Genomic DNA, 490,610 nt, shown 5'->3' on the forward strand with positions numbered 1-490,610 from the left:
ACATTTTTATTTATACTTTTATATATAGGCTATATGCACAAATTAAATGACTGGTTTTATGGCTCAATCCTTTAAAAAGAACCAGGAATCACAGTACTACATTAGGCCTACTGATTTTAAATTTTTAGTAGTTATTATAGTCTTTAATGAATAAAAAAAATTAATCACAGAGAAGGTCTCTTTTACTCATTAAAAGTGCTCACGTACCTATTGCACAGATTTACAGCTCTGAGTGGTTTAATATTCAATAGTTATGCAGGTCTATATGGCTACAACGATCGAGTGTTAATAACTGAATCTAAATTCGTCCCGTACACAGATTAGAACACGCACACACAATGAGGGTGTAACGGGGCTGACGAGACGTGAGACATGCGGATCCAAGTGCAAGCTTTTATTTACAGGCATGGTCATAAATACAGGCAGGGTCGAGCAATGGCAAACAGGTATGGCAGGGACAAGACAAAGAGTAATCCTAGGGCAAGCAAAGGTCGGTCGACAGCGAACAGTATCCAAAGGGGCTTGACGAGAGAGGTTATCTGAAAACGAAGCAATAGTCCAGGCAGGGGAAAACACAATCCAAAACAGGCAGGGGGAAACTAGGAAAACTATCAGGGGCTCTGTAGAGTAGCTACGGCTAGGGGAGCAGTAAACGCATACAATTCTCGGCCGTGAGGGAAACAAAGTCCAGGGTTTAAATAGAGTGTGTGATTAGTGATAGCTGTGTGATCAGTGCCTTCAGCTGTGTGTGCAATCAGTGCAATGGATGATGGGAAATTGAGTCCAGTGTGATGTGTGCTGTGAGAGTCAATGTGGTGAACGAGTGACCTCTGGTGGTGAATGAACGGAAGTGCAGGGACAGGATTGGTGACAGAGGGTGTGGATACATAAATAATTGGATTTTTAATATCTGATGTCACAGACACTTATTTACTATAAGATAGGAACCTTTAAAAACTGTAAGAGAATCAATATAGGCTCAAATATTTTATTAAGATATAAACAAGGAAACATTGAGCTTGCCATGAAAACATTTTATTAGCACTTTATAACCTACAAGTTTGTGACGCAGTGAGCAAGGTAGGCTATAACTCATCTCTTTAAACAACAACAAAAAAAACGGTTGTGTGTTAAAACGTAAAATCAGCTGCTTATGTTCGTGTTTGTCCATCTATAAAATAGCCTACAGTAAATTTTCATAATTTGCGTATAAAATTCCAACTTAGTGCCTGCCGATCTTCAAGGAAATATGAATGCAGCGCTATTCAGCCTGAAGAACCCGGAGGTGCTATCATCAAGAGTTTATTTGTAAGCAATGACTTCATCTGACTAAAATTACCATGGTTACTAAACAGATAATAATTAAGATAGGCCTATGATTCTAGAGTTAGCACATAATATTTCTGTAATATGGTCAAATTAAATACACAAAGGAATGCGCATGCTCGGGTCTACACCAATAAGATTTGCTGTGTTATAAACCCATGGAATTGGGGGAGGGCCCCAATGTGTCACCCTGCCCCAATCATCCAGATTGCACTCTGGAGTACTTGGATAGATTCATTGCCATTAAACAACCTAGTAAAACCTTGGAAACTTATAGGGAATTTATTAGTAAATTCTTAACCGACAAACCATTCACACTTATTTCTTATATTGACCTCAAATTTTTATATCTCATACACTATCTTAAAACATGTTCCACTGTCTCTGGGTGTCTACATGTGCTACAGAATGTTTTCCAATGATACGTAACGATTGATTGACTGCTGTTTGTCCTATATGGAGACAAGAAATAACCAAATCTTCCCTTCTATTATCACAAACAGCTCTTATATATCTTCTCATTCTCTATGCCTAGCAGTCCATCAAAAGCTTTCAAACTTCAAATATTCATATTCCTAGCATTTCTCCATTTTTTTAAATGTATTATTATTATTATTTTTAACTGGGTGATTTTATGACCTTTAACTAGTCCAATAAGGTCAAATAAACCTCTGTTGCAATCTTTTTAACTCAAGTTGTATTTCCTCCAATTTCTGCTTGTAAAGATGCTACTGTATATGCACTTAAATTACTGTCTGGTTCAGCTCAGCTACCAAATCTGACCTCAGGAGACTACAGAGGGTAGTCTGGACTGCTGAACGAATCATTGGTACAGCCCTCTCTATTCTCCAAGAACTGTACTTATCCGGAGTGAGCAAAAGGGCTGGCAAAATCACTCTGGACCCCTCACATCCAGCCTACTCCCTCTTTGAACTGTTGCCGTCTGGTCGAAGCTACAGAGCTCTGAACACCAGAACGGCCAGGCACAGGAACAGTTTCTTCCCTCAGGCAATCCATCTCATGAACACTTGACAATATTTGTGGAACACACACTATTTATTAGAGATGTTCCGATACCCTTTTTCCCTTCCCTTCCCGATACCGATTCCGATACCTAGGCTCAGGGTATTGGCCGATACCGAGTACTGATCCGATACTGTGTATCTGGTTATACAGCCATACTTACTAGCCCTGTATGAATTGATACAATTATTTTATGGTGCACTTCACCATAGATAGATAGTCTGGCGAGTAAACAAAAAATATAATATATAATGTTTGGAAAAAAGTACACTCTTAACATCAGTCAGTCAAGCATTATAAATATATTATTATAATCAAGTATTATTGATAGAACTTTAGCAATTAGAATTAAAACTTGGTAACCATGTATGAATGCATATCAGTCATTTTAACTGAACTTAGGACTGGTGGTGGTGCTTTTTGGTCATTAGGTGTTTCTGTAAAAATGAGGAAAAACTATCAATAATACTGATAAGATAATAATAATCATACTATGAATTCTATTAAGAACAATATAAACGCAGCTGCTGGATTCATGAATATTAATCACGTTGTCTGCATTGGCTCGAACTGATTTGCTGAAATTAAAACAGGAATGATAATAGGTGAGCGCCAGCCAATGAGATTGTCGTTTGCGCATTAGCTGCGCCTACTACCGGAGAACCCGGCAGTTAAACTGAAGAATTCCAAAGGAAGTTATTTTGACAGAAAAATACAACAAAGAATATAGTTTACATACCATGCAGAATTGACGCGCTACATGTAAAAGACTCTCTCTCTCTGCGTGTGAGAAAAAAAGCAAAGCGACGGCGAGTTGTCCGCTTCACACTAGAGCTTATGGTACGTCAAATACAGATGCGCTGCGCATCCATTCAGATGATCTGAAAAATATATCGCTTGACGGAGAGAGAAACTCTGAAGCGCTCAGTCAGAGTGTTCAGCGAGTTACAATATATCTGTGCTAAACTTTATCAGTCAGTGGCTAATATTAGACATCATTTAGTCGCCCAGGGTGAAGATTTAGTCGCATATGCAAGTGATTTACTGGCAATGTGCTTGCACGTTTGTACTTCTTCGCTGCTCTAAATAGTGGTTGCTTGTGGCAACACAGCACAGCTTCCTGTGTTTGCATTCTGAGCAGCGAAGAAGAATTGATTTCCTATTTGCAGCGTTAAGCAAAGCTAGCGCGCATAACTATAGGTCTTGTTTAAGAAAATGGTATCGGATCGGTACATGGGTTCAAGTACTCGCCGATACTGATGCCAGAATTTTTTGTGGTATCGGTGGAATTTCCGATACTAGTATCGGAATCGGAACAACCCTACTATTTATACACTTATACACTTATATATCTGACACACATACTTAGTCTACATTTCAGTTTGCACATAATATACCTGTACAACTGTCTATTGTAATATACCTGTAAACAATTGTCAATTTGTATATTGTTATTCCCTATTTACTTTTCAATTTTTTATCCTTCTTTCATTGTCTGTTTTTGTTCTGCCACTGTCATTCTGTTGCACCGTGGAAGCTTCTGTCACGAAAACAAATTCCTTGTATGTGTAAACATGGCAATAAAGCTCATTCTGATTCTGATCTGATTCCGATTCTGGTATATAGACGCACCACAACATATTCTTAATGCCTGAGTTTGTCAGTCTTTCTCTTCAGTGACAATGATTCTGAATTGTAAGACTGCCTAGTTCTGCCAATTGTAGATGTAATCAGAACACAATACTCTCTAAAAGTGACTGTCGGCTAGCACCCCAGTCTAGACACCTTATTATATTAATATCCTTGTATTTGTCTTTTTTTTTTTTTTGAATATGGATGCAAAATGTCAATTTTTAATCCATCCACAATCTTACCACATATACCTGCTCTAACAACTGATTATAGGTCTTTAATTTAACTTTAGGTCTTTGTCTCTTTCTTGAAAAACCTGCATTTTAAACAATTAAAATCTAAGTCCGCTAGCCCTATAGTCTCTTGGAATTTCCTTTCTACATAACTTGCATATCTTTCTCTTTTCCATCATCCATGTACATCTTGATCTTCCTATTTCAGGTTGTATTTTATAAAAAAAAAAAAAAAAAATCATTCATCTTTGTGGCATTCCGTTTTCAGTTGACCAATTTTTTTATTTTTTTTATTTAGACACTACACTCTCCATGTTGCCATTATCATGTGACCTACCAGCGTCAGTTGCATTGCTTTACTGTCATTCACAAAGACTCTCATGGGGCCTCATGGGATAGTAAAGTGTCCATCACATGCACACTTTAGAATCTCGCCCAGAAGTAGTGGGTCATCCAGGTACCTTTTACCTACCCATTTATGAGTATTGTGAATTTAGACATACTACTTTTGTCACTTTCTGTTTTTGACCTACTATATAGTAGGGACGTGTGCAATTTTAGATACAGCCAAATTCTCTTAAGCGCTGTGTCTTATTTTACTGGATAAGTCGGCGAACCCCTTCCAGCTGTCTCTCTCTCTTCACCTTTGGTTTCTCCCTCTCTCTCTCCCTTTACCACTCGACCTGTCCCTCTTCCTAGGTCCCGTCCTCCAGGTCTTCCTCGAGTCCCGCCCCGAGGGCAGGGGGGGGACCGGGCAGGATTACACTTCTGATCCGAGAGCTCCGCCCAGCGGGGGCTGACCACCGCTGGGACCGATACGTTTCCCCGCTCTCTTCACGCCACTCACTTAACTCACTTCCTGCCACTAGGGCAGCGGGGAGGTCTGGGGCGGCCTGTTGGCGTTGCGGGGACCCTGAGCATTTTATTGACAGGTGTCCAATGAGGGAGGTGGGGACAATGATCTGGGTCCCGGATGCACCGCAGGCTGCCCCCGGTCAGGCTGGCTGGTACCCAATACCTGTGAGTATTAAGAGGGGTACCTATCAGGCTCTGGTGGATTCAGGATGTAACCAAACCTCTATCCATCAAAGCCTGATTCGGCCCGAGGCATTGGATACGAGCCGCATGGTTCAGGTACGGTGTGTGCACGGGGACGTGGTGAGAGCTCCTTTAATGTCCGCTGTCATCCAATTTAGGGGACAAAATCATAGTGCAGAGGTCGCAGTTAACCCGCACCTCCGACATCCGCTGATTCTGGGAACTAATTGGCCTGCTTTTAGTGAATTATTGGGATGTTTATGTGCGGATGTCTCTTGGGGAAAGGAAAAGCAGGGAAGGGGGGCATTCGTACAGGTGGGAGAGGTTGAACGGGGGCCACTGAGTTCTGAACCAGGGGAACAGAGTGAAATCGAGAAGCTGATCCTCTTGGAGCGCGATGATTTTCCTCTGGAACAGTCTCAGGATGAGTCATTAAAACATGCTTTTGAACAGGTCCGTTATATCAACGATTAACCTCTCCAACCTGCTCGTCCGCTCTCCTATCCATATTTTGCAATTGCAAAAGATCGGTTGTATCGAGTGACCCAAGACACTCAGACAAAGGAAGATACAACACAGTTATTAGTGCCAAAAAGCCTTCGGGAAATGCTTTTCCAGGCGGCTCATTGAAATCCCATAGCTGGACATTTAGGCCAAACAACAACATTAAATCATTCTGGTGGACTATGCAACCCGATACCCCGAGGCAGTGCCGCTTCGCAGCATTTCTGCCAAGAGTGTTGCGGACGCGCTGTTTCGCTTAATCTCCCGAGTGGGGATCCCGAAAGAGATCCTCACTGATCAAGGCACGGCGTTTATGTCACGTACGTTACGCGAACTGTATGAATTATTGGGCATTAAATCAATTCGCACCAGCATCTATCACCCACAAACGGACGGACTGGTGGAACGATTTAATCGCACGTTAAAAAACATGATTCATAAGTTCGTTCATGAAGACGCCAAAAATTGGGATAAGTGGTTGGAACCCCTCTTGTTCGCTGTGCGGGAGGTCCCGCAAGCCTCCACGGGGGTTTCCCCCTTTGAGCTTCTTTATGGACGTCAGCCCCGAGGGGTTCTTGATGTCCTGAGAGAAACTTGGGAGGACGGACCTTCTCAAAGTAAAAATGAAATTCAGTATGTACTTGACCTGAGAACAAAACTCCACACTCTGGGGCAGCTATCTAGGGAGAATTTGTTACAGGCTCAGGACAGACAAAGCCGGCTATATAACAGAGGAACCAATTTGTGGAAATTTTCACAGGGAGATAAAGTACTTGTATTACTCCCAACTTCGAGTTTCAAATTACTTGCGACGTGGCAAGGACCATTTGAGGTCACATGGCAAGTTGGAGATCTCGATTATGAGGTGGTACGAACAGATAGGAGTGGGGCACATCAAATTTACCACCTCAACCTCCTAAAGAAATGGAGCGAGGCGGAGTCAGTGATGCTGGTGACGGTGGTGAGTGGAGAAGATTATCTCGGGCCAGAAGTGAGCATCAAAACGCAACCTCTCGCTCTGGCCCCGGGAGGAGATCATCTCTCGCCCTCCCAGCTCACTGATGCAAGCATTTGCGGATGTGTTCTCGCCCCTACCTGGGCGAACGAATCTCATTCAGCATCATATCGAGACCGAGCCAGGCGTAGTAGTACGCAGTCGGCCGTATCGTTTACCTGAACACAAGAAAAAAGTGGTTCAGACTGAATTAGAGGCAATGCTCGAAATGGGAATAATAGAAGAATCCAACAGTGATTGGGCGAGCCCAATAGTCTTAGTTCCTAAAACGGACGGGTCGGTCCGATTCTGTGTGGATTACCGCAAAGTAAATGCTGTGTCGAAATTTGACGCGTATCCAATGCCGTGAGTTGACGAATTGCTTGATCGGCTGGGCACAGCTCGTTTTTATTTGACACTGGATTTGAGGAAAGGATACTGGCAGATCCCCTTATCGCTGGTATCTAAAGAAAATACAGCCTTCACAACGCCGTTTGGATTACACCAATTCGTTACGCTTCCGTTCGGCTTGTTCGGGGCACCGGCTACTTTTCAGCGACTCATGGACCGTATTCTCCGGCCCCATGCTGCATATGCCGCTGCCTACCTGGATGATATCATGTGAGGGCTGTCTTGAGAGCGCTGAGGGTGGCCGGACTCACGGCCAACCCGAGGAAGTGTGCGTTTGGGCGTGTGGAGGTCAGGGCCCGGTTGCATGAAAACCCTTAAGATAAGAAATCCCTTAATTATAAGGTTAAGGGTACCCTTAGCGAAACATGGGTTGCAAGAAAAAACCTAAGGGTTCACTTAAGGGACGTTAATAAGGCTGTCACTAAAGTATTTCCCTTAATTGCTTAAGTGTTCCCTTAAGTTCTGTCATGCGTTGCTACAAAGTCCTTAGTAACCGTTTCACCTTTAAAAAATTAAGGGACCAAAATAGCTGCCTTAAGTCATCTTTTACTCAAGCACAATGGCTGATTTCATGGTCATTGAAGAGGAGCAAGTACTTAGGCGCATTTTTAATGATCGAAATAATCCATTGGAGACTATGAATGATACGCAGTTATTGAGGGAATATAGGTTTGACCGTCAGTCAATCCTTCGTCTCACCGCAACGCTTGAGCCTGATCTTGAGCACCAAACCCGACGAAGTTGTGCACTCCCAGCACTGCTTCAATTTTTGATTGCTTTGAGGTTTTTCGCTTGTGGTACTTCAGTCTGTCATTGGCGACGTCTTCAGAGTACACAAATCCACTGTCTGCAGAGCTGTCCATCGAGTGGCTTTAGCCCTGTGTCGTCGAATTGACACATATGTCAAATTTCCTTCCAGAGACGAGCAGGACGTATTAGCGGAGCGTTTTTTTGCAGTTGCTGGTTTCCCACGTGTTTGCGGAGTGATAGATGGAACACATGTGCGAATTCAAGCCCCACACCAATATGAAGATCAATTTGTCAACCGCAAAAACTTCCATTCTATAAATGTACAGCTGATATGTGACCCAGGCAGCAAAATAACAAATGTTACTGCTGTGTGGCCCGGCAGTACCCATGATGCACGTGTGCTGTCTGAAAGTAACATTTATCGGAGTTTTGAGGATGGAACACACAGGGGGACACTTTTGGGGGACAGCGGCTATCCTTGTCGTTCATGGCTGATGACACCTTTTAGAAATCCAGTAGGAGCTGCACAGGTAAAATCAATTTAAATAACCTATTTAAGCTATTTAGATAAATAAATCAATAAAACTAGTGAAATGTTGTATAACCTAACTTTTATAACTTAAAATTTTTTTTAATTAATTTTGACAAGTTAAAGTAATGCAACTTATTGGCCATCATTTTTAGTGTATCATCTTTCGTTTTTCATATTGCAGGAATGATACAACACTGCTCTAACAAAAACTAGAGTAATCATAGAAAGGACGATTGGCTTAAATGGAGATTTCACTGTCTTCACAGAGAGCTACGTCTGGAACCAACAAAAGCAGGGAGAGTCATCATTGCATGTGCCGTCCTGTTTAACATATCAAAAGACTTTGGTGTACTCATGGATGAACATGCTGACCCTGATGAAGCAGTGCAGCCAAATCAAGATGTGGAGGATGCAATAACGGAGGGACACGCTACCCGAGACATGCTCGTGCAAACAATTTTTTTCCTAAAGTGGGCTGAATATGTTCTATAATAAGCTGTATATAAAGTTCCATATTAGATGCTGTATAAATTAATAAATTAAAAATAAAACTAAGTAATGTAAACAGACTTCAAAATATGACACTACATTTTTTATTTATAGATTAAAAACAGACATCGAAACATTTACAATAAGCAATTCACACAGGATTATTATATAAAGAAAATTATTATTTATGTAGGCTAGTATGTATGTATTTCTGTATATTAAGAATCATCTGAATAAATATCCTAAAAGATTAAGGTTTGTGTTATGGTTCAGTTATTGGCTGTAAAGCTATTAATCCCTCATGAGCAAGTTTGTTAATTTTGTGTTGGAGTATTATGTTCTGCATATTCAGGTTTTCCTTTTCCATTTCTAATTTAGAAATCTCCAACTCTGCTTTCCTCTTCTGCAGCAAAAGAACTTCTCGCTGAAGTTCAGCAAGCCCTGATGTAACTCTTCCCAATCCTTTCTCCTCAGATGAATGTCTGAAAAAATATAATATAAACGAATTATGAAACATTGTTTGGTTTTACTCTTTTATTTGTTACCGAATGCAACACAGATGTCACTAATAACCTATAGCTGTCGCTAACCTCGTGGCTGGATGGGTAGGAGTGGGGCTTGTCGCTCCTGGAACATTTTCCCAGTTTGGGGTTGTTAGGCTGAAAAAAGAAAAATATATTATCATCATTATTATTATTATTATAGCATCTACCCAACTCTGTATACTACAAAAGAGACCATCTTTGAAAGCAAAAGACATTTAACAAAATGCATTAGTGTCATCTGTGTTATTTTACCTGCTTCCCGAGCTGCTTTGAGGAACTCCAACAATACCGACTAGGGTTGGAGAATCCTTCCCTAGTATGTCTTGTACCAATTTCGCTGTCTCGGACATGTCCTGTGGTGGCGGCCCTCCTCCTTTATACAACAACCTTTGTTATTACACCAGGCGCGCTACTTTTTTACACAATATATCCAGTCACGTATCAATTTAAATGTAACTCGTAACTCACTGGTTTTTCCAGATTTTTTTTATAGTTGTTTATTTCTTTTCTTGAGTTCACAACTACGTTTTCATACTTTTTCATGACTTCTTCTACTGTGCGCTTGACAGCAAGGTTTCTTGAATTGATTTTGTCCGTTATCTCCTGCCAGGCTTTCGTCTTGTGTAAATGAGTTACAGATGGGTTATATCGACTTCGCAGGGTGTTTTTTCTTTTACCGTATTCTTCCAAAAGAATGGCCTTTTCGTCCTCAGTCCAGTTGGGTTTACGTTTTTTATTTTCTGTAATTTTATTACTCTCCATAATGCCAAAAATATTTTATAGCTGTAGTTGTAAGGTTAGGTTTGCAGTTCGTTATGTTTATAGTGTGATATGGAAGAGTAACTATGGCAACCGCAGCTCGCATTGCCGTGCGCTGCCAGAAACTACAGTGAAACGCTTAGTATAAACACTTAGGTAAGGGTGACGGTTAAGACGTTTGTTGCAACACTCTTAAGGAAATCCCTTGCCTCAGGAATTTTTTCCCCTTCAGGGATACCCTTACTTAAGGGCTTTCATGCAACCGGGCCCAGGTATCTGGGCTTCCACTTGGGTCACGGACAAGTGTGTCCCCAAATTAATAAGACTGCAGCCGTTGCAACTTGTCTGAGATCTAAGACCAAAAAGGAGGCGAGACAGTTCCTGGGGCTGGCAGGATACTATAGAAGGTTTGTGCCTAATTATTCAGACCTCACCAGCCCGCTGATTGATCTCACTAAAAAGGAAGCACCCGATCCGGTCCAGTGGACGGAGCTGTGTCAGCAGGCTTTTACCCAGGTAAAGGCTGCTTTGTGTGGCGGACCGCTATTACGTTCTCCTGACTTTTCTCTCCCCTTCTTGTTGCAGACTGACGCATCGGACAGAGGGCTGGGTGCAGTCCTGTCCCAGGAGATAGAGGGGAAGGAACGGCCGGTGCTGTACATTAGTCGCAAGTTCTCGAAGAGAGAAACTAAGTACAGCACCATAGAGAAGGAGTGTTTGGCCATCAGGTGGGCCGTCCTCACCCTCCGATACTATCTCCTGGGACGGGAATTCACTCTTTGTTCGGACCACGCCCCTCTGCAGTGGCTCCACCGCATGAAAGATACCAACGTGCGGATCACTCGTTGGTATCTGGCTTTACAGCCTTTTAAGTTCCAGGTGGTCCACAGACCACAGATGGCTGTGGCTGACTTCCTCTCCAGAAATGGGGGGGGGCTGCAGGCCGGACGGCTCCCCAGCCTGAGTCGGGCGGTGGGGGTATGTGGCGAGGGGGGCGTGGTTCAGCGAGGTCTGCAGCGGGAGAGAGAGTTGGGAGACAAGCGGTGAGTAAGTGGGTCAAGTGCAAATGACAAACACCTGTGTCTTGTTCCAGTAAGTGGCGCGGGGAGACCGCATAAAGGGAAACAACAAAGAGGAAAGAGAGACTGACTTCTGACTGGTGGCTGGAGATTGTGCAGGCTTGGAACCCTTTATTGCTCAGGAGAGCCGAACTTTATATTGCGTATGCATTGTGTTATATTGAGCGCTGATAGCGCGACTTTTTGTTTGTGAGAAAAGCTAAATAAACACCAGCAACAGTCAAGCCGACCTCGTCCTCTTCCTTCCTGATCATTGACTTTGTTACAGTATGTTTATCTTCAAAATTGTTGCTAGTAATGGTGGGGCTCATTTCAATTAATTCAAATAATTTGAATCACTTGTCTATAGCAGAGACATACAACAATTAAATCACACGTCTATGGTGGGAACGTACCCTCTACTTAGGTAAAAGTACACAGCTATCTCCTTCAGTAGGTACAGCGCATACTCCATGCAAATAAGGAAAGGGTGCTTCTCAAATGGAAAAACACATCCTGGTTAGCATGCATATCTAGGTTTCCACATCATAAAACTCCATTGAAGGATGTTTCAATTTGAAGGATCCTTAGTAGACAGCCTTCGTTTTGCGTACCTTGATAGGCCTGTTTTGAAGGATGCATCAAGTGTATTGTTCAATTTAATTGGGTACTGCAAGACAAAAAATGATTTTGGAGATGAAAACATTTTTTTTTCTTTTCTTTTGTTGCAAATAAATCACATAATACTAAAATCTGCATAATGTAAACCATAACAATATAAACAATATAAAGTATTCTTCAAATTATAACTAGAGGTAGAGTGCCTCATTCTAGTGTTTAATGCTAAGAAGGGCTGTAATCTTGAAACCTCAGAAGGATTGCATTTTGGCTGTTTGAGACATTGTGTTGGTCATAGATATTTTTTAGTGGCATCAAAAATAATTTTTATTTTATTTTTTATTTTTTTAATTCAGTAGAGAAAGCAAATGAGGTAGTGTTTCCCCAGGGCTTCCACTTTCTACTCTCGTTAAGAAAGTAACTTTGTCTAATGTTGTAAAATTGTCCGATCTTCCTCATCATGCAGCATCTCTACAAACATTTCAGCCGTTAATGTCTGGGATCAAAGGTTTCTATATGGGTCATTTTTGATGTTTAAAGATATTTAATGAATACCTGGAAAAATAAATTATAAAATTCATTTATTTTAAAGATTCAGCAAAGAATCACTCAGGCATAATTGAAATAACATAGGAAATGAATATGGGTCATTTTAGACCCATGTGTGTAAAATTTATGTAGAAATACAAAAAATGTGTTTGTTTATCAAGTAAGGAAAGAAAAATAAACAAAATGATTTGTGGAAGTCAAAAACAACATATTTAAAGAGTATCTGGAATAATACATTATATAAATATTTCTTTCAAAGATTCAGAAAAGAAACACAAATAGCATAGGAAATGAATATGGGTCATTTTAGACCCATGTTGTGCATTAGATTGGTAGTGAGACAAAAATAAAAACACCTTTGAGCTACCATTGGTCCGTGGGGATTACGCAATCGGTGGGTGTGTTCTGGAACTCCACCTTCTTTGATGCACAATTTTTTTTCCCGGTTCGTTTCTCATTCAACGGAGGTCAGGCAGGAGAACAACATCTCCAAGTCACTAGCAACATAAATACACTGTGTCGATTAGCTGAGCTGCCACAGATATATCCGCACCTGTATGATCGCTTGCGGAGAGACTTTAAAGATTCAGAGAAAGCATTTAGGGGTATTAGGGGTAGTTGTGGCCTAATGGTTAGGGAGTCGGGCTTGTAACCTGAAGGTTGCTGGTTCGATTCTCGCGCTGGCAGGGATTGAAGGTGGGGATTGTGAATGAACAGCACTCTCTCCACCTTCGATACCATGACTAAGGTGCCCTTGAGCAAGGCACCGAACCCCTAATTGCTCCCTGGGCACTGCTCCGGGTGTGTGGGTGTGTTCACTACTCACTGCTGTGTGTGTGCACTTGGATGGGTTAAATGCAGAGCACCATTTTGAGTATGGGTCACCATACTTGACAATATGTCACGACTTAACTTAATTCCTAGAAAGAAATTGCAACAACATCAGAGAAACATCAGATGCAAGTTTTCCAAAGCCATGCAAAGAATGAAACGAAAGAGTAAAGATATAAGGTACCAAATACATGTTTCAAATAAATTTTACACTATACTGCTGCTGCTGTTGTTGTTCTTTCAATAAGTGAATTTAAAAGGTATTCAGTAAATGAAATGCCATTTTTTTTAATCAAATTATGACAACACATAAAATATAAAAACGTGTAATAATTTATCCAGTTTAATAAAAGACCTAGATACACCTTCATTGCATTGTTGTTGTGTTTACAGCCTTTTAAAGCGCAACATGTTTACATTAATCTACACCCCACCTCCAGCAGCGCGGGGGTGTTGGAATGTTCAAAAACAATATATCGTCGCTCAGCCTTTTCGAACTTCTTTTTGCCCCCAAACGAAGAACGAAAATGAACTTCGACTGAAGTATATCGGGGCCTTAAGTTACCTCTCTTTCAGAAACGTGCTTGACTTACCCTGCTTTCCCGGGGTTGACAAACCTCCTATTTTGAAATGGAAAACCCAGAGTTTCCCTCATTTCAGGTTTAACATACTCAAAGTTTTCACTTAACTTCCTTTCTGAAACGGGCCCCAGGTTGTTTAACTTTTGTTGTTTTGAAGAGCTGCCAGAAATCACTGAAGACTTTAATGCAAAACTCAAAAGAGGTTCATAGGTCTGGGAGAACTGCATGAATAAACCTTGCAATAATGTTAACAGCCAGTGGGTGGCACTTGATGGCATCTCACTTGGTTCACAGATTTGGAGCTTAGGTCAAGCCCCACCTATTAGGTCCAGAGAAGGGGAGCTGGTAGTCAATCCCATTTGGCTCTGCAGCGACAGATGGATGGACAGAACTGTATATGCCTTTTTTTCTTACTTTTTCTTCTCCTGTTGTGATAGTGAAATGAGCTCTGACAGGCCCTTCAATGTGACATCATCAGCTATAATTCTCAAAGATAAATTTAGCTTAGTCGTCTCTGAACCGTTTAAGGAAATTCATCTGAATATAATGGTGGTCAAGCTTTACTGTCCCAGATCTAGTTTACCCATATTTAAAACCTTCAATATTTTAATAACATTTTTGCCTAATAATTCAATTTAAATCATCATGTCATGGTCAGTATTAAAAAAAAAAAAAAAAAAAAGGATGAATACACTATGTAACCTTTTCGTTAATTAAAACACATGCATACTAATTAAAGAATAGGCCAAAAATAGTGTAAGTTGAAATTTTCTAAATTATTGTTTAAAATAATTAATCACATTTCAGTGCTTATTTTTACATATGGGTGGGTAGACATGAAAGTAATGTGAAGTGTGACAAAATAAAAACCGCAGGTATGTAGACAAAATATAAACAAGGGCACAATGATACATCAACTTGCTCTTTATTTAAAGATTTTTATAGAAACTTCTGCTGCCACTATGTGGATTTAGTGTGCTATGGTGCTAAGTACAAATAAAGGTACAGTATTATAGTGGTCAGTCTGACCTCCACTGGTAAATACATGTTGAGAAATAAATAGTTAATTAAAAATAGGAAACAAACAATGTTTAACAAATTATTACATTTTATTTCAGAAACATTAATAACATATCAGCTGCCATTGATAAAAGAGATGCATTTTGACAAAACAGTACATTTTTTTTTTTGTGGTATGCCACCCTCTTTTCTTTTCTTTTCTTTGTTGCTAGGTCAAATAAATAATTTTAATTTGCTAAATTTGTTTTTCTGTTTTTATTATAGATTTTATTTGGCACCACTCTTTCTTTATTTTGAATATTTTATGTATAACCGTTCTACTTCATATGTACCATCAGCTATCAGTTTACATTTAACCACCATAATTAAAACTCTGTCACACTGTAAACTATGCACAGTTATTAAAGGGATAGCTCACCCAAAAATGAAAATTCTGTCATTAATTACTCACCCTCATGTTGTTCCAGACCTGTAAGACCTTCGTTCATTTTCGGAACACAAATTAAGATATTTTTGATGCTCTCCCATAGACAGCAAGGATCCTTACACGATCAAGGCTCAGAAATGTAGCAAGGAATTAAAATATTAAAATAATCCATGTGACATCAGTGGTTCAACCGTAACTTTATGAAGCTACAAGAATATTTTTGTGTGCTACTTTTGAATATTTTAATGATTTCATTGCTACATTTCTGAGCCTTGATCATGTAAGGATCCTTGCTGTCTATGGGAGGGTCAGAGAGCTCTCGGAATGCATCAAAAATATCTTAATTTGTGTTCCGAAGATGAACGAAGGTATTACAGGTTTGGAACGACATGAGGGTGACAGATGACAGGTAATTTAATGACAGAATTGTCTTTTTGGGTGAACTATCCCTTTAAGTAAATAAGTCAGACAAAAATTCTCAAATGTTTTAGAACCTGATGACTGCAAATCCCACCTACCAGAAGAAACACTACAGTATAATTGTGCCACTTATCACTTCTGCTCACTGTAAAGTGATGGCATACGATTATTGACATACATGATTTAGCAATTACTTCTCAGAATATATATTAAAATGCTAAGCAAGTTTAAAGAATGGGGCAATGCTGTCCACAAAACATGTATAGAATCTCCAGTGCATCAGGTTCTACAGAGTGTCTTGCGACTTCTGCACTCTGTCCTTTGGTTGGCTGAGTAATTACAGGAGGTGTAGTCTCTATCATTGGATGCACCTTATTAGCTGCTTTTTTGATGTCCATTGGTGTGAAGACAGTTACAATACTGTGTTTCTCAGCCCAACATTTTGGAGGCTCTGTTAAAGGAGTCACTTTGTTTTCTGTTTTCTTTTTAGGAGTAGCAGTTTTTTGGTCATCTGCCTGTATCTCAGAATCATTGGCATTTGGAAGGTGAAAGTAGGTGATTGTCCTCCCTGGGCACTCTTCTTCTTGTTCTGTGAAAGAAGGATCCTTGTCAGGCATCATAGAAGAATAGTCAAATAAGGAATATGGAATATCCTCTTTTCCAGAATCCTGTTCTGACTCAGCCAACACATCCTTGTCTTCTATATTCTTGGATGTGTCTTCATTCTCCAAACAAGATTTCAGACTCATTTGATTTTCCCTAAGTAACCAGCGACCCTTATCAATTAAGACTGCATCCTTGGGTCCCACCCTGACATTCAGAGTGACACAGTTCATTGGCTCATTTAATCTATCTACTGAGCTTGTAGCATTAAAGTATGACAAATCTGGAATGGCATTTGTGTGAACTTCATGGAGGGAGGGCAGACTTGAGGCATTTGTATATCTAAGACCTTCTCTCTTATCGACGTTTTCAGTTGAAGGAGATCTCTTCTCATCGGAACTACATCCTTTAGAGCCTTTTCCATAAAGCTGCTCAATAGTTCTTTTTACATAACCCTTTGCAATGGACAACCTGCATGTGTTTTTCTCTTCTCTTGACACCTCTGAGGATGTTAATGATTGGTATTCTTTTCTGTGAGAAGATTCAAGTTGGTAATTTGACAGTTCAGAGCTTGGGCTGCTCAGCTGTGCCTGTCCATGCTGCATATCTGTATTGCTCTTGGCATGAAACATGTCTCTGATGGATTTCACTCTGTTGGTCTGAATGTGTGCCTCTGAATCTTTTGCCAAATCACTGTTTTTGGAATCATAACTGAATGCTAATGATGATGAGACAGAATCCATTGATCCACTTTCTGTGGTTTTGATAATCTTTGATGCCTCTTGATTAGTTACACTGTGGCTCGTGAGCCTTTTGCCAGTTGTCTGTTCTGTATTATAAGGTATCTTACCCACTGATTTTTCCTGGTCTTGTAGACTACCGAAAGGCTTTGCAACAGTACTTGCTCTTGCCTCCTCAAAATTATTCTCATTTTCTTCATACTCAATGATTTCCTCGGGAATCTCCACACAGTTCTCCTGATAGATGGTGTAGCATTCTGGTGCTTCTAGGATTACATGCTCCTCCTCAGAATAAGTCCTACGTTTCATACAGAAGTCTTGGTGTGTTGTTGAATGTTGTTTTTCATCCACTTCTATATTTGATTCAATACGAGTATGAGAGATACCTTGCACCTCAGGTAAAACAATATCCCTCTCTGTTCTTTTTGTTTTATTGTGTAACTGATCTTGAGTTTGAATGGCCTGAAACTCATTTTGCCAATGTCCTGATATTGTCTCATTTAAACATATCTGTTCTGCTCCATCATTTATGTCTGGACTTTTCACATTAAGATTATTTTCTTTACTGAAATACTTATCTTTAGGAAATGTCTCATCACTATATCTTCCATTCTCCTCCTGTTGGTTGACCTTTTCTTTTGCAGATAAATTTAATTTCCCTATACAGGAAACAAGTGATAATTTAGACCCTTCCTCTTCAACTGTGTCTCTGTCTTTTTGTATCTCATTTACCACTTTTCTTATCAACTCTTCTTTATTAAATACTGTCTTAAGAGATTCAGAATTATCCCATTTAGAACGGTTTTCTTTGCATGTGCCTCTTCCCTCAGTAATTTCCTTTTGCCTTTCTACTCTACTCATCTCTTCTACTTTTTCCTGATGTTTCTTGAAAGTTTCTCCTACTTTCTCCAACTCTCTGTACATTTCAGCCTCAAAGCTAGATTCACCAGGTGGCATATCCTTGCAGATATCAGAAACAGGTATGGCATCCCCTTTAATTTCTTTCTTTGTCTTGCAAAAGTTGTCATTTCTCAAATCCTGTTGGTATCTATCTTCAATCACAAGATCCTTCTCAGGTCTTTCCAGTGAGCCTATCACAAAAACCTGTGAATTGTCACTATCTTTAAGGTGTGCAGTTATAGCTCTATCAATAACTGAATTAACATACATGTTCACACAATCTTCCAGCACAAAATCTGATGAACTATCCATTTTCTCTTTAGAGTGAAGCTCTGAAAATCCATTCATTTTCATTGCTGGGAATGAATCACTAATTTTGTCAGTGTCTTCTATCTGATTGCATATGCTCTCATCTAAATGGTTAAGGGATGCCAACTCCTCTCTGACTCTTTCTGGAACACCTAAATATTCCATCAGCACTTGGATAGCATGTTCTTCCTCCTCTGAACTTGAACTTTGATTGGACTTACTCACAATGATCTCTGGTGTGGCACCGCTACACATTGCTTTATTGATCAGTACTTGGAAGCCCTTCCAGCTCTGTAACAGCTGGACAGATGCTGAGTTGTGCAGGTGGGATAGACTTATCCTAAGATGCTCTGCATCTTCTATTGCTGCCAATTCTTTTAGAGATTGCATCATGTGCATAGCCTCAGAACAGCTTAGATTGGCATCAGCCTGGCCATATGCATTTAAATGGCTTAAGCCATCCTTTAAAGTCATAACACAAAGAAAGGCAAGAAGTACCCTAGAGGAAGAGCTAAATGTAGATTCCACATGTGAAGAAAAATCTGGCACACATTTAGACATTTTCGAGCATGACCATTTGTGTTGTGTGATCTCACGAAGTGACTCAATGTAATAACAAAGCTGATCAAGTACTGGCTTCATATCTGGCCTTACAGCCATTTTTACTGTGTAGAATTTTTGTGCTTGCAAATCTATCAGTTCTATTGGAGGCTTTGTTTGGATATCAAGTGGTTTCCTCAACAAAGTATTTTCTGTGTCATATGAGTCAGTCTTACTTATTAGCTTAGATGTCTGTTGATTTTCCCCTGTTTTTGTTAAGTGATCACCGTTTATTTGTTCAGGCTGTTTTGTCCTTGGTGAATATACACAAATCTCTTTCCCTTCAAAAGCTTCATTTGTTGATGGTTGTATTGTATTACAAGATTGATAATTGAACAGAGATGCTTTTACCATTGTGTTATTTTTGGGTATAGTTTCTAAAGAGGGCTGGTTAAGCAGTGGTGATTTTACCTTTTTACTTCTCTGTAGCCAGAGTTCAACATATTCTGATGTTTGCCGTCTCAATGTGCCTTTGATGAGTGATGCTTTTTGCATTTTTGTCTTTGGCAAAGTGTAACTACCAGCTTGCACTTGGATGTTGTTTTGATCTTTTTCAACTAAAAAAGAGCTTAGGTCATCCGTTTTCAGTTGAACACACTCTAACTGCTCTGTTTGGGGTTTTAGAGGCACATTTCCATTATTATTTCTCCTTTTCAGTAGTTTTTGAGCAGCTTTTGTTGTGGAATTCTTATTTAGTTTCATAGCTCCTTTCTGGCTTGATATATCAAGTCTTTTTTTCTTTATTTCTTTCAGAATGTCAGCTTTATTTGCCCTTTGTTTTCTTTTTGGAATAGCAGACTTAAACAAGTGATTCTTCTTTACTACTACTCTAACTCTCTTCCTCTTTGTGGTTGTACCAAGAGTAAGAACTCTTTTAGATACTGAGGCTTTTGAGGATGCGGTAACTGGTGTCACTGCCACCTTGGCCCTCTTTGTTGAGGTGGTGTTTGTTTTGTCAGTGGAAGTACAAGGTTTAGAAATTGGGGAGGGTATACCTTGTTTCCCAACTGACTGACATTTGATGGTTGCCAAATTCTCAGATTTTATATCTTCATTATAGGAATGGAAGATTTTATCTGAGGATGCTGGAAAAGTGGTGTCAGAAGATGCTACATAGTCAAGAGGTGAACTGCCAAAGAATTGCAAATGATGTTGCGTTTTGCCTGAGAAGTTCTCTTGACAAGTCTGTTTTTCATAAATATGTAAAGGTGTCTCATACATCTTTTTCTGATTGTCCTGAAACTGGAGATTCTCTGAACATCTGTAGTTGCTCAGTTGTAGCCGTGTTGTTGTGTGAATTTCAGAGGCCAGGGTACATCGAGGCTTGGGTACAGGGTGGTTATAATGCTGTACCATACAGTATTCCTGCTTCACATCTCCACTGTCCAGCTCTTCCGTGTCAGAGTATGAATGGTTCATATGAAATTCTGTATCACTTACAGTCTTGATGCTCTCAATGGATTCTTGTTTGTGTTGTACCGTCTGCAACCCTGGAAAGTGGGAAAGCGGTGAGGGTAGTCGCTCTAACTCCATGCTTGCAGCACCTCCACTTATCTCAGTCTCTTCATTTACCTTACAGCCATCCTCACGGTAGAAATGGTTGCTGTCATTAGGGTCACTCTCGCTGACCTCTATAGTAAGAGTATCACTTTGAGGAGGTAAGTTGTCAGGTAAATTAGCATCCAGGTCAGGACAGGAAATAGTGGCTGCTTTAAATTGATTGTACAAACTGGAACGACTGACTGTGGTTGTCCAATGAATTGTTTCCTCTTCTTTAATAGTGAGGCGTACCTTCATTTCTACGGTCATACTTCCATCTTGATTGACTCTGAAAGCTTTCTCAATGTCATCATCAGAAGGCATGTGTATGTCATCCTCTTTCTCACCATTCCGACAGGTAATTACTTCTGTTTCAGCAACTGACTGTTGTCCAGGCTCTACTTCCACAGAGCCATTTGGGTTGCTTGGAAAATCATACATACTTCCCGACATACAGTTTTGTATTTGATTCACAAAGTAGTGTTCAGAGGATGGGGAGAAGGGACGGGATTTGGTGCTGCTGGACTTCTTTTTTCCTTTATATGTAGATGAAATAGGATTTCACAGTGTGGTGATAGATGTAGATGTTCATTAAGACCAGAAGTTGTGTGATCAAGTCAGGACAGCAGAAAAGCATTGCAAGTGAGAAAAATAAAGAGCATACAGAAACAGATTAGAGAGAGCATGCATGCTATAATCCATATTGAAGGATGTAGGTCACTGTAGGTATTACAGTAGATATGAATGTCTCAGCACATGCTTAAAGCTAGTCTCAGTAATAGATTATCTTGACATGTAGTGTAATGTATAAAGCATTTTTAAGTAGGAATCTATCAAGAATTTTTAACAGATGTCTTACATTTGCAAACAATTATTGAATTTACAGTGGTGTGAAAAAGTATTGGCCCCCTTCCTGATTTTTTTTTTTTTTTTTTGCATGTTTGTCACACTTTAATGTTTCAGATCATCAAACTAATTTAAATATTAAATCAAAGATAACACAAGTAAACACAACCTGCAGTTTTTAAATGAGGTTTTTTATTATGAAAGGAAAACAAAATCCAAACCCTCATGGCCCTGTGTGAAAAAGTGCTTGCCCCCTAAACCTAATAACTGGTTGTGCCACCCTTTGCAGCAACAACTGCAATCAAGCATTTGCGATAACTGGCAATGAGTCTTTCACATCGCTGTGGAGGAATTTTGGCCCACTCTTTTTTGCAGAATTGTTTTAATTCAGCCACATTGGAGGGTTTTCGAGCATGAATGGACTGTTTAAGGTCATGCCACAGCATTTCAGTTGGATTCAAGTCCAGACTTTGATTTGGCCACTCCAAAACCTTAATTTTGTTTTTCCTGAGACATTCAGAGGTGGACTTGCTGCTGTGTTTGGAATCATTGTCCTGCTGCATAACCCAAGTGCACTTGAGCTTGAGGTCACAAACTGATGGCTGGACATTCTCCTTCAGGATTTTCTGATAGAGTGCAGAATTCATGTTTCCATCAATTATGGCAAGTCATCCAGGTTCTGAAGCTGCAAAACAGCCTCAGACCATCACACTACCACCACCATGTTTGACTGCTGGTATGATGTTCTTTTTATAAAATGCTGTGTTGGTTTTACGCCAGATGTAATGGGACACACACCTTCCAAAAAGTTCAACTTTTGTCGCATCAGTGCACAGAATATTTACCCAAAATTCTTGGGGATAATCAAGATATTTTTTGGCAAATATGAGACGAGCCTTTGAGTTATTTTTGGTCAGCAATGGCTTTTGCCTTGGAACTCTCCCATGGATGCTGTTTTTGCCCAGTCTCTTTCTTATTGTTGAATCATGAACACTGACCTTAATTGAGGCAAGTGAGGCCTGCAGTTCTTTAGATGTTGTTCTGAGTTCTTTTATGACCTCCTGGATGAGTCGTCTTTGTGCTTTTGGAGTAATTTTGGTAGGCCGGCCACTCCTGGGAAGGTTCACCACTGTTCCAAGTTTTCTCCATTTAATGATAATGGCTCTGACCATGGTTTGCTGAAGTTCCAAAGCCTTAGAAATGGCTTTATAACCCTTTCCAGACTGATACATGTAAACTATTTTGTTTCTCATCTGTTTATGAATTTCGAATGTTCGGATGTTGCTCTTTAAACATGCTTCACTTTGTCAGACAGGTTCTATTTAACCCTCTGGGGTCGACAAACGCGTATACGTGCTTTGAGGCAGATTTTCCTGATAAGGCCGAAATGAGCTTGAATTAATCTGCCATTTTTTATCGTACAGATAAGAGCAATACACCATTCGAATCTGTAAGGGGTCTACTTTTATTTGTATACACTCATAATAACAACTAAACTTTGTGCTTTTGAAGAATAAAGAAAACAAACAGGGTGTGCTCTCTGTCTTCTCCGTCTCCGCGAACTGTTTTTAGAAACGCGTCACTAAAATGAACTGTAACTCAGCAAATACTTCACACAGAGACATGAGAGTTATATCTATAGAAAGCTTGAAGTGTCTACTTTGAAATGAAGCAAGTCTTATCGAAAACAAACATTCTGTGATGAAGTAATCCGTATGAAACCAACACGATGTTCAGTCTGTCCCGTCTGACTCATTATCTCTAATGAGATCCCGCCCTCGCGCCGTTCATATGTAAATAGCCACGTGGGACTTGCGCACCTGCAAACGCCCAACACAAACAAAGAGATCCTCATCGCAGCTACTGTTACTGTTCGCGCTGAGTAAAGGAAGGATTTCCCTCGAAAGAAGAACACAATTTCATCCAGCAGAGGAGATCAATCTGATGAGTAAGTAATGTTTCTTTTTTGCATTAGTTAACGTTTTATTGTGACATAAACTTGAACAGATTTACTAACAGTTAGTTGGGGTTTTCCCAAACGACAACATGATGAATGCTACGCGTCTAAGAATGTTTAGACCATGTTTATTATTAATACTCTGTTCACAAATAGATTTTAATAGCGTGCTAAACAATAATAATTAGTTTCTCAGATATAAAATATCATTTTTTATAGTACAAAGTACATCCTTTTATTGTACAAAGCATGCTTGAGTCTGTGGCTACAGAATCATATCAGGCTACTATAAAATCATACATACTTGACTATATGACTACAAAATCATAGTTGGGTTTTTCCCAAACTATAATTCCTGACTACAATGTTTGAAATCGTGTAAAACATTTTTAATATGAGGGGCAATTCACTGTATTTAAATTTCTTACGGTGCGATGATGTTTTCATGCTCTATATAAAACAATAAAAGTAATATGAGTGTACACTGTAACATGATGAATGCTACGAGTCTAAGTATGTTTAGTACATGTTTATTATTAATAGCCTACTCTGTTCAGAAATAGATTTTAATAACGTGCTAAACAATAATTAGTTTCTCAGATATAAGATTTCTTTCTCTTTTTTATGATAGTACAAAGCATGTGTGAGTCTATGGCTACAAAATCTATGTATATATATATACATACAGATGTTCCTGATATTAACATGCTCACAAATGTTTTTTTTGTTTGTTTGTATTTTATTGAATCAGATACCAGCACCAGATGTATCCTGATGTCTCTTCAAACTGTTTTCCTCTGAGAGCGTTGTACCAACATCAGATGTTCAACTACACTGATATTCTATGTTAAAACAAGCTCCTTTTCTACTGATTATGTTTTTTTATTCTTGAATCCATGGAAAGAAGTAGAAACACTTAAATGACACACGTAAATATCAGGTATGATTTACTTGTTTCACTTGTTGAACAGAATCTGTTGCAGGAATGACTCAAAGTCTGTTCACATCTCTGTGGTTAGATCAGTGTGCACAATAATGTGTCTTTGACCTTCATTATGTATGTTTAGATTATACTGTGTTGTAAATAAAATACAAATAATTTAAAAAACCCTTTTTTTCAATCTCCTCACATTCTCTCTTACCTGCCTCAGAGTCACAGTCACACTGATGGGCCATTAGGGGAGGGCCCTTTGTCTCACAGGTGCGACTCACTTAATATTCATGGCCATTGCCACTCCCTCACATATAGACCCTCGACAACAAAACATGTCTTGAAAATTTTAAATAAATATATTGTTTTCTGTGAATGAGTAAGCAGAATGATTTTCACATAATTTTGAAGTAAATATTCTAGCCTACAAGACTGATTACTCAAAAGTCTTGTTCAGGACTATTTAGTGTGGGTTTTATAGCCTTATTTCAGCTACATTTTTTCCCCAAAACTTACTAACCACGCATAATATTTTTTTTCTAAAAAATGCAAACATGTACATCCATCTTGGTCACATATTATTGTAGCACAGTTTGTGCTGAATACAAAAAAAATTACATGTTGGTCAATAGTATGTTTTAAGTAGCTGAAATAAGCACAAATATCAGGGCATGTCAAAACATCTCAAGGGCCCCAAAATGACCTCAGACCCCAGAGGGTTAAGTGATTTCTTGGTTCAACAGATCTGGCAGTAATCAGGCCTGGGTTTGGCTAGTGAAATTTAACTCAGCTTTCTAAAATAATGTGGTTAATCACAGTTCTTTCATGATTTAATAGGAGGGGGCAAGCACTTTTTCACACAGGGCCATGTGGGTTTGGATTTTGTTTTCCTTCATAATAAAAAACTTCATTTAAAAACTGCATGTTGTGTTTACTTGTGTTATCTTTGATTAATATTTAAATTTGTTTGATGATCTGAAACATTAAAGTGTGACAAACATGCAAAAAATTTAAAAATCAGGAAGGGGGCCAACACTTTTTCACACCACTGTATATTACTTTGTCCTCATTATTATAGCAGTTGAGCTCAGTACTATAATAAAAGTAAAATAAATAAACTTACGGGCTATTGGATGTCGCCGTCCCAGTCTTTTAACTGGCAGCCACGTTGGTGGAGATGACTTCTGAACATCATAGTTTCTTTTTTTGAAAGGTTCCCGGCCAGCAGCCACCAATACCCCAGAGCACAATATCAATGCAGGAAGCCCATCCACCTATGATAATGTGAAAACATCTTTATAGTGTATCAACAAAATATCTATTCAACAAAGCAGAGATAAATTATTAGTATAGTCAGTAGTCATCCTAGATTACATTGCAATTCATATAAATTAATCAATAGTCTATGATAATGCATTTCTGTCAATGCTATGTCTAAAATTCCTGTTAAAGGTAATTTTAAAACTTCCTGTTAGCCTCAAGCTAGGCTACTTTGTTTACAAATTCCAGCAGAGTATTGCTTTAATAAAGGTCAGTGGAGTCCAATATTGTTTTAGACCCAACTGACTTTCATTGTATGAAGAAAAACATTTGAAACATTCTTCAAAATATCTTCATCTGTGTTTTGTACAAGAAATATGTGATTTAATGGCAAACTTGCACATTTGTACTTCTTTTATCTTGTCTTCTCCCATCTTCATCTTTTGCACTCAGTGTTCACTCAATATTATTAATCATCTTTGTCTTGGTCACTTATTAACATATTTCTGTTCTCTATTTTGTATACATATTTTTTGGTCTTTATTTGCTATAAGCTTGTGCAAGGTGGCATCTGCAGACTTTTGACATGTAAGTAGTTGCTGTAACAGACATTTTTGTGAGCATAACAAGAGCGTGCAAGGTTGGCAAAAAAAGTGTAACACTGTTGTTCACCGATGGGCAGACAAGAGGCTGGTTTTGTTGAATTGGGGTCAAGAGGCTTCAGTATGTTGAATAAACTGCTTTTGTGTAAACACTAATCTTATTCATCTTTGCCATTAAACATACATTTTAGATTTCTCTATTTTTGGATTTTACACTGCTCATGGCTTCTGGTTTTGGTGTCTTTTGGTGTTCTTGTAGCAAGATGCAGACACTGCATCTCGTTCTGTACTCAGGGAACCATGATCTCAAAAAGAATAGATAAATAGATAAACTGTCTGTAAGGATATAGACAATTTATATATACCGGTATATATATATATATATATATATATATATATTCTCATTTTTGCAGAACTTTGACTTTGTTTCTAGCTGTTATGATCCCAAACACAAATATCCTTGTTAAAGCACCAACTAGTGTTGGACAGATACTGTATGTGTCTGCGTGCATGAGCTGCTGTGCATGATGGAATCATCCTGCCAGATTTGAGGTCTAGGTGATTTACGGTCTCTGACGCATCATGCCATTAACTTTGACAATGAGTTTATATAAAAACTGTTTGATGTATGATGGTGATCTGTGCTAGGTTTTGGGTTTTTGACCTAAATCAAAATGGCTGACTGTTGAAAAACATATACCAGTTGGATTCTGTAGGACCCAAGTAAAAGACAAAGGTGAGATTCATGGCCATCAGGCAAAATTCACAAAAGCTGTACGAATATTTGTAAAATTTGTTATATCTTGTATTTGGGTGCTGGCCCACAACTTCATAGCTGCGTCAGGACATGGTGCCAAAGACACAAAAAACGTTTCGTAATGATATGCCAATGTGTTCGTAAAATAGAATATTTACAGACACCCAAAATGGCCAACACAAGAAAACTACTATGCCACGCTTGAAACTAAAGTCACATGATTTTGTTTGGTCAAACTGTTCACAAGTTGCAAGTAAAAATTGCAAATTTTCATATCTCTCGAGCAGTAAGTGGCGCTGTGAAAAAAATTATATGGTGCATTCAGTGTGGGATGACAATGGCACACAAAAAGTTTGGTGTCAATTTTCCAAAGCCTTAAAGAGATATGGCCTTAAAGTCATTTTGCCATCATTCAATCAATTTTGTTAAATGTTAATGACTTGTATATCAACACAAAATCCATAACTTCTTTAGACATTGTCTGAAGATGATCTCAATCAGATTTGGTGAAAAACTTTGGTGGAAAAATTAATGAAAAGATATTAGCAATTTTTGATATTTCATTATACTTTGTGCCCCAAAACATTTAGAGTACCTTCAAGAGATTGTGTTGAAGACATGTACCAAGTATCAGAATGATAAGCCAGTGTATTTGTAAAATGTATCATTTTACAACAAAATTTAAAATGACTAAAATGTTCAGAAGTTAAAATTGCATATTTTTTGACCACTGAAAAAGTAGGTTTTCCAAGAATGGTGCAATTGAATCGTCTTCTTGAGCCAAGGAATCAGAGGTGATCAGACAAGGAATCAAAGTTACTAGCATAAACATAACTGTAAACTTGGACAATTGATGTTGAAAGAAATGTTGATTTAGAGACTCCAACTGTGATTAATTTTCCAACTGTTCTCTATCTGTGTGCCAAATTTCAACATTTTGGTGAGCCACAAATGGTGATTACTGGGGTCCAATCACCAATGGTACATGTACACAAAATATGTGATAAAATTGCCATATATCTTTCCATATTTTTTTCCCTCAAGAGATACAGCCTCAGAATTGTTTTGCCATCATGCCAGTAAATTGGTTGATAATGATGATACTCTAATCTAATTGTTTATAAGAATAAATGAATAAAAATGGTTTTGTCTATCAACATGAAATTTATGCCTTTTTGCTGGCATGGTCTAAAGATTATCGGAGTCGAATTTATTATAATTTTTGACCACAAGATGGCACTGCCCCAGGAAGTTGAGTCCTTTCAGGGAATGATGCCTCAATACACATAATGAGTGTTATAATGATAACCCAATGTGTTCGTAAAATACAGATATAGACATATAGAGGCAAATACAGAGACTATGTGGAGATAATAGCATCACATCTACTTTGGCGTGCTCGTCACCAAAATTGGTTTGCATGTTATTTGAGAACAGTTTGAATAATCAACTTGAATTTTAATTCAACTTAATTCAACTAGAACCTTTGGTGCTTGGCCCCTAATTATGCTTAACAGAACAGTTAATGTTAACATTATTAATAAAGCTTGTTTGGTGGTCTAAATGACATGTCTCTGATTCCCATCTCTATGTCCTATCCCAGATTGCAATGCAGTATAATTGGATGAAATTGTAAAGAGGCTTAGTGCCACTGGGCAGCATGTCTTCCTCAATCTGTAAATGCTATTTATGCTCACTCAAACACTGGGTCAGCTTGCTTACACCAGAGACACAACTGACATGGTCACAACTCTAATCTCTAAAAATAATAATCTGAAAATATGGTAATGGGTAATTTCCTTTTGGTTCTTTTGGTTTTGTTTTGGTTCTTGCTTGATATGAAGTTGGCATGTCAAAACAAGTGAGCATGTGTCTTTGTAGTTTGGCGTTTCATCCTGTTGTATATAAACCTGTAAATTGTGGTAAAGCGAAAATGTATACAATTGAATAAACTGAACTTCATAATTGATGAACTTTACACAGTTAACTGACTTTAACTGAAAAATTTAGTTTACTGTTTACTATTGTCCTTATTTTAGAGCTGCTTTAAAGCAGAATTTAATTATGTTTGCATCATTGAAACATTATTTTCCTGTTTAAAACTAAAACTGTTTTGACACAATCCATGCCCTATATAAATAAAGCTGACTTGACTTGACTAAAGTACAGAGAGAAAAGGTAAAATTCTTACCCTTCTGCCATCAGGTGTATGTAACCTGAGCACCGGGAAGTGCATAACCTCTGACATGCGATCTAACAGTGCTTCAAATGAGTATGTTGTTCTTCTCTGTAGCATCAGGGTGTGCTTCACTTCTGGCTCTCCATTACGAAACAGTACAAGCCGCTTTGTTGTGTGCAACAAGATGGCATGCTCATTCCGTCTTGCACTGCAGATTCCATGTTGAGCAGAGTTATGTGTATACCAAGCCAAGCACCGGGCGCTTACAGGACGAGCATGATACCAGGGAGGCAGTTTCCGGCGTGCTCGTTCCAAGTCAATAGGCTTGACAGTTCGACGATCAGAGCAAATGTAGGAGTGACCATGATGTAACTGATCAAGAGACTGAACCGCCGTATGACCACGAGGAGTTGTAATAGTGCGCACACCAAATGGCAGTGGCACACGCTTAGATAGGCTATCCAGGAGAGCCTCAAACGTTTTAAAGGTGCGGCTGTTGATAACCACAGGCAGACCGCTGAACTGAGAATCACCACTTTTATAAAAGCACACATGTTTGGAGGCAGTTGGCTCAGTGACGTGTAGTGGCCGTGATGTCATCTGAGTGTGACCACTAGCGGTAGACTGGGCCTGTGGAATAGCCTTCCGCACTACTGGAGCTTCACTCATGATCACAACTGACCTGCATCGTACATGAAAGGCAGGCATGATGAGGGAGAAGGAAATAACTCAAATAACTCAATTTAACAAATAGATATAATATCACTGATTATGGCCAACACAAAATATTAACAAACCATATCAATCTGCACATCCCTGAGGCTTCAAAAATCATGCTTTCAACCAAAAACACACTCAAGTGAACCCATTCCTTTTTTTAATATGATCAATATTTCTGAAAACACCAGCTTAAACATCATGAATGTCTATGCTGGAGGAAAATGCCTTTTACATTTTAGAAATGATTATTATAAACACATACTGATTGACCACTAGTCTGAATATTGGAGAGGCAGTAGGTTACAGGCTCTACATCACCGTTAATGGCAGATGTTGTTTACTGTTTAACAGGCATGGATTTAGCAATCTCTAGAACTGCTCCAATCAAATCATCATTCAGCCGCTTAATTTAGTTTAATACCACTATATTAATGAAGATCTTTTTCAGACAACAAGCTTTAAATTGTAGAGAATGTCTCAAAATGTTTTTAATAGCTTACATAATAATCTTTATTTAATTATTTTCAATAATCATTATAATGATTATATAATGATTGAACACAATTAACACAGTTTTAAAAAATCTTTTTGACAGTCAGAAGGGCTATTATGAACAGCATTATATTCTATCATAAGGTTACCATAAAGACATGTTTTTTTTTCATTATGAACAGCATTACATTTCATCATAAGGTTACCATAAAGACATTTTATTTTTTTCATACAAAAGAAACTAATATCTATTTTCACTCTAAGTATAGCTTCATACAAAGAAGATTTGTCCGATGACAACTACAGACAATTTAAGCAAACACATTACAAGACTCAAAAACAACTTTAAATAACAAATTCCATGTACAGTCATAAAGTTTGAAAAATACTCACTGTGTTCCTCATTTTGAGCAGGATTTAAGTTAACGTAAACATTTATCGCACCGAAGCACTGACATGCTGCACGGAGCAGCCCTACGTTGGAGACTAGACGTTATTTTGGGCAACTGCCTCAGACTTCATTTGCTTAATCTTTGCTCACTTGTAATCTCACCAACCAGGGACAGCATTACACATGCAGCCCAGCATTAAGAGTGTGTAAGCTGCGCTCGCTATTATCTACCCTGTTGATCTGCAGCCTTCAGGTTTCTCTATTTTAGCACCTTCACACAAGCCTACTAACTATACCCTTACGAAAAAGAAGTTTATTGAAGTGTGTTATTAGTATACGTCTTTTAAACTAAAAATAGGAAAGTATACTTTTAGTTTACTTTTTATGTACTTCTCATAAATGGGCTTTATGTACTTCTCAGAAATATACTTAAAATGACATTGAAGTATACTTGACTTATACTTAGAAAAGTCTAAATATATCTGAGCTATACTTGTGCTCCTAGAATCTGTGTTTTCATTGTTATATAGTAGGGGGCACTAGTACACATCTTCTGTACAGAATTTCCAAAAAACACAAGTGAAGAAGAAAAAGAAACAACATATACTTCCACATGAAATCTAACATGATAATCTGACATAAAACAGTATCAAAACTTTGTAACGTTATGGAATAAAATGTCAACCAATGAAGAGGTAATAAAAAAGCCTAACCAGGGACTGGGGCTGCAAATTAGCCTTTGGCTAGAAGCCTATATGTGGAGCATCGGCTGCTTGAAATTGTAGCAATGTTATACTGCATTGTCCCTGTTAAATAAACTAATAAATATATAATGACTGTCAAGCTTTGGGGTGTTGATCGGCTCCATCTACGTTTTGATTATCAATTTGAATCCAATTCAGTCTTTTTTCAGCTTGATTATTTCTTTATTTTTTATTTATTTATGAAACTTAACCACATTCAAGTGTTTAAAAAAAATAACGCATGAAGCTAGAATAAAATGTTTTTGTTTACAAGCAGATACTCTGTTCTTTCTTTGGATGTTTTGTATGTTCAGATATTCATATAACAAAATATATACAAATTAATACATAAATAGGGACATAGTAGTATACTTAAAGTATGATGTAAAGTTCACTTAAAGAAAACGTCTCAGTTACGTAGGTAACCCTCGTTCCCTGAAGGAGGGAAAGGAGATGTTACGTCAAAGTGACTGACGTAAATGGGATCTCGCCTGAGAGCCCAAACACCTTCGAGTGTTAACAAAACAAGCCAATGACAGTTGGCGTGCGTGCTTTGCATTGCGCACCCTGCCCCCGCATGCAGACGCACATCAGTTTTTCGCTGAGGAGCCGAGACGGTGTGCCTCGGCCATTCAGCGGTGGTACAGCAACTGTGGCGACGGGACGTAAGGGAATGAGGGTTACCTATGTAACCGAGACGTTCCCTTTCAGTCAGTCACGTTCGACGTTACGTCAGAGTCACTGACGCAAATGGGATACCTATGAAAACGCCACTATGGCTGACCCCCTTCAGTGCCCTGCGGAAGCCGGCAAGTCCCCCCCATGCCAGTTGGGATGGAAGATAGGACAGGGCTTAGGCAGAGATGACAGCCACTGCTGTTCCGTACAGTGGATTGGATAACACTGGGAAAGCGTACTCCAAGTAGGGGAATGCTACGGAAGCCACATCTTGTGTAAAGGAGGTACCGTGTGGAGATTAAACATATGGATTGGCCAAGGGCAGTACTACATATGGAAGTCTCTGAGGTAGACTCAGCCAGCCTGGGGTGAGATCAATACACAGCAGAGACGGCAGAAGGTCTCTGCCAGGGAAAGACACAGGCTCACCGTGAGGGGAGCCGTACCATGGAAGAATACACATGTGGGATCGCTCGAAGGGGAATCACTACAGACGGGCACCTAGTCCAGCACAAGGGATGACCTTGGTCATACACACGAGTGCTGGACCTGGCGTCTGGTGCTCTGCCATGCCTGATTGCCAAGGGTGCGGGAGGAACTTCAACAGAGTTCGCCAAGGGGAACTGAACTGAACTGAGAAGTAGTAAAAGTGCACGTATCCAGTCCTTAGAGGGAAATGGTGCAGCAAGAGTGATCGACACTGAGCGGGTCCGATGTTATTGGCCACCTGAGGCGAGTGCACGGGAAGACACAGGCTCTACACGGAGATTATAGAACGTTTTAGGTGTCACCCAGCCGGCAGCTCTACAGATGTCTGCTATCGAGGCGCCCAGCACCAATGCCCAAGACGAAGCCACACCTCAGAGGTCTTGCAGACACTCTGAGATTCGTGCTGAAAGGCTCGGCTCCGAAGCGAAAAGCTGATGTGCATCCTTTTATACCCGCGCAGCGGGGCGTGGTGCGCGATGCAAAGCACGCACGCCAACTGTCATTGGCTTGTTTTGTTAACACTCAAAGGTGATTGGGCTCTCGGGCGAGATCCCATTTGCGTCAGTCACTCTGACGTAACGTCGAACGTGACTGACTGAAAGGGAACTTTAGAGTATACTTGCAGTATAAAACTACTAAACTAGTAGTTTACTGAGACTATACTTCAAAGTGTACTAAAAATGCTACTACAAGTATTTAATTAGTAAACTATCAGTATACCTATAAGTTCAATTTTAGTATAGTTGCAGTATAAGCTAAAAAGATTGATGTAAACTAGTGTACTCAAAGTTTACTACTTTTATACTTAAAGTATGCTTAACCTTTTGAGACATATGGGATTTAGAATGTTTGGTGACATTGCATAACTGCCAAATTCAAACTGTGGTTTCGCGCTTGGCTGGCGCTGAGCCAGAGAGAGACGTGCACTGCAATTGACCTATCGGTAAGCCCCTCCCCTCGAATGCAGACTAGCCAATGGCAGTCGAGTTGCACAGGGAGCAGAACTCGGACATCTTTAGGTTTCAGCGCCATAGAGAAACATTGGAAGATCCGAAGCTCGCATCAGTTTTATGGGGTTTATTCTTCAAAAATAGAAAATCGATGTGCCTGGGGTACTTGTAACACTGATTCCAGGTATCCTGAGAGGATGGGCAATATAATTTATTTTATTACATTTCCTGATTCCAAACAAAACAGAGCAAAATGTCCCCAAGTATTCACCCCAATAAGCAATGTGCACACTATCCATCCTAAATAAAAAATGCAGTCTTTATTTTTTTAGTACGATAGTTGTTTTACTACGGAGCCCCTAAAGGGACATTGGCAAAAAAAAAAAAAAAGATACCTATCGCGTGCGCACGAGATACTATCGCGTGCGCACGAGAAACTATCGCGTGCGCACGAGAAACTATCGCGTGCGCACGAGATACTATCGCGCGCACGAGATACTAACGCGTGCGCACGAGATACTATCGCGTGCGCGCACGAAACTATCGCGTCGCACGAGATACTAACGCGTGCGCGCACGAGAAACTATCGCGGCGCACGAGATACTATCGCGTGCGCCGCGAGAAACTATCGCGCGCACGAGATACTATCGCGTGCGCACGAGAAACTATCGCCTGCGCATGAGATACCTATCGCGTGCGCACGAGAAACTATCGCGTGCGCAAGAGATACTATAGTTACAGTTTCGGTTGCATCACTTCTGCCATCTTACACAGAAGAAAACAAGAGCATGCATGTGCATGAATTAGCCTAATTGAGATCTATTTTGGCCTTCAATACTAAAACATTGTGTCTGTTCTTGCATTCGGACACAGATAAATCATCACTGAACAGCATAAGAACGGCTTTTTCTCTCAGGCTATATTCCACCTGAGCAATAACTAACATCTCAGGACTGTCCATCTGTACATAACTTCTCAAAACTTTTCATCTGTAAAATAGCACATTCATAATTCTTTCTATTTTCTCTATAGGCCTATGTTGTACATAACCTAAAACATCTGCACATTCATAATTCTATTTTATCTATAGTTTTATTACCATAGTTATTGTTTTTTAATGCATTGTCTATTCTGTTTATTATTAGCCTTATATTTCACTCTATTACCTTAAATTATATGCATGACTACACTCTCTCTGTACTTTCTCCACTGGATGCTCCTGTCACCAAGACGAATTTCTTGTGTTTTTGTGCGTGTAAACACACTTGACAATAAAGCTCTTTCTGATTCTGACATTTAAAACGCATTTTGAGGTCTGGAAGGATTGGTAGCTACAGTATAAAAGCTCAAATTTTAGATTTCGATATGGCAATAGCCTATTGTCCCACATAAAACTTTAATAGCCAGTCAAATATGTATATAATCGAAAGCGATTAATTTATTTTTGATAATTATTACTTTACTTCAGTTTGGTTTTCAATAACTGCTGTTAGTTTCGTTTCATTTTCGTTTTTATTTCTTTGACATTTCTTTGACATTTCTTTCTTTCTTGATAAATAAATGCCTTTATTTTCGTTAAATACAGTTCCTAATATAACATGTCTTAAGATTTTCAAACATATGCTGACGAAAACAATACGATCGCTGACATTTGCAAAGCGAGTGCCTTTCCTCGAGTGCGATCTCCCTTATAAAGTACAATTATTGCGTATTGATCTATGCATTACAGTAGGTCTTAATATAGATCTGTCTCAATATTAATCATACATAAAAAGAAAATGTGGAATCACTTGCATGCTCTTGATTAAACTACCGTTTATTTGCATATTTGTTCTTATATTGAATAACAAAGATAAAAAAAAATAGCTATATTGTGATTGATAAATATATAGTCATTATTATTAAGAAAAGAATTGGAGGAAAATATGCAACGTTGCTTGGTGATTTTGCTTTGTAATCTTTAACTCGATTTTTCTCAAAATCAGATCTGCTGCCCGCCTCTATTGCCTTCAAACGGCTGTAGCTCAGTCATTTTTTGTCTGATTCCAACAAGTCATATATAATTTTTTTATATTATATATATTTTATTTTTTATATCATTTTACTCATTTTAGAATGTTCGTCACATTCATTTTTTAGAATTATTACTTTATTGTAGTTATAGGCTTTCAATAACTGTGTTTCATTTTAGTTTTTCATTTATTTTGAGATTTCTTTCTATCTTTATTTGCCTGCATGCCTTTATTTCCGTTAAATACAGTTCTTAATACAACATATTTTACTGTTTAAACATGAATACAATATTTATTACATTTAAACTCGTTTAACAAGCATTTTAGAAGTAAATGAAATATCGTATACATATTTAAACGGTAAAATGTTATATTAGGAACTGTATTTAACGAAAATAAAGGCATTTATTTATCAAGAAAGAAAGAAAATGTCAAAGAAATGTCAAAGAAATAAAAAACGAAAATGAAACGAAACTAACAGCAGTTATTGAAAACCAAACTGAAGTAAAGTAATAATTATCAAAAATAAATTAATCGCTTTCGATTATATACATATTTGACTGGCTATTAAAGTTTTATGTGGGACAATAGGCTATTGCCATATCGAAATCTAAAATTTGAGCTTTTATACTGTAGCTACCAATCCTTCCAGACCTCAAAATGCGTTTTAAATGTCAGAATCAGAAAGAGCTTTATTGTCAAGTGTGTTTACACGCACAAAAACACAAGAAATTCGTCTTGGTGACAGGAGCATCCAGTGGAGAAAGTACAGAGAGAGTGTAGTCATGCATATAATTTAAGGTAATAGAGTGAAATATAAGGCTAATAATAAACAGAATAGACAATGCATTAAAAAACAATAACTATGGTAATAAAACTATAGATAAAATAGAATTATGAATGTGCAGATGTTTTAGGTTATGTACAACATAGGCCTATAGAGAAAATAGAAAGAATTATGAATGTGCTATTTTACAGATGAAAAGTTTTGAGAAGTTATGTACAGATGGACAGTCCTGAGATGTTAGTTATTGCTCAGGTGGAATATAGCCTGAGAGAAAAGCCGTTCTTATGCTGTTCAGTGATGATTTATCTGTGTCCGAATGCAAGAACAGACACAATGTTTTAGTATTGAAGGCCAAAATAGATCTCAATTAGGCTAATTCATGCACATGCATGCTCTTGTTTTCTTCTGTGTAAGATGGCAGAAGTGATGCAACCGAAACTGTAACTATAGTATCTCTTGCGCACGCGATAGTATCTCGCGCACGCGATAGTATCTCGTGGCGCACGCGATAGGTATCTCGTGCGACGCGATAGTATCTCGTGCGCACGCGATAGTATCTCGTGGCGCACGCGATAGTATCTCGTGCGCACGCGATAGTTTCTCGTGCGCACGCGATAGTTTCTCGTGCGCACGCGTTAGTTTCTCGTGCGCACGCGATAGTATCTCGTGCGCACGCGTTAGTATCTCGTGCGCACGCGATAGGTATCTTTTTTTTTTTTTTTGCCAATGTCCCTTTAGGGGCTCCGTATTTTACAGAACATCTCTGCTGTGAATTTTTTTTTGTTTAAATAATTCCAAGGAAATGAAGTAGATTGATTATTATTTTAACGTTATTGCAGTGCATTTCTACGTTTGTTTGATGGCTCTTTTTATTCTGATTCGAGTGATGTACCGTTTTTACACACTTATCTAATTAAAAGGGGAAAAGTCTGTCCATCTTCATTTCTGAAAACGTATAACATTTGAGACCCCAGCTCGGTCACATTCATATTCGACTAATGTTAATTAAGTTACATAACTTGCAGTTCAGAAAGAAGTTAGAAGTAACGTTAGAACTACCACTTGAGGTTTAGGAAACACTGGGACATACTATTATGTACAGTAATAGTACGATTTTATTTTTATTAAAAATAAGCTACTTACGTGTGGTCGTCGAGTGGTTGACATTTAAACTTAAATTTAAGTTTTCAAGCCATTAAACAAATATCTCTTCCACCATGTATTTTTCCTCTTCCACCGTCGGTGATGCAGGGAGTCTTGTGATTGGTTGTCCAGCCAGCCAATCAGAATTTAGCAGCCTTATCTCTGATTGGCTGGAATTATGGCATATTGTAACGCTGGTTTGTGTTGAGCACGCGAACCGTCTGCACTTGAGAGGGCACAGGGCTGGTATGAGAGGAGCAAGAAAGTGAAACGTTGCGCATGCGAAAGGGAACGTCTGCGCACATCCAAATACTTATTTTAAATGCAAAATAAATTTTTGTTCGCTCAAAATATTTTCTTATCTGCGAGACACACATTTCTCCTCAAAACTTAGTTCACGCGTGTGCGAAATGCCTTTTTGCACGCTCAAAATGTGATCTTGTGCGCGCAGAAATGTGACCGAAATCTAATCCCATAGATCATAAGGTGCGATGAGCTCATTTTTTCCAGGTGCGTCCGCACCGCATCGAGATAGAACCATCTCAACTTTTCAGAATGCCGCAAGCGCACCGCGGGTCATGTGACAAGAACCAACCAATCAGCTTCATCCTTTCCTGTAACAACACTGAAAGCTCAGCCAAGATGAAGGAACAGCTGATCATAGCTGTACAGGGATAGCCATTTTTAAATAAATTTAGTAGCAGAACTACTGCAAGCGATTTTTAGTGCTGGAAATCCAATTATCCTTTGCTGAAACTTCGGCATCTTCATGGAGAGTGCAGGTCATGGTTGCTTAGCAATGGCAGACGCCTCCGCGCCCGAAGGCTTTGGAAAAAAGCAGAAAGCAGCGCGCCTAGCGTTTTCCACGCGTTTTTAGGCGTGATATGTGAACGGCCCTAATGCATAGTTTAGGTTTCAGACATTTAAATACACATAAGTACTAGTAAAACAATACATTTAGAGCTTGTAAAATACACACAGATGTCTACAGAAGCAACAACAATCCATTCATATTTAATTTCCCGATGCATTTCATTCATATCAGATACACATAGTAAGTAACTAAGTTCACTCTATTCTTCACCCAGTTCACCGGCCACTTACATGTATTTCGGGAGAAATTGAAGAATTCATGTGGGTGTAAATCCGACTGACAGGATTCTCTGAACTGAGACGCGAACAAACATCCCAGCCAACATTCTATCATGGGGCCCATGTGGGCCCCATACGGGCTGTAAATATGGGCCCTACATGGGTTTGTCCATGGGTTCCATGTGGGCCCCATCTGAATCAGCCCATATGAATCTCGTATGGGGCCTGACTGAGGCCAATGTGGGCCCCATACAGGCTGTAAATATGGGCCCTACATGGGTTCCATGTGGGCCCCATCTGAATCAGACCAATCGGAACCTCATATGGGGCCCATGTGGGCCCCATACGGGCTGTAAATATGGGCCCTACATGGGTTTGTCCATGGGTTCCATGTGGGCCCCATCTTAATTAGCCCATATGAATCTCATATGGGGCCTGACTGGGGCTAATGTGGGGCCCAAATGGGCAACACATACAAGACCCATATTGGTCCCACTTATGAAGCACATGTGGGATATACTAGGGCCCAGTATGGGTACTGGACTGGCCCCACATAGTGTATATGAGTGTTTTGATTAGGTTTTTTTGAGGCATCTCACCTGGACAGTATAATTATAAATAATTATTTACTATATTGATAAAAGCAACATCAGTATTTCAGTTAGGCAAATATCAGTTTTATGCATGAACATTCCACTCTTTATTAATCTACAAACTCGCAAAACATGAAAGTGTGCAATTTGAAAAATCATATATTAAAATGTTGTACAGGTTCAATATAATACTTTATCATTTTCTGACACATTTGTTATACTTTAACATTAACATTTTGATAAGCCAACAGGGTCATACCATCTCAACAACTGGTCTTATGTAACTAATCTTACATAACATAAAAATTGACAGTTAACAGTTAAAAGCTTAATTCACCCAAAAATGAAAATTCTTTCATCATGTCACTCCAAACCCATAAGAAATTAATTAATTTTCAGAACACAAATCGAAGATCTTTTTTTTTTTTTATCTGAGCGATTTCTGTTGCTCTATTGAAACTTTGCTTCCCCAAAACTCTGATGCTTCAAAACATTCATAAAGAGATTGTAAAATAAATCCATATGAATCGAGGGGTTTAATACAAGTCTTCTGAAGAGACATGAGCACATTACACGGTAAACAGATTTATATTCAGCTTTTATTTACATATAAACATTGATCAGTGAATATATAAAGAAGTTCAACGGTACTCATTGTCCGCTGATCAGTGTTTATATGTGCACAAAAGCCTAAATTATATATGTTCATTTAAAGTGACTGTCTCTTCAGAAGACTTAGATTAAACAGCTCAACTCAAATGGATTTTTCGTATGATCTTTTTAAGAACATTTAAAAGTGTCAGTTTTGGGATTAGACTTTTAATGGAGGGCCAGAAACCTCTAAAAATATCTTCATTTGTGTTCATGAATGAAAGTCTTATGGGTTTGGAACAAGTAAATGAGGGAGAGTAAATGATGACAGAATATTCACATTTGGGTGAACTATCCCTTTAAGAAACATCAGTGCTCTTCTAAATTTGACACACTGACACACTGAAGAAACACAAAAACAACAAACTCACTTGAACTTACAGTATAATAATAAAATATATGTGACCCTGGACCACAAAACCATATAAGGGTAAATTGTTCGAAATTGAGATTTATACATCACCTGAAAGCTGAATAAATAAGTAAATAAGCTTTCCATTGATGTATGGTTTGTTAGGATCGGACAATATTTGGCTGAGATACAACCATTTGAGGATCTGAGGGTGCAAAAAAATCTAAATATTGAGAAAATCACCTTTAAAGTTGTCCAAATGAAGTTCTTAGCAATGCAATCAAAAATTAAGTTTTGATATATTTACAGTAGGAAATTTAAAAATATCTTCATGGAACATGATCTTTACTTAATATCCTAATGATTTTTGGCATAAAAGAAAAATCAGTAATTTTGACCCATACAATGCATTTTTGGCTATTGCTACAAATATACCCCAGTGACTTAAGACTGGTTTTGTGGTCCAGGGCCACATATTCTGTCTCAAAAACTACACAATTTAGAAACAAACAAAAAAACAACACAAACTGATAACACTCCTGGAGACGGTCTTTCTCGTGCTGTTCTCTAATCTCTTTCCACTCGTCTCTGGTCCCAGTACACCACTTGGGGCCTTTTCTGCCTCCTGCTTCACATCATTAATCGTAGTATTCTTCCTCAGTCCACCTGTAAAAGCATAAGTTTAGATATAAATGTCCAGCTGCATATTTGGGTTACACTTTATTTTACAGTGTCCTTGTTGCAGTGCAATTTTAAATTTAAGTACTGAGTAGGCTAATATTTATTAACATCACATACTTCCTATATGGTTGTTTTTATTTTATTTATTTTTACTGGTTTGGGTGTTTTATATATTTATATATTAAGACATTTACAGATGTTTCATGATTAATGATTATGGGAAACCAGTTAAAAACATTCTAGGTTAACCACAATCAACAGCATTTATTATATCACAAAATTTCACAATGTCACATTAATTAATACCACAAATAATTTTTATGTTAGGTTTTATGCACCTTTGTAAAACCTCTCGTTATAATCATTGAAGCTGTGCAAACTGTAAAATGAATCTCTTGCATGCTGCATTGTTGTTTATGATGAAAATGCACAATTCATAGCGCGAAATTCAAAACTCCAGCGCGATGACTAATCTAAACGCTGATTGGTCACTACATTCATAAACTCAACATGAACATGTGTGATTGGTTTTAAGGCTTAGCAACATAAGCAGATTATGTAATGCCGCAATCAACATCACTCATTTTTAACTTTAATCGTCGACAGCCATAATAAATTTGGTGGTACACAGCCTGAAAGGCCATATTTCAGAACTTAACTTATGTCAGAAAGCAAATTCAGAATTATGTCATTCAAAATTAGTGCTAAGCTATCGGCTGGAAATTTATTTTTCCCTCAGGGGAAAAAATGGCAGCTACAGCCACAAAATACAGCAGGAAAGCCTGAAATAAACAAAATTTGGCTATACGACTTGATAAATGTCAGGCAAAAACAACATTACACGTCAGAGTCAACAAAAATTACCTCAATTTTAAACCTCAGAGACATTTACGTTATTAACTGTTAGACGAATGTTGAGCGTGTATGTGAGACCCATTTAAATTCTGGAATTTGTGATCGTCCCTGATAAAATGTGTAGGCTACAGTAAAAAAAAAAAAAAAAAACATTTTGATAAATGCATTAGCAGGCTAACATTGTAATATTGATAATTCAAACAAAATAAAACATCACAATAGAAAATAATGCATTTTCATTTAAAAAGTAGTTATATTGATTAGATCCATAAAATCTATATTCTTTGTTAAAAAGTGACTATTAACCAAAAAAATGAAAGGTAAGGATGCATTTTAAGTGTGAAATAATTTTGCCCACATAGATCCCATAAAGGTCCCATATGTTCAAACCTATATGGGACCCACATTGTGAAACACACATGGGACCCACATAAATTGCCCATTTTCAGCCCATGCCCACATGGAACCCATGCTGCCCGTGTATAACCCATATGGGGCCCACATATCAATGTTGGCTGGGGCATTGGCGTCTGCACTTCACACACGAATTGGAATCACACACTTGGCTGCATTCGAATCTTCAAGGCATTTTGAGGACAAAACATCGTCAAGTAAGTAACTTTGATGAATGTTACAGTATCCACTCTTAGCTGTCCGCTAGTAAAAACATAGTTTTATCAGTCATTACCCATGGATCAGGAGGCCCTGGCTGGTGGTGTGACTGAGTGCAGGCGGGGCTAATTTGCATATTCAAAGATCTGCATATAGTAAATGAGGCAAAGGTGTAGAGTTACACTCAAGCCATTTTAAGGCATGAGAAAATTTTCACAAGAAAAAAAAAAAAAAACATTTACATATGCCATTTTGACAATCAAAGATGAGTTTTAAGGGATACACTTTTTGACTACAGGGGGACTTAAAGTGCATTAATTGGTATTGTTCTTATTGCCCCACTTCATATTTTTAATGCCTTAGCTTGTACAACTTCCAGTTTCTTTAAAATTGATGGCGCTGCAGACCCATATGCCATATATACACATAGTCGATATTAGACCTGATGATTCAAGCTAAATTGTGTATCGTAAAATGATAAAAGTGCTTTTATATATATTTTTTAATATATTTATGATATAAAAATATTCATAAATATTTCATGTTTTTAGCTGTAAATATGTAAGAATGTTTGTTTAGATGTTTCAATAACTTTAATTAACTCTACAATATGTAAATCCACTTCACCAACTAATTACTCGTCAGCAGCGACGCTAAATCTACAGCAAAAACGGAAGTTCAAAGATAGAATTGTAACAAACTGATTACTTTGGTCTTATAATGCAGTTCACTGTTAATTAACACTTAATTTCTAGCGATTATCGCCGATTTGATTGCACAGATACTATTTAAACTAAACTGAGCTAGACAATCACATCTCTGAATTCAATAATGAAATGCCTTTAACTGAAAATTGAGTGTTTAATCTTATCATTATACATTACTGACACTCTATCCTCCAATTTGATATTGTTAAGTGCTTTGCCACAATCTGTATTGTTAAAAACGCTATATAAATAAAGATGACTTGACTTGACTTGACTGTTCACAACATAAGTGTGAACAATAAATGCTGATAAAGACTGCAAAGGAAACTGGTTACTGTTTGATCCATGATCAAAAACATGCCTCTTACTGAAATATGATTGTTTACTTAAATCAAATTTTGTAGCTTTACATAAAGCACTATAGTAAGAAACTACATACATTAGAAAAGTATAATATTGTAATATTAAAAAAAAATATATAATAATAATAATTTTTCACTAACTGTAACCAATTACAATTTATGATCATAAAAGAGGATATGCAAATCAACTTACATTTCTATTAAAACCGCTTTTTTCGCCATTTATTCCACAGTAAACAATTACATAAATGCTACGTCAACAAAAATGATGATGGCATAATTACATAAAGGCAGATTGCTGATAAAAGTTTAAAATATATAGATATGTTGATGATATTTTAGGATCACACCTCATATATATTTTGTGTGTGTGTCTATAAAGGCATGTGCCATATTTACAAGTGACACAATCATACTTAATATAACTCCCTCTAATTACAGTATTTTGTAGCAGCAGCTATTCTTTAACCAGCATTCTTAATCAACTCTACTGCCATCTCTGATCTGTGGTCCTCATCACTGTACGCCGAAATATCTGGCTGGAATGTCTCTATATTTAACCCTTTGTAGTAGTTTAGGCGCCGGCTTCAGATCACAGAGTGAGCATGCTTATGTTTGGAAACCATCCAAGACATGTTTGGGATAAACATAGAATTTGCACCCCTTTAGTGAATGGCTAAGGTAAAAGTATGAAGGTATTTGTTGGGCAAGACAACTAAGCGCTTGTGACAATGGAATTTGTAGTTGTAGAGAATAGCCACACATGTGTATCAGTAAATTTGAAGTCACAAAAGTTGCAAACTTGTAGATTTTTTTTTTCTTTCTCTCCCATAAACACAACACAACAGTTAGCCTACACCTTCTCGAATCCTTCAATGCAGGGGCACAAATCCTACTCTATGAATCACAAATTAAGAAACTCATGCACTCACATTTTGCTACTATTGCTGCAGTAAATATGGTGCAAAACACATTCACACACCTGCATCAAAAATGCGAAGACACGGAGGAGTTTTGTACATCTGCAACTCAGTATGTGAATTCTTGCAATGACAGCTGTACGCATTTAGAATGTGTTCTCACAATATATCAGTGGTGTAATGTAACAAAGTAATAATACTTTGTTACAGTACTTAAGTATTTTTTGGGAGTATCTGTACTTTACTTGAGTTTTTATATTTCAGCCAACTACTTTTACTCCACTACATTTCTTAATTAAAATGTATACTTTTACTCTGATACATTTCCCCGAAGCATATTCGTTACTTACTAAAAAATAGTCAGAAGTTAGAAGAACACAGACTGCAGGAAAGCAGGTTTGACGAATCAGTGGTCTGGTTGCAAGTTAGACTCCTAAAAAACATGTTTGCTCATGTGCAAACAAGTGCTCACACAACTGCGGATAATATAATTTTACACTCAAGTCGAGGCTGGGGTGTGTGATATACAGTATATCTTCTGCGATGATAATTAATGGTAAATGTTGTTTAAATGATGTGCGATCTGACATTATCAAGTAGGCTATATCACCAAATCACACACAGAGTGCATGCATGTTAATTTATTAGTATATTAAAACTCAAAATTCAAGGCATTCTAAATTGTAGACAGCAAAAATGCTTCTGTATGCTTTTTATATTTATGTAATTTAATATAGTTAATCTATATCACACAAAGAGTACCGTTTTCTGCAGATATCAGCATGATGACACATTTAATAATCATTTTATACAAGTTCAGTAAAGTTAGCAATAACTGACTTACATTTTAGACATAATATTGCTCGTTTTTGCTCAATTTTGCCAACGAAAATGGTTCCAAACAAAGATCACAGTTTTGCATCTCTGAGCAATGTTTACTTATTGAATGAATCAGTTTTTGAATGAATCGGTTTATAAATGATTCAGTGATTAACTCATTAACATAGTCTAAGCCTGCATCCCAATGTACATACTATCCATCCTAAATTATATGTGATATTAGTAATTGTCAATATTATTTCGGGCAGACGGTGTGGATAGTATGCACATTGGGACGCAGGGAAATACTTTGTTCTTGAATGAATCAGCTGTTTGAAGGAATCTTTTGAATCTCAATGACTCCCTCATTAACAGTCACTTGCTGTCACCTACTGGCGGTTTTAATTTCACATTTTGACAATTTGTTTCATGTTTTAAATCATTTCAAATATCTGCATTCAACGTTTTATGTTAAAAACAAAACATTACTTTCCATCTGTAACTGTGCAGGTTAAATGCATCCATGTCCCCTCTGAGATACATTAAACTGTGTAAATACATCTAAATGCTATTTCAGATGCAGATTCCAGAAATGTTTTGACTGAAAGACACTAAGTACCGGATGATGTGCTTCTTATTCTTACCTAAAAATACAAAATGGAAGAAAGAGTTAAAACTGAACACAATCTTGCTACTCCAAGCTGTGTATGAACATTTATATATATATATATATATTTATTTGCTACTTTTCCATTTTGCATTTATATGTACTTTTACTTTCAATACTTAAGTACGTTTAAGATTAAAAAAATACTTTTCGTACTTAAGTATTATTAATATCACATACTTTAAGACTTTTACTCAAGTAATATTCTAAACGGTGACTTCAACTTCTACCAAAGTCTTTTTCTGGTAAGATATCTGTACTTTTACTTAAGTATGGCTTTCAGGCACTTTATACACCACTGCTATATATATATATATAGAATAGAGTGTGTGATTAGTGAGATCTGTGTGTGCAATCAGTGCAATTGTAATATGTGACAGCTGTGTGATCTGTGTGATGGATGATGGTGAGTGAGTGACCTCTGGTGGTGAGTGAATGGAAGTACAGACCAGATTCGTGACACAGTCATATATTTTCTTTTTGCTGCCTTCTCAAACTATTGTTGCAGCAGAAGTGTTTATTCCTGCCTTGTAAATGCATATACATTTATTTTTAATAACAACATCTCTTAATCTTCAGCAGAAAAGTGAATTGTGCTGACTCTTGCGAGAAGTGAATCCAACTGAAGCTTTGCTGATGCTCTCCACATTCTGTGTGATTGGTTGTTTACTGCACATGTCACACTTTCAGGTGCACATGCTCCAGAGTTAATCACAAAGTCTGTTTCAAACTCTGAGTTGACAGAGAACGTTTAAATCAAGCTTTGTGAGCCTGTTGATCCTGATCTAAACCAGGTTGGATTTGTTTGGTTTTGTCAACTCTAAATCTACTCTGAAACTCTGAGTTAGTTCATCTCGCTTCATGCTACAGACCACAGGAGACAGGCAGTTACTCTAGGAGAGCTAGACAGGGCCGTATAAGGTCCTTAACCCATCAGCAGGACTGGTATCTGTTCCTCTGTGCAAGGAGGAACAGGATGAGCACTGCCAGAGCCCTACAAAATGACCTCCAGCAAGGCCACTGGTGTGAATGTCTCTGTCCTCTAGTGGGCCCTGTGCTCACTGCCCGGCACTGTGGAGCTCGATTGGCATTTGCCATCGAACACCAGAATTGGCAGATCCGACACTGGCACCCTGTGCTTTTCACAGATGAAGGCAGTTTCACCCTGAGCACAATACAGACGTGAAAGGGTCTGGAGAAGCCGTGGAGAATGTTATGCCTGTAACATTGTTCATGACTGGTTTGGTGGTGGGTCAGCGATGGTCTGGGGAGGCATATCCATGGAGGGACGCAGAGACCTCTACAGGCTAGACAGTGGCAGTGAAAGTGAAAGTGACGTGACGTGACATGGCCAAGTAACCATACTCGGAATTTGTGCTCTGCAATTAACCCATCCAAAGTGCACGCACACAGCAGTGAACACACACCCAGAGCAGTGGGCAGCCATTTATGCTGCGGTGCCTGGGGAGCAGTTGGTATTGTCGTGGTATTGAGGGTGGAGAAAGTGCTGCAGGAATTGTAGGTGGGGGGAGTGAATGTACAGCATTCTCTCCACCTACAATTCCTGCTGGACCTGAGACTAAAACTCGCAGCCTTTAGGTTACGATTCTGATTCTCTAACCATTAGGCCACGACTGCCATTAGGTATTGGGATGAAATCCTTGGACCCATTGTCAGACCCTACGCTGGTGCAGTGGGTCCTGGGTTCCTCCTGGTGCACGACAATGTCCGGCCTCATTTGGCGAGAGTATGCAGGCAGTTCCTGGAGGATGAAGGATTTGATACCATTGAATGACCCCCACACTCTCCTGACCTACAGTATCTCACAGAAGTGAGTACACCTCTCACATTTTTGTAAATATTTTTATCTTTTCATGTGACAACACTGAAGAAATGACACTTTGCTACAATGTAAACTAGTGAGTGTACAGCTTGTATAGCAGTGTAAATTTGCTGTCCCCTCAAAATAACTCAACACACAGCCATTGTCTAAACCGCTGGCCACAAAAGTGAGTACACCCCTAAGTGAAAAAGTCCAAATTGGGCCCAATTAGCCATTTTATCTCCCCGGTGTCATGTGACTTGTTAGTGTTACAAGGTCTCAGGTGTGAATGGGGAGCAGGTGTGTTAAATTTGGTGTTATCGCTCTCACTCTCTCATACCGGTCACTGGAAGTTCAACATGGCACCTCATGGCAAAGAACTCTCTGAGGATCTGAAAAAAAAAGAATTGTTGCTCTACATAAAGATAGCATAGGCTATAAGAAGAAGCATTGTGGCCAAGACCATACAGCGGTTTAACAGGTGTAGGGTTTGATACATAAATATAATTTAATTTAGCTCAAAGAGAATCATTTATGATTTTATAGGGAATTTGAACAGAATCACTGTTTTGCGGCTGGTCACTGAGTCGGCAGTGATTCACTGAACGAGCCGTATAACATTAATTCTGCACTGGATATTAAAATCCAAAATATAGTGAAAACGCTATTAATAAGCACAGTAACAAGATCGGCAGATTAAGACATTAACTTGTAAGCACAAAACACAAGATACTTCTCTTTTAAATATAAATACGACTTTATTTATATAAACCTAAGACATAAACTAATCTAACATGAACACACGCATTCACACATTCATACGTTGCAGGAAGAGAGAAAGGAGTAGTTTAGAGAATGAGAAAGTGAAATCCCAAGTTTATAACAATATGTTCTATTGCATAGACCTGAACAACCATCAGTCACTTAATTAACCCTCGCATTGAGTTTCTCAATGAGGCTAAAATTTATATTAAAAGCACCAGTTCAGCCAGAATCTGGAGGTACTTGCTTGCGTTGCCTTTGTGTTACAGGGATTCCCTTCTGTCGTCGTTGTTGCAGGAAAAGGGGTTTCCCAAGTTGGTGATTGGCTGGAAGTTCAGTAGTCGTTGAAAGGATGTCTTGGGCGTTGGCTGAGGATGCGGAGTTGCTCTGGTTGAAGTTTTGAGGCGGTCACAGGCTCGAGTTGAACTCGGAGACAGGGCGTGGTGGCAAAACTTAAACTGAGAACACGAAACTCGCAACGGAAAATAAACTACAATAAAAGAAAGAAAGAATGTAACGAGACTAGGTGGGTTTTCTTCTCATCAAGAGCACGCTCAAAGAGCGCAAAAAAAACAGCATCAAAACGCGGTGACGAGAAGGGAGAGAGAAGGGCGAGAAGGGAAGAAGGGAAGGTTTGATGGTGTCCTGAGTTTTTAAACTCTGCTTCTGGACACATCCCATCTGGTGTCTTGACCAATTAGATAGGCTACTATCTTAGCTAGGGTTGTTCCTTCCATCATAAATCAGCATGTTATCAGTCACATGGTCCGAATTTTACACACTCTTGCAAAGTATACTTTTGGATATGATTTCTATAACCAGAATATGATACATTTGACACAGAATCAATTGGAAGAAACGTTTCAAGCTAGAATTGTCAAACTCATACATATCAAACACGAATAACCCTTAAAATCGTTCAATAGTTATTAAAAAGACATACATAATGTGCTTAAAACATGATAGTCTAATGTGTGGGTTACATACATAATATAGTGTTATGCCTAGAAATGTCCTTTTAGAATGATTTTATATGCATATGAAAAAGAAAGTCTCTGTGTAGTTCTGTGGAGACCAAAAGACATGTTCTTTGGACAGAGGAATTTCAGTCTGGTTCTTTGTCTTCTATGTGTGGGGGAAAAGTCAATCTAAAGAAGCTTGTGATTTCTCTCGTGGAACACATGTGATGGCCATCTCTTTGACCATTAATCTTGATTATTTACCCCAAATTTGACGATCTCCTTCCTGCGTTGGACTTATCAATAAGTATTCTTTTGTCTTAATGTTGCGAGCTGTTCTGTGAAAGAGGCTTGTTGGTAAGGCTTGCTCCAGACTCATGGCGCTAGGAATCTGATTTATGATGTCCTGTTTTCTTGGGCCTCTCTGGAATTTCGGCTCCTCGTGTTTCGATGTTCTGATCGAATCTTAAATTTGTCTGACTCGTTCTGATCCTACACAGGACAGGTTCCACTCAGAACAGGCCGCGCCATGGTCGACCAAAGAAGTTGAGTGCACGTGCTCAGCATCATATCCAGAGGTTATGTTTGGGAAATAGACGTATGAGCGCTGCCAGCATTGCTGCAGAGGTAGAAAGGGTGCAAATTGAAGGGTCTCAAGTGAGGAGTACACAGACAAGTGTGTCTTGCCTACAGTCAAGCATGGTGGTGGGAGTGTCATGGTCTGGGGCTGCATGAGTGCTGCCGGCACTGGGGAGCTACAGTTCATTGAGGGAACCATGAATGCCAACATGTACTGTGACATACTGAAGCAGAGCATGATCCCTCCCTTCGGAGACTGGGCCGCAGGGCAGTATTCCAACATGATAACGACCCCAAACACACCTCCAAGATGATCACTGCCTTTCTAAAGAAGCTGAGGGTAAAGGTAATGGACTGGCCAAGCATGAGCATCTGTGGGGCATCCTCAAACGGAAGGTGGAGGAGCGCAGGGTCTCTAACATCCACCAGCTCCGTGATGTCGTCATGGAGGAGTGGAAGAGGATTTAAGAGGGTTAAGGCATGGAGTTCCTCGTGGCATAATGGTGGCCACACAAAATATTGACACTTTGGGCCCAATTTGGACATTTTCACTTAGGGCTGTACTCACTTTTGTGGCTAGCGGTTTAGACATTAATGGCTGTGAGTTATTTTGAGTGGACAGCAAATTTGCACTGTTATACAAGCTGTACACTCACTACTTTACATTGTAGCAAAGTGTAATTTCTTCAGTGTTGTCACATGAAAAGATATAATAAAATATTTACAAGAATGTGAGGGGTGTACTCACTTCTGTGAGATACTGTATATCCAATAGAACACCTCTGGAACATTGTTTTGGTCCATCCGACGCCGCCAGCTTGCACCTCAGACTGTCCAGGAGCTCAGTGATGTCCTGGATGCCTCAGTGGTGCTCCGCTGCTATAAGTCTCAAATGCTGTTTTTCACTTGCAAATGACAAGTTTCGCACACTTTGCCTTTTGCACCACACATGTATGTCAAATATGGAGCAAAAGTGATTTGTGCATCTGTAGAGGCAACAGTGGGCACTCTTCATAGTTCAGAGACTTTTGGCAAATCAGAAAAGATTTTTCAAAAAGTTGAAAAAAAAAAAAAAAAACCTTTAGCAAGCTGGTAACGCATTCCGGAGCTAACAGCGGCAAACACCAATAAAGGTACATTTTCTGTCTTTCTTTTTCTGAAATCACTCACCATTATACTGTATATCCATTTATAGTTTAAATGAGTTTAGCTCAACCCTGATAAAACTCACCTATCTGTAGCCTTCTAGTAATCCTAATTAGTTGGTTAAGGTGTGTTTGATTAGGGTTGAAGCTCAACTCTGCAGGGCAGTGGCCCTCCAGTACCAAGCTTGCCTATCCCTGCTTGGATTTATAAATGATTTCCGTAATTAACCCAGGGCTCGCAAAATCGCTAGCCCGACGTCCCGGGGCTATTGTGTTTTCCAGTCGGGCTACCAAAATGTATCACCGCCTGCCCAACGGGCTACCTTAAATACAGATCTCCCACGGGTCCTTAAAAACTCTTAAAGTGAGTTGTATCAAACGTAAGGCCATAAAAAGTTTTAAATACGTTAAATGGTATAAGAAATGTGTTAATTATAATTTCAAGAGGTCTTAGAGTTGGGGACGGAAAGATAAGAGTCGCGATACGGCTGGATTAAACTTCAAAAGGCAACGATGTCATTGAATAAATATGAGCGCTGCATGTTTAAAGTCAAAACGCGACGCGAATGTCTTTATGTGAATGTATCTGAAGGGAACCGACTGTCCTCAGAAACGTGTCGCTGGCATTTTAATTTCATTTTACCTATAATTCCTGATAAAGCAGAGTTGATGAGCGCGGAGCTGCTTTGTGTACAGCGTTTCCGAGGAAACCGCAGTATTTCAGCGCTCCTAAAGCGTCACTTCGTGGCAGAGAATGATTTTGCATTTCCAATAAGCCTTTCTTGCTGTTTATGGTCAGATCAATGCAAATATCAACTTTTTACGCAGCAAACACATAGAGTTGTAAATGAGAAAGAAGTTATGCCTTCTAAAAATTGAAACAATTAAGACAGTAATATTTATTCGTTTAAATTAATATAATTAATATGCTTGATTTATCCCTTTTCATAAAAATGGTCTATAACCTGAAACGCTGTTGTATAAGGTTTTTGTGAAAACCTGTATCTGAACTGTAAATCATGTAATTTTATGGCTCAATACTGTATGTTACCTTAGACATTGTCCAACCCCACTCATACTGTGTTCATTTTACTTGTGCTGCTCTTAAAATGGGTCATAAATTGCCTTAAATTTATTTTTAAAAAATTCTGCAGATACCCTGTAAATAGTGAAATAAGATTTCTTCCTTCATATTTGTTGATATTTGTGTATTGAAATTATTTTTGATTGACATTTAAACTCCTATCTGATTTTCTATATTTAAAAAAAAAAAAAAAAAAAAAGGTATTTTTTTAATTTGGGCTAGTTAAATTAATTTTCGGGCTACCAAAATCTGAAGAGTACCTGCCCGAAGGGCTACCAGGGATTTTGAAATTTTGCGAGCCCTGTAACCCATTAATTAAATTGATTAATATGAGAGTGTCACTTAATGTGACAATTAAATATATTTGTTAATTTGTAAATATATTTAAATATATTAAAATGGTTGTAAATCATCTTGCCAAAGGACTGCAGTTGAAAATTATTCGACTGGCTAACACTGGCACATTTACAGAAATGTTGTCCTTGTAAAAAAAATAAATAAATAAAAAAAATAAAATAAAAAACGAACAAATGTACAGTATAATGGTGAGTGATTTCAGAAAAAGAAATAAAATGTAGCTTTATGGGTATTTGCTGCTGTCAGCTTCAGAAATTGTTGTTATTATTATTATTATTATTTTTTTTTCATTTTTTCCTCTGCTCATTCGAGTGCCAACTGATTGGCACCTAAACTACATTGTAAAGAGATTGCTGTAATTAATACAGTAGCTGGACGTATTATTACTGTATTTTAATTTACAGTACAATTACTGTATTTTCAGTATTAGTACTGTTCAGTTTATTTTCATTTTTTTTTTTACCTGTATAAAACAATCCTATTGCAATACAGGACTGTAAACCATATATTTTTACAACTCCATAAAAATCACAATAACTCATTAGCATTTGTCCTGATAACATTCTTTTTAATTGTTGAACATTTTCTTTTTAAAATACAAATTATAAGTCTTGACCTCTAGCAGGCACTAGCTGACAAAAGGGCATCATCACAGTCCCCTGGGGACTTTGTATCTGTACCATGGCAAAACAAGCTTTACAGAAATAAAATACAGTAAAAACTAGTTTGTGTTGTTGTGTTAGATTTCAGTGATTTTTGCAAAGTTGCCAACACCATGAGGGGATTCAGGCTGATGCTTTTTATTTGCACCCTCTTTCCAGAATTCCATCTGGATCTAAAATGCCATCCCGACTCACCCACAATCTTTCTTCAGGGCCATATCCTTCCCATTCCACCAAGTACTCAAGAAGGTAGAACCGTCGCCGGGAGTCCAGGATTGTTTCCACGGAGTAGATGTTCTCCTCTTCAATGATCTCTGGGGGAGGAGCTGGTCCCTTGTCTACACAGGGAGCAAGAAAGAGAGCAGAGGATTAGTGAATGATTTGAGTAGTGATAAATGAAAGGGAGGGGGTGAGATGCGATATTCAGTGGGTAATGCAAGGTGGTAGGTGACTTCGTTAATCTGCTTGTTGATGGTGAATAGACCTATGTAGCAGGGACTCAGCTTTCGAGAGAACAGACGAAGACATATGTCCCTGGTTGAAAGCCAGATCTTTTGACCCGGATGGTAATTGGGAGTGGCAGACTTTTGTGCATTGGCCTGGCTCTTGTGTCTCCGTACTGCTGACTGGAGATGGATCTGAGCTGAGTCCCAGATCCTCTCGTTCTCTTGAAACCAGTAGACTGCAGGGATGTCAGATGGTTCCCCTGACCAGGGAAACAGCAGAGGTTGGTAGCCGAGTATGCACTGAAAGGGTGTTAGTGGTGCTGGTGGTACCTCCTGATCTCCTGGATCTTGCATTCAGTCTGACCATTGGTCTGTGGGAGATCTGCACCATCTAATTTCTTCAAGATGGTGTCACCGCATTCGGACACCGTCCAGGTTGCTCCGCTTAGATTGTGCTGTTATTTACTTTTTCACTTACTTTTGCTTTCCCCTTTTGCACACATATCATCTGCACTGATCACTTATGACAAAAGAACATTTTTAAACATTGGAAATGGCTACACCGACCTGCTTTGCGACACTTTGTCCCTCAACTTAGTGTGGCCATCTGATTTACTTTGTAACGCGGAGCTGAACAATGGCCACTCAAATAATTATCTGAATTATTGGATGGAGGACTGGTGGATCACCCTACTGCTAGGATGGTACAGCACCAACCCCGGCTGTAGAGGCGTCTACTTCAATGATGAAAGGCAGTTCTGGATCAGGATGGACTAGGGTTGGAACAGAGCAAAACGCTTCTTTGAGCTGTTGAGGCTTTTGTGGCTAGGGGGTTCCAAGACAGAGACCTGGGCCTGTTTTTTAGAAGAGAAGTGGGGAACTGATGGAGCTGTAGTTGGAGATGAACCATTGATAAAAGTTGGTAAGACCCAGGAAACGTTGTAGATCTTTAATGATGGTAGGTTGTGGCCTTTTGTGGATGGTGTCTACCTTCCTCTGGTCCATTTACACACCATTCTTGGTAATGATGTATCCGAGAAAGTGGATGGTGTCACGGATAGGTGTTATTCTCTGTTTTTGGAGGACCTGTTTCACGTGGTGGCAATGTTCGGCCAAGGGTTAGGGGAAGTTGATGGATGAATAAACCTCCTTGATGTATTCCTCCATGGCCTTCTGTTCCAGGATGGACAAAGGTTAAATTTTGCCTTTAGGTAGAGTAGCCCCAGGCAGCAGGTCAATTGCGCAGTCCCATGGTCAATAATGTGGTAATTCTGTTGTCAACTGCTTGCTAAACACAACTAATTCTCACTCCACTGAGTTATTTCCCCGTTATTCCAGTTTACTTGTGGAGAGTGTGAAGAGGTTTATTTATGCAGGTGGCAGAGGACGTGAGTAACCAGGTAATCAGTAGAAAGAAGATTGTAGAATAAACTTAACTTGATATCAACCGTCTTTGTCTCTTTGGCAGAAACAGATTAATGGCAGTCAGTAGAACTGAGGCGAAGACGGAAAACAGAGAAGACGAATGACAGTAGAGTAAGCCAGGTAATGAGTCAAGTAAGTTGAGTTGTAGGGATCAATGAGACCAGACAACAGTGAAGAGAAATGTGACTGCTTATATGCGTTGTTCTGATGAGCTGGTGCAGGTGCGGACAGTTAGTATTCTGCAGATGCTGAACGAAAAAAAGAAAAAAAAGTAGTAGTACTTGAAAATACTGTTTGGATAACTAAACCCATTTAAGGCCACCGGCAACTATAGTTTCCGCAGTTTATAGTTGTAATTTTCCTTTTGTTAGTATTTTTCTAGATGTTATCCATGTTTTATGTCTCAATGACATGCAAGTTAACAACCAAATAAAAGATTTCAAGGGGGAAAAAAGGTATTCACTTCCTTCCTGACACATGAGGCTGTCAGCTTCCTACTCCTATTTCCAGGAAGCATGGCGAAGGTAAACCCTCCCAAAGAAAGGTCATTTTCATGTTACTAATAAATATTTTTTGTCGACATACATACAGTATTTCACAAAAGTGAGTACACCCCTCACATTTCAGCAAACATTTTTGTATATCTTCTCAAGGGACAATACTACACAAATTAAACTTGTATATATTTTAGAGTAGTCAATGTGCAGCTTGTATAGAAGTACAAATTTACTGTCCTCTAAATATAACTCAACATATAGCCATTATTGTCCAAATAACTGCCAACAAAAATGAGTACACCCTAAGTGAACATGTCAAAACTGTGTCCCAAGTGTCAATATTTCGTAGGGGCACCATTGTTATCTAGCACTGCCTTAATACTCCGGGGCGTGGAATTCACCAGAGCTGCACATGTTGTTGCTGGCATCCTCTTCCACTCCTCCACATCACGGAGCTGCTGGATGTTAGACACATGGTGCTTCTCCACCTTCCGCTTGTGGATGCCCCACATGTGCTCAATAGTGTTCAGGTCTGGAGACATACTTGGCCACTCCATCACCTTCACCTTAAGCTTCATCAGCAAGGAAGTTGTCATCTTGGGGGTGTGATTGGTGTCGTTATTATGTTCATCTTCTGCTTCAGAATGTCACAGTACATGTTGGAATCCATGTTTCCCTCAATGAACCGCAGCTCCCCAGTACCAGCAGCACTCATGCAGCACCGGACCATGATGCTTCTACCACCATGCTTGATTGTAGGCAAGACACAATTTTCTTGGTACTCCTCAGCAGGGCGTCACCACACATGCTGGACACCATCTGAGCTAAATAAGTTTACCTTAGACTCATCAGACCACAGGACATGGTTCCAGTAATTCATACTCTTGGCCAGGTTGTCTTCCAGCTTCAGAAGAGGCTTCCTTGGATGACGGCCATGCAAACTGACTTGTTGCAGTGTGCGGCGTATGGTCTGAGCACTGACAAGCTGACCTTCCACTTCTGCAACCTCTAAAGCAATGCTGGCAGCACTCATGCGTCTGTTTTTTGAAGCCAGCTTCTGCACCTGATGCACAGCACGAGGACTTAACTTCTTTGATTGACCCTTGTGAGGCCTGTTCCCAGTGAAACCCATCTTGGAAAACCTCTCAATGATCCTGGCCACTGTACTTTAACTCAGTTCCAGGGTGTTACCGAACTTCTTATAGCCTAGGCCATCTTTGTGGAGAGCAACAATTCTAATTCTCAAATCCTTAGAGTTCTTTGCCATGAGGTGCCATGTTGAACATCCAGTGGTCAGTATGAGAGAATTGTACTCCAAGCACCAAATTGTAACTGCTCTAAAACAAGATACACAAATTTGTATGGTCCTGTCAAGCAGACAAACACATGAACTTGATGAATAGGACATGTGGCTTTGCATGGTTAAACGACACATAGCTGCTTTCATGTAGGGTGTACTCACTTTTGTTGCCAGCTTTTTTTGACAATAATGGCTGTATGTTGAGTTATTTTCAGAAGACAGTAAATCTTTACTGCTATACAAGTTGCACATTGACTACTCTAAAATATATCCAAGTTTCATTTGTTGAGTTTATCCATGTGTTGGATTCTTATTGAAAATGCTACACATGTACTTGGCCATACTCTGGACCTTATGTCTTATGGGTTTTCCATTGATAACATAATCATTGAAGATACTTGTTTTTCAGATCATAAGCCAATTGTATTGAATGTCAACTTATCTAGCTTTTTGGGTAAAATAAAAACTACAGGTTTTTATTCTCGTTGTATCAATTCTCTCACTGCAAATCCGTTTTCATATATGTTTCATAGTAATGAAGTGTTTACAGCAATTTCAGTTGCTGCTGAACGTTCTTTAATTCCTGATTTTCTAATTTCTCTTTTTAATTCTTCCTGTTCTGATATCCTGGATTGTATAGCTCCTCTGAAATATAAATGCCCAAAATTGAAATCACAACCATGGCTGGATGACTGCACTCGTTCGCTTAGACAAATTTGTCGGAAGGCAGAGCGGCGTTGGAAAAAAGATCATCTTACTGTCTCTTTTGAAATGTTTAAAGAATCCCTGGTGAACTTTCAGAAGGCAGCACAAATAGCTAGAGCTAAATATTTTTCTGGTATTATTAATAGACATTTTCATACCCCTAAAATTTTATTTAGCACTATAAATTCAATAATTAATCGCCGCATCTCTTATGGAGTAGAGCAATCACCAGATATTTGTGTGAGATTTTTAAGTTTTTTTTTTATTGAAAAGATTGCTGGTATTCGATCCTTTGATGGATCCTTTGGTTGACTGTTCAGTTTCTACAGTTACCTTGTATAGTTTTCAGCTGGTGTCTTTATCTGAGTTAAGAGACTTAGTGATGCAGACGAAATCTTCAACTTGGCCTTATGATGTTGTTCCTTCTGACTTTCTTAAAGGGGCTTTTGATATAGTTGGTCCTAGTATTCAAGTAATTATTAATTCCTGCTTAGAAGCAGGCACTGTCCCTGCAGTTTAAACCCATTGCTTAAACCCAATGCCGATGTTAATTGCCTATTTCAAAACTCCCATTTCTTTCAAAAATACTGGAAAGAGTTGTCCTATCACAGTTACTTCCTTTCATAAGTTCTAACCATATACTCAAACCTTTTCAATTAGGTTTTACTACCCACCACAGTACTGAAACAGCTTTGTTAAAAGTGTTGAATGATTTGTTACTGTCAGTTAATTCTGGTGATAATTCAGTTTTGGTTTTATTGGATCTGAGTGCCGCTTTTGATACAGTAGATCATAATATCCTTCTGTCACGCCTTGAACATTGGGTGGGCATAAAGGGTACAGCACTTTGCTGGTTCGAGTCATATCTCAAATCCAGGTCATTTTCACTGTCTGTTGGCCAGTTTATCTCATCTTCTGCTTATCTTCTCTATGGAGTGCCTCAAGGGTCCATTTTGGGGCCATTGCTTTTTAATTTGTATATGCTTCCACTTGGTAATATCATAATGAAATATAACATCTCTTTTCATTTTTATGCCGATGATTCTCAGCTGTATCTTCCTTTAAAATCTTGAGATTCTTTGCAGACTCTCATTGACTGTCTTGAGGATATTAAATGTTGGATGTCAAATAACTTCCTGCAGCTTAACAATGATAAAACCGAGGTGATTCTCTTTGGTCCCTCTTAAACAAGAAACTCTGTTGCTGGTAACTTAGAAAACCTCACTCCATTGTTAAGTCTAGTGTAAAAAATCTAGGTGTTATCTTTGACTCTGAGCTTTGTCTTGAAAAACAAATTAGCTTAGTTGTTAAGAACAGTTATTATCAGCTGAGAATCATCTCCAGACTTAAATCATCGCGTTCCTTTCAAGATCTGTAAATAGTCATTCATGCTTTTATCACATCACGCCTGGATTATTGTAATTCGTTATATGTTGGTCTTCCACAATCTACATTATCACGGCTGCAGATGGTTCAGAACGCAGCGGCTAGACTGTTAACTGGCACCAAAAAACGTGATCATATTTTGCCAGCATTAGCATCCCTTCATTGGCTTCCTGTCTTTTTTAGAATTCAGTTTAAGATTTTACTTTTTGTTTTTAAAGCTCTTAATGGACATGCCCCATCTTATATTTCGGATCTTATTAATTTGCATTCAATGCCCAAGTCCCTTAGGTTGGCAAATAAAGCTCTATTACATGTTCCCCGGTCACGCCTTAAATTGAAAGGAGACAGAGCCTTTGCAGTCGCTGCTCCACGTTTGTGAAATCAGTTGCCACCTGACATTAGGAGTGCCTCTTCTCTTTTTATTTTCAAGTCCAGACTTAAGACACATTTTTACTCTCTCGCCTTTTCCTGGGCCATAAGTTCAGTGTGTACGGTTGTTGTTAGTTTTTTTTATTAGTAGTATTGTTGTTATTTTAATTGTATTCTATTTTATTTTTTTAGAATTTGTTGTATTGGTTCTGTTCAGCACTTTGGTCAGTGTAATGCTGAATTTAAATGTGCTTTATAAATAAACCAACCTGATCTCACAGAATTCCGTGTAGTGTTCACGGACTTAATTAACCCCGAATCTGTGGTGGCATCACGGAATCGCCGAAAATTCCGTGATGGGCTCACAGAAGGCATCAGCCGTGGGCCATGCACGGATTCACTGGTTCAACACCAGCGCTGCATCGGACCACGTAAAAAGAGTGATTCCGATGCAGTTATACTTTCACTGGAGTACCTGACCCCACCCCTACCCTAAACCTACCCAGTTCTGAACAATAATGATGACGATAAATTTCCCAGTATCGCGTCGGCATACTGATGCTAAGGGTTTCCGTGCGTGGAGCACGGCTGATGCCTGTCACTGACTTACATTGGTATCACTTCTCTGAGCCCATCACGGATTTTTTTCTGTGAGCCCATCACGGAATTTTCGGCGATTCCGTGATGCCACCACAGATTCGGAGGATAATTAAGTCTGTGAACATTACACGGAATTCTGTGAGATCATGTTGAAATAAACTTACTTCATTTCTATAGTATTGTCCCTTGAAAAGATATACTAAAATGATTGCCGAAATGTGAGGGTGTAATCCCTTTGTGAGATACTGCATATCTACATAATCATAAGGGTCTCTAGAATAATTTAAACAAAATAAATCTTACGAGAGATCTGTAGTTTTTTGCATACTTAGTCTAAAGTCCAAGCAGCAACTATAGTTGCCGATGGGCAAATGACTTGTAAGTACATATAACATGCTAGCATCATGCTACTCATGTTACCTTCTTGTTAAAAACATGTTAGCATCATGCTAGCAACATGCAAATCATGCTGAATTCATGCTTACAACATGTTAATCATGTTAGTATGTTACTAATCACATTAACAGCTTGTTTAAAACATGCTACCAACATGCTAGCAACATGCTAATCATGCTAATTTTGTTTAAACATTTTACGTGTTAACCTGTTAGCATAGTGCTAACACAATTAACATGTTGTTAGCATGTTGTTAATATGATGCTAACACGATTAGGGCTACTATTAGTGCAGTGTCGAGTTCTCCCATGGCAAGCACCACTCACATTTTCTTCAGAAAATGTACAGTGCCCTCCACTAATATTGGCAACCTTGGTAAATGTGAGCAAAGGCGGCTGTGAAAATAAATATTCTTTGTTTATGCTTTTGATCTTTCATTAAAAAAATTCACAAAAAAAAAATTAATTAAAACAATTGAAAGTGGGGAGAAAATTTCTGGATGAAATGTTTTTTTTCCTCCAATGCATGTTGGCCACAATTATTGGCACCCCTAGAAATTCTTATGAGTAAAATATCTCTGAAGTATATTTCCATTTATATTCACATTTTTTTTTTTTAGCACACCAGGGTGACTAGGAGCATGAAATTGTCCAGGCATGACTTCCTGTTCCACAGGATTATAAATGCCAACTGATAAAAAAAAAAATTCTAAACCTGACTCTGTTCCTGTTGAGTTTCCTGTTTTTCCTTATTTGGTTTGGTTCCTGTTCCTATTAGTTTATCATTGTTTATTCAGATCATCAGAGTTCATTAATCATCTCATTTGTTCCTTTGGTTTGCCTGTCTTTATAAGCCTTCTGTACAGAAGTAAGTTCTTTGTCTCAGTTTAGTGTTGTTTTATTGGTTTAAGTGTGTTGATGCTGATTAAAGAACCTTTACGTTCACCCCTGTCTTCGTGCGCTATTATCTACAACCACAACCCGTGACAGACTGCCTCTGTTAGTAATCTTATAATGGGCCGTGGTTGGATCTTCCATCAGGACAATAATCCAAAACAAGCATCAAATCAACACAAAAATGTGTCACTGAGCACAAAATAAAGCTTCTGCCATGGCCGTCCCAGTACTCTGACCTGAACCCTATAGAAAATGAGTGGAGTGAACTGAAGAGAAGGAGCTGTGAATCTGAAGGATCTGGAAAGATTTTGGATGAAAGAATGGTCTCTGATCTCTTAACAGGTGTTCTGCAAACTCTTCAGGCATTATAGGAGAAAACTCAGACCTGTTATCTTGGGAAAAGGACATTGTAATAATTGGGTGCAATAATTAATTACAATAATTGTGGCCATGAACTAGAGAAATAATTTATTTCACAATGACCTCCCCTCCCCCTCCCCCTCCCCTCCACACTTTCGGTTGTTTTACTTCAATGATAGGTTAGAATTTTGTGAATTTTTTGAAGGAAAGATCAAAAGGATAAACAATGCATTTTTATTTTCACGGCCACCTTTCCTTATATTTACCAAGGGTGCCCATGTTATTGGAGGGCACTGTACATATCTATTTATTATTATTAATTTATTTTCATTTAACCTTTTGAACCACAGTGCCCTGTTGGGGCGACTTAATGGCTGCACTTTGTTCTGCACTATGTTCCACCACTTTAAGACAAATGTATTTGTTGTTTGTTGTATTTTCATATTCAGGAGATTATAAACATTATTATAAGATTATTTGGATTATAAGATTATGCATCTTTTTTGGGGGTTCACATCGAATGTTCTTCAACTTTTATACATACTAAATTTGTGAATAAAATTATGAATAAAGACTGATCTGTTGAAAGCAGTTATTTTGAGTTAGATGTCCTCCTATTGAAATGTGATATTGAAGGGGTGCATACAACATATTTGCCCACCTGCAACTATTCAAATACGATTTTCAAGAAAAAAATAAAATGAAATACCTGCGGAAAATAAATGCAGAACATGTTCACATAGGAGACTATTAACACGACTATATGCATGAAACCGTTCAGAAAAATTTGGGCTCAAATTTAACTCAATAAAATGTGTACTTTATGCAGCGCAAGCTGCGTTGGATAAAAGCATTTAGCAAATGCATGAATGTAAATGTAATGTAAAATCAAATATATTTTAGGTTACCTAATTCTGCATTTCAATAAAATTGACAGCTGGCCATATGAAGATTCTGCCCCTCATAGTCAGCATCTGTGTTTTTGCTTGGAGAAATCTCATGTAACAGACAGAGTCGCAACAGCCTTTTAGTGTTATTATAGTTTAACGAGTTCACACTTACATATAATAAATAGAATGAAGTTTATGCGTATTTGGTGTGCTGTCCAAGGGGAGGGCTCCGAGCTCGGAACTTTGGCCCGAACCCAGAGTACCCCCCTACAGGTTAGGATAGGAATAGTTGCGGAGAAAGGGTGGAGGAGGGATGCTGGAAAACTGTCAAGGAACAGAGGTAAATCTGCTGTGTATATATATACACACCTCTTATCTTGTTAACTGGGTTGATTACTGATTGTGCTCCTCTCGTGTTATTTAGGTTAATTATCTGAACATGCTTCTCCCGAACTTTGTTAATAAAACTTGGTAACACTTTAGATTACAGCCCGCAATGTACCGCATAATTAAACAAAATTTACAGCATACCTATTTGTAACTATAGAGTACTTCCACAGTACCTACTCGTAGGTATAAGGGAACAATATGCAACATTTGGGGAATAAGGGGGAAATAACCTGCGGAATTATGAAGCATTTATACTGTAAGTATTTTATAACTAAAGGGCACCTATTCTGAAATTACGTGGTTGTCACGGTGCACACAGCAGGGAGGAACGAGGAGACGAGGATACCTCAAAATAGTCTTTAATGAATCCAAACAAGGCAAGGTTGACACAGACAGGAACACCGGGGAATAACGAGTAGACCAGACCAAATTAAACAGGCAGGAATTAAATACACATGATATTTAGACATAATTAGACTAACACTGCTGGACAAGACTTAACTAATAATCACACTGAACAAGAACAGGAACATGACGAAATAAAGGAAACAAGAGGCGGGAATACTTGACACACACAACAGAGGACTGACATAACTCCCCCTCACCGGGGAGGGTGGGCACTCAGCGGAACAGACAGATTGGAGGCCATGGAGGAGCTGGGAGCTCTGGCGGCCATGGCGGTGCAGGGAGCTCAGGAGGCCATGGCAGGATCTTCTTCGGGGCCTTGGCCTCGGCCTCGGCCCCCTCGGCCCGACCCCTACAGCCAGAACCCTTTTACTCCCCCCAAAAAAAATCCATGGGGTAGCTAGGGGGTATCAGGAGCCCTCCGGGGCTAAACAGACAGGACAGGTTAGCCCTCCAGGGCTAAACACACAAGAACTAGACAGTCCACAGGACTAAACGCACAGGACAGCCCACAGGAACAGGAAGCCCTCCTGGGCTAGCTTGGAAGCTGAGGCTTCTTCTGGGCATGACAAGGAGTCAGGGGCCCTCACAGGGTCCCTAAGCAACTGCTTCCACTTCCGTGACAGGATGGGAGCCGCCTTCCCTCGACGAGTCTACATGGACAAGACAAGACATGACTGGGATTAAAACTGCTCCTGTGGGCATGACAAGACTTAAAAACCATGACTTCTGGGACATGGCATGGCATTCCTGGCCGAGACTGGGGAACTGGATCCATGGCACCTGGGAACAGCACTCCTGGCTGAAAATGGGGAACTGGATCCACGGGAACAGGGAACGGCACTCCTAGCCGAAACTGGGGAACTGGATCCATGGCACTGGGCTTGCCACATGCACTCAAGGTGGGCTAGGGCGCCACGGACGGCGGCGTCGATCTCCTGCGAATGGCGGGCTGAAGAAAGCCACAGATGGCAGCAGACTTGGGGAGCCGCAGCCAACAGACTCGCGGCACTTGCGACGATCCCACCGAACTCCCACGCCGAATCAAAAAAAACAAAAACGTTTTATTCATTACATCACAGATCGGATTTTTTCTTTTTTTTCTTCAGGAAACGGCCAGACTAGAATAAATAGCAACACAGTAGCGAACAATAAACAATATGGCAAGACAAAAATTAAATAATAAAGCCAAAGTTTGACCAATTATGAGTAACGTTAGGCTAAAACTTCTAAATATGATGTCTGGATCACTGTCAGATGAGCCTTCAGATGCTGAGTTGACCCAGGACGCATAACTTACCATCAGACTCTCCATCACTCATCACATTTAGTGTTTCTAATACCTACCCTTCCATAAATCACCTTCTTTTAGTCATTTTGACATTATTTATGAAACTGATAACCACTAAATCAGTGCGTGAAAGGCGTTGCCTTGAAATGTACAATGTTAAAACATAAGCGGCAAGAAAATGACGCACGAAAATACATGCATTATATAGCGGGTAAATTTGACCTGCGCGACGCTTATAGGTATAAATGCTCCGTTTTTTTATCTGGTTTTATCTAAATAATTTTTTACAACATTGGATTGTAAATTAGATCATTTTAGTAAAAGTCAGTGACTGGGAGACTTGAATGTTTTGTTGAAAATCTGTTATGTACATTTGAAATTTATAGAAATGAAATTTTCCATTACATATACAGGTGCATCTCAATAAATTAGAATGTCGTGGAAAAGTTCATTTATTTCAGTAATTTAACTCAAATTGTGAATCTCGTGTATTAAATAAATTCAGTGCACACAGAATGAAGTAGTTTAAGTCTTTGGTTCTTTTAATTGTGATGATTTAGGCTCACATTTAACAAAAACCCACCTCAACAAATTAGAATACTTCATAAGACCAATAAAAAAAAAACATTTTTAGTGAATTGTTGGCCTTCTGGAAAGTATGTTAATTTACTGTATATGCACTCAATACTTGGTAGGGGCTCCTTTTGCTTTAATTACTGCCTCAGTTCGGCGTGGCATGGAGGTGAGTTTGTGGCACTGCTGAGGTGGTATGGAAGCCCAGGTTTCTTTGACAGTGGCCTTCAGCTCATCTGCATTGTTGGGTCTGGTGTCATAGATTCTCTATGGGGTTCAGGTCAGGCGAGTTTGTTGGCCAGTCAAGCACAGTAACACCATGGTCATTGAACCAGCTTTCGGTACCTTTGGCAGTGTGGGCAGGTGCCAAGTCCTGCTGGAAAATGAAATCAGCATCTCCATAAAGCTTGTCAGCAGAAGGAAGCATGAAGTGTGCTAAGATTTCCTGGTAGATGGCTGCGTTGACTGTGGACTTCAGAAAACACAGTGGACCAACACCAGCAGATGACATGGCAGCCCAAATCATCACTGACTGTGGAAACTTCACACTGGACTTCAAGAAACATGGATTCTGTGCCTCTCCACTCTTCCTCCAGATTCTGGGACCTTGATTTCCAAATGAAATGCAAAATTTACTTTCATCTGAAAAGAGGACTTTGGACCACTGAGCAACAGTCCAGTTCTTTTTCTCCACAGCCCAGGTAAGATGCTTCTGACATTGTCTCTGGTTCAGAAGTGGCTTGGTAGCCCTTTTAAATATTCTAATATTTTGAGATACTGATTTTTGACTTTCATGAGCTGTAAGCTCTAATCATCAAAATTAAAACAAAAAAAACTTTTGAAATGTTTTACTTTACATGTAATGAATCTAAAATATATGAAAGTTTCACTTTTTGAAATAAGTTACAAGAAAAAATGAACTTTTTCACGACATTCTAATTTGAGATGCACCTGTATATAGTGTTCAGATTAAACTTTTAAGTTTGTTTGCTCATATTAATCCCCACCACAGTAAAATAAGTATGATTTTAATCACATCATACAGCATATATACGCTTCAAAAGTTTTCACTCACTCTAAAAACTGAACCTGCTCAAGTGCAGCAGACAGATTAGGCCTCCATTCAAGAACAAAAGATGATGCACTTACATTTTACGGCTTTCTCTTACGTATAATGTGTTTCTCAGACATTCATGGTCCCGACAGTTGACCATGCAGAGCATCAGGGTGAAGTTGGAGCGTGGGGAGCTACTAAAAGTTCCCAATGCTTCGGGAAAAGCTGCATTTTGGATCATCCATGCATTTGATTATGATCCTGACTCACCATTTTCTCATTGGATGCGCCTTTAGAGAGAAATGCATCTTTATAATGAAAAGGTTTTTGTTTTCGATTTGAATTATTTCGTTTTAATGTAGTAATTCAAAGTTTTCTATAGATATATTTATCAAGTTAGTGAGGCAGGTATTCGCTGTGTTTCAGTTTATCAGAAGCACTCCTGCTCAAAACTGAAAACTGCAGAAAGCGCATCCAGTTTTTTTCCCCCTTTATTTTATAAAAGCACTTTTTGCTGATATTGTGAGTGTACACAAATAAAAGTAGACCCTTTACAGTTCCGAACAATGTATTACTCTTACCTTTATGAGCAAAAATTACGGCGTGATGATTTGAGAAGGCTAAATTGATCAAACATAGGCTATGATCAACTTACTGTCTGCCGATGGCCGCTGGGTCATTACTTTAAAAAACAAAAACTTACATTTAACGAATAAAAAATGCTCCAAACATTTTTCTAAATTAACTTAAAAAAATAACAAAACTAAATACAATCACTTTGCCATTTCATACAAAACTGAACTATTTTAATAGCTGAAACAGTAGTATAAGCTGTTTTGGGAGAAGGGGGGAAAAAAGAGGGGCTTGGGTCGGACTCGGGCTGAGAATTCTGATAAGATGTCGGACAAGGGCTGGGCTAGGGCCTGGACCCGGTTGCATGAAAGTCCTTAAGTAATTTGACTTTAGAGTATCCCTGAAGGGAAAAAATTCCCTGAGGCAAGGGATTTCTTTAAGAGCTTTGCAACAAACGTCTTAACTGTCACACTTAACTAAGCGTTTATACTAAGCGTTTAACGATAGTTCCTGGCAACATACGGCAATGGGGGCCGCGGTTGCTATAGTTACTACATCTCACAATAAACTGTATAGATATGTATATCTCTGACAATAAACAGAACATAACGAAATATAAACCTAACAAATAAACGAGCGCTGCCCGTTTCTGCGCTGTTTTGTATACAGTCGTTACCGAGGAAACTGCTTTGTTTCTAAAGTGAAAGTGCCTCCTGCTGACCAATGACGGAAATGTTAATAAATGTGAAAATTAACCCATGTTTTGATGCTGCAAACACACAGAGTTATAAATGTGAACAGGTGGATCGACAAGAAGATATTGCATTATAAAATATTAAACAGTTAAGGCATACATTACATTTATATTGTTATTTAATTAATGTAGGCTAATGATTGATTAATTATAATTGTTTAAGTTAATATACTAATTGATACAACTCATCCATTTTCTTAAATTTATAAATTTTTTTGTTTTGTGAAAACCTGTAAGTCATGCATTTTACAGTCATTTTACAGTTTAATATGTTACCATAGTCATTGCCCTACTATGCTTATATGATATTTTGTTTGTGCAGGTCTTAAAAAATGTCTTAAGTCTTACATTTGAGCTTAAAAATCTTAAAAATACTGAGATTAAGATGATTTAAGGGAGCTGTTTTGGTCCCTTAAATTTATCAAGGTGAAATAAAAAGGACTTTGTAGCAACGCTTAAGGGAACACTTAGATAATTCAGGGGAATACTTAATGACAGCCTTAAGGTTCCTTTAAGTTGACCCTTAGGATTTTTCTTGCAACCCAAGTTTCACTAAGGGTTCCCTTAACCTTATAACTAAGGGATTTCTTAGCTTAAGGGCTTTCATGCAACCGGCCCTGAACATCTCGGGCTAGGGCCTGAGCATCTCAGGCCAGGGCCAGGCTAGGGCCTAGATTTTAGGCCCGTGCAGGACTCTATATGACTTATGCGGGTTTGGCAACATTCTGTTTCCTTCATTGGGTAAAGGCTACATGCTGTTTCTTAAGGCTTTGAGATTTCTGCTGTCATTCTGTGTTGGGGGATATGGCATATGATTTTGTTTTGTGGGCTTATTGCTGCTCTCCCTGCTCTTATCCATGCTAGACTGCATGGATGTGCAGGGAGTTCTTGCCCAGAACAGAACCATACTGCCAATCCAAATTGTATGCTAATTGTCAGTCATCTTTGACTATAGTGGTCCTGACAGAAATCATAGCGTAGCGTCAGTTCTGGCAGGTCACGTTAGGCAAGCTCGCATCAGCTGACTCTCAGCTGATCCACGTCTACCTATAGGGAAGCGACACCTATTACAGCACTCATAAATAAGGCCCTTCAGTACTATCACCAGCTTTGCGTTGCTCAGTAGCTAATTACCCATCTCCATCCCCAACTGCTTCTCTTGTCAGTCAGTATTCAGCCTTCTGATTATCCTTGAATCAGACTAATTTCAAAATGTTACATTGAATTATTGAACCTAATGATATCTGCAATACATTTCTGTTCTGTTCTGTTACACTGGGGGGTTATTGCTGCTCTCCCTGCTCTTATCCATGCTAGACTGCATAGATGCGCAGGGAGTTCTTGCCAATTCAAATTGTATGCTAATTGTCAGTCATCTTTGACGATAGTGGTCCTGACAGAAATAGCATTTATGCTAATAAGGGTAAGGTTCCCTATTGAAAGGTAACTCCTGTTGTGTCGTCATTGACAACTGCTTTGGGGAAACTGCTGTTTACTCTGTTACTGAAGCCAGATTGGTTAACGTTTGTGTAACTGCTCAAACCAATGGCGCTTGAGCCCGCCAAAGGGGGGAAGGGGGGGGGGGGGATATAAGTTGGCCCAGAGCGCCATTTCATCAGAATGTTCTCCTTCAGCGACGAGACCAACTCTTTACTGACTCTGCAAGAACCCCCTGCACGAATCGGACGGGCACAACGAGTGCGTCGCATGTCTAGGCGTTGCCCATGCAGAAGCTGCACTCGCAGGGGCTTCGTTTCCTCACTGCGAGGACATGAATCTTGCTCGCCTTCGCTCGTGGATCGTCTTTTTCCATGAAGGTGATCCTCCCCACTCTGTTCCCCCGTCTCCTCTGAGGAAGAAGCAGCGGAACAGCGGGGTTTCTCTCTCGGGCACGAGCGGCCAAGGCGACAGCGCAGGTGGTGGGCAAAGAAGACGGTGGGCTGAATGTTAACATTGAAGCAGATCCTCGCGCAAATTCGGCCCGAGGACTGGTTCCTGTCTGTGGATCTGAAAGATGCCTACTTTCACATCCAAATAGCGTCCCGTCACAGACCGTTCTTGATATTCGCGTTCGAGGGAATGGCCTATCAGTACACAGTCCTTCCGTTTGGACTGTCCTTGGCCCCCCGCACTTTTACGAAGTGCGTAGACGCGACTCTTTCCCCTCTGAGGCAGATGGGAATCTGCATATCAACTACTTCGATGACTGGTTGATGCTAGCTGACTCAGAATGGCAATTGATCACTCACAGGTCGTTGTTGCTCAACCACCTGGAACGCTTAGGGTTGAAAATCAACCCATCCAATAGTTTTCTGTTTCCGAGACAACGAGCATCCTTTCTGGGAACAGTCATAGACTCTGTGCAAATGCGGGCTTGGGTTACGCCGGAACGCTCCCTGACTATCCAGCGAGCGGCGGCATCTTTCAAGCTGGGGACCTCGCGTCCCCTCAAAGCATTTCAGAGGATGCTTTTCATGCATTTCATGGCCGCTGCCTCCTCAGTCATTCCTCTGGGCCTGCTGCATATGCGGCCCCTCCAATATTGGCTAAAGCCCGCGTTCCGTCCCACGACTGGCACCTGGGACACGCTCATGTCAAGGTAACCCGCTGCTGCCTCAAAGCTGTGGCCCCTTGGACAACTTCTCGCCTGTTTCAGTCAGGCGTTCAGCTGGGGACGACCTCCAGGAGCTCAGGCTGGGGCGCTCTGCACAAGGGCAATCCGGCGTACGGCTCCTGGACGACCCACTATCAACGCTTGCATATCAACGGCCTCGAAATGATGGCTGTTTGTCTGGCCCTGAAGACCTTTCTGCCAGCCTTAAAGTGACATCACGTCCTAGTCTGGTTGGACAGCACAACGGTTGTGGCCTACATCAACCACCAAGGCGACCTCAGGTCACGTTCCCTTCACAGGATGACTCGACGTCTCTTACTTTGGGCACAGAAAGAATTCCACTCACTATGAGTGGTTCATGTGCTAGGCAGATTGAACCAAGGAGCGGATATATTGTCAAGAGACAATGTAGCTCCGGGGAAATGGAGACTACATCCCCAGACAGTTCAGATGATTTGGTCAGTTTTCGGCAAGGCAGAGGTCGAACTGTCACTGCTCAACCTATTTCTCAAAGCAGCGGGATGCTCTGGCCCACGACTGACCCAACACCCGTCTGTATGCATTCCTTCCGATCGCCCTGCTACCCCACGTTATCAGGCGAATCAGAGAAACAAAATGCTCTCTCCTCCTCATGGCCCCCTTCTGGAGGAACCAAGTTTGGTTCCCAGAGATGATCCAGTTGCTGTCTCTAGCACTGTGGTCAATACCATTGAGGAGAGATCTTCTCTCACAAGCACAGGGCAATATTTGGCATCCCCAGCCGGAACTGTGGAGCCTTCATGTCTGGCCGCTTGACGGGGGTCTGATTGACTCCCAGCGAGAGTCACTAATACCATTTTAGAGGCTAGAGCTCCGTCCACACGGCGCCTCTATGCCCTTAAGTGGTCAGTCTTCAGCGACTGGTGATCAGCACGTAATCAGGATCCGATTTCATGTGACGTGTCCCACATGCTAATTTTTCTACAAGAGCTGCTGGACAAGGGGTGCACCCCTTCCACGCTCAAGGTCTATATGGCAGCCATCCCGGTGAATCACTCTCCCGAGGCTGGCCGGACTACTGGCAGAAATGAGTTGGTTAAGTTCCTTAGAGGTGCTCGGCGGTTGAATCCTCCTCACCCTAAGACTGAACCGACCTGGGACTTATCTATCAAGGGCCCTCCCTTTGAGCTGCTTCAAACAGCTGGCTTAAGGGTCATGATGCTCAAAACTGCTCTGCTTTTGGCCCTAGCGTCCGTCAAACGCGTGAGTGACTTGCAAGCCCTGTCTGTCAGTGCTTCCTGTCTTGAGTTCGGACCCAACGACTGCAAGGTCGTTCTTCAGCCGTGCAGCGGCTATGTACTGAAGGTGCTCACAACTCTGTTCATAGCCCAAGTTATCTCCCTTCTAGCCCTCCCCGCAACGGATGGTGATCAGGGGCCTTACTTGCTATGCCCAGTCCAGGCAATGTGAATGTACTTTGAGAGTTCTAAGTCATTTAGAAAGTCAGAACAGCTCTTTGTGTGCTTTGGAGGCCGCTCTAAAGGGCTGCTGGTCACAAAGCAAAGGCTATCACATTAAATTTAAAATTTATTCATAAAATAAAATAAAATAACAGGAGAGTTTCAAAGTGGCTTATTGGAAGTGTGCAAACTTTGTTTCCTACCACATGCCAAGCTAATATCAGGATTAAAAGTTATAATTGCTGCTTTTTGCAGTGCCAATTTTGTTTCTGATGAGAATAACAGTACGTTTTCGTCAGTTATTTTACCTACGGTTCGGTTCATTTCTTACAGATTTATGCTCATTCGAAATCAGATACAGATGAAGCAGCACTCTAAGATTACATTTGTTTGAATGCATTATTGAGAGGGCGATTGCGTGTGAACAGTGGCAGCGTTTCACAAAACCATAGGGTATGGCATGGGGGGTGTGAGATAATAAATATATCAAATAAATAAATAAAAATCCCACAGCACACTGAAAGCACTGAAATATAGGGGGAAGGCAGGGGGGGGTCTGTGTCTTCCCAGCTGGGTTCGGGTCCAACTTTCGAATAATGGTCGGGTCTGCGTTGGGTCCGGGTAGTACATTTAAGGCATTTCTCAGGTCTGCACAGGTCCGGGTCCCACTTTCAAATAAAATAAAGGTCCGGGTCGGTTCAGTGCAGCACATTTACGCATATCTTCGGGTTCGGGTACAAATTTTTAGACCCGTGAAGAAGGGCCAGGAAAGCTGCCATCATCTCGAGGCAGTTGATATGCAGGTGTTGCTTTGGGCTGACCTAGAGCCGAACGGCAAATTGGCTTCCAACAGAGCGCTTCATGTTGGAGGTGTCTGTTGTGACTACCTTCCTCCTGGAAGTCAGTCCCAACTGCACACCTGATTGAAACAGGCAGGAAGTTGTCCAAGGGAGCCACAGCTCTGATACAGTGATGGGTTACCTTGATGTAAAACCGTGCCAGGCGCCAGGCGCCAGGCGTGGGACTGGACACAGGCTTTGTGCCAATATTGAAGAGGCCATATGTGGAGCAGGCCTAGAGGAAACACAGAGGAGTCAGCTGCCATGAGGACGAGCATCCTCTGGAAAACCCTGAGGGGATTGCTTTGATAGCGTTTGACACAGTTTCGTACAGATAATATCATGGTGATCATTGCGTTTGTCTAACGAATGTGGTCTCCTCAGCATAATAAACTATCCGTGCGCTCCGCTGCCTGTCAGTGCTGGCGAAGCAGTGTTGCCAGATATTGCTACAAAAAACAAACACAACCAATCTCCTGAAAAATGCACCAAAATAAGTTTAAATCTTGTATTTTGCAAATAGGAAACATAATCTTTAACCTCCACCTTCATCCTCCCACTTTATTAATGCCCTAATTACTTTATTAACGCTGTTACATTAAGTATTAAAACAAGTCCAGCGAGCTTAAAATAACTAGATCTGGCGGAGTTGAGGCTGCACTTGCGCCAAGCTCCTTCACTCCTGCGAGTCAGCCACATGAATTTATTCAGCGACATGATTTAAAAAAAAATTTCAAAGTTTTCAAATTTTATTTTTGAACAAGAAACATTTACGGAGGTCTGGACCTCATAGCTGGCTATGTGTGAATGAGTGTAAAAACGCATTACATTTGCCCTTTTTGTAAATGGCATTACATTTAATTATACAAGACGAAGAAAAGTGATGTTTGATCAAGGCTTTTGGAGGGTCCAAATTATTTGTTGCGCTCTGTTGATAAAAAAATTCGTAAATGATCACAGACTCCCGCAACACATGATCTAAGTTACTTAATGTTCAAGAGAGCTTTATTGTCATTCTGCTATGATAGGCTACTGAACACTTTCTTTCCATTTCTATTTCTTTTTTTTTCTACTAGTGCTTTTATTTAAGATTATGGATACTTGTCTCTTGTCAAATTTGTACACAAAGTTTCACTGGAAAATAGGAAGAATAAAGTTATTTTTCTTTTTCAATAAAGTTTTAAATAGAAGATATTTACAGTTATAATTTTAATAAAAAATACTTTCTTTCTGTGAGGCATATTTGTTAAATGAAAACTACGAATCGAACAGATTTGCATTTAAAATGGTATTTTCATGTAATTTGACGAACTTCCGGTTTAAGCCACGCCCACTTCCGGATCTATCCGAATACAGATACAAATAATTTTGAGATTGTCACAGATACAGATACAGATACAAATAATGGCTCCGCTGCACACCCCTACTGATTAGACAGCATGATTATTGCACAGGTGTGCCTTAGGCTGGCCACAATAAAAGGCCACTCTAAAATGTGCAGTTTTACTGTATTGGGGGGGGGGGGTTCCGAAAACCAGTCAGTATCTGGTGTGTCCACAATTTGCCTCACGCAGTGCAACACATCTCCTTCGCATAGAGTTGATCAGGTTGTTGATTGTGGCCTGTGGAATGTTGGTCCACTCCTCTTCAATGGCTGTGTGAGGTTGCTGGATATTGGCAGGAACTGGAACACGCTGTCGTATACACCGATCCAGAGCATCCCAAACATGCTCAATGGGTGACATGTCCGGTGAGTATGCTGGCCATGCAAGAACTGGGACGTTTTCAGCTTCCAGGAATTGTGTACAGATCCTTGCAACATGAGGCCGTGCATTATCATGCTGCAACATGAGGTGATGGTCATGGATGAATGGCACAACAATGGGCCTCAGGATCTCGTCACGGTATCTCTGTGCATTCAAAATGTCATCAATAAAATGCACCTGTGTTCGTTGTCCATAACATACACCTGCCCATACCATAACCCCACCGCCACCATGGGCCACTCGATCCACAACGTTGACATCAGCAAACCGCTCACCCACAAGACGCCATACATGCTGTCTGCCATCTGCCTTGTACAGTGAAAACCGTGATTCATCCGTGAAGAGAACACCTCTCCAAAGTGCCAGATGCCATCAAATGTGAGCATTTGCCCACTCAAGTCGGTTACGACGACGAACTGCAGTCAGGTCGAGACCCCGATGAGGACGACGAGCATGCAGATGAGCTTCCCTGAGATGGTTTCTAACAGTTTGTGCAGAAATTCTTTGGTTATGCAAATCGAGAAACCGCAAATCGAGAACCGCAAGTGCAGCAGAGTGGGACACATACTCTCGTAGTGAGAGCGGACTGTCTCAGTGAGCGCAGCCTCAGTGTGGGCCTAAGCAAGTGGCACACTCAAATCTGAAGCTGTCAGGGATAAGGAATCATTGGTGACAGCATTCTCCTCTGATCCACCTAAAAAGATCAAACCACTTGAGGCATACGAGGGGTGCTGATCTTCATGTGTAAAACACACTGACAGATCAAAGTGCTGCGGGAAGAGTGAAGCACGCAGGACCTGTGCTGGTTTCCAGGGAGTCTCAACCTTTCGGGCTGAGCGCAGCCTCAGCGGCGCACACACAAATGTGAGGCTGTCAGCGACACAGGCCCTGTCCCAAATGGAACACTTCATGTGCACTTGCAGTCTTACGAACTTACAATGGCTGCCACGTGCACATGCCTGTTAAGTCCACAAGACCGTAGGGTGACCTATTAGTCATTTTTACATTCAGAAGGGTGATCGGGAGTGCCCCCTTTGCGGCTGCTATGCGCCCTCGATCCGCACTTCTGCCGAGCCCGCATTGGGCAAGCTTTACAGCAGACTTCTACCCAATAGTCAAAGCGGCATTACGTCACGAAAGTGTGGACTCAGAGGAAGACAGTGAGGGTTTAGGGTGTCATTTGGGAGAGGGCCACAGAATCATCGGGGACAGCACTCTACTCCAGTCTGCCTAGAAGGACTGAACAGCTCGATGTGACAAGAGGCACTAATCCTCAAGTGTAAAACACCAATGGATCAAAGCGTTGCAGGGAGAGTGAGCACGCAGAACCTGTGTCGGTGTGGGATCAAACCCGGTTGTTCAGCTCTGTGACTCCATCGTTTCTTTCTTCAAGCTTGCTGAGAGAGAAGAAACGGGAGAACGGAGCGGTCTTCATTGAAGAAGGCAATTCGCGAGTGGAGGAGAGTGAGAATCATACACTCAGTGAGAATTCTGTCTCAGTGAGCATGCGGTCTCTGTGTGGGCCCAGCCCAGACAGGTGATGCACTCACTGCGCCCCTTCTACATCATGCTGGCAGCACGAGTCACATGAGCCACACTGGCAGCGTGGCATTTACAACAATGTCACTGGAAAATTTTCTCTTTTAAAGCACTGGATAGCCACAGGGGAAGGCTTCTCGCTTCTTCCTCTGCCAGGGCTCTTCTACGGCGGCAAGCTGCAGGTTGAGCTTCTTTTCCTTCTTTTTTCAGTTTCTTGCAGAGTCAGTGAGATGTTCCTTGTCACTGAAGGAGAAGATTCTGATGAAATGGCGCTCTGAGCCAACTTCGGGGTCGGCTCTGCCTCTTCTGGCAAAAAGCAGTTCAATCAAGAGCAGTGATCTTTCCTTGTATTGTTAGATTAACAATAATGAGAAAGAAGGCCTATATATTAAGACCTGCATGGACCTAATATAATGTTAAACATCAGATGTTTACACATCACACACTCAATAGCTGTGTCCCAAAGTGAAGTGCACAGACTTTGAAGGTCACACCTCCAAAGTGCAAGAAGGACCCTTCGAAGTACATGAGACGCTCTGCCTTCGTAGGATTTCCTAATTCCGCCCCAGGTGTTCCCGATTGCCGCTTCGTCGCATAGCAATGGTGCGGGAGGAGAGCTGCCATATCCTGACAGGTTTAGTCATTTAAAAAAGTTATGGAGCCAGCACTGCTCATATTTGTTTTTATATTTTAATGGAGGAGATGGTGAGAATGTTTCGTACCTCAGGCTTAGCCAAGACCGTGGCCAGGTAATTAACATTGTTTTGCTGCATCCTTACTGGATTACAACTTTAAATGCAGGCATTGCATTTGAACTGACTTGAATAATGTAATGATACATATGAAAAAAAATACAAAATACACACACACACACATATATAGCGGTTCAAATACTGACTGATATCTTACCAAGGTGCGATTTTATAATAGTTTATTGTCTTGACCATGGTGAAGATATTTAAAAAGGTTTGCAGCCCTGATTTTAGGCAGTTAAGTAACCATAAAAATAAAACTGTGAATAAATAAAAACAAATTGAGCACTTGTATGTCCGGTCCGAGTCCTTCGGATGCAGCCTTTGATATGAGTTGCAGCTGTAGTTAGCAACAGTTTGTTAATATTCTGACAATAAATGTTAGTTTCATTTTCAAAATGACCAGTGGTGGACTGTAACGAAGCACATTCGTTTTTTTTTTTCTCACAGGACAGCAGCACTATACAAATATGGTCTTTTGATGCATTGTTGCAGATTAAACTGCCTAACAGTATATGAAGTAGGCTATTTAAAATTTAACAACCTTGAACATATTCAGAAGTAAAATGCAACATACACAGTAGTGCAGCAGTAATATTAATGCAAAACCATCCTGGTGAATTATTTTTTCAGAACAATACATGCTTTCCCTTTTACTCTCCATACCATAAGTATAGGTATACAGTATGCAAGATAATACTTTTACTTAAAGGATCTGTTCACCCAGAAATGGAAATTCGGTCATCATTTACTCACCCTCAAGTTGTTCCAAACCTGTACATTTCTTTGTTCTGCTGTACACAAAGGAAGATATTTGGAACAATGTGTGTAGCCAAGCGGATCTTGCCCCCATTGACTACCATAGGAAAAAAATACTATGGTAGTCAGTGGGGGGCAAAAATTATAACTGAATTTTCATTTTTGGGTGAACTATCCCTTCAACTAAGGTTTTAAATATGACTAGTACATTTCCTCAATGTGGTATTAGTAGTTACTAAAAGTAGTTTCCTAAAGTATCTCAATATTTCTTCTACCAATTACTTTGTCATAGCTCTAAACAATTTCTCTTTTCCTTTTTTCCCCTAAATCGGACCAGACCCCTGTACTGCAGGATAAAGCTGAATGTGCCAGTGCTGTACATGTTTTTAATGGTTTTCGGCTGAACAGGGAGGCCCTGACAGTGCTGCTGGATCTTCTGAGAAGTGAACAGCAACATGGATGGGGTGCCACAATCGAGACCCTGGTGTTTCTTTTCTGGCTGGCCAGTGGTATATCATACAGAGTGGTCTTCTAATTGTTCGACATGCCTCGTTCCACTGTCCACTGCATTGTCCTCTAAGTCACTGAGGAGGTGCTGGCCATTCGCTACCAAGTGATTCAGCTCCCGAAGATCCCAGAACACATGTACGCAGGGCTGGGCTCAAAATTGATGTTGTTTTTCTGATATTAAACTTAAGTTATGTTGTATATAGTTGTAAAAAGTACTTTCATAGAACAATATGTTTTAATGTGTAAAAAAAAATATTTACAGAAGTATGTTTTGTGTAAAAACTATACAGTAAGCTGCATTAAAAAAATTAACAATGAACATAATTACTTCTCTTTTATTTACACATGTGAATATGCAAAACAAAAATACAAAATGTAGCTACAGAAAGTACTCGGGCTCATTTACAAATAAATTACATTACAAAAATGAATAATGTATACAACTTATTTTTTAAACTTGCATCACAAAAATAAACTACAGAAATTAGGTTGTTTCATTGACAATGTGGCATTAAAAAAAAAAAAAATATATATATATATATATATATAGATAGATAGATAGATAGATAGATAGATAGATAGAACAATTTTAATATACCCATTTTTTCCACGGTTTTCTCTTGGCTAATAAAGAATGGCTAATAAATAATTTATTTAACCATTCTCTCAAGAAGAAAAAACTGTCTCTCCCTGCTCTCCTGTTGCTCTTCTCTCTCTCCTCTGTCTCTCTCTGGAATTTGATGTCCTCCTTGAGTAGCTCCACCAGCTTCCCACTCACTCCCTCACCTGTCCCAGGACACTTGCAATCCTAAGGCAGAGCAAATAAACCATGCCTGTTAACAACAACAGTACAATGAATTTCAGCAAAAATGTGTCTATTAACTTGCTTACTTTGTATTTTTTTAAGTCTTTCCCATGGAGTATCATTTGCTCCAGAATAGTCCTAAAACAAGAGAAAATGGAAACACTTAAGAAAAATATAAAGACAGGTTTGCAATCTTAACATTAGAAAATATGAGACAGCAGGACATGCGTACAAAATACTGAAGTGCTCAAGTTTGGTTAAAACATTTGTAGACATATCTTGCATGACAGCACTACAAAAACACAACAAAGGAAGAGACTATTGCCTTATATAGTGGTTGTCTTATTGATTGTGGGCTTTGTGTTAAAAAAAACCCTGGCTTTTATCACTTGTTTCGCTAGGTATTTGAGTAAATGAAAACACAATACTTACATTTCAATGTGAATTCCCCCACAGAACTCTCATCCTCCATGCTCTTTGAATATAAATTCCATCGTCATCTGCGTGCAAGTGATTCTGGGATATTTTAGGGTGCGAAGTGTCCATCAGATGTACACTTAATTTTCCTGGGAAAGGGAGGGCGCATCTGAAGTCACTTCCGAATTAAGGCAGCCTTCATCGCACCGCGGTGACGCAATCAGGCTTGGAATGTGGTTTTCGGAGGGTGCATCCTGAATTGGGACAGCTTACGTTGTGATGCAATCGCACTTCAAATACGCACTTTGGAGTCCACGCAATTCACTTTGGGACACAACTTGTGTGTCTGTTTGCCAAATGACCTAAATTATGCCCCTTATTTAGGGTTGTGCAATGTTGACAAACATATATATTTTTAGGGGGATTTTTGCTGAGTGTGTTTTTGTGCTGAATTAGGCTGGTCATGCACAAATAAATATGACAGAAACTGCCAGTAGGTGGCGGTGTGTCTATTTTAATGAATGATTCATTGAATCCTTCAATAAAACGATTCTTTCAAAATGGCTGATTCAATAAGGGATGGAAACAAGTTGACTGTCTTTATGAATGGATTATTGAATAACTGGCTCACTCGATTCGTTCGAAAAAGATTCATTCAGGAAAGAAACACAGGAGTGTTGCTCTGAGAGGCGCAACAGCTCAGGTCCGGCTTTGCATGGAGCTCAACTCAATTTGTCTGTTGAACTGCTGTATAAAATTAATTTAACATTTGCTATAATGCTCACATGCTGATTTTTATGTTATTAACCATATCATAGGCTAAAGATAAAAAAAAAAAAATAATACATACAGGGTGTTACGTCCTTCAATCAATTGTGGTTCGTCTAGGGATATTCTTAGACAAAACATACACAATTTAGGTGTGTGCGTATCAAGGTGGGAAGGAACTGCACAAGGAAAGAAACGGCAACAAAATCAATAATTTAGTCACAATGTTTATTTTCTTTTAGAGTGCTTGAGAGAGAGTAAAGTAGTAAAGTAAATATTTACAATATGTACAATCAATGAATGAGCCAGTCGGGAACAAGTTGGAGGAGAGGAAGGAGCGAGAGAGATGCTTAAATAAAATTAAAAAAACTAAACAAAACAAAAACTCCCAATCACTACGGTTAACCCTAACACTAAGGTTAACACTACTCTGACTAATAAAACAATAACATACAAAATTAGCACCTCTCGCTCTAGCCCAGTGTGTCTAATACAGTAAGGAATTCTACATGATGTAAATGTATGTGGCGACATGCTTACCTTACTCACAACCTCTCCAAACAGTCTGCACAACTCTCATCAGTGACTAAAGAGAAGTTTCACAAACAGACATCTCAATCGGGTAACAGTTGCAGGGCGCACATCAAAGTCATAATCAATAACAAGCAAAACACTGTTGCTACTGCAAAACAACAGAACCGTAACTCCAACAAAAACAGACTCTCAGGCTGGTCTTCTCACAAGAGAGAACCATCTTCACAGAGCCGTATCATCACCCAGCCCAGACTAATCGCCATTAAAGTTAGAGTGGATTTTAAACTGCGCGGCAGCAGGCAATTGATGGCGCGATCACAGACGTCAGCATCCTACGTCAGAAGAGTGGCAGGCAGATTCTCCAATGAACTTCACATCTGAAACAGACAAAGCATACACACAGATGCACTCATACAGCAACATATACATAAGCAAGCTGAGTGGCCATATTGAGCGTTGCATTTTTTCCCATTCAAAACTATACGAATTACATGTCTTGGGTATTCTATAGTCTTTGGTAACACGCACCCCCTTAGAACTTAACATAAAGCAGACTTAAACTCTAGATAAAGTATCTGCAATAATATTTTCTGAACCCTTTTTATGCTTTATGATTAAGTTAAGTTATAATTCTGTACAATCAACGACCAATGCATAAGATGCTGATTGTGAACCACCAAGGGGTTGTGGTCGGTGTATACAGTGACAGGCAATACTGATGAACCCACATAAACCTAAAAAAACTGTAATGCCAAAATCAGACCTAATGCTTCCTTCTCAATGGTGGAATAATTTTTCAGATGACGATTAAATTTCAGAGAGAAGTAATAAATTGGATGATCAAACTCAGCATCATCTTCTTGAATAAGAACAGCACCAGTGCCTAAAGCACTAGCATCCACCTCTATTTTAAATGCAAGAACAGGCGTACTAGTCAATAACAGCTTTACACTTTCAAAGGCACATTGACACGCATCGGTCCAGATAAAAGCCTTTGCTAGACTTAGCAGACTGGTCAGGGGATGACTGGTCATTTTACCCAGCCATTCCCAAAAACCAACGCAACTCTCGTCTTCTCGTAGGGACAGGAAAGTCAACAATAGCATCTACTTTGGCACTAACAGGACAAACTTGACCTTGACCAACCTGTTTGCTCAAATAAGTGATTGTTGCTTTACCAAATTCACACTTAGCCAGATTGATTGCTAGGGAAACATTAGCTAACCTTTCAAAAACTGTCCGAAGAACAGTCAAATGCTCAGACCAATAAATTACTAGATCATCCAGGTACGCATTACAATTTGGAATTCCTGACAAGACAATATTTACAAGATGTTGAAAAGTTGCGGGGGCGTTTCATAGCCCAAAAGCTATAACCCGATATTTTAAGAAGTTATCTGGAGTGACAAAAGCTGAGATTTCCGCAGCTCAAGGTGTCAACGGTACCTGCCAGTATCCTCTGACCAAGTTCAGTTTTGTCACAAATTTATCAAAACCCAAATTATCTATGCAGTCTTCCATCCTAGGAAGCAGATAGCTATCTGGTACAGTCACAGAATTTACTTTCCAGTAATCTGTGCAGAAACTAAATGTACCATCGAACTTTGGGACAAGTAAACAAGGAGAACTCCACGGGCTATAGCTAGGTTCGGCTAGATTATGGCTAGATTATTCTTCAACAAATAATTAACTTCAGTCTTCATCACAGAATGTTTGGTGCTATTCACCCCATAAGCATAGGTTTGTTTAATAGGAGAGTAACATGTCACTTGAATATCATGCTGTAATACATTCGTTTACAGCATTCAGCACGTCACTGAACAGCATGGGGAATTCTCGAATTAATGTCATAACATCCTGTTTCTGTGACCCAAGCATGTTATCAAGGTACTCTGACAAATTCTGTAAAATTTCAGAGTTCAGAAGTCTACCACACGTTGACAACTCATCACGAAGTGTAACACCATCATCAGCATGACACTCACCAGGAGAGGGCAGCACCACCTCACCATTCACAGCAGTACAGTGATTCACAGTAACAACTGCAGCAACAGGTTTTTCATTTCCCTCCGAAACTTCCTCGGATGCTTTCTTAGAATAATAAAACTTCAACATGTTAACATGACATGTTCGAAACTTTCTTTTCGATCAGGAGTATATATCACAAAATTGTGCTAATTCAGTTTCATTGATACTTTGAATGGACCAGAAAAAACGAGCAGTCAAAGACGAACTAGGTACCAGTAACAGTACTAAAACTTCATCACCAGGTTTTATTTCCCGTACAACAGCTTTCTTATCATACAGTTTCTTCATGCCTTCCTGAGCGATTTTCGTGCAAATAAACATGCATTGTGCAGTTGTTCTCGGAAACGGCTGACATAATCCAGTACATTCTCCTCAGCCAGTGTTTTGTCATTCAGCATCCCGTCTTTCAATACTTTCAACGGACCTGTGTGACCAAAAACTAGATCTGCAGGATTAAAACCTAGAGACTGTTGGGTCGCTTCACGAGCAGGAAACAGTACTAGGGGTACTCCATCGTCCCATTCTTTACCAGAGCTCAGGCGGGCTTTGGAGGGCGCTCGGGAGGCGCAGGCACAGCATAGTGCTTGCCACATGAACCGGCAGCGGGCTTGCTTTGGCTGTGGACGGCGGTGTTAATTTCCCCGCAGACGGCGGGCTTGGGATAGCCGCGGATGGTGAGCTTGTATTGGCCGCGGACGGCGGGCTTGGGAGAGCTGCGGACGGCGGCGTTGAGTTCCCCGCAGACGGCAGGCTTGACTGAGTAGCGAAAGGCGGGCGGGCTTGAGTTTCCCGCAAACGGCGGGCTTGACTGGGCAGTGGACGGCGGCGGGCTTGCTTTGGCTGCGAACCGCGGCGGGCTTGCATTAGCTGCGAATGGCGGCGGGCTTGAGTGGAAAGCGGCTGACAGGCTGGACGGCAGGCTGGTTCTGGCTTGGGCCTGGACACTTCCCAGACACCGAAAGATCCCTTCTCTCCAACTCAGTCCAGTGGTGTCTGGGAGGTCCACGGGGCGATGGTAATTGGCCCTGAGTCAGAACAGACGGTTGACGGCGGCATCATCCACTGTCGCCACCGCCGTGAGCTTGCAGAATTCCCCAGCGTACTCGTAGAAGTTAGGCTGGGGCGGCGAATTTTTGCGGCGGTTTCCATGCCGCAGGGAGAAAAAACAAGGAAAACAAAAAAACTTTCAAAAACGAAACAAAAACACGGGGAGAAAGGGCGCCGCTCACATTTTTGTTTTGGGTCCTGTATTCTGTCACATCTACGCTGGAGTAAGGAGAACGCAGGAGTCGAGGAGCACAATCAAACCTTCTTTTAAAGAAGCACAAACACAGGGAAACATGGAGCACGGGAGAAAGACAAACAATACCAGACCTCAGACACGGGGAAAACCAAGACTTAAGAATACAGTGGAATCAAACGAGGAGAACTGAAACAGGTGAAGAGAAATCAAACACAGACGGACACTAATGAACTAATAATAAAGACAGAAACAGGAAGGACCAAATATGGGCATGGGGAACAAGACACACGTGACAGTTCTATGGCACCCTGACTTTCACGAAATTTGATGTGTGACACCCAAGGTTTTCAACACTTGTTTGAACACTTTAGTTCCCTGATCAGTCTGCTCAACTTTTGGCAGTCCGATAGTAGAAAATAATTTGATCAATGCTTTAATAATGGCAGGTGCAGTGATTTTTCTCAGTGGGATGGCTTAGGGAAAACAAGTTGCAGAATACATAATGGTCAAAAAAATGTATTACCTGCATTTGATTTAGGCAAAGGACTGACACAATCCAAGATTACATGTTCAAACGGTTTGCAAATGACAGGAATTGGAATAAATGGAGCTGGTGGAATCTTTTGATTTGGTTTGCCTGTGACCTGACATACATGACAATTACGACAATGCTGAGATACATCCTTTTTCAAACCAGGCCAGAAGAAATGTTTAAGGATGCGATTGTAAGTTTTTGTCAGCCCAAATGACCTGAAAACTCATGATCATGTGCCAATTTCAAGACTTGTTTTCGGTAGGCAACAGGCAAAACAATCTGACAAAGAACAACCACAGCCTTTATAGAGTCACTTCTAACCCCTTCAACACACTTTTGAGCTGGGGCCTGTAGCATGATGGTGGCTGAACAAACTCAGGGTTACAGGATTAGTTTTGAGTTGACAAAACCAAACCAGTCCAATCCGGCTTTGTTGGTACCATGAAGCTGATCATCAATTTTCTCTGTCAACTCAGGCTTGATCCTGAGTTAATGGAGCGCGTGCACATGAAAGTGTGACATCAGTAATGAGCAGCCAATCACATGCCTTAAAACTATGATTCACTTCTTGTGAGAGAGTCAGTGCGAAGATTAAAAGATTGAACAATATGAAGAATTTAAAACATTTACACAGCACGATCATGAAACGATCTATCCATGAACGAGGAAAACTTAAAGAAAACATCTTACCATATAAGTGCAAGTAAAAGTTGTAAAGTCAGTTTATAGAGCTGATAATATTTATAGAACACTTAAAAATCTAAGCTCATATGTAGTCATGTTTAAAGCTATTGATTCTAAAACTTATTTATATTGCATATTATCTATATGTTTACATTGATTTTAAATAAAAGCTTAATAATTACTATTAAACTAAGCTGGCTTGTGTAATCGATTAAGGGTATAATAATTATATAAATAATTATAAAAAATAATCATCTCTAAAAATCAATGATTTTATCTTTAAAAATGTTTTAATATGTAGCGCCCTTTAATTTGTAGGAAGAGAAACTGGAGGAGTGACTTTATTGCATCAGAGACATGTCACTTTGCTTGAAGCTGATTGGTCAAATTTCGGTTTAAGATCTCTAAACCAGAACATAACCTGACCCGGAGCAGGTTAGCTGTGGAGCGCAAGTTATTATGGCGATGAACACTGCTAAAAGCCAAACCACTTTCATGGTACCTAAAACCCAGAGTTGACGCAAACTAAACTGAAACTTACCTGGCTAGCCAGCTAAACAGGCTTCATGGTACAAGCCCAAGATCCTGAATTTTCCTCAACAAACACTGGTGACATAAATGAGTCAGACAACACAATGACATCCCTGATTCAGCATTTTTTAGCACGAGTGACTGCACTAGCAGGAAAAACATCTGGAAAATCAGAGATGTCCTAAGCACGAATAAAACAGTCAGGCTTATCAATGACTTCGAGCACAGGTGACACTTTACCTCCCGCCAAGTGATTTCCAAGAATTAATGCAACACCTTTCACAGGAAAGGAAGAACGTACCCCCACCTTAACAAAACCCGAAACTAGGTCACAGTGTAAATGTATCTGATGCAGCGGTACCTTTACAACGCCCATTTCATTGCCTTGAACTAGGGTAAACGTACCTATTAAGCTCACATACCTATTAAGCACACTTCCATTTTTGAGATCAGATTATAAAAAGAAAACATTATTTATTATCCTACTTGATGTGTTAACCAATTGATATGTTTGTTACTATATTCCTCCTATAATTTCAAGTCAATCAGATCATTGCACACAGAGATACGAGTCTCCATGTGTTCACACTGTCTGGCAGCCATTTTGAAAGCTGTCTAAAAACTTTCACCAAAAGAGGAGCCCCTTAAATGTGCGTTTTAGATGTTTAAGCCTTTATTTTGGGTCTTATTACGTCTCACTACTTATTGTAAAAATAAGAGATTAATGTTCAGACTTTTGCATATTATAATCTGGAACTTGGATGTGGGACATAATTTCATTAGATCCAAAAGATAGTTTTAGCAACATAGCACAGATGCTACAGAACACAGTTATCTGACTAGCTGTATAAAATTGTGTGCTATGCTAACATATTACTTCACAGGCATTACTGGCTTGTACTTTTACATCCATAATATTATAAATTGACAGTTTATTGCTGGTCTGTCGTTTTACAGTGCTGTAATTTTTAAAGATTTCATATTATTTTAAGGTGAGCTTAAAGGGTGCACTACTATGAAAATCACACAGCTTCAGCATGACATCAATAAGAAAAATTATAATTTCATAGATATTGTTAATAATAGTTGTTCATATTAAAATATGATAAAATAATTTTAATAAATATTACATGAAATTTATTTTAAAAAAATGTGCTGCTCCAATTAAGCTCAGTGTGCTCTCTTTAAGCTATTTCACATTGAACGTCTATGTAAATACTTCAGAAACAGACTTTAAATATTAATTGATGGTTGTCACTTTAAGTTAAGTTAAATTAAATTAATCGATTTTCTATGGATTCTGTCGACTCAAATCTACAGACTGGCTCTGATCTTTGGTAACTAGCATCAACTTCTCTAGACTGTAAATCTGTGGAAAATTGGGGCAAAAATTGTGTAGTGTACCAGCCATAAGAAACTATAGATAAGTTGACATCCATTTAAAAAGAGGCTTCATAATGAGGCTAGTTTCTGTGTTCATCCCCATGAATGAAATGTTTTATTGGTTTGTTTTATTTGATTTTTAAATGTTACTTACTTGAACGTGGACTAGCCTACATGTTGCAGTGTGCTTAAATGACACTTCACTATGAATATATAACTGATCAAATTGAATGCCTTGTTGCTTGATTTTAGTGTTCTGTTTTTTGTTGTTGTTTTTTTTACTTTATACCTCCCAAAAAAATTTTTTTTTACAATTATTCTTTAAAACTTTTCCTTAAAATAAACAAGAATTTTTAATAAAACATGATGTGAGCTTAACCCCTTAACTGTCACCGTCCCACAGGTGGGACGTTTGCCATTATATGTTTAAAACAATAATATCTTACTCTAAAACTGAACTAATCTTGACAAACTATATATCATTGGAAAGCTCTCGGATTGTAGTTTTCATTTTTGCCCACCATTTTGCAAATTATAGTCTGTTGTGACAGAAATTTACTAATTTATAACAAGGGTTTGCAGCAAAAAAATCATATGTATACTAAGAGTTGTGTCCTTTACTATGAAAGTCGATACACACACTCACAATCATGCAAACTTTGGTTTTTAGGCTAAATATTCATAATACAACAATTTCTAATAGTATTTGTACAAAAATATATATATTTTAAATTGCATATGTATTGTTATTCATGTTTGATGTAGCATGATTTCAATAATCGTGTCCATTTGAGACATGATCAAGTATGAAATCCACTTTTTGTGAGAGGTTTTTGTAACAACACACTAGATACAATATTTGGTGAAGTCTTCTGATCAAAAAGAATCCACTCTCATAACTTTGTTCAATATAGATCAAGCAAGTCAATCAAATAATTCTCAATACCCAACCAGAGCAGCCGGAGCCGTATCTAATGCTTATAAGATCTCAGCAACTCACCTGGCCAATGGCCTCTTTGAAAATGAATATTGCCACAACCATCGTCCTATCAAAGTCTAGTTGTCTGCTGTTGCTAATCAAATGTCCACGTGATGTTTGAAAACAGCAGCTGGGAGTTTGTAAACGTGTATAAAATAAGCTTGTAACCACCAGAAGCAGCCATTTTACTTGATCTTTCATTACACGGTTTGTGACATGGATCCACAGAGGCCAAAAAAGCAATTTTATACACTTTTAGAAGTCGTAGATGAACTTTGTAAATATAGCGATGAAGAGCAAAATGAAGAATCCAGTGATGAGGAGCCAGACCTGCTTTTTTCTGAAGTGAATGCATCAGAATCATCACTAGATCAGTAAGTTGCATTATAGTCTTTTCTAATATATGTGAGGGAGCAGTGTGTAAATGTGATAAGTAAATGTGTGGGCCTTTCCTATTTATTTTGAAATATATTGACATTTCTTTATAAGTAAATTTGAGTATTTTGATATATATATATATATATATATATATTGTGACGGGGTGGAAGAATCACGCGACAAGGAGAGCTCAAATAAATACCCTGGAGGGTGGATTTATTGAATAAAGAGTGGCGTGATAGGTGTGGAGTGGTTGAAGGCTGTGGTGCGGTGCTCTCCGTGCGTGGTTCGTGCCGTGCGGTGACAATTCCGGAGCTCCCTTCTTTAGGGCTGGGTCGGTCGGTCATTCGCTGGCGTCTGCAAAGAGAGGAGAGAAAGAGGCGCACATTAAGCCTTACTCGGACTGTAGTCTCTTCTCCTCTCACCCAGCCGCAACTGGCTTATATGGGTGAGGCTTGATTGGCTTCAGGTGCGACCGGCCCAGCCCTGATGAGGTGGTGCAGGTGTTCCGCCTTTGTTTCCAGGGCAACGCTGATGAGAGATCGGGATACCCGTCACACTCCCCCCCCCTAAGCGTTGTCCTGGTCCTGGAGGAAAAATGAGATAACAGTAAGGGGGAAACTGGGGGGGCGGGAGTGACCCCTGACAGACCTGCATAAGCTGACCAGATCCGGGAGAGTCCGTCGGCGTTGGCGTTGGAGGCTCCGGCTCGGTGACGGATGGTGAAGCAAAAGTCCTGGAGCGCGAGGAACCACCGCGTCACCCTGGCGTTGGTGTCCTTTGCTTTCGCCATCCATTGTAGGGGAGCGTGGTCCGTGAGCAAGGTGAATCTTCTGCCTAACAGGTAGTAACGCAGCTCCAGGACTGCCCATTTAATGGCCAGAGCCTCCTTCTCGACAGTCGCATAGTTTCTCTCGGCCTTTGTCAGCTTCCTGCTGATGTAGAGGACAGGGTGTTCCTCGCCTTCCTGGACTTGGGACAGGACGGCTCCCAACCCTGTCTCTGACGCCGTCCGTCTGCAGCAAGAAGGGGCAGCCGAAGTCCGGTGCTCGCAGGACGGGTCCCTCGGTTAGAGCGTGTTTGATTTGCTGGAAGGCTTTTTCTGTCACTGGGCTCCAGGTGACACGCTCAGGCTGCCCCTTCTTGGTCAGGTCTGTCAAGGGGGCGGCTATGGAGGAAAAGTTGGGGATGAAGCAGCGGTAGTAGCCCGCCAAGCCCAGGAACGCTCGTACCTGGGTCTTCGTAGTGGGTCGCGGAGCGTTGCGGACCGCCTCCACCTTCTTTTCCTGGGGTCTGATCAGGCCCCGTCCGACTCGGAAGCCCAGGTACTTGGCCTCGGAGAGCGCTAGGTGACATTTGCCTGGGTTGGCGGTGAGTCCAGCCCTCCGTAGTTCCGTCAGCACCCTCCGCAGACGGTCTAGATGGTCCTCCCAACGCTCCGAGTGGATCACCACGTCATCTAGGTATGCGGCCGCATACTGTTGGTGTGGCCGAAGAACGATGTCCATGAGCCGCTGGAATGTTGCGGGGGCCCCGTGAAGGCCGAAGGGAAGGGTCCGGTACTGCCAGTGCCCCGACGGGGTGGAGAAGGCTGTCTTTGGCTTGGCCGGCGGAGGGGACTTGCCAATAGCCCTTGGTCAGGTCCAGGGTGGATATGTACCGGGCCCTTCCCAGGCGGTCCAGTAGTTCATCCACTCGGGGCATTGGGTATCCGTCGAACTCCGATATTTCGTTGAGGCGCCGAAAGTCGTTGCAGAAGCGGAGGGTGCCGTCGGTCTTCGGGACCAGGACGATGGGGCTGGACCATGGGCTGCGGGATGGTTCAATCACCCCCAACTTTAGCATTTGTTGGACTTCCTCCTCGATAGCCTGCCGACGGGCCTCTGGGATCCGATAGGGCCGTTGCTTTATGACTACTCCTGGTGGTGTACGAATGTCATGTTGGACCAGCTGGGTTTTCCCGGGGACAGAGGAGAACACATCCAAAAACTGACCGACCAGGTGCTGCAGCTCAGCCTTCTGGGTTGCCGACAGATCGGGGTTGGTATCTACCAAGACGGGTGTTACGGCGGCCAGGGCTACGGTTTCTTCTCTGGTCCCCACCCATTTTTTCAACAAGTTGACGTGGTATAATTGTTGGGGGCTTCGTTTTCCTGGCTGTCGTACCCGATAGGTCACTGGTCCGACCTTTTCCGTTATGGTGTAGGGCCCTTGCCAGGTGGCCAGGAATTTGCAGGCTGAGGTGGGGACCAGTACCATAACCCGGTCGCCCGTCTGGAATTCCCGGGGCTGAGCTGGCCTGTTGTAGTGGCGAGCTTGGGCCTGTTGGGCTTTGGCCAGGTGTTCCCGGACTAATGGCATGACGCGGTCTATCCGGTGCCTCATCTCGAGACGTGCTCGACAAGGGACCAGTGCGGGTGGGTTGCTGGTGTTCCCAAGCCTCCTTAGCGACGTCGAGCAGTCCCCGAGGTTGCCTTCCGAAGAGGAGCTCGAACGGAGTGAAGCCGGTGGACGCCTGTGGGACTTCCCGGATCCCGAAGAGGACGTAGGGCAGCATTTGATCCCAATCTCGTCTGTCTTCGGCGGCCACTCGCCGCAGCATTTGCTTCAGGGTTTGGTTAAACCGCTCCACTAGGCCATCAGTCTGGGGATGGTACACAGTCGTCCGTACCTGCTTCACCCGGAGCAGGCGGCAAAGGTCAGCCATTAGCCGGGACATGAATGGTGTTCCCTGGTCGGTCAGGATCTCCGAAGGGATGCCAACCCGGCTGAACAACAAGAAGAGCTCCTGTGCTATGGCCTTGGCGGTGGCTTTCCTGAGGGGGACGGCTTCGGGATACCGGGTGGCGTAATCCACGATGACTAGGATGTGTTCGTGTCCCCGGGCCGACTTAGGCAACGGCCCCACCAGGTCCATCCCGATGCGCTCGAAGGGCACCTCTATGATGGGCAGTGGAATGAGCGGAGAGGGGGGAGGGTGATGTGGCGACGTCTTTTGGCATTCAGGGCAGGCTTGACAATACCGTCGGACCTCGGCCTCCAGGCGGGCCAGTGGAACCGGTCCCGGATCCTTTGGATGGTGTTGCCTGCCCGAGATGGCCAGCTAGTGGGTGGGCGTGAGCCAGATGCAGGACCGCCTCTGTCTTCGACCTGGGGACCACCAGGAGTTTTTATCTCCCCTTCGCTCGGCGACACAGTAGAGCAGGCCGTTCTCCACAAGGAAGTGGGGAGAGGATGGGGCTTGGGCTGGTTGTCCTTCCTCCAGGACACGTACCTGGGTCCAACAGTGTTTTAGCCTCTCATCCTCTCGCTGGGCCCGGCCAAATGAGCCCTCCCGAAACCTGCTGGAAAACATCATAAAGAGATTAGTGGGGAGGGGACTCACCATCTCGCCCACTGTCGGAGGCCAGGAGAACGGGCGGCCGCTGATTTTCCTGGGAGCGTGCCGTCCACGGCGACCCCGGTGGGCAGGCAGGCTGTGTAGCAGCGGAGCAGGGCCTCGAACCCCGGCCAGTCTCGTCCCAGCAGAACCGTCACGGGAAGGTCCTTGACCAATCCAACCTCCACTGGCCACGCACCTGGGGCGCGGCGATGGTGATGCAGCGGACGGAACCTCCAGCGTGTCCCCGTGGACACAGGTAATGGGTAGGGTGGCTTTGGTTTCGTGCGGTGGGGCAGTATTCCTGGCTGGACGAGGCTGACGGTACTTCGAATCTAGAACTGCTTTATAATGCCGGTTGCCAATCCTAACCGTGGCCGTCGGAGCCCCTTTGGGAGTTCCTGATGGACTACACAGCCTGCCCACCAGGTCCGAGCTTTGGGAGAAGAGGCGCCGTGAGCATCGACTCATCTTGAGGCTCGGGGCCGCCGTCCTGTCTACCGGCCGCGAGGTGCCCTCCGGCGCGCTGCTCTGGAACCACCCTCCGGGAAAGGGTGGTACTCGCTCCCCGCCTCGCGTCGATGGGCCGCCTCAGCCAGCTCGATCGCCTCTACTAACTCCGCGGTGGTGGTCGGGTTCCTCATGCCTACGGGCGGGCGGACGCCACGGGCAGGGCTCGGAGGAGGCGGTCGACAACCACGCGTTCCGTTACCTGGGCGGCGGTGGGGTTGTCTACCATTAACCAATGCTGGGCTAGGCGAGACAATTCGGCGACTTGGATCCGCTGGCCGCCGGGTTGGTAAGACCACTCGAAGAAGGCCTGGGCCGCACACATCGGGAGAGCCCCACGCGGCGAGAATCTCCTTCTTCACTTCCTCATAGTTTTCCGCCGTTTCCGCTGGTAGGCTGAAGAAGGTGCGCTGAGCTTCACCCGTGAGGAGGGGCCAGCGCCCGCGCCAGTCGTCGGGATCCCATCTCTCCGTGGCGGCCGTGGTCTCGAACATTTGTAGATAGGATTCGACGTCATCATGTGCGGTCATCTTCGGCAGAAGCTGAGGGGCTTGTGTGCGCGGTCAGGTAACGGAACGCGCTGGCGGGCGGCCGCACGGAGAGCGGCGATTTCCTGGTCAACCTGGCCTTGGCGTGGCCAGGTGTTCAACAATCTGTTGTTGGCGCAGGCTGGCGTCGGTCAGTTGCGGAGCAGTTCTTCCATCCTGGGGAGGAGTACCAACCGTTCTAAAGTGCACAGGAGAAAAGAAAAACACGCTGATTAGGAGGTGGAGTTCACTTGCCGGTGAAATCTTCCATTCATGCCCGCATTCTCCACCACTGTGACGGGGTGGAAGAATCACGCGACAAGGAGAGCTCAAATAAATACCCCGGAGGGTGGATTTATTGAATAAAGAGTGGCGTGATAGGTGTGGAGTGGTTGAAGGCTGTGGTGCGGTGCTCTCCGTGCGTGGTTCGTGCCGTGCGGTGACAATTCCGGAGCTCCCTTCTTTAGGGCTGGGTCGGTCGGTCATTCGCTGGCGTCTGCAAAGAGAGGAGAGAAAGAGGCGCACATTAAGCCTTACTCGGACTGTAGTCTCTTCTCCTCTCACCCAGCCGCAACTGGCTTATATGGGTGAGGCTTGATTGGCTTCAGGTGCGACCGGCCCAGCCCTGATGAGGTGGTGCAGGTGTTCCGCCTTTGTTTCCAGGGCAACGCTGATGAGAGATCGGGATACCCGTCACAATATATATATATATGCATGTATGTGTATGTATGTTAGGGTGCAGCATGTAAATGTAACTATTTCTTTTGAAAAATGTTTATGTATATATATGTGTGTGTGTGTGTGTGTGTGTGTGTGTGTGTGTGTGTATGTATAGGCTATGTATGTGTGCATAAATACTTTTGCAATATGTGTTCAGAATATATTTATTGTTGCAATAGGTGTTCAGATGATTCTCTTGATGAGGACTGGCAACCTGAACTATGCCAACCATCAACCTCTGCAGCATCATTTACAGCTACTGCTTCCAGTAGTTTTGAAGACAAAGATGAAGCCAGAAGCAAAGACAGAGGGAGAGAGAGAGTGAGAAGAAGAGGGACAAGCTGTGGCTGGGGGAGAGGAAGAGAGAGAAGCAGTGACAGAGGGAGAGGAAGAGGAAGAGGAGAAGCAGAGACAGAGGGAGAGGGAGAGGAAGAGGGAGAAGCAGAGGGAGAGGGGCAGGCAAGAGGCAAGGCAGAGGAAGACAGGAACGAGGAAGCTCTTCATCTGGCTCTACTGGTGTTTTTAGCACTGGCGATCGATGGCACACCCCAGATGAGCCTGATATTTCACCACCAGACACCATATTCAGGCCAGCTCGAACTCCTGGACCTCAACTTATTCAAACGGCGTCCTATAGTCCTCTGGAGTTGTTCCGACTCTTTTTTTCCTCACAAGTTTGTCAAACAATCATCCAGAATTCGAACACCTATGCTACTGAGCACCTGATGACAGCAAGAAGGCCAAGGCAGGACATGTCCCTGAAGGACCTTTTTTCCTTTGTCTCAATTGTTATCTATATGGGTCTGGTGAAGTTGCCATCAGTGACAGACTACTGGAGTGGGTCCAGACTCTATAGTGTTGGCTTCCCAGCCTCTGTCATGTCCTGCAGGAAATTTCACCATCTCCTCAGCACTTCACCTTAGCGATCCTAAGGTGGATGCTGAGAATGCAAAGAAAAAGGAACCCCGCCTTTGATCGCCTATGCAAAGTCAAACCCATGTATGACCAGATTCGGGATGGCTGCAAAAGCTTTTATCACCCTCATCAGAACATTGCAGTTGATGAAAGAATGGTAGCATCAAAAGCAAGGATTTGTCTGAAGCAATACCAGAAGGACAAACCTACAAAGTGGGGATACAAGCTTTTTGTTCTTGCAGACTCTCTGAATGCGTATACATGGGATTTCTTCATTTATGAAGGAAAATCCCCAGTAGATCAGAGCCAGCAAGGAAAGGGCCTGAGCTACGAATCTGTCATGGCTCTGGTGGATGAGAAGTTCTTGGGGTCTGGCTACAGATTATATGTAGACAACTTCTACACCAGCCCCATGCTCTTCAGGGACCTGCACAAAAAAAACATCTGGGCTTGTGGGACCATCAGGAGCAACCGGGTGGGCTTCCCAAAAACCACCATTAACAGGCTGCCCAAAAATGCTCCTCGGGGAAGCATAAGGTGGAAGAGGGACAACCAGCTTCTCTTCATTGAGTGGAAGGACACAAGAGAGGTATTGATGTGCTCATCATTCCATTCAGCGAATGAAGGTCAAACTGTCCAGAGGAGGGTGAAGATGGGAGGTGGAGAATGGACCATGATGACCATTCCGATTCCTTCAGTAGTTTCAGACTACAACAAGCAAGTAGAATTTTTTTCAGTGGGTCATGCAGAAATTTTACAGATGTGTTTGTATTTTATGTATTGACTTTTATGTTTGCTCTCTACACAGGAACATGGGGGGAGTTGATATGTCAGATGCCCTCATTGGGTACTACTCTGTGCTGAGAAAAACAAGAAAGTGGTACCGTTCCCTTTTCTTCCACTTTGTGGACATTGCAGTGGTCAATGCTTTCATCATCCACCAGCACCTGGCTGCAATGCAAAGTAAGAAGCCAAAAAATCAGAGGGAATTCCGGGAAGCTCTAATACAGGAGCTCGCCGATTGGTTGCCTCCTCCTGATGTTCCAGCTGCTCCTGCTCCTGCTCCTGCTTCTCAGCATTCAGCAGAACACACACCAAAACACCTCAAACCTTCGAGTAAATTCAGAAGAAGATGTAGAATGTGCCACCAGAAAACCCCTGTAATCTGCTGTATGTGTGACATGCCTCTTTGCTTCCTCCCAAAGCGAGACTGCTTCAATCGCTGGCATAATAATGATTTGTAGTGCTTAGCACTGAATAGTTGTAAATAGTCGTAAATAGTTGCACATAGTTGTAAATAGTTGTAAATAGTTCTATGCAGTTTGCCATTTGGATTTTTATAATCAACGGATTTCTATAACCACTGGATTTCTGTAACCATACTGTACACTTTTTTGTTTTGTTTTATTTCTATTTCAAAAACAATTTATACCCTGTTTATGAAAAAAATATTTGGAATGTTTTGAATAAATTATTTTTTAAAATCTAATTTTGTGTGTTTTGAGATCAAGTGGTAAACAAGTGTCACTAACAGAGTTTAGGAATCCCCAATGAAGAAAAATGACACCTACTGTCCTTTGTTGGTACAGCAGCTAAAAATCTCACATAATCTACAAGGTTTGTGATATCAATTCCAAATTTATAACACAACTTGTTTAGACTTCCTGCTATAATTGTCTAGCATTTTTAGGGTAAAACCTCCTTTGGAATATATATTTTTCCATAAAAAAAATATATATATATATATTATAGTCTCTTTTTATTATAATAAACTTAAATTGCTATAACTTTTTTTTTTTTTTTCAAATGCAGACACTTGTACCATAAACATCCAAGTGTTTTCTTAAAAACAAGACCAGAATTAAGCTTATATGTAAAAGCATTCCATAATTACAACCATTTGAAGATGGATATCACCTTTTCAATACTGAACTCAAAAAGGGGGGTGACAGTTAAGGGGTTAATGGGAACAGAGGTGCGCTTTAAGGGTACAAAAATTACCCATTAAGTACCAATTAAGCACAGCCAGACTTTCTGAATTTAATGATGTGTATCTTAATTGCAATGCTTTTGTCATTTAAAATAAAATTAAATATTTTTGTCTGAGAGATTAATATTTTATTTTAACATAACTTTTTGTACTGAAACCAATATCTTGTGCACTAAAAATGTCTCAATGTAGATTTTGGTGAGCTTAGGTACATTTACCCTATTACACAAGACGTGACCCACAAGACGTCTGTTCTGACTACAGGAGTACATCAGAGATTACAAATGACTGGATAGCTCCCGTATACCTCAAGATTTGTATTTCCTTCTGCTCCTCGGGTTTACCATTTATAGAAATTAACCCCTTCATCAAAAATGGTTTAAACCTGACATCAATCTCATCTTTATCTAAAGCTGTCTCAGACACAGTATTCACAAAATTAGCGAGTTTTACTTGTTCTTGCTGATGCTTACGTTTAAACACTAAACAATCAGAAATGAGATGCCCCACCTTTTGACAGTAAAAACATTCTCGGGTCTCTTTATTCAGCACTGAATTAGTTTTAATACGAACATTTGAATTTTGAACTGAAGGCGAACTCAGCGTTTTTTCCGGTCTGGCTAAAACAAACACACTTTTGTGCATTAACACGTACTCATTTAGGTATGTGACTATTTGTTCCGACAGACAATTTTTTAAATCTTCCAATAGCAGTAGCTCTTTCAATTAATTTAAATCTTACACATTACTAGCAGACAACCATTTATCAAAAAGAATTCCCTTTTCAAGGGCGAATTCCACAAAGTTTTGCTGCGTTTCTTTTTTATGGTTCCACAAACGCTGCCGATAGACTTCTGGGACCAATTCATATGCACGTAGAACAGTGGTCTTCACCACATCATACTGCAGGCTTTCCTCTAAAGTCAATGCAGAACAAACTTCCTGTGCCTTCCTAACTAGTTTACATTGTAGTAAAAGACACCAAACCTCTTTTGGTCAACGAAGTGCAGAAGCCACATGCTCAAACGCAGTGAAATACATATCCACTTCAGATTCTCTAAAGTGAGGCACTAAAGCTATATGCTTACTTACATCAAATGTACACTGTAAAAAAATTCAAGCTGTTTCAACTAATTATTATTTAGTAACAGAAATTTTATGTTCAGTCAATTTCTGTCTTCAAGTGTTGCCTGAATTGTTATTTTTTAGGCTCAACCTTTACTGAAATAGTTTTATAATCCGTTCAACTAAAATGTTTTAATTGGTCAAACATTTATAAAATTACAGCAAATTATGCCAATTAAAATTTAACCAGTTACTCCATGTATTTAATATGTTACCTCAACTAAGATTTATTATTTGGGCATCATAAAAAATTGCCGTGGAACTAGTTATTATTTTTTACAGTGAGTTTAAGAAAATTATCAACTGGTGTCTATCAATCACTAAAAACACACACACATTATAACACATAATATCCTTTATTTAATAACAATCTGCATTTATAACATTTGTCAAACGGACTAAACATGTAGGCTTAAAGGGATAGTTCACCCAAAAATTTGTTGTTAATTGACTCACCCTCAGGCCATCCAAGATGTAGTTAACTTTTTTCTTCGATTGAACAGTAAAGGAGATTTTTAGGTGAAACCATTGTCTTTGGCAATTCATAAACTGCACGTCTCTGGCTGCCGGCTTTTGAGAGTCAAATAAATATGTACACAAGACCAAATTACCAAAGGCTCCTGAGGACACATTGAGGTCTTATGAAGCTAAACAATCAAAAACCGGCAGCCACAGACGTGCAGTATATGAATCGCCTTATTCATTCATAAGAACAGAAACGCCGTTTGTAATTCCCTCCGTTTGAAAAGAGCCGTGGCTGGTTGTTAGTCATGTTTAAAGTCGTCTTTTAACTTCACGGGACAATTGCAATTGCAAAGTTTGCACACGCAAAAACCCATTCAACATGACACTAATGTTAACATCATATAAGCGCATTACTGTGGTTTACATTACACATTTCATCGTATTAAGCATCAATGGAAGAGAAAGAACGCGTGAGCTCTTCATATCTTTTAACGTCACGGAAACACAAATATCATACAACACGCCAAAATTAAACCTAAAATTCATTATAGTAACACAGCTTTTGACATTTAAGTTTTTAATGGATTAAACAAGAAGAAAGACCACGTTTCCTAAACAGTTCATTTCAAAGTAATTAAAATTGACTCAAAAATCTGTTTCATGGACAGGCGTGGGCTATTCCTTTTCGTTATTTCTACATCAATTAACCAGGTAAAAGTTCTGGAGTTGATTCTAAGTGTGTAATTTGCATTTGGAAGCTGTTGCTCTGAACCCACATCTTGCGGTCAAAGGATTCCTCCATGCAAGTGAAACAGACAATTGTTAGGCTTCAAAATCAAAATAAATCCAACAGAGAGATAGCAGGAACATTAGGAGTGGCCAAATCAACAGTTTGAAACATTCTGAGAAAAAATAGAATGCACTGATGAGCTCAGCAACATAAAAAGGCCTGGACGTCCATGGAGGACAACAGTGGTGGATGATCATAGGATCATAATTACATTTGAGCCCCTGAAAATGGGGGGACTGTGGTTGTAAAAATGGTTGTAATTCCTAGCATTTTATGTTATATTTTTGTTCTACCCCTTGAATTAAAGCTCAAAGTCTGTACTTCAATTTCATATTGATTGTTTCATTTTATTTCCATTCTGGTGGCATACAGAACCAAAATTACACTAGTCAACATTTGAAGTGGATCAAAAAAGTTAATCAAAGTTAGGTTTTAGGTTTTAGGACAACTTTGACGAAAGGTTTTGATCCACTTCAAATGTTGACTTCTGCATGAAAATCTAGTCAGTGCCCAAATATACATGGGCCTAACTGTATGTGGATGCTGCAATAGGCGTCACATTCCTATAGCTAGATGTGGATCAGCTCAGAGTCAGAGATATAAAGAGGCAATTAATCAAAAAGTTATTAAAGTAGTATATGTGTGACCCGTGCTGGCATAATGACTTGGAATTCGCACTGGCTAATTTTGAGCTACAGACAAAAAAAAAAAAAGTGAAAAATGTTGAAAAAGTTTGAATTTCAGCTTTTCACAAAAGTGAGTTCAATAAGCCCTTGTCTAGTGATCCCAAAGCTCCAAATAGTAATTAAACATCTAAAATGATCTTTATTTGTATGTTTTCTGAGAGAAGTAGCCTACTTTTTGTCTGTTCCTTCTCGCGCTGCTGCTGACTGACAAAGGCACTTCCGCCAGTGCACGATCCCGATATACCTATACTATATGGCTCGAATTGCGGGGATGGTATCCCCCTTGTTGAAAAAATTAACAAAAAGCATCCCCTCTATGAAACCACCATCCTCTTTAGACTGATAATGCTGTGTATTATGTAAATTTAAACATTTTGTGCAAATGAAATATTAATATTCTCTACGTATAATAATTTAACGGTGATTGGCCAATTAGAGCTATTAACGTGCTGTGCGCGCGAGCTTACACTTTCAAATCTCTCACACACTTCAAAATGTTTCAAGCGTAACTTCTGACATTTTTTAAAAAGAAGACAACATAATAAGGTATGATATTTCCTTGATTAGAGTTTAAAGACATTAACCTGACATAACTGTGCTGTACTATGTGTGACTGTGAGGGCAAGGGATGATACTGAGAAAGAGTCGACTTTCCATTCAGAATCACCCTGTTCATGCTAGCTGACATTATCAAGCAGGCCAATTCATTGCATGATGAAGCTTATTAGAATGTAGTTAGAATGCCTCCATAATGCAAATAATGAAATAAAAAATCCATGTTACGTATGCTACGCTACGTAAGCTTACTTATGTATATGTTGTGTCTGTGTCTATGCTTTGTCTGTTTCAGATGTGAAGTTCATTGGAGAATCTGCCTGCCACTCAGCTGACATAGGACACTGACGTCTTTGATCGTGCCATCAATTGCCTGCTGCCGCGCAGTTTAGCACTTGTCCGAATTGTCCTTATTCCCAGATGCGGATAGAGAAGAGGCTGGAACTTCGGCTGTGGAAGGCGTCTGACTAGCCTGGGCAATTTGGAGGAGGCGACAGGTGAAAATGCTGAGGTGGAGGCGGAGGCTCAGCCCAAGGCATCCTTACCGCCCTTCTGCCCACTTTCTCCGCCTTCTGGAGAGTCTGGGGGTGACGCGTGACTTAAGGTGCACTTGGCCGAATCCAGATAGAAGCACAGGAGTGGGCTGAGACCGGGTGTGTCTCACTCGTCCTTAAAAGTGAAGCTGCGGGCTGTTTGATCGCCCCTTGATGGCTGGCTGCAGTACAGGTCATAAACCCCACCCTCTCCATGTAAATCAATGGGATTTCAGTCAAAATAAAAAAATTAATTACACTTCCAATACAATTTCCCGAAATATTGTTTTGGTCATTTAAGGTAATTGTTATCACGCTGATATATGTTCAATTGTTCATTTTTGTGATACGTTTGATTTTAGCTAGTAATTTGATGCTATAAAAACGGGGCGTGTTGTTATGGTTGATTGGGTCTGCGGTAGTTTGGGTGGGAGTTTGATTCCGTGGCTCCACCTCACGACTCTACTGTGCAGACTCTGGCTCCAAACGAATCTCTACTGCGTAGACTCTGGCTCCAAATCATCATTTACTCAAGATGGCAGCGGCCATACTGAGATGCATTTGCTTCACTTTTCTATAGTGGAAGGAAGCGGAGATGCGTCGTCCATCTTTTTTACAGTCTATGGCTGAGACGCGCCAAGCCGAAATGACGTTTCGCCTAGAGGTCCGTGAACTGAAAACTGAGGCTGAAAAAGAGGTAAAACTGAGACAGCTCGAATTAGAGTCAAAGAAGTTTTTCTCTGACCAAACTGTGCAGCCTAATCCTATTAGCCCTATTGTTGCTTCAGTAAATTCGGGAAATTCTGTGAGTGATGTTTCAGAGAGTGCTCTGGTGCTTTTTAAAAACAATTAGTACAGAATGTCTAATTTTTAGTTAGAGACACTCTTAGAGCCATCTCAACTTTGTGCAGTTGTGTTATGAACCTAACAAACTATGTCAAACTGTTGTTAGTCAGGGCAGGTATACATTTATTCATTTTAATTTATCTTGATCAACCTAGAAACTTTCACAAAATAAATGTCTGCGCTCTGACATAAAATACAGCAAATGTATATATCATTTTAGCGCATCAAAAAGAAAATGATCTGCTATATGACTGTATTTGATGCCATTTTTTAATATATTATTGACATGTAAATATGTTGTTAAATATGTGCTTCAACATCTCTGCCATTCTTTTTCTTCTTTTTTTGTTCCTTCTTCTTCTTATTATTATTATTATTATTTGTTTTATCACTGAATGTTTATTTATGTCATTTATATGCACTTGGGTCCTTACTTCTTAAAATCTGTCGATATGACCCATTTCAGCGGTGGCCAAAATTAAGTGTCAGTGTTCTGTTACACAACCAAGAGTAAACCAGACTTAAATATGAGTTTATGCATTTTCCTGAAAATGTATCCTCATATTTACATGGAAATATTAAGATACATTTCTATTGCTCTGACTGAATTTAAAGTGTTATTAGAAAAACTAATAAACTAAGACTAGGATGAGTCATCTGGCTCTGGCCCAACTCGATGGGGCAACTGAAAGGATGGTCAGACAGACGATGCTCAACTGGTTCAGTGTGGTCAGATTTAGAGTCACTAGGCAGATCTTCCACCACCACATGATTGCCCATTGTTGAAGGACACTAGGACACTAGGGCTGTGACGGTCGCCGTGACAACGGCGGTAGTGCACGTGACGTCACACACTCTATAACAAGCATCCCAGACAGCAACATAGTGTTGGCCCAGGTCCGGCCCACATCTGGCCCACGTGAAATCCATGCGGGCCAGATCTGGGCCGGATCCTGGCCGACACTGCTTGCTGTCTGGGATAATACAAAGTTTTCTATAGACGGTTTCATTAGGCGCACGAGCCTGGACCTAAGTTAACTTCCGGTCTGTGTTTGTTTATCGGTCTTGTTAGTGGCGCCGGCTACAAACACAGTTAAAGTTAAAGTGATGAGTAATGAAGTTGGGCTCCGGTGGTTGTGCTGTGGGATGTGTTTCACATACATGTATTTATTTGTGGCGATCCGCCACGATATCAAAACTGACCGATTTTCCAAAAGGCTTTGTTGAATAAACATGAGCACCTAACACATGTTTAAAAATCAAAACGAGGCGCAGATGTTTTTATATAACTGTATTTCTGAAGGAACACTGTCTTTAGAAAATATTCGATGTCATTTTCATTTCATCTTGCATGTTATATGCCTGATAATGCAGCGTTTGTAAGCTCAGCACTGCTTTGTGTAAGGTACAGCCGTTTCCGGGGAAACCTCTAGTTTTCCCGCTTTAAAGGGCCTCCTGCTGGCAGAGAATGAATTTGCATTTTTAATAAGTCAGTCCAAGTAGTTATCGCTGCATCTCAGTCCGTCTGATTTATGCAGCATATCTACTCTAGAGGGACTTATGTTACTGATTAACATAACATATTTGGATGTCTACCGGAAGTTAAGTTAGGGCCACAAAATCGCGCATGCACAGTAATGTTTGTTTATGTTGTTGCCGTTGAAACCGTCTATACAAGTGTAACAATATACAGTTGCAGATCGTTTTATTTAGACTATAAATCTATGCTAATTCACTAATTACATCAAACGTCATGCACCGCATTTCCTAGATTGGCAGGTTTGAGCGCAGGAAAATACAGTTTATTCTGCATTTAGCAAATTTATTTTGTGATGACCTTTTGGGAAACCAAATACTACATCGCCGATCTGGAATCATTTCCTTTCATGTCACCCATCCGCGTTGATACAAGCCTCTTCAAGTTCACGTGATCGCAAACGCCCGGCTGGTCAGGTTTGTATTGGTGAGGCTTTCTCCAAACTGGCCAAATACGAACGAGACGGTGGTAAATGGAAGATGCTAACATGCAATGTGGCATACGCCGCGATTCCTATTACACAGAGAGCGCGTGCAGACGAGGAGTTAACGCGCCCGCTTGCTTGGTGGGGGAACAGTGAACCGTGTCTAAATCGGACGCCGCGTCGCAGCACAACAGGTTGAGTCTGTCTACACAGGACATTTGAACTTTTTTTGTCAGTAGTCATAAATAGGACGAGGCAGTTTACTGTGAGGGATTTGTCATGTCGTATCGCGCTGCATCTAGTGTAGACAGCAGGGCTGGACTGGCAATCGGGCATACCGGGCATTTTCTCGGTGGGCCGACTGAATTTTTTGCCAAGAACCATCAAGCAGGGATTACGAGCAGCCAGTGGCCCATTGGTTTGTCTCCTGTATTGACAGCGTAAACCGCCCAATAACAATAATGCGCTATAGACGGAGCCATGAAGTGTTTTGCTCCGCCTATAGACGGTTTCAGCGGGCGCACGCGCCTGGACCGAAGTTAACACTCTAAAAAACGTTGGGTTATTTACTGTACCCAATATCTGGGTTAAACATATTGGGTCATTATGTTGGGTTATTTCGAACTTTTGTTGGGTTGTTTGTATAACAACGCAACCAGTTGGGTTAAATTTTTAATTCCAACGGTCGACCGGCGTAACTGTGACAGAAGATAAACGGGTAAGTAAATATCATACAATATGCATATATGTTTTATTTTTTTGCGTTACAAAGTGATTTTAAGCTCTTACACAGTAATATCGCTGATTTTCTCCACAAATATATTTACATATTTACCCCTGTCGACTGCTTTTTGTCCGCTGTATTTGCGATTCGACTCGATGCTTTATAGCAAACCTAAAGTAATAATAATAATAATAATAATAACAACAATACACGACTGGGATGCTTTTCCTCACTTTCTCTGTTTTTCCTAATACATTTTGGGAAATTTTTCACATATTTCAGATATTTGACAACGCGATCGGCTTCAAGACCCTGCTCTGCCTCTGTGCCTCATCCATCCGACACGCCCACTCTGGGAGGTAGCTATGCTGTGTTACAAAAGCGCGTAATTTAAAGCTACGACAAAATATGAAAGATTTTATCTATAAAGTTGTGACTTTACAGTGATTTTATAGTAGTTTAGTGACATATTCCATATACAGCTTCACTGATTGTTAGTTAATTCACTTTTTATTAACTAAACATGTTTAAACAGGATGCTATGGATTTCTATGTAAAGGATACACTTAGGAAGTGGAACCTGGAAACTTTAATTGACAGATTTGCAGGTGAGAGATAATGTAGAAAGTCATTAAAAATGCAAATGTGGCATTATTGCAAAAACAGACACCCCTATTTTGTCTATTCTTTGACAAAAAAAAACAACAACATATTTTAACTTATTTTATCATATTTAAATGTATATTCACAATATTGAAAACTGTAGGAGTTGCTGGCCACATCCAGAAAAATGAATGGATCATGTCCCTCTGCTGGATGCTCATGGTCAAAACCCTTTTTTTCTGTAAATGTAATTCCTACAGGGTTTTTTTTTTCTAACCAGCAGATGGCATTAGAATTCTGCCCCAACACCTAGATCAAGACCCAGAAACAACTTATATTTTATAATTGACATGAACACAACATTTTTTTTCATAAACATTTTGAAAAGTAAATAAAAAAGATAATTTATCAAATTTATATTATTAAAAATGTATATACAATCATATAATAGTTATACAAGACCTGAAACCAAAACATTTTTTGGTGAACTATCTGTTTAGGTTTAATTGTGTGCATAATTGATGTTTAAGGGTAGGAGATAGAAAATATTATTAGAAAACAGTGGTCTATGACAGTGTTTTTCAATCCTGGTCCTGGTCTGTACATTTTGTATGTCTCTCTCATCTGACACACTGCAGTGCAGCTCATGGAGCTCTCTTCTAACGAACTGATGATCTGAATCAGGTGTTAAATAAGGGAGAGACACAAAATGTGCAGAGCAGTTGGGTCCCCAGGACCAGGATTTAAATAAATAAATAAATACATGCATACATAAATACATTCATAAATAAATACAGCAGTGTTAGTAATTTACTTGTCTTATTTTCCCGCTTACAGAGGAAGAAATTGACCAACAAAGCTTTCTGCTACTTGATGAGACTACCATAAATGCACTTATACCAAGAATTGGCCAAAGAGTAAAATTCACAAATTATTACAAGCAACTGCGCACTGTAAGTAACTAAAAAAACAATGCCTTTCACATGCTTCAAATGTAAAAAATCCACCCCAAACCACAAAGAATATTTCTTACATCTAAATGCCATTCATGGAATTAACAGTTCATCTAAATATTTCTGTTGCTGTGAGAACAACTGTGGTAGGACATTTGCATACATGTGGTCTTTCAAAAGACATCTGTTGAAAGATCACATGCAAGCAGATGAAAGGCCAACAAAAGAAATCTTTCCATCCACGTCTTCTGAAGTTTCACATCAACAAACTGCTCCATCCACTAATGTGCAAACACCAGACACTGAAGATATGGGGACAGAGGAAGAGTGGGATGACTTTGACAAAGAAGAATTAACGAACCGTTTAGCTTTGTTTCTTGCAAAGCTAAGAGCTAAATCTTGCCAAACATATTCTGCTATCAACTTTGTTGTCAAACAAACCGCAAGCTTAATTACAGATATAGTAGGCGGTCTACAGGAGAAGACAATGTCCTTGTTTCAGCGTTTTGGACACCAAGATGACCAAGCAGTGAAAAACTTGAATGCTCAATTTGAGAGGGCTGCTAAGCCATTAAGAGACCTTGAATCGGAATATAAACAAATGAAATACTTTACAAAAACAGGGTGTTTCATCGAGCCTGTAGCTGAGTATTTTCCAGGGGTTTCCTACTGTCAGCGACACGATTCTGCATCTGGCATCGTTAAACAAACAGCAGTACCTGATTCATTTCAGTATATTCCATTGCGTCCACTTCTGAAAAAAGTTCTTGAAACACCTGGAACAATGAAAAAAATCATTGATTACCAGAACACAGTGCATGATGCTGGAGTATTACAAGACTTTCATGATGGAGAGCTTTACAAACGCAACTTCTTGTTTTCCAAAGAGCTTTCCATCCCACTTCTTTTGTACAACGACGATTGTGAGACTGTTAACCCCCTGGGCTCCAAAACCATTGTGCACAAATTAGGACTGATATACTTCCAGATCAAATGTTTTTCCCCCATGCTGTTGTCTTCTCTGTCTTCATGCTTTCTGTTAGCTGTCTATAAATCAGATGATGCTAAAACATATGGCATTGATTCTGTTCTGCAGCGCATAACTGACGACATTATGGACTTGGAAGTAAGGGGACTCCTTATTGACACTCCAGAATTTTGTGGTACTGTAAAGATCAGTGTGGCACAAGTTTGTGGTGACAACTTAGGACTGAATTCACTCCTTGGCTATGTAGAGAGTTTCACTGCTAACCACTGCTGTCGCTGGTGTAAGGTGCACAAAGAAGACATGTGGAGTCAGACTGTGGAAGACCCAGAAATGTTGCGCAATGCTCAAAATTATGCAGAAGACTTGGCATCCAATAACCATTCAGAAACAGGAATCAAACGAAAATGTGTCTTGGATGAGTTAAAGTACTTCAGTGTTGTGGACAATGTAGCCCCAGACATCATGCACGACATTCTTGAGGGAATTGAACCCTTTGAAGTCAAGTTGGTCTTGGCATCCTTAGTGGCTGAAGGGCATGAGAGTTTAGAAACACTAAACTATAGACTGACCAGTTTTGATTATGGATTCCCTGATAGTTCCAATAAACCTAGTGTACTGGGACAACATGAACTTAAGAACCCTAACGGGGCAATGAGACAGACTGCTGCTCAAATGTGGTGCTTTTTAAGGTTTTTGCCTATCATCATTGGAGACAAAATACCAAAATGGAACAAACATTGGGAACTGTTGCTGCTTCTTCTGTCATGCATGGAGTTCATTTTCTCCCCCTCCATCACAGAAGAGGCCACCATATACCTGAAACATCTCATTGCAGAACACCACACTGTATTCTTGCAGCTTTACCCACATCTACACCTGAAACCCAAACACCACTTTCTCCTCCATTACCCAAGAGGCATTCGGAAGATTGGTCCATTAAAACAATTTTGGACAATGAGATTTGAGGCGAGACATAATTTTTTTAAACAGCTGAGCCACATTGTTTGTAATTTTAAAAACATATGCAAAACCATGGCTTTCAGGAATCAGATGATGCTGTGCTACCGCTTACTGACAGAAAGTATTTTCTCCAAAAACACAGAATTTGGACCAGGACACGGCTCATTTCTTGCTGCAATTCAAGGAGAATTTGTGAAGGGTCTTGAAGAACCCCCTTTTGCTGAAGTATTTGTTCCTGATTGGGTAGTAGTTAATGGCACAGAGTACAGACCAGGCATGACAGTCTCAATGGGATGTACAGAGGATGGAGTACCCCAGTTTGGGCTGATAAAAGCTATCATAACCATTGGCCTCAATGTTGATGTGAAACTTGTTGTAAAAAAATGGCACACTGTGGGTTTTGACCGCCATTACTTCTCATACGCAGTGTCCCCTGATGAAGCTCTCGAGGCTGTCTCTGTGAACTCACTGCATGATTTTCAGCCCTTGCATGCAGTTAAATCATATAATGCAGAAGATGACTTGTACTACATTCCCTTGCGCTACAGACGTTTTTAAGATGTTTAAGAGTTTTTTATTTTTTTATTTTTTTACATGAAATAGACATACACACATAGGTTATATGTAGATATTATAATTTTAAGGTTTGTTATTAAAATTTTAAAAAGCCAATTCTTGGTGTGGTGTACAAATCAACTGCAATGCATATATTGGGTTTGTACAGGGGCTGTATTGTCCAGTTATTAATTTTTTTTTTTAAATTCAATTTGCTATGTAACATATACTGTAAATGAAACTTTAAAAAAAACAATATGTCTTCTCTTCACATATAGCCAGAAGAATCATCTGACAACAATGATACCGTAACTGAGGTACCTACTGTGCTTGAGGTGCCTACTGTGACACTGACTGTTGTGGAAAATGCAACCTCATTTGTACGTATTTCCCTTTCCCTGATCTTTAAAATCACACATCACATCAACCTTAATAAATTACAAAGTTTCGGTCAAAGAAATTGGTCAGAGAAATTTAACATCAATGATAAAGGATTCTGGAAAATATATATATATTTTTAAATATTAAATATTAAACATATTAAGGGAATCCTAGCATTATGAAGTTATATGTATAATGTATAATTCTAAAGTATTGTTTTTCTCCAATAAGGATATACGACAGATTTTAGAGGGATGCGCACATGGGTCTTCCATTTTCTCGTCTTTGGAACGAAACCACAACTTATGTCTTGAAGACAGAAGAAAAATGGTTCGCATTTTGGTGTCCCATTTAATGGAGAAGTTTGGAGAATAGTAAGATGTTTTATTCATTGTTCTACTTTACATAAAGTCAGTCATAATCTGTAAATATAGTTTACTCATAAGTAACCTAATATCTATACAATCCTTCTACTAGTCCATCACCAGACCGAAAAAGAGCTAGCTCTGGCCCTGGTCACACAATTCCCATGCCTTAGAGATTCAGAGGGCAGTGGATATGTGAGTATGCCCAGCAATTGACAGAACTATGGTTACCTTCACACTGCAGTAGTATTTTTGAATAACACAACGAAGATATATTCAAGACATTTTTGGGTAAACTATCCCTTTAACATATTTATGTTTTAGGGAGTATGGTATACACCAGGGCGATACCGCCATCCAGCCACAGGGTTTTTGGAGGAACGACTCCGTAACATCAGAAAGCGCCTCCACAGTCACAGTTCAGCATCAGCACAGCGATCACAGACCACAAATGAGCGCCGAGCTACTGTGACTGATTGCATCACTTTATTGCCAGGTAAGAAAAAAAAACCAGAAGGTGTAGAAACCTTATTAGTTTTCTTGATCTTTCTACTTTCTTACTACTTCTTCCTTCATTCCTTAAATCCAAATTGTGCTGTGATCAAAACAGTCAATTGTGAAACTGTGTCCAAAGAATCCACAGATTTTGTTCCCTTATTTTCTTATTTTAAATGTTTTGCTTGTCTTCTGTTCACATGTGCCCTAAATAATTGTTCTTTGTGGCAATATTATGTTTGTAGGTATAGTCAAAGTACAAACTGTTACAATGACCAGTAAAATGTTATGATTCTTAAAAGGTTACTTTTAAGTTGTTGTTATATAAATCACTCTGATGTTCTTTGATCGTGCAGACACAGAAGTGAGTGAGGCAGACAATAGCAAAATGACAGAGTGGCTTAAGAAGAGTAAGCAACCAGTTAGTCAAGTTGAGGAATTTATGAGAGGAACCGCTATCTACCGAGCACAGTGGATTAGAGAAAATGGATCAAAAATCTCTAATGGATATAACTCAAGAGTATCCAAGACTTTTGGACACCCCTGGAATGGTAAAGGACTGTTTAATCTATAATAGGAAAATTAGGTTCTCCAGTAATTTTAAGAAAACATTAAAAGTGTCCTGCCCTAACATATGAATCCCACTTCATCTGATTTGAAGAGCTTGATTTTTTTTTTTTTTTTTTTTTATTTTTTTTTTTTTTTTTTTTAGATTTATAGAAAAATACATTTCAGTACTTTTATTATTATTTCACCATATGAGGTGATTACATCCTAAGCCAGGGGTCTCAAACTCTGTTCTGAGGGCCACTGTCCTGCAGAGTTTAGCTCCAACTTTCCTCAACACACCTGGTGTGTTTAATTAGGGTTGGAGCTAAACTCTGCAGGACAGTGACCCTCCAGGACAGAGTTGGGACACCCCTGTCCTAAGCAAATGGTTATCAGCTGTAGAATGGGTGTTTTTGTGAGTCACTGAGAATCATCTCAGGTACCTGTGCTTCATTACCATACAAAACACAACCATTACAACAATTAACTTCATTTGGGTGATGAAGTTTTTTTTACAAACTGCATAAATTGGGTGTTGGTTGTACTCTTATAGTGTGGTTTTAACTGTTCCTTTTCTTAATTAATTTTCAGATTGCTCAGGACTTCGGTATTTTATACCCACATGCCAAAGACAAACTTTTTGAGCTCTGGGGACATGCATCTCAACGAATACTTTCATATTGCAAGACGGAGAAGAGAGCTTTGGATCTTCTTCCACTTCAAACTAACATTTCTTCTGGTGAGAAAATCCTGCTTTACAGCTCTATAGTTTCATGCCTTGTTAGAATATTTTACCTATATATATGTTGCACCTGTTTATAGATTGTTCCATTGTTCTTTTTGTTTAATGTAAAGACACTCTTGGAGATGTTGCTTTAAAAACTCTCCCAGCTATCCTTCCTCCATTGCCATACAAAATTGGCAGCAAGATGGTTCGGCCCTCTTACCAGGAGGCAAAAGAAGCATTCGTTGATTTGCAGCCTGTAAGTACATTTATGACAACACATTTTGGTTATTATTTGATCTACGTGTGCATATTTACCATTTCAAAATTCTATTCAAAGGTTGGGACAAACATCATTCAGTACTTGGAGGAGGAGGAACAACGGAGACAATTCCCTCATGTCCTGCAGCTTGGGGATAAAGTCAATTGCTCTCAAGCCTTCGTAATTGTGGGAGGAGTGGCACTGGAGCAAGACAGCCTTTTGCAAGCTGTTGATACATGCTTTAAATTATTTTATGTTTTGGACATTGAATATCCCAAGCCTGCTGCTGCTGTTTGGCAGTTTCTACAACACACAATATATTCTGTGCCAGGAGGTGTTCCATCAACACACTGCCGCCTACTTAGGCAGTTTATAATTGGATGAGCTGGACTAGCTTTTTGTTTGTTTGTCTGTTTTTTTGTTGTTGTTGTTTTTGTGCTACCTGTTTACAATGTGTAAAACAGGTTGCAGATACATTACTTTGGAACAATATATTTTTATATATTATTGCATTTGCTGGACTGTAACACACATTTATTTATTTCCTGTATTATACACCCTAAAATATAATTGCAAATAATTTAATTTGTAACAATATATATATATATATATATATATATATATATATATATATATATATATATATATATATATATTTTAATATTTCTGTGCAGTGTTCCTCAACACAATCGCCTTACAAGGCAACTTATAATTACATTTGCTGGAATATAACTTTGTTTGGTTTATTTATTTGTTTGGTAAACTGAAACAACTGCTTATTTATTGTAATGGAAAGCTTTGCAAATTGTGTTTTAATGTAAATAAAGTATTGTCAATATATTTGAAGTTTTGCATTATTATTTATTTACATGGTGGTAATAATAATAATAATAATAATAATAATAATACCAGGATGGTTAAAGCAACATTATGGGCAAATAACCCAACAAATTAGTTATTTTATAACCCAATTAATTGTGTAAAAATTACTACCCAATGAAATGGGTTAAAATAACCCAACATTAGGTAGGTGCTATAGTAACCCACCATTGGGTTATCTGTTGGGTCATTTTTAACCCAACTATTTTAAGTGAGTAGAGGTTTCCCCGGAAACGGCTGTACGTTACACAAAGCAGCGCTGAGCTTACAAACGCTGCTTTATCAGGCATATAACTTGCTAGACTAAATGAAAATGACATCGAACATTTTCTAAAGACAGTTGTCCTTCAGAAATACAGTGATATAAAAACACATCGTTTTGATTTTTAAACGTGCATTACGTGCTCATGTTTATACGAAGCCATTTGGAAAATCGGTCAGTTTTGGTGGCAGGTCGCCACACATAAATAAATGTATGTGAAACACATCCCACAGCACAACAACCTGAGCCCAACTTCATTACTCATCACTTTAACTTTAACTGTGTTTGTAGCCGATGCCCTGCACTAACAAGACCGATAAACAAACACAGACCGGAAGTTCTCCCGCTTTAAAGCGCCTCCTGCTGGCAGAGAATGAATTTGCAAATTTGAAAAGTGATGAGTAATGAAGTTGGGCTCAGGTTGTTGTGCTGTGGAATGTTTCACATACATTTATTTATTTGTGGCGACCCACCATGATATCAAAACTGACTGATTTTCCAAAAGGCTTCGTTGAATAAACATGAGCACGTAATGCATGTTTAAAAATCAAAACGAGGCGCGGGTGTTTTTATATCACTGTATTTCTGAAGGAACACTGTCTTTAGAAAATGTTCGATGTCATTTTCATTAAATCTGGCATGTTATATGCCTGATAAAGCAACGTTTGTAAGCTCAACGCTGCTTTGTGTAACCTACAGCCCAACAGCCGTTTCCGGGGAAACCTCTAGTTCTCCCGCTTTAAAGGGCCTCCTGCTGGCAGAGAATGAATTTGCTTTTTTAATAAGTCCGTCCAAGTAGTTATCGCTGCATCTCAGTCCGTCTGATTTACGCAGCAAACATATTTTGCTTATCAAAACATAATCTACTCTAGAGGGACTTAGCTGTTGTTACTGACTGTATTTGGATGTCTACCGGAAGTTAAGTTAGGGCCACAAAAGCACGCATTCGCAGTAATGTTTGTTTATTGCCATTGAAACCGTCTATATCCACCTTTTTCTTGAGGTAAAAATGGGCGCGGCCATTTGTAAATTCTATGGGTCTAGCTTCCGGTCTCATCGGAGTCCAGCTATTTTTAGCTGTACAAAACAGTTTGTTTTGATGCTTGATATTGAAAATTAGTGTGTCTTATCGTATTTTCTTAATTATGAATACACTGGTTTGTAGTGCAAACATTTTTACCGTTTACTGCACGTTGTTATTCTCCTCGTTATTTACCTATAGCGGCTAATGAACCGGAAGTCTCACCCATAGGCTTACTTCCGCGTTGAAGAAAAAGGTGGATAAAGAACGCTTCACTCCAACTTCTTCCTCATCGGCTTTTCCCACGTTTTCACAGCAGCTTTATCAAGAACAGGCTTGCTCTGCGGTGAGTGATGCGGCGTAAAGAGCCAGGAGTAGGAGGAGAGCAGAGCAGTTGAATCGGTAAATTGCTTGATCGGGACTCGCAGGAGGCAGGCATCTATCCTGTGTGCGCGCGCCAATAGTGCAGAATAGGCAAACACTTTTTGATAAAACGTAAATTCGTCCACCGCGATTTTTTGGCCAAGTCATGTCAAGTCTGTTCATAGAGGTTTCCATGGGCCAATGCGAATAAATCTAGATTTAAATTCGAAAAGACACGATATTGTCAGACCTGACGTTTTTTTATTATCCAAAACAACTAGATGCAATGATACCTGCACTACCAGTCAAAAGTCATTGAACAGTAAGATTTTTAATTTTTTTGTTTTTTAAGAATTCTCTTCTGCTCAGTGCTCACCAAGCCTGCATTTATTTTATCCAAAATAAAGCAAAAGCAGTAATATTGTGAAATATTTTTACTATTTAAAATAACTGTTTTCTATTTGAATACATTTTAAAATATAATTTATTCCTGTGATCAAAGATGAATTTTCAGCATCATTACTCCAGTCTTCAGAGACACATGATCCTTCAGAAATCATTCTAATATGCTGATTTGCTGCTCAAGAAATATTTATTATTATTATTAATGGATTCTTTGATGAATAGAAAGATTCAAAGATCAGCATTTATCTGAAATAAAAAAGCTTTTGTAAATTATACAATACACCATTCAAAAGATTGGAGTCAGTATAATTTTTGTTTTGTTTTTTGGGAAATAAATTATGGAAATTAATACTTTTATTTAGCAAGGATGCTTTAAATTGATCAAAAATGATGATAAATGCTGTTCTTCCGAACTTTCTATACTCAGCTGTTTTCAACATAATAATAATAATAATAATAATAATAAATATATTTTGAGCAGCAAATCAGAATATTTTAATGATTTCTGAATGATCATGTGACTGGAATAATGATGCTGAAAATTCAGCTTTGATCACAGGAATAAATTACATTTTAAAATATATTCAAATAGAAAACAGTTTTTTAAATAGTAAAAATATTTCACAATATTACTGTTTTTGCTGTATTTTGGATCAAATAAATGCAGACTTGGTTAGCAGAAGAGACTTCTTTCAAAAAAAAAAAATAATGAAAAATCTTACTGTTCAAAAACTTTGAATGGTAGTGTATATCATATATATATATATATATATATATATATATATATATATATATATATATATATATGGTGGTGGGCCACCAGGACCAAAAATGCCAGGGCCGATTTTTTGTCCCAGTCCAGCCCTGGTAGATGATTATAATGGGTTCTCGATGCGCTCGCGTGAGGTGGACAGGGTGTATTTAACTTTCTTATTTAAGGCTACTTTCCTATTTAACTGTATTATTTCTTTGATATTTATTTTAGTGTTTTGCAGGCTGAGTGTTCACTGACGGAAGTGCTAAAGTAAACATGCACGTTTGTTAATAAATGATTGAGCCTCATTTATTTATTTTTGCGATTCTGAATTATATATATATATATATATATATACACAACACCACGCCACCGGTGGTAGTTGGTCCATTACCACCGCGGTGGTAAAAATCTGCCACAGTCACAGCCCTTGAAGATGACGCTAGGGTAAAGCCAGGTAAAAGATGAGCATTCTCTGTTGGATGATCATGCCAATCAAAAGCATAGGCTGGAATTTATAAAGGACTCCAATGGGAGACCCTTTAGATGACTAAATCGTTTCCGAAGGCTCGGAATGGGATATGATTTTTCAGGAAGTCCCAATCATTGGGCAGTGAAAAGCCCCTTTGACCTGGTATTTATGCTGGGAACTTGCTACAGAAATAGTAAAGCCCACACCAGCTCCTTTCAGGAAATGTGTATCATGACAAAAGTTCTAAGGACCAATGACTCAGCTGTGCCCTTTAATGCCAGTCGCTGTGCTGCCGAAAGTAAAAGCCTTGTCCTTTCAGAATCATTGTCCAGGATGGAATATATTTTATACGCTTAGGATCATATATATTTGGACACAGGCACATTTTTTTTATTATTTTAGCTGCTGACCAAAACACATTCAAGTTACAGTCATATAACGGTTATGGGCTTAAAGTGCACACTTATCTTTAATTTGAGGGGATTCGCATAAAAATTGGAGGAAAGGTTAAGGAATTACAGCTCTTTAATATTTACCTCCCCCCCCCTTTTCAAGGATGAAGGCAATGTGTGAAATGCCATGTTTAGCCTGAAATTGGTGTGTTGGATGTAATGGTTAAGTGTTTAAATGATACATCTACATGGATTTCACATAGTGTTCATAAATCTTGCCTATTTAAAAAAAAAAAAATCATACTGCACTCAAAAAAATGAAACCTTGAGTTTAATTAATTTTTTCTTGTCAACAGGTTCCACTAAATTTAATTATGAAAGTTGAAAACAAATATTTCAAGGTTAACTAACTTAATGGAGTTGTTTTAGGGATAAATAATATTTTTGACTCAAGCCAACTATTATCACAAATTTTTGCTCAACAAGAGACGTTTGAGTTTAACTAACTAAAGTCAGTTGTTTTATATGGCCTAACAAAATAGAAGTTGCATATTACATATTTGTCTACTCAAAGTAAACTAATGATTTTACAACAAAACATTCAAGCTTAATTAATCAAAATAAAATGCTTTCACTAAATTAAATTTTTACTAGTTAGGTTGAATTAACTCTAGTTTGTCAACAGGTTCCAATTACTTCAGTAAACTCAACTCAACATTTGTTAGTTCCTTTATTCACCAACACGACTTCATCAACAACACAACTGTTTATCAAATTCTGTTTTACAAAAGAGAAAAAAAGTTAAACATACCCATGAGTGGCAGCATTTAAAGTTGGTTATCTTTACCTTTATTAAAAAAAAAATAATAACTCTGGGCACACACACAAAAAAGAAAAAAAAGGTATATAGTCTTTCAAGTGTTTTTCAATTAAATGGTTTCAAGTGCAAAGCAGGGCTTTATGTTAAACGCCACAAACTTTTAAGTGCTCAATGTTGGTTCACTCATACAGTTTGTTTTTAAGCATCTGTACATGCATTACATGACAAAGAAACACGTCACCCAGAACAGTGGTGCATGTCACAAAAAAATAAAAGAAACAAAAGAAAAAAAAAAGGTATATAAACTTTTTTTTATATAAAGTGTTTTTCAATTAAATGGTTTCAAGTGCAAAGCTCAGGAGCAGGCTTATTTCATGTTAACAGGATTAGATTGCATCTTTTTAAGCAGAATTTATATTTAAAATATGTCCCAGCCACCGTTACTTTATTACAAGTGTATCCTACTGATCCAGGGACAATCATTTAAAATAATAATTAAAAAATTAATTTGAAGATAATATAACAATGTTGTGTAGTCTATAATACTATAGACACAGCCAGTTTAACTCATTGAAAGATTTATCAGTGATGAAATAGCTACTTTATAATTGTATTGGAGTCTTACACACATGCTATACAGTTAATCTGAGTTGTGCATTAATCTGAGTGGTGACAGCTATTATGGGAGTGGCTTGATGGAGCAGGAGATGCAGATAACTTGATCTCTAAACTTTAATGCTGTCACACAAGTGTCATAAATCTGCTGCAAATATAAAATTAAATGAATTACTAATTACAACATTGAAATAAAAATGTAAAGCCTGTACAAATACTAGAAATCATGAATATAAATAACTGGGAATCATGTACGAATCATGCTGCTAGTGGTGACGAGTTTACAAAGTTTACAGAATTTGTTGTTTGATGAGCATGTGCTCACTACATTTCAGGAAAATGTACCATAGTGCTGAATGAGGGATTGACAGTCTAAAGTTCCACCAGTGAAATGCTGACCAAAAATCAGCTGATTCAATATTTGTCTTTTCAACACTGAAAAGCATTGAATTATCAACATTGATCCAATATTATTTAGCATTGAATTTTCAACCTCAACCAAAATGATGATTCTGATGGAATTTCAACATTGAATCAATGTCACCTTGCTATCTAGGCTCAGTAAATTTAGTCTAATGGCAATGTCCTTTTCTATGCAATTAAAGTGAAATAACTAAACATAATTATAGGAGTCTAATAAAAATGCAAAATTTACAAGAAAATTTCAGATGGCATCTGAACTCTTCATATGTCACTATCAGTAGTGATGTTGTCATATATGTTACATATAAGGCAATATATTATCACATATATCCGTCTTCTGGGTATGTATGTTTATAATATGAAATTCCCATTGTAAAATTTGTATATGTGACCCTATGAATGAGGTAAGTGGTGGTGATTCACACTTGTGATCACCAATCAGTGACGAGTGTTTCCTATTTTAGAGCTGGTTAGTTGCAGCTGGTGATGCGGGAGCCGTTTGTGGGAATGGCGGAAGCTTCAGCAAGAATTTGGAAAGGAACGGCGGTAAGGCACTACTGCTCCGTGAATGGATCAAAGAGGTTTGAGTTAGGGGATAGTAGAGTATGGATGTAGGAAGCGAAGAGGAAAGTGAAAAATCTGTAAGAAATGGCTGGAAAGAAGTAAGGAGTAATCGGGGAGAAAAACGGAAGAAGAGGAGCGATGTAGAAGAGTCTGATGGAAAGAGTAGAGAGAGCATGAAATGCATTGTTAGGTTTGGAGATCAGATAGGGGTAAGTAAAATTAATCTATTAAAAGAAGAGTGGAGAAGAAGATAACATATGCGGAGGCAGCAAAACAAGTTAAAGGACAAACTAGAGATCAAAGAAGTCAGTCAGGGGTTTCAGTTGAAGGAAACAATGGAGTTCCAGAAGAAATGATGATGATTGAAAAGTAAAAAAAAAAATATAGTAACATTTATTGCAGGAGTTATAAATAGTACAGCTGGGATTGAATCAAAAACACAAAAGACACAGTTAGTTGTTATAGCAGCAATACGTCATCTTGGAATGACAGGCTTGACTTGGGAAGAAGTTAGAGATGAACTTCAGATAAGATCAAGTCAAGAAACTTGATAATACTTATAGATGATAACAATAATTCAGTGGAATGCAAGATCTCTGATAGCAAACGGTCAGGAGTTCAAGCATTTTATTGAGTTAAGTATAAAACCGGATGTAGTATGTGTTCAAGAGACTTGGATGAAACGTTTATATTTTGTTTTAAAAGGGTATAGTATAGTAAGGCACGATAGAGAAGAAGGGAATGGTGGTGGGTGTGCAACATTTATTAAACGAAATATCATATAGAATACTGGGAAGAGAAAGGGATCAAGAATATATTGCTGTGGGGATATGGGGTAGAGGTCAGGAGATAGTTATCATAAATTATTATAACCCATGTAAAAAATTGGAGCTAGAGAAGTTAAAGGAAGTACATGGTCAAGATAGACAAAGAGTGATATGGTGTGGAGATTTAAATGCACATATACACTATGGGGAGGAAGATACATTAATGCCAATGGTCAAGTAATTGAGGAATTAATAGAGGAGAGGGAGCTGGTATGTTTAAATGATGGGTCTGTGTTGGACTTGACACTAGTTTTGAATAATCTGGCTAGTAAGTGTAATTGGGAAGTTTGGGGGGAATCTAGCATTGGGAGTGATCACTACCCAATAGTTATAACATTGAATATAGAGACAGATAGACCAGTAACTCAAAGAGGAGGAAAATGGGTATTTTAAAAGGCAAATTGGGATAAATTTGAGGAAATGTGCGAGAAAAAATGGCTGCAATTGATTCAAATCAAGATATTGACAATTTTAATGAAAAAGTGTGTGCAGTAATATTAGAAGCAGCATCAGAATCAATTCCAAAAAGCAAAGGAAAAATGACAAGAAAAGCTGTTCCTTGGTGGACAGAAACGTGTAGTAAAGCTGTGAGAGATAGAAATAAGGCTTTTAAACTTCTTAAGAGAACACATAATTATAATTGTCTAATTTTATTCAAGAAGGCTCAAGCAGTTGTGAGGAAAACTATCAGGCAAGCTAAAAGAGAAAGCTGGCATGGTTTTTGTAGTGGAATTGGAAGAGCAACTCCAGTAGGTGATGTGTGGAGTATGATCAAGAAGAATGGAAGGTAATAAGAAAGAGTGGGAATATCCAGTATTAGAGCCAGAAGGAGAAATAGCTGTAACAGATAAAGACAAAGCAGAAATGCTAGTAAAAACATTTGCACAAATACATGGGTCAGGGAACTGAAGTGAGGAAGGTAAGAGGAGGAGAGAAATAACAAAGAGACGAAATATAGAAGCATTGGTAAGGAGTAGGGGAATGGAAATCTCAACAGAGATGAATTGATGAGAGCTATTTGTAATGCAAATAAAAAACGTTCATCTCCAGGTAAGGATCAGGTTGGATATATAATGATGAGACATCTTAAGGATAGGGTTGTGGGAAAAATTTTAGAGTTATATAATAGAGTATGGGAGGAAGGAAGACTTCCAAAAGTTTGGAAAGAAGCAATAATAATACCAATAAGAAAGCCAGGAAAAGATCCTTCAAAACCCTCTAATTATAGACAGATAACTCTTATGTCGAATATTTGTAAAATTATGGAAAGGATTATTACGGAAAGGTTGACCTATTTATTGGAAAAAAGAGGATTAATATCAAAATATCAAAGTGGTTTTAGAAAAGGAAGAGTGGATTCTATTGTATGTTTAGAAAATGAAATTAGAAAAGCGCAGATAAATAATGAGTCAGTAATAGCAGTATTTTTGGATGTCGAGAAGGCTTATGATATGATGTGGAGAGAGGGACTATTGATAAAATTAAAAATGAAGAATATTGGTGGAAAAATATACAATTGGATAAAAGATTTTTGGAGAACAGAAGCATCTAGGTAAGAATAGGAAATTAAGTACCGAATGCATTCCAGATAGAAAATGGTACTCCTCAAGGGAGTGTAATACAGGGTTCCCACGGGTCCTTGAAATCCTTGAAAGTTTGTGAATCTGATTAAAAATTTTCAAGGCACTGGAAAGTTTTTGAAAATAAACAAACATAGATACAGGTCCTTGAAAATTCCATATTATTCCCTCCGGTCCGCTAATGTGTTATTTCGCAACACTTTGTGCATACTAGCTTGCTTGATTTACGTTGCACATTTATGCGTTACGTTAAGTGTTTCCCACGTGAGGTATTTTGTGTTGTTCGTTGCCATGACGTTCACACGCACACGAAACTACTAAGATGCATCGTGAAACATTGCAAAAATAGGCTGAAACCGCTGAAACGTGATGACTGGAAAATGCAAGTTTCAAGATATTTGGCTCACCAAAGAAGATTACAAAGAATGGCTTGCCAGAGATCCAAAGGATGTAATGTTGAATTGCTTTGCTTGTTAAGATAATGTAAAGCCATGAGGCAAGAAAAATTAAAAGCATATTCATATATCTTAAAACTTCTGGTTACATGAGCCTAAGCTCTTTTTAATATAATCCATGCAAAAGTTAATATCAGATCATTTTAGAATACAGTGTAGTATTATGCAAAACAGAAATACGACAAATATCAGATTTCTGTCATATGGCCAAAAATAAATGCAAAAAAAAAAAAAAAATTGTGTTGTGTTTGACGCATGAAAACTGTAACAATGTATCTTACAAGGTGACGCGATGTAACCTTTTGCTCTCACTTGAAATGTGTCCCCACATTAAGTCCTTGAATTTGAGGGTATTGGACCTGGAAAGTCCTTGAAAGGTCCTTGAATTTTAAGTTAACCAAGGTGTGGGAACCCTGGTAATAAGTCCACTATTGTTTTCCATAATGATTAATGATGTTTTTAAACAAGTACCAGAGGCAGGTAAGTCTCTGTTTGCAGATGACAGAGCTCTCTGGAAAAGGGGAAGGAATATTTTATATATTAATAAGAAGATACAAGAGACAATTTGGAAAGTAGAAGAATGGGCGTATGCTTGGGGGTTTAAATTCTCAGTGGAAAAAACTAAAACAGTAATTTTCTCTAGGAAGAGGGTTGTTCCAGAAGTGCGTTTGAAGATGTATGAGAAAACATTGGAAAGGGTGAAGATATTTAAGTATTTTAGGTATGTATTTTGATGAAAAACTTACTTGGGAGAATATATAAATAAAATAGTGGAGAAATGTCAGAAGGTGATAAACGTCATGAGATGTTGTGGAGTGGAATGGGGGGCAAGTTTTTCTTCATTAAAAACAATTTATATAGCACTGATCCGGTCTGTGTTTGATTATGGTTGTGTGGTATATGGTTCTGTCTCAAAAAACTTGTTAGAAAAACTTAGTAAAATTCAAGCTCAAGCAACGAGACAGTGTTGTGGAGCAGTAAAGACTACAAATGGAATGGAAAAATGGAATTCAGGATCTAAATTTTAAGGTTTTAATAAAATGGTCAAGTGAAGTAAATAATAAAGCCTTCTATGATTTTATTAGAGAGACGGGATTGATAAATAGAATATAAATCTCTGTTCCACACTCCGGAGCAGAAGGTGGCGGTAATGCACCTATTTACGTTGGTTGCCAGCCGCCGTTAACACTAGAACTGCCATGACGGTCAAAATGACCGTTTTGAAATGTATATGTACAATAACTTTGTTGAATAAAAAAATACAATCTTGCTGGTTTGTGACTTTTCCTAAAAGTGTTTCTATTTTTACTTACAATAGATTTTATATAAATTACATAAAAGGAAAAAAAAATATGAGCATTTCTACCTATTAAAGCCATAACGGTCATATTGACCGCTTTAAATCTCGCGCGATTCTATTGTTCTTTCCCGCGGTTTATTGTCTCTGTCAGCGTCTCCAGTACTATTAGCATATGCTCATTTGATTATAAATACAAATTCTTGGACTACAAATTATTATTGCCTTTTAAAAAATAGATTTATAAAGAGTTTATAGGGAGCGTTTAGAAAATGTACCAAAAGCACAATCAACCCCCGCAACTGACACCAAAACGGAGACAGTGCCAGGTGCGGAGAATCTGCAAACAAAATAAAACGCTACGACACCTGTTGCAAATGCCACAAACCCGTGTGTGGAAATTGTGCGAGAAGAACAGAAGTAACTTGTGTTGACTGTGAATCTTAAATAGCTGAGCATGATATAGATATATTTATTTAATATAAAATTTGTAGCGTAATTGTTTTATGGTTCCAAACTTCGTTCGTGACTCTTTTTAACTTTAGAGCTGCTTGTTTCCAGCTTATGTTCTGTGTTATAATGTATCATAAATGTTGTAAAAAAAAAAATCATAATCAAATAGATCATTTTAAATGTTATTTTGTTGTTCTGAGTTATGTAAAATAAATACAGAGAAATACTGAATATGCAATAATTACATTTTACTATGAAATGATGCGAATATTTCTAAATTTATAATTATCATTTTTAACTAAATAAAAAGTCTACATGTTGGTGTTATTTGTTTTTTTTAAAGATATCCTAACACAGTTAATACATTAATCTCTCATTTGGGCAATTTATTTAGAGATTATAGAGTTTATAATATAGTGGTCAAAATGACCGCTCACGGCTGTTCTAGTAGTTTTGGAATTCTGGCGCTTCTAGTGTTAAAAACCAAGAAGAAGAAGCTGGTGATGCATCACGTCTGGATCCTCCCCTTTCTGTTCGTTTCGACGGTGGCTTTGTATGTGCTGCTAGCACATAGCAGTTTGCTAACCTTTTAATTATTGCTCGTGTGGCACTAATGATTCGTTTGTTGCATCCTAGCCTGTCTTTTCATCTGTGTGTGTCTCCGTCGGTTACTTCAGTAGTGGATTTGATGACTACCCTCCCTTCAGGTATGCGAGTTAAAGCTGTGTCATAGCAAATAGATTGTCTAACTTCATTTGGCTTGACGATTGGCGGGTGGTTTGAGTAATGTGCTGTTCCCTGTATTTCAGTTTAGCAGTGGGTTATATGAAGGCTGTGTATCCTGGCTTGTGAACGGATTATAGAGCATATTATTCTCGTTTGTATGTGGTTATGAGTGGGACATTTTAGTGGGTCATGTCACTGTTAGTAACACTGTTTTGTGTTTCATTGTTCGTATTTGCCTCAAGGATTCTCCCTTTCATTCTGGCGATTATTGTTGCAGCTTTGTCGTTTTTCTGCTGCTGCGTTGCACGAATGTTGTTACCTCGCAACTAATAAAGGGGATTGCTGCTGCTGTCTGATTTCTAGTGTGTCATCTTCGGTGAGGACCGGTGACTTGATGATCGGAGCTGGTGTACAGACTACGCGGTTGCTCTGTGCTAGTTCCGTCTTTCTCGTAGTTTGAACTTATTTTTTTTTTTTTATATATATATATTTGTGTATTGTTGATTTTATGTATGCTGGCTCTTTTTCTTTTCTTTTTTTTAACCAGTATTTTGTTTTATGATGGAACTGTGATTTTCATTTGATTGTGAATTTATTTACTTCTGTTTATAAGATTTATTTGTTTTTGATTTCTTTCAGGAGCTGGGGTCCCATGGGTGAAGGATCTTTTGTGGTGGTGGTGCTGCTTCAACGTTTGTCGTGGGACACTTTTGATGTGATTTGAGTGTGCAGTGATGTGTGGAAGTGTGTTTTTGTATGACTAGCACTGGTGATCACTCCTGTGGGTAACCTCAGCCCTGTAGGTTGAAGTTTTTGTTTATTTTTGAGTTGTGTAAATTAGAGCTTATGTAACGTGTTTTTCTTTTTGTTTTACTCTTTGAATCAGTTGCCAGTTACTTCCTTTAACATGTCATTGGAAAGAACTGCCAGGGGTGGCATAGTATCATTGAGGCTATTTTAAGTGATCTTTTTGTTATATTTGTGACTTCACTTTGTTAATAAATTGTATTTTTTTTTTTTTATATGGTACCTATGTCTCTTGCCTACTCTTGTATAGGAGAAACCTGTGTGACCTATAACAAACTTTGGGGTTTATTTCTATTTCCTGGGCAAAACTCCCCCAGGTGGCATAGTCATGGGGGTGTTCCATTAATAATATTATTAGTGTTTTTGTTGTTAATATTAATAATTGATCAGCCTTGCAGAAGAAAATATTTGACACATGACACTGACATTTTAACCAAATACAAAGTGTTTATTCAATTTTTGAGTGAGTGTGTGAGAGAGAGAGAGATTATGACTGGTGCTGTTTGTTGTAAGTGTTTGTTGCCTTTTTGGACTCCTTTATCATTTGTGGTGTTGGCTCCCATTTGAAACAGTTCGACTCAAGCCCAGCCATTTTCAGGGTCATGATTGAGGACAATGTCCCGTCCAGAGACAAGCTGTTTCGTGTTGAGGTTTTGTTCAAACCAACCATCGAAAATACCCTCTCAGCATCAGCATTAGAATGTGGAAGCACTAAAACCAAGGCTGCGATCTTTGATAGCCTCCCAAATTGGTTCAAGCCAGTCACCTTTGAAAAAAGGAACCAGGGCAGGGCCTCTATTTCTCAAATGTTTTCCCTTCGTCGTAATTACTAATGAGCAAGTCATGTTGTGTGCAAAATATTTCTTACCTTGTTCTTTGTTGTGGACATTCTTCCCCAAAACTCCTCAACATCAAAGACTGTTGGGTCCTGGGGCAAGGCAATGTCCATGAGTTGGTACTCCATAAACTCCTCACTTACTTGGTCTTGTTCCTTTGGGTCATGAAAAGGAAGGAGTTCCTGAAATCTTAAAAAGAGCACATGTGTACAAGACTGATTAGAATACAGTGAGAGACAGATTTATTTTGTGATCATGACCATTAAACTTAAAAATATATAATCAGTATGTGAAAATCCTTGCCTGTCTACAAAGTAATAGGGCATCTTCAACCCCACACTCAGCTCTCAGCTGCACATCAATAAATCTGGCATGCTTCAGGAGAGCATCTTTCAAAGGGAGTTTATCCATGGCATACTCCACAGCTCTGACCAAAAAGGCCAGTGCTGCCTGCTGGAATTGTTGAGCCTTCTGTGATGTGACCTCTCCAGCCTCAAGGAGCCTGTTGAGCGTAGCTCTGGTGGTGAAACCCACATTGAGTTTTTCTCCTATCACATAGAGAAAGCTAGTCAAATACAGGTATCTTATAGGATATCTCTGGGTTATACAAGTTTCAAGTTTATTGTCATATACACATAAATAACATTTATCAGTCATGAAATTTGTTGTGCTCAAAGTAATCTCAACTTTACAGATTTTTTTTTTTTTAAATAGAAAGTAGATAAATAGAAGAGGTAAAATAAAAAAGGATTAATTTAAGTTGAATGATTGATTCTAAAAAGTGACAAGTGTGCCATTTAGGAGAGTGAAGATTGTTGAGTAAAGTTCAGTATTCTGATGGCTTGAGGATAGAAGCTGTTTGGCCTGATGCCCCTTACTTTCTATGTGCCTTGTCACATCCCGCACACCTTGATGGGCACATGAGTTCTCTTGGCGGCAGATAGAACACCAGTAATAGGAGCTGGTGCTTCCTACAGTAATAAATGGCCATTTAGAGGTCCATTCATTATTAAAAGAGCTCTTGTAGGTGGCTGCTCCTGGTACTTTTCTCCCTTTTGTTTTGATGGCCTCTTCTGACACCTTAGCCATCTCCTCCACCGTCTCTTCATCTTCCACCTGCACTGTCTCATCATCTTCCACCTGCACTGTCTCATCATCTTCCACCTGCACTGTCTCTTCATTTTCCACCTGCACCGTCTCCTCCTCTGTCTCCTCCTCTAATGTGCCTACCATTTTCGCCACCTTCTCCGGGCCAGCATCCTGTAACCTGCCCTTTTTGGGGGGCTTTCCTCTCAGGGTGAATGAAAGGATGCTTAGTTGCCTTTTACCTGACATCTTTGAAAGACAGATGCAATGATTAATGCATCCATGGCCAGGATATAATTATAAAATATGACATGATTTTAAAAGTGACCTATAACTATGCAATACACTTTAATTTAGTGCTAATAAAATTATTAAGCCTATTGAAGAGAGATATATTTATAATGTGACAACGAAAATATGACAAGGCCTAGACTACTTGTTCTGAGCAGATGTTGTCAGTGAACAGGCTGTAACACTGTTGGCTAAGTAACAGACACTCATGAAAAACTGATGCTAATTTATCTGGGAAACATTCTCTAACAGCAGTCAAGTTGTCAATTGTTTGTGTCAAACAAGTTGTGAATTTGTTGTAACATTAAAACAGGAGATCATGACTTACTCAGTGCTCAAAGTGATGTTCGGAGCGCCAGTGGTTTTCTCTGTGGGTGAACGAGGAAGATGGTGCACAATTCCAGGATATACTTTTTTTTATTGGTTGTTGCGTTAAATCTTACCCGGATACAATAGTGCAATTTTCTGATTGGCTATTGTGTAGCCTATTTCTTTTTTTGATTGGCGGATAAGTGGCAGGCTCGATTAAGAACTCCAGGGGAGACGCGCTTGATTCCTGCCGGGTTCCATAGTGAGAGCGGCGCGACCAGATATCGTTTGGGCGCTGCGGCATATTAATATATTATAAATAGTTTTTCTGCGTGAGAAATACAATGTGTGGCGGGAGTGCGTGACAAAAGACCGAAATGAGTGACTGTCACGCTCAATGCGTGACACTTGAGAGCCCTGGGTCTGTGTTTGTTTATCGGTCTTGTTGGTGGCGCCGGCTACAAAGGCAATTAAAGTTAAAGTGATGAGTAATGAAGTTGGGCTCAGGTTGTTGTGCTGTGGGATGTTTCACATACATTTATTTATTTGTGGCGACCCACCATGATATCAAAACTGACCGATTTTCCAAAAGGCTTCGTTGAATAAACATGAGCACGTAATGCATGTTTAAAAATCAAAACGAGGCGCGGGTGTTTTTATATCACTGTATTTCTGAAGGAACACTGTCTTTAGAAAATGTTCGATGTCATTTTCATTAAATCTGGCATGTTATATGCCTGATAAAGCAACGTTTGTAAGCTCAACGCTGCTTTGTGTAACCTACAGCCCAACAGCCGTTTCCGGGGAAACCTCTAGTTCTCCCGCTTTAAAGGGCCTCCTGCTGGCAGAGAATGAATTTGCTTTTTTAATAAGTCCGTCCAAGTAGTTAACGCTGCATCTCAGTCCGTCTGATTTACGCAGCAAACATATTTTGCTTATCAAAAAATAATCTACTCTAGAGGGACTTAGCTGTTGTTACTGACTGTATTTGGATGTCTACCGGAAGTTATGTTAGGGCCACAAAAGCGCGCATGCGCAGTAACGTTTGTTTATGTTGTTGCCGTTGAAACTATATATATCTATGGTTGAAACCATAGACATATAAATACCTAGACGCCTCATTGACCGCTTCGGTCCGTTGCTGCGATACGTCAACACGTCCGCCATGTTTGTGAGGGCAAGACTGCCTTAAAAACAAATGGAGGTAAACGGGGGAGCTGCGGTTTTTTCGGGATAAAAACACGATAAAGTTTACATTTATCAAGCAATTTCAGTGGTTTGTGATCTACATGGAGTTAAAAATAACTCTGCCTCCAGTTATTCAGTTAGGCTTGGAAAATTAATAATTTTCTTAAGAAATTGTAAAAGCTCACACTCGTGTTGATTTGGTTGATTTTTTTCGGTTAACAATTCTAATATTGATGTAGTATAACTGTGACATATACATGTAATGTAATTTTAATGTACATTAAATTAAATTAAGTTGTTTCATTGCTTTCTCTGTCTTCAACCCCAACATTTGAGCTTTTCTCGTGCTAGGTCAGAACACAGCTCGTTCCCTTTGAAATACTGAGGGGAAAAAATCGAAATAATACATCTTTAAGAAAATTTAATAAAACCAGCGAATACAAATCAAAAAGGGACACACTGGTAGTCTGCTTTCTATTTTCATAGCACTCTATAGGCTACAGATAAAAACTCTACAAGCAATAACAAATATAACTGATAATTCTTTATGGATCCAGTAAAACTTACAGTTACAGTGGTGAACTAATATGCACTGATGCACAGTAAAAATATAGTAAAAGTGATATGTAACATTAAAATGTATATGTAGTACAAGTTGTAGTAAAGTGAATAATATTAAAAGCAAGTACAACAGCACAATAACATAACTGATATAATAGATTTATAATAGCACAAATTATATGTGTAATACAATAATAAATAAATGAACAATAGATAGCAAGTAGAATATGTAATATCAAGGGTGGAATAATACAGAATAGTCAATAATGAAGAATAAATTAATAGTAAATTATAAATAATCGTGAAAAGTACAGTTTTATAATGGTATTTGTATAATAATTATTAAACAAAGACAACTAATGACAAGCAAAAAATTGTGGTCATGAATTCCAAATTGTTTAATTAATGAGCTCCTTGAGTATTTATTTGTGTATTATATATATATATATATATATATATATTAATTGTGACAACAAAACCTGACTAATAAAGACTAATTCTCCACTGCTTCCTCAAGATTTTCCTATATTTTCTAATGAGGTTTTTCAATGAATGAGTAAAATAATGTAAACAACTTGACAAAGCTTGACATTTTGCTCTACGATGCAAATTACACACATCCATGCAGAAAACAAATTTTGAAGCAGTCGTTTTTTTTCAATATATGTTACTACATAGGAATGTTTGGGGTGTGAGTGTGTGCAGTTTACGTTGTACAACAAAATGTCAAAGTATAGTTATGTTTAACACAGACCAGAATATGACATGCCAACCCCCCCCCAAAAAAAAACTTTCTATAAATCAAAATTAATAATCATTATTACAACATAAAGAGCAATAATAAACAATGATTTTGTCATATTGCAGCTTCACTCACTAAGGAGTTCCTGTGTTTCTCATTTCTAGGCTATTTACATTATGCAGTTTTTGTGTAAATGCACATAAAGTACATGATCAGCATTAAACAGCCTGTGTAAATAATTTTAAATGCAGTCTATAGTATTGTGATTGACTGAAGAAACTGGTTATTTTTAAATATTTGACAAAAATGACAGAAACATTTAATAAGGTAATTATATTGTTATAAAAGTTACCCTTACAAAGGTTAAAAAATGCTCCTGGAAGTCTGTTCCGGGGAGAGAGAGTGGTTTGAATATGATCAGGGTCATTCTGGCCATTCATTCAGGGCTGTTCTGGGTTTTAACGAGTACAAATACAACATTAGGCTGTGGAGGTGTAGCCTAGTCTCTAGGAAATGCAGGAAACATGCTTTCTTCAGCTTTCCTTAAGGCTTGCTTTGTCCTGTTTGCAGTTGGCTAAAAAAAAAAAAAAAATTTTTTTTATATAATCAGTCCACAGTTTTATGATAAGCTTATAATCTAGTGATGATAAACTTGCTCTTTGTAAATGAGAAGTGAAATTAAAGAGAGATGCTTTAGCTCCATCCCTATCCTGACAGTCTGACACGGTCTTGTCAAAGTGCTCACTGTATATATTGTGCTCATAACACAATTTAGTTTATGATATGAACTACAATATAAGTTAAAACTTAATAAGAATTAATTTAAACTTTGATTTCTTATAAAGTCTCAGCTTTCACTGCTTACTAGCCATATCGCTAGCTATTAATAGTCTGACACTGGCTAATTAAGCTGTCAACATAATGCTAAAAATGACCAAAAAAACATCCAGAAACAACTGTTCAGTCTTACCTGTGAAAGATAATACCCCGAGATCTGTTGTTATTAATGTGCGACGGTCTGTAGATGCCCAAGCTGCCGCTGAGTCAGGTATGTTTTCTTCTGTCCCGGTATGAGATTTATGGAGAGTTGCCCGCACCAATATGGCGGCGCCGTTGACGTGCGGTCGAGCGGCCAATGAGGCGTCTATGTATTTATTATGTCTATGGTTGAAACCGTCTATAAATAAATATGAGCGCAGCACGTTTCAAAGTCCGGTGCTGCTTTGTGTTCTGCTGTTACCGCGGAAACCGTTCGAAAGCGCCTCCTGCTGGCAGAGAATGAATGTGCATGTTCGATAAGGCTGTTGTTGTGAGTAGTGTATTCATGCAATACCGGAGGCTGTAGTTTTGCTACGGATTTCTAGGACCCTATAGGATTTTTTTTTTTTAATTATTTTATTTATTTATTTTTTGTATGTATGTATTATGTCAGGTCTTCCAGCCAGTTCTATCAAACCTTTACAATTAATCCAGAACATGCAGCAAGATTAATTTTTAATGAGCCAAAAATAATGTAGGAAAGAATGAAGAACATCACACCTCTGTTTATCAATTTGCACTGGCTACCAATAGCTACGATCACTGGCTCTGCACCCCTTTACCTAAATTAATTACTTCAGACTTATGTGCCTCTAGAAGCTTACGTTCTGCAAGTGAACGTCGCTTTGTTCATCCCAAAGAGGCACAAAATCACTTTCACAGACTTTTACATTAACTGTTCCCTCCTGGTGGAATGACCTGCCCAACTCAATCCCAGCAGCCGAGTCCTTAACCATCTTCAAGAATCGGCTAAAAACACATCTCTTCCATCATTATTTGACCCTCTAACTCTAGCACTCTGTATTCTAATTCTATTCTTTAAAAAATAATTAAGCTAACTGAGACTTGTTATAGCACTTGCATACCATTGCTCTTTTGTTGATTTTGATTGCTTCCATTGTCCTCATTTATAAGTCGCTTTGGATAAAAGCATCTGCTAAATGACCAAATATTAGTGGCTCATACTATTTTATAGCACTTGCTGTTCAATTCTGTATATTATTATTTTTTTAAGGGATTATGCAGTTTAATTGTATACACTTAATTATTGTCCTAACCAACTCCTAACCCTAAACGTACCCGTTGGTAACCCTCTTGAAATATTTAACCTAATTTATTTCAATATATTCTGGTTTTAAGTTCAGTTTTCTTGGAAAGAAAGACTTGTGTCTGTGAGAGACTTCATTTCAATAGCCGCATCGCTTCACGTCTGATGTGTGACAAACTTAAAGTGCAGTAAATGGTAAAACACTTGCGGTACAAATTGGTGTGATTATTAGTACTTTAATAAATGTAAAATAATTTGAATACAAATACTAATTTACAACAGCCAGCATCACAATGAACTGTTTTGTACAGCTAAAAAGGCTAAATGGAGATTGCTGACTCCCCCTCAAACGGTTCACGCTAGCTCTTACATTAAAAATAAGATGGAAAGATAAAAAATGAATAGTTTCCATGGATCTAGTCTTTGCATCTGTTTGTTTAATGTTTGAATCAGGTCTCCTCTGTTGGAGTAGATAGCGTTGTCCCAAAAAATAGGGTCCTAGAACTGCAGCCTCCGGTATTGCAGGAACATTAGTTTTTTTTTGTTCAGACCAATGTGAAAATCGACCCATGTTTTTAGCTTGCAAACACGCAGAGCTGTAAATGTGAACTGGTGGGTCAATAAGAATATAATTCATTATAAAAATCTAAACAGTAAAATGTGTTTGTATGTTATTTAATTAATATAATTGTGAAATTATATCATGAAAGTAGGGCATTTAGGTAGAAGCATGCAGAGGTAATTTCTTCATCTCAAACAGTGGTGGCTATACCACAACAAAAATGTCAATGTCTCAATAACTTATCATGTGTCCTTGAGCATCAATTACAGCTTGACAACGACGTCTCATGCTGTTCACAAGTCGACTTATTGTCTGCTGAGGCATGGCATTCCACTCTTCTTGAAGGGCTGCCCTTAGGTCACTGAGGTTCTGGAGTGCAGGGTTACGACCCTCTGCACGACAACTCAGCTGATCCCATAGGTTTTCTGTGGGATTCAGGTCTGGAGAAAGTGCAGGCCACTCCATTTGAGGTACCCCAGCCTCCAGCAGCCGTTCACTGATGATGCGACCTCGATGAGCTGGGGCATTGTTGTCCATGAAGCTGAAATCAGACCTGTGTTGCTCATGCAGAGGCAGAATGACTGGATTAATGATGTTATTCAGGTAGTATTGGCTTGTCACGGTACCATTCACAAGGTGTAGGGCAGTTCTGTATTGACTAGACACACCCACCCAGACTGAAACAGCACCACCTCCAAAGGCTCATCTGGTGATAACAGTGGCTGATGCATAGCATTCTCCTTGATGTCTCCAACAGCATTGGTCGGCATCATTTCTGCTCAATGTGAGTCGACTTTCATTGGAGAACAACACTGGTTCCTCATCCAGCGCAAATACTCCCTGGACCATGCAAGTCTCCCTGGCCATTACAGTCTGGACAAGTGTGTCTAGTCAGTCCAGAACTGGCCTACACCTTGTTGTTAGCTTTTGTTTCAATAAATTATTTTAGATGAAGAAATTACCACTGCATGCTTCTTCTTAAATGCTCTACTTTTATATAATATCACTGTAGCATGAACGTTTTACATTTTTCATAAATTTCAGCTGAAAGTCTTGTGAGTAGTGTATTTTTCATCTTATATCTAGTTAAACACTTTAAGACATAGGCACAGTTCTAACTTAAAAGCAAAATTAAACTGGTAGAGTGTTGGATTGCAAGACTTAAGCAGATTAAATGTATATATTTGAACACCATATTGACTAAAATCAAGTTTAGTTTACTGTACCACCCAACACTACCAAAGTTAAAAATTGATTTTAAATGTTGCGCACTTCCTGAAATACATATAGGGTTCAGACAATTAAATTTTCAATATGATACATTTAAGTGTAAACGTAATTCTGGGCCTAGTAAATCAATTTATTGTAATTATATTATAAAAACCTAACTTTTACTATTTTCTTACAGATGCAGTGATCCAGAAATTTCTTCACCGGGGGCCTCTTGGGGATGCAATAAACCAAAAACTAACCAAGCTGTGGGAATACAAAACTGTTGACCTTTAGCTGAACCACTACAATTGGTTGATGTTCTGTTTCTTATGCCTGTTTGGTGTTTTGATCAGTTATATATTTAATTGTTTCTTATTTTTTTTCTTTTTGATTGTGCAGCTCAATAAGATTTTTTTTTTTTTCTATTTAAATAAAAATTGTTTAAATAGATGTTACTTTTTCTAGCTTATTGCACCATTTAACATTTCAGTCTTAAGGCATGAAATAAGCAATGCACTGCAACTTTGTAGATACATACAACCTGTATTAAAAGATAATTTTAAAGATCAAAGATCACATATTAAAAGATCAAATGTATGAAACCATATATTTCATAATTAAGAGATTGTCATATATAAGTGACACATCACATATATGTAAATAATTTGCTATGCATATATGTCTAATTTGTATATAACATAATTAAAAAAGACATCTCACATATATTAATTATATACATTCCATATATGGCAATAAATGTCTTATACATATATATATATATATTGTATGGGGTAGACATGTCAATATATGAAATTGTCCCATTTTCTAATAGGATTCATATATGAATAGGGCATATATAAAACATATATTGCATATATGGGTATTTCGTATATGCACATATATTACATTTCTATATGGGTGATGCTGTTGTTTCTGTTTATTACTGTAAAGCTGCTTAAAAGGATTATGTATAGCTTGTTTGCTGTCACGTGATTTTGATGACACATGAAATTCAGCTAGAGGGCAGGAAGTGAAAAGCACAAGATGGAGGAAAGTCTGTACTGTACTGGTTTAGATACTAGCAAAAGAGAAAGGTATTAACAGAAAATCACAAGATATGTTGGACGTGATCCTAATGTTATGATTCAGGAGCATACTTATGTGATGCTTCTGACATGGGCTTACCTTTCTGAAAACCAAGGTTAACTGTCAGATCCCAGTCTACAGCCTCAACTTAATACTTAACATATACTTAGTTAGGATTTAACCAAAACAAGTGGCCCATGGGTGGGCACCCCTGGTCTAGACATTTGACACTGAAGAAATAGACACAGGACACTGACATTGAAAAAACAAAAAATACTTAAAGGGGCATGAATATAGAAAATCAGGCTTTTTTTATTTGGGACAATTAATATATTGTTAATGTACAAATGGACAGAAAAACAGATTTCACAATAAGGTTTCTGTAAAGTTTGTTTTAATCTGTATTCCTGTTAAAATAGGTCGCATTAAGAGACTTACTTCAAGTAACAAAACCAGTAACAAAATAATTCACGTGTGTCAGATATATTTATACTTCTAAGGGTCAAATCAGTTAAAAATAGCTTATTGTGTCATTGCATAGAGCTACTATGCAGTGTGAGTCTATATTTAGAAGCAGCACAACTGGAGTGGGTTTGGGAAAGCCGTGCCTATGAAAGTGATAAGGCCAGGGAGGAGACACATATTTCAAGGATTAGAAATTCCTGTCACACGGACACACACACACACACACATAAAGGCACATTCCTTGTCAGACAGGAGACATCCCATCGATTGCAGCTGCTTCTCATAGACATTGTGCCTCTCTGCCTTAAAGCTTGAATGAAAGCGGTAAATGCACGCAAACTCACAAATGAAACTTGTTAGGTGTGGCTTTTATTAGTTATTAGGTATTTTGTCGTACAAATATACAGACACAGAGTACAGACATTGCATACAGATATTCAATATGTGTGTATCTAGTATTTCCTACTGTATGGGGACCAAATGTCCCCACAAGTATAGTAATTCCACTGAGGGAACAATGAAGTTTTTTGAAAATCTAATAATGCAGAAAGTTTTGTGTGAGGGGTAGGTTTAGGTTTAGAGTTAGGGCAAGGTGATAGAAAATACAGTTTGTAGAGAATAAAAAAACATTACGCCTATGGAATGTCCCAATAAAACATTGAAACCTCAGTGTGTGTGCGTGCGTGCGTGTCTGTGAATGTCACTGATTCATACATGTTGCTGTCAAACGCATGACATAAAAACACTCAAAATGCGTGGGTCTTTTGGACTTTGTTCCAACCACATGGAATTAAAAATAATAATAAAATCTTGCCATTATGTGAAATGTTCTTCCTTGACATCTATTAGATTAAATGGAGACCTGTGCTTTCCATGCTTCCACTGAAGTTTCATAACAGACTTCAACAATATCCCAATCTGTTCTAATGTGTACCAACTACAACAAAGCATGAAATCAAAAGTCATGTTTTATATACATTTTAGGAGAAACATGGAAGACAGAGTTGATACTTGCATGAAACATTACGGAGAACTTCATTAAATATTCTGATACCTCTAAGCAAGATCACTTTCCTAGTAACACAGATAACTGTTTTCGTGAAGCAGTGCATGTTGCTTTCACAGTTCCTATTTTTTGACTGTATTGTGCTTGCATACTTTGAAACTGTTAGCTCACATTCTCGCTAGCATTAATATTGCTTTTTGTGTGGTAAAAGAGTCTGATCATATTTAAGTCAATAGAGGATTGATCTGTGTATAATAATGAGATAAGTAGTGAATGACTGACAATTTTGCAGTAGTTCCTCGACTGAGAATTTGACTTTGACTCAAGGGGAAATTGTACTATGCTTTCCTTCCTTCTTTCTTGTTTATCCTCAAAAATGCAATAATAATATAAAAAGTAATAGTGACTCTGTAAGGGTTTTCTATACATCTCATTTTATGCTGACAATATTTACAGTTTTCTTATTTAAATACTCCATGAAATAGCTTTATGATCACAGTTTTCATTCCTATGTCCTGTGTATTGGATGGGAGATACAGGTTCGGCTATACCACGGCCATGAATGAATATGTTGCTGTTTGCAGTTTGGTGGAAGGTATTAGGAAGGACACTGTCTTTCTAGAGAGTATTGGACCAACATTTTTATTTGCTCCATGAGCAAGATATGTCATGAGTATTTTTGGATCTGTTTTACAGAAAGAAAAAAAAAAAGAAGAAGAAGAAGAAAAAAAGAATGATTGACAATTTTGAATGTGCTACTGCTAAAGTATATATACTAGCACATAGATGGCCTCAAAGCTAACAAACATGGACTAAAATCCACAAAACTCAAATTATGGTTTAATATTGCCATTTTTAAAGACATTAAGCAACTACACAAAGTTAAACATATTTGGTATTGTAAGGCCCCTGAAATCTCAATTAGACAGCTCTATTAAAGGGATGTGTCATTAAATTTTCATTGATTGAACATTGAAAATAATCAGTGTCTGGGGTTACAATGAAAATATGTGTGATTCAGGTTTTATCAAAAAGAACATACAATCTCCTCAGGAATTACTATAGCCACAGTAGTACACAGCAGTGCTAGCATCAGACAGTACAGTTGAGATTAGGTTGGAACCCTGCAAAGGTACATGGGGGACCCCATAAGCGAGGCATTGCTCAAACTTCACTTCATCCACCATTTCACTAGAATCTTGATTCTGAGCTGCCGCAGGGATCTGTGAGTGTGGCTCAGGAATGCTGTGCTTATATGTGTGACGGTCAACAGGAAGTGACAGTTCCTCATAAGGATGCTTCAACTGAGAGTTGGAACTATAATGGTCATCTAAAGTTGAAGGACAGTTCAGGTAATCAGGAGGCATGGCTTGTTGAGAAGAAGAGCTTTTGTTAAAGATGGTGTGAGATATCGGGTGGGTGAGGGAATTAAGATGAGTACTAGAACTGTGACTGGTTTGTGGTTTGGTACTCTCATTAAGAGTTTGCTGTGGGTGAGCATTGCTCATTAGATTGAACTGTGTATTGCTGGAAGTGTGTGAGTTAGGATTGGTGTGTGTGTTGATGTTGCAGTGAGTAATGCTGTGAAAATGTGTGTCTGTGAGTGATTTCATGTTAGTATGACCATGCATGTTGGTGAGAATGTTTGTGTTTTCCTGAAAGTGGTGCTCTTGGTGGTTATGGTAGCTGTATGCTGACTGATGGTGATTGTCCAGAAGATGGACAAAAAACTCAGTCGTCCCAGCGTCCATAGGAGAGGGGTCGGGTGTAGGCAAGCTGTAGGGCTCAAACAAAGTCTGGGTCTCACAGTATGGAAGCAGCCTAGCTTGAGGCAGTTCTGAATATCCAACACTCATGCCCTCCATGCCCAGAGGGTTCTGAGCATCCCCCACCCCATGAAGCACAAAGCTGGAGTCCAGTCGTTTATTTCGTTTCACCTGTTTACGACGCCGTGGCCGATATTTGTAGTTTGGGTGGTCTTGCATATGTTTCACTCGGAGACGTTCCGCCTCCTCAACAAATGGACGTTTGTCCACTATTGGCAAAGCTTTCCATGACTTACCTACAAATAATATGAAAGGGAATATAATATAAATGATTAAATGAATTCAACACATTCAAGAGACAGAACATTTAAATACATAAAAACTATTTCATAAATACATTGTGGACTGCACACTGAGCATTTTACATAGTAATATCTGACAACATGCATAATATTTAAGCATAATATCTATGGAGTAATATATCTGATTTATTTCTAATTTATGTCATTTATTCTATTCCAGAATTTGTGTATATAATAGTTCCTGATCACACTTAATGATACATAATTTCATTTCATACTACCTACAAATAACATTAGTATAAAGCAACAATGGACATAATATAAACCAAACATTTTAGAGCAGTAAAAAAATAAAAATAAAAAAGTTGCTAAATCATGATATAAATATAAATTAGATTAAATATTATATTATAAAGCTAAATGCCAAATTTGTTGTGTGGTGGTTCACTGCCAGCATCACTTATTCACTTACAATTGCTTTAACTTGTAGCTATAACTACATATTTTAGCCATTTTATCATAGACACATCATTCATAGTTTTAAAAAGTACTCAAATGATTCAGATAAACCTGTAAGTAATATCAAACTGAACTAAAAATTTAGCAAATAGTTGCAGGAAATATATATATATATATATATATATATATATATATATATATATATATATATATATATATATATATATATATATATATATATATTTTACACATGAAAGAAGCTGTAGGCTTTACACATACATGCTGAATGACAATATGACATTAGCGATGCAATGAATCTACTTTTATATCACATTGGGAAAGTAACTTCCATATGTAATGTGTCTGCGTAAAGTCGAGTTCTTGTTACTTATAAGCAATTTATAAGCGATTCTTTTGATTTGAATAATTCTGTTAAAAGCTGTTTAATTAATCTTTTACATTAATACATATTACATAATGCAAAAATAAAATAAAATAAAATAAATTAGATTAAATGCACAATTAATGTTTTTTTTTTTTTTTTTTAATCTCTACTCACCAAGCATTTTACTCAGCTCTGCATTGTGTAGATCTGGGTTTTGCTGCGCAAGCCTCTTGCGTTCATCTTTCGCCCACACCATAAATGCGTTCATCGGCCTGCGGATGCGCGGCTCGCTCTTTCCGCGCCCGAGACCCGCTGAAGAACATGTCTCGTGTTTTGCTTTCGTGTCAGAAAGCGGACTGAGCGGGTCCACCCACGCGCACTGCCTCATGCCAGACATCAAGACTGAGCTGGTGCCTCGGGTCTGGCTCGGGTCGTCACTGGCGTAACCCGCATCGGGACTGCTCATCTCCTACACGCACCGGGCGCGTATCCTTGGTGATCACTGATGAAGTAGACTGTAGCCTCTGGTTGGCCTAAACAGCTTATCCTTCAATGTTTTTTTTTTGTAATTGTTATTTTTTTTTTTGGCTCAGTTTCCCTTCGCTAAACGCATACAGTATATCCAACAGTAAGGTCAGAAGTGCATAGCGAGTTATCAGGCAGCTTTAAACTCAGCAGCCACCAATCGCGACCCGGGTGGGCGGACCGCGCCGTGAAAGGTGTGAAAGAATCCTTATTCAGAGCGTTTCGCCTCACGGGAGACAAGACTAGAAACATTTTGCTTTTCCAGAGGTCAGCTTTAAAAGTAAATAAATAAATAAAATAAGGACGAAAGGAAGAATCTGTTGCCTCACATGTAACATATAATGAAGTTATGGTTCCGACCTAATTTATTCCCAAAATACATTGCATGTAGCCTATAGCTTTTAATCTAACTTTTAGCAACTGCAGCATTTAGGAAACTTTAAGAAAATGTATTTTCTTCTTAGGTGGCTTATACTATAAAAATATCTATCTCTAAGTGGTCCGTTGAAACAGCAACTTTTTTTTTTTTTTTTTTTGGAAAAGGTTTTTCATTTTTTAAATTTATTTATTTATTTTGGTTGGCACGTATCAAGGTCTTAATATTACTTATACCGATATACAATAAATGCAAAGTTTGGTTTAGGATTAATATCCTGCCAGAAGATGTAGCCTACCTGAATTTGCAAACAGTAGTAGTAGTAAAGGATTGTCACGCGCTGATAATGGCATGCCAACTGCGCAAGAAGAGAAAGGTGTTACACTGTATTGTATGCAGTGTATTATGTTAAAGGTACTCTCAATTTCTCATACCGTTGAATTAAGTGTTCTTAAAAATCTTTAGTTTAAAATTAATAAGATAAACTGTAAAGTGTTTTATTTTGACATCTGTAATGCAATTTATAATAATAATAAATCAATGAATTAAATTAATACAACTATTTATATAATATTGGGGCAATATTTCTATTACCATGGTAAAGGGATCCCTGTGGTAAAAACACTGTAATGCAAGGCTTCTCGTGACTTATTGCTTTAATGGACACTAAAAATATGCATGTAAATAGAAAAATGTTCATGTTTTGAGAACTAAAAGGTCCCTATCTGCTAATGTGCAGTGTTACGGGAGCAATTGGGAACTTTACTAAAACCACATCCTGTTTTTGCTTACCTTGATTTGAATTTTTACTCTCTAACTCTTAATGTTAGTTTGGCTACATGTTTGTATGCTTACAGGAGAGCATTTTATTTTTCTTTCTTTAGTGTGTCAGATCAGCACATTTGCTAGAGAATCAAAACTCTAGATTCACCAAGACACAAAATCACTGTCCCAAGAACTCACCCCACCCTATCATACACATAAAAGCAACAGTGTGTATTTTCACTACATTCTGGCACAGAGCCAATGCCCTCCATACTGGCACTGTAATATATAATCTATTTTACTTCTGAAGAACCAATGGACCAGACTTGCGTGTCTGTGTAATGGTGAGTGCGAACACATATACAGCTTCCGTCTGACTCATGTAAAGTCCCCCGGCACTCAGGAGCCAATGCTATTGTGTAATTCCCCACAAAGGCTTGCCTGGCGACAGTATGTGTGTATATTCATGAGTGTGAGCTTATGTGTGGATCTGTCTGTGAGGGAGAGGGTGTGTGTGTCTGAAGGCGGACAGTATGTGCTCCTACGCCAAGGACAGGAAGCAGTTTATGGGGGACAGGAAATGCAGGCTGAAGCACTACAGATAAGGGTGAGAGACCTCTCCCATACACACACACACACACACACACATATTGACTTATCTAAAAGGGGACATTTTTATACACTTTAACTGTTTTTATATACAGCCTGTTATAAATATTAAACCTAACCCTAACACAAAACTTATTGCAATTTTCCAATGAAAAATAAAACTTTATTTACTTAATTTTTATACTATCTTTGTCAGGAAGTTTTGTGTTTAGCTCATTCCTGGGTACAAATTTGTTCCCAAAATATGGTTAAATAGGTGCACACACCCATATACCCACCCCTCACTCCATCCCAGACTCCCCTAGGCCTTACTGGTGCCTCACACATGTTAACACTCTAAAAAAAGGTAGGCAGAATCAGTAGGGGGGACAGACTTGTACTGAGATCTGGGCAGGCAAGGGTCAACAAAGTGGGCAGATCTTTAGCAGAGGGGATCTTGGGGAGGGGACTACCTTGGAAAAGTGTTACACCACAGCAGTGGCGCCTGCAGGTGTACGGCTGTACGCACTGTGCGTACCGTGAGCGCTCAGACTGACCTGAGATTTGCCCAGCAAACATTTCAGCAGTAAATTATAGTCCCGTTTGTCCCGTATTTCTGTCGACTGAACCAGCCATGCCATTAATAATGAATGTATCAGTCTTTTGCATGCCAAAGTCAATTTCTGCTTATAAACATTGCGTCAAATAGAAAGAGAAAATCGTGCTACACACGCTTTCATCGGGTTAGACTACAACAATTCAGACTGGTCAACAATTGTAGCCTATTTTACAAATGGGAATACAACGAATTCATGACAATGTTTTACATTCAAGCTACCCGTAAAATTTATAGTGAAAAGTTCTTTAAAACCATCTGGAATGCAATAAAGTAATTTTTAAAGCTGTTTTGCTACATGGATTAAAAATAGGCTAATAAATAATACACAAAATTGTGTTGCAGAAAATCCTTTAAATTTTAAGGAATTCAGAGCAGAGCAACATAAAAATCAGAAAAAAATATATATAATCGGGCCTGTTTCAGGCTTTTCCTTATTTTTATATTTTAGACGGTGATGAAAAATGACTGGCCATCTCCTCATTGGACGTGCCTTTAGAGAGAAATGCATATTTACGGATTACATAATGAAAGTTTTTGTTTTCGATTTGAATTATTTCGTTTTAAAGTAGTAATTTAAAGTTTTCTATAGATATATTTATCATATTTGTGATTCTTTCGGTTCATCATTGTGAAGCGCTCCTATTCAAGACGAGACTGCAAGCGCATCCTCTGTTTTCCTATTTATTTTAATAAAAGCACAACGTTTTGTTAATATTGTGAATGCACACAAATAAAAGTAGACCCTTTACAGTTCCGAATGATGTATTACTGTTACCTTTATAAGCAAAAATTACGACATTTTAAGTTGTTTCCACTATCAAGAAAAAAATGCAAGTGACCGCTCTGGCGCCTCCATGTGCAAAGTGCGCTTCAGCTTCCACTCTTCACACAGACGATTAGATATGCACCTAGTGCACATTTATAGAGTTCAAACATTTAAACTAACATTGTGATATGCTTGTTTTAGATCTATAGATTGTATTTTAGGCAAGTCGTGATGATTTGAGAAGGCTAAATTGATCAAACATAGGCTATGATCAGCCCACTGTCTGCCGCTGGCCACTTGGTCTTTACTTAAAAAAACAAAAAAAAACAACCTTACATTTAACGAACAAAAAGTGCTCCAAACGTTTTTATAAATTAGCTTTATAAAAAACGAAACAAAATATAATCACTTTACCATAACATATGACCCCCCCCCCCCCAAAAAAAAAATTAAAAAACCGTGCGTACCCTCGGAAGAAATCCTGCAGGCGCCCCTGCACCACAGTAAGAATGACCAATTTGACAAGGGATGGGGGAAGGACTATGATGACAGGGCAATGTGTGACGAAGCACGGGAGGGGATGAGGAGGGAGGCTTGTTGGAACATTCATTCTGGGCACAAAATGAGCAGGCAACAAACAAACTGATGGACCTCTGCAACAATAGAAGGCCACAAAACCCCCTGGCAGATGGATACTAGCCTGGTAATACCAAACTCTGCTACTTCGCTTTGCTTCGTAGACAGAGTCTGGAAGGGCATAATTGACAAGCGTTTACTTTCTCGTGCGCTTGTCTGAAGTTTAAAATCATTGGCGTACCCGTAAGCCAATCACATAACGGTTGGTTATGACGTATGTTACTCACCGGCTCAGCCACCTCGAACTTCCACTGTAAACACAGGTATGCGGCGAAAACAAAACCATCGAGTGAAATACCGGAGTGAAGATGGCTGTGAACAACCTTTGCAGATTATGTGAAGTAATCACATCACACACACAATCACAATTATTGCCTTGCCGGACTTTGGCCTCCCCAGTTTCTCGCTGACGATCGGTAACAGTTGGTAAATTAAACTTTTCCCAAAACCTGTCGAGAGTAGGGCCACAACATCACCTCCATTCAAAATGTGAACCAAACACTCTTCTTGTTCAGGCTTCAGTTGGCAAATGCCGGGAATATTCTCCACAACAGAGCGAATAGCATCCCGTGTCTCCATGTCCGCTGTCGTTTTAGATTTCCCTAACCTAAACTACAATCTTAAATTCGGCGCTTAGCATCTACGTCATGGCTCTCAGCCCGCCCTCTGGAGATGGTTTGCTATATCTGACTGAGTACAGAAGCAAACTGAAATTGAACGGAAGTACAAAGTCTGACGTAGTCAGGCTAGCAGAAACGTAGCTCAAAGTAAAAGTCTTTAATTCAATCCACACAAGGAACGGCTGGTGACACACGTACATGAAGAATAAGACCTGACAAACACAGACTGAACAGACTGGGGCTTAAATACACAGGTAAATGAGGGCAATAGACAAGACACAACTGAACCAAATTACATAATTAATGGGAGACAGAAACTAGGTCACACAGAGCATGAGGGGAAAGAACACACACAAACAGTCCTGGGGTCCGTTCTTCGTACGTCGCTGACTCAGTGATTTGATTGTTGACGATTTCGCTTGATCTCGGATTGGTTAGTTCTTCAAGGCTCATCCTAGATTTGCTGTCATAGCAACAGGTCCGTAAACTTAAACCTGCTCGGGAGCAAAATTAATTTGAAAATAATATAACAATATAATATAACTATGTTGTGTAGTCTATAATGCTATAAACACAGTCAGTTTTGCTCATTGAAAGATTTATTAGTGATGAAATAATTACTTTATAATTGTATTGGAGGCTTACACACATGCTATACAGTTCATCTGAATTGTGCATTAATTTGAGTGATGACAGATATTATGGGAGTGGCTTGATGGAGCGCAGTAGATGCAGATAACTTGATCTCTAAGAAACTTTAAGTCAAGTCACCTTTATTTATATAGCGCTTTTACAATACAGATTGTGTCAAAGCACTTAACAGTATCAAATTGGAGGATAGAGTGTCAGTAATGTATAATGATAAGATTAAACACTAAATTTTCAGTTAAAGGCATTTCATTATTGAATTCAGAGATGTCATTGTCTAGCTCAGTTTAGTTTAAATAGTATCTGTGCAATCAAATCAGCGATAATCGCTAGAAATTAAGTGTCCCCAACTGAGCAAGCCAGAGGCGACAGCGGCAAGGAACCAAAACTCCCTCTGTGACAGAATGGAGAAAAAAACCTTGGGAGAAACCAGGCTCAGTCGGGGGGCCAGTTCTCCTCTGACCAGACGAAACCCGCAGTTCAAAAGTTTATATTTCTATTTTAATTTTGTTGCAATTTCTAACAATAGTAGTATTATGTAGTTATTTAGTTATTTTTGGTTGATATATCTGGGGATATATCTCTGGGGGTCATCTGGGTGTCCTGGTCTCCGCTGACGATCAGGGCTGTAGACATCATCTCTTGGTGCTGATCCACCATCTGATCGGATACGGACTGAGAAACAGGCTAGGAAAGAAACAGACAAATATTAGCGTAGATGCCATTCAACTTACGATGTAACGAGTACATCGTGTGTTATGGGGAGTGTTCGGTTCGGTTGATCTAATTAATGCAGCCTAACAATCCTTTAACGGATTTGAATAATAGAAGCGTATTAATGTGTTATGTGTAAGCCAGGCTAAAGAGATGGGTCTTTAATCTAGATTTAAACTGACAGAGTGTGTCTGCCTCCCGAACAGTGTTAGGTAGACTGTTCCAGAGTTTGGGTGCTAAATAGGAATAGGATCTGCAGCCCGCAGTCGATTTTGATATTCTAGGTTTAATTAATACTGTCACAAAAGAAATTTGCTTCGAAGATAAAATTGAATGAATTGCTAATTACAACATTGAAATAAGAATGTAAAGCCTGTACAAATACTAGAAATCATGAAAATAATTGGGAATCATGTAAAAAAAAATTACAGTGCACATTTCATTTATCTATTATAACATTGATGTAGGTTCGCTTGGCTGTTTCCTCATAAAGGTCCAGAAATTTATCAACTTTTGTCTTAAGTGTACTAAGAAACTAGTTTTCTATTCCTCTTCTCTAAAGCAGCACAGCCTCGCCCCCTTCGTTACATGTTCCCGAGGGTGGGGGTTTATCTGGATTCGTGACGTAACGTTTTTATTTAGTTTTTTTATGTATGTACATTTATAACACTATATGATGTTTTATTAACAAAGTTCGGGAGGAGCACGTCAGATACTTAGCCTAATTAACACAAGAGGACCTTTTGCCAATACATGACAGACTCAAATTTTCCCGTCCAAACAACGAGACCTTTAATGGGGATTTTTTCGGATCCTCCGGCCAATCTGCCGGCCCAGGATCGGTTGTTCTCCACCAGACATGGCCACCCCGAGCTCCAGGCATCTCTGCAGCCGCTGCTCGCTGCACTCTGCTTGACCAGCCACACGCTCTCCACGATGCCAAGGCTTAACCTCACCTCCATCGGCGTCACATCCATCGTCTTATCATTCGGATGCACGGATATCATCCGTGCCAACAATTCCTCTGATCGGAAAGTGGATCGTATTTAAGCCTGAGGCAAATGCTTATTAATTCCGACGCACCGTCCTCGTGGAGGGTAAACAAAGCAGATTTGCACATTCTATGCATCACCACGCAAACCAGCCAACCTCACTCCTAAAACCACTCCAGCCGCCAAGGCGGCCAATAGATTGAGAAAAGCCCTGAACTCGCCTCGCTCGACACCACCATTGTCCCGCGCAAGACCCGCTTCGGCTCAGCCTTCACCGCGGCTCTCCCGACCACAGCGCTGTATGCAGCCGGGCCTCTAGCTTCTGTTTCCAGATGCTAGCGCGAGGCGGCCTCCGCTAGCGGCGCAGATGTCCATAATGTCCATACGCATTACATCAACAACCTACAGAGGGCTCCAATGGCCCGACAATCATCTACATGTCACCGTGCAATCTAATCCTCGTTCGGCTAAACATGTAATTCAAATGTCCACTTAATCTTTCATATTTGGCCATTTCTTTACGACAGAAATGCCACAACAATCGTAAATTATTGAATGTGGACATCAGAAGTTGCCATTTTTCTTCAGTTCTTCATTACGTTCAGCCGTTTCACTGAAATAATCTGCGGTGCAAATTAAACGAGTGTTCATGATCATGCCTTTCGATGACCGCCGTCTCAGCATTGGAGTGACTGCTAGGTAAAATCTGGGGTAAGAATTCTACGAATTCTTTCCCAATAGTAGGACATTGATCATGCAATCCATATGATAAAATCATGGATCTTAGCACCTGGCTGGCAAAAGTTGACATCACCTCAGTTTCCAAAGCCATGTCTATCCATACAGATTCATGGCACTTATTTGGGGTACACTAGCACAGGAAATTCTATTTCGTCGTACGCTTAACTTTCGGATGCAAGTAGCACCAAGATTTTCGGACACGTAATCAGAAACAGCTCATTGGATTTGTCCTACAATCACACAAGTAATCATCATAGCATCTACCCCTTTTAGACGACTCAAATCATCCTGAGTATTGAACTCCCTGTCAGATGCTGCAAGAGCGCTCCCGGTGGAGCAAATACGTCTCTCTGTCGACTACCAGCGAGGCTCACCCATCCGACACCGTGAGTAGCGAACTCTCGTCGGATGCAGCGAGTGCTTCCCGGTTGAGTAAACCTTGTTTTTCCATCTTACTACCGGCGAAGCATATATGTCCGATGCCGCAAGTATTGAACTCCCGTCGAACGCGTCAAGAGCCTTCCGGGCAAGCAACCTTGGCCTTTCAGTCCGTCTACCGGCGAGGCTTAACCATCCGATGCTGTGAGTATTGATCTCCCGTTGGATGCCGCGAGAGCCTCCCGGCCAGACAACCTTTCCTTTTCCATCCTACGGTTGGCGAGATTTAACCGTCCGATGCTGTGAGTATTGATCTCCCATCGGACACCGGCGAGAGCCTCACGACCACACAAATTTACCCTTCCGTTTTGTGCTCGGAGAGGCTTACCCATCCGACCGTGAGTCTTGATCTCCCGTCGGATGCCGGCGAGAGCCTCCTGGTCGAGCAAACCTAGACTTTTCCGTCCGACTACCAGCAAAGCTTAACTGTTCGATGCAGTGAGTATTGAACTCCCATCGAACGCAGCTAGAGGCTTCAGGATATGTTTTCTTTCAACTACCGATAGTGCTTACCCGCTTGTGCCACAAGTATCGAACCCCTGTCAAACGCTACAACAGCCATCCGGTAATGCAATCTTGGCTTTTCAGTCTGCCTACCGGTGAGACTTAACCATCCGATGCAGCGAGTATTGATCCCCTTTCGGATGCCACGAGAGCCTCCCGACCACACAACTTACCCTTCTGTCTTACTTGTCCGATGCCATGAGTCTTGATCTCCCATCGGACACCGGCGAGAGCCTCCCGGCCAGACAACCTTACCTTTTCAGTCCCACGCTTGGTCAGGCTTGCCCGTCAGACACAGTGAGTCTTGATCTCCCGTTGGACATCGGCGAGAGCCTCCCAGCCAGACAAACTTACTGTTTCCATCCTACGGTTGGCGAGACTTACCTGTCCGACACAGCGAGTCTTGATCTCCCGTCGGCGAGAGTCTCCTGGCCACCCAACCTTACCTTTCCGTCCGACAGTCAGCAAGGCCCAGTCGTCTGACGCCATGGGTCTCGTCCCCCCGCGAACACTGTCCGAACCCTCTCAGCCAAACCTCACATCTTTTCCCCCCACTTGGCGAGGCTTACCCGTTCGATGTCCTGAGTCTCGATCCACCATCAGATGCTGAGAGAGCCCTCCCAGTCCGGTTTTCCTTTTCTCCCTGCCCGCCCGGCGAGGCTTACCCGTCTGATGCAGTGAGTCTTGATCTCGCGTCAGATGTCGGCGAGAGTTCTCCCGGCTGGGATTCTATACTTGCCGCCCGCAAGCGAGACTCATCCATCCGATGCCATGAGTATTGAGCTCCCGTCAGATGTCGCAACAGTCCTTCTTGTCGGACGTCCCAAACTCTTTTTACCTGCCAAGCCGATAGGACCCACTCGTCCGATGTCCGGAGTCTTGATTTTCAGTCGGAGGCTTCATGGGCCCTCTCGGTCAGCTACTCACCCTCTACCCTCTGTCCTCTGCCCATCCGATGCCACAAGCCGCTCCCACGGAGCACGTAGGGTCTTTCGGCCTGCTAAACAGGCGACTTCTCGAAACCAGCTCCCGCAGCTGTCAGTCTGGCAGCTGTCAAACACCTAATTGCTTTTTAGGGGGTACTCTGGGTTCGGGCCCTTCCCGAGCTCAGGGCCCTTCCCCGGACAGCACGCCAATTATGCATTACTATACTCGCCAAATACGTATAGTCGTTAAATTATGTTTTATTAACAAAGTTCGGGAGGAACACGCCAGATACTTAGCCTAATTAACACAAAAGGAACGCACTCAGGTTAATCAATGCATAGGTATAAATACAGCTGACATACCTCTATCCATTGACGGTTAATCAGCATCCCTCCACCGCCCCTTCTCCACTCTTGAGTTCTTACCACACTTATACGGGGGGGTGGAGTTATAATAACTTTGTATTATATCACATTTGTATCAAATTACTAAAAAATAAAAAATAAATAGTTAACGCTAATGCGAGGGTATTTCTAATGCAGTGTCAATGGGAGGGATGGTAAATTTGACATCGTTCTCTCTTCTGACTGCCGTTATAAGTCTCCCTCAATTTTTTTTCCTTTGATTGAAAGTCATGCAAGCACTATCGTGGAGTTTTTCTTTTGCTATTTGAGCAAATGGGTATGCACAAAATATATATTTGTATTACTCTCTCATTCACTGCTCTCGAAGTTTACCCAACTATGACGACTTCCGCTGCTGAGAAACCTGGAAATGTGAAAAAGGTCTATTAGAATGATTTCTGAAGGATCATATGACAGTGAAGACTGAAGTAATGGCTGATGAAAAATCAGCTTTACATCACAGAAATAGATTATATTTTAAAGTATAGTAAAATAGAGAACCATTATTTTAAATTGTAATAATATTTCACAATATTACTGTTTTTTTTTTCTGTATTTTTGATCAAATAAATTCGGCTTGATGAGCATAAGAGACTTCTTTCAAAAACATTAAAAATAGTGATGTGTCCAAACATTTGACTGGTACTGTATAAGTGAAAATGTGACCCCATGCTGGCAAATTAGTCGGAATGTGCACGGTCTAATTTTGAGCTACAGGCAAAAGAAGTGTAAAATGTCAGTTTTGGTCGAAATTTGAGGTTTTCATAAACATGAGTTCATTAAGCCCTCTTCTAGTGATTCCAATGCTCCAAATAGCAATTAAACATCTAAAATGATCTTTATTTGTACATTTTCTGAGAGGAGTACCTTTTTCTCTGCTCACTTCTGGACGACTACTGTTGCTTCTCACTACAGGTTGTAGGTCTATTGTTACAAAGCGCAGCATTCCAGCTTTGTGAATATTCATATCGAATTATCGATGACATGAGTCCAAACCAGTGAAATATGATTTTCAAACCTATGCTGATGAAAACAAACGATCATGCTGACTGACATTTGTAAAGAGCATGCATAAGATGCACCTTTCCAACAGCAGGTGATCTCCCTATAAAGTATATTATTGTGAAATATGTCTTGGCGAGATTCACACACACATAATCTGTTATGCCTTACATGAACGTTTAGTTAATAGTTGGGGAAAAATCTGATGTGTAACATTATATTAGATCCATGCATTACAGTAGTTCTTAATATAAATCGGTCTAATGTTAATCAAACATTAAAAGAAAAGACAAAATCACTTTGCTTATTCCGACTAATTTTGCCAGCACGGGTCACAAATATACAAAATTTTAAATTAAATGTTTTATAAATAAAAAGGTTAGGAATCATATTTGTTTCAAGTGCTTTTTATTAGGGGTGGGGGGCCTCCAACATGAATTTTGCTTAGGGCTTCCAAATGTCTGCTGTGCCTTCGTGTATGGAATTAACTGTCCATATCAGCAGCTATCAATAGTCTATATTCGTCATTCAAAAAGAGAAACTGAAACCAATATATGAGATAGGCTATATGCATATATGAAACATAAAACATTTGCTTACAATTACAATAACTTTCTTTATATTAAGTGGCTAATGTTGTTATGAAAATATTTGTGTATTGGAATGATCAGGTAACATTAAAACAGCCTTCTGTCAGTGCCGTCTTGACTTACTTGCTCTCTTTCAACACTTTTGCTTTAATTCTCGTGCACCGACTCATTCGCTAAACTGAACATCCAATCAGATATCTCAATCTCACTGATGGTGTGTCTTGGTGTGTCCCGGTGTTTAGCCTCAAAATCCTTGAAGGTAGAGTAGCAGAGAAATTTGGCTGCTATACTGTAGTTCCCCATTCACAGACATAGCCAGTCAACAACAGCTGAAAAAGGATGTGCAGACCAGAGAGCAGGCAGTTAGATGTTCTTGCAAAGGTGGTGGTATACAGAAACCAAGGAGCTGGTAGAAGTCCAGATAGTGAAGCTGGTGCTCATATAGGCTGAGGCAAATCAAAGAGCATGCTGGCTTGGTGCCTGGACGGACATGGGTTAAAAAAAAAAAAAAACAGCAGGCAGGCCATAGGAAACAGGTCAGGAGTAGATAACTCCGGGTCCAAGGCAGGCCAAAGACAATAATCAGGCAGAAAGAAAGGTTAAGACAGGCAGAAAACCCTGAAGCCAACAGGCAAACAACGATCTGGCACATATCAGCACACAAGGCAAATAAATAGGGCAGGAAATGAAAAGGGTAACAAGGGAGAGCAGGTAAATTGAAAAGCAACAAGGAAACAAAGGGTCGGGTCCTCCATTTTTCTCTTGACCATAGATGGCACAAAAACAAAAATCTCAACAGTTTTGATGAATGGCAACACTGTTTTTAACTGTCATTTCATGTAAATATCAACATTTCTGTGATTTCTTCTTACTGATTCGTTAACTGATTGTGTCTATGGAAAATAATGGTCTAAGTCAGTGGTTCTCAATTCCAGTCCTCGCGTACCACTGCTCTGCATATGTTGCACATAAGACGTTTGTTCTATTTGACCGTAAGTGCCCTCCAAAGTGGACATCACAGGATATTCTGCCATGATTCCAGTTTGAAGGGGGCGTTTATGTTCCATTCAAAGTGCATTAAAGTGTGTGAGACGTGAATTTAAATTGCATTTATTTACAGAGATGTATTATGTCACACTTCTCTAGTAAGCTTTGTCTGTGTGTGAAGACTCTGCAGGCCGTGGAGTAGTGCAAATCTGTGAATGAATGTTCCGAAATGAAACTTCAATGGATTTCCCATTTTCAGTGAGTAGGGAGCAAAGAACACTGTGTAGGGACTATGTCAATCAGAACACAGTTCATTCATAGAACTCTCTTCTAACAAGCTGGTTATCTGAATCAGGTGTGTTAAATAAGAAAGTCATGCAAAATATGCAGAGAGGGGGTACACAAGAACTGGAATTGAGAACCACTGATCTATGATATTGTATTATGTTTTTTTATTATTTATTTATTTGTTTATTTTTTGGTGTGTGTCTCTTTGTTACTGAGGGATTTGTGGAGTAAAAATTACAGTTTTTATTTTGAAGTAAAAAAAAAATAAATTTAGTCTCTTGGGGCAGAGGTGGGGGACTCGAGTCACATGAGTTGACTCGAGTTGCAAATTTAAGGACTTGTCATTTGACTTGACTTGGACTTGAGAGCCAATGACTTGAGACCCGACTTGACTTGACTTTATAATAACTGTAATTAATTATATATATTTGTTTAAATAAATCATAGTGACATACAGTAAATTGGTAAACTAAAGGCAAGACACCGAGCCAATGGCACCAGTGAACCGATTCTGTGTGGTTCATGGCACAGAAATACATACAGTGTGCCAAATACAGAGAGTAAGAGAATCTCCCAAGATCGTTTCATTTGGACATAAACACTTTGAAATTGACTGTATTCACAAAAGGAGATTTGCTTTATTCACAGTTTACACAGCCATGATGCTGTCACTTCAAAAAGGAAAGTAGCTGACACATTAGTTGAATATTTAGAGAGAGCATAATGTAGAAAATAGCATGGGTCTTAATTTGTTTTCAAACTTAGCTTAAGCCTGACACTAAATGAACCCTTAAATGCATACCTCGGGTCTTTAGCAACCCGGGAACATCATTCACTACGCGCTCCCTCCTTCATCTTTTAAAGTTAGACATCAGCATTCTTAGTATTCCTCAATTTATTAATTATAAACAACATAACAAGAAAAAAATGATAAAATATGAAAGAATGTCTGTTTTCTCTGCACCGATAGCCTTGTGGGCAGTGTGCCGACATACAGCACCGTTGCGCTCCAGGCATCCCGAGTTCAAGTCCCAGCTCGAGGAGCTTTCCGATCCCATCCCCTCTCTCTCCCAATTTGCTTCCTGTCATTACTCTACTATCATATCAAATTAAAGGCAAAAATGCCAAAAAAATATATATCTTCAAAAAAAAAAAAAAAAACATTTTTTGTAAAAAGTGTATAGGGTTATGTAAATGTGCAAGTATGTTTTTCCTGCACAATATTTAAATATCTGATGACTCAATGTGTGCAATTCACCTTTATTCCTCAAGGTGGCATTTGATAGACAATGATGACTTGATGTTTCACTCATAATTACCGCTGGCATAAAACAAAAGAATATCATCAGCAAAAATCTGGTTTGAATGGCTTTACTGCTGAGCAATTACTGTACGCAATAAAGTATAAATGTCACTGTCATTTGATGGGGGATGTGGTGAATAAGTTGCCAGCGATCAAAATATTAATTTTGAAGCCACTAAAACCTATAGTTCTGAGAATATGGTTACAGGAAATATGAGCCAGATGCTGAATGTACTATGGAAGTGCGCTCTGACGATGACAGTGATGGTAAAATCATCTGCTCAAACTGAACCCTTCTAAGTTTCAGAAGGTTACTAAATATGCTTTATTTTATTCTTCTGTGATAGTTCTTACAATATCAAGAGAGTTTTTTGCTATTGCAGCAGTTAGAGGTCCATCCAGGCTGGAAATATATAGGTCCGGGTCGCTAAAGACCCAAATATGTAATAATGATTGGCGAAACATTAAGGTATTTAAGGGTTAAAATAACTGATTATAAATAACTAAATTATAATAAATGATTACAGGGAAAAACAGCTCTTGTATGTGTTTGTTTTTATATTAAGCACATACAATATTAAGCAATATTTCTAGAATATCATTGTGGCTGCCAACAGTTAAGTTCAGTCACAGCATCTCCGAGCAACACAATGAACACTTTTACAGAAAGAATCTGAGATTTTGAATGAATCGGTTGGGTGATTCAGTGACACATTCTTGCCTAGTTCCTGAATGAATCAGCTGTTTTGAAGGAATCAGTTGAATGAACGCTTCTGTGACTTACTCATTAAGACTGATTTGATCTATAGACAGTTTTAATTTCATAATTAAAAGTATCATTTAATTTCATATTTCTATTTTCAAAAGATGTATATATATATATATATATTTATTTATTTATTTTTTTATTTTTTTTGATACTGTGACTCGACTCATTTGAGGTGAGCCAGTTACTTGACTTGACTTGACTTGACTTGACTTGGTTTGCTTGCACTGGGACTTGACTTACTTGAGACTTGATGGTAGAGACTTGAGACTTACTTGAGTCTTGAACATGTGTGACTTACCCTCACCTCTGCCTTGGGGTAAATTTGTTTTTCTTTGCCTGAATTACCACAGAATGCCCCAAGTGGCATGTTGTTACTAGTGTTATTATTTTTCTGTGTAATTCAGTGTCACATACATACGACAATAATGTTAAAACAACCCCCTTTCACACAGATCTGCAAATTAAAATGTTGTATTATGCATGCCAGGTTAGTAGTTGGCAATGCCACTTTGTAAAGAAACATTTAAGACATCTGTAGACATAATACACACGTGCATGACATCACCATTTTCACAAATTCTTGTTTTTCTAGATTACACAGAGACAATAACAATATCGTTTTTGAAAACTGTTGCGCAAACACCCCCTCAGTTGTCACAATACAGTTTTAAATTGTTAATTTTAAAATGTTGGTATTTACATTAATGACAACTTTTTTTCTATTTATTTCCTGTAATAACACATTGGCAGATGTACCATTATCATGCTCATGCTAAACTTATATCAAAATATGTTACAATTTAAAATGAAATGCACATATTTCATAAGGGGGCATCTTCCCCCACTTACTTTTTTACTAACATTATAACAATACAAACCAGGTTGAAAATTGACCAAGTTGTTCTTTAAATGTTTTGTGCTATCTTTAATTAAAACAAATGTCACTTGTTTAATATTTTGTTTCTAATCCAATGACACGTGTTGGCATATGTTCCTGTTCAAATTTTAAAGTTAATTATTTCCTCATGAAAATCAATGACAAGTCCATTTTGACCCTATATCAAAGCATTGCCAACCACACATGCATACTGCACATAAAAACACAATACATACTATGCTGTGTGACACTGATTACTGCAATAATTTATCATTTTAATGAGCATCAAAAAAAAGAAGAAAAAAGAAAAGAAAATGGGAGCCAGAAAGAGAATAGTGAGTTTTATTGTGTTTTAACTGCCCCATTGTTCTCCCAAATACAGATATGATGACCTGGGAACTATGACCTGAGTTTAGCTTTGGTGAGAAAATGTCAGAATCAGATATTTTAGGCCACCGTGCACACACAGACTCAAACACAGACATATCAAACACTGAATATTGATTCTGACTTTTTGAGTGAACTGCTATGATTCAAAGATAGACACGTTTGAATAATAGTTAATCATCATCTATCGGTGTGCATTAGTGCATGTGGAATTGATCTCTCACAAATCTTTGTGTCATATATGACCAGCTGGGGTACTGCAAAAATACACACAAACACACAACACAACACAACACACTCACGCACACACACATACTTGAATTTATGGTTTACGGGGACTCTCCATAGGCGTAATGTTTTTTATACGGTACAAACTGTATTTTCTATTGCCCTACACCAACCCTACACCTTAACCTACCCCTTACAGGAAACTACTGGCAATTTTTGAATTTCGTTTTGTATGTTTTTTAAGCCTTTTGTTTTACATATGTTTACGTTGTAGTACCCATGTCATTATACACATTTTTGTCCTCATAAACCATATATACCAGTACACACACACACACACACACACACACACACAACACAACACAACACACACACACACGCACACACACACACACATGTTCGTTTTTGTGAAAAGTGGGGACATCCCATAGGTGTAATGGTTTTATTCTGTACAAACTGTATGTGCTATTGCCCTACACTAACCCTACACCTAATCCTACCCCTTACAGGAAACTTTTTGCTATTTCAGATTTTCAATACACTCCATTCTGTGTGATTTATAAGCGTTTTGAAAAGTGGGGACATGGGGTAATGTCCTGAAAAGTCACCTTCTCCTTGTAATACATATGTCATACCCTTGTCATTATACAAATGTATGTCCTAATGTGTCACAAACACACACACACACACACACACACACAGTATCTCTCAGAGGTCGGGTTTCAAGTATAATTCGTTTGAAGTAATGGTGCTTCATATAACGTTATCCAAAGAAACAAGTATTAATGATAAATCCCCTGTGATGTTTGTAGTGGCTACTGTATACAGGCCACCAGGGCACCATACAGACTTTATTAAAGAATTTTCTGATTTTCTATCGGAGTTAGTGCTGACTGCAGATAAAGTCCTAATTATTGGTGATTTTAATATCCATGTTGATAATGAAAAAGATTCGTTGGGATCAGCATTTATAGACATTCTAAACTCTATTGGTGTTAAACAACACGTGTCAGGACCTACTCATTGTCAAAATCATACTCTAGATTTAATACTGTCACATGGAATTGATGTCAGTGACATTGAAATTTGGCAGCAGAGCGATGATATCTCAGATCATTATCTAGTCTCCTGTATATTCCATATAGCTAAAGCTGTAAAGCCAACTCCTTGTTACAAATATGGTAGAACCATTACCTCTACCACAAAAGACTGCTTTATAAATAATCTTCCTGACTTATCTGAGTTCCTCAGCATATCCAATAGCTCAGAACAACTTGATGATGTAACATCAACTATGGACTCTCTCTTTTCTAGCACTTTAGATACAGTTGCTCCTTTACGCTTAAGGAAGATTAAGGATAAGAGTCCAACACCATGGTATAATGAGCACACTCGCGCCCTAAAGAGAGCAGCCTGGAAAATGGAGCGCAGCTGGAGGAAAACTAAACTAGAGGTATTTCGTTTAGCTTGGCGGGAAAGTACCCTATCCTACAGAAAAGCATTAAAAACTGCTAGATCTGATTACTTTTCGTCTCTTCTAAAAGAAAACAAACATAACCCTCGGTATTTATTCAATACAGTGACTAAATTAACGAAAAATAAAGCATCAACCTGTGTTGGCATTTCCCAAGAGCATAGCAGTAATGACTTTATGAACTACTTTACTTCCAAGATCGATACTATCAGAGATAAAATTGTATCCTTGCAGCCGTCAGCTACAGTATCGCATCAGATAGCGCACTATAGATCCCCTGAGGGACATTTCCATTCATTCTCTACTGTAGGAGAGGAATAATTGTATAAACTTGTTAAATCATCTAAGCCAACAACATGTATGTTAGACCCTATCCCATCTGAACTACTAAAGGAGCTGCTTCCAGAAGTCATAGATCCTCTTTTGGCTATTATTAATTCATCATTGTCATTAGGATATGTCCCCAAAACCTTTAAATTGGCTGTTATTAAGCCTCTCATTAAAAAAACACAGCTTGACCCCAAAGATCTAGTTAAATACAGACCGATCTCAGATCTCCCTTTTCTGTCAAAGATACTAGAAAAGGTAGTATCCTCACAATTATTTTCCTTCTTAGAGAAAAATAATATCTGTGAGGAATTCCAGTCAGGATTTAGATCGTATCATAGTACTGAGACTGCTCTCATCGTGGTTGTATCTCTTTATTAGTTCTATTGGATCTTAGCACTGCGTTCGACACTATCGACCACAACATTCTTTTGAATAGACTAGAAAACTTTGTTGGCATTAGTGGAAGTGCCTTAGCATGGTTCAAATCGTACTTATCTGACCGCCATCAGTTCGTAGCAGTGAATGAAGAGGTATCATATCGATCACAAGTGCAGTATGGAGTACCTCAAGGCTCAGTACTAGGGCCGTTACTTTTCACGCTTTACATGTTACCCTTGGGAAATATTATCAGGAGACATGGTGTTAGCTTTCACTGTTATGCTGATGATACTCAGGTCTATATTTCTTCGCGGCCCGGTGAAACACACCAAATTGAGAAACTAACGGAATGCATAGTCGATATAAAAAAACTGGATGACGAGTAATTTTTTACTGCTAAATTCTGAAAAAAGGTGTGCTGTTTGATAGCAATCTTTCATTTGAAAGCCATGTTTCTAGTATCTGTAAAACTACATTTTTTTCATCTCAAAAACATATCTAAATTGCGACCTATGCTCTCAATCGTAGTACTTGAGCAAGTTCTTATCACACTATAGTCCTCCACGTCCACTGCGTTCTCAAAACTCTGGCCGTTTGATAATACCTGGAATATCAAAATCGACTGCGGGTGGCAGATCCTTTTCCTATTTAGCACCTAAACTCTGGAACAATCTACCTAACACTGTTCGGGAGGCAGACACACTCTGTCAGTTTAAATCTAGATTAAAGACCCATCTCTTTAGCCTGGCTAACACATAACACACTAATACCCTTCTATTATTCAAATTTGTTAAAGGATTGTTAGGCTGCATTAATTAGATCAACCGGAACTGGGAACACTCCTCATAACACACAATGTACTCGTTACATCGTAAGTAGAATGGCATCTACGCTAATATTTGTCTGTTTCTTTCCTATTCTGTTTCTCAGTCCGTATCCCATCAGATGGTGGATCAGCACCAAGAGATGATGTCTACAGCCCTGATCGTCAGCAGAGACCAGGACACCCAGATGAGCCCCAGAGACATATCCCCAGTGAAGACCTCGATTAAAATACAATAAAACTAAAAATATAACAAAATAACTAAAAATATAATAAAGTGCCTAACTACATAATACTATTATTGTTAGAAATTGCAACAAAATAAAAAATAGAAATATAAACTTTGGAACTGCGGGTTTCGTCTGGCCAGAGGAGAACTGGCCCCCCGACTGAACCTGGTTTCTCCCAAGGTTTTTTTTTCTCCATTCTGTCACAGAGGGAGTTTTGGTTCCTTGCCGCTGTCGCCTCTGGCTTGCTCAGTTGGGGACACTTAATTTCTAGCGATTATCGCCGATTTGATTGCACAGATACTATTTAAACTAAACTGAGTTAGACAATGACATCTCTGAATTCAATAATGAAATGCCTTTAACTGATAATTGAGTGTTTAATCTTATCATTATACATTACTGACACTCTATCCTCCAATTTGATACTGTTAAGTGCTTTGACACAATCTGTATTGTTAAAAGCGCTATATAAATAAAGGTGACTTGACTTGACTTGACACACAATTATGGCCCACTTCTCACACAGAGTTTGGCAGTCTATAAACTGTCATTTTATGAGGAGGAGTTGTGAGTGGATTGTGTGGAGACAAAATCTGCACACTTTGTATGTCTCTCTTATCTAAAACATCTGACTCAGATCATCAGCTCATTAGGTGAGAGCTCTATGAACTGAACTAAGTGTGTCAGATAAGAGAGACATACAAAATATGCAGAGTGGTGAGTCGCCACAACCGGAATTGAGATCCACTGGTGTAGATTTTTCAAAAATTCTGCTTTTGTGTTCAGTAGATGAAAGATGAATGTGTATGTGAATGTGAAAGTCATACAAGTTTGGAACAACATAAGGGTAAGTAAATAATAACATAAATTTAATTTTCTGTGAACTATTCCTGTACCTTTACCTTAATTCTATTTTTAAAGAAACTATTCACCCTAAATGAAACAAAATGTGTTGATACTATTGCTTAAATCACTAATCATTTCGGATTTGTTTCCCACTCTTGTGCATAGCATGTCATGTCATCACTACCATCATGCAAGAAGAAATTAGACTCTTAATATAATACTATTAATATACCGTAAAACACACACACACACACACATGTTGGTATATGTGGTTTACGGGGACTTTCCATAGGCGTAATGGTTTTTATACTGTACAAACTGAATGTGCTATTGTCCTACACCAACCATACACCTAAACCTACCCCTTACAGGAGACTGTCTGCATTTTTAGATAAAAAAAAACAAAAAAAAAACACCATTTAGTATGTTTTTTAAGCCTTTTGATTTACGGGGACATAGGCAGTGTCCTCATAAACCACCTTCAAATTGTAATACCTCTGTCATACCCATGTCATTAAACAAATTTGTGTCCCCGTAAACCACATAAACATACACACACACACACACACACACAGATAACGAGAAGTGATTTCACACTTTAGCCTCTCTACTTACTTCCCATGTGTGTGTCAGCTGAGCAGCTTCCCTCTTCTGATTTCTGCATAGATAGAGCGTCTGTCACTCAAAACACACGTCTACCTAGCTATCTAAATGGGGATTTTCCATAAACGTATATTTTCATATACAGCTAGTTAAAAATGATACTCTAACATAAAACTAAAAAATGGTTAAGTAGGCACACACATATACATGCAAACACACAAACACAAACATTGACATCCACTGATTTTATATCAAGTTAAAGGTATTTTCCATCACTTTACCTAACCTCTACCCTTAAACATAATATTCAAAGAAACCTGAGCAAATCACTAGATTTAATAGTAATCCATATAAAAGTCCTTCTAATTGCTGATTTTAATCACAATAAGCAAGATGAAAGAATATCTAAAAATACGGGAGACAACCACAATCCAACATGACAGTTTAACATAGACCAAGACACCAACAAACTAAACAAACTAAGACTAACAAAAAGGGCTATGCATACAAAGGTATAAACATTGAACTAAACAAGACACAGGTAAAATTAATCTGAAACCATGAAAACATGATTGCTAACCATGGAGTCTCTGAAGCAAAACAAAACACAGATGTAACATGACAGTAAACATGATTTATAAGCTTTGAGGGCTGACTCACTAGTCTGTGTTCAACAGGGTTCACTATATTATTGAGAACATTTTTCAAAAGTGAGGACATTTTGGACCTCACAAGTATAGTCAAACCTGTACACACACACAACAAACACGCACAACATGCACATGTACATACATAGAACATCATCTTATGTGAGATTTTTCAGAATATCCATAGTGAAATGAAATATAATTTGAAAAATAATATAATATGCTTATATTTTATTATATTTTATTACTTGGGTGTTCTGGGTGTTTTGTACATTGTTAAGTGGATATTAAGATGGTTGCTCTTTCTGGTTTTTAGGTGGTTACTTACTGGCCCTAGTTCAAAGAGACCACCTCCAAGTCTTATCTGTTGCCGTATGTATGACTGAATGACTGAAGTCCCTCTTTCAAAGGATGTTTGTAAGATATAGGCCTATGTATCACGAATATGTTGGCTCTTTATTGTATATACAGTAGGTACGGAAACTATTCAGACCCCCTTAAATTTTTCTCTCTTTGTTATATTGCAGCCATTTGCTAAAATCATTTAAGTTCATTTTTTTCCTCATTAATGTACACACAGCACCCCATATTGACAGAAAAACATAGAATTGTTGACATTTTTGCAGATTTATTAAAAAAGAAAAACTTAAATATCACATGGTCCTAAGTATTCAGACCCTTTGCTCAGTATTTAGTAGAAGCAGAAGTTTTTCACACCTGGATTTGGGGATCCTCTGCCATTCCTCCTTGCAGATCCTCTCCAGTTCTGTCAGGTTGGATGGTAAACGTTGGTGGACAGCCATTTTTAGGTCTCTCCAGAGATGCTCAATTGGGTTTAAGTCAGGGCTCTGGCTGGGCCATTCAAGAACAGTCACGGAGTTGTTGTGAAGTCACTCCTTCGTTATTTTAGCTGTGTGCTTAGGGTCATTGTCTTGTTGGAAGGTAAACCTTTCGGCCCAGTCTGAGGTCCTGAGCACTCTGGAGAAGGTTTTCGTCCAGGATATCCCTGTACTTGGCCGCATTCATCTTTCCCTCGATTGCAACCAGTCGTCCTGTCCCTGCAGCTGAAAAACACCCCCACAGCATGATGCTGCCACCACCATGCTTCACTGTTGGGACTGTATTTGACAGGTGATGAGCAGTGCCTGGTTTTCTCCACACATACCGCTTAGAATTAAGGCCGAAAAGTTCTATCTTGGTCTCATCAGACCAGAGAATCTTATTTCTCACCATCTTGGAGTCCTTCAGGTGTTTTTTAGCAAACTCCATGCGGGCTTTAATATGTCTTGCACTGAGGAGAGGCTTCCGTCGGGCCACTCTGCCATAAAGCCCCGACTGGTGGAGGGCTGCAGTGATGGTTGACTTTCTACAACTTTCTCCCATCTCCCGACTGCATCTCTGGAGCTCAGCCACAGTGATCTTTGGGTTCTTCTTTACCTCTCTCACCAAGGCTCTTCTCCCCCGATAGCTCAGTTTGGCCGGACGGCCAGCTCTAGGAAGGGTTCTGGTCGTCGCAAACGTCTTCCATTTAAGGATTATGGAGGCCACTGTGCTCTTAGGAACCTTAAGTGCAGCAAAAAAAATGTGTAACCTTGGCCAGATCTGTGCCTTGCCACAATTCTTCGGCTGATGATGATTCTCATTTGCTCTGACATGCACTGTGAGCTGTAAGGTCTTATATAGACACAGTATAATCAAACACAGCTGGACTCAAATTAAGGTGTAGAACCATCTCAAGGATGATCAGAAGAAATGGACAGCACCTGAGTTAAATATATGAGTGTCACAGCAAAGGGTCTGAATACTTAGGGACCATGTGATATTTCAGTTTTTCTTTTTTAAGAAATCTGCAAAAATGTCAACAATTCTGTGTTTTTCTGTCAATATGGGGTGCTGTGTGTACATTAATGAGGAAAAAAAATGAACTTAAATGATTTTAGCAAATGGCTGCAATATAACAAAGAGTGAAAAATTTAAGGGGTCTGAATACTTTCTGTACCCACTGTATGTGTGAGTAGGTCCTGCTGCCTACACATAATAGGAAGGTTTAAAAGTTCTGGCTCAGCACCATCCCAAATAGACCTTATCCCCACAGCAAACCTTTATCAGATGGCCTTGTGGCCTTACAATAACACTGGCGCTATCAGTCGAGCACAGGCTTTATCTGGCATCCCTGCCCTATAACAACAATAAATACACTAGCTTAGTTATGTGTCCGACCTCAGTCCAGCCTCATTCCAACAACAACAAATAGACAAAAAAAAAAAACAAAAAAAAAAAAACAGAATGAATGGAGCAACTGCACTTTAAATGTAACCATATTTGAAAGCTTTTATTTCATGTATTTGAGTAGAATTACATAAGGTCAAAGATGTATTGTCTCACTACATTTAGCAATTCAGCCAAAGTGGGCCAGCAATTTCTAAAGTCCTTTATATATATACAGTGCCCTCCACTAATATTGGCACCCTTGATAAATATGAGCAAAGAAAATAAATCTGCATTGTTTATCCTTTTGATCTTTCACTCAAAAAATTCACAAAATTCTAATCATTGAAGTAAAACAATTGAAAGTGGGGAGAAAGTCTCATGATGAAATGTTTCGGTAACACTTTATTTTAAGGTGTCAATAATACAGAGTAATTACCTAATTAAGTACTTAGTAGTAGCTGTTGTACTTGCATGAAACAAAATATACTCACCATGTAACTAAGTTATGGAACTGTCACGTGTCGTTGGAGCCAGGGAAACGAGGAGACGTGGAACTTCGTAACAAAATGACTTTACTGACTATTTACAACAATTTACTGACATTACTTGACTTTACACTGACATACACAAGACCAAACACTGAGACAAGGAAACACAGGGCTTAAGAACACTGGGGAGACTAGATAATTAACGACACAGGGCTGGGTACTAATTAACTAATGATCACGACAAACAAGGACAGGAACTGGAACTCCAAATAAGGACACGAGAGGAGGGGAAACACAAGACGCTGAGACAAAGTCTGACACTACTCCCCCCTCCCGAAAGGCGCGTCCCGTGCCGTACAACATGCAACGGGTGGGCGCTCTGGAGGCCTCAAGGGGCAGAGTACGGGGACAGACGGCCTTCAGGGTGGATCCGGGAACTCTGGGGGCCATGGCGGATCCTGGTACTCGGGAGGCCATGGCGGGTCTGCCTCCGAGACCTCGACCCCAGTCCCCGCCTCGGCCTCTATGGCAGGAGACCTACTACCCCCCAAAATTTTCTTGGGGAAATTAGAGGTATTTTTGGGCTGGCGTTCAGGGCGAGCTGGCTCTTGGGGGCGCTCTGGAGGCATGAAATCTTGGGGGCGCTCTGGCAGCATGGACTCTTGGGGGCACTCTGGTAGCACGTACACTTGGGGGCGCTCTGGCAGCGCGGAGATAGGGAGACGCCTTCGTGGCGCAGGCACTGGGGTGCGCTCTGGAAGCGCGGACTCTTGGGGGCGCTCTGGCAACGCGGAGATAGGGAGGCGCCTTCGTGGCGCACTGCAAGAGCGGACTCTTGGGGGCGCTCTGGAAGCGCGGAGATAGGAGGCACCTTCGTGGTGCAGGCACTGGGGGGGAAGCGCGGGCTCTTGGGAGCGCCTTCGTGGTGCAGGCACAGGGAGGCGCTCTGGAAGCGCGGGCTCTTGGGAGCGCCTTCGTGGTGCAGGCACGGGGGTGCGCTCTGGAAGCGCGGTGCTGGACAGGACCAGCGGAGACATAGGATGGCTGGACGGGACAAGCGGGACCGACGGAGAGCTGGACGGGACCAGCGGAGACGCAGGAGGGCTGGACGGGACCAGTGGAGACGCAGGAGGGCTCCCGCGAGGAGCAGGCACTGGCGGGCACTTGCGAGGGGCAGGCACTGGCGGGCACTTGAGATTCTCTGGCGGACTTGCCATACTCTCTGACGGCGGACTTGCCATACTCTCTGACGGCGGGCTTGCCATACTCTCTGACAGCGGGCTTGCCATTCTCTCTGACAGCGGGCTTGCGCAGGCCGCGGACGGCGGCCGGACTTTCCCCGCGAACGGCAGCCGGGATTTTCCTGCAATCGGCGGGCTTGGGAGAGCCGCCCATGGCTGTTGTGTCTTCGCCGTGAACGGCGGCGGGCTTGGCAGCCGAACCAGCCTGAAGTCTGTCCAGCAGGCTGGGACCAGCAGCAGACGGCGGCGGCCTGGAGTTAGCGGCGGCAGGCTGGTGCGGGTGACGACTTCCATCTTTTGTTTTGGTTCAGTCTTCTGTCACGTGTCATTGGAGCCAGGAAAACGAGGAGACATGGAACTTCGGAACAAAATGACTTTAATGACTATTTACAACAATCTACTGACATTACCTTACTTTACACTGACATACACAAGACCGAACACTGAGACAAGGAAACACAGGACTTAAGAACGCTGGGGAGACTAGATAATTAACGACACAGGGCTGGGGACTAATTAACTAATGATCACGACAAACAAGGACAGGAATAGGAACTCCAAATAAGGACACGAGAGGAGGGGAAACAAGACGCTGAGACAAAGTCTGACAGGAACAGCCTGTATTTACAATTTGTAATTATTATGTACATGTAATAGGCAGCTACTGTCACACACATGTAACAGAATGAGTCTGTTACACAGCTACTTATGTAACCAAAAGATTGTTACATGTGTTGCAGACTTTATAAAACGTGATTATAAATGTAAGTACACAGACATAAGCTACTTAAAATAAAGTGTATCAAGATTGTACTTAAGTGTACTTCATGTGTATCTATACTGTACACCTTATCCAGCTGCACCTTAGTTTGATTTAACCCACCAGTAAACAGCTTAAATACATGTAATACATTTCTAATTACATTACAATTACATAATATTACACAAACATATGCTACTTAAAATAAAGTGTATCAAGACTGTACTTAAGTGCACTTTATGTGTATCTATACTATACACCTTATCCAGCTGCACCTTAGTTTGATTTAACCCACCAGTTCACAGCTTAAATACATGTAATACCTTTCTAATTACATTAAAATTATAGAATATTACACAGGCATAAGCTACTTAAAATAAAGTGTATCAAGATTGTACTTAAGTGTACTTCATGTGTATCTATACTGTACACCTTATCCAGCTGCACCATAGTTTGATTTAACCCACCAGTACACAGCTTAAATATATGTAATACCTTTCTATTTACATTTAAATTACAGAATATTACGCAGGCATAAACTACTTAAAATAAAGTGTATCAAGACTTTACTTAAGTGAACAAGGAGCTCTGTAACAGACTCGGCCTGTTACATATGTGTAACAGTAGCTGCCTATTACATTTACATAATTACAAACTGTAATTATAGGCTGTTCCATAACTTAGTTACATGGTAAGTACATTTTATTTCATGTAAGTGCAATAGCTACTACTAAGTTCTTAATTAGGTAATTACTCTGTATTATGACACCTTAAAATAAAGTGTTACCGTTTTTTTCATTTTTTTCTAATGAATGTTGGCCACAATTATTGGCACACCTAGAAATTCTTTTGAGTAAAATATCTCTGAAGTTATATTTCCATTCATATTTACATTTTTTAGCACACCAGGGTGACTAGGAGCATGAAATTGTCCAGCCATGACTTCCTGTTCCACATGATTATAAATATGAGGAACACAAAGGCCAAATTCCCTTAATCATCCATCACAAGGAGTAAAATCTAAGAATATAGTTCTGGTGTGCAGAACAAGATTGTTGAGCATCACAAAATAGAAAGTGGATGTAAGAAAAGAGTTAAAGCAGTGAAAGCCCCATTTCCACCATCAGGGTAATAATTAAGAGGTTCCAATCAACCTGATGTTAACATCAAAGATGTTAAAAATCTGCCTGGAAGAGGACATGTCTATATCGTCCTAATGCACAGTGAGGAGGAGAGTTTGAGCGGCCAAAGACTCTCCAAGGATCACAGCTGTAGAATTGTAGAGATTAGTTGAGTCTTGGGGTCAGAAACCTAAAAAAAATATATATATCAAACATCCCCTACATCACCACATGTTGTTCGGGAGGGTTTCAAGGAAAATTCTCCTCACTCATCCAAAAACTCCCGCAAATTCAGTTGTCAGACATGACTAGAACTTCAAATGGCACTGGCTTCTATGGTCAGATGAAACTGAAAAAAGAGCTTTTTGGCAGCAAACCCACCAGATGAGTTTAGAACAAACAGGGATAAAAAAGTACCCCATGTCCATGGTTAAATATACTGCTGGATCTTTAATGTTGTGGGCCTTTTTCTGCCAGAGGTCCTGAATGTTCAGATGTATGGCATCATGGATTCTATTAAATACCAACAGATAAAAAATCAAAACCTAACTGCCTCTGTTAGAAATCTTATAATGGGCTGTGTTTTGATCTTCCATCAGGACAACAATCCAAAACAAACATAAAAAAAAACACAAAAATGGGTCACTGAGCACAAAATCAATCTTTTACCATGGCTGTCCCTGTCCTCTGACCTGAACCCTACAGAAAATGAGTGGGGTGAACTGAAGACAAGAAGTACTAACATGGAGCTGTGAATCTGAAGGATCTGGAGAGATTCTGTATGAAAATGGTCTCTGATCTCTTATTAGGTGTTCTCCAAACTCTTCAGGCATTATAGGAGAAAACTCAGAGCTGTTATCTTGGGAAAAGGACATAATTGGGTGTCAATAATTGTGGCCAACATGAACTAGAGAAAGCATTTATTTCACAATGAGATTTTCTCCCCACTTTCAATTGTTTTACTTCAATGGTAGGTTGGTATTTTGTGAATGTTTTGAATGAAAGATAAAAAGGATAAACAATGCAGATTTATTTTCACAGCTGCCTTTGTTCATAATTACCAAGGGTGCCAATATTAGTGGAGGGCACTGTATAATATATATATATATATATATATGTGTGTGTGTGTGTGTGTGTGTGTGTGTGTGTGTGTGTGTGTGTGAGAGAGAGAGAGAGAGAGAGAGAGAGTTTATTTATTAATTATTGATCTGCCAACATCCGTTTGCACACATTGATCTATATCTGCTAAATGCAATGTTCAAACTTATGACACACAGACAACAGGACATTCTGATGACACACACCAAGTTGTCCAATTCTGCCCATAGGGGCCGTCAAAACTGAAAACTAAATTCATCTCTGCAATAGTGTCCATGAAGTTTAAAATTGGTATGCATCATCTTTGGTACACATGCTGCTAACATGTTTTTCAGAAACGAGTCAGACATATCAACAAAAATGGCCAGTCAACAACAGCCAATCATTTTCAGTATTTTCACAATTTCAAGGATGGATAAGGGCTGCAATAATAATGTTTTCCCCTAGAGTGAGCCACTAGATAAGAAATGCTTATGGAGCTGACTATTTCTTGCTTTCCTTTTTGAAATCATTTGTTCTTTTTTGAAACTATCATGTATTTTTCTACACTGTTTCATAACTTACATTATAACCTGGTTTTCTAGACTATTATTTTGCAGTGCAATCACATATACATAAAATATACAGCAGTTGTATCACTGGGGTGGAGTATAGGCGTAATGACATATTTATTCAGGATAGCACAAAGCACATTGTATGTTAATGCTGAGAACACACACAAACACACACACACACACTTTTGCACTCTCATTTAAGTGTTGGAGTATAAAAATACCAGAGAGGTCAAAGTCAAGTCAAGTCAAGTCACCTTTATTTATATAGCGCTTTTACAATACAGATTGTGTCAAAGCACTTAACAGTATCAAATTGGAGGATAGAGTGTCAGTAATGTATAATGATAAGATTAAACACTCAATTTTCAATTTTCAGTTAAAGGCATTTCATTATTGAATTCAGAGATGTCATTGTCTAGCTCAGTTTAGTTTAAATAGTATCTGTGCAATCAAATCGGCGATAATCGCTAGAAATTAAGTGTCCCCAACTGAGCAAGCCAGAGGCGACAGCGGCAAGGAAACGCATAACGCACATAAAATCTTCGACAGCATCATCAAACCCATTCTTCTCTATGGCTGTGAAATCTGGGGCCCAAAATTTAAACTAAACTATGAATCATGCGACAAAAACCCTGTTGAAATTTTCCACCTTGAATTCTGCAAAAACATCTTGGGAATTTACAGAAACGCCCCAAGTCTCGGCTGTAGGGCAGAACTGGGCAGATTCCCTCTGCTCTCTGAAATCCAGAAGCAGCAACGTTCTGGTTCCATCTTTCAGACATGCCGACAGATAGCTACCACACAGTGCTTTCAGTTATCGGCAAAAACACCCAGAGAGTGACCCCTTTAGTGGAAAAACATCAACTCAATTCAACAATTCGGTGTAAACATTCAAAAGTTAATGAAACTGAAAAAATAACCCAGGAATAATACATTCATGATTGGCAGCAAAAAGTAACTCAAGTAAAGAAATTAACTTCCACAGTATACTAAATCTGATTATAAATTGGCGCCATACCTGAGCAGTATTAAAGACTATGGTCAGAGAAAGCTGCTGACGAAGTATCGTGTGAGTGAGCACTGTCTGTGTGTGGAGATGGGCCGACACAAGCAGAGCTGGAGAGCCAGAGAGCTCAGACTGTGTTCTGACTGCACAGAGGGACTCATAAAGGATGAGCTACACTACTCACACAGTGCAGCAAATATAAACTCATCAGAGATGCCTTTCAAATAAATAGCGCTAGTGTCACCTGAATTCCAGCAAACGAGCAACACAGAGAAACTCTCGTATTGGAGAGAAGGAAAAGTGCATCCACCTGGCAGCGCAGTATGTGTCCTCCTGCCATCAAATGAGGGAAAAAAGGCTGAACCCTCTTTACCATTTACAATTACTCTCTGTATTCTTTTACTTTGTCATTTAATTTATTATTTTTTTTCTCTTTTCATTGTGATAAGTTGGACATGTATATGTGTTTATTTTTTCCCCTTTTTTATTTATCTGTATGTTTGTATAATATACTTATTGCTTTGGCAACATTGTGATATGTTACACAGTCATGCCAATAAAGCTAATTTGAATTGCATTAAATTGAAAGAGAGAGAGAGAGAGAGAGATAGTTTCTGGTATGGTGAAAATTTGCGAGATAAAACATGAACCCATGTTGCGGCACCTCCTTTGATAGACACGACCAGGGCCGTTTTAACCATTGGGCTAGGGGGGGCTGAAGCCCCGGGGCCCGAGCAAGGAGGGGGCCTGTGATTGGCTGTGGGGTAGATTGACTGGAGTGCCGATCGCCAAAGCCACCACGCCCCCCACTTATTAGTGCTGTTATTTAGTTGAGCTTTTCCGTAAATTCTGTGCATTACCATTTGAGATTGAAGCGTAAAGTCTGAATTTGGTTTACCAATCAAATGCATTTATTCTATATTTGACTTTTTTGAACGATATGTGCACATATCTATCAGGTGATCGCTGCCCAGTATTTCTCCATTCACCTCCACTCTTCACTGCGTTCTGGAGTAGGCTAATATGGAAATGGTCATGCAAAGAACAATATTCGATAAGTAAAAATGTCAGCAATTCTGAGAGAGTGGGGCTCAAAAAATGAAAAACTCCAAATACAAAGAACAGAAAAAAAAACACAAGTTAGTCAGTAAAATCCCCAGCTATTGGGTTATTTTACTAAAGTAGTTCACCCAAAAATGAAGATACTGTCATACTTAAACTCAAGTTGTTCTAAACCTCTATGAATTTCTTTGTTTTCCTCAACATAAAAGAAGATACTTTGAAGAATGATCGCAACCGGTTTCTGGTCCCCATTGACTCCAATAGAGTATTTGTTTTTATACTATGGAAGTCATGGGGGCCCAGCAACTGTCTGATTACCAGTATTGTTCCAAATTGAAATTTTCATCAAAAATCAGTATTTTTTTCAGGCTCCTATATTTAGGTTCTAAATATAGGTTCCTATATTAGCAACGTATAGGTCATTTTCTATGTAATTAAAGTGGAATAACTGAAGATAAATATAGAAGCTTGATAAAAACACTAATTTTAGTAGAAAATTTCAAATGGCACTTAAAGGCTTTTGCATCTGAACTCTTCAAATAAAGATAATATTAGGAGAGAGACAGACAGCAGGCTGTGAGATATGTGTGGATGTGCCACAGCCTGAGAGACAGCAGGTGAATGTGCATAATGTTTGTAATATGTGTATTATGTCTGACCTCAGTGTATTTCCCTACTGTCTACCACAGTAACCCTTAGTCTTTGTGTGATTATATGTTAAACACGGTGGTATTAAATGTTCACATGATCTAAATTGTTACACTGCTTATTTAAGTTTAAATTGTTACAATGTTTTTCTTCTATAATTTTGATATTTTCATTGTTATTATATTTCTCCACATATATTTCAAGCTTTGGCAGTATTGTATTTTTTAATTGTGCGAAAATTATGCTTTATTAATCGAAACTCTGTAAATTTGTGTGAAAAGGAATAAAAGGTGTAGGAGCTTTACTGCCTCTAGTGTTCATATCTTTTGGAAACTGCAAGTGATATGTTCTTATTGGTACGCATTTCGTGTCACGCTAAAAAGTGCACCCAGGTACGTAAATGCCATGAGACCAGGTAGTGATTGACAGGACTGAATGTTTAGGCTCCTCCCAAAACCTACGTTTGGAACTTCATTTAGTTGTATTTTGGTTGTTCTACTTGAATTGAATGTGTTGATTGCTTGTCTGGAATTTAATATATTGTATCTGTAGATATTAATATATGTATAGTTTAGTCAATAATTTTCTTGAATTACTGATCTTATGATAATTGTTGTTGGTGTTAGTTTCTGTAGAGTTTTTGATTTGCAAATGAAGGAATGAAATGTGAGGACTCTTACAAAGGGGCAATAAACAAGGATACAAAGGTGTATCCAGTGCGGAAACCTGATGTATATATAAATTCTCGTACATTCTGACGAGAACTGTGCAGATTTTTCTGTTACTCAGTTAATCAGCTCCCAGTTTTTTAAATGCTCCCTGTCCTACTTATGTATTTGAATTAGTTTCTTTGAACTTAAAAAGGACTCTAAATGAAGGTTACTCTCATGATCTGCCAAGGATCATTTGACGGTAACTCTGACAGAGCGCAAGGACACTGGAGATTACTCCTACCAAGATCACTGTCTTAAAAAAGATTATTGGAGGATGCTCAGTAAGAAGTTTCCAATGCCACCATTCTTGAAGTGATAAATAATCTGACAGACATAATGGACAGATAGTTTACAATGAGTAAAATTATTTTAACAGAGATTATTTAATAATTAAAAGCTTACTTGTAAAATTAACTTTTGAATGCTAACAAATTACCCAATGCTCTTTCTTTATATTTACAAATGTTAAATAAATAAATACATAAATAAACAAATAATAGCTTAAAAAGCACTTCACAAACTATTCTTGTTAACATATTATTCATTAACTCATAATCACAGTCTGTAAAGGTCACATTTTTGTGACATTTCATTTATTTGTTCATGTTTTTGCAGTACCCAATCTGAAGTTAAAACTGTTCATCATTTGTAAATGTTTATAATTATGGGCACTGGACTTTTAGCTGCTTTAACTTGTGAAAAAGAAGTGCATTTAAATATAATTTTATAAAGTGTACTTATTGTGAATATAATGTACTTTAAAAGTACACACATAAGTGCAAATTAAATGTAATGTTTTCGCTGCTTAAGAGCATTCTATTTGTAATTAATTTCAAATATATCACATTTTAAATTTATAGTAAATGCAATTAGTTTAACTTTTGAGTAATTTTTTGGTAAGACTTTATTTTGATGGTCCCTTTTGAACATTCTGTTTACACTACGTAATGTTGCAACTACATGTCAACAAACTCTCATAAGAGTATTAGTAGACTGTCTGCTTCATATCTACTAACTCCTTATTGTGTTGGTCTCCCAACAGATATTCTACTGACTATAAGTAACTTTGCAAGAGCGTGTCAACTTATTCTAACCCTAACCCTACCAGTCAACTAATACACTACTAACACTCTAATGAGAGTCAGTAGAAATGTAAGTGCAACATTACTTATAGTCAATAGAATGTGTTAAAGGGACCATCAAAATAAAGTGAAACCGATTTTTTTAAACCACTTAAGTGGGACTTTAGTACATCTTTATATGTACTTTCATAATTGCTTGTAGTGTCTTTAAAATATGATTAAAGTGTACTGCTCAATGTACTGACAAGCAATTATTGTGAACTAAAATATACTTCAATGTTCGTTAACAATACACTTAAGTGTGAATTAAATGTAATGTTTTCGACCACATAATGCATTTTACTTGTAATTGATTTCAAATAAGTCACAGTTTAAAATTACATTAAATGCAATTAGTACTTTTGAGTGATAATTTTGAACTACTTAAGTGGCACTTTAGTATATTTTATGTGTACTTTGAAATATGGTAAATGTGTACTTCTGAATGATAAGCAATTAATGTGAACTAAAATATACTTTAATGTCATTTACATATGTACTTTTATATAATTAAATATATTTCTAATTATATCTCTAATAATGAAGTTGTAATTTTCTATATTTATATTTTATTTTAATTGCCAAGTTACAATCAACACAAACACAAAATGGAAAACCCTATACATTTATTGACAAAACAATCTCTAAAACAAATACACAAAAACTTTTTTTGCTGATGCACAAGAAAACCCCAGCACTATACACAAACACAAACAATTAACATCACTTTAACTCGCTTAGAAAGAGTCTGGAGAATAATGCAATATAATTTCCTCCCTTACATACAAAAGTACCTAAGCCTAAATCTCACCATCACCGAAAACATAAATCTGTATGATTTATAAGACTGTTTCCTCATTGAGGACCTAAAAATGTCCACAAGGTCAAAATTTACCGGTATTACTATCCTTGTGGGGTCATTTCGTCTCCACAACATATAGGATTACCAAAATCACGAAAAGGATCATTCCATGTACAACAAATGTACCTTTTGTAAAACATTACCAAACTTTGTTACTTAAAAACTCTCAAACCTTTACTAGCACCAATATTAAATAGGACCGAAAGTTTCTTCTAACATCTTACTCCAACATTTCTTGCAGAGTGTTTGTCAATAAGTTCTCCGTCAGCAGTTGCAGTTCTCCAACTTCAAATGTCATGATGCTGCACACCATCTCTCCACAGTATGTGTGAACGGTGTTCCAAAGAGGCAGGAAAGTCAGAAAAAATACATTGAGGGAGGAAAGAAAGAAAAAAACAATAGTTATAAGATCCAGTCCATTATTTTAAGTGGCTCAATTGAGTGAACCTGTATTGAAGAGGTGACGATTTTAATAAATTGTTGCCCAACCAGCACACCCTGATCACACATTACAAGCTAAAATTGTCATTAAGTCACTAACTATCCCTATGGCTTTTAAATGCTTTGAATCTTTATCATTTGCAAAATATTCTCACCTGTGCATTTACAGATCCCCCTCTAATCATCAAATATTTTACAGGTAACAATCCAAAGGAAGAGGACAGCAGCTTTGCTGTGCCAGCCATGGTAAATACAGGAACAGGCTTCATGAAGATGTGTGAGAGAAAAACTGCCTCTTAAAAAAGTTTCCTCTTAATTTTCTTGGGTTTTATGATATTTATCTATATTTGGGTTATTTGTAAAGTTGACGAAGATGAAGATGGTGTGGTCAGTGGAATTCCGGTGTTTGTTGGAAATTTGAAGGAACATCTCCCAGCTTTCTACAACGATGTTGCCCTGATGATTGCAATAATTCACCTCTTAGGTGATGCAGATGTGGTCAAACGTTTACATGCACCTTGCAGAATAATCTGTTGCATCAGGTCAGTAACTGTAATTTTTTATGATTCTACCCCTCTACTCTCTTATTGCTAAAATTATTAACATTTTGCAGATACTGCAAGGTGTATAACTTTGGACCACAACTATATATATTGCTTATATATATATATATATATATATATATATATATATATACATACATATGACATATGTATGTATATATATACATATGACATATGAACATATGAAGTCCTTCCAGTCTGTGCAAAACAGCCTTGCTTGGAGGTGTGTAATAGCATCCTCTGGTCATTGGGGGCGCTGTTCAAGAAGTTGTACTCGAGTGTCTGGATATTTGTTATACACTACCTGCTCAGCTGCTCCCTTGACATTTGGTGGAACACACACATAGCTAAGCACAACAGTCATGAACTCCCTCAGGAGATAAAGGGCACAGGCGGAGCAACTCCAGGTCTGGATTACAAATCCTCTTATGAATACAAATCGAATTACAAATCCTCTTGTGTGTACAATGCAAGTTCATATACATACACACCCCACTTCCCCCCTATTACCCCAAGTTGCTTGTTCTGTCTGCCCAAATGCATCTATGAGACATTTAGCATGTACCAAGACTATTTCATTTAACGAATATTTGAAAGATTGATTGAGGATAGTGGATGTTTAAAAGGACGACTTCTACAGCACACCCCTCCTTGCTTACCTCTTTTCCACTTTAAGGGTGTTAATGTTTTATCAGGTGGGATGAGGATACATGGGTTTAGTTGACAGTGGATAGAGTTTCGAAGAAGTAAAGTTTATCCTGAGAATAGGTGAGTCCATGCCCCACTCCGACATCATTTAGCTGGATACTCCAAACAGCGCAGCTACAATTCATATGATTATTAAAATTATCCAAACCCAACTTGTCCAGTTTTCCATGATGTTTCAAACAACACACATACAAACAAACGCACCGACTACGCTGTTGCAGCTAACGTATGCGCCAGAACAACAGAGCATTGTGAGCACAGCAAGGCATTGATGGCATTGACTGGCCCTGAAATTCCCCAGACCAGAATCCATTTGACAACCTCTGGGATTTTATGTATCACAGCATCCAAAGCCACTAAGTAGCACCACAGACTGTCCAGAAGCTCACCAATGCTCTATTCCAGGTCTGGCAGAGATCCCCCTGGACACCATCTTCCAACTCATCGGGAGCATGCCCAAACATTGTCAGACAAGCACATGGGGGCCATACACTGATTTACATTATGAGTTGCTTTAATGAAAATCATGTGTGTTCGTTCAACAAATTTCTTTTTTTTTTTTTTAAACCTTGATTTTTGGTGTAATTTTGAGTCTGGCCCTCAGTGAGTTGATGATTTTGGTTTCTATTGACCATTGTCAAATAATTTTGTTCTCAACGAATTACACAATGTACATATGCAAAGGTCTACAACATGGAATATTTTGTTCATCAAGATCCAATGTAAGTGTTCCCATAATGTTTTGAGCAGTGCATGAACAGAAGGGATTTTCAGCCCTGCTCTAGGAGAGCTACCGTCCTTCAGAGTTTAGCTCCAACCACAATCAAACACACCTGAACCAGCAAATGATGTATATAGCGAATGTCACCTCAGCAAACCCGGTAAACAGGTCTTATCTGTCATCTCATCCTCATCAAATCTGCTTGTCGGAGAAAGGGTTAACTGCTCTATGAACTAATGCTGATATCTATGGAATTTTAAAGTAACCAACTAACCTAGCTGTTTTTATTGTTCCTGTTTTATTCAATTTTTATTTCTACATGTTAGTGACAAGGATACAAATAAAAACAGTTTGATATCAATCTGCATATGTGGATGGACATTAGTTCTGATCATCTTTGGAATCTTCTTTTGAAGGTATCATGAGTAAAACAGCTCCATATTTAACAAAGCACATACAAGACACTTGAACCGGAAGCAAGAAGACCTGCTATAGACACAGACGTAAGTCTGTTGCGCATAACGTCCATTAAGATGATCAGGATTACTTTAAAATTACATGCAGCTGTGTTGGAGCAGGGTTGAAAATGAAGTCTCCAGGAAGATAGTTCCTCCAGTGGTAGGGTGGGAGACAGTATGTGCACTAGGCTGTCATTTTTGTATTGCACATGGACCAACCTTAAAAAGAATTTCACTCTGCAAGAAATGCGAATGTTTAACTGAATTGAATGCTTGGATGTACATTTTTTTAATGAAAATGTATTGATTTTATAAACACTTGTCATTGCACTTAAACATGAACATCAACAAAAGTACCTGTTAATTAATTTGGGTTATGTTTTACACATACAGTTGTAATAAAGTACAAACATTCCATAGAACAAGACCTTGCATAAAACAGTGTAGCATATCGCTGTTGAAAGACACTATGGGATGCAGACAAATTTGGAAATATAAAGGAATGTGTGAGCTAAGTTAAATAAGTGCAGTTAGCATGTCTGTGGATGGGGGGATGATCCCTTTGGGACTGAGAACTTGACATCCATTTTTTTCCTGGAAACAATGGCCCAGAGAACCCCGCAGGATCACTGCTTAGAATTGATGTATAGCTTTCTCCTAATAACTGTCACACTTCTACAGGAGCGAGGAGACAACAACGAATTAACAGACTTTAATAAAGAAACCATAGAGCATACAAACTTAGGAGCACTGGAAGACATTTAACACTGGAAGCCAAACACTGGGTTTAAATACTAGGGAGAAAACTAGATAATTAATCCAAAACAGGTGGAACCAAATGAACATAATGAACTGTAATGAGGACAGGAACAGGAAGATAACCAAATATGGGCATAAGGAAACACAAGGGGGAAACTAGGGCATGGGGAGCAAACAACAACAAAACAGGAACAGAGGACTGACAGTAACAGAGATTCAAGTTGCGTTTATTGATGACCCTTACCAAAAAGTAGTATACTTCAAGTTTATTTTATTAAGTATACTTAAGTAAAGTTCAAGTATATTTTAAGTATACTTTATGTAGTAAGTATACAAATATCAGTGTACTAGTAGTATACTTGTAAGTGCACTATTTCAATACTCCTTGGGACTACACTTTCTAGTATATAAAAGTATACTTTTAAGTACACAACTAGTTTACATCAATCGTTTTAGCTTGTACTGCAACTATACTAAAAGTGAACTTATAGGTATACTGATAGTTTACTAATTAAATACTTTTAGTAGCATTTTTAGTACACTTTGAAGTATAGTCTCAGTAAACTACTAGTTTAGTAGTTTTATACTGCAAGTATACTCATAAGTTTTCTTTAAGTGAACTTTACATCATACTTTAAGTATACCACTATGTCCCTATTTAGGTATTAATTTGTATATATTTTGTTATATGAATATCTGAACATACAAAACATCCAAAGAAAGAACAGGGTATCTAATTGTAAACAAAAACATTTTATTCTAGCTTCATGCATTCTTTTTTTAAACACTTGAATGTGATTAAGTTTCATAAATAAAAAATAAAGAAATAAAGAACACTTTGAACAAAAAGCTGAAAAAAGACTATGAATTGGATTCAGAATGATAATCAAAACGTAGATGGTCAACACCCCAAAGCTTGACAGTCATTATTACCTCTTCATTGGTCAACATTTTATTACATGAAGTTACACAGTTTTGATGCTGTTTTATGTCAGATTATCATGTTAGATAAAGTGGAAACATCTGTTGTTTCTTTTTCTTCTTCACTTGTGTTTTTTGGAAATTCTGTACAGAAGATGTGTACAAGCGCCCCCTTACCATTTAACAATGGAAACACGGATTCTAGGAGCACAAGTATAGCTCAAATATATTTAGACTTTTTCTAAGTATAAGTCAAGTATACTTAAATGTCATTTTAAGTATATTTCTGATAAGTACATAAAGCCCATTTCTGAGAAGTACATAAAAAGTAAACTAAAAGTATACTTTCCTATTTTTAGTTTAAAAGAAGTATTAATAGCACACTTGAATAAACTTTTTTTTCGTAAGGGGAAGCAGCAGACTGTGTTAGATGACAGCGGTTTTCCGAAGTACTCCTGAGGCCATGTGGCTATATTTAACATTGCTGCATGACGGTTTCTTATGCAATACCATCTGAGGGATCAAAGGTCATGCACATTCACCTGAGATTTCCTGCCTTGCGATACACAGACTGAGATTTCCCTGGATTCCTTGAATCTTTTCACAATATTATGTATGCTAGTTGGCGAAAGACCTAAATTATTTGCGATTTGGCATTGAGAAATGTGATTTTTGATTGGTTTGACAATTTTCTCATGAAATTTGGTACAAAGTGATGAGCCATGATCGAGATTTGCTTACCAAGACAGAGATGCTCCTTTTATACCCAAACATGATACCCGCACCTATTACCAATTCACCTGCTTACTGTGAACTGTTTCAAAACAGTATAATTTGGATATTCTATAAACTGTTCACTTTTATTTTTGCCTCTGTCCCAACTTATTTGGAGTGTGTTGCAGCCATCAAAATAATCAAAATTATTCTGCCCATTTTACAGGTTCACAGCACATTACATTCATGCTAGTGGCTTTTCTGGCTGTGAAGTGTGTTTGCTGAGAAGATTGTGACTCTAGGCACAAAGGCAAGACAGTCCAGTGGGACAGTATTATTTCACAGTATTAACGTTCGCCAAAATTATACTGCCCTGCCCAGTTCCACATTTCTGGCTGTGAAGTGTGTTTCATGAGGGAATTGTGATTGCTGCTAAGGGAGAAGTCTCTATTTCTCACCAAAGCTGCATGTATTTTATAAAAATGTAGTAAAAAAATAAAATACATTTTGTATAATATCGTTACAATTCAAAATAATTATTTTATATTTTAATGCATTTCCAATGTAATTTATTTATGTGCTGTCACAGCGGCCATAACTCCATTACTTAAGTTTTCAGTGTCACATTATCCCAGTTGAAGACAGCTGTGCAGCTTATTTTTGTAGACATTTTGATACATTGTCTTTGCTGTCAATTATGATAAATGATGAATATGATATGACAAACATTTCTCAAGAAATAGTGAAATTATTCACAAAAAGCTTTCAAAAGCAAATGGTGTCAAACTTTTGTTTATTTCATTCAACATTTTTTAATTGAATAAAAAATAATAATAATAATAATATATATATATATATATATATATATATATATATATATATATATATATATATATTGACAGATATTTTATTTATACCATCCTAAAAGCTAATATTTTCTCAAGTAAAAAAAAAAAAAAATCTATAAATACACACTGAACTAAAGTTAAACACTGGCATGACCAGCAACGTTTGCATTACATATAAATAAACACTATTTAATACAATATCCACTGTCTCACAGTAAGAATTCATTGCACTGGCAGTAGAAAATAAACTTTCATCATTGAAGTCTCTGGATGGCAGTATTCAAAGTTTATATTTATGGTCACTCGTTGTTGTGGTCCACAGGCTGTGCTGGATTGAGGTACTGGTCAAATTCACTGCGGTCAAGCTGGTCCAACATGTCCGATCTCACTTGTTCTAGGTAGAACTCCAGAGAAGGTCCACCCAAACACAGTACACATGCACATGCACATACCTCCGTACCCCATCGATCACAGAGTTCCACCCCATTCTGCTGCATAGAATGCTGCGAATACAACAGCGACTCTGAGTAATTAGCCAGAGGTAAATGTACAGAAGATGAGTTCAGTAATGTTGCACCACCATGGAACATCATGTTTCCATTTGATGATGTTGCTTCAAAGTGATATGATGAAGAGTGGTTTTCGAATGAAAACCCACTGTGTGGGAGCTTATAGGAGTTTATTTGATTGTATGGTTTCTGTGCGACTTGACCTTGTAACATATATCTAAGGTGAAAAGAGGCGTTTGGAGCACGGACAGTCTCATTTGAAGCCGTCTTGCTGCCACGCTTGTTGCACTTTCGTCGACGGGGCCGGTATTTGTAGTTGGGATAGTCAATGGTATGTTGGATTCGTAGTCTTTCTGCTTCTTGCATGTAAGGACGCTTCTCTGCCAGAGACATGGCCTTCCATGTCTTGCCTATAACAAAAACGATTTAAACAATATTAGAGTAGGCTATGTGTAAGTTACGGATATAGTAATACTAGACTGATCATTTGATTTCTGTCTTCATTTACAAAAAATATCAAATTCATATTACACTAGGCTTTTACAGTTCAAACCGACTTAATGTTTTAATTTAACAAGTAATTACAGAAAAAGTTTCGCACTCACCAAGAATTTTACTGAGGTCAGTGTTCTCCAGGTCAGGGTTTAGCTGCGCTAGGCGTCTGCGCTCCTCTTTGGTCCAAATGATGAACGCATTTAGAGGACGTCTCACTCGAGTTTCCACGGGCGCTTTCGCTTCAGGGCTGGATTCTGAGCAGCTGGATTCAGACTCTACCGACACCGGGCTTGATGGACCCGACAAGGGACAATGAAACGTCCTACGCGGCTCTTTCTGCTGATGTGGCACGTAGTGGCACTGTTGATTCTCAAGCATCATTGTTGGATCCATTTCGAGTTCGGGGAGCATCCGGTCGAGATACATTCTGTTCTGCCTGATGAGAAGTTCACCCTGGTGCACCTCAAAGATCAAGCAGGGCTTTAAAAGCATAGCGGACCAATGGGGGCGCAGAGGAGTGGATTAAAGGTGTGAAGCGCCAGAAGTTTCACCTTGGTGATAACGCTGATGTCCCTGTTGCGAACGAAATGTGTATATAAAAATAAATAGATAAATAAATAAATAAAATTGTATAAATCCGTAGCCTGTCCAGTAGACAGGTATCAAAATATTCATCGTGAATTTCCATTAAATATCCCTTCGAAAAAAGGGATGCTCATAGACTGCTAAAAGAAAAAAAAAAAGCAGCTAACAGAAACAGAAATAGCTAATTGAAACCATATTTTAGAACCATTCATACAGGCTAAATTAAAATCCTATAAAAAAAGAATAAGTTTTGATAAACCTAAAGCCAATAAATTAATAAATCAGTTTATCCGATATTTGGTTTGTTTAATCCCATTAGGATTTTTTTTTTTTTTTTTTTAAATAGGATTGAAATCCCATTCCTAAGTTTTTTTATACCATCCAACAGACAATTTTTCCTTAAATGTTTCATAAAGTGAAAGGAGAATCTATCATTGCATACAAGATCGAATCACATCGCATTTTAAACTGTAAGCGTTCCCTTATTACCCTTCTTTTACCGAAAAGATGTCATTTCAGCTCCACAAAAGTATTTCTCTACAGGGCACGCCGTGGTCTGTACATATTACAAGTATAAATGATACAGGATGCACTGCAATGATATGAATAAAGCCCACTTCGATCATTTTTGAAAAATGTTACAAGTAGCCTATTCCAGGGCTGGACTGAGGATAAATGTCGGCGCTGGACAAATCCAGCCCATCCTGCCCACGAGTTCCTCGTGCATGTTTTGCTGGGTCATAGGACTTTAAATTGGAGTAAATAAATGAATAAATAAAACGGGACAGAAACAAATAATGATAGATATTACTGAATTCTCAGTAAATACAACAAACTTAACGTTGTCACATAGAAAGGCAATTGACAGTAAAGCAATGATTTTGAGCTAGAACGCAGAAACTTTACTGCTATTAAATTCTCTCATTGTTTCCTCACTCTCATGTCGTTCCAAACCTGTAAGACTTACTTTCTTCTATGGAACGCAAACGAAGATATTTTGTAGAATGTTACCAAACCATTTTGGATATCCTTGATTTCTACTGTATAGACAAAAATGTATTGGATTTTATTATTTTTTTTATGATCTTTTATGTTCCACAGAATAAATACAAATTAAACATTTGTAAATAGTTAACATTTAATTTATATAAGACACTGATCATTATCTTTAATCAAGCTCTATTGAATAAACATTTTACTTCAGTTAAAATTAATTAAAACTATTAGTAATTTGTAATTAAAAAATCAATAAAGATGTAGAAACTACAAAAACAACTTATACAAAAGAAAAACATTACCCAATACTTAACGTAATCACAGTACCATTTATAATAAATGCATTCAGCCAAAACAATAGGCTATTTGTGCAGTGTTAATAATTGCAAGTTAAATTTCTATGGTGCTGAATTGACAAGCTTGTAATTATGTAGGCTATTGGCTTTTTCAATTTACCTCGTCATGCAGTTTACATTGTTGTGGTTGCTTTCAGCCAGCATTACTACAGAACCTTTTAATGTTCTCATATCACACGACTGTATAACACAAGTCTGTGTCATATCCCGCTCTGCTTTTAGGCGCGGCTAGCTAATGCATAGGGTAGCGCCGCTTCACACATTTGGAGAATTTCCTTTTTGCAGTTTCACATGCTCTGTAATTTAAAAACAGCGCCTAATATGGGGGCGGTCTCCCTCGCTTCTGCGATCGGCCCAGTACTCGACCGGCCCACCGGGAATGTCTCGGTGCTCCTGATGGCCAGTAGCATTCATGCACTCTCAGAAATAAAGGTACAAAAGCTATCACTGGGGCGGTACCTTTTCAAAAGGTACACTTTTGTACCTATTAGGTTCAAATATGTACACTTTAAGTACTAATATGTACCTTTAAGGTACCAAAATGGACCCTTTAGGTACAAACATGTACCTTTTGAAAAGGTACCGCCCCAGTGACAGCTTTTGTACCTTTATTTCTAAGAGTGTGCCTAAAGTATTCTAATTAATAGGAATGACGACTAAAACAAAGACCTAGGTAAATCATAAAAGCAACTAAAGGTGCACAGTCGTATTTATTTTATTTTATTTTATTTTTGAGTCAGTAACCTTCATCAAAAACTCTGCTTTTGAATCAAATTAATTTAGACACTTGAAGGAAAATCCTGATAGATGACTGATAGACTAGGTGTTGTAGGCCTAATACACTATTTTGTGTACATTTGAAATTATACTATATTCATATCATACACTAGACAGAACTGTCATTCTATAATTGGCTATATTAAAATCCCCTACAGACAACTGAGCTCAGAGACCACAGGCAAATCTGATGCACCTGTTGCCCTTGTGTTGTGAGAGATTCGGGCTGGTTGTAAATGCCCTCGGGCAGGGCAGTCAGCTATGGCAGCCATAATAGAATCATGAAAAGCTTTGACACCTTGATTAAACACAGACTCGTCTGATCAGAAATAGCCGCGCAGTTAATTCAATGACGGCAATGATCAAGGTTTAGATTTTATCTTACGGTCTGGCCCACGAAGCAGCGAAACCAGCGGCCTGCCTTTGACAAAGCTATAAGAGAGGACTGTTCGTTAATCGATACGATTTGAGAATAATACATGTTAGACAGTCTAATGGTACTGGAGCTAATCGAATTGTAGTCGAGCGTCTTGTTTTATCATTTGGCTCACAAGACCCACATGATTGAGTAGGCCTATTTGTTAATTGGAGACTAATTCGATCTCCTGATGATTATGATGAAAAGCTGTTAAACTTTAAAGTAATCTTAAAAGTAGCAAAGGTATATGAGGGTAGGCTACATCATAAAAGACTTCCGTAACATCATTAAAATATTTAAATTTCACTAGAATGAGATGTAAATGCAATACATAATTTTATTTTAATTGTTTTGTTTTCTTTTGATATTGATTAGCCTACATCTGCCATCTATAAATGCGGTGCAGATTTTGAGTAGGCTATAGTTTTAGCGTTTAATTATAAAATGAATTTATAATAAACAAACAAACAAACAAATAAATAAATAAGTAAATACATTTTAAAAACCTACTGTCTTTTGATGCCAAACTGGGAATACACTTAATAGGAGGTAAAATTTACATTTGAATGGTGCGAAATGGCACTACACCAATAAACATACATCTTTTGTGCATTAATGCTTACACTAATAAATGATTCCTTTCTTCTGAAAACCTTGGTTGTTCACACTCACTTACACTGTCAGATTTACGACTGGAATCCACATCCGAGCATAACATCGCTTGCGCTGGGCTGCGCTATAGTTAAGAGTGATAATGGGGCTAGTTAATTAGTTTGAGCGACTCAGCGTGAATACAATAATGTTAGTTTCGGTTGTTTTCGATTCAAAGTCCAAAATCGTTTTAGAGTTATTGTTTAAATTTTGCTTAAAAGCACTGGACCTCTGTATCCAATAAATTCAGACTTATATACGTCTGGCAAACCTTTTATTCTTATTTCTGTGATAGCAGTTTGTGATTGTAATACAGGTGTATGAGCATATATGTGACCCAACTCAGGTAGCCTCAACAGCCAGCCTCTGTAGTGCCTGGGTGTGTGTTAATTCATATAAAATATGTGATACTCTTGAGCTTGATTGTATTAATTGTCCTTATTGTGTGAATGGGTATATTGTCCTGAGCACACTGTTACCTTTTATCATTCAGAATAACAAAGAAGAAGAAGAAGAAGAAGACGACGAAGAAGAAAAACATCCTTAGTGATTAAATTATGAATACAGAAGCTTACATACAGTGCTGTCTGATGGAGCGCATTAAATAACCAATGTGTACCTAGTATTGTATTGGCTCAGCAGGTGGTGGAGACAGATAACTGACAGATAACAAACATTCAATTCACCCAGTCTCTCTCCTTCTTCTCTTCTCCATCTCTCGTATTCTCTGTAAGTCTGTCAAAGTGAACACACACATGTGAATGTATTGCCAACGCCTCCTCCTCAAACAGAAGTCTGGTCTGCAAAGCACACACACACACACACACACATGCCAACACACAATGGATTACAAGACCCCTGTGGGGACTCCATGCTTACAGAGCCCTCATTAGTGAAACACAATGGTACCCCGCCTCTTAAAGATCACTCAAGTAACAGACTCAACAGAATCTCCATAGATGAGATGATCATTTATAAATGATGATGTAATTTATACATATATTCCCTATAAACTGACAATGGGATGCTTAAAATTAGAATCCAGTTGTCAGACTTCATACAGTATAGTGAACATACCTAGATCTGAACTGTTTTTTTTTCTTCTTCTTTCGTTCTGTTTAATCTAATGAAAGAAATGTATACATATGCAATCCTTTCTCTGATATGGTATGATTTTTTACCCCTGCAAGGGCTAGAACCCAATACATCAGACCATTTTTCTAGCTAGGGTCACACAGAGTGGCTCATCATTTTAGTGTATATGCATATGTGGAAGAGACAGGAATGTTACAACTTACAGGTTTTCAGTGGTAGCCTACTTGATTGTATTCTTTGGTATGTGATAAGACTGTTATCAGTGCTGTCCATTGTTCACTTCTCAGCAAACTGTGATCAACTACTGTATGTCACAGCAGGCAAATGCACTGTATTCTGCTCTTATCCTAACACCTATATCACACAGACATTTGTTTCAGGCTTACTGCTTTTGACTTTGACTTATATAGCTTACACATATATATTTATAAGACTTATTTTGGTTAGTAAACCCCCCACTAAAGAGTGTAGTCATATTATCCTCATAAAATGTTTTTAATATTATTTTTAAACAGTCCTATTTAGCACTTTCTTCAACTCTCATTCAGTGTCATATTAAGCGCAGTGCTTGTAGGGGTGCACGGAGCACAAACTAACACGGGGTTAGTTGTAACATACATGGTTTAAATATTTGCACACAACGAGGCTGAATCCAGCTTCTTCTTCACAGCTTCTTATTGATGCTATACGTTCCACTTTAAAAAAACAAACAAAAAAAAAACGTGACGCTTCCGTGTTTGTAACTTCTTATTCAAGCTCAATTTAGGGGCCGCGCAGGTTTTCCTCTTCTTCTTTTTTTCTCTCTCCATGTATTTTAAAGGACTTTGTTGTTTTTGTTTTCAGAATGAAAGAATAATCAATTATTTTAAAATGCAAATAATACTGATATTTACTTAATGATAAATAATATAATTACAGTATTATTTAATTACTGAACTTGTCATCAGCTCAGGACCATGTCTTTTTTTTCCGGCAACCTGTTACTGCGTCTATTTCTAGAAAAGATTTATTTTGAACTATTCTGAAATGTAAAGATATTAGACACCAAGATATTAGTGAAAATGACTTTAAGCCTCTTATGAAGACCTCATATAACCCAAGACCTCTGAAAAGATGACCCCCTTCAGAACAACTCTGGATGATTATACAAAATAAATATGTTGTCATTGCTTTAAAATGCATATGATAGTTGCAAATACTGTAATTTGTAGCTTCAAGCTGTATTTTCTGATATAATCTCATAAAAGACTGTTGTAACATACATAAATAAAATAAATGTGAACTAAACTGAGTTGAAAGAGCCAATGCATTGTTCGTTACTGTACTATTTTGAAGTTCTAGGCACAATCTGACAATACAGTTAGAAGAGCCATTGCAGTATTGGCCCAATTGGAGGTGATATATATCAGCTGGTTTTTAGGATGTGTTAAAAGTTATAAAAGGCGTTAAAAGGGCCTTATTTCCAAAGGAATTGACTGTTACCATGCAAAATTGCAGACATTTTTACTGTAGCATTTTAAAGTAAAGATGTCTGAAATTTTGCATGTTGACAGTCGAGTGCCTTGTGAATAAGGCCATAGTGGAACTTTTAACACACCCTCAAAGGCAGCTGAGATATAGCACCTCCAATCGGACCAACAATGCAATTGCTGCTGTTACTGTATTGTCATATCTGCCAAATTCATTGGTCCATAACTTCAAAATGCTACAGTAAAAACATCTGAAATTTTGCATGGTGACAGTCAAGTGCCTTGGGAATAATGCCAAAGTATAACTTTTAAAACACCCTCAAAGGCAGCTGAGCGATAGCGCCTTCAGTTAGGCCAATGATGCATTTTCTCCTGATCTGTCAAAATTATCTTCAAAATGCTCAAGTAATCTGAAATTTAGCGTGAAGTGCCTTGGAAATAAGACCCTAGTAGGCCTATAACTTTTTTTAAGGCACCCTCAAAGGCAGCTGAGATATAGCGCCTCCAATTGGACCAATAATGCAAATCGTCCTGTTGTTGTATTGTCATTTATGTCAAATTTACGAGTCTACCTGTATACATTCAGAACGCTACAGTAAAAATGTCTGAAATTTTTGTGTATTTTAAAGCAATGACAACATGGTAATTTTGTATAATCATGCAGAGTTGATGCTCTGAAGTCCTTGGAAGGGTAAGTGTCATCTATTCAAAGATGTTGGGCCATCTGAAGTCTTCATAAGAGGCTGGATTCAAGCTGGAACTGCCTTAATATTTAAATTTCAAAATAGTTTATTATTCTTTTCTAAAAAATAAACAAAGTAACAGGGTGCCTAAAAAGTGTGAATAAGAAAAAAAAAACTACACAGTCCCTAAGTTGAGCTGATGACACGTTCAGTGATTAAATAATAGCAAAGTATTAAATTTCAGTAGTTCAATACTTTTTACCTGTGTCATTCCACTTTATCACACATAACTTAATTTCTGAATTTATTTGTTTTGTTTTCTTTGTATGTATGGATTACTTAGGTTGTTACCGACATCTGGAGAAAATGTCAACAGCAGCTTAAGAAATATATTTACTGGGAAAATTTGTGACGTGTTCAATACTTATTTTACCGCTGTGTGTGTGTGTGTGTGTGTGTTTATGTATGTATGTATGTATATATATATATATATATATATATATATATATATATATATATATATATATATATAGGCCCTATATATTATTATTTTATTCTCAAAACAGCCACAAAAACACATTGTCCTTAAGTTAAGCGTGAAAGAAGCTAAAAACATGGAAGTGTCATGTTTTTTGAGAAAGATTAAATTCGATAGGCCTATATAGGCTAGTTTATTAATTTAATGTAGGCCTATACAAGGCAAGCAGATGGCCATGAACACAATGCACAAACTTTCACTTTTCCTCTCAATACAGCAAAACCCTCTTTTAGTAGGCCTACATTAAATTAATAAACTAGCCTATATATCGAATTTGATCTTTTAATTGTACTTAATGAATCTCAATACATTAATCCATATTAAGTGTTTATGGTTTTCTATGGGAGGATCTTTTTTCGTTGTCTTTTTTCTCTATCACATATTTTAGTAATTATCATAAATTATATATCATTTGAAAGCTTAAAACCTCAGAATTCATCCCGTGATCCACATTTTTAAATCAGACATTGAGTTACCATGGAAATGGAAATGGTAAATGGGTGGAGTCAAGTGTCATATAAAATATATTATGGTCTTTTAGAATCAGAATTTTTATAATCTTGACAAAATACAAAGTTGGAAAGGTCTGAGTCTCAAGATTCCATATCTGGTGGTTATTTATTGATATAAATAATATTGACAGATAAATTTAGACATTTGTGACAGAAAAATGCATCAAAAAAAAATAAATAAAATAAAATAAAATAAAATAAATACAAATGTATGGAGTTTTGATGGCACCCAGTGGCTGTTTGTGGTATAACGCCCTCAATAAATTCTCACAGGAACTTCTCTCTATACCCTCTTCCCTACTCCTGGTACTACCACTCAAGATGCTCTACATTGTTTCACACTTATCTCAGGCAGGTGCAATAATAATATGGGATAGTACCATACCATCTAGTCCTAAAATGTAACTATATCAACTTCAAATTTGGAACATAACTTATTTAGACATAAGGCCTTAATTTTATAGCAATTTTGGATTCAAAAATATTTTGTAAAATATTTATGTTATATAAAAAAAAAAAATATATATATATATATATATATATATATATATATATATATATATATATATATATATATTTGTAATTTCCTATGTAAAGTTTTTGAAAATACTTTTTTTTACTTTCCAATGTACGTGACTCAGATTTTTTTTTAGGCAATTATATGTACAAATCTCTCTCTCTCTCTCTCTCTCTCTCTCTCTGCATACTGTCAGACTTTCAAAATCCTTCATGGCTTGAATTATGATTATATAATAATTTTTTTGATTATTTTTATTTTTTTATTGAATTTTAACAGTACACATGTACATATAAATTTCCATGTAACAGAGAAAACATACACACAAAAAACAAACAAACAAACAAAAACCTTCTCAGTATTTTACATTAATATACAATATCACCTTTTTTGTTTTTTTTTAGTCTTCTATCAACATATTTCCAACTCCACCACATTTTAAAAACATTTTGAAAGATCCCCAAACTCCATCAAAAATTATGTATTTATCTCTTAATATACAAGTTATCTTTTCCATTAACATATTTGATACCATTTCTTTCAGCCATCGTCCTATGTTTGGTGCATATATACTTTTCCAGTTTAAAGAAATAAGCCGTTTCGCTTGAAGAATACATATATTTATAAATATATACTCTGTCTTTTTTAACTTGATCTCCTTAGGATATAAATGAAATAAAAAGATTAAAGGTGACAGTGGTATGTTAACATCAAGGACCTTTTCTATCATTCCTTTCACTTCTTTCCAAAAATTCCTAACTTCTTCACACTCCCATATACAGTGATATAGCCTTCCTTTAAAATAGCTGCATCTTAAGCAATGATCTGGGATATTTTCATTATATTTATGCAATAAAACTGCAGTTATATAAATCCTCATCAGCCATTTATATTGTAGCAGTTTCATTCGTGTGTTCATTGTTAGTGATTGAGCTTCCTTGCATGCTTCCATCCAGTCCTCCATCTGAATATCATCCTTAAGATCCGATCTCCAAGCTTCCAATTTACTATTTGAAGAATCCTTTGATCCTGACACCAGCATATTATATAATGAAGAAATTAAACCTTTACTAAAACAATTTCGGTTTCACTTTATTTTGATGGTCCCTTTAACACATTCTATTGACTATAAGTAATGTTGCACCTACATTTCTACTAACTCTCATTAGAGTGTTAGTAGTGTATTAGTTGACTGGTAGGGTTAGGGTTAGATTAAGTTGACACGTTCTTGCAAAGTTACTTATAGTCAGTACAATATCTGTTGGGAAACCAACACAATAAGGAGTTAGTAGATATGAAGCAGACAGTCTACTAATACTCTTATGAGAGTTTGTTGACATGTAGTTGCAACATTACTTAGTGTCAACAGAATGTTCAAAAGGGACCATCAAAATAAAGTGTTACCACAATTTCTTGTCACTTCTTTTTCCAAAATAGACAATGGTGGCATATCGAGGGAATTATTTTGTGATTTGAGGATAAAATTTCTTATTTGTAAATACTTAAAGAAATGTTTTGTAGGAATATTGTATGTATTAACTATTTCCTCAAATGACATAAGAGTATTGTTAACAAATAGATCTGCTATCTTTCGAATGCCCTTGTCAGCACAAATCTTGAAACCTGCATCTAATCTGCCTGGTTTAAATTTTTCATTGCCCCAAATGGGACTAAAACAAGATAAAGGGTAGAAGGCACCTAGATACTTTTTCACATCAAACCATACGGCTATCATATTTATAACTATAGGATTGGAAACATTTTTTTTTTTAAGATTTTTTTTTTAAGATCTTTCAATTCTGAAGAATATAAACACAAATTTAAAGGCAGACCAGAATTAATGGCAGCCGATTCCATATCCACCCAAGACGGGCAGTCCTGAGATAAAAAATAAAACATAATTGTTCTAAGTTGCACATCCCAATAATACCAATGAAAATTAGGACACAGTAGACCTCCTCTATCATATGGTAAATATAGAAGTGTTAGACGGAGTCTGGAACATCTGTTATTCCAAATGAATTTAGTGAACATTTTTTTTAAGTCATTGAAATAGATGTTTAGGGGGAGGCAGAGGAATGTTCTGGAATAAATATAAAATTTTGGCAAAATATTCATTTTTAAAATATTTATTCTACCAATTAAAGATATGGGTAAGGACATCCATCTTTCAATAGAGGTACTGACATTCTCAAGAAGTGGATCATAGTTAACTTGCATAACATCTCCTAGTTTTGGTACAATTTTTATACCCAAGTATGTAAAATGGTCAACTATATTGAAGGTTGCAACACAATTACTAGGTTGCTGTCTGTCAATCTCATTTAGAAATAATTTAATTTTAAAGCACAGCCACCACAAAAACGTTTTACCTTGAGATCGTTCTGAGGTTAAATGTAAATTTAAAATCATAAGATATAGTTTAATAGCTATGATACTGTTTTTGATATCAAATCTTTGCATAGCTATGACAGGAAACACTGGCATCTAACAATTCTTTGGGGAAAAATCTTAAATCTTAAAAAATAAAGCATATACATAAACCCAAACAGAAAATAAAACAGTTATCGAATAAGCACGTATCCTTCTCTGTGTCCTAAACTCCTGAAACATTGGTTTCTCATATTTTAAAGAAGTCAATGCAATTTGGGAAAGAAATCAGTTAAATCTGTGTTTGTTTATTTGTGTTTGTGTGTGTGTGCACTGAAATGATTCAGATCCAACCTCCTTTGTAATTGTTAACAGTTTCATAAGTAACTGTAATTTAATTACACATTTTTTTCTAGGTAACTGTAACTGTAACAGATTACAGTTGCATTCATTTTGTAATTGAATTCTGTAATTATATTACATGTAACTAGTTACTCCCCAACACTGCCTTTAAAAACAGTTATATGAACAAATAAAACAATAAGTTGTTACCTCTATTCATTTACATCAGTGTTCTCAAACTCAGTTCCTTGGAGGGCCACAGCTCTGCACAGTTTTGCAACCCTAATCAAACACACCTGATCCAGCTAATCAAGGTCTTCAGGATTAGAAACTTCCAAACAGGTGCGAGTTATGCTGCCTTCACGTGCTATCGTAAAAGTTCAATTTCCCACTTATGAAGCCGTGATTACGAGCTTGTCGTAAAGGATAAAATGTAGCATCCCATTGGTTGACAATCATATAAACATTCACCGCACTACACATGCAGTTTTCTGACAATTCTGGAATTTCGGTCAAATACATGCTTATTTCACTGCTTATAAAACATACAATATGCTTCGAATTATTGTTCATATCTAGCCTATAAATACACTACTTTAGCGACAAGACAAAACAATGTAGTTGTTCTGAGAACAGCATTGACAGCAGCATGGTTGTCCCCTCCACCATTTTTAAAGTTTATGACCCGCCAAACTCGGAAACTCTGTGTTCAAAATTATTTCCGAATTTCCCAGTAGTAAATACAACTTGAGAGGCCTTTCACGTCCAATTTCCGATTAGGAAATTCGTATTTACGATAATTCCGATAGCACGTGAAGGCAGCATTAGAGCTGGTTGGAGCTAAACTCTGCAGAGCTGTGGCCGTTCAGGAATTGAGTTTGAATTGATCTCATCTCAATTTCACCTGGATCTTAATATTCACATTCAAAAATGTGAATGTCTACAGAATAGTACTGCACTGATTTTATTGATTTTGATTTTAAAAACCATGTCTAGTTCAAGTATTTTTTTTTTTTAAATAATCTCAAATATTTAAATGAACAGTTTGATTGACAGCATTGGTCCCACAGGAAAAGTTGTTCAGAATGAGAAGATCTATCATATGATATGAAGATATAGTGTATAAGTGAATATTTTGAACATTTTATTGCAATTTGAGGTCATTTACTATAGAAATACTGTGTTTTAGAGGCCTTTTTAACTGTTATAGCGCCACCTATGGTCCAATATACATGAAACTTTGCAAGCTTGTTAAGAGTCATCTGACACATGTTTTCAACAAGTTTCATAAAGTTTCGAGTTTTCGTTTAGGTTTTATAGGCTTCTGGGTATATTTGGCCACAACCCTTTTTTAATGACCCCGTTACAACTAACCAAAAGACAAAATTCTATATTTTTTTGATAATTATTGATCTAGAGAGTCCAGAGATTATTACTGCAGTGGTTTGATCGAGATGGAGCAAAAAACCTAGGACTAGTTCGCAAAAGTAGGTTTTTAACATAATTGAGAATATTTAATGAACGATTGGATTGACAACATTAGTCCCAGAGGCAAAGTTGCTGAGAATGAGGAGATCTATCAAATGATATGAAGGCCTAGTGTTTGTGTGAATATATGAACATTTTCTACAATTTGAGGTCATTTTCTATAGAAATTTTGTGTTTTTGAGGCCTTTTTAGTTGTTATAGCGCCACCTATGGCCCGATCGCCATGAAACTTTGCATGGCTGTTAAGAGTCATACGACACATGTTTTCACCAACTTTCATAAAGTTTAAAGTTTTTGTTTAGGTTTTATAGGCTTATGGTTGTATGTGACCACACCCCCTTTTTAAATGAGCTACTTAAAGCTAACCAAAGGACAAAATTCAACATTTTTTCGATAATTATTGATCTAGAGAGTCCAGATATTATTACTGCAGTGGTTTGATCGAGATTGAGCAATAAACCAAAGACTAGTTCGCAAAAGTAGGTTTTAACATAATTGAGAATATTTAATGAACGATTGGATTGACAACATTAGTCCCAGAGGCAAAGTTGCTGAGAATGAGGAGATCTATCAAATGATATGAAGGCCTAGTGTTTGTGTGAATATATGAACATTTTCTACAATTTGAGGTCATTTTCTATAGAAATTTTGTGTTTTTGAGGCCTTTTTAGTTGTTATAGCGCCACCTATGGCCCGATCGCCATGAAACTTTGCATGGCTGTTAAGAGTCATACGACACATGTTTTCACCAACTTTCATAAAGTTTAAAGTTTTTGTTTAGGTTTTATAGGCTTATGGTTGTATGTGACCACACCCCCTTTTTAAATGAGCTACTTAAAGCTAACAAAGGACAAAATTCAACATTTTTTCGATAATTATTGATCTAGAGAGTCCAGATATTATTACTGCAGTGGTTTGATCGAGATTGAGCAATAAACCAAAGACTAGTTCGCAAAAGTAGGTTTTTAACATATTTGTGAATAATTAATGAACGACTTGATTGACAGCAATAGTTCTTGAGGCAAATTTGTTCATTATGAGGAGATCTATCAAATGATATGATTGTGTGGATTTGTGAAATGCCACGTGATTACAGAGCTAAAAAATCTCGTTAGCGCCAACTAGTGGCCGATTTCTTTCAAAATTCTTACAGGCCTTTAGGGCCATGAGTTGAACATGCCCACCGAGTTTCGTTCCGATCGATCTCCGTTAACCTTGTTTAATAGGTGTTTAAATTTAATTGGCCAATGGCGGCCATGTTTTTTGAGATACGCAAATGACCTCATATACACTCGTGCCCCTTTGGACAAAGACACTGCATACCAATTTTCAAGTCGATCGGACCAACAGTTGCTTAGTTATCACTGTTTTTATGTTTTGTCAGTCTTATAGCGCCCCCAAGTGGCAGAGCTTCGCATTATTTTTTATTTGACCAAAGATTGAGCTCATACACATTTGTACCGAGTTTGGTGAAGATATCTCATTCCGTTCCAGAGTTATGCTTCAAATAACATTTGGCTAACGTTAGTATAGATGCTAATTGACGTACTGTTTCGCACGAAAATCTAAATTTTAACTTTTTTTGCGCTGTAGCACCACCATTAGGCTGATTGGGGCGAGGCTTTGTATCTGAGTAGCGAGCAATACTACTATGATCTGACCAAGTTCGAGCTCTCTACGCCTTACGGTATGGGCTGCACGATCTGTTTTACTGGAGAAAAATAATAATAAAAAAAATCCTTACAATTACAATAGGGTTTCAATGCACAACGTGTTTGAACCCCTAATAAGATTACGTATAGGTCATACTGGACATAATGGTAACTTATATAAAATTAAAAAAGCATCACATAATACAATTAAGTAATATAATTAAGTAATTAAATAGTTAATATGAGTGTTGTGTATTTAGTTATAATTATTTGTATTTATTTATTGAAATTTTCAATTTTCAATTATTTATTTATTTTAAGTTAGTAAGAGTAGTCCTTCCACATTGCTGTTCCACACTCCAGTTCAGTTGGTGGCAGTAATGCACCTAAAAGCTGGTTTGCCAACCGCCAATAAACAAAAGAAGAAGAATGTGCCCTTTTTGTTGCATGTGGTTGTACTGTATAGAGGACTGAGCTTTGCTCATTTTATTGTGTTTTTCCTGCGTGTGTGTAATTGACCATGTAAGTGCCTATTTTACATGGTTAGGCCTAAAATGTGTTTATTTTCATACCTGCTAGGGCTGTCACGATATTAGATTTTTCATATCACGGTTATTGTGGCCATAAGAATCCACGATATTGATATATCGCAATATCTATAGAATATAATTAATGTTTACAAACACAACTTGTGATTTTAATAACGCATTAGTAAATGCTGAAATTAGCATGAACTAAGATTAATAAAAGTATTGTTCATTCTTATTTCATGTTAACTAATGTAATTAACTAATGAACCTTATTGTAAAGTGTTGCCATATTAACATCTAAACTGATACTTTAACCTGTTACTTGTATAACAGTATTTTAAGCTCTTTAACCTATAGTTCCGCCAGCACCACTGAAGTCATGCAATAAGAGCGCTGCTCATTCAGTTTTATTGTGCATCTAGAACGGCTGCAGATGATGCATTAAGTGCATGGCACTGCGACCAACTTAGCATTTTACAGAGTTTAATATAGCAATGTGGTGGCTCAGTTTTTCAAAATCAGTTTTAATCGTGTAACTGTCAATAATAGATTTGAACAAAGAAATTAAGTGTTACTACGCACAGGCCGTATTGATTGCAAATACAAAAATAAGACGAGTAAAGAAAACGCGGTACTTATTAAAATAATCACCCTTTGCTTAAATATATGAACACTGAAAACCTCTGTTAACAAGTTAATGTAACTTTTCCCATTCTATGACTAATAAAATAATCGCAACTTACTCTGTATAACTGAACAGGGCTTTCCTCGGAGTAGCTGCGTGTGCTGTGTTGTCTTCTTTTTTGACAGGTGTCAGGGTTAAGGCGCAATACTGGAGGTCACCTGGAGGTCAACCAGGTACTGGCGCTAGAGTATTTACATGTGTTATCATAAGAGTCCTGTTCATTTTAAATATTGCGGTTATCGCCAATATTTAATCGCCAATCGTCACACACTAAATTAACACGATATCGATAATTGTTGCTTTGAATATCACGGTTATCGTGACACCCCTAATACCTGCACATTTTTCTGTTAAGGCACGTGTTTTAGTTATAGCCTCATGTAGGCCTATTGTTTGTATTAATTTAGTGCCTATGAATTCAATGCAACATTGTAGATACCTTGTACCTAATTTGCCATGTTAATTAGGAAACTAAAACTCTGTATTTCTGTTCCCTTTGTAGAAACCACACTCACACAAACCCTCCTTGGTTGTGCAATAAAGACTACTGTACCTGACATGACTAGACTGGATCCTCTGTTCTTACCGACAGCCCCACTGGCTTCAAGCTACCTACCTACCTAAGCATGCCTGCTACCTCCAATATGTTTTATCAGGTTTCCTCAGCCTTATGTTCCCTGAATCTTATGTTCCCTCAACCCTAACTATGCTAGAAGTGATTATCATCAATCCACAAAAGCAATATATGCTGTATATTTAGGATTTATACGTTATTAGAAAATTTAAACACTATTTTAATATAATTTTAAAAAAATGACTTAAACCACAAAAATATGATGACTTCATGTTGAATGTCAACACCACTATTGGCCCATCACCACCGTCAGACAGAAAATCTTACTGGTGACATCTGATGGTTGACAAATTTGGCATTTCTTTCACAAAACAAATGGAGTTCATGTAATAGCCATTTTGTTTTCTCTATTGATGCTAGATAGAACCTGCTTCAGGACAATAAAATGATCTAAACTTTTTGAATAATCTCCTCAGAAATTGGAAGAGGGTGTGGACATATGGTTGTGACACAGGAAATATTAACATTAGGATTTAAAATATTCTAAAACTATAAAACTCACCAGAGCCTTTCTGACACTGATGTACTCTGCAGAGGTGGAATGTGGCACAATATTTTCCTTTAGAGTGACAGCTTCCCCTGATATTCCCTGACTTTAATGATTGTCTGACAGTGTTGTCAAAAATGGGAGACACAAATTTGAAATCTTATGAAACACGCATGTGTCCTTGAAAAGCAGCCTTGCTTTGATATGAGATTTTAAGCGTTGCTTTTGATAAAACATGCTCTTTTTCATCATTAAAAACCATTTTTATCTATTTTATAGCATATGAATGATTGAACCCTTCTCTGTGGACCAGGGCCGCCGAATGGGGTGAAAGGTGATGACAATTATAAGGGCCCCCACTCCCCAAGGAGCCAACTAAATCCAGTAGTTACGCTATATATATTCCCATACTCTTATATGAATGATTTTAGTATATATATTATAAAGTCAGCTTGTATGCCTGAATGTTTAATGAAAACCTCAAAAACATAACACTTAGTTAAAAATACTTTCCAAATATCTCCTCTCTCCCCTCCTAAAAATGGTTTAGTCTGAGTGTTATTAATTATTTTAGCTCAGTCAGCTAGTCCCACCCCAGCTCGTGAACAGAACTGAGAACAGTTGAGGCTGCCCCGAGAACATTTGGAGTTAGAAGTAAAGTTACAGTGCGAAACAGACTGAAAATGCTAGAGGACAAAAAATCTGGGTACCAGTAACGTCGTGAAAAGGAGAGGGAGGGCAGGAGAACTGCGTAATCAGTCTATCAAAACGATCTTTTGCAAGACAGGTTAGTGACTGTAAGGATGCCATTGTGATGGGATGACGTGCACCCAGTCGTTTCGTGCCCGATTTACTTTTGCGGGAATAAGACACCTACTGCCCGCCAACATGATCTCACAGAATTCCGTGTAATGTTCACGGACTTAATTAACCTCCGAATCTGTGGTGGCATCACGGAATCGCCGAAAATTCCGTGATGGGCTCACAGAAGTGATACCAATGTAAGTCAGTGACAGGCATCAGCCGTGCTCCACGCACGGAAACCCTTAGCATCAACATGCCGACGCAATACTGGGAAATTTATCATCATCATTATTGTTCAGAACTGGGTGGGTTTAGGGTAGGGGTGGGGTCAGGTACTCCAGTGAAAGTATAACTGCATCGGAGCACTCTTTTTACGTGGTCCGATGCAGCGCTGGTGTTGAACCAGTGAATCCGTGCATGGACCACGGCTGATGCCTTCTGTGAGCCCATCACGGAATTTTCGGCGATTCCGTGATGCCACCACAGATTCGGGGTTAATTAAGTCCGTGAACATTACACGGAATTCTGTGAGATCAGGTTGTGCCCGCGCACTCATGACGGTAGCTTTACATCTCATTATTCCGGTGCGCAACAACAAAAATGCGAATACAACTCACTGCACTGATGGATACATTTTTTTTTTTAGCTTTATTTATTATATATTTTATTTACTTTATTTTATTATTATTTTTTATTTTACATGTGACTGCATTCTTTCACATACCCGAATGTTTACTTCACCTGTTAGACACAGACTGACTTCTCTAGAATTCTCTAGCTGCGGCCCTGCTGCGGCCCTGCTGTGGGGCTTGCTGTGGACACACTGTTTTAGATGTAGTGAGAAGCCAATAAGTGTCATAGATTTGATATAATAATGATACAATTAATATATATTGAAAACTGTCTGAAAACTTTGACCAGAAGGGTAGCCCCTAAATGTGCATTTTTTAGATGTTTAAGATTTACAGTAAATCCATAATATTATACATTTACCCTGTGGTTTTACACTGCTGTATTTTTTAAAGACTTCATATTATTGTAAGGTGAGCTTAAAGGGTGTACTACTATAAAAATCAATAAGAAAAAGTATAATTTCACAGATACTGTCAATAATATTTGTTCATATTATATTATGTATAAACCTCATATATGAGCTAAAATATTTATTTTGAAAAATCTTGTCCTTTAAATATCATCTAATATTTATTAATTCAAAATTGTTGCTGCTACAATTAAGCTCAGTGTGCTCCCTTTAAGCTCTTCTACAATGAAGGTCTATGTAAATACTTCATAAACAGACTTTAAATATTAACTGATGGTTGTCACTGTAAGCTAATCTTTATAAAATAATTAATAACTTATTTTCACAACTTTAAAATCTAGACATAAATATAGTTTATGCCCAAACAAAGAGGCATGCCATCAGAAACCTGTCATATCTGTCCAGAAAAAAAATAAAAGAAAAAAAATATTAAAAGCTGGCATATTTTTTAAAACACCAGCCAGACATCATACACTTACCCATGTAAATAGTCATAAAGGAAAACTGGGCATCATACACAGCCAGATTTTAAATTCCTTCAGATCACAACAAACTCACACAGAAATGTGCACATTGTTGCTGGGAGACATATGACAAATGAAAACAATGTGTGTTCTAAAATCAGTGGAAAACATCAAACATGTTTGATATCCTCCGACTGGGTGGAATCAAAATCTGAAGCTAAAAGATCAGTCTGTGACCATCATACACTACGCAACGAGGCTAGTTTCTGTGCTCATCCCCATGATTGAAATGTTTTATTGATTTGTTTTGTTATTTGAATATGTTTTACTTAGCTGAACGTGGACCAGTCATGATTTTGCAATGTGTTTGAATGACACTTCACTATGAATATAAAACTGATCAAATTGAATGCCTTGTTTCTTGATGTTAGCGCTCTGTTTTTTGTGATCGACTCTGTACCTTCAAATAAAACATTTTTCAGTTATTCTTTAAAAAGGTTGTTTAAAATAAACAAGAATTTTTAATAAAACATGATGTGAGCTTATTGGGAACAGGGGTGTGCTTAAAGGGTACAAGAAATGTACCCATTAACCACAGCCTGACCTTTAGCATTTAATGATGTACATCTTATTTGAAATGATTTTAAGAGATTAAGGGAATGAGAGATTCATATTTTATTTTAACATAACTTCTTGTACTGAAACCGATATCTTGTGCACTAAAAATGTCCCAATGTAGATTTTTGTGTGTGAGAGAGAGATGTAGAGTGTCCTAATACATGTTTATTCAAAGAAAGGAGAGAGAAAAGAAAGATTGCAGGTGTTTATAAAGCAAGAACAGGTTACAGGAACTATGATATAATTGAGGAAACATACATATACAAAAAGTGTTTAGACTGTACAGACTTCTTTAACTGTATATAAAACTGTAATCCATGTTTGTATACTATCATCAGTTCTTTAATTAGTTGGAATGACAGATCAAAAATGTTTTTATAAAATAAAGAGCATTCAACACATAAACACACGGTGGGTTCATCTGGAACACAGGTGGGCTTAAATGATACACATGTATTTTATAAGCCCTCCCCAGATTTACAAAGTACTGTACGCTCAAGTTTAAAATTTCCGTTTGGATGGACTTTAACAGGGACACTTCCTCTACTGTCATAGTGAGGGGTGTGTATGCATGTCAGTGTGTATCTGTATGTGAAAGTGTGTATGTATGTGTTAGGCATGCTCATTCTGTTCAATATTTGCAACAAGTCCCTTTGTATCAATTGTGGCAGGAGACCGTATCAGGTCAGAATTTATGTAGAGTCTGTTGTCAAACGTACATTCTCCAATCACAGGCCTAGGGATTTTCTTAAAAAACAAAAATGTGGCAAGCCCTGCCATAGCAATTATGACCAAGACAACCCCTACTGCGATACCAGCAGAGCCATGAGGGGCCTCTTCCACCACAGTGACTGCAATGCAAAAACAGAAATTAGTAGCAACATTAAAATATGCATAGAATAAGAATTTAGAGATATATGTATGGTTATCTTATATTTAGAGCTGTCAAAAGTGATAGGAATCTTGAGGCCACGGCCCACCCTGTCAAAGAAAATCTTCTCCCGTCTGTCTGTCTGTTTGTGTACGTGTACGTGTACATGCAGAGGTGGGTAGAGTACCCAAAAACTGTATTCAAGTAAAAGTAAAAGTACTTCTAGAAATATTTACTCAAGTAAAAGTAAAAGTAATAGTCTGAATAGTTACTTGAGTAAGAGTAAAAAAGTATCGGATAAAAAAAAAAATACTCAAGTAGTTAGTTACTAGTTACTTTGGATCATATACTGTATATCTATAGTCTATTTTTATTTAGATATATAGATACATTTATGTTATGTGTGTGTCTGTCTGTCTGTCTATCTATCTATATCTATATGTGTGTGTATATATCTATATGTGTGTGCATATATCTATATGTGTGTGTGTGTGTATATATATATATATATATATATATATATATATACACACACACACACACATTGTCATTCAAAAGATTTTTTTTTTTTAATGTAATTTATTTCAGTGATGCAAATCAGAATTTTCATCAGCTTTTACACCAGTCTTCAGTGTCACATAATCCTTCAGAAATCCTTCCAATATGTTAATTTATTATCAATGCTGCTCTTTTTAGCTTTCTATCCATCAAAGAATCGTGAACAAAATGTCCAAATATGTTCCAAAACATATTAAGTGCCAAAACTGTTTCCAACACTGGTAATAAATCAATATATGATTTCAGAAGGATCATATGACTCTGAAAACTGGAGTAAAATTTCTGATTTGCATCACTGAATTAAATTATATTTCAAAGTAAATTAATTATGTATTATAGCCTTAGCCTATATGTATATAACCTCTGACACGGAGAAGAGTGACCGGTACCGAACATCTGAACATAACCAAACAAATGCACATTGACGGATCTTCTTCAGTCTGTTCTGCAAAATGTAAACAAATGTGGCATATATTTCTGCAAGCGTAAATATTGTGAAAATATCAATATTAATTGTGTCTAGGCAAAGGCATTCCTCCTGGAACAGGTCGTGCGCCGCTGCACTCAACGCTCTTGATGTTATTAAACTTTCTGTTAGAACTCTGAGTGAGAACCGCTTCAAGCGACTCAGCGGCAGGGAACTGAACGAATCATTCAAATTGATTCGCGAACCGATTAACTGGTCTGCCAACTGGTTTGATCAAGCCTTTGAACAGAATTGACTCAAAAGAATGAATTATTCGCGAATGGGCATCACTCATCGCCCAGAGAAAAGTAGACGACACGTTTGGAATAAATTGAAGCATTTTTAACTTGTATTGCATTAAGATAATGTAACGAGAGGAGCGTCACCCACAGTAACGAAGTAAAAGTACCGTTTTTTCACTAAAAATGTACTCGAGTAAGAGTAAAAGTACCCATTTTTAAATATACTCTAAAAGTAATAGTTACCCAAAAAATTTACTGAAGTAAATGTAACAAAATAAATGTAACTCGTTACTACCCACCTCTGTGTACGTGTACGTGTATGTGTGTGTGTGTAAGTTTTCTATTTCAGGTATAGTAATGCATGCTCATCAAGTTTTTAAACTGCCAGTTAAGTCTGAAACACAGCCATGGTTCACATGAAAAATTGGTGAAAATGTAAAAGCTGTCATGTGGACTGCACCGAACCAGGTACTACGTGTAAGAGGTGCTCTGAGTTCTGTCACAATACAACTGTGCCATGATTCATGCAAACATGAAAATGACTCGGTCCAAACTCATCCAGGGAGTAACCAAAGCATACAATAAGTAAGGTAGGCTTTATATACGATGAGACACTTGCGCTTAACATTTTCTGAAAATCATAGTCAAATGGAGGTTTTTGATGACTGAGTGACAGAGATCTGTGTTTTGTCCATCATTAGAACGGCTGCATCTGAGGCAGTAAATCACATTACCTTTTCATCAGTTTGCATGTTATAAACATTTATTGTAGCTATATGGGCGCTGAGTTTCTCTTGTTGTGTACATTTGGCCAAAATCTCATGATATAAAAGACTAACAGCTATGCACAGGATATTTAAAATGTACAAAAGTGTATTGGCTACAATTAGACAGCAAATGCTAAGACTCCTCTCTGTTCTTTCAACACACAAAAACAGTAGCCTTTATAGACAGTGTTTTTTGAGTAAAGGAAACGTTTTACTTATTCAAACATCAGCTCTTTATTTACCCTTACATTGCAAATAAGTAGGCGTCTGTCTTCAAACTGCTCGGCACGACACGAAACTTCATTCTGAATGGAGTTATGAGGTTTGACTGACAATTTGAGGATCCAATGGCGTTACGAGGTTTAGTCACAAGCTCTTTTGAATGCTTTTCATTGGTTAAATATTTGTAAAACCCACAAACAGACATAACGATGGGTGATTCTCAAACGGAAGGCTGCATCCTACAAAGGTTGCATATCTCGGCTGCCACGTCATCAAACATCGCTGAAGGCCATCTCAATCGGAAGGATCCTTGGAAGATAGCCTTCGTTTCGCGTCCTTCTTTCAGCTGAATTTGAAGGATGCATGGGATGTAACCTCCGCAACCTTCAATCACCCACAATCCTTTGTACCCATTCCATTTCATGAAAATAAACTGACGAAAAACGAGTCAGTACTGAGCTTGTCTGAATTTATTATGAAATCTAAGACAAAAATAATGTTTTCGGACATGAAAGGATAGATGTTATCTTTTGTTTTGGTGTAAATTACTTACTAAATGCTAAACTGCCAATAATTTATACCACAGGGAGATCATAGATGGCGGTTTTTCATTGTATTGCATTAATAGAAAGCCAAATAATATAAAGATTTGTAATACAAAGTTTTTTTTTTTCCAAAACTAAGTTTTATTAGTGTTTTTGTGCCGTGACGGTAAGGGCGGGAACATATGTGAGGTAGCCACGCGCACTTACTAGAGCATCTCATTCTAGCGTTTATATGCCGATGAGGAGTCTGGCCTACAAGACTCTGAAGGACTGAACTAGGAAGGACGCAGCCTCGGCAGGATCCAGCCTTCCGTTTGAGAAACACCCGATGACTAACAGCACTGATTAAAAGGGGTCATTGGATGCCCTTTTTCCACAAGTTTATATTATACATTTATGTAATGTAAAACTGCTATTCCTGCGGTTCCCGGATGTGCAACGCTGAATTTTCTGCCGAATTTTAACCACTAAATTTGTGGCAGTGAATTTGGAAAGTGAAATAAAATGACTGAAATTTGCCTGTCGAATATTATACATCGTATTTTTAAACAGATTGAATATTTTGGAAGTGAATTCTGGAAGGTGAATATGAATTATTGAATTTTAATGATGAAAATGTGTGTGAAATATTTTGAATTGAAATATTCACAGCTTAACAACTATGTTAAATTTCAGGACCTAAAAATGCAAGCCCTGGAAATACAAGGCATTAAAATGCAAGCACTGTTAATTGCAATGCATCTTTTTTTCGATTTGTGGAATTCAGCATGCTTTATTTTTTATCTATTGTCATTATTCTGCTTCCATATATGTGTACACACACTCCCAACACACATTTACGTTCCAACAACATGCAAAAGTGAATTTTGGATCCGATGACACATTTAAACGAAATATAATAGAGATAAGGAAGTTTTTGATAATTTTCCACGGCACAGCCGACAACCTGTCACAGCACACTAGTGTGCCACGACACAGTGGTTGGGAAACACTGGCCTAGGAGATGTAACTGCTGGACCAATCAGACACATCATAATTCGCAGTGCTTGAAGTGAGCACTTTTATATTTTAGTCTTTAGAGTACCAGCACTTTTTCGTGCATACTGGCACTTCTGACATGTTGCTGGTACTCAGAGTCAAAGCGTCAGTGCCAGTGTCTGGGTGATTAGAAATGACACTATATAAATCACACTACCAGGCGGGGTCACCTCTCATCTCGACAAATCACGTGAATGAATGAGTCTGTCTCAGGGGTTTTCAATGAGTGGTGTGCAAGAAATAAAAATTTTTGTAGGTTTGATGTATATCATATCTTTATTTATCAAGATTTCACATCAGTTTTAATTAAATTTGGCAAAGACAGTATTCCAAATGATAATTTAAAGCCATTATGGTGTTAAATAAGAAATGTTTCAAATAGTTCCTTTCCGAGGGAACTTCGAACTGTGTTCTCTAGTGATCGCTACAGGGAACACCTTTGGTGTGACCAGTGTCTGAAACATACATAAAAACATGACAATAACATTGTCACGGTGCCACGGAGATCATGCTTTCCCAGGGACCGGCCGTCCACTGCATAGCGATGTGCTGCGACAGCAGCCACATACACTTTCAAGGTGGAGGGTGACAGCCTACGCTCCAACCTTCTTACAGGAAAGAAAGCACTACTCCAATCGTGCATCTTCGGGGGTCTTCTCAGCGAGAAGAACACCAGTTCACGAACAGACTCCATTCAGCGCATAGGCCTGCCTCAAAGAGGGAGCTCTAGCCTGAGTGATCGTGTTAACCACCGCTGGTGACAGATCAGCTAAGTCTGCCGCGTCCTGTCCAGGAGCCACACATAGAGGTCCCAGAGATTTGGACGCGGGTGCCAAATGGTGCCGGGCCCCTGAGAAAGGAGGTCCTTCCTCAGAGGGATGCACCAGGAGGGGCTGTCACGAGGAGCGTGAGTTCCGAAAGCCAGGTCCGGGTGGGCCAATAAGGCACAACCAGCAAGACCTGCTCCTCGTCCTCCCTGACCTTGCACAGTGTTTGTGCGAGAAGGCTCACTGGGGGAAACGCATACTTGCGAAGAGCCCGAAGCCAGCTGTGTGCCAGTGTGTCCGTGCCGAGGGGGGCCTCGGTCAGGGAGTAATACAGCTGGCAGTGGGAGGAATCGCGGGAAGCCAACAGGTCTACCTGAGCTTCCCCGAATCGACTCCAGATCAGCCGGATCATCTCGGGATGGAGTCGCCATTCTCCGGGGAACGTGAGTTGTCGTGAGTGCGCGTCGGCTGCACGATTGAGCTCTCCCGGAATATGGACAGCACGCAGCGACTTGAGCCGCGTCTGACTCCAGAGGAGGAGATGACGGGCGAGCTGTGACATGTGACGTGATCGTATACCTCCCAGCCGGTTGATGTACGAGACAGCCGCAGTGTTGTCCGTACGGACCAACGCGTGCTTGCCGAACAGCAGTGGCCGGAACTGCCGCAAGGCCAGATGCACTGCCAACAACTCTAGGCAGTTGATGTGCCATCTGATCCTCTGTCGGCGCACCGAATGAAACGCTGGGCACGCCGTGAGACGGCACAGCAGAATCACCGAGGAGCTGCACAGAACAGCTGCTGTGGGAGGAGTGAGAGGTCCGTGGGGACTGGCCCGGCGGAAAGGCTCTCACTGTAACCCTCAGATCGCCCGGAGCACTAGCCGATGGTTCTCTGCTCGTGGCAGAGAAGCCAGCGCGGTAGTGACAGAGGAGCCCCTCCCATCCCGTGAGGAGAGAGGCGCGATCGCAGTGCTGCCATGGTTACACGCTCAGAGCGAACGCATAAACCATCCACGAATGCAGCTTCAGCGCGCTGGATGCCCAGACACTGAAGACAACGATCGTGGCCGTGGACGGAGGATAGGAAATGACCGCAACCAAGAGGACACGGCCGGAACGGCGTCTTTAAAAAGACGCGAACCGACCATGATTTGCTCTTTTAAGAAATCTGCTCTTTTAGCTGAAGTGCCCAGGGGAATCGCTGCAGACAGGGACACCGCTGTTCACACCGTAACGCCAACCAGAACAGCTTCCAGACAGATGATGAATGGCTCTTTGTGGATATCAACACGTTCATCCACTCGGCTCCGAAGCAAAAATCTAATGAGTGGATGCACCTGCCGCCTATTTATACCCGTGGGCATGGGGAGTGGCGCAGGTATACAAAATCCACTAGCCAATATTCATTGGCGTTTTCTCTTTAGTCAGAGATGATTGGGGCTCCCAAGTAAATCCCCTATAAGTAAAATAAAAGGAAAATAAAAGGAAAAATTTAAATAAAATAATAATACCAACAAATAACATACACAGCTATAAAGAATTGTCAAAGGCTAGAGAAAACAAATGAGTTTTAAGCGCACTCTGAAAAACACCCAAAATTGGAGAAGATCTAATAGACAGAGGAAGAGCATTCCAGAGCCTAGGAGCTGCCACAGAGAAAGCACGATCACCTCTACATTTTAGATGAGATCGCAGAACCATTTAGCCTGACAACGTCAGACTTCGTACTTCCGCTCAATTTCATTTCGCTTCTGTACTCAGTCTGATATAGCAGACCATCTCTCATTTTGTCTCCGGCTCCGCAGCAGCCGGGCCAATCAACTAACAGAGGGCGGGCTGAGAGCCGTGACGTAGACGCTAAGCGCCGAATTTAAGATTGTAGTTTAGGTGAGGGAAATCTAAAAGGACAGCGGACATGGAGACATGGGAGACAGTCGCTCTGTTGTGGAGAATATTCCCGCCATTTGCCAACTGAAGCCCGAACAAGACAATGTGTTTGGTTCACATTTTGAATGGAGGTGATGTTGTGGCCCTACTCCCGACAGGTTTTGGGAAAAGTTTTATTTATCAGCTGTTACCGATCGTCAGCGAAAAACTGGGGAGGCCAAAGTTCAGCAAGGCGATAATTGTGGATGTGTAGATTTACTTCACATAATCTGCAAAAGTAGTTCACAGCCATCATCCGGTATTTCGCTCAATGGTTTTGTTTTCACCGCATACCTGTGTTTACAGCGGTAGTTCGAGACGGCTGAGCCGGCGAATAACATACGTCATAACCAACCGTTATGTGATTGGCTTACGGGTACACCAATGATTTTAAACTTCAGACAAGCGCCCGCCCACAAGAAAGTAAACGCTTGTCAATTATGCCCTTCCAGACTCTGTCTACGAAGCAAAGCGAAGAACCAGGCTAAGAAAATTATTTTAAACTTCAGACAAGCGCCCGCTCCCACGAGAAAGTAAACGCTTGTCAATTATGCCCTTCCAGACTCTGTCTACGAAGCAAGGCGAAGAACCAGGCTAAGAACCATTAGGAGTTGTAGATCATTTGAGCGCAGCAATCTGCTGGATTGACAGACACTAATTAAATCAGTAACATAGTCAGGGGATAGACCATGCACAGCCTTGAAAACATACAACAACACGTTGTAATGAATTCTGTATCGTATAGGTAACCAATGCAGTTTGATTAACGCAGGAGTAATTGCAGGGAACCTGAGATGATTTTAAAAGTAACTTTAGATTTAAAAAAAATAAAAACTGTATTCATTCATTCCATTTGTTCAAATGGCTGATAGAACAAAACAGTTTTCTTTATGAATGGGCCATTGAATCATTGATTCACCCGATTGGGTGGGCCGGGTGTGTTAATTGCATTAAATATTTTAATTAAATTAACGTATTAAATAGACAGCCCTAATATATAGATCAGTAGACCAAGATTGCAGGGAACACTGGGCACAATCACACTTGTGACCAGTATGATAGCCCCCTAAAAACTCATCCACAAGGATGTGTGTGTTGAATATGGACACTTGTGTTGGTGCTATCAAACAGAATTAATTGGAATTTAAAATAATAATAATAATAATAATAAGTAAATGTGTGATTATATATATATAAAAAATAATAATAATCAAATAAAAAAAGAGCCTTCATTTGTAAACTTTGACAGCCCTAATTATAATTAATTACAATTATCTCCTTGCAGGACTTGAAATGTAGATGCATTACATACGTGGTATTGATGGTTTCTCTGTTGGTGGTATAACTGAAATATAAAGACATATTTGTACATGTTTATGAAAGGTAATCTCTAATATTAAACTAAATGCAAAAAATAGAGTTGCATTTGTATATTTGTTTGGACAACTAACCTTTTGCGGTCTTGCAAATGTAAGGCTTGTAAGAATTGCAGTTTGTGGTACTCCACATACCAGTGTTTGACTGGACTTCCACACAGCTACCAAAATCACTGGGCATCTGGGGTTTCCAGTTTGTGTAATCTACCACCATATTATCAATCCACATCCATTCTCCTGTGACACACACACATACACACACATCAGATGGTGTTGGAGATTATTTTGAGTATTGTTTTCTTGGATTAAATATATTTCTAACCCATATGACTGCGGTGCATGCCAATCCAGAATGATTTGATTCCATCCTGCATGATCTCAATATTCCGATTAATAAACATGGATTCTATTGGGTCTTCTATACTCACCAGTGATGCTCCTGAAATTAGAGATCAGTCTTGTTATTATTTTTTCAGTCACCAAAAAGCAAACTAAAAGTGGTCCAATAAAAGTGGGCAATTAAATATTTTACGTTTATGTCACATTTGAAGCTTGAACATTTTTCAAAACATTTCCATACTGTGTCATACTTTCAATAATAGTATCCCTACATAGATGCAATACTACTATAAAAAATTCTGGGATAAAAACAACCATTTCAGGGTTATTTGTCAACCGAACACATGCTAGGTTATTTTGACTCAGCTTGTTGGGTATTATACATTAACCCATTTGCTGGGTTGTTTTTTTACTTTTTTACAGTGCTGTATCAGTCAACCAATTAAAGGTTTTTCATTTTAAATAATAAAAAATGCACTCTAAAATGTATACAGTATACAATATATATATATATATATATATATACATTTTATTCAATGTCAAGTCAGTCTTTTACAATACTCAAATACTCAAAAACATTGAGTAAATGTTTTAGGGGTGTGACAAGAACAGCAAGAGCAGCATATCGGTGGGAAGAAAACTGCTATCAGTAGGCAGTTCATTAAATGGTGGTGCCGGCGTGTAATTTGCTTTGAGTGTAGATCCGTTGAATGCTGCATTTGTAGAAGGCTAGCATTCTAAGGAAAGGTTAGCTGCGACGAACATAAAAAAAAAAAAGAAAAGAAAAAAAAGGGAGACTACAGACGTTTTACTAATAATCTGACTGGAATACAATTTAATACAAACCTTAATTTCATTCTGGAAGTTTCCCGTCAGTCAAGTTTTCTTTCAGAACAGAACACAAAATGACTATTGACAATGTATCCAGTTTTAACCAGTTCGGAACAGTTTACCCAACGTTGGGTTACACTGACCCAGCACTGGGTAGGTGTGTGAGAGGGTTCATCATTTGTACTGACAGTGAAAATGACCCAGCAGCTGAGTTGCAGAAAAATCTACCCAGCACCAGAGTAAAAAAAAAAAAAAAACGATTTAAAATAACCCAATAAAATGACCCAACAAGCTGAACTCAGCATGTGAGTGAGTGAGTAATCAATCAATCAATCAATCAATCAGCATTTTTAGACTGCAGAAAACCTAGCACATGTGTAAAAATATTAAAAATAACCCAATAAAATGACCCAACAGGCTGAACGCAGCATTTGGGTTAAATAAATAAATAAATTAAATTAAATTAAATAACGCAGCATTTTTTAGAGTGTATTGTGTGACTCATGTTTAAATTAAAACAAATACATTTACTCTTGTACAAAGTAATGCCTACCCATTCTCATGCATTCCACTGTGGCATGAGCCCAGTTGTCAGACCTAGAGGCCATGAAGGCATAACAGTGTCCTCTAAAAGGGATCCAGGTTTTATGCTTCTTTGACTCAGGGCAGTTTCCTGGCATCTGAGGTGGATCTGTGGGAGCAATGTCTTCGGGGCAGTGGAAGGATGTTAGCATATTAACTTTGTCTTGAACTAGAAATTCAACTAATAAAAATTATAAGCGCCACTCTATAAGTGTCTTTTTTAATGTGATTATGCCTGAAATGTGAATTTTCTGCTTCAAATTTTATAACAAAAAATTTATATACAAAATTAAATTTACTAAAGTAAATTATTTGTAAGATAATCTATATGTTTATTGCTTTTAGAATGTTGAATGAAATACCTGTGGATCGCTTGCACAGGGAATAATACTTGTTGCTGCATGCAGTAGTTTTCCAGTCACCATCCGTGTCAATATATACACAAGCTAAATTATTTTTGGGCTCTCCTGTTGCCCATTTACTGTAGCTTAGAAGCCAACTGTCCACCCAGCGGTACTGACCACTTGTCTAAAGCAAACAAATTTCATTGTTAAGATTCTTGACATTATCAACATGTCTTAACATTCCAGCAGTGATTATGATTTTACCATTTAGAAGATGTTCAATGTCTTTTGTTGGTCCTTGAACAACATTCCTGTCAAGCAAAGTCTTCACACTAACCCTAATTTAATATAACCTATACCTAAAAATCAGAGGCAACTTATACGGGGAAAAGAATGTCGTTGAAGACCCAACCCCAGCACTAATCTTCAAAATCCCACTGGTTGATCATAGTGTTATTCCATGATCCACACGGATGTTGATCCAGGAACATTTATTACATGGCAAGATTTTTGTTACCCATTTGAGCACACTCGCACATACCTATAGTAATCTTTTTTTTTTTTTTTACTTTACAAAATTAAAGTTTTTACATTTTGTAATGTGTTTCAATGCTTACTTTATGCACATGGGAATTACAAATTTTCAAATTAATTTTTGTACCAGGTTGCTGTTGAGACCGATCCACAGAGGCTCCTTAAGTTTGCTGACTCTAAGGATGGTGTAAGCCTGGCTGATGGAATCAAGCACACTGGCAAGGTCAGCATCATCTGCTTTACACTGTCTTCTAGCTTCATCCCAACTCATTTTCTCCATCTGCACCTTGTATGAATCATTTGCCAGTGTGAAGAAATGTTGTGGCAATGCTGTTGTCACAGGATGAGCAAGCTGAGAGTCTATAACACATAGGTTAAATACAGGTTACACACATTAGGTAAAATATGCTAAATAAATTAACAGTGACCTGGTCTAACAATTACTGCTTACCAATAAACTGGTTTGTGTTTTAATATAAGTCATAACATTATACTGCAGAGATTTTCTTGAGCTGTGACCAGTGCATTTGTGATATACTTAACTAAAATCATTGTATTAACATTATTTCAGATACAAATTTTGCATTGATTTGATTTGATGATTGATCAAACCTGTTTTCCTTTTGCAGATGAAACCTCTTTGATTTCCGCAGACTTTAACTTTCCACAGACCAGTCATCTTTTCTGGGCTTCTAACCATGACAACACAGTCAAAAATCTGAATGGAACAGAGTTCAGAAAAATAATCTCAGCATAAAAAAAGAAACAAACAAATAAACAAAAGTCAAACTTTTTTATTTTTTTATTTTTTATATGTAAAATTTCTACGTAAATAAAAACTTTATGTTCATATTTATATATTACCACTGTTCTCTCACCCAGCACCCCCACTCCACTCCTTCTCACAAACACATGTAGCAAATTATTTCAAAAGGGAAATGTATATAAATAATTACAATTAATTATGATCAATTACAATTATTTATATTGGCTGCCAGTAATAACTGTAGCAGAATTAAATTGCCATCAACTAATCTGTTCATCCAGCGAACCTTCAGTGTAATTCATATCAACTCTAAAAAAGGATATTTCCGTGGCCACAGAAAATACTTTCCTATTAATGCATTAGAGCATGTAGCAAGGGTCAAAATCGTAAAGGGACATTACTTTGCAAGGCAGAACCAGAAACTCATTTGTGCACAAAACTTTTATTAACTAAATGCTAACACACATAATTAATCTAAAAAAACAAACGAATAAACATACACTCACGCTTACGTACAAAGGGGAGCTAAAGTGGATGAATGAAGCCATTAGAGAAACCAGAGAATGCAGTTATGGAAAGAGTCAGTTAACCACCTGAGTAAAACCATCAGCGCCGTTTATAACGGGGTCTATAGCTTATACTAAACCTCTGTTTCGTTTAGTTAAATGTACGATACTTGCATTGCCTTTATCGTTGAATGAGTGTCCGGATGCAGTCTCGGATGAAAGTCTTGATGGTTTCAAGGTTTTGGACTCGTGATCACGTTCTTCAGGGTTGAAGAGTGATGAATTCCAAAGATGTCCTGACTCGATGGTGATTGGGAGTTTCTTCCCAGGCAGAAAGTGAAAAAGAGCTACGAAAGAGATCTCCTGAGATCTGAGGATCTTTGGTTGAGTGGAAAGTCAAGGCCGCAAGGCCTGCCGCAAAAACTTAAGGGTTGCTGATGAGCTCACATCCTCCTCATCCTCTTAGGATCTAAAAGAACTGCAGACTGGGAGGCGGGTCACTGATGTGAGAGCTTTATCTGCTATAGAGGTCACTCTTTTCGGGTGTCAAAGAGCCAATTGTGTCTTGAACTTTTGGAGGGAAAGTTTACGACTCTTTGTCTCCAAGCATGGTAATTTGCATATGTAACTGGATCAGAAGTTGATATACAAACTTGTAAAGATTCTTAGAACACTAATATGTTGCATAGGTATCAACATATAATATTCACTCTAAATTAGATCATCCAAAGACGAATTGATAGAGACCAAAATTGTATAAGCGAGGTGATATTAACTAGTCATCTATCATAAGCATGCATAAAACAGTATACAATACACAATAACATATACAAGAACAGTAATAATATACACAATGACCTGAATGATATGTGTTCATTGAAATAAAGTTTTTTTCTATGAATTAATTAGAGAATAGTCAATTTTTATGGCATAATGTCTTTCCTAAGGTTCAAAGATGGTGAGAGGGCGAACTCTCAACATGTCATTAAGTCATAAAGTTTATCTGGTCTGGCTGAAGTGTCCTGGTTGTCATGGTAACCAGGGGCCTGGAGTCATTCACAGACATACTGGCACCCAGTCTGTGTATTGGATGAGGGGTCTGTGATTATTCTAATCTAATCACTAATTGATTTGTTAAATATAATGAAAAATTGTGTGTCTGATTGGTCCAAATGCTACACACACTTGGTCTTTACTTAGCCTGCTAACAATTATGTATACAATTGGAATAAACATTATTTAACATGACAAATATTAAATAAATAAAAGAGTATAGCAGTTAGGTAGTTAATTTGTATATACATGTTTTTATTGTTACCGTTTGTCACCAATGTTCAACTAATGGCCCAATGACTATGTTAGCTGGCAAAGATACAGATTTAGATACAATTTTACACAGCATTTTTCAGAGTTTCATTTACACATTTTCAAGGCAAGAGTGAGAAAATGATTTCAACTCTGGTAGCCTCAAAGTCCTGTTGAAGGCTCTTAAAGCCCAAAGTATACTTCACTTTTTAAGCAAAGGACAGCATACAATGCATGTGACGTGAATTTCGTCATCAGAATAGTAAGCGTGTAATGTAAGCACACCACCCAATTTTTGTAGCATGTGCAGGTTGCACATGTGCATTGAATTTGTTTTGCAGTAATCAGTTGTTCCACAAGGTGGCAACACTGTCCCGGGCCATTGTTTCAAAGTAGAAAATGAAACTAAAGAGGCGGAACAACGGCAACAACAAAATAGCAGAGATGCAACAAACAACAGATGGCTGCTATGACAAGCACTTGTGAGCGAGAGTGTATGGGATAGCACAACTTTAGTTTAAAAGAGTTCAAAAATGTTATCAGTCATAAATTACGGGGAAAAACTGAGCAGACACTGGACATGGATGAAGCTTTCAAGAGCGCATGTGTTGACCTCCCGCATCCGTGCACAAAATCAAATGGAGTATATTTTGAAAGGCTATGCATTGACTGTTAAAAAAAATAATAATAATATATATATATATATATATATATATATATTTCTTGAAATGGATTTGCAGCTCAGCACATAAATGAAAGGTCTTCATGGCTATGTAACGGAGCCGACGAGTGTGTGACGTACGGATCCATGTGCAAGCTTTTATTTAGTAACATAGACAAACACAGGCAGAGTCAAACATCAGCAAACAGGTATGTTGAGGACAAGACACAAGAGTATTCCGAGGCATGACTCTGGCAGATCAGCTGAGAAGTGACGAGACTCTGGATGATGAGCAGCCATGTCGTGAGGAGGCTCTGGAAAATCAACTGAGACGTGGTGAAACTCTAGAACGGTGGCCATTTTACGAAGATACTCTTGAGTAGTAGCTATCTTGCACTGAAGCTCTTGAATAGCGGCCATGTTGTGAAGGAGCTCTTGAATGGCTGTCATGACGTGAGCAGGTTCTGGAGTAGCTTGTGTGACTTGACTTGACTCACGAAGATCAACCGTGACTTGACATAACTCAGAAATAGCCACTGTGACTTGACTTGGTTCATTAACATCAACGGTGTCTTGACTTAGCTCATGAAGATCAACTTGGCTTGATTCATGAAGATCCACTGTGACTTGGCTTGGCTCACGACGGTCAACGATGACTTGGCTTGGTTCACGACGGTCAACGGTGACTTGACTTGGCTCATGACTGGCAGTAATGACATGACGGGGTGTTGTTGTGGCCGCCATTTTGTGAACGGGCTCTGACGCAGCTGCTATCTCGGTCATAGATGCAGTGTCGTGTTCTTCTTCCGCAAAACCCACAGTAAACAAAGAGCCAACCATCAACAAAGCATAATCCAAAAACTGGGAGAGTGATGAACGCGGACCCTTGCGTCTAAGCATGGCTGCTGGGAAATGTAGTCCGGAGTAAATGTGAAACAGTCTGTGCAATGTGAGAGTCAATGTGATAGAGGAGTGACCACTGGTCGCGAGCAAATGGAAGTCCATGGACCGGATTCATGACAGGCTAACTGAGTGGCTGAGATTCAAAGCCTCATCACACAAAAGGCTCTGGGAGCATCTTGTCAAGTCAACAACATCATGCCTTAAGAAAATGCTAGATGAAGCCTCATTCAGTTTTGAAGAGCTAAACATCATCTTGACTTAAGTAGATGCTGTGCTGAATTCAAGACCCCTTAATTATATTAACAATGAGTTGGATGAACCCCAGCCATTAACTGCTCATTTTCTAGTTGATAATCAACTTACATCCCTGCAGAGGTGCTCGTGTACTCAATAGCCTATAAATCATGTTGGCAACCCTAGTTCCCTGAACAGGGAACAAGACACTGCAAGACACTGCACAGCTGGCGCTGTGGAAACACCTCCAGTCATGATGATGATCTGAAGCCTATATAAAATTCATATCAGTTTATTGGCTGATGGTGCTGCTAGCGATGGCCTCTGAGGTGCTACATCACTGGTGCTTTAAAAGGATGTATCTTTGGAAGGAGACGAAGGAATACGGCAAATTACATGCATTACCAAGATGTTCCCCTGCATAGGTTCACTCAATGTTGCATCAGTTTAAACAGACAGAACCTTGGACCTAGGGGTCAAGTCGATAATCCAAATTATAAAATCTGATAAAAGTTTTTGAAGGGGTCCAGTCTGCTGATATACAAATATCCTTCAATGATGCACCCTTAGATAATGCCTGAAAGGAGGCCTTGAGTTGATTAATAAAATGGTGAATACACTGGACATAATCAGTATAAGAAACACTGTTTTTGTTGATTGAGGACAATTTCTTGATGTTGAGACAATAAACTCTTTGAGTTAGTATCAGCCAATAGTCAAAATAATTGATTTATGTGACGATTAATTAATCTAATTGATCACAAATTACATTTGGCTGTGAAAATACCCCCAAAAGATTATTTAAAGCTATTTTTAAAGCTATTTTTACATTTTTAAAGCTATTCAAAGAAGCTGGCTGTTCACAGAGTGATGTATCCAAGCATGTTAACAGAAAGTTGAGTGGAAGGAAAAAGTGTGGAAGAAAAAGATGCACAACCAACCGAGAGAACGCAGCCTTATGAGGCTTATCAAGCAAAATCGATTCAAGAATTTGGGTGAACTTCACAAGGAATGGACTGAGGCTGGGGTCAAGGCATCAAGAGCCACCACACACAGACGTGTCAAGGAATTTGGCTACAGTTGTCCTCTCCTGAACCACAGACAATGTCAGAGGTGTCTTACCTGGGCTAAGGAGAAGAAGAACTGGACTGTTGCCCAGTGGTCCAAAGTCCTCTTTTCAGATGAGAGCAAGTTTTGTATTTCATTTGGAAACCAAGGTCCTGGAGTCTGGAGGAAGGGTGGAGAAGCTCATAGCCCAGGTTGCTTGAAGTCCAGTGTTAAGTTTCCACAGTCTGTGATGATTTGGGGTGCAATGTCATCTGCTGGTGTTGGTCCATTGTGTTTTTTGAAAACCAAAGTCACTGCACCCGTTTACCAAGTAATTTTGGAGCACTTCATGCTTCCTTCTGCTGACCAGCTTTTTAAAGATGCTGATTTCGTTTTCCAGCAGATTTGGCACCTGCCCACACTGCCAAAAGCACCAAAAGTTGGTTAAATGACCATGGTGTTGGTGTGCTTGACTGGCCAGCAAACTCACCAGACCTGAACCCCATAGAGAATCTATGGGGTATTGTCAAGAGGAAAATTAGAAACAAGAGACCAAAAAATGCAGATGAGCTGAAGGCCACTGTCAGAGAAACCTGGGCTTCCATACCACCTCAGCAGTGCCACAAACTGATCACCTCCATGCCACGCCGAATTGAGGCAGTAATTAAAGCAAAAGGAGCCTCTACCAAGTATTGAGTGCATATACAGTAAATGAACATACTTTCCAGAAGGCCAACAATTCACTAAAAATGTTTTTTTTTTTTTATTGGTCTTATGAAGTATTCTAATTTGTTGAGATTAAACTACTTCCGTCTGTGTGCATTGAATTTATTTAATACACGAGTTTCACAATTTGAGTTGAATTACTGAAATAAATGAACTTTTCCACGACATTCTAATTTATTGAGATGCACCTGTATGTTGAATTTCAGCCTCTAAAAGTGCAAGCCCTGAAAATACAAGGCATTAAAATGCAAACAATGTTAATGCAATTTTTTTTTTTTTTTTCCAGTTAGTGCAGTTCAACATGCTTTTTTATTTCAAAGACAGTCATTAATTTTCTACCATACACTGATATCCGATTTTAAAGGTAAGACACTCTAAAACTACAATAGTCTTTTTCATATACGTCATCAAACAAACACTTCATATATGTCATCAAACGGCACAACAAGGTAAATCTGCAGTGCTGGCCATACAGATGTTCTGGGAGGATGGATATGGTTGACCCAGTATCTACAAGTAAATCAATGTTGACTGATTTTCCATACTCAGTTTACAAAGAAATATTACACATAAGATTTAGATTTCTTCATAGGCAGTGTTGTTTCAATGCTTAAGACCGTTAAATGAGACACAGGGCCTGTTTTACACCTGGTCACTTTATGCATTTTCTCTGATAGAATATCTATCTGGTTTGTTATAACATTTCCATTTACACTTGGCCACATTGATGTGTCTTTGTGAAACGGATATAAATCCGATCTTTAATTCCCACGCTATATGCAAATTTAACAGAGTTCACGAAAGCAACAGACAACGGCTGAATTTGATTCATTATCAGCTAAATTTAAGATCAAGGACCGCAATAGGAGAGAGTGCGGCATCAGTACTGGAAAAATAAGTTAGTCTCACTGCTTTTAATGAAGATTATTAACGACTTACTTTCGGTTTCTTTTGCAGCAGTTTGCGAGTCGGCTTGAAATGCTCAGCTACTCATCCGCGGTGAGGCGTGTTGCATTAGTGCTGTCATATCTGATTATAACATGTCATATAGCCTATAACACGCTCTGACACATTTCTTATTTTAACATTTTAGGAGGAGTAAAATTTACATATGTGGTTTCAACAACCACAATTATCTAACAAAATGAGAATGATGTAATGAGTTTTAGTTTACAGTAAACTCATTACAACATCTCATCACAAAAGAGAAGCTGATGATTGTGGTAATCTTTTTAGACATTGAATAGCATTTGTCAGCAATATGGTGTGAATACTTGCCTCTGATTCAAAGTAGCCATACATCCTGGAAGGCCCATCTGGGTGTAATGAAGGGTGACCCTTAGCCCAGTTTATGTAGGTGACACCTTTACCATCAGTCCACAAAAATCTCATCTCCCAGTTGACATCATTAAATCCAATCCATACATCATCATCTGAACCAAGCATTAGAGTAGTAAGGAATGCTGAAAACAGAAAAATATGCAGATTTACACACAGGTGACAGATTAACACATATGACAACGATGATGAGTTTTGTGTTTATTCACACATCTTTAGTTACACTAATGTAGTGCACTAATTTTAAACAATAGAGATAATTTGCACAGATCCCTGCACAGATAACATTTATAATTTATAAAATATTTTTTTTTTTTAAATATTTAAATTTATAAAAGCTTTTTATTTCAGATAAATGCTGTTTTTTTGTATTAAAAAAAAATCATGAAACAAATTGTACACAACTGTTTTCAATATTGATGATGAGGATAATAATAATAATAATAATAATGATGATAAGGCGAGGTCTAATGGTTAGACAGTCATATTTGTAACCCAAAGGCCCGGAGCAAAATGGCTGCCCACTGCTCAGGGTGTGTGTTCATGGTTTGTGTGTGCGTAAGTGTTCAGTACTCACTGCTGTGTGTGTGTGCACTTGAATGGGTGAAATGTAGAGTACAAATTCTGAGTATGGGTAATTACCATATTTGACCACGTCATGTCACTTTCACTTTCACTTTCATAAATGTTCATAAACTTAAATATAATAATAATAATAATATATTTAATATAATTCATGAACATAAAGCAGCAAATCAGCATAATAGAATGATTTCTGAAGGATCATGTAGACTGGAGTAATCATACTGAAAATTCAGCTTTGCCAACACAGGAATAACTTATTTTCCTTCACTTATTTCATGTTTTGTTATGTTGCTGCCTTATGTTAAACTGCTTTAAATTACTTTTTTTCCACATCATTCTACACTCCATACACCATAATGGCAAAAAACAAACAAACAGGTAAAATGAAAATGTATATCAGAGCAAAAACCAAGCCCTAAGGCCAAAAGAACTGCCTGTAGAGCTCAGAGACAGGAGTATGTAAAGGCACAGATCTGGATAAGAGTTCAGGAAAATTCTGCTGCATTGAAGATTCACAGAAGCATGTAGCCTTTATTGTCCATAATGGAAGACATTTGGAACAACTAGGACTCTTCGTAGAGCTGGCCTCCTGGCCAAACTGAGCAATTGATGGAGAAGGGTCTTGATTAGACTGGTGACCAAGAGGCTGATGGTCACACTATTTGAGCTCCATGATCATATATGCAGATGGGGGAAACCTACAGAAGGAAAGACATCACTGCAACACTCCACTGATCTGGGCTTTATGGCCGTGTGGCCAAACTCAATCCTCTCCTCAGTGAAGACACATGAAAAGACACTTGTAATTTGCAAAAAAAAAGCACCTAAAGGATCCTCAGATTGTGAGAAACAAGATTCTCTGGTCTGATGAAACTCAATTCCAAGCATCAGGTTTGATGGAAACCTGGTACTGTTCATCACCTGCAGAGTACTATCCCAAAAGTAAAGTGTGGTTGTAGCAGCCTCATGCTGTGGGGCTCTTTTTCAGTGGCAGGGGCCGAAGGACACATCAGAGTAGAAGAAAAGCTCAATACACCAAAATATTGAGATAGCCTTAATGAAAACCCAGTCTAGAGCATTCAGAACCTCAGACTGGGCAGAAGGTTCACCTTCCAACAAGAAAATGACCCTAAGCACACAGTGGCTTATAGACAACTCTGTAAATTTCCTAGAGTAGCCAGGAAATGTGCATCTGCTCCATCCAACCTGACAGATCATGAGAGGTGAAGAAGTGAGTAGAAGAATGGCAGACAATTGCCAAATGCTGATGTGCAAAGCTTGTTGCATCATACCCAAAATGACTTGAGGCTGTAAAGGTGCTTGAGCTAATTACCGAGTTGAGGGTTTGAATACTTATGCAATGTACTTATATCAGTGTTTTTTTTTTTATTTGTTTTATTTTTGTTTTTAAATAAATTTACGAAGTAGTGTGAATTCTGTTTTTGCTTTGTCATTATGGTGTATGGAGTGTAGATTGATGTGGAAAAAAAGTAATTTAAAGTAGTAACATAAGGCAGCAACATAAAACGTGAAATAAATGAAGGGGTCAGAATACTTTTGCAAGGCACTGTATATATATATATATATTTCCTGCTTCTAGCTGCCTTTTTAGTATATATATATATATATATATATATATATATATATATATATATATATACTAAAGAGGCAGCTAGAAGCTGAAATATAAATTCTCACTTATTTGTGCAAATTTTATGTTCATTGTGCATGTAGCATTGTAGCGGCAGCAGTAGATGTGGATGTTGATGGCAGTGTATGTATGTTCCATCTTTTGAAATCAAGTGTTTATCACTACATCATTATTACGATAAAACAAACAAACAAACAAAAAATCGTTTCTTTATGCTCAGACTATGATTTCTGCAGTACAACACAATTTCAGGCAGAATTTTCACAGCCAAGCAATCCTTCCTGCAGGCCTGGTTTTACCCCTGCTGAAAAAAAAAAAATATAGAACCCTGCCCAAAACACAATAGAAAATGTAATGATTTTAATGTTCATAATGGGAATTGTATTGGTTTTAATGGAAACTATAATGGTGTCTACTGGTATGTGATGGATTCTATTGGTGGTGATGTTAAATCCTATTGGAAAAATGCCCAAAACACACTACAAAAAGGAATTTTGTAGTGGTTTTACTGGAAAAAGCTAATGGTTTTAAATGGTATTTTAATGGAAACCATTAGAATTTCTGTGATGGTTTCTATTGGGATCTATTTTTTTTTTTTTAGCAGGGACGGAAGTGATAGAGGTAAGCAGCTTCAGTTGAAGCTGCAATAATAACATATTGGTGAAACAGATTTGGCAAACGAGTAGTGTGCATTTGTGTTTGCGCTCTGGAGAGTGTCAAAGTTTTCTATTTCCAGCGTGTTTTGCCTTGAGTAATGTAACCAGTCACAGACATATCTGTTTAATGTCATGAATGCAATGGCCAAGCAGAGGCATTCAAATTAGATTCCACTCACCAAGAGAATCCAATTCCAGTGAATTTTGTCCGGTGCTGAGCATTGTTCACTTGTGAATCCCCTCATTACAAACACAATGTGCCTCATTCATGAAACACGAGCAGGACGAATTTTTGTGTAAATCGTTCGTAAAGCCGTTCTGACGTAAACTTTCGAATTCATGAAAATGTTTGTATTTTCAAAACATTAGTTGGTACGAAGTAACTTTACACCTGCTCCCTACCACATGTAAATGGTGCTTAAAACGTTCTCTGTTCTTTTTGGCAAACTGATGGCACTGAATTTTGATGAACTGCCATTATAATATTTTTACAAGGTTGTTTGCGCTAGGTTTTTTTTTTTTTTTTTTGTAGCTGAGAGTTGATAAACTGTTTATCTCCAGTTTAGCTTTGGGTAGAACGCAGCGCTTGTCACTGTCACTTTTTACCCAGCCGTCCAATCAAACGAGGAGGGGCGGGACAAATACCACACCGACCAATCATCCTACTTGTACAACAACTGAACAACAATAGTGAAGTTGATATTGCTGGTTATTGCATTTTTATATTCAGTAATATTCTTCAAAATGAGAAACTAGTAATATGTTACCTTAAGTGGACATTCCTTATCATAGCAACCAAAGCGTCTCAGCTGGAAAAACACTGTGCCACCAAAGTGTTCTCAAGTGCCGCCAGCTGGCCGTTTTCAGAAGAGCACCTGACATTTTTCAGGTGGCTTAAAACGCTTTGGTGGATACAATGGAGCCAGACCTGAGAAAGTAGACCAGAATATTCCACTGTGTTCCTGGACACGCAATTTGTGTAGCTGTAATTCATAGGCAGGGATTATGCTAATTGTGAATAAGCGTGCACGAGCGCCCTATTGCTTAACTTAATGGTGTATGTAATTTAACCCTCATACATGAGTACTGTTCCTCGTCAATTTGACCCGTTTTGATTTTTTTTTCTTGAAATTTTGTGACTTTTCCTCATTTAGAGTCATGAACATGCATGCAAAGTTTCAACACGTTTTGACATGTCCAAAAAAAGTTTTGTTTTTACGTTCGTACTGTTCCCGGGTCAATTTGACCCGCCTATTTTAATGCTCTAAGGCAACTCTACAGACCCAAAATAATAAAATTTCAAGTCAAGTCAAGTCAAGTTGAGCTTTATTGTCATTCCGCTACATGCGGGGGCATACAGTGGAACGAAATGTCGTGCCTCACAGGACCACGGTGCTACATAAATACAGGCATACAGCAATGAAGTAAAACAATATAAACCTATACACAACTATCCTACTGATAGATTTGACTATAAATATGCTATATATAAAAAAAATAAATTACCTATACATAAACTAAAAAATACAAACTATACGAGTGCTTCAGATAAATACTGTACATGTGCAAAGAGAACATTGTGAGTCAGCATCTGGCTGGGGAACAGTGCAGGATGATTTGTAGTGCATGAGCATGTAAACATACGTATATTACTGAGTCTTTTTGTGGGATTTGTATACACACAGCAGTGTGTTTGAAAAGTGACTAGTGCGCATAGAGGAGGAGAGTGTGCTACTACAGGTGGTTTGTACAGGCCCACTCACCTGTGTGTAGCACACTTCAATTGCACAAAAAAAGTTCCATAAGTTTCAGATGGTCCATGTTTCAGGAGGTAGGGGGTTTGTATGGGGTTTCAGAGAGGGGCGGGGTGATTTGAGTTCAGGGCTCTCACAGCCTGGGGGAAAAAGCTGTTGAGCAGTCTGGCAGAGCGGGCTCTGATGCTCCGGTACCGTCTTCCTGACGGTAGGAGCTGGAAGAGACTGTGGGAGGGATGTGTGGAGTCCTTCACGATACTATTGGCTTTGCTGGAGCATCGTGTGAGGAAAATGTCCAGGATGGAGGGGAGAGGGGCATCGATGATCCTTGCAGCTGTGTTCACTGTCCGCTGGAGGGTCTTACGGTCTGCTGCAATACAGTTCCCGTACCAGACAGTGATGCAGGTGGTCAGCACACTCTTGAACCTGCAGTGCTGAGGTAGCATTTTCTGGCCATACCGTGATCTGTTTTAGAACCGGTTTGGCAAGTTTGAGAAGTGGTCTGTATGCTGGGATTAGCATAACAGAGATGTGGTCCGAGTACCCGAGGTGGGGGCGGGGTTCGGCTTTGTATGCGTTCTTTTCTGTTGTGTAAACAAAGTCCAGTGTGTTATTTATCCTTGTTGCAAAGTTCACATGTTGGTAGAACTTTGGCAAAACTGTCTTTAAGTTTGCGTGGTTGAAGTCACCGGCTATGATGAAAAAGCCGTTGGGGTTATTTGTTTGTTGTTCGCTGATGGCGCTGTACAGTTCACGAAGCGCATCCTTAGCGTTTGCACACGGGGGAATATAAACTGCGACAATAACAGTTGCCGTGAACTCCAGCGGCAGATAGAATGGTCGACACTTCACAACCATAAACTCCACCAGCGACGAACAGTGTTTTGATACTAACGCAGCATTGTTACACCATTCTTTGTTGATATACACACACAAGCCACCCCCGCGAGTCTTACCAGACAGTGATGAATCTCTGTCTGCTCGGTAGCAGGTAAGCCCGTGTAGCTGAATGGCGGAGTCCGGGATGTTGTCGTTTAGCCATGTTTCAGTGAAAACAGACACACAACAATCCCTTGCCTCATGCTGTGTAGACCGACTGAGTTGAATTAAGTCCAGTTTGTTTTCCAGAGAGCGAACGTTCGAGAGCATGAGTGTTGGAGGAGCCGGTCTTGTGGGGTTAGCCCTTAGCCTAGCTCGTATACCTCCGCGCTTACCGCGCTTCCGTCCTCTCTCACACCGCTTGCGACGCCGCCTTGTGCGGGTAGAGTCAGTAGGCGAGGCCGCGGTCTCGAGGTCCGGCTCCAGCAGTAAACAAAGGCCTCGTAGCTTCTCAGTATCCGCCGGCGAGAGTTTGTGTTTGTATGTGTTGTCGATATCCAAAAGGCTTTGGCGATCATAGATGTATCCCGGAGTGATCTCCCGATGAATTAGCGGTAAATTGACATTGTTTGGAGACGAACAGATGACATTAAAAGACATAAAAGCACTGTCTTTAGGACCCGGAGAAGCCGCTGCGTCTGATCGCGCCGCCATCTTGGATTTTTTCCAATGGATTTCTTCAATTTTTTCTCATTTCTTGGTTATATTTTGTTAATTTATTTTTTTTACAATCCTATGAAGCAAAATAAGTAGCTTTTCCCCACTCATTTCAATACAGAAAAATTATTTTATCAGCCAAAGTGGTAAAAATGAGCTATCATTTATTTTTATTTAATCTATCTGAAATAGTATTAAACCTATGTTGTTTTTCTCTAAATTTTGTGACTTTTTCTCATTTAGGGTCATGAACATGCATGCAAAGTTTCAACACGCTGATGTGTTTTGACATGTCCAAAAAAAAAAATTGTTACGTTCGTACTGTATCCGGCTCAATTTGACCCGCCTATTTTAATGCTCTAAGGCAACTCTACAGACCCAAAATAATAACATTTCTTGGTTATATTTTGTTATTTTAGTTTTTTACAATCCTATGAAGCAAAATAAGTAGCTTTTCCCCACTCATTTCAATACAGAAAAAATATTTTGTCAGCCAAAGTGGTAAAAATGAGCTATCATTTATTTGTTCAATCTATCTGAAATACTATTTAACTCATGTTGTTTTTCTTGAAGTTTTGTTACTCTTTCTCGTTTAGGGTCATGAACACACTGATGTGTTGTGAAATGTACAAACAGAAATTATTATACGTTTGTGATGTTCGTGGGTCAATTTGACCCGCATAGGCATCCATTCAAAGGCAACTGAAATACACACAAAATAACAAGAATTTCCTTTGTTGTATGTCAGAGCTCCTCAACTCTAGTCCTGAAGTTCCTCCTAGTGTCAGTGTCTTGATGAGTTTAACAACTTTTTAATTTCAAAGTTTGTGAAAACAAAACTGTTTAGATTTTTAACTATAAGTCACAGTTTTTGATCATAGACATAAAAATGACTTTTCCGGCTAAAATTGTTATAAAACTTGAATAATTCAGAGCACAGACTTAAGATTGGTATCTTTTTAAAGGTGAAACATCACAGGTTATTGTAGAAGTAAAAAAAAAAAGTTATAAAAGTAAATTTATAAAAAGTTATATAAGTTTAAATGTACGAAAATCTAAAATATAAATATATTTTATTTAAAATAGCAATTTTACAAAATATATTTACCACCAAATCTTCAAGAAAATCAAAGCCAATCATCTGAAGTTTTGTGCCAAATTTAGGTTGATATCTCAACAAATGAACTAAGTACGATTTGTGGATGCAGTACCAAACTTTTCCACTAGTGATATACAGAGACTCTTGAATTCCATTTACTGTTTGAGTGTTCTGAACTATATATTTCCATAATTTTTTAAAATATTTATGAAGTAGACATCCTATTCTGAAATAGTTTGGGCAGTAACTTTAATATTTTATTTGAATTCTATCTCTTAAACACATAAAAACATACGTATAGAATAAAAGTGTGTTTGGCACTATATCACAAATGGAGAATCTAATCGATATTTATCTATTGCACTGTCATTTCTTTGAAAAACTGTCACCAATTATGAAAACTAGAGACCAAAACCTTTCAAATTATATATAATTTGTCAGATTACTTTAGGTTTAGACCAAGACATTATCATTAAAAAATGTGCAATCGCAAACATCTCACAGGTCTGGGGGAGTGGCAGTCACAAATAGTGGTTTCTAAAACATTTTTAGAAATCATAAATTCAGATATTCATTCTTTGAAATGTGTGAAAAGTACTGATATTACAAGTTTATTGATTGTAATTGATTGTATGTATTTTTATATGTCATAATTTTTGTGGAATTACACAGAATCCAATACGGGTCAATTTGACCCGGACCATACAGGAAGTCACCTGTTTTTGAACAGTACATGAGGGTTAAGGGTGCAAATATATGTTTACTTAATTGCTATTACACTGTAAAAGAGTGTGTTCAAAGATGCGCACATAATTATGCCATTTACTGTTCATGCTGATACATGTATGTGCATGACAAGCTGACTGGTGCAAACATATTTTGTGTTACATGAATTAATTATATTGTGAAGTACATTCTTAAAAAAGATGGTTCTTTAAAGCTTCTTTACATGTAGTAACGGTTATATTTAGAACCATAGCATCCTGAAGAACCCTTTTATGCTGAAATGGTTCTTTGTGTTAGAGTTTAGGGTTCTTTATTTCCACCTTTTTGTTTTTCAAATCTGTAACTGAAAGCACCTCATTACTGATTTTCTGGAGTTCAGTGATACAACTACACAGACTGTCAACACACTCTCAACAGGTAAATTATTTCATTCTTAAATTTAAATACAAATTTATGTTTAAAATTTTTACTGGTTTCCAAACAAACATGTTCTTTTCTCTTTTTAGTTTTTTGGTCACATGTAAGTGAGATCAGCTCTTTAAAGCTGAGGATACTTCTCTCCTCTTCTCCACTAAGTAGGTAACAGAGATATTGAATTTATAATCCATACTGTTAGAATTTTTTTTAATTATTACTTGGTTTTATAAAGCTATCCCATGACTTTATATCACTTTATTTACTTTTAAGATTGTGAAGGGTTCACATACTGTCCATTTTTTGCTACTTTTGGCCTTTGTGAACATAATTGTTTTTACATAAACAAATGGACACACTGTAATTCTAAACTCAGTTGTGTATTTCAGATGCATCACATCCCACAACCTCATCATCTGCAGATAAACTGTCACTCAGTCACACCATAATGATGGACTTAAAGGCATATGAATATATTTCACTGGAACTTGGTCTTCATCACATCTATTTTTTGTTTTTATTTTGTTTTACTTCTTTGTGTATTTATTGATGTTCATTGTCAATTGTCATTTTTTAATGTATTGTAAAAAAGCATGTAATGACTGATGTTAAGAGCACTGACATTTTTGCTACAATATTACATGTCAATAAAAAAGTACCCAATCCACACAACGTTGTTCTTGTTGTTGTTTTAATGTAAAACCCTAATAGGCTACACTTATTTACACACACACACACACACATATATATATATATATATATATATATATATATATATATATATATATATCAGTGGTGGCTGCTGGTCTTTCAAAGAGGGGAAGCTCATTTTCGGCCTACATCATAAAAATTGTCCATTTATTTATACGTAAATTCTGCCCTATGTTCCTTTTCAAGAAAATGCTCTGTGACCCTGTCGTACCAACTAAGCGTCTTTTCCAGTGACGCTGGCCTAGCCTACTGTATGAATGAATGAATGAATAAACAAACAGTCTAAAAAAAAAGATATTAAACTCAACGGAGGAAATGTGGGAATTAGGTTAAACTGAAACAAGGAATGTGGTGTATAATAGGGTTGTCACGATACCATAAAAATGTCTTACGATACTATACCAGCTTAATTTATAATTCAATTCTACAAAATTAATCAAAATTTAATGAATAGATGTAAGTGAAAACAGACAATATTATTCTCTGAATACTTAATTAATGTGAATGAATGACTGACTATTGTTATCCATGAAATGATCTAAACAAAACTCATCTTAGCACTGCACAGAAGCTGCATGAAGTGACATTTAGATGTGGCATTTATTCATTTAGACTGTATTTATAATTGCATAAATAATGTTATGAGATTAATGTTTTAAATACTAAATTCTGAATATAGAAATATGTAGGAAAATAATGTAATATGCCTACTTTTAGACGGGAAACTTAAAAACGGCCAGCAGGCGGCAGAAGTTCGTTATTGAATCACTGAGTCATTCAAATGATTCTTTCAAAACGGCTGAATCCTTCAGGAGCGAATCACTGTTTTTATGAATGGCTTAATGAATCAGTGATTCACCCAAACCAACACGGATTTGGATTCGAACACAAACGAAACAAAAACAGCACTCTTGCTCATGTCGTATTACCTAAGTGTCAGGAGCATTTTTTGCTCGCATATCTTGAAATTTCCAAGTTAGCAGCATGTATATTAAAACATAACATAATAAATTAATTAAAAAAAATATATAATGATTGATAAGAACCAAGTGCAAAGCCGCTATGGGACTGAGCTCGAATAGCTTCAGCGTCAGTGATGTTTTATAGTACAAAATCGCTGTCAATCAAAAGGAGATGCAGTCTTTCGCAGACCCTCCAATCATCACGCAGAAGCCCGGAGTCCAGGCCAGCCCACTCCTCCATTCACCTCCAGAAACGCTGAGCGTCCGTGGGCGGGACATAATCGCAGCATTTATCCAATGACCGTCTAGTTTCGAAGCACTGAAAAAAACTGTTCAAAGCAGCCCCATTGAAGTCAATGGACGCTAGGCTTCAACAGGGAAATGCACTGATGCTACGGGAATGTATGAGAAGGAAATCGAGTCAGCCGACCTGCTATATGTAGCTGATTCTGAACAAACTCGTCTTCGAGATGAACGTGTTCTAACGCATTTTTAGTCAATAAAATGTTAACACAATAGTACATATCTGACCATTAATAAATAAATATATATATATATATTGTGACGAGCGTCCCGAAGCTTCATCAGCGTCGCCCTGGAAACAAGTGAGGAACACCTGTCCGTCCTCATCACTGGCTGATCGGTCACAGCTGCGGCTCATCACAGGCCGGCTATATAAGCCACGCAAGCCCTGCCACAGGGGAGACTTCTCCAGGAGACTGAGCACTAACTTGCCTCTCTCTTTGCCTACAGACAGCAGCGTATGACCGACCGGCCCCTCATGAGAGCACCCCACGGATTTGCTACACCGGAAAGAGGAAGAAGGCACTCACCGCACCGGAGCACCCACGTAGACTGTTTCCCTTGTTGCACTACCCTTCCTCACAATAAATCCACCCTTCGGGCCACTACATTGCAATCCTTGTCGTGTGATTCCTCACCCGTGACACTGGTGGAGAATGCGGGCATATTCGTGAGGAATCACTGACAAGCGATCTGCGTCACCTGACCTTTTTCTTTTTCTGTTGTTTTGTGTCTCCGGTTTTCTGTCACAGGCGGCGCTCCTCCCCTAACATGGATGAAATCCTCCAGCGACTCACCGAGGTTAGCATCCGCCAGCAACAGATCGTTGAGCACCTCGCCACCCGTCAAGGAGAGACGGAGCAGGGGCTCGCTCTCCGCATCGCCGCCGCTCAACGCGTTCCGCTGCCGGACCCCCGAGTGCAAGCCGCTAAATTACTCCCCAAGATGACCCCTCATGATGATGTGGAAGCCTTCTTACAAATGTTTGAAGCAACGGCAACCTCTGAAGGGTGGCATCCGGACGAATGGGCACGGATACTGGCTCCCCTATTGACAGGTGAAGCTCAGCAGGCATGCCGCTCTTCCCACCACCTCCGCCGATCAGTATGCGGAGGTCAAGAAGGAGATTTTGGCCCGCCTGGGGTTATCCCCTATCTGTGCTGCCCAGTATTTCTATGAGTGGGAGTATAAACCCCGTCTGCCAGCCCGTGCCCAGGCCGCCGACCTCACACGGCTCGCGCAACACTGGCTGCTGGAAGGCACCCCATCGGCCAGTCAGGTTGCGGAACGCGTAGTGATCGACCGTCTTCTCCGGGCCCTTCCCCGTTCTCACCGTCAGGCGGTTGGGATGAGGCATCCAACCACCACCTTGGAGCTTGTGGAGGCTATAGAGCTGGCGGATGCAGCCCAACGCCGGGATGCTGGGGAGCGAGTGCCGCCCGTTTCCCGAAGGGTGGTTCAGGAGCGACGCGCGCCGGAGGGCACCCAGCGACCAATAAGCAGGCCGGCGGTCCCTCCCGCGGGACGAGCCCATGCCGACAGAGGCTCCCGCACTTACCGCTCGAACCTGGCGGGTGGGCTGCATTGTGCACCGCGATCTGCCGATTGGAGCTCCAGAGGTGGGCGTGAAGATCAACGGAAAGCCCTTCCGGGCCATCCTGGATTCCGCAGTGCGGTCAGCCTGGTGCAGTCTCTTGTTCTCGCTCCGGCGTATGGAGTATAAAACCTTCCTCCCCATAACATGTGTCCACGGGATACACGACAAGTTCCGCCCGTAGGGTGAATATTTCTGCCACTCCTGGCACCTGGCCCGTGGAAGTTGGAGTCGTGAAAGACCTTCCCGTGCCCGTACTGATCGGGAGAGACTGGCCCGGGTTTGACCGCCTGCTGGCCACGACCATGCAGCCTGCCAGCCCCCGAGGGGACCGCCGGAGACGGAGGCCCAGGAAAGGACCTCGTCAGCGCCCCGTCCTCTTGGCCTCGGACAGCGGGAGAGATGGTGAGTCCCCCTCCCAAAATCCTAACCTTTTCTATGATGTCTTCCAACAGGTGACGGGAGGGGGCTCGTTTGGGAAGGAACAACGCGAGGACGACAGGCTGAAGCATTGCTGGACACAGGTCCGGGTCATTGAAGGCAAGGACGCTCAGCCTGGCCCCCACCCTCTCCCGCATTTCGTCGTCCAAAACGGCCTGCTCTATTGTGTCGCTCAGCGAAGGGGGGAGGAAAAATTATTGTTGGTGGTGCCACGCACAAAGACAGAGACCGTGCTGGAGTTGGCACACTCCCATCCCTTGGCAGGGCACCTCGGAGCCGTGAACACCATCCAACGGATCCGCGACCGCTTCCACTGGCCAGGGTTAGAAGCCGAAGTGAAGCGGTTCTGCCAAGCCTGCCCGACCTGCCAAGTGACATCACCCAGGACGCCTCCCCCCAGCCCGCTGATACCGCTGCCCATCATCGAGGTGCCCTTCGAGCGCATCGGGATGGACCTTGTGGGGCCGTTGCCTAAGTCTGCCCGGGGACATGAACACATTCTGGTGATTGTCGACTATGCCACCCGGTATCCAGAGGCAGTCCCTCTCCGAAAGGCCACCGCCAAGGCCATCGCCCAGGAACTCTTCCTGCTCTCCAGCCGAGTCGGCATCCCAGCAGAGATTCTGACCGATCAGGGTACCCCCTTTATGTCCCGGCTAATGGCTGACCTCTGCCGGCTGTTGCGGGTGAAACAGCTGAGGACCACCGTCTACCATCCCCAGACCGACGGATTGGTTGAACGCTTCAACCAGACCCTAAAGCAGATGCTGAGACGCGTGGTCGCGGAGGACAGACGTGACTGGGACCTCATGATCCCCTACGTCCTCTTCGGGATCCGCGGTTCCCCAGGCCTCCACGGGCTTCACCCCTTTGAGCTCCTCTTTGGCCGGCAACCCCGCGGCCTCCTGGATGTGGCGAAGAGGCCTGGGAGCAACAGCCGGCAGCCCATCGCCGGTGGTAGAGCACGTAAAGCAGATGAGGAAAGGATCGACCGGGTCATGCCGTTAGTCCGGGAACACTTGCAAAAGGCGCAGCAGGCTCAACAGCGCCACTACAACCGGGCAGCCCAACCACGGGAGTTCCAGGCCGGAGATCGAGTCATGGTTCTAGTCCCCAATGCTGCTTGCAAGTTCTTGGCCACCTGGCAGGGGCCCTACACGGTGCTGGAGAAGATTGGGCCAGTTACTTACCGCGTCGCCAACCAGGACGGAGAAGAACCGAGCAGCTCTACCACATCAACCTTCTGAAGAAATGGGTGGGGACTAGAGACCAGCTCGCAGCCTTCGCCACCTCTGATCCTGTGGTGGTGGACGCCAACCCCATCTCGGCTGCCCAGAAGGGGAGCTGCAGCACCTGATCGGTCAGTTCTCCGATGTGTTCTCACCTCTCCCGGCAGACCAGCGTCCTGCAGCATGACATCCGGACGCCCAGGGGACATCGTCAGGCAACGGCCCTATCGTGTCCCTGAGGCTCGTCGGCAAGCTATTGAGGAGGAAGTACAACAAATGCTGAAGTTGGGGGTGATAGAACCATCGCGTAGCCCATGGTCCAGCCCGATCGTAATGGTCCCGAAACCGGATGGCACCCTCCGTTTCTGCAATGACTTCCGTCGACTCAATGAGATCTCCGAGTTTGACGCATACCCCATGCCTCGGGTGGACGAGCTGTTGGACCGGCTGGGAAGGGCCCGGTATATCTCGACATTGGACCTCACTAAAGGTTACTGGCAGGTACCCCTGTCTGAGGGAGCCAAACCCAAGACTGCTTTTTCCACCCCTAGTGGCCACTGGCAGTACCGGACCCTTCCCTTCGGCCTGCATGGGGCACCCGCCACGTTCCAACGGATGATGGACATCCTGTTGCGGCCCCATCAGGCCTACGCCGCCGCGTATCTGGACGACGTCATAATCCACTCTGAGGCATGGGAAGACCACCTGGACCGGTTACGGAGGGTGCTCTCGGAGCTCAGGAGGGCTGGGCTCACCGCCAACCCTCGCAAATGCCACCTAGCACTCTCCGAGGCAAAGTACCTGGGTTTCCAAGTTGGGCGGGGTCTCATCCGGCCACAGGAGAAGAAGGTGGAGGCGGTACGCTCGGCCCCGAGACCCGAGACCAAAACCCAGGTACGAGCTTTCTTAGGGTTGGCAGGGTACTATCGCTGCTTCATCCCTAACTTCTCCTCCTTAGCCGCCTCCCTGACAGACCTGACCAGGAAGGGGCAGCCGGAGAAGATACAATGGACACCAGCGACGGAACAAGCCTTCCAGAGGGTAAAAGGGGCCCTCACCTCGGCGCCAGTTCTCCGAGCCCCGGACTTTAGCTGCCCCTTCCTGCTGCAGACGGATGCCTCCGACACGGGACTAGGAGCCGTCCTATCACAGGTCCAGGAAGGTGAGGAGCATCCAGTCATCTATATCAGCAGGAAGCTGACCCCGGCCGAGAGAAACTATGCCACGGTGGAAAAGGAGGCCCTGGCTGTTAAGTGGGCAGTCCTGGGGCTGCGCTACTACCTACTACCGGAAGTTCACCCTGGTCACTGACCACGCACCCCTTCAATGGATGGCTCGTGCTAAAGACACCAATGCCAGGGTGACACGATGGTTCCTCGCGCTCCAGGACTTCCACTTTGTTGTGCGTCACCGGGCTGGAGCCGCGAACGCCAACGCTGGACGGCCTCTCTCGGATCTGGGCAGCTTTCACAGGTCTGTCAGGGGTCACTCCCCACCCACCCCCTAATTTTCCCCTACTGTCTCATGTTACCAACAGGACCAGGACGTCGCTTAGGGGGGGGGAGTGTGACGAGCGTCCCGAAGCTTCATCAGCGTCGCCCTGGAAACAAGTGAGGAACACCTGTCCGTCCTCATCACTGGCTGATCGGTCACAGCTGCGGCTCATCACAGGCCGGCTATATAAGCCACGCAAGCCCTGCCACAGGGGGAGACTTCTCCAGGAGACTGAGCACTAACTTGCCCTCTCTCTTTGCCTACAGACAGCAGCGTATGACCGACCGGCCCCTCATGAGAGCACCCCACGGATTTGCTACACCGGGAAAGAGGAAGAAGGCACTCACCGCACCGGAGCACCCACGTAGACTGTTTCCCTTGTTGCACTACCCTTCCCTCACAATAAATCCACCCTTCGGGGCCACTACATTGCAATCCTTGTCGTGTGATTCCTCACCCCGTGACAATATATACTGTATATATGTATGTATATGTGAGGCTCAATACTGCTTTTCTGGAGCTCAGCCATTCAGCTACACAGACTGTCAACACATTCAACAGGTAAATAAGTTCTTTCTTAAAATGTCTATAATTTAACTTTCAAATTGTAACTGGTTTCCTACCAATGTCTTTTTGTCTCTTTTTAGTTTAACAGAATATGTAAGTGTGACCAGCCCTGTTCAGTTAAAGATACTTATCTCCTCTTCACCACCAAGTAAGTAACAAAGATAGAATTTATGTGAGATGATGATTATTATTACTATTATTATTACTTGGGTTTATGCATAAACATACCCAGTCACAGCTATCCCATGACTTTATATAACTTTTCCTTTTAACATACTACTTTTGACCTTCATAAACAATTGTTTTAAACAAATGGAAGGAGACACATTGTAACTGTAAACTCTATTGTGCATTTCAGATGCTGTCACATCCTACAACCTCGTCATCTGCAGAGAGAAACGGCTACTCAATCACACCAAAATATGCATAATGATTGACTTTCAGGCATCATAGAGGATTATGAAAATACAGTATTTCACTGGAACTTGGTCTTCATCACACTATTTTCTGTTTCTATTTTGTTTTACTTTAAATATTTATTTATGTTCAATGTCAATTGTCATTTATTAATGCATTCTGCTAATAACTGTTGTTAGAGCACTGTCATTTTTGTTACAATTTCGCATGTCATTAAAAATAAATAAATAAATAAAAGTACCTAATTGACATACTATTGTTGTTGTTTTATTACGTAAAAACCCTAAAAGAGGCTACAAGATAATATAAGACCAGGCATCATTAAAAAGACCATTAAGGTCCTATATAGCATTTTCAAAGCATCGTTCTTTATGGAACCCTATAAAAAAGGTTCTATTTAGCACCAAACAGGGTTCTGCTATTGTTACAAGCTGAAGAACCCTTTTCTGGTACTGTTTAGAACCATTTTTCTTAAGAGTGTAGGACTGGAGAGGAAGATACGTTTACTTTGTCTTCTGCATGCTATATTTTTTTCAACGGCTTTCAAAAAGTGGTGGAGACAGAATGTTAAAAGAAGATGTTAAACCGAGGTCCTGACTCTCTGTGGTCATTAACAATCCCATGGCACTTCTCGTAAAGCAGTGGTTGCCAACCCGTCGATCGCAATCGACTGGTAGTTCTTTATCACTGTCCCAGTAGATCCCGAAAATAACAGTAAAATAAATACAAAAATAAGATGGCAAAAATTTAGATGTCAATGCCATTTTCTTCTTTTACCTCTGAATACAGTAGTATTTATAAGCGCAGCTTATAAGCTGCTTTGTTTACAGCGGTAACTAAGGAAATGCTATATTGTGGCTGTTCCATAAGCGCCACTTGCTGTCAGAGAGTGAATTTGCATCTCAATCACTGATGATTCTAATTGCACAAAGCTAAAGTCAGACTGTTCTGTTTTTTTCTTTAAATCCTGAAATTATACAATCTAATTCAAACAACTGTTCGTGTGTAGCATCTTTGTTTGGATCATGATTAAAATGCAGTGGTTGCCTCTAATTTCAAATGTCTACACATTTTTTTTTTTTTTTTGATTTTTTAAGGCCAGTTTGCTTGTTAATGAGCAAATAACCAATAAATTAATTTATAAATAATAAATTAATTAATTAAAAAACAAAAATCAACAACCAGTAACAGTATCGGCCAATTTGCTAGATTAAAAAAAATAAATAAATCTGGTTCTGAATCAGCCATGATCAGTGCATCACCAATACTAAATAAAATGCCTCAAATTGGAAGTACAATCTGGTCAGTCTTTTTCTATCATTTCTTCAATAGGTAGATCTTATCTTCCATAAAGGCTGAGATCAGGGATCTTGAGCTTAAAAAGGTTGGTGACCACTGTCGTAAAGAGTAGGGGTGTAACCCTGGTGTCCAAGCCAAATTCCCTCCACTGGCCCCTATCAATCACAGCCTCCTTATAATCAATCCCCATCCACGGAATTGGCTCTATCACTCTCTCTCCTCTTCACCTGTAGCTGGTGTGTGATGAGCGCACTAGCACCATTGTACTGTGGCTGCTGTTGAGGAGAGATCCCCCCATGTGATTGTAAAGCGCTTTGGGTGTACAACAATACACAATAAAATGCTATATAAATGCCTCATTCATTCATTCAAAACGTTTCTGCTTTTTATTCAGCTTAACTACAGCAATAGCTGGATGCCTTTGTCCATATTAGGGATTTCCTAGCTGGCACATCATAATTCTATGAGGACTTTCAGCATGAGAGCTTCGAATATGAAAGAAACATAAATCGCAGGAGAGTGTTTAGTGCTCCAGAATTTAGATTAAATTTTGAAAACCTCAACACAAAAAATAAATAAATAAATAAATTCAAGGATACCCTCATAATTATAACAGTGATTAAGCATATTCTTACAACAGTTTATACTCTTAGACGGCATTGGAACTAGTTCTAGATTTAGTTATTTTATTTATAAAGCACATTTAAAACAGTCGCAAGACTGACCAAAGTGCTGTACAACAAAATAATAATCAAAAGTAAAAGACATTCAACATCAACTTGTAAAAGCTAAAGAAAACAAGCGAGTTTTCAGAAGAGATTTAAAAATCGATGTAGATGGAGCAGCTCTGAGGTGTGCTGGTAGGCTGTTTCATAATCTAGGGCCCATCACTGAAAATGCTCAGTCTCCTCTGTGTTTCAACCTTGTGCAAGGAACCATAAGTAGGTTTTGATGATCAGATCTTAAGTGGTGGGGTTATAAATATGCAGCAATTACGACAGGTAACGCAGGGCAAGGTTGTGTAGACATTTCTAAACAAATAGGAGAATTTTAAAATTTATCCTAAAATGAACTGGGAGCCAATGAAGAGATCGCAAAAAAGGGGTGGTGAGGTCATATTTGCGGCCTTTCCTCAGAAGTTTGGCTGCTGCCTTTTGGACCAATTGTAAATGAGCAACCTAGGACTTTGAGATGCCACAATACAAAGAGTTACAATAGTCCAATTGAGAGGTAACAAACGCGTGAACAGCTGTCTCAAGAGGTTTTTCAGGCAGAAAATGTTTTATTTTAGAAAGTAAGCGAAGCTGAAAAAAGCCAGAAGCCACAACCGAAGAAACATGTTTATCTAGAGTGAACTGGCTATCGAAAAGGACACTGAGGTTCCTGACACACTTTGGCCCATCCGACAATTTCAAATTTAACAACTTCAGTTTTCAAATCAAAGACAATAACCTCAATCTTTGAGTAATTTAAGGCTAAAAGGTTACTAGCCAAACAATGCTTCACCTCATCAAGACATGCAAATAGGGATTGAATAGCTGAGGAATCATTTCTTTTTATAGACAGATAGATCTGGGTATCGTCATCATAAATGATGCATGTAGAGAGAGAAGAGCAAAGGTGCAAGAATGAATCCCTGGGGAAGTCTAGATTCGAGGCGAGACGCAGAAGTAGTAAAGTTGCCAATTATGACTGAAAAAAAAAAAAAAAAAAAAATATATATATATATATATATATATATATATATAAAAATCGCTGTTAAATAAGATTTAAACCAATTCAGGACTGAGCCTTTTAGCTCCACAAAAGATTCTAATCTAGACAGGAGCAACTGATGGTCAATAGTATCAAAGGCATCAGTCAGGTCTAAAAGAATTAAAATCACAGAGTCACCCAAATCAGTAGCAACTAAGATGCCATTTAACACACTCAGCAGAGCAGACTCAGTGCTATGAAAAGGCTTAAAACCAGACTGAAAAATTTCTGAGATAAGGGTCGAGCTTAGAAAAGATTGTAGTTGACAACACAATCTTTTAGTACCTTAGAAATAAAAGGGACCACAGAAATAGGTTGGTAGTGTCACGGTGCACACAGCAGGGAGGAACGAGGAGATGAGGATAACTCAAAATACAGTCTTTAATAAATCCAAAACAGACAGGGCAAGACAAGGCAAGGCTCGGACACACAGGAACACCGGGGAATAACAAGTAGATCAGACGAAATCTAACTGAACAGGCATGAACTAAATGCACATGACAATAACAGATAATTAGACAAACACAGCTGGACAAGACTTAACTAATAAATCACACTTAACAAGGACAGGAACATGACCAAATATGGAAACAAGAGGCGGGAACACATGACACACACAACAGAGGACTGACAGGTAGTTGTTTAAATCAGATGTGTCTAAGGAAGGCTTCTTGAGGAAAGGAGTAACAGAGGCCGATTTCAGGCATGCAGGAACAGAAACAGTTGATAAACATTTGTTCAGCAGGGAAAGCAAAGCAGGGCCAACAGACTCAATTAGCAATTTAAAATACCAAGGATGTATTACATAATGAGGGCAGAACAAAGTTTTGAGGGTGAAAATAATTTCAGTGGGAGATTGTAATGAAATGGGATCAAAAGTCTCCCATGAAGCTAATGGCTGGGAAACATCAACAAGGTCAGGGTCATTATAAGTGGTTACAACCTGAGGCCGTAAATTTGCAATTTTATCAGAAAAGAAGCTCAAGAAGCTTTCACATAGTTCATTTGAGGGATTTGGTATACAATTGAAATGGATTTAGGACAGCATTTATAACAGAAAACAAAACCTTAGACTTATTTTGGTTGTTTAAAATTAGACTAGAGAAGTATGCAGGCTTTGCAGCAGTTTGGTAGGTCAGAACCGAAGACTTATACTCCTCAAATGAAGACTGAAGTCTGTCCTTTTTCCATTTTCCACAAGCTACAGGCTTGTCTTATTGAGTGAATTTCGGAAGTTGACCACCGTTCAGATTTGGATTTCGGTTTAAAAACTTTCATAGGAGCAGTCACATTTAAAATGTCCAGCCATGCATTATTTAGCAGCTCAAGTTGTTGGTCAACGTATAAATCAGGAAGAGATGAGTCCAATGACAACTGTGAGCTTTAATTAATTAAAAAGCACATTCAAATTCAAGTGAAACTGAGAGGAATAAGACCTGAGACAGCCTATCAACATCATCAGATGGAGAAGGAAGATTTGGCAGTGACAATGAGAATAAAATTGGCTTGTGGTCAAAGATCATTGTATCATAAATTTCAAGCTCAGAAATAGAAAGCCCTTAAGTGAGCACTACGTCCAAAGTGTGTCCATGTTGATGGGTGGGCTCATTTATCCACTGTGTTAGGTTAAAGGATTCCGTGAGACTTAAAAACTCCTTTGAGAGGGAGTTTGATGGGCAAGAAATATGAACATTAAAATCACCAATTAATATAATACGGTCATAATTTGTAGTGATATACCCAATTAACTTCAAAATTAAAATTCAAAAATGAAGTCTTTACCCAGATGTGGAGGGCGATACAACACAGCTAGCAGAATAGGACCGTTCCACTCCAAACTAAATAACTGAGCTTCAAACTAGAAAAAAAATCTTTACAACAATTCTCTGACAGCAAGAGAAAAAAGTCTGTTTTAAAACAGTCACTAAGCCACCCCCTTGACCATTTTGCCCGGGGAGAATTAAAATACGAGCAGTCATTTGGAAACAGTTCAGAAAAAGGACTTAAAAAGGAAAAAAAAATCGTTCAGCAAGAAGGTCTTATTTGCCAGTGAATGAGCGTTTATCAGATTATTATTATTTTTGGTGGAATGATGGCACTGGAGGTCGCTGGAGCTCTGCGCAGTGTTTAAATTTGCAGTATTTACCCCGGTTTGCCGCGTGGAGAAACCGATGTGAGGGAAAAACGTGGGCCGGCTTCCAGGCCGGAAACAGCATGCTAGATTCACAACTGGCCCGCAGGTGTAATTTCCATCTGAGGGAGATCCCAGCTAGAGGTCTTCATTCCCGCAGGAATCGTGGGACCCGACCAGATTTCTTGCGACGCGGGATTAAATTCCCGAATAAAACGCAGTAGCGGATGGTAACTCTGGTGTAATTTTAACGGGAGCAGGTGGTCTAACAATATCCCGTTCCCGACATCCTTTCAGAACAGCACATCTGTGCTTTATTCTTATTGACCACTGGTAGCCTACAGCCTGCACTCAGGACTGTTATGCACACGCTGCACGCATGAACCAGTGCTTCGTTTTATTTGCGGGGTCTGTGTGCAGCATTTGCATAACGATGCTCAGAGCAGGCTGTACCGGTGGTGAATATACGGCCCTCAGACAGAACAGGCAGGTTGTCGATGAGTGACAGAACAGAATAAGGATGGAGCAAAGCGTGTTGACGCAAGTTCAATGACGCAGGCAGTGATGATTCTCTCCGGCCAATCAGTGATCAGCAGAGTTTACACGTAACAAATCCTGTGCATTTCCTTCGTGTAGGTTCAAGAGGCCAGTGACATATACAGTCCCATATATACGATGGCAATGATCCACACGGTTCAAAGACAAACCGTGCTGCATTTTGGTAATGGTACAGTTCGCTTGGAACCTCGGCCGAGGTGGTACTAAAAACAATACGATGTACCAGGTACTGTACCCAGTGGAAAACCCCCCAAAAGTGAACCGTACCGATCCGTACCGTGCCGTACCATGCAGTGGAAAAGCGCCATAAGTGACCAGAGGCGTATGCACAGGGTTGGGGAGTAACGAAATACATGTAACGGCGTTACGTATTTAAAATACAAAATATGAGTAACTGTATTTCATTATAATTACATTTTAAATAGGTGGTAATCAAATTACAGTTACATCTGAAAAGTATTTTGGATTACCAAAGTGATTACTTTGAATTTTAATGTAATTTCTTACTTTCATATTTATGTAAACAGTTTGAGGCAACCGATTCTCCTTTGAAAAAAAAAAAAAAACAGCCTGTTCATTTAGCAACTCGCTGTCAGTGCATAAGCTCATCACGACACATAAATAGACGACACAACAGAAAGCCATTTGCGTAATGCATTTCTCTTGTGGAAATACAAATTACATAATTACTAAGTTAAGTCTGTCATAACTCAAATATATTGAGTTTCTTCTGTGTGTATGTGTATATGTATGTATATATATGTGCATGTGTGCATATGTGTATGCATATATATATAATAGAAACTTAATTTCATGTTAAGCTGCTTTGCAACGATTGTATCGTAAAAAGCGCTATCCAAATAAACTTGAATTGAATACAAAGACTATTATATAAATCTGAAAAAGGTAACGTAACATCTCAGTGCAGTGCAATGCCTACCTGCAACAAAACTTCTATCAGCATCGGAGGATACAACGTCTAATCTGAAAAAGTATCTTGAGGGAAGTTGTTCTTAATCTTTGAAAAATTTTATCCAGTAACTCGTTTTTCTATTTTCTCATATTTTGAGTGTTGAATCATTACATTTAATATTTCTATGAATTTCATTGAAAAATGACACCGAATTCTCCTAGATTTCACACTTTGCATTCAGTTAACAGATCCATACGAATCATGCATGACATAAATGTTGCTTTGGGAAACAAGAGAGGATTATAAAGTAATCACTTAAAGTTTGATCCATTCATTAAACAAATCTATTGTATAACTTGGAGAACTATGCCAGTTGTTTTGGCTACTTTTATGATATGTTTGGTGTGTTTGGATTCGTTTAGATTCTCACTGATCTTACCTGTGAACAGCACTTGTTTACTGACAGACAGGGCATGTTGAAATGAGAGCTTTAGCGCAAGTTCTACCCGGAATACTCTAATGTCACGTCGTTAATTCCTCATAGAGCTAGCCAATCATCACTGGACACCTGGAGTATGTAAGTTCTTATCTCACTCATTATTGCATTCGCAGATACTAACGCTGGCATTCATACTCAATCAGGGGAAACCATCGCTTGAAACTTTAGCCCGAGTGCTCATGGTTCACAAAATTACTGACATTTATGCCGAGTTCACACTGCACGATTTAAGCCCGATTTTTCACTCGCCGACAGGTTTTGATAAATCGCCGACAAATGCCCGAAATCGGAGACAAATCGGTACCCGTTCATGCGAGTGACAATCGCGCAGTGTGAATTATCAAAGACGCGATCTGAGAGAATCGCCGATGCGTCACCGACGCCCGCAAAATATTTGCAATGCTAAATATCTGGAGCTGTCTGCGATTCACAATCACGCTGTGTACAATGATGTCTGACTGAAATCTACATGACCTTCAGCCAATGAGAGACCAAGATACAGGGCAGAGGGAAGTTTGGGGAGGAGTTATAAACCAGAATATCAGTATTTTAACATATAGAATTATATCAAACATTTGCTTGACCAGCCACAACATCAACAGTTACTGCAAAATTAATATTTACCTCTCTTTGCAGAACACACAATCCCTATTCCCTGCATCTCCCTCCTGTATAATCTGTTTTTCTTTTTGTAGCTGGAAATTTGCGCACAGACAATTTGCGGGCTATATTTTTTTAGTACTTCCAGTCTTGCTCGAGAACTCCAGTTTGATGCACGCAGGTTCTCACGTTATTTCCTTCTCGTGTGTGTTTTGTTGTGAAATGTAGTTTGCGGATCAGACAGAGTTGTCGGCGATTGAAAATCGTGCAGTGTTAACTCGGCATTAATTTAAAATTAACATTATGTATTAGACTGTGTAAATTACGTCCCTTTCACGAATCACGGTATATATTATTATCCTACGAACTAATCAACGTTTATAATGTTGATGGTCCACTATGTTAAAGTGTTAATAATTCAAACAACAGAAAAATGTGAAACATTAGCAGGCCTTTTAACCCTTTAAGGCCTGCCATAGAACAATTCCGCCAGAGTATATCTTAGTATTTTTGCTGTGCTGTCATTCTTTTGAGTATTTTCAAATGCCATATATCAATACAATCCTTACACCCCAATTTGAAGGCTATGTATGTAAGAAATCCATAATAAATAGATAAATAGCTCAAAAGTGCAATAAACCAACAAAAAAAAAATGAAAATCGATTTTTTTTTTTCAACATATTTTACTAAATACAGAAATATCACAAATGTCAAACTCAAACTTGTCAATGTAAAAAACTTGCATAAAACACTTTGAAACTACATACAATTGATTTGGACTGATTACATAAATTTGTTTGTGAGGTACACTCATTTTTATAAACAGTGCGTTGTGAAGTCAAACCGATAGCATATTGCTTTTGAGAGCAATGTTGATTGAACAACTAAAAAAGACAATGCAAAATAATCAGTTACACTACTCTAAAATCTGTAATTTATCAGTACTAAAAATGCAGAAAGGCTGTGATAACACTTGTGACAATTCCTGACCAGAATCATGCAGAGGGGCATGTGGCATGCCTCACAGATGAATGGAGTGCATTTGAATTTGTGGGGCAAAAAAGATAACATTTTGCTTTTGAGAGCAATGTTGATTGAAAAATAAATAAATAATCTTGTGTAAAAAAAAAAAAAAAAAAAAAAAACATAAATGCATAAAACATAAATAAACAAAAATAAACCCCACTAGAAACGGGGTTACCTTTAATGGGGTCATTTAGAAAAGGGGCGTTGTCAAATATACCCAAAGGACTATAAAACCTAAACGAAAACTCAAAACTTTAGGAAACTTGGTGAAAACATGTGTCAGATGACTTGTGAAAAACACACAAAGTTTCATGGAGATCGGACTATAAGTGGCGCTATAAAAGGGCCTCAAAAACACATTTCTATAAAAAAATGACCTCAAATTGTTGAACATGTTCATATATTCACACAAACACTAGATCTTCATATCATATTATAGATCTTCTCATTACAACTTTGCCTCTGGGACTAATACTGTCAATCAAATCGTTCATTAAAAATTCACAAATATTTTAAAACCTACTTTTGTGAACTAGTGCTAGGTTTTTCGCTCAGTCTCGATCAAACCACTGCAGTAATATTATCTGGGCTCTCTAGATCAATAATTATCAAAAAATGTTGAATTTTGTCTCTATGGCCACATGTACTCAAAAGCCTATAAAACCTAACAAAAAACTCAAAACTTTACGAAACTTAATGAAAACATGTTTCAGATGACTCTTAACAAGCATGCAAAGTTTCATGGAGATCGGACCATACGTGGCTCTATAACGGTTAAAAAGGCTTCAAAAACACAAGATTTATATGGTAAATGGCCTCAAATTGCTAAAAAAAATGCTCATATATTCACACATACATTATATCTTCACATCATGTGATAAATCTCATTCTGAACAACTTTTCCTCTGGGACCAATGCTGTCAATCAAATTGTTATTTAAATATTTGAGATTATTTAAACAAAACAAAACAAAAAAAAAACTAGTTGTAGGTTTTAAAGTCAAAATCAATCAAATCAGTGCAGTACAATTCTCTGGACTCTCTAGATCAATAATTATTTAAAAGATGTTGAACATTTGCATTTGGACAACTATAAACTGGTCATTTTATAATATGTTCTTTACATAGTGTACACAAAAGCATAGAAATCCTAAAAAACTTCTCAAAACTGTGTAAAATGTGTTCTAAAATAAGCATGCAAAATTTAAGAGAGACTGGGAAAAAATTAACACTATAATAGCTATAAAGGTTAAAAACACAGTGTTATATGATAAATTGCAATTATAACCACTAGATGGTAGCGGAAGATTACTAATGGGCTCATTAAATACACTAAAACAGTACTGTTCATAGGTGTGCTTATGGACTCAGGCTTAGACATTATAAAATCACTGTTCAAACATTTAAAATCACATTGAGTCAAAGTTTACCATTTTGTTCAAACAGACAATGTCAGTTTTTACAATTATGCCAGATAATGATTACAGTGAAACCTGAAAATGACATGCAGTATCTCACAAAAGTGAGTACACCCCTCACATTTTGGCAACCATTTTAGTATATCTTCTCAAGGGACAATACTACAGAAATGAAACTTGGATATATTTTAGAGTAGTCAATGTGCAACTTGCATAGCAATAAAGATTTACTATCCTCTGAAAATAACTCAACATACAGCCATTATTGTCAAAAAAGCTGGCAACAAAAGTGAGTACACCCTAAGTGATAACAGCTATATGTCGTTTAACCATGCAAAGCCACATGTCCTATTCATCATGTTCATGTTTTGTCTGTTTGACAGGACCATACAAATTTGTGTATCTTGTATTAGAGAAGTTAAAATTCGTTGCTTTGAGTACAATTATCTCATACTGACACCTCATGGCAAAGAACTCTGAGGATTTGAGAATTAGAATTGTTGCTCTCCACAAAGATGGCCTAGTCTATAAGTAGTTCGCTAACACCCTGAAACTGAGTTACAGTACAGTGACCAGTGTCGTACAGAAGTTTTCCAAGACGAGTTCCACTCGAAACAGGCCTCGCAAGGGTCGATCAAAGAAGTTAGGTCCCCGTGCTGTGCTTCAGGTGCAGAAGCTGGCTTCCAAAAACAGATGCATGAGTGCTGCCAGCATTGCTTTAGAGGTTGCAGTAGCAGACGGTCAGCTTGTCAGTGCTCAGACCATACACACTGCAACAAGTTGGCTTGCATGGCCATCATCCCAGAAGGAAGCCTCTTCTGAAGCTGGCTCACAAGAAAGCCTGCAAACAGTTTGCTGAAGGCAACTTCTCTAAGAGCATGGATTACTGGAACCATGTCCTGTGGTCTGATGAGACTAAGATAAACTTGTTTGGCTCAGATGGTGTCCAGCATGTGTGGCGACGCCCCGGTGAGGAGTACCAAGAAAATTGCGTTTTGCCTACAGTCAAGCATGGTTGTGGTAGCATCATGGTCTGGGGTGCATGAGTGCTGCTGGTAAATGCATTGGAGATATGCTCACTGAATATAAACCTAACAGACCACTCAGATCATTAGGATCGAGTCAGTTAGAAATACCAAGGGTTCACACAAAACAACTGGAGTCTGCTTTTAGCTATTATGCTGCCCGCAGTTGGAACCAGCTTCCAGAAGAGATCAGATGTGCTAAAACATTAGCCACTTTTAAATCCAGACTCAAAACTCATCTGTTTAGCTGTGCATTTGTTGAATGAGCACTGTGCTACGTCCGAACTGATTGCACTATGTATAATCACTTTCTATTCTTAAATGTTTTAAATTCTTTTAAAATCAATTTTTAAATCACTTTGTTTTTATTGTTGTGATTTTTATTATTTTTAATAATGACTATTTCACTTCCTTTTATGTAAAGCACTTTGAATTACCATTGTGTATGAAATGTGCTATATAAATAAACTTGCCTTGCCTTGCCTTGCCTTGCGGTTCATTGAGGGAAACATGGATTCCAACATGTACTGAGACATTCTGAAGCAGAACATGATGCCCTCCCTTCAGAAACTGGGCCGAACGGCAGTTTTCCAACATAACGACCCCAAACACACCGCCAAGATGACAACCGTCTTGCTGATGAAGCTGAAGGTGAAGGTGATGGAGTGGCCAAGTATGTCTCAAGACCTGAACCCTATTGAGCACATGTGGGACATCCTCAAGCGGAAAGTGGAGTAGCACCATGTGTCTAACATCCAGCAGCTCCGTGATGTCAGTATGGAGGAGTGGAAGAGGATGCCAGCAACAATCTGTCCAGTTCTGGGGAATTCCATGCCCAGGAGGATTAAGGCAGTGCTAGATAACAATGATGCCCCTACAAAATATTGACACTTTGGACACAGTTTTGACATGTTCACTTAGGGTGTACTCATTTTTACTATTTGGACAATAATGACTATATGTTGAGTTATTTTTAGAGGACAGTACATTTGTACTTCTATACAAGTTGCACATTGCCTACTCTAAAATATATCCAAGTTTCATTTGTGCAGTATTGTTCCTTGAGAAGATATACTAAAATTGTTGCCGAAATGTGAGGGGTGTACTCACTTTTGTGAGATACTGTATAAACTCTTAAAAATAGAAGACTTGCAATAAGTTTTGTGTCATCTATCATTTATTTCAAATATCTATGTCTGCAACAAAATGTGTGTGTGTGTGTGTAAGCATGCTTGAGTATTAATATACTAGTTTAATCATTTAATTTCAGTGTGTGTGTGTGTGTGTGTCTGACACTGACACTCTATCCTCCAATTTGATACTGTTAATTGCTTTGACACAATCTGTATTGTAAAAGCGCTATACAAATAAAGATTACTTGTGTGTGTGTGTGTGTGTGTGTGTGTGTGTGTGCGTCTGTCTGTGAGCCTATTCTCCATTTTGGATGTGTTTTACTGTCAGCCATACATCCAGGTTGGCCTAGACCCTAAAAGCATACCACGTTAAAGGCCTTAAAGTGCTTAAAGCATAGGCTACCACGTCAAAAGCCTTAAAGTGCTTGAACCCCGGTAATCGCTGCTTGCAGCTATATTTTAAAGTTCTAGTTTAATGTTCTCTTGTCTCCTGAGTCTTTCTGGTAGAACTATATGTGTACATTGATGGCCAATAAAAGCAAGAACTGATTCTGTGGTATGTTTTCTGATGTACCACCTGTTCTGACCAGGGTATGGTGTGTGCAAGATGTAAAACTAGAGATTTGTAACATCCAGGCACAACAAGACGTTTAACCCATCAGACAGAACATACATAGCAATATCCTCCACAACATACATTTCAACCTCGAGAGCCGTGACCTTGGCCTCCCCTGCTCCACATGCTATGTCAAACAAGGGCTTCAATGTTATGTCATTGTTTTGGCCTGGGTTAGCACTTTGCAAGACACAGCAGAGGTAGCACATTTCAAACATACAGTATTCAACATGTCTCTCAACACAGGCATGTCCCATCCCAAAACCATACCAACCTGTAATTCTTCAACCACCTAAACGCCCAATTAATACAGCTGTCCATTAGCATTGACTGAAACCTCACCAGTAGAATACTTACTTAATTTCTAGCGATTATCGCCGATTTGATTGCACAGATAATATTTAAACTAAACTGAGCCAGACAATGACATCTCTGAATTCAATAATGAAATGCCTTTAACTGAAAATTTAAAATTGAGTGTTTAATCTTATCATTATACATTACTGACACTCTATCCTCTAATTTGATACTGTTAAGTGCTTTGACACAATCTGTATTGTTAAAAGCGCTATATAAATAAAGGTGACTTGACTTGACTTTGTTCACCATGAACACATTTATATCAATGGTATTGAAACAGTCAGTCAGGGTTTCTTGGACATGACGGTGCTTAATAAGTAACACGAAGCTCCCTGTGTCTACCAGTGCCTTCAAACTTTGTCCATTAACTGTCACATTATAGAGACATGGACGTCCTCCAAACCGTGCATTCTGTTGAGAGTCCATCCACTGTCAGTCCATCTGCTAGCTCATGTTCCCTCACCCAAATCCACACATCATAAGGCAGAACAGAAGGAGCCACTCTAGCATAATGATCTCTCCTATCTTCTCCTTAGTGTGTTGCTTTGCTCTGACCCAGCCATGGTAGAACTGCTTTAGACGTTGGTAGGTTTCAGTAGTGTCTCTCCTGAGGTGGTCAATGTCTGCCTAAAACATTGACAGAATGTCTCTGCTGAGATATTACACTTTTCCAGTAGCGCCTCCCTCAGGTCATCATAGTCAGCCCTATCCTCATCCATGGTAAAAAATGCGACTGCATATTTTCCAGTTTACAAAAGATTCTGATTCTCAAAAACTGAAAAAAATAGTTATTTTTTTGAAACTACATAAAAGTCAAACACAGTTGTCTAAAAAAAAATTAATATTGTTGAAATGTTAAGGCTTTGTGAGTTTCCAGTATGCTGTCACGGTGCACACAGCAGCCAATATTTTTAACTGAATATTGGCCTTCTGATGTGTTTAGGCCAGGACTATTATAAAAGGTGTGACGTTTGGGTCAGATAAGACATTGTATGCATGAGTTACAACAGCTTCCTGTGTCATGGTATTAATAACATGCTTTAGTACTTAGTAAGTGTTGCTAGCATGTTTGACCTTTATTCTAGCATGTTTAGCACACAATGGCAGGGGTGCACATAAGTTTTTCAGCCTGGTTCTCATATTAGAACCTGGAGATTTGGTTTGGTCCTCACACGGGCTATGGCATGTAGTGTGACACATAAAATATAACTATAAAAAAATGTATTAATAATAAGTGACAATAATATTATTGCACTTTATTTCGTTTTTTTTTTTTTTTTTAACTAAAAATAATAAACTAAATCAAGTGTGATGATACTATTTTATTTTTATTTATTTTTTTTAAAAGGGAGTATTACATACAAATACAATTATTTTATAGTAAACTTAAAAATAAAATACTAATATTTTTATTATTATCATTATTTTAATTTTCATCATTTTCAAATGTAAAATCAGCGAGCTTTTATTTTGGCGGGTTGCCGGCAAGTAAGTATTATGCGCTTCCGGGTTTAGCGCTGCTGATGGAATTGCGTCAGTGAATGAAATGTCACAGTTTTGCTTTCAAAACGGCAGTGCGTAGCCTAGATTATGCTTTCAGTTTGAATAGAAATCTTATACAGTATAGTTTGTCGATCTAAAATGGTAATTGTGCATTAACAGCTGTCAACCATGTCGGTACGCAAATGCGCTGTCAGAACTTATTTACACAGCACATTTTTAATTTTGGTAGCACATGCAGACCTGCGGACCACTTATGTGCACCCCTGCACAATGGCATAATTTACAGTGTTGCTAAAAGTGCATCACTGTGTAAAACATGTCACTTCCTGTTGTCAGTAGGTGGCGCTATCACTATAACCGAATGTGAGCATGTAGATGTCTTCAGGCCAGGACTGTAATCAAACATGTGAAGTTGGAGGCAGATTGGACATTGTATGCCTGAGTTACAACAACTTCCTGTTTGATGGAGTTAGTAGCATACTTTAGCACTTAGCTAAGTGTTGCTAACATGTTTAGCACACAATGGCATATTTTACTGTGTTGCTAATAGTGCATCACAGTCTAAAACATGTCACTTCCTGTTGCCAGCAGGTGGCGCTATGACTATAACCAAATACGGGAATGTATATGTGTTCAGGACAGGCCTCTTATCAAACTTGTAAAATTTGCCTGAGTTCCCGTTTCACTGCATTACTAGCATGCTTTAGCACTTAGCTAAGTGTTGCTAGCATGTTTTAGTATGTTCCTAGCATGTTACCAGCCTATTTAACACTTGCTGACACTTCTTAATATGCTCCTAGGAGTCCATAACAGTGTTAAACATGTCTGTTGCCAGCAGGTGGCGCTATGACTATATCTGAATATGAGCATGCAGATGTGTTCAGGACTCAACTCCTATGAAACGTGTGAAGTTTGGGGCAGATCGGACATTGCTTGCCTGAGTTACAGCAACTTCCAGTTTCATGGCGAAACATCAAACTTTGTCAGGCCCCCAGGGACACGCCCCTTGACGAAAACTCGAGATCTTCGCAATTTAACATCGCAAAGGCCTTATGATTACACTCAGCAAATTTGAAGACAATCCGATTAAAACTGTAGGAGGAGTTCGTCAAAGTACGAGGCCTGGAAATTGCAAAAACTGCACAAAAATTGTCCAGGAAATTCAAAATAACGTACTTCCTGTTGGGTTTTTTTACTTCCATTACTTTTTTGTAGGTAATGGTGTGTTACACGTGTGTACCAATTTTCGTGCATGTACATAAAACATAGCTCGAGGCGCACTCTTTTGAAATTTTATAGGTGGCGCTATCAAGCCATTTTGCCACACCCACTTCTGAAACCCATATCAGATGTAAATTTTTGCCAGTTCTGACCCGTGTGCAAAGTTTCATGAGTTTTGGAGCATGTTTAGGCCCTCCAAAATGCGATTCACTTTGGAGGAGGAGGAGGAGGAGGAGGAGGAGGAGGAGGAGGAGGAGGAGGAGGAGAAGGAGAAGAAGAAGAAGAAGAAGAAGAAACGTGAGCAATTCCAAGAGGGTCCTCACACCTCGGTGCTCGGGCCCTAATAATTACCTCTTTGCTGAATTTCCTTCTATCGAAACGTTCAATATCATGCAAAATGTTGCTTTACCGTTGCTGTGTTTTGCCCCATTGCTTAAGGCTAAACAGCTTAAGGCTAAAAGTTGCTCCTAACTTGCCAATTTAGGAGAAACTCTTAAAAACTATGGGTGTGTCATTCCTAATTTTATGACTCCTACATTTTTGCTCAAAGAATATTTCACAAATTGCTTTAGCACTAAAACCAGCTCCTAAATGTGTGGAAAGTTAGGGGTAGTCAGAAAGACTCCTAAGTCACTAAGACCAAATCACAAACAATCCTAAAATGGCTGTTGCCAGCAATCCACTTTGGAATGTAAACATTTGGTAATGCTTTAGATTACAGCCTGCAATGAACCACGTAATTAAATAGAATTTACAGCGTACCTATTTGTAACTATAGAGTAACTCCACAGTACCTACTCGTAGGTATAAGGGAACAAAATGCAACGTTTGGGGAATAAGGGGGTAACAACCTGCAAAATTATAAAGCATTTATACTGTAAGTATTTTATAACTAAAGGGTACCTATTCTGAAATTACGTGTATGTAGAGTCCGCGATTTTCTGCATCAGCATTACTTAAAGCTGAATGTACATGTAGGTAAACGGAAACAATTGGGGAATAAGGGGGTAATGGCTTGGAAAATTTTAAAAAAGTATTTACACTGTTAGTATTTCATAAGCAAGGTGTAACTATTCTAAGATTACGTGGTATTTATAACTTACTGTGTTAGGCAACAATATTACTCTTTAAAACAAGTCGCCTTACTGTAACAACACAAAATATATGATGCAACATATTTTTACACTACCTACTGGGTAGCCTACTTATTGAATTATTACAACATATATCCTACATGACATTGATACAAATAGTAAACTGTAGTATACTATAGTATAATTTAGTAGTGAAATTAAAAACCACCATGGTCTTTATAAAATTTTACCACAGTTTACTAAAGAATATAAGCTATATTATTTACTAGTGGGGTCATGGAGATTACTGAACAACTCAGCTGAAAGTATGGGGTAATTATGTGATCAGCTTCTGATATGATTTGGTTTAGAAATTCCCATATGAAAATTTACCTGATGAAAGAGTATTGCTTATGGTCATCTCAGCAGCGAGTCAGGTCACCAGCATTGTACTGTCAAGGTGCAATACAGTGGAAAATTAGATTACCTGTTTCCAGCTCCTCCCAGGATATACAGTATATAATTACTGTATAATTGATGTTTTTTGATAGCTGTAGTACTGTTGGTGCACTTTGGGCTTCCTTATGTGGTTTGAGGCAAGTAGAATAAAATGTACTACAACCTTTTTCTTAACTACTGTGCAAACATACACCCTTGTTATATGTAGTTATTGTGTAAGTGTAACATCCGCAGGCTGTAATTTAAAGTGATCCCTTGTTACCCTCTTGTTACATGTAGTTACTGTGTAAGTGTAACATCTGCGGGCTGTAATCTAGTTACTGTGTAAGTGTAACATACGCGGGCTGTAATCTAAAGTGATGCCTTGTTACCCTCTTGTTACGTGTAGTTACTGTGTAAGTGTAACATCTGTGGGCTGTAACAAAGAAATATTTTTATTTTTTTAACAAAATTTGGTAACACTTTTAAGGTGTCCATAGTACATAGTAATTACCTAGTTAAGTACTTATTAGTAGCTGTTGTACTTACATGAAACAAAATGTACTTACCATGTAACTAAGTTATAGAATAGCCTGTACTTACAGTTTGTAATTATGTACATGTAATAGGCAGCTACTGTTACACATATGTAACAAACCGAGTCTGTTACACAGCTACTTATGTATAAAGATTGTTACATATGTGTTGCAGACTTTATACAACGTAATTATAAATGTAGGTACACAGACATAAGCTACTTAAAATAAATTGTATCGAGATTGTACTTAAGCGTACTTCATGTGTATCTATACTGTACACTTTCTCCAGTTGCACCTGTTTGATTTAACCCACCAGTACACAGCTTAAATACATGTAATACCTTTCTAATTACATTAAAATTACAGAATATTACACAGGCATAAGCTACTTAAAATAAAGTGTATCAAGATTGTACTTAAGTGTACAAGTAGCTGTGTAACAGACTCGGCCTGTTACATATGTGTAACAGTAGCTGCCTATTACATCTACAAAATTACAAACTGTAATTACAGGCTGTTCTATAACTTAGTTACAAGGTAAGTACATTTTGTTTCATGTAATTAATTATGTAATTACTCTGTATTATGACACCTTAAAACAAAGTGTTAACCAAAATTTTAACAGATCTTTTCCAAGAACAGAATGCAGAAAAAAACTAATTTGCAACCACTTATACAAAATACAAATAAATGTAAAACACACATACACAAACAGACACACACAAAATCATGTTCTACGTTTAATTTTAATAGGCATATTGTCAATTTTTCCTTTCAGCTGTGGGCAGGAATCAACGAATTTCTAGAGATCTTTTGCATATGCTTGCAAAGTTGTCGCTGTAGTATATGAGGGAGCAGAAAAGTCCTCCCCCTCTGATGCAGTTTTCACCTGTGATCACAATTAGAGAAAAATACATTGCAAAAAAAATTAAAAATATCTGTTAATACATGTCAAGTTTGCATAACGTAAAAGTAGTGTTGCACAAAGCTTACATTTAACCAAATATATAAAACAAGGAATGTTTCAAGGCAAATCTGTAAGAGTTGCCAACACTGTGATACGGTAAAGCAATAAATAATAAAATAACAAAGGACTACAAAAGTACACAGGTAACTGGAAAATAAAAACAAGAACTTAATAGTATAACAAAATAGAGAATATGCGACAGTAAGTAGGTGACAGTCAACTCCACTCTGATGGGCTCCAATTCACCTTGAAGGAGTAGTTCACTTCTGGAACAAAAAATTACAGATATTGTACTCACCCCCTTGTCATCCAAGATGTTCATGTCTTTCTTTCTTCAGTCGTTAAGAAATTTCATAAAGAAATTCCTCATGTTTTTTGAGGAAAACATTTCGGGATTTCTCTCCATAAAATGGACTTCTATAGTGCCGCCGAGTTTGAACTTCCAAAATGCAGTTTAAATGCAGCTTCAAAGAGCTCTAAACAATCCCAGCCGAGGAACAAGGGTCTTATCTAGCGAAAAGATTGGTTAAACGTTCCTCTTGTCTAGCTCTGTGTGAACTGTGTTTTTTTTTTCTGGTTCATGACAGTTAGGGTAGGTCTAAAAACTCCCATCTCATTTTCTCCTCCAACTTCAAAATCGTCCTACATCGCTGCAGAAGCACTGACCCAGTGTTTACAAAGTGAATATACAAAGAAGGTCAAACGCCCTATATAAAAACGGTGCAATGTAGGACGATTTAGGAAGTTTGGAGGAGAAAATGAGATGGGAGTTTTTCGACATACCCTAGTTAACGCAGAGCTAGACAAGAGGAGCGTTTGAGGTTAAAAAGTATATAAATTGTCATTTTTCTTTTAGAAAATAACCAATCGTTTCGCTAGATAAGACCCTTCTTCCTCGGCTGGGATCGTGTAGAGCCCTTTGAAGCTTCATTGAAACTGCGTTTTTAATCTTCAATCCACTGGCCAACATAAAAGTCCACTGTATGAAGAAAAATCCTGGAATGTTTTCCTCAAAAACAAGTTACAGGTGAGTAACTTGTCAAGAATTTTTTTTTCATTTGTGTTTGTCATAAAATTATGAACAAATACATTAAAACAACACAGTGGTTTAAAATTTAGAGAATTTTCGGTCCCTCTTTATATTGAGTGGCCTTAACATTTAAATTAATTATTTAGTACTATGCACATATTGTATACATCATTTTTTTTACATTGTACTTATATTTTAAAAATACCTGCATGTAATTACATCTGTAATTAATTTCTGTAATTACATTTATAATTACACTGTTGACCCATCCCTTACTCCTTAACCCACCCTTAAACCTACCCACACCACCAAACCTGTCCCTAACCTCACCCGTACCCCACCTCAATACCAGAAAAAGTGATTTGCAATACAACATAAACACAGTAAGTACATTGTACTTATTTTTTGATGCAAGTACATAGTAGTAAAGGCCAGTTAATATAAAGTGGGTATGGGTAGGTTTAAGGGTGGGTTAAGGTGTAAGGATGGGTCATATATATATATATATATATATATATATATATATATATACATACATACATACATACATACATACATACATACATATACATACAGGTGCTGGTCATATAATTAGAATATCATCAAAAGTTTATTTATTTCACTAATTCCATTCAAAAGTGAAACTTGTATATTATATTCATTCATTACACACAGACTGATATATTTCAAATGTTTATTTCTTTTAATTTTGATGATTAGAGCTCATGAAAAAGTCAAAAATTAGAGCTCATGAAAGTCAAAAATCAGTATCTCAAAATATTAGAATATTTACATTTGAGTTTGAATAAATGATACATCCCTACAGTATAAATTCTGGGTATCTCTTGTTCTTTGAAACCACAATAATGGGGAAGACTGCTGACTTGGCAATGATCCAGAAGACGAACATTGACACCCTCCACAAAGACGGTAAGTCACAGAAGGTCATTACTGAAAGGTGTGGCTGTTTACAGAGTGCTGTATCAAAGCATATTAAATGCAAAGTTGACTGGAAGGAAGAATTTGGGTAGGAAAAGGTGCACAAGCAACAGGGATGACCGCAAGCTTGAGAATACAGTCAAGCAAAGCTGATTCAAACACTTGGGAGAGCTTGACAAGGAGAGAACTGAAGCTGGAGTCAGTGCATCAAGAGTCACCACGCTCAGATGTCTTCAGGAAAAGGGCTACCAAGCCACTTCTGAACCAGAGACAACGTCAGAAGCATCTTAACTGGGCTGTGGAGAAAAAGAACTGGACTGTTGCTCAGTGGTCCAAAGTCCTCTTTTCAGATGAAAGTAAATTTTACATTTCATTTGGAAATCAAGGTCCCAGAGTCTGAAGGAAGAGTGGAGAGGCACAGAATCCATGTTGCTTGAAGTCCAGTGTGAAGTTTCCACAGTCAGTGATGATTTGGCCTGCCATGTCATCTGCTGGTGTTGGTCCACTGTGTTTTCTGATGTCCACAGTCAACGCAGCCATCTACCAGGAAATTTTAGAGCACTTCATGCTTCCTTCTGTTGACAAGCTTTATGGAGATGCTGATTTCATTTCCCAGCAGGACTTGGCACCTGCCCACACTGCCAAAGGTACCAAAAGCTGGTTCAATGACCATAGTGTTACTGTGCTTGATTGGCCAGCAAATTCGCCTGACCTGAACCCCATAGAGAATCTATGGGGTATTGTCAAGAGGAAGATGAGAGACACCAGACCCAACAATGCAGATGAGCTGAAGGCCACTATCAGAGCAACCTGGGCTCTCATAACACCTGAGCAGTGCCACAGACTGATCGACTCCATGCCACGCCGCATTGCTGCAGTAATTCAGGCAAAAGTAGCCCCAACTAAGTATTGAGTGCTGTACATGCTCATACTTTTCGTTTTCATACTTTTCAGTTGGCCAAGATTTCTAAAAATGCTTTCTTTGTATTGGTCTTAAGTAATATTCTAATATTTTGAGATACTGATTTTTGACTTTCATGAGCTGTAAGCTCTAATCATCAAAATTAAAAGAAATAAACATTTGAAATATATCAGTCTGTGTGTAATGAATGAATATAATATACAAGTTTCACTTTTTGAATGGAATTAGTGAAATAAATAAACTTTTTGATGATATTCTAATTATATGACAAGCACCTGTATATGTGTGTGCAATGTAAAAACTTGTATGTACACAATAAGTGCACTGTATCAAATGATTAATTTAAATGTAAGTGCATAGTAGTTAAGGCTACCTAATATAAAGTGGGACAGCACTTTTTTTTTTTTTTTTTTTAATTCAGGTATGCCTAATTCTGTAAAAATGCAAAATATGCAACAGGGCTAAAGAGGTTTTAACCATATGTTTTGTAACACAATCATGGCTGTTTTGTGGTACCCATGATTTAACTATAGTAACAATGTTCCTTTTTTTTTTTTTTTTTTTTTTTAATTATGGTATAAACATACTTAAAACAATTTTGTAAGGTATACCCAGGGGTTAAGGTGAGTTGGAGCCCATCAGAGTGGAGTTCACTGTCACCTACTGACTGTTGCATATTCTCTATTTTGTTTTAATATTAAGTTCTTGTTTGTTATTTTCCAGTTACCTGTGTAAGATTTGTAGTTCTTTGTTATTTTATTATTTATTGCTTTACCGTAACACAGTGTTGGCAACTCTTACAGATTTGCCTTGAAACATTGCTGTGACACAGATTCCTCATATAAGTCCTTTTTTATATTTGGTTAAATATAAGCTTTGTGCAACACTTCTTTACATTATGAAAACTTTTTTCTCTAATTGTGATCACAGGTGAAAACTGCATCAGAGGGTGAGGACTTTTCTGCTCCCTCATATACTGCAGGGACAACTTTGCAAGCATATGCAAAAGAGCTCCAGAAATTTGTCGACTCCTGCCCACAGCTGAAAGGAAAAATGTATAATATGCCTATTAAAAATAAATGTAGAACATGTTTTTGTGTGTTGTTTGTATTTGTATTTGTTGTTTGTAACGTAAGCGCACACACAAGTGAGCACACTCCCACTCCTATTTGTAAATATTAAGCCGCAAAACAACTATTTAAATATGACTTCTGCCTGTCTCTGTGTTAATGTATGGCGCAGATGCGCTGGTTTGTTCACTACAGAAGCCTGCGTGACGCTTGCGGCGATATTAACGTCTGCCGCCTCACTAAATGAGGACATAAATACATGAACAACATCTCCAGAACTGCTTTAAGAGTCACTTCATGAGCATTTGACCGTTTCATTTGAGAAAAACTATCCTCATATCATATACACACAGAAATGTAAAGGTATTCACGGCAACCCATCAAAATAAAAGTTCGGTTTCACTTGAAGACATTGGGCAGAACGTAATAGACTACTACTAAAACTATTAAAACCTTATCTTTAAGGAATAATCATACAATGTCTTCAATGTTATTATCAATATTAGATTCCCTTTATTTTCCAAAAAATAAGATGTTTAATTTTTATTCATTAAAATATAAATTAAAGGAATGTTTTTATGTCTGGAAAAAAAACGGAACCCCATACTTTAGTAATCTCGACTATGGTGGTTTTTAACTTTACTATAATTACTAAATTATACTATAGTATATTATACTATACTACAGTTTACTATTTGTATCAATGTCATGTAAGATATATGTTGTAATAATAGAATAAGTGCTCAGTATGTAGTGTAAAATATACTGCATCATATATTTTATGTTATTACAATAAGGCAACTTAATATTGTTGCCAAACACAGTAGGTCTTGCATACCACATAATCTAATAGTTACACATTACTTATGTATATACTTTTAATTTTCCAAGTCATTACTCCCTTATCCCCCAAACTTTGCACATTGTTTCCGTTTACCTACACGTACGTACAGCTGTAAGCTATGCTCACGTGGAAAATTGTGCTTTGTGTGTCAATTATACCACGTAATTTCAGAATAGGTGCCCTTTAGTTATGCTTTATAATTCCGTAGGTTATTACCCCGTTATTCCCCAAACGTTGCATATTGTTCGCGTATACCTACGAGTAGGTACTGTGGAGGTACTCTATAGTTACAAATAGGTACGCTGTAAATTCTGTTGAATTACGCGGTACATTGCGGGCTGTTACCGAAGTAACAGCTGTTCTTGAATCTAGATTGGTTTTATTTTACATTTTCACAACATCTATCTATCAGCCATGATTATTATAGTATGTTAATTAAAAGGCTGCTTATTGCTAATTGTTTGTGAGATGCAAATGTGTAAGAGGCTGACAATTATTTGAACATACTTGTTTAATTAGTTACACTTAGCCTATATTTTATAAACTTTATTTGAATATGGCAGCCTAATACCTTGTTCTATAATAATTCTAAGATCTAAATCACTGACAGAGACCCACCCCCTATCAGCCAATCACTGTGGGCAAGTTAGTAAACTATCGTCCAAAGCAATGAGGTCAACCCTACCCTTTTTCTTAGCTTAAGATTTCTGCCCATTCCTTAGTAAATATTGGTCTCAGCAGCTTTGTGAATAGATTTTAAGAAGAAACTCTTCTCTTCTGCACTGACCATAACTATGGTCATCTCTGCAGGAGGGATCACTTACTCTGGCTGTTCAGATTGTGCAAGCTACTGTTCTCAGCACCTGGTCATGGCACCAATGGTAACAGTTTTCACCCAAGGCCATTGCACAGCTGCTGAGGATATGCTCCAAGGTACCTCTACTCTGAGACAAGGGATAGACTGGTGTTTCAGATTTACTCCAGCAAAAACGGTTAGCTGGACTAGAGAGGACATCATACACAAACTGAATCAGGAAAATCGGGTACTGAGGCTCAGCTTGCCAAAACTCTGGAAGAGATGTTGCAGGATTCAACCTTGTACCATTTGGTCCATGCATCTTGCTGTCACACTAATATACACTGAACAAAATTATAAACTCAACACTTTTGTTTTTGCCCCCATTTTTCATGAGCTGAACTCAAAGATCTAAGACTTTTTCTATGTACACAAAAGGCCTATTTCTCTCAAATATTGTTCACAAATCTGTCTAAATCTGTGTTGGTGAGCATTTCTCCTTTGCCGAGATAATCCATCCACCTTACAGGTGTGGCATATCAAGATGCTGATTAGACAGCATGATTATTGCACAGGTGTGCCTTAGGCTGGCCACAATAAAAGGCCACTCTAAAATGTGCAGTTTTATCACACAGCACAATGCATGCAATTGGCATGCTGACTCCAGGAATGTCCACCAGAGCTGTTGCCCATGAATTGAATGTTCATTTCTCTACCATAAGACGTCTCCAAAGGCGTTTCAGAGAACTTGGCAGTACATCCAACCAGCCTCACAACCGCAGACCACGTGTACACCAGCCCAGGACCTCCACACCCAGCATCTTCACCTCCAAGATCGTCTGAGACCAGCTGCTGCAACAATCGGTTTGCATAACCAAAGAATTTCTGCACAAACTGTCAGAAACCGTCTCAGGGAAGCTCATCTGCATGCTTGTCGTCCTCATCGGGGTCTTGACCTGACTGCAGTTCATCATCGTAACCGACTTGAGTGGGCAAATGCTCACATTCGATGGCGTCTGGCACTTTGGACAGGTGTTCTCTTCGCGGATGAATCCCGGTTTTCACTGTACAAGGCAGATGGCAGACAGCATGTATGGCGTCATGTGGGTGAGCGGTTTGCTGATGTCAACGTTGTGGATCGAGTGGCCCATGGTGGCGGTGGGGTTATGGTATGGGCAGGCGTATGTTATGGACAATGAACACAGGTGCATTTTATTGATAACATTTTGAATGCACAGAGAGACCGTGATGAGATCCTGAGGCCCATTGTTTTGCCATTCATCCATGACCATCACCTCATGTTGCAGCATGATAATGCACGGCCCCATGTTGCAAGGATCTGTACACAATTCCTGGAAGCTGAAAACATCCCAGTTCTTGCATGGCCAGCATACTCCCTGCGGAAAGTTGTCCCTGCGGACATGTCACCCATTGAGCATGTTTGGGATGCTCTGGATCGGCGTATACGACAGCATGTTCCAGTTCCTGCCAATATCCAGCAACTTCGCACAGCCATTGAAGAGGAGTGGACCAACATTCCACAGCGTGAGGAAAATGGTGGTCACATCAGATACTGACTGGTTTTCGGACCCCCCCAATACAGTAAAACTGCACATTTTAGAGTGGCCTTTTATTGTGGCCAGCCTAAGGCACGCCTGTGCAATAATCATACTGTCTAATCAGCATCTTGATATGCCACACCTGTGAGGTGGATGGATGATCTCGGCAAAGGAGAAGTGCTCACTAACACAGATTTGTGAACAAGAGAGAATGGGCCTTTTGTGTACATAGAAAAAGTCTTAGATCTTTGAGTTCAGCTAATTTTGTTCAGTGTATATTTAAATATTTTATGAAACAACTTATGACTCTGTAAATTATTATATTTCAACAACAGAACAACAGAAATTGTATCATTTAGGAGTTCATTTAAAGACAATTTAGATGTTTGCATACAATTTTTTAATTTGAATGTTGGTTATTATAGCTAAACATAAACACCAATTGAATTTAAGTTTGGGCTCTATTATTAATTGTAAGATTTAAAAGGACTCCCGCAGAAGCTAAGGTAGATTTATATCCCTCAGAAAATTTTAATTATATAACTGAATTTATTTAAAGAAAGGGAAATTTGTTCATTAAACCATTGTTAAAAAAAAAAAAGTGTTTTTCCTCCTGCAGTACTGAAACCATACCAAACCGTCACGTCAAAACCGAGGTATGTACCGAACCGTCATGTTTGTATACCGTTACACCCCTATAATGAGAAAGAAAATTGAGAGAAATGCTCACCTTGCTCTTCCTGATTCAGAATGGACACCAGGTTGCCTCCATGCAAAATGCAGTGGTCCCGAGAATTGTGCCATGTCATCTTATTATTAAAAAGCTTGTAACACTATTAAAAAAAAATAAAAAGTGCTTTGAATTAGAATGTGCAGCTGCCTATTGCATTTCTAACAAAGATGAATTTTAAATGACTTTTATGTAAGTAAAAATACTTTTTTAAGGGCAAATTAGAAATTAATTATTTGTGTTTGTTGGTAATAACTAGGCACAAATGAAATCTGATCATCTATCTATCTATCTATCTATCTAATTATTACAATAGCTCTTACTTTGCCTCGAAACATGGTCCATTCGGGAGTACAGCCTCCTGGTTGCACAGTGGAGGGGGACATGGTGACATTGACTAAGTCAGAACTTCTTTCACAGATAGAGGGCAATGCCACACCGCAGTTAATATCGTTCCAGAATCCTTAAACAAACAAACAAACAAATAAATAAAGATAGATAAATAAATAAATAAATGCTAAAACCTTTAAATTGGTGAATTGGAGACTATGTCAAATACATTTTGCATTCCTAATTGATCAAACAGCAGAAGAAAATCTCCGAAATAGTGTTTTCACGGTGAGAATGAGAGCGAGAAAGAAAAAAAGAGACATTAATAACGGTAGTCAGAAGAGAGACTTTCCCTTTTTCCCTTTTTTCTCTTTTCCCACAAATTTCCCTTTTTTGTGTGTCACTCATGCAGCACAACATTCAGTGTAATGTGTTTCAATAGGGATTATCTGGGTGCAGTACCCTTAAGTGTTTAAACAATGTATGCTGTTCTGTGTCAGCAGCACTGTATGGGAATATGTTGTTTATGCTTTGATCTTTATGTAAACAATGTATTCGTGTACATATGTTGCATACATTGTTTACGTATGTTATACTCTCCAAAATGGTGCCAGGGTGACGTGGAGGATACGAATTGTTCAACAAAGTCATTGTTTTTGTTTTCTTTGCACACATACAATTTTTCCGTATCTTCGTGAAATTACAGTTGAACCACTGATGTCAAGGGACTATTTTAACAATTTCCTTACTAGGTTTCTGGACCTTGATCATGGTAGGACCCTTGCTGTCAATGGAAGGTTCAGAAAGCTCTCGGAATTCATCAAAAATATCTTAATATGTGTTCCGATGATGAACAAAAGGCTTAAGGGTTTGGAACGACATGAGGGTGAATAATTAATGACATAATTTTCCTTTTTGGGTGAACTATCCCTTTAAATATGGTAACAGAAGCTCAAACATGCACATGTGATGTGTGAGAACTAATGAGATTTGTTTTCATGTATTGAGCACATGAGTTTCAGCTTCAGTTGTAACTTTTTATAAGGGAAATTTCTGGCTTCAAAAGTTTGCCACCAAATGTGAAAAGGCATATTAAGGTAGAAATGTTTTTTTAAAAATATTTTTTTGTCCATTTTGATATAGCCATTACCTGTCTGTGTAATATATTGGCTGAATGCACAAGAGTGAGTGCAGTTATGAGAATTTAAATACAATACATATTTTGGTGGTAATGATTTATTTTTTTATTTTTATTTTTTTCATTAAATGTTACAATGGAAATTGTATGTTAAATTAATTGTAAATCATGTTTAGTGGTGCTCTTACCAGAGAGTGGATAAGCTGTTTTATAATTACACATTGAGAAACAATTAGGACTGTCAATGAATTAGTATTTAATCTAAATAATTACATTATTTTATTTTAGCCTTCATCACAGATACTTTTTGTCTGTATTCCTATAAACTTCAGTTTCCAGTCATTAATTGAATATGATGAAACAAAGAAAAGTTGGTGCCGTGTTATGAAGCTTTTCATAAGGGGAGTGCAATAGCCTGCTTTATGTGTGTGTGCAATACTGCAATACTGCACATCTTCTGCAAACATATAGAAGACTTTTTTTTTTTTATTAAGAAAAAGCAAATGTACAATATAAACAATAAATTTATTCATGTGATGCAAAGCTGAATTTTCATCAGCTATTACTTCAGTCTTCGGTGCTTGGAAACATCAGCTGATGTGTTACTAATATTTGTGCAGTATGATTCATACTAACATGATATACTGTATATTTAATTAAATATTAATATGCACATTTGTTAACCATTTTTAACCTTATTGTGAAGTGTTATTTATCTAAACATTAATTTCATAATAAATAATAATAAAAGAGAGTGGGACTTTAAAGCCAGGGTGTCCAGTCCTCCTTCTGCAGGGCCACTATTCTGCACCAGCTGGAGCTCTAACCCCAAGTAGATACACCTAAACCAGCTAATCAAGATATTTAGGCTTACTAGAAAACTCCAAGCAAGTGTGTTGGGGCAAGTTGGAGCTAACTCTGCAGAAAGGTGGCCAGAAGCAGGTTTGGATACCTTGCTTTAAGGCATGAAAGTGATGTGGTGTGCACTGACGGCACACTCACATGCTACAAAAGGACCATTTCTGATGAGGAGTACTTACCCATACTCTTGTAAATGGTTACACAGTTCTCATCATTGTTGGCAAAATTTGGTTCATTTTGATCCCATGATGTATATACAACGGGTGAACCATCCACCCAGCTACAAATAGACAGCAAAAATCCAAGTATAAAACCAGCACAAATGTATTTAAATTAAGCAATGTCTTGCAAATTCTGCTAAAGGTATGTGTTGCATAATAACTAATATTATAATTGTTTATACACACTGTCTTTCGTACTCACCTAAATGATTTGTCCAATTCCACTACCATCCCAATGTAGTATTGATTCTCTGACTTCCTAGATATCTATAAAACAGTATCAATAGCCATATTGAAATAATTATGCAATGGTGTAGCAAAACATCTATGACATATTTTTTTTTCCAGCTGTGCAGAATTGCTGTAAAAAGGCATCAGAAACAATAAGTGGGCTTCCATTTTTGTTTTTAATTCCGTCACCTGTTTCCTTGAGAATTTATGGAAGTCTTTTGCAGTGGGGCTCCTCTCGAACCCTTTAGTGCAACTGTCATTTTTAGAAATACACTTCAAACAGTGAGTATGTACTAGTATAGATCTGTTTTTTAATCAGTCCCCAAGAGAATGAATTAGGGAGGTGACTAAGGATGGATGTAACTATCTTAGGGATTTCTGTCATGATTTACTCACCTTCATGTCATTACTCACCTTGTCTTGTGTTCCACAATAGAAATAAAGTCATACAGATTTGGAATGATTTGAGGATGGTTAAAGGATGACAGAAATGTCCCTTTTGTGTGAATAGGCTACATTTAAATGGATTTCTTATGACTGGCATCCTTGTTGGCTCAATGCTTTCATTTCTATGAAGTGAAGCGACATAAGCTTAATCAGTGTTACTCCATGGTTGAGCCTCATAAGCACGAATCTTGTTTTGTTCCTGAATGAATCAGTATTTTTGAGTGAATTAATGGAATAAATGGTCTACTGCCTCACTCAAGTCACAATCACTTGCCACCAACTACTGCCATAACAATGTAACATTCACTGAAGTTGCTTAATTTCAACCTCACTAATATTCAGACTTATGGCCTGTCTAGAATGTGCAGACAAGTGGAGTGATACAACTGTGAAATATCCCAGTGCAGATACTAGTCCTATTCAGCACTCTTGAAAGGCCTCTTTCCAATCAGATTTGAGGACCAGAACTGTTGTATAAATCAGGGGGTTTTAAGGCCCAAGCTCTGCACACATTGTATGCCACCTTTATCAGACACACCCAACTCTGGTCTTGCTGTTTCTATTAAAGAGCTGATGAGCAGGTGTGTTAAATGAGGGAGACATACAAAATGTGCAGGGCTGGGGGTCTCCTGGACAGGCTTGAAAAACACTGGTCTAAACAACAATCCGTATCAAATAGAAAATAAATCAACAGCCTGCTTATCTTTAAAAAATACCTGTTTCCATAAAAATTTCCTCTCTGTTTGGCCAGAAATGACAACAAGATCTGCATGATTCTTCTTGCAGAATGAGCGAGCATCTTCCATAGGTAGGGGGTCATCATTAATGAAATACTGACTACTGTTGTACTGGATCCAGCCATCAGATGTCTTGTTATATTCCACTGTAAGATAAAAAGAACAAAATTTATAATTGTCTTCATTTACAATTGTGTGATTTTTTATTAATCAGATAAGCAAAGGCTGCACAATGTTCTCAAGTATCTTCTGGCTGGTGACTAGTAATATAATTATATTTGTTGCATTCTTATATTTAAAAGATCTAGTAAAGGGACATGTTGTCACAGTCGGGGTGGATAGATGAGGCGAGGACTCAAGATGCAGGAATTATGGGCTCTTTAATACTAGAACCGCCAGGGGTCACTTTATACCTAAAACTGCCAACCGGTAAATTTTACCCAAGCACATGACAACTGTTTTTATATGGCTTAAGAACATATTATTTCACTGTATTATGTCACTGTTGAGGTGTCTAGAGTCATGAAATGATTATGTCTAGTCATCAATTATATTTGTGTCTTGTTGTTTTACGTTCAAGGCTTTTTTTGGTAACACTTTATAATAGGGAACACTTATTCACTATTAACCACGACTTTTCCCTCAATAAATTCCTAATTTGCTGCTTATTAATAGTTAGTAAGGTAGTTGTTAAGTTTAGGTATTGGGTAGGATTAGGTATGTAGAATAAGATCATGTAGAATAAAGCACTGATATGTGCTTAATTACTACTTAGAAATGGCTAATATTCTATTAATATGCATGCTAATAAGCAACTAGTTAAGAGACCCTAAAATAAAGTGTTAAGCTTTTTTTATGCAGACCACCAACCACTTTTCATAACGGTCAATATAAGCTAAACAAGCCTGCACTGACAACGAAAATTACAAGGAAGTAAATACATATTTGAGTGGTGTAATATTATAATACAATGCCATTAATCAATATATTAAGATAACCTATGTTATTTAAATGACTAAAATAGCCTATAGATAATAATAACAAAAATAATTCACCATACTGCATAGGATGATGCAATGACAAATTCAAGCATATTGCTTCACCTAATTAATTATTAATTAATTTAGTTATATCATTTATAATTTGAATAAGAGAACACCAATAAACTACGGGTAATCAATTTTTTTTTTCATTACATCATAGATCAGAGTAAATAGCAACACAGAAGTGAACAGTAAACGATAGAAATGGCTAAATAAAAATTAAACAATTAATCTAAATTTTGAACAATTATGAGTAACATTAGGCTAAAGCATATACGTATGATATCATCGCTGTCAGATGAGCTGACCCAGGCATCACTTATCTCCCCACCATCAGACTCTCCATCGCTCATGGTATTTAGTGCTTCTTATACCTCTTCAGCATCCATAAATCGCCTTCTTTTACTAATTTTGTCTTTATTTATGAAACTGATAACTGCTAATTCAATGAGTGAAAGGTGTTGCCTAGCAATGAACAATGTCAAAACATAAGCGGCAAGAAAATGACAGGGACGAAAATAAAGGGATTATATAGGTGGGTAAATTTGACCTATGGTGCTTATAGGTATAAATGCCCTGTGTTTTGATCTGGTTTTACCTAAACAATTTTTTTAACAACAGGGGATTGTAACTTACACAATTTAAGTAAAAGTCAATGACTGCGAGACTTGGACGTTTTATGCAAAATCTGCTATGTACATTTGAAAAAAAATCCATGTATAAAATTTACCCCGTGGCGGTTCTAGTGTTAATAATAAAATAAAACAATACAACAACAATAACAACTATTCCAAGGGGAAAAACCATGCAGGCAGGCCAGGATAGGGCACATCACAGCAAGACTGAGAGCAACAATAATACATATGACACACGTGTATACAAACAATGCTCAGATCGGATTTTTTGCTGAAATACGATTTTTTTTGCGCTGTTGTTCACATTGTCATTTAAATGCGACTGCCATCAGTCTCATGTGTGAACCGTATATGGCCCTGAAGTGACCTGCATGCGCAGAAGAAGACGTGACGTCAGACGCAGCGCACTGTGACTGCAGAAATAAAAATGGATGCTGCTCATGTTAGCGCGTGTTTAGCAATTTTTAAGTTAATGTCCAATCGGAGCCTAAATAACGAAGTGATAAGAAGAAGAATATTAAGAAGGAGAGCACAATTTTCTCCAGCGCAGAATTGTGACGTCTGTCACATTTCAATGACGTAAAAATCGCATGAAATGCGACATGGCTGTTCAGACAGAAGTCGCATTGCAAAACATTGGATATGTATCCGATTTAGGACCACATATGAAAGTGGCCTGGGCCTGATTTGAAAAAATCGGATTTGCGCTGTTCAGACTGTCATAAGAAAATCAGATATGGGTCACATTTGGGCCACTTTAGCCTGCAGTGTGAACCTAGTCTAAGTGGGGCAGGTAATGAGGGAGACACAGGTGGAACCACTGAAACAACAGGTAACTAGATGGGCGGGGTCAGACAATAGACAGGAGAGCACATGGCACCAACAAACACACAACAAGCCATGTGCTCACACTCTGGTGGCCATCTAGTGCACATCAGCTGAAGACTGTGTCATAACCCCCTCCTTAAGCCGGGCATACACTGCGCGATTTTCGTCCGATTTAGAGCCGAATTCTTTTTTTGAGTCGGGCTGAATTTCAGCTTTGTCGTGCGTCGTTTGTCGTGCAGTGTTCGTGCAGTGTGCAGGGGGAAACGAGAAGCTATAAGTCTCTTCCGATAGGCAATCGGACGGTCAAAAGGCCTGCTAGTGGTTAGCAAGTGATTCGTCGGAGAAGTTGAATATTCTCGTGTTTTCTTTGTGTTTACATTCAGTCTTTGTTTCATTTGTTCAAACGAACTTGAAACGCAGTGAATGCTGTTACTGATCGTGTGAAGATGATTCGCTGAGTCATCGGATAGGGCCGTGTATTGTTCGTCTTCTCTATACGCCTCCGTCAGCTGAGATTGCGACCTCTTGAGATCAAGCTTCCGTCGTCAGGATCTCGGGGACAATCGCTGAGAATCATTGAGTTAAGAGACATTACCCTGCCATCCACAGGACGTCATTCAACACCTCATCCACAAACTAAGAGTGGTGATGTGCACTTGTTTTCTCTTTTTCTACACTGGTAAGCAAACGGGTGGTTTTTTCGCAGTGAGTAATCATAACTGAACTGTTGAATAATACAACTATTGTTCATGGAACTGTTAGTAGTGAACTTTCCTGAAAAGGAGTTCATAGACTTTTTTCTTTGTGCTTTTGTGAACTTTTTGATACCAGAGCACGAGAATGGACAGAGTATAACTTTTTCCTGGATTCCTTTTTTTGAATTGGACTTCAAACTTTTTGAACAGAATTAAAGTGAACCTGCTTTGAAATTTCAACGTAAACTTACACTGTGGAACTGTGTGGTTAAAAGGAGACGCTGATTGTCATTTTGTTTTTTGAGACTGAATTGAAACTGACACAAGTTTGTTTTTTTCACTTATTTCATTCAGAGTTGATTGAACTTGTAATTGATTCTCTCCTTTGTAAAAGAAAACAACAAAACAAATTTACATTGATTCAGTTTACATAAACATTTTATTAGTTAAGTCAAAAGTGTTTGTTGCTTTGAGTCACTTATACTAAGGAGTGGGGGTGTCTTGCCTGTCCTGTTAGATCTGGGGAGGGTGGGTTTTTGCAGACAGTTACATTTATTCCTGAGTTTCTGCACACACACGCACTTCAGGAGGCTGCCGTGTACTAAATGAATCCTGAAGCCCACCTCGCCAGACCTTGAGCATATACATAGTGCAACACGACAGGCACAACATACAAGTGACACTTGTACAAAGACTAAAAGCATTGGGTGGGGTATGGAGTCAATTTTCCCTTTGCGCTTCACGTTTCTGCGCGTCTCACTTTGTGACGCTGTTTTGACATGGGGGTGGAGTCAGGGGACGGGGGCGTGTCCAACAGGCCTGGGCATGCCTCCCTGGAAGTGACGTCATCGGCCCGAGACGCAGATCACAGCTGATCCAGGCACCGTCATTGAGCAGAGGCATGCGGGTGGATCGTTTCCTTTTATTCACTAGCTTTAAAACATGCATGTTTTCATTTTATTAACAAATGTATATGTGTATTAGCAGCGTTTGCTCAAGTTAAAGAAGTTGTTAATATGAACATCTGCTGTTTATTTCTCTCAATGTGTGCACACTTTTAGAGCATTAAAATGTGTATTGTTTCATCTGGTTAACTAAATGTGCATTAATAGTGCTTGTTTAAAATCTCTTAACCTGTGCACAGCGCTCTTTGTTTACATTAGTTCAGAGTTACTGCTAGTTTTAATGTAAAAGAATGCAATTAACTTCACAAACTATACATCATTAAAAAGGTCTAAGACTCAAGCTTCATATCCATCTCGACTTCGTTTTTCATTTACATAACTCCTGGCATAAATTAAGAAATGACTGGCACTGGAATTTAAAAAAAGATTAAAAAGTCTTTTTGGTTTAGTTTTGTCGTGGCCACGAGATATTAAGTCGTGGGAACATGATAATACTGTATGTCGTGGCCATGAGTTTAATCATGCATAAACAAACCCGCGTGACCATAGCAACCTGGGATTATCAGAGACTGATCAAATATATGTATCCATCCCACAGTCCGTTGATCGTGTCTTTTTATGTAATATATGTGTATATTAGGCTATTATTATTATTATTATTATACAGCCCAGAACGTTATGAGATCGAAATGAAGGGAAAATAAATCAAATACATAACAACGAATATAAAAATATTACCAATACTAATAAAATACATGGACTTACAAGACTTGTGGGATAGATAAAAATGTTTTCTTGTCGGCCTATTTTATTATACTTTATGTAACATTTATTCATAATAAACTTAATTCGAATGTTGTCTACATCGCAATACAGTCCAGTACGTAGCCTATGGTTAACACTTCAACCACCAGAGGTCGCTGTATACCTAAAAGCGCCAGCGGGTCAAATTTACCCATGCCATGACTACTGTTTTGATATGGCTAAAAACGTAGTATGTCACTGTATTATGCCACTGTCTTCACAATGTCTAGAGTCATAAAATTATTATTTTTAGTCATCAGCTGTTTTTGTCCTGTTGTTTTAAGTTCACAGCTATTTTTAAGCAGGTTACACTAATCACTTTTTTTAATGATGAATATCAACCAGTCTGCAATGACAACGAGAATTACGAGGAAATAAATACATATTTGGGTGTTGTAATATTATAGCTAATAAAATGTTTCAAGATAACCCATGTTATTTAAATGACTAAAACACCCTAAATAGACTATTATAAGCAATACTAATTCACCACATTGCAAAGGATGTACAATGACAGACTCAAGTGCACAGTTTCACCTAATTAATTAATTTGTTTAGTTATATAATTTATCATTTGAATAAGAGAACAACACCAATAAACTTGGGGTAATCATAAAATTGTTTTATTCATTACATCATAATTCAGATTTTTTTTCAGGAATAAATAAGCAACACAGTAGTGAACCATAAACAATAAAAAATTGCAAACACAAATTAATATTTAATTCAAAGTTTGAACATTTATGAGTAGAGGAATAAACATCTAAAACATCTTCATTTGAACGTGATGACAGGAATTATGCGTACATTTGTCCTGATGGCGCTTATAGGTATAAATGCCCCATTTTTGTTCTGGTTTTATCTAAACAATTTTTTAACAATAAACAGGGATTGTAAATAACACAATTTTAGTAAAAGTCAATGACTGTAAGACTTGGATATTTTTAATTGTAAATATATTATGTAGCCTATTTGAAAAACAGCCATGGGTAAAATTACCCCGTGGTGGTGTTAATATAATAATTTAATAATGTATTTTTTTTTTTTGTATAATTTCTTAATTAAAAATAAAATATTAATAAATACATCTCTGATAATCCCAGGTTGCTATGGTCACGCTGGTTTGTTTACCCATTAATATCTCTTGGCCACGAAATTTAAACCAAAAGACTCGAGCTTCATTTTTTTAAACTTCCAGTGACAGTCATTTCTTAATTTATGCCAGGAGTTATGTAAATGAAAAACGAAGTCGAGATGGATATGAAGCTTGAGTCTTAGACCTTTTTAATTGCATTCTTTTACATTAAAACTAGCAGTAACTCTGAACTAATGTAAACAAAGAGCTGTGCACAGGTTAAGAGATTTTAAACAAGCACTATTAATGCACATTTAGTTAACCAGATGAAACAATACACATTTTAATGCTCTAAAAGTGTGCACACATTGAGAGAAATAAACAGCAGATGTTCATATTAACAACTTCTTTAACTTGAGCAAACGCTGCTAATACACATATACATTTGTTAATAAAATGAAAACATGCATGTTTTAAGCTAGTGAATAAAAGGAAACGATCCACCGAATGCCTCTGCTCAATGACGGTGCCTGGATCAGCTGTGATCTGCGTCTCGGCCGATGACGCCACTTCCAGGGAGGCATGCCCAGGCCTGTTGGACACGCCCCGTCCCCTGACTCCACCCCCATGTCAAAACAGCGCCACAAAGTGAGACGCCAGAAACGTGAAGCGCAAAGGAAAACGGTATCGCAAGCTCAAACTTGACTGAAACGCAAAATAAAAGCTGCATTGCAAATAAATGAGTAGATATGGCCATGAAAAATATGTATTGCAAAATCATTGCTTTTGCTCTGTTTTATTTATCTATTTTGCAATTCTTTATTTTTCTTTGCAAAACTTTATTTTCTTTTGCATATATATGCGGCTTTTAAGTGCAAAGTATCCCCTGACAAGGCGGTGGAAAATTCCCCTCCGCCACATATACACAGCAAAACAGCATGTATTTAACTGAAAATCCAGAATCATCAACAAGCTAACTGTAAAGATAGCACTGTGAATGATGATATAGTTGTCAACAAATGGGATGCTACATTTTATTCAAAATTAAATGTTAAATATCTACGATTTTGGCTCTAATAAGATTTCCCCAGGAAACCTGGCGTCCTCCACAATTCCTATTCTTTCCAACAGCAAAGCACTTGAATGCGACATGCTTGTAATCAGGACTTTTGAAATTGGAAGTAGGAAATCCTGAAAGCACACAAAGGCAATATTATTCCTTATTTCCTTACAGGAATCCAGAAAATTTCATTACCCAATTCTAGATGGAGTCATACAGTTGCAGCTCACATGCATGAAAGGGGCGTGTCTGAAATGGTGGATACAGGAAACCAGCAGTCTAATAAAGAGGTTGACTGGCAAAAATTATTATGTATTTTGAAAATACAAAAATACTAAGATTAAATGTATTTAAAACACATTTTTTTTTTTTTTTTTTTTTTTAGTATTTTGTATTTCAAATACATATATATACACTGCCCATCCCTGGCCTCGCTGCTCTGACTCTGTCTGTACCTCGTGTGGATCCATGTGCAAGCTTTTTATTGACAGATGTGGTCAACAAACACATGCAGGGTCAAAAGACTAGCAAACAGGTATGGCACGGGCAAAACACAAGAATATTCCTAGGGCGGGCATAGGTCATCGATCGGCAAACAGAATCCAGAGGGCTTGACAAGAAGAGTAATCCAGAAACACGAGCAATAGTCCAGACGAGGTACAGACAGTCCAAGCGGCGAGACCAGGGTTAATCCAAGGTACACAGGCAGGAATCAGAAAATAAGAAACAAGGCAATACGAAAAGACTAGACTAAACTAGAACAAGACTCCCTAAGGCAACTATCACTAGGAGAATGATACACGCAGAACAATACTAAACTAAAGGAGACTAAACACAAAACTAACACGGAAAGCTTGGTAAGTAGCTAACACTAGGAGAGTGCTAAACGTTAGACAATACTCTGCAATCTGAACAGGATCTGAGTGGGTGTTATGTAGTGTGTGTGTGCAATGGCTTTCAGGTGAGTGTGTGATTGTTGACAGCTGTGCGATCAGTGCATTCAGCTGTGTATGTGCGATCAGTGCAATGGATGATGGGAACTGTAGTCCGGAGTGGCATGTAATAGTCTGTGTGGTGTAAGAGTCAATATGAAGGAAGGGCAACCTCTGATGGCGAGTGGACGGAAGACCATGAACCGGATTCGTGACAGTTCCGTTATAATCAATGAAGCCATCTAACCTGCATAATGAATCTCCTATTTACATCATGTCTACACTTTGTTCGTAATTTTGAGAGGATTCGAGTATGTGTAAAACTCAGCACTCAACAAAAAACTACAAACTCTGCAAAAACACTGGAACATTAACCAAATCGGTTTCAGCAAAATGCTATTAGTGCAGTTTTAATTAAGGACTCTCTTGCTTTCATTGTATAGAGCTTAGCAGTAGGACATTGTGGAAGGCTAAATTAACTGTTTGAAATGGGGGCTGCACGATATATCGTATGCGATTGTCGCACGCATCTCGTCAGTAAAGCCAGTTCCGTGATTAGCAGTAAATCTCCATCACCTGTTTTCAAATGGAGCACCATTTAATACACAGAGCCATAGTTCACTGACAAGCTACGCAATATCACGTTCAATATCGCAGGCAATTCATCTGCGATTCTGAGCGCAAATTGCGTATCTCGTCGGTGAACTACGGCTCTATGTATTAAATGGCGCTCCATTTGAAAACAGGTGATGGAGATTTACTGCTAATCACGGAACCGGCTTTACTGACGAAATGTGCATGACAATCGCATGCAATATATCGTGCAGCCCTAGTTTGAAATATTCATGTTTATTGTCAAGTTAAACATTTATAATAATGTAGGCAGAATGTTTTTTATTTTTTTTCAATGCTACTAATCCAAGCCGGATGTGACGACACATGCACTGTGATAAAAGTATATTATAGATGTGTGTTTGGGTGCATCTCAATCTTATAGGACACATCCTTGTAAGGCTGCATAGCTAGACTACCACGTCATTAAGCTCTGTCAAAGGACGTCTTGATTTGAAATATCCTTAGTAGGCAGTTTGTGTCCTCCTTTCACACCCCAGAAATGTTTGTTGTGTTTTCATTCCCCATGTGCTCTGTGTGACCTAGTTTTCCCTCATGTTTGATTGTGCCCATATTTGGTTATGTTCCTGTTCTCGTTATGCCATTATTAGTTCATCTTCCTCACCTGTCTGTCCCTCATCAGCCCTCCTATTTAAGTTGCAGTCTGTTCAGTACATGTCGTCGTCTGGTCTTAACATTACCTATGTGTGTGTATTTTGCATACCTGATGCAGATTACCTTTATGTGGATGTATTAAAGACTGTTTACTGTTATCTTCTTTGCATTTGTGTGTTTCTCCTACACCGCACCGTGATCCTGTATAATCTAACCAGTCCGATGATGACTTTGAAACTCCTGAAGTGTTTACACTTTTGTGTACCATATGCATCAGATGTTTAGCTAACTGTCTGTGGGCGTGACGTCTGAGACTATAGGCTTGTTTGAGATGCTCCTCGCCTCGCCTGAAATGTAGGCAAGAGTAGGCGGCTGCAGAGAGGGGAGGAGTGAAATAAGTGCATTCAAGACGGACAGTTTTGACCTCTCGAAGTGGAACAGATACTACGAGATCAAAGGCAGATATCGCATTATTCTCACTCATATGCTGTGCTGCTGATAAACATGATATAATTTCAGTTCTGTTGCGTTTATATGAATATAAATATGATAAACAAGACACTGAACGTGCTTGCTATTTAATGCCATACGAAAGGTGTATTTATCATCCATTTTTATTTTAATTCAAACATGTATTTTAGATTTTTATAGAAAATATGACAACAATCACATACCTCACACAGAGATCGCACTGTCACAGTGTTTGGGAATATTCATACTCAATTTAAAATACATAACATGAAATCAGATTTAAAAAAAATAAAACATTTTAGAAGAGAACGCAGCATCACGGTTGTCTGAACCAATGAGCATTAAGCTGTGTCGTCAGTCAGTCGTTTCCCATCATGCTTTTGATCAGCGCAGTCGGTGAAGAGCAACTGTGCACGACTGCTCAATCCAACACAGCCGCCTCGCCGTCACGAGAGTTTTTTGGCACACGTCAGCATGACATCAGAGCAAGGCAGACATAACTCGGACACTTTTCTAACCGGAATGCACCTCGCGGTGATCACCGGTGATCGGTTCTGCACAGATTTTGCTCATCTCCACCAGGGCCCCATGAACCCACTTGCTCTTCCATGGTTCCCTGAACTGGTACCGCCCACCCCTCCACAATTGTAGAATTTAATTGGCGCGAGGATGTGCCTTCCGGGACGGGGAGGTGATGTCGCACCCCAGGACTGTCTGTATGCTTTTTTCTCCTCATGTCTTCTCCATGACCTAGTTTTCCCTCATGTTTGATTGTGTTATTTGTCTAATAAATGTTCAAATTGATGGCTCTCGATTATACTGTAATGTTGAATGGCTATAGTCAATGGTTAAATATTAAGGGGAAAAAACAAAACAAAAAAGCAATTACAGTGCTGTGAAAAGGTTTTTGCCCCCTTCCTGTTTTTTTTTTTTAATTTTAAAATTTTTTGCATATGTCACACTTAAAAGATTCAGGTCATCAAACAAATTGTAATATTACACGAAGATAAGGCAAGTAAATACAAAATGCAGTTTTTAAATGATGATTTCATTTATTAAGGGAAAAAAGCTGTTCAAACCTACGTGGCCTTATGTGAAAAATGTATTGCCCCCGTCCTATTAAATCACGAAAGAACTGTGATTAACCACATTATTTTAGAAAGCTGAGTTAAATTTCACTAGCCAAACCCAGGCATGATTACTGCCAGACCTGTTGAATCAGGAAATCTCTTAAATAGAACCTGTCTGACAAAGTAAAGTATACTTAAAGAGCAACACATCATGCCACGATCTAAAGAAATTCAAGAACAGATGAGAAACAAAATAGTTGACATGTATGATTCTGGAAAGGGTTATAAAGCCATTTCTAAGGCTTTGGGACTCCAGAGAACCATGCTCAGAGCCATTATCCACAAATGGAGAAAACTTGGAACTGTGGTGAACCTTCCCAGGAGTGGCCTGCCTACCAAAATTACTCCAAGAGCACAATGACGACTCAACGACGAACCCAGAACAACATCTAAAGAACTGCAGTCCTTGCTTGCCTCAATTAAGGTCAGTGTTCATGATTCAACAATAAGAAAGAGACCGGGCAAAAATGGCATCCATGGGAGAATTCCACTGCTGACCAAAAAGAACACAAATGCTCGTCTCTCAATTGCCAAAAAATATCTTGATTATCTGGCGTAAAACCAACACAGCATTTCATAAAAAGAACATGAATGATGGTGGTGGATGAGGAGATACCCCCTGACAGTGTAGAGCGCTTTGAGTGCTTAGAAAAAGCAGAAAAGCGCTATATAAATGTAATGAATTATTATTATTATTTTGTATTATTATTTTGTATTATTATTATTATTATTAACATCATACCAACCAATCAAACATGGTGGTAGTGTGATGGTCTGGGGCTGCTTTGCAGCTTCAGGACCTGGATGACTTGCCATAATTAAATGGAACCATGAATTCTGCACTCTATCAGAAAATTCTGAAGGAGAATGTCCAGCCATCAGTTTGATCTCGAGCGCACTTGGGTTATGCAGCACGACAATGATTCCAAACACAGCAGCAAGTCCACCTCTGAATGTCTCAAGAAAAACTAAATTAAGGTTTTGGAGTGGCCAAATCAAAGTCTGGACTTAAATTCAATTGAAATGTTGTGGCATGACCTTAAACAGTCCATTCATGCTCAAAAATACTCCAATGTGGCTGAATTAAAACAATTCAGTACTGCGTCACTATACGCAATGGGGAAAAACTCATTTTTCTCAGATGACTGAAGCCTTTTCAATCACGCAGTGTAACTGCACGGCCATTGGTTCGTGCAGTGAATAAAAAAAAACGAACCAATGGCTCGGCAGCAGAACTGCACGAGCCTATGGCGACTAAGCCCACCAAGCTCGCCAGATTGGGCGGAGCCATCTGGCTATATAAGTGGGAATTTCGCCATAGGATCTCAGATTAATTCTCAACTCAACTCAGCCTTTATTTATAGAGCACTTTCAAAACCATTAGAATGCTGTCCATAATTAATAAGAATACAAAAATTCATACAAACATACAATAACAATAAGACATGACAAAAAGCCAATCCTTCACAATTCTCAATTAAATGCCAAAAGCTTGATAAAATAAATAAGTCTTCAAGTCCTTTTTAAAAATGTCCATGCTTGACAATGAATTTATGGATAACGGTAATACATTCCAGAGTGCAGGAGCCGCAACAGAAAAAGCACGGTCTCCACTACGCCTCAACCGAGACCGCGGGAAGGATAGGAGCATATTTTGAGAGGAACGTAGATGGCGTTGGGACTGGTAAGGGATTAACATGTCCTTTGCACAATCAGGCTCCTGAATATATAATGCTTCATAGACAAACATTAACACCTTGTATTGTATACTGTATTTTACAGGCAACCAATGATGCGATATCAATACAGGCGTTATATGATCTCGTTTTTTGGTGTTTGTCAAAAATCTTGCAGCAGCATTCTGGACATACTGAAGATGGGCAACCAAGGATTCACTTATGCCTAGATAAAGAGCATTACAATAATCCGACCGTGTGGAAATAAAAGCATGAAAAACAGTCTCCAAGTCCTTATTTGAAAGGATAGGTTTCAGTTTAGACAACTTTCTTAACTGAAAAAAAAAAATGTTCACCACGCTGTTAACTTTCGGCAAGTTAACAGCGTGGTGAACATTTTTTTTTTCAGTTAAGAAAGTTGTCTAAGTTGGCTTTCAAAGCGGATTTCAGAATAAAAAAAATACTCCAAGATTCTTCACATAACTATTATTGGACAGTGGTCCATAACTTTCAATCAGGTCATTTCCAGGCATTTTGGTCCCAAACATAATAAACTAATTTAGTTGTAAAAAATTATTTGCTAGCCATCCCTTTACCTCAGTCAGACACACAAAAATTAGCAAAAGATATACAGCCATCACACTCCAATGGAAAACAGTTGTAGATCATCAGCATACAAGTGATAATTAATATTATATTGCCTAAAAATTGTCCCCAAGGGTAACCTATATAATGAGAATAAAGTCAGACCAAGAATTGATCCCTGAGGAACCCCCCAAGTGATAGTCGCAGATGACGAGACATGATTTCCAATTTTAACTGAACATGTCCTGTCCTGCAGATAAGAAGAGAACCATTTAAGGGCTACACGCTAAAGTATCGAAAGCTGCAGTCAAATCCAACATCATTAAGGCAACACTTTTCCCGGAGTCAATACTTAGCAAAATGTCGTTTGTAACCTTTAATTATGCTGATTCTGTGCTATGTTTGTTCTGCTCTGCTGTTCTCGCTCTACACTTCCATCCCGAGCCGCTTTCAGCGCCCGCGCAGCTCTGGTGAGTTCTAAAATAGCACATTGTTGCAATTGTGAGTGTGGCTCCCAGTCACCTCGGAGAAAAGAACAGTGAACTCGCGAAGCTGAGCGATCAGGCTTGAGTGTTTGCACGCCGGCATATCCCACCTGCTCACTTTGATCTGCCAGCATGTGTTAACACGTGAGGGATAGCGCCCCTCATTACATCGAGTGGCTCAATCCTTCTGTGCGGATCGTACAATGCTGTGCTGGTCGGGCCCGCCTTCCCTGCTCTCACGTTTGTCTTCTCCCAGTCACCTCAGAGAAAGAGACGGGGCTAAAATCGCGGGGCTGAGCGATCAAGGCTAGGCAAGTTTATTTATATAGTACATTTCATACACAGTGGTAATTAAAAGTGCTTTACATAAAAGGACGTGAAATAGTCATTAAAAATATTAATAATCACAACAATAAAAACAAGGAAGTAAACAAAATAATAATAATCAAAACAATAAAAACAAAATGATATAAAATTGATTTAAAAAGAATTTAAAACAGTTAAGAATAGAAAATGATTATACATAGTGCAATCAGTTCGGACGTAGCACAGTGCTCATTTAACATGCACAGCTAAACAGATGAGTTTTGAGTCTGGATTTAAATGTGGCTAATGTTTTAGCACATCTGATCTCTTCTGGAAGCTGGTTCCAACTGCGGGCAGCATAATAACTAAAAGCGGACTCCCCTTGTTTTGCGCGAACCCTTGGTATTTCTAACTGACTCTAGGTTCTAGGAATATAAACTATAGGTTTATATTCAGTGAGCATATCTGCAATGTATTTAGGTCCTAGGCCATTGACTGATTTATAAATGAGTAAAAGTACTTTAAAATCAATCCTAAATTTAACTGGAAGCCAGAGTAAGGACCTGAGGACTGGTGTGATATGCTCAGATTTTCTGGTTCTAGTCAGAATCCTAGCAGCAGCGTTCTGGATGAGCTGCAGCTGTCTAATGGGCTTCTTTGGAAGGCCAGTGAGGAGACCATTACAATAGGCCCTTTCGCACTGCAGGAACCTTTTCATAGTACCCGAACTAATTGTGGAACTACCCACTTTTTGGCGTATTCGCACCGCGGGAACTAGGAACTAGGAACTCCGTTTGGAGGAACTAAATTAGCTCCTACTTCAGAGTAGGGTCTAAAACAGTTCCATAGGAACTATCGTGACATAAGTGTACGCTGATTGGCTAAACGCGTACGAAAACGCCCTCACCCGCCATGATTTAAAACGCCGTGTAAACACCGCATCAACTTAATATTTCGCAAGAATGGAGAACAGCGATAGATGGACGGACGCTGAAGTGCAGGCACTTTTGAACTCCTTTCCGATCTTTCAATCGCTTGATGTATAAGTTACGTCCACATTCCACGTCCATTATTGTGAACCCCGCAAGACACAACAAAAACACAGCTCCGATCACAGCGTCCTCCATCCTCTTGTTGTTAACGTTGTTCTTCTTTGTTTTCGTTGTTGAATGCGCGCACAAATGACGTCGCTGTCGACCGGCTTACGTCATTTCTTAGTACCCACTGTCGGTGCGAATGCAACCCTTTAAATGGTACTGGGAAATAGTTCACGCAAAATTGTCCCAGTACTTTAGTACTGTACTTTTAGTTCTGGAACTAAAGCGGTGCGAAAGGGGCTATAAATCCACCCTGCTGGTGATAAAGGCATGAACAAGTTTCTCCAAGACTTGACTGGAAACAAAACATCTAATTATTGCAATGTTTTTGAGATAATAGTATGCTGATTTAGTTACTGCTTTGACATGACTACTAAAACTAAGGTCTGTCTCCAGAATCACCCCAAGATTTTTGACTTGATTTTTAGTTGTTTGACCCCTAGAGTCAAAGTATGCATTCACCTTGAGAACTTCATCTTTTTTTCCAAATGCAATGACTTCAGTTTTCTCCTTGTTTAACTGAAGAAAGTTCTGGCACACCCAGCTGTTAATTTCATCAATGCATTGGCAGAGGGATTCAATGGGGCTATAGTCATTTGGAGATAAGGCTAGGTAAATCTGGGTATCATCAGCATAGCTGTGATAGGCCATTTGGTTCTTTCTCATTATTTGACTTAGTGGAAGCATATACAGGCAAAACAAGAGTGGTGCGCTCGGAAACCAGACTGAAAATGGTCCAGGTATCCGTTTAAGTAGTTGTTCAGCTGAAAACTACCTTTTCAGTAATCTTACCTGTGAAAGGAAGATTTGATATTTGTCTATAGTTGCTCAATATGGTATAATCAAGATAGCGCTTTTTCAGAAGGGGCTTAACAACTGCAGTTTTTTTAGGGAGTTTGGAAAAGTCCCAGAAAAAAAGTGAGGCGTTCACCACTGCAAACTGTGCGTTCACACCAGACGCGACTTGCGCGAATAAATCGCGCTATTCGCGCGTAGTTGGACGCTTGAACATTTTGAGTTTACTGGCTTCATTCGCGTCAAGGAGGGGCTTCTGCCAGGCGGCTCCAGTCTCATTACACTACACTGGCCCAATCACAAATAACTATTTTTTACTATACTATTGTGAGTGTATTTGCAATAGGATATAATTAGAATGAATGTACATTTCAATGTTTGCCACAAGTAGCCTATTCTAGTCTTAACATAGAAATAATATTTTTATGTAACAAATAGGCTATAAATTATGATTTACTATGTTGTGCACAAAGTAACACACCAAGCAAGATCCTTTTTATTCCTGTTTCTATAAAAGTACGAAGATGTATTGTACAGCTCCGGGTATCCACATACAGCGACGATGACGTCAAATGCCCAAAAAGCTCAATTCGCGCCGCAAGATCTTTGCATGGACTTAACATGTAAATCACTCGCGCTTAACGCTTCATTCATGTCTGGTGTGAACGCACCTTAAGAGATCTGCTTCTAAACAGTTAAGCACACTTTTGAAAAAAGATGTGGGAAGTGTGTCAAGATAGCAGGTTGACGATTTAAGGCGCTGTACTATTTCTTCCAAAATTTTGCTATCAATTGCTTCAAAAACAGACAATTCTTTTTGAAATTGCGGTCGAATCTGTGTGACCTCTGCATAACTAGAAGATGTTCCAATCACCTTTCTGATATTATTGATCTTCTCAGAAAAGGAGGAAGCAAACTCATTGCATTTGCTGTCGGAGAGCATTTCACTGGGAATCTGACTTTGGGGGTTTGTCAGTCTCTTAACAGTAGCAAAAAGAGTGCGAGTGTTGTTTAACTTACTGTTTATAAGGTTTGAGAAGAAGGTCTGTCTAGGTGTGGCTAGTTCCACATTGAAAGCATGAAGGCTGTCTTTATAGATGCTATAGTGAATTTCAAGTCCCGTCTTCCGCCACATCCGCTCAGCTTTTCTGCATTGTCTTTTCATACTCTGCACTGCTGTTGATTTTCTCCAAGATGGAGAAATTTTTGTCTGCCATTTTTCTTAATGACTTCTTAATGACTCTAAAAAGTCTTAATGACTTTTTCAGGAGCAATATCATCAATAACATTCTCAACTTTTGAGTTAAATGAATCCAGGAGAAGATCAACAGAGTCTGCAGAAATGCTTGGTGTTAAAGATATAGCCTTCATGAATAGCGCACTAGTGTTCTCGTTAATGCATCTCTTTCGGACAGAGACAGATCTAGATTCAGTGGTAACAGAGGTCAATATATCAACGAAAATACAGAAGTGATCAGATAGTGCTACATCCTTAACAATGGATGAAATGTTTAGAACTCTACTGGTGAGTAAATCTAGAGAGTGTCCATGAATGTGTGTGGGTCCATGCACATGCTGAATCAGGTCAAAAGTTTTTAAAACAGTTATAATTTATTTTGCAGTTTTGATTTCTGCATTATCTATGTGAATATTAAAATACCCTGCAATAGTAAAACAGTCAAACTCTGACGAAATCATTGATAACAGTTCTGTGAACTCTTCAACAAAGACTGGAGAGTATTTTGGAGGCCTGTAAATAATGATAAACAGAATACGTGGAGCACCTTTCAGCACAATACCTAGGTATTCAAAAGACAAATAATGACCAAACAACACTTGCTTGCATTGATAAGCATCTTTAAACATCTTCAGGCTTGACTGATTTTTTTCGCGGTTGCATAGTCCCGCATGTTTCACTCAGCATACAGCGCTTTGATCTGCCAGCGCAGCTTTCAGTATGAAAGCGTCAGTCTGTCCTTGCTGTGCTCGTGGTTCCCCTTCTTCAATGAAGGTGGCCCCGCCCCCCCCTGCACTCACGTTTCTCCTCTCCCAGTTACCTCGGAGAAGAAACAGCAGGCACGCGGGTTTGAGTGATCAAGCCTGAGTGAATTTACGCCAGCACAGCCCCTGCATTTCACTCTCCACGCAGCTCTTTGATCTGCCAGCGTGAAAGTTTGTGTCTCGCTCTGCATCGCTCGCGGCTCACCTTCTCCGATGAAGGCGGCCCCTCCCCTTGTCCGCTACAAGCAGATCTGAGAGAATGCGTCCAGCACTTTTGATCTGCCGGTGTGTTTACACAAGGATCATCAGTACCCCTCTTCTATTTTGTTTAGAAAAGGATGTCTCTATGATTAACGCTGACAGCTTCAGACTCTAGATGCGTCTGGGCTACGCCCACGGGGGCTGACTGCTCTCGTTACGCAAGCATCGAGTCTAGCGCACCCAAACGGCCCTCACATTTCTATGTCACGGTGTGGGAAGATTTGCATAACACCGCCCAAATGTGTACACAATGAAAGCATAACTTTTATTCTCGCTGTAGTATTTTTGTTGCTGCCACCATGTTGTGGAGACACTGTGTGTTTTGTTGTGAAAGCGAAAGTACTTTGTTTGGCCTTCCAAATGAGTACACAACTAGAAATCAGGGATTAAGTTATATTTACAACACTGTTCCAGAACAGTACAACGCAAATATTCGAGTGTGTGCAGCGCATTTTACGGAGGACTGTTTCCTGAACCTGGGAGAGAGTAGCCTACAATGTGAACACTACACTATGAATGGCTGTGAACACTATAACGTGGGGCAATTCCAACGTCGGAAGGACAGACTGGTGCTTGTGACTTACAGACTGTAAGTACATTTCGATATTTAAAGAATTTGCTACTGACTATTCAAACGTGAGTTTTGAGCAGTGTAGAGTAGTGCTTGTTTGGCGTTTCTACGATCACAAATGCAGAAATGGTGTTATGTTTACTTGGCGTGGCGCAACTCAACTCATAAAAGACCGTATGAGTCATTATAATCAGTAATTATGTCCTCACTGAATGTAACAAATGCCTCGTTTATAGTGGGTTTTATTGTTTTAGTCCTGTCGTGCCGGGACACGGCATCACAACATGGTAAGGGGTGTAACATTTCCATCACACACATTAGGGTTTTCGGCTAATCGCAACGCACTGGATAGCTGGTCAATCAGAGCACACCTTGCTTCTCAGAACGATGAGCTTTGTAAAAATCAGCGCGTTTCAGAAAGGCGGAGCATAGAGGATCAATAATAATGTACAGTATGTGGAAAATAATGTGTTTTTTGAACCTTGAACCATGTAAACACATTGCATTACACCAAATACAAAAAAAATTAAAGCTGCAAGCAGCGATGAATGGGCCCTCGCACCCGGGCTCACCACCGACCGGTTGCTTCAGGGAGAGAGGGAACGGTGAGCAATATGCATTTAAAAAGGCAAACATAGAGGAATATGTCAAAGTTATTTATATGTGCCAAACCTGCTGCCAGCTGGTGGCGCTATGTCTATAACTGAATATTGGCATGTAGATGTCTTCAGGGTAGCACTTTTATCAAACATATGAAGTTTGATGCAGATTGAAAGTAGTATGTTTGAGTTACTATAAAGCATGACATTTCCTATTGCCAAAAGGTGGCGCTATGATTATAACTGAATATTGGCCTTTAGGTGTCTTCAGGCCATGACTCTTACCAAACATGTGAAGTTTGGTGCAGATTGGACATTGCATGTTTAAGTTAGTGTAAAACAAGCCATTTCCTGTTGCCAGCAGGTGGCGCTATGATTATAATGGGATTTTGGCCTTTAGATGTGTTCAGGCCCGGACTCTTATCGAACTTGTGAAGTTTTGTGCAGATTGGACATTGCATGTTTAAGTTAGTGTAAAACAAGACATTTCCTATTGCCAGCAGGTGGCGGTATGTTTATAACTGAATATTGGCCTTAAGATGTGTTAAGACCATTACTCTTATAAAACGTGTGAAGTTTGGGACAGATCGGACATTGCATGTTTAAGTTAGTGTGAAACAAGTAATTTCATGCTGCCAGCTGGTGGCGCTATGTATATAACTGGAAATTGACATGTAGATGTCTTCAGGCCAGCACATTTATCAAACATATGAAGTTTGGTGCAGATTGAACATTGCATGTTTAAGTTAGTTTAAAACAAGTCATTTCCTGTTGCCAACAGGTGGCACTATCACTATAAATGAATAATGGCCTTAAGATGTGTTCAGGCCAGGACTCTTACCAAACATGTGAAGTTTGGGGCAGACCGGACATTGCATGTTTAAGTTAGTGTAAAACAAGTAATTTACTGTTGCCAGAAGGTGGCAGTATGATTATACCTGAATATTGGCCTTCAGATGTGTTAAGGCCAGGACTCTTATCAAATATGTCAAGTTTGAGGCAGATCAGACATTGTGCGTTTAAGTTAGTGTGAAACAAGTCATTTCCTGTCACCAGCAGGTGGCGCTATAATTTTAACTGAATATTGGCCTTTTGATGTGTTTAGGCCAGGACTATTATAAAAGGTGTGAAGTTTGGGGCAGATAAGACATTGTATGCATGAGTTACAACAACTTCCTGTGTCATGGTATTAATAACATGCTTTAGTACTTAGTAAGTGTTGCTAGCATGTTTGACCATTATTCTAGCATGTTTAGCACACAATGGCATAATTTACAGTGTTGCTAAAAGTGCATCACTGTGTAAAACATGTCACTTCCTGTTGTCAGTAGGTGGCGCTATAACTATAACCGAATGTGAGCATGTAGATGTCTTCAGGCCAGGACTGTAATCAAACATGTGAAGTTGGAGGCAGATTGGACATTGTATGCCTGAGTTACAACAACTTCCTGTTTGATGGAGTTAGTAGCATACTTTAGCACTTAGCTAAGTGTTGCTAACATGTTTGAGCATGTTGCTAACATGTTTAGCACACAATGGCATATTTTAATGTGTTGCTAATAATGCATCACAGTCTAAAACATGTCACTTCCTGTTGCCAGCAGGTGGCGCTATGACTATAACCAAATACGGGAATGTATATGTGTTCAGGACAGGCCTCTTATCAAACTTGTAAAATTTGGGGCAGATTGGACACTGCATGCCTGAGTTACAGCAACTTCCTGTTTCACTGCATTACTAGCATGCTTTAGCACTTAGCTAAGTGTTGCTAGCATGTTTTAGTATGCTTGTAGCATGCTGCCAGCATATTTATCACTTGTTGACACTTTTTAATATGCACCTAGGAGTCCATTACAGTGTTAAACATGTCACTTCCTGTTGCCAGCAGGTGGCGCTATGACTATATCTGAATATGAGCATGCAGATGTGTTCAGGACTGAACTCCTATGAAACGTGTGAAGTTTGGGGCAGATCGGACATTGCTTGCCTGAGTTACAGCAACTTCCTGTTTCATGGCGAAACATCAAACTTTGTCAGGCCCCCAGGGACACGCCCCTTGACGAAAACTCTAGATCTTCGCAATTTAACATCGCAAAGGCCTTATGATTACACTCAGCAAATTTGAAGACGATCCGATTAAAATTGTAGGAGGAGTTCGTCAAAGTACGAAGCCTGGAAATTGCAAAAAACTGCACAAAAATCGAACAGGAAATTCAAAATAACGTACTTCCTGTTGGGTTTTGGCTTTTTTGTAGGTAATGGTGTGTTACACGTGTGTACCGATTTTCGTGCATGTACATAAAACGTAGCTCGAGGCGCACTCTTTTGAAATATTATAGGTGGCGCTATCGAGCCATTTTGCCACACCCACTTCTGAAACCCATATCAGATGTAAATTTTCGCCAGTTCTGACCCGTGTGCAAAGTTTCATGAGTTTTGGAGCATGTTTATAGGCCCTCCAAAATGCGATTCACTTTGGAGGAGGAGGAGGAGGAGGAGGAGGAGGAGGAGGAGGAGGAGGAGGAGGAGGAGGAGGAGAAGAAGAAGAAGAAGAAGAAGAAGAAGAAGAAACGGAGCAATTCCAATAATGTTCTTTTTAGCAACATCATATGACCCCTTTAAAAGACCTCTGGCTGCTGTTACCATGGTTCCGTTTTCAAGTGCAGAGTGTGAGAGGGATTTTTCTTAAATAAACTCAATTTTCAGTGCCAACCGAGCATCTCTCCACACCTCCACAATTTCATCATTTTTATTTCTCTGCCTTGTTGGACCACCATTATCTCAGTTTAACCCCATTCCATATGTGAGGTCATGGATTTCAAAGGGTCACAGGATCGCAAAAGACTCCAGAAGCAAAGCACGATCTAGAGCAGGGGTGTCAAACTCAGTTCTTGGAGGGTCGCAACCCTGCAGAGTTTATTTCCAACGCTGCTCCAACACGCAAACCATGGCTGTTTCTCAATATGCGTTCTTCAGCGATCTGGCATCCTTGTGTCCTCGTTCTACGTCATCATCAACCGTCGAAGTTCAGTTCCAATTCTCAAGAACCCAAGTACAGAGGATGCATGAAAGTTCCCGGATGTGTTCTTGATATCGAGGATGCATCGAGTACAGACTTGAGAGAATCGAGCCGTTAGAAATCTCAGAAGACGCTGCGGGCGGCCTGTAAACTTTAAACTTGCTCTCGCAAATACATGACGGCTCTTGAAAGTAAACATTTATCGTTTTGTTTTGCTTAATTTTAATAAAGTGGTAAGACCCGGAGAAAGTCTGCAGTATTTTTATTGGCATATTAAAATGAATCTTAACATAGTCATAGTTGAACATATAATGTTGTAAAATAAAATGATATACAATTATATGAAAATAATATTTATAATAGTATGAAATGTTTTAATAAGTTAAGCCATTTGTTTGTAATGTTATGTTATATTTATTGTTCATTGGCCGCTGCTTATGCTGAGACTATGTGGTCAGTTTTAGCAAGAACGCAGTACATCTCAATTCTCACAAGCATGCGTTCTGTGTCCTCACGTCCTTCCGAGTTCGTTCTTCCAAGGAAGCCTGGCAAGACCGATCTCCACGAGAAAACAAGTCCATTCTCTGTGTTCTTGGAATTGAGAAACAGCCCATGTAGTTTTCAATTGAGCCTGAAGGACCTGATTAGCTGGATCAGGTGTGTTTAATTAGGTTTGGAGCTAAACTCCACAGGGTTGTGGCCCTCCAGGAATTGAGTTTGACACCCCTGATCAAGAGGAGAAATTGATGCCTGTTTTATGGTCTCATTTTAAACAACTCTAAATAACGGTAAGAATGGCATTATCTTAATTTTCTGTGGCATTGCTGTGTTGAATACATTGTCTACTGCATTTTTCGTTTGCTCTTCTGGGTTAAAACAAACACACAAAAAAGAATAATACAAATAAAATAAAAACAAATAAATAGGACAGAACACACATTGGGCTAATATTACCTTGCAAATTGTGGATAATAGCCTTTATTTTCATCAAATATAGTTCTTAATACATCTTATTTTACTGGTTAAACATGTATACAATATTTCGGTAACACTTTATTTTGATGGTCACTTTTGAACATTCTGTTGACACTACGTAATGCTGCAACTACATGTCCAACAAACTCTCATAAGAGTATTAGTAGACTGTCTGCTTCATATCTACTAACACCTTATTGTGTTGGTCTCCCAACAGATATTCTACTGACTATAAGTAATTTTGCAAGAACATGTCAACTTAATCTAACCCTAACCCTACCAGTCAACTAATACACTACTAACACTCTAATGAGAGTTAGTAGAAATGTAGGTGTGACATTACTTATAGTCAACATAATGTGTTAAAGGGACCATCAAATAAAGTGAAACCAATATTTCTTACATTTAAACTCATTTAACAAACATTTTAGAAGTAAATCATTTAAAATTAATCAGTCGAAAGACTGGTGAAACTCATTTAGGTGACTGACATTGCGTCTCTGTTTGCTTTGCATATAATAAAATGATTTACAGCAAAGAAACGGTTTTATAGATTAAATAAAATCCACAAACCTATATTTGACCACATAAATGCAAGTCGTCGGTGGCACGGAGAACTACCCTTTACCTGAAAAGAATGCAAAATATCTGCGCTCATTACAATCCCTCTGTTGTTGCGACTGTCCTGTCCCAGGAGCTGGGTTACACAAAAATTACCCAGACACTAAAAAAAATGTGTTGAAATAAAATAACCCATGATTTTTCTTAAGAGTACATGTACACTGTAAAAGCTACTGATGCAAGCTCTTATTCACTTAAGTTGGTCCACCAAAGTGACCTCCATTACCTCTCCCTCCTCTAATCACATGATTTGTCACCCTGCTTTGTTCTGGGACCGTGCAATTTACAAATTAAACCCTGCCTTCAGGGTTTGTATAAGTTTCAGAAAGGTTTTCTGAGTATGGCCCAGTATCACATCGTAAAGGGCAGAATTCCTTGTATGGGCACTTCTCCCAGAAGAGCGTGTGCACACACCAACCAGAGTGAAGGCAAGAGCACGCCCATCAACATGATTTATTCGGGTTACGAAAGATGTTGGCAGCGCTGTACAGGACTTGATGGTGAAGGTTTTGTCATTTTGTTTTTAATCCATGAAATCAACTATATATATATATATATATATATTAGTGCTGTCAATCGCTGAAAAAATTTAATCGTGTTAATCACAGTCATGGACTGTGATTAATCATGATTAATCGCAAATTTAAAATACTAGGATTTACCTGTAAATGTGTTGAAAAAGAAATGCATGACAAACTAGTTTAAGGAAACCGAACCTTCCACACTTCCGCCAGGTATGAGACATAATCCTTATTATTCTTTTATCATTATTATTTTGTTTTTATTCAGCCATTATCAGCCTTTAAACTGGCAATAAAATGTTTACCAAGCCACATCACTTCAATCCCAGTATACATTTACCCAACTATTATCAAAAGTATTTCCAAATAAATACAACAAAACATTTCTTGTGACTTTAAGTATTATGACAAAATGCATTATGAAGAAGAATTGGACCTGTTCTGCAGGTGCATTAGAGCTAACATTAGCATCATGCTACATAAGACAATTTATGAGATTAATAGTACAATTTTACTCGGATCTCACTTCAAACCACGATCGAGTGTTTGTAATAACTTCCTTTTGTGATCACGTGGAATTTGGTCCGTTTACTGTTGTTAAAATATGCTATTTATAGCCTTTTATATCGTTGCACAAATTAGCATTTCAGATCTACACATTCACTCAAAAAAATCCCATACAGACCATATCTATCGTAATCGTGTGTTTATTATCTTATATAATCTATAGTGGTTGTTGTCATGTTTATTTCTGCTGCTCTGCTGAAACTCACGTTGTTTGATGTTACAACCGCCACTCTGTTCTTAAGTTGCCAGGGATACATTCCAAGTATAATACACATTAGTAAAAGGATCTATTTTAATTTTTACTTGTCAATATACACTTTGGGCGGCCACGGTACATTACAAAAGTAATAATATAATAATCCCCATCCACTTGATTGGCTCTATGACTCTCTCTCCTCTCCACCTGTAGATGGTGTGTGGTGAGCGCACTGGCGCCGATGTCCTGTTACTGCCGTCGCATCATCCAAGTGGATGCTGCACACTGGTGGTGGTTGAGGAGAGACCCCACCCCACATGATTGTAAAGCACTTTGGGTGTACAGCAATACACAATAAAGCGCTATATAAATGCATCATTCATTCATGTTGTTCTGTTCATTCATTCATAAAAGTAGCCCAAAAAACTGCAACCCACGGCTCTGTAATTTTTTCCCACGACTGTATTTTCAAAATATTGTGCCGCAACACTGGTTCGCTGTACCCTCATCACACAATGATAGATAACCTTCCGCGCTGCAATGACGGGAAGAAGTTAGGGTCAAACCTTATCAAACAATTCATTTGTGTTAAAAAAAATAACGCGTTAAATTTTTTTTGATTAATCGCATGCGTTAACGTTGACACCCTATATATATATATAAAAAGTGTATATAATTTATAAATGATACACAATAATTATTTATAAATGATATGTAATTGTTTACAGGAACTGGAAGAGAATAACATCTTATACTAACATATGTGTAATTATTAAGCAGGCTTTCTTTTACAGGTAAAAAAAAAAAAAGAGATATAACAAATGTAAAATAATAAAAAATATATTAAATGCCCATGAGAAGGCTATTAAGTCATGTCCACTGGCAGCAGGGTCACATTATTATATCATAAATATTTCATTATATGATTAGTTGGATTTTCTTCCTGTTAGGACAGTGGAAAACAATTCATGTTCCAAAAAAAAAAAAAAATAAGAACATTAAATGTAATGAAGTTAATGTAAGGAATATTGAAATAGAAAATACCTGAAAACAGATTAATTCTAATGAATAATGTATATGCAGCGATTGACTCCTTACCCTGGGTTGCAGTAGTTGGTGGAGGTTTTGGAGTTGTGCCTATTGAGGGAAGGAAAAAAGAAGAAAAAAAAGAAAACTAATTAATTAACGTTATTGTGCGGGCATTTGTTAATCTGCATATTAAAGTTGTTGCATGTACATGTTGTATGGATCTAGTTATGTCAGAATACAAAATATAAATCAATCCTGTGTGAGCTGTGCTTCATACATACATCGTTTAATTTAAAAACTGTCAATAGACAAGGAAAGTTCTTTGAAGAATAAAGAAAAGGAAGAAACCCAAAAAGAACAAAGAAACAAAATCAACACATTACATAGAACAAGTGTTAGGTTTGAATTTGTGGCAATTAGTTTGTATTTACACCCCAAGACTTAATTCACAATTCTATCCATCCATGTGTACCTATTGGTATCTGGCAAATCCAGTTATTATAGGATTCACAATCACGATCATTCCACTTGTGTCCATAATAAAGGCTGCTTTCTGCACAGTGCTCTTGATTGTTGTAGTTATTTGGTTCTCCAAACCCCCAGTTCTCAAAATCAGACTAAGAAGAAATAAAAACACACATTCACACACAGTAGAACATAATGCAAAACGGTGTGGGTTGGAATGATGTAGTAGACAATTGTTTTTGTTCTAGAAGCTTTAAGATAAGAAAGATTCTAAAGTAATTCCAACTCAAATCAATATCTGATGTTCTCATTTATAATTATTGAGTTGCCATGTATTAAGCAGGATAATCTACATTTGCAATAATTTGCACACACACTCAATCTTGATTCAGATCACCCTGTCCTGGGTTATTTTTCAATAATGACCATTATGGCCTTATAGGCCCCTCCTTTCCCTTTATCCCTTCCCTTGTTTAAAAATTTAGCTTGAATGGAAGTATTTTTATACTTTTACAACTCAACAGGTACATCATTAATTTTACCTTAAAGTGGCACAAATGGGAAAAAATAAATAAAAATAGGAGCAGTAATGGGAAAACACTCACAGGGGTTCCATCAGTCCACACAAAACCAGAATTACTATTCAGCATACTGAAACCTATCCATGATGGGTCTCCAGTTAAATACCTGCAGAATAAAGACGTTTCCCACCATTATGGAGTTCCTTGTTGTACCTTATAAAATTATCATGTTGTAAAACAAATAATAATACAGAATTATATCAGTACAAAACTTCTTGTGAGCACTCACGGTAACTTGTTGCTTTCTCGATGAGAGTGGAAGCTTGCCAAGTCACCACCAATGGCTTGACAGAAATCACGAGCCTCAAACCAAGTCTTCTTCTCATCATTTTGTCTCTGGTATATCTAAAAGGTAGAAATTTAAAATTGAGATTGTCTGGAAGACAGGAAAATAGTTTTTTTTTTTTTTTTCTGCACCACTCCTATTGGGCATGGACCGTTGTGGCAACTAAGCACATTAAAGTAATTGACATATTAAAGTTTTAAAAACTTGAACACAGTTTAACTTTAAAGCTGCAGCCCATAGGTTTTGCCTCTTTGTCACCATCTCTATTTGAAAACCTGCAATTGCAATTATGTGCGCAATTATCTTCACTGCATGGGCTGTGCACCGGCACGGCTCCAGCGCGGATGAATCTAATGTTTTGAGGGGTATGTGTGGCTGCCAGTCACTGCGGTGTGGATACTGTACTTAGGAATCACAGATTCTAGCCTACGTCTTAGAATATATGACCCAAATAAGAATTTTCACTGGATATTGCCATCTGAACAAGTAACAAGTCTGCCACGTTTGTTCTGACCAACTGAGGAAAAAAAGCATCACAATACATTGTGCTACCAATGGTGATTAAAATCTGACAATCGGTTAGCTCATATCACATCAAACCATGCATATTATTATTATTATTATTATTATTGTTATACTTTGTTGTCAAAATTGTTAATGTTATCAACATCAGCATTGTGTGACTATGTGTATATAGTGTGTATTAGTATGCAGATTTCAATTTCTGGACAGTCTAATCTCTAATTGTCATACCATTCGAATTTCATATTAAGAAATTATTTTAACCCAAAAAGCAAATTATTCGTCCTATTAAAATACAAATCTTGTGTAATCCCAGGCTATCTGTAATTCCAGAAAGAAGGTTATGTGACATACCAGGGTATGTTCAAGGGTAAGTAAGCGGATAAACTCAGCTTTCGGTTCCAAAAATGGAGGTAACTTTCAGTGTATGTAAGTAGCCATACCACCTTATTCTCTGAAAATAACTTGCTCCGGAGTAGGTTATGTTTCAGGGTTAGTTTACTTCAGCGCTATCAGCGCATGCGTGACCTACTGACATATATACAGTTGTGCTCAAAATTATTCATACCCTTGGTAAACATGATCAAAGAAGGCTGTGAATATAAGTATGCACTGTTTATCCATTTGATCTTTCATTAAACATTTTTTTTAAAAGTCTAACCTTTAATTGAAGTTTAATTTAAAGTGGGGCAAAATCACATTGGTAAATAAATATTTTTCTCTAGTACACAATGGCCACAATTATTGGTACCTCTAGAAATTATTTTGATTAAAATATCTAATATGAAGTATTTCCATTCATATTTTTTTTATCACACCAGGGTGACTAGGAACATGAAGTTGTCCACCCTTAGCTTCCTGTTTCACAGGATTATAAATATGAGGAACACAAAGGCCAAATTCCCTTAATCATTGATCACAAGGAGCAAAACCAAAGAATATATTTCTGATGTGCTGCAAAAGATTGTTGAACTTCACAAACTTAGAAAGTGGCTGTAAGAAAAGAGCTAAAGCATTAAAATCCCCATTTCCATCAGGGCAATAATTATTAAATTATATATATATATAATTATAAATAAATATATATATATATATATATATATATATATATATATATATATATATATATATTAGTTGTACGATGTATTAATTATAAACACTATTACAAGTACTATATAAAGTAATATTATATTATTCTATTGTCATATACAAGGTAATGTTTATTTTATTCTAATATAGTTATATTTTAGTTATGGATCTGCATTTTCTATAATATATTTAAAAAATAAATAAATGTGATATTTCTTATTATATAATTAGCATCAAACAAATAATATAGTTCTTACTCTCAGTGATTAAAATAATAAATAAAATATGACAAATGAGTTCACAACCATCAATTAGGTGGCGATATGCTGTAAGCATGTAAATGATCACTGAACAAAAGAAAAAAGCAACATGGAACACTTTTTCTTAGCGTCCGTTTCCATAGTGACTCGTCGATTCATCACTCTGTTGAGAATGTCTTGTGTGTTAAACAGGAACATACTCTGTGTTGAATGTACTTACTCCCTGACGTGTTTCTCGAGTAAGCAAGGTTTGGGTTAATCATCCAAGAGTTCAGGGTGTAGCAGATGGTAAGTTAACCCTGCTTTCTAGAGTACACCCCTGATGTTGCATCATCGTGTTGATGCTATGTAAACTTCAATACTCATTGCCTTTATCACAGTTATAATGGGTGCCTGTCCCGCAGGTTTTGAAAAGTATATTCAAAAACCTTTGGTTACAGGAATGAATCAACCCAGAAGGACTTGTGATCCTGGGGTTGAATCCACACTGACCTTGCACATTACACTGCAAAACCTAATAAATGCATGCAGAAAAGGCAAGCCAGCAACAGCACAAACATCCTGCAAAGGCACACCTATTCAACACCTTTGAAACACCCCATATAGTAAATATTCAAACACAACTATTAAAAAAGGTTCAAAGATTCACTGATGCTCCAGAAGGAAACATGGTGCATTAAGAGCCAGGGGGTGAAAACATTTGAACAAGTCAAGTCAAGTCACTATTATTTGCATAGCGCTTTTAACAATGCAAATTGTGTCAAAGCAGCTTTTCATCAACTTGATATAAAGCTGGGTGGCTTTATATCAGCTTTACAGTATTTAGACAGGGAAATAGTGTGTCGAAATAGTGTCATTCTCCTCTGGCCAGACAAAATCAGCAAATCTAGGCTAAAGCAGAGTCAGATTGTGCAGAGGACTCTTCTGGTTCCTGTGGTCTTGTCTCGATGGCCGCCTAGGAGACAGGGTCTTCACTGGGGATCAGTCTCTAGGGCTCATCTAGTTGTCCTGGTCTCCGCTGACATTCAGGGCTGTAGAGGTCATCTCTAGGTGCTGATCCACCATCTGATCTGGATACAGTCTGGATCTGGTGTCTACGGTGACCTCGGAATAAGAAAGAAACAGACTAATATTAGCGTAGATGCCATTCTTCTAACAATGTAACAAGTACATCAGGTGTTTTGGGAAGTGTTCCCAGTTCCAGTTGACCTAATTAATGCAGCCTAACAATCCTATAACGGATTTGAATTATAGGAATGCGATAGTGTATTATGTGTAAACCAGGTTAAAGGGATGGGTCTTTAATCTAGATTTAAACTGACAGAGTGTGTCTGCTTCCCGCTCCAGAGTTTGGGCGCTAAATAGGAAAATGATCTCCCGTCCGCAGTTGATTTTGATATTCTAGGTATTATCAAATGGCCAGAGTTTTGAGATCACTGCGGCCGTGAAGGACTATAATGCGATAAGAGCTCACTCAAATACTGAGGTGCCAAACCATTCAGGGCCTTATAGGTAATTAGCAAGATCTTAAAATGTATACGATGTTTAATAGGGAGCCAGTGCAGTGTTGACAGAACCGGGCTAATGTGGTCATACTTCCTGCTTCTAGTAAGAACTCTAGCTGCTGCATTTTGAACCAGCTGGAGTTTCTTTATTAAACATGCAGAGCAACCACCCAATAAAGCATTACAATAATCTAGCCTCGAGGTAATGAACACATGAATTCATGTTTCTGCATTTAGATATATTTTTAAGATGGAAAAATGCAATTTTACAAATGCTAGAAACATGTTTCTCGAAGGAAGGATTGCTATCAAAAAGTACGCCTAGGTTCCTAGCTGATGACGAAGAATTTACAGCGCAGCCATGAAGTATTAGACAGTGATCTAGGTTATTACTGTATATGCAAAAGTTTTTGGTCCAATAATTAACACCTCTTTAGTAGTTTTAGCAGTAAGAAATTGCTAGTCATCCAGTTTTTGATATCAACTATACATTCTGTTAGTTTTGCAAATGGGTAAGTTTCATCAGGTCGCGAAGAAATATAGAGCTGAGTATCATCAGCATAACAGTGAAAGCTAACACCATGTTTCCTAATGATATCTCCCAAGGGTAACATGTAAAGCATGAAAAGTAATGGCCCTAGTACTGAGCCTTGAGGTACCCCATACTGCACTTGTGATTGGTATGATACCTCTTCATTTACTGCCACAAACTGATGGCGGTCAGATAAGTACGATTTGAACCATGCCAGTGCAATTCCTCTAATGCCAACATAATTTTCTAGTCTATTTAAAAGAATGTTGTGGTCAATAGTGTCAAACGTGGCGCTAAGATCCAGTAGCACTAATAGAGAGATACAACCACGATCAGATGATAAAAGCAGGTCGTTTGTAACTCTAATGAGAGCAGTTTCAGTACTATGATATGGTCTAAAACCTGACTGGAAATCCTCACATATATATTTTTTCTCTAAGAAGGAACATAGTTGTGATGATATTACCTTTTCTAATATCTTTGACAGAAAAGGGAGATTCGAGATCGGTCTGTAATTGATTCATTCTTTGGGGTCAAGTTGTGTTTTTTTTTTTAATGAGAGGCTTAATAACAGCCAGTTTGAAGGTTTTTGGGATATATCCTAATGACAATGATGAGTTAATATTCAGAAGAGGATCTATTACTTCTGGAAGCACCTCTTTTAGGAGCTTAGATGGAACAGGGTCTAACATACAGGTTGTTGGATTAGATGATTTAACAAGTTTATACAATTCTTCATTTCCAATAGAAGAGAATGAGTGGAATTGTTCCTCAGGGGATCTATAGCGGACTATCTGATGCAATACTGTGGCTGACAGCTGCATGGTTACAATTTTATCTCTAATAGTTTCGATCTTGGAAGTAAAGTAGTTCATAAAGTCATTACTACTGTGCTGCTGGGTAATGTCTGCACCTGCTGATGTTATTTTTTTTGTTAATTTAGCCATATATACTTGGGGTTGTGTTTGTTTTCATCTAAAAGAGACGTAAAGTAAGCAGATCTAGCAGTTTTTAATGCTTTCCTGTAAGAGAGAGTATTTTCCCGCCAAGCAATACGAAATACCTCTAATTTTGATTTTCTCCAGCTGCGCTCCATTTTCCGGGCTGCTCTCTTTAAGGCCCAAGTGTGCTCATTATACCGCGGTGTTGGACTCTTTTTCTTAATCTTCCTTAAGCATAAAGGAGCAACCGTATCTAAAGTGCTAGAAAAGAGAGAGTCCATAGTTTATGTTACAAGTTGTTCTGAGCTATTGGATATGCTGAGGAACTGAGAAGTCAGGAAGATTATTTATAAAGCAGTCTTTTGTGGTCAAGGTGATGGTTCTACCATATTTATAACAAGGAGTTGGCCTTACAGCTTTAGCTATATGGAATATACACAAAACTAGATAATGATCTGAGATATCATCGCTCTGCTGCAAAATTTCAATGTCACTGACATCAATTCCATGTGACAGTATTAAATCTAGAGTATGATTTTGACCACGAGTAGGTCCCGACACGTGTTGTTTAACACCAATAGTTTAGAATGTCTATAAATGCTGATCCCAACAAATCTTTTTCATTATCAACATGGATATTAAAATCACCAACAATTAGGACTTTATCTGCAACCAGCACTAACTCAGATAGAAAATCAGCAAATTCTTTAATAAAGTCTGTATGGTGCCCTGGTGGCCTGTATACAGTAGCCAGTACAAACATCACAGGGGATTTATCATTAACACTTGTTTCTTTGGATAATGTTTTATACGAATTATACTTGAAACCCGACCTCTGAGAAATACTGAAAATATTGCTATAAATTGTAGCAACACCTCCCCCTTTACCTTTTGGACACGGTTCATGTTTGTAACAGTAATCTTGGGGTGTAGACTCATTTAAAGTAATGTAATCATCTGGTTTTAGCCAGGTTTCTGTCAAACAAAGCACATCTAGTTTATGGTCAGTGATCATATTATTTACAAAAAGTGCTTTTGTAGAAAGGGATCTAATATTCAATAAGCCAAGCTTTATCATTTGTTTATCTGTATTATATCCGTTTTTTATTTGTTGAACATCAATTAAATTTTTACTCTTACTTTGGTTTGGATGTTTTCTGTATTTTCTAGTTCGGGGAACAGACACGGTCTCTATAGTGTGATATCTAGGTGAAGGAGTCTCTATGTGCTGAGAATTAACTGACTTCTGTGATGTGAGGAGGCTAGCAGATGGTCGGTTTAGCCAGTCTGTCTGCTTCCTGACCTGGGCCCCAGTTAGTCAAGTACGAACTCTAAGACTATGTGCTCTATTTCTAGAGAGAAGAGCAGCACCACCCCAGGAGGGATGAAGACCATCTCTTTTCAACAGGTCAGGTCTGCCCCAAAAACTCGTCCAATTGTCTATGAAACCTATGTCATTCTGCAGGCACCACTTAGACATCCAGCCATTGAGTGACGACAGTCTGCTATGAATCTAATCACCCCAGTAAGCAGGGAGGGGACCAGAGCATATTTCAGTGTCTGACATCGTGCTTGTGATGTTGCGAAGTTCACACACCTCTTTAACATTATTTTTAGTGATCTCCGACTGGCGAAGTCGAACATCATTAGTGGCGACGTAAATAACAATCTTACTGAATTTACGTTTAGCATTAGCCAGCACTTTTAAATTTGCCAAGATGTCAGGCGCTCTGGCTCCCGGTAAACATTGGACTATGGTGGCTGGTGTCTCTATTTTCATGTTCCGTACAATAGAATCGCCAATAACTAGAGCACTTTCAACAGGTTTCTCAGTGGGTGCGTCACTGAGTGGGGAGAACCTGTTTGATGTTTTGATCGGAACGGAAGAGCGGTGTTTTGACCCGCGACTAGGCCGCCTTACAGTCACCCAGTTGCCCTGCTGCACGGGCTCTACCGGAACCGAACAATGGACTCCCTGAGCTAGTCGCATCCAAAGCAGTATCTACAGCCCTTACATTCTTACTGTTTCTCAACTAAAGTTTGGATGAGTGTCTCTAATTCTGAAATCTTCTTTGTCAGCCTAACTATTTCCCTACATTTATCACACGTGAATCCCTCGCTGCTGACAGAGACGGATAAACTGTAAGCTACATGTGGTAAGCAGTGCAAACAACAATAGCAGGAGAAGAAGCCAACACTCACTGTTATTGATGAATGAATTCACTTACCACTGCCATTTGATGAACTCGTGAAAAACGGAACAGGATGAAGATGTCCAAATTTTTCTTATTTTGTATACTTTTTTTTTTTTTTTTTTTCTCCATTTAGTACTGCCCTTCGGAAGCAACAGAAGATACTTGCATGTTTCCCGGAGGATAAATTAAGTACAACTTACCTTGATCTTCAAATTCAAAATGTTTTCACCCCTGGCTCTTAATGCATCGAATTTCCTTCAGGAGCATCAATGAATGTTTGAACCTTTTTTTAATAGTTGTGTTTGAGTCCCTCAATTGTCCTCAGTGTGAAAAGATGGATCTCAAAATCATACAGATTTATGTAAATATGCAAAAGATGCTGGAAAACTGAAGATTCTGCAGGACATGGAGGATTTTCTGAAGAACAATGCTTGGTTTAACTGTTCAGAACAAACAAGGGACTCATGAACAACCATCACAAAACAAAACAAAACAAAACAAAAAGAAACAAAAAGAAAAAAAAAACAGTTGTGGATCATCCAAGTAACCACACAAAGTATTAAGAACCAAGGGTTCCCAAACTATTGAATGGGGCAATTTTTAATAATTTCTGCAATTTTTTGTCTTGTGGACTAAATGTAAATATCTTTTATGTAAAATATCTTACTCAGGACAGTACTGAATAAAAAAAAAATAACAAGCATTTTGTGGACAACACTGGGTGGATTTTTATCATTATAGGGTGGTTGTGTATACACAATGCCAACACACATTTATGTTCAAACACCATGTAAAAGTGAATTTTGCATCTGATGACCCCTTTAAAGAAATTGATGTTTTCAATGAATGTTTCTTTTTTCAATTTGTATTTCAATGCCTTAAGGCAACAAAATTGTTACAGTGTCCAATTTTAAGCAGGAAACTTTTTTTTTTCTCATTGATATCATATTGCGTACCATAGAGGGTTATACATAGGGTATATTATACACCTGAAAGATTACAGAAGGTAAGTGATTGATATTCAGAATGCTGCCTTAGAGTTAAGACACTCCCTGTTGTCTAAAAGCTGAATATTATTTTAATTGCCTTAAATGCCGATGTTTGCTGGTAGCTCGATGTAAAAACATGGGAAATGAGCAGCATCACTAAACCGCTTTTGACTCTATCTGTGTTCATGACAATTCCTCATACCACAGCTGGCCTGCTTTGGACCAAAGTATTTGGCTGGCCAAAACTCCCTGTCTTTTGGCCTCAAGGATGCCCGATCAAGCCCAGGTGGACTTGACCGTGGAAATGCAATGGACAAAATGCAAAAACAGACAATATTGTGTCTAAAATGTAACCCATAATTTAAACGTTTTGTTTACTGAACTGTTGTATAAAATCAATCGACTATCTAACTAATTCAAAATCTATAACCACAATGACATATTACTTAACAATTAGTTAATAGTCATGTGCCTCAACAAGTAATGTCATAACATAATGATACCCATGCAAATCATTAGCTAATGATTAATTAAAGCAGACAACCGGAAGTTTAAAGGCATGGCTTCGACCCAATGTGGTAATTAACATATGAATTTACTTCATTAGTTAATAAAATAAGTTATTAGGTAATTAATATATTATGACGCATTTAACTGATAACAATTTATTGATTACTTAATATTTGAATCATATAGAATGTTCATTAGTTGCTGATGCAGTAATCATTAATAAATGGTTTAGTTCATCATGAGTTATACATTAACTCATGATTATCTGTGCATTAGTTAAGCATTATTTGTGCACCCGTATTGTAAAGTGTTACCAAACCATGCATTAAGAGCCGGGTGTTGGAAATTTTTGAATTTGAAGATCAGGGTAAATTGAACTTATTTTGTCTTTTGGCAAACATGTAATCTTCTAAATCAAAAGTTTGAACAGAAACTGAGCGTTTGAACCTTCTGTAATAGTTGCATATAGTCCCTCAGTTGTCCTCAGTGTGAAAAGATGGATCTCAAAATCATACAGTCATTGTTGGACAGGGTTCAAATACACAAAACTGTTGCAAAACCAAAGAATTTGTGGAGGATCCTGAAGGATTTTTCTGAAGAACAGCAGGCAATTTAACTGTTCAGGACATACAAGGGACTCGACAAAAAAACCCGCTGTGGATCATGCAGGTAAAAATACAGTATTAAGAATCAAGGGGATGTAAAATTTTGAAAGGGTTCACTTTGTAGATTCAACTATTATTTTCTCTTGTGGGCTAATGTAAACATCTTTTATTTGAAATATCTTGTTCAGGTCAGGACTAAATAGACAATAACATGCATAACTTTTGACCCCAACTGTATACACACATATATATTTATATATATATATATATATATATATATATATATATATATATATATATATTAGTGCTGTCAATCGATTAAAAATTTAATCGCGTTAATCACAGTCATGGACTGTGATTAATCATGATGTCATAAATTTAAAATACTAGGATTTACCTGTAAATGTGTTGAAATAAAGAAATGCATGACAAACTAGTTTAAGGAAACAGAACCTTTCACACTTCCGCCAGGTATGAGACATAATCCTTATTATTCTTTTATCATTATTATTTTGTTTTTATTCAGCCATTATCAGCCTTTAAACTGGCAATAAAACGTTTACCAAGTCACATCGCTTCAATCCCAGTATTTACCCAACTATTATCAAAAGTATTTCTAAATAAATACAACAAAACATTTCTTGCGTCCTTCCGTGAGGTATTATGACAAAATGCATTATGAAGAAGAATTGGACCTGTTCTGCAGGTGCATTAGAGCTAACATTAGCATCATGCTTCATAAAACAATTTATGAGATTAATAGTACACTTTTACTCAGAACTCACTTCAAACAACCATCGAGTGTTTGTAATAATTTCCTTTTACAATCACATGTGGAATTTGGTCGTTTACTGTTGTTAAAATATGCTATTTATAGCCTTTTATATCGCTGCACAAATTAGCATTTCAGACTTACACATTCATCTCAAGAAAATCACATACAAATATCCTATCATAATCGTGTGTTTATTATCTTATATAATCTATAGTGGCTGTTGTCGTGTTTATTTCTGCTGTGTAAAAGCCTTAACATGTATGCTCTGGCTGAAACTCACGTTGTTTGATGTTACAACCACCTCTCCGTTCTTAAGTTGCCAGGGATACATTTCAACTATAATACACATTAGTAAAAGGATCTATTTTAATTTAAATTTTTATTTGTCTATATACACTTTTGGCGGCCGTGGTACATTATAAAAGTAGCCCAAAAAAACACAACCCACGGCTCTGTAATTTTTCCCGCAACTGTATTTTCAAAATAGCCCACTTGTGCCGCTGCCCTGGTAACACTGGTTCACTGTACCCTCATCACACAATGATAGATAACCTTCCGCGCTGCGATGATGGGAAGAAGTCGGGGTCAAACCTTACAAACGATTAATCTTCGTTAAAAAATATTAACGCGTTAATTTTTTTCCCCCGCAAATTAATCGTTTGATAGGTCGTAGAACATCTGCCCTTCCCAGACAGAGAGTCGGGCTGCTACAGCCAATATTTTATGGTTCCCAAAAATGACGGGGGGTTGCATCCAATTTTAGATCTTCGCGGACTGAACTGCTTTCTAAATGCTGACAATCAATGATTGTTCTTTCAGATCCAATCAGGGGATTGGTTGGTGAAAATTGACGCATACTTTCATCTTGAAATTTTGCCACAATGCAGGGAGTTCCTGGGGTTCGCTTTCGGGGGCAAAGCTTACCAGTATTGGGTTCTTCCGTTCGGCCAAGCCTTGTCACCCCGCACATAAACAAAATAAATGGATGCAGCGTTATCTTCAATGACTGGCTGATTTGGCCCAGTCTTAAGAGCTTGCGCTTAAACATAGGGATGTTGTCCTTGCTCATCTCAAGTCTCTGGGGTTGAGACTCAACGCCAAGGAAAGCGTTTTCTCTTTTACCCAGGGGAAAATGCATTTATGGGTTGTATGGGATTTGATCACAATGCGGGTGCAGCTGTCTCCTGCATGTGTTGAATCCATTGTAAACACCTTGAAGGATTTCAGGCTAGGCCAGAAAGTTACTGTACATTACTTTCGGAAAGTTCTCATGGTGACAGCATCTTTGGGAAACCTTTTGGCATCCTGCACATGAGACCATTGCAGTTGTGGCTCAGAGCCATGGGATTTCATCTAAGGGCCAATCCCCAGAGGCATATAAGGGTTATGCGCTAAGGGCTTTGTACCCACTCTGTGTGGTTCAGACCCTGGTTTCTGACTTTGGCTCCCATTCTAGTCACGTGTTGTCGTTGCGAGATGCTAATGACAGACGCTTCCCTCATGGGCTGGGAAGCGGTCTTGGATGACCATCCAGCCCAAGGGATCTGGAGAGGTCATCTTCCCAACTGGGAACATCTATTGCCCCTATTGCCTCGGAATGATGGCTGTATTTCGGGCCCTGAAATAAATCTTCCAGCAGGGGTTACCACGTCCTAGTGCAGGGGGGGCAAGGCTGTGGCAGTCACTTACATAAGCCGTCAGGGCAGACTGCATTTGTGCCGCCTGATCGGGCTAGCGCAGCAGGTTCTGCTTTGGACACAGGACAAGTTCCTGTCCATCATGGAAATTTACATTCTGGGGCATTTGAATGTGGGAGCAGATTCGCTGTCCAGACAAGCTGGGAAACACAGGGAATGGAAACTCCACCCCAAGGTAGTCAGACAAATTTTGAAAGCGGAGGTGGACCTCTTTGCTTCACAGGAAACAGCACAATGTCCCCTCTACTTCTCTCTGACTCACCCAGCTCCCCTAGATCTGGATGCAATGGTCCATACTTGGCCTAGACTGTGTCTTTATGCACTCCCTCCAATTGCTCTGCTCCCGGAAGTCCTGACCTAGGTCAGTCAACAAGGGTCTCGCCTCTTACTGATGGCGCCCCATTGGCCGACCAGAGTATGGTTCTCAGCTCTAATTCATCCTCGGCCTGAGCTCTGGAACCTTCATCTCTGGCCGCTGAGGGGGACAAACGAGATATGCTGGGCTTCCAGACGTAGTACAGACTATTCTGTGTGCTAGGTCTCCCTCCACTAGAAGAAGTTATGCCCTCAGATGGTGCTTTTTCGAAAGGTGGTGTATGACACACCGTGCAGACCCAGTTCACTGCCGGGTTGTTTCAGTGCTGGAGTTCCTGCAAGAAAAATTGTCCTGAGGCACATAACCTGGTACTTTCAGAGTCTATGTGGCCGCTGGAACGGCCTGCCACGCTCTAATTGATGGGGTTTCTGTGGGAAAGCACCCTCTAATCGCCCGTTTCATCTGTGGAGCTCAGTGTTTGAGACCGCCCACCAGACTGACAGTCCCTTCGTAGGACTTAGCCTTACTGCTCGAAGGTCTGGTTGGGACCCCTTCAAACCACTAGAGTCAGCACCTGTCAGGTTTCTGACACTAAAGATGGTTTTTCTCATGGCTCTTACTTCTCTGAAGAGAATTGGGAATTTGCAGGCTCTGTCAGTCTTGCCATCCTGCTTAGAGTTTGCCTGAAGATGTGTCCGTTTCACATCTATTTATAAACCTCAGGTGCACATAATCAAATGACGTCACCTACCAAGGTTATTTCAGCCAATTCTTGGCGTGTTTGACACACATGCTTCACAACCGGTCGAACAAAGAATGAAATGCAACAAGGTTACAGTCAAGTAACCCGAGACATTCTTTCTGGTCCTCAAATCTGATTGGCTGATAAGAGTGCGATTTTAGAGTGATATCAGAACTCCAATATCTATTTCACAGTTTGTAATCATGTCACTCTGCTTGCGCCACACCTCGGCCAGATCTCTGGGAATTTAAAACTGGCTCTGATGTCTCTATAGTGGTTAAACATGAGATATAATTAATTTTGGGTAAATCTAATGGGCAGTCCTTGGTCTCACTAATCTATTATTTGTTCTAGAAAAGATAGTTTTGGCAAAATCTCATGTTTATGTAAATTCAATGCTGTATATCAGAGCGCTGCCTTTTTACTTTTTACTGAATTGCCTAGCAACTTTTATTAGGGCCCGAGCACCAGTGGTGCGAGGACCCTATTGGAATTGCTCAGATTCTTCTTCTTCTCCAAAATGAATCACATTTTTGAAAACTCATGAAACTTTGCACACATGCCAAAAGTGGTGAAAATTTACATCTGATATGGGTTTCAGAAGTGGGTGTTGAAAAATGGCTCGATAGCACCACCTATAAAATTTCAACGAAGTGCCCCTCAAGCTATGTTTCACATACATGTACAAAATTTGGTAGACACATGTAACACACCAATACCTACAAAAAAGTCCCCTTGTATGAAGCCTGAAACCCAACAGGAAGTCTGTTATTTTGAATTTTATTGGCAAGTTTTTTGCCGTTTTTGCCATTTTCAGGCATTGTATTTAAACAAACTCCTCCTAGAGATTTAAACAGATCAACACCAAAGTTGGTCAGTGTAATCTAAAGCTCTTTGTGACGCTAAATTGCGAAGATCTCAAGTTTTCATTGAAGCATGTGTCCATGGCGGCCCGACAAACTTCAATGTTTCGCCATGAAAAAGGAAGTTGTTATAATTCAGGCACAGAATGTCCGATCTGCACCAAAATTCACATGTTTGATAAGAGTCCTGTCCTGAACACATGCCCATGACCATATTCAGTTACTTTTTTACTATGTTTTAATTATTTTAAATAAAGCACTTTGAATTACTATTATGTTCAATTTAACCACTAAGCACATTATAAATAATGGACAAAATGTATATCTGCAAATTAAGTTTAGTATATGGCAGAACATTTATTGTTAAACTAACCTCTGGTATGAGTGTTACATGTCACTCTTTCAGGAGGGAATATATTTATGCACATTTACCTGAATACAATTCCCTGGATCTTTTTTAGTCCACTCAGCTGGACAGCTGAGAGGCTGTGTAGTTGGGGGCACTTGCGTGGTTGTAACACCCTCTGCCATTTTTTTACAGATGTATTTCTGTTTACTGTTACAGTCCAGTACATCCCATAATCCTGCTGAAGTTCCTGTTAACATGGCAACACAACCTCTGTGCCTTTCTACAAAGTGAAAAGACAAAAGACCAAAAATTAGATTTGGATTTAGGTAGATTCAGACATGACTTCATGTCACACAATCAAAGCATAATACCTAATATTTCATAAAAAACTAAAGTTTCATAAAAATGTGATTACTAATCAACATACCTGGCATGCCAACATTAAAGTGTGTAAATTTGACTTTATCACCATTACTCCACTGGAAGTGCTCAAGTCGTTCAGTATTACTTAGGCCAATCCAGAAATACTTCTCAGGCCTAAGACCGACCAGGCTAATGAGAAAAGCATTCTCATACCTAATTAAAGACACAGCATTTAAGAATGTTGTATAAATGTTTGCATACAGACAGTAATGAAAAGTGTTTACTAAAGTAAACAAAGACGAATATAATAATGCCACATGAACAGAAATTATTTGCATTGTGCACAATTAAAGTAGTCTAGAAATATTCTTAATATAGAAAAACAGGAATGTATTAAATACAAAAAGTGAATCAAAACCAAAAAAATTCAAGCAAAGGAAGAAAAACAATCAAACACAAAACAGGCACTAAACAAAGAATGTTCTGAACTGCACAATAAATTACTGGCAATTGCATATCTATAATGAATAATAGGGTACAGCAGGGCTAAAGGCACACCCGGGTAAACTATTATAGATTTAATTTATAATATATATTCCATAAATATATATGGAATATATTCCATAAAAGTCCTGGAATTCACTAAGAATCTCTTGTTTTTTACCCCCAAATCTTCAAGTCTTTTTTTCAGGTTTGCTCCTTTTATCTCTAATAGCAGTGTTTACTGTAATGTTTCCAAAGCAGGTAAATACAAAATATTTTTAAATTAAACAACCCATTTTTATGATTTATTTCCCCACACGTGTTGCTCTATCAATGTGTCATAAAAACATTACTATATTTTCTGCAGTCATACACTATGGGAGTATTGAAAAACACATTTTTCTATGAGGTGTACCTTTAGGTCAGTTGTACCCTATATGATTATCTACAAATATAATCTGCATTACCTGTTGGCAACATCAACCAAACGAGCTCCTGTCTGCTCACATTTCAGTTTGGCCTCATTAAAAGACTTGCTTTCCATGGCAATAATATAACAGTAAGAGCTGTACCTAACCCAACCCTATGGGAGCCAGATAGACATGACTTAATCACAATGACAATTCCTCATACATCTTATACCATTAGAAATAAAGATTGTTTGGGGATTTTTTAAACAAACTCTGGATTTAAATTAAATTATTAATAATTTTGACAATTAATCACATATGCTGAGGTGCTGACTTGTGAAGTAGAGAACAGCATCTTTTACAGTAGACTCACAGCTAGGCATCCAGGACTGACAACCTCTGGGGTGCCATAAGGCTTGCTAGATGATTTCTTTTTGCAGATGTAGCCACGCTCCATCTCACACATATGGTCTGCCCATCTGCCGTCCTATTACAGAGGCAAAAAACAAAATTACAGCTATTCAATACGTAGATTTTTAATGTTTTTAAGGGAGTCTCTTCTGCTCATCAAGGCTGTATTTATTTGATCAAAAATACAGGAAAAATTTTCAGCATCATTACTCCAGTCTTTTTTTTTGGAACGTGATACATTTTTCTTTGATTCTTTGATGAATACAAAGTTAAAAAGAGCAGCATTTGTTCAAAATAGAATGTTTTTTATTATATATATATATATATATATATATATATATATATATATAAGAATGTGACAATGTTTACATGTACCAAATACATAACCCCATGGACCAAACATATAACATATAAGACAAAGAGAAGAAAAAAAACAACAACAAAAAAAAGACACTGAGTTTAGAAGGTGACAATATTTACATGTGCCAAAATGTAGAACCACTTGGACAAACAAACATACTGATGGCCAACATTACGAGTCCGTTCTGATTAACTCCTGTATTTGCATTCATATGTCTGTGAGCATGTGTGTGTGTGTGTGTGTGTATGTGTTTGTCATTGTATCTAGGGTTGGGGAAGGAAGCATACAACTGAAATAGTATCATAATAGATTGATAACAGATATAAGTAGAGTAAAAAATAAATAAATAAATAAATATATAAATAGAAATAAATAAAGACTAATAATAATAATATTACAGACAACAAATGTTATTAGCAACAATAATAACTATAATAATGTTAATCATAATGATAGTAATAATAATAAAAACGATTACATCAAAATTGGGGAGGGGTGGAGTACAACGAAGAGGGCAAGTATAAATAATAATGTTAATAATATTAGTATTGGATTATAAATTAATAAATGTTTAATAATTGGGGGGGGGGGGGGGTGCCTCCGATCCCACTGTGGCTACGACATATCAGAACTTAATTCCCCAGCCCATGTCACATTTTTTTTCTAACAATATAAGTCTTTACTATGACTTTTTATTCATTTAACACATCCCTCCTGAATAAAAGTATGAATTTCTTTTAAAAAAAGAAAGTAAAAATGTACTGACCCCAAACTTTTGAATAGCATTGTATATTTTAATTTGTAACACAAAATTTATTTTTTTCAATAAATGCTGTTCTCTTTAACTTTTATTAATCAGAGAATCCTTATATATATATATATATATATATATATATATATATATATATATATATATATATGTATATATATATATATATGTATGTGTGTATATATATATATATATATATATATATGTACTGTATGTATATAGGCCACTTTTGCACAGCAGCAGAATATGGTCATCAGTCCTGTATTTGAGTCCTTAATACGGTTATGTTCACACACATTCTGTAACTAAACTCACACCCCTAAATTTCCAGGACTCACAACCGCATTCTTGGGACTGGACAGCTAGGGCTACATTCACACTGTCAGTTTTTGGGATTGAAAATCGCATTTACTTACAGGTGTGAGTCTTGAAATGTCCCATTCACACAGCAGCTCAAATACTGTCTGTATAAATGTGCAAGGCCGTATTCCTTACCAGTAACCATAGCAACAGTGACCAAAGTAATATCAAAGATGTCGATGTCCATTAAACTGAAAGTCTTATTACTTTTTGACACGGCAACCTGAGTTTTGCTGTTCCATTTGAACTAACTTATTAAAGGACTGTTCGTAATACTCCATCATCATGCACTTTATTACAGGCCCCAAACTGTGACACTTTTTGTGTTGGTATTTTTGAGTTTATCGTTTATCGAATAATTGTGAATATTCAAATTAATTTATGAGCCACAGTTAATATGGAAAATTAAAATTTATACTAACAACCAGAGGTGTAAAGTATTTTAAAGTAAATGTAATTAATTACTGTACTTGAGTATCTATTTTGATACTTTGTAGTTTTACTGAGTTTCAAAGATATTAGCTACTTTTACTCTCTACTTAACTATATTTTTGAATGAGTATCTGTACTTTTTACTCCACTATATTTGGAATGAGTGTTGCAGTTACACTTTATATTTTGCATGGACCTAGCCTTTTCTGCAGCAGTTTATTTCTGCTACAAAAGACTTGATACTGCCTACTACAGGGCACTGAAAGTCCTAGATCTTATGAGTTTTGCCCCACTCACCCAAACTTGTGTGAATGCGAATTCCTTAGCAAAGTAGTTGTGAATCACATATGTTTTATATATGGGATGAGGACATGACTGCAGCTGGCAATGAGGCCGAAACCAGCACATCCAGTGCAAGAAGGCTTTGACTTTTTTTTTGTTAATAACTGTTAATTGAATTTTCTTCGGGAATAACAGTATAAAACAAAAAGTAGCTGTTAGAACCCACCCCCTGGCAGACTTAAAATAAATAAATAAATAAATAGGTTACACTTTATTTTGATAGTCCACTTTAGACATTCTACTAACTATAAGTAACTTTGTAACTACATGTCAACTACATGTCAACAAATTCTCATTAATTTGCAACTACATGTTTAATAACTCTCAGAGTGGACTGTTAGGGTAGGTTTAGGGTTAGTGGAATAAGTTGACATATACTTGCAAAGTTTCTCATAATCAGTATGTTGTATGTTGTGGACCCATCAAAATAAAGTGTTAGAAGTTATTAAGCATACAGACTACTAATACTCTAATGACTGCTAGTTGACATGTAGTTGCAAAGTTACTTACTGTTAGTAGAATATCTAAAGTGGACTATCGAAATAAAGTGTTACCAATAAATAAAATAAAAGATAATAATACAAATGTATTAATTAATATTAATAGATAAATAAACATAAAATAATTTTTACAAAGATTTTAGAAAAAATGAAACAACATGGTAACACTTTATTTTAAGGTCTCTTAACTAGTTGCTTATTACCATGCATATTACTAAAATATTAGCCATTTATTAGTAGTAATTAAGAACATATTAATGCCTTTGTCACAAAGCAAGGCCAGAGACAACAGGTAAGTGACAAACAGGATGGTTTATTGAAGGGGAATCGAGAAACTGGAACGGGAGAGGCAAAAGGCAGGTGAGTGAGCAAGACAGTGTGGAATTCAGAGTGCTTAGCTGTGATCTTGCTGATGTGTTTTCTTTTGCAGGTTGGTGGAGGATCTTGGATCAGGGAACAACAGGATTCGTAGGAGGATCGGCGGAGAGTCTCCAAGGGTAAGTATACCAGGTAGGTAATTCTATGGGGAGTCCAGAGCAGTCCGTGTAGGTGAACGGTAGACCGGACAATGAGAGGTTGGGATGTGTGTGTGTTATACTGTGGCTTGATTGGTGACAGCAGGTGCGGGTGATTAGTATTCAGGCGACTGTGAGCGGGTGATTGTCCTGGATGGTGATTGTGGTGATTGTGACGAATCCCTGACAGCCTTATTCTACATGACCTTATTCTACATCCCTAATCCTACTCAATACCTAAACTTAACAACTACCACACTAACTATTAATAAGCAGCAAATTAGGAATTTATTGAGGGAAAAGTCACAGTTAATAGTGAATAAGTGTTCCCTATTCTAAAGTGTTACCCACAGTACTAAAAGCTGAATGCCATAAATTTAGTTTTCACATTAGATCCATGTATACAAGAAGTTGAGAGTTCCATCGAGATAATGTCCAACAAATACACAGTCCATGTTCGTAGAAAAGTAGGGTCCATTGTTTGAGGAGGATTCCAACGGTTGACTAGCAATTTGTTTGCTGCTGTGAGAGCAGCTAACAGTAAACATCTTTGTTGGACAGACAAGGTGAATTCCCAAAAGTCATTCATGAAAAAAAATGGCACGGAGTCAAACATATCTCAGTACCCAACAAATATGAAAGGTTCTGTGAGAGCTGAGTCCAAAAATGTGAGAGAGAGGGGAGAAGGATTTAATAAATGCCAACTATCCACCAATTTGTCAGAACAAAAAGGTTGAAAGTGTGATTCCTTTGGTCCAGATCTATCTAGGATATGCGACATTACAGAATTCGTATCTGCACCCAATACAATTTCAAAATCCGAAAATTTCAAGCGATAGGTTGACAAAACAGAGAAAAAAGTAGGGTCAGTAGTACAAAGGGAATAAACTGAAAGAAATACAATATTCCTATTCTCCACTATTGTTTTATATGTGTTATTCTACCGTCTGTATCCCAACCTTTATCTAAAATAGTAATATTTAAAGTCCTCCGCACCAATAATAGGACACCCTTGATTTTAGTATCCGAAGATGAGTGAGATACCACTTCATAAAACTTATTATTACACCTGTGTATATCCTCCTCTTTCAAATTCTTCAGATTCTTGAACTAACACTATATCAATGTTTCTTCTTCGCAAAAAATCCAAAAAACCTGTACGTTTGTGAGGGCCATTTAGATCATTAATATTACAACTCAGAATATTAAGGTCAGTCATAGGTATCGAACAGAATTACTGCATAATACGACAAAATACAAGTTTGAAAATAAAACCAGTTGAGTCTACCATTAAACCACCCCCAACCCCACCCTTCCCGTCACTATTAAAAAAAAAAAAAAAAAAAAAACACATTCCCATGAACTATGGCAGATCAAACCAAGAACAAACCTTGATCTGCCAGCACCCCTTAATATGATCCATGGTGTCAACAAAAATCTGCACATTACTGAAGCACCAACATTGACCCCATAGTCACATAACGACAAGGTAGTATCTCTATTAAAAAATAAATTAATTAATTTAAAAAAAAAACTAAAACATAAATAAAATACCATCATAATCAGTAAGCGATACTGTATGCACAATGAAAGTTTCTAGTAACTACGAATTAAGAAGTGAACATTAAAGTGAACAGTGCAAGTGTCTACTCACCACCAGAGGTCACTCGCTCACCACATGGACTCTTGCACTACACTACTGTTGCACTTCACGCCGGACTACAGTTCCCATCATCCATTGCACTGATGACCCACACACAGCTGAATGCACTGATTACACACACAGCTGATTGTAATTAGACATGCTACATAAGCCATGGGCTTCCTCCCTCTCACTGCTGAGTATTGTCCAGCGTTTATCGCTCTCATAGTGATAGCTACTTTATGGAGTCCTTCCAAATCTTAGTTTAAGTCTAAGTCTTGTTTATATGTTTATCTAGTTTATAGCCTCAGATCTATCTTTAGTCTTGTCGTTTTGTACTCTGTTTGCTGTTTGTACTCTCGATTATTGCTCATGTTATCGGATTAGCCCTTGTCAAGGCCTCTGGATTTTGTTTGCGGATCGAAGACCCACGCTTGTTTTAGGAATACTCTTGTGTCTTGCCCATGCCATACTCGTTTGCTGTTGTTCGACCCTGCCTGTGTTATGACCATGTCTATGAATAAAAGCTTGCACTTGGATCCGCTTGACTCCTGTCTCATCGGCTCCGTTACAGAAAGACAGAGTCACCTAACCATTTAGAGCATCTCTTCGCCGATTAGACAGCAAATGTCCAGCTGAAGTTCACTGAGAGTTGGTGGATGTTACGTTCCCAGTTAGTCTAGGGTTAGAGAGACAAGTATGCCAACAATCAACTCAATGCCAAGAAATCAAGTTATTTTATTTTAAATATATGGGAAGATGTCAAGGCTTCAAGAGGGGGCAAGGCCAAAATAACCATAAACCCTCTAACTATTAGGGAGAAACTAACTAAGCTAAGAAAAAGAAACAAAAATACAATAGCAATACACTAACTCCCTAACTAGCATAAACAGGAGAAAAACAAGGTATAAAGAAAATGGCACCCGCCTCTCTACCAACATATTCCCAATAAATTAACAATAAACTTCATAAATAACAAACAATATCAGAAGAAGGTAAAAACAAATAATAACTTCCAAACCAAACCAGATTTCTTGTCTTAAGCATCAGTCACCACAAGAGTGTTAACACAATAACACTAAAGAAATCAATTCAACAAAATATTAAGCAAAACAACTAAAAGCTTGTTGGGTTGAGAATAGAAGCCTCATGACTTTTTAATTTGACTTAACATTATTTTATCTATCCGTTATACTGAAGAGACCTTTTTGAAGGATTTTATTTATTTTATTGATATTTTGAGGTGCTCCGTTTTATTTTGGTTTTAGAAAATATTTTTGTTTTGTTTTTTTTTGTTTTTTTTCAATTGCTAACATCCTTTTGTCCAATCTCTAGTCACATTTTCAAAACTCTAAACACAATTAGCACAACATCCGTCTGTTGTGACTGTCACGGTGCACACAGCAGGGAGGAACGAAGAGACGAGGATAACTCAAATAACAGTCTTTAATAAATCCAAAATAGACAGGACAAGGCAAGGCAAGGCTGGGACACACAGGAACACCGGGGAGTAACGAGTAGACCAGATTAACACAAATTTAAAATGCTTGAACTTCTTTTACACACAAGCTCAATCAAGACCAAAACAATGGATTTTTACTGCCAAATTTACAAATGCTTTCACACTATATGTCAGAACAGATAACAATTTTCTAAACCTAACTTATAGGCTAAAGTCAAAGTGAACAGCTGTTCATATTGTGAATTTTAAACACAAATATATCCCGTTTTTAATTAATCAATGAGAAACAGCAGCTTGCAAATATACAGGTGCTGGTCATATAATTAGAATATCACCAAAAAGTTGATTTATTTCACTAATTCCATTCAAAAAGTGAAACTTGTATATTATATTCATTCATTACACACAGACTGATATATTTCAAATGTTTATTTCTTTTAATTTTGATGATTATAACTGACAACTAAGGAAAATCCCAAATTCAGTATCTCAGAAAATTAGAATATTGTGAAAAGGTTCAATATTGAAGACACCTGGTGCCACACTCTAATCAGCTAATTAACTCAAAACACCTGCAAAGGCCTTTAAATGGTCTCTCAGTCTAGTTCTGTAGGCTACACAATCATGGGGAAGACTGCTGACTTGACAGTTGTCCAAAAGACGACCATTGTCACGTTGCACAAGGAGGGCAAGACACAAAAGGTCATTGCAAAAGAGGCTGGCTGTTCACAGAGCTCTGTGTCCAAGCACATTAATAGAGAGACGAAGGGAAGGAAAAGATGTGGTATAAAAAAGTGTACAAGCAATAGGGATAACCGCACCCTGGAGAGGATTGTGAAACTAAACCCATTCAAAAATGTGGGGGAGATTCACAAAGAGTGGACTGCAGCTGGAGTCAGTGCTTCAAGGACCACTATGCACAGACGTATGCAAGACATGGGTTTCAGCTGTCGCATTCCTTGTGTCAAGCCACTTTTGAACAACAGACAGCGTCACAAGCGTCTTGCCTGGGCTTAAGACAAAAAGGACTGGACTGTTGCTGAGTGGTCCAAAGTTATGTTCTCTGATGAAAGTAAATTTTGCATTTCCTTTGGAAATCAGGGTCCCAGAGTCTGGAGGAAGAGAGGAGAGGCACACAATCCACGTTGCTTGAGGTCCAGTGTAAAGTTTCCACAGTCAGTGATGGTTTGGGGTGCCATGTCATCTGCTGGTGTTGGTCCACTGTGTTTTCTGAGGTCCAAGGTCTACGCAGGAAGTTTTAGAGCACTTCATGCTTCCTGCTGCTGACCAACTTTATGGAGATGCAGATTTCATTTTCCAACAGGACTTGGCACCTGCACACAGTGCCAAAGTAACCAGTATCTGGTTTAAGGACCATGGTATCCCTGTTCTTAATTGGCCAGCAAACTCGCCTGACCTTAACCGTATTGTGAAGAGGAAGATGCGATATGCCAGACCCAACAATGCAGAAGAGCTGAAGGCCACTATCAGAGCAACCTGGGCTCTCATAACACCTGAGCAGTGCCACAGACTGATCGACTCCATGCCACGCCGCATTGCTGCAGTAATTCAGGCAAAAGGAGCCCCAACTAAGTATTGAGTGCTGTACATGCTCATACTTTTCATGTTCATACTTTTCAGTTGGCCAAGATTTCTAAAAATCCTTTCTTTGTATTTGTACATTTACTATATCTTCTAACAGTCGGAGCCAATACCCTTGTATAGACAGTGGTTCGAGATGTAGTGCGGTTGTGCTTCAGGCAACGCAAGTTTGAGTCCCAGATTGGGGACCTTTTGTGATCCGAAAAATAAATATATATTTGAATATCTTCTAATTAAAACAGTAAGAGTGCAGTTTAGAAATATGGAAATTGATTTAAGTAATTTCCAAGAAATGCATGGAAAAAGGCAACTGCAACACTGCTATTTTATTTGTGCTTATTTCATTCATAGAGTTTACACTTCACACACTTGTTACTGCATTGTAATTGACCTATCGGTAAGCCCCTCCCCTCGAACACAGATGAGCCAATGGCAGTCGAGTATTAGATGCATGGGGAGCGGAACTCTGACATCTTTAGTTTTCAGTGCCATAGAGAAACATTGGAGGGTCCGAAGCTCGCATCGGTTTGATGGTGTTTATGCTACAAAAATGGAAAAATGATGTGCCTAGGGTACTTATAACACTGATTCCAGGTATGCTGAGAGGATAGGCAGTATAAGTAAGGGATAATCAAAGGCTAGCTGTGCATTAAATGATTTGAATGCACAACGTGGAGGCGAAGAACCACGCTGCGCGTCGGGTGGTTGCCTCCGCGAAGTGAATTGAAATCGTTTAATGCACAGCTAGCCGTTGATTATCCTGTTTATGCCATGGTCATTTGCCAGCATTCACATATTAAAGATGTTAATAATATTTGCGCTGCAATATTTGACCGGAACGATAAAAATGGCGGTTATTTTTGTCTGTATTACTATTCAACTCTCACTGTATGTTACTATGGTTACCAATGTTTATAGGAAGCGCATTAATATAGAATGTGATTAAACTGACCTGGAACTACCTGTGCAGTTAAATGAATTTAGTCAACACCTGCCAGCCAATCAGAATCGAGTATTCAGACAGACCATGGCATAATAAAATCATGGTTCATTTTTGTAGGGAAAGTTGTAAAAGTAAGTTAGCCAGCTTAAATAACATTTCACAGTTACAGTAATTGTGTATATATCATCAACTTATTTAGGTTAATAATATCCCCAAAAAGTTATGGAATCATCAGGATGTTAAAATAAACAAAAATCTCACATTTCAAAGCAAACATTGATAAGCATGTCCCAGCTAGGTTTGTCACTTTGTGGTTCCCTTAAACATTTCGGATGTGGTCTATGCCTATTTGCAGCACGTTTCTGTATTTGGTTGTGTTGTGAGTAAGTGCATTTACGTATTTGTTTGTTTTTTTTTTTTTTTATTTGCAGCGCACTGAGCTCTCTCAGCCACCGTACCAATGCCTGAAATTCCAACTTAGAAAACACTTTCATATCATACATCAAATAAATGCTGTCACATATCATTTAGAACTTCCTGCTACTTATTAGATTTATCCTTCATTCCATGTCTCTGTGTTGCAACTAGCATAACCACCACCATCTCCTGAGCCTCTACCACCATCCATAAAGGTTGCTGGAACTCCTGCTTACCTCATCTTATCAATTCTAGACATGGAGGGATAAGGATATTCTTCCTTGTGGGGAGGATATGACCCAGAGGAGTATTTGTGGATATCAACAAATAATATCCTAGATCCTTCTTTGATTTTGGACTTCCACCGAGATCACCCTGATCATCATGTTCCATAACCTATAGGTAGACCCAGAAAGAGATTTGCACTGGAGGTGCTCCTAAAACAGGGGAATCTGTAATGCCTGCTTCTGCCATCTCTCCTCTACACTATCACCACTTCATCTTCTACAATCTGAAATGTATCCCTGTTGATGGCACTTTCTGTTTGGTCTGTTTGAAGTCAGGTTGTTAGTACACTTATTGTGATCATTTTCTTCTCATGTTGTTATCTGTTTATCTATAAACCTCATGTGTGGTTTATTAACTTTATGCCTGCTATTTTTGGATTTATTTAAAACTTATTTTAGACTTGATATGGGTTTTGACCTTGACCGGCTCACGTTCATTACCTTAGTGGATTTACTAATTGGAATGTTTATTGATCTATTAAACTCTGCACATTGATCCTCACCCTGGGTCTCTGTTACAAAAGGATTGTGGGAAAAAAAACCAACCTTTCCTTTGATGAGAACACAATCCTCCATGCGATTTATTATGTGTGAAGGTTCTCCAGCAAGCCACTTGGTGAAGGTGACATGTGTTCTGTCTGACCACTCAAACAGGTTCTGAATCCTCTGATCATTAAGTCCAATCCAGAGTTCATCATTAGGCACTGCAGAACAAACACTCAGATTGGTGGTATTAATGGTTTGTTTGTTTTGTTTTTCCTGTGAGGTTTATGTTTAGAGGTAGGGTTAGGATTAATGGATAGTATATGGAAACCCAATATGTGTTTTTGTATAATGGACACTGAGATGGCACATACTTACAGTATCCACTCTGTGATATAATGAAACTGTGCTCCTCTATGTTGTGTATACTGGCCAAGTCTGCTCCTTCTCTGTGACATGCTGCTAACGCATCACTCCACATAATCTTGGTCCGCTGCAGATAATAGCAATGACCAGCATATGGAACCCATGCAACAGGACAGAAGTTAGGCTGATCTTTACCTGCAAGAGAAAAAGAAACATATCCTTGTAAAAACCTGCATATGATGTATCAATGTATACCTTTAGTATAGTGTGTAGTGATGCATAGTGCCTTCAAAACATATTTGGTTGCTTGAGCCACACATTAAATTATCATTTATTAAAAGCCATTTATTGTAAAGAAATCACAAGCACACTTTTCAAGCAAAAGTGCAAAAACACTTTCTGGTTGTCAAAAATAGATGGAACATGTATATGGTTTATGTGGTAATCAATGAACTATTCCTAGGACACCTGTATATAATTTTTTTTTTTTTAAATGTGAGGGGAACTGACTTCCTACATTCATTCATTTTTGTATTGACCATTGTAGTGTGTGGACAGCCTACCTGGCGGAGGTGTGTTATCTGTGGAATTGCCTTTGCGACAGATGTAACCTAATTTCTTACTGCAGGCTATACTCTCCCACTTTGATGCTTTACCAGCATTTAATGCTGCACAGTTCAGGCCTGGTTCCAGGGAAGGGTGACCTGAAGGTTAGAGCATGCATTCAATCAATTCCACAACTACAGAAATAAAAAAAATAATAATCCCCTGCTGATTTTGTACATTTGTCCACTGACAAAGAAATGACCAGTCTATAATTTTAATGGTAGGTTTATTTTAACAGTGAGAGACAGAATAACAACAAAAAAATCCAGAAAAATGCATTTCAAAAAAGTTATAAATTTATTTGGTAATCAATTGATTTGAGTGAAATAAGTATTTGACCCTTTCGCAAAACAGATGTCTTTTATACAGGTAACAAACTGAGATTAGGAGCACTCCCTTTAAGAGAGCACTCCTAATCTCAGCTCATTACCTGTATAAAAGACACCCGGGAGCCAGAAATCTTGCTTATTGATAGGTAATCAAATACTTATTTCACTCATTAAAATGCAAATGAATTTGTAACTTTTTTGAAATGCGTTTTTCTGGATTTTTTTGTTGTTATTCTGTCTCTCACTGTTAACCTACCATTAAAATTATAGACTGATCATTTCTTTGTCAGTGGGCAAACATACAAAATCAGCAGGAGATCAAATAATTTTTTTTCTCCACAGTAAACCTGGACTTCCTTTATATGGGTGCATGTATAAAGTTGTGTACAGTTGTATGTACATGGATTTTATTTACCAGGAGCCCAGTTTAGATATCTGAATGGGTTTCCATTACTCCACTGCCAGCCACTCTCAAAGTCAAGACTGTTAAGCCCAATCCATAGTGTGGAGCCAAAGAGATTTGTTAAGCCTGAAATGTAAAGTGTCTGATATACTGAAATGCTACTTTATTTATACCACATTATTGGTAAAAATACATACTCTTTTCAGAATGATTGTGGAATCTGTGACTGTGAAAACATTAGAGCATGCAATATGTTTTTCCTTTGTGAAGGTAAGTACTTGAGTCTACCTGATATATAAGTCTGCTCATGCAGCTCTGAAATGCTGAGAAGATCAGCATCTTGTTGCTGGCAGCTTGTTCGTGCCTGATGCCAAGTCAGTGCAGACTGCGTGTTCCTTTGATATAACACACCAGTCACTGGATCGCTGTCCCAACCTGAGCCGACTATTGCACACAGTGGGTTATATAGAGTGGTAGAAGTTAGTTCTTAAATTAATAAGAATGAACACTTTGCACAGTATCATTATTTTACAGTGTTATCAAACATTATGGAAACCCAAATAATTTAGACTCGTTTAATTATTATTTATTAAATGTTTAATTATTACCAGAAAGTAATCACCAAATGTTTAAATTAATCACAATCTGCTGATTTGATTGTAACTTTAACATTACAAACAGTGAGATTAAATGGAAATATATGTGTGTGCCATAGGATGTGTTCGTCAGTAGGCCAGATTTCAATTGTCCTGCTTGTATTGTGTTATTCATGGGCAGGAACAAAAAAAAAAAAAAAAAAAAAGAAAAAAAAAGAAAAGAAAATTAAAGAATGACACTATCTAGATCCACAACAAATAGCATTTCTCAAAATTTATCTTCCGTCCACCTTCCATCTTTTTCATGGAATCTATAAGGGGATGTCATAGGTAATAGTTTTAGTGCAAGGATAGCACCACTCACTGCTTTGTCTAGTAGGCTATATGAGTCATATTTTCCATGCTACTAGCTACACATTGCAAAGTTTCTGGATTGACATTAAATGTGGGATGACTGACAGTGATAACCACAGTGACAGAAGGGATTAAAAAAATATGATACTATATGTAAAAATAGATCAAATAGACCTGACCTTATTTTCAAAGTCACTTTATTGTTGCAACAACTACAACGTTTTTGTAGGTTTTCATGTTCTTATATTAATACATTTAAGTAAATATAATTTTAAATCTTCCATTTGTGTAATATTCATTAAATCTATATTATTAATATTTTTAATGTTTACTTTGCTGTAAACAATTTGTATGTACTTTGTAACAACAGCTGTTCTATCCAGATCACGTCTTTTTCATGGAGGCCTTTTTAATGTTGAGATATTTATTGAATATCATTGCATTATAATGTAATGCCTAATACTAATGCCTAATAATGTATTATCAATACAGAATTCATATAAAGTGTTACCATTTTGATTTACAAATATAGCTTCATAACATGTCAACTACATGGTTATCAGATAAAAAACAAAATAGAATAAATTAAAAAAAAAATTCTAAATGAAGTGCAATCCTGTGGACAATGCTATACACAGTGCCAGTAGTGGTCGATAAATAAAGTGTTATGTTTTTTGTGCTGTGTTGTCTTACTTTTAGTTGGGCAGAAGCCCCACTTTTTCTCTGTGTCGTAGTCTGTCTCTGTGGAACACCATAGCTGACCATCTGCTCTGCCCTCAACAATGCATTGGGCATACCACTTGTCATCAAATTTAAACGGGAACTGGCATGGTTTCCCAAATGAATTTCCACCTATTGTATATAACGCTACAGAACATCAAGAAATTACATTAGACAATAGTGAGAGAATGAAATAAATATTTGAACTTAACAACTCAAATTAATGCAATACTTTGAGCTAAGGTCTTTCACCCACATATTGTTTATAGTGCTATGCTGTAAATGCCCAATTTTAGGTGGAAGCAAAAATATTCTGTTTTTGTTTTTAGCTTTAAATGCAAATGAAGAAAAAAATTGAATTCTCCCCACCACACTTTCCAGAAGAGGGCTTTCTAGTTCATGCCTCAGATACTTTGGCAAACAACAAAACAGGACAACCAATACTGCTGCTATTGTAAATACTGTAGTTCAAACCTACATGTATGAACTGGAGTCAGACCTGAAGAAGGAGCGACTATGGCAGAAATAACAAATGCATCGGGACATTTCTGGATGGTTATTTGATGAATTTATGTAACTGAGTTTTTCCAATAATTTTTCAGTGATGGATTGGGGGTTATGTTGCGTCATGCTCATTTATTAATTGTTGTAGAGATGCTCATGTGAGATCTGCGATGGGATGCCTACTGTTAAATATTTCTGGGGGTCATAAAAGAATTTTGAATAAAAAAATAAAATTAACCCACTGTATCATCAGTAGCTCAGATGCCAGCAGTAAATAAACACCTCTTCATACAGTAGCTGAGACATTCTTGTGATACCAATAGCTGCTCTAGTGAGGAGTAAAACACGGCGGACTATGTACAGCTTACTCAGGGGAAGATCTAAGCTAACAGGGCAGATTCCATCACCAGTCGTGGCCAATGCCTATCCCAATATCCCAGAGTGGGTGGATTTTTTTCTATTATAGGGCGGCTGTGCACAAACAAAACAAACTAAATTAATTAATTAATTTAAAGGAGTCATGACATGGATTTTTTTTATTTCAATTTTTTATTATTATTATTATTTTAATATGTTACTTGAGGTTTACTTATAATAATTATAAATAATAAAGTTAATAAGGACAATCCAACGTTCTCCATTGACTTTGTATTGCAGGAAGCTGCCTCCTTGTCATTTTTGACTTATAACAAAAAACAGAACAATGCATAAAAGCTGCTATTTGACAAGGTGTACAGCAAACAAACTAAAAAAAAAAAAAAAACAGAACTGCATTCTTTGCACTGGAGAGCATTGGATTGCAAACAAATGGTCACATCGGGTGGGCATGGCCTAAATGTGCTCTGTCTCTATTGGATCTAAAACGAGCCGTTTTCTGAGGGTTATTACATAATTGCTTTTTTACAAACATTTTAATTTATGAAACTTGCAGGATGTATTAAGCATACAAAGACCTCTTCTGTATCAAAAGATCAAGGAAAATTAGTATCTCATGTCATGACATGCACAACAGGTCCCCCTTAACTTATGCTAACATCATATGTGGAAATTCATAACAGAAAAATTAAATATGAATTAAACATATCTTCTAAATGTAATTACTATAAGGTCTTAATAGCTTTTCAGATTTCCTATCTATTATATGGACTTTTGTTTATACCTTGATATCCATGAGAACACAAATCTTCTTTGGTCCCATACATCTGCCAGCGACTCCAAAGACCTGTTCCCTTGTACAACATCATATTTGGCTCATTTCGATTTCCATAATTCAGGTGCAGTGGCTGTCCCTTTAAGCCAAACAAGGTCTCATTCTTACATTCCCAAGTTTGTAGAGGACTGAGTTCATTGCAGGGCAGAAGGAGAATTTTGACCCAGTCTTTGATGTTCTGGGCCCCCAAGCAGAGTTTAAAAGAGAGGCTGATAATTCGTGAAGAAGAAATCCATCGAAAACGCTGAGCCTCAGAAGATACATCGCATGGTGCTGTCTGTATTACTGAAGCACTCACAGCATTCACACATTTGTTGTGATCCTCGTTGTAGATAAGGAAGGAGCTGGTGTCTGGATGTATAGAAAATTATATCAGATGCTGTAAAAGGCAACATTCCATACACATTCCATAATTTGGTGCTACATCACTTAGTCATTTATTAAACAATTAGGGGAAAAAAACAACACAACACTTTTTTTTTTTTTTTACTGAATGCAGTTTGACTTATTATTATTGAATAAAACATTTTGTAAATTGCAATGTTACAAAATAAAATGAACACCAAATTAGAATGGGTAATTAAGAATTATATAAAGTCATATTAAAAAGTTAGGACACCCTATTGAATTCCACAGTTTTATATCAGGCCATAATAAATATTTGTAATGCTGGCAGGACTTAAAATTTGGAAAATAAAACCTAAGATGAACAACAAGACATGACATATTGAAACATGTTATTTATTTAACAAAAATAAAGCCAAAATGGAAAAGCCATGTGTGACAAAGTTAGGACACCCTTACTGTTAACAGGAATTAATTATATAATAAATAAAAAAGAAAACATAATAGAAAAGAAAGAGCAAGCTAGTGTTAGAGGCCTTAATTGTATAATAAGTAAAAAGAAAACAGATAGAATACAAAACGATTAGAAAAGCTAGTGTTAGTTGTTTTTTCATTTTCTTTTTCTTCTTTTTTATTTAATTTAATTTTTTATTTTTTTAAGAATATAATTAGAATAGAGAGTGCTAGAGTTAGAGGGTCAAATAAAGATGGAAGAGATGTGTTTTTAGCCAATTCTTGAAGATGGATTTAGTTGGGTAGGTCATTCCATCAGGAGGGAACATTTAATTTAAAAGTCTGTGAAAGTGATGTTGTGCCTCTTTGGGATGGCACAATAAAGTGACGTTCACTTGTAGAACGTAAGTTTCTAGAGGGCACATAAGACTGAAGCAATGAATTTAGGTAAAGGGGTGCAGAGTCAGTGGTGGTTTTGTGGGCAAACATCAATGCCTTGAATTTTATGCGAGCAGCTATTGGTAACTAATGCAAATTGATAAACAGAGGTGTGACGTGCATTCTTTTTGGCTCATTAAAAATTAATCTTGCAGTCAGGCACTGCTAATCAAATGCCTTTGATTAACTGATCATCAGCAAGAGTGAGCACCTCTATAAAAGCGGAAGCTTTGGCAGTTTGCTGGTCTGGAGCCTTCAGGTGTATGTTAACACAATGCCAAAGAGGGAAGATATCAGCAATGATTTTAGAGAAGCAATTGTTGCGATCTGGGAAGAGTAACACGGACATTTCCAAACAATTTGAAGTCCATCATTCTACAGTGAGGAAGTTTATTCACTAGTGGAAGGCAATCAAAACAGACACCAATCCTCCCAGGAGTGGATGTCTAGCAAATTCACCCCAAGATCAGACCGTGTAATGCTCAGAGAAATGGCAGACAACCCAAGAACTTCACCGCAGACACTACAGGCCTCGGTTAACATGTTAAATAATAAAGTTCATGACAGTACTGTTAGAAAAATATGGGACAAATATGGCATGCTTGGAAGGGTTGCCAGAAGAAAGCGTTTTCTATCTAAAAACAGCATATGCTGGTTAGGTATGTTTTGAAGCATGGGAACTGGTCCTGAGCTGATTTAAGCTGGTCTTGTGCTGGTCCTATGCAACTAGCTCCTACTCATAACCAGGTCAGGACCAGAAAGGACCAGCTTAAACCAGCTCAAACCAGCTCCCATGCTTCAAAACTTACCTAACCAGCATATGCTGTTTTTATTTTTATTTTTTTCCAACAGGGAAAGCATGGCAGGACGGTTTAGGTTTGAAAAGTTGCATCTGAACAAACCATAAGACTTCTAGAACAATGTCTTTTGAACAGACGAGATGTTTGGCCATATTGCACAGTGCATTTGGTGAAAACCTAACGAGCATATCAACACAAACACCTCATAGCAAAAGTCACAAATGCTGGTGGAGGGCTGATGATTTTGGGCTTGTTTTGTACTCACAGGACCTGGGCACCTCACATGCATTGAGTCGACCATGAACTCTTCTGTATGCAAAAGTATTCTAGAGTCAAATGTGAGGACATCTGTCTGACAGCTAAAGTCGAGCCAAGTATGAAAATGAGGCCAGATCATTACTATGAAAGATGTGTTGGAGTTGTGTGATGCCCTTTTCTGCTCATGTGTGTAAATTAAGTGGCTTTTTATTAACTGTATATTCTGGGTTGTTCCAAATGGAGGTGTATTTAGATGGTGCAAGAGGAGTGTTTGTAATTTGGTGAAATTTCCACCAGGCTGTCAGAGCTGCTGCTATAGTTGGTGCTTTAAAACAGGGATGTTTTTTGATTGTCTGACTATAGAATGGTAAATCTGAAATTCGAATATCCTTACAAATTGTTTGCGCAATATCTAGCCATATGTTTTCTGATGGGTTTGGGTGAATCCATTTGAATATCTGTTGAAGCTGTTTAGCCAGAGAGTAGTGGTATAAATGTGGTGCTTCCAATCCTCCTTGAGCTTTTGGTTTCTGTAGAGTAGATAATTAAATTCTCGGGGTCTTATTTTTCCAGTGATATTTGGTAACAATTGAGTCCAAAGATTTAAACCAGGTGAAGGTGGGTTGGGATCATTGAGAATAAATAGTTTAGTTTAGGGATTATAGTCATTTTAATTACTGATATTCTGCCCATAATGGATAGTGGTAAATTCATCCAGCGTTTAAGATCATCATTTATTGTTTTGATTAATGGGGTGAAATTAAGACTACCCTTACCAAAAAGTAGTATACTTCAAGTTTATTTTATTAAGTATACGTAAGTAAAGTTCAAGTATATTTTAAGTATACTTTATGTAGTAAGTATACAAATATCAGTGTACTAGTAGTATACTTGTAAGTGTACTTTTTGTACAAACTGATAGATCTGATTACTTTTCGTCTCTTCTAGAAGAAAAGAAACATAACCCTCGGTATTTATTCAATACAGTGACTAAATTAACAAAAAATAAAGCATCAACAGGTGTTGGCATTTCCCAAGAACATAGCAGTAATGACTTTATGAACTACTTTACTTCCAAGATCGATACTATCAGAGATAAAATTGTATCCTTGCAGCTGTCAGCTACAGTTACGCATCAGATAGTGCACTATAGATCCCCTGAGGAACAATTCCACTCATTCTCAACTGTAGGAGAGGAAGAATTGTATAAACTTGTTAAATCATCTAAACCAACAACATGTATGTTAGACCCTATCCCATCTAAACTACTAAAAGAGCTGCTTCCAGAAGTCATAGATCCTCTTTTGGCTATTATTAATTCATCATTGTCATTAGGATATGTCCCCAAAACCTTCAAATTGGCTGTTATTAAGCCTCTCATTAAAAAAACCACAACTTGACCCCAAAGATCTAGTTAATTACAGACCGATCTCAAATCTCCCTTTTCTGTCAAAGATACTAGAAAAGGTAGTATCCTCACAATTATATTCCTTCTTGGAGAAAAATGGTATCTGTGAGGAATTCCAGTCAGGATTTAGATCGTATCATAGTACTGAGACTGCTGTCATTAGAGTTACAAATGACCTGCTTCTATCATCTGATCGTGGTTGTATCTCTTTATTAGTTCTACTGGATCTTAGCGCTGCGTTCGACACTATCGACCACAACATTCTTTTGAATAGACTAGAAAACTTTGTTGGCATTTGTGGAAGTGCCTTAGCATGGTTCAAATCGTACTTATCTGACCGCTATCAGTTCGTAGCAGTGAATGAAGAGGTATCATATCAATCACAAGTGCAGTATGGAGTACCTCAAGGCTCAGTACTAGGGCCGTTACTTTTCACGCTTTACATGTTACCCTTGGGAGATATTATCAGGAGACATGGTGTTAGCTTTCACTGTTATGCTGATGATACTCAGCTCTATATTTCTTCACGGCCCGGTGAAACACACCAAATTGAGAAACTAACGGAATGCATAGTCGATATAAAAAACTGGATGATGAGTAATTTTTTACTGCTAAATTCTGAAAAAACAGAGGTGTTAATTATCGGACCTAAAAACCCCACATGTAATAATCTAGAACATTATCTAACACTTGATGGCCACTCTGTCAATTCTTCATCAGTCAGAGACCTAGGTGTGCTGTTTGATGGCAATCTTTCATTTGAAAGCCATGTTTCTAGCATCTGTAAAACTGCGTTTTTTCTAAATTGCGACCTGTGCTCTCAACGTCAAATGCAGAAATGTTAATTCATGCGTTTATAACTTCAAGGTTAGACTATTGTAATGCTTTATTGGGTGGTTGTTCTGCACGCTTGATCAACAAACTATAGTTGGTCCAAAATGTAGCAGCTAGAGTCCTTACTAGAACCAGGAAATATGACCATATTAGCCCGGTTCTGTCAACACTGCACTGGCTCCCTATCAAACATCGGATAGATTTTAAAATCTTGTTAATTACTTATAAAGCCCTGAATGGCATAGCTCCTCAATACTTGAGCGAGCTCTTATCACACTATAGTCCTCCACATCCACTGCGTTCTCAAAACTCTGGCCGTTTGATAATACCTAGAATATCAAAATCGACTGCGGGCGGCAGATCCTTTTCCTATTTAGCACCCAAACTCTGGAACAATCTACCTAACACTGTTCGGGAGGCAGACACACTCTGTCAGTTTAAATGATGTTTCATTAACAAAGTTCGGGAGGAGCACGTCAGATACTTAGCCTAATTAGACAAGTGGTACGCAATCAAGCTAATCAATACACGGGTATAAATACAGCTGACATACCTCCATTCATTTGACGGTTAATCAGCATCCCTCCACCACACCTTCTCCACCATTATCACTAAAGTTCTCAACACACTATGGGGGGTACTCTGGGTTCGGGCAATTCTCGAGCTCGCAGTCCTTCCCCAGGACAGCACGTCAACAACGTATTACCATACTCGTCAAATACGCATTACGTTACTCATGCTAAATATATAAGTGTGAACTCGTGAAATCTAGATTAAAGACCCATCTCTTTAACCTGGCTTACACATAACACACGAATACGCTTCTATTATTCAAATCCATTAAAGGATTGTTAGGCTGCATTAATTAGATCAACCGAAACGGGGAACACTCCCCATAACACACGATGTATTCGTTACATCGTAAGTAGAATGGCATCTACACTAATATTTGTCTGTTTCTTTCCTATTCTGTTTCTCAGTTCGTATCCGATCAGATGGTGGATCAGCACCAAGAGATGATGTCTACAGCCCTGATCGTCAGCGGAGACCAGGACACCTAGATGAGCCCCAGAGACAGATCCCCAGTGAAGACCTCGATTAAAATACAAAAAAACTAAAAATAATAAAATACCTAACTACATAATACTATTATTGTTAGAAATTGCAACAAAATAAAAAATAGAAATATAAACTTTTGAACTGCAGGTTTCGTCTGGCCAGAGGAGAACTGGCCCCCCGACTGAACCTGGTTTCTCCTAAGGATTTTTTTCTCCATTCTGTCACAGAGGGAGTTTTGGTTCCTTGCCGCTGTCGCCTCTGGCTTGTTCAGTTGGGGACACTTAATTTCTAGTGATTATCGCCGATTTGATTGCACAGATACTATTTAAACTAAACTGAGCTAGACAACGACATCTCTGAATTCAATAATGAAATGCCTTTAACTGAAAATTGAGTGTTTAATCTTATCATTATACATTACTGACACTCTATCCTCCAATTTGATACTGTTAAGTGCTTTGACACAATCTCTATTGTTAAAAGCGCTATATAAATAAAGATGACTTGACTTGACTATTTCAATACTTCTTGAGACTAAATTGGCCCACTTTTATGTATACTTTACACTTTTATACTTTTAAATATACTTTAAGTATAACAGTAGTAAACTTTGGGTACACAACTAGTTTATCAAAGTTTTTAGCTTGTACTGCAACTATACTAAAAGTGAACTTATAGGTATACTGATAGTTTACTATCTAATACTTGTAGTAGCATTTTTAGTACACTTTGAAGTATAGTCTCAGTAAACTACTAGTTTAGTAGTTTTATACTGCAAGTATACTCGTAAGTTTTCTTTAAGTGAACTTTATATATTTTAAAATCATATTTTAAATATACTACTATGTCCCTATTTAGGTATTAATTTGTATATATTTTGTTATATGGACATATGAACATACAAAACATCCAGAGAAAGAACAGGGTATCTGCGTGTAAACAAACATTTTATTCTAGCTTCATGCATTATTTTTTTAAACACTCGAATGTAAGTTCGAACTAATTTGTCCGAACTAACTGCACTGTATTTTATGTATAATAATTTTCTATTCTTAACTGTTTTAAATCTTTTTTTTAAAATTATTATTACTTTTTAATTCCTTGTTTTTATTCTTGTGATTATTTTTTTTATTGACTATTTCACTTCCTTTTATGTAAAGCACTTTGAATTACCACTGTGTATGAAATGTGCTATATAAATAAACTTGACTTGCCTTGCTAAGTTTCATTTAAAAAAATAATATAATATACTAATAGCACACTTGAATAAACTTCTTTTTCATAAGGGTAACCAGCCTAAATATGTGATGTTATTGGTGCATAGAGGGATATGTGTGGTCTGGGATGTCACATCCAAGCTATTGTGATTTAATGAAAGAATAGAAGATTTACTCCAGTTGACTGAATATTCAGAAATGTGAGAAAATGAATCAATAAGTTTAATTGTTTCTCGTAATGATAATGAGGGATCTTGTAAATATAGTAATATGTCCATCTGCATAAAGACTGATTTTGTGCTGTACATTTAATGTTTGAACTCCTTTAATGTAGTTGTTTTGGTGGATGGCTGCTGCTAATGGTTCAATAAAAATGGTGAATAATGAGGGAGAGAGTGGGCATCCTTGTCTAGTCCCCCTGTGCAGTGTGAAGCTACGTGATGTTAGTCCATTAGTGATGACAGTGGCTGAAGGTGATGTATATAGAATTTTAATCCAATTAATGAATTAGTCCCCAAAACAATACCTCTCTAATGTGGAAAACAGGAATTTCCAGTTGACCCTATCAGATGCTTTTTCTGCATCCAGAGTGACTATGATGGCTTTTGCTTTTTGAATTGAAGAATAATACATTAAGTTGAATAGTCTACGTGTATTGGTTGATGCTAGTCTACCTTTAATGAAACTGGTTTGATCCTGGTGTATTATAGATGGTGTGACCTTTTCTATTCTATGGGCTAATACTTTGGCGATTATTTTAATGTCAGCATTGATCAAAGAAAAGTGGATCTACAGGCAAATGAATAAATTTTTTAAGGATAGCCAAGGACCAGATTTTTAATTTATTTATTATGTCCTGATACAGAAAACCATGAAATTCAATAGGGTGTCCTAACGTTTTCACATGACTGTATACTAATATATATATATATATATATATATATATATATATATATACACACACACACACACACACAGGTGCTGGTCATATAATTAGAATATCATTAAAAAGTTGATTTATTTCACTAATTCCATTCAAAAAGTGAAACTTGTATATTATATTCATTCATTACACACAGACTGATATATTTCAAATGTTTATTTCTTTTAATTTTGATGATTATAACTGACAACTAAGGAAAATCCCAAATTCAGTATCTCAGATAATTAGAATATTTACATTTGAGTTTCAATTAATGACCATCCCTACAGTATAAATTCCGGGTATCTCTTGTTCTTTGAAACCACATTAATGGGGAAGACTGCTGACTTGGCAATTATCCAGAAGACGAACATTGACGCCCTCCACAAAGAGGGTAAGTCACAGAGGGTCATTACTGAAAGGTGTGGCTGTTTACAGAGTGCTGTATCAAAGCATATTAAATGCGAAGTTGACTGGAAGGAAGAATTTGGGTAGGAAAAGGTGCACAAGCAACAGGGATGACCGCAAGCTTGAGAATACTGTCAAGGAAAGCTGATTCAAACACTTGTGAGAGCTTCACAAGGAGTGGACTGAAGCTGGAGTCAGTGCATCAAGAGTCACCACGCTCAGACGTCTTCAGGAAAAGGGCTACCAAGCCACTTCTGAAACAGAGACAACATCAGAAGCGTCTTACCTGGGCTGTGGAGAAAAATAACTGGACTGTTGCTCAGTGGTCCAAAGTCCTCTTTTCAGATGAAAGTAAATTTTGCATTTCATTTGGAAATCAAGGTCCCAGAGTCTGGAGGAAGAGTGGAGAGGCACAGAATCCATGTTGCTTGAAGTCCAGTGTGAAGTTTCCACAGTCAGTGATGGTTTGGGCTGCCATGTCATCTGCTGGTGTTGGTTCACTGTGTTTTCTGAAGTCCACAGTCAACGCAGCCATCTACCAGGAAATTTTAGAGCACTTCATGCTTCCTGCTGCTGACCAACTTTATGGAGATGCAGATTTTATTTTCCAACAGGACTTGGCACCTGCACACAGTGCCAAAGCAACCAGTATCTGGTTTAAGGACCATGGTATCCCTGTTCTTAATTGGCCAGAAAACTCGCCTGACCTTAACCCCATAGAAAATCGATGGGGTATTGTGAAGAGGAAGATGCGATATGCCAGACCCAACAATGCAGAAGAGCTGAAGGCCACTATCAGAGCAACCTGGGCTCTCATAACACCTGAGCAGTGCCACAGACTGATCGACTCCATGCTACGTCGCATTGCTGCAGTAATTCAGGCAAAAGGAGCCCCAACTAAGTATTGAGTGCTGTACATGCTCATACTTTTCATGTTCATACTTTTCAGTTGGCCAAGATTTCTAAAAATCCTTTCTTTGTATTGGTCTTAAGTAATGTTCTAATTTTCTGAGATACTGAATTTGGGATTTTCCTTAGTTGTCAGTTATAATCATCAAAATTAAAAGAAATAAACATTTGAAATATATCAGTCTGTGTGTAATGAATGAATATAATATACATAAATCAATAAATCAACTTTTTGATGATATTCTAATTATATGACCAGCACCTGTATAAGTGTATATATATATATATATATATATATATTTATTTATTTATATAAATGACACTTTGCTACAATGTAAAGTAGTGAGTGTACAGCTTGTATAACAGTGCAAATTTGCTGTCCCCTCAAAATAACTCAACACACAGCCATTAATGTCTAAACCGCTGGCCACAAAAGTGAGTACACCCCTAAGTGAAAATGTCCAAATTGGGCCCAATTAGCCATTTTCTCTCCTCGGTGTCATGTGCCTCGTTAGTGTTACAAGGTCTCAGGTGTGAATGGGGAGCAGGTGTGTTAAATTTGGTGTTATCGCTCTCACTCTCTCATACTGGTCACTGGAAGTTCAACATGGCACCTCATGGCAAAGAACTCTCTGAGGATCTGAAAAAAAGAATTGTTTCTCTACATAAAGATGGCGTAGGCTATAAGAAGATTGCCAGAAACCCTGAAACTGAGCTGCAGCACAGTGGCCAAGACCATACAGCGGTGTGGCGGCAACCAGGTGAGGAGTACAAAGACAAGTGTGTCTTGCCTACAGTCAAGCATGGTGGTGGGAGTGTCATGGTCTGGGGCTGCATGAGTGCTGCCGGCACTGAGGAGGCTACAGTTCATTGAGGGAACCATGAATGCCAACATGTACTGTGACATTCTGAAGCAGAACATGATCCCCTCCCTTCGGAGACTGGGCCGCAGGGCAGTATTCCAACATGATAACGAACCCAAACACACCTCCAAGATGATCACTGCCTTTCTAAAGAAGCTGAGGGTAAAGGTAATGGACTGGCCAAGCATGAGCATCTGTGGGGCATCCTCAAACGGAAGGTGAAGGAGAGCAAGGTCTCTAACATCCACCAGCTCCGTGATGTCGTCATGGAGGAGTGGAAGAGAACTCCAGTGGCATCCTGTGAAGCTCTGGTGAACTCCATGCCCAAGAGGGTTAAGGCAATGCTGGAAAATAATGGTGGCCACACAAAATATACAATTTGGGCACAATTTGGACATTTTCATTTAGGGGTGTACTCATTTTTGTGGCCAGCGGTTTAGACATTAATGGCTGTGTGTTGAGTTATTTTGAGGGGACAGCAAATTTACACTGTTATACAAGCTGTAAACTCACTACTTTACATTGTAGCAAAGTGTCATTTCTTCAGTGTTGTCACATGAAAAGATATAATAAAATATTTACAAAAATGTGAGGGGTGTACTCACTTCTGTGAAATACTGTATATAAGCATTTTTTTCATAATTAGATATCAGTTTTGTAAAATTGGGAAGAGAAATTCACGCAAGCCCTACAACAACAACATACAGTACAATACAGCAACAATGTGTGCACAGGTAAAGCATATTTGCTTTTCTTTGCTTTGATTAATAAACTTTATTTATAACAGCCATTAATGCACAAATGAGATGTTACATTAATGAGATGCTGGATATGTAGTTTAAGCAACCTGGCACTTAGAAATAGAAACAAACTTGCAGAGTCAGGCAATCTGTCAAGTCATATCCCAAACAAAGGTGTAAATTTACAGATTTGAATGAGTGCATGACAAATATGAAACTGCTTCCCTGATAGCACACATACATTATTTCTATCTTTTGCTGTAGTGTGTCAGTAGGAAATATCAGTTTACATTTCCAAACATTTATTCTGCCATTAAAGGGGTGGTTGACCGTTTTTTTTTTTTTTCTAGGCTTGATTGTGTTTATGGGGTGCAGTCTAACACGTGTTAATTCTTCGTTTAAAAATAAAATTAAAAAACGCATTACTTTTTCACATAATTTACCTTTATTCCACACCGCTCTGTCCCTTGTCCTATAAACGCGCTGATCATTTCATGCTTTTACGGAGCCCCTCTCTCAGAAATACGCAGTGGGCTCAGATTGGTTAGCTGGCCCAGTGTGTTATGATTCACTAGATTTGCGCCCAGTGCACGTCTAAACATCCTGCCCCTCACTTCAGCGACATGTGCTCCGGTTGTATTGTAAACAATGGCATCGTCTATATTGCTTATCAATTTGAGCCTGATTGAGACCCAGAGAATATTACTGAGGAGGATCGTGCAGAACCTGTTCAAGCACGGCTCTTAATAATATGTTTTTTATTTGTTGTCGTCTAATACTTTTAGATACGCTGTTATTTGTAAATGCTACTGCTTCTGTTAGCTTTTAATATACGGTTTTATCCTGATTAAAGCTTTAATACAGTACTGCAACTGCACACGCGTCCATGTATAACGCTTCTCATAGCTATGTGAAAATAAGTGTATAAATGGAACAGTTCATTGTTGGAGCTGAGATGATGATATGAATGAGAGAGAGAGAGAGAGATTTTAGATTTTTAACCACATATTTTTTAACTGCACAACTTCAGGTGCAAAACCCACAAATAAAAAACACATAGAATTACTCAAATTCTTCAACAAATTGCAATGTATCATTTTCAATCTAACACAAAACATTTTCTACACTCCAAACTTTTCCAATTTCTTCATATGAGTAGAAAATAAAATCATGTTTTATTCTAGCTTTTATGAGTTATAAAACAATGAAATATGGTTTCTCTTTGATCACAAAAAGGACAGCAATCTAGCACATTTGGATTCAACACTGAGATAAAAGCATTTACAGCAACAATCCCATGTAAAATTTGCCATTGAAGATCACCCACATTTTTAGTCAATGGTGGTTTGTAAGAGCCCCAAAAAGGTTTGACTTCGATATCAGCACTTAAATGGTCTCTCCATGGTGTATCCACTCGTTTTAATTTATCTTTATTTATTTATCACCTTCACACAAACTTTATATAAACTCTTTCCACCCATTGTATCAAAAATTATGTCTCTCAAATTCTCTGAGGTCATTAAAACATTTTCATTTTTAATTACACTTTTAGAGATCACCATACAAGGAAAAAGATCCGTTTTATCAGGAAGCGCTTGACCTGACAAAAAGTTCCAATCTTCTTCACTCAAATTTTCTCACCACTTCTTTAACAAAAGATGGACTGTCCTTGTTGATTTAATTTCAAGTCTCTGCGCAAGTGCATCAGCATTGTCCAACGCGATACCAGCCACTTCTATTAAGTCTTTTATTTTAACAACTTTGGCTTTTGTTAACATTTGCATCAACCATAAAGTTGTATGTCCACAAACCTCCAGTCGAGCACCATTAATGAAAGGTTCTTCCAAAAACCAATACAGAGACTTACATGGCATTGATCTTTTAACCTGTACCATACACCATGCTCTTCTTACACTCTCATAAAAGGAAAAAATAGACTTCATATGAGAACTCTTACAATCTGTCCAAAAGATGTTTCTTCTAAAACCCCACCCTTCAACCTTACTTAAAAGGCAACAGGCTATTCCAGACCATGATATATTTGGACTATATAAAAACTTTTGAACAAACTGAAGCCTAAACGCTACTTTCCTACTTATAAGATCAACGAGTCCTTGTCCACCTTCTTCCTTTGGAAGATAAAGAACATTTCGTGGTAGCCAGTGTAATCTATCCCAAAATAAATTTATCATCTTGACCTGTATTTTTCCAAGAATTTCCGGAGGCTCTAAAACTGATAATCTGTGCCATAATGAGGAGGCTACTAAATTATTAATAATCAATGCTCTCCCCCGAAAGGACATTTTGGGTAAAATCCATTTCCACCTTCCTAATCTTCCTTCTACATTTTCAAGAACATTTTCCCAGTTTTTTTGCATTATTATTTCATCACCCAAGATATTTAAGACCTCTTTGTGACCAAACCGTTTCACCTGGTAAAACCAGTTTCATCAGCGCTTCATCACTAATAAATGGGGGCACATTAGAAAGCAACACTTTTCTCGCTGGATTCACAAGTGGAAAAACCTTAATCAAACTACCATTGAGGACTACCCCATTTTCAACTATTGTGTTCACTTTTTCAACTTTATCCAAGAATAACACCACAGCACCGTTCATTCGAGACGCCAAACAAATACTACTGTGACCAACCACCTCTCCTACCACTAACACACATTCTTCAACAGAGCACTCAACTCCAACCGGCACTTTTATTCCATGCTGCCGGGTGAGTTGCTCATAACTCTCTATCTCCGCATTCGCCATGGCAGCCACTAGCTTACACAACCCCCAGAGGTGGGTAGCAACGAGTTACATTTACTTCGTTACATTTACTTGAGTACATTTTTTGGGTAACTAATACTTTTAGAGTATATTTAAAAATGGGTACTTTTACTCTTACTCAAGTACATTTTTAGTGAAAAAACAGTACTTTTACTTCATTACTGTGGGCGACGCTCCTCTTATTACTTTATCATAATGAATACGAGTTAAAAATCCTTCAATTTATTCCAAGCGCGCCGGCTACTATATTCAGTATATGATCCAAAGTAACTAGTAACTAACTACTTGAGTAGTTTTTTTATCCGATACTTTTTTACTCTTACTCAAGTAACTATTCCGACTATTACTTTTACTTGAGTAAATATTTCTTCAAGAACTTTTACTTGAGTACAGTTTTTGGGTACTCTACCCACCTCTGACAACCCCCCACCACAATATTTTCAGTGCTTTGTGACCATACACAGTAAAAAAAACAGTGAGAGAAACAACACCTAAGTAAACAGACCTTTTAAACCTCTTTAATTTACAAAATTTCTCAACACATTACAAATCTAATACACAAAATAAAACCAACAAAACAATCAACAATTTTACCAATTAAAAACCATATCTCCAAACTCACTCAATATCACTAAATGATCTCTCACACCCCACCTCATTCTGAAAAAAAGGTACATTATCAGTTTGTTTATAATATGCAAACTCAACAGCACCCCTAAATTCTACCAATGATTTAAAAAGAGACAAGAAGTCAACATCTTTTTTTACATTGATATGCTTTCAGGATTGCTAACTTGGCTTGTCCCAATAAAAAATTAGCAAGCACACACTGTTCACGCCTATTTATACTTGCAACCAAAAATAAAAAGGGTTTTTGTAAATAAAAATCCCAATTTCATAATTAGTTTTTCTAAAAGTAAAAAAAGTGGAGTAAGCCGTGAAACGTCTCGGTTACATATGTAACCCTCGTTCCCTGAAGGAGGGAACGGAGACGTCACGTCGGATGACCGACGAATTGGGATCCCTACCAAAGCGCCACAGGAACTGCCCCTTCCAGTGCCCTGTGTAGGCCTCCTGATCCTTCCTATAAGGCAGACGATAGGACCGGGCTCTACACAGAGAGGGTCAACTACTGTTGTTCCTTGGGCAACCCAGACAGTAGGACTTGGATAACACTGGGAAGCGTGCCCTTCCATTTGGAAGAGGCACACTGTGGAGTCACCTTCTCCCAGAGGGGGTTAAGTGGCATTTAGACATGTGAAGTAACCCCGTAGGGCCCTATTGCACATGGAAGTCTCTGAGATGGCTTAGGCTGCATCATTAGAGATGGCAGAACGTGGTCTTCCAGGGGAAACACGTCTCTAATAAGCATACCGTGGAGTACACATATGGAATCTCAGCAGGGTCTCTCATATGGGCACTAGCCTCACATCAGATTTCAAGAATTCATTGGCTGAAAGGCCTGGCGCCGGACGCTCCATGTCCGGACACCGGAGTGCTGGAGGACTCGACAGGGTTTGCCTGGTTAAGGAACTCTCTGGAGAATTGGGCAAAAGAACGCCGCAAGCCGACTCTGAGCCAGGCCTCTCAGTGCCACTACCCGTGTTAGGAGTCGCCCAACCCGCAGCTCTACAGATGTCTGCTAGCGAGGCACCACGAGCCAGCGCCCAGGACGATGTGACACCCCTAGTGGAGTGAGCACGCAACCTGAGCGGGCAGGGCACACCTTGTGCTTCATAGGCCAAGGTGATGACATCCACTATCCAGTGGGCCATCCTCTGCTTGGAGACAGCCTTCCCCTTCTGTTGTCCTCCGTAACAGACAAAGAGCTGTTCTGAGGTCCTGAAGCTCTGAGTTCTATCCACGTACTGTCGCAGTGCGCGTACAGGATAGAGCAATGCTAGGGCTGGGTCTGCCTCCTCCAGGGGCAGCGCTTGCAGGTTCACTACCTGGTCCCTGAAGGGAGTGGTAGGAACCTTGGGCACATAGCCGGGCTGGGGCCTCAGTGTTGCACTGGAGTCAGCCAGCCCAAACTCAAGGCACGATTCGTCGACCGAAAATGCCTGCAGGTCCCCCACCCTCTTGATCGAGGCCTGAATCTAAATCGCAGCAGAGGGACTCCGCCATGTTTGACATAACGGAGTCTATTATGCAACTCCGAGATGGTCATGTCCCCACAAGAAGAACATGAACCATCCACGAAAGCTTCCTCAGTGTGCTGAATGCCCAGACACGTGAGGCAGCGATCATGACCGTCCTGAGGCGCCAGGAAATGACCACACCCAGAAACGCTCGGGTGATAAAACATTTTTAAAAAGACGCAATCACCCGTGTTGCTCTTTTAGAGAAATTTGCTCTTTATTAAGTGCTGAAGCACGCAGGGGAGCTGGCCACCACACACTCCTAGTGTGACTGTCTTCACGGGAATCATCTCCTCTTTCTCCCGTGAGACCGCGACCACCGCTGCTGCGCTGTAACGCCCGCACTCGCTCGCTCTTCTCACTCGCAGGAAAGGAGAGCAGCAGTGATTCACCGCCGCTCGGCTCCGAAGCGAAAGGATGAATTAATGCAGTGCACCTGCTGCCTCTTATACTCATGCTGTGATCAGCGGCAGCTGGATGCAATGATCGCATGCCAATGTCCATTGGCTCGTTTAGTTACACTCGAAGTGGATTGGTCTCTCTGGCGAGATCCCAATTCGTCGGTCATCCGACGTGACTCGGAGTGACCGACTGAAAGGGAACACAATATCTGAAGCCTTACAAAACGAACATTTAGGTATAACCATTTCATTGAACTTAGAAACAAAGTTGTTTGTGGCCAACATGCCATGAAGTATTCTCCACTGTAGCTCTCCACATTTTTTTAGGAATTGGAGGCTTATGCAACAGCCTCAATGATGGAGTTACATCACTGGGCACAGAAAGATAAGTCCTCCATTTAGTATCTATTCTTTCCCTCAACTGTCGAAAGTGAACTGATTTAGCACAAATATGATAAACTAATTTCTTCCCCATACTTTGGAAATCTACAAAATCAAAACCTTTTAATAAAAAAAAACCTTAGTGTTCTCTTCAATCTCCAAATCTTTTGGGGCAACTTTTAATGCCGGAAAGGTCTTAAATAGCAAACCATCATTTAACACAGAATCTATAACAGAAATGAATCCTGGGGGGAAACAAGCTTTAAAGCTCTCAACTATCCCTTCCACCATTCTTACTGACCTAATCCCAACCTGGCCAGCAAGTGACTGAGAAGTCCGCCACTGACCTCTTCTTATATCGAGCAGGTCTATATCTCTAGTTACTCCAGCATTCAAAAACATTTTAATTACAGAACCCGACAATGGAGACTGTAACTTAAAAAGAGGATTAAAAATCAAAGGTTCTGCACATCCATAATTCTCATCACCCACTCTTGAGAATTTTAACATGACTGAAAAATTGATACATGAAATTTAAAAAGCGAACCATTCACATTTTTAACATAAGGCTTCTCAATTAAGAATAACTCTTTGTCAAGGTTTGTTCCCCCAAGATCTTTAAGAATATACAAACAATAATCAATCCACGGCATGCCATCAGAACAGTACAACAGCTTTTGCAGTGTTTGTAATCTCATTGCTGCAATTTTTGATTCAACATGTATAAGGCCTTGCCCTCCCTCTACAACAGGAAGATAAAGGACCCCAGGAGGGAGCCAATAATGGCCATTCCAAAAAAAAGTCAACAAATGCCCTTTGAACCTTTATGATCAATTCCTTAGGGGGATCTAAAACGGTAACCTTATGCCACAGCATTGAAGCTGCCAGATTATTAATTACAAGGCATCTCCCTCTATATGAGAGCTGCGGAAGAATCACTCCTTCCCAGTTCTTCTCCATATACTGATCAGTTCCAAAATAAATGGCAAGAACTTTTAAACCATCTTGAGCACCATTCACACTGCTTTGGCAACTGAGGTGGTCCAGTACTATGCTAATCCCCCATCAGCAAATAATTACATTTTTCCCAATTTACACGTGCAGAAGTAACTTTCTGAAAAATATGCAAACGTGAAATTATATTCTCAACATCATTTGAATTTCTAATTATCAGAGTTACATCATCTGCATACGCTATAAATTTTGTTTGGGGAACTTTAAGGCAACCAGGGACACCAAAGCCACAGTCTTTTTCTCAGCAAGCTCAAAAAAGGCTCAATAGAAATAGCATAGAGTAAACCTGATAAAGGACACCCTTGTCTTATTCCTCTTGTCACTGAAAAGGGCCTTGTCAATGTACCATTTACTCTTAACATGCTATAAATATCACTATACATGAGCCTAATAAAGGACACAAAATTATGACCAAATCCAAAAGCCTCAAGCGTCTTAAATAAATAAGAGTGGTCCACTCTATCAAAGGCTTTTTCTTTGTCCAAAGAAAGAAGGCCAATGTCCAGGTTATGTCTTTTTGACACTGCAATAATGTCTCTGACCAAGAAAAGATTATCAAAAACTGTTCGATTAGGGATACAATAAGACTGATCATTGTGAATAACAGTTTCAATACAGGTCTTCAATCTGTTGGTCAAGGCTTTTGAAAAGATTTTGAGGTCAACACACAGCAAGGAGACAGGGCGCCAGTTCTTTAAACAACCAAGGTCTCCTTTTTTGGGGATCAAGGTTAAAACTGCTCTCCGACAGCTTAAAGGAAGAGTCTCTCTTTCAATACTTTCCACCAAAACATCATGAAAGTCCTGACCAATTAAGTTCCAAAGAGCCCTATAAAACTCAGCTGAAAGGCCGTCCAAACCAGGTGACTTTCCAGGATTCAACTCCTGGACAGCTCTCGAAAGTTCAGCCATTGTCAAAAGGCTCTCAAGATCCTTCTTGTCCTTCATTGATAATTGTGGTAAGTCACTCAGAAGTTCGTCAGATTCTACTTCATTACATGGCTCTGCACAGTATAAATCTTCATAAAAGGAAACAGCAAAAGCATTAATTTCCATTTGTGCTGTTAATACTCTTCCATCTGGGAGTTTCAGCTGATGAAGATGTTTATGCACTCTTGGTTTATTTTCAAGTCCAAAGAAAAAAAACAGTAGGAGAGTCCATATCATTTAAACGAGTGAACTTTCAGTTTTGCCTTGTTCTTCCGCCAAGCTGCATAGAAGAAATGTATTCCTGTCGAAGGAGTCAGTGGAAATGAAACCTGTAGTACTATGACTGCTTTGTCCAAGGATCTCTTGTTCAAGAGCTTTCATTTTCTCTAGCAGGGCACCCCTGCTATGTGCAGTAAACTGCTGACAAAAAATTTTGATATGCACCTTGCCCACATCCCACCATTGACTTAAAGATGGGAAATTTGCTCTCTCCTCTCTCCAAGCATTCCAAAAAAGGTGAAAAGAGTGAATAAAGCAGTGATCCTGAAGTAACCTGTTATCGAAGTGCCAGAGTGGTTTATAAGATTTTGTGGACTCAACAGAAATCGCCATTGAAATATAATGATGGTCTGAGAGAAAAGTAGGTGAAATAGAATTTCTAAAAAATCTTCCCCTATTACATGCTTCAGTATAAAAACGATCAAGCCTGGCTCCTGACATATTTTTTGAGTTCACGTTCATCCAAGTATACTGTCTAAGCCCAGGAAATGTGTCTCTCCACAAATCAACAAGATTATTATAATCAACTATTTTTTAAGTGTGTTAGCTGAAGAAGGATGTGGTTCATTATGATTCTGATCTAATTGCTGGTTTAAAGTGCAATTACAATCACCCCCCAGCATAATAATATTATTCTGGGGACAGTCTGATAATGCATCTGTTAATTTTTCAAAAAAAATAATATGCTCTCGGCCATCATTTGGAGCATATACATTAAACAGAGACAAAATTGTACCACCTAAAGTAACATCTACTCGTAAAAGTCTTCCAAGTACTATCTCAAAACTCTTTAAAAAACCACCAACCCGGGGTGAAAACATAATTGCAACCACTGTGACTGATTCTGCAAATCTGTGTGTGTTTCTTGAAGTAAAATCACATCAGCCTTTTTAAGAATTAAATAATTAAAAAGATAATTTCTTTTTACCGTACTACAACAGCCATTAATATTTAAAGACCCAATATTAAAAAAGGTCATGGCAATAATTACAATGGGGTAAAAAACAACCTAACACATTCGCTTTTTAACACTTTTCATAGAATCAATACTTTTTCAGACGCAAATTTAAACTTTTTCTAACTGTACTAACAAGTTTTTTTAGCCTATAGCGTTTTGGTCTATCCAGTTCTTCTAAAATCGCCTTTCGCATTACAATAGCACCAGACTCAACAAAAAGTTCCAAATCAGGAAAATATTTTTCCAGATTGGGTTTTCTCTGATTCTTAGTAGCGTCCAGAAAATCATTTACTGTATATACATAACTGTATAAAACTGAGATTTTAAATGGAAAGTCAAATAATTCCTCGCAGAATTTCCTTGTGAATTTACATCATGCTCTTCTCCAGTATCTGGACATTCACATTCAGAGTCATTCTCAGATAAGTCATCAGTTCCCTGTGACAACAGATCTATATCACACTGCACCAGGCTGCTGCCTTGTACTTGAAAGTTTTCAAGCTCATTTTGCTTTTCTAGATCTTTTGAACCACTAACTACCTCAGCAACATTTAGCTCCTCATCACCTTTCACACTTCCATGTCCATGTGTACTAATAACAGAAGCACTGTCTGTAACTGCAATCTCTTGTTCAAGCACATTAGAGGCCTCTCCACTATTAGGTAATACAGCAGTTTCAGCTGGGTGTTCATTACCAATGCTTTCTGCACCATTATTATCCACAGCAGTATTTAGGCCTCCCTGTTCTGCTACATAATTACCTTCCTTCTCTTTTTCAGCCTCCATATTTAAAGGACACGATTGTCTTACATGGCCCTGTTTCTTGCAATTAAAACATTTCATTGAATCAACAGCGATAAAGATCGTATAATCCTTCCCATTCAACGTCAGTTTTACAGCAACCTCCAGATTTTGAAATTCAGCATTCAAAATCATGTATATTTGACGCCTAAATGACATGATATGCTTTAATTCTGTTTTTTTTTTAACCCAAGCGGTATCATTTTGATCGGTCCCATTAATTTTCCATTACGCACAAGCATGCGCTCAAGTGTATCATTTGAGATAAACGGAGGAACATTGGAGAGAACAACCTTTTTTGAGGGATTAGACAGCGGCAAAATTGGGACAAATACATCTTTCACAGAAAAATCATGTTCAACCAAATCATTAACCATAGACATTTCCCTCAAAAAAATAACAACGGCCTTGTTCATTCTCGATGCAGACAAGATATTTTGTGCACCAACTGCATTACTAACAGCAATTAAACAATCTTCCACTGACACGGTCTCATCTGATAAACACTTGCACCCGTGGCGTGCAGTCAAGGACGCAAAACCATCAGAATTCGATCCCATTGCTACTCTCTTCTTTCGCCGACAAAGTCAGCAAATAAATGTTAGAAAACTGCCGCAGTTTCAATAAACTTTACCAATATGTACCTTAATCTAAAAAGAGGAAAGAGGAAAAAGTTTGAAACTCACTCAAACACCTCCCGAACACTCAGCACAGAGAGAGAGAGAGAGAGATGCAGAGTGTGTGCAGAGCAGGGTGACGCGAGAAACAGGATTGAGAACCACGCTTCAGAACATTGATTTTGAAACTTGTGAATCTATTAGAATCATTAGAAGACATACAGTAGGTGGACAACCAAAATGCCTATTACTGGCATGTGTACCGCCACCGCAGGGCCACGTCGTTAACTGCAAGTCAGTCGCGTGTTAAAGTCGTTCACGAAACTACCGCCAGGTGGCGCAAAGGGACAGATTGCAAACTGACTAATTACGAAATACAAAAAAATAAAACAAAATTATTTTGTTTTGTAATGATGTTCAAATAACAAAATAAACAACAACATTATAATATAACATTATAACATCCTCAAATTTACAGTGAGGGTTAAAACGTGGGTTCAAAACGTGGGATCGTTGTAGACTACAGCCTATACATCAACAATTAGGCTGGTATTATAGCTGATATAATATCCTCGCAAGTGCCCGCCAGTGTCTGCTCCTCGCAAGTGCCCTCCTACGTCTCCACTGGTCCCATCCAGCCCTCCTACGTCTGTGCTGGTCCCGTCCAGCTCTGCGCTTCCAGAGCGCCCCCAAGAGTCTGTTACTCAAGAACACCCCCCTAGGGTGGACTTCCCCAATATAGTCAGTGCCTGTGTGGCCCCTGCCAAGGACCAAGGCCACAGAGTCCCCGGATCCGCCCTGGAGGCCTCCCTTGTCCCGGGCCTACACAGGCCTCCGCCCCCCCTCCCCGGTAGAACTCTGCGGCCCGAGACACGCCTTCCGGGAGGGGGGCGATATGTTACGTGTTTGCCCTTATTTGGTTTTGTTCCGGTTTTTGTCATTAGTTAATCATCGTTAAATTATCCCCACCTGATTTGTATTTATTATCTTGTTTGCTCCTTTGTTCCTTTATAAGTCCTCAGTTTTCTTTTTGTCGTTGCAAAATGGAACACATGTGTTGAAGCCTATTAGAAGATTTCTGTTTCACAACTCCTTCGAGCCCTTTTATCCACAACCACAACCGGTAACAGCCAGTGAGCACGCTGTTTTTATATATATATATATATATATATATATATATACAAAGAGTTTGGTTCCAAAATGCTATCAGTTTTGATTAATTTGAGTAAAAATGTGTTTTCTTTACCAAGAAAGTGGCAAGACGAAAACCACTATTTTCTGTTTCAAACTTTCACATAGTATCTGTAGGTTATAATATCATTAAAAATTCAAAAACAGATTTAGATTTATTATAAAAACTGATTATTTTTTTCCCCAAAATGCAATAAATCCATTTAAAAAAAAATAAATGTTTTTTTTTTTTCTTTTTTCAAAATACAATAAATCCATTGAATCAATATAAAAGTTATTTTTGATATTGAAACTGTTGAAAATACACAAAGTTGATCCACATATGACAGCCTCTGAACTTGGTCAATAGCTTACTAATATATAGCACCGGACTAAAAATAGGTAGGCTACATTCAATCAGTCATCGCTCCCAAAATGAATCTTGTTAATGCTATTAATTAATTACAACAATAAAAGAAAATCACGAACAACAATATCACACAGACCACCGAAATTCCAAAATGACATTTCCCTTACATTCAACTTCCAAAAGTGCATTCATCTTTGCCATGTTACATTCATTTAGTTGACTAGTACTATACTCTGTATTACCAAAACATTTATGGCATTAATAAAAACACTTACACTGAAAAGCTACGCAACGTCGCATTCATAATCGAATGCGATTCATCTGCGATTATGAACGCGATATTGCGTATAGCTTCTCAGTGATCTACGGCTCTGTGTATTAAATGCCGCTCTGTCTGAAAGCACGTGAAGGAGATTTACTGCTGATTACAGAACCTGACACGATGCGCACAACAATCACATGCGATTTATCGTGTAGCCCTTTTTTGTTTGTTTATTGGTCACAAAGTAGCCTAGATGAGGAAAACTCAATTTAAAAAAAAAAAACGTTTATCACGTTTTGGAACCAAACAGTAGGCTATTTGAACATGCTTCCTTGCACTATAATAAACAAGAATTATCTGCATGATGCCACTGTTATTTTTATTATTGCGAAGTGAGATGAATGAAGAGCGCGTCTGTCTTGCATGCGAAAACACCAACTGTCCTCGAAAACACGCAATGGAAAAGGGTAGTTGGTTTATCAAGTTAATCCATCCATTGTCGAGTGGTGGATGGTAGCCATGATTTCAGCAACACAGGTTCAAATCCCGGATTGTTTTTATTTTTTTAATAAATAAAAATAATATATAAAATGATTAATGCAGATGTGTGCATTCTGCATTTCGATGGTTTACGTTACCATTTTTTTTTTTTTTTTCAGATGTCCATTTTACACTGAGCAAGTGTGACTGAATTCAGGCCAGCCAGAGGAGGTTGGGGTTTGGGGGTAGTTTGCTTCGTCGTGGGGGGTTGACAAAGGTGTGAATCACTTGCTCGTTCATATGGAGAGTGTCTGAGCATTTCAAACTTGCAGAGCAGGTTTAGGCAAAGTGTCTGTTTTAGGATAAATGCCTCGTTTGGTTTGGCTTTTGCAATTGGCATGCAATGGCATACAGAGCATTATATACAATATAATATGCAGTATTGCTTGTTTTTTTTTTTGTTTGTTTGTTTGTTTTCTCAGGAGACGTGGCACCTCTGCTAGAGAGACAAAGAAACTGGCCGAAAGAGTCTGCCAGAGAGACAAAAACTTTTGTTCTTAATTTATATGCTGTACTATTTTCAGGACGTGAACGTGACCGTTCTGAAAGCAGAATTTATCCGATTAGCCTATATGCAAACTTACAAAATGCTTTAAAAACTTTAACAGAGATGTCTAAGAGGGTACTTAGAGGGTAATATAAATATTACCCCCCGCATAATATTTTTCTAGTATTCGGTTTTTTATATTTTTCTAGTATTTCTAATATTCTGTATTCGGATGCAGCCATAAATGACCGACTATGTCATTATTCAATTAATCCAACGTTTATATTAAATTAAGTCTAATCCATAATGAGCCTTAATATATTCCGTGCTCAAGCACATGCATTAAGTTTGCCACAAAGCACAGGCAGAAGTATACTAATTATGAAAAAGGAGGCATTTTAATTATTTATTAATAAACTGTTTTCTTGTTGGCTGCAAAATGAAATTCACAGTGCTGGCTCTCATCTCCACAGTAGATTGGATGCGTCTGTAGATATAAATGTAACCTTCACAGATTACATAATCAGGGAGTATTTGTTTTCGTTTTGAATTGGTTCGTGTAAAAGTAGACATTTCAAGCTTTCTGTAGATATATTTCTCATGTATGTGAGACACCCCAATTATCAGTTTTTCATTATCAGGAAAAAATTCAAGTGATAGCTCAGGCGCCTCCCTGTCATGCATGCACATTAATCATTTTCTGCACAAACACGAATAAGTAGGCTATAGAGCACATTTATTTCAGGTTACAGTATGGGATCCGCATTAAAATAAATCTTCACAAGTCTACATCTGAGACAGATGCAGTTATTACCTGTAAATTGAAGGCTATTTGATGTTTTAAAATGATCTAACGGCCGATGCCGCTCCAATTCGTTGATCATTAGTTGTTCTTGATCAAGATTAAACAGATGGGGTAGTCACACTGCAGGACTGTAGTCTTCTGACACCGCCAGAAATTCGTTGGAGGTGAAATTTAATCGCAACGGCCATAGCCTAGGATTATAGGAATCTTTTATGATTTTCAAAATTTGTCCCAGACGACCAAATCGTGGCCAAAATCGCACAGTGTGAGCCGGGCTTAAAACAATAATGCGGGAACAACCATTAGTTTTCTATGGGCAAAAGCATTGTCTCAGTGTGGCCAAAACTTTGAGAAAAAATGGTTTGGCTAGATTAATATTGATGTAGCCTAATATTTACATTTATAAAACTGATGACACTACTCACTCCTGTTACTTTTACTCAGTTACTCTATATAAGTATAGGATATATGAGTAACAGGACTGAAAGTAACCAGATTGAGATTTTAGGATAAAATTAGCAAATACATATAATCTAGCCACATGGAGTACTGTACGTGCTAATATTATAAGCATACTCAGCAAATTATATTGATTTTGTATTTTTAAAATAAACAAGTAACATCTAAGAAATAATTTAGGTAACAGGACAGTATATTTATAATGATGCACCCAGCCACCGTTACGATATCATCAAATATACAGAAAAGAAAATACGACCACATGCTTTCGATCATTTCATTGCCTTCAGAAGATCCAGATGTTGCAATATTATGTTGAAAATGTGAAAACCTGGGGACACGACTAAAATGTGCATTTTATCCAAAATAGTGTAAATTTATTTTGAAATAAATGTATTTAAAGCACAGATGGGATATGGAGGTACACAAAAATGCAAAATAAAATTATTTCTGAAGGATTTTAAACATTATATTTCATGTTAAAATGTAATGTTAGACATTGGGGACATGTACAAATGCTATATTTTCAGTGTTTTAGGTAGTTTTTAATAATTTTTTTAATGATATATTTTAAATTTGCAGTTATATTAATGTGCAGGACACTTTGCTTAATGATAAAAAGTATTTTGTAGTTAATTTTTATGCATGTTTGTACCTATAATGTCCTGGGGACAGAAACGGTGCCCATTCGGTGGAATGGCCCGGGTAGGGTTAGGGTAGGTATAGGGAGGGCTTTATTGTCCCAATAAGGTGGCATCCGTTTAAAAATTGGAATTAAAATTTGGGAACTTGGGAAAATTTGGTTTACATGGGAACTCATAACTGAACACAGCAGAATATCATCATCATGGATCTCTTGCTATAATACAATACAATACTCCCACCTAGTGGCCTATTTCCTATGGAAGCTTGTTTCCGCCACTAAATAAAGAATTCATTAATTAATAAAGAAATAGCAACTCGCATTGTTTATATCTCGCAATTCTGAGAAAAAAGTCAGAACGAATGATAAGATAAAAAGCTGCAAATTAACTTTATTTTTCATACCATGGTGGAAACAAGCTGCCATAATGACACAAGTGAACTTAAATTCATACACAACGTAATGTAATCTAAAATGTCATCAATGCCAGATAAACTTTTATTAAATTGTAATCTTTTTAAAATCAGCCTTCACCTTTTTTGACTGCATCTGATTATGAGGCGTTGTTCTTGTCCGTCATGCATTTATTTGTACTATTTTTCATGTGTGTGATTTTGTATAATTCCATTGTTTTTCATTATGTCTAAATATATAATGAATAAATTCAGACAAGCAGTTTGCGGTTTTCTGCCTTTATTGAACATTACACTGCATTTGGTCTGTTTTGCAACATGATTCAATTAAAATCACAGCACTATACATACATTGAATTGGAATTATGACTAGTCAAAACTCATTTGAAGATATCTGAAAATATTCTTCAATGTGTATTACGACTAGTCAAAATGACATTGTAGATATCTTATTTCCAGTTACGACGAGTCATAATTGCAATATATATGGAAAGCCGGTTTAACATTTAAAACTGTGTTTTGACTATCCATAAATATAATTTCGGATAGTCACAATTGTAATTCCAGGGTGCTCAGGAGATGATGGGGACGATGGAGGGCTGGACAGAACCACCGGAGACGATGGGGACGATGGAGGGCTGGATGGAACCAGCGGAGACAAAGGAGATTCAGGATAGCTTTCAGGAGCAGATTCTGGGGCTGGAGCCGACACTGGAACGAGCTCTGGGGTTGGACTCAAAGACATCCCATCGTATTCCACCAGTATTCGTAGGGGCACATGAGCCGCGAATGGGGGCCTTGACTTCGCTGCGGACAGCGGTCTTGACTGGGAAAAGCTGACGTTCTGGATGGCGGGCTGGTTCTGGATCGGGCTGGACACTCTCCAGACACCAGAGAATCCCTTCCCTCCAGCTCAGTCCAGTGGTGGCTAGGAGGTCCATGGGGCGATAGTAATTGGCCCCGATCCAGAACAGAGAATTAATAGTGGCGTCATCTAACACTGTCTTTGCCGCGAGCCCGCAGAATTCCCAGGCGTACTCCATGAACAGGAGATCCAGGCGGGCTAGGGCGGCGAATCATGTGGCAATTTCCATGCCACGGGGAGAAATCGAGGGGAAACAAAAAGATTTTCAAAAAATAGGAAAATAAACGGGGAGAAGAGGCACCGCTTACGGTTTTGTTTAGGTCTCCGATTCTGTCACGCGGTCGTGGTTGTAGCGAAGACGCACGAGGCAGGAATAAACAAAGACATACTTTTAATAAACATCAACTCATGTGGACCATTGAAAACAACATAAATCCGAGACAAAGAAACTCTAGAAACTGAAGGCTTATAAAGAACAGGCAAACCAAAGGAGCAAACGAGATTATTAATAAACTCAGATGAACAGACTGAAGGTGATTAATAATTAGAACAGGAACTAAACCAACTAAGGACAAACAGGAACTCAAACACGTGACAATAAGTTGATCCCTTGTCATTTGTCCCTATTTTAAATATACATGTTGCCCCTTGGTAATATTATTAGAAAATATGGGATTAGTTTCTATTGCTATGCTGATGATACTCAAATATATATCTCAACAAGACCAGATGAAACTTCAAAATTGTCTAAGCTAACAGAGTGTGTTAAAAATGTAAAATATTGGATGACCAATAATGTTCTCCTATTACATTCGGATATGACAATTCTTGGTTAGCCTTAATGCAGTACACGTAGCAAGGTTTTTGTTTTTGTTTGTTTGTTTGTTTTTTTAAGAAACAAGTAGATAGAACAGAAAAAAAACAAAGCTGTTAGTTTTTCAAGAAAAGCTAGCAGTTTGAGAATATGCAATTGATAGAGGGTCAAGTGTGTGTGTGTGTGTGTTTTATTTAAATTTTTTAATAAAAAGAAGACAGATAAATAAAATAGAATTAGAATAGAGAGTGCTAGAGTTAGAGGGTCAAATAAAGATGGAAGAGATGTGTTTTTAGACGTTTCTTGAAGATGGCTAAGGATTCAGCTGCTCAGATTGAGTTGGGCAGGTCATTCCTTACCAGGTCAAGAAAATATGATCATACCCCAATTTTACAGTCTCTGCACTGGCTACCTATTAAGTTCCATATCAGTTACAAAATATTGCTACTTGCCTATAAGGCCCTTAATAGTTCAGCTCCTGCGTACCTAATTAGTCTTCTATCAAGCTACAACCCAGTCAGCAAACAAATTTGGCCCAGATTTGGCATGCATCTGGCCCAGATTTGGCATTCATCCGGCACTGGCATACAGCATGTGGGCCAAACATGGCAGTCAGGGTTTGGCAGAGATGGTACCGGGTTTAAGACGGCACACAAGACATGGGCCAGATGTTATATGTAGTATTTGGCCCAGATGTCAAATATAGATATGTGGGCCACATAAGTATTGCCGATCTTGACCCACATTTTAAATCCATTTCAAATATTTTGATTTTGATGATATTATATGATATATGATATTATATAGTATATTATAGAATAGTATATCCTGTTGTGTTATATATATATATATATATATATATATATACATACAGTGGGTACAGAAAGTATTCAGACCCATTTAAATGTTTCACTCTTTGTTATATTGCAGCCATTTGCTTAAATCATTTAAGTTCATTTTTTTCCTCATTAATGTACACACAGCACCCCATATTGACAGAAAAACACAGAATTGTTGACATTTTTGCAGATTTATTAAAAAATAAAAACTGAAATATCACATGGTCCTAAGTATTCAGACCCTTTGCTCAGTATTTAGTAGAAGCACCCTTTTGATCTAATACAGCCATGAGTCTTTTTGGGAAAGATGCGACAAGTTTTTCACACCTGGATTTGGGGATCCTCTACCATTCCTCCTTGCAGATCCTCTCCAGTTCTGTCAGGTTGGATGGTAAACGTTGGTGGACAGCCATTTTTAGGTCTCTCCAGAGATGCTCAATTGGGTTTAAGTCAGGGCTCTGGCTGGGCCATTCAAGAACAGTCACGGAGTTGTTGTGAAGCCACTGCTTCGTTATTTTAGCTGTGTGCTTAGGGTCATTGTCTTGTTGGAAGGTAAACCTTCGGCCCAGTCTGAGGTCCTGAGCACTCTGGAGAAGGTTTTTGTCCAGGATATCCCTGTACTTGGCCGCATTCATCTTTCCCTCGATTGCAACCAGTCGTCCTGTCCCTGCAGCTGAAAAACATCCCCACAGCATGATGCTGCCACCACCATGCTTCACTGTTGGGACTGTATTGGACAGGTAATGAGCAGTGCCTGGTTTTCTCCACACATACCGCTTAGAATTAAGGCCAAAAAGTTCAATCTTGGTCTCATCAGACCAGAGAATCTTATTTCTCACCATCTTTGAGTCATCCATGCGGGCTTTCATGCGTCTTGCACTGAGGAGAGGCTTCCGTCGGGCCACTCTGCCATAAAGCCCTGACTGGTGGAGGGCTGCAGTGATGGTTGACTTTCTACAACTTTCTCCCATCTCCCGACTGCATCTCTAGAGCTCAGCCACAGTGATCTTTGGGTTCTTCTTTACCTCTCTCACCAAGGCTCTTCTCCCCCGATAGCTGTTTGGCCGGACGGCCAGCTCTAGGAAGACGTCCCAAACGTCTTCCATTTAAGGATTAAGGAGGCCACTGTGCTCTTAGGAAGCTTAAGTGCAGCAGAATTTTTTTTTTAACCTTGGCCAGATCTGTGCCTTGCCACAATTCTGTCTCTGAGCTCTTCAGGCAGTTCCTTTGACCTCATGATTCTCATTTGCTCTGACATGCACTGTGAGCTGTAAGGTCTTATATAGACAGGTGTGTGGCTTTCCTAATCAAGTCCAATCAGTATAATCAAACACAGCTGGACTCAAATGAAGGTGTAGAACCATCTCAAGGATGATCAGAAGAAATGGACAGCACCTGAGTTAAATATATGAGTGTCACAGCAAAGACACCTTCTCCAGAGTTCTCAGGACCTCAGACTGGGCTGAAGGTTTACCTTCCAACAAGACAATGACCCTAAGCACACAGCTAAAATAACGAAGGAGTGGCTTCACAACAACTCCGTGACTGTTCTTGAATGGCCCAGCCAGAGCCCTGACTTAAACCCAATTGAGCATCTCTGGAGAGACCTAAAAATGGCTGTCCACCAACGTTTACCATCCAACCTGACAGAACTGGAGAGGATCTGCAAGGAGGAATGGCAGAGGATCCCCAAATCCAGGTGTGAAAAACTTGTTGCATCTTTCCCAAAAAGACTCATGGCTGTATTAGATCAAAAGGGTGCTTCTACTAAATACTGAGCAAAGGGTCTGAATACTTAGGACCATGTGATATTTCAGTTTTTCTTTTTTAATAAATCCGCAAAAATGTCAACAATTCTGTGTTTTTCTGTCAATATGGGGTGCTGTGTGTACATTAAGGAGGAAAAAAAAATGAACAAATGATTTTAGCAAATGGCTGCAATATAACAAAGAGTGAAAAATTTAAGGGGGTCTGAATACTTTCCGTACACACTGTATATATATCTGCCATTCATCCGGCACTGGCATACAGCATGTGGGCCAAACATGGCCCGGGTTTGGCAGAGGTGGTACCGGGTTTAAGACGGCACACAAGACATGGGCCAGATGTCAAATTTAAAACATTTAAAACATTTACATTGAATTCTACATTTAAAATCCATTTCAAATATTTTTGACTAAAATCCCATACAGACAGGTAATGTATTCACATATATGTGAAACACTGTTAAATATATTGAAATACATTTTGAAAATATATTTTTAAAATGCATAACATAAAGCTCATATTGTGTGTTTAATTGTGTTTACATGTGAAATTATATTCATGCCTCATATGATATTATATGTTTTGCATTCACTGCTTTCATATTCTCATTCAATTTACAGTTTGATGTAGGCCTACTAAACAATACATGAAGTTTCAGGACATTTTGGTTAATCAGAAGCCTGAAAAAGTTTCCAGTAGGCGGAGATAACAGCGCAGGCTCTGACGTCACAAGCCAAAAACTCCGGTTTTGCTGTCTACACGATAACACTGCAACCAGAGTTTTTGAAAATCTTCACCCTGGCAGGAGTTTTCAAAATGTTTGAACATTTCAGTGACCTGGTGCAGCGTTTGCATGAGGACGAACGGCCAAACCGCATAAAAAAGCTGCTGTTTTGAAAATAACCGTGTTCGTGTGGACAGGGCCAATGGGCGCGCTTTGAGCATTCAAATCGCATTTAAACTGGAGCGGAGGAGGTTACCATGGTAACAGGTACAGGAACAGATTCTGTTCAATCTTTACTTTACAGGATTGGTTTAGTGTCTTCAAAAAGACCGTTAGCATCACAACCGTTAACTATAGAGGCTAACAATTAGAGGTAAGCTAACATAGATTTGAGCTCTTATTAATGAACGTTTGAGCTTTTAAGCACCTTTTATGTGTAGATGAGCGGCTTTGATAGTTTTGGAAATGTTTTGCTGATACTTTGTCAATAGATAAATAGAAGTCACTATAAGTTAATTAATTTAACCTAAAAGTCTGCACTGTGGGGTCAATCGGTGACGTCACTTACCTGAACTAATGGGCTGAAACTATTTCAAACACGTTTTGAACTTTCATTGCAAACAAATATTGCTAAATTGTACTGTGATTTCAGGAGCGTCAGAAAAAAATACCTAAAACAGGGGAAGTTACAAGAAAATTTGTAATGGAAGCTGCTGACAGAGATGCAGGAAACAGGTGATCTGAGAAATCTTATTAAACTTTATATGAATTTTTCACAATATATTTCAACTATATCATCATGCATCTGTAAAACCTAAAAATATGAATTCTGGTATCTTAAGATTTTTTGTATGTTTTGTATATTATTATTATTGCATTTCACCTCTGCTGTAGTTTGTTTATTTCTAATAATCCTGACATTGTATACTACATTTTGTTGGCTATGTGACATATTGTTCCTATTCTTCCATGCCGATGGCTGTGCTGCAGAGCTGGAGCAGAGCGGATCTCCTGTCGAAGAACATCTCCAAAGCGCCATGAATCATCTGACTAGTAAGTAAAACCTCAAACATTCAAAAGTTTATCAAATATTCAAAAAAATATATCAAATATTTCCAAGACAACAAGCAGTGTCGGCCCACATCTGGCCCGCATGGATTACACGCCAACACTATGTTGCTGTCTGGGTTCCTGTATGTCCTACAAGGCTGTCTTGTTTAACTCTGCTCTGAGGACACTTCATACACAACAACCTACAGAGGGGTCAATCATAATTCAAAAAGAGACACAGATGATAATAAAAAAGTTCTTTGAAATTAAAATTAATAACGGTAAGACAGAACCAGAGTACCTCACTTCAAACTGTAACGGTCTGTATGTATATTATTTTCTAAACTTTAAATGTAGTGAAGTTTTTGTTCAAGCAGACTTTGTTGCTTGTGGAAACCTCACGCGAGCCTGAAAGATACTTAAAACTTTAAATGTTATTTGCACTCTTAAAGACTGTTCACCAAAGACTAAATTTCAGTCCAGCAGAATTTTCTGCACACTTCACCACTGAGGCCAAAATGAGCATTGTGAATGTAAGAGCCTCACACTACATTGTTTGTTTGAATTGTATTTCAGGGCAGTTCGTGAAGACAGATAACCTGGACAGAAGTCAGTTCAAGATACAGCCTCCACACCAGGCTTCTCACTCACAAGGATTGCTGTCTACTAGATAGTATGTGTACTCTTCAGACTTAGGTTCATGCAGTTATTATTCAGGGACATGAACACTTGAATATTGCAAAAATAGAGAAACTACCTTATTTAAGAATTATGTGTTAATTGCATTAACATTAAACACATATATATTTATTTTACTGTTTTTTTGTTTTGTTTTCCAAAGCACCTAAAAGCCAATTCACACTGCCATACTCCAAAAGTGTGAACACACCGACCAAGCAAAACAAATAAGCATGTTTTTTTTAAATAGTTTTTTATCGTTTTTGTGAAAGTGTGAACTGACCATAATGCTGTGTCAGGTGTGAGATCTATTCAACTTGGTTTGCTGATTAAACCCGATTAAATATTTGTTCAGAATATTGTCGTTGTTGTGACTATTCATCCCCCTCCCCTTGTGTATCAAGTGGCTTGGTTATGGTTTTGTTGAGGCTGACATGTGGAACCCATCTGGTCCAGAACATAGGACCAGAATAGGGCCAGCTATGGTCATACAGGACCTCAGATCCCACATAGCAATTTTTCTCTGGCCCAGCTCCAGCCCACACAATCAGCTTTTGCTTGGCCCATATACCGCAATGACTTACGGTCTTGGTGTGTACCAGGTCTGGATTCCAGACAAGGGCCACACATGGGCCATAACTGGCCCAAGTCTGTGTGGCCCTTGTCTGGAATCCAGACAATCCTGGAACACACTATGTGGGAATCCATCCCGCTCCCTAAGGTCGCAAAACTCTGGACTTTTGGTAGTACCTAGGATAGCAAAGTCCACTAAAGGAGGTAGAGCTTTTTCGCTTGTGACCTCAGGTGTACCTCAGGGTTGTGTAAGCTCTGCTATGTTATTTACTCTGTATACAGATGATTGTCGATCAAACAGGACTGACCAATATATTTTAAAGTACTCCGATGATACTGTGTTAATATCATTATTGAATAACCAAGAGTGTTCAGAACAGCATCAATTGGGGGTATATAGATTGGTCGAGTGGTGTGACTTTAATGAAATCAGTATTAACATCAAAAAAACTGAGGAGATAGTATTTGGGCTTGCTTCAGACATTCACACAACACCTGTTGTCATACATGAAGAGAACATCAAACAAGTTGAAATATACAGGTATCTAGGAGTATGGATAGACAGCAAATTATCATGGAGAGATCATATAGATGGTATTTGCAAAAAATCAATGCAAAGAATCTACTTTCTCCGTAGATTGAGGTCATTCGGAGTAAGAAAGCAGATTCTCCTCTTATTTTTTATGTCTGTAATCATGAGTGTTTTGCAATACTGTAACTCAGTTTGGTATATGAGTCTATCTGTTAGTCTAAAAACAAAGCTAATGAACTTACTAAAAATGTGCTCCAAAATAGTGGGTCAGCCACTTCAAAAAGCATATGAACTATCCTATTATAATAATCTTGTAAAACTAGCCAGTAATATTGTCTCTGAACCTAATCATGTGTTGTATGATGAATTTGTGCTGTTGCCATCTAATCGACGGTATAAGGTCCCAAGATACAGTCGGATTAAGCTAAAGAATTCATTTGTACATCAAGCTGTATTAGCGTTGAATAATTCATCAAAAAGGTAAATCTGTCCCAGAGATTACAGGGTTTTTTTTTTGTGTGTTATGTTTGAGAAAGTCTTGTTTATGTGATAAAGTATTGCAATTTTGAGTGAACCTGCTGTAACGCAAGACAAATTTCAGACTTTGTCTGACAATAAAGTGTATTGTATCGTATCGTATCGTATCGTATGACTTCCAAACTCTGGAACAGCCTTCCTGATAACGTCCGCGGTTCAGACACACTCTCTCGGTTTAAATCTTGATTAAATACACATCTCTTTAGCCAAGCATTCACATAATGCATCTCATAATCTTGTACTGCAGTTATATCTGATTAAATGCACATTATTATTCTTTAGCTTGGTTTGAACAAATCATTTTTTGCTTGGTTGGAACAGCAGCTATGCTAATTATGTCTCTATTTGTTTCTCTGTTTCTGCCACAGTATTGATACCCCGTGGTAGCTAGGAATTTCACAAGCTTTAGTCTGGATCCAGAACACCTGAGAAGAGATGATGCCAACCCCTCAGAGGACCTCAGATGATGCCAACCCTGAAACGACATACAAAACTACCAAATTTTGCTATAAGTTTGATTGCATCATATAATCATTGCTGTTAATAATGTTCAACATCTGTTTGATTACGTCAATAACTGATTTTACTCTACATTTATGCCATATGTACATCAACTTGACATAGTCACCACTGATAAACTACTACTAAATATATTTTAGAAACTTAATTTTTTTTGTAAAGCTGCCTTGCAACGATTTGTATCGTGAAAATCGCTATACAAATAAACTTGAATTGAAAATTTTTAAATGTAACTTAAAGCTTAAAGAGTTAGGAATAAGTATGTAAAATGATTTATTTGCCAAATTGCAGTAATTTTCTTTAGATCTACCAGTTATGGTTGCTTCCGGGCGTGCGGATTCTCCTCAGCCTTGGCGCCTCTGCTCTATTGCTATGACTCTTCAGGATAGCAGTGCGTTCTCATTGGTTTGCTGGCCTGTAGCTGATTTCATGCGTGAGGTAAGCTGTCTGCAAAGCGCTCGCCCAAGCGGAAAAATGCACTGTTGCTGTCAGATCTCAATTGCTGAAAATCATATTGTGTTTGATGCAAAACCAACTCGACTAAATCACAAGAAAAATCTCAAGCAAAGCAAATTTTAAAAGGATAAATGAAAACATATCTTACATTTTTGGTCATAGACAACGTATGTTGAAGATATAAGTTATTGTCAACATGCCTAACTGGTAAATAAAAAAAATAAAAAAATGTTTATAAAAAAGTGGGCGATATAAAAAAAATAAAAAATAACAACCAAAGAGACAGAAAAGAAAGAAAGAGACAAATCTTCTGAACATTTTGAATAATACGATGTTATTGTTCCCTTTGTTTTGTGTATGCTTGTGTCGCTTACAGTTAAAGTCCTTCTCTGATTTTATTGTTTGCAAGGTTGCAACGTTACTTTAATATTTATTTTTTTATTTATTTATTTATTTAACTTATTCAATATTTTAAAGATATTAAAATATTTGTTGTATTTTTGCATGGCCTATCATAGGAGTAGTGTCACCCGGGTGGGAGTTGTAACTCCTATTCACTGGCAACATGGGCGGCGCTAGGGAGGGGCTAGCAAGGGGGCTAGCACTCCCAAGAAAGACCAAAGCACCCCCGTAGCACCCCCAAATATTTTTTTTTTCTGGAAGCAATTTTATACAGCCTATATTGTAATAAATAAATAAATAAATAATTTAAAACAACAAATAAAATAAAAACATTTTACTCATTACGTATGCGTATCATATATGTGACGTGACATGTCACGTGAATTAGCTACGCTGTCGTGCTTTTTATTATGTATTAGCATTTCATAAAAACAAAATGGAGCGGTTCCTTCTGCCAAGTAAGCGATCTCGTAATTGTAATTTAATTCGAGTGAAAATGAGAACATAAACGTACCTTTGCCCGAGGTTGAGAATGTTTCAGATGTTGATTCTGAAACGGAGGAGTCCGCTGATGCGTTTGCCGCGGATGCAGAGACGGCAGCTAGTACAGCTTCAAGTTCCATTCAAATTAGCAACACAAGGTCAAGTGTTAAGGGGCCTATGGATTTAAGCCAGAAACCAGATGAAGGACCAAGACGCCCTATCCGTAAATACCCAGCCCAGATGTTTGGAAACCAGCAAAGAAGCTTCCAGTCTGGATGGTTTGACCAATTTGACTGGCTGGAGTATTCTGTTGATAAGGACACAGCATTTTGCAGCTGCGGTTGGCCATGCTTTCCATCTAGAGCCAGCCTTCACAATTTCTGGATTCCAGAACTGGCGTAAAGCACAGCAGAGTTTTAAAGCACACAATATTAGTGCTGCACACAAATTTTCTATGGAGGCGTGGTGTGAATTTAAACAGAGAATGCAAGATGGCTCAAAAATACTGAACATTATTGATAAAGGACATTCTAAAGTGGTTGAAGAAAATCGGCATTATATGAAGGCTGTGGTGGAGAGTTTGCGCTACATGGCATGTCAGGGCCTTGCTCAGCGTGGTCACAGAGAGGATGAGAAATCAGCGAACAGGGGAAACTTTGTCGAACTCAATGTCATCAGCATGTTTGACCAAACCTTTGCTAAAAAGATAGCTGACAATCCGTCAAATGCAAAATATACTCACCGCGAAGTGCAAAATGAGATAATCACTATTATGGCTGATATGGTAAGGAAGCAGATTAACGATGAACTAAGGGATGCTGGTTATTTTGCGTTAATTGTAGACTAGAGTAAAGACATCAGTAAAAAAGAACAAATTTCAGTAGTGGTTCGCTACCTACATGCTGGGAATGTTATGGAGAAGTTCTTAAACTTTACGCCAGCTGATGGATTGGATGCGGATTCACTTCTACAGTGTATTAAAATAACTCTCATTCAATGCAACATTGATGTCAGCGCCTGCATCGGGCAATGCTATGACGGAGCGGCGGTGATGTCGGGGTGTAACAACGGGGTGCAGGAAAAGTTCAGAAAAGAGGTGCCTCACGCATTATATGTACACTGTCATGCACATAGAGTTAATCTTACTCTAGTGGACTGTGTACGAAATATCCAGCCTGCTTCTGAGTTTTTCGAGATGCAAATGTTCTACAACGTTTTTTCTGGGTCAGTGGTCCATGACCTTTTCAAGAAAAAACAAAAGGAGCTTGAACCTTCTGAACAACCAGTAGAGTTGAAGAAACTTAGTGAAACACGTTGGGCATGTCAGCACTCTGCGTTGTGGGCAATTAAAAAAATCACTGTGCCATTCTGGCCACTTTGCAGGATATTCAGGTACAAACGAATGCGAGGCGAAAAACAGATGCAAGGGCAATGCAGGGGCTTATCGACCAACAGTTTGTTTTGCATCTCGTTTTATTTGAGGACATTTTCCGGGTCACCAAATTTGCTTCAGACCAGCTCCAGTCACCCAATCTGGACATTTCATCAGCAAGTGATTTGATCCAATCTGTCGTCACAGCACTATCCGAAAATCGTTCAGAGGAATACTGGAGCGACCTACAAAACCGTGCAAATGAACTGTGTGGCAAGGTTGGCCTAGCATCGGGGAGCACACACCCTTTTTTACTGCTAAATTCTGAAAAAACAGAGGTGTTAATTATCGGACCTAAAAACCCCACATGTAACCTAGAACATTATCTAACACTTGACGGCTGCTCTGTCAATTCTTCTTCATCAGTCAGGAACCTAGGTGTGCTGTTCGATAGCAATCTGTCATTTGAAAGCCATGTTTCTAGCATCTGTAAAACTGCATTTTTTCATCTCAAAAGCATATCTAAATTGCGACCAATGCTCTCAACGTCAAATGCAGAAATGTTAATTCATGCGTTTATGACCTCAAGGTTAGACTATTGTAATGCTTTATTGGGTGGTTGTTCTGCACGCTTGATCAACAAACTACAGTTAGTCCAAAATGCAGCAGCATATTAGCCCGGTTCTGTCAACACTGCACTGGCTCCCTATCAAGCATCGGATAGATTTTAAAATCTTGTTAATTACTTATAAAGCCCTGAATGGTTTAGCTCCTCAGTACTTGAGCGAGCTCTTATCGCATTATAGTCCTCCACGTCCGCTGCGTTCTCAAAACTCTGGCCGTTTGATAATACCTAGAATATCAAAATCGACTGCGGGCGGCAGATCCTTTTCCTATTTAGCTCCCAAACTCTGGAACAATCTACCTAACACTGTTCGGGAGGCAGACACACTCTGTCAGTTTAAATCTAGATTAAAGACCCATCTCTTTAGCCTGGCTTACACATAACACATTAATACGCTTCTATTATTCAAATCCGTTAAAGGATTGTTAGGCTGCATTAATTAGATGAACCGGAACCGGGAACACTCCCCATAACACATGATGTACTCGTTACATCGTAAGTTGAATGGCATCTGCGCTAATGTTTGTCTGTTTCTTTCCTAGTCTGTTTCTCGGTCCGTGTCCGATCAGATGGTGGGTCGGCGCCGAGGTGATGTCTGCGGCCCTGATCGCCGGCGGAGACCAGGACGCCCGGATGACCCCAGAGATATATCCCCAGATATATCAACCAAAAATAACAAAATAACTAAAATATAATAAAATACCTAACTACATAATACTACTATTGTTAGAAATTGCAACAAAATTAAAATAGAAATATAAACTTTTGAACTGCAGGTTTCGTCTGGTCAGAGGAGAACTGGCCCCGACTGAGCCTGGTTTCTCCCAAGGTTTTTTCTCCATTCTGTCACAGAGGAGTTTTGGTTCCTTGCCGCTGTCGCCTCTGGCTTGCTCAGTTGGGGACACTTAATTTCTAGCGATTATCGCCGATTTGATTGCACAGATACTATTTAAACTAAACTGAGCTAGACAATGACATCTCTGAATTCAATAATGAAATGCCTTTAACTGAAAATTGAGTGTTTAATCTTATCATTATACATTACTGACACTCTATCCTCCAATTTGATACTGTTAAGTGCTTTGACACAATCTGTATTGTAAAAGCGCTATATAAATAAAGGTGACTTGACTTGACTTGACAAAGGAGAGATGCCCGACAAAGCCAGCGACTGAATGACTTTATCATTGAGGCTCCTATACACCACGCTCACAGCTCTGATGATGATCTGCGCACCGACTGCTTTTATCAAGTTGTTGACAGGCTGGTCAGTGAGTTGATGAGACGCTTCTCTAAAGATGCCAACGATGCGTTGACGGGGTCTCAGCCCTCAGCCCACAACACAAGTCATTCTTAGACAAGAAGTGTCTATTGCCCATGGCACAGTTTTACGGTATCACTGAAGAAAATTTAAACGCAGAGATGCACCAAGTCCGGCGTCTGCTTGAAAGAAAAACAAATCAAGGACACTCGATTAAAAACACTTCTGAATTGCTGTTACTTATGGAGCCATATGAAGACACATTTATGGACATGCACAAACTCATCTTGATATCTCTGATACTTCCTGTGACATCTGTGTCATGTGAGAGATCTTTCTCTTGTCTCCGATGCTTGAAAACATATCTGAGAAGCAACTGTTGGGATGCCCGGAACAGCGACTTGGCACTCTTGGCCATCAGTACACGAAGAGCGAAGGCTTTGGATGTTCAACGCATCATTGATGCGTTTGCCGTCAACCACAACAACCGTTGAATTGTCCTAGTTTGAGATTGTAAATAGTAAGTGATCGTTGGCAAAGCTTTTTTGAATACTGCAGTGCTATGGGTGCATTTTGGTGCCATATTGCCCTTGACTGAAATTCTGAAATGTTGTTCAATGAATGTCAATATGCAAAATCTTCAAGAATGTTTGATTGAATACTGAATATTGTGCTTGTTTAATTTAATAAAATAAAATCTTAAATTGTGATTAATAAAATAATTTTATATTAAAAATTGAGTTGCCAAGTTTTGTTCATATTTATTGATAGTAGACCTATTAAAAGTGTGTGTGTATATACAGTATATATATATATAGATATAGATAGATATACATAGATAACAAAAGATAGGCTTTTTACTCCTCAAATAAAAGTGTTAAAACAGGTGTATTATACAATGAATTATACACCTATTATTAAATTATTGACACTGCAGTCATCAATAAAAATCAATGAAATAATAAGCGTTGGCCTATTTTAAGCACCGACTTTAAAAAACAACCTGTTTAACACGAAGTAGCTACGTTTCTAGCTAGTTTTTTTTATATTCCCAACAATTAAACAGTTGCCCACAGAAAAAAACAGGGGGTGCTGCAGCACCTTCAGCACCCCCACTTCCCACGCCCCTGTACATGGGTATGTATATTGTTATTTTTATTGTTTTTATGTTTACATTTGTACTGTTTGCCATATATTTTTGTAGTGTTAAATATTTGTTCCTGTTTTGTTTAACTGAATCGGAGTTAAATAAAGCAAATAAATACATTTATTTTTAAACTGTAATTTTGTTATTTATGTTTTATTTTAGTTTATGTAAGTGGATTAACAGTAGGGTAGACTGAGTACAGTAGAGACACTTTCTGCTTTTTTCATCACTACACAAAAACTAGATGATGAAATTAAGCGATTTTTCACATGATATTTCTTTTGCTTGTGTCCTAAAATATAATAAATTGATAATAGCCATAAGTAGTTCATATTTTCCACAATTAGCTCATAAACATGAATTAGCTCATATAAATGCTGTTCAGTTTTAGGGCTGGGTATAGATTGAGATGTCCCGATTCGATTTGTTTTTATTACATTCAGTGAATATAGTTTTAATACAAAAGGATATTTCTAACAAAATGAACAGTAAACATCAGTTTACAAATAGTGAATTAATAAAAAGAAATTAAGAACCACAGGCTTGTATTTTAAACCTATTCTTTTTTGTATAGGGTCCTTTCTTAAACAATAATAGGGCCCTATAAAATGTTCTTAATTTTTCTGGTAATCAGATGAAGGCATAAAAAAAAATAATTTAATTTAGCCTAATCAAATGAAAATTAAACCCTTTTATTTTTTGGCAAAGTGCTGCACAACAGAGGTTTACGGTTAAAATGAAAAAGAAAACAATTGGGATTATTCCTTTAAAAATAAAGATTTATTCATATTTATTAGTAGTAGTAGCATTGAGTCTTAAGACTGCTCTTAACTTCTATTTAGACAGGTTGCCGTGAGGAACTTGCAGCTGCTGTGCATCAAGTGATACGATGGTAGTTTTCTCAAATTAAACTGTAAAATGCTAATGAAATGACTCTGAGGAGCAGTGTGTTAATATCATCATATAGTGAGACGGCAGAAGATGAAACACTGCGAGCGCCGTCTGCGCTTTAGTATGTGTGTAGTAAACAAAAGAGTGCGTCGCGCCATCTGCCATTCATTCATTCATTCATTGCGGAAATCATGGCGCCTTATTGTTTTAAATGCGTGCTGAAATAAATACCGGAAAAGATCGATTCGCGGCTTTTGAGAATCAATATCGAATCGACGTCATTAAAAAAAAGATCAATCGAAAAAATTATTTTTTTTGCCCAGCCCTATTCAGTTTCTCGCACAAACCGATCGTTTCGTGTCTTAGGACATCAATGTATCGTCACGAGCCACAAGGTTTAATTTGGATTTGTCTGTGCATATTTTTTCTCTCTCAAAGATTCTGTGCCCATTGACAGCCATTATATGACTGACAGACTACAACGGTTTGAGTTAGCGTTCTAGCGTGAAAATGCTTAGGAACTAATGTGGTCGGAACCAAAGTTTACAGGACTGCGTTCTCTGGACTCCTCTCAAGCGGAGGAATTCTACATTTCGATTGGTTGCCGCCCAACCGCGTCATAGCTCATTACCATAAAGTTGACCTGACTTCAACTCTCCTCGACGCCCTCACCATCCAAGACGCGCCGCGCCGCTCTCGCCAGAGCTCGCCGCCTGCTCACATTGAAAATGAATGACTTCCAAAATGGGTGGGGCCTCTGGCTATATAAGCCTCTCGCTTCGCTGCCGCATCTCAGATTTCTTTGAATGAAGCAACTGAGGCGTGCAGCTCATAGCACGGCCAGGAACGCAGTACTCGTTCCTATATCTCAGGGAACCGAGGTTACAATAGTAACCGAGTACGTTCCCTTTCGATATTCCACTCGTACTGCATCGTAAGACGCTGTATGGGAAACAGTACAATCACACCGTGCTATAATGGGGAACGACTCAGAATCAAGACTCACGTGGGGGTGAATTACCTCATGAATTACCTCAACAGCTAGCTGGTTTTAGCCCAGTCAGAATACAAGCTCTCTGCTCACAGGTCACTGCATCTTAGCCACCTGGAGATTCTTGTACTCAGAATCAATTCAGCCAAGATCTGAAGAGTCTTCCAGCAGGCGAGTTGCTTTTCGGTGGGCAGTTATCGACTGCAGGCCTGGCTCTTGTCAGAACGCTCACTGAGAATTTAGCAGTTAGCAGTGTCTTTAAGATAGTGGCTTTCCTTCCCCTCAAAACATTCCAGAGGATCCTGGGCCTGATTGAAGCTGCATTCCCTGTGATATCGCTGGGCCTGCTCCATATGCGGCCCCTGCAGTACTAACTAAAAGTCAATGTCCCGTCCCACACCTGGCATCTGGGACGCTTTTGCCTGTTCAAGGACCATCGCTGTGTCTCAGCTGTGGCCCCTCACCTGTATCAGACAGGCATCGTATTGACACTGACCTCCAGAAGGAAGATTATTATGACCGATGCTTCCAACTCTGGTTGGGGAGCTTTGTGCAAGAGCATCCTGGCGTTCGCCTCCTGGTCCAGCCTGGACATCAACAGTCTCGAAATGATGGCAGTTTTTCAGGCTCTCAAACCCTCCCTCACTCCCACCCCTCTCTTTATCTGAGGCCCCTCTCTACTGGTGGCATGTCAACAAGGTTTAATTTCCTTTGATCTCCAAAATGGTAAAGATGTATTTCTGTCAGGACCACTATCATCAATGATGACTGACAATTAGCATACAGTTTGGATTGGCGGTATGGTTCTCTTCTGGGCAAGAACTCACTGCGCATCCATGCAGCCTAGCATGGCTAAGAGCAGGCAGAGCAGCAATAAAAATGTTCTGTGGGGCGTTTTTGACACAACACACGTGGAGTGTTGCCTTGACAACAGTTGAGGGTATATTTTGAAGAATGGCAGCGGGAGTCTCTGAGGATACTGTGCAACCTTATCAATTCGAACCGGAGTCGGACCCGGAACAGGATGACGGCCCCGAAGAAGTTCGACAATTAAGGCTCGAACGGGACGTTTCTGAATGGTTGGTTAACATAATGTCACTTTTATCTATTTGTGTGTGTACTGTCAGGTAGAGTAGTGAGATACGAACGCTATGTGTTTACTGATACGTTAGTTCATTGACAGATTGATGTTACAGCTAATGGTCATGAAAAATAAATTCGGTAAATGTAGGCTTGTCAGTGATGCGTAACGTTATCTATGCAGTGTTAGGTACAACTCTCAGGGCGGAAACCATTAATTTTCATGCAGTTATAACTGTTTTTATTTATTTAAATTTTTACATTACTTAACAGACACCGTTATAAACCATCTACAAAAGTAAGCTTAGTGTAGTGTTATCATGTTAACTTTAATACCTGCGTACACAGTTTGTAATAACACAATAACCATAACGTTTTGTTCATTATAAACGTGGGATTATTAATTATATTGAGAACGTCAGAATAGAAAACATGCATGTACCCTGAATGTAAACATTAGCCACATACATCGTAAAGCGTGCTAGCGATTTGCAAAGATTAATATAAAGATTAATATAAAGGTTAATTAAACGTTACACTCACTTCTTCTGGAGGTTCAGCAGGAACACGAATAGTTGGTACTGATTCTTTTTTCAGGAGCAGCTTCTTAGCAAAACCAGCTTTATACTGACCTTCATTTATAAAGCAGTCTGGTGAAAAATGATTCGCGCAAACATGAAAACTTTGACGTTGCTCGCGGGGAATATTCCCTTCAAAAGCAAAACTCAGCCACTGTGTCTTCAGCGGTTCGGACTTAGGAACATCAAAATGACTGCTGTGTTCATTATTGCACCCGAGAACAGAACACCACAATCGCTAGACGCCATTCTGCTCATAGACAGCTCCAGCGTATATCAACAATGACGCGGACTATGATTGACAGCTCGCTCACGATCAAGGGCGGGTCTGTGTTGAAACACTGCTGTCAATCAACCATCGTGGGAGGGGCGTCCGACCGTGTGGCGTCACAGGGTCGAACGGCTTGATTTGAGACAGGGTAAAACAAATAAGGAGATTTAAAAAAAAACACTGGATGGATTTTTATCATTTTATGATGGTTGTGTACAGGCACTGCTAACACACATTTCAGTACAATCAACTTGTAAAAGTGCATGTACCATTATATGACCCCTTTAATAGAACAATAATATACTATGGGAGATGTTGGATATTTAAATTCTTATTTAATTTATGACCTGATATTTTTCTTCTGCATTATGTTTTAAAGATAATTCTTTGTGGCTCTAATCGAAATATAATTACAAAGGTTCTATGCCAAAGTGTCACGGTTAGTTTTGGGTTTTGTTGGTGTTCATGTCTTCTGCTTTGTATTCATGCTCTTAGGCTGATGATACATGGGGCAGCTTTTTGAGCAATGTTGCTGGGCAACTTTGGGAAATATTACCATCAGCGGGCAACCAGGTGAGACACAGGGCCCACGACTGATCTAAAATATCCAGATAAAAAAATTGTTACCTATTCTCAATGAGAAAGTCCCCAAACAACACTGCTCAAAAAAAGTTGCCCTGTGTATCAACAGCCTTAGGCTGGCCACACGCTAGATGATTTTCAAATCTTTTTAAAACCATGGGAGACCACAGACATGAAGACAGTTCAACCAATTTTTAGCCTTGTAATCTTCTGAATGAACACACTAGACGATTCGACCAGACCACGAAACCACAAACTTGTCAATTGTAGGAACGATTTCACAGTGACATGTGATCTCACGGACATTCGCGAGATAAAACATGACTAAAGAAAAACAAATAGAGGACAATCAACGTTGTGAGCTGGCTCTCCTGGCGCGTGTTCTGTTTCACAGTGGAAAACATATAGAAAAGAATATAGAAAAGAATATGGGTGATGTTCTCTGCTTTCATGGCATGTTTGTGGCTGCCAAGTTTCAGCTATAGAAGCACTCAACATCTGGTAGGTGACGCTTGCTTGCTCTCATTGGCTATCACGTCAGAGGCAGTAAATATCAAACGTCTGATATTTGCAATTTGAGTTCAGGGATCCTCCATCTCGAACGGGAGCAGTTGAATAATCGTAATGACATCACACAATACAGGATTTTTTGGACAAAAAAAAAAATCGCTTGCAACAAGCTGCGAATCGGGCCACATCCCCCGATCATTGGGGGGTGCAAATTGGACTTAAAATTGGCCTTAAAAGTGTCTAGTGTGCAGACAGCCTTAGTTTAGTTTCCTGGTTTGTCATGTGTTCCTTGCTCCATCATGTCATGTGCTACCCTTGGCTGTGTGTTATGTTTTGATTGCTTTTCTGTTTGCATTTGTCATGTTCTCATTGGTTTGATTTTGTCATGCAAACTTCATTGTTTGGTATAAGTAGCCCTCATGTTGCCTTTGTTCTTTGTCTAGCTTTGTATTGTGTAACCTGCTGTTGGTGAGTTTTTTTCTTGTCTTTGCCCTGCCATACCAAGTCTTGTTCATGTTTTTGCTCACTTTTGGATTGTAATAAATGACACTTGGGTTCATCACAACTTGCCTCCATTGGGACTCTGTTACACAAAGAAGTTAACAGGTGTGTTCGACTTGAAGAAGCACTGAGCAGACCGATCGGCGAGAGTAGCCGACTTGCAGTCGGGAGCGGAGTTGAAAACGGAGCCGTCAAGTCGGACACTTTCTGCTCACGGTAGTGACGCTCTCACTGTGTTTGCGTACACTATCACAGATGAAGTGAATAAAATGCAATATTTGTCAAATACACAAACGTTTCTGTTGAACAACAGAAATACTTTTTATATACTTTTTAATACAGCACCATCTGTTCAAGAACATGTAGTATTTAAATACCAATAAAGTGGGGGTAAATATGCTTTTATCAGGGTTTTTTTATAAACATGACTCAATATAACATTGCGACTACAGTAAAAAAGCTTTTACAGTTCTAAAAACACATATTTGTGAGCATTATTGCAAATGGGGATGTTAGAATAAATCCGAAACCCACATGATCATTGTCATGCGGTGAATCTGGCCAGTCATGAAACAGCTGTGTTGTCATCAAAGCTCCTGCAGCCGCTCTGGAGAAACTGCGCCAACTGAGTCAGCCTGCTGCTCTCGGAGCGCTATGGCGATGCCACACGTGACAGTGATGTGGCATCGGCACTGTCTGTTTGTTCTTAATTGTTCTTTGTAATTTAATGGCTTTTCCATGTTTCAGTCAGAGCTTCTTTTTCTTGAATACAACTTTGCTAATAAAATAAAATTAATGAAAGAAATCAGACATGTTCACAAGTCTCTGAGGCCCAAGTGCAAGTCAAGTTGAGGCCGAGTCTTAAGTGTAAATACGTTTGTGCATAATTACCCTTTCCAAAAAGTAGTTTTAAGTAAACTTAAGTAAAGTTCAAGTATATTTTAAGTATACTTTATGTAGTAAGTATACAAATATCAGTGTACTAGTAGTATACTTGTAAGTGTACTATTTCAATACTCCTTGAGACTAAATTGTCCCACTTTCTAGTATATAAAAGTATACTTTTATGTATACTTTAAGTTTAACAGTAGTAAACTTTGAGTGCACAACTAGTTTACATCAATGTTTTTAGTTTGTACTGCAACTATACTAAAAGTGAACTTATAGGTATACTGATAGTTTAATAATTAAATTCTTGTAGTAGCATTTTTAGAAAACTTTGAAGTATAGTCTCAGTAAACTACTAGCTTAGTAGTTTTATACTTGTAAGTTTTCTTTAAGTGAACTTTACATCATACCTTAAGTATACTACTATGTCCCTATTTAGTTATTAATTTGTATATATTTTGTTATATGAATATCTGAACATACAAAACATCAAAAGAAAGAACAGGGTTTCTGCTTGTAAACGAAACATTTTATTCTAGCTTCATGCATTTTTTTTTTTTTTTTTTTTTAAACACTTGAATGTAAGTTTCATAAATAAAATAAAAAAATAAAGAAATAAACAACATTTTGAGCAAAAAGCTGAAAAAGACTATCATTCTGAATCCAATTCATAATCAAAATGTAAATGGAGTTGAACAACACCCCAAAGCTTGACAGTAGTTATTACCTCTTCATTGGTTGACATTTTATTCCATAACGTTACACAGTTTCGATGCTGTTTTATGCCAGATGATCGTGTTAGATTACATGTGGCAGTATCTGTTGTTTCGGTTTCTTCTTCACTTTTTTGGAAATTCTGTACAGAAGATGTGTACTAGCGCCCCTTACCATATAACAATGAAAACACGGATTGTAGGAGCACAAATATAGCTCAAATATTTTTAGGCTTTTTCTAAGTATAAGTCAAGTATACTTAAATGTCATTTTAAGTATATTCCTGAGAAGTACATAAAGCCCATTTCTGAGAAGTACATCAAAAGTAAACTGAAAGTATACTTTCCTGTTTTTAGTTTAAAAGAAGTATACTAATGGCACATTTGAATAAACTTATTTTTCGTAAGGGTACTGAAATTGTGGTTCTTTTTCAAACATGCATTCAGTATCTCACTGTGGGAATCATCGAGAATGTGACCAGTCCTGGAAGCACCAATAATCACAACAGTGATGCAAGACTGTCCTCCATAACATACACTACATTGCCAAAAGTATTGGGACACCCCTTCTAATGAACAGGTTTGACTGCTTTAGTAACATTCCATGAGAACAAATCTCAATGTTTAAGCATATAATGATATTCTAGGGTATTGTACACTTGTAATTTTATAGCAACAATTTGGACCCAGTCCTAATCCCAGCTAAACACCTCTGGTGTGACTTTAAATGCAGACCTTGAGCCAAAAACTCATCACTGAACACCAATGACTTGTACATATGGGTAGAGTCATTTTAGACACTTCCAAAACTGTTGCAACAGAGATGGAAATACAATTTATACATTAATCTTTGTTGCCACAGTTTTGGAAGGGCCCTTTTCTGTTCTAAAAATTCTATAATTTTGTCCACATAGTGTATGTACAAGTCATTGGTATTTGGTGATGAGTTTTTGGCTCAAGTTCTGCATTTAAAGTCACACCAGAGGTGTTCAGCTAGGTTTAGGACTTTGCTTCATGGAGACCAGTCAAGTTCTTCCAAACTGACTGAATCAATCACTTCTTTTTGAACCTTGGCTTATGTGACCCTGGACCACAAATCCAGTTGTAAGGGTCAAGTTTTTGAGATTTTTGAGAAATTGCACATCATATGCTGACTAAATAAGCTATCCATTGATGTATGGTATGTTAGGATAGGACAATATTTGGCCAAGATACAACTATTGGAAAATCTGGAATCTGAGGGTGCAAATAAATCAAAATATTGAGAAATTGCCTTTAAGTTGTCCAAATTAAGTCCTTAGCCATGCATATTACTAATCAAAAATTAAGTTTTGATATATTTATGGTAGGAAATTTACAAAATATCTTCATGGAACATGATATTTACTTAATATCCTAATAATTTTTAGCATAAAAGAAAAAAATGATAAATGTTGACCCATACACTGTATTGTTGGCTATTGCTACAAATATACCTGTGCAACTTAAGACTGGTTTTGTGGTCCAGGATCATATATACACCAAGATTTTAAATATCTGGTGTACAGGTGCATCTCAATAAATTAGAATGTTGTGGAAAAGTTCATTTATTTCAGTAATTTAACTCAAATTGTGAAACTCGTGTATTAAATAAATTCAATGCACACATACTGAAGTAGTTTAAGTCTTTGGTTCTTTTAATTGTGATGATTTTGGCTCACATTTAACAAAAACCCACCAATTCACTATCTCAACAAATTAGAATACTTCATAAGACCAATAGAAAAAAAACATTTTCAGTGAATTGTTGGCCTTCTGTAAAGTATGTTAATTTACTGTATATGTACTCAATACTTGGTAGGGGCTCCTTTTGCTTTGATTACTGCCTCAATTCGGCGTGGCATGGAGGTGATCAGTTTGTGGCACTGCTGAGGTGGTATGGAAGCCCAGATTGCTTTGATAGCGGCCTTCAGGTCATCTGTATTGTTGGGTCTGGTGTCTCTCATCTTCTTCTTCACAATACCCCATAGATTTTCTATGGGGTTCAGGTCAGGCGAGTTTACTGGCCAATCAAGCACACCAACACCATGGTCACTGAACCAGCTTTTGGTACCTTTGGCAGTGTGGGCAGGTGCCAAGTCCTGCTGGAAAATGAAATCAGCATCTCCATAAAGCTTGTCAGCAGAAGGAAGCATGAAGTGCTCTAACATTTCCTGGTAGATGGCTGCGTTGACTGTGGACTTCAGAAAACACAGTGGACCAACACCAGCAGATGACATGGCAGCCCAAATCATCACAGACTGTGGAAACTTCACACTGGACTTCAAGCAACATGGATTCTGTGCCTCTCCACTCTTCCTCCAGACTCTGGGACCTTGATTTCCAAATGAAATGCAAAATTTACTTTCATCTGAAAAGAGGACTTTGGACCACTGAGCAACAGTCCAGTTCTTTTTCTCCACAGCCCAGGTAAGACGCTTCTGACGTTGTCTCTGCTTCAGAAGTGGCTTGGTAGCCCTTTTCCTGAAGACGTCGGAGCGTGGTGACTCCTGATGCACTGACTCCAGCTTCAGTTCACTCCTTGTGAAGCTCTCAAAAGTGTTTAAATCAGCTTTGCTTGACAGTATTCTCAAGCTTGCAGTCATCACTGTTGCTTATTCACCTTTTCCTACCCAAATTCTTCCTTCCAGTCAACTTTGCATTTAATATGCTTTGATACAGCACTTTGGAAACAGCCACACCTTTCAGTAATGACCCTCTGTGACTTACCCTCTTTGTGGAGGGCGTCAATGTTCGTCTTCTGGACCATTGCCAAGTCAGCAGTCTTCTCCATTATTGTGGTTTCAAAGAACAAGAGATACCCTGAATTTATACTGTAGGGCAGTGGCGTTCCGTCCATATAAGCTGCGAATGCGGCGCATACCCAGGCCGTCTGAGAGAACGAGTTCACGGGCTAATGAATATAAACATGATTATAAGTTGATCCCTTGTCATTTGAGAAGCTTAATAAAGTGTTGGGAATAAGTATGAAAAATTATTTATTTGAAAACAATGGTCATTTTCTGTAAATCTACGTCAGTGAGACGGAAGCTTCCGGGTGAGCAGATTCTCCGCAGCTTTGGCGCCTCCGCTCTGTGGCTATGACTCGTCAAGATTGTTGCGCGTTCTCAGCGATTTGCTGGTATGCGCGTGATTTAATGCACGAGGTAAGCTGTCCGAGAAGCGCTTGCCCAAGCGGAAAAATGCGCTGTTGCTGCCAGATCTCGCTTTACCGAAAATTACATTGTGTTTGATGCAAAACTAACCCGACGAAATCATATGGAAAAAAAAAAACTATCATAACTGTATATTTTCATGCTTTCTCAAGCAAAGCACATTTTGAAAGTCCACTAAAAATATATCTGGTCATAGACAATGTTGATGGCGTTATTGTCAACATGCCTAAGTAGTAAATAAATAAAAAAAGTTTATAAAAATGTATATAACATTTGAAATAATAACAAACATCAGGAAAAAATAGGAAACAATACCTTTGTTTTCCGTATACTTGTGTCGCTTACAGTTAAAGTCCTTCTGTGATTTTATTGTTGTTTGCAACGTTACTTGGCAATATTTTAAAGATATTATTATTATTATTTTATTATTTATTTTATTTTATTTTTGGGGGGTATTTTGCATGGTCTATTATTGTCATCCAGGCGGGAGTTTTAACTCCTATTCACTGGGAATAAAAAATGAATGAAAAAAAAAAAAAGATTCATTCAGTTGATGCAGAGACGTAGACCGGGGAATCTCCCCACACTCTGAATATTACGTATCATAACTTAACTACTTGTAAACGTTATTTGGCGGTTTTTACTTCGAAAATCAGCTGTTTTCTAGCATTCGAGTTAACTATGGATAAACCTGAAACGATAGAAGAAGGGTTTGAGATGAATTTAATTTACAAATAGCCTAAGGTAGGAATGTGCATACCACGGTGTTTTCCTCTTTGAGTGTCCTAAAAGCGACCTAAAGGGAGGGGGGGCTTAATCTTAGCACTCTGCATACCCTGTTAAAAAAGTCACCGCTCGCCACTGCTGTAGGGATGGTCATTTATTGAAACTCAAATGTAAATATTGTAATATTTTGAGATACTGATTTTTGACTTTCATGAGCTGTAAGCTCGAATCATCAAAATTAAAACAAAAAAAAACTTTGGAAATGTTTTACTTTACATGCAATGAATCTAAAATATATGAAAGTTTCACTTTTTGAAATAACTTACAAGAAAAAATGAACTTTTTCACAACATTCTAATTTATTGAGATGCACCTGTATATATTGATAGCAATCTTACTTTTAAATCGCACATCAAGGTTTTCAATCACATTAAGTTCACCTTGGCAAATTTTAGATATGCTGCATGCAGTAGCTGCATGTCAACTAAGGCTGCAGAGATGTTTATTTATGCATTCAATGATCTTTTCACATATCACCTATTGTTTGACAACCTGGTCACAAGCAAGTAATACTCAAACCAATTCTCTCTTTATATAACAAACTTTGAAAGTTTTAGATAGGAAATCCATACACCACCATCACTGTAAAATTTAGAAGAAAAAAAAAATTTAAAAAAAATATCCTGTATTGAGCCAGTTTGTAAACATAGCACCAACTGGTTAAATATTAATGAGAAGTGCAGTAAGAGGGGATTGCATAATTCCTTTAAGAAAAATGCATTTAGTAAAATGGTGTTTTCAGTTAGGGCTGCTCATGAGTGGAATTCCATCCCAACTCGCATTACAATTTTTAAAAGCACTAAACAAAGGTGACTTGACTTGTTTTACACTAACTTAAATATGCAATGTCCGATCTGCCCCAAACTTCACACATTTGATAAGACTCCTGGCCTGAAGACATCTAAATGCCAATATTCAGTTATAATCATAGCACCACCTGTTGGCAAGAGGATATGTCATGCTTTAGGCTAACTCGAACACACCATCTTCACCAGACTTCACTTGTTTGATAAAAGTTTTGGCCTGAAGAAATCTACATGCCAATATTCAGTTATAATCATAGCGCCACCAGCTTGCAGCAGGAAGTTTGACACGTATACATAAATGATATATTCCACCTATATTTACCACTGTAAAAGCATATTCCCCACCGTTCGCTGTTTCCCTAAAGCCACCGGGTGGCAGTGAGCCCAGGTGTGAGGGCCCTTTCAATGTTGCTGGCAGCTTTAATTTTCTAATTGTTCTCTTTATTTATTTATTTAACATCACAGGACTATGTTGTGAAACAAAAAGTTTCCATTGCTTTAGATTTGGTATAATAATAACTTGTTGAATTCATACTGGTCAGATGAAATTCAGGACCAAGTCCTGACAAAGTAGGGATGAGGTTTAAGATTATTCAATAAACCCTGCTCATTTTTATAACCATACTATCGCCTGATTTCTTCCTTAGCTTCCTCTTTCAACCTCTTAGACTGACCTCTCAGAAGACTTTTAATACAGTTTTGGATACCAGACACTATATTGATATGTTAACTGATTTTGGGTAATCAACAATTATTGCTTTTAACTGGTTTTGGGTATAAGACAAAACTCTGCTGACCAGACAAAATGGATTTCTTCTGACAGGATCTTGTAAAGAGACTGGATCCAACTATACAAACAAACAGTTTGGAGAATGGAGGCTTGGATGGGTTCCCAATGATTAGATGTAATGGTAGGTGATGCAAGACGTTTTGCTTCAGTCACACTGCGCAAAACAGTGCATGCCAGTTTACAGTTTATTCTACATTTGTAGCTTTCAAAAAATGAATAAATAAATAAACAGATAGACAGATGTACATATTTAGTGATTAATCATGTTATGCTGAGGTCACATGGATCATCAGGTTTTAACTTATGAAATTTGTTCATTTTTACCTGAACTTTTAAAAAGTGTTATGTATAAATACTGCATTCATTTATTTATCATAACAGAGTGGCACAGTGATTAACCAGAAAAACATGGCACTTCATGACCAAAAGGTTGTTGACCCTGTTCTATATTCTTACTGTATGTCTGTCTTTTATTTATTCTAGGGAATTTTTGCAGTAACATCTGGAATAAAGTTAATTAAATACAATGAAACATAGATGATTAAGCGAGAGATTAAGCATAAATGAGAACTCTGTTAAGTCCCTTGGGCCAGTAGCTTTTGATCAATGCAGCTTTCTTGAATAGCTAAAATTTTTGCACAGTCACAGTACATACTTGAATATATCTTAAAAGTACTTTATCATTTTACCACAACAGAATAAAGTAATTTTACATTAGATGAAATAATGACTAGCATAACTGAATGCAAATAGCATGTGAAGTTGCTGAACAAGGACACAACAAAATAATTAGTATATCAATGTAACTAGGCAATTGCCATTGCCAATAAGCATGTTAAATCAGTGACATACCTGTTTGAACTGAAGGCTGAAAAGCACCATATAAAGAGAGCAAAAAAACCAAAAGAATGTCACATTTCTTCATGTTCGTCCTTGAACTTGTATTCCAAGCGTAGAAAACGCAGTCTGTGTTTGAAGCGCGTGGAGCTTATATACACCTTTCTCCAAATCGTATGTATCCTGTCATGTGGTTTAGGGGGTGGGGGGAGTGGTGGTCGCCAAGTGACCATCAGGCACAGGACACACATGATAAAAAAATCATGAACAGTATCAACTTAATACTTCAGTGTCAGTTTTATGAAAATAATTTTATAAAAAATATATATTTTTGTAACATCTCCTTAGTCCTATTTGGCAGGATTACATCTGTTACACAAGTATACATTTTGGACGTATGCTTTCGATAAACTTGTTATATGTGCCCTACCAGTAAGTGAGTGTTAAGTACATACACACACTTGACAGATGGAGTAGGACTGAATCTCCAGTCCAGCAACTACATGATGCAGAGACAAAGTTTATATATCTTTGTATATATCTTTTCAGCTGTAACTGCAACAGCTTTGTGGAGCATCTGACGTGTACATTGATCATGACTTTATTTGACTATAGTTTAACCACTACAGTTTAAGCCTGTACAATCTAGAAGTGCAACTTTGATGGAACCACTCAACAGAAAGAAGAAAATGATAGCTGTTAATCTGCGTATGATTTGTCTATGTGGCATGAATGAGTAGTCAAAGCACTTGTTAGAGTGTTAGAGCAAGGAGGTGAGCAAGCGGTGAAATCAAAGGTGCAGTGTTTAGTTATTTCATAATTAAAGTGGCAGTCTCTAAGTGGTCACACACTTCTCTTGTGTTTGTTTGTATCTTTTGTGGATTGGCAAGGACAAACCTGGCACGCACACAAGTAATGATGCCAAGCGTTAAATACAGGTGTGTAACTGATTTGTGAGTTGTGCCTTCCCTTCCAGTCAGCTCTGGGAATTGTACAATTTGGTGTTGAAAGGTTGCCTATTAAAGAGAGAAAAAGAACACACACACACAAAGAAAATGGATGTTTTTTTTTTTTGTTTTTTTTTGTTTTCTAAACTGTGAAAATGCTGATTTGGTAGGATGAAGACACAATGGCAATTCTAGAGAAAATGAAGCTCAGCAAGAAGGAAATGAGAGGTATAAGCTTCAGAGGCCTGAAATTTGGTCACAGGGAAATCCTGTTTCCTGCGGACAGTAAGAAAGAATTGAGTCCTATGAAGACCAATCCCTGAAATTGCACAAAACATCAGAAAAAAAGGAAATGAAAGACAAGGTGAAAAAATAACTAATATGACATGTGAGAGTGGCACATTTTCAGGGTTTTTATTAAACTATGGGTACTTTTGGAGGTTTAAAAATAATAATAATAATACCAGGTTTAAACACTCTTGACACTCTCATTAGCTTAATTTGTCCACTAAAAATGTTCAACAGTGTATTTACTTATACCATGGAAGAATTCAGAATTCTGACTGTTATTTTTGTCACATCTCAGATTTAGTATGTTTATACATACTCAGATTTTGTATGCTACAGCAATTTATTTATCCAAAATGCACACAAACAAAAAATTTAAACATTTAACTATCTCTCTCTAACCTATCTCAATCTAGATATATAGATATAGATATAGATGATATAGGTGTGTGTGTATGTGTGTGAGAGAGAGAGACACTTAAATCTCACATTGGATCTCAATGAATGAAATACTGAATTTGAAAATACTTCTATACATTGTGGAATTCGTTGAGAATACATTATGCGACAATGGTCAGTGGAAGCCAAAAGCATCAACCCATTGAGGGCAGGGGCCTCATTTATAAAATTTTGCGCAGAAACCATCCTAAATTTGATCTTACGATAATTTCTCAAATATGCGTAAGTTTGATTCATAGAATAAACGTACGAACAGAAAACTCTTTCAGATGTGAAATCTATGAATCGCAAATGATCTTCAACTTGCACGCAATTGAATGGTTTCAGCTCTCTGCCTTGTAAAGGTTCAAAATGTTTATTGTCATATGCATAGTGAGGAAAAGCAAGTTTCCCTGTACAATGAAATTATTTCTTTGCTGTCCACACTGAATGACAAGACAAGTGCAAATTATGTAAAAAAATAAAAACAGACATACACCTAAATAAGAATGAGAATAAATAAGAAAAAATACACATAAATAAGAAAAAGAAAACAGTAGTGCAGTAGCCTGTAACAAATTGAGTGCAACTACATAATAACAATAGCAGCTTTAACATTAATAATGTGCAAATCAAGATGAAGATCCTTGATATGAAATAGCAGCAGTAACATTAACAATGTGCAAAATTGAGCTGCAGCAGTTCAGTCCACATAATCTATGAGATATGTGAGACTAGTCTGTGTTCACTGGCTACCCGTTTAACAGTCTAATGGCTTAGGGGAAGAAGGAGTTCCTTAATCTGGAAGTCCTACATTTCACACTCCTGTATCTCTGTCCTGAGGGTAGGAGTGTGAACAGTCCATGTTGATGGTGGGTGGGGTCCTTAAGGATGGAGGCAGCTCTCCTGTGAACTCTGCGATGGTAAATGGTCTGCAGAGAGGGCAGTGGAGTCCTGATGACCTTCTCAGCAGTCTTCACCACTCTCTGCAGACGTTTGCGGTCCCTCACTGTAAAAAGTGGACTGTATTTTAATCCAGAGGCAAACGCTGATTAATTCCGACGCTCCGTTCTCGCGGAGGATAAACAAACGGATCTGTACGATCTATTCGTCACCTTACAAATCAGCCAACCTCACTCCTAAATCCACTCCAGCCTCCAAGGCAGCCAATAGATCGAGCAAAGCACCTAACTCCCCTCGCTCGACACCACCATTGTCCCGCACAAGACCCAGGCCTTCTGTTTCCAGATACTAGTGCGAGGCTGCCTCCGCTAGCGGTGCAGGCCACCAGTGTTGCCAAATAATTTTCAGGTAAAAATCGCTAAAGGCAGATCATTTGTTGCCAAAAGCTGTTAAATGATGTCGCGACATCATCGGAGGTTAATGTCATTATGTAACCATGACGCAAGTGCTTAGAACACACACTGGAATTACTCAAACTTTCTGTATTTTTTCACCAGCATTTTACCTGTATTTAATTTACTCCTTTCATTTAAATGGATGGATAGATAAGTCGGATAAGATCAACAGTGGAAGAGAAGTTTCACTGTTGCTCACAGTGGACCAACAGTAATGATTAACAATCATAAGTACAAACTAAAAATCAAGGCATATCATAAACAATTATTGAACAAGTGCAACCTGCAACTTAATTCTCATATGAAGTGCGTACTGCTAGGCACCTAACGTGTCTAACGTTACCAGCCAATGTGCCTCTTAGTTGGCTAGCTGTTTCAATACTTTTTCATTTTGTGTGGTTAAGCGAAAAATGCATGCCTTTCATCATTATCACTTTTTAAAGGCTGCCAATCTAGGCAAAAATAAATAAATAAAATAAAATAGTTGGCAACTCTGCAGGCTACCACGACATTTCAGCATGTCCTGCCAAAGTCACAAACCACTCCCCTTTTTTCCTCAGCCTACAGCTGCAAAAGCAAGCATGTGGCTGCCTCTGCTTGCAATGCAGGCCTTCACATCTCAGACTTTCCTTCTACTTCCCCTAATCCCTTTCCTTTTCAGCAGCTTCCAGCTCCCGTAGCGGACACTAGCACGAGGCCGCCCCTGCTAGCAGTGCAGGCTTCACAGGCTCTACTGCTTTTTTCCATGAATGTCACAAACCCCCATGGCCTGCAGCTGAAGCAAGCACGAAGCTGCCTCGGCTTACAACACAGGCCCTCACATGTCTTTTCCCCTGTTACTTCTAACCCCTCTTCCTTTCCAGTTTCCTCTAGCCCCATAGCAGACGCTAGCATGAGGTCGCAGAAGCTAGCATGAGGTCGCCTCCGCTAGCGGTGCAGAATACTCAGGCTCTGCAGGATGTCACAAAACCCCACTCCCTTCCCATGACCTACAGCAGCTGAAGCAAGCGTGAGGCTGCCTCCGCTTGCAACACAGGCCCTCCCATGTCTTTTCCTCCTGTTACTTCTAACTCCTCTTCCTTTCCAGTGACCTCCAGCTTCCATAGCAAACGCTAGCGTGAGGCTGCCTCCGCTAGTGGTGCAGACCCATCCACTGCCTTTTCCTTTCCTCCTCCCCTTGTTCGCCCTTCTCGCTATCTTTCACCACACCATGCCCCTACCCATCCACCGAACTCTCTTGCCTGGGAACCACTCCCCCGTATCCAGCAGCATCAGGCCAAAGATTTGTCAGAAGCCTTCAAGACCTACATGCTGTCAGACCGCTTCCATATCAAAGAAGCTCACTGAACCCTCATCAGCTGACCCCCTTTAATGCCAGTCCATCCCTGTTCACTCGAAGTTCAGACCCGCCAAAGCCATCCCCTCTAACCCCACCAAATCCACCCATAGCGGCCCATCTCCACTTCAACCATCCCAGCAGCACCCCACTCCCGCAGGAGCCTTTTCTATATTCCTCCACTGCCGCAGCAGTGTCTGCTCCCACAGGAGCCCTATCTGTATTTCCCGACTGCCGCAGCAGTGTCTGCTCCCGCAGGAGCCTTTTCTATATTCCTCCACTGCCGCAGCAGTGGCCTCTCCCGCAGGAGCCCTATCTGTATTTCCCACTGTCGCAGCAGTGTCTGCTCCCACAGGAGCTCTATCTGTAGTCCCCACTGCCGCAGGATCTCTCTGTATTTACCCACTGCCGCAGCAGTGTCTGCTCCCGCAGGAGCTCTATCAATATTTTCCCACTCCGCAGCCCTATCTGTATTTTCCTCTCATCTCTACTTTTCAGATGCCACAGCAGTTCCCTACAGAAGCCACTTTTTCTTTTCAGATGCCGCAGCAGTGTCCGCTCCCACAGGAGCCAAACTCTCTTCTCGAAGGCCACAGCAGTGCCGTTACTCTAAGCGACGTCCAGCAAAATGATAGGATCAGAAGAAACGAAAGATGAATTATTGCAATTCTTACGAGAAACACCTTATGGAAGATAAAAAAATGATTGCGGAAAAGTTAGTAATATATATGAGCATGAAATACTAGGTGGAATACATAAACCACAACGTCAGTATCCAGTCAATAAAATGGCAAAGGAAGAGTTAAATCAAACCATACAAGAACTAGTGGAACAGGGAACTTAGAGAAGTTACATCTGCTATAACAAATAGTTCCATATTAGTGCCAAAACCGGACAAGACTTTCAGACTAGTAACAAACAATAAAGCATTGAACAGAGTAACCAAACCAGACAGACGTTACGTAATTAATGCTAGAGATACAGTTGAAAGACCAAGAGAAGGAGAATTAACTATGTTCATCAAAGGTTACCTCAAGGATATTTAAATTTGTCCGTAAAATTTCAAACGGTAATGACGGAGATACTTAAAGATAGAAATTTATATTGATGATATATTAATTGTAAATAATCATGAAAAAGGAGCATGTAGAAACTGTAAAGAAGGTAATAAATCACCTGGCAGAGGCAGGATTAAAACTTAACATTAAAAAAAAATGTGAAGTGATGACAAATATAGTTGTGTTTTTAGGATTTTGGATATCAGCAGGAAACAGAGTAATTACACAATCAATGAGGGAAAGAATAACAAGTTTAAAAACTCCAGAAAGTGTTGAAAATGTACAACAAATGATGGGACTAATTAATTATGTGAGAAATAGAGTTCCTAAGTTTAGTCAAAAAGCTAAACCAATATATAATACAATAAAAGGTAATAAATTATGTTGGACTGAGGAAGCAGAAAAAGCACTACAAAACTTAAAAGAGGCAATTTTAGGCTCAGGACAACTAGAAGGGAGAGATGATAGTAAATCTTTAGAAGTAGATTTAGATATAGATCTGATTGGTTATTAACTGATAGCAAGGAATTAAAAAAGTAATATACCAATTCGTATAATGTCAGGAAGCAGGTAGAATCCAGAGAGAAAGTTTTTACCGTTAGAGAAAAAACTAGCAGCTATTAGTAAGAGATATGCAGAATTACAAGGTCTCGCTCGAGGACAGAATATAATATTTAATACAGATGAAGCAATAATGGGACATATAACTGAGAATAAGATAAAAGATGCAAAGGCCCAAAATACTCTATGGCAAAGATGGGGAAAAAGTACTTTCAGATGATAAGGATAGTAAATAAGGAAAAGAAAAAAATGTCAGAAAAAGAAAGTAAACATGTTTAAAGGAATAACAGTATATACAGATGGATCAATGACTCTTGCAGATGATAATCTAGCACATTGGGCATATATTATGCAAACAAAGAAAGGGGAAGAAATAAGAGAAAGAGGCTCTGTTCCTGGCACAGCTCAGTATGCAGAGGTTATCGCTGTTTTAAAAGCTTGTATTAAATTAACCCTCTGGTTGTGTTCAGGTCAAATTGACCTGGAAAAGATTTTCTTTTTCCTGAAAATACTAGTTAAAGTTATCACATTGGACTCAAACTTACTGACTTTGTTCACATGGTATAATTACATCTCATTAATGTTTTTAGAATTTTCGTAATTTTTTGTGGGTTTTATTTCACCTAGTCACACTTGTGGTGTTCCCGGTCAAAAATGACCGGACACCAAACAACTGCTTATAAACCTGTCATTATGCTATATTATCACTAAATATTGGATTCATTCTTTTTGTCAACTTGTTTTCTTTCCTTACTGGTTTTGTGTTTCTATTTGCATCTGATTAATCGTAAGCCTCATTTATTTGAGAGTCGGTACCTCGTTTTTTGAGTTAAATTTTCATAATATTAAACAAACAATTATAAAAAATTTGCACTGTTTCTCACACTAGTGTGCTTTAATGTTTAATCAGGAAGTTTGCTTTTAAATGCTTTTATTTTTTACAAAATTGCAAAAAGTCACACTTGTGGTATTCCCGGTCAAAAATGACTGGACTCCAAACAATTGCTTATAAATATCTCATTTTGCTACATTGTCATCAAATATTGTATTCAATCTTTTTGTCAACTTGTTTTCTTTCATTTAGGACTGATTTTGTGTTTATATTTGCATATGATTAATCATAGGCCTCATTTATCTGAAAGTAGGCACCTCATTTTCTGAGTGAAAAAAGCATTTTTTTATGAATAATTTTCACAATATGAGATTTATGCCATGTTTTTTGAGATACGCCAATGTCCTAATAGATGCTTATGGCACATTGGACAAAGACACTGCATACCAAATTTCACTTAACATTAAGCATAACTTAAAATTTCAAGTTGACTTTAAAATTTTTAGTCAGAGGGATAACAAATTATTTGAAATTAGTTGAAACATTTTTTTTTTACACTACAAGTAACCATTACCAAACACAAAATACACTGCATTTTACAAAAAACTTCTGAATATAAAATAATACTGTAAACTAACACAAAACACACACAAAGAAATAAGTACTATATGCACTGTAAAAAAATGATTTGACAACTTGACTTGGTCAAGTCATCTTGTTGCATTGACCCAGTTAAGTTTAGCAAACATTAGGTGTTAAGTTCACTCAACTTATATGTAGTTGTTGAAATAACTTGCAGTAAATTGAGCCAACGAACTGTATGAATTAATGAGTATTTAACATTTTTAGTTCAGTCAACTGAAAAACATTGGTTGAACTTCATTTTTCATGTTTTCATAACCATGAACTAAGTCTAATTGACATAAAATAGTAATTTTTCCTTGACATAACTTGACTACTTCAGTTTACTGGACTTCATTGCTTTGACAAGAAGTTCTGGATATCTCTCTGGAACCAGATTTTTTATGAAATTAACAACTGCAAAATTGAAACTCAGCATTTATTTTTTTAAACCAATACACTGCATCCAAAAACAGACAACGAATTCATAATATAAATATATATAAAAACACTACACAAGAAAAACCTTCTCATATACACAGCTCACACAAACATGTGCAAACTTCTCTATGCACAGACCCATCTTAGAGTCAAAATAGTACAAATAACTCTTCTTGTCATTATCAGATATTTTCATTGCAGGAACAAGTACACATGAAGAATTCACAATAAGCTTTGTTAAAAAAAAAACTTCACATTAAACTGTTCAAAAACTGTCTTCATTTCCCAATCGTAGAAACATGACAAGGAAAGAGGAAGCAGTACCAGGTAACAACAAAAGTCAGTTTGAAAATGTCAAGAATACCAATGTTCCACTTAAAACAATAAGATATAAAACAACAATGCTCTTACACTTTAAACCAGTCCATCATTTAAACAGTAGCAAGAAGGAAAAATATATTTTTTTGTTTGTTTTCAGTCTTATTGCAGCCACTTGCTCTTCAAAGAGTGAACTCTTGCAGTGCAAGAGTCTGACCCAACTCCAATAAAGAGGCGCTGTATCACTTCAAATGTGAATTGTAATTCCTCTGGGTAGTTGAGGTTTAATCAGGCTTTCCGCGGGGTCTTAAAAAGTCTTAAATTTAGTTGTATCAAATTTAAGGCATTACAAAGTCTTAAATTGTTCAAGAAAGTCTTAATTATGATTTCAAGAGGTCTTAAATTTGGGAACGGAAAGACCAAAATTGCGATATGGCTGAATATGATGATTAAACTTCAAAAGGCTACGATTTCATGAAATAAACATGAGCGCTGCAAGTTCAAAGTCCGGTGCTGCGCTGCTTTGTCTACTGCCTTTACCGGGAAAACAGTTATATTTGTGCCACCTGCTGGCAGAGAATGAATCAGTTAACATAGGTTAAACTAGTGCGCATACGAGTGCCTTCTTTCACTGCACGATTCTATTAAAATGCATTTAGAATGATCACATAATTTAAGCTATGGGGGCAGAAAATGTATAGCCTATATTTATATCATGTCATATAGTTAATATCACACGACCCAGCTAACAGGGAACGTTCCCAGAACATTCACTAACGTTCTTTAAAGGTTGTGTTAATGTTAGTACAAAACGTTATTAAAATAATGTTTTTGGAACGTTCTTATAATGTTGTTAACGTTCTTGTAACGTTTATAGACAACGTTCTTAGAACAACATTCTTGGAACGTCTTTAGGACGCCATTTGTACTTGATGAATGTTCTTATAATGCTGATAGAAAACGTTCTTAGAACAATGTTCTTGGAACGTCTTTAGGACGTTATTTGTACTTAATGAACGTTCTCAATGTTGAGAGAAAACATTCTTAAATCAACGTTCTTGGAACGTTTTTAGGACGTCATTTGTACTTGATGAATGTTCTTATAATGCTGATAGAAAACGTTCTTAGAACAACGTTCTTGGAACGTCTTTAGGACGTCATTTGTACTTGATGAATGTTCTTATAATGCTGATAGAAAACGTTCTGAAATCAACGTTCTTGGAACGTCTTTAGGACGTCATTTGTACTTGATGAATGTTCTTATAATGCTGATAGAAAACGTTCTTAGAACAACGTTCTTGGAACGTCTTTAGACGTCATTTGTACTTGATGAATGTTCTTATAATGTTGAGAGAAAACGTTCTTAAATCAACGTTCTTGGAACGTCTTTAGGACGTCATTTGTACTTGATGAATGTTCTTATAATGTTGAGAGAAAACGTTCTTAAATCAACGTTCTTGGAACGTCTTTAGGAGGTCATTTGTACTTGATGAATGTTCTTATAATGTTGAGAGAAAACGTTCTTAAATCAACGTTCTTGGAACATCTTTAGGACGTGATTTGTACTCATGGGCGGCCCTAGGGAGGGGCTATCGTGAGATTTTGAGTGAAAACCTCCTTCCATCAGCAAGGGCATTGAAGATGAAACGTGGCTGGGTCTTTCAGCATGACAATAGGTGTGTTCGACTTCATGCGGCGCCATGAAAACCGACCGGCGGCCGACTTGAAGAAGTGCATGCCGGTTAGAAAATTTGTCCGACTTGAACCGGCGCCGACGCCACGTCACCGTCACGTGTGGCATCAAAGTACCGCGAGAGCGTTTCGAGAGCAGCCAGCTGACTCAGCTCGTGCAGTTTCTCCAGAGCGACTGCGGGAGCACTGATGACGACACAACTGTACGATTGGCCAAATTCACCGCATGACAACAATGACGTATGTTTCTAACATCTTCAATAGAGTGGGGGAACTATCTGGGCTCACAAAATTTCAAAATCCCTGGTAGCCCTTCGGGCAGGTACTCTTCAGATTTTGGTAGCCCGAAAATTAATTTAACTAGCCCAAATTAAAAAATTTTTTTTTTTTTTTTTAAATATAGAAAATCAGATAGGAGTTTAAATGTCAATCAAAAATATTTTCAATACACAAATATCAACAAATATGAAGGAAGGAATCTTATTTCACTATTTACAGGGTATCTGCAGAATTTAAAAAAAATAAATTTAAGGCAATTTATGACCCATTTTAAGAGCTGTACAAGTAAAATGAACACAGAATGAGTGGGGTTGGACAATGTCTATGGTAACATACAGTATTGAGCCATAAAATTACATGATTTACAGTTCAGATACAGGTTTTCACAAAAACAAAAATCTTATACAACAGTGTTTCAGGCTATAGACCATTTTTATGAAAAGGGATAAATCAAGCATATAAATTATTATATTAATTTAAACGAATAAATATTACTGTCTTGTTTAAAGTTTTAGAAGGCATAACTTCTCTCTCATTTACAACTCTATGTGTTTGCTGCGTAAAAAGTTGATATTTGCATTGATCTGACCATAAACAGCAAGGCTTATTGGAAATGCAGATTCATTCTCTGCCACGAGGTGGCGCTTTAGGAGCGCTGAAATATTGCGGTTTCCCTGGAAACACTGTACACAAAGCAGCTCTGCGCTCATAAACGCTGCTTTATCAGGAATTATATGTAATATGAAATTAAAATGCCAACGACACGTTTCTGAGGACAGTCGGTTCCCTTCAGATACATTCACATAAAGACATCCGTGCCGCGTTTTGACTTGAAACTTGCAGCGCTCATATTTATTCAATGACATCATTGCCTTTTGAAGTTTAATCCTGCCGTATCGCGACTCTTGTCTTTCCGTCCCGAACTGTAAGACCTCTAGAAATTATAATTAAGACATTTCTTATACCATTTAACGTATTTAAAACTTTTTATGGCCTTAAGTTTGATACAACTCACTTTCAGAGTTTATAAGGACCCACGGGAGATCTGTATTTAAGGAGCCCGTCGGGCAGGCAGTGATAAATTTTGGTAGCCCGACTGGAAAACACAATAGCCCCGGGACGTCGGGCTAGCGATTTTGCGAGCCCTGACTATGATGTCACTTTGTAGGCGAAAACCCGGAAGCGAGTTAGCATTTTAGCACTTCCGGTTCCAATGTCCCAGAGTCAATGGGTTTCTTGAATGGAGTTTTGGTTAAATCTCTAAAATAAGGTGCGTGGTTCACACAGGCTCAAGATACTTTCACGTTTTATTCTACGACATAAAACACACCAGTTACACCACACTCGTGATTTTTTTAAGCTGTTATGTTTCTTAAAAAAGACGGTTGCTAACAAGTTGCTAAATGGGACTACAGACGCTGTCGGAGACATTAAACGTCATCACGCCGAACAGTTTATCAATATACAGTATTTTCCAGTTGTAGTATAATTTGTAATTCAATTAATTTTAGGATAACCAATGAATAGTTTGCAGTATTTTATATTGTTGTTCGATGTTGTTTTTTTTGCTTTGCCCCTGAAATGCGACATGTTTTCAGAGGGAAGATGCTTGTTTTATCGCTTTACTGACACGGAGACTCTCTGCACCATAAGGTAAACGCATATTACGATTATTACATGTAGACACCACATTTGCCGGCTTAACGTGGTGAAAGTTAAACTTTAATGATGCATATTGCTTAAAGGCACGTAAAAATTAAATGTTTGCGGCCACATGAAGCGGTTAGAAAACATAGATTGAGGATTTCCTTGAAGCACGGATAAAATAACATTTTGTGTACCAATCCTAACAAAATGAGAGCTGAAATGTGGTACTTTGTTCACTAAATAAGTTTAATCTTACCATATCCAAAAACTCGCTCACTCTGCTGTTATTTAAATACGCGGGGATACGTTTTTAATTAAAATATTCATATTAATCAAGGATTTATTGACTTTTAATGCGCCTTATTTCGAAATGTACAGAAATACGTGCTTTAAATGTCCTTTAGTTATGATTATTTCATTTATTCACTATACTATTTATTACTAATGTCTCATTTCAGTTTTAGTTTGTCTCTAGTTTTGTATTTATTCATGAAACGGTTCCTGTAGTGTGGATTAAAATACATATACAGAGTAAATCCTTCACTGAACATGTTAAAAATAAGTTTGAAACAGTTGTCGGGAGCGCGCTGGTGGTGACGCTGAAGGCGAGCGACCGTGGTGCTGTAGTTCGTTTATAGCATAAGTTTAGCTTTTCAGTTCTGGCGCTTTTATTTCGGCTTCAAAATTCGTCAAAGTTATATTATCTTGTCAAGATTATCTTGATGGACAAAACGTGTAAGTTTCATGAACTATGATTGAACACAGAGCTTATTTTTTGTGATAATCCAAAAGCCTATGGGAAAATCCTATTGTTTTTTTTGTCGAAGGAACCAGTTTCATGATAACCGCCGATCCGCCTACAAAGTGACGTCATAGTTCCCCCACTCTAATCCAGTACAGTTCACAAATCTTATTTTACTAGGAGAATATCACAATCGTGTGAAAAAATGGAAGCTAAGCCAAACTTTGAACATTTTATAGAAAGAGATGGTACACAAATGGTACTACATTAGATAAAATTAAGAACAAAAAAATCAAGAAAGACCAATGAAACTTTTTGTTACTTTAAATTGTTGTTATTTTCCCCCTGGCATGAATTGTTTCACTTTACATATTCTTATGAATGTTTATTTGTTTTTGTACTTGTGAGTTGCTTGTACAAACCTTTGTATAATTTTTGTATAATAATAAAAAAAAAAAATACTGCCCACAAATCTGTTTTTAGAACAGTAAAAGCTTTTTTTTACTGTATAATCACAATGTTATAATGAGTCACATTTAATAATAATAAAAAAACACTGATAAAGGCTTATTGGTATTTAAATAGTACATGTTTATGTTTAACTTTATTCTTGAACAGATGGCCCTGTATTAAGCAGTAGCCTATATAAAAAGTGTTTCTTTTGCTCATGAAAACATTTCTGAAACGTCCGTGCATTTGACAAATACAGCATGTTATTCACTTCATCTGTGATAGAGTATGCAAACACCGCGAGAGCATCACTACCGGGAGCAGAAAGAGTCCGACTTCACGTCTGCGCTTTCAATTCCGCCCCCGACTGCAAGCGGCTGCTCTCACCAATAGGTCTTATTTTCCACCATAATTTGCAAATAAATTCTTAAAAAATCCTACAATGTGATTTTCTGGATTTTTTTTCTCATATTGTCTCTCATAGTTGAGGTATAACTATGATGAAAGTTACAGGCCTCTCTCATCTTTTTAAGTGGGAGAACTTGCACAATTGGTGGCTGACTAAATACTTTTTTGCCCCACTGTAAGTACATAGTAGTTAAGGCCAGCTAATATAAAGTGTGACCGCCGTTTCTTTTTTTTAAAGAATAAAATTTGAGATTTAGAGAGAGTTAGAGGGTCAAATAAAGATGGAAGAAATTTGTTTTAACAGTTTCTTGAACATGGACTGCTCGGATTGAGTTGGGCAGGTCATTACACCAGGAGGAAACAGTTAATGAAAAAGTCAGTGAAAGTGATTTTGTGCCTCTTTGGAATAAACAATAAAGTGACGTTCACTTGCAGAACGCAAGCTTCTAGGGGCACATAGGTCTGAAGTAATGAATTTAGTACTGACTTTAGGTAAAGTCGAGCCAGAGGTGGTTTTTAGGCAAACATTAATGCCTTGAATTTTATGCAAGCAGCTATTGGTAGCCAGTGCAAATTGATAAACAGAGGTGTGACATGCATTCTTTTTGTTTCATTAAAAATTAATCTTGCTGCCGTGTTCTGGATTAATTGTAAAGGTTTGATAGAACTGACTGGAAGACCTGCCAAGAGAGCATTGCAATAGTCCAGCCTGGACAGAACAAGAGCTTGAGCAAGGAGTTGTGAAGCATGTTCAGAAAGAAAGGGCCTGATCTTCTTGATGTCGAATAAAACAAGTCTGCAGGACCAGGCAGTTTTAACAATGTGGTCCGAGAAAGTCAGCTGATCATCAATCACAACTCCAAGGTTTCTGGCTGTTTTTGAAGGAGTTCTGGTTGATGTGCCTAACTGGATGGTGAAATTGTGATGAAACGATGGGTTTGTTGGAACCACAAGCAGTTTTGTCTTAGCTGAGTTGAAGGTGATGGTCCTTCATCCAAGAATCAACATAAATAATAATGCTAAAAATAATAATATGTATATTCAAACTTTGTTCATTTGATCACCTTTTGTGAATTGTCATGCACACAAAATCAACCATATCCTCGACCAGACATCATCACAAGAATCATCATAAGAAATGGTAAGTGTGGTTTATTTTCTTATGTTAGCTATATTTATTACCATGGTTTACAATGTTTATATTTGTCAGCTAAATGTGTCACTGTTTATTTTAGCTAAAGGATTTTCAATGCAGATAAAACTGTGCGAACCACGGTTAAAATCCATTTGAATTAAGTCTCAGTTATCCCTAATGAGAAATTGCTCTAATGCAATCAAAAAATGTTGTTGTAACCTAATGTTCTCTTTAAACAATAAGCCAATATTCTATTTATATTGTTCCAAACGATTAAATTTTTTAATGTTTCCAATATAAATTTAGAGAGAGATAAAAAGTGAAATATTTAAACATTTAAATATTTAAATAAAAATTATGTGAAACCAAAAATCCTGTAACATCTGCATGGTTACAGCTCTGATTTCCAACAGTAGAGAAGATATGAAATATTTCTAAATAAATTAACAACACAAATTCATTTTATTTGATATACTCTTATACCAACTGTGCATCTAACAGTGACTGAAACACCCACAGCAGCTACTAACCTAAGGAGAATGGATGTACTGCACAAAATGACAACTGCAAAAATAATAAAACATTATAAACTGTTAAACGATAAACAACAGTTTAGATATAAATTCGCACCACACCTAAATTATATTTACCCTTTAAAAAAATAAAATGAATAATAATCCACTCCATGCGCATGTCCAGGATAAGCTCCGCCCAATGAAACCGAAAATCTCAGAAACCTCAGAAACTAAGGTTAGTCGCCATTTTGTGAGGTTTCGCAGTGGTTCGATTACTTGATGGTAGGTCCTGTTGGTTTTGGAAATATCTTTGATTACTTAGATGTTTTTTTGTCTTTGGATACCAATATAAAGGTATGGCATATTGTAGATGAAAATCTGCAATATGCCATACATTTTAGATTGGTATCCTGAGTTCTCCTACGATGTTAATTGATCAGGCCTCGTCTTCGCGCCATTTCATGAGGCGTCATATAACGTTAGAGATTAGCCATGTTTGTTAGATATTTTTTATAATGTGAATATTAATAAGAATTTGGGTAGCTGGTGTGATGGTATCACGACAACGATAATTTCAACGTTAGAGATTTTGCTATTTCGTTTATATCATTGCGGTATGTAAATATAACGTATACCAGTAACTTGATCCTTTTGAATAATATCATGCATGAATGGGTAAATAAAATTGGGATAATGTTACCAAGAGAAGTGTTATTCAGTCTTGATAAGGAACTCAGCGCTGTGCTCTGACTGACACCCAAGCGTGTAATTAAGCAGGGTCTCCGAGTTTGAGTCGCTAGTTCATATAAATTACGGTAAATTGTTTCTCATGGGGCCGCAAGTTATTTTTACCATTTACAGGGGGTATTATGGCGTATTTTACTGCCAAATGTCGAGAGCGCATTTTTGTAGCGTGAAAGTAACGTTACATTAATATAATGCGCGAGCGCGAATCTCTCTGTGTTAATTTAATTACACGTCCGAATCTCTTTAGAGGAAGAAATCGATTCAAAATTCATTTCATATCTTTCACTGCCGAACGCAGTACAGTAACTGTTGTAATTAGCTGTAATGTGCATGCATATTTATTTCTGAAAGCTGGAAAGTATTTAAAAGAACATTTTTTTTTTAACTGATGTCTATATGAGAATCAGTTACAGTCTGAATAGGGCTAGACGCTATGCGGTCTGTAACGTTATCGGAAAGAGAAATGATTAGGCCTAGTTCATCTCCCGACGTGACATGAGTCAGCAGTATTGGATACAGAAATTATTTAATAATTCCCAACCTTCCTTACAAACACATTTATGTGTTATGTGATGCGTTTCTTATCTCAAATTGTAGCTTTTTTTATTTTTATTTCTCACAATGTATACATTTGTGAATTCCTGTCATGATTGTTAGTATTGAATGTGCAAAGCAAAGATACCTATACTGTTAATAATGTAGCATACTGTTAATAATATGTAATCTCTGTGTTTGTTGTAAGATACTAAGCCAGGAAGCAAGCACGTGACAAAAGAAGGATGACTCAAACCCAAGAATCGAGAGGTAAATAATTTCTGTTTCCGGTATAGCTTCAGTTCCCAGACAGCAGTTGACTCTGTGCCGGATCCGTTTTCAAACCGGCAAACCCGTATTACAGTCACATCCGTTTCAGTGCTGTAACACGGATCCAGCCCGGGCCCGGTTTCAGTGGGCGGGAACTACTGTCACAGAGCAGATCCGGGCCGCGTCCGAAACGAGCGCGTTTATCTGCAGTTCAGAACAAAAGACGTCAAAGATATTTGCTTTGATCAAAGCAATAAATTGTATTTTGAAATAAATTAAAATAGAAAACCATTATTTTAAATTGTAATACTTTTTTCTGTATTTTTGATCAAATAAATGCTGGCTTGATTAGCATTTCGCGGAAAGAGTAAAAAAGATGTGTTATATATACTGTTTCAATATCTTAGAGAAACCAATTTAAGTGGAAGGATATAGTTTTTTTTTTTTTTTAAACAATGCTTATACACAACATTCTGGTCCACACTCACACCAGATGGTGGCGGTAATGCACCAAAAAGTTGTTTGCCAACCGCCAATAAACCTTAATAGAAGAAGAAGAAGAAGACGTCAAGACGATTGAGGCACGGACTGTACGCTGTTATCCTCAAAGACTTCACCAAGGTATGTCACACCGTGTGATCACACTGTTCTACTAACAAATTAATCTCTTATTATGTTGTGTACTCGATAACTTAAAGTTTTGGTGTTTTTATTGCTCCTTAGATCGGTGTTGGACCGGCGAACTATAGGCCTGTTATCAGAGGACTTGCTAACATGAAGAAAACGGTCCAGAGGTATGCAATTATACGTAAAATGAAATTTGAACTTAATTACTTAATTTAAACTTTAGTAATTTTGACTGCTTCTATTAAAATTTAATGTTTAAGATTGCTGCCTGTCATGGTGGGCTAGCAGTGTTAAGTGCTAACCCTCAAGGCTGCATGCATTTATTTGATCAAAAATAAAATTAAAAAGTAATATTGTGAAATATCATTTGAATATATTTTAAAATGTAATTTATTCCTGTGAATTTTCAGCATCATTACTGCAGTCTTCAGTGCACGATCGTTCAGAAATCATTCTAACATGCTGATTTAGTGCTGGATTTTTATTGGTGCTCAGTTATCAGTAATGGTTCTTATTATTATTATTATTATTATTATATGTAAAAATAAAATTAAAAAAAAAGTTTTTGCTGCTTAACATTTTCTGGAAACATTTTTATGATTATTTGATGAATAGACAGTTCAAAAGAACATCATTTATTTGAAATATATTTTTGCTTCATTATAAATGTTTTACTTTTATCAATTTAATGCCTATTTGCTAAATAAAAGTCATTTCTATTAACACACACCAAACATTTGAATGGTTGTATATCATGGTTTCTGCATATATTAAGGAGCACAACTGTTTTTCAACTGATAATAATCAGAAATGTTTCTTGAACAGCAAATAATAATATAAGAATGATTTCTGAAGGATCATGTGACACTGAAGACTGGAGTAATGATACTGAAAATTCAGCTTTGATCACAGGAATAAATTACGTTTTACAATATATTCATAAAAAACATTTTAACTGATAATTACTTTTAAAATTGTAATTAAAATATAATTTATTTCTGTGATGGCAAAGCTGAATAAATAAATGATTTTCTTTTTAACTTTTTATTCATCAATAAATCCTGAAAAAACTATCACATATTCCCAAAAAATTAAGCAGCACAACTGTTTCCAACATCGATAACAACGGAGTATCAAATTAGTATATTATAATGATTTCTGAAGGATCATGTGACACTGAAGACGAGTAATGATGCTGAAGATTCAGCTTTGATCGCAGAAATAAATTATATTTTGAAGTATATTAAAATAGAAAACCATTATTTTATTTCATTTCATTATTTTTAATACTTCACAATATTCTTTTTTTTTTTCTGTATTTTTGTTCAAATAAATGCTGGCTTGATGAGCATAAGAGACTTATTTCAAGAACATTAAAAACAGTAATGTGTCCAAACTTTTGTCGAGCCCGGTCCCCTTGAATAAGCAGGCAGAACGCTTTCAGGCACACTGAATGATAGAAACAGAGGGGCACTGAGGAGATATACATGTATTACATTATATTGTTTGGTATGATTTTTATTTATAAAAGCTTGGCCAAAATATGCTTTTATTTCTGTTAACGGTATGCTCCATGTTAATTGGGTAAATGAACTGAGAAATTGTCCAGCAACACTATATAACGATCTGTTTCAATTTCAGGTTCCACCTGAGAGCCGGGACTGTCAAATAGTAAGGTGAGTCCCATTTTTTTCTTTCTTTTTTTTTTTTTTTTAAGTTTTCAGTGGAGTTTGAGTTATTCAAGCTATTTGAATGCCACAATTTATAATTGAGTATTGATAATAATGAGTGCCTGATAATGTTACAACTTGTGCTGTTCAAAACATACTGTTTGTTAGGGCCGATTGAGGCTTGCAGCTTTCTGGAGAAATGCTCCTTCAAATAACTTCACACTCATCCTGAACAATATACCTGTTATAACAGTCATAGTCCTCTAGCAATGCTATAGTCTGTGTGTCATTTGGGTACAAACCCTTTTTCATCTCAAGTCGGTGATTAAAGGAAGTGTATATGACACTGATGTCACATGCACTAATTTCCACAGTGGAGCATGTTAATAAACTGTGACTCTTATGTGTAAGGCTTAAACATTGCCTTCCTTGCTTTGTAATACTAAATGAAACAAATACATTCATAACATATCTGTGTAAAATGCAATTAGTTGTGTATTTTTTAATATATAAAACAGGTGGCACAGTTTCCCCTTGCTTTTCTTCTCTGTTATATCAGTTATTATACTTTACACCTATGGGCAGTAAGTAGAATGAACATTATCTTTGTCACACACAAAGCAGGACAAAATTACTCGATTACAGGAAAATTAAAAAATGCTAACCATGGATAACATTTATGATGTGGAAAAGCATATTCAGTGCGTGCATAATTATTAGGCGATTCAATATTCTGATCATTTTTTTTAAGCACTTTTACCAATTCCAAACCATATTAATCATAATAACTACTATTAATTTTGTGTACGATCATTTTATAATTACAGTATATAATCAACAAGAACTGGAAGTGAGAAATGCTTACTGATGATCCTGAAGGAAACACAATACATTAAGGGGGTGAAAACTTTTAAACAGAATGAAGGTGTACATTTTTCTTATTTTGCCTAAATATTTTTTTCATTTAGTACTGCCCTTCAGAAGCTACAGAAGATACTTCCCAGACAACAAGCAGTGTCGGCCCAGATCCGGCCCACATCTGGCCTGCATGGATTTCACGCGGGCCAGATGTGGGCCGGATCTGGGCCAACACTATGTTGCTGTCTGGGTTACATGTTTCCACAAGACAAAATAAGCTCAATTTACCCTGATGTTCAAATTCAAAAGTTTTCACCCCTTAATGCATTATTTTTCTTCTGGAGCATCAGTGAGCGTTTAAACCTTCTGTAATAGTTGCATATGAGTCCCTCAGTTGTCCTCAGTGTGAAAAGATGGATCTCAAAATCATACAGTCACTTCTGGAAAGTGTTAAAATACACAAAAATGCTGGAAAAGCACAGCATTTGTGGGAGCTGAAGGATTTTTCTGAAGAACAGCAGACAGTTTAACTGTTCAGAACAAACAAGGGACTCATGAGCAACTATCACTAAACAAAAACACACAGCTGTGGATCATTCAGGGAACAACACAGTATTAAGAATCAAGTGGATGTAAACAACGGGGTCATTTTTATAAATTCAACAATTTTTTTCTCTTGTGGACAATATGTAAATGTCTTATCCCTCTTATTTTGGTAAAATTATTAAAATTTTGCAGATTCTGCAAGGTGTATGTAAACTTTTGACCTTATGTGTGTGTTTGTGTATATATGTACTGTATGTATGTGTGTGTGTATAATATATTTAATTATTATTATTATTAGTTATCAGGGACAATGTACAAAAAACATTATATATTAATATTAAAAATATTTAATCTTTTTTTTTTTTTAGAGACAACGAAAAGGGGGGAACTGTCTAAGCTGTGGAGTCAGATGGAGGGCTCGCATTTACCTCAAAAACAGCATTGCAGAAGACTCCAACAACTAGAACCAACTCAAGCACACAATGGTGACACACATTTGTAAGACCTTTCCCTGTGATATAAAATTTCCCTGTGGTAATTATTCAGATTCTTCTCATTCTCATTGTGTAGCACTGTTTTAAGCTTGGTGAATAGTATGTACAGTAAGCACTAGAAGTAGAGATGTATACTACTTGGGGTAGTGTTTTAAATTAACTTTAATTTTGCTTTTGATGCAAAAATTATCAAAAGAAAAGATGTAGTGTAGTAAAACATGTTTTGTGTAGTAATTCAATTGTTTTAATATGAATATTGTTTTAATAGTGTTCAGGACAGTAATTGTCTGTACATCTAAATCATTTCTTTAAACTTTTTGTTGTCTAAGACCTTCGTATTATACCTTAAGGAAAAAAAAAGATATTTAATTATGTATTATGTATGCTGGTAATCATTGCTTTAAAGGTATTTATCACTTTTACTTAAATGGTCATTATCTACTTGTATGATTTGTATTATCCGGGAACTGTACAAATACTGTGGCATATGGACATTACTCTTTTTATTTGTAACTTTTAAATGCAATACTCTTTTTAAATGCATTTTCTGTAAAGCTGCATTGGAATATGTATTGTGAAAAGCACTGTACAAATAAACAAATTGTGTTTGAATTTTAGATATGTATACAACTTATTTGTGTGTGTGTGTATGAAGGCATATATATATATATGTGTATATATATATATATATATATATATATATATATATATATCAGGGGTGCAAACTCGTCAGGGGTGAAAAAGGTGACAACCCAAAAAAAAAACAGCAGCCTCACGCGGTAATCACCATTTATACTGGAACACCATAATTTACAGCAGATACAAATGCATTCCGTCCTGTTCGACAGTGAACTTAATTTAGCTAGCTACAAACAGGCTAATCTAACCACCAACATAGCCCAATTACTTCAAAAATAAGTTGCTTGCCGTTAGCTTGTTCCTTCACATTTTACATAGCCTCTGGAAATATGGACATTTGCCTGCAGCGTCTAAAAGTTATGCTTCAGGAGTGAGATTGGTTGGTTGAGGGAAAGAACATTAAAGTAAGCCAATCAGAGGCAGAGTAGGGCGGGGCCATTCCTTTGCCAACAGGGGAAAAAACGCTACAGGTGACGTGACACAGATGACGCGACACAGATGACGCGCAGATACGATGAGATGTCACCTTCACCTTGTAATACCTGTCATACCTTTGTCATTATACACATCTATGTCCTGACTTTTCACAAAAACGCGCACACACACACACACACACACACAGGGCATTCAAATGTGTACTGTATGTTTACAATTTCTCTTTATTCTCATCCACAGGGAGACGGGAGTGCGGATGGAGTCTGACATGGTATGCTGATGACTTTGTTTCTTTTTGTGAGGGAGGTAATTAACAATGTCTGCAAAACAAAAATACAACACACACTGGAAAAGAGTGAAAAGAGATCAGCAGAAATTGGATTTGTCTCATGTAGACAACACTGAGATACCCACCTGCTCTACTACTCTAGAGAGCTTTAGTGAGCTGCTCCAGCATGCACAGCCCATTGAGGGGGAACAGAGTGAATTTGAGTGTGATGTTGAAATGCAGGGGGCTCATGCAAATTCTAATTCTGATTCAGATTCTGATGACGTAGACTTGGATGACAGACCTTCTTTAGGAGTTAGACTTGCACAGTGGGCCAATGAATTTCAGGTCAAACACAATGCAGTGGATGGCCTTCTTAAAATTCTTGGTGAACATCACCCAGAGCTTCCAAGAACTGCTAGAACATTACTTGGAACATGTGAAAATGTAAACTTAGACATGAAATCTGGGATGCAATACTTCTACTTTGGATGCAAAGAACAGCTGTGTAGGTATTTAAATATGTACCCCAGTGATGTTGTCACCCAGTTAGACTGTCTGGACATTTCCTTGAATATTGATGGCTTGCCACTATTCAAAAGTAGCAGTCAGTCACTGTGGCCAGTTTTGTGCAAAATCAATTTGGCTCCTTCCACTGTCTTTCCTCTTGCTCTCTGTTTTGGTGACTCAAATCCTACAGATCTTGATTTTTGACAGATGTAGTACATGACCTCAGGGACATTTTACTCAATGGATTAGAGACAGATAGGGGTAATTTACGAGTTCATCTTCGCTGTATCACTTGTGATGCACCTGCAAAGCACTTGTTAAATGCACAAAGCAATTTTCAGGTTATTTCGGTTGTGATAAGTGCAAACAGAAAGGCATCTGGGATGGCAAGCGGTTATATACCCAGAGATGACAAATGTTACACTGAGAACAAATGCATCTTTCCGTGAGCAGCTTCAGGAGGGGCACCACCGGACATCTGGGGTGTCTCCGTTTTGCATGCTCCAAATAGACATGATTCAGCAATTTCCTGCAGATTACATGCATCAGTGCTGTCTTGGAGTGATGCGAAAACTGATTGTTTTGTGGTTGCGCGGAAACCTTACAACCAGATTATCTTCTGGCCAAGTAAGGGAGATCAGTTCCAGACTTCTTGGTTTGAGACAATTCATGCCAAACCTGTTTGCAAGGAAGCCACGTGGCCTACAAGACATTGACCGGTGGAAAGCTACTGAACTGCGACAGTTTGCGCTTTACACGGGCAAAATTGTGCTGAAAGGTGTTCTCTCTGATGAACTCTATGCACATTTCATGCTGTTCAGTGTGGCATTGGCCATCCTAGTGTGCCCACAACTAGTGAAACAGTACAGCTCTTTTGCATCAGATCTGTTGGTTCACTTTGTAGAGGAAGGCCGAAAGTTGTACGGGGATGAGTTCCTTGTGTACAATGTGCACTCTTTGGTTCACCTTGCTTCTGATGCACATGCGTACTGTGGGCTAGATGAGTGTAGCGCTTTTTCCTTTGAAAATTACCTGCACCAGCTGAAGAGGTTAGTACGCTCAGGTAAAAACCCTCTGGCACAAATTATAAAACGTCTTGGTGAAATTGACGAGCACAGAGAGGAACTGAATAACAAGCCTGCAGCTGTGGTGAAAACACAAAAACCGAACAATGTCTTTGTTCTCAGTGACTTACAGTGTTGTGAGGTCGTTTCTGTGGTAGATGCTACAGGGGAAGTGCTTTGTCGTGTTTATGACAACCTTGAGCCACTTTTCATGCAGCCTTGTAACTCCAGGTTAACTGGTGTTTACAAGGCCCAAGTGAGGCACACCAGAATGAAACAATTGTCTCAAAGGCTATTGGTCAGAAAGGCATTTTTTATTGATGCGGAAGATGATGTCAAGATTGTCCTTACAGTGCTCCATTCATTTTGAGCAGTTATCTAAATCTTTTTCACCACCCTTTACACATTAGATTGATACAGCTGAATGCTGATTGTACATTTAGTATCAGCAAAAATTGCCATTTTCTCAAAATTGTTCAGGGAATCTTTTGCCTGAAAATTGAAAATCTTATAATTTACTCACTGCTTATGATGCTTCAAACCTGTATAACTTTTTTTTTTTGAGAAATGAGCATACTGCAAATTGGATATTTAAGCAGTGCTGTTTTGCAGTTGTCTCCATGGTCACCATATTGGTGCATGAGAGAGATTTAAAGAATAAATTCACTTCCAGAATAAAAAATTCCTGTTACTTTACTTACCCCCATGTCATCCAAGATGTTCATGTCTTTCTTCAGTCGAAAATAAATTAAGATTTTTGAGGAAAACATTCCTGGATTTTTCTCTATATAATGGACTTCAATGGTGGCCAATGAATTGAAGGTTAAAATTGCAGTTTACATGCAGCTTCAAATGGCACTACAAAATCCCAGACAAGGAATAAGGGTCTTATCCAGCAAAAGAGTCTGTCATTTTTCTTAAAAAAAAAAATCATATTTATACACTTTTTTTTTTTAACCACAAATGCTCGGCTTGCTCTAGCTCTGCGATGCACATGCTCCTCTTCATACATTACGTAATCCTGTTGGAAAGGTCATGTGTGGTGGTCAACTTCTTTGTCTGTGTACTTTGGTTAAAAAAACTCCATCTCATTTTCCCCTCCAACTTTAAAATTGTCCGACATCATTGTTTTACCTATTTTGTAAATAATTTTTTTGCATGTTCTTTTTGTAAACACTGGGTCGCTACTTCCGCCTACATCACACGTGACCTTTCCAATATCACCTAATAAATACGTGCATGTGCATTACAGAGCTAATGTTAGCCAAGAAAAAATGTGTATAAATATAAATTTTTTAAAAGAAAATTACTTATTTTGCTAGGTAAGACCCTTATTCCTTGGCTGGGATCGTTTAGATCCCTTTGAAGCTGTATTGAAACTGCAGTTTTAACCTTCAAATCGTTGGCCACCATTGAAATCCATTATATGGAGAAAAATCCTGGAATGTTAACCTCAAAAAACTTTATTTTTGTCTAAAGAAATAAAGACATGAACATCTTCGATGACATGGGGGGTGAATAAATTAGCAGGAGATTTTATTTGGGAAATGAACTTGTCCTTTAAGAGCAATAGCAAGGTTGGTATTTTACCACATAATAACCAAACCAAGATCTGGTTTAAGTTTGTAGAGCAAAAGAACCACCCTACTCAAAAGTGGAGGCTGGTTGCTTTGTTTTGGGGGATTCTTTGCCTCCATATTGTGTGTCAAAATCATTTAATAAACACCATGCTTTTGGTTCGACTTGGTTTACTCCTTACTGGTTTTGGTCTGTTGTTCAAGCAAAAATCTCATGTGGCTTCAGATGATTTGGTTTAGTGTTCCAGGGTTCAATGCTAAGATTTTTTTCTAGTGGCCCAGCTGATTTATAAGGCACACACCAAGATATATATATATATATATATATATTCGCAAATTACGCATCGGGTAATGCTTATTGTTGAGCCCTGGTGTACACTTTAATGGAGTATTTTTTATTTTTTTTTCTCTGTATGAAGCTTCTCCCTACATCATTTTGTGGCAAAAAGCAGTCACTCACTATTCTTCAAATTGTCTATTTATATGCTACATAGAAAGTCATGAAGCATCAGGCTTCTTAAATGATGAAAATTTTATTTTAATTTTCAAAAATGTTTTGATTGTTTTGTAATTAGTTAAATGGTGAATTATGGAAACATGGAGTGTAAACTGTCAAGGGAACAGAATGTTAGGACTGTATATAGCAGTATATATAGCAGAATGCTAGCTAAAGTTAATGGTGAGAGTGGAATATAGGTAATATGCTATAAGGAACTGGGTACACTGAACTAAATATTTGTGTATATATTTGTATATTTTTATGTGCAGTATCTCACTTATCAAGGGTTTGGAGCCAAAGGGGTTTCAAGTGCAGATCACTTTAATTGCACTTATGCCCCTTTGGCTCCAAACCCTCAGTATGCTTTCTCTTTTAGAGATACGCCGTGGTAAAATTCCCTCAGGACAACACAGTTGACGTAGTCCTTCCAACTTGCTTGAAAAACAAAAGAGGTATTTTCAATTACTAATATATCTGAGTAGCTTAAAGGGATAGTTCACCCAAAAATGAAAATTCTGTCGTCATTTACTCACCGTCAAGTTGTTCCAAACCTGTATAAATTTGTTTTGCTGAATACAAAGGAAAATATGTTAAAGAATGTTTTTAATCAAACATTTGTTTGGCACCATTGACTTCCATAGTAGGAATAATATTATGGAAGTCAGTGGTGCCCCAAAAGTTTGTGTGACCAACCATTACTAAACCCATCTGTTTTTCAGCTAATGTCTATTATGGAGGGTTAACATGAATATCTGCTGTCAACAGGGTATATATTGCTACTGGCCAAGAAAAAATTTACTGCCAAAGCAAAAAAAGAGAGACTCCAGATACTACCTTCTGGTCAAAACACGTTGCAGTGGTTCTGGTATATGCAGGTATTTAGGATGTATTTAAGTTTTATATGTGTTACCTACATGATTAAAGGATAAGTTCACTTCCAAATAAATATTTCCTGATTATTTTCTCACCCCCATGTCATCCATGATGTTCATGTCTTTCTTTCTTGAGTTGCAATAAAAGTTTTTTGAAGAAAACATTACAGGATTTTTCTCCATATAGTGGACTTCAATGGTGCTCAACGGATTGAAGGCTAAAAATGCAGTTTTAGTGAAGCTGCAAAGTGCAATACACGATTCCCGCAGAGGAATCTAGCGAAATGATTGGTTATTTTATTTTATTTTTTTTAAATAAAAAAATTATATACTTTTTAACCTCATGCTCGTCTTGTCTAGCTCTGTGATGCGCATGCATACTCTGTGTACTCCGGCTCAAAACAGTTAGGGTAGGTCGAAAAACTCCCACCTCTTTTTCTCCTCTTAAGTACTTGTAAATAGAGGAAGTTACATTTTAAAATACTCGTAATCAGACTACAGTTACTTTTTTTATGAATTACATGATTACATATTTACACACCAGCAATAATTTATTCAATTTATTGATTCTCCTTAATTCCTCTTTTTCGTCTTTTAAATTGTCCTTTCTAAATTGACCTTCTGCTTATATACAGGTGCTGGTCATATAATTAGAATATCATCAAAAAGTTGATTTATTTCACTAATTCCATTCAAAAAGTGAAACTTGTATATTATATTCATTCATTACACACAGACTGATATATTTCAAATGTTTATTTCTTTTAATTTTGATGATTAGAGCTTACAGCTCATGAAAGTCAAAAATCAGTATCTCAAAATATTAGAATATTTACATTTGAGTTTGAATAAATGACCATCCCTACAGTATAAATTCTGGGTATCTCTTGTTCTTTGAAACCATAATAAAATGGTCGTCCAGTTTTGTGGACATTCACACATAGATCACTCATTAGTCAGGTGGCTACACAGCATTTGACCACTGAATTTACAACAATCAATTCAGGTTTAATTAGTGTTTCAATATTCCATAAACTACTGATGAGCACATTCATTTTTATTTTACCATGTATTACATATATATAAAATGACCGATTGTTTCGCTAGATAAGACTCTTTTTCCTCGGTTGGGGTCATGTAGAGCCCTTTGAAGCTACATTGAAACAGCATTTTTAACCTTCAATCCGTTGAGCACCATTGAAGTCCACTAAATTGAGAAAAATCCTGGAATGTTTTCCTCCAAAAACTTAATTTCTTTGCGACTCAAGAATGAAAGACATGAACATCTTTGATGGCATGGGGGTGAGTAAATTATCAGGAAATTTTTATTCTGGAAGTGAACTAATCCTTTAATACTGTTCTCTTTCAACTGAAAACAAGCTGCCATGTTCTTTCCAGATAGCTATGAGGAAGCCAGACTGAAGGCCAACCAAGCTACAGTGTCATCAAACCTAGAAAGCGAGGAAGAACCTCCACGGAGACCAGTACGACCTCCAGCTAGATATAAGAGACAGCTGGATAGTGGTAAATACTTTTTCTGAAAATTTGATATACTAATACATAGGGCTGCAATAATTAGTCAATAATAATGGATAATGAAAATAATCGACAAAGAATGTCATTATCGATTAGTTGTGTCTGGCCAAAACTCTCAAGTGCTCAAAGTTCTCAGCAAGTGAAAATATATCTATGCTGAACATATAGGCCTACTTAGTCTCTAACACACACATTGACGAATAAAATCTAAAAATTTTTTAGCCAGTGGCTAATGATAGACATTATTTAGCTGTCCAGAGTGAAGATTTAGTCACATATGTGAGTGTTTTACTTGCATTATAGAGGGTTGGGCAATTTACTGGTATGAGATGTTTTAACATTACCATTATATAAAGACTCACCGCCACCAAAGACACGCATTGTGTTACATCATTACATAGATGTGCTCAGTGTTCAAAGAAATATTTGTGAACCTGGCTGTGAAAACCAAGCTAAATTAATAGTTTGATGATTTAAATTTAAATCATAGTGAAATTAATTTTTGAAATCAAACTTTAAAGCTTGTTATCTCTTAATTAGATTTTGAGACTTTAGCCTGGATTTCCCAGAGAGGGTCACATTTATTTAAAGGTTTTTACTTTTGTTTCAGTCACCCCAAGAACAGAGTATTTTGAAGAACGAAGACAGTGTGAGTTTACTTGTTCTTTCTTGTTGGCAGACACATTCAGAGAATAGAATCATTTGATAATCCAGCATTATCATTACTTGCATTGTTGTTGTTTTTTTGTCACTTAATTTTCTTGCCAGTAAATACTCCAAGCTGTGGCAACACTCAACAAAGTGAGTGCCACACCACTATTTATTTTTCAATAACAACAAAAAAACATTCCTAAATAATTACCAGAAAACACATTTTTGGAATCTTGTTTTTCAGGTTTTATAAGTGCCCAAGAACCAGAAACCACAGAACCTGACAGGGAAACACAACATGAAGGTAGGATAAGATACTATTTGATGAACATTTTTATTAATGATCTGAAAGTAGTAGGGTTTTTATTACTTTTCATGGTAATGACTAGGGATGTGGTGAGATCTTGTGCCACGATGTGTCTCGCGAGATTGTACAGGTCTCGGGAGAACGTGACGATATCCTCGCAGAACATTTTGCAGTGTACATTAGATCTGAATGATTAATAATTTAAAGATGGCGATCTCAATACAAACACCCACGCAATCTTATTCCTGAATGACAATGATTCAGCCATGTCTATTACGACTGTTTCACATCGCGTCAGTGGAGCGTGAGAAGTTTTGTCACTGCCCATGTTAATGAATCATTCATGCTGTTGCTGATCCAGAAAGAGCAACAAATAGAACTGCAAATTGTATTTTCAATTGCGTAAATTGTGACAATCTAAATGCATTTGAAAATCTTGCATTATCGTTTGCATTTTCGCTTTCGTGAACGGACAGTGACTGCCATATTTCAAATGAAAAATGAACTGTCTGTTTACTCACTTGCATCAATCGGAGTGTAAACAGTGAGAGATGTTGAGACAGGTGAAAAGCGTTTGGTTAATAGTTAATATTGACCTATTGTGCGTACTGTTGTTTACACAGCTGTTAGCAGGGGATAATCGCTGTATTTGGGGTAAAAAAAGGCAGAATTATGTATTGTGCCAAGAAGGTTGTCTGTTCATTCACACAGGCACAAACCGATTGGCAGCTGCCTTTAGTGGAGCCTTTACCGATTACCTCCATTAATCAAAGCAGTTACCGTTACAAAAATTTTGAAATCTGAAGAAAATTGTAATCGGTGCATCTGTAATTCTTTTATATGTTTGATGCCGAGTACAAAATACAAACATGATTTATTTGTACATTAAAATGAACAGATAGTATCTGTGTGTAATGTATTATGAGCTTACAAAAAATGTATAATATTTTGAATTTTCATAAACTTGAGATTGTATTTCTCATTTTTAGCTGATGTTGCTGATGTTGTTCCTGCATCAGCCAGGGAAACCAGTTTGTGTGAGTACAAGTTATAGAAATGTTGACTTTCATTCAGAGGTTTGTGTCCACTAAGATTTGTTGATGTTTTTGAAAGAAGTCTCTCTCTTCTGCTAACCAAGGTTGCATTTTTTGATCAAAATTTCAGTAAAACAGTAATTTTGTGAAACATTACAACTTAAATTTAAAAAACCTAAGAACTCTTTTTTTTAATATACTTCAAAATGTAATTTATTCTTGTGATCAAACCTTCAGCATTATTATTCCAGTATTCAGTGTTATATGATCCTTCAGAAATGGTTCTGATATTCTCATAATGTAATAATGTAGTTGTTTGTTATATATTGTTATATTACATTTTACAATGTATAAAAGAATAGTCATATTGTACAGTTTTATACAATGTGTAAAAAAAGTTCCCGCCGTTGTTTTTTTCATTCTGTATTGTCTATAACAGGAACTTAAATATAATCTTTTCATATTAATATATGAAATATAATTTTTAAAGTGGCAGTCCAGTGACATTCATTAATTTTCATGAGAATCAACATGCTTGCCCATAAAGCAACATAAATAAGATAAGTAATAATATAACTACCTAAACTATCTCCCAAAGTTTTCAGAAAATTTAAATTTGAAAATTTTCCAACAATTGAAAGAAATTATTAAATAATAAAAAAATATATAAAGTACATCAATAAATGTAGATACATTTCTGACAGGTACAGTAATTTTGCCTGCTACTCTTTGCATGTTAACATGTCAACTGCACATTTCAGACAACACTGTTGAAGAAACTTGAACGAGCCTTGTTCATTCGTCTTGACAAAATGGACCAAAAGCTGTCAACGGTAGAAACACTTAAGAAGTGTTGCCCAGCCGAGCGACATTTCTGAGTTTCTGCTTGATCCTTGTAAGAGAACACAGGAGCTGGAGGAGTTGTTTGAGGATGAAAGACAGTGAATGCAGGAAAAAAACTGTAAGTAAATTTAACAGCAGATTATCCAATTTGATCTACTGTATATTCCAAAACACTATTTGTGGATTTTTTTTATCACCTGAAATGTGCTGTGAATGTATATAATGTATTTTACTTCAAGCATGCAAAACTATTGCAAAGTGAACATAAATATGCACACAAAACATATCAGTTTGCATTGCAAACTAGGGGAGTAACAGTTTTCGGAGTTAAATGAGTAGGGTTGGTTTTCGTTTTAATTTGATCGATTCCGATTAGGGATGGGACGATACACCTACCTCCTGATTCGATACTATCACGATACTTGGATGCTGATACGATTAGGGATGCAGCGATTAACCGCGCTTTAAAACGTCACGGTTAATTAATCGTAAAGGTTCCGCTAAACCGAGTGTTTCTGTTGCACGGAACGGAACTGTTGCAGATTGCGCAAAACGAAAACAAAGTTACACTAGCGGTGCACCAGCTTAAAATGACGTGCTTATCAGAGACACGCAGGCTACTACACGCATTAGATTAGTGACAGAAGGACTAAACAGCGAAGCTTTATTTCCACCAGCGAAATGCCTGTCGATAGTGTGGGACCATTTTCGGTACACCAAGAATGACCAGGGTGTCATTTAAATATTGCCGTAAAAAAAAACTGCTGCTAAAGAGCGAATGCATAAGGGATCATGCACAGCTAGCTGTACATTGAACGATTTTAATGCACAACGTGAAGGCAAGAACCACCTGACGCGAAGCTACGGCTGGTTAGCTCAGCATTCTGCCCACTTCAGATCAGAATGAGATGAAATAGTGCGGTAAGATCACTTTTATTTGATTGAATTAATTATAATATTTAGCTACTTGAATTAATTATTCGATTGATTGAGAGAGAGAGAGAGAGAGAGAGGTAACAGTTGCCTGTGTGAATTAGCCTACCTGCGTCTGTGTCTCTCCAGTAGGCAGTTTAATCTATTTTATTAATAAAAGTCGCGGGGCAGCGTTCTCAAGAAGTTTGTCCTCCTGAATGTTTGTGCGTACGCAGCACGATCTCCGATCTCACAAACCAAAACAATAGGCATGATTTTTTCAGGCAACATGTAAAATCATATGAATTATTATGAAGATTATTCAAATGAATACGTATGAGTGACAGTTGATTACAATAATATTTCAGTTTATTTCCATCATTAGTAACAGTTTCCCCTGTGAGATAAAGTTAATATTAGTCGTATATTAATTATACTTAATTAACTTTGTTATTGTAGTATTATTCACAAGTAAAAATGTTCACCATGTTTCTAAATTCTCTACCCCAGGTCCAAAAGAAATGTAAATAATGTAGCCTACAAACTGAAAACATTAAATACTTTTGTGACCTGTTTCCATTTCTTATCTTCAAAAGAGAAATACTGTCATGGATGTTTTCGGAGCAGCGGTCACCTTTTTTCATTCTAATGGGAGAGATGGACTTTTGTTTATCTTTTGTTTATTATTATTTTGTGCTGTATTGTTGGTTACGGTGTTATTTCTGTTTCAAAAGCTAGAATTAAATAACACTTTAACATCTAAAGAGTGTTCATGTAATTTTATACATTAGTAATGTTGGGAAGTTAATAAATGCATAATAATCGTCATAATCGTAAAACCGTGATTATTCCTCAGACAATAATCGTACCAGCAAAATCTATAATCGTTGCATCCCTAGATACGATATATATTGCAAATTATTATACATTTTTTTTTTTTTCTTTAAGAATTTCGATTCTACAACGTTGCTGTGTTGTGATTTTTTGTTTTAACTTAACTCGAAAGCCATTCTTTTAAATACTGGACTGCATTAAATAAAATATATAAGTCGTGACCCAGTTAGAATAAAATACACGAAATAGTTTGAGAACGTACACAAACCGGGAATCCGCACCGCACTTGCTGTTCTCTGTGCTTAAACAGAATTGCAATTCTTGCATCTTATCAAATATCTGGTTTATGGAACTTTGGAACTGTTTCTAAAATAGAACCAGTTTACGATACCTAACCCTATATATGAAATAAACAGAAATAAACTGGACAAAACGTAAACATTTAGCCAACAAACTATCTATCTCAAAGAAATAATTGCTTTTTTATTACAGGTCCATTACTTAAGCCTCCTTGGAGGCAGAACCCCTGGAGACGCAGTCCGCAGGGTATTGCGGACAGTTAGAGTAAACAGCGTTTGGTTGCAGTATAGCATGAAGGGAAGGAAGGGGAAAAAAACATTTAATTCGAGTAGTGTTTACTTCGATTATGACTTTAGCCGGATTAAGGTAATCAAAAATCGATGTTTACATGGTAGACTCTTAATCAGAGTATTGTCTTAATCGTATTAAAATCGGAGTATTGATGTCCATGTAAACGTACTGATTAACACACAGAGAGCAGGGATCGTGCTGTGCACACACACACAAACAATCAGGAAAACTTGTCAATGCTCCCCTGCAAAAAATTTGTAACAAAATAGCTACTGAGTCTCTACATTATTACTCAGCAACTACAAGGTTACATTGCTATTTTGAAGTAATTAAACACACGATGTTAATAGAAAGAGGTGCTAAACAAACACAGGTACTATTCTGTCTTTCTTGAAAATTCAAATACTATATATCATTCACTAAAAAAAAATGTTTTTACGCACTACTTTATCTTTGTGTCTGATTTAAAGCAGGCAGTATGTTAGATCTAACAAGTTGTAACTGACAAAAATAACCGCCATTTTTACTCTCCAACTGAAATATTGCACTGCAAACATCATTAACAGCTTTAAAGTGGTCATCTAGTACGATTTCAACTTTTTAACATTTGTTGACCGTAAAACATTTCAGAACCTGTATTTAGCAAATGTTAAAGTAAGGTGTAAATAGGGCCTAAGGTTCTTTAAAAATGTCATGACATGAATATTTTTTTGAGGTCCATATATTGGTTTTCAAAAAATTTTTACTGAAGTACTAAACCAAGATGTTGTAAACTTCTTTTTAGAAGCTTGTCAAAAAATGCACCCGAAGGTACAAGTCAAGGTGTTTGAAGAATACGTCGCAGAAACCCTGAAGTACGCTCCTCATCGTGATTCAAGAGTGAGTAACATTCAAGAAATATGGCATGTTTTCTTAACCCTAAACTTTTTTGGGATCCTGTGGGATACAAACATTTAAGAGGTTTGGGATGGGAGTACTCCGAGATGTGATTCCTCCTGATCAGGGTGACGTTGGTTACTGCATCATGATTGAAATTGCGCAAATGGCCTTAAACAATGTAGTAAATATACTGCGGAAAGATTGTTTTCAGATCTAAATGTATGCTTCAATGGAAGACCAGTGGTTAAAAAAACTGGTGTGTTCAACTTGAAGTGGTGCTGCACAGACTGATTGGTGTATGACAAAGTACTGTGAGAGTGATTACAGATCAGACAGCTCTGTGTGCTATGGAATTGCTCTTGCAGTAGTTTGATTTTTATACTCCGATTGTTTTGCACAGCACCACTTAAAGATAAACCAACTGATTCACTCATTAAAATACTCATTGGCCACCACTTAGTTTAGTTTATTTTAAAAGTGGCATTGTCTTTTATTTGTATATTCAAAGATTTATATATTTAAAAACATTTAAAGGATTAATCTCATAACATTAATTACAGTTGTAATTGTGTATTGTACATGATTTAATTTGATATTCTAATTTAATTTGATAAAATTTAAAAATGCTTATTTAAATATGTAAATAAGTTGATAGAACACTGATGAGAATGCTTTTTCAGAATAAATTGTATTTACACCACCAAAAATATTTTTTTTAATTCCTGGGCACAGTAAGTTTTCCAGTGCTTAGCATTCACCCTGGTCTTGTACTTGTCCTTTGGACAAATAAATAGGTCATTCACTTGCCCAAACAAAAAAGTTACTGTGTCCAGGAATTTTTAGGGGGCAAGTGAATGCCAAGCCCTGGTTTACAAAGTTTTTTTTTTTTATATATATATAAAATTTTAATAATCATAATGGTTTCAGAAGTCTTTTTTTTTATGCTGCTATTATGCCATAAAATGAAAGTAGTGTATTCCTACTTTCAGTGTATGGCAAAATATATTTTTATTACCATGAAAAAAAAAAAAGGCAAATGATTTTAGCAGGTACAGAATTTTGATGTATATTACCTTATTTTCCCCTCACTGATTTTCTGGTGTAATCCATTACCATGTGTTATGAATCTTTCCATTGTATAACATTTGCAATCTACCTTTGAATCGTGTTTGATTTAATATTTATAGTACTTGTAACTTAAGGGTTCACTTTTAGGGAGTAGCCACGCCGTTATTATTAAAAGCTTAAGAAATAATAAATCACCATTAGTAACACAAGTCAATCTGTTCACTTTACAGACGGTGCATGAAGAGACTGGACCTGCTATTCTCACTGATCAAGAGCTAATAGAATGAAAGCTTAAATGTTTGAGAATATTTGTTGTTGTTGTTCCAGGTTAACATATTGTTACTATAAATTTATGATTAATTTATAACTTTTTTTAATCAGTTTTTCATTTAAATGTGCAATTCATATTTTGTAATTCACATTGTTACATTACTGGAATAGTTGTACCTTGTGTTAATAAAAATAAAGTTGAGAGAATGGTTCAGGCACATTATTCTAATCTTAAATTAACGTTAACATTAAAGAATGTGGGGATTTTAATGTTCTTGGAATGTTGCATTGTTAATAAAATTTAGGTGGAAAGAACGTTGCAGGAATGTTATGCTAACCTTAAAATAACATTGTGGTAACATTAAAAAAACTGGACAATTTAAGATTTTTGGAATGTTACAAACAAACGTTCTTTGAACGTTGTATTGATAATGGAATTGAGGTGGAAAGAACGTTGTAGAAACGTTATGCTAACCATAAAATAACATTATAGCAACGTTAAGCAAACTGGACATTTTAACATTCTTAGAATGTTCCAAATAAACGTTCATAGAACGTTATATTTTCAGTGAAATTTAGGTTGTAAGAACGTTGTAGAAACGTTATGCTAACCATAAAATAACGTTATAGCAACGTTAAGCAAACTGGACATTTTAACGTTCTTAGAATGTTCGAAATAAACGTTCATAGAACGTTATATTTTTGGTGAAATTTAGGTTGCAAGAACGTTGTAGAAACGTTACGCTAACCATAAAATAACGTTATAGCAACGTTAAGCAAACTGGACATTTTAACGTTCTTAGAATGTTCCAAATAAACGTTCATAGAACGTTATATTTTTAGTGAAATTTAGGTTGCAAGAACGTTGTAGAAACGTTACGCTAACCATAAAATAACGTTATAGCAACGTTAAGCAAACTGGACATTTTAACGTTCTTAGAATGTTCCAAATAAACGTTTATAGAACGTTACATTTTTTTTGTGAATTTTAGGTTGCAAGAACGTTGTAGAAACGTTACGCTAACCATAAAATAACGTTATAGCAACGTTAAGCAAACTGGACATTTCCACATTTTTAGAACATTCCAAATAACGTTCCCACAACCAAAATAAAACGTTAGAAGAACGTTCTCAGAACATAAATTTGTTAGCTGGGAAGAGTGCTGTTTTTTTCTCCAAAAGTCAGCATGATTACAAATGTGATATTGATTTTATGCAACAGTTCAATAATACAAGAAGTTAATATTAAGAGACTTACATTTTAGACACCATATTTCCTGCTTTTGCTCTATTTCGCCAACAAAAATCATTCCAACCAGCTACAGCACAGTTTTTACGTCTCTGAGCAACATGCGGTGTTTCGTTCCTGAATGAATCAACCGTTTAAATGATTCGGTTCAATCGCAATGACTCACTTATTAACAGTGCAAATTAGGAGATCTAATGTTAAATTTTCCATTGTGTTGCCTTACATGTTTCAGCTTACCTCGCATATCTTCGTGAATTTTGAAGTAGTCTCTCACATGCACCACGGCAGGCCCAGCAATGCTGCTGTCCTCATCCTTTGGTTTGTTGTCTGTAAAATATAGGATGGTTAAAGTACCCGCTTCATTCATTCAATCCTTTGTTTTTCGTTATTCGTTTATCCTTTCTCCCCCTCCCTCTGTCTTTGATGCTTTGTAAATAAGTTCTGACAGCGTATTTGCGTATCGACATGGTTGACAGCTGTTAACGCACAATTACCATTTTTGATCGACAAACTCTAATGTATAAGATTTCTATTCAAACTGAAAGCATAATCTAGGCTACCCGCTGCCGTTTTCAAAGCTAAACTGTGACATTTCATTCACTGACGCTCTTCCATCAGCAGCGCTAAACCCGGAAGCGCATAATACTTACTTGTCGGCAACCCGCCAAAATAAAAGCTCGCTGATTTTACGTTTGAAAATGATGAAAATTAAAATTAAAATAATGATTATAATAAAAATAATAATAAAATTATTAGCATTTTATTTTTGTTTACTATAAAATAATTGCATTTGTATGTAATACTCCCTTTTTATTTTAAAATAAAATAGTATTATAACAGTTGATAATTTAGTTATTTTTAGTTAGTTATTTATTTATTTTTTTTAAAAAGAAAAAAAAGAAAGAAATTAAATTAAAAGATTAAGAAAAAAGATTTGCAACCTTTTACTGTTTTCTATAAGTGTAATTCATTTATTGTGAAATTGCAACTTCATGCTAAGGCAAAATAAACATAATCTGTATTCTTCTGACTGTATTCACATAAACTTTTGGCACTGTTGTTTCACCCAAACACAGCCAAAAGTATTGCAAGCCTCACTTACTCTGCTGTTATTTAATAAATTAAATGCACTAAAATTTTATTCAATAGTACATGGACATGTTTTTAAATAAAATATTCATATTAATCAAGAATTTATTGACTTTTATGCAACTTATCTTAAAATGTACAGAAATACGTGAAAAACCTAGGACTAGTTCACAAAAGTAGATTTTTAACATATTTCTGAATATTTAATGAACGATTTGATTGACAGCATTAGTCCAAGAGGCAAAGTTGTTCAGAATGAGGAGATATATCATATTATATGAATATCTAGTCTTTGTGTGAAAATGTGAAATATGTTCTACAATTTGAGGTCATTTTCTATAGAAATTTTGTGTTTTTGAGGCTTTTTTTACTGTTATAGCGCCACCTATGATCCGATCTCCATGAAACTTTGCATAATAGTTAAGAGTCATAAGACACATGTTTTCAACAAGTTTCGTAAAGTTTCGAGCTTTCGTTTAAGTTTTATAGGCTTTTGGGTTTATTTGGCCACGCCGCCTTTTTAAATAAGCCAGTTATAGCTAACCAAAGGACAAAATTCAACATTTTTTCGATATTTATTGATCTAGAGAGTCCAGAGAATATCACTGCAGTGGTTTGATCAAGACTGAGGGAAAAAACAGAGACTAGTTCGCAAAAGTAGGTTTTTAACATATTTATGAATATTTAACGAACGATTTGATTGACAACATTAGTCCAAGAGAGAAAGTTGTTCAGAATGAGGAGGTCTATCATATGATATGAAGATCTAGTGTTTGTGTGAATATATGAACACGTTCTACAGATGAAGTCATTTTCCTTAGAAATCTTGTGTTTTTGAGGCCACTTTAACTGTTTAGGTTAGGTTTTTAACATATTTCTGAATAATTAATGAACGATTTGATTGACAGCAATGGTTCTTGAGGCAAAGTTGCTCATCATGAGGAGATCTATCAAATGATATGCATATTGTGTGGATATGTTAAACGCCACGTGATTACAGAGCCAAAAAACTCGTTAGCGCCAACTAGTGGCCGATCTCTTTCAAAATTCTTACAGACCTTTAGGGCCGTGAGTTGAACATGCCCAATGAGTTTCGTTCCAATCGACTTCCGTTAAGCTTGTCAAATAGGTGATTAAATTTGTTTGGCCAATGGCGGCCATGTTTTTTGAGATACGCAAATTACCTCACATACACTCTTGCCCCTTCGGGCCAATACACCGCATACCAATTTTCAAGTCGATCGGACAAACGGTTATCTAGCAATAGTTTTCTCAATCTTACAGCGCCACCAAGTGGTAAATCTACGATTATTTTTTAATTCGACCATAAGATTGTGCTCATACACATGTGTATCAAGTTTGGTGAAAATATCTCATTTCGTTCAGGAGTTATAGCCTTTTTCGTAAAATCGGTCCTCGACTTTCACACGTTTTGGTCCCCCATTGCGACAGTGAGTGGAAATTTCATCTTTTTTTTGATAATTATTTATAGTCACTGTCCAGAGAACATTTCTGCACTGGTTAGGTTACGATCGGGCGAAATCCTTGACCCAAGGATTCCAAAAATGTTAAAATTTTGTGTCTACGACAAGCAGTTTAGAAGTTAATCACACATTTAATCTAGTAGTCACATGACCTCTATAGGTCTGTTGATCATGTGACTTTTGTGGATATATTTGCCAGAGTTATTTCCTGTTTTTACAACTGATGAAGGTGTTTGGATAGACACCGAAACGTCTTGTTAAAGTTTTTTGTAGTCCAGTGATTTTAAGAAAAAGTAAATTTTTTGGAAAGTTTCAAACACCTGGATGGTTTAGTGATGAATCTACATAGACAAAATTTTATAAATTATTACATCGTTTTGTACTGTGAGGTAAATTTGCAGATGGTCCCTAAAGCAGCCTAGGCGAATATCAAACCTAAAACTATAGCACTTGGTTTTCTATGGGAGAAAAAATGGTTTGGTGAAACTTGTTGGTTGTGGGCTCATATTCTGGGCTTATCTGCTTAAATGTACATAATATACAGTAATATATTTTATTAATTAGATGCTGAATTTAATCATTTATTATCACTGAGGCAACAAACCACGTTAAGTGTTTTCTTTATGGGAAATGTTTAACGTGCGCGTTCCTTAACTTGCATTCATATCATCATCTGTTTGCATCATCAGTAAGATCTGAGTTTGGTCTTTTAATAGGCTTGTTGGAGATGAGCAAAATCTGCGCAGAACCGATCACCGCGAGATGCATGCCTGATTTCCTGATGCCAATCTGATTTCATGTGATTGTGTATTTAAATTATGCTTGAATATTCCCAAACACTATAACTGTGCGATCTCTGTGTGAGATATGTGATTGTTGTCATATTTCTATAAAAATCTAAAATACATGTTTATATTAAAGTAGAAATGGATGATAAATATGCCTTTCCTATTAAATAGCAAACACTCTGGGTGTCTTGTTCATCATATTTATATTTATATAAAAGCAACAGAACTGAAATTATATCACATTTATTAGCAGCACAGCCAGGGGCACGGGAAGTGGGGGTGCTGAGGGTGCTGCAGCACCCCCTGTTTTTTTCGGTGGGCAACTGTTTAATTGTTGGGAATATTAAAAAAAAAAAAAAAAAATCGGAGTGTCTATTTAAGTGCAAATAGCCATGTTGTTGGCAGAGGCTATTTACACTAACTCCACCCACAAACGTATGATTGGGATAGTCAAATTTGCAAAAGACGGTTGTCAATCGTCAGATGCAGTGGCCCAGATGGTAAAGTGTGTACTACAGTTTTTTTGACACGATCGACCGGGGTTCGAATCTGCCCTTTGGCGAACTTTTTTTCTCCCTTTTTAAATTTCAAATCACATCAGAAAAGCATTAAATTTTTTCATAAAAATGAAGGAAATCAAAAATTTGAACAAAGCATCGGGTAGGATTAGGGTAGGTGTAGGGAGAGCTTTTGTCCCAATAAGGTGGCATCCATTTAATAATTTGAAATAAAATTAAAAAATTACACTCAATAAGTTGCATACTATTTTATAATGTATTACAATGCAGAGGTGCAGATAATTGCCACTATTTGCAATAAGTAATGTTTTTCTCTAATAATGTTAATTGCACTGTGTAAATAGCATATTACTAAAGAATACCGCTATTTTCACTTGGTGTAAATAGCCTCTATCAAAACTTCTACTTAGCGCTTGCTCCATTTCTGCAAATCAGTTTTTGTAAATGAATGACTTGATCCACATATGGCCTTCATCAACAGCCACTTGCGCCACCTGCTGGTGAGCGGCTGACAGCAGCTGGAGAGCATGCATCGGTGCTCTACTGCTATTCCTGCGGTTCCCGGATGTGCAACGCTGAATTTTCTGCCGAATTTTAACCACTGAATTTGTGGCAGCGAATTTGGAAAGTGAAATAAAATGACCGAAATTCGCCTGTCGAATATTATACATCGTATTTTTAAACAGATTGAATATTTTGGAAGTGAATTCTGGAAGGTGAATATGAATTGTTGAATTTTTAATTATGAAAATGTGTGTTAAATTTCAGGACCTAAAAATGCAAGCCCTGGAAATACAAGCCATTAAAATGCAAGCACTGTTATTTGCGATGCATCTTTTTTTCGATTTGTGGAATTCAGCACGCTTTATGTTTCAAAAACTATTGTCATTATTCTGCTTCCATATGTTTGTTCCCGCTTCAGCTGCCAGGATGACTGATCCATGTAAACGAAAGAATGAATGGGGCCATGTATCGTGAGATTTTGAGTGAAAACCTCCTTCCATCAGCAAGGGCATTAAAGATGAAACGTGGCTGGGTCTTTCAGCATGACAATGATCCCAAACACACTGCCCGGGCAACGAAGGAGTGGCTTCGTAAGAAGCATTTCAAGGTCCTGGAGTGGCCTAGCCAGTCTCCAGATCTCAACCCCATCGAAAATCTTTAGAGGGAGTTGAAAGTCTGTGTTGCCCAGCGACAGCCCCAAAACATTACTGCTCTAGAGGAGAACTGCATGGAGGAATGGGCCAAAATACCAGCAACAGTGTGTGAAGACTTACAGAAAACATTTGACCTCTGTCATTGCCAACAAAGGGTATATAACAAAGTATTGAGATGAAATTTTGTTATTGACCAAATACTTATTTTCCACTATAATTTGCAAATAAATTCTTTAAAAATCCTACAATGTGATTTTCTGAATTTTTTTTTCTCATTTTGTCTCTCATAGTTGAGGTATACCTATGATGAAAATTACAGGCCTCTGTCATCTTTTTAAGTGGGAGAACTTGCACAATTGGTGGCTGACTAAATACTTTTTTGCCCCACTGTAAGTGTAGAAATCTAGAATGTATTTTGTTTTATGATGATGTGATTTAATGTGTAATATATATTATGTTTTAGGTCAGCCAATGCTGCCATTCTTCTGGGAAACTGCTCTTCAAAGAACAGTCACCAATCAGGTAATTTGCACACAGAAATATTTTTTGAATAACATTCAATTACCCAGGTTGTCTTATATTTTATTCAGTTACTAAATCTGCAAGATAGCACTTTGACTAGCTTAGATTTTTTCCTATTCTTAACGAAGTAGGCCTAGAGACGATGTAGACAGCATTCGAAAGAAGTTTATCATGAATAAATGTTACATAAAGCACATAAAATAAAATAGGCCTACAAGAAAACATTTTTATCCATCCCACAGTCTTGTAAGTCCATGAACTGATCATAATTTTTTCCATAAAATTTGTATATTGTTATTGGTTATATTTTTATATTCATTGTTATGTCTATGATATTTTCCCCTTTCATTTCGATCTCTTAATGTTCTATATAGTTTTGTAAATAATAGCCTACTGTAAATGCTCGACATGCCAATAAAGCTTTGATTATACTATATGACTTACGGGAATTTTTACTGGAAGTGCAGTTTAAAGATTGAATTTAACATATTTCAGCTAATTAATAGACTATAATTATAAATACTACAGTGTTTTGTTGATGAATGAATAATTTGTGTAGTTTAATTGTAAATGAAAACATAGCACACTAATTTATCGTCGCTTACCGGTGTAAATATAATCATTAAGTCAAAAGTTTATTGGCATAATTGTCAGGCGTTTACAGTTTTTGCACTGCTAGCATAATTATACAGAACATATTAGGTAAAGTGATACATGAATTGAGAGGGGAAATAAGCATATAGAACAATAAACAGAGGGCCCTAACCAGTTAATATAATAATATTATTAAATTACAGTTTAATAATAATAATACACTTTTAATACTACTAATGATATACAATTAAATAAAAAGACACGATCAGTTAATAGGGCAGTGCGGTTAATCGAAATCGCATCGAATTCACGATTTGAGACAATGCAATTTTCTAATCGCAAAGCCTGCGATGTGGATGCGATATTACTCTGTTCCAGAGCATATGCGTGACAGCCTTGAGTGGCAGTCTTATTAACTAATAGAGTGAGCACACCTCCGTCTGTTCTCCCCAATCAGCACTGCTCTATCCAACTGCGCAAACACCCACCATTAAAAAACAAAAAAAAAACAGAAAGCGAGAGGGATTATGGCATCTACAGGGTCAGATCGATAGTTCGATAAATTAAAACTAAAGAAAAACGTATGTAACTTCAGCTTCGAAATGACAGACAACGAACAAAAAAGGTAATTTGCAAGAGCTGCGTCACAACGCATATCAAGAGCTCCTTTATCGGTTCTGCTTTCAGTACTGGAGAATAAAAGATACATTCTTAGATGATTTTATTAGTACATGAATGTTATCTTACACATTTTATCTCCCTAACAGATTAATTTGAAATAAGTTTATAATGCATGTTCGCTATTCCCAATTCAGAAGACCGCACACACAGCCTAATGCTTCTCATACTCGCTCCTCTCTGCCCCATGTGGCGCAAATCCCGCGTCACGGACGAGCCGTTCACACTTGCCATACTCACGCAGCCTGTTTCGTAATGCTCGTTTATACTCGCGCTTGGCTTCGCACCACAGTCTTTACAAATGCATCTGGCAATATGGATGAGGCTTGACGCACGCTGTTATCGTTATCGTGAGCCATGTATCGTGATTATATCGTATCGTGAGGTATCCTGCGATTCCCACCCCTAGTAATATGGCAGATGGCAACCAGTAGAACAACAGTAATTCCTACTGCCTTGATTCCTAAAGCCAACTCCTTGTTACAAATATGGTAGAACCATTACCTGTACCACAAAAGACTGCTTTATAAAAAAATCTTCCTGACTTATCTCAGTTCCTCAGCATATCCGATAGCTCAGAACAACTTGATGATGTAACAGGAACTATGGACTCTCTCTTTTCTAGCACTTTAGATACAGTTGCTCCTTTATGCTTAAGGAAGATTAAGGATAAGAGTCCAACACCGTGGTATAATGAGCACATTTGCGCCCTAAAGAGAGCTGCCCGGAAAATGGAGTGCAGCTGGAGGAAAACTAAACTAGAGGTATTTCGTTTAGCTTGGCGGGAAAGTACCCTATCCTACAGAAAAGCATTAAAAACTGCTAGATCTGATTACTTTTCGGCTCTTCTAGAAAAATACAAACATAACCCTTGGTATTTATTCAATACAGTGACTAAATTAACGAAAAATAAAGCATCAACAGGTGTTGGCATTTCCCAAGAGCATAGCAGTAATGACTTTATGAAGTACTTTACTTCCAAGATCGATACTATCAGAGATAAAATTGTATCCTTGCAGCAGTCAGCTACAGTATCGCATCAGATAGCTCACTATAGATCCCCTGAGGAACAATTCCATTAATTCTCTACTGTAGGAGAGGAAGAATTGTATAAACTTGTTAAATCATCTAAACCAACAACATGTATGTTAGACCCTATTCCATCTAAACTACTAAAAGAGCTGCTTCCAGAAGTCATAGATCCTCTTTTGGCTATTATTCATTCATCATTGTCATTAGGATATGTCCCCAAAACCTTCAAATTGGCTGTTATTAAACCTCTCATTAAAAAACCACAACTTGACCCCAAAGATCTAGTTAATTACAGACCGATCTCAAATCTCCCTTTTCTGTCAAAGATACTAGAAAAGGTAGTATCCTCACAATTGTATTCCTTCTTAGAGAAAAATGATATCTGTGAGGAATTCCAGTCAGGATTTAGATCATATCATAGTACTGAGACTGCTTTCATTAGAGTTACAAATGACCTGCTTCTATCATCTGATCGTGGTTGTATCTCTTTATTAGTTCTACTGGATCTTAGCGCTGCGTTCAACACTATGGACCACAACATTCTTTTGAATAGACTAGAAAACTTTGTTGGCATTAGTGGAAGCGCCTTAGCATGGTTCAAATCGTACTTATCTGACCGCCATCAGTTCGTAGCAGTGAATGAAGAGGTATCATATTGATCACAAGTGCAGTATGGAGTACCTCAAGGCTCAGTACTAGGGCCGTTACTTTTCACGCTTTACATGTTACCCTTGGGAGATATTATCAGGAGACATGGTGTTAGCTTTCACTGTTATGCTGATGATACTCAGCTCTATATTTCTTCGCGGCCCGGTGAAACACACCAAATTGAGAAACTACCGGAATACATAGTCGATATAAAAAATTGGATGACGAGTAATTTTTTACTGCTAAATTTTGAAAAAACAGAGGTGTTAATTATCGGACCTAAAACCCCATATGTAATAACCTAGAACACTATCTAACACTTGATGGCTGCTCTGTCAATTCTTCTTCATCAGTCAGGAACCTAGGTGTGCTGTTTGATAGCAATCTTTCATTTGAAAGCCATGTTTCTAGCATCTGTAAAACTGCGTTTTTTTCATCTCAAAAACATATCTAAGTTGCGACCTATGCTCTCAACGTCAAATGCAGAAATGTTAGTTCATGCGTTTATGACCTCAAGGTTAGACTATTGTAATGCTTTATTGGGTGGTTGTTCTGCATGCTTGATCAACAAACTACATTTGGTCCAAAATGCAGCAGCTAGAGTCCTTACTAGAACCAGGAAATATGACCATATTAGCCCGGTTCTGTCAACACTGCACTGGCTCCCTATCAAACATCGGATAGATTTTAAAATCTTGTTAATTACTTATAAAGCCCTGAATGGCTTAGCTCCTCAGTACTTGAGCGAACTCTTATCACACTATAGTCCTCCACGTCCACTGCGTTCTCAAAACTCTGGCCATTTGATAATACCTAGAATATCAAAATCGACTGCGGGCGGCAGATCCTTTTCCCATTTAGCACCCAAACTCTGGAACAATCTACCTAACGCTGTTCGGGAGGCAGACACACTCTGTCAGTTTAAATCTAGATTAAAGACCCATCTCTTTAGCCTGACTTACACATAACACACTAATACGCTTTTATTATTCAAATCCGTTAAAGGATTGTTAGGCTGCATTAATTAGATTAACTGAAACCGGGAACACTCCCCATAACACACAATGTACTCGTTACATTGTAAGTAGAATGGCATCTACGCTAATATTTGTCTGTTTCTTTCCTATTCTGTTTCTCAGTCCGTATCCGATCAGATGGTGGATCAGCACCAAGAGATGATGTCTACAGCCCTGATCATCAGCGGAGACCAGGACACCCAGATGAACCACAGAGACATATCCCCAGTGAAGACCTCAATTAAAATACAATAAAACTAAAAATATAACAAAATAACAAAAAATATAATAAAATACCTAACTACATAATACTATTATTGTTAGAAATTGCAACAAAATAAAAATAGAAATATAAACTTTTTGAATGAAATGCCTTTAACTGAAAATTGAGTGTTTAATCTTATCATTATACATTACTGACACTCTATCTTTCAATTTGATACTGTTAAGTGCTTTGACACAATCTGTATTGTTAAAAGTGCTATATAAATAAAGGTGACTTGACTTGACTTGACTGGAATAATGCCCAAAACAAAAAGGATTAAACCATTTTGAAATGGTTTAATGGAAACTGTAAGAATTTCTGTTAATGGTTTCTATTGTTTTTTTTTTCAGCAGGGTAACGATACTCATACTGTGCTGCACATTATTGACAATATTGAGCTGAAGCTTGACTTTGCAAATTTAAAATCGCAAATCAAATCGCAATCGCAATATCTGTCAAAAAATCACATTCTGTCAAAGAATCGCAATTTGATATTTTCCCCCAAATCACACAGCCCTATCAGTTAACGGATTTACAAGACTGTTTTATCCATCTCTGATAATCCCAAGTTTCTATGGTCAGGCAGGTTTGTTTACATATACGAGAAATCGATGTTGTTCCCTCAACATAGGATCTCGAGGCCACGACTTCATATTGCATGGCCACGACAAAGGATGTCGTTACCTCGACAAAATAATCTTGTGGCCACGACAAAACTAAGTGAACCAAACATGTTCCCTCCTGGTCACCGTACATATGAGAATTTGTGAATTGCTGTAAAATTCAGCTAAGAAAATAGCTGGATGTTGTCATTTCATTTGTATTATCATGTTAGGTTTCATCATTCTAGCTTGTGCTTAAGCAATGAAAACTGTACAATGTATTTAGAGAAAATGTGTTTTATTATATTTTATTTTTTTCAAGGATCCTCTGTTTCCAGACCCAACCATTCATCTGAAGGGCTGTGAAAATGTGACAGAACCACCAGAGAGAGATCCCAGTATGCTTTGTGTCAAAAATGTTGATTTATTGCCCCCTCATAAAGATAAGACCCCCCACCCCTCCCTCCCACCCACCCACCCAAACTGGACACACCTGTTTGTCCACCCCCACCCATCTGAATGAGCATCTGTTTTTACTGTCCAGTGATCCTAAGGAATGTGTGTTTTGGGAACCGTGTTTTTGTGTGGGCCATTGAAGACTGTTATGTGTTTAAACTTTAAATTGTGAAACTGTGTTAAACGGGACAAAGGGAAGTTTTTATTGGAGTTTTTCACGCACACATATCAACAAAAAACATCAAACATATACGTAAAATGAGCAACGACTTGCTAGTGTTGTTGTAACGAACTCTAACTAGTTTAAAAACGTTTTAAGTTAAATAAAAAGAAGTAGAAGTGTACGTGTTTGTTTATTTAAAACAAACAAAGCATCTGACACCTTAGTTAAAACAATAGCATAACATTACAAGCTAAATAATATAGAGTTGACTCATCTTACCATCTTCTAAAACAAAAAAGCATCAGAAGCGAACGTTAAGTAAGATACTTTACAACGTTCTAACATTACAGATTAAAAGGTAGCTTTTGACACAAGATACAGCAAATAGAGTTGACTTATCTTACCCGTCTTCTAAAACAAAAAAAGCATCAGAAGCGAACGTTAAGTAAAAAGTCAAAATCTTGTTACAAGTTAGGAAATAAAAGAAGAGAAAAAATAACTGTGATGTAAAATAAATAAAAAAAGAAAAAGAGCAGACTATCTTACGCAGCCTCCGGCAGATAACCGCACACTAGCGTGTCAAACTCAGAATGAGTTTACGACCAGGCCAGACCACACCTTCCGCCAGCCCCCTAACAGCAGGTGTACTGACGGGTTCAGTTGTAACGTTGTGTTTAAAAAAGGAGTGTTGAGGGTAGCCTATCTTCACCTTCACAAAATACAGGCGAGGTTTCGCGATTTGGAAAAAACAGAAAATTGTTCTACAACAATGGCTGAAACATCGTTACCTAAAACTCCCGAGAAGACCATTGAGGGTGCTATGGGTGATCTTACTCTAGCGCCTAGGAAGATGAAACATGGACCGTGTTTGGTCAATTTCCTCCACGAGTCTATGGATAATGTTAAGTACGATCTTCATTTATCCGGTAATCGTGTATGCAGTTACAACTTTGACAAGACCAACAGGGAGGTCAGACTACGTACCGTGGACAATGATGAAAGGTTCACGTACGACACGTGTGAAGATCCTGAATTGTTTTTCACTGTAAAAGACTAGTGTTTATTTTAGGCAAGGCAAGGCAAGGCAAGTTTATTTATATAGCACATTTCATACACAATGGTAATTCAAAGTGCTTTACATAAAAGGAAGTGAAATAGTCATTATTAAAAATAATAAAAATCACAACAATAAAAACAAAGTGATTTAAAAATTGATTTTAAAAGAATTTAAAACATTTAAGAATAGAAAGTGATTATACATAGTGCAATCAGTTTGGACGTAGCACAGTGCTCATTCAACAAATGCACAGCTAAACAGATGAGTTTTGAGTCTGGATTTAAAAGTGGCTAATGTTTTAGCACATCTGATCTCTTCTGGAAGCTGGTTCCAACTGCGGCCAGCATAATAGCTAAAAGCAGACTCCCCTTGTTTTGTGTGAACCCTTGGTATTTCTAACTGACTCGATCCTAATGATCTGAGTGGTCTGTTAGGTTTATATTCAGTGAGCATATCTCCAATGTATTTAGGTCCTAGGCCATTTAGAGATTTATAAACGAGTAGAAGTACTTTAAAATCAATCCTAAATGTGACTGGAAGCCAGTGTAAGGACCTGAGGACTGGTGTAATATGCTCAAATTTTCTGGTTCTAGTCAGAATCCTGGCAGCAGCATTCTGGATGAGCTGCAGCTGTCTAATGGTCTTCTTTGGAAGGCCGGTGAGGAGACCATTACAATAATCCACCCTGCTGGTGATAAAGGCACGAACCAATTTCTCCAAGTCTTGACTGGAAACAAAACATATAATTCTTGCAATGTTTTTGAGATGATAGTATGCTGATTTAGTTACTGCTTTGACATGACTACTAAAACTAAGGTCTGTCTCCAGAAACACCCCAAGATTTTTGACTTGGTTTTTAGTTGATTGACCCCTAGAGTCAGGGGCGCAGATAGGATTTTTTAACTGGGGGGGACCAAGCTGTCAGCAAATTATTTAAACTCAATTCGTTATTTTGCGTAATTTGGGCTTTAACTAGTGCTCAAGTAGTTACTTTGCGTAATTTGGGCTAATGATTTGCACTAAAAAGCCATTGGGGGATTCTTATTTGAAATCATGGATAAACAACAATGAACAAAGGTAAACAAAGGCCTACCTGATCACCACTAGCAATTCATGATCAAACTGTTATTTGACTAGTATACCAATCGCCCACCAAAACTTCATGTCTTCAGCAAAGTATGTTTTATTTAAACATTTGCTTATCTCAGCATACAAAGTCTATCATTATGAACAAAAAAATGAAATGTTTTTCATAGTCCATAATTTAAGAATCTATATCCTCCGATTTCCTGCTATAAGAGGATGTCAAAAGTTTATGTAGGCCTTTATTTGTTGTTTGCATAAACCTTCCACCACACAAATTTACTTATAATTATTTTTATAGTGGCTTACGACAGTGAACATACCTCAGTCAATTTATACAGTACAATGGGTTAAATGATAAGATAAAACATTATTTCCTGACGATAAATAGTTTTTGCTGTGTTTGCTAAGTGCAAAAGCATTCTTGCCATTATTGTCAGACTAGTTATTCCCTTAACAAATCTAATCTGCCACATCTGGGAAAGTCAACAGGCATAGGATACTTACATTGTTTGTTTTTGAAAAACGAGGTGATTGTTTTTGTCTCTTCATTGCCTTTATGTGGCATTTGCAGTCGATTTTTTTCAGTTCAGAAAATCTCAGTCATAAATTGTATATGATCACTATGGTTACCGCTCATACAGGCACGAGGTCCCGCCTTTATCGCCTCTGATTGGCTAGAAGGGCTCTCTCCGATTGGCTACACTAACGCGACCCTAAACCTACCCAATAGGAGGAGACCCTTCTAGCCAATCAGAGGCGAAAAGGCGGACCTTCCCATACCATCCTGGGAAAAAGATTCGCCCGGCGGCGTCACTCAGAGAGAGTGCAAACACTGGTTAATCCTCTGTTTTACCGATTTTTGTCGCCTTTCGTAGGGATAGTGAGGGCGGGGGACGGATCGGGTCACTATGAATTTGGGGGGGTCATGTCCCCCCCGTCCCTAGTGCCATCTGCGCGCCTGCCTAGAGTCAAGGTATGCATTCACCTTGAGAACTTCATCTTTGTTTCCAAATGCAATGACTTCAGTTTTCTCCTTATTTAACTGAAGAAAGTTCTGGGACATCCAACAGTTTATTTCATCAATACATTGGCAGAGGGAGTCAATGGGGCTGTAGTCATTTGGAGATAAGGCTAGGTAAATCTGCGTATCATCAGCATAGCTGTGATAGGCAATTTGGTTCCTTCTCATTATTTGACTTAGTGGGAGCATATACAGGCTAAACAAGAGCGGTGCAAGAATTGAGCCTTGTGGGACTCCGCATGTCATGGACGTCCACTTAGACTTATGCTCTCCTATACTCACATAATAACATCTCCTTCTAAGTATGACCTGAACCATTTGAGTACCATCCCAGAAAGCCCGATCCAGTTTTCCAGTCTCTCTAGAAGTATGTTATGATCAACAGTGTCAAACGCAGCACTAAGATCTAGTAGTACCAGCACTGATATTTTGCCTGAATCAGAATTGAAGCGAATATCATTTATTATCTTAATGAGTGCTGTCTCTGTGCTATGATGTGCTCGGAAACCAGATTGAAAATTGTCCAGGTATCCATTTAAGTTTAAGTGGTTGTTCAGCTGATTAAAACTACCTTTTCAATAATCTTACCTATGAACGGAAGATTTGATATTGGTCTATAGTTGTTCAACATTGTGTTATCAAGATTGCGCTTTTTCAGAAGGGGCTTAACAACTGCAGTTTTCAGGAGTTTGGAAAAGTCCCAGAAAGAAGTGAGGCGTTCACCACTTCTAAGAGATCTGCTTCTAAACAGTTAAGCACACTTTTGAAAAAAGATGTGGGAAGTGTGTCAAGATAGCAGGTTGATGATTTAAGGTGCTGTACTATTTCTTTAAAAATTTTGCAATCAATTGCTTCAAAAACAGACATAGTCACTTCTTTTGAAATTGCGGTCGAATCTGTGTGACCTCTGCAAAAGTAGATATGCCAATCTCCTTTCTGATATTATTGATCTTCTCAGAAAAGAAGGAAGCAAACTCATTGCATTTACTGTCGGAGAGCATTTCACTGGGAATCTGACTTGGGGGGTTTGTCAGTCTCTCCACAGTAGCAAAAAGAGTGCGAGAGTTGTTTAAGTTACTGTTTATAAGGTTTGAGAAGTAGGTCTGTCTAGCTGTGGCTAGTTCCACATTGAAAGCATGAAGGCTGTCTTTATAGATGCTATAGTGAATTTCAAGTTTTGTCTTCCGCCACATCCGCTCAGCTTTTCTGCATTGTCTTTTCATACTCTGAGCTGCTGTTGATTTTCTCCATGGTGATTTTACAACTATGTCTGGCGTGATCTAAAAGACGGTTGCGCCGAACCACTATTCATAGGGGAGTGGAACGGCATTACGCCTGGAATGAGATACAGAGTGCTGGGGGATCATGTTAACAAGTACGCTGATTATTACGTTTATATACTTTGTAGCGATCACACTGAAGGCCTACCTGAGCGCGCATGGCCGATATCTGAAGAGAATCATCTCAAATACTATAGAATTAAATTCTTGTTTCAATGGAAATATGTCCCTGCGTTAGAAGACATATTTGAGAAGATTGACAAAATGTTTAAATGGTGCGAGGCATTTGACAGATACAACAACATAAAAGTGAAATTGTTTCACCCCGAATGGTGTGTGACCAGTCGGAGAGGCGTTCACGTAGCTCCGCCTACACTCTATTATCATTAAATACAGAGCGGCAGGGGTCTCAGAGGAAATAGACTTTGAAACGCTAACACCGGCAACATGACCCAAGAAAATACTTCAACGCCTCTTAGCTTTGTATGCGACGAGGTCGCATCCGCAGAGGGATCGTCTACGGACAACATTACCTGGCTGAACAAATTTTGTACAGAGCTCGGATACCATAACCTCGCTTTCCTGGCAAAGCACGCACCGTCTCAACCTGCAGCACCTGACGCCGCAACCTCCGATTCTGTCTCAGATTCGGTCGACGGACGCATCGGTGTGACCGCCCATAAAATTATTAAAGCTGTTGTCGGGATCATTCTTGAAAATCTGGTTGACAGGCAACTTAAAAAAATTGCTATGGTTGTTCGGTCGACCATCCATCGCAAACACAACATTCGTGTCTCTATGAGGCTCTGGCGTACTATTTTCTCGGCTGTTTTGAAGAACTGAGGGGTAAAGTGTGTAAATCCAATCTAAAGTTCATTCTGGCCAGAACCTTGAAACTGTTCGGTTTATCACCGCACCTCCAGAGGATTCAGGGCATTGTCGATGCTGTTCTGTGCGAACTCAGAGATGAGATGTACATAGTGGGCGGATTGGCAGAACTCAGGACGAAACTTGTGGATGAAAACTGTGAACAGGTTTCATCCAAAACTTTGACGCCGTCGACAGCTGGAAGAAAAGCGCACCTGCGGATTCTGACTAACCTGGGGAAGATGGGGAACCTCTGCAACACGCCCTGTCTGGCAAAACTCTTATTTAAACAACGAATGAAGAGAGAAATAATACATTTATTGTATAAGACCATTGATGATAATAATGATTGTTATGTGAATAATAAACGTTTAATGAAAATAAAAAATCAAATGACTGTTATACGAGGCATGTCGAATGAGTGGAAAGTTATGACAAATCAATGCATCGCAAAGGGGTATGATCCCTGTATGACCGTTAAAAACATTCTCGAAATCATGCCTGAATCTGAAGAAAGTCTTAAAATAGGTAACATTTTATGTCTTTGTACTTACACATTGTAACCAATGTGTGTATGATCTTGTTGTCAAGAAATGAACCGACGGATGTGTGTAAAATTATTGACACATTAGTTGAACATATGACGGAGAAAAATATTGTAACGTGTATGAAGTTCCTTCAATATATAGATAACGTATAACCAATCATATTTAATGTTTGACCCCCTCCTTTCTACAATGATTGTAAATAAAAACCTACTTGACACTAATCGTTCTGTCATTATTTTTTGAAAAACAGTGGAGTAAGATGTCTGAATTAATGAAAAAAACATACTACAATCCTTCAAACCCTGGGTCTTTGGGGGGTAAAAAACGGTTAAAACGTGCAGTGTTACAGGAATACGGCGTAACTCTGAATGATAAAGAAGTTACGGACTGGCTAGCAGCTCAAGACGCATATACCTTACACAGAACTGCACCTGTCAAATACAAGCGTAATAGTGTCGTGGTGTTTGGGAAAGACGTACAGTTTCAAGCAGATCTGGTCGACATGTCTGCTTATTCGAAAGAAAACGATAATATAACATTTTTACTGACTTGTATAGACGTTTTCAGCAAGTATGCATGGGCACGCCCGCTGAAGAATAAAACTAAAAATGAGGTTACGAAAGCGTTCGAATCTATACTCAAAGAAAACCGTGTGCCTCAAAAATTACAGACTGATAAAGGTACTGAATTTTTTAACAAACATTTCCAGCAACTGATGAAAAAGTATAACATACATCATTTTGCTACGGCAAGTGATGTAAAAGCATCGGTGGTGGAACGCTTTAATCGCACGCTTCGGGACAGAATGGCGCGATTTTTAACAGCCATCAATTCAAAGCGTTATTACGATATCTTACAAGACCTTATAGATGGGTATAATGCCAGCTATCACAAAAGCATTCAAATGCGACCCCTGGATGTTCATAAAGAAAACGAAGCGGACGTGTTTAATAATCTGTATGGAAGGATGCGTAAAGGTGCACCTGTCTTTAGGTATAAAATTGGCGATGTGGTTAGGGTGTCTAAAGTCAGGAATGTGTTTTCTAAGGGGTACGAGCAGAATTACACAGAAGAGTTTTTCACTATAGCGGCCTGTATACCACGCACCGACTACGACGGGGATATTATCGAAGGTTGTTTTTATGAAAAAGAATTACAAAAAATTATTGTGAATCAAGACAAGTCGTTTAAAATAGAGAAGATTTTAGATCGTAAAAAGAGAGGAAAAAAAACATTCTGTCTCGTGAAATGGTGGGGCTGGCCGACTAAATTTACGTCATGGTTGCCAGAAAGCTCCATCTTGGACTTACAGAACCGTTTAAAGTAACGGTGAGGTCATCTTAAATATCATTCGCAATAATCTACGTCATGACCGAGGGAGGTTTTTACGTTACGCTTCCTTGCAACGCGTCTATGAATGTATATCCTGACAACTGTATTTCTAATTACAAAACAAGACTTGCCAGAAGTATGAACCTCAAAGGCCAGGGGGAGGTAGGCCTGATCGAGTTTTATTATCCAATTTCCTGGTATACATTTAACGAGGAGGATGCTGCGTTTATTATTAACACGACCCCCACCATACTGAGTTATGATGAGAAACGTTACGAAGAGGATGCGGGTGTGATTATCTATATTAAAGAAAAAAATCTTCAAAACGTATCTAAAGTATGCAATACGTTAAAAGCGGGATATTACGAGGATGTACTGTTTCTGGTTAGAGAAATAAATGCGAATCTACCTCCTAGAGTGACCCTCGGTTACGATCATGTCAAAAACAGGATATTTCTAAAAGCACCAACGAACACGTCTTTGATATTTTACGGGAAGTTGGCCATTATTTTAGGTTTAAAACCGGGCGTGCCTCTAGGATCTGTAAATCAGCCTCGCAAGGATCATCCTGATGACGCACCTGTCGTGACGCGCCCCCCACATCAGGCCGACATAAGAGGGGGTTTTTATAGCATGTACATATAGACGGACATGATTGAATATCAATCAGTCGGCGACTCGTATGTACCACTACTGAGAACTGTACATATAGAGGGAACGTCTAACGACATAGTCAGTGTTAGATTCGATAAGCCGCATTACGCACCTGTGAATAAATCTGATATTACAGCATATGCATCGAAATCAAAGACGATCAGAACAAACACGTACGTTTCACTTACGGTAAAGTTGTGGTTAAACTACACTTCAGACCAGTGAAGTAGTTTTTTTTTTGTTTGTTTTTTTTAATTTTTTTTTAACAAAACTATCACACGACTATGGACCCCGAACGCTACGTCGCTTACTACCGAAACCAGGCGGGTAACGGGTTACCCGGCTATGCTGGCGGTCCTGTTATGTACAGGGGCGGTATAGGGGGAATTTTCAAAGCGCTTTTCAGAACCGCTCTACCTCTGTTAAAAAGAGATTTTAGTATAGCAAAACCGCATCTAAAAGCCGCTGCGAGAAATATAGCTAGCGACGTTGTAACCACAGCCCTATCGAGATCGTATAACGATAATAATAACTGCAACGGTCAAAACGGTAACGGGTTAATGGTTATGTCGCGCGGGTCTTTTAAACCGCCCGGAGTGCGAGTGCGTAGGGGGAGTGGCCGCATGAAGAAAGCGAAACGTACTAGCAAGAAGCGTACAGTCGCAAAACGTTCACGACGCTCCCACGCGAAACGTGTAAAGAAAACTGTCTGTGTCAAAAGACCGCCGAGCACTATGTTTCACAACATGTCAGAGGAGTGTATTAAATCCGAGTTAGATTTATTTACCGTTCCTATGACCCAGACGTCTATTGAAAAAAATACCTACGTGGAAATACCACCTTTATCTGCAATAACGGATTCATCGCCGTTAGAATTTTTTATTGCAGGGACGGGTGAAGATTACATTGACCTTAACCCTCTGGGGTCTAAGGGTGTTTTGGGGGCCTGGAGAAGTTTTGACATGCCCTTACATTTGTGCTTATTTCAGTTGCTTATAAACATATAAATGGCTCAAGTCTTATATCACTGTAAACAGCACAAACTGGGCTACAATAATATGTTAGCAGCATTTATGTACATGATTTTGTTTTTGAGAAAGAAACGTTTATGCGTGGTTAGTGAAAAACTAAAATTTTGAAGTCACTGAAATAAGGCCATAAAACACATACAGAACATTTGTTCACAAGACTTTTGAGAACTGGATCTTGTAGCCTAGAATTTTTGCTTCAAAATGATATGTAAATCATCTTGTTTACTTGCTCACAGAAAACAATATATTGATTTAAAGATTCTAAGTCACTTTTTGAGTAAAAAGGGTCTATGCGAGAGGGCGTCAACCTTCACATTCACACCTGAGAAGACAAAGGCCCGCATAATGAGCTGCATAATGAGCCATTCAGTCAGGTGTGTGCCTGAGAGAGAAGAGTTACAAGAAAGAATGTGAGGAAAAAATAAATGTGTATACGTATAACTATCACATAAAATAACTTGAGATTCACTTGTGAGTGCAGTTAAACAGTTTATTAGGAACAAACAAACAAATAAACAACAGAAGAGTCAAGACATCGTGGGTGCAATATCCAAAATATCCAAAACAGTGGCAGGAAACTGGAACCCAGGAAAACAGGAGACAGCAGAAACTGCATGAGAAAACACAAAACAGACATGAGCAACACAATGAACGGACAAAGACAAAGCAACCATGGTGACAATACATACACTACCAGTCAAATTATTTAAACAGTAAGATTTGTGTAGAACAGTAACAGTAAGAAGTGTCTTCAGCTCACCAAGGCTGCATTTATTTGATCCAAAGTACAGCAAAAACAGTACATTATATTTATTATAATATATAGGCCTACATATTTTTACTATTCAAAATAAATAAAGCATAGAACATATAAGTATCCTCACATCGTGCACTCGATTTCACACATTTTATTCTGGAGTTATAGTTTGGGACAAGTTCGCCAGTAAATGCGTTCAACTTTGTCACAACAACATTATCGAATGCCAATAAGAAACATTACTTACTCGGTATAAAGTATCTCCTCCCCCGCGGCTCCAGCTGCGCTCGCGCTCTGTTTGTGAAGTAAACAAAGCTTTTTCCTCTCAGCGCGTTTCTGAGGTAAATATAAGGCTTATTCCTCACAGCGTGCTCTTCCAAAACTGAAAAGTATCCAAGATGAACGCGTTGCTGCTTTGTTTACAGTGGTGTGGGCATTTACATGCCGCGTGGCTCGCGTGGAGGTTTGTAATAACAATAGCGCGTGGGCGTGACCTAATTAGAGATAATGAGACCAGACGGAAAAACTGGACATGTCCTTGGTTTCATACGGATTACTTTATCACAGAATATTTGTTTTCGGTAGGACTTACTTCATTTAACAGTAGACATATCAAGCTTTCTATAGGTATATTTCTCATGTCTCTGTGTGAAGTATTTGCTGAGTTACAGTTCATTTTAGTGACGTGTTTCAAAAAGCAGTTCGCGAAGACAGAGAGCGCACCCTGTTTGTTTTCTTTATTCTTCAAAAGCACAAAGTTTAGTTTTTATTATGAGTGTATACACATAAAAGTAGACCCCTTACAGATTCGAATGGTGTATTGCTTTTATCTGTACGATCAAAAATGGCAGAGTAATTCAAGCTCATTTCGGCCTTATCAGGAAAATCTGCCTCAAAACGCATATATGCGTTTGTCGACCCCAGGGGGTTAATAACACTCTGTTATACACGCGGGTCAAAATAACCAGACCGGACGGTACCGATATAGCAGACGGTGCACCTGTCGGTTTAATAATTTACCCCGGAGCGTGTATATTCTCGCAGGTGGACGTGTCTCTAGGCGATCGCTTAATAACACAGAGTTCTAGTACGTACCCTTATAGGTGCTTGATCGAGGCTCTGATCAATTTTGGAAAAGACACCCTCGAAAGTGTCTTTTCAGCCGGATTGTTTTACAAAGACACGCCGGGTCACATGGACGCCACAGATCCCGCAGGAGAAAATACAGGATTAATGAAGCGCGCGGTGTTTACCAATGCTAGTAATGTCGTAGAATTACTAGCACCCATCCATAGCGATATATTCTTTCAGGAGAAATTAATGTTGAATGGTATAGACGTGCGAATACGTATGACAAGAGGTAAAGACGAGTTTTGTTTGATGCGAGATGACCTTACCGCTTATAAACTCAATATTGTATCAGCGTCTCTTTTTGTGAAAAAAGTTTCGGTTTCACTGGGCGACGGTTGGGACATGCAAGCGCTTCTATCCACCACAGCTAAATACCCCATAGAACGTGTGTGTCTGAAGAATTTCTCTATACCGGTAGGATCTCGCGTGTCTAATCAAGAAAATCTTTTTTTGGGGACTTTACCAAAATCTATAATTTTAGCAATGACAGAAAATACGGCTTTTTCAGGGGCGTACGATAAAAACCCCTTTGCTTTTAAACATTTTAAACTGGAATTTCTGGCTTTATATCGAGACGGAATACAAATCCCGTCCAAACTCCTTCAGCCGGAATATGATAATGGATCTGCCGTGAGGGACTTTTATCAACTCGTATTATCTACCGGAAGACATCTTAAAAATCACCCTCTGGCAATAGACCGCCAGGATTTTCTCAACGGATACACCCTCTACGGATTTAATTTATCGCGCGATGAAGATTGTTCGAATCACGTATCATTAATTAGATCGGGAAACATTAGACTGGAAGCGCGATTCAGACAACCTCTCACGCAATCCGTAACCATTATCGTATACGCGATTTTTGATTCGATCGTTGAAATATCCAATCGAAGACAGGTGCTGGTCGATTATTACTGACTGAGGCGGTGAAATGAATACCGTCCAACTAACGGCCGTTATGGATAAAATTGCACACAACACGTATTTTTTAGGAGTGCTTCCGTGCGGTTACCTACCCAAAACCCCATTAAAGAATTTACCGGCTATGCTTATTTTTAATACTGACCCTACCACAGATCCGGGTCAACACTGGGTAGCCATCTACGTAAACTACGACGGCGTTAGTTGTTTTTTTGACAGCTTTGGCGGAAACCCTAAAGATCCGCGTTTTCCGAAGACTGTCCAAGATTTTTTTTAAACAATTCTATTCGCGTGCAATACTCTAACAAACAGGTTCAAGACTTCGCATCAGATGCTTGCGGCCAACATTGTGTGTTTTTTCTGTATCACATGTCAAAAGGTTACGGTTATGAAAATATTGTTAAAATGTATTATGATGATCTAATTAAAAATGATGACATGGTTGTTCGATTTGTAAAGAGATTGAAACCTCGTCTCTGTGACACATTTAATTGTATTCACTGCGTGCAGATCTGTAAAGTTCTATAATTACATGTTTAATAAATAAAAGATGTAATCTCAAATGTGTGTACTTTATAAATAAAAGATGTTGGGTAATCAGTCATATCTTTTTTTCTTTTTCTTTATTAATATAGCATTGATATTTCAACACATTTTAATACAAATATTTTAAACATTTCAAACATGCTTACAAATATATTTACAAACAGTAACTTAAAAAGTTAACCACGCGCTAGCATCGAGAGTCGGCGAATTAAACACCTCTCCTACTGGGGTACTAAGCCGTGACGTGGCCGCACGCTTTTTACCACACCTTTTGTTTCAACGGGGTCGTCATCTTTGGCGACATCTGCTGGCTGCGTCCGGGTGATTTCCCTTTAAGGGCTTCGACCGACCGTTTAACTTGCGGGTTGCTTATAGTTGAAAATGGTATATTTAAAACGGCAAAAGCATCTAGAAATTCGCTTCATCCGCGAGGTCTGTATTCATCACGGACGGTATGAGGAGCTGTTATGCTTTTAACCAAATCCATCACGTGCGAACCGGCGATTACGCGTCCTTTAAACACAAACTCTCCAGAATCTGTCCATGAAGACAGCTGCTTAGCATTAAGACATTTTATTCAAAATGAATTTGATGTTTTTTAATTGCCTTTGCGGTACATTGTTTAAGATCTCGTTGATGATGTGATCCTCTTCATCGCCTTTATTAGACGGAGGGTCAGGTGCGTTAGCAGGTGTAGTAGCAGGTGCGTCGGTGTGAACGTTATCCTGTTTCGGGAGCATCAGAGTTAAAGTACCGCTCTCCAAATCGCCCTGTTTTACTATAGTTAAAAACCTCTGCAAGACATTGGAATAAAGTTTAGCTTTCCCGTGCGAATCTAAATCAGACCTCTGTAATATATTTCTTATAGCACCATCCAAATCGTTCTCCACAACTTGTTGAATTGTCTCATGAACGTTCCCGGCTCTTAGTTTATTCAGCTGATTCTGCGGAATTACATAATGCTTTTCAGCATATTCCATTCCTAATGTTGTCTGGATGTTATTAAACTAGTGAAAAAAGGTATGGCGACGGTGATCTTTTTACTAGCCGCGTATTTGATTTCTTCTTTTTTCTTTTTTAATCTTCGGAACTGTGTACTGTTTAGAGGTATGGTACCGCGGAGCACGTTAAGAGCTATTTCGCATAAGGATAGAATCAGTTGATCCGATGCCGACTGTAAAATGACACGCCGCTGCTTCGGTGAAGCCTTATATAACAGTTTTAAAAGAGGTAGGTTTTTACAAAGCCTATCGCTCATTTTTCTTATTTTCATCAAAGTTTACCACGTTCTTTTCTGTATGTACACCACCTGATGATCTGAAAACAGATCCGATCTGAGATGAAAACGCTCGGGCGTTTTAGCTTTAAAGTCGATCAGGAGAAATCTGAAAGGCTTATTGGTTGCATCCTGATAACATTCCATGAAATATTTAGTGTTCCCTGGAAAAATTTGTCGCCCTAAAACCATTATTTGCATAGAGTCTCTGGGACTCTTGTACAAAATAATATAATGGGTATTCAGTGTAATAGTTCTACTGGTTTTACCTTGAAAAAACAGATTCTGAGTTATCAATATAATGGAAAATGATTTATGATGAACATATTTCGTGAAAGCGCGTGAGAGTTCATCGTTCGAATATGCTAATTCCATTAAATCATCACAAATCAAAATAGATTTCTTATTAGGAGGCAATAAATTTTCATCCGTTAAAGATTTTGGTATGCCTTCAATAAATTTAATATCAAACAATGACAAGAGTTCATCATACAATGGTTGCCAACAACTGTATAAAAAAACAATATTGTCAATTTTTACATTGATCAGCTTATCTGCGTTACACAATAGATTTTTCACAAAGACAGTCTTCCCACTGCCGGAAGGTCCGGAGACCACGGCGGAGAACGGGAAATTAAAACGAAAGTCAAAACCTTCTTCAACATACACATCGTCTGGTCTGGACATATTGTTAATAACCGCAAGGTAAAGTGGAGCAGTCAGGCAAAAGAATCCGTTTGTCATAAACCACTTTGAATCTTTTCAAAAGTGATCTATTATGTAGTGTGAACTTCTTTTTATTCCGTACAATGGTCTCTGTACGGGTGAGCAGATGGGACGTGTGACGTGATGCTACATAACCCTGTACCAGACATATCATACTTTCTAAGGTAACGATTTGCGCATTCGAAGAATGGAGCGTGATCCCTTTCGCTTTAAGGGTGACTTTATTTTTTGCAGTTTTAAAGCCATACGATTTAGGACCGGTTGATGCGAATTCCGTGATGTTATCGTCTATGTCGAGTTCGTTCGTCAGTTCGCCTAGGTACGAGCCTGTTTGAGGCATCCATTCACCTTCTTTCGACGAAAAGATAAGACTGTCTGTATCTACGTAAAAAACGCACGGGCCTAATCTGTCCATAAACTCGTATAATTCCAACCATCCATAAACCGTGGTGAATGAGGCGATAAACACATTAACATCGCATGCGGGGGCGGGGTCATCTTCAGCGTAGCACCACTGCACTAGGGCTACAGAGTCTGATACGAATGAGAAGTGTTTAATTACATGGTAGTTTCCAAAAATGTGTCGGGCGAAATCTTCAGGATCTGTCAAAAGTTCGGTCTTAGGTAAATTACATCTAAGTCTGAATCTCCCCCAAAGGGCGTTCAATAAAAATGTATTTATAGATCTACGTGCCGGATTGAGAGTTATTTTGTCTATGTCAAGATGAACGCCCTCCTTCTCAAAATAATCTTCAACGTAAGACTGTTTTTCGGCATCTGTCACTACGTGCGGGGGGAAACCTGAAGCCTCTTGCTTGAATTTGAGAAACGTCTTAACATATTCGGTGAATAATGTGTCTGAAGTCTGCGGAAAGTGCCAGACTTCCACGATACTGACAACTGTATAACCTTTCACTAGGGCGTGTGAGAGTTCCACAGACGTCCAAACCCCTGAAATAGCTCTTTCTTCATCGCTATGCTGACAACACGTTTGCAGTTGTTGCTCTGCGCAGGTGCGACACAGAGCGAACAATAGCTTTCCCTGCAGCGATTTGAAAGGGATAAGCGGATGAAGCAGTTTACGCGGGGGCAGCACCGTGCATTTAATAAGTCCAAAATAAGACTCGATCGGTTCAAAATCTTTTAAAATTATTTCAGGATGCCCGATGGGGTAAGTTTTACACGACTGCACGAAAGGATACAACGACGTAAAGTCCAGATATGATACGCGTTCGCCTTCTGTAAATTAATGGTAAAGCTTCAGTGCATTCGTTCGACCACCGAAAAGCGACGCCCTAGGATTCAGACGTTCAGGTGCCGTATAATTACTCATAAAAGTCCTAACATCAGGATCGTTTTGTTTGGCATTCTCCCACTGACATTCCCAAATAGTAATTACTTTGAGGTTGTAAGTTTTACGCAAAACTTCCAGCTTATTATCAGTCTTCTGAGCACGCCGAAAGGTGTTTTTGACACGGGATTTAATTTGTTAGGATTAAAACGACAGCAATGTCCGTGCCAGAAACACCCCAGGAATTCCAAAGCCATTCTATCGCCGTTAAACTCATAATATCCATCCACGTGATAAGATCCAAATTTGACTTCTCCGTGATTTAATGCATGATGCACGTCAACGTTTTTGGTCGCTTTAATATATTCCAACCACTGGATGGAAGGGGTAGAATAAGCTTTGTACTGATTAAGATAGACGTTTTTATGCGTCAGGGCTATTGTGTCTTTGGATAAAAAAAGGGTTTTAAACACCTTCATAGCGCACCCCGCGAGCGTTACACATCCGAAGGGGTCCACGTTTGTACACACTATAAACTCGTTTCTGTGTTTCATACAACCCTCACGTAACAAAACAACGTCGTTCTTGCAATACATCGCCAGTTGTGTTTTGAAATTAAACACCTGTCCTGCTACACTCTCGTACCACCTATCAAATTTGACCTGATCAGGTTCGGACATTGTGTTGTATCCATAATCTTATTATGCGACGTAATTTGCATTTTGCAAACGATTAAAATGATGGGGAAAGAATCCTTTTTTGTCGGTGTTTAGGTTTAAAGCGGAGGGCATTTTTGACAATTTCATAGGTAAGAAACTGTAACTGTCTATGTATCGCTGTTTAAATACATGATCGTACATATATACGAGTCTGCATCCTTGGAGTATAATTTTTGGTGCCAAACCCTGACTTGTGAAATACTCGAGCAATATATAAGAGTCAAAACCTGAAGCATTGTGCGCTATAAATGTAAAGTCTGAAATGTTTGACCATTTTGTCTACGCAATCAACCCCCTCGGCTGTAAACTCTTCACCGTCTTGCGAAATGGCGCACACGTAATTTGCAGTATGTCTTGAATCTTCGTGCATCGTCTCAAAATCGAAATAAATATATTTTTCGCTATGCACGTCAGGTTTTGCGGGTTGAATATAACAGCTGTGATGGCCTTCATCTATCAGTATGTCGTTGCAATGCGGACATTTGGACGGGGCGCACTTATGCAGTGATAGTTTATCACCCGTCCATTTCGCTCTATACTGTCTGCAACATCTGCCACAAAATTTTACGAGATCGCAGCGTGACCTCACCCCTTCACTTTGTGGCTGTTTATGCATTTCATAACAGAAGTGAGATCTGCAATATCTAGCACAGTCCTCACATTGCACCCATTTCTTAGGATGTGTGGTGCACTGAGGTGTATTACACACGTTGCATGTAAATTTGCAATAATGTAAACTACGATCGTTAAAGCCTTGGTAGCAGTACTCGCAAACGTAGCCGTACCCTAAGAAACCCTTCAGATTTTTTATCATGTAGTAATGTTCATCATGCAGATATAAATGTACAGTGTTCGTGTGTGTTTCATCTGTATTTTTATACACTTCCAATTTACCTGAACATGTTCTGTGAAAGATGACTATTTTCAGGTTTAGGGCTGTTTCGAATTTAGAAACGTCGTGAAATGCAATTTTATCTTGCGGTTTATAACCCTGTTCTGTGTGTATGTCGTTGGCTATCCTGACCAATTCCTGATCGGGACAATGAGGGTTTAAAAAATGTGCCAGGCATATACTGAAGCACATATTGTCTGTTATATTTTTTGCGACGAAAAGATTCATCTTATTTTTTTGGATTATCATATTGTGGGCTAGGTCGGTTAGCTTTCTATGACCTCCACCTTGCCTATTCCGTACCACGGACACGCATAACTGTAAAGCAGAATCGGCCCCCACATCCGTGTTGCTTTGAACCGTTCGTTCGATTTGATCGATAAATGTATTAATGTCATGATTATTATCTGGCGTTAGAACCGCATTAATGTCTGTGGGGAGACTCTCACCTTGCAGCGACACGTTCATAAAACCGGATTCGCCTGCCAACAAACGTGAAAAGTCTACGATCTCATTCAAAATATCTTGCAAAAAGATATTATACGCTGCATAATCATCTGCGGCAATTTCGCGGAAATTTTAAGTTCTGCGAATTTCTAAACCGTTAAATTGGAGTAATTGTGAAATCGCTCACACGACCACCTTCATTTATTAGTCTATCTATAAAATTTTGGCTGAGACCCATATTTGGTGCTGAAGGATCATAGCTTGAGGCGTCATCGTTAGATGGACCCATACCAATCTGACCGTCATCCAGCCATTCATACTGTTCATCTACCAGTTCGTGCAATCTTTCAGTCATGTTAAGCGAATCTGGTTGTAACATCTGTAACTGATTATTAATAAGATCGCGTAACAGATCGGCGTTATTTTGAGATTCGTGTCTAGGTCTTAATGATCTCTGATCATCTTCTGGCACACGGTCATGCAAATCGTCGTGACATCTTTTACCGCTCATTTTGAAAATTTATTTTGAAAATCAGAAATACAAAATAGTTCAACCTTAAAGACAAATGGATGTAGCCCCTTGAAAACACCACAACGGTTCACAACGTAACATGTCCAGATATAACAAAAACTAACACTTACAGTATAAATTAAAAAGAATCATTTTACCATCAGTGAGTAAAACTGAACCAGAAACTAATAGTAGTACAATCAACGATGAGAAGTTACATATCAACACGTATATGATTTACTAATAACATGAATAAAACAATAATACACTGTTGTCAATGATAAACATTAATAACAGTATGAAAAATTCAATATAGATAACATACAAAATAATGTAAGGAAAAATAATGTAAGGGAAAAAAAAAAATCAGCTATTCAATTCATTGTACATTATCTCCTCGATATCATACGATCATGCAAATCTACCAACATTCTCTGTAGCAGATTCAAACGCTCAGACATCAAAGATAAAGCATTTTCCGCCAATCTCTGCTCGGTGCGATTCTCGCGGATTTCCTCCGGTACTCCGATCATACTCTGACGAAATTGCATGAATTCGTTATATAACTCTTCGTGACAATTTCTCCAAAACTCCGCTGCATGTCGTAAGGCTTTGGTGTGTTGTTGTTGACAGGATATGACACTTCTTAAAATCGAAATAACGTCACCTTGTGCGTTAGTTGCAATCTCTTCGACTTGCCGGTAAGTTAACGGTTGTCCGACCAGGTCAAAAAGTCTTTCGAAGTAACGATTAACACGGTTCAACGCTTCGCGATCAAGCCTTCTATTTAAATCACGATCGCTAAACAGCTCCCGAGGTATTTCATGTAGTAATTCCACCTCCTCCTCCTCTTCTCCGTATCGCTGAAGGATACCTGATCCCATGCGTGGACCAGCGAATCAGACCAAGCTGTTAGCCCTCGTTGGTCATGATCTTGTTCTGTAAAAGAATAACAATAACCACTTTATTAATTTATGAAATAAAAGTCGAACATTAAATATGATAATGCGATTTTCTGTTTTAATACGCACCATTGTTCTCTGAAGTCCTTAAATGGCTGGTGGATGGCGAGTCGCTCGTTTCCTGTTCGGGCAGCCTCAAGCGTTTTACGGCCTGTCCGCAACCATACATTTGCTGCGTGGGGGGGTCGATTACGAACGTGCAAGCGTTTGCACGGATGGTAGGCGTGTGAAGTTGTTCATCCGAACACCCCGTGTGGGAGGGGGCAGACGTTGTGACGTTGGCTGGTTCGTGACGTAACTCGGTTCCCACCGCAATCCCCCGCTGCACATCCTCTGCAGTTATTATTACAAGATTGTTGTCATCATTATGCACACCTGTCAAATTTAGTAAATACTGTTTATGAGGAATCGGTGGTTTTAACACGTTAAGAAAAACAAAACAAAACTAATGTTAACTTAACGTTAAGTCCATTGTCATCCTCGCAAACAGTTAGTTGGGCTTCATCAACTGAATGATAACCAACATTATTATTATTAATAATATTATTAGACGTTAAACCGTATGATAGAAAAAAGAGTAAAGACTTACATATCTCCTCAAGGATGTGTTCCAGATCTTCGTCAAACACTAGGTTATCAAAAGTAGCTGGAAATAGTAACGTCATGTTAAACAAATATTCACGTTAAAATATTTAAACAACTCCTATGAGCAAAACATACTCACCATCGTAATTGTCAGCCATCGTTCTGACGTTTGTTGAGGTGTAATGACGTCGTACGTGAAGTTAGAGTTTTACAGTTAATGAGGATGTTATAACTTGTGCTTTTTAACGCTTCACCCTGTGGGCGTCTCTTGAAAATGCGTCGTAAATCCGATAACAGCCGGCAGGGGGTGACCTAATACCACAAATCTTTAGTAAGGTACATGACACAACGTTAATTTGTGAAATAGTATGGTCAAATATTACGAAATTCGCGTTTAAACATAATGACTAGTATTCTATAAATAATGCGATTATTCGTACATGCCTGCATAAAGGAACGCATTTATTATTTACATTTAAATACCGGTTTCGCATCTGTTTACATAATTTACCTGACGGTATGATATAGATTTACATCACATCATTTAAAACAGAAACTCTGGATACATTTTATATTTAGACTCCTGCTTATCGCTCGCGGCCACCATATATTTATTCGGATTCTGACTTTCCTTATAAATCTCATCAAATCCACCCCCTGCGCAATTCATCAGACGCAGGCTAGTTAGTCGGCTGCATCTTCATCAGTTTACTTAACGCAGCTGGAGGTGTTTCACCGATGGGATGAAACATCTTTTAGATTTTCTTTTTTCTTTTACAACTTAATTGCTGCGATGTTAGCATATCCCTTGCATGTAGACGCATATTGTCCCTTATCTATGCGCGTTTGAACGCCACGGGTGATTTTAACAGACGAAAATCAAAGTTCGGGATATCTGTTTATTGACCTCGCGTGATGTGAACCATCTGTTCAAACGGCCGTTTGAAGCAGGTCTTATGTATTTCTTACGACTGTAAAATTCACGGGATTCTATTTGTGTTATATGTATTACGTATAGACCTACATCATAATATGTTTTAAGCACAGCAATGATCAAAGATCGGATAAATAACAAATTATGTGAAATTAAGTAAATTAAACGTCATTTTCCTACAACATAGACCATCTTATTAAAACAATCATCTTTGGAGATCCTCTATTTATTTAAACTTTATCACCTTCTTTATCTACCTCATTACATCCTGAACATCGGTTTGAAGACGTATTCGAATAGATTATAAATTCATTATAAATACTCAATTCTCAACTTTACCTAACTTTTAACTTAACCAGCTATGTGTCATATAAAAACTTCAAAAGGGGACGCACGTCCAGACACACAGTGTCGTTCTCATTTCGTTGCCCCCCCTGCGTGAGATGAAATATTTACATTTTGTGTGATAATGTAAAAAGTTTAGGCGTCTAATTATGGCTGAAAAATCCAAAGACGTCCGAAACATTTGCTTTCATTCCGGTTTCCGCTCACATACGCGTGTATGCGTTTTAACCATTATAGCAGGCTAGAAAGTTTAAAGATTGACAAAAATCAAAGAGTAAATAAACTAAAATAAAATAAAACAAGACAAACAACCTTTTCCTGTGGCTTAGAGGTGATTTTTATAAGAAAAAAAATAAAAACCTAATTTTTAAAAGTGAAAAAAGTCTGGGTTATATAACACGTCAGAAGTCTTAAACTTGACAAAAATAGAAGAGTAAATAAAGGAATTACTAAATTAAGTGCGAATAACTAAACTAAAGTAAATAAAATAAAATAAGCGACATTTCCCTGCGGCTGTTTGTTTAAAAGGAAAAGCCTTATTTTAAAGTGAAAAGCTTTAGGATGAGTGCAGCATTGTTTCATTAATTAAGAAATGCTAAAGATTTATTTAAAATAACGTTCGTTCTAATGTTAAAACATTACTTTAATTCTTTTAAATCTTTTCACCGGTCTCTCCTCACGCTGTTAGGGGCTAGCGGGAGGTGGGTCATTCTCTAATTTAGGGTACATTTCATGTCAGCAAAAAAGCACAAGAGCACTGTCCTTTCTCAGTGGAACATTAAGTGTCTCAATATAGTCTATTAATTCAGTGTTACATATCTGTTATCTGCAGAGCTTAAACATGAACTGTTTTTAATTTTTTTTAATTAAAAACATGTTTTTACCTCAGAGTTTGTCAACTATGTTATGGACAAACAGGGTGTTATAAAAAACATTCAATTCAGTCTTGCACTTGAAATTAAATGCAATTTAGAAGGCTATTGAGTCTATTTCTGCCACACATACAATTGTTATTTAAAATTATTTTCATAATCAACCTTTTTTTAAAGATGAACATGCAATGCATTTATAACTGTCCTTATGGACAAGGATGTTTTTCATCATAAATCTCCATTAAAGTTATTTTTGATCATTAAAAAAGATGTTATAATAAATTCCAAATAAGTAGAATGCTTAAAAATGTCAGCAACATCAATATTGGCTATTTTAACTTTAAAAATCTAAGTGTAACCTAGTTGACGATGAAAATCACACGGTTGACACTAGTAACCTAGTTGACTGGACATATTGTTAACCATGGACAATATTTTATTCATGAGACAGAATTTAATTAGCAAAGTTGCTTTCGGTGAAAACCTCTTTTATTTTAAATGTAGAATTATTAAACAGTACAGAAATGCACATAATTCCACAGAGAATACAGTGAAATGCACACTAACAAAACTTTCAATTCACAAAGACAGTGACGTAAAATCATCCTTTATGCATTCAAAAATCTGAAATGATCAAACACTACACACATAAATTCATGGGAAATTGAATATAGAGAGAACAGGAAATAGCTTTAAAATGTCCCCACAAAGCCTACAATCAATATTCAATCAATCAATAAAACAAGCTAATTCTTATGGAATGAACTTAGAGAACTGAACTTCTCAATTATGCATTCAGAATGCGGTGACAAAAATACAAACATCTACATATAATTTCATGGAGAACCTCCAAGTCAACACTAACTAGTCAATATTTGACAGAATAGGGATTGCTCATAGTAATAGTAATTATATAATCCCAAACAAATCCTTTTGAAGTGTTTTTATGCATTCAGAATGCACTGATAAAATGCAACATACTCTTAGTAATTCATTTCTCAGCTCAATTCAAGTAATTTAACAATTCCAAAAAAAACTCTAAAAGCTCTTCAACAGAACAGTATGCTGATGCAACAGAGCCTTTAAAAAACAATGCTATTCAAACTTATTCTTTTGTATTCAGTTTGCAACGGTGAAACACTGCACACATAACATATAATTTCAGAGAGAATGCCTCTAAATGACTCTAAATGAACACTAAGTTAGATCTTTGACAAATTTGACCAGATATCTTGATCAATTTCAACATGGCGGGAATTTACTGGCTTTGGAGGAGGAATAATTCGCAAAACATCTTCAAACAAGTACCAGAGCACATCATCTCTCAGGGACCAGAAAAAGCGGTTATCTGCACGTCCAACTTTACTCATGCCCTTCACCTGCACATGAGTCTCTGTGATTTCCTGAATGGTGCCAGGGTAAATTGTCTCCTCATAGGTCACAACACACCACTGTCCAATCAATTGAGGACTCCACGGAATTTCATTGTCCTTGTTTGAGTGTACTAGAGGCAGTGCAGGGGTCGATGGCTGAACCTCAAAGCTGAAGGCATGTGTGTCTTCACACTGGCACTCAAACATTTGCCTGGTGGTACAAGTGCAACTTACATCTCGATAGAGAAGCTTTCCCAAGGACCCTGTGACCACCTGATGTATTCTCATGGTTGAAGGCACTGCTGTCAGAGAACTTGGCATCTTCTTGAGGAATTCATTCACAAGATTTTGAGAGATGTAGAACACTGGTACAGTACCACTATCAACCAAAGCACTGTATAAGTCCTCTGCTGATCCGATATCATGCCCCTGGCTTACAAGCCTGTCAGCCGTCCGTTTCAGGAGGCCTCCCACTCCATCGGGAGCACCTTTCCCGTGGCTCACTTCAAAAAAATTCCATGTTCCCCTTTTGAAGCCACGGTTCACCAGCTCTGTGGTCAAGAGGTAGAAATTTCCCTTCTGCCTATATTGTGTTGTAGGGCCATCACTAAAGAAATGCACCACCTCAATAGAAGGATGTGAGGCCTTAACTTCATCGAGAATGGGGGACAGATGTGCCCATATGGCAGGAGGGCCCTTTTCTTTTGATGAAGAAATTGTGCCAAAGCACATGTGCTCTGCTGTCCCCCCAACATAAAGAACTCCTGTGTGGAGGGTAGCTTGTTTCTGGTTGAAGTGCATTGCTTGTATTTCAGATGAAAGCTTACATGAATAGTTTTCAGAAAAATCCATGTGAATTAATCATTCGTTGTTGGACATATTTAGCCTCAATTCACGGTAATGTGAAAATTGACTTTTGATGTTGAATACATGCCGTTTCAAATGGGTCAATTGATCTTGAAACATCTCCAGCATGTCTCCTAACTCTATTTCTTTTTTCTTCTTTGCTGTTATTCTCATAGGGACCATTTCTTTGACACCATCATTGTTCTTCTTTTCTCTAATCACTGTTTCAGTCAACCACTGAGTGATCTCGACACGTTTCTGCAGGTCACCTTCTGCTAGTATAGCAAACTCCTGCCCTTTGCAATCAGAACACACATTGTACATGCAGTCCTTTGCTTTTGTATTGCAGCTTATGGATGTCATCATATCTTCCATGTCCACACCCTTAATTAATTTAAGTGTGTGAAGCTTTTCGGCAAGAAATGAAAAATTCTCATGGACCTTGCAAAGACAGGTTTCTTTGTCTGCGATTGTTGGATGAACTACCCAGAATGGACACAGACGGCAAAACAAGGAGTAGGAAAGGCTGGAATGAGGATGGTCAATGAGAAATTTCCTGTGGAGGTTTCTCAAGGTGTCATTTAAAAACCTCTTCTGTTTTTTCTTCTTCCCTCTCGTGATTGTTTGAGCTTTGCCTGCCGTCAAACGGCTGTTTTCATCCCTTGTCAAAAATTCGTGAACATTTTCTTGCAATCTATAGCACAGGCTTCTGTACTTAATTTTCCCTTCAGCATCAGCTAGAGTCTTCTTTTTTCTGGACAGGTGTAGTGTTTTAGTTATTTCATGCTGTAAGCCATACTTTTTCAGGATTCTTCCTGTTACAAGCCCTGACATTATCCGCCTATGTGCCCTTTTCTTGTTAGTGAAAAAGGCAGCTTTCATGTTGGCCATGAGTGCATTGTGCACAAGTAGTGACCTGCGCACCTCAGAGGAAACAGAGGCATGTTGAAGTTGTCGCTTAGTCTTGGATCCTGGGGATTCTGACACATGCTCTTTTGAAGTGCTATTGTTTCTTTTTAGTTTCTTGCGAAGTTTATCTGATTTGCTTTTTTGCTTTTCAAGCAAGTCTCTCAGTTTCTGTATTTCTCTATGTAATTTTGAGTTTCCTCTTTTGGCCTTTATTCTTCCAGTCTTCTTCTGTCTGAAATAAACAACCAGTATATTGTATATTAATGTACAGACAAAACATGTGGGTAACTGGGAACATTAAATGCATAAACCTGTTTCTGTCTTGCCTCATGAACTCTACCTGCTGCTCTGAGGTGGATGGTTGTCTGGACTGTCCGGTGGTGTAACTACGTTCTCAAGCCTGCTCTTTCTCTCTGTTATTCTGTTTTGCTTTCTTCCAGTAGGCCCTCTTTCTTCTTTTCTCTCTCTCACTCATATCTGCCACTGTCTTCACCTTTCCTTGTGACCTGAGCCTGTGCCATGCCTCTCTCTGCTTCTCCAAATATGCTGCCCTTCTTTCAGGATCTGCATCACGACGAGCCCTGTATCTCCGCTGTCTCTCAGCTGCGGAGAAATAATATATATATATATATATATATATATATATATATAAAATGTGTGTATATATATATATATATATATATATACACATGTTCAGGATATAAAGAACATAGGAACAATTAATGATCATGATATGCCATAGAGCACTGATGTAACTTAGTTGAAAGATAGTTGAGCACTGGTGTAACTTAGTTGACCATAACTTAGTTGACAATTTCCATATTTCTTCCCCATAACAGAAATGGTGGACCTAGCCCTGCTAACCACATGTAATTTTTTTGAGCAGGTTAATGTAAGAATTCAACACAAAATTGCATTATAATAAATTGAAATCGGACATGGACAAAACTGTACATTTAGGGTCATAATGACACATTTTAAGCAAAATGAAGAATATATTGCTCATATTGTCTGTGTGATGTTATTTCATGAAGCAAATTTACAATCAAAAATTTGATTGTATAAGTATAATTAACATCAGTGGACATGCAATGTACCCTAAATTATACAATCACCCACGTGTGGTCTGGCCTGGTCGTAAACTCATTCTGAGTTTGACATGCTAGTGTGCGGTTATCTGCCGGAGGCTGCGTAAGATAGTCTGCTCTTTTTCTTTTTTTCTTTATTTATTTATTTTACATCACAGTTATTTTTTTCTCTTCTTTTATTTCCTAACTTGTAACAAGATTTTGACTTTTTACTTAACGTTCGCTTCTGATGCTTTTTTTGTTTTAGAAGACGGGTAAGATAAGTCAACTCTATTTGCTGTAACTTGTGTCAAAAGCTACCTTTTAATCTGTAATGTTAGAACATTGTAAAGTATCTTAACGTTCGCTTCTGATGCTTTTTTGTTTTAGAAGATGGTAAGATGAGTCAACTCTATATTATTTAGCTTGTAATGTTATGCTATTGTTTTAACTAAGGTGTCAGATGCTTTGTTTGTTTTAAATAAACAAACACGTACACTTCTACTTCTTTTTATTTAACTTAAAACGTTTTTAAACTAGTTAGAGTTCGTTACAACAACACTAGCAAGTCGTTGCTCATTTTACGTATATGTTTGATGTTTTTTGTTGATATGTGTGCGTGAAAAACTCCAATAAAAACTTCCCTTTGTCCCGTTTAACACAGTTTCACAATTTAAAGTTTAAACACATAACAGTCTTCAATGGCCCACACAAAAACACGGTTCCCAAAACACACATTCCTTAGGATCACTGGACAGTAAAAACAGATGCTCATTCAGATGGGTGGGCGTGGACAAACAGGTGTCCAGTTTGGGTGGGTGGGAGGGAGGGGTGGGGGGTCTTATCTTTATGAGGGGGCAATAAATCAAAATTTTTGACACAAAGCATACTGGGATCTCTCTCACCAGTGACAGTTTCCACAAAATAAATAAAAAGGACATGGCAGAGGATGATAGGGGTATTGATATTTCACTGAAATTAGCCTGCTATACTCACTGTTTCACATACATACGGTTGTGGTCAAAAGTTTACATCACATTGCAGAATATGCATAAGATTATTAAACAAAATTATTATTATTATTTAGGACTGGCCTGATGAAGCTATTTCATTTAACAAATGTTTACATTTGTTCTGCAAGTCAGAATTATAGCTGATTTAAAAAAAAAAAAGGAATAGTGGTTCATGTTTGTTTTGTGATAGTGTTTCACGAGTCCTTTGTTTCTCCTTAGCAGCTCAACTGCCCGCTTTTATTCAGAAAAATCCTCAAGGTCCTGCACATTCTCAAGTTTTCCAGCATCTTTTGCAGATTTGAACCCTTTCCAGCAGTGACTATGATTTCAGATCCATCCTTTCACACTGAGGACAATTGAGGGATTCATACATAACTATTACAAAAGGTAAACACATTTACACAAGAAAGCAACACGATGCATTAAGAGACGCAGGGTGTAAGGTATTTGAATTGGGTGATCAGTAAACTACTTATTTTGTCTGAAAAGTATAAACAAATAAGTATTGTATGTAGCTTCTGAAGGGCACTACTAAAAGAACAAATATGATTTACTCATAATTATCATCCTGTTCAAAAGTTTACACCCTCAGCTCCTAATGTATTGTTTCCTTCTGGAGCATCAGTGAATGTTTTCACCTTTTATAAAAGTTGTGTATGAGTCCTTCAGTTTTCCTCAGAGTGAAAAGATGGATCTCAAAATCATAAGTCATTGTTGGACAGGGGCCAAATAGGCAGAAGATGCTGGAAAACCAAACAATTTGCAGGACTTGGAGGATTTTTCTGAAGAACAGCAGGCAGTTGAACTGCTCAGGGCTGCATTTTCCAAAACACTTTAAGCGCAAGTAGATTGTAGAACCTGCATCCTTGGACAATCAGGGGACTCATGAAAAACTATCGCAAAACACAAAAACAGCTGTGGGTCATCCAGGTAATGACACAGTATTAAGAATCAAGTGTATGTAAACGTTTGAACATTTTTATAAATTATACATTTTTATTTTTATAAATTCAGTTTAATTTTTATAAATTCCGTATATGTAAATATCTAAAATTGCTTATTCAGGACAGTACTAAATGAAAATAGCATGGAATGTTTATGATCCCTCTCATTTTGTTATTTTATTCTTATTTTGATGGTGCCATTAGAGTTGTAGAATGTGTGTGTGTGACTGTCTGAGATGGAGTGGTAATCACTTCCCTGACTTTGCAGTGTCCATTGCAAATGTATTCATTATTGTGTTTGTTATTGATTAGTATTTAATGATTTTTTAAAATATATTTTATAGTTTAATCCCGGACAGCACACGTAAGTCTGGCCCAATATCGAAACATCGGCCTCACTACCTGAAACATCTAATAAACATCGGCCAGGCGTAGGCCGATATAATTCGGCCAGTGCTCTGTTTTCCAGCTCATCAGTCGTCGGCTCTGAGTCGGTTCACGACCGCAGGCCGATGCCGCGCTTTTCTGTTTGCGCGCAAGCCCAGTTATTTGTCTCTTAGCAACCCACAGAGAGAAGAGACTCATCCCGGCGACATCTGTGGCTTTCAGGTAAGATTTCACTTCAGCTAAATTAGAAAATAAATACTACTTTGTTAATTCTGTGACACTTAAAAGGTACTAGTTAGGCACATTTGGTGTGCTACAGCACAGGTGAAGAGACGTGGCTAATTTCCAACTAACTTGTTTAGCTAACGGTCAGGCTAGCGATTTTTAAAATTAATGTTTAAGCCTTAATGCGTTTCCAGCCATTTCTCTGAGGGGAAATGTTAAAGCGGATTATTAAAGAGAAGTCCTAACTGCTTTTTCGCTGTGTTTTTCACTCTTTTACAGGCTGCCAGAAAGAATCCGTCTCTATACGGTGAGCTATTGTTGCTGTTGCTTTTTAAACTACAAATTGAGTTTTAAGTTCATTATTGAATATTAATTGAACGAGACTGTAATTTATTAATGTAATATTTGAATCCTATATGTTTATTTGTGTAAATGCTGTGTGCGCGTTGAGCTTTGCACGAGCGGGGAGCAGAGTTGCCATGGAAACGGGGCGTTGACACAACTACTGGCTAACAGTAATCTCCGTCTCTCGCTGCGGTTTTCACTGATTTCAGTTAAGTACGGTAACACTTTACAATAAGGTTCATTAGTTAACTACATTACTTAACATTAACTAATAATAAACTGCACTTATACAGCGTTTATTAATCTTTGTTAATGTTAATTTCAACATTTACTAATACATTATTAAAATCTTGTTAACATTAGTTAATGCACTGTGAGCTAACATGAACTAACAATGAACATCTGTATTTTTATTAACTAACGTTAGCGAAGATTAGTAAATACAGTAACAAATGTATTGCTCATGGTTAGTTCATGTTAGTTAATACATTAACTAATGTTTAACTAATGAACCTTATTGTAAAGTGTTACCGTAAGTACTGTATAGTCCCTAAACTTAATCACACAAATATTATATACAAACGTTCCTGACACGTTTCTTACTTGTTATTGACATGTTTCAATTAAATATTTATTTTATAGAAATGGTTTAGTGTCTTCGAAAAAGTCTGTTAGCATCTTAGCAGTTTTCAGGTAGGCTAACTCTAGATTGAGCTCGTGTTTATGAAACTCTGGGCTTTTAATCAAATATTTGAATAAAATAAAAATTGGACTGTGTCCTATGGTGTGACAGCAAAAATGTACATTCTTCATTCTTAGAGTTACAAATAGCATGAGAGAGGTTTATCGTCAATGTTAGTTTATTTTATTTTAATTTAATTTAATTTTTTTTTACTTTTTTTGCTGTCACACCATAGGACACATTGATATGTCAACTACCCATATGAGAGATTTTGATAGCTCTGTAAAGGTTTTGCTGGCGATTTGTCAATGGGTTGTTGGAAAAGGCTTTACTGAATTGATTACATCACTTACATGGAGAGTGTAATCGACTGAAAACAAGTTTTGATATTTCATGGTAAACAAATATTAATAAAAATTGTTCTGTGATTTCAGGAGGACAGAAAGAAACTCTACATAACAGAAGGGAAGCTCCAAGATTTTAACATTTCTAAAGGGAGCTACTGACTTAGAAATACAGGTGAACTGAAGAAGCCGAAATATAGATCATGAAATATATTAATGTGCATTTTTCAGAATATATTTAGCCAATTTTAAGAAGGCCTTGACCTCAAAACGTAAGTGACACTCAACCTAAAACTAAAAACATAGATTCTGTTATATTAAGATTATGTTGTTATTAGTAGTAGTAGTAGTAGAATTTGTTGTGTGTGTGTATGTGTGTATATATGTTTGTTAATAATTGTTATATATTATTCTTTCTTTTATTTGCATTTTACTGCTGCTCTAGCTCGTTTCCTTCTAATAAACCTGGAGTTGCAAACTAAATATTGTTGGCTCTGTGACAGATTGCTTGTTTCTTTCCTAGATTCTTCAGTGGTGATGGCCTGCTGCACCCAGCAGAGTTGGAGTGAACCTACTGTCAGACAGTGGCGTACCGTGGGGTTTCAGTCAGGGCCTTCAGTAAGCAACTGTAAACTACATGTACACATTTTACACATCTCTGTTACAGCTAACGTAGCCATATGCGTAATGCACATATTATGCTGCACACAGGCTCTCAACAACAATGACTGCTGATCAACAATTTCAACAGTAGGCTAGATTAGGGTGGGTTAAATGCAGAGTAAATTTCCCTACATCATGGTCAGTAAAAGTAATCCGCCAATACACAAGTCACTATGCACATTCACGTCACTCTAAAATGACAACGTGCCCAAAGCAGCAAAACTGTACAAATGCTGGACATCCACACACCACACCACAGTATTATCAACACACCATGTACACCTCCATAACAATGTGCATGATACAATACTCATCAAATAATAAAGCACTCACCTGTCACTTGTAAATAAAGTCCCTGGGTCTATCATTCCATGCCTCTTTACTTGGATTAAAAAGTAAACACGTCAACAAAATAACTTGTGCTCGGTGCTAGCTGTTAGCCACTCATAGTTGCGATCTTTGAAATGGCGCATAAAAACTTTGCTGGCCTTTGTTAGCGAATTCAGTTTGGGTGTAGGTCTTCCTTTCTCAGTTATTCTCGTTTGTCTGCAAAAGAGCGCCTTGAAAAGGTGTTTTTAGTAGCTAGGCAACAAGATCTGGTATAGGCGCCGATGACTGCAGCTGTCATTTTCTTTTCATTGAATTTCACTTTCGTACCTTGGAAATCCCTGACTAAAAGGGCGGTATAATGCTGGGGGTAGCACTGGGCACGTCACTAGACCCAGAGGGCGGGCTGTCATTGAACTTCAAAATTTGATTGGCTGATGATTCTGTCACTAATGCTTGTAACAAATCAGATGTGACGTCTTTCAACAAAAGGGTAGCACTATCTGACTTTTTTATGTAGGATATTCCAGTTCATCCTCAACTAAACTAATCATAGGCAATTTGTGGACATTACACAAATGAAAATGATACCTAAATAATCAATAAACATTATTCACACAATTTTATTTTTTATAGAGCCAGCAGAGAAGGCCCTGCTTCCCCTGACAGCCCACCACTGCTGTCAGACGACATCTCCAAGATGCTATAAACCACAGGGCTAGTAAGTAAAATCTTGCACATACACAACTGTTTCATAAGTTTGAGTATGCTAAACTCAGGATGCCCATCCCAAGAGATTACACCAGCTCCAGACTGAATACAAACTCACTTGTGAAGACTTCAGATGATGCCAACGCTCACAAAGACTACAGATGACGGCAACTGTACATGGACACACAAAACACTGGACACACAAAACAAATATTATCCTTATATTGCCTATAAGGGTAAGTGACGATTTTCAACCCGCTATTGTATTATTGCAACATCTGTGATATCTGTAAATGAACAATATTTACTCTTTCTCTGAGTTATGTGGACCTATTTGTCCCCTTTTATTTGTAAGCAGCACTCCGCAGGATGACGCAAAATGAAATGACTTTTTGACAAAATGATACAAACACTTTTGCAGCATCTAAATGAAAAAATGCTGTTTTGCATCAGTTTTGCTGACAAATACACTGGGTATCTTGGAGAAAGAAAAAACATTGTTCTTTTACATATGTTACCAACATTGTAACAATACAAAATGGACTGAAAATTGTTGAACTTACCCTTTGATAATGTTGAAGGATAATGTTTAACTGAAAAGCGTCTGCTAAATGCATGTAATTCGGTGCAATTAAATTAAGTTATCTTAACATAATTTTGATAACTTCACTAAAATTAAATTTTAATACAAATTTTAATGGTTTGTTGTTTCATTTCATTTTCAAGAACACAAAAATCTTCTGTAAAGCCTTTATTTAATCGTTTGAACAATGTGTCATTTAAATGACATGTCTAAACAACATTTTGCTTTCAAAAACTTAGCATGAATAACTTCTCTGATGATTAAATGTTATAAAACTACATATTAGTTTTAATGAGACTAGTATAAAAACAAAGACAACCACTGTTGTATGCATAACACATAGTGCACCAATATAATTAATGTTTTAATAACTGAAATGTATGTAAAAATAATGTTGACATACAGTATCTGACCCTTACCCAAACTATAAACAATGTATCTTATTTATGCTAGATCATCCATGTGTCAAAGATTCAGCTTTCTAATCAATCAACTTTTGAGCCAGTCCAAAGAAGGGCGAAATTCAGACAAAAAGGGATTAAGAAACAAGAGAAGGCAAAGAGGAACAGTCTAAACAATGATGAGATCACAGTTTGCGCTCTGCAGTGGTGTCTTGCATGAAGGCTGTTGGAATTGTTCTGGGGTTTATCCTTTATAGTCTCAGCAGTCATTCAAAAAGTGGTCCATCTCACTGGTGGAGTTTAGATTTGAAATTTTGGGCCTTGATAGAGACAACAATAGAACAGGCTTTGCAACTCCACATGTACAGCAAATGTCACTGAAAAGAGAGAAAGAGCAGAAATTAGTCATAAATAACAACAACAATTAATGATTTTATTATAAGTAGTGTTGCACGATAAATCGCATGCGATATTTCATGGGCATCGTGTCAGTAAAGCCGGTTCTGTAATCAGCGGTAAATCTCCATCATGTGCGTGCTTTCACATGGAGCAGCATTTACAACACAGAGCAGTTGTTCACTGACAAGCTGCGCAAAACCACATTCATAATCACGCGTCTGTGTAGTAAATGCTGTTCCATCTGAAAGCACACAAGTGATGGAGATTTACCGCTGATTACAGAACCGGCTTTACTCACAAGATGTGCATTAAATATCGCATGCGATTTATCGTGCAGGCCTAAATATAAGTAACAATTTACTGTACTCTTCCAAATTAAAGACAATGCTAATTATAAGATAGGTAACACTTTATAATAATGTTCAGTTGCAAGTCATTTATAAGTGATTAGTTAATGATTGACAAATTTTTTACAAATCATGATTATGTGTTATGTGACAGCAAATAATTTATTATTCTTTAAAAAAATAGTTTTAGCATAATTGCATTTTTGTGCTTTTTAACAGACCAGCTTACAACTTTAACGAAACATACATGAATTATATACTGATCATTTACTAATGGTTTAATCATCATTTTTTTCCATGATTAACAAATGTTTATTGAGATAATAGTACAATGTTGACATTTCAATGATTTATAAGTGATTAATAATATATTAACAAGTAACTTAACTAGTGTCACCTTTGTGAACAATAGTCATGTTTTGTAAATGATTAGTTCATCATTAACTAATCACTTGTAAATGACCTACAACTGAAAGTTTTTATAAAGTGTTACCCTTTATGGTAGTTATTTATATTAATTATGCTATCCATCTCAAAGTGGAAACCATGTAGTCTACCAAAATTTCATTAACAGTAGATGTGAAATCTTAATATTATAATCTTAAAACCTGCCTGAGAGAGCTTGTTATGAGTTATGGGGCGAGGGCGGGGCTATTGAGTATTCATTTACTTGATAAAAGAGGTCACTGTACTAAGAAACATACTGTATGTTTAACTTGATGTGTATTTGTCGGTAAATCAGTCAGCTTCACATTATTCAGTACGTTTACATGGACATCAATACAATTTTAATACGATTAAGACAATACTCTGATTAAGAGTCTAACATGTAAACAGAGATTTTTGATTACCTTAATCCGGCTAAAGTTATAATCGAAGTAAACTCAAATCGAATTAAGACACGTGGACAGGGTTCCCACGGGTCCTTGAAATCCTTGAAAGTTTGTGAATCTGATTAAAAATTTCAAGGCCCTGGAAAATTTTTGAAAATAAACAAACATAGATACAGGTCCTTGAAAATTCCATATTATTCCTTCCGGTCCGCTAATGTGTTATTTCGCCAACATTTATGCATTACGTTAAGTTTTTCCCACGTGAGGTACTTTGTGGTGTTCGTTGCCATGACGTTCACACGCACACGAAACTGGTACCTTATAAAACCCTTTATAATCTATAACACTACATTTATTTAATATTTTCTCTAAACCTTCTTGGATATTAAGACAGGCACCTGCAATTCTGGCCAAATTAAAGATGGTTTAGTTTTTGTTGTAGGCTATATCCCAAAAATGAACACAGTGACAGACAGCTGTGAGTGTGATATTTTATTAACAGAGCTCGTGTCACAAGCACAACATATCACACATTGACACACCGCTCGTGCGTTCCTCTTGTATATATATCCAATGAGAGAGCATGTTGATGATGATGATGATAGATACTTTATTAATCCCCAAGGGGAAATTCAGATAAATCCAGTAGCAACATTAAAAAGACAAACAAAAACAAGTCTTTTTTTGCAAAACTGCAAATGTTATGTATGCATAGTGCGCAGAAAAAGACAGCAGTGCTCTCCAATTGTATGTCCATCAATGTTCTTAAAGAGCCCAACACATTTAAAGTGCAACACATTAGAATACACAAATCACATTGTATTTCTGAACAGATCATTTATCACAATGATCTACAGTTTTTATTAGGTAACATTCAATTCGTTTTTAAAAGGTAACATTACCTACTTAAGGTCTCTACACAAAAAAAAAAAAAATAAAATAAAAATTAAGAACACCTTCTGATCAATGACAGAAATTAACCTTCCCAAAGGCATTATTTGACTCCGTAAAGGTATTTTTTCACCTTTGTAATGCCTCCAACTTTATTAAATGTATGTCATCTTTTGTGCCAAAAAATTTAGATTTATAAACTTTTATTGAAAATTTTAATTAAACAATAAATTCAATTAAAATAAGATACAATCAGGAAGAATAACCAGTCAAATGAAATCTCTGCACGGCACAAATATGGCATGAAGGAATAGGCTATTTACAGACTTTTTGACAAGACTGTTATGAAATTAATGTTTTAAATATAAAGTTTTAAATATAGAAATATTAAACGATTGAAATGACTCAATTTATACTTTAAAAAAATGAAACCGAAACTGCCAGTAGGTGGCAGCAAGTCACTGCTTTGCCACTGAATCATTCAGTCACTCGATTCGTTCAAACGGCTGATTCATTTAGGAACGAAGCGACTCTCTTTATGAATGGGTCATTGAATCATTGACTCACTAGATTTGTTCAAAAGCAAAGATTCATTTATAAAACAAAACAGTGCTGCATTTGCTTGGAGATGCGCAGTGGATCAGCTTTGATGAAATAGAGCACAATCAGACAATAGTGTTCCTAAAATGTAAGTCACTTAATATTAACTTTTGTATAAAATCAAAAATGTATAAAACTGTCGTACAAATTTAATTTAACATTTGCAAACTCCCTTTAGTTCATTGCGATCTCACAAACTTTAGTTTTAATGAATGCAGCTCTCTACACTATACACTGAATCTATTATTTACATCCTCTCTACACTTTGTTATAATGAATGACAAAACCGCAGTCTGCTTTCACGATCTGCGCTGTGAGGAGCAGCACGAGCACCGAGAGAGAAGAGTTTCTATTGGCTGCAGTCTGCAGGTATTATGGCCAATTACAAAAGAGGCATTGCGCAGGGAACTATAGACACACATATATCGCGCCAGGTTTATGTGCAGAACTGGGATTGCTTTCGTAGTCTTTTGAATGGATAAAATATAGAAATCCCTTTAATTTCCAAATAAACCTAAGCAGTTGGAAATGAAACGCCGTCCCCCCTCGAAATTCACTCCCCGAACTCTGTGTGGAGTATTCCTATTTTAGTCGCATTATCGAGGTGCAGTACAGACATTTAAACACCTTAATCACACCATTACCGTCGTGTAGGACTTTTCGCCGCATTTTGCGACAGGATACACACAGCAGCAGTGCTCAACCGTTTGACGGCAAATAAAAGAGCTTCAACACAGACGTCATCTGTATGCACGTATAAATAATTAACTGCACTTGAAGCTTTCATAAAATTAAAAATGAAACACCCAAAACTGTATATGGCATCATCACGAAGACGAACTATATGTTTGTACGTGAAATTCTGGAGGGAACGTCGGATAGCGTCGCGTGGTGACGTAATGATGCATGCCATTAATCGATCTATGTACTATAACATGTAAAACGGGAACATGAAAGGATTATTCTAAAAGCAACTCATGTAGTCATAATATTGTCTTATTCAGAATAAGGTAAATAATTATATTACTGATGTCATTGTTCCTCTCATAAGCCGCCTGTCCACTGCACACGACATTCGGACACGAGTGTCGCATTTCTCCCCCTAGTGGCAGTCGCGCAGAACTGGTCGTGCAGCAACTGTCACCTCGGCATATTAACCAATGGTAAAATGAATAATTTTAATGAATATAATTAATGTATGAATGCATCGTCACAAATCATGATCCTCAAAATAAAAACATAGTAGATTTTAAGGGGCTAATCAACGTAAATAGTGATTTAATAATTATAGAATAATTATTTCTGCAATAATTATTCTAAAGCACCATTTTACAGAAATAGTGTTTAAAGAATAATGTTAAAGTGAATAAAATATTTGTAATTCTAACCTTACGCTCATAATTTTTAATAAAATACATCGCATAAGGTCTAGCCGAAGAAGTTCAAATATTTTAGCGCACCCGAAGCTCAAATCGGATCCGAATTTCCCGCATACACATTAGGGATGTGCGCTACGACTAATTTGACAGTCGTTTAAACGGAAGTTTTGTATCCGACTAGTCGACTAGTCTAAAAGCTAAATCTGCTAAAAACAGGTCACGATTATGCCGCATGCTTGCCTCACGTTATCATCATTTAATTTTAGGCGGTCGTTAAACAGAAAATAAGGAAGAGCATAACTCGACATAAACCAGTGCATAGCTTATTTATTCAGATCAGCTGGAGAAATGCAGAAATGGAAAATAGACTGACAGAATTATTCATTTTCATATAAGGTTAGCCAACATATTAAAACACAAGTAAAAAAAAAAAAAAAAGGAATGTTTATCAAGGAATAGCATTAAAACGGCTTTTAAAAATGTACTTCATGTTGGCTATATTGTCTAAAAACAAAACAATGCTCGTTTTACTTACTCAGACCATGCACATTTGTTCAGTGAATTTAACATGTTAACGTGGTCTGGTGAAAGACGGGACTAGAGGCGATTCTGCACTTGAAAAAAAAAGTCCCGCGCTCGGCAGGAACTGAAGTCACAGGCACGCAGAGAGATAACTACAAGCAAGCAGACCGTTTCGAAAAGAGCCTGGAAATCCCGCACCACCACCGAAGTCGGTCTTCGTTTAGAGGAATAGACGGCACGGATGGGATCGCGGACCTCAGCGGCGGGTTGTAGTGTATGACATGATTGACATTTGCTGGCTTTGTCTTCAAGCTAACGCATACGTGCCTGTATTGAATATGATTACGCATCGCTCCAGTCGAGTTATTGTAAGCCAATTTGACATTACACAGTTTACACAAAACTTTTCCGTTTCCTTCTCATTCAAAATAATCCCACACCTTGCTGGTTCTTCGCTGGTCATTTTGATCTCGACGCAACTCCCGCACTACTGTCCATTGGAAATGAATGACTTCCGGTCTGTCGCTTGTCTACATGAAGGAGCATTGAGCATTTTTGTCCATTGCTGTGATACCACAACGACGACGAACCCCTCCCCCACCTAAATCCAAACCTAAAGTCAGTGGAGGGTAGCTCATTTAGCACATATTGTCGAATCTGATCCTAAAAACACATGTCAGTGAACTTGGAAGCAGCGGGTTTTATGGATACAAAACACAACAACGTTGACATTTTTAAGACATTTTTTAACCGATTTACGTTCGTTGAAAAGTCCAAAAACGTTTAACGTTAATCTTCATCTCGATAGTTAGACTTTGATAATTATTCATTGTCATAAGGTATTATTAAACCTTGCTCTTTTGAAGCATTAATAAGTAGGTTTCCCCTTGTTATACGTACACATTCTTTCCTATCAACCCTCAGCACAAAATGCCCTTAAATATTTATAATCACTGATTCACTGAAAATCTAAGATAACTCTTAACACTTTTTAGCCAATGTTGACAGGCAGTAGCCTATTAATCGCCTGATGAAAACTTAGTATCCATTTGTGAGTGATTTAATTGCAGTTTGGTAAACTACGAGTAATATTTAACCTTATAGGCCTACCTCAAAAAACAATTCTGCGATGACACTCGATGAAATATGCCGTCGATATGATTTAAAAGCGCGTGGAGCTATCTTAAAACACTATTGTTGCATTTAATCTGACAATGACTGCATTTTTAGAATTATCATATGATTTTTTAAAATGAAATTCTTACCTTTTAACAAGCTTTGGAAACAAGTCAGTCAGTCCTCTCAAGTGTCCTTTCCCAGACCAACGGTCCTGGTTTTCAAAGCGCATGCGCGGATGCTCTCGCGCACGTTGCTCCCGCGCAAATGATAAGAGAACTTCACAAAACTGATTTAGTTTAATTGTACGTGTGGCAAGGGGGGCGTGGTTCAGCGAGGTTTGCAGCGGGAGAGAGAGCTGGGAGACGAGCGGTGAGTAAGTGGGTCAAGTGCAGATGACAAACACCTGTGTCTCGTTCCAGTAAGTGGCGTGGGGAGACCGCATAAAAACACCTGGGAACCTCAGAAGGGGAGAGAGAGACCTACTGCTGACTGGAGGCTGCTGGCTGGGGATTGCTGGCTGGGGATTGTGCGGGTGTGGAAAACGCTATTGCTCAGGAGAGCAGGACTTTTTATTTTGTGTACGCACTGTTATGTTGAGCGCTAATAGCGCAACTTTCTGTTGGGAAGATAAAGCTAAATAAAATCCCAGTAACAGCCCAGTCGACCTCGTCCTCTTCCTTCCTACACATTGACTTTGTTACACTGGTTCCGAAACCCGGGAAGGAAGCAGGAGGGACGCTGCCATCATGCAGACTCCCACAAGCACGCCGTTTGCGGACGTCATCTCATCTCTTGTGGTCCTCCACCAAGAACAACACCAGGTGCTGCTGGACATGCGGACTGACCAGGAGCACCGCTTCCAGGCCATTCTCCGGGCGCAGCAGGAGGACCGCGAGACGTTCCGGAGCTGGATGAACCGGGAGGTTCGGGCAGAAAACAACGCACGGGCAACCCCACCCCCCCACCTGCCACTGAACAAGATGGGGGCTCAGGATGACCCCGAAGCTTTCTTAGATCTCTTTGAGAAAACCGCGGAAGCTGGGGAGTGGCCTCGTGAGCAGTGGCCGGTGCGTCTGATACCACTGTTATCTGGGGAAGCGCAGGTGGCTGCGCAGCAACTGCCCGTGCCGAACCTCCTGGTCTTCGATGACCTGAATAGAGCCATCCTCCAGCGGGTTGGCCGAAGCCCAGAGCAACATCGCCAGTGGTTCCGTTCGCTGGTCCTGGGTGAGAGCGGCCGGCCCTTTGTGATGGCACAACAGCTCCGGGACTCATGCCGCAAATGGCTGCTGGCTGAGGGAAGCGACATCGACAAAGCCGCATGGTTCAGGTACAGTGTGTGCACGGGGATGTGATGAAATATCCTTTAATGTCCGCGATGATCCAATTTAGGGGACAAACTCATAGTGTGGAGGTCGCAGTTAACCCGCACCTCCGACATCCGCTGATTTTGGGAACTAATTGGCCTGCTTTTAGTGAATTATTGGGATGTTTTTGTGCGGATGTCTCTTGGGGAAAAGGAAAGCAGGGAAGGGGCGCGATTATACAGGTGGGAGAGGTTGAACCGGGACCCCTGAGTCCTGAACCAGAGGAACGGAGTGGAATCGAGAGGCTGATCCTCTCGGAGCGCGATGATTTTCCTCTAGAACAGACTCAGGATGAGTCATTAAAACATGCTTTTGAACAGGTCCGTTACATCGACGGTCAACCTCTCCAGCCTGCTCGGCCGCTCTCCTATCCCTATTTTTCAATTGTAAAAGATCGGTTGTATCCATGGCTGGACATTTAGGCCAAACAACAACACTAAATCGTCTCATGGCCCGTTTTTTTTGGCCGGGCATTCACGAGAACGTACGCAGGTGGTGCGCGTCTTGTCGCGAATGTCAGCTGGTAAACCCACCAGCCTCCCCAAAAGTGCCTTTGCGCCCTCTACCGTTAATGCAGGTCCCCTTCGAAAGAATTGGGATGGACCTCATCGGGCCATTAGAGCGGTCAGCGAGAGGACATCGGTTTGCATTAGTCCTGGTGGACTATGCAACTCGATATCCCGAGGCAGTGCCGCTCCGCAGCATCTCGGCCAAGAGTGTTGCGGACGCGCTGTTTCGCTTAATCTCCCGAGTAGGGTTCCTGAAAGAGATCCTCACTGATCAAGGCACGGCGTTTATGTCACGTACGTTACGCGAGCTATACGAATTATTGGGCATTAAATCGATTCGCACCAGCGTTTATCACCCACAAACGGACGGACTGGTGGAACGATTTAACCGCACGTTAAAAACCATGATTCGTAAGTTCGTTAACGAAGACGCCAAAAATTGGGATAAGTGGTTGGAGCCCCTCTTGTTCGCTGTGCGGGAGGTCCCGCAAGCCTCCACAGGGTTTTCCCCCTTCGAGCTTCTTTATGGTCGTCAGCCCCGAGGGGTTCTTGATGTCCTAAAAGAAACTTGGGAGGACGGACCTTCTCAAAGTAAAAATGAAATTCAGTATGTACTGGACCTGAGAACAAAACTCCACACTCTGGGGCGGCTATCTAGGGAGAATTTGTTATAGGCCCAGGACAGACAAAGCCGGCTATATAACAGGGGAACCAATTGGCGGAAATTTTCACAGGGAGATAAAGTGCTTGTATTGCTCCCAACGTCGAGCTTCAAATTACTTGCGAAGTGGCAAGGACCGTTTGAGGTCACCCGGCAAGTTGGAGATCTCGATTATAAGGTGGTACGAACAGATAGGGGTGGGGCACGTCAAATCTATCACCTCAACCTCCTAAAAAAATGGAGCGAGGCGGAGTCAGTGATGCTGGTGACGGTGGTGAGTGGAGAAGATGATCTCGGGCCAGAAGTGAGCATCAAACCGCAATCTCTCGCTCTGGCCCCGGGAGGAGATCATCTCTCTCCCTCCCAGCTCACTGACGTGGCCAGGTTGCAAGCAGAATTTGCTGATGTGTTCTCGCCCCTACCTGGTCGAACAAATCTCATTCAGCATCATATCGAGACCGAGCCAGGCGTAGTAGTACGCAGTCGGCCGTATCGCTTACCTGAACACAAGAAAAAGGTGGTTCAGGTGGAATTAGAGGCAATGCTCGAAATGGGAGTAATAGAAGAATCTAACAGTGATTGGGCGAGCCCGATAGTCTTGGTTCCTAAGACGGACGGCTCGGTCCGATTCTGTGTGGATTACCGCAAAGTGAATGCTGTGTCGAAATTTGACGCGTATCCAATGCCGCGAGTCGACGAATTGCTGGATCGGCTGGGCACAGCTCGTTTCTGGAAGAAGACGCGCTGAGTAAAAGCAGGATTTCCCTCGAAAGAAGAACACGATTTCATCCAGTAGAGGAGATGAGTAAGTAATGTTTCTTTTTTACATTAGTTACCGTTTTATTGTGACATAAACTTGAATGGATTTACTAACAGTTAGCTGGGGTTTCCCCCAAACGATAACAAATGTATTATTAATACTCTGTTCACAAATAGATTTTAATAGCGTGCTAAACAATAATAATTAGTTTCTCAGATATAAAATATCATTTTATATAGTACAAAGTACATCCTTTTATTGTACAAAGCATGCTTGAGTCTGTGGCTACAGAATCATATCATAGACTACTATAAAATCATACATACTAGACTATATGACTACAAAATCATAGTTGGGTTTTCCCAAACTATAATTCCTGACTACAATGTTTGAAATCGTGTAAAACATTTTGAATATGATAGGCAGTTCATTGTATTTAAATTTCTTACGGCGCGATGATGTTTTCATGCTCTATATAAAACAATAAAAGTAATATGATTGTACACTGTAACATGATGAATGCTACGAGTCTAAGTATGTTTAGTACATGTTTATTATTAATAACCTACTCTGTTCAGAAATAGATTTTAATGTGCTAAACAATAATAATTAGTTTCTCAGATATAAGATTTCTTTCTCTTTTTTATGATAGTGATATATATGATATTTATGATATATATACAGATGTTCCTGATATTAACATGCTCACAAATGTTTTTTTGTTTGTATTTTGAATCAGATACCAGCACCAGATGTATCCTGATGTCTCTTCAAACTGTTTTCCTCTGAGAGCGCTGCACCAACATCAGATGTTCAACTACACTGATATTCTATGTCAAAACAAGCTCCTTTTCTACTGATTATGTTTTTTTCTTCTTGAATCCATGGAAAGAAGTAGAAACACGTAAGTAAAACACGTAAATATCAGGTATGATTTACTTGTTTCACTTGTTGAACAGAATCTGTTGCAGGAATGACTCAAAGTCTGTTCACATCTCTGTGGTTAGATCAGTGTGCACAATGTGTTTTTGACCTTCATTATGTATGTTTTGATTATACTGTGTTGTAAATAAAATACAAATAATTTAAAAAACCCTTTTTTTCAATCTCCTCACAGTCACAGTCAAACTGATGGGCCATTAGGGGCCATTAGGGGAGGGCCCTTTGTCTCTCAGGTGAAAATCACTTAATATTCATGGCCATTGCCACTCCCTCGCATATAGACCCTCGATGACAAAACATGTCTTGAAAATTTTAAATAAATATATTGTTTTCTGTGAATGAGTAAGCAGAATGATTTTCACATAATTAAGTAAATATTCTAGTAAATACTCAAAAGTCTTGTTCAGGACTATTTAGTGTGGGTTTTATGGCCTTATTTCAGCTACATTTTTTTCCCCAAAACTTACAAACCACACATAATATTTTTTCTAAAATATGCAAACATGTACATCCATCTTGGTCACATATTATTGTAGCACAGTTTGTGCTGAATACAAAAAAAATTACATGTTGGTCAATAGCATCTTTTAAGTAGCTGAAATAAGCACAAATATCAGGGCATGTCAAAACATCTCAAGGGCCCCAAAATGACCTCGGACCCCAGAGGGTTAATAATCTTACTTGCTAACCTGAGTGTCTGTTGATCATATATATGTGTAAGAGATCTAACAGACAAACCTATAATCTTAGAACACACTGTAACAACACTCTGCAGCCGGTTCCTGCTCTGAAGACTAATAGACTGAAACCAACAAGTTATAGAGAATGTAACAATACTCTCTATGAAAGAATAATAAAAAGCCAACAGAATGTCTTTACAAACTCCAAAAGAACTAAGTTTCCTAAGGAGATATTGCCGCTGCTGACACCTCCTAAGAATCTCCTCTGTGTTGGAGGAGAATTTCAGCAGATGGTCGAAAATAGTACCCAAATATTTATATTCCTCAACTAGCTCCACTGGCTTCCCGTGGATGAAGGTCGTGACTACTGCTGCCAGATCCCTCTGCTTGTTGGAAAAGGTCACCACCATCTCTTTGGTTTTTCTTACATTCAATTCCAGGTGTGAGCTGTCACATCACTCCACAAACTCCTGTAAAGCTGGTCCGTAGTTCTGTGAGGGGCCCGACAACAGAGACAGAAGAACTGTGTCGTCTGCGTATTTGACCAGATAACAGTTAGGCACAGTAGATCTGCAATCATCGGTGTACAGGATGAAAAGCAGGGGTGAAAGCACACAGCCCTGTGGGGAGCCAGTTGAAGTGAAACGAACGTCAGAAAAAATATTATTGACCAGAATAATATTCCGCAGGGGCATGGCTTTGGGGTAGCGAGTGGCATAATCCACGATGACCAAGATGTGTTCATGGCCCCGGGCGGACTTCGGCAGCGGCCCAACCAGATCCATGCCTATCCGCTCGAAGGGTACCTCGATGATAGGTAAGGGAATCAGCGGACTGAGGGGAGGGGTGCTGGGTGAGGTCCGCTGGCACGTGGGACAAGCACGGCAGAAGCGCTTCACGTCTGCATCCAGGCCGGGCCAGTGGAAGCGATCCTGGATTCTCTGGATGGTGTTGTGGGCTCCTAGGTGGCCGGCCATTGGATGGGAGTGAGCGAGCTCCATGATGGTATCCGTCTTGGTCCGTGGCACCACCAGCAGCTGTTTTTCCTCCCCCCTCCGCGGAGCGACACAGTAGAGCAGGCCATTTTGAACTATGAAGTGGGGGACCGGGTGTGGAGGTGGTTGGAGTTCCTTCCTTTGGTCACCCTCACTTGGGTCCAGCAGTGTTTCAGCCGCTCGTCCCCGAGCTGTTCTTTGGCGAAAGCCCCGCCTCCCTTAACCTGCTGGAACACATCATAGAAGAGGTTAGTATTTTGGGAGGGAGACTCACCGTCTCTGGGGCTGTCCAAGGCCAGCAGGGCGGGGCGTCGTCGGGGACGGCGGCTGTACCTCCGGGTTCGGCGGCTCCCGACCGGGCTGGCAGGTTGGGTGGCGACGGCGAGCAGGCGGTCAAAGCCTGGCCAGTTTCTCCCCAGGAGCACTGGGACGGGGAGGTCCTTCATCAGACCCACTTCGACGGGCCATGAGCCGGCGGTGATGGTGATGGTAACTCGTCGAGCGGGAACCTGGCGCGTATCGCCATGCACGCAGGTAATGGGGAGAACGGCCCTGCATCCTGGCCGTGGGGGAACCACCGTCGACTGGACCAGGCTGACCGCACTGCCTGAGTCCAGGAGAGCCCGGTAGGGGCGGCCGTTGACCTCCACTTCTAGGCCGCCTCCGCCAGCTCGAAGGCGTCCACCAGCTCTCCCACGGTGAGCGGGTTCCGCATGCCGGCGGCCTGGCGGATGGGATGCGGGAGGGCTCGAAGAAGACGGTCCACTACTACCCGTTCAGCCACTTGGGCGGCACTGGGGTCCCCGGCTAGCAGCCAGTGGCGTGTGAGGCAGGACAGATCGGCGGCTTGGGTGCGGGCTGGCAACCGGCTGGAATACTCCCAATCGTGCATCAGTTGGGCGGCCGCGATGGGCGAAAGACCCACCCGGGACAAGATTTCCTTCTTCAGCTCTTCGTATGAATCCCTCAGCTCCGGTGGCATGGAGAAGTATGCCTGTTGTGGTTCGCCCGTCAACAACGGCGCCAGCGCGAGCGCCCATTCGTCCCGTGGCCAGCCCTCTTGATCTGCCGTTGATTCGAACATGAGCAGGAAGCTCTCTACATCATCGTGGGCCGTCATCTTCGGCAGCAGGGTCGGCGCTCGGATGCGGGGGTCGGGCAGCGGAACCCGCTGGGCGGAGGCGGTCCGGAGGGCGGCGATCTCCCGCTCCACCTCTCCTTGTCGGGCGGCCATGTGTTCCACAATTTGTTGCTGGCGGATGCTTACTTCAGTCAGATGTTTTAAGAGTTCCTCCATGGCTGGGGAGGAAACGCCGCCTGAGTGGGAAACAGAAAAAAAACCCGATATACGTTAGTGGGAAAAAAAAACGGTGCTTGTCGGTGATTCTTCCGGTGTTATGCCCGCATTCTCCAGCAGTGTAATGGGTGGAAGAATCATACGACAAGGGAGATCAATAAATGCCCCGATGGATGCGTTTATTGGGCGTGATAATCGTGCCGTAGTGTTCGTGCGTGAGATCTTCGTGCTCCAGGATCTGCCGTATTCCGTGCTCCACGTGGGTGAGGGTCTGGTGTCCGTGCGGTGAGGGTGCCTCGGGGCTGGCCGGTCAGACGCTGCTCTCTACGGGAGATGGAGAGGAAAGTTAGCGATACTGTAACTGGAGTCATGTCTCACCCGTCTGAGCCTCCTGTCGGGTTATATCTGCACCTCTTGATTGGGCTCAGGTGTGGCCGGCCAGCCCGCGTTAATGGCGTGCAGGTGATCCTCCTCTGTTTCCAGGGCGACGCTGATGAGGTCCCGGGACACGCATCACAAAGTGTATTGTTTAAGTGAATTCAGTAAAACTGCCTTTCCTTTTTTTCAGTGTATATGATTGGCCGTTTACGGAGATTTCACTGCTTGTGAACAGGACGATACGTGGATTTACTGGTGAGTGCGTAGAACATTTCCAGCTGTTTCTGGGGGTTTATCGCGTTAGTGAGCGGACTGGAAAACTGCCGCACACAAAAGAGTCCGTTTCTGTCCGTGTAAAGACAGACCCAAAAACCCACTTACACTGAAACTGCCGGAAACGTGCCATTTACGGGTTTGTACGCTGACGTGCACAGTCCGGAAATGCGCATTTTCACGCAGTGTAGCAGTTTTCCTCTTTGCTGCCTAATTCATAAACTGTCAAGTTGTAGGTGCTCAACTTCCTTGAGTAATAGAGACTGCTCACATTACTCCATGGAGTGCTCAGCACTTGTTCAAGATCAAAAGTGACTGCTTTGAACGAGGACTGTTCTTGTGCATGTCTCTTATCATGTTCTTTATGTTCTCTGGCCTGTGTCTTTCTATTTTGGTGGGCTCTGTATTGTTCTTCATTGATTTGTTTGTCATTGGCATTTAAACGCTTGTACCACTCACAGTACATGCATGCATCTTTTGTAGGATGGTGAAAGCCTAAATTGAACTCTGTATTGAATATGTGCCTGTAGAAACTGAGTTTCTCAGGTTTCAGTTTCCATTCATTGTTGTATTTCTGTTCGTAGAGGTCATACATCTTAGTTACATTAAGATTTTCCCCAAGGTACTGCTTTGCTGTGTCTTTTCTGTAGTAGTGTGATTCAACTGTGGGGAAAGACTTAATGTGATCTCTGATCTGATTTGTGTTGTCTTCTGGGATTTTGTTTCCAGGTGAGTGCTTTTCCTGTAGGCTTGTGCAAGACATTCCTAGATTATTTGACTGAATAATGTCTGCAGACCTTGCAAATTTCTCTGTGATATCAAGTATTTTCAAAAAGAAATCTTTGCATACTCAAATTTGTTTTCCCTGTGTGGTGAGGTGGTACTCAGTGGTGTTCTGCTGCTTTGACTCAGTATCTGATCAAAAATCACTTCCCTCATTGACTGAGGGAAATTGTGTTCGCATTTGTAACAACAGGAAGCACAGTCTTTTTCCCTGACCTTTCGAGCTGGAATATGAATGTTTTTTGAATTCACATAGCTTTGCCCTATGTGACGCAGACTTTTTCGTACATTTCTCTTCCAGTTATCAGGGTCTCTCTTTCTTTTCCTTCCTCTTTGCTGGATCTCACTCTCACCCCTGATTTCCTCAACACTCACTGGCTCTAATGTCAGGATGACATACTCTTCCTCAGTTTCCCTGTGCTTCTCTGTAGCTGGACTGTCTGCATCCTGGGCCTGCTCCAGTGTACTGTCTGTGTTCTGTGCCTGGTCCAATGCACTGTCTGTGTCTCTCACTGCTTTTCTTGTATCCTTTCCCCAGTCTTTGTCTATGGCTGTCTCTCCCTTCCCTGCATTCTTTCTCTTGTGGCTAAGCAGTAACTGAGTGCCTACATGATGACACATATTAGAAATTAAGTTATTGGTTACTACCTGCTAGCAAGCTAAAATATTAGCTTTAACCTTACTGAAACATGTTGAGGTTAGCTTACCTTCGTTATGCTTCACTGATGTAAAATTCTAGGGATGGCTGACGCAAAACTGACGTTTCGACACGGTGTCGAGATCCCAAAGTGCAGATGTTTCGAAACACTGCTCCGAAACATGATTCGAAACACCCATGTCATGTGACTAAGGCGATTCGAAGCATCGGGGCGTGTCACAAGTGTTTCGAGATGTGGCATACCTGCCGAATCTGCCTTTGATTGACAGGGTCGGGAACAAATCACACAATCGCACATATGTGTCAACCGAACTCCCACAAAGTATAAAAGTTAATGCATCTTCACTTCGTGGGTTTTTGTGAGAGGAGAGAGATTTTGCGATATAGTGATATTTATAGTGTAATTTCGTTATGTTTATTTAGGCTACATTAAAAGTTATTATAAAGATATTGATAGATAGGCTATAGACATTGACAGATAATTAGGATAGATATACTGATACATTCATATAGGCATACATATACATTAATATAAGTTAGATAGTGACAAGCACAGCAAGTTAGAGATAGGATATCATAGGCTAGTTGATACATAGATTATTTCATATTGATAGATTACATAATTTTATGGAGTTATATCATCTGTATAATTATATAACTTCATATATGACATGAGTTTAGGCTTTGTAAGTAATTTCTATTTTCACTTTTTCAATCAGAGCCACAATGGTCAGCATCAGGTCCATCATCATCATCATCATCATCAACAACACCAGCAGAAAGCCAGGACTGTTTATGGGAACTTTTTGTTAATTGTGTGCGTGAATCCCACACAACACACAGTGCTACAGCTGATGCCACAGTGGAAGTAAAAAAGTACCTCACAGATGCATTTCTGCCCAGAATGGAAGATCCCTTAAAGTACTGGAAGGAGAGAGCAGTCATTTTTCCTAATCTGTACATTCTAGCTAAAAAAGTATCTGTGCATGCCAGCGACAAGTGTCCCTTGTGAGAGGATTTTTTCAAAGGCTGGAGAAATTCTATGTAAAAAAAGAAGTAGGCTAAGTCCATCAACAGCAGAACAATTAATATTTTTTAATAAAATCTTTATATGTAAAAAAAAAAAAGTGGCTTGATGTACTTTGTCTATTTATCATTACCAAAATAACACTTATTTATTCACAAAGAGTTCATTCAGATGTCAGACCGATGTTTCAACACAGAACAAGAAAAACACACATTTTATTTGTTTATTATAATTTTGTGAAGATGACTGCTTCACCCAGGATTCAAACCCAAGGAGACAGCATTCCAGTCGAGCACACTAACCACTCCCCCAAGCCACTTTGTGGAACAATTAACACAACACACCTTATAATTCGTCAATTCGTTTAACTGTTTCTTTGTCAACGCTGTTTCAGAGCAACACTTGAAAGTGACCACTAGGTGTCACTGTAGAGACGGGTTTCGAAATGTTTCGAAGCCTTGACACATTTGCTTCGACTGCTTCAGTGTTTCACGAAGCCTTGCTCTGCCCACCACTATTAAATTCTTGATTTGTTTTGTTTTTTTCTTCATCCTCATCCTGATCTTTTCCATGAAATAAGCTTAATACATCTTCAGCAGTTAAAAACTGTTTTCTTTTCATGACTGAACTACCTGGCTTACATGTGGTTTCAGCCATTTTGACTCATGTGCGATCCACAGGCTTTACCCACAATACATTTCGCAGTGCCAAAAGGGCGTAAGTGTAGTTATGTCCTTTTGGCACCAACAGGCTTGGTATGTTCAGAGTTAGGTCTTTTGGTTTCTAATGAATAACTCCAAAATTATTAAGAATTCACTTGTGTCATTTTGGCAGTAGAAAGAGCTAATCAATAGCTTTCATTTGATGTTATATACAGTCATGGCCAAAAATATCGGCACCCTTGGTAAATATGATCAAAAAAGGCTGTGCAAATTAATCTGCATTGATAATCCTTTTTATTTTTTATTTTAAAAAAATTCACAAAAATCTAACCTTTCATTGGATAATAAGAATTTAAAATGGGGGGGAAATATCATTATGAAATAAATGTACACTCAAATACACAGTGGACACAATTATTGGCACCCCTAGAAATTCTTATGAGTAAAATATAAAAATTCACAATTTTTAGCACTCCATGGTGATTTATGAACATGAAACTATCCAGCCATGGCTTCTTGTTTCACAGAAATATAAATAGGAGGGAAACCAATGCCCAAATTCCCTTAATCATCCATCACAATGAGAAAAACCAAAGAATATATTTCTGATGTGTAGCAAAAGATAATCGAGCTTCACAAATTAGTGAAGTGGCTTTAAGAAAAGAGTTAGAGCAGTGAAAATTCCCATTTCCACCTTCAGGGCAATAATTAAGAATTTCCAATCAACATAAAATGTTATGAAACTGCCTGGAAGAGGACGTGTGTCTAAATCGTCCTAATGCACGGTGAGAAGGAGAGTTTGAGTGGCTAAAGACTCTCCAAGGACCACAGCTGGAGAATTGCAGAAAATAGTTCAGTCTCGGGGTCAGAAAACCTTAAAATAAATTGTCGAACAGCACCTACATCACCACATGTTGTTTGGGAGGGTTTCAAGAAAAAATCATCCAAAAACAAACTCCATCATATTCAGTTATCAGACACGACTGGAACTTCAAATGGGACTGGCTTCTTTGGTCAGATTGTGACACTGTCACACAGGACAAATGTTTTAACCTGCACGGTGGGGAGAAATTTGTTGAAAGCTTTCTCGTGCCTTTTTGCCTCTTGGTGCTTTAAGAAGAATCTTTAAGAAGGTAAGCCTGATATGCATGCAGAACCGCTATGGTGTGTAGGAGAGCACCAGCCTGACCTGCTGCCTGAAACGCTTTCTCCATCTCTACGGACGCAAGAGCTGCACGTCCTCTGCCTGATCTGAAGAAGTGCCAAGGCACGCTTCGGGGGCGGGGACGAGAACCTCCCGATCTAGCGTGAGCATGAGAAAAAATGGAGGACCTGCCTCTTGAGCCTCATCCAGATCAATGCACAATCTTAACGAGGGTGCAGTGGCTCGTTCTTTGTGAAAGAAAGCAAGCCTAATGCGAAGCACGTGGATAGGAAGAGAATTGCAGTGATCACGCTTGCCACCCTTGAACACAAGAGCAGCATGCTCTTACCCCAAACACAGATTCACTCAACATGATTATTAAGTGTTTTAACTTTCATTTCACTTTAGACTCATTTTCTTTCAGCAGTGTAACACACACACACACAAAGCAGTCTCTGAAGACAAAGAAACCTGAAGGTCTGTCCGTTTCACATCTGTTTATAACCCTTCAGGTGTACGTAATCTAATGATGTCACCCACCGATGTTATTTAAGCCAATTCTTGGCACATGTGCTTCACAACCGGTTGAACAAAGAATATTGTCACATGCATTATTGAAACACAACATCAAGAGTAGCATTTGGTACGGAACCATAATAAAATACCTAACCTGAGAGGTTTTCCTCATATAACAAATCTCATCTAAAGTATGCTCTTCACTGCATTGCCAAATTGCTCAATATAGTGGAAATTATTACACAGTATTGTGAGAGTACAATGTTTTTAGAAAATTTATAATTTTCACAAAGTTAAATACTTTACAAATTAAATAAAATAATCATGTGTCTTGTCTTTTATTCAAACATAATAATTTCAATTTATTTGATGAGTTTTCATAGTTAAAGGCCTGGTACAAGTGTAAAAATATTTATACAGAAAATACCTGTGTATACCTGAAGTGTACCTGAAGTATACTTGCAATAGTTCCACTTTAGCACAATCAAATTTACTTAAGTATATAGTGGGACTTCATCACTGCTTCCGCACAATTAAAGTGCATTAATCACAGGATTAGTTGCTCCAATTTAGCAGATATTAAGTATACCAGTTCAGTATACTGCCATGCAAAGGCAAAAGACCGTAACTTCGATTTCGTTGTTTGTCCGAGAAAATAATGTATCGTCTCAACCGTAACTTCAAAAAGCCCCGGAGAAACCAAGGCAGAACACCGTATAACACTAGTTACGGCTCTTTCGCTTTGTTTGGAACGCTCAAATTGAGTTACGGCGTTCTGCCTTTGTTTAACTGAGCGTCAAAATGAAGTTACAGTGCCAGCTTGGAATTATACGGTGGTCTGCCTTTTTTACTGTCCATTAAAGTCTAACGCATTTAAATTACAGTGTAGACAAACGAATTAGATCGCGATCTACTAAACAAAGCATACTCCATATAACAAAGCACTGCAAAGACTAGACACCTTGGCAGCAATACATAATCGTTAATGAAGAATTTTCATTTATTTTATTTTTTTCATTTTTGTAATGCAGATTATTCACCAGGCTGTCACTTCTAGTTGGATGCATGTGTACTTGAATGCCGTAGCATGTAGCATGATCAATTATAAAATCAGTAACCTAACAGTTAGCAATTAAATCCATATCCTACCTTTTCTTGTAACCCGATAAAAACAATCCATGGCGCTGAACGTCGTCGGAGATGTTTAACCCACAAGCATTTCTGAGCATGCCTGCTTGCTGGCGTTCACATAAATACAAAGTCGTTCTTTTAGATTAGGCTATTTCATTCCAGTCAAAGCAATTATGCTATGTCTAGCATTCTTTTTTTCTGTTATTGAGCATAGCAAATAAATTGGTTGCAAAACGGTATCCAATCACATGTTTAACTTTTAGTCTGCTTGTTACGGTCAAAACATAATAATAATAATAATGAATACAGTCACATTACTATATTCAATAGCCTATATGAGATAGCCCATGATCACTAGAGTTTATACAGGTGTTGCTATAACGATTTTGTAAATGGTGATCAGCAACCAAATATTGATCATGTGGAAGTTATTGTCTTTTGCTTTGGTGTGACTTCTCACTACAGTACATTAACTTCAAAATAGGGGTAAAAATCAAGTTTGAGCTTACAATTTTTAAATGTAGATAATTTTCATTACTAAAACATCTAATTGCCAAATTTACAGTGTCCTACCTATAATTAATTTGGCTGGACAAGTAAAAAACTTTAAAGTCATTTTTCTCAGTTTCACGCTCTAGCGAGTCAAGGTCTTTTGCCTTTGTAGGGCAGTATACTAAAAATACAATTGCAGGGTATTTTAATAAGCGCATACATATGTAAATTTATTTCTAGTATACTTAGCATGAAATAAATCTATTTCAAAAACATTTTAACATATATATTTTTCACTAGGGAAGTAGCCAAAAATGAATGTCTGGCATTTTAATTAATTAATTAGGTGTTGTAATACAATAATACAGATCTTAAATATTTTCAGATTCACTGTTATTGCTATGTTAGTTTTGATGTCCCTTTAGGTTACCTTTTAACATTCATATATATATATATATATATATATATATATATATATATATATATATATATATATATATATATATGCATGTGATTAATAAAACATTTTTTACGCATATTTTTTTTAACGCAGATTAATCGTTTGATAAGGTTTGACCCCAACTTCTTCCCATCATCGCAGCGCAGAAGGTTATCTATCATTGTGTGATGAGGGTACAGCGAACCAGTGTTGCCAGGGTAAAGGCACAAGTGGGCTATTTTAAAAATACAGTCCCAGGAAAAAATTACAGAGCCGTGGGTTTGCGGCTTTTTGGGCTACTTTTTTAATGTACCACGGCCGCCCAAAGTGTATATAGACAAATAAAAATAGATCCTTTTACTAATGTGTATTATACTTGAAATGTATCCCTGGCAACTTAACAACGGAGAGGCGGTTGTAACATCACAAACAACGTGAGTTTCAGCCAGATCATACATGTTAAGGCTTTTACACAGGAGAAATAAACATGACAACAGCCATTATAGATTATATAAGATAATAAACACACAATTACGATAGATATGGTCTGTATGTGATTTTCTTGAATTGAATGTGTGCATCTGAAATGCTAATTTGTGCATTTAAAGGCTATAAATAGCATATTTTACCAACAGTAAACGACCAAATTCTACATGTGATCGCAAAAGGAAGTTATTATAAACACTCAATGGTGGTTTGAAGTGAGTTCTGAGTAAAAGTATACTATTAATCTCATCAATTGTTTTATGTAGCATGTTAGCTCTAATGCAACTGCAGAACAGGTCCAATTCTTCTTTATAATGCATTTTGTCATAATACTTCACGTAAGGTCGCAAGAAATGTTCTGTTGTATTTATTTAGAAATACTTTTGATAATAGTTGGGTAAATGTATAATGGGATTGAAGCGATGTGGCTTGGTAAACGTTTTATTGCCAGTTTAAAGGCTGATAATGGCTGAATAAAACCAAAATAATAATAATGAAAGAATAATAAGGATTATGTCTCATACCTGGCGGAAGTGTGAAAGGTTCGGTTTCCTTAAACTAGTTTGTCATGCACTTCTTTTCAACACATTTACAGGTAAATGCTAGTATTTTAAACTTGCGATTAATCATGATTAATCACAGTCCATGATTGTGATTAACGCGATTAAATTTTTAATCGATTGACAGCACTAATATATATATATATATATATATATATATATATATAAATTTTAATTTTTTGTAGCGCAAATTAACCGCTTGATAAGGTTTGACCCCAACTTCTTCCCGTCATCGCAGCACGGAAGGTTATCTATCATTGTGTGATGAGGGTACAGCACAGTGTTGCCAGGGTAACGATAGTGGCACAAGTGGGCTATTTTGAAAATACAGTCGCTGGAAAAATTACAGAGCCATGATTTGCGTTTTTTTGGGCTACTTTTTTAATGTACCGCGGCCGCCCAAAGTGTATATAGACAAATAAAAATTTTAAAAGATCCTTTTACTAATGTGTATTATACTTTAAATTTATCCCTGGCAACTTAAGAACGAAGTGGCGGTTAACATCACAAACAACGTGAGTTTCAGCAGAGCAGCAGAAATAAACATGACAACAGCCACTATAGATTATATAAGATAATAAACACACGTTTATGATAGGATATGGTCTGTATGTGTTTTTTTTTTTAGATGAATGTGTATATCTGAAATGCTAATTTGTGCAGGGATATAAAAGGCTATAAATAGCATATTTTAACAACAGTAAACGACCAAATTCCACATGTGATAGCAAAAGGAAGTTATTACAAACACTCGATGGTGGTTTGAAGTGAGTTCTGAGTAAAAGTGTACTATTAATCTCATAAATTGTCTTATGTCTTATAATAGTTGGGTAAATGTATACTGGGATTGAAGCGATGTGGCTTGGTAAACGTTTTATTGCCAGTATAAAGGCTGATAATGTCTGAATAAAAACAAAAGAATAATGATAAAAGAATAATAAGGATTATGTCTCATATCTGGCGGAAGTGTGAAAGGTTCTGTTTCCTTAAACTAGTTTGTCATGCACTTATTTTCAACACATTTACAGGTAAATCCTAGTATTTCAAATTTGTGATTAATCATGATTAATCACAGTCCACGACTGTGATTAACGCAATTACATTTTTTAATTGATTGACAGCACTAATATATATATATATATATATATATATATATATATAATTTCAGTAGTTAGTTATAGTTAGTTTTTGTTATGCAACACTATAGTGAACCAAACAGAAGTGTAAAGATAATTGTGCTAAATGAATGTATTGCCCAAAACTCACATTGAGTCAATGTTTTGTCCAGGCCTAGTGGACTATGCCAACAAACTCCTAAGCAGTTCCATTAGAACATCCTCTCAGTGTTGAAAACTCTGAGTTTTGTCATGAAGTTGAAATAAATGTAGGCCAGACAGACCAGAAGATTCTTCATCACATAAAGTAGTGGTGTTACAAATCCAAAAATGCCAATCAATGCCATCCTCAAGACTAGGAAGGGGAGGTCCTGAAAGACCACACCTAGAGGTGAGAGGAGGGGACTGTGAGGTGTTAGGGCCAATCGCATTGTGGAGAGAAAGCAGAAAAGGTAAACTGGTAATGCCCAGCCTGAAAAATATACAGGAGTGTGACCTGCAACCCGAACCATCTCTACTGTGTCCAGCCAAAACAGGAAACTGTCTGCAAAGACTTCAGCACGAGTGTCGCTAGCCAGCAGGAAACTAAGTGGTCCAGAATATGAAGAGGTAATGTTTTGGAAGGGTATTCCAGAATGTGGACAAATTCCCGTAATGCCAAGTTGCTGTCCGTGGTTGCCTGGCACTCTTGGAAGAACACCATTCCCGGGCAGCCCTGGAACTGTTGTGTTGCCAAGATGACCTGGAACTGCCCCATTGTTTGGCAATCCCGGAACTGTTGTGTTGCTTGAGAGACCCAGCAGTGTCCCATTTCCAGGTATGCCTGAAACAGTAGTATTGCCGGGCAATCCTCGCACAATCGTGTTTGCTGCTCCTGCATGCTCTGTGCCAGCACTACCAGTAGATGGTGAAGGAAAAGGACCGGTTATAGGAGTGACAATAGGAGTAATTCTTCCAACATGTGTCAAGGTAGTAGGAATGTCTGCATCCCGAGCCAGTTCGTTTGCTGTATACACACAAAAATAAAAAGGAGCCCAGTTAGAGAAATCAAAATAAATACTTAAACATCAATAACTTTTACATTACAAAATGGGAACAACCAGAAACAACCAGTGACCCTGCTTAAATGAAAGCAATAATCATCATTCATGAAAAATGGGTACACATAAAATTTAGTAAAAAAAAATGTTTTTAAATTTTATTTTTATATTGTTCTCCCATAATTAAAATACGGAAGGAAACAAATTATTTGAAATGTGTGCACTTGTTTCTGAGAAACTGCATTTTGTTTTATTTGTGTCACTTTGCAATGTGTGTAAATTACAGATGTTTATTACATTTAACAATTATGAATTATAGCAGCTAGCAGCAATCCAGGGCCAAGCACCAATGGCATCACATGCAAGGAAAGCAAGGCAGGCATGTCAAATGACACAGGGAACTTGTATAATGTGCATCTCTAAAGCATAAAAAGCACTAAAGCATAAGCTTAAAAATGGGTTTGCATGTAAATGTAATCTAGGCCTTTTATATTTTAAGCTCAGAATGCGCCATACTTTGAAAAATAGGAAGGCAAAAAATACCATCATAACATTTGAATGGAAGAATGGAACAAAAATAAATATTCAGAGTGGTTCAGTCCAGTAATCATCTGAGCCAGTTTGCTCAGAATCTGAATTTTTTCTTTTCTTTTTTTTTCTTCAGGACCATGTAAGAACTAGCTCTTAATTTTAGCTTTTTGGGGAATTGGATCTGAACAATTCAGTTCAGCTTGACTAAAATTGATTCAAAATGTATAGCTTTTGTGTGCTTTACAGAGTATAAAATTAAGATACAAGATAAAAAAAGAAAGAAAGCAATAAAACATAATTAAAGCTGCAAGCAGCGATGATCGGGCCCTCGCACCCAGGCTCACCGCCAACGGTGGCTTCAGAAAGACAGGAAACGGTGAGCAATATACATTTAAAAAGCCAAATATAGAGGAAAATGTTAAAGTAATTTATATGTGCCAAACCTGCTGCCAGCTGGTGGCGCTATGTCTATAACTTAACATTGGCCTGTAGATGTCTTCAGACCAGTATTTTTATCAAACATATGAAGTTGGGTGCAGATTGAACATGGTATGTTTGAGTTAGTGTAAAACAAGACATTTCCTATTGCCAGCAGGTGGCGGTATGTTTATAACTGAATATTGGCCTTAAGATGTGTTCAGGCCAGGACTCTTACCAAACATGTGAAGTTTGGGGCAGACCGGACATTGCATGTTTAAGTTAGTGTAAAACAAGTAATGTACTGTTGCCAGAAGGTGGCAGTATGATTATAACTGAATATTGGCCTTCAGATGTGTTAAGGCCAGGACTCTTATAAAATATGTCAAGTTTGGGGCAGATCAGACATTGCGTGTTTAAGTTAGTGTGAAACAAGTAATTTCTTGTCACCAGCAGGTGGTGCTATACTTTTAACTGAATATTGGTCTTTTGATGTGTTTAGGCCAGGACTATTATAAAAGGTGTGAAGTTTGGGGCAGATAAGACATTGTATGCATGAGTTACAACAACTTCCTGTGTCATGGTATTAATAACACGCTTTAGTACTTAGTAAGTGTTGCTAGCATGTTTGACCATTATTCTAGCATGTTTAGCACACAATGGCATAATTTACAGTGTTGCTAAAAGTGCATCACTGTGTAAAACATGTCACTTCCTGTTGTCAGTAGGTGGCGCTATCACTATAACCGAATGTGAGCATGTAGATGTCTTCAGGCCAAGACTGTAATCAAACATGTGAAGTTGGAGGCAGATTGGACATTGTATGCCTGAGTTACAACAACTTCCTGTTTGATGGAGTTAGTAGCATACTTTAGCACTTAGCTAAGTGTTGCTAACATGTTTAGCACACAATGACATATTTTACTGTGTTGCTAATAGTGCATCACAGTCTAAAACATGTCACTTCCTGTTGCCAGCAGGTGGCGCTATGACTATAACCAAATACGGGAATGTATATGTGTTCAGGACAGGCCTCTTATCAAACTTGTAAAATTTGGGGCAGATTGGACACTGCATGCCTGAGTTACAGCAACTTTCCGTTTCACTGCATTACTTGCATTAATAGCACTTAGCTAAGTGTTGCTAGCATGTTTTAGTATGCTTGTAGCATGCTGCCAGCCTATTTATCACTTGTTGACACTTTTTAATATGCACCTAGGAGTCCATTACAGTGTTAAACATGTCTCTTCCTGTTGCCAGCAGGTGGTGCTATGACTATATCTGAATATGAGCATGCAGATGGGTTCAAGACTCAACTCCTATGAAACGTGTGAAGTTTGGGGCAGATCGGACATTGCATGCCTGAGTTACAGCAACTTCCTGTTTCATGGCGAAACATCAAACTTTGTCAGGCCCTAGGGACACGCCCCTTGACGAAAACTCTAGATCTTCGCAATTTAACATCGCAAAGGCATTATGATTACACTCAGCAAATTTGAAGACGATCCGATTAAAACTGTAGGAGGAGTTCGTCAAAGTACGAAGCCTGGAAATTGCAAAAACTGCACAAAAATTGAACAGGAAATTCAAAATAACGTACTTCCTGTTGGGTTTTGGATTTTGTACCAAGATACTTTTTTGTAGGTAATGGTGTGTTACATGTGTGTACCGATTTTCGTGCATGTACATAAAACGTAGCTCGAGGCGCACTCTTTTGAAATTGTATAGGTGGCGCTATCGAGCCATTTTGCCACACCCACTTCTGAAACCCATATCAGATGTAAATTTTCGCCAGTTCTGACCCGTGTGCAAAGTTTCATGAGTTTTGGAGCATGTTTAGGCCCTCAAAAATGCGATTCACTTTGGAGAAGAAGAAGAAGAAGAAGAAGAAGAAACAAAGCAATTCCAAGAGGGTCCTCGCACCTCGGTGCTCGGGCCCTAATAAACGTGAAACATAATTAAGAATTGCTAAATGCTCTGGCCAGAAGATAAGACTTTAACTTTGATTTAAACTCATGTACAGAGGACAGGGATCTCAGATAAAAAAGAAGATTCCCATAGACTTACATTGGCGGAATGTTCAAATGAGCCAAGACTATTCAAACTCTGTCAAAATTCAAACTTAAACTCCCAGAATCATTTGAGACTCAATCAAGCTTCCCTTCTATGTACTATTTCTAACCCATTCAAACTCATTCAAACTCATCTATCTAATATTTCTAATCTATCTGTCCTAGCGACATACTAATCATGCTAGAAACATGTTAGCGACATGCTAATCATGCTAGTCACTTGCTAATCATGCTAGCGACATGCTAGTAACTTTCTAATAATGATAGCAACATGCTAGTCACTTGCTAATCATGCTAGCTACATGCTAGTCACTTGCTAATCATGCTAGTAGCATGCTAATCATGCTAGAAACATGTTAGCGACATGTTAGTCACTTTCTAATCATGCTAGAAACATGCTAATCATGCTAGCACCATGGTAGTCACTTGCTAATAATGTTAGCAACATGCTAATCATGCTAGCAAAATGCTATTCATGCTAGAGACATGCTAGTAACTTGCTAATCATGCTAGCAACATGCTAGTGGCATGCTAATCATGCTAGCAACAATACTAATCATGCTAGAGACATGCTAGCAACATGCTAGTCACTTGCTAATATTGCTAACAACATTCTAGAAACACCCTAGCAACCATCCCAGGTACCACAGCTATCGTATAGCAGCCACCACAGGTACCCTAGCAACACCTTAGCAACCACCCTGGGTACTTTAGCAACCGCATAGCAACACCCTAGCAACCACCCCAAGTACCCTAGCAACCACTTAGCAACATCCTAGCAACCACCCCGAGTACCCTAGCAACCGCATAGCAACCACGTAGCAACATCCTAGCAACCACCCGAGTACCCTAGCAACTGCATAGCAACACCCTAGCAACCACCCCAAGTACCCTAGCAACCACATAGCAACATCCTAGCACCCACCCTGGGTACCCTGGCAACGGCCCTAGCAACCATCCTGGGTACCCTAGCAACCACATAGAATCAACCTAGCAACCACCCTGAGTGCCCTAGCAACCGCCTAGCAGTGCCGTGGAAACCACTCATGCTGACCTAGCAACCGAGTGCTGAGTTTTGCCACGGCAAGCACCACTCACATTTTCTTCAGGAAATGTACATTCTAGTTAGTGGTGCTTGCCAAAGGCAATGCATCACTATTGTTATCTTGCATACTTATTAGTGGTGCTTGCCAAAGGCAAGGCATCACTATTGTTCTCTTGCATACTTATTATTATTATTCTGCTTCTTCTTATTCTTCTTCTGGACAAAACTTCGGTTCGCTACTCCTCCTGCACCGTTTGTCACAGACCCATGAAAGAGGCGTCAAATCGACCGGCTCATTGAGGAGATGTGGGCTATATCTTTTCTAAGCGATCGGACCTACGATGTTCACACAGCGGACGAAAAAGCGGGCAAAAAAATCCCATTGACTTACATTGGCGGAATGTTCGTGAATTTGAATCTCAACTGTCACTTTCTCACACACACACACGCAGGCCCTTAGGAACCCCTTCTCTCTCTCTCTCTCTGTAACTCACACACACTCATTTGACTCATCTTTTAAGAAACCAATAAGTAATGACCTATGACCTTCATAGCCACACCCTAGCAACCACTTACAGCACCCTAGCAACCACCCCATAGACCTCCATTGAAAACAGATCAAAAAGGATATCTTTGGATAAAAGTGTCATATAAACATGCAGGTTTTGCTCTTTTGACTCGTGATTGCAAACAGGACTTTCCTCATGCCTGCTACACATACTAGCAGTGAATAGCTACATGCTAATAGTGATTAGCTAAGTGTTAAATCAGGCTAAGAACATACGAATAACTCTATAGAACTAGATAGTAATGATGTGTGACAACTACCAACCACTTAGCAACACGATAGTAACCGCCCAGTTATAGAGGTGTGCTATATCTTTTATAAGTAATTGAGTGTCGATGTTCATCTGGTGGATGAAAAATTTGGGCGAAAAAGTCCCATTGACTTAACATTGGCACAAAATTAGTGAGATTATATCTTTGGATCAGGAGGTCACAGAGACTTGGGGAGGCTCTTTTGACTCGGCCTATCAAGCGGCCAATAAGTACTGACATGATAACTTCGTAGCTATGCCCTAGCAACCTCTTAAAGCACCCTAGCAACCGTAAAAGAACATTAACAAACAATTTGTCAGCATCAAAACATCGTAGAAACATTGGGTTGGGCTCTGCTGATACAGACTGTCAAAATAGTCTTTAAATATCATCCGTAAACTATATAGCCACACCATAGCAACCATTTAGAGTACCTTAGTAACTGAACAAACACATGAATATGCAATTTCTCAGCACCAGAAAGTGGTATAGATATGGGGCTGGCCTCTTTTGTTTGGGCTGAAAAACCAGTCTGTAAGTATCACCATGGCGACTGTGCAGCGACACCCTAGCAACCACATACAGAACCCTAGCAACCGTATAGCAACATAAAGAAGCCATATCTCAGCTCCACAATATCATACAGACATGGGAGTTGGCTCTCTAGAATCATACTGAAGGCTATATTGACAGCCTAGTGCCGAGTTTTGCCACTGCAAGCACCACTCACATTTTCTTCAGGAAATGTACATTCTAGTTCCTCTTCTTCTTCTGGACAAAACTTCGGTTCGCTACTCCTCCTGCGCCGTTTGTCACAGACCCATGAAAGAGGTGTCAAATCGACCGGCTCATTGAGAAGAGGTGTGCTATATCTTTTCTAAGCGATCAGACCTACGATGTTCGCACAGAGGACGGAAAAGCGGGCAAAAAAGTCCCATTGACTTACAATGGTGGAATGTTCGTGAATTTGAATCTCAACTGTCACTTTCTCACACACACACACACACACGCAGGCCCTTAGGAACCCCTTCTCTCTCTCTCTCTCTCTCTCTCTGTAACTCACACACACTCATTTGACTCCTCTTTTAAGTAACCAATAAGTAATGAGCTATGATCTTCATAGCCACACCCTAGCAACCACTTACAGCACCCTAGCAACTACCCCATAGACCTCCACTGAAAACAGATCAAAAGGGATATCTTTGGATAAAAGTGTCATATAAACATGCAGGTTTTGCTCTTTTGACTCGTGATCGCAAACAGGACTTTCCTCATGCATGCTACACATGCTAGCAGTGAATAGCTACATCCTAATAGTGATTAGCTAAGTATTAAATGAGGCTAAGAACGTACGAATAACCGTATAAAACTACATAGTAATGATGTCTGACAACTACCAACCGCTTAGCAACACGATAGTAACCACCCAGTTATAGAGGTGTGCTGTATCTTTTATAAGTAATTGAGTGTACGATGTTCATCTGGTGGATGAAAAAATGTGGGCGAAAAAGTCCCATAGACTTAACATTGGCACAAAATTAGTGAGATTATATCTTTGGATCAGGAGGTCACAGAGACTTGGGGGTGGGCTCATTTGACTCTGCCTATCAAGCAGCCAATAAGTACCGACATAACTTCATAGCTATGCCCTAGCAACCACTTATAGCCCCCTAGCAACCGTATAGCAACATAAAGAAGCCATATCTCAGCTCCACAACATCATACAGACATGGGAGTTGGCTCTCTACAGTCATGCTGAAGGCTCTACTGACGGCCTAGTGCCAAGTTTTGCCACGGCAAGCACCACTCACATTTTCTTCAGGAAATGTACATTCTAGTTATTATTAGTGGTGCTTGCCAAAGGCAAGGCATCACTATTGTTATCTTGCATACTTATTAAGTTGGCTTGAGAAAGCCAACTTACTGAAATCCTATTTAAACTTATTAAGTTGGCTTGAGAAAGCCAACTTACTGAAATCCTATTTAAACTTATTATTATTAGTGGTGCTTGCTAAAGGCAAGGCATCACTATTGTTATCTTGCATACTTATTAAGTTGGCTTGAGAAAGCCAACTTACTGAAATCTATTTAAACTTCTTATTATTATTCTTCTGAGACTAAAATTGACAACTCTAACTCCTCTACAAACCCACCCACTCCACCCCCGCAGCCACTGATGTCAACTTCCTGAACGAGCTAAATTACTTTTATGCTCGCTTTGAAAGAGACAACAGAGAAACTGCCACCAAGCTCAATCCCTCAGCTGACCACCCACCAATCATACTCTCCTCCACAGATGTCTGCAAGGCACTGAGCCGGATCAGCGCGCACAAGGCTGCTGGACCAGACAACATCCCTGGTCGTGTTCTCAGGGCATGTGCGGAGCAGCTCGCTGGGGTTTTTACAGACATTTTCAACCTGTCTCTTGCCCAAGCAGCCGTACCAACATGCTTTAAATGCACTTCCATTGTGCCAGTGCCAAAACACTCTAGTCCGAGGTGCCCTAATGACTACCGCCCTGTAGCACTCACACCCATCGTCATGAAGTGCTTTGAGCGGCTGGTCCTGGAACACCTAAAAGACTCTCTACCATCCACATTGGACTCACACCAGTTTGCCTACCGTAGCGATAGGAGCACAGAGGACGCAGTTTCCATGGCACTGCACTCTGTGCTCACTCACCTGGACAATAAGAACTCTTATGCACGTATGCTGTTTGTTGACTTCAGCTCAGCATTCAACACTGTCATCCCAACCAAGTTAATAGCCAAACTTGGAGACCTGGGCATCAATACCTCAATGTGTAACTGGATTTTGGACTTCCTGACCAACAGACCCCAGAATGTTCGATCAGGATTCACCTGCTCCACATCCATCACACTTAACACTGGTGTACCACAGGGCTGTGTGCTAAGCCCATTTCTCTACTCCTCTTCACCTCCGACTGCAAGCCTGTGTATGGATCTAATTCCATCGTCAAGTTTGCAGACGACACCACGGTGATTGGCCTCATCAGTAACAACGATGAGACTGCCTATAGGGAGGAGATCCAGCACCTGGCCACATGGTGCACTGAAAATAACCTGCTCCTCAACACCACCAAAACAAAGGAGCTCATCGTGGACTTCAGGAAGGAGTCAAGAGGACACACGACACCATCCACATCAATGGAATGGCTGTTGAGCGTGTCTCCAGTTTCAAGTTCCTGGGGATCCACATCTCGGCGGACATGTTGTGGAAAACCAACACCTCCAGCCTGGTCAAGAAGGCTCA

At 38.5% G+C, this 490,610-nt stretch overlaps 7 protein-coding genes, 3 long non-coding RNA genes and 1 pseudogene across 22 annotated transcripts in view; 5 read left to right on the forward strand and 6 right to left on the reverse strand.

Annotated features, from left to right (window-relative positions):
- Positions 1–92,504: 92,504 nt before the first annotated feature.
- Positions 92,505–132,601, reverse strand: LOC131543810 (uncharacterized). Of its 5 annotated transcripts, none has more exons than XR_009271989.1 (6): positions 129,522–132,601; positions 126,080–129,125; positions 125,253–125,709; positions 124,678–124,922; positions 124,407–124,563; positions 92,505–92,774 (listed from the first exon to the last, which is right to left on the reverse strand). XR_009271989.1 is itself a non-coding variant. In XM_058781609.1 (6 exons), the coding sequence occupies exons 4-6, from the start codon at positions 125,707–125,709 to the stop codon at positions 124,537–124,539; spliced, it is 729 nt and encodes a 242-aa protein (XP_058637592.1). In that variant the 5' UTR covers positions 126,080–127,243; positions 128,910–129,125; positions 129,522–132,601; the 3' UTR covers positions 123,254–124,536. The 5 variants fall into 5 exon arrangements, 2 of the variants coding, with proteins under 2 accessions (XP_058637592.1, XP_058637593.1); XM_058781609.1 differs by lacking the exon at positions 92,505–92,774 and having other exon boundaries at positions 123,254–124,563; positions 126,080–127,243; positions 128,910–129,125; XM_058781610.1 differs by lacking the exon at positions 92,505–92,774 and having other exon boundaries at positions 123,254–124,563; positions 126,080–127,247; positions 128,910–129,125.
- On the forward strand, positions 108,521–110,824 carry LOC131543811 (uncharacterized). 5 transcript variants are annotated; one of them, XM_058781614.1, is made up of 6 exons: positions 108,521–108,588; positions 108,718–108,889; positions 109,245–109,439; positions 110,029–110,176; positions 110,293–110,420; positions 110,502–110,824. In XM_058781614.1, the coding sequence occupies exons 3-6, from the start codon at positions 109,374–109,376 to the stop codon at positions 110,805–110,807; spliced, it is 648 nt and encodes a 215-aa protein (XP_058637597.1). In that variant the 5' UTR covers positions 108,521–108,588; positions 108,718–108,889; positions 109,245–109,373; the 3' UTR covers positions 110,808–110,824. The 5 variants fall into 5 exon arrangements, 4 of the variants coding, with proteins under 4 accessions (XP_058637597.1, XP_058637594.1, XP_058637595.1 ...); XR_009271992.1 differs by lacking the exon at positions 109,245–109,439 and having other exon boundaries at positions 110,502–110,823; XM_058781611.1 differs by having other exon boundaries at positions 110,293–110,824.
- A 569-nt stretch (positions 132,602–133,170) lies between the features above and the next one.
- On the reverse strand, positions 133,171–138,770 carry sox17 (SRY-box transcription factor 17). Its single transcript, XM_058781607.1, has 2 exons — positions 138,055–138,770; positions 133,171–137,030 (listed from the first exon to the last, which is right to left on the reverse strand). Exons 1-2 carry the CDS (start codon positions 138,344–138,346, stop codon positions 136,018–136,020), a joined length of 1,305 nt encoding a protein of 434 aa, XP_058637590.1. The 5' UTR covers positions 138,347–138,770; the 3' UTR covers positions 133,171–136,017.
- A 40,389-nt stretch (positions 138,771–179,159) lies between these two features.
- On the reverse strand, positions 179,160–184,400 carry sox32 (SRY-box transcription factor 32). Its single transcript, XM_058782847.1, has 3 exons — positions 184,330–184,400; positions 180,038–180,500; positions 179,160–179,842 (listed from the first exon to the last, which is right to left on the reverse strand). The coding sequence occupies exons 2-3, from the start codon at positions 180,417–180,419 to the stop codon at positions 179,223–179,225; spliced, it is 1,002 nt and encodes a 333-aa protein (XP_058638830.1). The 5' UTR covers positions 180,420–180,500; positions 184,330–184,400; the 3' UTR covers positions 179,160–179,222.
- A 15,390-nt stretch (positions 184,401–199,790) lies between these two features.
- mrc1a (mannose receptor, C type 1a) lies at positions 199,791–415,355 on the reverse strand. Of its 2 annotated transcripts, none has more exons than XM_058780779.1 (30): positions 415,063–415,355; positions 323,755–324,156; positions 322,065–322,238; positions 320,710–320,865; positions 320,434–320,547; positions 319,647–319,787; positions 319,096–319,278; positions 318,781–318,938; positions 308,565–308,678; positions 308,249–308,364; positions 307,363–307,511; positions 307,019–307,215; positions 292,989–293,104; positions 292,784–292,865; positions 292,186–292,330; positions 291,783–291,821; positions 265,584–265,750; positions 264,392–264,456; positions 264,148–264,248; positions 261,963–262,102; positions 261,640–261,742; positions 218,477–218,661; positions 211,663–211,768; positions 211,178–211,410; positions 210,535–210,700; positions 210,144–210,296; positions 208,743–208,859; positions 208,496–208,657; positions 208,357–208,389; positions 199,791–200,491 (listed from the first exon to the last, which is right to left on the reverse strand). In XM_058780779.1, the coding sequence occupies exons 1-30, from the start codon at positions 415,190–415,192 to the stop codon at positions 200,253–200,255; spliced, it is 4,386 nt and encodes a 1,461-aa protein (XP_058636762.1). In that variant the 5' UTR covers positions 415,193–415,355; the 3' UTR covers positions 199,791–200,252. The 2 variants fall into 2 exon arrangements, with proteins under 2 accessions (XP_058636762.1, XP_058636763.1); XM_058780780.1 differs by lacking the exon at positions 415,063–415,355 and adding an exon at positions 377,991–378,103.
- Positions 294,827–302,348, reverse strand: LOC131543450 (uncharacterized; annotated as a pseudogene).
- Positions 355,573–356,663, forward strand: LOC131543452 (uncharacterized). The gene is made up of 3 exons (XR_009271916.1): positions 355,573–355,657; positions 355,913–355,975; positions 356,549–356,663. It is a non-coding gene; the product is annotated as an uncharacterized LOC131543452 (long non-coding RNA).
- On the forward strand, positions 393,024–404,411 carry LOC131543449 (uncharacterized). Of its 3 annotated transcripts, XR_009271913.1 has the most exons (6): positions 393,024–393,323; positions 394,531–394,592; positions 395,086–395,213; positions 395,316–395,386; positions 396,861–396,895; positions 398,662–399,379. XR_009271913.1 is itself a non-coding variant. In XM_058780781.1 (3 exons), the coding sequence occupies exon 3, from the start codon at positions 401,048–401,050 to the stop codon at positions 402,071–402,073; it is 1,026 nt and encodes a 341-aa protein (XP_058636764.1). In that variant the 5' UTR covers positions 393,024–393,323; positions 394,531–394,592; positions 400,102–401,047; the 3' UTR covers positions 402,074–402,474. The 3 variants fall into 3 exon arrangements, 1 of the variants encoding a protein (XP_058636764.1); XR_009271912.1 differs by lacking the exons at positions 395,086–395,213; positions 395,316–395,386; positions 396,861–396,895; positions 398,662–399,379 and adding exons at positions 400,102–400,132; positions 404,156–404,411 and having other exon boundaries at positions 393,028–393,323; XM_058780781.1 differs by lacking the exons at positions 395,086–395,213; positions 395,316–395,386; positions 396,861–396,895; positions 398,662–399,379 and adding an exon at positions 400,102–402,474.
- On the forward strand, positions 404,540–413,820 carry LOC131543451 (uncharacterized). Of its 2 annotated transcripts, none has more exons than XR_009271915.1 (8): positions 404,540–404,654; positions 406,032–406,175; positions 406,798–406,836; positions 406,956–406,988; positions 407,083–407,142; positions 408,135–409,140; positions 412,144–412,238; positions 413,537–413,820. It is a non-coding gene; the product is annotated as an uncharacterized LOC131543451 (long non-coding RNA). The 2 variants fall into 2 exon arrangements; XR_009271914.1 differs by having other exon boundaries at positions 406,050–406,175; positions 413,537–413,812.
- A 40,484-nt stretch (positions 415,356–455,839) lies between the features above and the next one.
- Positions 455,840–457,473, forward strand: LOC131544463 (uncharacterized). Its single transcript, XR_009272140.1, has 3 exons — positions 455,840–455,938; positions 456,287–456,381; positions 457,390–457,473. It is a non-coding gene; the product is annotated as an uncharacterized LOC131544463 (long non-coding RNA).
- Positions 457,474–481,625: 24,152 nt separating this feature from the next.
- LOC131544575 (transmembrane protein 236) overlaps positions 481,626–490,610 on the reverse strand; it is a 181,654-nt gene continuing 172,669 nt past the window's right edge. The window contains exon 4 of the mRNA XM_058782901.1: positions 481,626–482,419. Within this exon, the coding sequence (XP_058638884.1) occupies positions 481,626–482,419 (794 nt within the window). The remainder of the gene's footprint in view (positions 482,420–490,610) is intronic.

This window comes from Onychostoma macrolepis, chromosome 07, assembly GCF_012432095.1.
Source record: "Onychostoma macrolepis isolate SWU-2019 chromosome 07, ASM1243209v1, whole genome shotgun sequence".
NCBI classification, from domain to species: domain Eukaryota; kingdom Metazoa; phylum Chordata; class Actinopteri; order Cypriniformes; family Cyprinidae; genus Onychostoma; species Onychostoma macrolepis.

Bases quoted from the DNA above. Each gene is read 5' to 3' on its own strand.
- LOC131543811 (XM_058781611.1), top strand. From the start codon at position 109,374: ATGGATCAAAAATCTCTAATGGATATAACTCAAGAGTATCCAAGACTT. The intron at 109,440-110,028 runs GTAAAGGACTGT...ATTAATTTTCAG, and splicing joins TTTTGGACACCCCTGGAATG to ATTGCTCAGGACTTCGGTAT. The intron at 110,177-110,292 runs GTGAGAAAATCC...TTTAATGTAAAG, and splicing joins TCAAACTAACATTTCTTCTG to ACACTCTTGGAGATGTTGCT.
- LOC131543810 (XM_058781609.1), bottom strand. From the start codon at position 125,709: ATGTCAGGTAAAAGGCAACTAAGCATCCTTTCATTCACCCTGAGAGGA. The intron at 124,923-125,252 runs GTAAGGGGCATC...TCTATGTGATAG, and splicing joins TGTGACAAGGCACATAGAAA to GAGAAAAACTCAATGTGGGT. The intron at 124,564-124,677 runs GCAAGGATTTTC...GCTCTTTTTAAG, and splicing joins CCCTATTACTTTGTAGACAG to ATTTCAGGAACTCCTTCCTT.
- sox17 (XM_058781607.1), bottom strand. From the start codon at position 138,346: ATGAGCAGTCCCGATGCGGGTTACGCCAGTGACGACCCGAGCCAGACC. The intron at 137,031-138,054 runs GTGAGTAGAGAT...TATTATTTGTAG, and splicing joins AGAGCTGAGTAAAATGCTTG to GTAAGTCATGGAAAGCTTTG.
- sox32 (XM_058782847.1), bottom strand. From the start codon at position 180,419: ATGCTTTTAAAGCCCTGCTTGATCTTTGAGGTGCACCAGGGTGAACTT. The intron at 179,843-180,037 runs GTGAGTGCGAAA...TTTTTGTTATAG, and splicing joins TGACCTCAGTAAAATTCTTG to GCAAGACATGGAAGGCCATG.
- LOC131543449 (XM_058780781.1), top strand. From the start codon at position 401,048: ATGACAAATGTTACACTGAGAACAAATGCATCTTTCCGTGAGCAGCTT.
- mrc1a (XM_058780779.1), bottom strand. From the start codon at position 415,192: ATGAATGAAGCGGGTACTTTAACCATCCTATATTTTACAGACAACAAA. The intron at 324,157-415,062 runs GTAAGCTGAAAC...CTATACATCCAG, and splicing joins AATTCACGAAGATATGCGAG to ACACCAGCTCCTTCCTTATC. The intron at 211,411-211,662 runs GTTTGATCAATC...TATGTGTTATAG, and splicing joins CATCTGCAAAAGGAAAACAG to ACTCTCAGCTTGCTCATCCT.